The sequence below is a fragment of the Pongo pygmaeus genome, chromosome 6, assembly GCF_028885625.2.
Source record: "Pongo pygmaeus isolate AG05252 chromosome 6, NHGRI_mPonPyg2-v2.0_pri, whole genome shotgun sequence".
NCBI lineage: Eukaryota > Metazoa > Chordata > Mammalia > Primates > Hominidae > Pongo > Pongo pygmaeus.
This window is the reverse complement of record NC_072379.2, coordinates 51,433,097-52,009,812: the sequence shown is the minus strand read 5'-3', so window position 1 is coordinate 52,009,812 and position 576,716 is coordinate 51,433,097. Positions and strand designations below refer to the sequence as shown.

At 38.8% G+C, this 576,716-nt stretch overlaps 3 protein-coding genes and 1 pseudogene across 8 annotated transcripts; 2 read left to right on the top strand and 2 right to left on the bottom strand.

Annotated features, from left to right (window-relative positions):
• Positions 1-188,779: 188,779 nt before the first annotated feature.
• On the top strand, positions 188,780-422,342 carry NPSR1 (neuropeptide S receptor 1). Of its 5 annotated transcripts, none has more exons than XM_054496684.1 (9): positions 188,780-189,121; positions 218,124-218,256; positions 321,925-321,995; positions 354,767-354,860; positions 371,328-371,529; positions 378,462-378,538; positions 389,002-389,088; positions 392,598-392,778; positions 422,086-422,342. In XM_054496684.1, the coding sequence occupies exons 1-9, from the start codon at positions 188,975-188,977 to the stop codon at positions 422,192-422,194; spliced, it is 1,101 nt and encodes a 366-aa protein (XP_054352659.1). In that variant the 5' UTR covers positions 188,780-188,974; the 3' UTR covers positions 422,195-422,342. The 5 variants fall into 5 exon arrangements, with proteins under 5 accessions (XP_054352659.1, XP_054352657.1, XP_054352658.1 ...); XM_054496682.1 differs by having other exon boundaries at positions 321,892-321,995; XM_054496683.1 differs by lacking the exon at positions 422,086-422,342 and adding an exon at positions 393,680-394,094 and having other exon boundaries at positions 321,892-321,995.
• Positions 293,991-313,208, bottom strand: LOC134739905 (condensin complex subunit 1-like; annotated as a pseudogene).
• Positions 422,343-465,322: 42,980 nt separating the features above from the next.
• Positions 465,323-576,505, bottom strand: DPY19L1 (dpy-19 like C-mannosyltransferase 1). Of its 2 annotated transcripts, XM_054496679.2 has the most exons (22): positions 576,011-576,505; positions 555,331-555,355; positions 554,639-554,726; positions 550,515-550,652; positions 548,278-548,398; positions 547,416-547,509; positions 526,869-526,926; positions 510,416-510,507; positions 506,330-506,429; positions 503,839-503,916; positions 494,516-494,602; positions 491,841-491,900; positions 491,231-491,311; positions 486,319-486,420; positions 484,144-484,215; positions 482,175-482,224; positions 479,010-479,034; positions 478,160-478,279; positions 476,586-476,760; positions 475,715-475,814; positions 474,438-474,563; positions 465,323-468,154 (listed from the first exon to the last, which is right to left on the bottom strand). In XM_054496679.2, the coding sequence occupies exons 1-22, from the start codon at positions 576,306-576,308 to the stop codon at positions 467,998-468,000; spliced, it is 2,247 nt and encodes a 748-aa protein (XP_054352654.1). In that variant the 5' UTR covers positions 576,309-576,505; the 3' UTR covers positions 465,323-467,997. The 2 variants fall into 2 exon arrangements, with proteins under 2 accessions (XP_054352654.1, XP_054352655.1); XM_054496680.2 differs by lacking the exon at positions 494,516-494,602 and having other exon boundaries at positions 576,011-576,504.
• Positions 560,555-569,515, top strand: LOC134739845 (zinc finger protein 737-like). The gene has a single exon (XM_063667395.1). The coding sequence runs from the start codon at positions 563,690-563,692 to the stop codon at positions 564,458-564,460; it is 771 nt and encodes a 256-aa protein (XP_063523465.1). The 5' UTR covers positions 560,555-563,689; the 3' UTR covers positions 564,461-569,515.
• Positions 576,506-576,716: the final 211 nt, after the last annotated feature.

Sequence of the window (576,716 nt, the reverse complement as noted above, 5' to 3'; positions counted from 1 at the left end):
TTGATTCAAGGTGCATGCAGTAGTGTGGTCTCTACATAATTTCTTTGGCTGTAAACATCATCGTTGGTATCTGTGATTTCCTCAATGGCTCGCTCAGTGTGTGGTTGTTAATGAAGGCTTTAGTGAAGTTTTGCTAGGGATGAGAATGCCAGGTAGGCCAGTTCTCAGGTCCCAGTGGTGGCAGTGGGCAGGCCTAGAGTGTTTGTCCTTGGGCCCCAGGGTGGCATATGCCAGCACTGATGTTTGTGGGTCCAGGTAGGCTGATTCCTGGGCCTCTAGGCTGCTTGCTCAGTTGTTGGCCATGGTAGTAGTGGGCCAGGTGGGTGGAAAGGCCCTCAGGCCCCTGGGCAACAGGTATGGTGTGGGCAATGACAGCAGTAGTAGTAGGACAACCCTCTACCCACCAAGTGGTCCACACTGGTGTTGGTGGTGGCTGCATCAGGCTGGATATGCCAGTCCCCAGGCCCACAGGCGGCACATGCAGGTGGGTGCCAGCTATGGTGGTAGTAGTGGATTAAGTAGATCTGTCCTCAGGCCCCTGGGAGCAGTGCTCAGGTGCCATCAGTGATTGGATGGGCAGGGAAGTCTCAAGGCTCCTGGACAATGTGCACAGGCACTGAGGGAGGAAAACCTGGCCTGGAAGGCCTATCCTCAGGTCCACCAGTGGTGCATGTGGATGCTACCTGTGGTAGGCAGGGTCATTACCAGGCCTCTGGTGGATGGCTTGGGTGGAACAGCAGTGGCAGCATTGTAGCCCTGCTGCTAGAGAGGGCAAGTTTGATTTGAGTGGCAGCAGTCATACACAGGCAGCTGGGGAACATGTGCTTCTACTCCAACTGGTGGCTACAGGCAGGAAAACCCGTCCTCATGGCAAGTCCAAATGTGTGGTGGCCTCTCTGCTGGGGGGTTGGGGTCACTGCCATTGGGGCTGTCTTTGATACTCAGTGGCAACAATGTGCAGTAGTGTCAGATTCAGGCATGGGAGCTTGTTCTCAAGAAGTGTGAAAATGTGTGGCAGACCCACTGCCGAGGGTGGCAGGGTTGCTGCCAATGGCTCATGCTTTAGTCCTGGCAGCAGCAGCCAGCAGTGGCAGTGGCTGCAGGCAGAGGATGTCAATGGGGGCACCAGGGATATGGGGGTGTGGGGGCTCTTGGGCCCCAGGGCAGGATGCAGTCTGGTGGGGTCTGGGCTTTTAAAATGGCACCATGCTATAGCTGCTTAGGATTCAAAGGGTTTGGGGGATCCAGGTTCTTCACAGAACCCCCTCTCTGAAGCAGTGCTGTTGTATGGTCTCCAGGCAATTTCCTGTGTTAGTCTCAGGGTCTGCAAGAGTTGAGGGGCTCTTTCTTGGCTAGGATGGCAGGAGTCCATGATTTGAATGTGACGTATGTGACATTCTGGGGGTCTCTCACTCATTCCCCACATAGGGAAGACTCTCCAGGCTTTTAGATAATCCTGGCTGACAGGCTCTTTCATTTCCCTCTTCTTCCTTGCTTTAGGTGTTACTTGTTGCTGCTCTGTTGAATTCCAGTGTTCTCTCTTAGATGATCTGGCCAAAGTGTGGTTATCTACTGCTATTTTTGTTCTTTGTGAAGGAGGTGAGTACCAGATGCTTCTACTCAGCCATTTTGGAGCCATCAACATTATCTTATTTATTTTTAATTTCTGAATACTCTTCCATTGTATGGATGTACTACAGTTTGTTTACACATTCACCTACTAAAGGACATCTTGGTTTCCTCCAGTGTTTCATAATTATGAATAAAGCTGCTATATGCAGTTATGTGCAGGTTTTTGTATGGACATAATGTTTTCAAATCCGTTGGGTAAATACTTAGAGTGCAATGGCTGGATTGCATGTTAAGACTATGTTTAACTTTGTAAGAAACTGCCAAACTGTCTTCCACAGTAGCTATACCATTTTGCTTTTCTGCCAGCCATGAATGAGTGTTCCTTTTGCTCAGAATTTTTATCGATTTTGGTATTATCAGGGCTTTTTTCTCCTTTTGCATTTTAACTATTCTGATATGTGTGTAGTGATATCTTAGTGTTGTTTCCTTATATTTAAAGATGTGTTTGAGATGTTTATTTTTTCACAATTTAATTTTTTTCTATATGTATGGAATTCAGAACTTTTCTTTTTAATACCTAGATTCTTAGTTATACTTTCAACAAGTCAAGTGTTATTTAGTTACGTATTAGTGTTTTTGCTTCTATTCCAACTGTTATGATTTATTTCTCAAAGAATTCATAATTCTGAAATTGTATTTTTATTCATTATCCTCCTATTACTATCATCTTTAACTTCCCTCCAATTTTTTGTTATTTTCCCCTGCATCATAAGGCAGCTTCTCAAATTTGACCTTTATATCCCTGATTCAAGATTCTGAATTTCAAATTCTGTCTTCTAATTGAGGTTTTTAAATTCAGGTGCTGGATTTTCTTGTCTAGTTTCCTTATAGCATTCATCTCCCTCAACATTTCTGTTTTTCTTTAATCCCTTCTCTTGTAATGGCTTCATGTTCTCATTTTTTTAAAGCTTGGTTTATTTGTAAAATCATTACTTTTTTTGTGGTATGATTCTCTCCAAGTCTTTAAAAGGAGATGGATTTAGTGTTTGACGGCAGTCAGGTTTTGTAGCGTGGCTTTCCCTTTACCTAATTAGTGATATACTTAAAAATACTTTTACTTCTTCTTTTTTTGGAAAACATAAACCATTGGTAGAATATACAAAAATATTTGATGTAGGATGCTTTGTGGCATTTCCCTCCTCAAAACAATACACAAAGCATCAAAGCATCACAAAGCATCACAAGTTTCACTTGCTTTGTCTAACTCATTGTTTTCTGAGGGTTGCAATCTCTGAAGCTACTTGACTAAGAGAAATTTTGGAGTGGGTAAGGTGCAGTGTCTCACTACTTCAAAATAATAAGTTATTGTAGTAGAGAAATGGTTTTCCCATTTGAGGCCGAAAAGGCTTGAGTTTCTGATTCACAGGCAAAGATGTTATGCGAGAAATTTTATATTCTTTATTCTTCAGGAAAGAATATTTACTTTACCTCAGGTGAAAACCATATGCCAATCTCTCTCTCACATTCTAATTCTCATTTATGTTTCATACAATTTTAATTAGTGAAAATGCTCCCTATGGTCTGGCAATATGTTGACTGTCAGACCTAGTTTAAGATGTAGTTACAAATTATCATCATTTTCTGAATTCCCATAGGTATTCCATTGGGAATTGGGAAAAATTAAACATAAAATGGCTGTCTTAATGCTATAATGGCCAAAAAATTGCATTTCAACACAAATTTAAGATGTCTTCTTACAAGTATATCTTATGAGGCAAAGAATGCTTGAAAAATACAGAAGAAAAAGTATAAGAAATCACAGTAGATCATAAAGAGATTATGTCATCAATAATTGTCTTTAATAAGTTAAATTTATAATATATATTATAAATATGTAATATAAATAAATCTGGATCTCAGATTTTAATTTTATTTATATAGCTCTATACAAGCATTTTTATGGTTTTCCCAGAGACTGAAACAGATTTTGAGATACATAAGGAGAAAACAGAAACAACTGCATGAGTAGTAATGAATAGCAATTTAGAAATCATAAAGTAAGACTTTAAAATAAAAAAATTAGAGGCCTCTAGACACCACAGTTCACTTACAGAAATTATTAGGAAATAAGATAAAGCTCTTTAATCCATTTTTTAAAGCTTATAGAGATAATAGAGATATAATTTTCATATAATAAAAACCTGCCCATTTTAAATTTGTAGTTTGAAGACTTGGTAAATGCATATAGTCATGCAACTACCATGATTATCAAGTTTAATCACATTTCTGTCACCCAGAAAAATTCCCTGATACCGCTTGATAATCAATACAGGCCACCAGCATTCAACTTGGAACCACTGGTCCGCTTCGAGCTATTAGTTTTACCTCTTCTAGAACATCATATAAATGGAATCATAGAGCATGTAGGCTTTTGTACCTGGCTTATTTCACCTAGCATGATGTTTCTTAGTTTTCTCTGTATTATTAGTGTTTCAATAGCTTGTTCTTTCTTTACTGCTGAGCAGCAGTTCAATGTATAGATAACTTACATTTTGTTTATCCATTCAGCAATTCATGGACCTGTGTTCTTTTCAGTTTGGGGTTATTATGAATAATGCTATGATAAACATCTGCATACATTTGATTAGTGGATACAGGTTTTTATATCTCTTGGGTAATAGAATCATTGGGTCATATGGTAAGTTTATTTTTGACTTTTTGAGAAACTGCCAACATAATTTTCAAAGTGGCTGCATTGTTTTAAATTCCCACTAACAGCATATGAGGGTTTCAGTTGCTCCACAATTTTCCAACACTTGACATTGTAAGTCTTTTTAGTTTTAGCTATCCTAAATGTGAAGAATACATTCAAAGGCTAACAGCATGTTTGTATGGCTCTTCAAGCTTGCTAGGTTCCCTGGAGTCTCACTTAGATGTGTGCTGTTTATCAGTCAGACAGGCATACATGAAGCACTTCTTATCTGTACTTCTATAAATCTCTTAGCTCTCATTTCCAAAATCTTCCTGTTAAACTTTTCACTGCTCTGAAACCAACTCCAAACTGACCCTACTCTCTGTGCTTACTAAAGCTGTGGATTTTAGTTGTCTGTTTGTGGAAGGTATAGAAATGACCACAGTGTAAGACCACAAATCATTCTTAACCAATGAAGTATCCGTGATTCCTGACTAAACAATTTCAAGTTGTTGCCTACCTTTAGTCTATTACCTGTGCCCTTAAATTTTATTTAAATTTTTTTCCAGCTTATACTCATTGTCTTGAGAAGAGAATCATCCCACACCACACTACCACTACCAGAAGTAGCATCATTTGTTCATTTTTGTGAAGCAGGAAAGAGTTGTGTATATACACATACACATGTATACATGTACACACATAATAGAATGATGCTAAGTGCCAGATTGTATCTGCCTTAGCCTTGTCAAAGAGCATGGCTGTGGCTAGAGAAGTATTGGAACTGGGAGCTTTCAGTGCATAACCACAGGTTTTATATACACCTGGTAAGGGGAAAGAGTAGACAAGGGTAAGTCACATTAAGGGTGAGTTTCATCCTGCACTTGAGAAAAGAGTAAAGGAGGATATGAAGAATAAAAATGATTAATAATTTAGTTATCAGAGGATGTATTACATGTTATTTTAAAGATAATGATAGTCCATTACTGTCTTCAGTTATGATTTTAACATAAAAGAAATGATCAAAAGTAAAATTAACAATGAAGAGAAAGTTTCTTTGTCAGATATTTGAAGAGGCCAGAGGAAGAAGTTTATAAAACTCTCTTTTCTGTCAGTGTAATATAAGTAGACAAAATAACATCGTGGCTTGGAGGATTGAAATCAAATTAAGATGAACGTGCCAAATGCTTGATACTATTTCCAGGTGTAAAGGTGCCAAATGCTTGATACTATTTCCAGGTGTAAAGGACAATAATTAGGCTATAAATTATGATAAGATTTTGGAGAGGTGTACATCAATAATCACTTAGAATTACTTCTAATATACAAGGTGCGACCATGATGGTGATTATAATTCTTTCTTACCTTCTCTCAGCAAATTTTGTTTATATTAATCAATTGATGAACATAAAAAGCACATTCTGTATTAGAATGTTTTTTAGCTACTTAAGATCACTAGAGTGTATTTTATAGCCATAATATGGGCTTTATGATGAAAAAAATTGTATAGACAAAACCTTATTATATCACTACTTATATTATCTACTGAGGACCACATGTTAGCCTAGCTATTATATTCCGTGCCTTTCATAAAAGCAACTCTATTTCTGAGTTAAATGAGTCTTCATGCATAGCCTAAAAATGAACAAATCACTATGCACCCTGAATACTCTTGGAAGGATAAATGTTGCATGTAGCGCAAACAAAACAGGAAAAATCGTATGTACAGCAAAAAATTGTCCATAAGGATAGATGTAAGCAAATCTAAAGGAAGCCATTCAAAATGGGCAGAATGATGACTCTCCCACTCATATTTTCAGAGTTCTTTTGTTGTTTAAAGCTGGAGTTCTATTTTCTCATGTATATTTACAGATTTTTCATTTAGTTATATTAACAATACACCTAATTCCAAGTGCTTTATACGTTTTGAAACATTTTCACTTAATTTGTTTGATCACAACAGTTCTGCTATTCTCCTCATTATACAGATGGCTTTCAGAGGAGTTAAATAAGATAATTAGCGTGTGGCTACATTAGTCATGATTCTATTTGGTAGCAAATAGAATTTGCACCCAGGGATTTTTTTAAGCCAAGTCAAATGTCCTTTCCATCTTCTATGCTGAGGATATCTCTGAAGAAGATACAATTTCTTTGACAGTCAGAAAAACAGAGATGTTCAGAAACATCAACATGAGGTATCTCTTTTCTTAATTGCTTTGTTAGATCCAGACACCCTAGCAAGAAATTAGCCATCCAAGTAGTAAGTTCTGAATAAACATCCACAGCGAGGGGAGGTCATTTAGAAGATTCACACTTTTGTTTCTTCAGTAGTCATATGCCACATAATGATGTTTTGATCAACGATAAACCACAAACATGACGGTGGTTTCATAAGATTATAATACCATATAACTTTTCTATGTTTAGCTCTGTTTAGATACATATATACTTATTATTGTGTTACAGTTGCCTACAGTATTCAGTACAATAACATGCTATACAGGTTTGTAGCCCGGGATCTCTAGGCCGTACCACATAGCCCAGGCGTGTAGTAGGCTCTACCATCTATGTTTGTGTAAGTGCACTCTGTGTTGTTCCCACAAAGACAAAATCACCAAAAGATGCATTTCACAGAATGTATCACCATCGTTAAGCAACACAGGACTGTACTTTATGTGTCCCAATTTAACACCCTTTCCACTGTCTAATTTCTGTTATTGTTTTTCCATCATGTATGTTTTATTTTCCCTCCTACTGAACTATAAACTTACTGGAGGCAGGATTTATATCAATTTTGTCATGAATCTCATGTAGCACTTACCAAAATATGTCACACGCTGTAGTTCGTGATAAATGTTTGTTAAATGAATTAATTATACAATCCTATTCTTGTTGTTTGTGTATTATAATTATATTTCTTTGGTCTATTGACAAGAACTATCGGCTGGATGTAAAGTATGAAAGTGGAGCTTTGACATCCATTAATGAATAAAGGCGTATGGTTAAGCTAAGAAGGTGCCATACGATATGGTGAGGGCCAATAATGAACTAATGCGAATGGTATATGGAAAAAACATTAGCTATGTCAGGGGAAAAAAAGTAAAGAAAGTGAGGGAGAACTAGGGATTAGCAAGAGGAAGAATGAAGTCAATTTAGAAAAAGCTAGAAAAGACACTAGTTAGACTTACCATTGGCTAAATGTCCAAGGGAACTCAGGAGGATGGGGCACCCACGTAAGTTATCCTGGGAGAGCATTTTTTTGTCTGAACCTAAAGGGAAAATATTATTTTTTCTTTTTTAGAGACAGAGTCTCTCTCTCTCTCTGTCGCTCAGGTTAGAGTGCAGTGGCAATATTATAGTTCACTGCAGCCTCGAACGCCTGGGCTCAGCCTCGAACGCCTGCCCCAGCTTCCTAAATAACTAGAAACACAAGTGTGCACCACTACACGTGGCTAATTTCTTGTAGAGACAGGGTCTCGTTATGTTTCCCAGCCTGGTCTCGAACTCCTGGCCTTAAGTAAAGAGGCTGGCCCCTCAATGTGCTCACCAACCCAGGTAAGTACAAGGTGTGTGTGTGTGTGTGTGAATGCTAACATAAGCAGATTGCATTAAGGATGGAAATACATGGGAATACAAGGGGATAAAACTTCCTAATAATAACAATAATGGACCAGTCATCATGTTAAGCCCCGTGAAAATAGGTCACTGAATATGTTATCTGTTTATGATTTACATAAAACCCTTTATTGTAAGATCTTGAATGTATAAATTCACAGAAGCATTTCTTTACTCCCACCTCAGCCTCCTAAAATGCTGAGATTACAGTCATGAGCCACCATAACCAGCCCAAAAGGAAATTCAGAAAGAGTAAAACTTCTTCACTGGCCAGAGCATGCAAGGTATCATTCAGCTACGCTCCACGTAGAAGCAGAATGGAATGAAGACAAGAATTATCTCTCCTTTATTGAAACAGATGAAGATCAACTCAGTAGCTGTGATTTCAGCCATATGGAACAAATATTAAAACAGATTGCAAGAAATAAAGAAGAAAATTCTAGCTGAAAACAACAACTGCAAATAGAATAGGAAACCTTTTCCAAGTGCTTAAAGAGAAAAAGATGGTTTCCTTAAGAGCCAATCATACAATTCCTCTCTGGAAGAACTTGGTGTCTGTGACAGGAACACCAGCACTAGGTCATAAAGATGAGGCTGCGGGGATAATGCTCATGGGTAATAAAAATGCTTTGCCCAAGACATTTACCAGGATGTTGAAGGTGAGTGAGCTACACAAAGGGGGATGAAGATTCAGAGAGAGAACAGCCCTGGATATTGGTGGGAGATTAACACTGGTGACAAGAATGAGTCAAGCTCTTTTAAGCCCAGGGATGTCTAATATACAATTTTAAGTAATTTGCTGTACAATTATAATGAACCTTTAGCAAAATGTGTTAAACATAAGTTTGAGTCTAAGATACTTTGAGGAGCTAAATAATTGGGGGCTATTCATTTTGAGTGGTGATGGATTATACAAAAATGTAGGAATAGAATAGATTTGTCTTTCTTTTATATAGGAAAAGAAAGACAAATCAGAAACATTTTAACAGAAGCTAGAAATTGGAGTCAGGGGAAACCGGAGAAAATACTATATACTGCTTTGTTTCCCACTATATCGTTACGGCAATTGGAGACAATTTTATTGAAATCTTCATGGGCAATGCGACCCAAAGAAGTGAAGAACTAGTGAGGTACACAAGAAACTCAGAAAAAGATGGACTCATTCGTTTACTACCTACTTGCTTACTGCATGAAGTACAGTTTAGTCATGGGGGATGGGACTTATACTGAACTAACCATGCTAATAAGAAAATTGTGAAAGAAACTAAGGAACACCTGGTTTATAAAGAGAGTGTCTGGAAACCTAATTTTCCTGTGTATATCACTGCCTGAAGGAAAGCCTAGCTTAAGAATCAATGGAATAATAATAAATCGATGGAATAAATAATAAGTTTCTTCCAAAGAGGTCAGAAATAGACTGAAGTTATGGGACCACATTTAGATCAGGTGGGTCTTCACCTCTCCAAAACTATTCATCTTTCTGTCAGATATTAATAGATAAAGAAAATAAGGAATAAACAGGAAAGTATGGGTGAGTTTCCTGGACTTTTTAAAAGACATTTTGATGTATACAGAGGCAATAATTGAGCCACTCCAAATTAAAACACATCTTGCTAACCTCCAGTTATCTAAGCCCAGACAGACTGGCCCCCCAATGTGCTCACCAACCCAGGTAAGCACAAGGTGTGTGTGTGTGTGAATGCTAACATGAGCAGATTGCATTAAGGATGGAAATACATGGGAATACAAGGGGATAAAACTTCCTAATAATAACAATAATGGACCAGTCATCATGTTAAGCCCCGTGAAAATAGGTCACTGAATATGTTATCTGTTTATGATTTACATAAAGCCCTTTATTGTAAGATCTTGAATGTATAAATTCACAGGAGCATTTCTTTATTTTTATTTTGTCTTTTAGACAGAATCTCTTTGTGTCACCCAGGTTGGAGGGCAGTGGCGTGATCTTGGCTCACTGCAACTTCTGCCTCCCAGGTTCACACGATTCTTCTGCTTCAGCCTCCCAAGCAGCTGGGATTGCAGGTGTGCACCACCATGCCCATACTAAGTTTTTGTATTTTTAGTAGAGATGGGGTTTTGCCATGTTGGTCAGGCTGGTCTCAAACTCCTGGCCTCAAGTGATCTGCCCACCTCAGCCTCCCTAAGTGCTGGGATTACAGACGTGAGCCACCAAGCCTGGCCGGGCCTACAGGAGTGCTTTATTTATTTATTTATTTATTTATTTATTTATTTATTTATTTATTTTTTAACATTACAATGTGCCTGCGATTTTCCTTTCAGATCACAGTGTCTATCTTTGGCTTTTTAATACTGAACGGTAATAATAGCTATTATTTATTAGGTGCATACTAATTGCCAGGTGCCTGTGCCCACTGAAACTTATTTAATCCTCACCAATAACTCTATGAGGTCACTACTATGATCCTGTTTTTTATAAATGAGGAAACTGCAGCTTGGAGAGTTTATTTCTTAAGATGAAGTGTTAGCAAGTGGCATACTACCAATGGAAGCCATAAAGACTTGACACAACCCTTCATAACAAGAAAAAAATAAGGGAAAAAGTGGTACTAGTGAAAGATACCTGGAAAAGGCCAAAGTGGTACTGGCAAAGCTGCTACTGAAAGAAAGTCCTTATTGTCTCTTGGGTGTCAAGAGGACACTGGGTAATGTTAGTTCACTTTTCCACAGTGCCCTATCACAGCACAAACTTGGAGTCATCAGTGTCAAAACCAAGATTTCCTTGAAGATGATGAAGGCACCTAGCATCTGAAGCAGTACTTGTATTTATTTTCTAAGCCCATTTGTCTTTCCCAAAGGTTATATTCATTGCAAAGAATCACAGGCAGCAAGCTGCACACTGCACTAAACACCAAGCCTCAGGTCCTGAGCACAGAAGCTTGGGGCATAAGTAAACTGTAGCTCGATTAGCCCTTACAAGTAACCTAATCAGTTAGAGTTTTTGTTTTAAAATATTTTCACACAGCAAAATACTCTGGGATAGCACTATGTTTTTCGTTCTAAATAAACTCACTAGTTCAGTAATTCTCCAATCAGTTATCTCAAATTGGCCCAATATTTATTGACTGCTCCCCTTTGTCCAACAGATGAAGCCGGCTGCACAAAAAGGCCACTTATCCAAGCCATCTCTAAAGACATGGCTTGCCTAGAAAATTAGCACCAGGCCTGGCCTGGTACAGGTAATTAGGTGAGGTGATTGCTGAGATTTTAGTTCCACATATTCAAAGTAAGTCTCATCTAACTGAAAGTGGTTTCCATAGAGGATATTTTTAGACTCCATTCAGGTCAAGTTTGACAGCAAATAGTATTTAATCAAAGGAACTGTTGGGTCAAGGAAAAAGTCAACACAGAATTTGAAGTCTCTCACTTCACAGATATTTTTATTCCCTTGGGATAAACACATTAGCAGTCTTTTCTGATTTCTTATCAGAAGAGACTGAGCACTGAGCATGAAGGGCTTCTCAGAATTCAGATACTTATTTCTGTGACAGTACTTGAAGTTCAGATGATGGAATAGTAGATAGCGGCCCCCGGCCAGAAAAGCCTGCTTCTGGGAAGAAAAAAGAGGGTACTGTGTCTCAAAGCATTGTGAGCTTCAAGTTCAACTTCAGAGTTTCAACCCTTCTCTTTGCACAGGAAAATAATTCAAAAATAGAGAACTAATAAAAACAAAAGGGAATCTGAAATTTTAACTAACTGTTTTATAATCTGGCCTTCCAAGGCCTGGTGTACATCAAATCTCTGGATTCATTTATGCCCAGGATGTGCCTGTGAATTTACATCAAAACCAAGGCCGTTTGACAAACGTTCATTGAGAGCCTATTCCATGCCAGGCCCTTGGGGAAATGAAAGGGCACAGGGCAGATAAAACAGCAGCTGGCTTTTGAATAAGAACAGGTGGATTGTAGTGCTAACGTTGTTTCATTACTGTCCAAATGTCGTGCATGCTAAAACTGCTCTTTTTTGTTGCTGCATTCATTTTCCTATCTCTTTTTGCCATATCCTTTTGTAACAGAGTGTCTCCTTTCCTCTGATCAACCTCTTCCTCACCTCCTCATTGTACAATATTTTCCTGGACAGGTCCACAGAAAAGATGCGTGAATCACCACATGCCCATCAGAGCTCTTCCCTGGAAGTTTCTAATTAGAGGTGAGGGTACAGCAGCCTATCACATCTAGAGTCTATCTGCAAAAAAATGTTCTTAGAGGGACAGGCAGGGGCGAATGAGGAACCGAGGGAAGGAGCTATCATCCCCTAGTAGCATGGAGAGTCCTTAGGTTCTGTCCCTGAGTCTCTTGATCCCTGCAGCATTTCTTTGAGAATGTCTCTATAGGATATAGAGGGACTAAAAGAGAGACTTCAAATTCTGTGTTGACTTTTTTCCTGGCCCAGGAGTTCCTTTGGCTATCTCTACAGGATCTTCCCCAGGTTGATGAGCCAATTCCACTCTGGCTCCTAAGTCCCTCTTTTCCTAAGCAAGGATTGATTTCATATCTCTAGACACTGAAAGAATCTTAACTAGTATTATGACCTCAGGACAATTATTTAAGCTATTATTGCTTCATTTTCATTTTCTATGGGGTTAAAAGACATACCTAATGGTGCTATTGAGTATTAAACTAGATTATACATAGGAAACACTCCACATACAGTAAATGCTCAATAAGTAAGAGCTATTTGCATTATTGTTACTACTAATGCTGACAAGAGGAGGCTCTGGAAAAGAAACACCAAAGGTTCCTATGATGATATAGTAAATTGACATAATCCAATTTACTCTTTGGTTTCATGGGTATCTGGTCAAAATAAATCTATCACAGGAAGTGATCATCTCTGGAAGAGCTAATATGTATCTGGTCTGAGGATAAAATATAAAAACCAAATCCTAGATTTGGGGACTCAACTGACATGCTGCCCATAGGTGAGGAACAGTTGGAGATCCCATAAGCAAACCTCAACCAGGTGTCATGGAAAATTATGTTGGAAAGATAGGATAGGCCAGGCTTGATTTTTGAGTAAAGGGAATTTGGTCTGCTTTTTTTTTTTTTTTAACCAGGCACATGCTGTAACTCAGTGGGATTAATTTAGTTTAATGAAGAAGCAAAAGTGGCCTGACACATGATCCAATAAAATGTTGGTGATAAATCTTTGTTCCGTTCCCTCTAAGAACCTGGAGGCCAACAGTGACATAATTAAATGTGCAAACACTGATCTGTCATATTTTGATAAATCCTTGATGTTCCATCTCTGAAGACCCTGCAAAGGTTAAGTCCCATGAGTTCTCAAGCCAGTTTCAGTGTTTGAAGAAGCTGCCTTGTCTTGAGAAGCAAGTCTCACAAACACTATGGCATGTTGTCATGTATTCTCTTCAGTGTTTGAAGAAGCTGCCTTGTCTTGAGAAGCAAGTCTCACAAACACTATGGCATGTTGTCATGTATTCACTTATTTAAGTCTCAAAATTCTATGATGTAGTTATTTATATATCTTTCCCATTTTATAGATATGGAAACAGAGACACTGAAAAGGTAAGTGACTTTTGCAAATTCATATGGCTAATAAGACAAAGACTCAAACACAGACAATCTGGTCTAGTTCATGTTATTAGCTCCTATACAAACCCACTCAACTACCACTGCAGCTAGTACTACCGCAGGGAAGTGAATGAACTCTGGAGAGATTGAAGTGGATATAAGTGATTGGCTAAGATTTGGAAGCAACCAAAGTGTCCATTGACAGATGACTGAATTTAAAAACATGTGGTGTGTATACACAATGGAGTACTATTCAGCCATAAAAAAGAATGAGATCCAGTCATTTGCAGCAACATGGATGGAACTGGAGACCATTATGTTAAAAGAAATCAGCCAGGCACTGAAAGACAAACATCATGTGTTCTCACTTATTTTTGGGATCTTAAAATCAAATCAATTTTACTCATGGACACAGTAGAAGGATAGTTACCAGAGGCTGGGAAGAGTAGTGAGGGGTTGTGGGAGAGGTGGGGATGGTTAATGGGTACAAAAAAAAAAAAGAAAAAATGAATAAGACCTACTAGTTGATAGCACAACAGGATGACTATAGTCAATAATAACTTAATGGTATAATTTAAAATAACTTAAAGAATGTAACTGGATTATTTGTAACTCAAAAGATAAATGCTGGAAGGGATGGATACCGTATTCTCTCTCATTTGCTTATTTCACTTTGCATGCCTGTATCAAAACAGGTCATGTATTTCATAAATATATACACCTACTATGTACTCACAAAAATTTTAAAAAATTAAAAATAAATACAAAATTAAATTAAAAATAAATGATTGGGGATAAGAAGTTGTCAAAAAATGACTTTCAGTTTTGCAGTTTGTGCAAGTTGTTGGAGAAAGGCATCACCCACTGAGATGAAGAATATTCTTTCTCCCTGCTAATACTCTCATTGCTCAGCCTGAGGCTTAGGCTCCTGTGAGTGTCGGGGTGTGAGTGGAGTTGTGGAGGGTAAGCCAGATGCACTGGGCGAACACTCTGGACTTGAGATATTTGTCCACCCAAGTCTATTGAGCTAAATTAGATCAGCTTTGTATCCCACTTCCATTTTGAAAGCAGGAACCATGTGGTCAAAATATCTTCTAGGTTTTGCAAGGCATGCTGGGCTGAGAACTTTCTGCTGGTGACTCCAGAGCCTGGATATTGAATGAGGTCTACTTCCAGAAACATATACTTCAAAATGCACATTGGCACTTAACATTTTTCCATCTCTCCCCTCGTATATTCAGACCATCATCTATCTGTTGTAACATTTGCCATGTCCTGGCTACCACTTTTGGCCTTTGGTGGTCTATGTGACAGTTGCCATAGTCTGAGAATCCAAGAATAATGGGTCTTCTTTTTCTGAAATTATTTTTGTACCTTTTACATATGCTGCAAAAGTTTCATTTTAAGAACTTGAGGTTTAAATTCAGCTTAATTTTTCCATCTGGTTTATCTCCATGTGTTTAGAAAATGTTTTTATGTTTTAGAAATCCAGGTTATAAGAAGAAATGACTAGTTAGTTCAAGAGATTTCCCTCATTCTCTAAAAAAGGCTAGTTATTAACACAAACATGATCTTATTAGGGGAATTCAGGTCTTTTATGATTTAACCTTAGGGTACAGATGGCAAACTTAAGTGCAATAAATACCAGAACCATGCAGAATTCTTAGTTCAGGTTCTTGGAATTCATCCACAATTTATTTCGTCAACATTCGTCCTATTCTATACTTGGCATCAAGCTGAGGGAGTTGTGTCCCCAGATGTCAAGAAGGAACATGCAATCTCATGAGAGTGAGAGGATAAAATGCTTAAGACCCTCCAGTGTATCTCAGTCATAACCTAAAGGGAAATGAGCTCTTGTTTGGGGACCAGAGGAGAGAATCAGACAAAGAGGCTTCTAGATTGCTCTGCTGGAGTTGTTGACTTAAGGTCCTTTCTCAAAATTCTGAATCAGAGTCCCAAACAGAATAAAATTTGGCTGGGTTCAGGTTCAGTTTTAAAGATATTTTGAATTCTGGTTCAATAGCTCTAAAAATATATTTCTTCTGGCTCAAACTGGTTTATTACTTTTGTTGAAAAATGTCCAAGTCATTGAGGGGAAGAACTGAACACTTGGGTTTGTTACGAGGCTTCTAAACAGACAGGGAGTGCGACTGCCTTTGTGTTTACAGGACAGGTTGCATCAAGCCCCTGGTGGGAATGCAGGCATCTAGAAAAGGGAGAACGCTAATCGGAGCGAGCCCATTGGAGCCCATTGTTGCTGAGTTTGGCGTACTCCCAGTGGGCGTGAAAAAGACGGGGGGAAAGGCAGCCAAATGAGCTGGCATAGAACATCAAAACTGGCTGAGGAATTTTAAAAGGCATAAAGGGTTTTTAATCAGGAGGCAGTACCCTGAGGGAGATCAAAAGCTTGTTAGATACAACTGTTAAGATGGAATTTAGTGGTAAAAGGGCCATTTGGATAATTAAAGCCTCATATGTGATTTTTATTGCCTCTATCCTTAGAAGCCTCTGAAGAGAACAAAAGATCCTGCTTATATTGATGGAGACCTGTCACCCTGCAGACACCAGCACAGAGCAACGTGGTTTGCAGAGGAGATGTTGGCTGCCAGCTGTAGCCCAGAGGTAACAGCCTGGCAGCCCACAGGCCCTGTTCAACCTATAGAGAGGTGTTTTCTGCCCACACAATAGTTAAGATTTAGACAATTTTGTGGGGGAAAAAAATACAGTTCTGTGACTTCCCTTGGGAAACCTGAAGACCTGAAAACTCCTTAATTCCCACTTGGCAACTTTTGGCTGAATCTGAGTAGCATCTGTTCCCTTTAAACTAGACGTGGAGTCTCCAGTTTATCCCACACCTAGTGTTTGTATTATTGCTTATTTTATCAACAATAGTCTCTATATCCTTATTTGCATAAAAAAATGGGAAACGAAACAATGGAAAAACTAAACAAATTGCTGTGTTGAGCTAACCAGGCCAGATACTAATCAACAGTGAAATCACACCCAACTCCCTTGGCTCACCAATGCTCCTCCTAATGATCAGGTAGCTTTCCTTCAGAGTTGTCTTCAGGGAGGGAATGTGCTGGTCAGGCTGGTCAGGCTGACATGAATATCTATTTTGTTTGACAGCTATTCCTTACTGGAAATGAATAAATTGTGATTCTGACTTACTCATTAGTCTTCAGTACTTTATTTTTTTTTTTAGCCTAAATCAGCATTTCTAAATCCAATTAACTGTGATACATGCACAAGGGTGTTTTTATGAGCCTACGTGGCAGGGGGCCAGGCCCTCAACATCAGTTAATGTAGGAAGGTGATTTCACTCTGAAAGGGTCTTTCTGTGTGGCCAGCCAACTTTCCATGGCCTAAGTCCCAGGTTCATGCTGTGCCACCTTTTCTCCATCTGAACCTCAAGCCCTTTCTGAAGCTTAGAACGGGGTTTTACATGTTGCAAAGTGATAATGTAACATAGTAAATGCAATGCAACAGAGTAAAACAGTAAATGCAGAATGAGTGTTAGCAAGTATGATGATCATGACTATGATTACTGACATTGCTGTCACCTCACCCTTGTATCTTAATTAGGCCTCACTCCTTTTTATTAAAGTTCCTGGTATTAAAAGATTATAATTCATTTGATATGGGTTGCTGAAGTACAGTGAATTCAATAGACTGTCTCCAATTTTTAACTAATTTAAAGCTGCCCTGAAATAGCTCCTTTTCCCATAGGTGTCAAAATGTGCTTTTCTACTTACAATCATTACCTTAAGAGGAGAAGGAAAGAAGATCTTAAATGTATTGAGCACTTACTCTCTTTCAACATCGTTAGATAGAAAATAAGTCTGCGATAGTGTCTCCAACTTCAATTCAACACAGGATACTCTCTCTGACCTAGACCTCTACCTCTTCAGAGATTTAAAGGCTGTGGGAGGGCAAAGAAACAAGTTTCTGCATCTTCAGGTTTACCTCCAGCCTATTTTTTTTTTCCAGGGCCTTGTCCTAGTTTGGACTGTGAATCAGGGCAAGTTCAGAGGCATTGAGATGGATGCATTGAAGCCAAAAGCAGAGAAGAAACAATATCAGGTCATATCCCAGGGAGAATCTAGGAAGTAAGACAAATTATACCTCTGGAGGAAAAAGACGGGTCAGGGCCTAATGCTAGCAACACAGCAGGCAAAGAGGAATTTAAATGAGACTAAGAACAGAAAGCATAGCAGATGGCAGCTTGCCATTAGCAAATCTGAGATATAAAGCAGTGGGGTTATCACTGTCAAAATTTGCTAGTCTTACGAGCAGCTAGTTGAGTATCTTAGAGCAGATTTGGATGCCTGGACTTAGGAGACTTCAGTGATTCTTCCTAAAGAAATGTCAGTGGCAGGGGTCCTGGGAGAGCTAATGCAATGCTTTAAGAATAAATGGAGGTCCAATATGAGGAGAGCAGGCAGTGGAAACAATCCAAAGGAACCAAAAAAGAGGTCTGGGAGGTTCATAGACCCAGGGACAGGGATTGGGAGGGCAGGCATAGATGGAAGTAAAAGTGGTAGGAAGCCAAGGAGTGAAGAGCAGATAGAGAAAGGAAGGGAGGAGGATGGGCTGGCATTTAGAGTGGTTGATTCAAAGGCTGACTGGTGTGCGTGACTTACTTTAGAGATCTGCAAACAGGACAGACTTACAATGCCATGAGAAGAGGGAAAGGCACCAAGGTAAGCATGGAGGACCCAGGCGAATACATAATGATCCTTTTCCAATCCTTCATGAAGCTGAGCACAGGATGGACAGATGAAATGATGGCGAGATGACAGGATAGATGGATGGAAAGCCTACACAACCTGTCCTGACTATTTAGTGCATCTCAGACTCTGTTGTTGCAAGGCATTTCCTGCGGGGACTTCTCTGAGCCTCACTTCCTTCTTCTGCACTGTGACTGGGACATAAGTCTCAATTATTTTGTGTTTATTAAACCAGCGTTAGGGCACATCTGAGAAAAACACGAGCCACAGACACATCTGTGGGGGCTCTACAGAAGAGATTTTTGGAGGTTTAGTATTATATACATTACCTTAAAGCAAGGGGGTGGGTATATGGGGTGGTAAGTAGGAAGACGGATAGGTAGACAGTAAGGTGCATAGTTACATCTCTGTGAGACTTTAGTGTCCAGTAAATCTACATTTTTCATAAGATGACCATCTGAAGGGAAAAAAAAATGAGTAAAGAAGAGTCAATATGTAGCTGCCTCTGGGTAGGTGAGAATGTTTGGTCTCATCATGTCTTTGTTCTGCACCTGAGAGGCTAAGCTTGTAATGGGCATTACCAGTGTGGAGTTTTAGAAGCTAGACTTAGATTGTAGATCTAAAGTTGCTATTGACATGTCCTTGTCTAGGGGAGGCCAGCAAAGAATTTACTTATGAATAATCTGTGGGGGCAGCCTGAGGGCTTTTATCTTTCCATGGGCTCTGGCTGATGTTAGTAAGAGCTATTCATTTGGAAGAGGGTGTTGCAGTGAATCAGCCTCCTGGCCTTTTGCCTAAGAATCTGGGGGGTCCTGATATTTTTATTTTCCTTTGCACATCTAACAAGATGGCTACCACATCTTAGGTGTTCAAGAAGTGACATTCACTTCCAGATATTCTTGGTGCTCCTTGGTGGAGACAAACCTGTGTAAACTGTAAGGCTCTGTTTTGGGGACACACTGGGTTCTGCCAGTGCTCTGAATGCAAAGGCACAGGTTTAAAACCCTTGACCACTTCCAGTGGCTACAGAATAAAACTGAAACTCCTTATACATATTGGCCCTCTCTGCTAATCCAGTCTCCCACTCTTTCCTTACAAGCTGAAGGCACCAATATCCTTGTCTCACCATTTCCCAAACACAGCCCTTCTTTCCTGCCTCTATACTTCTGATCACACTTGTCCCATTTGGAAAGATTCTCCAATCTTGTCTTCCTCCACCTGCCCAAGGCCTACCCACTGAAGTCAAAGCTGCTTTTCCTCACTATTCACCCTCCACTCTTCTCTCTGCTTCCATTACACTCTGATTTCACCTTTCCCATATCCCGTTTCCAGGATGCTTGTTAAAACACATTGCTAGTCCCACCTCCAGGTTTCTGATTCCATAGGTGTGGAAATGTGCATTTCTAGTGAGTTCCCAGGGGATTTTCATGCTGCTCTTCTCAGGACCACACTAGGAGAACCACTGCAGAAGATGCACAATAATAAAATAGAAACAGCCTGGGTTTGGACTCAGAGCTTTCATCCTGGTTGTGCCACTTGCTACTGGTGTAACTTTGCACATTCTAGGCCTCGGTTTCTTGTTCTGTAAATGGAACCAACACACGATTGTTTTGAAGCCTAAATTAAATAACATGAAAATGCCTAGCGCAGAGTCCTCTGCACAGAGTAGAAACTCGGTTATTGTTAGCTCCATAAAGCAAATGCAGTTTGTGCTACTCATAAAGACAATTTTCTGCTTTCTTTCTTTCTTTCTTTTTTTTTTTTTTTTTGTGGCTATGGCAAATGTGTCCTTGATGGAATCAGTTGATGAATTATCTCTTATGTAACCAAAAGACTGAGAGGCAATGTGGTCAGCCTGCTCCGAAGGCCGGCACCTGATGCTTCATCAGCTTGTAGTCTGGTCAATATAACTTTGTTTCCACAAAAGGTCTTATAACTGCTCCTCTTGGTTCATCTTTCCCTGGTCCTCAATAATAATAATAGTTATAATGATAATAATAGTGATTGTTCCAATTTGAGTAGAAAGATACAATCCACAGGATACTTTGCATATGCTACAGTATTTAAATCTAACAATGAGCCTGAAGGAAAGATTATCTCTCACTTCCTAGAGGAGAAAATTGAGGTACAGAGAGGTTAAGTGTTTCAAGTTCCCAAAGCTACTATCAAACAACTGTCATATTACCCTTTGGGTCCAAATTTGAGTCATTCTGGGCAAAACCTACAATGACAGCAGTTATATTCCGTAACCTCATGTAACACACAACCCCTTTCCTTTTTCCACTGTCAAAAGTAGATGAAATTAAAATTAGAAGTCATAATAAAAATTAAATGAAATGGCCCGGCACGGTGGCTAACACCTGTAATCTTAGCACTTTGGGAGGCCGAGGTGGGTGGATCACCTGAGGTCAGGAGCTCGAGACCAGCTTGGCCAACATGGTGAAACCCTGTTTCTACTAAAAATACAAAAATTAGCTGGGCATAGTGGTACACGTCTGTAATCCTAGCTACCTGGGAGGCTGAATCTCTTGAACCCAGGAGGCGGAGGTTGTAGCCAGCTGAGCTTACACCACTGCACTCCAGCCTGGGCAACAGAGTGAGACTTAGTCTCTAAAAAAATAAATAAATAAATAAAAATGAAATGGTTTAAGACAATGCTATATCATTCTCTGCACAGAAACAAGACACTTTGTTGCCAAAACTGGATGGTATCTGAATCACAGGTGAGGGAAATTCCCTACACAAGCTCAATCAGGCCTTATTGTCTGGGCCTCTGTCTTTTTAGCACTTCATCAAAATACTCTTGTTCATCCCCTTTGTTTGTTTGGGAAACCTCTTCACAGTCTTGAAGAACCCAAGTCAATCACTACCTCTTCTATCAAGCCTTTCTCAGCGCCCCTAGATAGGGGTAGAATTCCCTTCTGTGTGATGCCATGGTCTATGTTACCCTTGGAAGATGGGGTAGAGATTTATTTATTACTTTTTCCTGTGCCTCATAATGGTGTAGGGTCCATGTACTCGATGTTTAATGGAGTTGCCTTTAGGAAACTGCCTTTTCCCCAAGGTCAGCCATATGGTCTGATTAAAACTTAACCACTCTCAGTTCCAGGGATAACAAGTTGTCTTTAAAAAAAAAAAAATCAATGCATTCCATATCCAGCCACCCTGTTGGATTCTGGAAGGGCAGATAGTTCAATTCAGGTCAACAAGACAGGGGAAGACATTTGCTTCTAGAAGGCTCCAGAAGTGATTGAAATTTGTTAGCTCTTCTGGGAAAGCCAATGGAAAAATGGGCTCTCTTCCTCTAGAATCCCAACCCTCTTAGGTAACCACCTGGAACTCTTCCAGGCACCTCAAACTCAACACCTACCAAGCAGAAGTCACTACTTTCTACTTTGCTTCTCCCCCATCTTTCCTGGATTCGTGGATAGCACTCAGACCACTCGTGCACCTGGAACCCTCTGGTTACCACAGGCTTCTCTCTTTCTGACCCCTTAACTATTCAGACAATAACTTGCCATTTGTTATTCCTAAACATTACTATAATTTCTCACCTTATTTTTTTAAATCTACACTTTATTTTTCCTCTTTTGGGCCCCTTCAGGTCTTGCCAAAACTATTTTAGAGCTTCCTGTCTGATTCCTTTTCTTTCAGCCTAACTCCATTCAATCAGACCTCAACATTGCATCTAGATTCAAGTCTGACTATAATCCACTGCAGCTCAGAATGGTTCTGTGGGTCCCCATTAGATACAGGATAAATCTCAGCTCTCTGAAAATGATATGCAATTCTCTCCATGATCTGGCCTCTCCTTACCCCTTCCCAACTCTACTCCCTAATAATCTACACTAAGCAATACTGAATATATACCATATTCTTTCTTGTCCCAATGTCTCCCCATGCTGAGTCTTCCCCTTAGTGCCTTTCCTCTCCTTGTCTATATGACTGACACTTTGTCTTTCTCCCCATATCAAGTCAAGTACAATATTAGCTTCTCTATGAATCCTTTCTTGATGTGGCAGGCAAATGTAGGATCTCCTCCTGCCTATGTGTCCAGTGATTCCAACCTTGAGTAGCCTCAAGTTTTTCTGCCTACTAAAGTCACCTTTGGTTTATAATCAATACTGCAGCCCTCCCTCATCAAACATCCTAAAATTCCCTGCAGAATGAACTGTCATTTGTATTTCAACAATTGGGTCTATATCTGTTGTGGACAATCCTTCTACCATCTCCTCTCCTTATTGCTTTCATCAGTTGATTTTCCGGTTCTTCCCCTTCCTTTTGTAATGACATTGGCAGGTAAGGTACAGTCTTACCTTCCATCTCAACTCCTGTATTCATTTTTAGGAATTTCAGTGTCTGTGTGGATGAGCCAGTTAAGCCTTTGTGTTTTTAATTTCTTTATCTTCTTGTTTCAAATAACTTTCCATCCTTCACTTTAACCACACAATTTCAAGGTCACACTCTGGATCTAAGCCACTGCTGGAATTACAAATGCCTTACCCCACTCTCTAATCACAACCTTGCAGCCTTCTGGCTCAATTGCATAAATAACACTGTACTCAGTCTTAACCTACACCCTTTATATTGATCTCCGAAGTACATAGAGCTTAGGAACTGTAGAAGAAAATGTACTGGGCTGGGCACGGTGGCTCATGCCTGTAATCCCAGCACTTTGGGAGGCTGAGGTGGGTGGATCACCTGAGGTCAGGAGTTTGAGACCAGCCTGGCCAACATGGTGAAACCCTGTCTCTACTAAAAATACGAAAACTAGCCAGGCATGGTGGTGGGCACCCATAATCCCAGATACTCAAGAGGCTGAGGCAGGAGAATCACTTGAACCCGGAAGCCAGAGGTTGCAGTGAGCCAAGATTGTGCCACTGTACTCCAGCCTGGGCAACAGAGTGGGACTCTGTCTCAGAAAAAAAAAGAAGAATGCCCAAAATGTTTTAACTTAGAGAAAAAATACCTGTTTACAAAGTATGAAGGCAATTTCTCTTATTCATTCCTGAAACCATTGTCTTCTAACATAAAGTCTATTCTCTCTTCATTTTCTTCTATATCCAATTTGGGTAACACTACTCTGAGCTCCGTATCCATTCTCCCCCCTCATATGTGCTTTTACAAATCCAGAAATCTGGATGAATTTAAAAACTGCCACCATTTGGTCTGCACTCACAGGCCAGTATTACTGGAAAAAAATTACCTGGGCAGGCTGAAGTCTCTCCACACTAACCATCACCAGCTCCAAATGGGCTTTCTACCATACCATATGTTCTATTCAGTTCTAAGTGATCTGCCTCATTCACCAGCAACTATTTCACCTCTCTTCCTCTTCAAACCCCCAACCCTCCTCTTGCTACTGTATTTTGAGCTTGCAACATGTACTTCTTCTTTCTACTGAAAAAACCTGAAATCTTTAAAAGAGCTCTTCTTCATGGTAACAGGACCAATTCTGAAGATCTGTCAACATCTTCTGGCAGTTTTTCTTTTCTCCACAGTTTCTACAGATAAACAGTTCTTCCTTTCTCGAAGGCTGGCATGCCCCACTTGAGATCTAGACCCCTGCCCTGTCACCTGAACAAGTCCTTCTCTCTTTTAATTCCTCCTTCTTTTTCCTTATACCTCCCCACTGCATCTTTATGATTTCCCTACTGGATCATGCTCTGCAGTACTGAGATAGCCTTTAATATTTCCCATCTTAGAAACAAAGAAGAAAGAAAGAAAGAAAGAAAGAAAGAAAGAAAGAAAGAAAGAAAGAAAGAAAGAAAGAAAGAAAGAAAGAAAGAAAGAAAGAAAGAAAAGAAAAGAAATATCTGTGGCTCAACAGTAAGCTTCACCTATTGCCGCATTTCTCTCATCCCTTTTGTTGACAAAGGTCTTGAAACCTTGTCTTGATACCTCCTTCCATTCAGTTGTGAAACAGCCCTTTTCTGAATTTTGCTCCTGACCACACTGATACTGTATATGAAAGATCAGTGGGACTCTCCAAATTAAATGCATGTTTCTCAGTTTCCATCCTCCTTCACCTCCGAGCAGGATTGCACACCAGGGACAACTGTCTAGGGCTTCAACACATTCTCTCTTGGTTTACGGGGCATATTCCCAATTTTTCTCAGATCTCTATGGCCTGATTTTTCTTTTTTTCTGAGTCTTCTAATTGTTTCTATCCCTTGAATGTTGCAGAAACTAAAATCCCCTTGGATCACAGGTATAGTTTGCACGTTCTCATATTTTTCACTCTGTCTCTCTCCCCATTCTCTAGGAGATTGCATTTGTTCCCCCTTGACTTCCCCCACCATATCTATATTCTTGACTTTCACATTTATGCCCCTCTTAGAATATTATTATTAGATAATCCTATTGATTTAACTTCTAGAATAAGACTAGAATCTATTCTCATTTAGAATAAATTACCATCACCTTTTACCTGATCACTGACATCATATTGCATTGTTTCCTCTGCTTCTTCTTTTGCCCAATTTTCACCCAATCTATTCTTCAAATGGCAGTGAGAGTGATCTTTGAAAAGCATAAATTGGTTTAGAGTCATTTAGCTCCTCATTTATTTTATTTCAGATAAAATTTGTATTTCCTACCTTGCCCTGTAAGGCCTCTTACATGTTCTGGCCCCCGTCCACCTTTCTAATCATAGTTTGTGTCATCCTTGGGCACAAGCTACAGCCACACTGATCTTCAAACACACCAAGCCTGGTCTGACCCAATGACTGTACACTGTTATACTCTTGGTCTAAAATGCTCTTCCCAACCCCTGCAGCATGGCACCTCCCACTCAGTTTTCAGGTTCCGGAGTAAATATAACCTCTTTGGGCCATGACAACTCCTTTCTCTTTAAATCAGCATCACACCCACCTCATTATTCACCACTCTGATTCCCTGTTTGTTTCATTCTTAGCTTTTTCCTCCTTGCAATCACGTGCCTGTTCATTGCTTACTGTAGGTCTCCCACACTGGTACACATCCCTGCACAGTACACTCAGCTCTGAGCACAGTGGCAGTATGTAGGGTCTAACAATTTACAGTCAAATCTTAGCTTTAGCATTTACTCTCTGTAGAAATTGAGTAAGGTTTTTATCATCTCAATGTCATAGTTTCCACATCTGTAAAATGAGAATGATCAAATGTAACCTTATTGGGGTAGTATGAAGACTAAGTAAAAGAAATATGTTTACAGCATTTAGAACAAGGGTTGGCACAGAGTAAATACTACTGTTACTACTATCTACTGCTATCACTTCTGCTAATGATGATATTATTGGTAGTATTCAATAAAATTGGTAAACTAGTGAATAAAGGTTTAGATTTATATTATTATTCAACCATGATGTGCCAGGGAACATGGTATTTGCTATCACATATGCTCTATTTTTAAAATTATGTTCTGACAACAGCTTAATGAAATAGATAGCATTGTACCAATGAAAAGTTATTCAGACAATTTCAATATATCAAGAATTAATGTATTAATTATATTGTTATATTAAGAATATAATTTTCCTCAAAACACATAGCACCAAAGTGATGGAACCAAAATTTGAAACCCATTTACCTCCAAGTCTGGTGCTATTTCCAATAATCTTCTGTTTATAAGCAGAGCCAATCTGTCTATAAGAACTACCTAGAATCTTTTAAAATAGAGATTCCTGGTGTCATACCTGGAAACTGAGATTCTTTACTTCTAATGTGGAATCCTGAACTCTGTGGCACTTTCAGAAGCACTTTGGTGCCTCTGAAGTGAAGTTAAAATGGAAATCACTGCCTCTGTCTGTGGTTCTATGGCTTTGCTCCTTGGCTCCACAGTGATGGTACAAGCCCATTCAGTGAGTCACAGAAGAAGCTAAAGAGGTCCTCTTGGAAGGCCTTTCACTTTCATAGTCACAACCTGAACTGCCACACATCCTGGCCTGAATGTGGCTGAGGATGAGCTTGTGGCTGCTTCACCAAAACCCAACACGAGGGGCTGGAAAATACTACAGTATCCCCATAGTGGTTTGTTTGTTATTATTATTATTTTTTCTAATTGTACTTTAAGTTCAAGGATACATGTGCAGAATGTGTAGGTTTGTTACATAGGTATACATGTGCCATGGTGATTTGCTGCACCTATCAACCTGCCATTTAGGTTTTAAGCCCTGCATGCATTAGGTATTTGTCCTAATGCTCTCCCTCCCCTCACTCCCACCTCCCAACAGGACCTGGTGTGTGATGTGCCCCTCCCTGTGTCCATGTGTTCATTGTTCAACTCCCACTTATGAGTGAGAACATGTGGTGGTTTGTATTTTTATCTTAAATCTGAAGGTAAATCTAAAAGCAACTTCCAGAAAGACTTGGAAGAAATGGCTTTCTTTAAATTGCATAGGAAAACAGTGATAGAAAGATCAATTTCCAATTGGTTCATTATGTTAATTTGTTAGACACCCCAGGAATATAGTTTGTTGGGGAAAGGTTTAGAAAACATGATCCAGAAGAGGCAGACAACCAAAACCATAGGGAAGTGTTTACAGAAAGCTCCATGTTCAACTAAATAGAGGACCAGATGTTACCACAAACTGCTCCATGTTTGAAAACTTCTTCCAAGGGCTCTGGCCAAGAAAAATAATTGACATCTTCTTGCAAACATGGGTAGTTCATAGTGTTGGCAATTAGGTACCCGATTTTTTTTCCTTTATCATGCAGAGTTATCACTTCTCTCAAGCCAAGTAGTAACAGATTTGGCCACATTTCAATACAAATTTGGAAATGTATAAAGAACATTGGGATTATAATCCCCAATGATCCTCTCAGCTTCTGCTCTTGCTTCTATGACCTAAATTATGAGCAGAAAAGAAAAAATAAACTTTTTATCCTTAACCGTATGTAAATCCAGAGACAATCCAGGGTGGGCTAGTGAAAACTTGTTCTGGAAACATAAGGTTTCCATGCAATTAGTTATTAAATCCTTTGGGAAAGAGTCAGACTAGACATGAGGGGAGGAAGAGCTCTCAGGCAAAGATTCAGGATCAGTGTCTGAGAGGAAAAAGGGAAACAGTGTTTGATGTTCAGACTTCTGTGCCCAGCAGGGTACACAACCCATTGAAATGGCCTAGGGCTGCAGTGGGTAACATTTTCAGATTCTATTTGTCTAAACAGTCTAGTCTGTGCTTCTGTAACAAACAACCCCCAAAACTCAATGGCCTAAAATAAAAGTAGAAAATAAAGTTCTAGTTTTTCTTCATATTAGTTGGCCAAAGCAGGTTGACAGTGATGCTCAGCTCAGGAACTCCAACTGATACAGCCTCCGTATTAAAATATATTTCCCTGATCAACTCAGTAGAGGACAATAACATGATGTGCCTTGTACCAGCTCATAAATTATTCTACCCAGAAGTGATGCATGTTATTTCCAACCACATTTAGTTCAAAGACCTTGTTACAGGGCCACCCCTATGTTCAAGCATGCAGGAATCCTCCATGTACCTGAAGGTGAAGGAGAACTGGATATTAGCAAAAATTAGTAATGGATACCATATAGATCAAAAAGATTAGTGTCTGGAAAGAAAATCCTGCTGGCATTCAAGGGAAAGTAAATGAATAGGTTGGCCATTTGGAGGAGGAGGGATTGCCTGGCCTTTGTCCATAGCGCAGAGCAGAAGCTGTTTGCGTTAAATAAAATGGTGAAGGCACAGATACTTCAGCAGCAAGAGGCTCTTCTTCCAACCAATACAGAGTCTGTGACTGTGCACAAATCCCTGTTGACGTGGAAGAGGCAGGAATGTGAAGGCCATGGCCTGAACATGGGCAGTCAGGTGCAAGTTCTCTAAGGGGTGCCTTGAAGGGATTGAGTAGGGAGGCAGGAGTTCTAAAAATTACTGCAAAAATGAAGTTCTGGTGCTCTCATAATACTAAAGGCTGACATTGATTGATAAGTCAATGTCTATGTGGCTGCACCTTGTGGCCAAGGAATTCAATGGCACAAACAGAGACTGGAAAAGCAGACAAGGACCAGAACATGTAGAGGTCTTGCAGGCAAAGGTAGAAAAGACAAATTTTATTTGAAATGCAATGAGGAGCTGAATGACTCTTAACAAATTTATGCTTTTAAAAGATCACTCTCACTGTTGTTTGAAGATGAATTGGGTGAAAATGAAGCAAAAGAAGAGGTAGAAAAAGAATTACGATATTATGATAATGGTCGGGTGAAAGGTGATGTCAACTTATTCTAAGTGAAAGAGTTCTTGCACAAATTTGGAAATTAAATCAATAGGATTTGCTCATACAGTGGGTAAAGGAGGGGAGGGGAATGAAAGATGACTTCCAGGTTTCTGACTTGAGTAACCAGAGAGGTAACGGTGTTGTTTCTTTGCAATGGGGAAAGATCAGTAGAAGCCTAGAGATTAGAAAACATCAGAAGTATAATTCTGAACATTAAACATGTAATGGTTATGATAAATTTAAGTAGGAATATTAAGTAAACAAGTGAATATCTAAGAATAATGCTCCAATTAGTGCATAACGGAGGAAGCCAAGAACACTGAGACAGTATTGTCCTAAACATTTTAATTTATGTATTCAATATGTATTTACTGAGTGACAGAAATGTGCTGAATACTGGAAATAAAGAGGTAATAAACAACAGGTTCTGGCTTTATGAACTTCACGTTCTAATGCATACCCTTTAACCATCGGAAGCATCCCCATGAGGATGGTGGTATTAACATTCCCAGTTTATCAATAGGGAAACCAAGGCATGAGGAGGTATGACACAGCTAATGAGAAGTGGGAACTGGGATTTGAAGGTCCTCAGCATGACTCTAGAGCACAGGCTTTCAAACCCTGAGCTATGCTGCCGCCGCTGATGCCTGAGAAGGACAGTTATTCTTTTCTGTTCTCAACATATGCGATAACAGCACTTTGGAAAAGGAGGGTAAAAAATATAGGTTGAGTATTACTGTTAAGTCAGATGGGAAACACACGTAATCTCAGTGCCAAATGTCCAAGTGAAATAACCCGAGGAGCCTCAAGGCTTCAAAATTTCTCCTACCTCTGTCTGTTCCTTGCAGAGATAGCTATCCTCCTTCCTCAGATTGCGAAGTGCAAGAGTCTGCTCATCCCAGGAAGATACAAATTGGGAGAACCTGGCTTCAGCCTCCAAGCTCATGTTAAGGCAGTGCAGGGAGCTAGCACCCAACGGCAAATATTTGAATCCCACTCCAAGTATTAGTGCCCAGCATGCTGGGCAAGTCACACAGCCATTTTGAAACGTAGGTTTCTCATCTGTAAAATAAGCACAAAAAATCATATTTTCCACACAGGTTTATGGAAGTTTAAAAGTGATAATGGCTGTAAGTAGAGTCCTGCAACACAGCATGCCCCCAATAAATTATTATCCATAGTGTCAAATGGGCCTAATACTCCTATTTACATAGGAATTAATGGGGCGTTAGTAGGCACCAGTTTAAGGAATCCACAAGAGAAAGGATTATCTGTGGAATGGGCAGGTGATTACAGGATTACACAGACTGCCCTGCCCCTTCTCTTTTGGCCAAGTAGAAAGTACTTATCCCGCTTTTCTCTCTAAAGTTTGCTTTGTCAGGCTTCTAGCATTTACTTTTGTTCTAATCACATTTTGTCTAATTAACATCAAATTCCAATTTATAATTAGTACAGAGAAAAACATCCACCAGACAAAACTTCTCCTAATCCCCAGTGGTGTGTGATTGAGGCGGGTATTTGCTGAGCCTGGGACATGTCCTGCCAGCCCAAGTTTTAATCAAGGAATGTGGAATCTCATATATATGCAACCAAGTTACCATGATTAAGAGAATTTTCCTTCAAAGGCTATTGGTCCCCTGAAGGAAACATACCAAGCGCTACCATAGAGGGAATTCAGGACAATTTGCTCTCAGAGGGCTCAATTATTTCTAAATATATTTTCAAATAAATGAGACTTACTTAAACCATTTGTCACCATAGCAACGAAGCTGGCAGGATTGGTAGGAGTTTTTGCTTCCACCAACTGTGAAACATGCTTGTTTCTGGCAAGTCTGTAGAAAAAAAAGTCCTAGATTGAATAAGAAAGCCAATAAATTAATGAAGGCTAGCAGGAAATTAACAAATAGAAGAATGACAAGAGTATTTGCGAAGACATACAACCTTACTCTGAGAGTTAAATAAATAATAATAACAATAGAAGTCCATCACAGAGCAACTCATTATGCTCTCAATTTGGTTAGCTTTTAAGTAAAATAACTTTCTTAAAATACAAATGCTTTTCTCTAATAATAGGTCCTAGCCTATGTGGTGCCTGAAAAGCTGTAAGGCCTGAAGATCAAAGGACATGAATTTTTTTTCTTGGTTCTGATGCCAATTAGCACTGTGGATTGGGCAAGATATTGAGCTGTTTCCTTTTCTAATCAAGGAAAAGATATTTGGTCCTATTACTCACTTTAAAAAAATGAAGTAAACACTAACTTTTTAAACTTCTATATGGCCTTTAAAAATGCCTTTCCCTGCTCTCATAGTTGCAATTTACCTATGTACTTTTTAAAGTTCTAGGAAATACATCAGGTGTTCAGAATCATGGGCTACACACACGGGTAAGGCTCTCACTTCACACTTGTCCTTATGGAGGTTCAAGCATACTAAAGAGGAGGGAAGATTGACCATGGTAAGGCATTTATGAAGAAGGCTAGAGGATGGATATTTACATTTATTGAGAAACTTTGTATTTATCGGCACTTGCATACATTGTCTCCTTTAATCCTTCCATTCTCATAGGGATTATAGAGATGAAGACAGAGAAAGTTTCATCTATTTGCTCAATGTGCCACCACTAGCAAGTGGTGGAACTGGAGCTTTAATTCATGTCTTCTTCACTCCAGAGTCTAGACCCACCAGGCTGACCATTTTTTGAAACCATCTGGTTCAAAGCCATAAGGTAGTGGGAAAAGGCACTCTCAGGAAGTCAAGATCTGAGCTTTTAATTCTACCAATATCATCTACTAGCTGTCTGACCTCAAACAAGTCCATCCTGCCCTTGGGCTTTAACATCTTTATCTACAAGAGACTGGTTCAAATGCAGTGACCATTTCTCAAAAGAGTGGGCAATGTCAGATGAAAGAGAATGAGAAAAGTGTTCCAAGCTAGAGGCAGAGGGTTAGAGTTTCAGACCCATTGTGGCCATGGGGAGTTACTGCAGGGAGGCAGGGTGGGGACCATCTGTGGAAGAGCAGGTTCAGCCTTTTGAAAGCATGAGTTGGGTAGCACAGGTTTTGAAAAGGTTCTTTCAGCGTTCATAACTGGAAGTCAGATACTGACATAAAATAAGCTAGAAAAGAGCTTTCTGGCAACCAAATCAAGGATTAGCTTGAAAGCAGCAGGCTGCATTCAGCTGTCTCTGTATGTCTCTGCAGGTGAGTGACTTTCAACCAGACCTAGTGTCCAGACTTGAGAAAAGCAGAATCTACTGTAGAGGAGACCTTGCTTAAAGATTTCAATATTATCTTTTATGAGGCTTCCTTTTCAAATCACCTCCTACTGTATTTATAGGGAAATTACATTTTCATTGGAATCACATCACTATCTTTTCTATCCACCCCAAAGGAATAGTCAGCTTCAGTGAAGGGAAGAAAACATACCCAGCCTTCATCTCACTTCTGGCAGGTTTTTCATTTAGGTTTAGTAACTTTATCAAACACAAACCCAGCCCTGGCTCCCTAATTTGTGAATTGGAAGATAAGTCTTAGATATATTTTTTGGATATCATCTGTGTTAGTCTGTTTTTGCATTGCTATAAATAACTACTTGAGGCTAGGTAATTTATAAAGAAAATGCATCTATAAGTTGGCTCACAGTTCTGCAGGCCTATCCAGGAAGCATGGTGCCAGCATTTGCTTGGCTTCTGGCGAGGCTTCAGGAAGCTTACCATTATGGTGGAGGGCAAAGGGAGAGCTGTTGTATCAGATGGCCAGAGTTGGAGCAAGAGAGAGAGGGAAAGTGCTACAATCTTTTCAACAACCAAGTCTAGCATGACCTCATTTTCACTCATTATTGCAGGGAGGGCACCAAGCCATTCAAGAAGAATCATCCTCCGTGACCCAAAATGTCCCACTAGGCCATACCTCCAACATTGGGGGTCACATCTCAACACAAGATTTGGAAGGGACACACATCCAAACCATATCATTATCCCTCTGAGTACAAGTAGAAGAGGGAATTTCTGCTTTAAGAAAAATAACATAGTAGCAAGGTCACAGATCTGGAGTCAGCTAGGGCTGGGTCCAATCCTGACTGCCTCACTTACTAGTTGCATGACCTTAATAAATTATTTAATCACTCTAAACTTCATTCTTCTCCTCTGAATGAAGTTAGGGAAATTAAACTAACAGTTGTTCAGTTTCCAAGGAGTTAGCATGGAGATTGTATTAGTCTGTTCTTGCATTGCCATAAAGAAATATCTGAGACTGAGTCATTTATAAAGAAAAGAGGTTTAATTGGCTCGTGGTTCTGCAGGCTGCATGGGATGCATGATGCTGTCATCTGCTTAGCTTCTGGGGATCCCTCAGGTAACTTACAATCATGGCAGAAGGTGAAGGAGAAGCATGCACGTCACATGGCTGGAGCAGGAGCAAGAGGAGGGAGGTGCTACACACCTTTAAACAGCCAGATCTCACAAGAACTCTCACTATCAAACCAACAGCACCATAACGATGGTGCTAAACCATTCATGAGAAATCCACTCCCATGATTCAATCACGTTCTGCCAGGACCCACCTCCAACACTGGGGATTACATTTTGCTACGAGATCTGGGTGGGGACATAGACCCAAATCACATTAGAAATAAAAGGAAAAGACAAAGCAAAGGATCAAAAATGAGAAACTTAGTAAGAACCTGTGGAATAAGACTCAAGGCACCATGGTATTTCAGGGCCGGAACACTAATGGTATTAGGAGCCTGGATATCAAGAACTGTTCACTGTTATAGATAGATCGGCAGGAACTGAGAGCCCAATCTCTAGCCAGCTGCAGAAGTTTTGGCAAGCTGGTGCAGTGACTCTTCACATTGTAACCAAATCACCAAGACAAAGGGGGAGAAGAAGTCAATTCTCAGACTCTGAGAAGTAACAGCATCTAAAACAATTGCCTCAAATTCCATGATAATAAAAAGAGGACTATATGAAGGAGTTCAGGTGCATGGTGCTTTCTTTGTAACACTATTTCAAGGTGCATTCCAAGGGCTACAAAGGTGGGGAAGCTACACAAAGCCCTCCAATCCTTCTGCGTGTTCTTCCTTTTGCTTTCATTCCAAGCATTCTGGCAATGACACTCTCACTGCTCTGACCATGGCATTCATGCAAGCACCCTTTCACCTGAACCCACGAAGGAAGAAGGAAGGCATTGTGAGTGATGCCTTTCTGAAAGTAGCAGAATTGAAATGAGCAGAAATGAGCAAGAGTAATTCTTCCCTCCATGGGAGGTGGCACTGTCATGCACTCCTGCTTCCTGTGTTTGTGCTGGGCTAAGACACCACCAGTCTCCCTCCATGTCTATGGCACATTGTCCTCAGCACCTGTACTCTGTGCCTGGGTGGCAGAGGCATAGATGTCCAGTGTCCTTCACATAAACCCAACCAGTAGTAAACCAGATGTATAACTGAGAAAGGAACTTGGAACCGTATCTGTGAATAGCCAGGGATTATTCTCTTCCATATGGCTGTGCCTTATACTTGCATAGTTAATAACCATACATCTAGGCTATTTCCAAATGGTTTCTTTAAAAAAAAGAGGTATTACTTTGTATTTTTTAACTTTTGTTGCTAAAATAATTCAAAATCTACAGAAAAGTTATAAAATTCCATGCCTGTATCAAAACCTCTCACGTACCCCATAAATATATACATCTACTATGTGCCCACAAAAATAAAAATAATAAAATGACTTAGAAAATAATATAATATACTCACATGCTCACTTCACCCAGACTTAGTTGCAAGAAGCAAGAATATGTAAAGAACTCCTACACGCCTTTCACTCTGGTTCACCACCTGTTAACATTTTGCCACACTTGCTACATAACTCACTGTCTCATATGAAATCTCCTTCTATATATGTATATATGTGATATATACATATATGATTTATCCCTAAACCATTTGAGAGTAAGCAGCAGGCATCATGCCTTTTTACTTGTAACCTTTACTGTGTGTATTTCCTAATAACAAAATATTCTCTTACATAATTACAGTATGGTACGATATCAAGAAAGTTAATATTGACACAAAGTTATTGTCTAATCCACAGTCCATATTCAAATTTGGCCTGTTAGCCTAATGATGTCCTTTATAACATTTTTTTCTTGGTTAGTTTTCATATGCTGCCTTTATTTGCCATATCTTTTTAGCCACCTTTAATCTGGAATTGCTCATTCATCTTTCTTTGTCTTTCATAAATGACATTGGCGTTTTCAGAAGTTACAGTACATAGTACATTTCTGAAAATGTTTCTCAGTTTCAGTTTTCCTGCTAACGGCAATGCCCTTGTGGGCAGGATGATCACAGAAATGATATTGCGTACTTTTCCGAGCATCACAGTGGGAAGCACAGGATATTAGTTTGCCTCACGATTGAGGTGTTAACTTTGTTTACTACATGATTTCTCCTGCTCCTCACAATACCGTGTGAGCGTATGGATCCGTGGCATTCAATCCTTTTTGCACATTAGAATCATCTTGGAATTATACGACAGTAATGACCATAATCTTGAATGTCCAGCCTTCACCCTAGATTGGTGATCTCCAAACTTGGCTGTACATTGCAATCAGATAGGAGGATTTTTTAAGTGCCGATGTCTTGTTCTCACATTCAGAGATTCTGACATATTTCATTTGGGTGTGGCCTAGGCATTAGAATTTTTTTTTTTTGAGACAGAGTCTCGCTCTGTCGCCCAGGCTGGAGTGCAGGGGCGCGATCTCGGCTCACTGCAAGCTCCGCCTCCCAGGTTCACGCCATTCTCCTGCCTCAGCTTCCCGAGTAGCTGGGACTACAGGTGCCCACCACCACGCCTGGCTAATTTTTATTATTACTATTTTATTTTCTATTTTTTATAGAGACAGGCTTTCACTGTGTTAGCCAGGATGGTCTCAATCTCCTGACCTTGTGATCCGCCCGCCTCGGCCTCCCAAAGTGCTGGGATTACAGGTGTGAGCCACCATGCCCGGCCGCATTAGAATTTTGTAAAAGCCCTCCATGTGACTGAAGCCAAGGAGGAGAATCACTGTGTTAGATTGATGATGTCATGTTTTCTGAGGGTGGGCACTGGAATGTTTTCAAGTCTCTCCAGGGAAGCGTGTTGTGCAGCCACGGGTGAGAACCACAGGTGTACACCTGGAAGATTAGTACCTACATGTCACCAGAGGAAGCCTGGGGCTACACTGGCTTTCTCAAGGTCCCACAGCTGACTCGTGGTGGGGCCAACACAGGCTTTCTTTCCTGCTGACAGTAATTCTTCTCTGAATGAGGCAGAACCCAATTAGTTAATAACTATTTCACCTGGAAGGGAACCAGAAGAGGTATTTTTCCCTTCTCAACCCAGGGAATCTCAGAGAAAAGTGAGTAGTTACATTTAGGCTATTCTGTTACTGAATATATCCTTTCTACTCAAAGTATGATCCATGGTGCAGTTACATGGATCTGAATCTCAGGCCCCACCTCAAATCTCCTAAACCAAAATCTGAATGGCAATAAGGTCTCCAGGTGTTTTAAATGCAAATTAAAATCTGAGAAGCACTGGGCCATACTACCTGCCGTAATACAGAGACTGACAAACTTTTAGGCTTTATGGGTCACGCTGTCTCTGTCACAACTACTCATTCTACCTTTATAGCACAAAAGCAGTCATTGACAATATGTAAATGGGTGGGTTTAGATGTGTTTACAATAATAAGTAGCAGGCTGTATTCAGCCCATGTGCCGTAATTTGCTGACCTCAGCACCAATGTGGTGAAGCAGGATTGAGAGAAATGATACGGGCTCATAAAATTGGGAAATTCAGACCCTGGATCTGACACTTACTAGGTTTGTGACCTTTGACAAATTACTTAACCCCTCTGGGCCTCATCTGCAAAATTGTGTAAAGAAAATCCTATTGCATTGGATTGAAAATGATCAAGTAAGAGGGCATGTTAAATGTCTGGCTAGTAGAAGACACTCAGTGAATGCCAGTGTCCTTCTTTCCTTACAATTCTCTTTGTATATAAATTCAGTAAGTCTGGCAGTGTTTTCAACAGGACACCACAGCACAAATAAACCAAACGTACTTCTGTCCAAAACAGCATTTTAATTTGGCTTCGAAGGTTCTCTTATTTGTATTTGATTGTGAGAAAGTCTGACCATCTAAAAACTTCCAAAATGTCTAATTAAATGATGATACCACACTACAGAAGTCGAGCCTTGAAACACTAGAAACCCATCACCTTTATCCTTCTCCCTTCCCACATTGTCCCTCCCCTTTCCCCTTCTGTACAGTTCATTCTCTCTAGAAGATGAAAGGCCCCAGCCTCAGCCAACCTCTTTCTCTAAGTTCAGGTCTGTCTGACTCATAACTTCCCTGAGGGAGAGAAGAAAAGAGAAGAAAATAGAAAGTGAAATGATTTTGCTTAAAAGACCTTGCTGAGTTAGAGTTGGGGAAGGTGGTAGTTCTGGTTTAAGGATGAGATTTCCAAATACTTTTAACAGGATGATTCAACAGCAGAGAAAATTGTCAAATACGACTTATGCCATGCTGAAGATGGTCTATCAGGCAATGATGATAGCAATTAAGGAGGAGGTAGTCAGTGAGTAGTGACATCTATGATGTGCATAACCCTAAACTAATTATAAAACAAGGGTCTAGGCAGGAGACTGGCGTCTTTTCTAAGCAGCTTGGAAATCAGCAAGAAAATATAGTTCTCATTTTAGTTGTCAACAAATTGGTAGCTAGAAGCTGATGGACAAATACATATGGAGGACCAAAAAAAAAAATAAAACTTGGAAGATGCAAGGAGAGTGATAAAATGAAATAGAGTCATATCATCTTAGAGACTTATAGTACAGATAACCTCCACATAGAATCCCAGAAATGTGGCCCATGCAGGATAGTGTTTGATTAGCAAGAGTTTATAATTTTGTGACATATCTAATTTGTTATCAGAGTGACTCTAGTACAAGAAGCCCTGGGGATTTCATTTGGAATGATAATTTGATCACCCTTATAGTTCTTTTCTCTCTGACTCATCCATTGAAGCAATCAAGAAGATGTAATAAAGATCTGTGGATCCCCAAAAGAGAGCTATTCAGACTCTCAGAAGACTGGAGAGTAGGCAATTGGGATAAGAAAATGGCAAGCCCTTACATCTTATCATACACAAAGAGAAAATGCACCTGAGAAATAACTGGATGTAAATCCCTACCAGAGGTCTACCTTAAAAAGGTGTGGACTGGATGAAAGAGTGGCTGTAAGAGTGAAAAACATTGACCTTGATTCAGAAGTGTACCAGAGTGAAGGCTGTGGATCTCACTCCATATTTATACTTGGCCTGTATGCTTTCCTGTCATAGTGGACAGGAGGTGTGGGTGAGGAGGTCTGCATCAATGACCTCTAAATTGCACATAAATGAAGAAGGTTCTTTGGCATGGCTGCAATATTTCATTGACCCTCTTGTATGTATGAATAAACAAAACCCAGCAGGTAAAAAGATTCAGCATTTCAATAGAAAAGGAATAAAATTAAGAAATTACAATAAATGTCAATTTTTGTAGTTAATGTTTTCAGTTAGATTCCAGATGACTGACTGTAGGTAGAAAACGTTAGAAAATAAATATTCAATGTTCATAAAAATTGTTTCAGACAATACACTTCATCGATAACTTTAAGAAAATACTATGCAAGTAATGACTAGTAAGTTGAATAATGAAAGAAACTCAAAAAATGGCAAAAATTGTACTCAAAACATTGTCTCAGAACTAAGAGGAAAAAGATAAAGATAACAATATAATGATAAGCAAAATGACAAGAGACTAGGAAAAATGATCTAGGACATCCAGCATACATGATATAGGTAGTGCAGGAGGATAACATTGAGCGCAAAGAGAAGCAAAATAAAATAAATAATTGAGTAGAAGTTATCCAAGATGAAAAAAAAATTGAATCTTACCAGGAAAAGGACATCAACTATCAGATGATAATAATAATAAAATCACCTATAGAGAAAAAAAATCAAGATAGAACCAAAACTTTGTTCTTTACCACACTGAATACTAAATACAAATGAAATTTTTCTATGAGATTTTTAAGGCAAGTCTTGCATACATACCTTTTAAGGGGAAAAAAAATCTATACTCAGCCAATCTATAATTGATTTATGAGATCATTAAGATATTCTGAGATATGCAAGAACTTTATAAAATGTTCTCCAGTGAGACAGGTAATTGAGCCAGCTGAAATAAATAAATAGATAAAATAACTAACTCAGGAAAAGTGAAGATGTGCTATAAACATATAGATATAAAATAATGAAACTGCTTAAACCTATATTTAATGTCTGTCTTAGTCTGTTTTCTGCTGCTACAAAAGAACACTAGACACTTGGTAATTAATTAAAAACCAGAAGTTTATTTGGCTCATGGTTCTGGAGAATGGGGAGTTCAAGAACATGGTGCCAGCATCTGGTGAGGTTATTCCATGGCAGAAAGGTGGATTGTGGAAGCAAGCACATGAGACAGAGAGAAAAAGGTGGCTGAACTCCCATGATAACTAACCTATTCCTATAATAACAATGTTAATCCATTTATAAAGGCAGAACCCTTATTACCTGATCACCTCTGAAAGATCCTACCTCTTAATAACGTTAGGATGATACTTAAATTTCAACATGAGTTTTGGAGGGGACATTCTAACCATAGCAATGTGCAATAATTGTTATTAATATGTTTTCCTCCATAAGAAGCATGGCTTAGTTGGCTTCTTTAAAACTAAGATGTTAAAAAAAATTAAAAATAGTATATTATTTTAAAGCAAGCAAACAGACTAACAAAACAAAATACTTTAGTGTGCATTCTCTGTTTCTACCACCACAATCCAGACTAAGTAGCCATGTTCTCTTTTTAACAGCTTTAATACAGCATAAAGGCTGGCAAAATGTCAAAAAATTTTTGAAAACTAATACATGTAATTATTGCCATTATTAATAAGGGCATCTGGATCTAAAATCCTCATTTATCCCAATTGTGATAACTAGGAGAAGGACGTAAAAAATAAAATGTAGACACATCTTACAATTTGCAGCTTGCATAGTGAACGTTAATAGACATTATTACCAATCACAATATGGAAAAAGGGCTAAGAGAACTTGATTTCCTATTGAAACAGAAACATCAAAATGCTAATTACATAATTGCTAGTAAATAGATATTTAAAAGATGCCAGAAAAATCATCAAGGCAATATGACAAAAGCTATAAATTGGGAAAATGTCTTGATATCAATTTGTATACTTTTAAACATCCCTTAATTACAGTAGTTCAAGAATTTTGCTATTTTCCATTTGAATACTCCGTATCAAGTAAGCTACACATAACAAGATGTGCCCCTCTTGGTTGACAGGTATGTCTTTCAGGCCTACATTAAAAACTCTATTTTCATTTATTATAGTCATGCAACCAACAAGCTTTCCTGTCTGATTTCTCAAGCAGCAGCAATTTAGGAATGACACAGCTAGAAGCAACAAGAAATAAACATCAACAGCCTTAAAGGGAGAGAAGTATGCTAAGCAGTAAAAGCAGAATGAAAAATGAATAGGAGGCATAGATGCTCTCATAGCAGAGCAACCTCGGGGCATTTAGTGTGAGGCAAATGCTCAGTCCCTCACTTACAGGTGGAATAAAGCGTGTCATCATTTTGTGGTAAGTTGAAGAATGGTCCCCAAAAGATGTCCACGTCTAAATTTCCAGAATTTCTGAATATGTTACCTTACATGGAAAAAAGACTTTGAAGATGTGATTAAATTAAAGATTTTGAGATGAGGATAATATTTTGGATTAGTTTGGTGGGCCCAAAGAAATCACAGGGGTCTTCACCAAGAGGGAGGCAGAAGAGTTAGAGAAGGAGAAGTGAGGATGGAAAAGAGAGATTTGAAGATGCTACACTGCTGGCTTTGAGTATTAAGGAAGAAGCCACAAGCCAAGGAACGCAGGTGGCCTGTAGAAGCTGGAAAAAGGCATGGAAATGGCTTCTCCCCTACAGCCTTCAGAAAGATTGCAGCCCGACCAACACCTTGATTTCAGGACTCTGAACTTCAAAACCGTGAACAAATTAATTGGTGTTATTTTAAGCCACTACATGTATATTGATTTGTTACAACAGCAAGAGGAAACTAATACAATACAACATTATATTTAAGTGGCCCATCTTGATTCACCAATTTATAATGAAAAATTCACATTTCAAGTTCATATTATAATAATTCCAGGTCCCTGTCTTGCTGATTATGAAAATCTATTTTTCTCTTTCAATCTCCTTTTCCCACATCAGGGCAAAGAATCCCAGGGGTGATTACTTAGTCTAAAAGCATCAGATCTTGTCACTAACACTCCTGTCGAAGACACTAGAATGTCTGGTCAGTCTGCCCAAAGGGAACATTATCCACAGCTGCTGCTACTGTTACAGCCACACATTCATGCAGCAACAATAGGAAGTCCAGAGGCTCAAATCCAGATCCAGTCAACTGCTGAAACACAGAGGGTCATGGCCACCATCCAAAGTAACAGTGTTTCCTCAGGATACAGGAGAAAATGTCTGTCTCCTCAGCATCACTCTCAGATACGGGTGCTTCATGCCAGCGTAAACCTGGGTTCCCAGTGCTCCAGTTCTGCAGTGATGCAGCTCTTTCAGCCTGTGGACATGTGGGTATTCTTCCAGGCAAATCCACAGCATCCAGGCAGCTAGATTCAGAAGGGACATGACCTGAGCCAAAGGCAGGCCCCAGACCAGCTCTTCCTACAATAGATTTGATCTTGGTGTAGAGCCTGGAGCCCCGAATCAAGATGTCCCCCACTTAATGGTCTATTTCCTTTTGGAGACCCCAGTGCCTTCTTCCGGGTGGCCTCAGTCAGGATCACTCAGTCCAATGGATGTGTTTAACTAACTTAGAGCTTGAAAATAAAGATCTTTAGCCCTCCCTTCTTTGAAGAGACTCCTCCCTCATATCCATTAGTAAAACACAGTGGTCTTCTGCCCCAGCTACCCAAGAGTGAGAGCCCTGGGCCTGCCTCAGGGTCATGCTAGAGACTTATTCTAAATATAGGATTTACTATTAAATGTTCTTTCTCTTTGAGAAAAGTTATAAATTTCTGTCTCATTTAGCTTCTCACTTCACATATTTGACTTAATAATGATGACCTTGAATCACTAAAATAAAGTTAGTTATGGTCTGACTTACTGAGGGTCTAACCAGTCAGTAAACCAACCAGTGAGTTCTGTCTTTGATAACCATGGTTTGGAATAAAGCCAAACTTTTTGATGTCCCAGCATCAAACTTTCTCAAGGAGCCTGTATTAATCAGTTCTCATGCTGCTAATAAAGACATACTCGAAACTGGGTAATTCATAAAGAAAAAAGGGATTTAATGGATTCACAATTCCACATAGCTGAGAGGTTTCACAATTATGGCAGAAGACAAAGGAGAAAGTCACATCTTACATGGTGGCAGGCAAGAGAGCTTGTGCAGGGGAACTCCCATTTATAAAACCATCAGATCTTGTGAGACTTATTCACTATCACAAGAACAGCACGGGAAAGACCTTCCCTCATGGTTCAATTACCTCCCACTGGGTCCCTCCCACAACACATGGGAATTATGAGAGCTACAATTCAAGATGAGATTTGGGTGGGGACACAGCCAGATTATATCAGAGCCCATACAAAAAATTGTTGGGAACTATTCTGGACCTGTCAGATTTTATCAAAATTCCCATGTCCCCTTTGACTCTACTGATTTGGATCTGAGAATGAACTATATACAGTTTTTTTCATACCTGAGGGCTCTTGGCATTGAGAAGATGAAAACTCTTGGCCATGAACTGTTAGCCATTGAGACTATTTTGTGGGTTAAAAGCCTCATGTTACATTCCTGTTACATACATTTAAAAAGTTGTTCCTGCTCCCCTTGGGTGGCTGATAAATATGTAAAGAGGCTGGGACAGGATTTTCTATTCTAGGGTGCTCTTGCCTCATGCCCCTTCCATCCAGGCAAGTCTGTCTGTGGATTTATCAAGAGCCTGGGACAGGGATGGCTACATAATTTTTAGGATTTAGGGCAAAATGAAATTGTAAGGCATTCTGTTCAAATATAAGGGTGAGTAAAGTGTCATTAAAGGTATAAATGAAGCATTTTTCTTTCTTCTGCAGCCCATCATGGTGTTTCTATATGCTATTTAAAGTCATTTAAGCAAAAGACAGTCAGAACTTTTAATTATTAACATGAATTTAAGTATACATCTTTATATTGTATGATGTCCATTTTAAATGCAAATATTTACACATTAACTCATAAGTGGAACTATAAAAATAATCCCAAATAATACTATCATCCTGGCTCGTCACTGGAAGATGCTTTAAACTGGCCAGAAAAGACAAACACAGGCCAGGCTTAAGGAGGTTGGAAATAGGAAGAAAGTGTCTCCTAGGTATGGAGGCTGTTAAGGGGGTGCCACTGAGCACAAGGTTTCTCCCAGGGTGTATATAGTCCCTCCCAGTTGCCTGTGAGCCCCACCACATGATGTGGGACACCTGTGCCCTCACTCAGGTCTGATGGCTCCTAGATTCCCCCTCTTGCCTACAGCTGGACCAGTGTGTCATGCCTTGGCCTATGGTGGGGTCTAGGGATGTACATCCAGGTCTCTCACCTTCCCACAACATGCCACACCAATCTATAGAAGATTGGCAAAACCCAAAGATCTCCATGCTAGGATGTGCTTGGTGCTTGGATTAAGGATAGGTGAGAGGGGACTTTAGCCAAGACATGACCTCTGGCTGGCCACACACACCACGGGGCAAGTGGGAGCAGGGACAGCACCTCCATGCCCACACTGAGATGCCATGGGGCGCACACAGCTGACCCCAGTCATTTTTATACAAGTGCCCAGAGCCCAAGAGGGGAAGGAGGGTGGCGGCAGTCAGGGCAAGGAGGAGAAAGACAGGTATAATTAGGGTGCCAAGGTTTGGAGGGATGGGAGTCTGAGAATCAATATGGGGGAAGTGGGAGGTGGGGAAGAGGAGAGTGGAGAGGTGGCAAGAATCCACACTGCACACAAGTCTAAACTTGAACACCTTGGTGTATGCCCCATGGTCCCATTTGCCTTCACTTACAAACCACAAATTATTAAAAAAATAAAATTATTAAGAATCTCAAAGTGGCGGCCACACACTAAGTGTGGGAATCTTCTGAGTGGGACCCTGAACAACCGCACTGGTGGCATGCTGACATGATTTTGGTCTGTGTCCCCACCCAAAACTCATGTGGAATTGTCATCTCCATTGTTGGAGGTGGGGCCTAGTGGGAGGTGATTAAATCATGGGGATAGATTTCCCCCTCAGTGCTGGTCTCCTGATAGTGAGTGAGTGCCTGCGAGATCTGGTTGTTTCAAAGTCTGTGGCACCTCCCACCACCCCTTCCTGTTCCAGGCCATGTGAAGATGCCTGCTCCAGCTTTGCCTTCTGCCTTGAGTAAAAGTTCCCTGAGGCTTCCCTAGCCATGATTCCTGTACAGCCTGCAGAACCAGGAGCCAATTAAACCTCTTTTCTTTATAAATTACCCCACTCGCACATTTCTTGATAGCAGTGTGAGAATGAATATACATGTCCATGAAGCCAGCCCTGTCTGGGAGATCTGGTGCCTTTGCTCCTCCTATGCTCCTGAGCTGTCATCTGTCATCCTTACTGTTGATACTGTGTCTTGTGAGTGATGTGAAATTACTGTGCCCTTGCACAGCAGGATCTGTCTTTACTTTTCCTGGTTCCTAACTATGGATAGCTATCACACTCTTTCTCAGTATTATCACCACCACTGCCATGACTTAGCCCTTGTTTTGGCTTCCTACTCTAGTAGGAAAATTTAGATATTACTGAAGAAAAGCAGTTAAGTTTAGAAAAATTTATATTTTTCTAAAAAGAACTATTTGTATTTCCTTTTCCTTTTCTATACATCCTCAATTCATATTCTTTGCTAATTTTCTATGATTGTTAGTCTTTCATTATGGATTTTTAGAAACTATTTTGTCAACTATGCTTTTGTTTCTGATTTAATTCATAAAATATTTCTTTACAGCTTCTTGTTTACTTTTGACTTTACTTATGCTGGTTTTTATAATAAGGAATATTTTTAAAATTGTATAGAATCAAATTTATTAATCATTTTTATATTCTGATTTTATTATACTCAAATATTGTTTAAAATTTTCTAATATTTTTTCACATAGACCAATGGAGCAGAATAGAGAACTCAGAAATAAGACCACATATTGGGCGGGGTGCGGTGGCTCACGCCTGTAATCCCAGCACTTTGGGAGGCCGAGGAGGGCGGATCACGAGGTCAGGAGATTGAGACCATCCTGGCTAACACGGTGAAACCCTGTCTCTACTAAAAATAAAAAAAATTAGCCAGGCGTGGTGGCGGGTGCCTGTAGTCCCAGCTACTCAGGAGGCTGAGGTAGGAGAATGGCGTGAACCCAGGAGGCGGAGCTTGCAGTGAGCCGAGACGGCACCACTGCACTCCAGCCTGGGTGACGTCTCGCTGGAGAGACGGTGCTGGAGAGGATGTGGAGAAATAGGAACACTTTTACACTGTTGGTGGGACTGTAAACTAGTTCAACCATTGTGGAAGTCAGTGTGGTGATTCCTCAGGGATCTAGAACTAGAAATTCCATTTGACCCAGCCATTCCATTACTGGGTATATACCCAAAGGACTATAAATCATGCTGCTATAAAGACACATGCACACGTATGTTTATTGCGGCATTATTCACAATAGCAAAGACTTGGAACCAAGCCAAATGTCCCACAATGATAGACTGGATTAAGAAAATGTGGCACATATACACCATGGAATACTATGCAGCCATAAAAAATGATGAGTTCATGTCCTTTGTAGGGACATGGATGAAATTGGAAATCATCATTCTCAGTAAACTATCGCAAGAACAAAAAACCAAACACCGCATATTCTCACTCATAGGTGGGAATTGAACAATGAGAACACATGGACACAGGAAGGGGACATCACACTTCGGGGACTGTTGTAGAGTGGGGGGAGGGGGGAGGGATAGCATTGGGAGACATACCTAATGCTAGATGACGAGTTAGTGGGTGCAGTGCACCAGCATGGCACATGTATACATATGTAACTAACCTGCACATTGCACACATGTACCATAAAACCTAAAGTATAATAATAAAAAAAATAAAAAAAAAGACCACACATCTACAACCACCTAATCTTCAACAACCTGACAAAAACAAGCAATTTTTATTCTTAGTGTTAATCTGTGTCCAATTTATAAATTATAATTTATCATAGTTATGTATGAATAGGGAAAAATAGTGTATATGGGGTTGACACTATTCACAGTTTCAGGCATCCACTGGGGGTCTTGGAAAGTGTGTCCCACAGATGAGAGGGGACTATTGTAAATGTAATGTGGTGTCATGAGTAGAATTTTGGAACAGAAAAAGGATGTTAGGTAGAAACTAAGGGAATCTGAATAACGTGAACATATAAACTTTAGTTGACACAATGTATCAATATCAGTTTATTAATTGTGACAAGTGTGTCATGCTAGTATAAGATGTTAATAATAAGAGTAACTGGGCTAAAAAATACAAAGAAAATCCAATCCAATTAAAAAATTGGAGGAAAAAACATGAAGAAACACTTCACCAAAAAAGACACACAGATAAAAAATAAACACATATTCAACACCCTTGCCAATTAGGGAAATGCAAATTAAAAATGACAATGAGATATCATACACATGTGTCAGAACCACTAAAATAAAAAGTAGCTACAACAACAAATGCTGGGAAACATGCAGAAAAACTGAATCACTCATACATTGCTTGCAGAATGTAAGATGGTACAGCCCACTGAAAACAATTTTCTAAAATAAACATGCAACTGCAGATGACTCAGCAATTGCATTCCTTCGCATTTATACCAGAAAAATAAAAATCACATCTACACTAAAACCTGTGCATGAATGTTTGTAGCAGCATTGTTTGTAACAGCCCCCAATGAGAAACAATCCAGTTATCCTTTAATGCATAAATCTTAAATGTGGAGTTAAGTAGTACTCCACTCATACCACGGAGTACTACTGAGCAATACAAAGAAACAAATGATTAACACATACAAACACCTGAATGAATCTCTAGAGAATTGTGCCGAGAAAAAAAAGTCGACCACAAAAGGTTACATGTTGCATGATTCCATTAATATACCATTCTTGAATTGTCAAGATTGTAGAAACGGATGAGTGGCTGCCAGGCATTAAGGAGGGGATTGGGATGGGAAGGAAGTGGATGTGGTTATGAAAGTATAGTATTAGAGATACTGGAGTGTTGGAAAGTGCCATGTATCCTGACTGCATCTATATGGATACTCTGGTTGTAATAGTGTACTATAGCTTTGTAAGATATTACAATTGGAAACAAAGTAAAGAACATATGGGATCTCTGTATTATTTCTTAAAAAAGCATGTGAATCTATAATATTTCAAAATAAAATGTTTAATTTAAAAATATGTGATGACAGTGCATTGGTAAGGGTATTTTTGTATATTTTTTTCCAAGTTTTATTTAATTTTTAATTTTTAACTTTGTGAGTATATCATAGATGTATATGTTTATGGGGTCCAAGAGATGTTGTCGATCACACATACAATGTGTCATAATCACATGAGGGTAAATGAGGAATCTATTACCTCAAGCATTTAACCTTTCTTTGTGTTCCAGATAATCCACCTATACTTTTATTTTAAAATGTAAAATAATTGTTGTCTGCAGTCACCCTGTTGTGCTATCAAATACTAGATATTACTCATTCTATCTAACTATATTTTTATATCCGTTACCCATACCTGTAGCATCCTCCCCACTGCCCTTCCCAGCCTCTGGTAAACATCCTTCTACTCTCTATGTTCATTAGTTCAACGGTTTTAATTTTTAGCTCCCACAAGTAAGTAAGAATATGCAATGTTTGTCTTCCTGTACCTGGCTTATTTCACTTAACATAATGATCCCCGGCTTCATCTGTGTTGTTGCAAATGACAGAAGTTTATTCTTTTTTATGGCTGAGTAATAATCCATTGTATATATGTATCACATTTTCTTTATCCATCCTTCTGTTGATGGACACTTAGGTTGCTTCCAAATCTTGGCTATTGTGAATAGTAAAGCAATAAACATGGGAGTGGAGATATCTCTTCGACATGCCGATTTCCTTTCTTTTGGGTACATACCCAGCAGCGGGATTGCTGGATCATATGGTAACTCTATTTTTAGTTTTTTTGAAGAACCTCCAAACTGATCTCCGTAGTGGTTGTACTAATTTACATTCCCATCCATAGCATATGAGGATTCCCTTTTCTCCACATCCTCGCTAGCATTTGTTATCACTTGTCTTTTGTATAAAAGCCATTTTAACTGGGGTGAGATGATATCTCATTGCAGTTTTGATTTGCATTTCTGTAGTGATCAGTGATGTTGGGCACCTTTTTATATGCTGGTTTGCTATTTTTATGTCTTCTTTTGAGAAATGTCTATTCAGATCTTTGGCCCATTTTAAAAATTAGATTATTAGATTTTTTCCCAAAGAGTTGTGTGAGCTCTTTGTATATACTTGTTATTAATCCCTTGTCAGATGGGTAGTTTGCAAGTATTTTCTCCCATTCCATGGGCTGTCTCTTCACTTAGTTGATTGTTACCTTTGTTGTGCAAAAGCTTTTTTAACTTGTGATCCTATTTTTCTGTTTTTGCTTTGGTTGCCCATACCTGTGGGGTATTACTCAAGAAATCTTTGCCCACTCTTGGCTTTGAGAGTTTCCTGAACGCTTTCTTTTAATTTCATTTCATTTTTATCTATTTCTTCTCTGGCCTTTATTATTTCTTTTATTCTACTAATTTTGGGGTTCATTTGTTCTTGCGGTTTTAGTTCTTTAAGATGCATCACTAGGCAGTTTATTTCAAGTTTTTCTTCTTTTCTGATGTAGGCACTTAGAGCTATACACTTAGAGCTACACACTTTTCTCTTAGTACTGCTTTCACTATATCCCATCTGTTTTCATGTGTCGTGTTATCATTTGTTGCAAGAATTTTTTTTTTTTTAGATGAAGTCTTGCTCTGCCACCCAAGCTGGAGTGCAATGGTGTGATCTTGACTCACTGCAACTGCTGCCTCCTGGGTTCAAGTGATTCTCCTGCCTCCTCCCAAGTGGCTGGGACTACAGGCGTGTGCCACCACACCTGGCTAATTTTTGTATTTTTAAGAGAGATAAAGTTTCATCATGTTGGCCAAGTTCAAGTTCTGTTCCTGAACTCCTGATCTGTGATCCTCCCACCTCAGCCTCCCAAAGTGTTGGGATTACGGGCATGAGCCACCACACCCTGCCTTGTTGCAAGAAATTTTTTAATTTATTTCTTAATTTCTTCATAGATCCACTGGTCACTTAAGAGCACATTGTTTAATTTCCATGTGTTTGTATAGTTTTCAAAGTTCCTGTTATTGATTTCTAGTTTTACTTCAGAAAATTATGGTCAAAAAATATACTTGATACAATTTCAATTTTTTGGAATGTTTTAAGATTTGTTTTGTAGCCTAGCACATGGTCTAGCCCTAAGAGTAGTCCATGTGCTGAGGAGAAGAATGTGTATTCTGCAGCCATTTCATGAAATGTTCTGTAAGTATCCATTAGGTCCATTTGGTCTCAAGTGCATATTAAGTCCAATGTTTCTTTGTTGATTTTCTCTCTGGATGATCTGCCCAGTGCTGAAAGTGTGGTGTTGAAGTCTCCAGCTATTACTACTGTATTGGAGTCTATCTCATTCTATAGCTCTAATAATATTTGTGTTATGTATCTGGGTGCTTCAATGTTGGGTGCATATATATTTACAGTTGTTATATCCTCTTGCTTCATTCACCCTATCATTATATAATGATCTTCTATGTGTCTTTTTATAGTTTTGTCTTAAAATCTATTTTATTTGGTATTTGTATAGCTATTTCTGCTCTTTTTTGGTTTCCATTGGCATGGAATATCTTTTTCCATCCCTTTATTTTCAGTCTATGTGTGTATTTATGGGTGAAGAGTGTTCTTATAGGCAACAGATCATTGGGTCTTTTTTTTTCCCATCCATTCAGCTACTCCGTGTCTTTTAATTGGAGAGTTTAGTCTATTTAAATTCAATATTATTATTGATAAGTAAGGACTTACTCCTGCCATTTCATTGCTTGTTTTCTGGTTGTTTAGTGGTCCTCTTTCCCTCTTTCCTTCCTTCCCATCTTCCTTTTAGTGAAGGTGATTTTCTCTATCAGTATGCTTTCATTTCTTGCTTTTTATTTTTTATGTATATGTTGTACAGTTTTTAGTTAGAGGTTACCTCGATGCATGCAAATAATATCTTATAATCCATTATTTTAAACTACTGACAATTAAACATTGGTTACATAAACTAAAATAAGTAAAGAGAAAACTAATAAAAACTCTACCCTTAAAGTTTGTCCCCATGCTTTTTAGCATTTTGTTGTTTTCATTTATATCTTATTGCACATTCTATTTTTGAAACATTACTGTAGTTATTGTTTTTTATTGTTTTTTTCGTCTTTTTACTCAAAATATGAGTAGTTTATAAATGACAATTACGTTGTTATATTATTCTGTGTTTTTCTGTGTGCTTACTATTACCAGTGAGTATTACCCATTCAGATGATTTCTTATTGCTCATTAACACCCTTGTCTTTCAGATTGAAGAACTTCTTTTAGCATTCTTGTAGGAAATGTTCGGTGTTCATGAAATCCTTCAGCTTTTTTTTGTCTGGGAAAATCTGTATTTCTCCTTCATGTTTGAAGGGCATTTTCACTAGGTATACTATTTAAGGATTTTTTTTTCTTCATAACTTTAAATATGTCATGCTGCCACTCTCTCCTAGCCTGTAAGGTTTCCACTGAAAAGTCTGCTTCCAGATCAATTTTTATTTTACATTCAGTGAACATGTGTGCAGGTTTCTTACAAAGGTATATTGCATAATGCTGAGATTTGAGGTACAATTCAAGCTGTCACTCAGGTAGCGAGCACAGTACCCAATAAGTAGTTTCTCAAGCCTTGTCCCCTCTCTCCTGACCCCCTCTTATAATCCCCAGTGTCTATTGTTTCCATGTTTATGCCCATGTGTACCCATTGTTTATTAATATATTCTACTCATAAGTAAGAATATGCAGTATTTGGTTTACATTTTCTACTTTAGTTCACTTAGAATAATGGCCTCCAGCCTTATCCATGTTGCTCAAAAGGACATGACTCTCTTTTTTATGGCTGTATAGTATTCTATGTATATACTACCACATTTCCTTTATGCAAACCAGTGTCAATGGGCACCTAGATTGATGCCATATCTTTGCTGTTGTGAATAGTGCTGCAGTGACCATATGGGTGCATGTGTCCTTTTGGTAGAACAATTTATTTACCTTTGGGTGTATATACCTAGTAATGGGATTGCTGGGTCAAATGGTAATTGTTTTAGTTCTTTGATAAACCTCCAAACTGCTTTCCAAACTGGCTCAACTAATATATATTCCCACCAACAGTGTATAAGCATTCCCTTTTCTCTGTAGCCCCACCAACATCTGTTGTTTTTGGACTTTTTAGTAATAGACATTCTGGCTGATTTTAAATGATATCTCATTTTGGTTTTGATTTGCATTTCTCTGATTAGTGATGTTGCACATGTTTTCATATGTTTGCTGGCCACTTACATGTCTTCTTTTGAGAAGTGTCTGTTCATGTCCTTTGTCCACTTTTTAATGGGTTATTTTTTTTTTTGCTTGTTAATATAAATTTCTTATAGACCCTGGATATTAGATCTTTGTCAGATGTATAATTTGTGAATATTTTCTCCCATTCTATAGGTTGTCTGTTTCCACTACTGATAGTTTCTTTTGCTGTGCAGAAGCTCTTTGATTTAATTAGGTCCCACTTACCAATTTTTGTTCTTATTGCAATTGCTTTTGAGGACTTAGCCATAAATTCTTTGCCAAAGCTGATGTTTAAAGGATATATTCTATGTTTTCTATAGTTGGAGATCTTACATTTTGAGTCTTTAATCCATCTTGAGTTAATTTTTGTGTATGGTAATAGGTAGTTTCATTATTCTGCATTTAGATAGCCAGTTTTTCCAGCACCATTTATTCAATAGATACATCTTTCCTCATTGCTTATTTTTGCCAACTTTGTTGAAGATCAGGTGGTTGTTAAGTCTGTGACTTTATTTCTGGGTTCTGTATTCTGTTCTATCAACCTATGTGTCTGTTTTTTTTATCAACACCATGCTGTTTTAGTTACCATACCCTTTTAGAGTAGTTTGAAGTGGGGTAATGTGATACCTGCAGCTTTGTTCTTTTTGCTTAGGATTGATTTGGCTATTCAGGCTCTTTTGAAGTTCTATATGAATTTTAGAATAGCTTTTTCTTATTCTGTGAAAAATAACATTGGTAGTTCGATGAGAATAGCATTGACTGTGTAGGAAAAGAAGAAGTAAAACTATCTTTCTTCACTGATGATACGAATCTATACCTAGAAAACCCTAATGACTCTGCCAAAAGGATCCTAGATCTGACAAATGACTGCAGTAAAATTTCAGGATACAAAATAAATGTACAACATCAGTAGCATTTCTACGCACTAATAATGTTCAAGCTGAGAGCCAAATCAAGAATATAATTCCAGCTGGATGCAGTGACTCACACCTGAAATCCCAGCACTTTGGGAGGCCGAGGCAGATCAATCACCTGAGGTCAGGAGCTCGAGACCAGCCTGGCTGACATGGTGAAAACTGTCTCTACTAAAAAATACAAAAATTAGCTGGATGCGGTGGTGTGTGCCTGTAGTCCCAGCTACTCAGGAGGCTGAGGCAGGAGAATCGCTTGAACCCGGGAGGCAGAGGTTGCAGTGAGCCAAGATCATGCCACTGCACTCCAGTGTGGGTAACAGACAGAGACTCCATCTCAAAAACAAAACAAAACAACACCTAGGCATTCATCTAACTAAGGAGCTAAAAGATCTCTACTAGGAGAACTACAAAATACTGCTGAAAGAAATAACAGATGACACAAACAAATGGAAAAATATTCCATGCTCATGGATTGGAAGGATTAATGTCATCAGTAAGGTTGAATGGAAAGAGACACTCTCATATGATGTTATTGGGAGTGTAAATTGGTACAATTTCTATGGAGAAAATTTTGGCAGTACCCACCAAAATTTTTTATATATATATAACCCTTTGGCCTACCAATTACACTTTAAGGATGTTAGTCTATAGATCTACATGATCTACATATTTGTATCGCGTGTGAAATGATTGAAAGACAGATTATGCAGTGTGCCAATGTTTGTTTGTTTGTAATAAAAATGGAAACAACTTGAATGTCTGTACCTACAATATTAAATAAATTATTAAATTGATAAATTTAATAAATTATTAAATTGATAAAATGAAACAGTAGTAGAAGATACAAAATATAATCAGTAGAGTCAGTAAGTTCTATTTTACTGCTATGAAATAATCCTTAAGATATATTGTAAAGGGGAAGGTAGAAGGAAAACTGAGAGACAGTGTTGAGAGGAAGACTTCCACCTGGGGATTTTGGATGAGTTTATATTATTCAGCTTAGGCTAGGCTATGATGCAGTAACAAGTTGAGAAGTCTGATGCAGGTGTAAGACCCTGCAGAGTAGCTCTCCTCTATGCAATGACTCAGCAGACAGGCTCTTCAGCCATTTCCACATTTGGCTTCCAGGTTTCTGCAAAAGAGAGAGTATATGAAGAACTCCCATCCACTCTTCCCTTTCTTGGATTGGAAGTGTCATCTTACTTTGATTCATAGCCAATGGAATAGTATTAGTCATGCGTCCTTAATTTAGCTGCCAGTGAACCTGGGAAATATAGAGATGTACAAGTAATATTTGGTGAGCAATGCTGTATCTGCAGCAGTGTTGCTGTTCTGCCTTTTCAAATACATAAATCACACTGATCTTTTTAAAATAAAAGGATTTAAAATGATATTGAGGTTTTTTCCTTTAAATGTAAAAAAAGGTTAGTGTTTCCTGAAGGGTTGAATATGGATGTGAGTATTCTCTATCTTTTTATCAACAAAAGACAAAACTCTGCTGCATCATTTGGTCAGGAAGAGCTTGGAAGCCAGAAGCCAAGTTTATGAATTGCCCAGTTCCAAAGGAAGACATCTAGAGACAGTCACAAGGATAAGGCAAGAGAAGAATTGTTGGTCTTAGCAACAAATTAAATAACATACAGGATAAAAATTGTGTAATGTAAGTTGATCCACTTTCCTTATTTTTTTACAGTTTTGCAATTTCTGGAAATTGCTTTTGTAATTTTATTTTTGATACACAGCTGTCCTAACATCTACTCTTAGGAAAGGTTCAGATGTAGTCATGTGTATGTCAGTGTGGACCCAGAGCATCACCTCTGCCACAGACTGCACTGTAATTCTCATTAATTATTTCAAAATGGAAGCTCCTGTAACTCCTTAGAAAAATTTCAAGCACCAGCAAGTGAGTATAGAAAGTATTTTGAAGAGCAGGAGGTATTTCCTGAATTGAAAACATGTCCATGTGAAAACCTGCACATGAATGTTTATAGCAGCTTTATTCATAATTGCCAAGACTTGGAAGCAACCAAGGTGTCCTTCAGTAGGTGAATGGTCAAGTAAACTGTGGTACATCCAGGCAATGGGACATTATTCAGCACTAAACAGAAATCAGCTATCAAGCCATGAAAATACAAGAAGGAATCTCAAATGCATATTATTAAGTGAAAGAATCCATTCTGAAGGGGTTACACACCGTATGATTCCAATTATACAACATTCTGGAAGAGACAAAATGAAGACAGTAAAAAAATCAGTGGTTGCTGGAGGTGAGGGGGTATGGAGGGGTGAATAGGTGGAGCAGAGAAGAGTTTTACAGTACGCAACTATTTTGTATGATACTGTAGTGGTAAATACATGTCAGTATACATTTGTCAAAACCCACAGAGTGTCCAACACCAAAAGTAAACCTGAATGTAAACTATATACTTTGGGTAAAAATGATATGTCAATGTAAGTTTATCAATTGTCATAAATGTACCACTCTGGTTTGGGATATTCATAGGGCTCTGTGTGTATGGTGGAAAGGGTTATGTGGAAACTTTCTGTTATCAATTGTTTGGTGTCTCCTTCAAATTCAAATATTGAAATCCCAGTCTTCAATATGGTGACATTAGGAGGTGTGGTCTTTGGAAGGTAATTAGGTCATGAGGGTAGAGCCCACATAAATGGGATTAGTGCTCTTATAAAAGAGACCCCAGAGAGCTCTCTCACTCTCTTCCTGCCATGTGGGGTATGAGAAGACAGAAGCATACAAACCAAAAGTACTCTCACCAGAGACTGAATCTGCCAGCACCTTGATCTTGGACTTCTCTGTCTCCAAAACAATGAGAAATATGTTTGTTTAAGCAATCCAGTCTATGGTGATTTGTTATAGCATCCTATACCAAGATGCGCTTTATACTTTCTGCTCAATATATAAGTAGGAAAAGTATTTTGAAGAGCAAGAGATATATCCAAAGGCCCCTATCTTTATATCACTGGCAGCTACTTTGCTAAGGTCTTCCAACTCAGAGCCCAGGCACTTTGGCTGTGGGGTTATCACCGATTATTTTGCTTTATCTACTTATTAATGTCAGCTATGTCACCTGGAGCACATCATTTAACCAGTTTCATGTCTCCTTCATGGGATTGTTGTGATGACAAAAGAGCGCATATTCTGATAGAAGAGCTTACTAAATTGTAGCTATTGTGATTTTTTTTTCATTATTTAATATAACCCAGAGGAATTTCATGGGGAGTAGAGAAATTTGAAAACAAAAAAGAGAACAGCCAATGTTTTCCTATACCTGCCACACACACATATATACATACAAATTTTCCTGTCTGGTAGCTGGCTTATTTAAAATCCAGTGCATTTATGGAAAAGCCTTCCCACAGAAAAACATTACCACATGTCAGATCTGATGGAATAGTTACGAGTTCAGAACCATAGCACCTTAGCCCTGTTTTCCAGAGATGTTAATCTGATCATCAATTTTTATAAAGAAGCCAAAGAGAAAAAATAACAAAGGAAACAGAAAAAAAAAGTAAGTGGGGAAGGAAAACATGGTGTGGATTTTTGTGCATAAATAATAAAAGGATGGTCTTCATGAACAAAGAGAAATGATGTGCATACAAATAACATTTGCTACCTACCAACAATGTTGGTTTTTTTCCTCATTAAACCTTTTGTTGCTCACTGAAACATTTTTAAGTGTTAAAGTTTTGGATATAAACTTATTTTTAATGCTTACTGGTTATACTCCTTCAGATTTGCATTTATTTTAAATATGTTTACTATACTCGATTTTAAATACTGTGATTTTGAAATCAGGACTGTTGTTTGACAATTGCGTTATTCATGTTTATCCATTACTTGCCCCAACAAAGCCTCATCTTGTGCATAGGCAGCCACTTTCTGAAGAGGTCCTAAACTTGCCTCAACCCAGCCCATAGACTGAAAGACCCCATCCTCTGTCCCTGACAGATGCAGGATGCCACTGCTCTGGCTTCAGGCAGCAAAAGAAATGATGCTACTTACATTGAGCTTTCACTCTAATTGGAGGAGAAAGACAATAACAAATAATTGGGAAATTTTAGATAAAGTTCTATGAAGAATGTAATAGAATACAAAGGGGGACTTTGGCAGGAGAAGGAAGCTTCTTGAGAGAGTAGTTAGAAAAAAATTATGAAAAACGACATTTGAGTAGAAACTTGAATGACAAAAATACTTCAGGGAAAAGTCTTTCAATAAGAAAAGTTGAATTGAAAAGTCACCAGCATGGCACATGTATACATATGTAACTTACCTGCACATTGCGCACATGTACCATAAAACCTAAAGTATAATAATAATAATAATAATAATAATAATAAAAGAAAAAAAAAGAAAAAAATATGACTTGCTGAAGGCTCAGATGATCATCAACATTTTTAAGCAATAAAATATTTTCAAATTAAAAAAAATAAAATAAAATTAATTCCAAAAAAAAAAAAAAAAAAAAGAAAAGTCTTAAAGCAGAAATGAGCCTGAGCAGTTCCAGGATGAGAAAGGCAATCATGGTGGCTGGGAGCACAGGGAGTTATGTGGAAGTGGTGTAACATAAGGTCATTTAGGGTTCACAGACCATGTTAAGAGCATGAATCCTGTGCTAAGTATAAACGAAAGCCATTAAAGAATTTTAAACTGAGGAGTAAGATATATTATAAGGGATCCCAGGGTCAAGAAATATTCAAAAGACCAGGAAAGAGATTATAGCAATAGACCAAGAAACTGAAGATGGAGAGGTGAACTGTTAGCACTGGAAACGGTGAAAATGGTTACTCAAGGAATATGTTTCAGAATGGGATGGTAGAGGCACCAGGCAGAGGGACAAATGGATAATTTATAGTGGTAATATTATTCAAGAAAAGATGTTGAATTTTATCAAGTGCATTTTCAGAACTTATGAGGATAATATTTTGACCATTTTTCCCTTTAGATTATCAATAGGTATTTTAATATTGATCAATTATTTTATTTCTAGAATTGTGTCCACTTGTTCTTGCTGTATGAATTTCTTTAAAGTACTACTACATTTCTTTGCTATTAATTTGCTTATTAACTTTTTACATCGATACTGTGATTCACTTATTTTTTAATCTTTGTAGGATTTTTGAAACAATATTTACACATGCTGAAAAATTTATAAATTTTTATTTTTTTAATTAGGATATTTCCAACTTATTCCTTTTATTTTAGGAATGGAAGTAAAAGCACATGTATACTAATTCTGTCATTGCTTATTTAGAAGAGAATGAGTAAATGCTATCTATGTCAATAGAAATAGAATATTCTAGATTAGAATATTTTACATGGCTTTAAATCATCTGTTCCTTCATGTTTTGGCAGTATTTCCTTATGAAACTATTTAAACCTGGTGTTTTTTGTTTAGATGTAGTTCCATTGTGACTTTTGAAATTTCTTCTGTAGCAATTAGTCTGTTCAGGACAATTTCTATTTTAAAATTATTTAAAATTTATATTTTGCTAGAAATGTATCTCTTTTATGTAGATTCTCAAATTTATTGCATAAATTAAGTTTCTTATTATTTTAATTTTTTCCATATTTTAAAATATTTTTCTATTGTCTTATTTTATATTTTTTAATTTTTGCACTTTAAATTTCTTATATTTTGTATTTTATGTTTCTTATATTTTACACGTTTATATTTTATTTATATATCATTTGTTTTTTTTTCACAACTAGCTCTAGGATTTATGTGTTCTGCCCTCTATGTTTTCTAATGTATTATTTATTTTTATATTTAATTAAATTCAGTATTTAAGCTTTCCATATATTTTAATATTTTCTTTGTCTTCTTATTTCTGGCTAAATTCACATATTTTCATTCTTTCTTACTTATTGATATAAGTATTTAGTACCATACATTTTTTTCTCTGACAATAGTTTTAACTGTATCCATAATTTTTAAGCTGGTTGTTTAATTAACATTTTTAAAATGTTCTGAGTTTTTAATTGAGTTTATTTTAACACAAAGTCCTTTAAGAGAAATTTTAAAATTCCAGGTGTTAGAGATTCTTGTTTTTACTTTTTCTATTTTTGTACTTAATTTCTAGTTTTATTAAACTGTAATTAGATAGTATCTGTACATTTCTAGTTAGGGATGAAATTGATGTTTTATCTGTGGTCTAATGTATGGTCAACTTTTGCGACTGTTTCATGGACTCTGCTTTCTAGCTCAGGATTCAACATTAAATAGAAATATTTATTAAATTTACAATATGAGATAGAAGTAATTTATTACTTAACTAATATAGGCTTGTTTATCTTTATATAGTTTTAACCCACTTGAACTATTGTGGACTGAGAGCGGTTAATTGAAATTTCTATCTAATGATGTGTTTCTGCCCATTGTTCCGTGTATTTCTTATATGTTTTGCTTTATGATGGTTGATGAATTCTTCTTTGGTATATGGATATTTGTAAATGATAGATTTTACTACTGATTATAACTTTTACCATTATAAAGTTCCTTTCTTTTCCTCATTTAATTATTCTGGTTTGAATTCAGGCCTATGATATGTTAAGACCTGAAATTCTTTTTCCTCTGCATTTGTCCCTGATGTCTTTGCCTATTCATTCACTTTTTTCCCTTTCATAGTCATTTCATTAGGTGTTTCTCTTATTTCCGGCACAACTTCAGGTGTTGCTGTGTGATTCAGTCTGAGCATCTTATTTTCATACATTCCTTACTTCATTTTTTTTTTTTTTGCTTTTACTATGTATCTCATTGTTTTATCTTTCAATAAGTGGTCTTCTTTGTCGTATGTGTGTTTCTTTCTGATTATTTGGGACGTTTGTGTTTTTCTAGAAGCTGTATTTATAATTTTATATCATTACTTAATTTTCTATTGACATAGATAGCATTTACTCATTCTCTTCTAAATAAGCAATGACAGAATTAGTATACATTTGCTTTTACTTCCATTCCTAAAATAAAAGGAATGAGTTGGAAATATCCTAATTAAAAATTTTTGAGGGGAAAATTTAAGATCTGTTTTTCAGTCAAATAAATCGAAAGTTCAATGTTTTCAAAGGAAAGTACAAGTACAAGGCTTAAAATGAACAGGGTGGGGTCTTTTCTCAGCATATGGCTTTGAGAACATGTAGGCTAGTTGGGATCTTCAAGTCCAGATTTTCCATCTTGTGTTTCAGTTACATCAATATTCCTGGGCGGGAAAATTTAATTCAGCTTGATCCTTTCTTGATCATAAGATGGCTTATAATGGGTTTCGAATTAATGGCTTTCTACAATTGGCAAGGATGAGAAGACCTTGTGACAGAAGAATGTTAACAAATAAAGACTAAAATGAAATGGAAGATTTCCACTGGCATCTTTCTTTCCCCATTTCTCCAGCGAACTTGTGGTAACCTCTAAGAAGTTTATTTGGATATTGTTGAGTGAAAAAAGGAATTATAAAACAGAATATGTAAATAAATCTACACATATAATAACATGTGTAATATTGAATGTACCATAATAACCAACAGTTATTGATCACTTTCCATGTATTGTCTTTATTAATCTGCCAAACAACATTATTAGCAAGGTCCCATCAACATTATTACAGATGAGAGAAATTAAGCTTAGAGGACTTGATTAGCTTTCCCAACATCATTCATCCGTTAAATAGGGAAACAAAAATTTATATTGAGGTCGCCTAACAACAAAGGGAAATTAAAAGAAAAATAGAAAGGATGGTATGTATATAAATGCAGAGTTTTCTAAACTTTCCATTTTATAATTCTCTATTTGATTTCTTACAATGTGTAACATTATAATTATAAAATGAGACAAAAGTAGTAATTTGAGACATTTGCAGAAGCACTGATTATCTTACCAGTCAAATGTATATTTACTTAATAATTATTTTTATTTTTGCTCTCTGCCCAAAACTTCACCCCTCACTTAATAAAATAAATGTCAGGCACACACTCGTAGTGTTTTTGTTCGAGAGCTCAGCTTTCCAGGTAGAACTGTCCATTGTTTCAGGTCTGACTGTTTTTCTCTTTGACAGAGATTTGAATAAAACATTGGGAATTCTCCCAGAATGGCTTTTAGTGGTGAACACATGCCAGCTGTGCTTTCAGTCACAAAGTTGCCTTTGGGATGCTTGCATTCCCAGCTGAGCAGAAGTCCCTCTGCCTGCTCCCTAAGCTCACAATGATGGTATTTTACAGGAAGCAGGCTAAATATAACATTTCTCCAAAATATTTCTATTAAGGTTTATTTCTAGCTCCGAATACACATTTTATGACTATTTCTTTGACTGTCATGAGTAGTATGGTTTAAAAGAAGATATTTCCTTTTTATGTGTGAGTCTGCCTTTTCATTACTTCCTTTATGGAAGATTTGTAGACACTGTGTCCTTAAAAGTATGTCTCCGAATTCTCCTAGCTGCCCTTCTGGGTATATTTCCCCTGTCTAAAGAAGTGAGCCTGAGGTAAGGATAGAGTTGTTAGGCCTCCAAGTTTATCAATTTGATTGTTCCATAGAAAAGAGCACAGGGCACATAGAGGATGTGTTTGCCTAGGTCTAAAGGGATGCATGTCAAGTTCAGCACTTGATGAACACATGACAAGTGATTGTCCTGCCATTATGATTAAACACTGATAACACAGTCAGCCACAGATATAGATGAGGATGTGTGCTTCTCCTGGGTTAGGAGGGAAATGATTTTGACACCACAGTGGGAACACTAATTTGCACACTACTGGTGAGTGACACCCTTCCATTGTCCACATTTACCCTAAATCTTTGAGAAAATGGTTAAAAATCTCCAAATATAATTGTATGTTAGTCTCGTTCTCCTTTAGTTATATATTAGGTATCATGAAGCTATGTAATTAGGTACACAAACATTCATAGCTTTTATTTCTTCTTGAATGATGAACTTTTTAATCATTATGAAATTCCCTCTTTATCTCAAGAAACACACTTCTTGAAGTACATCTTTATAATATTAACATAATATCTCCAATTTAGCTTTTAGGGTTTGCATGACTTATTAGCATTTTATTTAATTCTTTTAGTTTTAACCTATCACTCTTTTGTATTCAATATGGAACTCTTTGCCCTTTAATTAATTATTTACTCTACATGTTATCCAATTTTTTTATAAGATTGGGTTTAAGTCTATCATTGTACTACTTGTTTTTTATTTAAATCCTATTTTTATTTTTTTCGATTATTTTATATTCTCTGCTGTTAAACAATTAACTGAATATTTCTTATATTGCATTTTTTCTCCTCCATGGCTTTTTGGCTATTCATTTTTAGTTTATGTTTTGTTTTTTAGTGGTTGTTCTAGAAGTTACAATAAGCATCTTCAACCTTTTGACAATACTACTTCACGTATAATTTAGGAAATTGGACAACATTATATTTTCATTTACTTCCTTTCTTCCTTTGGTTTATAGTTGTCATACATCTTATGCCTATGTATACAATAAACCTCCAACAGCATTGCTATAAATTTTGCTTTAAATAAACAATTGTCTTTTAGAAAATATTTTAAGAAGAAAAGAGCCAAATCTCTCTACTTATTTTTCATTTCCAATGCTTTTGATTTTTTTTTTTTTTTTTCCGTATTTTCTTTTTTTTTTTTTTCTTTTATTATTATTATTATTATTATTATTATACTTTAGGTTTTATGGTACATGTGCGCAATGTGCAGGTAAGTTACATATGTATACATGTGCCATGCTGGTGCGCTGCACCCACCAACTCGTTGATTTTTTTTTTTAAAGGTAGATCTCAGTTTTCATGTCATGGCATTTCCTTTCAGCCTCAGAATTTCCTTTAGAATTTATTTTAGCACAGGTCTAATAGTGATGAATGATTTTAGGTTTTGTTTATCTAAAATGTATTTATTTCTCCTCTACTTTTTGAAAGATATTTTTCTGGATACAGAAGTCTACGTAGAAAATTTTTTTTCTTCTCTTTCAGTACTTTGAAAATGTCATTCCATTATTTACTGGCTTATATTGTTTCTATTAAAAAGTCAGTAGTAATTCTTAGCATTGTGCCCCTGTATGTAGCATATTTTTTCCTCTACTTATTTTTAAGATATTATTTTCTCTTTATTTTACGAATCTGTTATTTATCTTTTATTTTAAACAAGTTGACTATCATGTGACTAGGTGGGGAGTGAGAGAAAGAAAAAGACAAACAGAGAGATAAATAACTGTTTGTGATTGTGTGTGTGTATCCTATTTGACATATATTGGAATATTGGGCATATAGGATGACATTTGCCATCAAATTTTGAAAAATTGAATCCCTTATCTCTCCAAATATTTTTCTGCCTCTTTCTCTTTCTCCTTTTCTTCAGAAAATCCCATTTCACATATGTTAGACCACTTGATGCTTTCCTCCAATAATTTAGGCTCTGTTTTTAAGTTTTAGTTTTTATTTTCTTATGGCTTTTTTTCCTGTACTTTGATTTGGATGATGAGGCTTTTCTTTTTCTTTTTTTCTGGTAAATACCACTTTTTCTTTTTTTACTTTAAGTTCTGGGATACACGTGCAGAATGTGCAGGGTTGTTACAAGGGTATACATGGTTTCCTGCACCTATCAACCCGTCACCTAGGTTTTAAGCCCCATAGTCATTAGCTATTTGTCCTGATGCTCTCCCTTCCCTCCACCTACCCTGCCCTCCAATAGGCCCTGGTATGTGTTGTTCCCCTCCCTGTGTCCATGTATTCCCACGTGTTCAAACCTCACTTATGACTGAGAACATGCTGTGTTTGGTTTTCTGTTCCTGTATTAGTTTGCTGAGAATGATGGCTTCCAGCTTCATTCATGTTCCTGCAAGGGACATGGTCTCATTCCTTTTTGTGGCTGGATAGTATTCCATGGTGTATATGTACCACATTTTCTTTATCCAGTCTATCATTGATGGACATTTTGATTGGTCCCATGTCTTTGCTACTGTGAATAGTACTGCAATAAACATACGTGTACATGTATCTTTATAACAGAATGATTTATATTCCTTTGGGCATACACCCAGTAATGGGATTGCTGAGTCAAATGTTATTTCTGGTTCTAGATCTTTGAGGAATCACCACACTGTCTTCCACAATGGTTTAAAGAATTTACATTACCCCCAAAAAAGTATTGTTATTTCTTCAGAGCCTCGCCAGCATCTGTTGTTTCTTGACTTTTTAATAATCGCTATTCTGACTGGCATGAAGTGGTATCTCATTAAGGTTTTGATTTGCATTTCTCTAATGATCAGTGATGTTGAGCTTTTTTCATATGTTTGTTGGCTGGAAAAATGTCTTCTTTTGAGAAGTGTCTGTTCATATCCTTCACCCATTTTTTGATGTGGTTGTTTGTTTTTTCCTTGTAAAGTCAAGTTCCTTGTAAATTCTGGATATTAGACCATTGTCAACTGGGTAGGTGGCAGAATTTTTCTACCATTGTATAGGTTGCCTGCTCTCTCTGATGATAGTTTCTTTTGCTGTGCAGAAGCCCTTTAGTTTGATTAGATCCACTTTGTCAATTTTAGCTTTTGTTGCAATTGCTTTTGGCAATTTTATCATAAAATCTTTGTCCATGCCTGTGTCCTGAATGGTATTGCCAAGGTTATCTTCTAGGGTTTTTATGGCTTAGGGTTTACATTTAAGTCTTTAATCCATCTTGAGCTAATTTTTGTATAAGGTATAAGAAAGGGGTCCAGTTTCAATTTTCTGCATATGCCTAGCCAGTTTTCCTAGCACCATTTATTAAATAGGGAATTCTTTCCCTATTGCTTGTTTTTCAAAGATTGGTCAAAGATCAGATGATTGTAGGTGTGTGGTCTCTATTCTGTTCCATTGGTCTATATGGACCAATATATAGACCTATTTCTGAGGTCTCTCTTCTGTTCCATTGGTCTATACGTCTGTACCAGCACCACCCTGTTTTGGTTACTGTAAACTTGTAGTATAGTTTGAAGTCAGGAAGCATGTTGCCTCTAGCATTGTTCTTTATGCTTAGGATTGTCTTGGCTATGTGGGCTCTTTTTTTGTTCCATATGAATTTTAAAGTTTTTTTTTTCTAATTCTGTGTAGAATGTAATGGTAGTTAGATGGGAATAGCATTGAATCTATAAATTACTTTGGGCATTATGGCCATTTTCACAATATTTAGTCTTCCTATCCATGAGGATAGAATGTTTTTACATTTGTTTGTTGTCCTCTATTATTTCCTTGAGCAGTGGTTTGCAGTTCTCCTTGAGGTCCTTCACGTCCCTTGTTAGCTGTATTCCTATGTATTTTATTCTCTTTGTAGCAATTGTGAATGGGAGTTCATTCATGATTTGGCTCTGTGCTTGTCTATTATTGGTGTATAGGAATGATTATGACTTTTGCACATTGATTTTGTATCCTGAGACTTCGTTGAACTTGTTTATCAGCTTAAGGAGTTTTTGGGCTGAGATGATGGGGTTTACTAAATATAGGATCAGGTCATCTGCAAATAGATACAATTTGACTTCCTCTCTTCCTATTTGAATACGCTTTATTTCTTTCTCTTGCCTGATTGCTCTGACGAGAACTTCCAATAATATGTTAGATAGGAGTGATGAGAGAGGGCACCCTTGTCTTGTGCAGATTTTCAAAGGGAATGTTTCCAGCTTTTGCCAATTCAGTATGATATTGGTTGTGGGTTTGTAATAAATAACTATTATTATTTTGAAATATGTTGCATCAATACCTAATTTATTGAGAGTTTTTAACATGAAGAGATGTTGAATGCTATTGCAGGCCTTTTCCATATCTATTGAGATAAACATGTGGCTTTTGTCATTGGTTCTGTTTATGTGATGGATTACATTTATTGATTTGCTTATGTTGAACCAACCTTGCATCTCAGGGATGAAGCTGACTTGATTGTAGTGGATAAGCTTTTTGATGTGCTGCTGGATTCAGTTTGCCAGTATTTTAGTGAGGATTTTCACATCGATGTTCATCAGGCATATTGGCCTAAAGTTTTCTTTTTTTTGTTGTGTCTCTGCCAGGTTTTGGTATCAGCGTGATGCTGGCCTCATAAAATGAGTTAGGGAAGAGTCCCTCTTTTTTTGTGATGAGAACATTTAAAATCTAGTCTCTTAGCAATTTCTAAGTATACAGTCTATTCTTATTAACTATAGTCACTATGCTGTACAACAGATCTCCAGAACTTATTTCTCCTGTGTAACTGAAACTGTACCCTTAAATAACATCTCTTTATTCCCCTAACCACCTCCCTTTTTGAAGCCCCTATTAACTATCATTCTGCCCTCTACTTCTATTAATTCAATTGTTTTATTTTAAGATTCTACAGATAAGTGAGATCAAGAAGTATTTGTTTTTCGTATCTGGCTTATTTCATTAAGCAAAATGCCCACCATTTTCATCTGTTTTGTCTCAGATAACAGTATTTCTCTCTTTTCTGACTACTATTTCATTGTGTAGTGTGGCTACTGTTTCATTGTGTATACGCTACATTTTTTAAAATTTGTTTATCTGGTGATGGACACCCAGGTTGATTCCATATCTTGGCCATTGTAAATAATGCTGCAATAAACATGAGAGTGTAGATATTTATTCAACATACTACTTTCATATCCTTTGGCTATATACCCAGAAGTGGGATTGCTAGATCACATGATAGTTCTATTTTTAACTTTTTTAGAAAACCCATACTGTTTTCCCTAATGAATGTACAAATTTACATTTTCACCAACAGTGTACAAGGGTTCCCTTTTCACCAAATTCTTGACAATGCTTGTTGCTTTTTTGTCTTTCTTAATAAAAGTCATTCTCACAGGTGTGAGGTGATAATCTCATTGAGATTTTAACTTACATTTCTCTGATTATTAGGATGTTGAACACCTTTTCATATACACTGGATATTGTGAAATTGGATTACAAGAGTGAAATAAGGTGAAATAGGGGTCCAATTTCATTGCTCTGCATGTGAATATTTACTTTTCACAACACCATTTATTAAAATGATTGCTCTTTCTTCATTGTGTGATCTTAACAACTTGCTGAAGATCAACTGACTGTAAATGTGTAGACTTATTTCTGGGCCCTCTATTCAGTTCCATTGGTCTATATGTCTGTATTTAGGCCAGCACCACACTCTTTTGATTTCTGTAGCTTTGTAGTAGACTTTGAAACCAGGCAATGTGTTGCCTTTAGCTTTGTTCCTTTTGCTCAAGATTGCTTTGGCTATTTGGAATCTTTTCCAGTTTCCTAGAAATTTTAGGATTGCTTTTTATTTCTTTGAAAAATTTTGGAATTTTGAGAGGGATTGCATTGAATTCGTGGATCAATTTGGATATTATGGACATTTTTACAATGCTAATTCTTCCAAGTCATGAACATAAAATAACTTTCCATTTATTTGTGTTACCTCAATTTCTTTCATTAATGTTTTATAGTTTGCAGTGTACAGAGAGATCTGTCATCTCCTAGGTTAAATTTATTTTTTTATTTTGATACTATTGTAAATGAGATTGTGTTCTTGATTTCCATTTTGGATAGTTTGTTGTTAGTGTATAGAAATGTCACTAATTTTTGTATGTTGATTTTGTGTCTTGCAACTTTATTAAATCCACTTACTTGTTCTAAAAGTTTTCGGGGAGTCTTCAGGGTTTTTAATATATAAAATTATGTTATCTAAAAATGGAGGCAATTTAATTTCTTCCTTTCCAATTTGGATGCCTTCTCTTCTACTTATTTCTCTCCCCTAATTTTTCTGGCTAGGACTTCCAGTAATATATTGAAGAGAAGTGGTGATAGTAGCCATTCTCTCTTGTTCCTAATCTTAGAGGAAAAGCTTTCAACTTTTCACCACTGAGTATGATATTAGTTTTGGGTTTGTCATATATGGCCTTTATTGTGTTGAGAAATATTTCTTCTAAAGTAAATTTGTTGAGAGTTTGTATAATGAAGTGGTGTTGAATTTTGTCAAATGCTATTTTTGTATTTATTGAAATAATCATATGGTTCTTGTCCATTCTGTAATATGGTGTAGCACCTTGATAAATTTTTGTATATTAAAGCATTTCGAATCTTAGAATAAATCCCACTTGGTAATAGTGTATTATCCTTTCAATACACTGTTGAATTCACTTTCCTAATATTTTGTAGATAATTTTTATATCTATGTTAATTAGGAATTTTGCCCAATAATTTTCTGTTCTTATAGCTTCATTTTCTGTTTTTAGTACTGATATGGGAGTGCTGGGAAGGCAAGAGCATGGCCCCTTTAAATGATATGGAAAGAGGGAAGAGAAGTGCTGAGTAGAGGGAGGGTGTGTGGTCCCTGGCTAGGGCTCCACCCCCATGGACCTAGGTGAGGACAGGCACTCCTGCCTTCTTGCCCAAATGTTGCAGTTTCCAAGACCTCCCTGGCCCACCATTCCCCCAACCTGTGCCTGTAAACCCCCGGAGACCATAGCAGGCAGATACACAAGTGGCTAGACGTCATGAAGAAGAAGATACAAGTGGCTGGTCATTGAGAGCAGGCCAGAAGAAGAGCATACCAATGGGCACTGGCAGGCTGGCAGGCCATCAACTGGTGGAATGACGTGGAGTTTGGCTGGAGTCGTCGAGGAAGAGTCAGGCCTGCTGCCAAACTCCAAGGGAAAAACATCTCCCTTCTGGTTCTCCCATCTGCTGAGAGCTACTTCCACTCAATAAAACCTTGCACTCATTCTCCAAGCCCACCTGTGATCTGATTCTTCCAGTACACCAAGGCAAGAAACCCCGGGATACAGAAAGCCCTCTGTCCCTGCAAGAAGGTAGGAAGTCTAATTGAGCTGACTAACACAAGCCACCTATAGATGGCAAACTAAAAGAGTATCCTGTAATACACACCCACTGGGGCTTCAGGAGCTATAACATTCACCCCTGGACACTGCCGTGGGGTTGGAGCCCCACAGCCTGCCCATCTGTGTGTACTCCTAGGTGTTTGAGCAGTGGGGCACTGAAGAAACGAGCCACACCCCCATCTCACACCCTCCGAGGGGGTTAGGGGGAAATTTTCTTGTTTCAGTATCAGGGTAATGCTTGTCTCCTAAGATGAGTTTGGAAGTGTTCCTTCCTCTTCAGTTTTTTGGGAGAGTTTGAAAAGTATTGGCATTAATTATTCTTTAAACATTTGGTAGGCCAGGCACTGTGTCTCATGACTATAATCTCAGCACTTTGGGACGCTGAGACAAGAGGATCACTTGAGGCCAAGAGTTTGAGAGTAGCCTGGGCAACATAGTGAGATCCCATCTCAAAAAATAGTAATAATAACCAGGTCTGGTGCTGTGCACCTGTAGTTCCAGCTTCTTGGTAGACTGAGGCAGGGGAATCACTTGAGCCTGGGAGGCAGAGGTTGCAGTAAGCTGAAATCATGCCACAGCACTTTAGCCTGGGCAACAGAGCAAGACCTCATGTGAAAAAAAAGAAAAGAAAAAGAATAAAAATTGATAGAATTAGTGAAACTATCAGTTCCTGGGCTTTTCTTTGATGAATGACTTTTTATTACTCATTAAATCTTTTTACTTATTATTAGCCAGTTCAGATTATATTTCATCATGATTCAGTAATGGTAGATTGTATATTTCTATAGATTTATCCATTTCTTCTAGGTTATCCAATTTTGTGGGGTGTAATTTTTCATAGTAGTTTCTTATGCTTCTTTGCATTTCTGTGGTGTATCAGTTGTAATGTCTCCTTTTTCATTTCTTAGTCTAGCTAAATATTTGTCCATTTTATCTTTTCAAAAAGCCAACTCTTAACTTTTGATTGTTTTTCTCATCTCTATTTTATGTATTTCTGCTCTGATCTTCATGATTTCCTTCCTTCTACTATTTTGGGGCTTAGTTTCTTTTTTGCTAATTTCTCTAGGTGTAATATTAGGTTGTTTATTTGAGATCTTTCTTCTTTATTGAGGTAGGCATTTATTACCATCAACTTCCCTTTTAGAACTGTTTTTGCCCCATTCCATAAGTTTTGGTCTATTGTGTTTCCATTTTCATTTGTCTCAAGATATTTTTAAATTTCTCTTTTTATTATTTGGCCCATTGGTTGTCTAATTTTTATTTGTAACTTTTCTGAATTCCTTCCTGTTACTGATTTCTAGTTTTATACCATTGTGGTCAAAAACTCTACTTGATATGATTTCAATGGTCTTAACTTGGTTAGGACTTCTTTTGTGGCCCAACATAATCTATCCTAGAGAATGTTGATGTGCGCTTGAGAAGAATATGTATTCTGCTGTTATTGGGTGGAATAACTTTTACATGTACGAGATCCATTTGGTCTTAAGTATAGTTCAAATCCACTGTTTCAATGTCTGGATGATCTGTTTATTGTTGAAAGTGCATTTGGGTCAGTCTTTAGGCCACTGTTTTTTTTTCTGTAGTGGCCATTATGTTGATGCAACATCTATGTCAGCTTTCTTCTTTTTCTATTAACATTTTTCTTCTGGTTATGGGATGCCTGTTCCTGTCTCTTCATAGGTCTAATATATTATTTAGCTTAATTCTAAACTTTGCTGATACAACATTGTTAAAAGTCTGGATTTTGTGGTCTTTCGTCTTATCAAGAATTATTTTGGGACTGCATTATGCTGTGTCTAGAATAGATTTTACGATAGGGCTTAATTAGCATTACTCCTAGGAGTAATATTTTTGTTTCTCAACTTAATGCCCAGGTGTTCAGTGCAATGTCACTACTTTGACTGGTCAAAACTCCAATATTTTCCACCATTATGTGGACTTCGGAATATCTATGCATCTCACAGCCCTTGAATATCATCATTCTGTCATGTCTTGGAGAGTCTCTTATTGCACACAGCTAAGCATTTGACCAAAGACTCAAAAGGATCACTATGTAGTTTTCTGGAGGTCCTCTCTTGGTCACCTCCTCCTCAGTATACTCCCCTGCAAACATCGGTCAATGCAGTAGTCCTTGGCTCCAATATTTGTTTCCTCTGTCCAACCAACTTGCTGCAATCTGAGCGCCTCTTTCCACTGTGAGGAAACACTTTCATATATTGTTGGTAAAAGTGTTAATTGCTAAAAATCTCCATGGAGAACAATTTTACTAGTCATTAAATTTTAAATTGTAAATATCCTTTGGTCTCCAAATTCCACCGGTGGGAGTGAAACTCAGACACTCAAAATTATTGATATGTATACGTGTAAGATTACATTTTGCAGCATTGTTTGAAATAACAAATGAATGGAAACAATCCAGATGTTTCTATACTGGGCACTACTCTTAAAATTATTATATCATCATGCATCACCACACTATTCAGCTTTGTAAAAGAAAGACGGCATTCTCTATGTACTAATACGGAAAATGTTTCCAGATTCATTTCATGAAGAAAGCCAGGTGGAATACAATGCATGGAATATGTGTATAAAAAGGAAGGAAAGAATAAGAATCTCTATTGGTAGTAATTTGCATGTACATAATAAAACTCTAAAATAAAAATTATAGCCATTGGGAGTACATGTTAAAATAGGGCAAAATGTGCAGATAAACACTTTTCCATTATTCACTGTTATATGAACTTTAACAATTTAAATGATGTGAAAATTGCCCCTATTCAAAAAAATTAATAAATGCATTAAAAGAAGTATCATAAACAACTAATTAAATCCACAAAGGATACATCTAAGGATTCCCTGGGATCCAAGATCCCCAATTTGAGAAACTCCTATTGTACAGGTTTATTTATAGAAATACTTATACATTGGAAATATTCACACTATACAAAACTGAAAGTTAACTTTTTTAATTTTATTATACTTTAAGTTCTAGGGTACATGTGCACAACGTGCACGTTTGTCACTTGGGTATAAATGTGCCATGTTGGTGTGCTGCACCCATCAACTCATCATTTACATTAGGTATTTCTCCTAAGGCTGTCCCTTCCCCTGCCCCCCACCCCATGACAGGCCCCGGTGTGTGATGTTCCCCACCCTGTGTCCATGTGTTCTCATTGTTCAACTCCCACCTATGAGTGAGAACATGCGATGTTTGGTTTTCTGTCCTCGTGATAGTTTGCTTAGAATGATGGTTTCCAACTTCATCCATGTCCCTGCAAAGGACATGAACTCATCCTTTTTTATGGCTGCATAGTATTCCATGGTGTATATGTGCCACATTTTCTTAATCCAGTCTAGCATTGATGGACATTTGGAGTCGTTCCAAGTCTTTGCTATTGTGAATAGTGTCACAATAAACATATGTGTGCATGTGTCTTTATAGTAGCATGATTTATAATCCTTTGGGTATATACCCAGTAATGGGATTGCTGGGTCAAATGGTATTTCTGGTTCTAGATCCGTGAGGAATTGCCACACTATCTTCCACAATGGTTGAATTAATTTACACTTCCACCAACAGTGTAAAAGCTTTCCTATTTCTCCACATCCTTTCCAGCATCTGTTGTTTCCTGACTTTTTAATTATCGCCATTCCAACTGGTGTAAGATGGTATCTCATTGTGGTTTTGATTTGCATTTCTCTGATGATGAGTGATGATGAACATTTTTTCATATGTCTGTTGGCTGCATAAATGTCATCTTTTGAGTAGTGTCTGTTCATACCCTTTGCCCACTTTTTGATGGGGTTGTTTTTTTCTTGTAAATTTGTTTAAATTCTTTGTAGATTCTGGATATTAGCCCTTTGTCAGATGGGTAGATTGCAAAAATTTTCTCCCATTCTGTAAGTTGCCAGTTCACTCTGATGATATTTTCTTTTTCTGTGCAGAAGCTCTTTAGTTTAATTAGATCCCATTTGTCTATTTTGGCTTTTGTTGCTGTTGCTTTTGGTGTTTTAGTCATAAATTCTTTGGCCATGCCTATGTCCTGAAGGGTATTGCCTAGGTTTTTTTCTAGGGCAAAACTAACTTAAAGTTAACTTTCCATCATACTACCAGAGTTATCTCCATGGATAATTGCCAGCTTTGTGTATGAGTGGCATGTGTATGTGCTCCTATACATTGTGTATATCTACAAAGTTTTATGGGTGCTTAACAATATTTGAAATTCCCCTCATAATTTTTATTCTCCTCTGGATTTATACTTCTAAAATAAATTTTAGTAATTTGTATTTTCAAAAAATATTAATACTTTAATTTAGATTTTCAAATTTTCTATAGGGATTTATTTGTAATAGCCTCCTATCAACTTTTAAAACGCTGTGCTTGATGATGTATTTATTTCTTTTTAAAATCCCCAAGATGGTCTATTACTGTTTTATCTTCTCTTAGCTTAACCATCACTGAGATTTCTAAGTATTTTTGTTGCACAATTTTCCATAATAAACTGCTATATGCATTTATTATATCCACTCTTAGTTTTTGTTTTTAATTTATTAATATTCTTTATACTATTATTTTCTTTCTCTTTTCTTAAATTTAATTGGTAATTAGTTTTAAGTTTCTTGAGTTAAAAAAGTTCATTTATTTTTGTATCTAATTCAAATTTTATTATCATTAAAAGGTATTAAATATTTTTATGACTTTTTTATATTGTATCATCATTCATTAAGAAGAGCATCTTTAAATTCTCTGGATGATTAAAATACTGGTTTAATTGCATTGTGTCAGATGAAATTTGTATACTTTTCCACTTTGAAAAAATTATTAAAGGTTTTTTTGTGACCCATGGCAAGATTAATATAATTCATTTTCTACTTATAAAATAAGATATTTGATATAAATACACTAAATAAAGCCTTACAATTTATAATACTCATGCTTAGTATTTCCTATTTGACCTTCCATACCCTGGAAAATGACTTTTAAATTTTTCCATTCTAATTGCTATTTTATCAATTTAATTTTTGAAGGCAATTGAAGATTCCTTGCTATGTAAATTATTAGATTAAGTACCTGCTTCCTTAGGAAATTAATCTCAGTGAGAATAAGCAGTACTTTACCATGAAAGTAAATTGTCAGATGCCTCAAATATTGAGAACACTGCTTTCATGATAATTATATTCTATCCTATGTATTCCACATTTTGACCATATTTTGTTACAATCTGACTATACATTTACATAAAAATATTACTATATCCTAACATATTATTAATTTATTTCAAGTAAACACTAAAAATCCCAACATAAGGAAAATCTTAAAAATGATGGTCCTGAGAATTTACACATTTGCATAAATGATCAATTTTTCTTAACAGAGATTTTAAGAAGATGACAGAACTACAAATGGAAATATACTGCAGTTTCAAAGCAAACAAAACAATTTTTTGTATGGATGACAGAGAAAGGACAGATGGTTCATGTCATTCATTCCAGCCACACTACCATTCACAGGGCATTTTCTTCAAAAATGACAGCCATTAATACAATCACTTCTACCTTTGTTCATTATGTGAATTTTCTTTGTCAAAAAACTAAACATTAGTTGAAGCAACAGAAAAAGCCAATTCTAGATTCTTTTAAAAATAATTGGGAGGCCGAGGAGGGTGGATCACGAGGTCAGGAGATCAAGACCATCCTGGCTAACACAGTGAAACCCCCTGTCTCTACTAAAAATACAAAAAAATTAGCCGGGCGTGGTGGCAGGTGCCTGTAGTCCCAGCTACTCAGGAGGCTGAGGCAGGAGAACAGCGTGAACCTGGGAGGCGGAGCTTGCAGTGAGCCAAGATGGCACCACTGCACTCCAGCCTGGGAGACACAGCGAGACTCTGTCTCAAAAAAAAAAAAATCATCATCATCATCAAGTGAATGGTGAAAATGGATGGCTATTGATGTACTTACAAGATGTGTAGGCACTGGCTAACAAAAATGTGTTCTATATGTCTTGCCAGGATTATTGAAACTTTTCAACACTGGTTTCTGCATTGATTAAAAAAAATAAAGCCTGGTAAAAGGCTCCTTCATAGAATTATACAATATTAAATGTAGGAATACTAGAGGTGATCTGAAATGTATCAGTTAGGTTCATTACAGGAAACAGATGGCATATCTAAAATAGGATACTTCCAGGAGAGTTTTTAAAAGGCACTAATTGCAAAGAGATGGGAAGCATATAGGGAAATGATGAGGGATAAATGCAGTACCCCAGAGTTAGTAATAGTGAGAGGCAGTCACCACCCTTAAGCCTGAAGGTGTAAGGAGAGGATGTGGTTACCTGCCTGGAAAGAGAGAGTCATATAAAGAGTACCAACTGGAGAGGAGTTGTTAACTCAATTGAGGGACATGGCCAGCTCGACAGTAACCCAGAGAAAGAGCTGAGGAAATAGATATTCAACGTCAATCTCCTCCTTTTCTCCAATCTACTGCCATGGCTGCCCATAGGCCAAACTCAGTTGGAAATCAGAAAGTCAAGGGACCTCTGGATGCTATTTTTACAGTTCAACCTCCCAGATAGAGCTAGATACAGAAGGGTGAAGGTGTACGTATAAAAGGCAATGAAAATACACAACACATGACCCAGTTGTCTAAATTTTTAGATGAAAACATTGAGTCCCAAGGATGAACTGACTTGCTCAAGTTCAACTGCAAACTAGAATCAGAATTAAAACCAGATAAATATTCTCAATATGTTCCCCATTTCATGGAAATCTGCTGCCTTCCCACTTCTAAAATATCTTGCTTAGAGGAACAGTCATGATTGGAAGGAATCTATGAGACTCCTGGGTCAAAATAGCAAAGTGAACACCTATAGTCTTTTCTCCTTTTGTTCTACTGATTAATTGCTACATTATAAACCACTTCAAAAATGATGGCATTGAGGGATTCCTGCTATGATGGCTGACTGGATGCAACCAGGAGGAACATCTCCTACTGAGGAACTGGGACATCAAGAAGACTGGCACACTCTTAGCAGAACTTCAGAGGGAAGGTATTGAAAGTAGTTGTAGGGAAGACACAGATGCTGGGCTGAAGAGTGAGGAAGCTTGGAACCCTGCATGGGACTACCATGCACCAGGACTCCTTCTTGACCCCCAATGACTCCTGCGGATGGCATGAGTTGAACAGGCAAGGAATAACGTGCCTTCACTGTAGGACTCTGGAATTCTGGCAAGAGGAGACTCTGTGACCACTATGGACACTTGAGTTGGCAGGGAAAGCTGCTTAGGGAAGCAGTAGGGACAGAACTGCAACCAGGGTAGAGCCCAGAGGATTTGGAGACAAAGCATCTGTAGTGGAGCATGATCAGGCATGCCCATCCCCCTAGGCTCGACTTGCTCCCATAAGAGACTTTGGACTTAGGGGAACTGTCAGACCTGAATTCTGCAAGGCAAGGCAGTCTTGCCCATGAGACAGGGCCTGTAAGGCCTGAGCACCTCTGAGTCTGCTGGCCTCTCCCAGTAACCAAGTCTGGCTACACCTACTTGCAGTGCAGCCCCAGGTTACCTCCTGGGGGCTGCATCATAGCTCCTGCACTGGCAGACTGTGCCTGACTGGCAGAGTGCTCCAGCAGAGAGGTTCCAGCAGAGCACCGTCCCCGTGCTCATGGACACGTACCAGCCTGCCTGTGCCCTCCCCATAGTGCAGCCTCCACAATGCTGCCTTGCCGGCAGGTACTCATCCACAGCCAACCCACATCGCTTTGCCATCATGTGTGTGTACAGACAGGCCAAGCCTTCCCTTCCCCTCTAGAATGTATGTGTGTGTGCACCCTGCCATGCCACTACTGCTGATGTGAGTACATCATGGCTCCTCCCTCCCCCTGCTGCATCACCACTGTCATGAAAGCACTGGCAGGCACAGAGCTTACCAGCCCCATCCCTCTGGCATCTCACCCCTGCACCAGGGTCACCAGCATGAAACTAGGCATGGAAAATAGCAGACCCACCCCCAGCCCTGAGCAGCCACTGCCACCAACATGAACATAAACAGAGGGTGCACACAGTCCTGCACTCACCAGCGCACTGCCCCCATGCTAACACCACCACCAATGAGAATGTTCACACAGTCTCTGGTGGGGACCCTCAACCCTCGATCCATACTGCCACCACTGCTGCTGTGAAAGCCCACAAGGAGACTGGCACCCCAGCACCTGTAGCACCCTGCTGCAGCTGACCAGTTTGTACACTGTGCACTGCTGCTGCTCCTCCTGCTGCTGGCACATGGAAACCAGGATAGGACACATTACCACCACCCTATGAAGCATTTTGGCTGGCACCACCCATTGGAGTGTTGTGACCAGTGGTCTGGGAGCACCTTGGCCCCTCCAGCACTACAGGTTCCTAAACTTGAGGAGCCAGAGATGAAAGCCAGGCCAGATACCAGTCCCTGAGAGTTAGAGCACACAGTCCCGGAGTCCTGAGCTGAGCTTTGGCCCCCTAAAATCTAGTAATGAAGCCAGTTGACTGAACCTACCTTATACCACAATCAAATCCCTAGGGTCATCAAATAGAATAAAAAAAATCCAAAGGGTAGAAACTTGAAGCACTGAAGAAACATCAGGCCACAAAGATGAGAAAGAACCAGTGCAAGAACTCTGACAACTCAAAAAACCAGTCTTTTATCCAAATGACCATGCTACTTCTCCAGTAAGGGAAACTAGTTCTTAACTAGACTGATATGGCTGAAATAACAGAAATAGAATTAAGAATATGGATTGGAATAAAGATCATCAAGATTCAGGAGAATGTAGTCAGTATAGAAAATAATTTAACTGACCTGATAGGGCTGAAAAACACTATAAGAATTTCATAATGCAACCATAAGTATTAACAGAAGTAGATACCAAGCTGAAGAAAGAATCTTGGAGCTTGAAGACTGGCTTTCTGAAATAAGACAGTCAGACAAAAATAAAGAAGAAAGAATGAAAAGGAATCAACAAAACCTCTGAGAAATATGGGATTATATATAGAGACTGAATCTATGACTCAATGATATCCCTCAAAGAGATGAGGAGAATGAAAACAACTTGGAAAACATATTTCAGAACATCATTCATGAGAACTTCCTAGTTCTCTAGAACAAACTAGCTAGAGAGGCCAATATTCAAATTCAGAAAATGCATAGAACCACTGCAGAATATTTCATGAGAACATCATCTCCAATACATATAATCATAAGATTCTCCAAGGCTGAAATGAAAGAAAAAATGTTAAAGGCAGATAGAAAGAAAGGAAAGGTCACCTAAAAAGGGAAGCCCATCAGACTAACAGTAGACCTCTCAGAAGAACCCCATAAGCCAGAAGAGATTGGACGCCTATATTTAACATTCTTAAATAAAAGAAATTCCAACCCAGAATTTCATATTCAGTCAAACTAAGCTTCATAAGTGAAAGAGAAATAAGATCCTTTACAGACAAGCAAAGACTGAGGAAATTCACTATCACCTCACCTACTTTGCAAGAGCTCCTGAAAGATGCAGTAAATATGAAAAGGAAAGACCATTACCCACCACTACAAAAACACACTTAAGTACACACACCAGTAACACTATAAAGCAACCACATAAACAAGTTGTCATAATAAACAGCTAACAACCTGATGGGAGAATTAAATTGACACATATCAATACTAACCTTGAATGTAAACATGCTGAATGCTCCAATTAAAAGGCACAGAGTGGCAAAGTAGATAAGGAAGCACGACCCAATTGTATGCTGTCTTCAAGAGACCTATCTTGCCTGTAATGACACTCCTAGGCTCAGAATACAGGGATGGAGAAAAATCTACCAGCCAAATGGAAAACAGAAAAAAAGTAGGAATTATAATCCTAATTTCAAATAAAACATACTTTATCAAAGATCAAAAAAGACAAAGAAGGGCATTAAATAATGGTAAAAGGTTCAATTCAACACTAAGATGTAAGTGCCCCAAATATGTATGCATCCAACACAGGAGCACCCAAATTTATGAAGCGAATTCTTAGAGACCTACAAACTAACTTAGACTCCAACACAATAATAGTAAGAGACTTCAACACCACACTAATAGTATAAGACAGATAATTGAGACAGAACATGAGCAAAGATATTCAAGACCTAACTCAACACTGAATCAAATAGATCTGATAGCCATCTACAGATCTCTCCACCCCAAAACAACAGAATATACATTCTTCTCAACTGCACATGGCACATACTATAAAATTAACCATACACTCAGACATAAAATAATCCTCAGCAAATTTTTAAAAACTGAAATTATACCATCCAGACTCTCAGACCACAGTGCAATAAAATAGAATTCAAAATGAAGAAAATCACTCACACATAAATTTGCATGGAGATTAAACAACATGCTGCTGAATTACTTTTGGGTAAATAATGAAATTAAGGTGTAAATCAAGAAGTTCCTTGAAACTAATAAGATCAAATATAAAACATAGCAGAATCTCTGGGACACAGCTATGGCTGTACTGTTAGGGACATTTTTAGAACTAAATGCCCACATAAAAAAGTTAGAAAGATCTCACATAACAACTAGAAGAACTAAAGAAGCAAAAGCAAACCAACCCCAAAGTGAGTAGAAGACAATGAATAATCAAAATCAGAGTTGAACTAAAGGAGATTGAGACATGGAAAACCATTCCAAAAATCAACAAATCCAGGAGCTGGTTTTTAAAAAAACATTTGAAAGATAGATAGACCACTAACTAGACTAGTAAAGAAGAAAAGAGAGAAGATCCAAATATGCATAATTAGGAATGACAAAGGAGTTGTTACCACTGACCCTACAGAAATACAAATAACTACCAGATTATTATAAACACCTCTATGCACACCAACTAGAAAATCTAGAACAAATGGATAACTTCCTAGACACATACACCCTCCCAAGACTGAACCAGGAACAAATTGAATTTCTGAACAGACCAATCATGAGCTCTGAAATTGAATTAGTAATAAATAGCCTACCAACAAAAAAAGCTCAGGACCAGATGGATTCATAGCTGAATTCCATCAGACGTACAAAGAAGAGATGGCATCATTCCTACTAAAATGATTCAAAAAAATTGAGTAGGAGGGACTCCTACCCAACTCATTCGATGAGCACAGCATCATACTGTGAACAAAACCTGGCACAGACACAACAAAAAAAGAAAACTTCAGGCCAATATCCTTGATGAACATTGATGCAAAAATCTTCAACAAAAACTAACAAACAAAATCCAGAAACATATCAAAAACCTAATCCACTACGATCAAGTAGGCTTTACCCCTGGGATGCAAGATTCATTCAACATATGCAAATTGCAAATAAATAAATGTGTTTCATCATATAAACAGAACTAAAGGCAAAAACTGCATGATCATCTCAATAGATGCAGAAAAGGCTTTCAACACAATTCAACATCCCCTAATGTTAAGTGTCTCTACAAACTAGGTATTAAAAGAGCATACCTCAAAATAATGAGAGCCATTTGTGACAAACCCACAGTCAACATCATATTGGATGGACAAAAGCTGGAAGCATTCCCCTTGAAAACCGGCACAAGAAAAGGATGCTCTCTCTCACCAGTCCTATTGAACACAGTACTGGAAATCCTGGCCAGAGCAATCAGGAAAAAGAAAGAAAGAAAGGGGAACCAAATAAGAAGAAAAGAAGTCAAAATATTCTTGTTTGCAGATGACATGATTCTATATCTAGAAAACCCCATAGTCTTGGACCAAAAAATCCTTAAGCTGAAAAGAACTTCAGCAAAGTTTTGTGATACAAAATAAATGTACAAATATCACTAGCATTCCTATACATTAACAATAGCCAAGCCAAGAGCAAATCAGGAACTCAATTCCATCCACAATTGCCACAAAAATAATAAAATGCTTAGGAATAAAGCTAATCAGGAGGTGAAAGATCTCTGCAATCAAAATAACAGACGCTGATCAAAGAACTCAGAGATTACACAACCAAGTGGAAAGGCATCCCATGCTCATGGATAGGAAGAATCAATATCATTAAAATGTTCATACTGCCCAAAGCAATTTACAGATTCAGTGCTATTCTTATCAAACTACCAATGACACCCTTCACAGAACTAGAAAAACCTATTTTAAGATTCATAGGAAACCAAAAAAGAGCCTGAATACCCAAGGTAATTCTAAGCAAAAAGAACAAAGGAAGAGTCATCCCGCTACCCAACTTCAAACTATATTACAAGGCTACAGTAATCAAAACAGAATGGCAGTGGTACAACAACAAACACATAGACCAACAGAACAGAGTAGAGAGCTCAGAAATAAGGCTGTACATATACAACCATCTGATCTTCGACAAGCTGACAAAAACAAGCAATGGGGAAAGGACTCCCTAGTCAATAAATCGGGTTAGGATAACTGGCTAGCCATATGCAGAAAATTAAAACTGAACCCCTTCCTTACACCATATATAAAAATCAACTAAAGAGAATTTAAATGAAAAACCAAAAGCAATAAAAACCCTAGAAGACAGCCTATGCAATACCATTATGGACATAGGAACTGGCAAAGCTTTCATGACAAAGATTCCAAGCAATCACACAAAAGCAAAAATTGACAAACAGGACCTAATTAAACTGAAGAGCTTCTGAACAGCAAAAGAATCTATCAACAAAGAGACAATATACAGAATGGGAGAAAATATTTGCAAACTATGCATCTGACAAAGGTCTAATATCCAACATCTGTAAGGGGCTTAAACAAATTTATAAGATAAAAACAACCTCGTTAAAAAGTGGGCAAAGGACAGAAACAGACACTTTTCAAAAGAAGACATACATGCAACTAATGAGCATATGAATGAAAGCTCGACATCACTGATCATTAGAGAAATGCAATTCAAAACTACAGTGAGCTATCATCTCACACTAATCAGAATGGCTATTATTAACAAGTCAAAAAATAACAGATGCTGGTGAGGTTTCAGAGAAAAGGGAATGCTTATACACCTTTAGTGGGGGACTGTAAATTAGTTCAAGCATTGTGGAAATCAGTGTAGCAATTCCTCAAAGAGCTAAAAATAGAACCACCATTTGATTCAGCAATTCCATTACTGGGTATATACTTAAAGGAATGTAAGTCATTCTGTCATAAAGACACATCTACGTGTATACTCACAGCAGCACTATTCACAATAGCAAAGACATGGAATCAACCTAATTGCCCATCAGTGGAAGACTGGATAAAGAAAATGTGGTAAATATACAGCATGGGATGCCATGCAGCCATAAAAAAAATAATGAGATCATATTTTTTGCAGAAACCTGGATGGAACTGGAGGCCATTATCCTTAGCAAACTAATGCAGGAACAGAAAAACAAATACCACATGCTCTCACTCATAAGTAGGAGCTAAATTATGAGAACACACGGACACAAAAAGGGAAACAACAGACACTGGGGCCTATCAGAAGGTGGAGGTTGGGAAGAGGGAGAGGAGCAGAAAAAGTAACTATTGGCTACTAGGCTTACTATCTGGTTGAGGAAATAATCTGTACATCAAACCCCCATGACATGGTTTTACCTGTATAACAAACCTGCACATGTAACTTCTGAACCTAAAATAAAAGTTTAAAAATAAACAAAATATAGAGGCTGCTATGACAAAAAAAAAGATGACATTTAACAATTACACTTTTATTGAAGTATATTCTGGATTCTATGAGTCAGAAATTTAGACAGGAGCAGCAAGGGGTAATTTTTTTTCTGATCCACAATATATTTGGAGCTAGCAGTGAAGAATTGCTGTTAAATAGTAAAATGGCTGGAGGTTGTAATTATTGGAGGACTTCCTCCTTAATGTGTCTACTACAAGACTGAGGCTGAGGTAACTTGAAGACTAGGCTGAGTGGGCATCTCCATACGGCCTGTCTATGCAGCTTCTCACTGCATGGTGAATAGATTCTGAGAGAGACAATCCTGAGAGGGGACATTCAGAGAGTGGGCAATCCAAGAAATCAAAGCAAAAGTGGCATTACTTCTTCTGAACTAGACTTGAAGATTTCACCGTTTCTCCCCTGCCAAATTCTTTTGGTTACAAGTAAATCACTAAATCCAGTCTACCTCTTGAGATAATTGCAAGCCCTAGATGCCAGCTCTTAATGGGAGAATGACAAATTAACACTGTAGAAGAGCATGCAGTCTAGGAGATATTGTTTTGATCCTCCTGAAAAATGCAATTTGCCAACTCCTTCGAAGACCACATTTAAATAAAAGCAAAGAAATTTAAAATTATGAATTGATATTGAATAAAGGCATGGAATTTGAGAGTCATCATCTGAGGAAAGAAATACTAACAAATTTTGGGAAGAAAGAAACTGAATACAGGAGGGGTAGCAGATGATGTAAAGTAGATAAAGCTACATCTAGCACAGTTGATCCTTGTATAACACTGGTTTGAACCATGCAGGACCACCTATATATGGATGTTTTATTCAATAAACATATTTGAGGTTCATAACAATTTGAAAAACTGTGACAAACTATGAAGCCTAGAAACATCTAAAAAATTAAGAAAAAGTTAGGTATGTCATGAATGCATAAAATATATGTAGATGCTACTGTATTTTATCATTTACTACCATAAAGTACATGCAAATCTATTATAAAATTTAAAATTTATCAAAACATGCACATAAACACCATACATGTAATGTTTTTTAACGGGCAAAATATTTAAACAGACAGTTCACAAATGAAGATGTATGTAAACTCATAGAATGATGCTCAAAATTTTTATCACCATGGAAATGCAAATTAAAACTGTAATGGATAGGACTATATACCTACTACAATGACTACAGTTAAAACACCAACAATCCTATGTTGGCAAAGATAAGGATGGAGGTACTAGAAATCTCACATATTGCTGGTGGGAATGTAAAATTACAAAATTATTTGGAAATTTCTAATAAAGTTAACCCTATACCTACCTTATGACAGCAATTTCATTCCTAGGTATTTACTTCAAAGAATTAAAAACATTTGTGCAAGTCTTTTACAAGAATGATCATAGCAGTTTTAATTCACAATACTCCAGAACTGGCAACAATCCAAATATCTGTCAATAGATATTTAGCAAACAACTTGTTGTATGGTCATACAATGAAATATTACTCAGCAACAAACTGGAATGTGCTTCTAAAATATGCAACACATGAATGAATCTCAAATTTATGCTGAGCAAAAGAAGCTAGGCAGAAGAGCACATACAGGACAATTCCACTTATATGAGGTACTAGAACAGGCAAAATTCATCTATGGTGTTAGAAATCAGAAAAGTGGCTACAGCTAGTCAGAGTGGGGCAGGAGTTGACTCTAGGAATTTGGAGACTGATGGACATACATATTCTGTATCTTGTTTTGGGTAGTATTGCATTGGTATACTCAATTGTTAAAACTCACCAAACTATAAAACTCTGAATGTTTCACCACGTATGAATTAAACGTCAATTGAAATAAATGAAGAAAAACCACCTAATTTCCAAATAATAATAATACAAAAAAATTTCTCAAAAAGAAATGCCTTTAGATAGTGCCTTTATGTGAAAAAGTCCACTGAGAACCTAGAACAATAGGTTCTAACCTCAGCCAAACTATCTTTTAAATAAATAAAGGCTCTTTTATATATGAAATGATTCCGAAATGTTTCTTTCCTATATTCATGGTCAGGAGTTAATTGAAAATATGCTCTACCAATTAAAAATCATTAAGAAAGAGAAAGACTTAGTATCTAAAAAATACAAATCCAAAATGGGAAAGTAATAAAAGCAAATTTCCAAAGTAATAGTTTTACGGAAGCATATATAGCAGTACAGACTGGAGGATAATGAGAATCCCAAGCAGTGAGTGTCTGGAAAAAGGGTATATTCTTTAGACATGTGATTTAGAACAACCTAAGAAGATGACAAATATTAATTGTGTATGAAAAAATTAAGGCAATTAATCTTATAAGACTTTAAGGAATACAGCCCCTATATGCCCAAATAAAGAAATCCAGAATGAAGTTGTTGGGGTAAAAAGGACTGCTGGGCATTATAGATTCTTTTAAAATATAGACTGAACGGTAAGTAATCTTAAATGTCATTTTAAATACATTTTTCTCTTGATTTTGGATCATCTGGAATCTCATATTTCTATCGTTAAAAAAAGCCCTGAAATTCAGCAAATACTTGTTTCAAATCCATTTCATTTCCCTCTGTTTAATCCATGAAAAGACAAATTTCATACCTTCTTATCAAAAATATAATTTTATGTAAAGTACGATCTATTGTTATGAAGATGACTTCTCAGCCTATTTACCTAATAATGCACCCTTCCTTATATATATATATACCTAGAGAGACCTTATGTATATATACCTTCCTTATGTATATATATTAAGGAAGGTATATCTCTATGTGGTACTAGAGAATTGCCTAAAATCATGCTTATCTAATGTCCATTATATTTCTCAGTGATGGGGTTTGGGTGAATTTTTAAAAAATTCTCATCTTCATACTTTTTTTAATGCTTGGATTTTTACAATGAGAATATATCATTTCTATAAAGACAATAAAGAAAGCTCTAATAAAGGAATATTCACCAAAGCTGGAGAAATGTATAAGAGCTTAAGGCTACCTTGGGTACTGTTATTTAAGCAGGGAAAATTCAGAAGCCAATTAGAAGCATGAAGCTGGCTGCTTACCACGTTCACTGCTATACCTCACAGGCTTGGCATTTGCCTTTGAGGCCATGACCCCCTCTCCCTCTGATTCCTAATGCCCATCCTTGGAGAGAACTGTTGTGACGACAAAACACTACAGCCAACATACTTGGTGCAACAGAAATACCTGCTTAGTTGTTTCAATCTCAATTACAATAGAAAAGAGATACAACCGTAAACTATTTAGCCCTCATGCACAAGCATGAGGGCTTCCATCAGGTATCATCCTAACAATGATTAGATGAAGATAGGAATAAGGTTTTAGACAGTCACTTGGAAAAGCCAAGTCCAGGAAAAGATGAAAGAAGTGCAAACAGGGAAGGGAAATGATGTCACAAACATTATGTGCTCATTCACTCATTACCTTAAGTCCATTACTTTTTGGCTGTCATTTTTTGAGAAACTGATACTGTGCCTGGTGTTAGATGTGCCCGGTAAACAGGGTAAACTCGTTCCTTGTCCACTTGGCACTTCAAATTATTGGGCATGGGAGAGACTGATCATCTAAATAATTGAAAAATTGGAGTCAGTGCTTTAAAGAAAACAAACTGCTTATGATTAAAAACAATAATAATAACAGTGTGGTCAGGGAAGTTCTGTCTGGGAAGAGGTAATCATTAGAGATGAGAACTCCAGGGTGAGAAGTGAGCTGTGCAAAAAGCGTGCTGTTCAGGGATTTCCTTGAGGAAAGTGCAAAGACTTCAAAGTGGGAAGGGATTTGGTGAATTCAGGGACCTGAGAGAGGGCCAGTGTGGCTAAACAGCTGTGAGGAAGGGGGCAAGTGACCCTTGAATCAATGACAGAAGACAACTCAGACCAGCAATAGTACTCGGAGTCAACTTCTGAGTTGCACCATTCGAGAAACAGAGCTCAGGTTTCATTTTAGATGTTATCATAGAGGGCATTTTCTCACAGCCTGCTGTGGTGAATGGTAGTTCTCCAAAAGACACGTCCTCTGCAACCTGTGAATGTAGCCTGATTTGGAAAAAGGGTCTTTGCAGGCGTAATTAAGTTAAGGATCACAAGATGAGATAATCTTAAGTTATAGCAAGCCCCAAATGCTATGTCAAGTATCCTTAAAAGGGAAGAAAACATACGGAGAAGGTCATGCAAAGATGAAAACAGGTATGAGAATGATGCTGCTACAAGCCAAGGAATGTCTGGAGCCCCCACAAGCTGAAAGAGGAAAGGAATGCTTCTCCCCTAGAGCCTTCAGAGGCCGTGTCATCCTGCTGACACTTTGATTTTGGACTTCTGGTATCCAAAACTGGGAAAGAATAAATGTATACTGTTTTAAGCCACCCAGTTTGTGGTAATTTGTTATGGGAACCCTAGAAAATTTAGACAGTTGCCAATGTTTCCATCTGTTTTTCTTTCTCAAATTCTTTCTCTCTCAGAACGACTTGGAAGCACAGACGATAAGATGGAAAGAAAGGGATGACAGGTCTCCCTAGAAATAAGAGGTCAGGCTGAACCCACGTACTCATCGTGGTTGCTCTAGAATTGTCCAACGGGCACAACCCAAGGCCACCTAGCCCTGGTTATAAATCCTTCTTCCTCTGTGTGTTTCAAAGAGATATGGCAGTCTTTGCCTCCTGCAGATGCTTGGCCTTCTAATGATACTTTCTTTTTAATGTTCTGTGATCCTGGTATTCTCTTTCAGTTATTATTTAAACAATTTCCATTAAATCTCTCAGGAAAATGGTTTTTGCTTTTTTATTTGTTCTGTTTCATAAACCTTCCCATCTTTGACTTTGGACTTTCAGATTTACCCCAGGAAGAAGTATTTCAGCTTCAGGATCTTAGAGCAGAGTTTTCAACCCCACTTCATCTGGAGTGGCACCTACCTCCCCAAAGGAACAGAAATCACTTTTAATGCAGCCATGGACCATTCTCTTTGAAATTTTCTCATTCCTGCTCACTGGCTTGCAAGTACTCTGTGCTCCTCAGGGAGCCCATTAAAGAATACTTCTCTCTGCAGAGACACGAAAGGATCTTCAAGGCACATCTTCTTAGCTTCCCGTGAAAGCCACAAGTTACCCAGGACAGAACTGCCTTTGCAGAATTACAGGGAAGGGCTGGGTGGGCAGAAAGCCCCCTCCTCTGGTAGTGATGACAGTGGGTTTTATCTGCACAGGAGACTGTGTCTGCCTGCCTGGAAGAAGGAGTCTCACCCAGAACGGGGCTGCACACAGTCAAGGGCAGAGTGAGCAAAGGACAATGATGAGCCAGGGAAAGATGGGGAGGAACATCAGAAGTTGTGGCCTGGGGTATGAAGCCAGGACTCCAAGACGGAGAGAATGAGAACAAGAAAAATGAGACACATGCAGCAGAAAAGTTGCCACAGACAGAACACAGAAGAAGGTTGCCGCCTACAGCTTGAGTCTTCGGTGGCAACCCCTGTGTCATGGCGGTGAGCCAGCTAGACTCCAGGCATCAGAGCAGAAGCCAAAAGAAGTCGAAAGTCCACATGTCCTTTTCACCAAGGCTATTGGCATGCATGTCAAATGACAGTGGCTTGCCCATCTGCCTTCTCTGCGTGACAAACCTGCACCAGAAGAAATGTCAGTGCCTTAAATGGAATGGAAGCTTTAAGACAATGTAATAAAATGTAAACTCACCTAATTGTCCTCAGACATTGTTGGACCAGTCTGTAGTTGGAAACACAGAATGCCGTCAATCCAAACCTCATCACAGACAATATTCTCAAATTGTTTATTTTGATTTTACTACTTAAGTTCCTAAACTTTGCTGCCCATCAAAATTAGCTGGGAGAACTTACATCACAGATATTTAAGCCTCAGCCTTATCTGAATTCTTGGGAGTAGGGCCTAGAAATATACATGTTAACAAATATTCCTCAGGTATTCTGGTGCTGTATGTCCAGTGGGGACTGGGTTTTGGGACCCTCTTCCCCTACTGGCATAGCTTTGGGAGTGAGACTATTTCACACCCATCCCCTGGCCTCATACGTGGAACATGGGAGACACAACAAATTCTTTTGGGCCTGAACTGAACTAGTAAATGCATATCAGAAGTTTGGTAGGATGCTAGGTGGGGGGACACTTGCAGAAATAAATCACACAACCTAAGGCATAGTTAAGCTGAGCATTGAAAAATACATAGGAGGTTGAGAGGCACACGCAAAGTAGAAGATAAAGAACTTTCCAAACAAGAAGCCTTTACAAAGGGCTGTGGAAAAAGGTGGATGACAGGCAGCTGAGGGTGGGCTAGTGGGGAGATCCTGTTCTGTTCTTTCTCTCTAGGCACTAACATGCTTTCTGTCTTAGCCAGAAAGAGTTTCTGGCTGATTGTAGGAAGTAAGCAATCTATGACACTGTCTTACTGCAGAATCTACTTTTTAAAATTATTTACCTTTTGCTTTCAGCCCCATTCCTCTCCCTATTGTCCTCCTTTGCACTGGCCTCTGACTTTTCAGAGTCAGTTTCCTCTCTCTAAATCTCAATGGTCCTCTCCCGCAGACTCCAGCTCTACCATTAAGGGATGGGAGGAGAGGGGAAGTGAGAGCGAAAAGGGGAGGAAGGGAAGAAAGAAAGGAGAGAGTAAGGAAAAAAGAAAAGGAATGAAGGAAAGAAATTAACCTTTACTGGGGCATCTCTTTTGTGCAAGGTGCTTTCCTAGAGGATATCTTGGTTAATCCTCATGACAAGCTTGTGAGGTAGCAATTATTAGCACCAATTTATATATATACACACTGAGGTTGAGTAATGTCTTACTTCATTAGTGTTGCTATAAAGGAATACCTAAGGCTGGGTAATTTATTTTAAAAATAAGTTTATTTGGAGGATGGTTACGCAGGCTGCACAAGAAGCATGGCACCAGCACCTGCATCTGGTGAAAATCTTGGCTGCTTCTAATCCTGACGGAAGGTGAAGGGGAGCCAGCATTTACAGAGATCACATGGCACGGGGGGGGGAAGTGAGAGGGGTGGAGAGGCTCCAGGCTCCTTTTAACAACCACTTCTTGCAAGAACCAACAGAGCAAGAACTCATTCATTACCTCAAGGATGGCACCAACCCATTCATGAGGCCCCTCCTCCAACACTGGGGATCAAATGTCAGCGTGAGATCTGGAGGGTCAAATATTCAAACTATAGCAAGTAACTTGCCCAACATCACACAAGCCTTTTGCATCTCCCGTGTAGGTGCCTGCTCAAATGGTTTTCCAAGGTAGGCATAATTTTAGTGATTAACTCTGATTTTGTGGTAAGAAGTGAATTTGCATTTTCAGGTTACCAGTGGTAATTATTAAATACTAATGTTCCATTGTCTCAGAATGCAAGATTATGGGATAAACATTTTTAGGGGGAGTTCCCTGTTGATAAATATATCCAAGGAAAATTTTGAAGGCTTATCTCTATTCAGAAGCAATTGTTGTGAAGGAGAGAAAATTCCCAGTAGAGGTTAGACTTATTTCACGGTTTGAGAGCTTCACGCTGGCTGGAGTCAGAGTTCCAGTGAAATTCCTCAGAGAGCAGAGTATACAAGGTTCCTACAATCTCAATCGACAATACTGAATGAGCTCTGTTTAGAGAATGACATGTTTCTCTTTAAGAAAAAGTTTCAGTCTTCCAATTACCAAATATAAAATGGGAGCAGCAGGATCAGCCAAAATATTGTTTGATGTTGAGTGCAGAATGACAAAGTAAACTACATAGCCTCGCCCCTGAGAGTGAAAGTGATCAAACATAAGCTCACGCATCTTGCCGCTTGCTATCACTGCATGCATTATGCCCTCACTGTATTTCCACAGCATTCTGCCCAGACCTCCAAAAGAGTAAGAATCATGCCCACCCTGATCACTGCTTATCTACCTGTCACACATATCGAGCTCTCGGCAATTATTTTTAACTTATTTCTTTTTTATTAACAATGATACAATGAATAAATGATCATGTGCTAATTGTGTCTTCACTTCTAAAGATGACACTACCAAGTTCAGCAGAGAAGGATTGCTCTGGAAGGATTTCCCTTTGTTAGTGCAGGGTTATCCATGGGAAGTGGCTTCCCACCCAGGAGTGACATTTTCCAACCCCGTTCCATCTAGAGATGATCACAATCATGTGAATAGTTATGTGAAGAGTAGGAAGTGGAATTCATGGGTGCCTCCCCCAGGCTCCCTTAAACTTTCTGTCAGTTGGATATCAAAAATGATGAGGCCCTTGGCGGGGGCTTGCAGAATCCCAAATAAAGGAGATCTTCCTGTCAAAAAGTAATACCCACCTCAGGTCATTAGGTACAGAAGAAATAAATGTCTTTTGCATTTGGGATTGATTTGTTAAAGAAGCCCAGCCTCCTAAAATTCATAACAATAGGAACATGCATTACAGGTTCAATCCATAAAAAGCACCAATAAGGACTCCTCTCCACAGGACCCTGCCACCCTGCTGGAATTTTAGTTCAAAACTCTGTATATCAACATTAATTTGTCCTAGCTCAAAAGTTTTAACACTGGAAAGTAGTTTGAATTTCACCCACGTGCACAAGAAAGCCTTTAAAGGGTTTTAAGGAGGAAAGTGGCATGATTAGGTTTGCATTTCAGAATGACCACTAGGGCAAGACCAAAAGCAAAGACTAGGTTGAATGCTGTCACTGGAATGTAGGGTCCTAGTGATATAAACAGAAAGTGGGGGTGTATACAAAATAAGTCCAGAGAAAGAAAAGGAGAAAAGGCACTGAAGAAAGAGGGTGTGTAAACATTTGAGAGACAAAAGAGCCTGCTAAGGAGACTAGAAAATGTGTCTAAAGAAGCATGAGGAAACCACAAGGATGCTTTGCACAAGGAAGGGAGCCAAGGAAAGTGTCTTTCCAAGAGTGAGTTGAAAATAGAGTCAGTGTAAAGGCCAAATGAGCCATGTACAAAAAGGCACCTGTGGGATTCAACAAATGAGAGCCATGTCCTTGGGGTGGCCAGAGAGGGGAAGCAGGGACTAACCCGCATTGCCATAGGTTCAGGAGTGGATGTTGCATGAGGATATGGAGACAATATTCCCAAACTTTTTCAGGGGGTTGGTTGTGAAAGGAGGAGAAGTAGAACAGGCAGAGGAAACATAGGTAGAAGGAGTTATTGTGCTTATTTGTTTGTTGTTGTTTTTGCTTTTGATTTGAGTATGAGAGGATTGTTTCCATGCCATTGAAGGAACATGCAGGGAGGAGAGAGAGTAAGCAATGGGAAGGCTATGGACAGAGGAGGGAAATAGTGGTTGGCAGGCTCAGGAACTTCTTTTATGATAAAGATGAGAAGTGAAAAAGAGGAAGTGAAAATGGAAGTAATTTATGTTGGGCAGATTAAATGTAAATGGATAATGAGAGCCAGGAATGTATGCTGTCTGCAGAAGAGAAAAGAAAAAACATCTATTAAGCCTATTAGAATTTCTATCAGTTGAATGGAAAACAAAATGTCCCTACCTGAGGGTGACTCAGAGGAGGTATATACATGAAAATGATCTACGTAGATTCAGAGTAAAATTCCAAGAAATTGCTTGACCCTCTAATCTAGTGGTTCAAAACATGGCCTTCAGAATCAGAGAAACAAAGTTTTGCATTCCAGTTTCATTTAGTAATAACTGCAGAATCTTGTACAATTTGCATGCCCATTCTAAAACACCAATTCCTAATGCATGCTATGGGATAATACACACAAAACAATGACTATTTGGGGTAGCACATTACTAGTTCAAAGTACTTTCAACATAATCATCAGTATCTGTCTAAAGAGCTCATGAAGCTATGACCTTTATGTAACAAGCACAGAAAAGCAGGGATTACAGGTAGTGATGGAGAGACAAATGGGGTAGTGTCCGACAGTATTCAGGAAATGAACAGAGATTTAAGCAATAAGGAAGTTGATGCCTAGGGAGGACAGATATGAGTAACTCTGTTTATCAGTTTTCACACAGTATGCCCACATATTTATAAACCACCCACCTTTGCTATACAGAGCCAGACTTTTTTCTATATCTGCCTCATTGAAGCTGGTTGCAGTCAGCTCAAGGCCATGTCACATAAAGTATTGCTCGTGTATTTTTCAATTTGTAGGGTTAGGGTTTTATCTATAACAATATTTTATTACAGAATTGGCTTCCTGATACATTTCAACCACCATTTGTAACTTACATGGACCCCAAAATAAATAAATAAATATATAAATAAATAAAAATGGAGAAATTGGCAAACACCAATATTACCACTATTGTCAAAATCCCTATTACTTCAGGAAATTTAAAAAATATTAATGCACAATGATAGCAATTATAATTATCTACAGTATATAATTATCAATACTCATTGATATTAACAGATGAAAGCTGGAACTTTCTTTTTCATTAATAGAAGCACAGTAGTTTTTACATTAATATTAAAGATAAAATGTATGTGTGTTTTGCCTCCAAGCTAAAGCTTCGGAGCCCATTACACTTGTATGGCTGGGGCAAATTGTATCAGAATGCTCAGCTGACCTGGAGACATGGGTGTGTAATTGAAATGGCTTCCTACAGTGCAGATAAAATCAGTGACAAGAGGTTCATGCTAGAATTTATCCCGGCAATTTTCCTAATTACGTAGATAAAGGAAAATCCTCAAGTGTTGATGTTTGAGGGGATGATAATGAATCAAACCTCTTCTCCACTCCCATCTCTAGGTTAAGAAATCAGACAGCATAGACAAATGAATTCAAGGGCCCGATTACTGACAAAGCTGATAGGAGAATGCAGCTCAGAGCTAGTGCCAAAGGAGCATCCTGATCCATCTACTCCGTTCAATGCTCCACTGGAAACAGAAATTAAAATTGCCAACCTGGTCACTAACATAGCAGGATGACCTCATAGTTTCCAAGCTAAGGCAGAAGCCTTACACATGGCAGAGGATGAGAGATGGAATGTTCTAGGTGGAAGAGTGTCACACCTGGGATGCCTCAGTGCTCCTACACATGACTTTTCTTTCAAGCAGAGTAGCCCGGCCTTCCTACTTGACAGCTCAGAGGAGGAAGCAGGCATTGCCAGTCCTGCTAAAGGATAGCAGCAAAATCAGCACAACATCACTTCTGTTACCAGAAAGGGGTCCCAATCCAGACCCCAAGAAAGGGTTCTTAGATTCTCACCCAAGAAATAATTCAGGGCAAGTCCACAGATAAAAGTGAAAGCAAGTTTATTAAAAAAGTAAAGGAACAAAAGAATGGCTACTCCATAAGCAGAGCAGCCCCAAGGGATGCTGGCAAGCCACTTTTATGATTATTTTTTGATCATATGCTAAATAAGGGGTGGATTATTCATGAGATTTCCAGGAAAGGAGGGAAGAATTTGCAGAACTGAGGGTTCCTCCCCTTTTTATAGTATAAAGGGTAACTTCTGGATGTTACCATGGCAGTTGTAAACTGTCATGGCCCTGGTGGGAGTGTGTTTTAGCATAATAATGCATCACAATTAGCGTGTAATGAGCAGCTAAGAAGACCAGAAGTCACTTTTGTGGTCATCTTGGTTTTGGTGGGTTTTGGCCAGCTTCTTTACTACATCCTATTTTACCAGCAGGGTCTTTATAATCTGTATCTTGTGATACCAGTCTTACTGACCTCCTATCTAATCTTGTGAGTAAGAATGCTTAACCTCTTGGTAATGCAACCCAGTGGGTCTCGGCCTCATTTTAATCAGTTCCTATTCAAGATGGAGTCGATCTGGTTCAAACACCTCTAACACTTCTATTGTATTCTACTGGCCCAAGCAATCATGCCAGCCCAGATCCAAGCTGGTGGAAGAATAGACTCCTTGGCTCAACCAAGGACTGGCATGTGGGTACAGAGAGGGAAGGAACTGATGGTAGGTAAACCGTCACACACTCCATGGGATATAAAGGTTCCTCACGGTTGCCTCTGCTTACCAATTTCGTGTTTACCTAATGTTGGATGTGTTTCCATTAATTAATATTGCTCTAGGCTCTGAGTGTGAAAAGAAAGAGAGCACTGGCATGCACAGCTTTAGCAAAATTCTCCCCTGCTATGGATTCTTACTGCTCTTCACTTAGATAATGATATATGAAGCTTGTTATGCTCTGGCTATTCAATGAAAAATGAGTCCCATGAAAGGTGAATCAGTAGATCCTGAAGATTTATTTGTAAAAAGAGCCTCATATTCTTAATGCTTAAAATAACCTCTGGAGTTTGAAAAGCTGTAAAAAAAAATTAACTTAGTGTGCTATAATAACATATTATGTAATAATTTCTACATTTCTACATTTGTAAAAGAGTGTTTTCTCATTTATAATTTCATTTGACTCATGACAGTCCTATGAGAAGCATAGATACAAATGCTGTTGGGCCTGAAATAAAAACTTAGGCCTTCTCCCTTTAAAATGAAATATTTTGTTTGATGGTAAAAATAATAAGTGTTTTTGTAGAAAATCAAGACAAACAAAAAGCTTTAGAATTAAAAAGAAAAAAAATCCCCCTAAAAGTACATCTTAGAGACAAGCATTATTACCTTTGTGATTTAACTTCCAACACACTTTTATCTGTTTCCCCTCAGTTACCAGCAATAAAAAGATCGTAAAACCTTCCAACATAACATATACGGCTTTCAATTGTAATCATACCAAAGAACAACAACCATGTATAACTTGGTTTTCCCCATCAATAAACTCTGTTCAAAACACAATTACTAAATAATATTTTAAATCTGACTATATAAATAAACACATTATAGAATATTTAGAAGGTACAGAGAAGTAATATGAAGTTTATTTTAAAATTATCTGTATGGTCATTACCCGTAGCCAACAATTGCTATCTTTTTGTTGTGTTTCCTTCCAAAAATATTGTATCTAATATAAGTAAGGGTATTGAAAGTGGCATGTACAAACCTATCCATCTACATGTCTCTCTCTCTGTCTATTTAATGAGTGTCTACATACACACATTCACTATACATATATATAAACACTCAGTGTATATGTATATATATATATAGTGTATATGTATATATATATATAAACACTCAGTGTATAAGTGTATATATATATATATACACACACATTTTATATATACAACATTGTGATCATAGTGTGTACTGTTTTGTAACTTTCATTCACTTTTATTGATCAACATATGTTAAATATTTTCCCATGCATGCCTTTTATAACACCATCTCACTCAACATGTTATTATGAAAATTTTCAAACATTTAGAAAAGTGTCAGGAATTTTACATTGTACACCTGCCACCTAGATTCTTCAATTATTGATACCAATTCGCATTACTCTTTTGCTGAAAACCATTCCTAGGACTCTATCTGGCACTTCCAACTTGCTGTGCAATCGGGGTAGGTGAGCTGCAGTACACACTCCTGCAGACAGAAAATATCCTCTGGCAGTACAGAGCTCATGTAGACAAGGGGATATGGGTGGGGAATTGACAGGGTGGGCTGCAGAAAGAGATTATCTCTAGTAAATGGCTCAAGGTCAATGCTCTATTAATTTACCTTTCATCAGGTTTCTTTGAAGCCTTTCTCTATAGTGTGTGTAGTCTCTGACTTTCTTAAGGCAGTTGCAAGGGAAGGGTTTACTGATTCTAATACCAGTTAGTGTGAACCCCCTAATCTGCCAAAATTCATTGTACTACAAAGAAATTGTTTTTGTTCTTAAGAATGATTTGTATTGAATTTTTAGCCTTTATGCACCTAAACTTTCAAGTACCTTCCTATTTGAGAATGCAATGAGCCACTAGAACAGTAGAGATATACATACTAATAAACATTGGCCATGAAAAATTCAGCACTCAAGTTCTTTCTTTTTCTTTATACGTATTATACTTTAAGTTCTAGGGTACATGTGCACAATGAGCAGGTTTGTTACATATGTATACATGTGCCATGTTGGTGTGCCGCACCCATTAACTCGTCATTTACATTAGGTATATCTCCTAATGCTATCCCTCCCCCCTCCCCCCACCCCACAACAGGCCCCGGTGTGTGATGTTCCCCTTCCTGTGTCCAAGTGTTCTCATTGTTCAATTCCCACCTATGAGTCGGAACATGCGGTGTTTGGTTTTTTGTCCTTGCAGTGTTTGGTTTTTTGTCCTTGTGATAGTTTGCTGAGAATGATGGTTTCCAGCTTCATCCACGTCCCTACAAAGGACATGAACTCATCATTTTTTATGGCTGCATAGTATTCCATGGTGCATATGTGCCACATTTTCTTAATCCAGTCTATCATTGTTGGACATTTGGGTTGGTTCCAAGTCTTTGCTATTGTCAGCACTCAAATTCTATGAATGTCTCAGTGCCTGTGGTCTAAGTGGGTACCCAAGCATCTGCAAAGAGATAGAAACAGAATGCTGAGCTGGCTTTCCTGGGGTTTAACTCTTACCAAGTGAAACTGAGGAACTCCAGAAAAGAGCTCAGCTTTTCACCAGGCAGTGAGATTCCATGCACTCTCACTGAGCAATAAAATGTTCTTAACCCTAACACCCTCATATGAACTCCTCTTTCTCTTGGGTGGGGAAAAGGGGAGAAGAGCTTCAAACTTTTCCTTAAGAAAAACAAGTTATAATTGTGAATGTTAAAAAATCATCTTAAACACTGCTGTTCCTGACTTTATTTCATTTGAGTCTCAACATAACTTTGTGAGGTAATGGAAAATATCACCCATTCCCCCTGTTTGAGAGTAGGATTTGGAGGTTGAGATAGTATTCAAGCCTAGGTCTTCTGACCCCTCACTCCCTCTTCCTTCCACTCCTCTACTCTTATCTCTTCTTAGAAGCAAAGAGAAATTTGGTCAAGAGAAAAGACTAAACAAAATAACAGGCAAAGCAACTTTATTAAGAAACCCCTCATTTGACAACTTTCTTTATTCCACAATATGAGGTCTATAAAATGTGTGTTGCCTTCAAAAAATTTAAGAAGTTCAATCTTCCTCCTTTTCTTTATGCAACTCCCTGCAAATTGAAAGCTATTCTGACGAAATGATTGAAGGGAGCAGTGCACTTGCATCAAGGTCTCTTAACTCTCATTCTGCTAAAATGAAATTACGATGTAACTGCCCACCTGAGAAACTTTACACAAAGTAATGAGGCAGGACTCATTAATCAGCAGGGCATTGTTTACCCCAGGCTGCTCTTGGCTCTCTGAGGACCACCTCCTCAGCCTTTGGGCCACGGGGGAACTTCAATAATTTTCAGTCATAAAAATGAAAAATCACTGCATGGAAGTGAGATCAATGAGATCTATGCAACTAATATGAAGCAATTTTTTCCCCTCCCAAAAGCACTCAGATGAAAAGAAAGGACTAAATCACAGAGTTTCCAAAGAGCTGTCTCTTCTTTTACACAAGACAGTCTGAGTTCTTGATTTGCACTCAGAGGAGCCTGTCATTTGGCCAGTGTCTACCCTTCATGTAGCGTTCCATAGAGATCTATGAAAATGTTGGTCTGGAAGAACAAGGGATGTTGACATATTTGGGTCAGATAAATTTCGACTCATTCTCCTTTATATTTTATTTTATTTTATTTATTTACTTATTTTTTGAGATGGAGTCTCACTCTGTCACCCAGTCTGGAGGGCAGTGGCATGATCTCAGCTCACTGCAACCTCTGCTTCCCGGGTTCAAGCAATTCTCCTGCCTTAGCCTCCCAAGTAGCTGGGACTACAGGTGTGGACCACCACACCTGGGGGACTAATTTTTGTATGTTTAGTAGAGATGAGATTTTGCTATGTTGGCTAGGCTGGTCTCAAACTTCTGACCTCAAGTGAATTGCCCAGCTTGGCCTCCCAAAGTGCTAGGATTACAGGTGTGAGCCACTGCACCCTGCCTCATTCTCCTTTAATTAATAATGTATATATTACCTTTATGGTGGCTGGCCTTCTTAATGTGGGTATTTAATTGGCTTTTGAAAGACTAAAAGTTCACACCTGTACATCTGGCACTCTGCAGTTCTTCTTTCCAGCAAGTAAAAAAGCATAGAGGCAGATAGAAAGGTAGAAATTCTCAAAAAGTAGGCTTTCCCCCCAATATGAAGCAAATATGGAAACTCAGGTTTCACTATGTTTTCTAAAATTCTACCCTAATATACTTAGATTTTACTGTTTATTTCTCCTGATCTTAATGAAGAAAGCTCTTGAGATTCTCAGACCTGTCTATTCATCCAAGGACAAAATTCCAGGAATTCTTCAGGTTTGCCCACAGGAAATTATGCAGCAAATCAAGGAGAGCAATTGTCGTGATTTCACTCGGAGATCAAAGGAGCACCTACCAAATTTTCTACCTTATTGTGTTCTAGGATTCTTTCTAAATCTACAGCATCAAGCCTTTCCTCTGTTTGAATTCCTAGTCAACATGGAAAATTTAGACAAAGTCTAATAATATTTCAGGGGGTGATTTTGCCACCCTGGTCACATGGTTGTGTTTTCTCACCTGTAAAATGAGCCAACTGTGTTAATGTATTGTGCTTCCTTCCTGACATCTGCTACCACTGACATTCCCTTCTCATGTTGCTGTCTACATCTTTATTTTAATTACAGCTTGTGCTGCTGACATTAAGTGATTTTCAATTAGCCTTGGTGAATCACACAAAGTTATAGCAAGAGAAAAAATTTGAAGATTACCTAGTCAAACCTCTTTCTTTTTGTAAATCAAGAAATCAAGACTCAGAAAATTAAGTAATTTTCCTAAGGAGACATTGCCTGTTTTTGACAGAAACTCTATGCTGATCTCTGACTCAACACTGCAGTCTTCACTCACATATTACTGGTTCAAAGTATTTTTAGCCATTGGGCTCTTCCTGCTAATTATATATTACGAGGAAGGCAATATATAAAGAGGATAAATTCAAAGCAGATGTGGGGCCCAGAGACTCACCTGTTGGTTGCCATACAAACGGCCAATAAGTGTATGAAAAGATGCTTAACATCAATAATCTTTAGGGAAATGCAAATCAAAACTACAATGAGATAGTACCTCACAACCATTAGGATGGCTACTGTTGAAAAAAACAGAGAATGACAATTGTTGGCAAGAATCTGGAGAAATTTGGGGGATGGAGCCAAGACGGCCCAAGGAATGACTCCAGTCTACAGCTCCCAGTGTGAGCGACGCAGAAGACAGGTGATTTCTGCATTTCCAGCTGAGGTACTAGGTTCATCTCACTGGGGAGTGTCGGAAAGTGGGTGCAGGACAGTGGGTGTAGTGCCCCAAGCGTGAGCCAAAGCAGGGCAAGGCATTGCCTCACCCGGGAAGTGCAAGGGGTCAGGGAATTCCCTTTCCTAGTCAAAGAAAGGGGTGACAGATGGCACCTGGAAAATCGGGTCACTCCCACCCTAATACTGCGCTTTTCCAACAGTCTTAGCAAACGGCACACCAGAGATTATATCCCACACCTGGCTTGAAGGGTCCTATGCCCACGGAGCCTCGCTCATTGCTAGCACAGCAGTCTGAGATCAAACTGCAAGGTGGCAGTGAGGCTGGGAGTGGGGCGCCTGCCATTGCCGAGGCTTGAGTAGGTAAACAAAGTGGCCAGGAAGCTTGAACTGGGTGGAGCCCACCGCAGCTCAAGGAGGCCTGCCTGCCTCTGTAGACTCCATCTCTGGGGGCAGGGCATTGCCAAACAAAAGGCAGCAGAATCCTCTGCAGACTTAAATGTCCCTGTCTGACAGCTTTGAAGAGAGTAGTGGTTCTCCCAGCATGCAGCTGGAGATCTGAGAACGGACAGACTGCCTCCTCAAGTGCATCCCTGAACCCCAAGTAGCCTAACTGGGAGGCACCCCCCAGTAAGAGCAGACTGACACCTCACATGGCCAGGTACTCCTCTGAGACAAAACTTCCAGAGGAATGATCAGGCAGCAACATTTGCTGTTCACCAATATCTGCTGTTCTGCAGCCTCCGCTGCTGATACCCAGGCAAACAGGGTCTGGAGTGGACCTCCAGCAAACTCCAACAGATCTGCAGCTGAGGATCCTGACTGTTAGAAGGAAAACTAACAAACAGAAAGGACATCCACACCAAAACCCCATCTGTATGTCACCCTCACCAAGACCAAAGGTAGATAAAACCACAAAGATGGGGAAAAACTGAGCAGAAAAACTGGAAACTCTAAAAATTAGAGTGCCTCTCCTCCTCCAAAGTAACGCAGCTCCTCACCAGCAATGGAACAAAGCTGGACGGAGAATGACTTTGATGAGTTGAGAGAAGGCTTCATACAATCAAACTACTCCAAGCTGAAGGAGGAAGTTTGAACCCATGGCAAAGAAGTTAAAAACATTGAAACAAAATTAGATGAATGGCTAACTAGAATAACCAATGAAGAGAAGTCCTTAAAGGACCTCATGGAGCTGAAAACCAAAGCACCAGAACTACGTGACGAATGCACAAGCTTCAGTAGCCGATTTGATCAACTGGAAGAAAGGGTATCAGTGATGGAAGATCAAATGAATGAAACGAAGTGAGAAGAGAAGTTTAGAGAAAAAAGAATAAAAAGATATGAACAAAGCTTCCAAGAAATATGGGACTATGTGAAAAGACCAAATCTACATCTGATTGGTGTGCCTGAAAATGACGGGAAGAATGGAACCAAGTTGGAAAACACTCTGCAGGATATTATCCAGCAGAACTTCCCCCATCTTGCAGAGCAGGCCAACATTCAAATTCAGGAAATACAGAGAATGCCACAAAGATACTCCTCGAGAAGAGCAACTCCAAGACATATAATTGTCAGATTCACCAAAGTTGAAATGAAGGAAAAAATGTTAAGGGCAGCCAGAGAGAAAGGTCGGGTTACCCACAAAGGGAAGCCCATCAGACTAACAGCTGATCTCTCAGCAGAAACTCTACAAGCCAGAAGAGAGTGGGGGCCAATATTCAACATTCTTAAAGAAAAGAATTTTCAACCCAGAATTTCATATCCAGTCAAACTAAGCTTCATAAGTGAAGGAGAAATAAACTACTTTACAGACAAGCAAATGCTGAGAGATTTTTGTCACCACCAGGCCTGCCCTAAAAGAGTTCCTGAAGGAAGCACTAAACATGGAAAGGAACAACCAGTACCAGCCACTGCAAAAACATGCCAAATTGTAAAGACCATCAAGGCTAGGAAAAAACTGCATCAACTAACGAGCAAAATAACCAGCTAACATCATAATGACAGGATCAAATTCACACATAACAATATTAACCTTAAATGTAAATGGGCTAAATGCTCCAATTAAAAGACACAGACTGGCAAATTGGATAAAGAGTCAAGACTCATCAGTGTGTTGTATTCAGGAAACCCATCTTACATGCAGAGACACACATAGGCTCAAAATAAAGGGGTGGAGGAAGATCTACCAAGAAAATGGAAAACAAAAAAAGGCAGGGGTTGCAATCCTAGTCTCTGATAAAACACACTTTAAACCAACAAAGATCAAAAGAGACAAAGAAGGCCATTACATAATGGTTAAGGGATCAATTCAACAAGAAGAGCTAACTATCCTAAATATATATGCACCCAAAACAGGAGCACCCAGATTCATAAAGCAAGTACTTAGAGACCTAGAAAGAGACTTAGACTCCCACACAATAATAATGGGAGACTTTAACACCCCACTGTCAATATTAGACAGATCAACGAGACAGAAAGTTAACAAGGATATCCAGGAATTGAACTCACCTCTGCACCAAGTGGACCTAATAGACATCTACAGAACCCACCACTCCAAATCAACAGAATATACATTCTTTTCAGCACCACACCACACCTATTCCAAAATTGACCACATACTTGGAAGTAAAGCACTCCTCAATAAATGTAAAAGAACAGAAATTACAACAAACTGTCTCTCAGACCACAGTGCAATCAAACTAGAACTCAGTATTAAGAAACTCACTCAAAACTGCTCAACTACATGGAAACTGAACAAACTGCTCCTGAATGACTACCGGGTACATAACGAAATGAAGGCAGAAATAAAGATGTTCTTTGAAACAAATGAGAACAAAGACACAACATACCAGAATCTCTGGGACACACTCAAAGCAGTGTGTAGAGGGAAATTTGTAGCACTAAATGGCCACAAGAGAAAGCAGAAAAGATCTAAAATTGACACCCTAACATGACAATTAAAAGAACTAGAGAAGCAAGAGCAAACACATTCAAAAGCTAGCGGAAGGCAGGAAATAACTAAGATCAGAGCAGGTCTGAAGGAAATAGAGACACAAAAAACCCTTCAAAAAAATCAATGAATCCAGGAGCTGGTTTTTTGAAAAGATCAACAAAATTGATAGACTGCTAGCAAGACTAATAAAGAAGAAAAGAGAGAAGAATCAAATAGACACAATAAAAAATGATAAAGGGGATATCACCACGGATCCCACAGAAACACAAACTACCATCAGAGAATACTACAAACACCTCTACACAAATAAACTAGAAAATCTAGAAGAAATGGATAAATTCCTCTAGAGATACACCCTCCCAAGACTAAACCAGGAAGAAGGTGAATCTCTGAATAGACCAATAACAGGCTCTGAAATTGAGGCAATAATTAATAGCTTACCAACCAAAAGAAGTCCAGGACCAGATGGATTCACAGCCAAATTCTACCAGAGGTACAAGGAGGAGCTGGTACCATTCCTTCTGAAACTATTCCAATCAATAGAAAAAGAGGGAATCCTCCCTAACTCGTTTTATGAGGCCAGCATCATCCTTATATCAAAGCCTGGCAGAGACACAACAGAAAAAGAGAATTTTAGGGCAATATCCCTGATGAACATCGATGCAAAAATCCTCAATAAAATACTGGCAAACTGAATCCAGCAGCACATCAAAAAGCTTATCCACCATGATCAAGTAGGCTTCATCCCTGGGATGCAAGGCTGGTTCAACATACACAAATCAATAAATGTAATCCATCACATAAACAGAACCAATGACAAAAACCATATGATTATCTCAATAGATGCAGAAAAGGCCTTTGACAAAATTCAACAACCTTCATGCTAAAATCTCTCAATAAATTAAGTATTGATGAGACATATCTCAAAATAATAAGAACTATCTATGACAAACCCACAACCAATATCATACCAAATGGGCAAAAACTGGAAGCATTCCCCTTGAAAACTGGCATGAGACAGGGATGCCCTCTCTCACCACTCCTATTCAACATAGTGTTGGAAGTTCTGGCCAGGGCAATCAGGCAGGAAAAGGAAATAAAGGGTATTCAATTAGGAAAAGAGGAAGTCAAATTGTTCCTGTTTGCAGATGACATGATTATATATCTAAAAAACCCATCATCTCAGCCCAAAATCTCCTTAAGCTGATAGGCAACTTCAGCAAAGTCTCAGGATACAAAATCAATGTGCAAAAATCACAACCATTCCTATACACCAATAACAGACAAACAGAGAACCAAATCATGAGTGAACTCCCATTCACAATTGCTTCAAAGTTAATAAAATACCTAGGAATCCAACTTACAAGGGATGTGACGGACCTCTTCGAGGAGAACTACAAACCACTGCTCAATGAAATAAAAGAGGATACAAACAAATGGAAGAACATTCCATGCTCATGGCTAGGAAGAATCAATATAGTGAAAATGGCCATACTGCCCAAGGTAGTTTATAGATTCAATGCCATCCCCATCAAGCTACCAATGACTTTCTTCACAGAATTCTAAAAAACTACCTTAAAGTTCATATCGAACCAAAAAAGAGTCTGCATTGCCAAGTCAATCCTAAGCCAAAGGAACAAAGCTGGAGGCATCATGCTACCTGACTTCAAACTATACTACAAGGCTACAGTAACCAAAACAGCATGGTACTGGTACCAAAACAGATATAGACCAATGGAACAGAACAGAGCCCTCAGACATAACACCACAGTTCTACAACCATCTGATCTTTGACAAACCTGACAAAAACAAGAAATGGGGAGAGGATTCCCTATTTAATAAATGGTGCTGGGAAAACTGGCTAGCCATATGGAGAAAGCTGAAACTGGATCCCTTCCTTATACCTTATACAAAAATTAATTCAAGATGGATTAAAGACTTAAATGTTAGACCTAAAACCATAAAAACCTTAGAAGAAAACCTAGGCAATACGATTCAGGACACAGGCATGGGCAAGGACTTCATGTCTAAAACACCAAAATGGCACCAAAAGCCAAAATTGACAAATGGGATCTAATTAAACTAAAGAACTTCTGCACAGCAAAAGAAACTACCATCAGAGTGAATAGGCAACTTACAGAATGGGAGAAAATTTTTGCAATCTACTCATCTGACAAAGGGCTAATATCCAGAATCTACAATGAACTCCAACAAACAAGAAAAAAACAAACAACCCCATCAAAAAGTGGGCAAAGGATATGAACAGACACTTCTCAAAAGAAGACATTTATGCAGCCAAAAGACACAGGAAAAAATGCTCATCATCACTGGTCATCAGAGAAATGCAAATCAAAACCACAATGAGGTACCATCTCACACCAGTTAGAATGGCAATCATCAAAAAAGTCAGGAAACAACAGGTGCTGGAGAGGATGTGGAGAAATAGGAACACTTTTACACTGTTGGTGGGACTGTAAACTAGTTCAACCATTGTGGAAGTCAGTATGGCGATTCCTCAGGGATCTAGAACTAGAAATACCATTTGATCCAGCAATCCCATTACTGGGTATATACCCAAAGGATTATAAATCAAGCTGCTATAAAGACACATGCACACGTATGTTTATTGCGGCACTATTCACAATCGCAAAGACTTGGAACCAACCCAGATGTCCAGCAATGATAGACTGGATTAAGAAAATGTGCACATATACACCATGGAATACTATGCAGCCATAAAAAATGATGAGTTCATGCCCTTTGTAGGGACATGGATGAAGCTGGAAACCATAACTCTCAGCAAACTATCACAAGGACAGAAAACCAAACACCACATGTTCTCACTCATAGTTGGGAACTGAACAATGAGAACGCATGGACACAGGAAGGGGAACAGCACACACCAGGGCCTGTTGTGGGGTGGGGGTGGGATAGCATTTGGAGATATACCTAATGTTAAATGACAAGTTACTGGGTGCAGCACACCAACGTGGCTCATGCATACATAAGTAACTAACCTGCACATTGTGCACATGTACCCTAAAACTTAAAGTATAAAAAAAAAAAAGAAAAAAAGAAACCAACCTTACAAACACCTTAATTTAGGATCTCTAGTTTCCAGGATTGTGAAACAATAAGTTTCTTTTGTTGAAGTCACTCTGTTCGCGGTATTTGTTATTGCCACCCTAGCAAACTAATACAGCCTGTTATGCCAAAAAGTGATAATGAGATCTTTATGTTATAGCCCTTCAGATTATTATTACTTCTCTTCTGGATTATTTAAATTATTCTTCAGTTCATCTGTATGCTGTTGTAATCATATTTCAGAAATACAGATCTGATCTTGTCAAAAAAAATAAAAAATAAAAAATAAAATCTCTCTCTGCCAATTCTAAAAGAAAAAAAATGTGGAGAAATTCAAACATTTGTGCACTGTTTGTGGGAATGTAAAAAGGTACAGCTACTGTGGAAAACAGTAGGGTGGTTTATCAAAAAAATAAAAATATAATTACCATATGATCCAGCAATTTCACTTGTGGATATATACCCCCAAAATTGAAAGAAGGGTCTCGAAGAGATATTTGTACAACCATGTTCATAACAGCATTATTCACAATAGCTAAAACATGTACCAACCCAAGGGTCCGTCAGTGGATGAATGGATAAACAAAATGGGGTGAATACATAAAATGGGATATTATTCAGCCTTAAAAAGAAAGGAAATTCTGACACATGCTACAACATGGATGAAGCATAGGGACATCATGCTAATTGAGATAAGCCAGGCACAAAAACACAAATACTGTATGACTCCACTTATATGAGATACTTAGAGTAGTCAAAATTTTAGAAACAGAAAATAGAATGGTGGTTGCCAGGGCTGGGGAAGGGAGGAATGGGTAGTTGGTGTTTAATGACTATAGAGTTTTAATCTTACAAGATGTAAAAAGTTACAGAGATGGGTGGTAGTGATGGTTGCACAACTTTATGAATGTATTTAGTGCCACTGATTTGTATACTTAAAATACTTAAGAGAGTAACGTATATGTTATGTGTATTTTATCACAATAAAAATTCTGGAAAAATTAAAAGAGATGCATTAGTCACAACTGTAGGCCCATGTTAATGCATACTGACTGGTCCCAGCGCTACCTTGAGAGATCTACTCCACATAGTTTGTAAACCAGCACACTTTACCATGTTAGCAAGGCTAAAGATGGGAGAAAGTTAGTCATCCAGCATTTCATCCAGAAGTCCTAGAAATTGGAATATACAACATTGCTTGATGGAGGACTCATGTGTAGTCACTGATTAATTGCAGTATCAATTTCCATGGAAAGAAACTACATAAAAACACAGCTTAAGTTAATGCCTTCAGCTAAGCAGAATAAACTTTAGCTAAGCAGAGTAAACTCCATGTGGTAAATAAAAACTTTTCCACAATTTTATACAGTGGAAAGCAGAAAGTGCTAGTAATCCATGGAAAATGGCATTTGAAAAAAATTGAAGTTTGACGTGTGTGTGTGTGTGTGTGTGTAAGTGGAGGTGGTTCTGAAAAGCAATGAAACCCCAAGACACATCACTTAGCAGATGGAAAGAATGAAGAAGCTGAATCATTGTTATTTTCACTCACATCAAAACTGTACTTTCTTTTAGTAGAGAAGGTAAATATAGGAAGGAAATGGTCAGAACATCTGGAAAATCACAAGTAAATAGATTTGAAGTTTAATGTTTTCTACTTGTGCATATTCTGATTTCTGCCCTGGATGTTCACCCCTTTTCCTCTGTACCCTAAAGACAATATCAATGGGCATATCTAACATTTCTCTTTGCTATGGTTTGCATGTATGTGTACCTCCAACATTCATATGTTGGACCCTAATGCCCAATACTATGGTATTCAGAGGCAAGGCCTTTCAGGCAGTGATTAAGTCATAAGCACTCCACCCTCATGAATAGGATTAGTGGTCTTATAAAAAGAGGCTGAAGGAAGAATCTTAGTCCCTTTTCCCCTCCTGCCCTTTATCTCTGCAATGAAACGGCATTCACCCCTTCCACTATGTGAGGACACAACAACAAGGTGCCACCCTGGAAGCAAAGATTGAGTCTCAGACACTGAATCTGCCAGTGCTTTGACCTTGGACTTCCCAGTCCCCGGAACTGTGAAAAACAAGTTTCTGTTGTTTACAAAATTACCCAGTCTAAGATATTTGGTTATAGCAGCAAGGACAGACTAAGATACTCTTCAAGCTCAGTTTATGATGCACAGTACAAATCATGACACCATAGTTAGAACATCAGCGATACAGACCTGGTTGGATCATGTTACTCTCCTGGCTCTAGAAAATCATTAATCCTTAGAAGTCTTAGTTTCTCATCTTTTAAATGTCATGAAGATTTGAAACTGCCTTTCAAAATTATGACTGAGACAGTGAAAGAGATCTAACTTAACCAACTCTATCTTGCTTCTAACATCCGAGCTGTCTTTGTTCATTCCTGGGCATAGGCTGAACTAACTTTGGGAGAAACTTAGTTTATAGTTTAAAAAAAGATGGCAACAGCCCTTTCCCGAAGCAGACCTCCTTCTTGCCTGGGGTCTAGATTGTCTTTGTAGGACTAACATTAGCCACAAGATTAGAAACTATGCTTTAAGAGTCATACAGCTGGAGGCTACAAGATTCTGACCCTCCCCGAAACTGCTCCTAAGATCAGTGCTTGAGATATTTTGCACATTCTGCACTTGATGGATCAGCTGGCACCACCCAGATCAATAAACTAGCTCATCTGATCTTGTGCCCCCTCCCCGCCCCAGCCAGGAACTGACTCAGCGCAAGAAGACAACTTCGACTCCCTATGATTTCATCTCTGACCCATCAGCACTCCTGGCTCACTGGCTTCCCCCCAGCCACCAAGTTATCCTTAAAAACTCTGCTACCTGAATGCTTGGGGAGACTGATTTGAGTAATGATAAAACTTTGATCTCCCTCACAGCCGGCTTTGTGTGAAATATTCTTTACTGCAATTCCCCTGTCTTGATGAATCGGCTCTGTCTAGGCAGCAGGCAAGGTGAACCCCTTGGGCAGTGACAGATTTTTTTTTTTTTTTTTACTCACTTTGTTGCTAAATGCAGTAGCTAGGAATTTTAAGTTTACTGTTATTATTAGTATTTCTGAGAGACGCAAAGATGACTGGAGGTGGTATGTGGCCCCAAAGACTACCTTATTTTTCTAGAGCTTACACAAGTTCAGAGAGGAAGCCTTATAATGAGACTCAAGGAGCAGTTTTCCAATCTTCTCCAGAATTGAGTAGCTTACTGGGAGCTATCAAATCATGTCATAGGGTGACATCATATGTTTATGCATCTAGGTACAAAACCACACAGCCAAGAGAGAATCAAATATTCTTTATCTCCAGATCATTTGTTTCCTTCCTCTCATTGCTTCTTGTGAGCATAAAAAAATTCTCAGGGACATAAAATAGATTCCACATCAAACTGACTTGTATTATTTTTTAAAAATATATTTTATTTAACCAACACCTATACAGCCTTCACTATGTGGGGACTATTCTTAAAAGCTCTGTGACTGTTAACTTATTTGATGTTCAACCATATGAGATAAAATATTCTCTTTAACAGATGAGAAAACTAAGACACATCAAGGTTAAGTATGTTACTCAAGGTCACATGGTTAATAACCAATAGGGTAAAAAATTCAAATCCAGACATCTCACTCCAAAATTCCTGCTCTTACCTATTATATTATGCTGCATCATTAAAAGTAAAATATGACTTTTTAAAAGTTCTTTGACATTGCATTAACTGGAAACTAAAATCACCAGCCACCAACAATGTACTGTGGGTACTTTGAAGCCGACAAGCAAAAGGTAGAACAATTTTTCTAATCTCCTTTTGACGGCTGGAATTGTATAAGTATTTCATCCTCTTCATGTTGAGTATTAATCGTTAGCAAGTGGATGCCTCCTGAAAATTGCATGGGATAAACTATAGTGGGTTTTACAGACAAAAGCTCTATTTTAACTGCACTCTCTGGATTAGCAGAATGGTGAATGAGTAGGTCTGGGGCTACAGTAGAATCTCTTATAAGGAGGCTTCCTTCTAATAGGTTTCTCCAGCTTTTCAGAGACTGAGCAGAAGCTGCACTCAGTGCTATGAACATAGAGCTGCAATGGCTATTATTTAGAGGTGGTCCCTTTCATATGGCTAAGAGGGGACTTGTTTTAAGCAGCTGAATCCGTCCTCTGAAACCTGCAATGCCTGCTTGTTTTCTTTGCTAATATTAAAGAGAACTGCCCCTTCCCACCATGCTGGTGTGGGAGCCCCAAATCGTACGAATAAAACACAATAAGATATCACGACAACCATGCCTGAATTGAAGCGCATACAGGACATTTCTGATGAAGGGAGTGCTATTTCTGATGGCTCCATTAACATGGGCCTTTGTGACAGGGATGGGTTCTTGCACCTTCAGCCGAAGACCAAAGTAAAGTCAATGTCATTGTGAATAGGTGAATTTTAGTTCCTCAAATGAGCCAGCTGTAGTTACTCTTTGGAAGAATATACATAATCCTGGTAGTTGTATTTTCCTTCAGGCTATTCAGGAGAAAACAAGCTATAGTCTCATTGTTGGAGAGAGCAGATATGCAGTTTAAGCCAGCTACTCCCTCCCATATCCTCCAACAAGCAAGATATCCCTTTCCTCTTCAGAACCAAGGAAAGCCCAGATAGAGAAAAGCTTCATTCACATAGAGCTAAATAAAGACTGGGGGTCAGCATTTGTTAGACATGTGGAGGGAGCAGGGGAGAGTTGATGGGGCAACTGTTATCATATAGAAAGAAGTAGCATGTCCTGTGAAAGGAGGTGAGAATGAAGAGGTGAAGAAGTACAGAGGACTGTAGAGAGGGAGAGAGCTGGTTGAAAGAGGGAAGGTCCCACATGGGACCCCTTCCAAAGACCTAATGAGCAGGTCTTGTCTCTGAGTTCCCTCTCAGTCTCTCACTCTCCTTCCAAATTCAAAGGTATGGATAGCTAAATAAAGTCACAACTCCCAGTCATCAAATTCAGTACTGGTTTATGATACTTACTTAAACCCTGTAATAAGAAAAGTGCTGTGGAGTCATTAGCGATGGAGAAAGTGGGGTGCTGGAAAGACTGACCTTTACATAAAGACTTCATTTGTTGTATTTGCCAATTTTCTTAGTGTAAATGTCCTAATCATTGTTGTTTTCAAGCTACCAAGGTGTTGTCACTAAGTGCAGGGTTTGTAAGAGGTGTCTACAGCCATTCTCTCCTGAGCCAGTACAACCTGGCCACAGCATACCACACCATGGGGTTGGTCCACGTTCCCTTCAGATCAACAGCTTACTTCTACTTAATTGAAAAGCTAATAGATCATCAGATGATGAAACACACTTGAGAGACTACAGACTACTTTCCTTGACATTTTTCTTCATCCACAGGTTACGAAAGGATGAATATAACTCAGGTAATGACCATGAAAATGCATGGTGGTTGAAAGTCTTTGTTCAGTGTAGTAGTACCATGATTCCCTGTGTTCACACAGGCAAAGTGCTGAACACTGCACTTGGCCTCTACAATACCCATGTACTTATATTCACTCAAGTGAAAAATAAGTCAAGGAATAAACAAAATACTCCCTTATTCCTGGAAATGGCTACTAGAGGCAAGGTTGGAGAAGAGCACTTATATCTGTGGTCAAGTTGGCTTTTAAACAGGAAACTCCTTGGTAGGAAAGGGTCTGAGGGGAGTAGCCACTTCCAAAATGGAAAGCATGGAGGAAAGTAAGAGTCCCTGCTGTCTGCCGGAAGAATGGGTCCCAAGGGAGCTTAGAGCAAGGAAATGATAGAAGAAAGTGACTCAAACTAAGTAGATATCTATCTTAGTACAAGCTGGATCAGAGCAGAGCTCCTGAAGCTTCCTGTAGATTCTTGATCCTGCTAAGAAGTGAGAATTACAATGTGGGAGAGCAGAGGGAAGTGTTGCTCCGAAGGGCAGCTTCACCCAAGAGGGAAGGGAGAGAGAGACTGGGTGTGTTTCCTCTATATAACTCACCAATCAAATCAGTTACTCTGGGAAGCAGGCTTGTAATGCTTATGGATGTCCTTCCATATGAAGGGAGAGAACAGTACCAGCCCCCTACCCTTCCACTGCCTAGCTCATTTTTATCTTAGTCTATTGAGCTTGACCATTAAGCTTTTGGTCATCGATGAATATGGCTGCTCCCTCATGGGAAAAGAGTGGCCCAGGTCTACAGGACAGACCTGCTTCACCTTCACTAAGCCCATCTCCAGCACTGACCTCTGCGTCTCTGTGTATCCTCGTGAGGGTGCTGATGGCCAATTGTAATTTGCCTCCACCACATTCAGAAACTGGTCAGAACAGCTAATTAATTAGGACAACCTCAGGGTCATTTGGTTCCCAAGGCTGAAAATTTGTCCTCTATTTTATTTCTCATGCCAAATTACATCCAGAGAGCATATCAGAGGTTTTGAATAAAAATGAATGAATAAAATGCCAAATAGATAGATATCTTGAATTTGATTACTAAAACTGCTCCCTTAATCAAATTTCAGAGGGAAATTAAAGTCCAAAGATTAACACTTTTGTTTGTTAAAGTCCAATATTTATGCCTTCTAATTTCATATTCTGCTCATCTCAGGTAAAGGGCTTATCATAGAGCCCTTAACTTCACCTGTAATGGCTTCCTGAAGAACACTCTGGATCAAGTAGTGGGAAAAACCACTCATACAGCTGACTTACCTCCCTCCAGCTTCACAGACCCCATGCAGAAGTGCTACACCCAGAGTTCCTTGACTTGGCTCGTTGCTACAACACGTCCACATGCTTTTTGACTTTCTGTGTCTCTCGTGCCCCTTGCCAACTCCCAGTTTTCTCCTTCTTTATTACCACCCCTTCAAAATTAATAGAATTAGGATGGAGTTGAAATGTACAGATGTGCAGTTGCCTCATCTTCAGTTTCTAGGTAGTCACAGACTTCAGTAGATATTCCCAGTTGTTCAGAAAGAACTTGCAAACTGGACTTTTGGTATACTGCTGTATCTGTTGTTAAGAAAGAGTACAACCCCAAAGTTTCTTCTTCTTTGCTTTTGGAAAAGTACCACACTCTGCGGTTCATCCGCCTGACAGGATGAGCTGATGTCTCCCAATTGGAATCTACTCCTCTTGCCTTCTAGCTATTTCTGAGCATTAAATATGTTAGAACCAAAAACAGAAACAGTTGCACCACGCTTCATTAGAGAACCTTGATAACATTGTCCTAAGGGACCACACCACATAATGAGACCCATTTGGTTTTAAAACATTACTTTATGAACAAGGAAAGTAGTTTTACTCACCTGAAACTATGATATCAATTTTTTTATTTCTGTAATCATTAAATGCAACTTTGATGAATAATTTCTAACATTTAAAATGTGGCTCCTGAATCTCTCTTCCCATTAAAAAGGAAAAAAACTAGTTTTGAAAATAACCATCCCTCCCGGCTCTATTAGTATATGGTTCAGTTTTTAAATAAATGCTTTCACTTAAAAGTAAAGTGTGCATATTAAAGAAAATTTGGATACCCAGAAAAGTGGACAGAGGAAAAAAGTACACGTAGTCCCATTATCCAAGAAAAATCATCATTAACATTTTAATGTTTTCACTTATGATTTCTTCTTAGTTTTTATGCTTATAAAATATTTCCTCAGATTGAAAGTAGGTAGATTGAAAGTAGGTCAATTACCCATAAATTAAGCTATTAATTTAATGTAACGCTAAATTGCAATTCCCTATTAGAATGCAATTCGAACATAAATCCCCATGGGTTTCTTTTAGAACTTGATTAGTTCACTATAAATTCAACCTAATTAATAAATTAATAAGACTATGTAAGAAAAAATTTTGAAACAGCTAATAAAGAAGTTGCCTGGCAAAATGTATGAAAATTTAAAATGCATGTATTTTTTTATCTAACAACCCAATTTGGTGAAGCTTTCCTTAACATGTACCAGGCTAGTCTGCAAAGATATATGTCAAAGGGTGTTCTGGGGTGGTTTTGTTTGTTTTGTTTTGGAACTGCAAAACAAAGAGTTGAAGTTATCACACTACTCCACTCATGAAACGTTAACTGCCATCATCCACACATGGAAGGACCATGTCTTGTTTATTTTACACGGGACTGATTCTTGTTCCATGTTTCTTTCCTTAAAATCCCCAATCTTCATTCCCTTTTTCCTCCTTCCCAAGTAATCATATATCACATTATGATTATACATTATTTAGGATTTTTTTATCACAAGGAATAAGGCAATGAACATCATACCCCATGAGCTTTCCATTATGGACCTCTGAAAACTTTAACTGGGACACAGGATAGTATATAAGAATATATATTCTTGTCTTCCCAAAGTACTTTTGAATTGCTTTCCACGTTGTCTGTACCATTTTTCGCTGTCATCTACTTGTCCATGTGGTTAATTTCCTTTCATTCTTTCCAATACTTGTCATTAACTTTTGTTAATGTAATGAGTATAATGTAGTGGTTCACCACCGTCATAATTCACATCTTATTAATAGTAAGTTTGACTATCACTTCATATACTTAATAGCCATTTAATTTTTCACTTCTGAGATTTGAGTATACACATTCTTTGTCTACTTTTCCTTTTGGTGTTTTGATTTTTCCTGAATGATTTGGAAGAAATCTCAAATATTCTAGATTCTAATCTCTTGTCAGTCTTAGTTTTGACAGGTATCTTCCTCCAATCCATTGTCTGTCTATTAATTTTGTCTATGGTGTTTTCATTTGATAGAAATCTCCATTTTTGATGCAATAAAATCTTAATTTTTCACATTGTGAGTTATATTTCTAAGGTCCTTTTTAAGAATATCTGTCTGACCTGAAGTCAGAAAGATAACCTCCTCTACTTTTTTCCTGTTATCTTTATTTTGACCTTTAATATTTATAATTTACCAGAATTAATTCTTGTATTTTGAATGATATATAGCTCTTTACACATGAGCTTCTATTAATAGTATATCTTCTCCCTCATTGACATGGTACCATCTTACATTAAGTTCCCCCAAATACATGGCTCAGTTTCTGACTGTCCATGGAATTATATTTACCTGCTTGTACCTGAACCAGTAGCCCACCTATTTTTTTTCCTTTATGACAATATCCTGGTATTAGGGCATATTCTCTGGTAGATTTAATCCTCACTACTTACTTTCTAAAAATGATTTGGGGATTTTTAAATATGAAAAACAATATAAGAAGCAAATAGAATTAAAAAATAAGAAATGAGTAAGAATATACAAGATCAGAGAGACAAATTTTTAAAAATTGACCTAACTGGCATGTATAGAACATTGCATCTAACAGTGGCAGAACAGCATGGGGGAAACCACCCCCATGATCCAATCACCTCCCACCAGGTCTCTCCCCAGACATGTGGGGATTATATGATCGAATTACAAGTTGAGATGAGATTTGGGTGGGGACACAAATCCAAACCATATGAAAATCAACGTAATTCTATACATTAACAGAAAAAAAATAAATAATTATTTCAATAAATGCAAAAAAATTAATGAGGCTAAAACCAAATTATGATAAAATCTCTTAGCAGATAGGGATATAAGAGAACTTAATTTGACAAAGAATATCTATCTCCCAAAAAAACAAAAAAATTAATGGGACTAGGGTTGTCCTCCTACTGGAAATCAGTAGGTGACTGTGCCTTCCATGATGTGGTTTCTGTCAACCACCTCTACTCTTTTTCCAAGTTTTATACCCTTTGAGAGGTTCACAGCGAGGAGTATTGACATTGTCAGAAAATGATGATTTAGAAAAGCGGCAGGATTCCATGACCTGGAACGTTTAGTGCATAGAGTAACTAGCTTCAACCTCTCTGAAACCACTTGACCAAGAGGCAACCCTTGGGCATTCTCTTTCCTGGGAAAGGTCTAGAGAACAATAAAGGTCTAGAGAACAATAAAGGGATATTTCCAGCATTCTCTGCAGTGGGAGATAGAGAAGGTGCTATGGTTTGAACATTTGTCCCCTCCTAAACTCATATTGAAATTTAATTGCCATTGTAACCATATTGTGAGGCGACACCTTTAAGAGGCATTTAGTCATGAGGATCTACCCCTCAACTCCTCTGGCCAGCCCATCCTTGCACATCACGTATTGCCTTAGCTGCAGGCCTTTGCACATGCCAGTCCTACGCCCAGAATGGTCCCCTGCCTCCCTGGAGGCTCCTTTACCTGCCAGCCTTCTTTTCTTGACCTAAATTTCCCTTTCTCTGGGAGAGCCTCCTACCCTCTCCTCTAGGCCATTCACTTCTTCCACATGCCCCATGGTGCCCACTCTTTCAGCTGGGGCAATGCTCATCACACTGCATAGTAATTGCTCAGTTAAAAATTGCTCAGTTGAAACCTCTTTCCTTTATAAATTACCCAGTCTCAGGTAGTATCTTTTTAGCAGTGTGAGAATGGACTAATACATAGAGTGAGTTCACTTCCTCTTGCTCTCTGTCTTTCTTGCCCTCTCTCTGCCGTTTCACCATGGAATGATACAGCAATGAAACCCTCACAAGATGCTGATACCTTGATAGTGGACTTCCAAACCTGCAGAACTGTGAGCCAATAAATTTATCTTCATTATAAATTATCCCAACTATGGTATTCTGTTACAGCAGCACAAAACGGGATAAGACAGAAGGGAAAAAAGTTCCTTCAGTAGAGAAGTTCTCCCCTAGAGAATAAGACTTGAGAATACTCAAGAAGCCCTGGGCATGGATAGGACTTATCCAACATGAAAAACCAAGCAGGGGAACAGGAGTAATTGAACTGGTAAGCATCCTTCATGTTTTCTTATATTTATCCTTCATATCTCAAATTAGGGTTATGGTTATATAATGAGGCTCTGATGTACTTGAGAAAGCTATGCCGTATGGTTCTTATTGAATTGCCATAATTTCCTATGAAATGGTTCTTGAAAAGGCTAAGATCTCCCTGGGTTTAGAAATGTACAGCAGACTACATTGTTCTCTTTACTGTGGGTACTTGAATAGTCTAGGAAGTCAGCTCTTCATCCACAATGGAAAAATAAATATTTCAGTACCCAAGTTTTTATGGAAAATTTTAGTTTGATAAAATTATTCTATTCACATACCTCATCATGAAAGGAAATGAACAGACTTTTGATGAAACTTTAAAAAATCATTCTCTAACCTTATTAAGAAACAAAATGCAAAAGTGTATTAGGAATTTATGCTCCCTCTTTATGTGAAAGGTTACTGTAGACAATACCATAATAAGAAAAGTCCAAATGAAAGAGAGCTGGAAATTATTCTAATAAATATTCAGTTAGCCAAATATCACAATTGCCGGATACATATTTCCTTTATTTTTTTGGTAATAAAAACTGAAATAGTAGCTCAATGAAAGTGTAAATCAAAATGAATGGTTTTGAAAGATTGCCCAGACACTTTCTATCATAGAGGTCACAATTCATAAAAAGAACATGATGAAAACACGTTTTCTGTACTCAGCATGACAATTTGTCTTAATCCCTTATCTTTGAGAACAGAATTTTAAAGAAAATAACATTTTTGATGGTTGGCTCAGTCTTCATTTTTGTTCTGGGCAATATTTTATTAATGACTGAAATGTGGACAGCAATGTTATGGTGACTTAAGAACCCTCGCTTGAGTGTTTAGAGAGAATTAGTCTGGCTTCCCCAATCCATGAAGTAGAAATTAGTGTATCAGACAGTAGAACCAGGGTCTAACATGGACCACCATATTGAATGAGAGCCATTCCCTATCAGCCAGCCACGTGCTTATTTGGTTACAGATTCAGTGGAAATTAACAATGGTGCATGACGTCTAATACAGTTAGTATAAGTCTTAGGTTAATACAGTATCAGGGAAAAGTAAGGCCATATTTCCAAGGTGTGCTGAGCCCATCATAGAGTTTAGCTGCATTACAGGGTTCCATTCTGGATCCAACTAAGAACTGAGAGATCCAGAAAAACTGGAACAAGTTCAGTGATGGATACCCGAAATGGTAAAAGTATCAAAGTATTGTCACATGGGGAGCTGTTTAAGAAATAAAGGGAAGATAAGATCTATGAAAGACATGATGTGTGTCCTCATATACTTGAAGGACTGTCATGCAGTGAAAGAACAAGATTGATTGCCATTGCAGAGGGAGGCTAGCTGCAAATCTGTGTAGAGAAGAGCTATGAAGGAATAGTCTGCCTAAATTGGAAGTGAGTGCCCCATGATTGAGAAGTTCAAACAGACAAGCATCTCTCATGGATGTTTGGGGATGGCTGGGTTAGAAATAGTGGGCCTGAGAGTGTGCAAGGATTGGATAAAGATGACTTAAAGTGTAAAGGAGGATATGCATAGGTTATATGAAAATACAACAGCATTTTATATAAAGGACTTAAGCATCTGAGAATTTTGGTATCCACAGGGGGCCTAGAACTAATTGCCTGTGGATACCAAGGGGTAATTGTAATGATGGCAAAGTGTGTGGACTCTGAAGTCAAACTGCTGAGTTCAAATCGTGGCCTTAGTTCTTTATGCGAAATTGAGTAGGTTACTTGTCTTTCTATGCCTGTTTTCACATTTGTAAAATGGAGATGACAATATTACCTAATTCACAGTGTTGCTCTGAAAAATAGATACAATCACAAAATGTTTATAATCCAGCTTACATAAATATTGCATGTTAGTTGTTACTATCCAGTGGAGGAGAGAATCATTCCAGTCCAAACTTCCCCACGTGTATAAGAGATCAGCACACATCTTTTCCACTCAGACTGACTTACAGTTGGATTAAAAACTAAAGAGGGTGGCTTCCTTGGGCTGACTCTAGGTCGCTGTTTGGGCCCCTCCTGCCAAGGGGCATCTTAGTGGGCTCTCCCACTTGCAATGGCAACCCATTCCAAGCCCCAATAACTGTGAACTTCTCACCACTTCTTAAATAACTCTGGCCAATTGTGGACGATCTGTGCTTGTGGGACCCTACCCATAGGGCTTCTTCTATGAGGCAGGCTTTGCCTTGCCTCCTCTTCTTATTCACGTGCAAATGCTTACCCAAGTCTATGACTCCTGTGAAAGGAAAATACATCCTGGGGCCCCAAAATCACTAAGCTAAAGAGAAAAGTCAAACTGGGAACTGCTCAGAGGAAACCTGCCTCCCATTCTATTCAAAGTTACCCCTCTGCTCACTGAGGTAAATGCATATCTGATTGCCTCCTTTGGAGAGGCTACTCAGAAACTCAAAAGAATGCAACCATTTGTCTGTTATCTACCTATGACCTGGAAGCCCCCTCTGCGGCTTCAAGTTGTCCCACCTTTCCAGAGGAAATGTTCATCTTGCATATGTTGATTGATGTCTCATGTCTTCCTAAAATGTATAAAACCAAACTGTGCTCTGACCAGCCTAGGCACGTGCTGTCAGGACCTCCTGAGGCTGTGTCACAGGTGCGTGTCCTCAACTTTGGCAAAATAAACTTTCTAAATTAACTGAAACCTATCACAGATATTTGGGGTTCACACTCCTCATGTCCCCCAGGCATTTCCTTGTCTGGGCTGCATGGCTCTTGTTCATAACTATTACAGGATTTATCTTGTGGTATTTTGACTGTCATTCATAGTCTTTTCAGCTAAACCAGGGATCCCCAACCCTAAGCCATGGACCAGTACTATCTGTGGCCTATTAGGAACTGGGCCACACAGCGGGAGGTGAGTGGCAGTGAGCGAGCTAAGCTTCACCTGTATTTATAGCTAGTCCCCATCAGTTGCATCACCACCTGACCTCTGCCTCCCTCCTGTCAGATGAGTTGCAGCATTAGATTTTCACAGGAGTGCAAATCCTATTGTAAACTGCACATGCAAGGAATCTAGGCTGCATGCTCCTTGTGAGAATCTAATGCCTGATGATCTGTCACTGCCTCCTATCATCCCCAGATGGGATCATCTAGTTGCAAGAAAACAAGCTCAGGGCTCCCACTGATTCTACATTATGGTGAGCTGTATGTTTTTTCGTTATATATTATAATGTAATAATAATATAAATAATATGCACAATAAATGTAATAATGCACTTTAATCATCCCCAGATCATCCCCTGCCTGTCCGTGGAAAAACTGTCTTTCACCAAACGCGTCCCTGGTGCCAAAAAGGTTGGGGAACACTGAGCTAGACTGTGAGCTCCTTGAGGGCAGTGACGGTTCCATTCATCTCTTTTTCCCCAAGATTGGCACAAAGTATGCGTTCAATAAACCTATTAACCTAAAGAAAGTAAATCTGTTCAAATTTTCAGTATATCATATTTTCAACTTATTTCGACCTATCCCCATTAGCCTAAATAATTCTTCAGAGCAAGAATAATGTTTTTTAAATATCTATAGCCCCAGGATTGCCAAGAACATGGTAGGTGTTTAATCATTTGCAGAATAAATTAAAGGATGAATTTATTTGGAATATAAGCTTCTTATTAGCATCTAGAGTAAATCGGTATTTCTTGTTCAGATTAATAGTATAACAATCACAATTATGTAGCATCTTATAAGTAGAATGTTTAGTTGATGCTGTAAATCAGCAGTCATCTAGAGATCCTAACTCTTGCTCCTCAGGCAAATTGTGACTGGGGAGCAAGAATTAGGCAAATTATTCACTGAGCTTTTAAAATTCTTAGGTTCCACCTCAATCTAATGAATCAGTCTTTAAAAAATAAGTTTAGACAGATACTTTGTTTTGTTTTTCCAAATATCTCCAAGATTAATATGAAATAGGGGTTGAGAACCATCCTGACCCTGTAACTGGCAAGCCCTGTGATCTTCAGCAAATTTTTAATTTCTTTAAGCCCCAATGTCCTCATCTGTAAAAGGAAGATAATTATTATGCCTACCTCCTAAGGTTGCATAATAATTAAATGATTTAATCTCATAAGAACTGTTGAACATGGTACCCAAAATACTGAAAGCATTGTTATTATTGTTTCATTGGTAACATCATTTCTATTGAAGTATAGGCCACGCCACCACCACCTGTGAGCCATTACTGCCATATCTTGGCCAAATATCATAACTGCAGGTTCCTGCCTTTTGTATTTCTATACAACAATGCCTAGCTTAACAATGGGGACACATTCAGACAAATTCATCATTGTGCGAACATCATAGAATGTACTTACACAAACCTAGATGGTAGAGCTGATTACACACTGAGGTTATATGCTATAGCCTGTCGCTCCAAGGTTACAAACCTGCATAGCATGTTACTGTACTGAATACTGTAGGCAAATGTGACACAATGGTAAGGATTTGTGTATTTTCTCTGTTTCGACATTGTGAACATGTCTAAACAGAGAAAAGGTACAGTAAAACTGTGGTCATATAATCTTATGAGACTAACATGGTAATATGTTAACTAACATTGTAATATGTAGTACATTGTTAACCAAATGCCATTACGTGGTGCAAGACTGTACTTGAAACTAGACCAAACTGCCACCCCAAATTAAACCTATCAAGAGAAAGGAAATTTATAAAATTCCAATCACCTTTCCCTCTATCAATCAATCTCTGCTATCAAAAGCTAAAATTTCCCCAGCTATTTCTAAGCATAAAATTATTTGAGCCTCATTTAGGCTTGAGTTTACTGCTTCCCAGAGAAGAAGAAAAGGAAACAGAGAAAATACTGTACAATAAAACTTCCCAAGTGTTTCTTATCCTAAGGGGGAAAAGATGGCTTGAGAAAACTTACTTTGTAAGAAATTGTTTTGAAAGGTGATTTGAATATGTTCATTAATATCCTTCATATTATCCTTCTAAATGTCCTCGTAAGTCTTATAACTCTAAATGTCTTTATAACTTCTAAATGATCTCTGCAGTGTCCATTTCCAGGGAATAGAAAAGAGCCAAATGAACACATTCTGTGCAGATCATAGCTCACACAAACTCTTTAAGTTTAAAACCCAATTTATATACTAATATGAGGGAAAACAGACAAATATTTGTAAGGCAAATAAAAGCTTAAGGTAGGAAAAATTAGCATTCTTGAAGAAAAAAGCCCAGGAATTCCTGTATTTTCCTAAGAGAGTATAGGTGGGAAGAAAGCAATGTTCCAGCATTGAGAAAACATCAACAGAATGTCTTTGAGACAATGGCAATACAATGCCTACTGCATAGCTCATCTTCACATATATTATCACAGATAATCTTCCCAATGACACTGGGGGTGAGGGGGAATAGTTTTATCCCAGTATTACAGATGAGGAGATGGTGATGCATGAAGGTGAGACTTTACAAATCCACACAACTGTTGGGAGGCAGAGCCGCGTGAGACTCAACGCATGGGATGCTTCATTTCATGGTTCAGCTCCTTCTGTTAAACTATTCTGTGTAGCACAGAGAAGAAGCCCACGACTATCGAAACCATTGCTAATTGAAACAGAATATTATAATTCATGTGTAAGAAAAGCTTCAGAAATGAGTGCAAGGCTCTGATGGAAGTTTGCTGTGTGGGATGCTACCCTGGGCTGCCTGTGGAGATGAATAGCTGCGCCAGAACAGATTTTTATTCATTTGGAGGTCGTGAATAAAACAGTTTTAGATTTTGGAGCAGAAAGAAATTGGTTAGGGGGTAGGGGGTGATTTTTTCCCTTAGGTCTTCGTATTTTAATAAGTGGGAGGCTTTTTTTGTATTTTGTTTTTTGGGGTTTTTTTTTTCTTATTCTATAAAAAAAGGGGGTCCCTAGGACTGCACTGTGACATTTCTTCTATTTTGTCAGATAAGGGGAACTCAACAGCTTTTTCACTCTCCCTTTGTGTCACAAAAAAACAAAGCATTTCAACCAAAATATTTGATGTTTTTCTACCAATTTCCTCAGAATGTTATTATGTGTGGATAGGAAACATCTCCCCTGAAAGCTCAACGCTTCCCCTTCTCTACATAAGCCCAGGTGGGTAGGAGGTTTGGGATGATGCTAGGGCTGTGAGCAATTAATCACAGATTTACTGCAAAGTCCTCTGAGTTCGCTCTGTGATTTGGCTTCTTAAAACTTACATCTCACAGAGTTCTTACGGGAAAAACTGGGGGAAAGGACACAATGAACCCCTCTGTGAAATTTTACTAGTTTTAAGTAAAGATTTTGTGCCAGGCACTAAGTTCAGATCTTCACATGTGTTGTCTCATTTAATCCTTAAGACAATGGTTATTATCCCCTTTTAATCGAAAAGAACATTGAGCCCTAGATAAGTCAGTTAGCTTGCCCAAGGCCACGCAAATCCTGAGAAGTGGAACCCAGTGTCCCTGATCCCTGACCTCCGTACTTATGCAATGTAAGGACTTAGAGCCAAAATGCTTGGCTTCAAATTCTGGTTTCATAGCTGTGTGAATTTGGGCAAGTTTTAAAATTTCTCTGTGCCTCAGTGTCATCTCCAAAATGGAGAATAGGGATAGGAACAGTACATAAATCACAGGGCTACTGTGAGGGTAAAAAGAGTTAATATAATTTAGGTGCTTAGATCTGAGATTCCCATCCCATGTACTAATATGTTCTAGGGCACTGCAGTCAACTTGCAAAGGGTTGTTGGAACATTTAACATTTTCAAGGGAAATGTGGGGATAACTGACATCTGTCAGTCATTGAGTGAACTACTAGCTTGAGGTAGTTCAGTATCAACATTAGATCACACCGCATTCCTTTCGATGGCAGTATATCTTCACAACACTGGGTTTTCAGCTATTGCTGTGATGAAAAGCAAATACCATCCCAAAATCAATGTGGAGCCGGAAATGAGGGTGGAGGTGTCAGATCTTGACTCCAAGGTTCCAGACATTGTACAGCCCCCAACAGGTACAGACATGCCAATTAGTAACTCTTGTGTTACTTAAGAATGTAATAAAAGTATTATCTTTTCTTTCAATTTATGCATATTATTTTTTCAAATTTCTACCAAGTTGTCAGGACATAAATATGTATTAAGTGGTTGAGACATAATTACTTAATAAATGGATATGATGGGTATTTCTTTTGGCCTAGATGTGCTATGAAGAAATTACTATTACTACGGATGCCATGAAATGAGAACGTTCAGAACTTCTGGCTTGGAACAATTCCTGGTTGCATAGTCACTCTGCAGATGGCAGCTGTTATCAGCCCTCATGCTGTACTGAGTCTTATATAAAGCTTTGCCAGTTCCATATGATGAATATAGCTAATGTTTGTGTTTGCAAACTGCCTAAACAGGTTGGGAGAAGAGAGAGGCCAATTTTTACAGAAAAGGATAGGGGTTTAAGGCAGACATGTGACTTGTCCTAGATCACTAGGCTCACCTTATGGTGCAATGGTGCACCCAAACTTCTAGAGACAGGGTACTTGTTTCTCTGAACCAGGCTGGTTCCTCAGAAAAAAGAAATGACACAAAACAAGAAAACATTTTCACAACAGTCATAATTCTTTTTTTTCTTCCCCCTGCCCCACTAAGAGAGTCCAGTCTCTTCCTTTCTTCCATCATCAATTTATTTGAAAAGATTTTATTTAATGATCTTAATGAGAGGATCACTCTGCTGATTGGGAAGATAGCCAGAATTAATTTTCTTCTCTAACTGCAAAGCCTTAAAATAAGATCTTAGCATGTCATTCTAGGATTCACATTTCCATCTGTTACTTTTACCTAGGTGAGATTCGTGCCATGGAGACAGGAGCCTTCTGCTACCTCTCAGGAGCCGTGGTAGGCTCTTGTGAGACCTGACCTGGGGCAATGACCAGGACATCTTAGTGGACCTAGTTCTCTTATTACAAAAAAGCAACAGGAAATAGCATGCAGAAAAGATTCTTTCTGATGTAGATTAAGTGTACTATTGGAGGCAGAGCCTTTTCACAGACTGTTTCAGGAAGCTGCTTTCAGGGATTTGTGTTTTGTTGTTTATATTTTAATTTTTTCGCTTTAAACATTTAGAGTGCTGGTTTATCTTTAATATTTTTATAGCACCCCCTAGGATCATCCCCGGGGAATGCTTTATAATAGCTGCAAGTAATTCAGCTCTTTTGGCTAGTTAAGGGATTCCACAAAAAGTGTTCTGAGAAGATGAGGTTCTCGGTGCCCTTCCAGTGTCCAGCATTAAGCCTTTAAGCCTCTATCTGTATTCATTGACCCCTGCCACTCACTAGGCACCTTGTAAAGGGTAGGCTCTAACAATTTATGTTCACAGACTCAGTGCTGAACTGCCTTAATCTACTCCTCAAACCCTCCTTTCTTGCCCTCAACTTACCTCCTCTTGAGCTCATTCTTTCCCAGTACCCTGAGTCTGATTCTGCTGCACTGTCTGTGGCTGTTTCCTTCCTAGCTATGAATGTGTTTTCTATCATAAGCTAAATAAAGTGCTGACTTTTCACCCCAGCAACACTCTGAAACCACTTAGAATAAACGACTCTCAGGATTTGAGCCAACCCCCATAAGCTTTCCTTCCATGGTACCCACTGTATTATCTATTATCAGTATGATTATTAACATAGACTTTTTTTTGATTTGTCCCCCCATTGGAGCCTTACGTTCTAGTGGGTCATAAAAGGATAAGTATATCAAATTTCTAGAATTCTTGCAAGAATTAAATGGTATGCTGAATGTAAAGCATGTAGCCCAACTTAGCAAGCTCACAACAAGTGTAGCCTTTTTTGTTACGAGAAGGAACCTCACCTCTTCACTCAGTGAGAACAAAGGGAAACATAGAGACTGTGGAAGTCAGAAAGGCCCCCAAAAGTGTCCATGCTCTTGTCTCTGAATCCTGTGAATATGCTACAGTACACAGCAAAAGTAAATTTACATGTGTGATGAAAGTTATGAACCTTAAAATAGGAAGGTGAGCCTAGATTATCAGGTAGGCCTAACACAATCAAATATATCCTTGAAAGCAGAGAGCAGGCTGGCCATAGTGGCTCATGCCTGTAATCCCAGCACATTGGGGGGCCAAGGCGGGAGGATTGCCTGAGTTCAGGAGTTTGAGACCAGCCTGGGAACATGGCTAAACTCCATCTCTAATAAAAATACAGAAATTATCTGGGTGTGGTGGTATGCACCTGTAGTCCAGCTACTCCAGAGGTTGAGGTGGGAGAATTTCTTGAGCCCAGGAGGCAGAGGTTGCATATTCATCCCCAGAGCCTTCAGATAGTCCTTTCAGTACCCTGATTTTAGCCTTGTGAGACTCAAGGCAAAAGACTCAGCTAGGCCATGTGCTCTAACTATTTACCTACACAACTATGAGCTCACACGTTTGTGTTGTTTTAAGTGCTGAACACTTGTGGTAATCTGTTACTGCAACAATAAAAATCTAATACAGAGCCTGTATCCTGGATTAGGTCTGAGTAGGAGAATGACTTCCAAAGAAATGCAGAATCATGTCACTATTGAGGATTGCTCCTCAGAGGCTGTGGTAGGTGACGGCAGCACAGCAATAGCAGCAGCCATAGGAAGCCATCAGTCACAACAATACTAGACTTAAGGGCTGAGGGACTCAGACAATGACTCTACAGGGGGACTGCAAAAAGTTTGTGGAAAAATGGAATTGATAAAAATAAAAAATATATATTTTCCTTCTTAAGATAAACTACATCAAGTTCAAGACTCAATATATTGTAAGTGATCATACCAGCCATGTAGTCCATCCCTAAAGAACAGAGGACCCTGGGATTTAACCATGTTAGTGCAACCTTTTTTACTTTATTAACAGAAGAAAACTGGGTGGCTTTTTCAGATCTTTCTTCAGATAAGGAAATAAAAAGTCAGAAGGAGCCAAATCAAGACTGTTGCACGGATGCCTAATGATTTCCCATAGAAACTCTCACATGATTGCCCTTGTTTGATGAGATGAATGAGTAGGAGTATTGTGGTAGTGAAAAGGAATTCTCTGGTGAAGATTTCTGGGCATTTTTCTGCTAAAGCTTTGGCCTTTCTCAAAATATAATAAGCAGATGCTATTCTTTGATCCTTCAGAAAGTCAACAAGAAAAAATGCCATGCAAATCTCAAAAAACTATTGCCATGACCACTGTGATAGTTTTTGCTCTTGACCAGCAGAAGCTTTTGCTTTGACTGGACCTCTTCCACCTCTTGGTATCCATTGCTTTGATTGTGTTTTGTCTTCAGGATAATACTGGTAATGTCATGGTTCCTCATTTCTTACCATTCTTTAAAGAGATGCTTCAGGATCTGGAATTTCCTTTTTAAAAATTTCCACTGAAAGCTCTGCTCTTATCTGCAGCTGATTTCTTAGTAAGAATTGTGTAAGCTGGACCAACTGAGATGCCTATAGTGTTAGCTATTGTTTCTGCTGTTCATGGTCAGTCCTGTTCAATTAGGGCACAGACAAGGTTAATTTTTTTCTCACAAATTGATGTGGATAATTTGCCACTGTAGGCTTTATCTTCAACATTGACTTCTTCCTTCTTAAAAAAAGTTATCCATCTGTAAACTGCTGATTTCTTTGGGAAATTGTCCTCATAAATTCTTCATAAAGCATCGATGATTTCACCATTCTTTCTCTCAAGTTTCACTATAAATTTGATGTTTGTTCTTGCTTCAATTTTAGCAGAATTCATTTTGCTCTGACAGAGGCTCTTTTCAAACTGATGTTTTATCTTTCTTAGTGCATCAAACTAGATTCTGTTCATACATGTTATAAAAAGTTAGTACCAGTTTATTTTGGTGCAAAATATTTTTGAAATTCATGCATAATTTTTCCATGATATGCATTTTTCATGAACTTTTTGAAGACCCCACATAATTTGAATCATGCTGCTGGCTACAGCCAGGAGAACTGTAAGACCTCTCGCACTAGGGATGAAGCATAAAGAAATGGAGAGGCAGCATGCCAGCTATTGGGACCCAGCCAAAGGTCAGTATTTTGTGCGGTAGCAGCCAGGAATGCATGTGTTGCTGCTAAAAATACTAAGATTAATTTAGCACGGGTTGATATGATGTGTCCATAGTGTTACTAACAAACAGATAATGTTGGTTTTTCTGCATTTTTTTGCTTCTGCACAGATTTGGTGAGCACCACAGTTAGAATTTATAAATGACTGACCCTCCAGTCCTTGATACTAGGTTGGGTCAAAAGTAATTGTGGTTCTTGCCCTTGAAAGTAATGTCAAAAACCATATTTACTTTTGCAGCAACCTAATACTTATTTAAAGGGATTAAACACAAGTGTTCCTAAGCTCAGAGAAGTTAACCTCAGGGAGAGCTGGAGACTTCAAATACAGTCAGATCTGGTTTCCATGTCTGAGCACAGATGCCTCCCACAAAGTGTACTTCTTACCCTCACCCTAAAATATAATTCACAGCACAACAATCTCTTGCCTTTTATGTAACTACCTCTTTCCCCCAGCCTATGGTCCAAGAACATCACAAACATAGTATTCTTATTTTCTTTTATAAGGAACAATATCAATATCTGCTGGAAAAATAAAGATATCCACAATCTGACCCCTGCCAATCATGATTCTGCAGTGGAAGGTAGGGATGGGGAGTTGAGTCATGGCTCCATCTTTCCTATATATTGTTTTCTGTCTGAAATGTAATTATTTCTTCCTCATGTAACTAACTCTGAATCATCCTTCAGAATTTAACTCAAAGACTTGCCTCTTGACAACCTTCCCTCACTATACCACCATTAATTTATTCCACAGATATTGTGATCCTTACTCAAAATTCTGCAAGTGTCAGAGAGATAGAAGTGAACAAAAATGAAGTAATCTCTACCTTCATGGAGTTTACAGTCTAGTGGTTGAGTCAAACATTCAACAAAGAATTCATATATAATAACAGATTGTGATAAGGCTACTATGCCAGAATAATGATGTAGCAATAATTTAATAAATAAATTACCCTGTGCCTTTCTTTTTCTGTAGCTGACTTATTAGGAAAAAAGTATAAAGGTAGTTTTTCTCTCTCTCCCTTCAAAACACATTCAGGCTTTGTGTAAGGTAGGTTAGGGCTCCCAGGCCCTGGAAGTGGAGCAACTAAATGGGGATAGGGTCCTGGCCTCTGTTCTGGAAGATCTAGAAAAACATCATACAATAGAACTGTTATATCAGTTACATATGTAGTTTTACATTTTCTAATAGTCACATTAAAACAAAAAAATTAGCGCAATTTATTTTGATAATAAATTTTATCCAATCTCAATATTGCAAATAGTATTTCAACATGTAATTAGTATAAAACCATTAATGAGATATTTTACATTCTTTTTTCACATCAATTTTTCAGTATCCAGTGTTAAAATCACAACACATCTCTATTTGGACTAGCTACGTCTTTCTTTAAAGTTATTTTCCTGTGGTAGGAAGACCTTTATTTGAACTGGTTTGTGGTAATTCTGAGACATAAATACTAACTGCAAAAACTTGGTATCCTAGCAAAGACCCTGGTGATCAAATCTTTCAGTGATAGAGAGGCATATCTGTATTCCATTTCTGGATCAGTAGTTGATGAAAGGTAACCCTCAAATCCAGCATCATTTAGCAGAAGCAGCCAAATTAACAATACAGATCAAGGGAATAGAGCCCTTCTCTCATTTTCCAGGCTAAATAAATTCTCATTCTTGGTAAATGGAAACTTTGAACTGTAGTATATGCTTTAGAATATAATACAGATGTGACATTTCTTACACTCTGAGTGTGATAGAGAAATTCATCCCTGTTAGACATAGAGGAAAAGTCCATTCTGTTTTGAGAAAGTATAGAAGAATGCAGATCAAGCGTTGGCAAAGATCTCCTTGAGGAAGTGACATGAACCTGTGGAGAAGGCAGCTGTGTGTAGAGATGGGGGATGAAATGTGCTCCAGACAGAGAGAGCAGCACGTATAAGTGCCTGGAGGTAGAAAAGAGGTAGAAAAGAAAAAAAGTGCCTGACTTTGCATGCTTTAGAAGCTGCAAGAAACCCAGTGGAGGTAATTAAGAGGAAGAGTAGAAGGCCGGGCCCAGTGGCTTATGCCTGTAATCCCAGCACTTTGGGAGGCCGAGCAGGAAGATCACTTGAGGTCTGGAGTTCAAGACCACCCTGGCCAATATGGTGAAACCCTGTCTCTACTAAAAATACAAAAATTAGCTCGGCGTGGTGGCTCATGCCTGTAGTCCCAGCTACTTGGGAGGCTGAGGCAGGAGAATTGCTTGAATCTGGGAGGCGGAGGTTGCAGTGAGCCCGAGATCATGTCACTGCACTCCAGCCTGGGTGACAGAGCTAGACTCCATCTCAAAAAAATATACAAATATAAATGTAAATAAATAAAAGGGGAAGCGTTGCTCAACTTGAACTGGAAGGTGTGAGAGGAACCAGATTATATGTACTTATGGGATAAGTTAAAGGTCTTGAACTTTATTCATACTGCAGTGGGAAGATGTAAGCATTTAGAGGATCAGAAAGGTGATCAGATTTATGTAGATATTCACTCTAGCTGTCGTGAATGGGTCGGGGGGTGGAAAGAGTAGAAGAAAGGAGACTAATAGTCTAGGCATGATTAGAACAAGGACAATGGGAAAGAAAGATTTTGAGATCAGTATTACAGTTGAAATCAACAGGACTTGGTGATGCATTGGATGTGGAGGTTGGGACTAAGGAGGTGCCAAGGATGATGCCCAGATTTGTGGCTTAAACCACTTCATAAAAAATGAAGAATCTGAGATGTGTAGTAGGTATAGAGCAGACTCATAGTTCAGTGTCTTGTTTTTGTGCTTCTATGGTGCCCTGTGCATATACAATTAAATGGTTTATTTGTCTCAAAATGCACCCATGGGCTTCCTGACTTCGTATCTTTATATCTTGACTTTTTATCTTCAGCAACTACTTACCATGCCATCTTGCACAAATCTGATATAGATTCATTTAAACATTAATTATATCCCATTTTCTTCTTGCTTTGTGATATCAAAATCCAAATCCATATATTGGCATACAACATCTTTCATTAACTACCCTCCAGCTACCTGTGCAGCCTCATGTCTTACCATGCTTCTTCACACACACCTGGTGTGTCAGCCTCACAACCTCTCCCACCCTTCAATGCCCCAGTCTCTATCACAATGTCCTGACTTATAAATCTTGTTCATCTATTTGCCATTCCTCACTTCCCATATGAACCATGCTAAAGATTACTCCTCTTCAAAGACTTCCAAAACAACCTCAGGCTGGATCCCCCACAGAATCCCTCAATACCTTGTTTATTCTCTAATCAGTGCAGCAGTCCTTATGATTCAGGATCAGTTTGCAGGTGATTATCTCCTTAAGACTGTGGGCTCCTTGAAAGCAGGAGCTGTGTCTTGTTTATCTCTCAAATATTGATACTTTGCATTAGACTCAACAGAAGTCTATTGAAGTAAGAATAAAGAATATAACTAGAAGGAAGAATTATCCCTGGTGAATAATAAAAAAAAAGTCAGAGAGTCAGGATAAAAACACAGAAACATCAGTATCCTGATACTTAAATGAGGAGTGCGAGGAAGTAAATGTTGCCCGCAGAAGAAAATCTGGAAATATTTAACGAACTTACATATGACTTTTGACTCAGAAATCTCACTTCTAGGAATTTACCCTGAAAATAAACCTCCAAAAATATGAAAAAGTATATGTGTGTGGTTATGAATTATGGCATTATTTGAGCAACAAAAATCCTTCAATAAAGGATTATAGTATCCCCACACAGTGGGCTATGATGCATCTATTAAAGAGGAATGTGGTCGCTGCAAACTCATAGCATGGTTCCTAGGGCAAACTTTTAAGTGAAAAAAATATATATATAGGACAATGTTTGTTGCATCCTACTTTTTGGGTAAGAAGAAAGGAAAACAAAGATATTAATTGTTTTTAGTAAATAAGAATTAAGTATATATGTGTATATGTTTATATTTGCCAAAGGAAACATAGAAACAATGACCAGAAACTTATGAAAATGGTTACTTCTGTAAGTAATCTGATAGTAGCTTTTCTTTTATTTGTGACCTTTAGGTTATATTAATGTTTTACATGTATTCAAAAATCAAATTAAATCAAAAAGAAAGAAGTACATTTTAAAACTGAATACAAGCAGAAACAAATGAATTTAAATATGTATATATATACATGCATGTGTATGTGTGTGTGTATACATATATGTGTGTGTATATATAATTAATAACAAAATTGCCCATAAAAATGTACTTCAAGTAACTCTTGGATCAGAACTCTGACTATACAGCTTTAGTATAATACATAGTACTCTAAGAACAAAATTAACTGCCAAGAGAGCTTACATTTCACTCGGGCTCAATTTTTACTCAGGTAATTAAACTAAATTTAGGTTTACTGCTATTAAATGAAATGGTATTATAAATTTGAAACTATTATATGTATATGGCAAGTTAAAGCAAATAAGCAAATATATTAATGTTATTAGGAAACAGGATTTTAATAAAGAAGAAATACATGTACAAAAAGATAAGATAAAACTTTGTAATAGAAGTATCAGTTGGCATTTATAATTCTTATTTCCTACTTCTGACGTCTACAGGATCTAGAAGCAATGACATCCAGGTAGCCATGAACATAGCCAGTGCCTGGATTTTACCATTCCCCCTAATATGAGCTAAACTTTTTGGAGAATGACTGAGTCAAGACCTGGGACAGAGAATGTACAGGTGAGTCTGAGACATCCTTTGTAGTGGAAACCAAGAAAGCATTCAAAAACTAATGGGAACATGTTCAAAGGACCCAGGAGTCAGATTAAAAAGAGTTGCAAGGATAAATTCAGGAAAATATGAGCATCAAAAAAGATGGACTGTTGTGGTTTGTAATATATTGAATAAATAAAAATCCTGAGTCCCTACTGATACCATCTCTCCACCTCCAAATAAAAAATAATACAGATAAAAAGGGAAAACACGAAGGTTCTTCTATACAGAATACTATGAGATAACAAGTGGAGAAGAAATGGTAGAATTATAAAATCACTATGTTTCAACCCTCAATGTAGTAATTGATTTAGGCAGGCTTTATCAATGGATGCTAAAACCAGTAGAAGTGGGAGAGATTCTTCCATGCCAAAGTATCATGTGACTGCTTTCTTACTAACTGCAAATGGTGAAATTTATCATTACAATGGAGAGATCTTGTGGCCACCATCTTAATCAAATGATGAAAGTTAGCATAATGAATAGTGCAACAACCTGAGGTGATGGAGCTCCTGATGTAACTCACTATACATACGTAACATCAGCATGAGGAATTCTTACCCACAATGTTTAACCAAACCTAATCAAGCTTCTAGACATAATTTCTAATTTACCAGAAATATATACAAGAACAAATAACACCACAAGAAAACAACGAGACAAATCTAGAAGTTGGAACATTTTACAAAATAACTGGCCTAGGCTCATCAGAAAATGAAAACGTCATGAGAAAAAAGGTATGGAGACTTAGATATAAAGAAAGAGAGTTGACTACATGCCAGCTACTATGTCAAACTCTTCATTCATTTTATAGAATCTTCACTACAACCAGGATGCCAAGGCAAGGAGAGTTTAAACAACTTGCCTAAAGTCACATAGCTGTTAAGTAGTAGAGGTGCTCAATCTGCTGAGTCTGTCACTCTGACCAAACTGCCTATCCATAGTTTGGTGACGGCATTTATTTAACTGATTATATGCAATACCTAGGAGTAACCACAATAGGCAGATAAATGTTTAGGTAATGTTCTCTGATAACAACAAAAAGTCAATGAAGTTTTCTACTTATTGTATCTGCTGAAAGGTTAGCATTGAGTATCAGGGTATACTGACCAAAGATGTCAGTGAGCAAGTAGTAGGAAAACATCAGCAGTTGAGTAAAGCAACAAGTGAAAATGGTCAAATTGGTAAAAGTGGTTCATTTCAGATGTGTTATGTTAGAAAGTCAAAAGTGCCAAAATGTCCCTAATGGACTCCACCAATTTGAAAGATGTTTTAGTAACATCTGCAGATCACTATTTATTTCAAGTTTTATTTCTTTTCAAGTAGTTCATTCTACAGCAATCAAAATACCCTTATTAATTCCAGGTTAGTTTACCACTCATTGGCATTATTTTTCTTTGTACTATTTAATATTTCCTAATTTAAAATACTAACAGACAGTTTTTAGGTAACTTTTCATATTTAGTCCATTGTATCATTTAATATGGTACTATAGTTTCAGCTAGATCCTCCTCTATGTCTACCAGATAAAACAAACAAATAAAATCAACAGAAGAAAAAAAGAAAAAGGAAAATGAGACTTTATATCCAAGTAAAATATATCAACTTTGATTAGACCCTGATTAAAAACACAATAACAAATGACATTCTTGGATAACTGAATGAATTGTTAGATAGTCACACACCACATAATGACATTTCAGTCAACAATGGACTGCTCATATGATGGTGGTCCTGTAAGATTACATTACCATATTTTTACTGTACCTTTTCTATGTTTAGATACACAAATGCTTACCATTATGTAACAATTGCCTACAGTATTCAGTATGATAAGATCTGTACAGGTTTGTAGCCTAGAAGCAATAGGCTATACTGTATACCCTAGACGTGTAGTGGGCTATACCATCTAGGTTTCTGTAAGAATACTCTATAATGTTTACACAGTAATGTAACCCCTTAGTGACATATTTCTCAGAACATATCCTCGTCATTGAACAGTGCATGACAGTATACTGAATATTACATAATATTGGAGAACTATTAGTTTTCTTAAATGTGATAATACAGCTAAGTGGGCGAATGCCCTACTTTGGGGGAGTTGCATGAAGGAGTATCTAGGAATGAGATATTTTAATGTCTGTAACTTACTTTCAAATAGTTCAGCAAAAGTGATCACAACAATAACAGACACACAGGGTGGGTAGAAAGCAAATGATCAAAAAGAAACAAGTTTTGAATCTGGTTGTAGGGCATTGTACTATTCTTTCAAATTTTCTCTATGGTTGGATATTTACAATTACAATACATGAAGAAAAATCAAAGAAGTTAGGATTACTCTGTGGCATTAAGTTTATATAAAGGTCAAGGTAAGTAAGATCCAAGAAAATCTTTACCAAAAAGGTGGTGGTGTTGGCACCTGGAGACAATTGAAAATATGCCAACACTTACATGGTGAGGGTAGAAGTCAGAGCAGAAGAAACTGGAAAAGGACAAGGCAGCCTGGGAAGCTCACTCGCTCCAGAGAACAGGCAGTAGAAAGAAAAAAATGGGTTGAGTAGCTAGATCAAGTACTAGGTAACTGATTTTTAGTAGAAAAGACAGCATCACAGTAATATTAAAGGACTTTTGAAAGAGATGATAATAAATCATTCATTATTCCACCACTCTCCCTTGTATTAACTGTATATGTCACATTCTACATTCAAATTTTACTAATATTGTCATCATGCTATTTTATAATCTACTTGAACTATACATTATGTCAAGTAGTTTCCATATTTTTTTAAAAAGTCTCCAAAAATGCTTCATATTTCATTATGCTTTTATACTATGATTTATTAAGCCATTACTGTATACTGGGGATACAATGTATATAATAATGTACATCTTCCCTCTAATAGATTACATCTTTGATATTCACAAGAATGAAATAATTTGTGCGGAGTGTGTGAGTAGTTTTGTCTTTGGCCCTTTGGGTTTTGAGAATCTAATCTTACTGCTTGAATGTAGAGCCATAATGACAGAAGGGGCCATTAATTCTTCATCCAATAGAGGAAGGACACCAGAACAAGGCCTGATCCAGGCAGAGCTCATGATCTTGGATGGGGATCTGGGAAGAGGCTGGGTGTAAAAGCTGAAAAAGCAGAGCTCTAAGCACCTAAGGTGAGGCCTGCTTAGTTGAACTTGGCATTTGGGAAGTGTGGGAGTCCTCTCTTCATTCAGGCATCTGGACTAGAGAGCATATCACCGTGTAGGATTTCCAATCCTACTTGCAATTTTAAATATGCATCACTTAGCAGTGAAAAGTAGAAGTGGACTTTTGTCCTGGGTGTGAAGACCAAAGTGATTTCTTATAGATCTCAAGTCATCTGGGAGTTCTGACACAGTATGAAGAAAACTCTGAAAAAGAGAGATCCAATGTTGTGCTATAGGTGGTGGAGGCTTGAAAAATTAATTGGAAATAGATGTGAACCCATTTGCATGGACTACTATAATGAAAATCACGAGCATCAGATGGTAGCTTCTGCCTGATGCTTCATAGACTCTGTACAAGCAGCGTAATGGGAGATAAAGGTGAAGTTGTCCAGGGAGTAAATATTAGGGTAGAATCAAAATTGTGAGTTATCTCAGGAAGCGAGCATTCTCAGCATGTGAAATAGTAGGCCTGGCACTTACTACAGAGTGCTCCCACTACCACTTAAAGAAGGTGAAGACAGCTCCAGACAACTTTTGTCTGTACCCACATGCATGGGAAAGAAGCCAAGGAATGTGCTTTGTAGCCTGCAAATGCATTCCACTGAAATGCCTTCCTACACTTTACAGCCAACCAACCTTTTCCTCACAGAATAAAACAGACCCAGCATGAAGATTGCCGTTCCCTTTCGTCTAGGACAGCATATTTGAACAACTACCCATCCCCACCCAAGGCCCCATGACAGGCAGCTGTGCATATTTCTGGAGCAGCATGTATACAACTTGCAGGAACCAAAGTGGAAAATAGGGACCAAATCCTCCAAACACCTAAAATCTGTATTTGGATTGCTAATTGCTGCTTCTGACCACAGAGGTACAGACAAAGATATGAGTGGCCATTTCCCCATTGTTGCAAACCCCTCTTTCTCTAGCTAGAGTGACTTTCACAGGATTTAAAAGACCAGTACCCTCTCATCCCTTTCTTTATTTTTCTTTTTCCAACTTTTGGAGTCAGACATGAAACACTAAGATACTGAAAAACAACTACACATACAGGGAAAATTGGAAAGGGATCATGCATGTTTAGAGAAAACTGCAAACTCAGAAAGGCCTGAAAATACTTTAAGTTTACACCTCAAGGTAATCATTGGCACAAATACAGTCAATGACAACCCACAAAGCAAAACAATAAAAAACTTTTTAAAAAGCAAACCCTGAGGAAGAGGGAGAATCTGATTTGCTATTAGATAACTTATGAGGTTACAATAATTAGATAAATTATTAGATTCAAATACCCACTTTTCAACAACAAATTACATGGCATACAAAGAAACAGGAAATATGGCACATGCAAAAGAAGCAGAAACTGTCCCTAAAAATGACATGATGACAAATCTACCAGACAAAGGCTTTAACAAAAATGTCTTAAAGATTCTCAAATAACTGAAGGAAGATGTGGGGAAAGTCAAGAAAACAAGGTATGAATAAGTTCAAATATTAATAAAGACAAAACTTAAAAAGAAAACAAAGAGAAATTCTGAAGCTTAAAGGTATAAAAACTAAAATAACTAGAGAGACTCAAATGCAGATTTCAGCAGGTAGAAGAAAGAATCAGAGGACTTGAAGATAGGACAATAAAAATTATTGAGTATCAGAAACAAAAGGATTAAAGAAAAATGAACAGAGCCTAGGGTCCTCTGGGATATCATCAAGTGGAACAATATATGCATTGTAGGGGTCCCATAAGAACAAGAAAGGAACAGAGAGAATATTTGCAAAAATAATGACTGAAAACTTCCCCAAAGTGAATAAAGACATAAATAAAAACATTCAAGAAGCTCAACAAACTACAAGTAAGATGAACTAAAAAAATATTCACACTGAGACACATTGTAATCAAACTTTCAAAATACAAAGACAAAGAAAGAATCCTGAAAGCAGCAAGGGAGAAGTAGCTGGTTACATATAAAGGATCCTCAATAATATTATCAGCATATTTGTCATCAGAAACTTTGGTAAAAAGAAGACAGTCGGTCAATACATTCAAACTACTAAAAAACAAACAAACAAACAAAAAAAGCTGTCAACCACGAATCCTATATCTGGCAAAACTGTCCTTCAAAAGTGAAGGAGAAATTAAGGCATTCCCAGAAAAGCAAAAACTGAGGGAGTTTGTTACCAGTAGAACTGTTCTGCAAGTAGTGCTTAAGGGAGTCCTGCAAGGTGAAATAAAATGACGTTAGACAAAATTGAAAGCTAGATGAAGAAGTAAAGATAGTAATAAAGGTAAATGCATAGGCAATTATAATAGCTAGTATTTTTGTTTATTTTGATTAAGACATTTATGTCAAGGGATAAGTGTGCAATAATGCAGATATGGTTCATTTTTCTAAACAGAAAGGTAGAACATGTTATACAAATATCACATAGTTTTACTGGAGAACTTTCAAGGTCGTTAAAGGTTTTGAGAGTTATGGCAGATACATAGCAAATAATAGTAAAGAGCAAAGAGTATGAGAAAAGCAGCAGTCAGCAACATGTTAGCAGTCAGTCATTGATGCTTATACAGGCCCATAGAGTCCAAACAAAGAATCTGGATTTCTGAACATTATACCTTTATGTCTTCTCAAGAGAAACCACAAGTCATCTTTTTAAAATTCTTCATATATGTGCAATATTTCATAGCATTGGAACACAAAAGTCAAGCATCCAAAACCTTTAAGCAGCATAAAAAATAGCAAAATGACAGAAATAAGTCCCTCCTTATTAGTAATTACTTTAAATGTAAATGGATTAAGCTTTCCATATAAAAAACAGAGATTGACAGAATGGATTATTTTTAAAGAAACACATGATCTAACTATATGCTGTCTACAAGAGATACTTTACATCCAAAGACACAAATAAGTTGAAAGTGAAAGATCAAATATTGTATTTCATGCAAATAGTAACCAAAAGAGAGAAGAGGTGGTTATACTAATATCAGATAAAATAGACTTTAAATTTAAAAACCTTATGAGAGACAAAGAAGGACATTATAAAAGACTCAATATGGCAATATAGCAAGAATATATAATAATTATAAACCTATACACACCTAATGACAGACTGTAGCATAGAAATATATAAAGCAAAAACTGACAGAATTGAAGGGAAAAGTAGACAGTTCTACCACAATAGTTGCAGATTTCACTACTGTACTCTCAAAAACTGATAGAACAATCAGATGAAAGATAAGTAAGAAAACAGAGGACGTAAACAACACAATAAACCAATTAGTTTTAACAGACAAATACAGAACACTACCCAACAAAAAAAAATACACATTCTTCTCAAGTGCATATAGGACATTTATATGTTAGGTCACAGATAAAATCACAGTAGATTTGAAAAAGACAGACATGATACTAAGTATCTTCTCTGATGACAATGGGATGAAGTCAGAAATTATTAATATAATTAAAACTGGAAAATACACAAATTTGTGGAAATTAAACAGCACACTCTTAATCAACCATGAATCAAAGCATCAATTACAAAGGAAATTAGAAGATATTTAGAGGCAAATGAAAATGAAAACATAACATGCCAAAAATGCATGGAACATAGTGAAAACCATGCTAAGGGCAATATTTAAAGTTATACATGCCCACACTAAAAAATAAGAATGATCTCAAATCACCAACCAAACTTTATGACTTAAAAAATGGAAAAAGGAGAACAAGTTACACAAAAGCTAGTAGAAGGAAAGACAAAATAAATATTAGAACAGAGATAAATGAAATATAGAAAAGGAAAACAACAGGGTAAATCAATTAAACCAAAAGTTGGTTATTCAAAAAGATCAACAAAATTAAAAAATCATTAGCTGAATGGACTAAGAAGAGAAAAGACTCAAATTTCTAAAATGAGAAATAGAAATGGGACATTACTATTGATTTTACAGAAATAAAAAGGATTGTATTGTAGTACTATGAAAAATTATACACCAACAAATTGTATAACCAAAAGAAATGGACAAATTCCTAGAAACATAAACCATACCAAGATAAATCATGAAGAAATGGAAAATCTAAATAGACTTATAACTAGTAAGAAGATTTGGTGAATGTGACCAAACATTTAAGGAAGAACTAATACCATCCTTCTTAAACTTTTCTGAAAAGTAAGGAGAGAACACTTCCTAAATTATTCTGTGAGATTAGCATTACCCCGATGCTATAGCCAAAGACACTACTAGACAGAAAAGAAAACTACATTCAATATCTGCTCCGGATGTTGTTGCAAAAACCCTCATTGAAATACTAGCAGCCAATACTAGGCAAAGTGACCTAGAGATTCAATGCAATCCCTGTTAAAATCTCAATGACATTTTTCACAGCATTACAAAACTCCATCCTAAAACTTATCAGACATCTCAAGTAATCTCAAATAACCAAAACAATCTTGAAAAAAAAAAAACAGCTGATTTCAAAACTTACTACAAATCTACAATAATTAAAACAGTATGGTACTGGCAAACAAACAGACATATATATAGACCAATGGAATAGAAGATAGAGCCCAGAAATAAATATATGATTCACTCATATATGGTCAATTTTTGAGAAAGGTACCAAGACCATTTAATGGGGAAAAGACAAATCTTTTCAACACATGCTGCTTGGAACAGTGTATATCCACTTGCAAAAAAAATGAAAGTGGACCGTTACAACATATACAAAAATTGATTCAACATAGATCAAAAACCCAAATGTAAGACTTAAAACAATACAATTTTTAGAAAAACATATGGCAAAATTTTCATGACATTGGCTTAGACAACGATTTCTCGGATATGACACCGAAGGCATAGGCAACAAAAGAAAACATAGACAAACTGGACTTCATAAAAATTTAAAAATTTTTGTGCATCAGAGGACAGTATCAGGCCAAGCGTCGTGGCTCACGCCTGTAATCCCAGCACTTTGGGAAGCCGAGGCGGGTGGATCACCCAAGATCAGAAGTTTGAGACCAGCCTGCCAACATGGCAAAACCCCATCTCTACTAAAAATACAAAAATTAGCCAGGCATGGTGGCGGGCACCTCTAATCCCAGCTACTTGGGAGGCTGAGGCAAAAGAATCCCTTGAGCCAGAGAGGTGGAGGTTGCAGCAAGCCAAGATTGTGCCACTGCACTTTAGCCTAGACAAGAGTGAGACTCTGTATCCAAAAAAAAAAAAAAGGCAATCCACAGAAAGGAAGAAAATATTCACAAATTATATATCTGATAAGGAATTTATATCCAGGAATTAAGGATATATAAAAACTCTTAAAACACAAAAACAAAGAAACAAAAAATCGGATTAAAAATGGGCAAATAGCTCAAATAGGCATTGCTTCAAAAAAGATATACAAATGACCAATAAGCATATGAAAAGATGTTCAATATAACTAATCATTAGAAAATGTAAATCAAAACTACAATGAGATACTAATTCATACCAATTAGGATGGCTACTATAAAAAAAATAGAAAATAGCAAAATAGGAAAGAATCTGGAGAAATTGGACCCTTGAGCACTGTTGATAAGAATGTAAAATGGTACAGCTGCTGTAGAAAATAATATGGCCATTCCTCAATTAACCATATAATTATCATATGATACAGCAATTTATCTCCTAGGTATAAATCCAAAAGAATTAAAGGAAAGGTCTCTAAGAGATATGTGTACACCCTTATTTATAACAGGATTGTTATAGCCAAAACATCGAAGCAACTCAAGCAAGTTGCTGTTTATATTTATATATTACCAACGTATGGTAATATATAAAATATAATATTATTCAGCCTGAAATAGAAAGGAAATTCTGACAAATACTATAACATGGATGAAGCTTGAAGGCATTACACTAAGTAAAATAAGCCAGTCACAAAAAGATAAATACTGTATGATTCCACTTATATGAGGTACTTAAAGTAGTTAAAATAATAGATACAGAAAGTAGAATGGTAGTTGCTGGGGGTTGGAGAAAAGGAGGAAATGAGTTTTTTTTTTTAATGGTAATAACTTTTCTGTTTTACATGATGAAAAGTTTATGTAAACGGATGGCGGTTATGGTTGCAGAACATTATGAATGTATTTAGTACCACTGAACTGTACATCTAAAACTGTTTAAATGGTAAATTTTATGTTATATATATTTTAACACATTTGAAAAATTGGGGAAAAAAGAACACTGATAAAAGGGTCAGGAGATCTCATTCACCTGTAATAGTAATTGGAGAAGCAACATATAAAAAAGAAAGTAATAAAGCAACAGTCAAAAAAATAGTAGAAGAAAATGTCCTAAGATGTAGTTTCCATCTTTAGATAAAAGCTCTCTGAAGCTTCCATCTTTAGATTAAAAAGACACTGAGAACTTGGCAAAATGATGAGAAATGCACTTGCCAAACTTAATCAAAAACCTGTTTGTGAGGGAGCCTAAGAAATGTAGTTTGCAAGGTTGCCTCCACAGATAACCAGTAGATTAGAGAAAGAGTACGAAATGGATCTCAGAACAAATGGGAAAACAGGCACAATGATTATGTAAGATTCACTTCATAAGTAAAAGTATAATTCAGTATTTAAAGATTGGTTACTTTAATTCATCATAAAACTGAATCAAAGAATAAAAACTGTAAAAAAGATACTAAAACGATGCTTGGAAAGTAGCAATAAAAGGATAAAACAACTATATTTAAATTAAATACTAGAGACTCTTCTACTATAGATAAAATATAGGTCTTTATGATTGACTTATTCAATAATGCTTTGAATATTTTGGCCAATGCAATAAGATCTTTGCTCCTACCAAAAAGCAAAACAAGAAAGCAAATAAAAAAATTAAGAGGTATAAATATTATAAAAGAGGAGGCAAGGTTACTATTATTTTCATATGCTGTCATTTTACACCATAAAACATACAAATAACCAACTAAATAACCATTAGTGTGGATAAATGAATTCAGTAAGTTGTTTAATTAAAAAGCAGTATACAACAATATATTAGCAATAACTAAGCAAAATTCAATCGATCACCCTTAAATATATTCTATATTAGTGAATTTATTTATAAGAAACATAATGCAAAAAATACCAGAAGATCTTCCTGAAATACCCAACAAGAAAACATGAATAACATTGGAGAAACAAGATACATTGGATTGAAAGTCTCTATGTGTTATGGCCTGAATGTTTGTATCCTCCCAAAATTCCTACGTAGCAAGCTCTAACCCCCAATATGGCTCTATTTGGGGGATAATAGAGCCATATTGGTGGTTAGAGCTTTCAAAATTATCCTGGGTGGGAGTAATTAAGGTTAAATGAAGTTCCAATAGAATTAGTGTCCTCATAAAACGAGACACCAGAGAGCTCACTTACTCTTTTCCATGTACACACAAGGAAGAATGGCCATGTGAGAACACGGTGAGAAAGTGGCCAACTACAAGCCAATAACACAGCCCTCGCCACAAACTGAATTTGCTGGCAAAAACTGAATTGTAGCTGTACCTTATCATGGATTTCCAGCTCCAAAACTGTGAGAAAATAAATGTCTGTTGTTTAAGCCACCTAGTAGTCTGTGATACATCGTTATAGTAGCCCAACCTGACTAAAACACCATCATAAAGATTTTGGTTGTTCTCCAATTAGCCTATAAATTAAAATCATTTCAATTAAAATGTCAATGAATTCTGTTTTCATTTAAGTGTCTCCTACAAACCCCATTCACAATTAATTAGAGAAAATATTTTTTCTTATATAAATCTGGACCAAGAAAACATGCTATCCTAACATGAACTAACACATGTTGATCACATAGTTACATTAGAAGAAAGGCTGGCACATAGTAAGGACTTGTAAAATGTTAGTTAGTATCATTTTATCATTGTCATCTTCCTCATTATTATTTCTCACTTTTGGTAAGTATTTAAAATATTAAGCTATACTGAGATAAAGTGGGAAAACTTTGACTTAAAAAAAGTCAAAGTTGTGCCCTGTGACAGAGCAATTTCATCTTTAGGAAACTATCAATAACATGCAATTAGACTAATGGACAAAGACTGTAGCTTTGTTTATAATGGCATGACATGGAAACATTCCAAATACTGAATAAGGAAGCAATTTTGAATACATTAGGGCATATCCATAAAATGGAAACCATTTCAGCAGCAGGGTCATTGTCAGTCACAGTCCTGTCAGGGAATTGGTTATGCAAGTGACAGAAGAACCAAGAAGCCAAACAGGGGATGAGGAGACAATGCACAGATTAGAACAGTGGGAAGCTGCCAATACCCCTGAGCTGGGACTGATGACAGGAAGGAGTAGTGTTACTGAACCTAGAAGTTCAGGCCCTTCTGTGGGAGCTGGGGTCCCATTAGGCACCTAAGTAAGGTCTCACTGGAACCTGGGGCCAAAGAGAAAAGAGGTGTCCTTCTCTCTGGAGTCAACTAAGAGGCTCAGTTGTTGTCAAAAGTAACACTCAAAGCAAAGAGGAAGGCGAGGAAATATGCTGCCTTATCCTTTCCAATCTTCCACCAGCTTATCCCATTGGTGAAGCTGCCTGGAAATTAGAGGCAAGGGAGTCTGGAAAACATAGTTCCCTGTGATTCAGAACAGGGCAGGAAAGTGTGGGGGATGAACCTGAGAGAAAACAAGAACTAAGTTGGCAGAGCTAGTGGGTGATACTTACAGATGAGGTGAACATATTCATGATATACTTGCAGGAAAGAAACAGGCTATACCCATTTATATTACCTAAATAGGCATATACATAAATATATAAGCACATAAAAATGTCTAGAGAATATAAACCAAGATATTAATGTTAATATTATCTGGATGGTAGTATTTTTGACTTATCTGAATCTCCTGATTATTCTAAAATAAATATATATCAGTAGTGACTTAAAGTAATAAAAAAAATTCTGTTTCTGTGTTTAAGGAAAGAGCAATTTGATTGCCGGCTCCTTGAATACTGGATATGAAAATGAGCTATCTTTATCATTTTTAGAGCCTCTATTTTAGAGGAGAAAGCTTAAACGTGTCTACCAACATGAAATACACAACTGAATCTATTGATGGTGCCCATCAGACAAAATGTTCAATATAATTTGACTTCTGCTTACCCTTTTCTACTCTCATGTACAATGGAAATAGAAGGCATATTACATCTGAATCCTTTTTATCTCTTTAAATAATTCATTTTGAATCATCTCCTTTAAGAATTCCCTTCACATTTGCTTATTTTAAAATAATGTTAACTTCTATAATTCAGACAGTTCTATTTTATGGTTTTCATTGTCCAATATCATTTGTTTTATAACAGGCATTCTATATCCATTTATTTTTAATTTTGTCTCTTTCCCTCTCGACACACTATCCATGGTATTTGAGTCGTATCAGAGGGTGGACCTCGTTTGAAAGGAAGATTCTGATGCCAACTTGAAATGATAACAAAAGAAACACTTACTTCTCTATCAGTCAGCCAGTTCTTTTCTCGGCTGGCCTTGGTCAGTATCCAGTCAGGAGACAGTGACCACACCAGTTATTTTTACAGAGAGAATTTAATTTGAAGAATAGTTAATCAGGTATTGGAGAACTGAAAGTGCAAACATGAGACACTGAGGTAGTATAGAGGTTGTAACTGCAGGAAGATGTAACTACCCCCTTGAGTTGGAAGGGCAAAGAGAAGGGACTGCAATTATTAAAACTGAGATGCTTAGAGAAGGGGTCCCAAGGAATTGGGATGGAGACCTCCTGGAAGGCATTCGCTGCCTGATTGGTGCTGGGGTGATTCTTCAGGGGCCTGTAGGAGACTTTTGTGGAGCTGGCCCTCAGACCTCTGAGCAGCAGCCCCCTGCAGCCTCATGCCAGAGCTACCATCCCTGAGAGGATACCATGAGGCAAGCTCTCAAGGCAAAATGGAGAACCACTGCTCCTAGAATTTACTGCCACTGCCAGGGTGAACAACTACTGCTGTGGTGTTGCTAAGGTGACCAGGAAAAGACACGAAGCAGCAAGTCCTCTCTCTCTCTCTCACGCATCCTCCCTCTGGAATTCCCTAATGGCAGAGCCTAACGAGGAGCCCTCTCACAAAGCTGGAATGGGGTTCACAGAATGCTTAGCCCTGGCTACAAATGTTGGGTACATAAGGGTGGTCTGAAGCTGAGAAATGTTAGCAAAAATCCGACACACAGCTCCTGTCAAGAGTGTCTGGAAATAATAGAACTCGGTGACTATTTCCAAGACTAAGAGGAAAATGGGAGACCCAATAAGGGTAGAATAGGCTTGGAATAAAAACCGTGGGAGTTGTTTACTGTAATTAGTAATATAGTAACGCAGGTCACTGTGCCCCAATTCAGCCAGTGCTCAAGGGAAATAAGCTTTGTGCATTCTGATGCTGAAAAATTCTCGAACCTTATTTATTCAGCTCTCTGACTATCCAGCTGACCATGCAGCTTAGGTAGTTTTTTTCCCTCATTTTCTATCATTAGTTCCCATCGAACCAGATAACAAGTTTGGATTCTTGAATTTTGACCCTGAAAGCTCTTGCTCAGGTACAAAGTATGTATATTCACCCTCTGGCCTTTTAAATTATATACCTCTCTAACAATAAAGTGGCCCATAGTATTCTATCTTTGTATCACGTTTTCCCACAAGACTGGTGCTGGTCTTAGAGAGGCCTATCCATCCATCTATTTACCCATTCATCAACTCATTCAACATGTGGTTATTTATAACCCTCTGTGTTTGGCATTGTTCTAGACACTGGTGACACAGCAGACAGCAAAACCAGTCTCTGCTGTGATGGAGCCCACATTCTAGTGGGAGGAGAAGGGGAGAGGCAGGAGAGAGGCAGACAATACACGAATAAATACATCATAGGAGGTCATGGAATAAAGGGCCCTATCAAGAATAACACAGCATATGAGAAGGCAGAGAGTGACAGAGATGGAGGAGTACAGAGTGATCAGGAAAGACTGAAAAAATGACAGCTGAGCAGAGATCACAATAAGAATCTTAGGAACATCTATGAAAACAGCAATTGCAGGTCAAGGGAAGAGCAAGTGCAAAGGGGTGAAGCAAAACCTGTGTGGCATGTTGAGGAGAAAAGCAAAGGGCCAGTGACACTGGCAGGACATTGGCCTGGGGTCAGAAGGGGGCTGAGATCAGACAGGGAGAAGGTCACATGGGGCCATCTGAGTCATGTGAAAAACTTTGCAATGCCTCTAAGTGAAATGAGAAGCTACCCGGAAGGGATGAATAGGATACAGAACACAGTCGATTTAAACTTAAAAAAGAATTATCCTGGCTACTGTGTGGGTAAGTCATAGACTCTACAAATCAGTCAATCAGAAGAGATACAGTTGTTGTTTGTACCACTAAGAAATTGAAAAACACTGCTAATTAAATCACTCATAAAGTTTCCTTATGACTCAGGAAATTTCTACACCCATTTAAAGAATTGTTTCTAAATTTATTTAGACTTAGATTTTTAATCATGTATCACTTTTGTGCATATGTAGAAGGAAAATATACATGAAACTAATTGGTTAAAGAATTCTTAAGTCTTTTCATATTCAGAGTCCAGCCCTTCTGAAACACTCTTTCAATTCAAAGTCATCAAGGAAACCAAGATATTCATTCATCGTTTCATGCATTCATTCATTCAACAAATACAATCAAGGGCCTACTTTGCAGCAAGCACTGTTCTCAGTGCTGAGATGCAGTTGAAAATATGACAGATGCAATCACCAACCTCACCAAGCTTACAGGCCAATAGACAAAATGCAAGAAAAGAGAAGGGCAATAATCACAAGGAAGAAGGCAACATCTCTGCAAATTCTCCATCCTCCTAGAGCACTGTTCATAACAGGATCCTTAATGTCAGACAATTGGGTTTGAATCCTGACTCTCCATTTACTATTTATGTGTCCTTGAACAAATTATTTAATCTCCCTGGTCATCAATTTTTTTCTAATATCTACCTCATAGCATTGGTATTAGGATAAAATAAAATAATATATGTAAAACCCTTAATAGAGTTTTGGCTCTCATATGGAATTCACGGTTGCTACATGAGCATATTTTTTTGCATTTAAATATGCTTTATATCGTTCCTAAATTAATTCCTATGCTCATGATACCTTAGATTCTCTGAGCACAACCATAGTGCCTTATTCCTTCCTTCTGTAACCCTTGAGGGATCTTCTAAATGTGTTACACATACGCAAAGTTGTAATAATATGACTACTTTGTTTTCTCACAATTATTCATTGAGTTGACATCTTGTTTTCCTTCCCGTAATTCATAAGATCTCAGAAAAAAAGCATATCTTTCTAACAACTGTGTAAAAGAATTGTTCTTATTTGCCATTCTTTCTCTTTGTCAGAGATAAAAATTGAAGAACTGGAAGGAGATTGAAATACAGGCTCAAAGACACTGAAGGGCATTACTGCAAGCATCTAATAAATTATTGCAAACATGTAAGGAATAATTGCAAAAATCTAAGCTGATTAGGCGGGGCACTGTGGCTCATGCCTGTAATCCCAGCACTTTGGGAGGCCGAGGTGGGTGGATCACGAGGTCAGGAGATCGAGACCATCCTGGCTAACACAGTGAAACCCCAGCTCTACTAAAAAAAAAAAAAAAAATACAAAAAATTAGCCAGGTGTGGTGGCAGGTGCCTGTAGTGCCAGCTACTCGGGAGGCAGAGGCAGGAGAATGGCGTGAACCCAAGAGGCGGAGCTTGCAGTGAGCTGAGATCGCGCCACTGCACTCCAACTTGATTGGATTGAAGGATGCAAAGCATTGTTCCTGGGTGTGTCTGTGAGGGTGTTGCCAAAGGAGGTTAACATCTGAGTCAGTGGAGTGGGAAAGGCAAACCTACCCTCAATCTGGGTGGGCACAGTCTAATCAGCTGCCAGCAAGCCAGAATAAAAGCAGGCAGAAGAACATGAAAAGATGAGACTGGTTTAGTCTTCTTGCCTACATCATTCTCCCGTGCTGGATGCTTTCTGCCCTCAAACATCGGACTCCAAGTTCTTCGGCTTTGGTACTCGGACTGGCTTCCTTGCGCCTCAGCTTGCAGACAGCCTATTGTGGGACTATATGATCGTGTGAGTCAATACTCCTTAATAAAATCACTTTATATATACATCTATCCTATTAGTTCTGTCCCTCTACAGAACCATAACTAAAACAAGCCCACATCGTTTATTTGGTTGTCCCGTGAGTCATTATAATGAATGGTTCTTGATCAGTCTGAGGCATTCCATGTCAAGGGCCCCTTAGCCCTGAAGCCAGAGAGGCTGGTGATCCTATTATTGCAATCTTTGTACTAACAGAATTTAAAGTATCTGTGGACTGGTCATCTTTCTGGTAGTATATTTAAAGGTTTGATTAAGCACTTTTTCTATTTCGAAAAGCCTAACAGAGATGAAGAAAATAGAACTATAATTGTTCCTATTTTTTAAATCATGAATGATGTAAATTGTTTCTTTGTTGATGTTTTCTTGGCCATAAGCTTCTTCAAAGAAAGGTGGATAATCTGTCTCCAAAATGTCATCCCATTCTCTTTCTCTTGTAAATTCTACACCTGACTGAAGACCTCATTTGCCATCTGGCTCATTTGTGAGATTCCAAAAAAAAAACCTGGAGCTACAAACTGGAAAAAATACATCTTTTTATATGTATCCTCTACTAATATGTCAGCATAGTGAATGTATGACCAGCAATATGTCCATGTATGTAAAGGGGCCATTCTGCTACCTACCAACCCTCTGTGTTCCAGAGTCTGTAGATTGCTAGAGATCAGAGCACACAACTCCAACATAAACAGTACTCTATGGTTTCAATATGTTATAAGAGCTTAAGGTGTCTTTGAACTCTGAAATATTTTTAAATAGATGCTAAATATATATGTACTATTTGACTTATTCTCTTCTAAAAGATATTAAAATTATAATGAGAAACTTGAGGTGATATGAATCTAGAAAATGATCATAAATTGTTAATGATTAAAGTTCCATTACAAGCAAATCACTGAAAAACAATGAAGAGATTAATACATTCTTATCCAGGCAACATATGGTCTTTAAAATGAATATATAAAAATGTTTTGTGTTTATACATTTCTAATTTTTCAAAATATTCCAAGCAGCTCAAATTAATTCTTGGCATGTGTTGCCTCTTAAGACATATTCCATCTTTTGAGTCACAAAATAAAATTAATTTTTTTCACTTGAGGTTTTAATTTATGTGGATAATCAGGTGTCAACTGTTTAGAGAAAACCCATTTCATCCAAATTATGGGTAAATGGTATTCTAAGATAACGTTGTATGTTTCTTTCAAAAGTCCTGCCTGTCCTACTTTCCACCCAATTCCTTTCATGTCCTGATCTATGCTATACATTGATTCTTCCATTTTTAACTTTCCAAGGAATACTGTGAAGCCAAGGCTAGAAATGCCTGGTACAAGTTCACACAAGGTTCCCAATTTTCTCTGAAATTTTCCAATCTACTACATATATTTATTGACAATGACAAAGATAATATCTTTTATTTACTTAAATGTCATTCAATTGTCTTGCACTATCGTGCTTTCACAGTACTTTCACACTGATTACCTTATTTAATTTTCACATCAACTCTGGAACAGGCAGGGCAATAATACTATATTCATTTTTATAAATTACATAGTTGTTAAGGATTGCTACTCAAAATACAACCCAGACCTGCTAACCCACAGCACACAATGTTTTCCGTGATGTCGTAGGTGGAAATAATTTGAGTTTTCATATTGCATGTACCTCAGTTGGAATTCTATTTCCACTCTTTACTAGCTAGGTGAATGTGACTTTAAGTAAACTTCTTAATACCCTTTTTGTGCCTCAGTTTCCTCATCAGCAAGGTAGAAATAATAAATACATGTATAAAATACCTGGCACAGTTCTCCACGTACCATAAGTTTTTAACAAATAGTTATTGTGAGAATACTACTGAGTACATAGACAATACTCCATAAATTCAAGTTTCTTCTTCTCCAGGTAGATGACATCATGGGTCATTGAAAATGAGACTGTCACTAAATGAAACATTTTGGGAGTAAAAAATATTTACAAATTGAGCTGAACAATTACCAATAATAAGTTAACATTTATTGGGCACCTATTATCTGCCACACTCTGTCAATTCTGAAGGGCTTTATCTGTAAAGCTGGGTGCTATTCTTATCTCCAGTTTTTACAGTAAGAAAACGAGGCACAAATAGTTAAGTAACAACCTAAAATCACACAACAAAGAGTAACAGAACTAAGATCATAATCAGTAAATCTGTTTCCAGAGTCCTCCAACTATAGGTCAATTTCAATATCAAATGCTTTGTCCAAATGATTATAGCAAATAAATAAAGCCAACTCTTTATAGAATGAAGCCCTGTTTCATCATGTACATTTGTAATAATTAGTTTCTGTCTGTGTGTCATTTCACTGTCTAAACTTTGTAAACCAACATTATCAATACCTTGACCAAAGGTAAAACATTACTCTGGAGAACAAGTAGGTCAACATCTATTTTTTTAACCATAGACCTTTTTTCTAGCAATTTTTAAACTATCGACTAAAATTCTGTCTTTAAATATTATGACAAAGGAAAGAAAAGTTTCTCTCAAGTCAGTTGAGAGGGTATCACACCAATTTCTTGCTCAAAAATCTTCAATGCCTTTATTTTTCCTACAGAATTAAGTTCAGATTCCTTAGCCTGTCACTCAGAACCCTTTACAGTCAACTACTTAGTTTTTAAGTTTTATCTCCCTCTACTAACAGTCTGAAATCTACACTCTTCTACTTTTACTTTCAAATTGTTGTCTCTTCCATGTTTCTGTAGTTATTCTTATATCCAGAATGCCATCTTGACTTTCTCTATTGACCTTACCCATTCTCCAAAGCGTATACAAAATGAACAACCCTTCTGTGAGTTTTGCCTTTTTCCACCATCTTTGAGGGGTCTTTGCCTCTGAATTCTGGGAGCACACCAACCACTCCCATCATTTGATGTGTATCCTCACATTGATTGATCACCTACAATGTTCCAGCTGCTCTAAATGCATGTTAGTATTCAGTCTTCACTAAGATTTATTTTATTTAGGAAGGAATCAAAGTTGAGAGACCTAATTTTCCAAAGATATTTAGTTATTAAAAAGTAGATTGGAGCTCTCTAGACTCCTCCTCTCTGGGCAGGATGTCTCTGAAAGAAAAGCGGCAGCCCCAGTAAGGGGCTTATAGATAAAACTCCCATCTCCCTGGGACAGAGCACCTGGGCGAAGGGGCAGTTGTGGGCACAGCTTCAGCAGACTTAAACTTTCCTGCCTGGTGACTCTGAAGAGAGCAGCAGATCTCCCAGCACAGTGCTTGAGCTCTGTCTGCTAAGGGACAGAATGCCTCCTCAAGTAGGTCCCTGACACCCGTGCCTCCTGACTGGGAGAAACCTTCCAGCAGGGGTCGACAGACACCTCATACAGGAGAGCTCTGGCTGGCATCTGGCAGGTGCCCCTTTGGGAAGAAGCTACCAGAAGAAGGAACAGGTAGCAATCTTTGCTGTTCTGCAGCTTCTGCTAGGGATACCCAGGCAAACAGGGTCGGGAGTGGACCTCCAGCAAACTCCAGCAGACCTGCAGCAGAGGGGCCTGTTAGAAGGAAAACTAACAAACAGAAAGGAATAGTGTCAACATTAACAAAAAGGACGTCCACTCAGAAACCCCATCCGAAGGTCACCAACATCAAAGACCAAAGGTAGATAAATACAGGAAGATGAGGAAAATCCAGCACAAAAAGGCCGAAAATTCCAAAAACCAGAACACCTCTTCTCCTCCAAAGGATCACAACTCCTTGCCAGCAAAGGAACATAACTGGACAGAAAATGAGTTTAATGAATTGACAGAAGAAGACTTCAGAAGGTGGGTAATAACAAACTCCTCCAAGCTAAAGGAGCATGTTCTAACCCAATGCAAGGAAGCTAAGAACCTTGAAAAGAAGGTTAGAGGAATTGCTAACTAGAATACCCAGTTTAGGGGAGAATATAAATGACCTGATGGAACTGAAAAACATAGCACGAAAACTTCCTGAAGCATACACATGTATCAATAGCTGAATTGATCAAGTGGAAGAAAGGATACCAGAGACTGAAGATTAACTTAATGAAATAAAGCGTGAAGACAAGATTAGAGAAAAATGTATGAAAGGGAACAAACATTCTCTTTTTTTGTTGTGTCTCTGCCAGGCTTTGGTATCAGGATGATGCTGGCCTCAAAATGAGTTAGGGAGGATTCCCTCTTTTTCTGTTGATTGGAATAATTTCAGAAGGAATGGTACCAGCTCCTCCTTGTACCTCTGGTAGAATTCGGCTGTGAATCCATCTGGTCCTGGACTTTTTTTGGTTGGTGAGCTATTAATTATTGCCTCAATTTCAGAGCCTGTTATTAATCTATTCAGAGATTCAACTTCTTCCTGGTTTAGTCTTGGGAGGGTGTATGTGTCGAGGAATTTATCCATTTCTTCTAGATTTTCTAGTTTATTTGCATGGAGGTGTTTATAATATTCTCTGATGGTAGTTTGTATTTCTGTGGGATCGGCGGTGATATCCCCTTTATCATTTATTATTGCATCTATTTGATTCTTCCCTCTTTTCTTCTTTATTAGTCTTGCTAGTGGCCTATCAATTTTGTTGATCTTTTCAAAAAACCAGCTCCTGTATTCACTGATTTTTTGAAGGGTTTTTTGTGTCCCTATTTCCTTCAGTTCTGCTCTGATCTTAGTTATTTCTTGCTTTCTGTTAGCTTTTGAATGTGTTTGCCCTTGCTTCTCTAGTTCTTTTAATTGTGATGTTAGGGTGTCAATTTTAGACCTTTCCTGCTTTCTCCTGTGGGCATTTAGTGCTATAAATTTCCCTCTACACACTGCTTTGAATGTGTCTCAGAGATTCTGGTATGTAGTGTCTTTGTTCTCGTTGGTTTCAAAGAACATCTTTATTTCTGCCTTCATTTCATTATGTACCCAGTAGTCATTCAGGAGCAGTTTGTTCAGTTTCCATGTAGTTGAGCGGTTTTGAGTGAGTTTCTTAATCCTGAGATCTAGGATTGATTGCACTGTGGGCTGAGAGACAGTTTGTTATAATTTCTGTTCTTTTACATTTGCTGAGGAGTGTTTTACTTCCAACTATGTGGTCAATTTTGGAATAAGTGTGGTGTGGTGCTGAGAAGAATGTATATTCTGTTTATTTGGGGTGGAGAGTTCTGTAGATGTCTATTAGGTCCGCTTGGTGCAGAGGTGAGTTCAATTCCTGGATATCCTTGTTAACTTTCTGTCTCATTGATCCATCTAATGTTGACAGTGGGGTGTTAAAGTCTCCCTTTATTATTGTGTGGGAGTCTAAGTCTCTTTCTAGGTCTCTAAGAACTTGCTTTATGAATCTGGGTGCTCCTGTATTGGGTGTATATATATTTAGGATAGTTAGCTCTTCTTGTTGAATTGATCCCTTTACCATTATGTAATGGCCTTCTTTGTCTCTATTGATCTTTGTTGGTTTAAAGTCTGTTTTATCAGAGACTAGGACTGCAACCCCTGCCTTTTTTTGTTTTCCATTTCCTTGGTAGATCTTCCTCCATCCCTTTATTTTGAGTCTATGTGTGTCTCTGCACTTGAGATGGGTTTCCTGAATACAGCACACTGGTGGATATTGAGTCTTTATCCAGTTTGCCAGTCTGTGTCTTTTAATTGGAGCATTTAGCCCATTTACATTTCACGTTAATATTGTTATGTGTGAATTTGATCCTGTCATTATGATGTTAGCTGGTTATTTTGCTCGTTAGTTGATGCAGTTTCTTCCTAGCCTCAATGGTCTTTACAATTTGGCATGTTTTTGCAGTGGCTGGTACCGGTTTTCCTTTCCATGTTTAGTGCTTCCCTCAGGAGCTCTTTTAGGGCAGGCCTGGTGGTGACAAAATCTCTCAGCATCTGCTTGTCTGTCAAGTATTTTATTTCTCCTTCACTTATGAAGCTTAGTTTGGCTGGACATAAAATTCTGGGTTGAAAATTCTTTTCTTTAGGAATGTTGAATATTGGCGCCCACTCTCTTCTGGCTTGTAGAGTTTCTGCCAAGAGATCAGCTGTTAGTCTGATGGGCTTCCCTTTGTGGGTAACCCGACCTTTCTCTCTGGCTGCCCTTAACATTTTTTCCTTCATTTCAACTTTGGTGAATCTGACAATTATGTGTCTTGGAGTTGCTCTTCTCAAAGAGTATCTTTGTGGCATTCTCCGTATTTCCTGAATTTGAGTGTTGGCCTGCCTTGCTAGATTGGGGAAGTTCTCCTGGATAATATCCTGCAGAGTGTTTTCCAACTAGTTTCCATTCTCCCCGTCACTTTCAGCTACGTCAATCAGACGTAGATTTGGTCTTTTCACATAGTCCCATATTTCTTGGAGGCTTTGTTCATTTCTTTTTATTCTTTTTTCTCTAAACTTCTATTCTCACTTCATTTCATTCATTTGATCTTCCATCACTATCCCTGATGAACATCAATGCAAAAATCCTCAATAAAATACTGGCAAACCGAATCCAGCAGCACATCAAAAAGCTTATCCACCATGATCAAGTGGGCTTCATCCCTGGGATGCAAGGCTGGTTCAACATACGCAAATCAATAAACATAATCCAGCATATAAACAGAACCAACAATAAAAACCACATGATTATCTCAATAGATGCAGAAAAGGCCTTTGACAAAATTCAACAACACTTCATGCTAAAAACTCTCAATAAAGTAGGTATTGATGGGATGTATCTCAAAATAATAAGAGCTATCTATGACAAACTCACAGCCAATATCATACTGAATGGGCAAAAACTGGAAGCATTCCTTTTGAAAACTGGCACAAGACAGGGATGCCCTTTCTCACCACTCCTATTCAACATAGTGTTGGAAGTTCTGGCCAGGGCAATCAGGCAGGAGAAAGAAATAAAGGGTATTCAATTAGGAAAAGAGGAAGTCAAATTGTCCCTGTTAGCAGATGACATGATTGTATATTTAGAAAACCCCATTATCTCAGCCCAAAATCTCCTTTAGCTGATAGGCAACTTCAGCAAAGTCTTAGGAAACAAAATCAATGTGCAAAAATCACAAGCATTCTTATACACCAATAGCAGACAAACAGAGAGCCAAATCATGAGTGAACTCCTATTCACAATTGCTTCAAAGAGAATAAAATACCTAGGAATCCAACTTACAAGGGATGTGAAGGACCTCTTCAAGGATAACTACAAACCACTGCTCAATGAAATAAAAGAGGATACAAACAAATGGAAGAACATTCCATGCTCATGGATAGGAAGAATCAATATCATGAAAATGGCCATACTGCCCAAGGTAATTTATAGATTCAATGCCATCCCCATCAAGCTACCAATGACTTTCTTCACAGAATTGGAAAAAACTACTTTAAAGTTCATATGGAACAAAAAAAGAGCCCACATTGCCAAGTCAATCCTAAGCCAAAAGAACAAAGCTGGAGGCATCACGTTACCTGACTTCAAACTATACTACAAGGCTACAGTAACCAAAACAGCATGGTACTGGTACCAAAACAGAGATATAGACCAATGGAACAGAACAGAGCCCTCAGAAATAATGCTGCATATCTAAAACCATCTGATCTTTGACAAACCTGAGAAAAACAAGAAATGGGGAAAGGATTCCCTATTTAATAAATGGTGCTGGGAAAACTGGCTAGCCATATGTAGAAAGCTGAAACTGGATCCCTTCCTTACACCTTATACAAAAATTAATTCAAGATGGATTAAAGACTTAAACGTTAGACCTAAAACCATAAAAACCCTAGAAGAAAACCTAGGCAATACCATTCAGGACACAGGCATGGGCAAGGACTTCATGTCTAAAACACCAAAAGCAATGGCAACAAAAGCCAAAATTGACAAATGGGATCTAATTAAACTCAGGAGCTTCTGCACAGCAAAAGAAACTACCATCAGAGTCAACAGGCAACCTACAAAATGGGAGAAAATTTTTGCAATCTACTCATCTGACAAAGGGCTAATATCCAGAATCTACAATGAAGTCAAACAAATTTACAAGAAAAAAAAACCAACCCCATCAAAAAGTGGGCGAAGGATATGAACAGACACTTCTCAAAAGAAGACATTTATGCAGCCAAAAGACACAGGAAAAAATGCTCATCATCACTGGTCATCAGAGAAATGCAAATCAAAACCACAATGAGATACCATCTCACACCAGTTAGAATGGTGATCATTAAAAAGTCAGGAAACAACAGGAGCTGGAGAGGATGTGGAGAAATAGGAACACTTTTACACTGTTGGTGGGACTGTAAACTAGTTCAACCATTGTGGAAGTCAGTGTGGCGATTCCTCAGGGATCTAGAACTAGAAATACCATTTGACCCAGCCATCCCATTACTGGGTATATACCCAAAAGATTATAAATCATGCTGCCAGAAAGACACATGCACATGTATGTTTATTGTGGCACTATTCACAATAGCAAAGACTTGGAACCAACCGAAATCTCCAACAATGATAGACTGGATTAAGAAAATGTGGCACATATACACCACAGAATACTATGCAGCCATAAAAAATGATGAGTTCATGTCCTTTGTAGGGACATGGATGAAGCTGGAAACCATAACTCTCAGCAAACTGTCACAAGGACAAAAAACCAATCACCACATGTTCTCAATCATAGGTGGCAATTGAACAATGAGAACACATGGACACAGGAATGGGAACATCACACACCGGGGCCTGTTGTGGGGTATTGTGGGGGGAGGGATAGCATTTGGAGATTTACCTAATGTTAAATGACGAGTTACTGGGTGCAGCACACCAACATCGCACATGTATACATATGTAACTAACCTGCACATTGTGCACATGTACCCTAAAACTTAAAGCATAATAAATAACAAAAAAAAAGAGAAAAATAAAAGGAACGAACAAATCCTCTGAGAAATATAGAACTATGTGAAAAGACCAAATCTACGTTTGATGGGTGTACCTGAAAGTGATGGGGAGAATGGAACCAAGTTGGAAAACATTCTTCAGGATATGATCCAGGAGAACTTCCCCAGCCTACTAAGACAGGCCAACATTCAAATTCAGGAAGTACAGAGAACACCACAAAGACACTCCTCGAGAAGAGCAACCCCAAAACACATAATCATCAGATTCACCAAGGTTGAAATGAAGGAAAAAATATTAAGGGGAGCTAGAGAGAAAAGTCGGGTTACCCACAAAGGGGAGACCATCAGACTAACAGTGGATCTCTCTGCAGAAACTCTACATGCCAGAAGAGAGTAGGGGCCAATATTCAACATTCTTAAAGAAAAGAATTTTCAATCCAGAATTTCATATCCAGCCAAACTAAGCTTCATAAGCAAAGGAGAAATAAAATCCTTTACAGACAAGCAAATGCTGAGAGACCAGGCCTGCCTTAAAAGAGCTCCTGAAGGAAGCATTAATATGGAAAGGAAAAACCCATACTAGCCACTGCAAAAACATACCAAATTGTAAAGACTATCAACACTATGAAGAAACTGCATCAACTAATGAGCAAAATAACCAGCTAGCATCATAATGACAGGATCAAATTCACACTAACAATATTAACCTCAAATGTCAACAAGCTAAATGCCCCAATTAAAAGACACAGACTGGCAAATTGGATAAGCAGTCAAGAACCATTGGTGTGCTGTATTCAGGAGACCCATCTCACAGACAAAGACATACATCGGCTCAAAATGAAGGGATGGAGGAGAATTTACCAAGTAAATGGAAAGAAAAAAAAGCAGGGGTTGTAATTCTAGTCTCTGATAAAACAGACTTTAAACCAATAAAGATCAAAAAAGACAAAGGAAGGGCATTATGTAATGGTAAAGGGATCAATGCAACAAGAAGGGCTAACTATCCTAAATATATATGCACCCAATACAGGAGCACCCAGATTCATAAAGCAAGTTCTTAGAGAACTTCAAAGAGACTTAGAATCTCACACAATAAGAGTGGGAGACTTTAACACCCCACTGTCAATATTAGACAGATCAACAAGACAGAAAATTAACAAGGATATTCAGGACTTGAACTCAGCTCTGGATTGAGCAGACCTAATAGACATCTCCACCCCAAATCAACAGAATATACCTTCTTCTCAGCACCTCATGGCACTTATTCTAAAATTGACCACATAATTGGAAGTGAAACACTCCTCAGCAAATGCAAAAGAACGGAAATCATAACAGTCTCTCAGACCACAGTGCAATCAAATTAGAACCCAGGATTAAGAAACTCATTCAAAATTGCACAACCACAAGGAAACTGAACAACCTGCCCCTGAGTGACTACTGGGTACATAACGAAATGAAGGCAGAAATAAATAAGTTCTTTGAAACCGATGAGAACAAAGACACAGTGTACCAGAATCTCTGGGACACAGCTAAAGCAGTGTTTAGAGGGAAATTTATAGCACTAAATGCCCACAGGAGAAAGTAGAAAAGATCTAAAATCAACACCCTAACATCAGAATTAAAAGAACTAGAGAAGCAAGGGCAAACAAATTCAAAAGCTAGCAGAAGGCAACAAATAACTAAGATCAGAGCAGACCTGAAGGAGATAAGAGACATGAAAAACCCTTAAAAATATCAACGAATCCAGGAGCTGGTTTTTTGAAAAGATTAACAAAATATATACACAGCTAGCCAGACAAATAAAGAAGAAAATAGAGAAAAATCAAATAGACACAATAAAAATTGATAAAGGGATATCATCACTGATCCCACAGAAAGACAAACCACCATCAGAGAATACTATAAACATCTCTATGCAAATAAACTAGAAAATCTAGAAGAAATGGATAAATTCCTGGACACATACATGCTCCCAAGACTAAACCAGGAAGAAGTTGATCCCTGAATAGACCAGTAACAAGTTCTGAAATTGAGGCAGTAATTAATAGCCTACCAACCAAAAAAACCACAGGACCAGATAGATTCACTGCCGAATTCTACCAGAGGTACAAACAGGAGCTGGTACCATTCCTTCTGAAATCATTCCAAATAATAAAAAAAGAGGGACTCCTCCCTAACTCATTTTAAGAGACCAGCATCATCCTGATACTAAAACCTGGCAGAGACACAACAAAAAAAGAAAATTTCAGGCCAATATCACTGATGAACATCAATGCAAAAATCCTCAATAAAATACTGGCAAACCGAATCCAGCAGCACATCAAATAGCTTATCCACCATGATCAAGTCGGCTTCATACCTGGGCTGCAAGACTAGTTTAACTTATGCAAATCAATAAACGTAATCCATCACATAAACAGAACCAATGACAAAAACCACATGATTATCTCAATAGATGCAGAAAAGGCCTTTGTTAAATTCGACGCCGCTTCATGCTAAAAACTCTCAATAAACCAGGTATTGATGGAATATATCTCAAAATAATAAGAGCTATTTATGACAAACCCACAGCCAGTATCACACTGAAAGGGCAAAAACTGGAAGCATTCCCTTTGAAAACCAGCACAAGACAAGGATGCCCTCTCTCTCCATTCCTGTTCAACACAGAATTGGAAGTTCTGGCCAGGGCAATCAGGCAAGAGAAAGAAATACAGTGTATTCAAAAAGAAAGACAGGAAGTCCAATTGTCTCTGTTTGCAGATGACATGACTGTATATCTAGAAAACCCCACTGTCTCAGCCCAAAATCTCCTTCAGCTGATAAGCAACTTCAGCCAAGTCTCAGGATACAAAATCAATGTGTAAAAATCAGAAGCATTCCTATACACCAATCATACACAAACAGAGAGCCAGATTACGAGTGAACTCCCATTCACAATGGCTACAAAGAGAATAAAATACCTAGGAATCCAACTTACTTACAAGGGATGTGAAGGACCTCTTCAAGAACTACAAACCACTGCTCAAGGAAATAAAAGAGGACACAAACACATGGAAAAACATTCTATGCTCATGGATCGGAAGAATCAATATCGTGAAAATGGCCATACTGCCCAAAGTAATTTAGAGATTCAATGCTATCCCCATCAAGCTACCATTAACTTTCTTCACAGAATTAGAAAAAACTACTTTAAATTTGATACGGAACCAAAAATTAGGCTGTATAGCCAAGAAAATCCTAAGCAAAAAGAACAAAGCTGTAGGCATCACACTACCTGACTTCAAACTATACTACAAACAGCATGGTACTGGTACCAAGACAGATATATAGAGCAATGGAACAGAACAGAGGCCTCAGAAATAATGACACATATCTACAATCATCTGATCTTTGACAAACCCGACAAAACAAGCAATGAGGAAAGGATTCCCTATTTAATAAATGGTGCTGGGAAAACTGGCTAGTCATATGCAAAAAACACAGAAACTGGACCCCTTCCTTACACCTTATACAAAAATTAAGCCAAGATAAATTAAAGACTTAAGTGTAAGACCTAAAGCCATAAAAACCCTAGAAGAAAACCTGGGCAATACCATTCAGGACATAGGCATGGGCAAAGACTTCATGACTAAAACACCAAAAGCAATCTCAACAAAAGCCAAAATTGACAAATGGGATCTAATTAAACTAAAGAGCTTCTGCACAGCAAAAGAAACTATCATCAGAGTAAACAGGCAACCTACAGAATGGCAGAAAATTTTTGCAACCTATTCATCTGAAAAAGGGCTAATATCCAGAATCTACAAAGAACTTAAAGAAATTTACAAGAAAACAAAATCCCATCAAAAAGTGGGTGAAGGATATGAACAGACACTTCTCAAAAGAAGATATTTATGCGGCCAAAAAACATATGAAAAAAAGCTCATCATCACTGGTCATTAGGGAAATGCAGATCAAAACTGCAATGAGATACCATCTCATGCCAGTTAGAATGGCGATCATTAAAAAGTCAGGAAACAACAGATGCTGGAGAGGATGTGGAGAAATAGGAAAGCTTTTACACTGTTGGTGGGAGTGTGAATTAGTTCAACCATTGTGGAAGACAGTGTGGCGATTCCTCAAGGATCTAGAACCAGAAATACCATTTGACCCAGCCATCCCATTACTGGGTATATACCCAAAGGATTATAAATCATTCTACTATAAAGATGCATGCATACATATGTTTATTGCAGCACTATTCACAATAGCAAACACTTGGAACCAACCCAAATGCCCATCAATAATAGACTGGATAAAGCAAATGTGGCACATATACACCATGGGATACTATGCAACTATAAAAAAGGATGGGTTCATGTCCTTTGCAGGGACATGAATGAAGCTGGAAACCATCGTTCTCAGCAAACTAACACAGGAACAGAAAACCAAACACCGCATGTTCTCACTCATAAGTGGGAGGTGAACAATGAGAACACATGGACACAGGGAGGACATCACACACCATGGCCCGCCAGGGGGTTAGAGGCTAGGGGAGAGATAGCATTCAAGAAATACCTAATGTAGATGACAGGTTGATGGGTGCAGCAAACCAACATGGCATGTGTATGCCTATGTAACAAACCTGCATGTTCTTCACATGTATCCCAGAACTTAAAGTATAATTTTAAAAAAGTAGGTTGGAGATTCATATTTAAAGTGAAACTAAGCCAAAATTTGTATTATTTTTCATAATAATTTCTAAAATGGAATCTAGGTTTCACCTTTTAAGCCAATCTGATCAACTTCTCATGGCACTACCTTGAGAAAAACTCTAAGGTATACTAAGACACAGTGGGTCTCAGTGCCATAATCCATCAGTGAATGTGGGGACAGGCAGCAGGCACAGAGAGTGAGGAGTGTGCCCAGCTCTGACATAAAGAACAACAATATGTTGATGCAATATCAAGAAGTTGCTTCTCTCCTGGGCTTCCCTGTAGCCATTATCAGCTATTACCCAACTCAGATACTCTACAGTCATTTTCAACATTTTTCTTCCTTTCTGTGTCCCATTGCCAAGTCTTTAAAAGCCAGGCACTCATTTTTCAAGCCCCCTTTCATAAGGCCAGGGGTTGCTGTATAACGTAGTTCTTACCAATAAGATGTAAAGAGATAATTGCCATCATCTTCATGAGCATCATGAAAATATTTTCCTCTCTGAACAGAGAAACAGATGAAGAAGAATGTCTTCCTCTACCACCAGCATCCTCCCCCACCCTCCGCCCTGTTTTTTTGTTGTTGATTTTTGTTTTTTGAGACGGAGTCTCGCTCTGTCGCCCAGGCTGGAGTGCCAGTGGCGCAATCTTGGCTCACTGCAACCTCTGCCTCCCAGGTTCAAGCGATTCTCCTGCTTCAGCCTCCCGAGTAGCTGGGATTACAGGCACCCTGCCCCCACTCCCGGCTAATTTTTGTATTTTTAGTAGAGACGAGGTTTCACCATGTTGGCCAGGCTGGTCTCCTAACCTCAAGTGATCCTCCTAACCTCAAGTGATCCGCCCGTCTTGGCCTCCCAAAGTGCTGGGATTATATGCATGAGCCACCACACCCAGCCTCCTCCCCGCCTTTTTTAAAACCCATTACCATCCTTGCTTTCTGATTTGGACTGGCATTGAAGATATGATTATTAGGAATCTGACAGCCGTCTTGTGATCATGAAGGAAGATATTAGCAACGTGATAAAAATAGCGTAGAGGAGGATGAAAGGAGTCTGGATGTCCTGGGGACTTGTTGAGCTACTAAACCCACCCTGATATTGCCCAGCTTCCGTTCTTCGTGGTATAAACAATGCATGGCTTTGTGGTTTCATCTACTGTGAGTTAAGTCTTCTGCTCCTTGCTATCAAGTGTATGCTAAAACCAATACACCAGCAAATGAGATGCAGGAATAACTGCCTGTATGCTCTGCCATTTTTGCGACGTAGACACCACCTAGAACAAGAAAATTATTGCATCTCTGAATGACATTTTTGTAAAGCTATAGAAGCAAAAACACAAGTTTAAAAGACCTAGATTTTAATTGTTAGAGTCAGATTCTTGAGAAAATTTCTGATGGCCTTGAAGCCAACAGTTTATACAGTGAAGCAGGACAAGGAGAAATCTATTTGAGTGTTGTTTCCTCCCTGCACACAGAGAAAATCAGAACATTTTCTAGAGAGGATTGGGAATGGAGAAGAAGACAGCAGATGCTAATGTTGGGCTCTGCTTCCTGGCTTTCCCTTCCTACAGGGTTGACCCACTGATGGGGTGGATAAAATAGGCTTGGGGATCTGAATGTACAAAGGACTTGCCCCACACTTCCTGCCTAGAACTCAGAGATGAGACGGCCTTCAAGAATGCCTTGCAGCAACGTGGGTAGACAGCATTGGGTTCAGAATAGGGGCACAGCATAGCCATAGCAAAACCAACTCATCTCAGGTCTTGGAAGAGACTTTAAAAAGCTCCCAAGCTTCCCCCAAAAAGGAGCTCAAAGGACAGCAGAGAATTAAGAGCTGGAATGCAGCAGGAATTCACATCCCCATATCAGAGACTCAGAAAGTGATTATGTCAGATAAATGGAAGAAAAATAAGTAGAAAGAGAATCATTCAGGCAGACTGAATTTAAAAATAAATTACCCTGAAATGAGAAGTTTAGAGTTTTTTCGTTCTTGTCCTATATAGAACAAAAGATCTATGTTAATTTATCTTGTAAAGAAAGTTTTGTTTCGTGCATCCGAGTTGATAATGTAAAATTTAAAGTTGCTTCAGACAATGTGACAACCCTGGAGTATAATACATTAGGACTCATCTCTCTGAATGAACAGCAACTTTGCAAAAGAGGAAACAGGGCTGCCTGTTCTATTACTGTCACGTCTGATTTTTATTTGTATATGACTTGACCAGCCTTTATAGCTCTCACCACACAGCATTTCCGTGCTCAATAATGGACCTGTTCAAAGGAAGCCACATCACTCCACTTGATTTGCTTCTGATACCAGTTCCAGGGGTATCAATCTGTCTTGAGTAATGTCTTATTGTTGACAGAGAGGCTTCTTGACTCACTGTAGGTGACTTTTTATGCCCTTTAAAGTTCTGAAAAGCCCATAAAGAGAATGTTTAAATTACAACTTATACACAACAGAAGAGAGTCTGGAGCAGCCACACAGGCAACTGCATAATATTAGAAGGACTGTGGACATGGAATCAGACTACACAGTTCTCATAGCCGACTGGGTGTATTACTCTTTCCTCAATTTCCTCATATGTGAAACAGTAAGGCTGATATCTACCTAGCATAGTTTTCTGAAGATTTTATAAGAGATAAAGCACTTAACCTTGCTAACCCATAGAAGAAATGTAATAAATATCAGAAAAAGAAGAGATTTTTTTCTCCCTTCTTTTGTTATTTCATGCTATAAATTTTACCATTTTCTGGGTTTAAGTACAATGTGTTTATGCTAAGGTTAAACACAGTGTCTTCATCTTTTAGTCATTCTAATTAATTTCAGCATTGACTACACCCAGTGGCCCCTGTAGATAATAACAGGACCAACCACTAAACATTAAACTCTCAAGCACCCACCTGTAATCACTTAAACAGCTAGAGGTGGCTCCACTGATCGTCATTAAACAGATGTTCATTCTGTATCAAAAGTGTACCAATATCATCCTGAAGCCCAGAAAATAGAAAAGAAGATAGGACAGCCTCTGTTACCCAGTGGCAAAAATATGACGGGCCTATATGAGGCTAAGATAAAGGATATAAAACTCAAAACCAAGAGTGATGAGCAAGGAGACTGTGTTAGACTGTTTCAATAATTAAGGTGAGAAATGATGGTGGCCTGAAGTGTGATTTTCATGGTGGAGATGGGGAGAAATAGATAGTTTAAAAACTGTTAAAAAGGAGCATTGGCAGAACTAATTAATTGAACAGATGCAGATAGCAGGTAGGCTGGGTGGGGGGAGGGAGGTGTTACATATGACAACATGACATATTTTATTAATACTAATTGAAGGCCTCTATCGCGGAATCACTTACTGAGGTGACTTGGGAGATACAGAGAGGTAAAGTCACATTCCTGGCTCCCAAGAAATGTATAGTACATTTAAAGGGATAAGACATAACAACATCTTCTTAGTATCTGCTCTAGTTTATTATTTTATTTTTTAGGGCCCTATTCTGTTCTCAAAAAAATTTAAAAAGTAGTAAGGATGAAAAGGGGTAGGGCATCTGGGAAAAACTTTGGAGAAGCCTCAGGAACATCCCGCTTGAAACCTCCAGCCAATTATTTTAGTCTTATAGAGAGAGTGGATTAAATGAATAGGTTGTGTCCCTATTTTTGAGAAGCCTGGGTGCTTCGTCTAAGAGCTATTTTCATTTCCATAAAAAGGAAGAGAAATTGCAGTATCTAAAAGTAGTGTTTGAAAGTCACTCCTTAAGAATTATATCGAGTCAAAACAGTTTCATTTAAAGCCCTTAATATTTGAACATTGTTATTTATTTTTGCTGTTTGGATTTTTATGTGCATGTTTGTGTATCTATGAAAAACTGTTCCATTCATGTCTCAAATGAAATAAAAGAAGATGGCTGTGATGTATTAGTATGGGTTCTCAATTTCTGTCCTAGGTAAGATGAAAAGCATGAAGATGCCTCCTTCAATCCCAGTCATGGCCACAGTCTCCTTGTCATACTCATATAGGCTCTACCTCAAGTTGTGGGCAAACTTCTGTACCCGCCTGTCATGAAACTCTGCTTTTTCTATGCTATCTCTAGGGCCCGAAGACTGTATGGACAGCTGCAGACCACCGCATTCTGGAAGAGGGGCCAGATCCATTGTGGAGTATATTTGGCATTGAGTTGATAGAGAATAAAGGAGAAAAACTTCCTGAGTAGCTCCAGTCTTACCAACCCAGCTTCTGTTTCAAAGTGAATTCATGATCAACCGTGGTCTCACCTGGAGTCATTAGTCCAGAGAACATCCCAACAAAGAAGGTGTAGGAAGTTTTCCTAAACCTAATTTATAGATCAAAAAACAAGACAGAGAGAGAACAAAGTTAGGAAATAAATGGGAATTTGGAGGAGCCCGGGTCAAGCAGAAGTAAGCCCAAGAATGCAAGGGAAAGGTCTGAGGTATAATAGTACAGGTCTGAGACAGGAAGAGCTACTGAATAAGCAGAGCAAGAAAGTGCAGAGGGCAGTAAGGAATCTTTTCAGACGCTTTTCTTCTACTCCAACCCCAATTAGATACACATGGGCATTGGTAATTTTGCCTTCTGAATCTCTGGGATAATACTTCAACCACATCATTTGCCCTGGGGAGAGGGTCTTTGAAATTAGCATAATAGCTCTGATTTCCTGCCAAATGGTTAATCAGAAGGCGACCTAATACATAAAGAGCAGGAATCTATTGTTCTCATAGACGCCTTATGCCTTGGATAAGACATAATTCTAACTTGCTATTACCCCCTTCTCTGATTTTACACTAACTAGGGATATAACAGCCACCTCAAACGTCCTCAGATAGTCCACATCCCAGCAATAGCCGACTTTGCCAAATTGGGGCAGAAATTTCACCTTTATCTCACAGAGTTCAATGAATGTGTTGCCAAGGGACATTTTGAGTGCCAGTTCACTAATTTTACAGAAACTCTGTAATTGGTTGGAATTGCTAAGGTCAGGGATTGTACATTTCTTGTCACCTTCCTTCAGAGTGCTAATTTCTGTTTTCTCTCTCGGATGCATTCTATAGATCAAACGGCAGATGCATTCTCTTGCAGTGGTGAATAAAGGCCATTCTTGGACAGGCCCAGTTGCTCTACTAAGTTAGAAGGAATCTCCTTTTTGGCTGACATATAATCAATCAGCATGCATTCAGTTTAGAGCAATGACTCTTCTGTAAGTGACAAGAGACTGGATTTGTTAATTTTGCTTTTGGCAAATGTACCTTAATATGGATATTTCTAAGATTCTTGGCAGCAATATAATTTAAAACATAGTTTAGTGTGACAATACAAGAGCATGATGTTCTGATTCTGATAAAATTTTGTCACATATGAGAGAAGGAAGAAGAAAAAAAGGTTAGTAGTTCAGATAAGAGAAAATAATTGGCTGAAAAGCTTTTATATTTGAGAATGATATAAAAGTGGAAATTGAAATCATTGACATGAACTGAGAACTTTGAAAGACCTTTCCTCTGGAACTGCAATTGCCCAGCTGTGCCTGACATGATCCCATCTGAAGTCAGGGGTCATGATATAAACCTCTCATCTCTGATTTTCCGCTAACCAGGGCTCCAATGGACATCTCAGACTTCCTCAGAACCCCTACGCTCTCCAACAGCTGACTTTGATACTTTGCTTGTTATGAATCAGGGCAGCAATTTGATCACCTTCTCATATAGTCCAATAAATATGTTGTCAAGTAAAGTAAAAAGATAGCTCAAGAAATTTTTACTAGATATAATTGCATTTGGATCACATCCAACTATGCATGAAAACAGCACAGATATCACCTAAGACTCTTACTAATGAAAGTTCCCCAGAAAATATCTTAGTGCAGTGATTCTCAAAGTTGTGGTATATATCGGAATCACCTGGGGAACTTGTTAAAATGCAGAAGCCCAGGCTTTTGTCTACTTGATGAACCTGAGCCTCTATTCTTTATTAACTCCCCCAGGTAATTCTAAAACACCTCCAAGTTTGAGAACCACTGACGTAGTGTTATAGAAAGTAAGTAGAGAAAAGGATGAGCTGTAGATAAGAGGGCAATACTTTCTGCCCCTTTTCCCACTGCATGTAGGAAATGTTTGAGGAGTGGTTTAGCTGGATGGGAAAGCAAGTGTCTTTTTTCATCACTTTTCACTGAGCAGGCAGTTTCTTAATTACAGTGCCTTCTCCCTCTGACTCCATGCCCATACACACATTATGAATCCGAGGGCCCGTGGCCATGCAGTCATACAATAGAGACAAGGACCAATTTACTTGCCAACTAAACATGTAGGGACATGCTGTCTATCCTCAACACAGATAAAACCTGCAGGTGCTCTTCCTTTGTTGAGCCCAGTGCTTCTCAACCTTGGCTGCACATTACAATTGAAGAATGTTTCAAACTCCCTATTGCCCAAGCTGTAACGCAGTCTAGTTACAGCTAAATTGGGAGGCAAGCACAGGTTTTGGTGGTTTATAAGGCTTCCCAGGTGATTCAACATCTAGCCAAAGTTGAAAACGACTGTCTCTAATTCAGATTCTCACGAATGAGGCAGATTCATCCTGCATTTAAGAGAGCAATCTGTAACTCTAAGGTTACTTCTTCTATTGTATAGTCTCATGATTTGGTATCAGATTAAGTAGTTTAAAATATGAGAAAATGTACACAAAGAAATGTCCCAGAGATCTGATTGCCCATTCCTTCTCCTTTCCTACAGTCTTCAGTCTAGGTGACAATGCAAATATAAACCTGCTCTTTTCAGGAAGAAAATACCCACCACACCAACATATGGAAATAGAAAGGCTGTATAAACCTGATTCTCTTATAAGATGTGTAAAGAGAGAAATGAGAACAGCACATTTGAAATTCAGATTTAATCAAGAAGTCTTAAACTCAATAAAAAGACAACTCAATTTTTCAATGGAAAGATTTTAGTAGATATTTTTATCAAAGAAGATTTTAGTAGATATTTTTATCAAAGAAGATATACAAATAACTAATAAGCACCTGAAAAAATGCTCAACGTTATTGGCTATTAGGAAATGCAATTCAAAACCACATGAAATAACACTTACTCATCACTGAAATGGCTATAATCAAAAAAAACAGACAATAAAAGTGATGTCAATGATGTGGAAAAACTGAAACCCTCATTATACATTGCTGGTGGGAATGTAAAATGGTGTGGCCACTTTGGAAAGCAGTATGGCAATTTCTTAAAAATTAAACACAAAGTTACCATGCAAATCAGCAATTCTACTCCTAGTAATCTCTCCAAGAGAGATGAAAATGAAAGATGGCCAAAGACTTGTATGTGAATGTTTATTATTGATAATACCCCCAAAGTGGAAACAACTCAAATGTCTTTCAACTGGTAAATAGATAAACAAAATGTGATATAGCCACAAAATGGAATAAGTTACAACAATAAAAAGTAATACAGTACTGATATAGGTCACACTATGCATGAACTTCAGAAAATTATGTGCACAAAAGAAATCCAAAACAAAGTCCACATATTTTATGATTTAATTTCTACAAAATGTCTAGAAAAGATAAATCTACAGAGATGAAAAGCTGATTAGTGGTTGCCTGGGACTGGAGTGGATATAAGGAATTACTACAAATGGGCCTGAGAGATAATATTTGTGTGAGAGAAATGTTCTAAAATTGGATTGTGGCGATGGTTGCACAACTCTGTAAATTTACTAGAAGTTAAGTTGTGTACCTAAAATGGGTGAATTTTATGATATATACGTATCATAATAAAACTAGAAAAACATGTAGAATTGACTACAATTCTGCAAAAATAATGTAAAAATTTAAGTAGATATAACATGCAAAAATAAAGCTTATTACTTTGGAAAAAATTACTTCAAAAATATGAAAATAGTGGAAGCTGCAGGAATTTTTTTTAAAAAACAAACTCTAAAATAATAATATTGAGCATTGACTATATTCCAGGCATTATTCTAAGTGCTTTATATCATTTTGTCCTATAAATGAGCCTCTAAGTTTGATGTTATGTTCCATTGTACTAGTACTGAAACTGAGGTCTAACTAGAGATAAAAGACTGATACTAGAATAAGAAGACAGATTAAAAGGAAGATGGTAGTACTAAAGAAATCATTTGAGTAATTTATAGTGCTGTTGCATAATTGTAACTGATATTAAAAAGAATGAAGAAGAGAATAGAGACCCAAATCTAGTGTTGATCAGACGAAGATGAAAGACATTACAGACAATGCAGAGAAAAAGGAGAAAGAGATTAAGGTGATCAGAGAATAGATGATAGATAGACACAGATGACATAAAATGAGGAACAGAGTAGGGATAATTAGTGTTCTTGGGGTGCAGAGGAGAATCAACATAAAAATATTAAAGATATTATTTTAAATGTCTTTTTAGCTGAAGAGAATTCTAAACATAAATAATACTATCGTTAGCAAGAATAAATATCAGGCAATGATGTACCACAACTGCACTGAGCACACATCAGCTCCTTGAACCATCAAACAACCCTAGGAAGCATGCACTATAATTTCCATTTTACAAAGGATCCCTGGAGCTAAGATGACTAGATATCTCATTTGCTTAGGACAATTCTGGTTTACTGCATGTAAACTACCTAAAATTCCATTTTATTCTCAAATTTATAAGTTTGGACAATAAATGACATGATCACCCTATTTTGAGTCTAAGAACTACAAGTGGTAAATTGCAGAACCAAAACTTATTAGAGAAGTCTCCAAAGCCTTTATTCTTAACCATTTTATTATACTAAATCTGCAGAGCTAAAGTGTTAATCACAAAGCGACAAAACTTGTAAAAAATAAGCCATTATACCAAGAAATTCTGCATTTCAAAGATAAATAAACAACTCTATATGCATTCAGTAGAAGTAAGTCATTTAAAAAGGAAAAAGATATTAATTAATTTTATAAGTAAATGAAAAATAGTACTCTGGATTTCTTCTTTACAACATTAAATGCCAGAAAACAATGTCTACAAAGTCAAGTTAGAATTAATGGAAGCTCTCAAATATACAAGTAGTTAAGAATCAAGAAGTCAAACAACTACTTAAAGACATTGTCCAGCTAATTTAGGTAGAAATCAAAATTTAGACCTCACAAACACATAAGTAAGATACAGAAGTACTCATAGTGGGCAATGAATCCACTTTAATATCAAATTATGTAACAGTTGATCTGGTAAATATCATGTCTAGACAAAGTATACATGTGATGTTTCTTGGAAGACAATATGCACCATATCTAACTTCCATCCTGCATCAAAAATTCCACTGGTTTGAGGAGAGGCCAGGGGAGCAGAATGGGAAGAAATGCACATGAGCTGCTTTTCCCATTTTCACAAGGGGAATCCAATAAATAATGTCTTATTCCTGTTGTTGATAAACTAGCAGTCTGAAATTTAGTCAAAATTTTTAAGTTGTAAAAATATACATTAGTAGAGCAAAAAAAATGTATTATCTTTCATGTTGCAGAAGAAAATAGAATTAAAGAAAACCTTAGAAAGATAACATAAAGAAAAAATGCAAAGGTAACACTAAAACTAAAGAAAATATTTTAAATAGCAGTAAAAGACAGAAAACAAAGGTAAGAATCAGGAAGTATATAGAGAGACCAAACACAGGATGTTTAATACTAAATACAAATGGTTAAATCACTTTCTTATTAAAAGATAGCCTCATATTAAACAAAACAATAAGTAAAATTTATTTACAAGAGACACCAAACGCCAATAATTACAGAATATAGAGAATAAAAGAATCAAGAAAGATATGCAAAAGAAACTAAAATATAATACAAATTTAAAAATACAGTATAACAGCTATTTACCTAGCATTTACATTGTATTTAATTAATCTAGAGATGATTTTAAGTATATGTAAGGATATGCATAGGTTATATGCAAATACTACACCATTTTATATAAGCAACTTGAGCATCTTGGATTTGGCATCCACAGGAGTCTTAGAACAAATCCTCCATGCATACCAAGCAATTTGTCTGCTTATCTGACTTACTTAAAGAATCCTGATTTTATAGAGCATGGCCATATTCTCAGCCTCCCTTGCAAACAGGAGAAGCTATGTGACTAAGTTCTGACCAATGAAATATAAGTGGAAGTTACTGGGAGGGCTTCCAGGAAAGTTCCTTTAAAAAGAGCTGAACTCCCTTTTGTCTTTCCCCTTTCCTTCTTCTACTGGCTGGAATGCAAACACAATGAAGCTGAAATGTATGTCTTACAACCATATGGTGACCTTAAAGATGGAAGCACTTCATCAAGGAAAACAGAGCAAGAAGATACGATGAGCCTGGGTCACTGATGATATCCTGGAACCACTTCACCACCCCTTGACTCATGTTACCACTAATTCCCCATTGCTTTCCTACATTAATTCAAGCTTGACTTTGTAAAAATTATTTTCTGGCATATAATGTTGTAAAGAAAACATTCAGGATACTGTTTTTTTTATTTACTTACTAAATTAATATAGTATTTCTTTATTAGTGACTCGCTTTTACTGAATGCATGTAAAACTTGTTTATCCTTGAAATGCAGGATTTCTTGGTACAACCACTTTTTTTAAAACTAATTTGTTTCTTTATGATGCACACTATAATAGCTCTGCAGATTTAGTATAATAAAAGGGTTAAGAACAATAGCTTTGGAGACTTCTATGACTGAAAGTTTTGGTTCTGCAACTTACCAACTCTAGTTCTTAGGCCCAAAGTAAGGTGATCATGTTATTTACCTTGTGTCTTCACCACAATATCTTGACTCCATCTTACTTGAGGGAAAGACAAACAAGCATTCTGTTTTGTTTAAATTCCTCTTTTTTTAGGGTCTCTGTACTTGGACTAAAAAGCAATTATTAACTGATATCAGCTCATAATATTAGTTTATAACAAATCAAAATCCAAGGTGAAAAAATTATATGTGAGAGAGTATTTTTACTTGATGGTTGACATAATTCCACATAATCATGTGTGTCATGAATCTTTTTATGACAACAATACAGCATCAAAATGTACAGTGTAGACCTAGAGGAAACACAAAGAGAAATACAGGGCCCCAATAACAATGGAAAACATAAACAAACTTTTCTGTGCCTTTGACAAATTAGGTAGACAAAAGCTAAAAGGTAAAGAAATGAGATTCTAGAGACTTCAGTAGAACTAAGAGTACCTAATAAAATGCTTCTAAAAATATGTGTGTGTGTGCACGCACACATGTGCGCACACATGCGCATTTGTGAAATTATCTTATAAATAGAATTCCAGGTATTTTTTCAAAAACTGAACATATATATATGTTTTAAAATATTTCAAAAGATACAGCTTGCCTTCAAAATATAATTCAAGAAATAAACAAAACTTGAAATTAAACTGAACAAAAATATAAACATTTGGAAGTCACTTCCAAGTAATTCTTAGGTCTAAGAAGAAATCAGACACACATTGTATTTATTGTAGGAAATAATGAAAATGAGAATAACAAATATCAGACTCTCCAGGTCACAGCTAAAAGCAGATTCAGAGGAAAATTCATTGCCTTAAATGCTTCAATTATAAATACGAATAAGTGAAAATAAATGTTAAGTATTCAATCCAAGGGTTCGGATTTTTTAAAGACAGCAAAATTAAGAAAGAAAAAGAAGGAATTGATGAAGATGTAGTAATAGCAATTGTACTTCAATAAAATATTTTGAGGAAATAATCAGACAAGAGCTCAAGAATGTTCAGTGCTGTTTCTGAAAACTCAGAAAAAACTTTAATCTTTATTATAGGGATGATTGAATAAATCATAACACATTTCATGTTAGCAGAACAAAGAGACACTAAAATATATACCTTAATACAAAAATCTACAACAAGTGGAATTAAAAAGCAGAATGCAGAGCTGAATATAAGTATCACAACTGGGCACTGAGGAATACATTAGCAGTTAATATAAGTTGTGTCTTTACATCTTCAGGTATTTAAAGGAACCACAGTTTGGTGTTATAATTAGAAAAATACAACCCTAAAAGTATGGACTGAGAAATCATTTTTATTCTAGTGTCCTCCTTTAAGTAGAACATTGCATTCCATTTCTTTAGGGACTATATTTCTTAATCATTGTAACAGGTATAACCTCTTGTACCCACTGCAGCAAGCAATTACTAAATATAATATACCACATTTGTCTTTTCTGCAGGATCCCAAGAATTTCTCTGCCCTCAAAGCAATTTTCTGTTTAATGCTATGCTGAGGATACTGTTATTTCATACTAATGATTTAGAACCCTCACCACCATATCAGAATTCCAAGCCAAAACTAAGGTACTGTGAAAAGTTAACTGGTGTGGAAAGTCAATGGTCATTTCTTATCTTATTTCTCTACTTGAAGAGTTATTCCTTACCAAGAGCTCTCCGCACCTTCACTATGAGGAAATATGCACCCACTTTAAAGAAATATTATGGGAATTAAATGTTGTGACATCTTTCAGGCACCCAGCACAGTGGTGAGATGGAGTTCCCCCTTTACCTTCTCCCATATTCTTTCTTCATCCTATCTGAGTAATTACAACTCCTCCAACCAATCCACTTTTACACAGTTTTTTATAGAATAAACATCCAAATGCAGCATCTGTGATATATCTGAATTAAATAGTGGGTGCAACAACATGGCTATTTCAAGCTTAAATGTCAGCTCATTTTTTTTGAAAGCAAAGTCATGGGAGTGAGTGTCTGTTTACACCTAATGCTGAGAAATTTAATCTCTGCAGGCTGTGACACATTCTGATATCAGAGGATCAAAATCCCACTGGTGGAAGTTAATTTCCTTTGCTCTACAATCCACACTTACCATTCTGCACTCAGGTGGGAAAATAAAAGTTGTGTTCTTCATCCAAAGTTACTAAAAACACCCAAGCCCAAATTTAAACCTCAAAACTATGAGCTCTGCTTCCTCAGAACTCAAAAGAATAGTTCTCTTTGCTACTCAGAGATTAATCACGCTGCCTTTATCACCTACTATGCTTGTGTTATTTTACTCTTCTTTTGTTATTTAACCGAGAGCATTTGTGTCTATTTTACCCAACGAAACCATGAATTTGCATGTGTCAGGGAAGCTCTGGCAACATCTGATACAACTTATTCCTCGTATATTAATTGCTTAATACAGTTTTTGTGATTGAATTTTGAGCTAATAACATGTTTTAATTCAATACAGCGTGCATTTTTAAACACTCTGAGAATGTCCGAAAACAATTTGGCACTTAGGTATGAAGAGACTTTATTCAGGCTGGGCGTGGTGGCTCACGCCTGTAATCCCAGCACTTCGGGAGGCTGAGGTGGGCTGATCACAAGGTCAAGAAATCGAGACCATCCTGGCCAAAACAGTGAAACCTAGTCTCTACTAAAAATACAAAAATTAGCTGGGCGTGGTGGCGTGGGCCAGTAGTCCCAGCTACTGGGGAGGCTGAGACAGGAGAATTCCTTGAACCTGGGAGGCGGAGGTTGCAATAAGCCGAGATCACGCCAGTGCACTCCAGCCTGGCAACAGAGCGAGACTCCGTCTTAAAATAAAATAAAATTAAATAAAGAGACTTTATTCAAAAGGATTAGTGCAAGAGGGAGACTGGACCATTACAGTAAGGAGAAAGGGGCTGTTGTAGTTTGGAGAACATTCTTATCATGAGATCTGCAAGTATCTCAAGGGTTAGGAAAAAAGAGATTCTCTTTCATAGGAAAGAATAGACAAGGCTAGAAAGAACCAGGTGTGGAGAAGTACCATGACAGGAGTGACACGATCTGTCAGTAGATGAGGGAATATTTTACCCTGAACTCTGCAGCGTACTCCAGGGAGAGGCTGTGAAGGAGGAGCTGTGTGCTGGCTGAGGCTGAGGGCGGGACAAAGTTCAGCCTAGGAGAAGCAAAGAATCTTAACCAAAGTTGGTTTAGCCTGCATTTTTTTCTGATTGATCAGTGGAGACAAAACAGCTTAGCTAATATCATTTATGAGACAAACAAAAGGAATTTAGAGGGTCTGCGTCTGGCCTTGTTATAAGTGTTGATGGCTATTTACTCTGTGTTGCTACAAAAATATATGTGAAATTGGGTAATTTAAAAAGAACAGAGGTTCATTTGGTTCACAGTTCTGCAGGCTGTACAAGAAGTATAGTGCCAGCATTTGCTTCTGGTGAGGGCCTCGGGAAGCTTACAATCATGGCAGAAGGCAAAGTGGGAACAGGAACACCACATGGCAAGAGAGGGAGCAAGAGAGAGGAGGAGGTGCCAGGCTCTTTGAACAACCAGATCTCACGAGAACTCAAATCAAGAACTCACTCATTACTGCAAGAACAGCACGAAGCCATTCATGAGGGATCCACCCCCATGACCAAAACACTTCCCACCAGGCCCTACCTCCAACATTAGAGGTCACATTTCAACATGAGATTTGAAGGGGACAAAACATTTGAGCTATATCAATGCCCACAAGGCAGCATTGGTGAGTCTAATTTAAGTCACATGGGGAATAATGGTTAGCTGCACGAAGCCCTTTCTGGAACACAAAGCAGTGGGGGCATTTATTAACCTTTTCTGTTTTCCAGGATCACAGGGTTCTGGTAAAGTTCAAACTTGTCAGAGGATACAAGGAGAAAAGGTGCAGTGTCTCCATTCAGGAATTTGGAGACTAAAGAAAGAGTCAAGGAAAAATTGTTCACATTTTTAAAAATAGTAATGATTAAGCAGAAGACAAGAAGGAAGACAATTAGATCTCATTTGATTTCCAACACCTTCATGATGCAGGCACCACAGTCTCTCAGTTAACAGATGAGAAGAAAGAGGCTCAGAACTGTTAAGTAAATAATCCAGAGACTCACAGACAGGACGTAGCAGAGCCAAATTTGAATCCAGATCATTTTGACAGCCCAGGGCACAGTTCATATATGAAAAGGCCAACTAACCAAATGTCAGCTAACAAATGCATCACTGTGGACAGTCAGGAAATACCTGCAAACTCCAGAAGTTTCTCATTTACATAGCACTAAGGGAAACTTTTGGACTTTCCCTGCAATGAGGCAGAGTGTCAATCCCTACTGAGATGGACCCCAATAACCATTAAAAATACATATATAAAAAACAAGTTTAAATATTTTGCCTATAACTTTTATTCCAAAGCTTATGAACTCTCCTCTTTTAGCATTACAGGAAAATGATGTATTTGTTCAAGGATATAAAAATTGTGGCCAGGGCTCCCATAGTGGATGTATGAAGCAGGAAGCTGGGGGGATCCATGGAACCTTGAGCATTCTCTTCCAGAACTCTCCATCCCTGCTAAAGCTAAAATGCCTGTCTCATGGGCAAAGCTTTTCACACTAGAAAGGTCAAAACTTAAAAATGTTCTTACCAAGTATCTCCCAGTAGTACGTGGCTGATATGAGACTGAGGCAAAGGTTCTCCTAGCAGAAAAGAAGGGACTCAGTAACCTGGGAAAGGTGACCTTCATCTAGAAAAGGAAGAGACTGGATATTCAGTTTTTACAACACAATTTGTTTAAAAAAAAAAGAAAAGAAAACAAGAAAAATAAAGGCACAGCAGGGGGAGAGGCTGAGAGATGAAGGTGAAGAATACAAATAGGTTTCAAAACAAAACCAACAAAATCTCTTCCTATACAATGATCAAAATATGTCAAGATAATATTTCACATAAAAATTTGTATATACTTTCCCTCAGGGTTTAGAAAATCCTATTACTTGTAGCTCACGTTCTCCCTTTGTCAAGCCCAAAGAGGTGAATCTTTAGTGGGGGTAGGCTTTGGAGGAAGATGGTCACTGTAGGGTGTGTCATTTGTGAGCCAATGGCAGAGGCCTTGTGAAAGCCAAGTCAGCTCCCAGCTGTCCTTTTATTGGCATCTGTCCCTGGCCCACAGTGAACAATGGCCAACACATCCTCACCAATTGTCCATTCCATGTAATTATCTATGCCCTTGGATTTTGGGAAACTCCTTACATTCAATTCATGTGATCCCTGACATTGGACACTGGTCTTACTGAACGTTTGTTTCAGCTAAGACTTTCAGATCTCCATTCTACTTATAGGGAGGACATTGTGCATGTCTCAATAGCTACTAGAGATTGGAGAGTGACCAAAATGATGTTGGAGGAGTTGTTTCACTGACTACCACTGGGCAATGTGCGATGCCTTCTTCCAAACTAAATGCTGGACTTAATACAACAGGAAGAGGTAGAGAGTCTGAGTAGAGGAGAACTAGACAGGTACCAAAGATAAAGGAAGATTTTTTTACAGGTGAAACTCACCAGATGCCACCTCTTTTCCAAAGCCCCATAGCCTGAATGTGCCCCAGCAGCATAAACAGTAAACTACACCTGGTAAAGCAATTTCATAGCAGTTTGTGCAAATTTCTCTTTTGATATCTCCAAGCTTTGGTTCAGTCTTATTATGATGCCCCAGTCTTAGAACCATTGCATTCTCAGGTACAAGAATTAAACTGAGAGGACCATGTTTCTGAGGTCAGAAAGGTAGAATGAATTACTGAGCCAACCCAAGGGCAGAGAAAATCTAAGAGATGTATTTGGAGTTTTGTAATCTACACACCCTTCTTGTCCCAGACATTCTGCTTTCAGGCTCATGTTGGACATTTTTAAGTAAGGCTATATTTAATTTTTGAAATGTGATCCAAATGTGGTGTTTGACAGTCTCCAGAAAGGATATTGACTATGACTTCCTGTTGCCAAGAAAAAGAGATGGCCCAAAGATAAAGAAGTTGGAAAGTTCCCTCCTTTTCTCTGCTCCCCTGAGACTATGGGTGCCCCATGGCTTAAACTGGGTCTTGAAAAAGTGAAACACACAAAGAATGTTCGGCTTCCTGTGCATCCCATGAGTGCCAGAAGCATCCCTCAGGGCTGAAGGCCAGGCAGGACCAGATAATTAGGAAAGTAGCCTCAGAATGAAAACTGCTGGGCAGGCAGCAAACATACAAACCAGAACCAGGAACCTAGAACTGCTCTCCTCCTAGGGTATGGATTTATTTCCCTGGATGTGTTGTAGAACCAACAGGCTCCTATGCCTGCTGTGCAGTAACAAATCAATTACATAAACAACAATGTTTGCAGCAGAGAAAGTTTAATGACAGCAAGGCACCGAACAAGGAGATAGGAGGAGCAAGGAGATCCACCTCCACAAAGACTTCTGGGCTGGTGATTTTTTTTTTTTTTTTTTTTGAGACGGAGGCTTGCTCTTGTTGCCCAGGCTGGTGTGCAATGGCACGATCTTGGCTCACTACAATCTACACCTCCCAGGTTCAAGTGATTCTCCTGCCTCAGCCTCCCGAGTAGCTGGGATTACAGGTGAGTGCCACCATGCCTGGCTAATTTTGTATTTTTAATAGAGACAGTTTTCACCATGTTGGCCAGGCTGGTTTCGAACTCCTGACCTCAGGTGATACACCTGCCTCAGCCTCCCAAAGTCATGGAAACTGCCTTCTTTGGTGAGTCAGCTTCTCATGGGGTTCTTCAGACCAGTTGGTATCACTGGGGTCCTTTAGATCAGCTGACATCAATAGTTTCATTGGTATGCAGGACCTGAAAGAATTTCTCAAAGAGAAAACAACATTTTATAATGTTCAAGGTGTTATCTACAGAATGATTATGGTGAACTATAATATTGTAACAGGGTTTACTTGATTCTAGGACAATAAGCACCAACCAACTGTAAGGAAGCAGGTAAGAGAGCAAGTTGACCTCATGATTAATGCTGAATGTGCTGCAGGCTTGGTTTCTTTTCATTTCTTCCACTCCTTTCTTCCCTGATTAATTTTATACAGTTTATAGGGACAGTTTCAGATGCACGTTAGAACTACCTGGGGTGCATTTCAAAATCCCAATGCCCAGGTTGCACCCTGGAACAATCTCTTCAGAACCTTCCAGGGTGGCATGCAAGCACCCCAGGTTATTCCAATGTGCAGGGAGGATTGTAAAACACCCCAGATTATTTCAATGTGCATGGAGGATTGAGAACCCCTATCCCGGCAAGCAGTAAACATGTAAAATACTGGGCTTTGAGAGGGTTCCCAGTCTCCACAGGTAACACAAGGTGTGATGCACAATTTATTGCAATCTCTTAGTAAACTATTCACTTGTGTCAAGGGGTGGCAAGGAGGGGGATGCTGGGCTGCCTTTTGTAATAGAGGTAGCAGAGACCAGAGCTCTCAAACCAGAGTAGAATCACGGTGAGGGAAGCTGTCAGCCTCGCCATGGCCAGTACCCCCAGTACCACTGGCTATTCAGGGCAAAGATTCTTAACTGTACCATCACAACATGCTAGGGTTTGTAGTTGCTCTTATCAGTTAATATCTAATTAATAAAGTTAAAGTCCTGTTTTTGTTAAATTAGAAAAGTTTCAAGGTTATCCTATAACAACACGATACTCATGAGCTTGCACTCTGAGTCATTCATTCAACAAATATCTATTTGATGCCAAGCACTGAGCTTGATACACAAAGGTACAGTGGTCAGTACAACAGCAGTGGTCCCTGCCCTTACAGAGATCATTGTCTATCAGAGAACAGAAATATTTAGACAAAGTATTAAATAGGGATGAGCAATATGATGTATGAGGAAAAGGTTACCAAGGGGATACAAACAAAAGGACTCTTAGCAGAGGTAGAAAAGCCCTTTCTTGCCAGGAGACCTGTGTGATAAGTAGGTATTGAGTGAAAGAGTAAAGTATGATGTTACAACTAATGATGAGCAATTGGCCAGGATTAGGAGTCTACCTCCAAAGCTGTAAAGAACCACCATCCTTGAATGAAATTAATAGTCGCTACAATAATTAGCTATCATAATATTGTAGTATAGCTTACTTCCCTACACATTATAGAGAATTCATCAAATCTCAGTGATACATGGGAGAAAATTTTCTAGGCATATGTATCATATTAGAGGAAATGTCAGGAACCATAGAACTGCTTTTAGAAATATGTCAAAAGGTAGTAATCACATTTATCTTATACCTAAAAGCCAGTGGATTGAGGCATTTCAATCCCTCCCTGCCCCAGTCAGGTGACTCCACCCCATGTCACCCAGTTCATCCTTCTGATGACTCCATCAACTTCAACATGCTTTTCTGGGATCATGCTTCTCAAACTTAGCAGAATTTGGAATCATCTGGAGGGTTCGTTAAAACACAGATTCCTGGGCCCCACCCCCAGAGATTCTAAAGTAGTAGGTCTGGGGTGGGGCCCCAGAATTTTCATTTCTAGCAAGTTCCCAGGTAATGATGCAGATGCTGCCAGTCCTTGGGCCACACCTTGAGGACTACTGCTCTATAGCACTGATCCTTGAGAGTAAATTTCAACAAATTTGCAGCCAGCTGAGGTTCTGCTCCATTTATCTCCTCTGACTGCAATATCCAGAGAAGCTTCTGAAGCAGCATGCAAACTTGGAATCTGCTACCCCCATATTTTTGTATTGTAACCCTTAGAACAGAACTCCCAGGAGCAGGGTCTCAAGGTATTGGCTATTGAAATTTGTGAATAACCAGCGATCTCATCATTTTCTTATTAAAGAGACTTAACCTATATAAAAATGATGAGTTAGTTTTTTTTTTTTAATGTAACAAAGTTAAATATAACTTGCTGTGTAGACTACTGGTCAATAGATTTCTCAAATCATACCAAAATTTGTATTTCTTTAAAAAATCTTTTGATATTTGTGTCAAGGTCATCTGACATCCTCCATCCACCCCCCCACCCCAAAAGAAATGGTTCATTTTGGAGCCAGGAATGTGAAAAAAACATTTTATATTCACACATGAACCTTTCTGGATATAAGATTTTAGGTTTGAAGATATTTTTTTAAATCTCCAAGTCATTATTCAATGGTCTTCTTGCATCCAGTATTGTTATTAAGAACTCAGATACCCATATGATGCCTATTTCTTTGTAAAGGTTCTGTTTTTTCTCTTTGAAAATGTTTAGAATTTTTCCCTTGTCCTTGATATCCTTACATTGTACTGTTACTTGTCTAGGTTTTCCTTTTCTTCTCTTGTTTCACACCTGCTATATCCTTTCAATTTAAAGTCTTACCACTTCCTTTAATTCTGACAAATTTTCAATAATTATTCCTTCAAATAATTTTCCTTAAATTTTAAAAAATATTTTATTATGAAAATTTCCAATCATATAGAAAAGAATTATACAATGAAAACTCATATAAACACCACTTAGATTCTATCAATTTTTTTTTGCATTGTCATGGACCTATCACTCTATTCAACTTTCTATCCAACAATTATTTTAGGAAATGTTTAATGCATTTCCAAGTAAGTCAACAACATCAGTAAGGTCCCTTCAAATGCTTCAGCATGAATATCAAGTAAATGCATACTACTATTTGTTTATATATTTTTTATTTTGTCTCCTTAAGTAAAAATTAGGTACAATAAAATACACAAATCTTAATTATGCCATTCAATGCATTTTGACGGATGCATACACCTGTGTATCCTAGGCCCCTATCAAGATACATAACATTACCACCACCTCTGAAAATTCTCCGTGCCTCTTCCCACCCTCCAAATCCAGCCCCATAGCCATACCCACAGATGCAATTACCATGCTTAAATTTTCTACCATAAATTAGTTTTGCTTATTCCAGGGCTTAAGATAAACACAATTATATAATACACATTTTTAAGGATTTTTCTTTCAGCCTAATGACTTTGAAATTAACTCATGTTGTGGCATGTATTATTGCTTTGCTCCTTTTTATTGCTGAGAAGGATTCCATCGTATGGGTATATCCTGGTTTATTTACCCATTCTCCCACTGATGAACACCTGGAATCTTTCCAGTTTTTCATGAACAAACATAAACCACAATAGTGGTACCATTTTTTCCTTCCACTAGCATTGTGTGAGAATTTCAAATGCTGCATGTCTTTACCAACTTTTGGTGTTGTCAGTCTCTTGAACTTTAGTCATTCTTGTGAATGTGTAGTAGCATCTCATTGTGCATTTCCCAGACCATTGTTCTTGAGCACTTGTACAAATACTTGTGGCGAATTCTCATATTGTCCTTTGTGAGGTGTCTATATTAATTTTCCATTTTAATTTTTTTGTCTCCTTATTGTTATTGATATATCTTTGATATCAGTTCTTTGTCAGATGTGTATTTTATAAATGTTTTCTCCCAATATTTTCTGTACATTTTGACATCTTTTCTTTTTTTTAAAAAAAAATACACTTTCAAAACATCTTTTGATTATCATAATATTTTAATTTTAATGAAGTCTAGTTTTTCAAGTTTTGTTGTGATTATTGCTTCTGCATCCTATCTAAGAAATATTTGCCTAACCCCAAGTTGTAAAAATATTCTCCTCTGCTTTTTTATAAAGGCTTATAGTTTTGAGTCTGTGATCCACTTCAAATTAATTTTGGCCATGATGAGAATCATAAGCTGATGATCATTTCCTTTTTCATGTGAATATCCAGTTGCTTGGTGCCATTTGTTGAAAAGACTTTCTATTCACCACTGGTTAGTTTCGGTACCTCTGTCAAGAATCAGATACCTATATAAGCAGAGATCAATTTTTACATACAAAATGTATTGTTCCATTGTTCATCAGTCTCCACTGTCTAGAATTCTGTAGCTTTATATAAAATCTTGAAGTCAGGTAGTTTAAGTTCTTCAATGATATTCTTCATATTTTTAAGTGCTTTGGATAATCTAGATTTGTTGCCTTTCCACATGAATTTTGATATCAGCTTGTTAATTTCTACTAAAAATCTTGGATTGATTATTAGTGGAATTTTACTGAATCTATAGATCAATTTGGGAAGAAGTGACATTTCTAGCAATCCCGAGTCCTCCAGTCCCTGAACTGGCATTCCTCTCAATTTCCTCATGTCTTTATTCATTTCTTTCTGCTATGTTTTATAGAGATATTTTATGTCTTTTGTAAATGTATTCTTAAGAATTTTACATATCAAAATTTCGAGAATTTTTATGGATTGTAAATAAAATTGTTTCATAAATTTTGTTTTCCAATCTCTTCCATTAATTTTTAACTCTCCCACAGGGACTCAGGATACAAATGTTCAGACATCTACCTTTATTGCACATATTCCTTAACTGTTTGTCCCATTTTTTCATAATATCACTTTTAATGTCTTCTGAGAGTTTTTCACATGTCTTTTATCTCATTCATTCTCTTCTCCAGCCATTCAAAACATCTATTTAGTAGTTTTTTCAGCTGTTTATTTTTATACTCAGTATTTCCTGTTGGTATGCCTAAAATACTTAGCTCCACTCTTCCCTGTTTTCTTTTTTTTTTTTTTTTTCTTTTTGAGACAGGGTCTCAGGTCACTCTGGATGGAGTACAGTGGTGCCGTCACAACTCACTGCAGCCTCGACCTCTTGGACTCAAATGATCCTCCCACGTCAGTCTCCTGAGTAGCTGGGATCACAGGCACACACCACCGTATCCAGCTAATTGTTTTTATTTTTTGCAGAAATGGGGTCTATGTTGCTTAGGCTGGTCTTGAACTCCTTGGGCTCAAGTGACCCCAAAACTTGGCCTCCCAAAGTGCTGTGATTATGATTGTGAGCTGCCATGCTTGGGCTTCCTGGGTCTTTTTCGCGAGCTGCCTCTTCATTTGTAAACATCTAGCCCATGAAGTGGTGTGGAGGATAGACTTTAAGGTGACCCCCATGATATCTGAGACCTGGTTTTCACACTTTTCTATAATCCCTTTCTCTTGAGTGTAAGTAGACTATGTGACTTGCTTTCAGCCAATGGAAACAGGACATATACAATGACATGTGGAAACAGGACATATACAATGACATGTGTGTGATTACATAAGAGTATTGTACTCATCTTGTTAGAATCTCTTTCCCCTTTGCTGGCTTTGAAGAAAGAAGCTGCCATGAGTTCTATGGCCATAGGAAAGGAATTCTGCCAACAGCATGGGAGGACCTAGAGGTGGATCCTTCCCCAGTTGACACTGTGATGAGTTCCCAATTGCAGCCAACACCTTGATTTCAACTTAATATAGATGGACAAGAAGAAACACTCAGTGCCAGCTGCCCATCCACACATGTTTCGATCTGCTCCCCTGCTTCCGTGCCCCACTGACCCAGCTCTAGGCCAGGCTCCAGAGTTTCTGCTGTGTGGTAACCACAGGCCAAGGAATGAGCCACCTGGACAGTGTGTGCAGAAAAAGACACAACTAAAAAGAGTTCTATCTCAGCCTATCTCCTGTTCATAGCACCTGGCCTTTGCCTGCTCTAAGTTGCCATTTCCCCATCCAAGCTCCCATCTTTATCAAACTGTGACTCAGTCAGCTTCTAATCTAACTCCAGGATTTTCTCACAGCTTTTTTTAAATAAGCTTATATAACACACATACAGAAGCATGCAGAAATTATAAGTGTATATAGCTCAATGCATTTCCACAAGTGGAACACCTACAGGTTACTATCAGTCCAGTCAATGAACAGAATATTACCAGCATCCAGCATCATTCATTTGCATTAGTGTATGTTTTCCACTGTGTAGATATACCACAATTTATTTTTCCATTTTATATATCAATTTATTTTTCCATTTTACTATTGAATGGCACTTATGTAGCTTCTAGTTGGAGGCTATTACAAACAGATCTGCCATATTGACTGTAACTTTTTTTGTTAACATGTGTGCTCATTTGTGTCGGGTATTTTCTTAGCAGTGAAACTGCTAGGTCATAGAGCATGCATACATGTTCGGCAGTAGATGATACTACTGAGCAGTTTTCCAAAGGGGTTTTTACCAATTTGCATCACTACAGTAGGGTATGCTAGTTTTTCCTCCACATCCTCATCAACATGTAGTATTTTCCATCTTTATCATTTAAGCCGTTCTAGCAAATGTCTTCTGGTTTTCCTTTAAGTCCTGCATTTCATCAATGACTCTCTCATTTTTATGGAATTTCTACAAATGAGTTCAGGTGAGAATGTGTATTAGAGTTCTCCAGAGAAACAGAAACAGAACTAGTAGGAGGGGTGTGTGTGTGTTTGTGTGTGTGTGTGTGTGTGTGTGTGTGTGTGTGTGTGTGTGTAGGGAGAAGGGAGAGAGAGAAACAGAGAGAGAAATTTATTATAAGGAATACAATATGAAATAATCACTCACACAATTAATAGAGACCAAGAAGTCCCAAGATCTGCAAGCAGCAAGCTGGAGACCCAGGAGAGCTGATGTGTAGTTCCAGTCTGAGTATGAAGGCCTGAGAACCACGAGAGCCAGTGGTGTAGTTCCAGTCTGAAAGGTGGCAGGCTTGAGACCCAGGAAGAAGTGATGTTTCAGTTCAAGCCCAAAAGCCAGAAAAAAAACAATGTCCCAGCTTAAAGAAGTCAGGCAGGAGGAGATCCCCCCTTTTCACAGAAGAATTAGCCTATTTATTCTATTCAGGCCTTTAATTTGAATGGACGAGAGCCATTCACATTAGGGAGGGAAATCTGCTTTACTCAGTCTGCCAATTCAAATGCTAATCTCATCCAGAGCCACCTCACAGACACACCCAGAATAATGTTTAACTATCTGGGCACTTCATGGCCCAGTCAAGCTGACACATACAGTTAATCATTATACCATGTTAGTTTGTCTTCTTGTCCGCTCAACTTTCTTTTAACTACTGTATAGTATTCCATTGTGTTATATACATGCATAGTTATACTTCATAAAAATGAAAGGGCCGGGCACAGTGGCTCACACCTGTAATCCCAGCATTTTGGGAGGCCAAGGCAGGTGGATCACAAAGTCAGGAGATCAAGACCATCCTGGCTAACATGGTGAAACCCTGTCTCTACTAAAAATACAAAAAATTAGCCGGCGTGGTGGCAGGCGCCTGTAGTCCCAGCTACTTGGGAGGTTGAGGCAGGAGAATGGCGTGAACCCAGGAGGCAGAGCTTGCAGTGAGCCAAGATCGTGCCACTGCACTCCAGCCTGGGCAACAGACCAAGACTCCATCTCAAAAAAAAAAAAAAAAGAAAACAACTGTATGTATTATTTTGCTTAATATTATGTTTGTAAGTTCCATTTATGTTATTTTTGGCTGCAGATCATTTTCTTATTGCTATATAGTATTTCATTGTGTGACTACATGAAAATTTATTCATCCAGTTGATGGATGTTTGGGTGGTTTCCAGTTTGGGATGATTCATTGATTTTGACATCATGAATATTTAGGTTGCTTCTGATATGTTTCTTTAATACGTTGCAAAGGCATCATTTTGCATGACTGCTTGTACACATACATAAATGTTTCTCTTAGGTGGCCACAGGTTAAACAATGGTCTATCTGGATCATGAATGGAGAGAAAAGGAAACAACCAGAAAGCTCTCTCTCCCCACCTATTCTCTGTCCATGGCATCTGCCACTTTCTCTCACTTTGCCCCTACCACACTGTGACCTAACCAGCTTCTACCTTCTCCCAGGAGTTCATCACAGATTTCGTCTTATAAACATTTTCTTGAAGTAAAACATACCTACAGAAAAGTGCATATGTTTTAAGTATGTAGTGCAAAGAATTTACGTGAATTGAGCACATGTAAGCAACCCAGATAGAGATGAAAAATTATTAGCATCTAGAAATGGAACAATGTATTAGAGGATATGTAACTCCAGCTTTACTAAATACTGCTGAATTGCTCTTCAAAAATTACCACATCAACTAACTCTCACCAGAAGTAAAGATGTACACCCGTTTCCCTTCAATCTTGTCAGCACTTGGGGATAGCCATACGCTAGCTTTCACTATGCTAATAGGTAAACATTCTTACTGTTTTGAGTTATTTTCCTTAATTTTTAATATGGTTGAGCCTATCTTCATGCCTATTTGTTAGTTGGAATATGCTGCACTTGTTTTGCTATTGAGTTGTTGTCCTGTTTTGAACCTTTCCTTAAGAGCCCACAGCTTATCCAGTTTTCTACACAACTCACTTCTGTTTGCTGCCCTTCATTATAGACTTAATGCCTTCTCATTGCTAGAGCACTGTGCTCTCCTTGGGGCTCGATGGTTTATAATAAAGCTTTCCCAGGAGATCTTATGGGGGCCAGGTTCTTCAGTGGTGGCCACTAAAGCTACTACCTCTTATTCCAGGTGTCATAAACCAGTGGCTGGACCTGGTTGGTTCACAGAGTGTTCTCAATGTGAGGAATCAGGTATTATGCTTGGTTGTCACATGAGCAGCTTAGTTCCTATTGTTTTATACCTGGCCTGCTACCCTCATTCATGTTACCTTCATGCCCCATAGACATTTGAGATTTGATGCAAACCAGTCTGTTACAGTAAAAGCACCACTGTCTAGGAAGTTCTGGAGATGGGTTGTCAGCTCATTTACATCAGCAGCTGCGGGATCTTGGGCAAGTCATTTCACCTATTGGAGCCACTCTCTGCTAGAATAAAGGAGAACATAAAGATAACTTCCTTGCCTATCTCACAAGGTTGTTTGGGAAACTGAATGAAAGAACGTGTAAATGTGCTTTGCAGGTTTTTTGTGAAACAGGAGCAGCTCTTAGTATTCTCGCCTAGCCCTGTCTGTGATGCCCAGGATGCTGCATTACCTCCTTTCCACCCTTGCCCTGAGTATTGGTCCTAGGTAGAAACTGAGGTGAATATACTGAAGGCAGTAAGAATCTTCACCAGGCCCCTCCCAGTCATATCACAAAGTGTTGTGGCTTATTGACAAACACAGACCTCATGTTTCTCTGAGAACCGCCCTGTGAACACCTAGATAGAACTAAGGGTGTGAAATACAAATGTACTATTTGCCTACACTTACGGAAATAAGAGCACACGACACAGTAGATGGCAAGGTGAGGCTTTAAGTCAGAAAGCAACCTCAGCTGAAACAAATGCATAATTATAATTTGATTTCAGAAGTGGAAACATGACCCGAATTCATGCACCTACTGATTAGTCCAAATTCCTGTATTGTTGAAGATGGAGCAGAAGTGGGGGTCCACTGTGGAAGTAAGGAAAAGCATAACAGAACAGGGGTCCCATCCAGGAAGCCATGTCGATGGCTATGGGGAGTTCCACCTTGCTCTTGGGGTGGGACCCTGGCCCTGGGTGGGAATGTGGGGTGATGAGGGTTGTGCTGCACTGGCTATCTGGTGGTAATTGCCAAGGAGAGAGCAGCACGTATATCCTCCCTGTCATCAGGCAGAGCTCTTCAGTGAGGTGGGCTCAGGGAGGGCTCTGTGCTTCTGTTCAGCAGAGCTGCAGCTGCTGCCCAGCTCTCAGGAGGCAAGCTGGACTCCCTCACTCAGCTGCAGGAGCAGGGACAGTGAGGCTCAACCCCGCCTGAGCCATGCCAGCCAACTTCACAGAGGGCAGCTTCGATTCCAGTGGGACCGGGCAGACACTGGATTCTTCCCCAGTGGCTTGCACTGAAACAGTGACTTTTACTGAAGTGGTGGAAGGAAAGGAATGGGGCTCCTTCTACTACTCCTTTAAGGTAAGTTTCTTGCCTGCGATTCTGAACACTGACTTATAACAATGAGACTGCTGGAACTTAAGAGTGTCAATTGAAGTATCATAGCCAGTATTGTGAATGAGTGTTGTTTATTTTCTTTACTAAAAAGGATTTTTAAAAGTCTGAAGTGCTAAAGCAACAAGCTTTAGTGTGCAGAGACCTAGATTGTAGTTTCTTAGGAATACGGGTGGCGTTTTTCTTTCTGATGCTGCTGGTAATGTGTGAATAATGAGTAACATTTATGAGTGAATGATTTTTACTTTCCCCCTTTCCTTAGGTGAAAGCACTTTTAATTAATCCTATAGCAGTACTTGAAATGTCTGTTTCTAGTAGGGGTTAGAGCTATGAGTTTTTTCCTAGGAACACCAGAGATGCGGAAAGCTCACAATCCCCAGGACAGTGACTGATATGATGAGAAACAACATTGAATAAGGCAAGAAGGACGACACTTTCTTTGATGATCCTTTTCATTAAACATCAGTGAGAAATATATTTATTTGAGGGTAGTTGATGATGCCACCATTTGCAACAAATTACCTCCTAGAACAAATGAAAGACAGAGAGTTTGGTGAGTTTCACCTTCAAAGTATCTAAGGGCCACGCTGAGGAAGGATCTTCATTAAGCTAATACTGTATTGTTTCTTATTCTGCAACAAGATCTTGTGGACAGAAATGAACCACGCATTTGGGAAAACAATAGTTTCCTGCTTCTTGCCTCAGAATGCTGGGTAGTCAGGTTATTTCACACCCTGTCTAACGATATGTTTAGTCATTGCAATAATTCACAGGTCTCAAACTGGTCCTTTCCACTGAAGAAAAAAATACTTCAAAAAGATTCTAGTTGTTACTTTGTTGGGTTTTGTTGTTGTTGTTGTTGTTGTTAATCCTCTGTATGTTCTTGAAATGATTTGGTTTTTACACAATGAGGTAGCATTACTGTAACGTCCACCTCCCTACTGGAAGTTCACTTCTTTTGCAAATATTCAGAATAAAACTTTCAGCAGGGTGCTGTCCCAGGAGTCAGACTTAAACTTCCAGGGTCCTAATGATCCTGCAGCAAAGCAGAACCTGAGCAAACCACTCCTCCACTGGCTTCAGTGAAACCCTGTTCCTCGGAATCACCTCCTAATGCATGTGCACATACACAGCCCAGCTGCACAGCTCCATGATGTAGCTTAGAAAGTAAAATTAGAGTTTGTTACCACTTAATGTTGACTGAATAATCCCCTTCATGAAATCAGCCTGCAGACCCAGAAAGTCTGTCTTGGCAGGCTTTGTGCACCCAGGAAGCACAGGACTCCACTCAGTATTGCTGTCTGTGTAGCCTCTTTGATATTCTTAGAACATGACAGCAAGCAGAATGAAGAGAGGCCCTCCATTGCAAAGGGGATAAAATCAGCAATAAGGTGGTTATTCTGAGACTCCGGCAAGAATCAATCTCAGCTGAAATCTCATTTGCCATTTTTTGAATACAGCACCTACAGGGATATTTGGAATATGTGAAGAAACAAATCCCACCTTGCTCTCTATGAGTGTTTGTCCTCTCTAGACTAGCGACATCATCGCCAGACACTAAAGAGAATCACAGCATCTCTAGCTGATTCCTGTTGATATATTTGCAGCAAAACGGCTGGACCACTGCACAAGGAGAAAAGCAGAAAGACAGGAATTGTGTCTGGTCAGGAGCTTAGAATGCTCAGATTCATTATTTGAGAGATACATGTATTGACTAAAACCCTGTGATTTTTAGTTACACAGTGATTAGTGGTGGTATTTGTGAGAACTTAGCTTACATTTCTCAGTGTAACTTTTTTTTCTATGATCCCCTTTGAGCACAAGCAATTTTAATGCATTGTTGATACAGAAATAGTTCTGATGCAAGCCCTTGTTCACTGCAATTCATTTTATCTGACATACTTCTAGAGAAGAAGTTTGAAACCATGCCCCCTTTACTGTCTCCCAGATGTATCCCTTTAATCCCCATTGCCTTCATCAAAAGCAGTAAAAAAAATAGCATGAAAATAAAAATAGCAACAGCAGTAAAAGTCACAGAAATAACAGCAACAACCATACATCTCATTGACTTTGGGCATTCTTGGTGCCAAGAGTCATAGCAAGACTCACTTAGCAAGTGACTTCTGTGAAGTATCTCATTTAATTCTCACAATCCATGGTATATCTTTCCATCCACACCTGCCTTCCATCTTCAACTGTTTATCTCAATTTTACCCAGTCTATAAAGCTCAGCTTGGGTTGCTTCCTCCATGAAGCCCTCCTTGACTCATCCCTCCCTGAGCTTCATTAGTATCACGGACTGTACCTCTCTTCTTGCCACTTAATGCAGCTCTGTCTTAAACTGCTATTTCCATATGCGTTGGCTGAATGTGTTACAGTCCTCAAGCTCCTTGAGTAAAATGAATGCCTTACATTTGTTTCATATTTTCTCTCAGGACCTACCACTATGTTAGTCATACTCAATAAACACTGACTGCATAAACAAATTGTGATGTGGTTTTTCTTCCAATTACCAACATTTTGTCAAATAAGCAACAGAAAGCGTGTATTCCCTGTGACAGAGGTGGGTGGGGGCTCTCATTAACCAAGTTTCCACCCATCAGCCCCTACCCTGTCTGGTCTCTATACTCACCCAGGTCCCTTTCTGCAAGCATGTTCAGCTTGTCCTTAATCCATTTCTAAGCCAGTGAGAACAAAGTCGGGTCTAGATTCCAGTGGGTGGGGTATGGAATTAGCTGAGGCACCATGAGCTGGTACCAACTACCTGGTCCAGCCCTGGGGAATCCGTCTCTATTGCATGGCAGTCTTACCTAGTCTCAGCTGTCTTGCTCAGTCCACTTACCTAGGCTCCTGACTTCGTTTCCCATCTCACATTCTAGTTCTTATCCTCTGAACCCCAAAGCTCTTTCGGGAGGAGACAAAGCACCCCGTCTAGATCTTACTGGCACTTCCTTCACCGGCTTAGAGTCTGTTCCTTCCTCCCACCTCCACCCTTGAATTCTGGCTTCTGCTCTCACCACTCTAACCTACTCTACCTTCCTAAGCATGTGAGGCTCTTGGAAATGAGCAGGGAGGTCTGGGGTGGGTTCACCCATCCCATCTTCTACCATGGGCCTTGTGTAACTAACCCTACATGGTCTTGGGTTCAAGATTCTCAGCTCAGACCCTGGCTCCCTTCACAGTTTCCAGTTTTGTGTACTTTTAAGATCACATCCAGCTCACCTCTTCAAGACCTAGGTCTTGGCATTAAGGAATTATATGCGTTTCAAGAATCTACCAGAGGTTTTCAAGGGGAAATGGGAACAGCTCATCAGAAAATAAATGAGGTATCTGAATATAAGGCTGTCCAAATGCAAAACAAATACAAAACTCTTCACACAGAAAGCCCTTAATTTTGCTGGTGAATTCACCAGCAATGTTTCCTGAATCTCTGATACTTAATGAGAAACCTAATTAGAAGTAACTGGGAGGCAGACCTGTCTTGATTAGTGAATTACCTAAATTATAAAATAATATAAATGAAACTTAGTTTTATTACTCATAGGTGAGCGCAGAAACAAGAACTAAGACTGCTAAATATCACCTAACAACAATCTTTTATTGCACCTCCTTCGGTGGATAGTTACAAGTGATACACAATTAGTCTAACTATTGTTTATATGTAAATGGCTACTTCTAAGTGCTTGAGGGTGATTTGACACAGTTTGTTCCCTTTGTTTGTACACCCTCCCTGCCACACTGCCTTACTGTTAATTTTCTTAACACACTCTTCCTCCATTAATATAACAAGAGCAAATTTCAACTCAACGCATGTCCCAATTATCTCACACTATGCTTTTGCAAGGGAGCTCAAATTAAGAAGCTTAAGTAGACCATGCTTGTTGTCACTACATTTCAGTTGACAACTCATTTCTAAGACCTTCTTCTACCTATCAAGTACTGGCATTTTCACCTGTGACTGTCATCTCAACGGCTCACACCTTTCCAGGGCTTGCTGTTCTCCCTTCCTGCCCTGGCCCCAGGACAGTGTCAGTGATGTCCTTCCTGGAATCCAGAATCCCTCATGTTCCATCCCCCAAATGTATCTCCTGCAATTTGTAACAAGCGGTCTTGCATTTACATCATGCATTTTTTATTCTTTTCTAATTAGTCTCGCTCAATATGTCTCGCTCAGTATGTTCAATTTGAGTTTCTACAGTTGAGTACTGTGGCTGCTCCTAAGGGAATTACTACTAGTTTTGCTTGGTTAAATCATTATTAAATATATTATTCCTTCCTGCCAGTTCTGCTACCCAGACCTAGTGCTCTGCTTTCCAATCCCTGACCCTGGGTAAACTCTACCGTGCAGTGTGTCCAATTTCACTTCACGTAAATGAGAAAGGCTGAGGATGGCACGCAATTTCCAAACTATAGACGCTAGTATTTGAAAAGGAAATCTTCCTCAGCTAAATTTCTCTTTGCATTACTAATACATCTGATGGCAGGAAGCATAATCTTAGCTAATTCAGAATAAACCTAGTCATTGCAGAGCTTTTCAGCCCAAGAAGACTTTTCACATTTTCTGGCTTCGGGAAGCCATCTAACTCCAGGGGCAGTGCTTCTGTAGTGCATTTCTCTCTCTGTGTGTGTGTGTGTGTGTGTGTGTCGGTAGTGCATTTCTCTCTCTCTCTGTGTGTTTGTGTGTGTGTGTGTGTGTATGTGTGTGTGTCGGGGGGGGCAGTGGGGGTAGGGAATGGAAGGTGAAGACAGTCTGATCTAGGGAGGGATCTGAGCAAGTTGGCATCAGCTGAAACAAGACCTGTCTGTCCCTCAGATGTGGTCATCCTCGTTCTGGACTTTCACCTGGGTTCCCATCCGACCTGTGTCAGGCCCACACTGCTTTCTGGGGTAATGTCCCTTGGCCACATTCTCTCCTGGTACAGGGTGCTTGAATCCCTGTCTCTCAATCCCAGCTATAATTTCTGCCTCCTTCCTAGGAATAGAAAGTTTGACTGCTACCAACTTTGGGCTGCAGAAAACAAAATGGAGCATCTCTGGCCCTCTCTCATCCCACATAGCCACCTACACTATACAACTTCCACCTCATGATAGATGGGAAAATCTGGGAGATTGTCCTTCCCTGGTCCCTAAACTGTAAGTGGACCTCAGCGACCTTCCAATCCTGTGCTCCCCAAATGTAGCAAATGTTCTCTCTTCCTCCCCTTTTTCCTGCTAACCCTTGGAGGGGGGCAATCCAATACCTTCTTGTCATTGTCTCAGTTGCCTCACATCTCCCTGGCATCTGACACCACTGCTGTGCCATCAAACCCTTCCATCGCCCTCAGCGACCCCCCTGTCATGGGGAAATTGATGACACAGTGTTCCTCCGAATTTATTATTCCAGGCTCTGTGTTCTGAATGCTCAAAAGTCACACCCTCTTGCAACAGAAAAACCCATTTCTCTTCCAGCTGTTTAAGATATCCTCAAGGAGGTATTTTGAAAGCCCAGTGCTGACTTGTTTCTCTCTGTCTGCATTGATAGAGTAAAGAGTGCACTCTGAGGACAGTGGGGCTGCCTGGGCTGGTGGACAGTGCATCAAAGAAGTGGAAAGAAGTGCATCCATTCATGCTTCACAATGTCGTTCTGCCATCCTTGAAATAATTTCCTGTTGATGAAGTAAGAATGTTTCAAGCCATGCACTCAGGTAGATAAGAAATCTAACCCTATTTTTCTTAAGTAAACTGAGCTTCTCTCTGGACCTCTCAGTCCCCCAAGTAAACTCAGGCTTTTGAGCTTTCTCCATCATTTCAATGAGTCAGTGTGGCTCAGAGAGCAGGCTTTACAGCCAGACTTCTGGGGTCAAATCCCAGTGCCACACCATCTAGCAGAGCGACTTTGGGCACTTCCACCGGTGTCTGAGTTTCCTCATCCAACAAACAAAGCTAATAATTGCATGTCCTGTAGAGAGTTGTTGTGAATAGTTAAGTGAGAGAATGCTTGTATAGCCTTAAAGAACAGCGAGCGGCCCCCAATAGTGTTCATTATTCATAATTAGAGTCCCAGGAATTCGTCATTCCACTCTTTTCTCAAGACAACTACTGAGAGGTGAGGAGGCAGCATTAGCTGTAAGGAAGAAGTTTCGGAAGATGCTGAGAGAGACCACTGCAGGTGGAAGCACTTCAGGACAGCTTTGAAATGCAGGTGGTCCTCAAGCAATGGTTGTGAATTAAGCTGTTTCTTTTCTTTTAAAAAAAAATGAGACCATGAAAATGTAGAGTAAGATATAGATATAGAGGGAAAATTTCCATTTCTTACTTTGTCATTCTGATATTATGTCTAGCTATTATCTAAGCAAACTTAATGGCCCACTACATGAAAGGCTATTTGCAGAAAGAGCAAATTATGCCCTATCTGGAGAAAGAAAGAAATGGCTTCTTCTCTGATACAAAGATTTTCCAGGCCACAGATGGCAAAATCACCCAAGGTCATGAGGAAGTTGTAAGGAATAATCAAGGTTCTTGTTTTCCCACTTAGGCAATATTGATGGCTGCCTAAAAATGATAGATCTATTACTCTTGTCAGCACTTTACAGTTTGCAATATGATTTCACAATATCACCTTTGAACCTCCCATCAGCTCTAGGGGGATTTAAAATAGCACTCTTTTTCTTTGAGCAGATATGAAACTAAAGTCTGAGAGAAGTTAAAGGTGTAAACTTCCTAAAAGTTAAGATAAGGTAAAAATAAAATAAGAAAGAAAAGAAAGAGAATTCTGAGCTGATTTTGGTCTGGATAGGTTAAGCTCTCCAACAGTAAAAAACAAACCCTAAATCTCCGTGGTTTAACACACCAGAGGTTTATTGTTCCCTCATATCACAGTAGCAAACAGTTCAACTTTTAGCTATACCTTCTAGAACAAGTGGCTTCCAGGGGAGATGGTAAACTTTCTCTGGTTGGCTTTGGCCTGAAATGACACATGACTTTGACTGAGTTCCTTTGGCAAGAATTAGTTACCTCGATGGGCAAGAGAAACGCCCCCAGGGTCGAGGGTATAGTGCATGGCTTTAAAGATTTGATCCTTACCTTCTGGCAGATAAAACCCAAATCCTTGGGCCTGGCCTACTGGCCTTTCACATTCTGACCCAATCACCTTCTCTACTCCTCTCTTCACATCCTGGACCACGTTGTATTGACTGTCTTACCATAGTCTGAGGATACAGGGTCCTGTTTACCTTTTCTGGAAATGCCTTTCTCACACCTTTTTCTTCTGATACCATGCTAACCTTAATTGCCTTCTCTTCTGGGAAGGCTTCAGAATAATTCAGTAGTCCAGCATCATCACATCACTACCCTTCTGCTCCTAAAGCACTTAGAATCTCTGTGCAACATGGTTCTCCTCTTGACATGCATGTTGACCTACATATACACACACACATGCATACACACAAGCCATGAGCACATACACATGGACACATACAAATACACAGTGACAGACACACATGCCCACACACACACAGACTAGATGTCAGTTATTTAGGGACACCTTTAGATCCTACTATTCCTAGTACAGTGACTGACACATAGCAGATAAAAGGTCAATAAATATTTTGTTGAATGAAAGAGTATATCAAGAAATAATCTGTAAAACAAGTTTACTGCTAATATCTCAATAAGTTCATGTGAATGAATTTGGGTAGATAAAGTCTTAATCCTTATTCACCAACCATTTGGCTTGAATTTATAGGTGTCATAATTTGGGATTCGTGACATCACAGTAAGCCATGTTCTATATTATTTAGTACTGATGAGGAATAATGATGATGCTATCGGATTTTGGGAAAAATCAGTAGGATTGGTGAGTAGAGGCACTACAAGAGCCTGGAAAAGGGAAAGGGAAAGAGAACAGGTTTCTGTAACCCAGGATACCATCTGGTTGAAACAATACTTAGTTTCAACCTCCTTCTCACTTTCCCAGCTAAGTACTCACTCTCCTAGTCTCCCTTACAGTTAAAGGTAGCACAGTTTGGGAAGCTTAATTGGAAGTCTCTGAGATTTCTAATAAAGGTTTTTCCTTTTCTGATAAAAGTGGAAAGATATTACTGGCATTCTGATGTCCCCCCGACTCGAATTCAGACACAACGCATGGAGCTGCAGCAGTCATTTTGTGACCACAGGAAAAAAAAGCCAAGGGAATCTTAGCAAATTGAGTTCAGCAGCAACATATCTTCAGATTTCTTATTATACGAAAAAAAAAGTTAAATCTTTGTTTAAGCCACTGCTAAGCTGAATACTTTCCTAATTGATATAAATACTAAGTGTAATATGACATTGACAGTATTGAAGCCAAGATCTTAAAATGTGGCCCCCAGAGAGTCAAGCAGACATTGCATTATTACACATTTGGAGGGTACAGAGGCTGACTCTGCCCATGGTTTTTGTCCGGTTATTATCTACATTACAAAGAGATTGAATAGATTCTTATAAAGACTGATTCGGACTAGACTGTATGGTTTTGAGTAACCAAGAAAGTAAAAGTTTCTCCCCCGCTCAAAGAAAAGGGCCTTACATTTTTCAAATGATTCTCTACATTCCAGATAATAACAATGCCATTCACTTATGTAATTTTATGAAAAAATACTAAAACCATTCTGAAAACATCAGCTCAAAAAACTACCCAAAACATTTGCTCATTTTTTCATGATGGCTCAATAAGAAGATTTTTTTATTCTCCTCCAAAAAGCATAAGGAATCACATCCTTTCCCGACAGCTTAAAACATCCAAGCAAAATGTGAGCTGGAGCCATGGGCTCTGGATCTGGCAGCCAGTTTTATGCTGTGGGACCCTCAGCACACCACAGGGCTGCTCTAGCCCCAGGCATTTCTGCCCTGGGTGCAGAACAATAGCCACCATTCCTGCCTGGATGGTGAAGTAGGAATGGAGCCAGTTCTCATGTGGGAGGAAGAGTTTTGAGAGACAGGAGAAAGCGGGGTAGTCATGGAGGAGTTCTGCTTACTAATCTGTGACAATCCTCTCCAAGCCCAGAGAAGGTGGGAGGTAGGGGAGGACTGATGCTCTTCCCCATCAAAGGCCAGTCTCCCAGACTCTCCATTCATCCAGCTTCTTCACCCTCCTGGCCATTTACACTTTCCCCGCCTGTCCATTTACTCAGATTCTCCACCTTTCCAGACACTCCATCCTCAAAGACTCTCCACCCACCCAGGCTAGTCATGCACTGCTAAAGATAAATAAAAAAGAAACTTCCTGGGACTCTTTCCTCCTTCTAAAGACAGGAGTAGGTGGTTGGAAAGGAATAAGATGCAATCATAACTTTGACAAGACTCACAAGAACCCTCATGAAGATTCGTTGCCCTCTCACAAGCCTCTCTTTTCCCAGCCTTATCTGCTTGCCCTCATCCTTACCAGGGCATTCAGCTTGGACTTTGCATGCTCAGTTTTAAAAAAACATTTCTTTCTCCCCCTTTCTCACCAACCCTCTTTTATCTCATCAGAACTTCTTTCTTCAATAAACTGATTCCAAGTATTAGCAAAAAAACCATTCCGAGTAAAAGAGTTCTGAGTTCCATTCCTCAAGTGTCTCTTCTTATAACCCCCCTAACGCATGTTAGGGGGGTTAATGTTAATGTAAAATAAACTCCTACTCCTCATGCCCTCTGGACAGAGTCTAAAGGATTCTTGGAGTTCCTTAAAGAAGCCAAAACACTTTTGCTGGGCTACAGCCACGATTCGCCAAGACCTCTGAATTAGACCCAAGATATCCCCACAGCACTCAGAATTCCATTCACATACAGATATTGAACGAAGGTATTCACACAAGGAGCATTATTCACAAGTCATAATTTAATAAAAAATGAAAGGGAATATTGTGAGTGCTCAAATGCAGGTTTCTAATCTTTCACCTATTATTGTAGACTCTAACCCTTGGCAACACAGAACAACCCATGCAGATAGAAGATATTCTTTTGGCTAAGAATACATTTATTCCCTTTCCAATGTATTTAATCCCTTTTCAGGACTTTTGGTCTAGGTTAAGATTAAAATGCAAAGGGTATTCAAGAACACAGAAACTATCAGCCTAAAATAAAACTTAGAATAATGTAATGAATGCAATTCTATCAAGCCACTCAGTCTTTTCTATTGATTATTTCATTCATTAATCAGGTTAAGCTAGCTTATGCTGAGGAAACAAATAACTGGATATTCTCAGTGGGTTAAAATCATAATATTTTAATGTTTGTTTCCTACTCATGTCCCATGTCCATCACAGGTGGGGACTCCGTGTATTGTAATCTCTCAGGGAACCAGCTGATGGAAGCCCCATGTCAACACAGGCTTCCATAATACTGAAGTCAGAAGAGCAAGAGCTAGACAGATACAAAGTAACGAACTTTGCCCTGGCTCTCATAAGCTTCTGCCCAGAAATAAAACACATGACTTCCACTCACTATTCATTGGCCAAAGTAAGTTCATGGTCACGTCTGATGTCAGTGGAGCAGAGAAATGTAATCCTCCTGCTGGGAAAGGCAGGGAATCTTGGTGCTCAGTAATGTCTAATGCAACTACTAAAGCTCTGAGACAGGCATTATCCTCTTTGATTTAGAGAAAAGAAAAGTGAGGCTCTGAGAAGATAAGTTCACATAATAGTTAATAATCCAAAATTTTAACCCAGATATGGGTTAAAATTATAACCCAGATAACGTGCATGCTCTTTCCACCATATCAGAACTTCCCAAAGGTTGTTCCACAGAACTCTAATTATGAGAGTTCTTAAGCAGTTGTCAGGGGGATGTGGAATAAAGATCTTGGGAAGCACCACATATTATACATCATTATATACTTAGAGGATGCATTCACCTATTTAACTCTCTGAGAAGTCTTATGGTAAATAAACTTGTTTATGGTGGCTCACGCCTGTAATCCCAGCACTTTGGGAGATCAAGGCGGGTGGATCATTTGAGGTCAGGAGTTTGAGACCAGCCTGGCCAACATGATAAAACCCCATCTCTACTAAAAATACAAAAATTAGCCGGGCGTGGTGGCAGGTGCCTGTAGTCCCAGCTACTCAGGAGGCTGAGGCAGGAGAATTGCTTGAACCAGGGAGGCAGAGGTTGCAGTGAGCCAAGAACGCACCACTGCACTCCAGCCTGGGCGACAGAGCGAGACTCTGTTTCAAAAAAATAATAATAAAAAGAAAAAGAAAGAAAGAAAAGAAACTTGTTTAATTCTTTAACATGCATTTTCCAAATCTATTTGACCACAGAGCATTACAATATTACCTCTAATAATGATCACTGGCACACACTTCAGAAAACACTCTGCTACATTATGTGCTTTCCCGAAAGAACCTATCAGATAACCTAACAGAACTAGCTCTTTGAGCAGATGAGGCCCAGAGAGGTAAAGTGACCTTCTCAAGGTTACATAGCTGGTAGATGGTAGAACAAGAACAAGAACTGCAGTCTCTAAATATCCAAGTTGGAACTTCTGCTCAGCTGTTGAGAGGATCGTGAAAAAATGAGAGTGTTTTATAAACTGGAAAGCGCTATTCGAATTTAAGATAGCATTAATTCTCTAGGCGAAGCATTACTGAAATACATAGAACACGTGGAAGGACATGCAGTGCTTCAAGATAGGAAGATTAAATTTAGTGAAGATGTCAATTCTTCCCAAATTAGCATATAATGTTTGAAACAATTTTAATCAAAACTTCAATGTGATTGTTTTAAATTGATTAAATAATTTGAAATTTTCATTTTAAAAATAGGTGAGAAAAGCTCAGAAATTTGAACACAAACAACTATGGGGAAGAAAGATGTTTCCCTATTAGTTATTAATAAATGTATATCCACAGTAAGCAAAACATTACAGAACTAGCAAAATGATTGACAGATGGATCAATAATAACAAATAGTTTGCCCTGAAAATAAAGTCCTGGCACATATATGAACTTAATGTTACAAAGAAACTACCATAATTAGTAAAAAAGGAACTAATATTTTTGCAACAAAAGTCGTGGGTGAGTAATAGTTCTTATATAAAGTTGTAAGGTAAATCTCAGCTAGATTGCGGAACTAAATTTTCACAAAATAGCCAGAAAAATTATATAATGATGACACTAATTTTAGGATTAGCAAGCATTACTCAAGCCTAAAAACAAAAATTTAAAGGGAAACAACAAACTCAGAAAATTATTTGCAATAAAAATAAATATATAATATTATAGCTAATAGTATATACATTAATTATATAAAAATATAACATGGTTAAAGTCCTTAATACATAAAGAGCCCTTGAGGGAAAATAAATAATATTTCTAATAGAAAAATGGGCATGGGAAATAAAAACAATTTTAGATTAAATACAAAGTTAAAAGAATGTGTGAAAAAATATTGTTTATTAGTGGTCTGAACAATACAAACTCAATAATTCATCATAATATGAGATATATCAAATAAAGATGAAAGGAAAATAATATATAAAGCACAGAACAGTTCTGTAAAACTTTGTGGGAGAGTAAATCAGAACAACTTAACCCAATTTTTCTGGAGAACAATTTGGTAATATACAGCAAACTTAAATGATGTATTCAGACATTGCTTAGTAATTCTACTTGTAGGATTATACCATAAGTATACTAAAGAAACATTCAAAGACAGAAACAAAGACTGCATTAAGTTGTTTTATTAAAAAGTAAGTTTCTAACAATGGAATAACAAAATTGTGATATAACCATAGAATCGAATATTAAGGAATATTATGCAACTATAATAACCATTTCTCTTTGTGCAATGTTAAAGGTTTTTAAAAGCACAATAAATATAATATATTTCAAGTTTTATATATACTCATAAAATATAGAAGAAACAAATACCAAGATGGAAAAGTAAGAAATTCCCTCTGAAAGTTACTTTGCAGATGATTTTTATTTTATCTTTGTGTAAAACCTTACTATATCTTCTAGAGTGAGCACGTATTACATTTATTATTCTAAACAACAAAATAACCATGTAAGATACACCATGCCACCTCTCAAATAAATTGTGTGCATTGTATTTCCATGAGAGTAAATAGGAAGAATCTATTTACTCTGCAGAAGCCCAGAAATGAACCCAAGCAAGCAAGGCTTGCATGACCCAGAGAGCACATTAAGGGATCCAGAAATGCAGGCAAGGGAACAAGACAGCTAATGAAAACCAAGGCAGATGACTGGCTGTATGAATTGACTGCACACCAACTCATTAGCCTTTTACATTTTGCTACCCAACCACCCAACTTAGCTGCACAGAAAACAAAGCTTGCAAGAGTAGCAATTCCAGACTCTGTAGCAGGAATCCTTCTGCTGAGCCTCTCTCATGCCCCCTCCCCTACTGTTCTCATCTCCCAGGATGTTCAACTCTATTCCCTGGTCCTTACATCTGCTTCTGCTCATCCATGTGTTCGCTCCTCCTGGTTTCTTTTGGCTACTTGATTTTGAGCCTCCCGCATGGATTTTTAAATATCAGGTCCAAGCCAAAGTGGGCCCCCAGGGGAAAGTTTCTCAGACACTTTCCCTTTTTATTAGTACCTCCTTCCTGAAGGTTTATTATTTTAATTATGTGGATCATCAGGAATAATACATTCTGGGTATTTTTATTATATAGTAATTACTTTGGTTCCTACGACATTGTAGAGATTTGGACTTAATTTGCTCAAATGTTAGTTTTCCATATTTCAAGAGTCTAGAGCTTAAATAGCAATTTAAATGTTAATCTCGTTCTTGTTATATAGCTGACATTTCATTCGTTTATTCAGCAAATATTAATTACTACATAGACTTGAAGCCCAGTGGGTTTCCAAATGATTTCTAACATCTGTGGTTTGCTATATTATGGGAATTCAGATGGAATCCCAGAATTTAATTGTTTCAAAGCTTTCAATACATGCTATTAGTGGTTAATTTGGAAGTCCTCTTGTGATCCAAGAACAAATTGCAAGAAGAGATTCACATTAAAATGATTGCAGAACATTGGCATTTCTGTTTCTGGTGAAATTCAAGGATTCACCAGTAACCAGAAAACTGAATTCGAAAGTAATGCAAATGCAGTCCCACATGCCAAGCCCTGATCGAAATGAGAACGTTTAGGATGTGGGAGATTAACATTGTTAATAAAGCATGATCTACGGCCCATGGTACCCATGATAAAAACTCTAAACCAATGACTATGTCTTTCCGGTCAGAGTAGAAATGACTAATGCAGTTATTCAACATATCCTGGAGACTAAACTGAGAAATCAATGTCAGGCAGTAATCCAGAGTCTACTGAATCGCTTTCCTGTACAGTCCCAATCTAAAAGTGCTAGTATTACATTCCGTCACTTGTAATGATGGTGTTGAGAGGTAAGGCAAAGGCAATTCAGGTGAAGACAACTGAGGAAGATAGCAGATGGACAAGAATTTCTCCTCTTGACAGCACATTCTTCTAACTCAGGACAACGACACAGGCCCTGGACCCTGTCCCATTATTGAAATAATTGGCTTCCAAACCGAGCTCCAGCTTCTCATTGTAAACTTTTCTCTGCTGTTACTACCCCAAAAGTGCCTGAATGGCCACTATCTGTCCTCACTAACCTGCGGTTCTCACTCTCTGCCTTCACTTACGCTGTTGCCAGGCACCCTACTTCTCAGCTTGGCTACTTCTACTCATTGTTTCAGACTCAGCTCGCATAACAGTCTCTCTAGGCTATACCTGTTGACCAACAATGACCAGTCCCTCCCCAGGTTCTCTTACATGTTCCTTATTTGGGTTTCTACAACATCTTTATCATAGAAGTTCACAGAAGAAATGGATAAATTCCTTGACACATACACTCTCCCAAGACTAAACCAGGAAGAAGTTGAATCTATGAATAGACCAATAACAGGATCTGAAATTGTGGCAATAATCAATAGCTTACCAACCAAAAAAAGTCCAGGACCAGATGGATTCACAGCCGAATTCTACCAGAGTTACAAGGAGGAACTGGTACCATTCCTTCTGAAACTATTCCAATCAACAGAAAAAGAGGGAATCCTCTCTAACTCATTTGATGAGGCCAGCATCATCCTGATACCAAAGCCTGGCAGAGACACAACAAAAAAAAAGAATTTTAGACCAATCTCCTTGATGAACATTGATGCAAAAATCCTCAATAAAATACTGGCAAACCGAATCCAGCAGCACATCAAAAAGCTTATCCACCATGATCAAGTGGGCTTCATCCCTGGGATGTAAGGCTGGTTCAATATACACATCAATAAATGTAATCTAGCATATAAACAGAACCAAAGACAAAAACCACATGATTATCTCAATAGATGCAGAAAAGGCCTTTGACAAAATTCAACAATGCTTCATGCAAAAACTCTCAATAAATTAGGTATTGATGGGACGTATCTCAAAATAATAAGAGCTATCTATGACAAACCCACAGCCAATATCATAATGAATGGGCAAAAACTGGAAGCATTCCCTTTGAAAACTGGTGCAAGACAGGGATGCCCTCTCTCACCACTCCTATTCAACATGGTGTTGGAAGTTCTGGCCAGGGCACTTAGGCAGGAGAAGGAAATAAAGGGTATTCAATTAGGAAACGAGGAAGTCAAACTGTCCCTGTTTGCAGACGACATGATTGTATATTTAGAAAACCCCATTGTCTCAGCCCAAAATCTCCTTAAGCTGATAAGCAACTTCAGCAAAGTCTCAGGATACAAAATCAATGTACAAAAATCACAAGCATTCTTATACACTAATAACAGACAGAGAGCCAAATCATCCCATTCACAATTGCTTCAAAGAGAATAAAATACTTAGGAATCCAACTTACAAGGGACGTGAAGGACCTCTTCAAGGAGAACTACAAACCACTGCTCAATGAAATAAAAGAGGATACAAACAAATGGAAGAACATTCCATGCTCATGGGTAGGAAGAATCAATATCATGAAAATGGCCATACTGCCCAAGGTAATTTACAGATTCAATGCCATCCCCATCAAGCTACCAATGACTTTCTTCACAGAATTGGAAAAAACTACTTTAAAGTTCATATGGAACAAAAAAAGAGCCCGCATCACCAAGTCATTCCTAAGCCAAAAGAACAAAGCTGGAGGCATCACGCTACCTGACTTCAAACTATACTACAAGGCTGCAGTAACCAAAACAGCATGGTACTGGTACCAAAACAGAGATATAGATCAATGGAACAGAACAGAGCCCTCAGAAATAACGCAGCATATCTACAACTATCTGATCTTTGACAAAACTGAGAAAAACAAGAAATGGGGAAAGATTCCCTATTTAATAAATGGTGCTGGGAAAACTGGCTAGCCATATGGAGAAAGCTGAAACTGGATCCCTTCCTTACACCTTATACAAAAATTAATTCAAGATGGATTAAAGACTTAAACGTTAGACTTAAAACCATAAAAACCCTAGAAGAAAACCTAGGCATTACCATTCAGGACATAGGCATGGGCAAGGACTTCATGTCTAAAACACCAAAAGCAATGGCAACAAAAGCCAAAATTGACAAATGGGATCTAATTAAACTAAAGAGCTTCTGCACAGCAAAAGAAACTACCATCAGAGTGAACAGGCAACCTACAAAATGGGAGAAAATTTTCGCAACCTACTCATCTGACAAAGGGCTAATATCCAGAATCTACAATGAACTCAAACAAATTTACAAGAAAAAAACAAACAACCCTATCAAAAAGTGGGAAAAGGATATGAACAGACACTTCTCAAAAGAAGACATTTATGCAGCCAAAAGACACATGAAAAAATGCTCATCATCACTGGCCATAAGAGAAATGCAATCGAAACCACAATGAGATACCATCTCACACCAGTTAGAATGGCAATCATGAAAAAGTCAGGAAACAACAGGTGCTGGAGAAGATGTGGAGAAATAGGAACACTTTTACACTGTTGGTGGGACTGTAAACTAGTTCAATCATTGTGGAAGTCAGTATGGTGATTCCTCAGGGATCTAGAACTAGAAATACCATTTGACCCAGCCATTCCATTACTGGGTATATACCCAAAGGACTATAAATCATGCTGCTATAAAGACACATGCACACGTATGCTTATTGCAGCACTATTCACAATAGCAAAGACTTGGAACCAACCCAAATGTCCAACAATGATAGACTGGATTAAGAAAATGTGGCACATATACACCATGGAATACTATGCAGCCATAAAAAATGATGAGTTCATGTCTTTGTAGGGACATGGATGAAATTGGAAATCATCATTCTCAGTAAACTATCGCAAGGACAAAAAACCAAACACCGCATGTTATCACTCATAGATGGGAATTGAACAATGAGAACACACGGACACAGGAAGGGGAACATCACACTCTGGGGACTGTTGTGGGGTGGGGGGACGGGGGAGGGATAGCATTAGGAGATATACCTAATGCTAAATGACAAGTTAATAGGTGCAGCACACCAGCATGGCACATGTATACATATGTAACTAACCTGCACATTGTGCACATGTACCCTAAAACTTAAAGTATAATAATAATAATAAATATTTAAAAAAATTTTTAAAAAGAACATAAAAAAAAGAAGTTCACATTGAAAATTCTGGTTGACATACCTGCCTCCACCATCAGACTAGAAGCTCCTTGTCTTAGCCTCCCTTATATCCCCAAAGTATGTTGAACTTTGATACTAGATTCTCAGAAATGTTTATGGGATCTGATTGTACAGATTACAAACCAGTATAATCATGTCTCCAGCTCCATGATTTTCAGGAGAGTTTCCCACTTCTGGCCTGAGTGTCATTTCTACACCAACATGTAAGCCAAGGCTCTCTCCTCAGGGTAAATGCCTTTCCCTCTGCTATACTACATGGGAGTTCACAGATTGACTCTCAGTTCACAACTACTTGGAACAATCGTGGTCCACAGCCCCACTCTCCAATTCAACAAGCCTAGGCTTCAACTGCACCTCCCATCCCATCCATGTTCTCTATTCTTCATGAAAGACAGCCTCTATCAGCTTTTCTTGCCAGTCTCCAGACAGGTCTAGAGGCATTGCAGAGGATGCAATCTCTCTCCATTCCTGTTCTAGACCCTTGTTAAAGTGATATGAAAAGACTTACAAAGGTAGTAAAACTTGAGCTAGCAACCAAATTTATATGTAGCTTTATACAGGTTTCTTTTTTGTGAATATTTTAAAAATCTTGTCATACATATTTTCATAATTGAGTGTTATAGCTGATGACAATCCTGGGTAATCCGGGATAGAATCCCCATAGTTCATGGTAAAACAGTTAGAAAATGTAAATGCCAACAGGAGGTCGTGATGACAATAATTCAACTGTATTTGCAAGCAAGCCTCCCAGTTGGGTTACTCAGGGGTTGATGGCAGGGGAGTGGAGGAGAGATAGATTTTAAAAAGGGGCATCATCAGAAGGAGATGGTTGTTGGGGAGAAAAATGGCAGGCCCTCCTGAACTAGCCCAGTCCTACCTTCAGGCCTCCTTGTTGACCTTGACTGGTTATTTGACCACCTGGCATTGCTTCTGTAGCAGCAGGTAGGGTGAGATGTGGGAAGAAGTTGGGGTGACCTCCTGAATGACAGATTACCAACTGTGCAGCTACTGCCCAGGGGTCACCAAATCCTCACATCATGTCTCATTCTCCAAGTCTAATTAAGCAGCTTCAGGAACACAGAACTTTGCTATCTGCTCCTACCTGTTTCACTTAAAATCAGGTGCCCATGTATGCCTCTGTGTTACACTGTGACTGATCCCTAATAAAATAGAGATTTTCAATCTTTGCATGTGATACTGCCAACTCACCTAAGCAAATTAATGAGGTTTTGAGTAGGCCTCAGAGCCTGGTGCTGTGAATGATGGAAGCCACACAAGTCTCAGTGACAGGGCAGTTGAATTTCATTGTCTTCTCACTGAGAAGTGACACCAAATCATTGAAACCTTTTTTCTTATACTTTATTTCCTATCTTGGAAAATAGCAGATATTTGCTCCTTCCTGTGTTGGATATATTCATCTTCAACATCACATACATAACAACCTTCCTAAAACAAACCCTGAAAACATGAGGGGCACAGAAAGCTTTGTGACTCCCAGGACAGCTGATGTAGCTGCATCTGGTGTGACATTTATCACTACTGTTGTGTGGAGGCCACATGTTGCCATAGAGTCCCTTCATTTCTCCAATGCATGGACCTTATGCTCAGTCCTGGGGGAGACAGTCATGAATCCAACCCAGCCCCGGAAACCCAGCTTCAGGCAAGTTTTGGCTCAGAAAGAAAATGAAGATTTGTCTCTCCCTTGAACATTGAAAGTAAATGAGGCAACTTCACTATCTTCAAGCCAAAATTGGGGCAGAAAACTACTAGAGTAAGCAGGGCATGGTCTTTCCAGTTAAGCAAAGCTACATTCAAATCCCAGCTCCATCACCTAATGAGCCAGTAACCCAGGTAAATAACTTCTCTGAGCTTCATTTCCTTACCTATAAGATTGAGGACAGTGATAACTCATTGGTCAGGTTGTGATGGTTAAGTGAGCAATATGTAAGCCTTCTTAAATGATGCTTGGCACATGGCAATCAATCAAAAATATTTATTGTGCACCTACTACATACATTACAAACTCAGTAAGCCATGTACTGGATTAATGTGATTCCCTCAAATTATTTCATTCCCTTTCACCCTATAATTGTTAAAGATACTTAGGCTTTTTTTCTTCCAGTTTTCAGCACCTAACTGAAAAAGGAGATCATTATTCCTTGGATCTGGATAAATCCAGACTAGCCTGACAGATCCAGAATCAACTAGAGTAACTAATGTCTTGTATTTCCTGAGATAATTCCCATTTCAAATAACCTTTTCTGTGATTCTTGTAAGTAGCCTTGCACTTGTCATCAACCATGTTTCCATCTGACAGAGATTTATTAAGCACCTTCTATGGGCCAGACAGTTGCCAGGGGTGGAGTTGTGACCCAGGCTTAGTGCCTGCCAGCATGGGCATCCTTTTGGCTCTGGAAGCATGGCTTATGGAGTCACATCCCAGCTATCAGCCCTGTGGCAGCATCACCATCATCAAAGGAACCCTGCAATTCATCTTTCTAAATCCCAATTTGCAATTCTCCAAGTCTGCAGAAAACTGATGTCACTGTGTAGCCTGACTAACTTGAGGTTAAAAGCCAATCAGTCATGTGCCAGCAACCACGTAATTGAGCTGAGAACAGGCCAATCTTTAGTTATTGGAACATTTTAAATACATTTCTTTTTTCCACTCAGTATTGGACCATCTGGCTGGAATTTTGCCTCACATCACCACTAGGGGGCATTTTATGCCCAACTATATTCTGCAATAGTTTGGGGATGGTGTTGGGATACCATCAGCACAGTGTGGTGGGGGGTGGGTAGGGAGAATGCTTCTTAGGCTTAGTGAAATTCCGATAGACTGGTACCGAAAATAGGGTGAACAGGGTGAATTCAAGCATCACTCTGAAAAGGTAGTGAGTTAGTTATCACCCCTCAAATGTACATATGTAGTCCACAAACCTAAGGGAGGAGATAAACCAATTTTTATTGCATATCTACTATGTAACAGGCACTGAGCTAAAAATCTCCATCTTCATCATCTTATCTACCCATCACAACTATCCTGAGATAGGTTTTGTCTTCATCTTCATTTTACAAATAAGAGGTCAGAGAGGTTATCACTTACAACCTATCACACATCCAACAAGTAGCAAAAACTGAGTCCAGGTCAGGTTGCTTTCAAAGCCTATCAATTTTTCTTCCATGAGGCTCACCTGGTTGTGATATTCTCACTCCTCTGAAATTGTTTCCTCAATCCCCATTACCATGACTCTCCAGATTATCCTGGGATTTGTGTGTGTCTCTGTGTGCCTGTGGGTGGGGAGGGGGACATGCACGCGTAATAAGGCTGTGAATAAAGGAGCAAGCAGCTGACTGTTTTCATACTTAATGACCCTTGTACTACTCAGTGAAACAGGATTTAAACTTGACTGAGTATAACTTATACACTCAACCTGTTTTATTCTCTTGTAGCATCAACACCTTACACTGTGTCTGGCACAGAGTAAGCAATTAACAGATATTAGATGAATTCATAAACAGATATATCAACATGGCTCTTAGGAAGACCCCAAAAGCATTTGCCCGAGGAGGCTTCCTACATCTGGAAGCATTCTGAAGCCCATGGAGTAAGGTGAAATTATCTTCCAACAGAAAACTCCAAAAGATGTGGAGGTGGGGAGGGTTTGATTTATAGGATTTGCTCAGCCTGCCCTAGAGACATCAGTCAGTCGAAGGAAAATAGGCCCCAACCTGTTTACAGAGCTCCTTGGACTTACCATCCCAAAGCATAGTCCAAGAACAAAAGCCCAGTCCAAGCGATCACTAACTCACCAGCCCCGGGGAATGATTTCCAATTCACTGATACATCAAACCAGGGTGATTTGATATGCAGTGCTTGTCACTCTGAACTTCCAACAATGCAGATCTGAGCCCCGGGACTACTTTGAAAAGACTGGATCCCTTGGCTCGGATTGTACTCTACAAACATGAAGAAAGCAGCCATTTTCTGCCCACTGGGGACCGGAAGGCTCTTCCATTAGACAGAAACTTTATTTCTGGAAATGTGAACTTTGCTGCCAGAGTCATAAATGCCGACTCTCTATGTGAAAAGCAGACCATTTACTCACTTCAGCATTGATTTTCTGGAAACATGGCCTGCCTGTACTTACATGAGGAAAGGAGAACATGAAAGAGAGATATAGTCTGAAAATGTAACATTGACTTCCAATGCAAAACTACCCTGAGTTCACTTATTTTATTGTCTTCCTCTTTCCAGTTCTCATCCAAAAGGCTATCAGAATGTAATTTCAGTTGAAAACGCTTCCATATCAGAAGTAGAAAATAGGGAAGGTCGATAACTTTCCTATTCCCTTCCACCTGCTGGAAAACTGGAGGAATGTCCATGAGGTGTAGAGTAGGTAAGACATTCTAAGGGAGGGGCTGACAGATTCCTCTGTTCTCTGACAGGAAGTAAAGGCCTTCCTGGGGAGGTCAGTAGAGAAGAGACCAGCCCCAGGGGATTCCACTACTCAGAGTCCATCCACTGAGACTGGGGCTATCTCCAGTGAGCAAATTTCTGTGGGAGGTTCACTGAATGCTGCAGACCTCACAGAAGAGGATTGTGGCCAGTGCCTTCTCCCAGCTAAAGGAGTGTGGACAGCTGGCTAAGTAAAACTTGGGCGAGGCCATGGATGGTGCCAGTGAAGACAGAGCCTCAGTAAGGAAAACAGTCCTGTATCTACTATCTTCCTCACATTCCACCCTTGCCTCTTTCTTTGGCTGCTCCCAGACATTGTTCTCACCTCTCCCACCATGGAGACCTGGATTTCTGATCTGGCAAAGAAACATCACAAGTGCTTTAACTTTTCTCTTCCTTCTTCATCCAAGAATGAAAGTTCAACAGAGACTGATACAGTTCTGGACAAATGCAGAAATAAACCATCCCCCAGCACCATCCAGGCTCAGAAAAAATGCTGGATATGATACAAGGCTTTGCAATTCTTTTTTTTTTTTTTTTTTTTTTTTTTTTTTTTTTTTTTTTGACAGAGTCTCACTCTGTCTTCAGACTGGAGTGCAGTGGCGCCATCTCAGCTCACTGCAACCTCCGCCTCCCAGGTTCAAGCGATTCTCCTGGCTCAGCCTCCCGAGTAGCTGGGACTACAGGCACGCACCACCACGACCAGCTAATTGCAATTTTTAAAGAAGAAATTGCTTTAAGGCATCAACATGCATCTCTTTATGAAACAGATTCCCTAAAAGAAACAGGAGTAAATCTTGGAAAATCTCTTATTTGTATTCTCAGCAGAGCTTGAAAGGACATTGCATTAAGAAAAGGGACATAGTGGCCAGGCGTGGTGGCTCACGCCTGTAATCTCAGCACTTTGGGAGGCCGAGGCGGGCGGATCATGAGGTCAGGAGATCGAGACCATCTTGGCTAACACAGTGAAACCCCGTCCCTACTAAAAATACAAAAAATTAGCTGGGCGTGATGGTGGGTGCCTGTAGTCCCAGCTACTCGGGAGGCTGAGGCAGGAGAATGGCGTGAACCCGGGAGGCGGAGCTTGCAGTGAGCCAAGATCGCGCCACTGCACTCCAGCCTGGGTGACAGAGCAAGACTCTGTCTCAAAAAAAAAAAAAGAAAGAAAAAAGAAAAAGAAAAAGAAATTCTTACAAACCTCACTGTAAACAATGGAAAGCAGAATATGATCTCCTAAAAAGAAAAGTATGTTATACTAGAATATGCTAATAATCTAAATTTTAAAATCACACATTATTTTAACAGAACCTGGGGTTGGGGAAATAAAATAGTTTTAAAGCCTTTTAATTAATTTTATTTCTCAGTGTGAAGTCAAATTTGAATGATTTTTAATGGTTACTTAAAAATTAAGCATTCAATGTCTTAAATTTTTTAAAAGTTAACATGCAATAAAAGCCAATAACTGTTTCAAATTACTAGTGAACAAATTAAAATAAAAACACGAATGACAAAGAAAATATTTTTAAAATACAAAAACAAACTTTAAAAATCTTGTAAGATCTTACATATCAGTTACACAATAAATTACAATGAATCAGTGTCATTATTAAAAATAGACTCTCAGTTTAAGTCAAAAACAAAAATTATATTCTACTTACAGGAGAAATACTTGGTAGCAAATGAAACAACATAGTTAGAAATATATAGATAAACAAAGATATACCATTAAAATAGAAATATGATTCAATCAAGTATGGCAAAATTAATATTAGGAAATAGTTCAAGGCAAAAAGAGTTATGTAGGAAAAGAACAGTAAGCCCTCACTTATCATCTGAGTATTTTGGTAAGTTCTTGGAAACTGTGACTTTAAGCGAAACTACATATAATAAAACCAGTGATTTTTCTTTTTCTTATCAATGGCATAATGTTGAAGGAAATGATGTTATTCAGGGCCTGCTAGTTCGTTTCACTTAAAGTTACAGTTTCCAAGAGCCTATTGATGATGATAAGTGAGGACTTACTGTAAGTTATGTAATTGAAGATGAAATAGACATAAAATCACAAGCCAAATAAAAATATTTCATTAAAATGTGTAAACAAAAATTATTAGGAATAAAAGGTAAACTTTAAAATTAGTATAGAAATCATTTAAATAATAATATTCAAAAGTTTTATTTATAAGTATAAACTGAAATGACGCTATTACTAGTCAGAAATAAACTAATCCTAATACTAAATACAAAATGTTAAAATTGATCACAAATGAGACAAAAAAATCAAAAATTGATCTTATGTAGATAATTCATCATTATAAAAGTAATTGCAGAAATGTTATGTAAAGAATTGCATAGCAAATATTTACGAAGCTCACATGATATGACCATAATAAATAAACCATCAGAGAAAACCTTATTGATTTTACACATAACGAGAATGCCTGCTATCATATTATAATCTGATCTTTGTTCTGAAACTTCTAACCAATGCAATAAAATGGGAAATATAAATAATCTTTGAGAGTTGGAAAGAAAATTATCATTTGCCATTGATATGATAGTCTCCACTAAAAATACAAAAAACTTAATGAAATGACAATTAAGGTTAGTGAAACAATTTATATCTTGGCTGGCTTCAAAGTAAATATATGAAAGTAAGTTATTTTTATATAAACCAACATTACCCAGTTACAGAAATACAATGGTGTAAATGAAATATGTCATTTAAAATAGAAATTTTAAAATATAAAATACCTAGGAATAAAAAATGTGAAGAAAACTGTAAAGCTACCCAGAACCACTAAAGAGAGCATCATGGCATAACCTAGTCAAGTTTAAGATTTGTTTCTCCCATGTCCCAGCATTTCCATACCTAGAATATGTACTAGGGAAAAAAAGTACGGTACCCTATAGCATTGTTTCTGATAGCTTCAAACTGGAAACCACCCAATTGTCTATCAAATACATGGGATCAATAAATCGCAGCATAGTCACACCATGGAGTACCATATAGGAATAAAAATGAAAAACCTGCAGCTCTTTGCAATCACAAGAACGAATCTTGCAATCATAAACCAAAGAGTCAAGACAAAAGAAACACATGGCATAAAACTACTCTATAAAGCTGGAAAACAGGCAGCACTCTTTATGGATGCATATGTAAGTGGTAACAGCAAATATTAAATAAATAGAAATCAGGTTAGAGGTAATTTCTAGAAGAGACAGAATAGAGTTTTACATGGGGCACATGAAGGGCTTTCTGGTGTTGATAAAGGTTTTTTTTTTTTAATGATGTTGGTAATAATTACATGGGCTTTTACTCTATGATTACTAAGTAATGTGTATGTATACATATTGTGCACTTTTTATGTTGTATATTTTGTGTCAGGCAGATCATCTGCATAGTCCTAAACTCCTGATTTCTTCCACTTCTTGACACAATCCTTTGGGACCCTTTCAGCTCTTCATTTTTTAGGCTCAAGTTCTGCCCTGCCTCCATCCCCAGACCAAGTCCCAACCTGAGGAAGAGTTGGGTCTCAATCTTCCCTTTACTAGGATGGGAAATGCCAACATTCTTTTTGGTTACCCATTCCTGGAGGATGGTTCCAGCTGGCAGGGGCCATAGAAGATTGAAGCACAGCTGTATTTTCCTGTCATTTGGGGAACAGGGGTGAGGAGGGAACTTTGCCCCTTTGACAGTTTTAGCTCCAGTCAACTGCTGTTAACTTTGACCTCAGGACACCCTTCACCCCACATCCATGAACACGTTGCAACATCAAGCAACTACAAGGTAAGAAGAGGTATGCAGGGCCTTGTGGATTCAGTTTCTTCTCCCACGTGGATGAACAGCAGCAGCGGAAGAGATAGCACCTCTTTTCCAGCCGGACAGTGTGCTGAAACACTTCCTCGGCCTCCTAGCAGTGCCAAAGACATGTAGGGTGGCCTTAGCCAGAAAGGTGAGGCCATCCCAGCCTCCAGCATGGGGTTGTGGAAGTAGATATAGGTGACCCACTAGAGCTATGAACTCCTTCAACTCTAGCGTTGAAGTACCATATTCAATGAGCACAGTTCTGGAAAGGTCTCCAGGGACCCCACATCACATCATGAACTAACCCAAACCTCTAAATCCCCTAAATATTTCAAAGCTGAGAGAGAGAGAGTAATTCATCTTTAGGGATTGATACAGACTGGGCTATGATATTTGGAGCCCACTCATTGGGAACCATGGATAGGGTGATTATATAATTGACTATCCAACCGAAGACAGTTTTTGAGAGAGAAAGGGCAATTTAAATAATTATCTTGGGACAGCAGTTGACAACTAGGACTGTCCTAGGCAAACCACGTTACATAATTATCCTAGCCACGGACCATACTTTGAGAAGCACTTTCCAAAGGCCTCTACCATGTGCAGCTGCTCATAGCCAAGCTCATGCTACACAGATGGAAAAGCTTCTGGAAAATTGGGGTGCTTCCCTAGAAGACTCAGAATGTTAACAAGGAATAGGGAAGAAGGAGAACTACTGAAGAGCTTGGCACAGGAGGGCTGGCCCAAAAACTGTGTCACAGCACTGCCCTGGGCCATTCACACCAAAGCTCATTCCAGAGACCAAAAGTATTTGATGGCCTTCTGTCATACCTTACCTGCCAGGCCACCTGCTTGATGGGCTCTTTCCTGAACCTAGACACCCCCAGGGCACCATCATCCTGCCTGATAGAATATTATATTAGAACAATTTGAGGAACATAGACACATTATCCCCAACCCTGTCCCTCAACTGTTTCATCTGTCAGCACCATGGTGTCAGTGAGACCTTCTGATGGAGACTTCCAAGCCACCTGGCTGCTTAGGTTAGTCTGCAAGTTGTTCCAGTGCTTTTTAAAAGAGAGGTCCTCCAAATTAAAATCACTTGTTTATGTCCCACTGCTGGCACACCACCTGAATGGGAAGTGTCAGTCTACGACATCAAAGGCCTCTCCTGCTGTATCTGCTACTGACAGCACTATTGTCCATCTATCTCAAAGGAGAAAATTCTCTTACAAAAATTCACTCCCTCCACTCAGTACAGACCTTTGAATAACAATTAGTTTTTATTCTTGATGCTTTATCACCCATTTCAAGACTGCTAGAGAAATGAGTTATGCAGGATATGACCCCTCTAGTCATCAAAGAACCAGAGAGAAAGTGTGTGACTTGAAGCTGAGCAAAGATGCTGCCCTCCAAGTGGGAGTGACATATGTATGCTGGACACGATATATCTGCAGAGCTCTCCAACCCTGTTATCCTCCCACTGTAGTTGTGCAGCCCTCATCCTCCCCCAACATCACCACAATGCCTATCCTCATTTCCACAGTTCTGCAGTTCCAAGGCCCTGACCTCCACCTAGGATCTCAGAAACCAATCTGTAAATCCAGGATGGAGAGCCTAAATATCAGATTGATAAAGTGTAGGACTCATGAAGATGCTCATAAAAAATTTCTTAGAAGGCCAGGTGCGGTGGCTCACAACTATAATCCCAGCACTTTGGGAGGCTGAGGCGGGTGGATCACTAGGTCAGGAGATCGAGACCATCCTGGCTAACACAGTGAAACCCCGTCTCTACTAAAAAATACAAAAAAAATTAGCCAGGTGTGGTGGCGGGTGCCTGTAGTCCCAGCTACTTGGGAGGCTGAGGCAGGAGAATGGCATGAACCTGGGAGGCAGAGCTTGCAGTGAGCTGAGATCATGCCACTGCACTCCAGCCTGGGTGACAGAGCGAGACTCTGCCTCAAAAAAAAAAAAAAAAAATTTTCTTAGAAGGACTGTTAGATTAATAGCATTCCTGCTTTTTTTCTTTTTTACTAATTAATCATTTAACTTAATCTGTTTCATGCTGCTATGACAGAATACCAAAGACTGAGTAATTTATAAAGAAAAGTAATTTATTTCTACAGTGCCAGGGTCTGGGAAGGTGCTGGTATCTGGTGAGGGCTTTCTTGCTGCATCATCCCATGGCAGAAAGTGAGAGGGTGAGAGAGGGACAAGGGAAGGGAACTGAACTCATTCCTTTATCAGTAACCCACTCCTGCAATAACTAACCCACTCCCACAATAACAACATTAATCCATTCATGAGGGCAGAGCCTTCATGACCTAGTCACTTCTTAAAGGTTCTACCTTAACTCCATTGCTCTGGGGATTAAATTTCAACATATAAACCTTGGAGGACACATTCAAACCACAGAAACATTCTTCAGTAGAACTTTAATATTACTGTCTTATAAAATTCTGTCAAATGAACAAAAGATAACCCATAATTACACTACCCTAATATGACTGCTTTTAACATTTTACTGTATTTCAGCGTTTTTGCTATGTATATAATTTTACCAAGTTGTAATCATACCCAGTATATGATTTTATCATGTTTCCCCACTTACCATTATATTATAGGTATTTTTAATATTGCTACATAGTCTTCATGGTTGTCATTGTTAACAGCTACGCTGTAATAGTTCACTAAATTGAAGTGCTTTATTTACTTAGCTACCCTATTATCTTTAAACAATTTCTAATTTTTTTTATAATAAATATGGACATCTTTGTGACAGGGGTGTTCTTTTTCACATCTTGACCTACTTTTCACATAGTGTTACAATTACTTGACCAAAGAATACAAACTTTTTGTCTCTTGATGTATATTTCCAAAAGATTTTTAAAAGGTGCATTAATTTACTCTGCAGCTGGCGTAAATGAAGACCATTTTGTCATTGTTTTCTTGAGAGTAGAGCTTCCAAAGTAGGGATATGGGGCTAGGAGGAAGAAATCCAGCCTGGGGCATGCATTCTGTAAAGAACCCCGGTTCTCACTGGTACACTGGTTTTATTTTTCTCTGTTTCTTGCAGACTGAGCAATTGATAACTCTGTGGGTCCTCTTTGTTTTTACCATTGTTGGAAACTCTGTTGTGCTTTTTTCCACATGGAGGAGAAAGAAGAAGTCAAGAATGACCTTCTTCGTGACTCAGCTGGCCATCACAGGTAAGTAACTATGCAAGTGAGAGGAGGAAGCTGTATGTGAAGTCCCTATGGCTTCCTGCTTTTAATGAATTTTATAAAAAAAAAAAAATGTAACTCATTGGTCAATTTGGGAATAATTTCTGAAAGAATATAAAACCCATGTTTGAATATTTCCTCTGGCATACTTAACACATATGAATGCCTCTAAGATTTCATTATAAAAGTAACTCACTACACTAATGGAAATATCATTATCAGTACCACCAAATGGTGCTATAGGGTTTCCCTGTTTTTATACACAGTAGCCTCCATAGTTCACTAAGGTGATATTACCATATCATCCTGCATTATAAGCTTAAGGAATACATCCCAGAAAATGTACCAGCACTATCTCTATTCAATTATTAATGTTAAGTCTTGAGTACTTTGCAGATTAAAGCCTGTGGACATTGCTTTTGAAATGCAAATGATGTGTAACACCACTACTAGGGGTAGTATAATGAAGTCATATAATCTCAAGGATCGGGATGCTTAAGTGTAGACTTTGGAAATGATGATTCAGTAGAAGAGTGAGCACAGCACACCTAGTAGAGGAATGGTGAAATACTCTCAAAGAAGAAAATGATCTGTGAAAGTAAGAGCCTCATAGACATGAGTAGAGCTCATGTTCAAAAGGAAAAGAAAAACACAACCAGGGAAAGAGTCCTGTTCTACAGGTCAGAAAGAAAGTGAGAAAATGAGATTCACAGAAGGTCCAGCATAAGCCACGCTTGGAGTCCTAAGCTCTGGGAGCAAGATGGCTGTTATATTAGCTTAATTTGGATCAGACTGTAGAAAAAAAGTGCAAAAAGAAAAATTTAAATATTAAATGCTTATAAGGAGTGATGGTAAATGACTTTCAGAAAGGGCTGTTTGGTACATTTCAACCTGTACTGTTATCTCAGCTGTAGTAATGGTAGTGGAGCTCTTTGGAATTTAGTCTTGAGCCATAATATTTCAAAAATATATGACACTGTAACTTACAAGAGAACCTTAGCCATACATTGTTGGTAACCTGAAATTCCCCTTTTTCTTTCTAACAAAGTATAACAAGCCCACCTGCTTGAGCTGGGCTGCAGTGGCCAGGGTAAACATCCAAGGCACCAGTGAAAAATACAGAGAAGGTAAAAGGAGCAAGAGTTCTGAAGATGGAACCTGGGATGGGGGAAAGTTTCTTCAATCTTTCCTACTAACAGGAACTCCAATTTTTCACCCCTATAATTTTAGAAGTAGAGGTAATTAGGATCATCCAGCAAATGCTTAGAGGCAAATATCCCTGGATGAGGATGCCACAACTTATTTTCATTATATTTATTTGATTACAGTGTGGTAATGCATGTTGTATGTAACTATGTATTCTTTCAGAATGAAACGATTTAGAGGTGGCAAGAATATCAGCTTGAAATTTAAAGTTTTTTCATAAACAATAAACAAATGATAATTGAAAATTCACTACGTATTATCAAAGAGAAAAGTTGTATGTTCTATTCTAATTCATCGTCGTTGTATTAATCTGGGCTTAATTTCATATACATCTCCTAGACAGTGTTTTTATTTGTTAATTATTTCCAGAAAAACTCTAGGGGTCAGGTCAGAAGCATTTTAAATGAAGAATTCCTGAAGTGAAAAACATTGCTAAAGGTCTAAGATTGAAGCTCAATGGTCTGAGATTGAATTTATATGTTATTGAAATTTCCTTCATACACATTTCACCATGATCACAGATCCTTTGGTAAAGGAGGTGAGAATACATACCTGAGTCTTGAGTATGCATATAAAAGTTACCCAGGCATCAACTGAGGAGCCCTGTGCTTTGAGACATATATAAAAATCTGGTTTGAGTCCCCCATCATATGTCAATGTCCTCCTTAATATTTCTTCAAATTCTGTGGAATTTATATTTTTACTTCTCTTTTGCTTCTTGCTTCCTCCTTCCACTAAATTCTTGCTCTCTCTCACCAGTATCTCATCTTTCTGAGCTCCTCTTTTTTTGTGGTTGTTTCATGCTGTCCCTAACAAGGCACTCAAGGCACCCTCCTTTCCTTTATTTTCTTTAAAATCATCCACAAAAGTATGACTTTCTATGTTTAAAGGACTTTTCTGAATATTTCAGGTAATATAATGATATTGTATCATAGAAAAGTAAATATCTTAAGAGCAAATATTTCATTTTCTCAGAACATTCAGCTGCCATCAGAAATGTTTCATTTTGATCATGCCACTGCACTCCAGCCTGGGCGACAGAGTGAGACTCCAACTCAAAAAAAAAAAAAAAAGAAATGTCTCAGTTTTACCTTGCTTCAGCCTCACTATTCTGCTCTCTCTTCTAAATGTCTAGTATCTTGTGCCAAAAAACCTTAATACTTTCCTCTGTTTTTGTTTTGCTTTGTTCTTACCACTACCAAACCATGATCTCAGAGACCCCACAACTTCCAAAAAACAAGTATCAGGCTTTTTTTTTTTTTAACAAAGGAAGTTACTCCCTAAAAAAGAACCCTGGAACTAGTTACAATGATAAACAGACAAAGAAAAATACATATTCATATTTATAGTTACATATGTCATGGCTAAAAATAAATTATTCTAAATTGTATAAAACTATAAGATATACAGTGATAACTCAACAGTATGTTGTATTAGTCTGTTCTCACACTGCTATGAAGAAATTCCCGAGACTGGGTAATTTATAAATGAAAGAGGTTTAGTTGACTCAGAGTTCTGCATTGCTAGGGAGACCTGACGAAACTTATTAATACAATCATGGCAGAAGGCAAAGGAGAAGCAGGTACCTTCTTCACAAGCAAGCAAGGTGGAGTAAGCGCAAGCAGGGGGAATGCCAGATGCTTATAAAACCATCAGATCTTGTGAGACTCACTCATTATCACAACAACAGCATAGGGAAACCACCCTCAAGGTCCAATTACTTCCACCTGGTCCTGCGCTTGACACATGGGTGTTATTACAATTCAAGGTGAGTTTTGGGTGGGGACACAGAGTCAAACCATATCATATATTACGTACTGTGCTTGCAAAAATTTCAAACTGGTTTTAGGCCAATACTCCTACCTACAATAATTAGAAAAGCTAGACAAAATTTAAACATTTGTTAGAAGGTATCACATAGCTGCCAAAGACAACTAAGACTCGAGGGGCCAAGATTTCATAGAGCAGAAAATTGTATGAGATAAATACATTATTTGACACCACTATCCCCTTAAAGTATTAGCTGATTTAAAAGCAGAAACTGGAAGGCTGAAAACCTGAGTAGAGCTTTGGGAAGTTTCATTGGACTGATGGGGCAAAAATTAATCTGCCAAAGCATAGTGGCTTTGATAAATATTCCAGGGTTTCTATTGGTACTGCTGAAAAGATACAACCTACAAGTAAGAGTGAACTAAAAATGGATCAGCCCTCATCAAAAAATGAAATACAACCCCAAACCTGAATGAAATCAGATGATCTACCTCTGCATGCATACAAACCATCTGCCAGTGCAAAAATAAATCTTCTTTAGAGGAAAAAGGCATTATCCCATCATCAAATTAACTACAATTTTCCATGCACAATGTTCAGCACTTGATTAAAAAATAACCAGGAATGCAAAAATACAAGAATTGATGAAAAACAAGGAGAAAAATAGATAACGAAGAGTTGCACAAGAGATCCATCTATTGGCATTATCAAGATACAGAATTTACAACTGTTGCTCATCTGTTTAGAAACTACAAAATAAGATTAAATGTTGAATGTCCTATCTCCAGGCTTTTGATGCACCTGCCCCCTTAACATTGGAGCTTGAGCACAAAAAGAACTCCCTTTCCACACAAAGAACTTGGTGTAGTGGCAGTTCCTCCACTCCACGCCTGGATGTAATTCCAGCCATTCAACACACCTGCCCCAATGGACTAGGAGTTTGAGCCACCTCTTCCTCCCATGCAAAGACCTTCTTGTGGCTGCAGTTTCTCTGCTCTTTCCCCAGACATATCACCCAACTCGAGGTGCACCTGCTCCTCCAGATCAGGAGCTTGAGCTACTCCTACATTCCCCAGGAAAACTTTGTGGCAGCAGTGGTTTCTCTCCACCTTGCTGGGGCATATTTCCAGGCATTTGGCACACTTGATTGTCTACATTAGAAGCATGACCTGCCTGCCCCTCCCTGCAGAGATCTTGGTAGAGCAAAGCTCTCTTCACTCGATGCCCAGACGTATTTCCAGGCATTTGAAGCACCAACTTTTCTAGATTAGGAATTTAAGCTTCCCCCACTTCCTGTGCAGAGAACTTGGGACAGTGGAGGTTTCCAGACTCTATGCCTAGGCACATCTCCAGGCACTTGGCAGCTACCCACCAGACCCAGCCTCAGAGCTAATGCTTCTGCCTGCCATTGGGAGAACTGCAGGAGAGCTTGCTTAGTCTATCCCACCCATCTTGGCCCCCACTCCAGAACTAAGCAGGGAGCTCAGACCACTGTGCATTCCACAGATCAGCCCATTGCCCAAGTCAACAGAACTTCTCCCAGTAAACAAGAATCAAGTATATATCCATTTGAGTCAGCTGCAGCTGAACTTTATCCATAAGCATCACCTACTGGCCTGGAGGTTGAACTGCACAATACAATAAGAAATCTGGGGCCAGGCATGGTAGCTCACGCCTGTAATCCCAGCACTTTGGGAGGCCAAGGCAGGCAGATCACGAGGTCAGGAGATCAAGAGCATCCTGGCTAATACGGTGAAACCCCGTTTCTACTAAAAATACAAAAAATTAGATGGGCGTGGTGGCGGACGCCTGTAGTCCCAGCTACTCGGGAGGCTAAGGCAGGAGAATGGCATGACCCTAGGAGGCAGAGCTTGCAGTGAGCCAAGATTGTGCCACTGCACTCCAGCCTGGGTGACAGAGCCAGACTCTGTCTCAAAAAAAAAAGAAAGAAAGAAATCTGGGCAGGGCATGGTGGTTTATGCCTGTAGTCTCAGCACTTTGGGAGGCTAAGGCCGGCAGATCACTTGAGCTTAGGAATTCGTAACCAACCTGGGCAACATAGTGAGACCCTCATCTCTGCAAAAAATTTTTAAAATTAGCCAGGCATGGTGGCGCACACCTGTAGTCCCAGTTGCCAGGGAGGCTGAGGTGGGAGAATTATTGATGCCCAGAAGGTCAAGGCAGCAGTGAGCCAAGATCATGCCACTGCACTCCCGTCTGGGTAAGAAAGTGGGACCCTGTCTCAAAAAAAAATAAAATAAAATAAATGGAAAAGAAATCTGATGACATAAGTACACAGCACTGGAAAATGTAATAAGCCTCCCAAGACCTCTGCCACCCCAGCCTTATAGGAGGCAGTGAGCCTGCTCACATACTCAGTACACAGCTACTACAACCAGCATTTGGGAAAGCCACCATACAAAGACTACCCACTACCAAGAAATGCTTATACAGACTCGTTGCCACTGAAAGCACCTAGAACCAAATCCAAAGGACCTTACGTAACATAAACTATAGACATCTCCTCAGAAGAGGAAAAAAGTCACATCCAAATAAAAGCAAATTAAAAAAAAAATAAGGAGAGATAGCTTATCTGGATGAGAAGGAACCAGAGAAATAACTCTGAAAGTATGAATAAAATAGAGGGCTACAACACCCCCAAAGGAGGATCACACTAACTTTCCAGTAATGGATTCTCACCAAGATGAAATATTTGAAATATCAGGTAAAGAGCTCAAAATATTGATTTTTAAAAAGCTCAATGAGATCCAAGAGAAAATTGAAAACAAACACAAAGAAAACAATTCAGGACATGCAAGAAGAGATAGATACCACTAAAATAAAAGAACTGGAGATTTAAAAATTATTGAAGGAATAACAAAATAAAAGTGAAAGCTTCAACAATAGGCTAGACCAAGTGGAAGAAAGACTTTCAGAACTAGAAGACATCTTTTGAATTAAACCAGTAAGAAAAAAATACAGAAAAATGAATTTTAAGAAATGCCCAGTGCCTTTGAGAAATATGGGATTATGTAAAGCATCCAAACCTACAATTTATAGGTATTTCAAAGGGTGAAGAAGAAAAAGTATGGAAAACCTATTTGAGGAAATAATTCTGAAAAGCTTCTTTGGTCTTGGAGAGATTTAGAAACCCAGATACAAGAAACTCAAAGAACTCCTAGAAGACATATCGTGAGAAGAACATCACCAAGACGTATAGTCATCAGACTATCCAAAGTCAACATGAAGGAAAAAATCCTAAGAGTGCCCAGAGAGAAGTGTCTAATCACCTATAAAGGAAATTTCATAAGACTAATAGTGGACTTCTAAGCAGAAACTCTACATGCCAGAAGAGATTGGGGCCTATTTTTAGCCTCCTTAAAGAAAAAATGTGCCAGCCAAGATTTTCACATCCTGCCATGCTAAACTTTATAAATGAAGAAGAAATCAAGTCTTAACCAGACAAATAAATGCTAAGGGAATTTGTCAAGACTAGACCAGACTTACAAGATATGCTCAAAGGAGTTCTAAACATGGAAACAAAAGAACAATACTCATCATCATAAAAGGACACACAAATACAAAGCTCACAGATCCTGTAAACCAACAACACAACTGAAACTCCAAGACAAGTAACAACACTGTGACAGGAACACAACCTCACCTATTAATATTAATCTTGAATGTAAATGGCCTAAATATTCCACTTAAAATACAGAGTGGAAAATTGGATTAAAAAGAGACTCATCCATCTGCTACCTACAAGATACCCACTTACTGACTTAAAGACAGCTATAGACTCAAAGTAAAGGGGTGGGAAAATATATATCATGCAAATGGGAAAAAAAGCAAGCAGGAGTAGCCATTCTTATATTAGAAAAAACAGACATCAAACCACCAACAATAAAAAAACAAGACAAAGAATGGCATCATATAATGATAAAAGGTTCAATATGACAAGAAGATTGAACTATTGTAAAGTATACACGACCAACACTGGAGAGCCCAGATTTGTAAAAATTACGGCTACATATAAGAACAAAGATTAATAGAAAAAAAATAGTGGTCTTCAATACTCCACTGACATCAGTAGACAGATCATCAAGGCAGGAAATCAACAAAAAATCTCTGGACTTAGTCTGGGTACAGTAACTGACTCTTGTAATCCCAGCACTTTGAGGGGCTGAGGTGGTACGATTGTTTGAGGCCAATAGTTCAAGACCAGCTTGGGCAATATACTGAGACCCAATTCCACAAAATAAATAAATGAATAAATAAGTAAAAGTTAATTAAGCATACTAGTACATGCCTGTAGTCTAAGCAACTTGCAAGGCTGAGCTAGAAGGACTGTGTGAGTGCAGGAGTTTGAGGTTACAGTAAGCACCATTGCAATCCAGCCTGGGCAAAAGAGTGAGACCCTGTCTCCTAAAAACAAAACAAAATGAAACAAAACAAAAAGAAAGAAAGAAACTCAGGACTTAAACTATATATAGACCAAATGGACCTGATAGACATTTACAGAACATTTCATTTAATAACTGTAAAATACACATTCTTCTCATCTGTGCATGGAACATTCTCCCAAATTGACTTTATTCTTAGCCATAAAGCAATTCTCAATAAATTCAAAAAAATTGAAATCATACCAAGTGTTTTCTTAAACCACAGTGGAATAAAATTATAAATCAAACCAACAGGCACCTTCAAAAATACACAAGAACATGAAAACTAAGCAATTTGCTCCTGAATGACCTTTTGGTAAACAATAAAATTAAGACAAAAATAAAAAAAATTTCAAAATGAATGAAAGTAGAGATACAACATATGAAAACCTCTGGGATACAGTGAAAGTAGTTCTAAGAGAAAAGTTTATAGAATTCAATGCTTACACTAAAAGATAGAAAGATCTCAAATTAACAACCTAACATTACACCTCTAAGGAACAAGGAAAGCAAGAACAAGCCAAATCCAAAGTTAGCAGAAAAAAAAGAAATATAACAACAAAAATCAGAGCACAATGACATGAGATTGAGATTTTTAAAAAGATACAAAAAGTCAACAAAACAAAATGTTGGATCTTTGAAAAGATAAATGAAATTGGCAGCCTTCTAGCCAGATGAAACAAGAAACAGGAAAGATGATTCAATTAAGTACAATCAAAAACGATAAAGGTGATTGATATAGTTTGGATGTGTGTCCCAGACCAAATCTCATGTTGAAATACAATCCCCAGTGTTGGAGGTAGGGCCTGGTGGAAGGTGATTATATCATGGAGGCAGATTTCTCATTAATGGTTTAGGACCATCCCCCTTGGGCACCAGCCTACTGCCCTCATGATAGTGAATGAGTTTTTGTGAGATCTGGTGTCACTCTCTCTCTGTTGATTCTTCTATGGCCATGTGGTGTGCCTGCTCCCTCTTTGCTTTGCCTTCCATTATGATTGTAAGCTTCCTGAGGCCTTCCAAGAAGCCAAGCAGATGCCAGCATCATACTTCCTGTACAGCCTGCAGAACTATGAGCCAATTAAACCTCTTTATAAATTACCCAGTCTCAGTTATTTCTTTATAGCATTGTGAGAATGGACTAATGCAGTGAAATTACAATTGATACTATAGAAATAAAAAAAATCATCAGAGATGACTATGAACACCTCTGTGCACACAAACTAGAAAACCTGGAAGAAATAGGTAAATCCCAGAAACATACAACCCCCCAAGACTGAACCAGGAAGAAGTAGAAATCCTGAATAGACCAATAGCAAGTAATGAAATCACATCAGTAATAAAAAATCTTCCAACAAAAAAAACTCAAGACCAGACAGATTCACAGCTGAATTTTATCAGATGTACAAAGAAGAGCTGGTACCAATCTTACTGAATCTATTCCAAAACATGAATTGAAGCAATTCTTAACTGTTTCTATAAAACCAGTATCACCCTGATACCAAAATCATACAAGGACACAACAACAACAACAACACAAAAAAAACACTGCAGGCCAATAACCCTGATGGACATAGTTGCAAAATTCCTCATCAAGATACCAGCAAATCAAATCCAACAGCACATTAAAAAGATAATACATCACAATCAAGTGAGTTTTATTCCAGGGATGCAAGGATGATTCAACATATGCAAATCAATAAAATCAATAGACATGATTCACCACATTAACAGAACTAAAAACAATAACCATATGATCATCTCAATACAATAAGGCTTCAATAAAATCCATCATCTTTTGATAATAAAAACCCTCAACAAATTAGGCATCTAAGGAACATACTTCAAAATAAGAGCCATCTATTACAAACCTACAGCCAACATTATACTGAATGAGGAAAAACTGAAAGCATTATCCCTAAAAACTGGAACACAATGAGGATGTCCACATTCACCACTCCTATTCAACATAGCACTGAAAGTCCTAGCCAGAGCAATCAGGCAAGAAAAAGAAATGAAAAGAATCCATACTGGAAAAAAAAGTCAAATTACCAAATTATCTCTGTTCAGTAATGACACGATTGTATACCTAGAAAACACTCTACAGACTCCAAAAGACTCCTAGACTTAACAAACAACTTCAATAAATTTTCAGGATACAAAATCAACATATAAAAATCAGTAGCATGTCTATACACCAATAGTCTCCAGGCTGAGAACCAAATCAAGAACTTGATCTTCTTAACAATAGCCACAAAAAATAAAATAAAATAAAATAATAAAACACCTAGGAATACTTTTAACCAAGGAGATGAAATATCTCTACAAGGACGACTACAAAAAGTGATGAAAGAAATTGCAGATAACACACATGACTGGAAGGGAAACATCCCATGCTCATGGATTGGAAAATTTAATATCATTAAAATGACCCTACTTCCCAAAGCAATCTACAGATTCAACACAATCCCTATCATATTACAAATGTCATTTTTCAGAGAATTAGAAAAACAAGATTAAAGTTTATATAGAATTTTAAAAGACCCTGAATAGCCAAAGCAATTCTTTTCTTTTTTTGAAATGGAGTCTCACTGTGTCACCAGGCTGGAGTGCATTGGCACGATCTTGGCTCACTGCAACCTACACCTCCTGGGTTCAAGAGATCCTCCTGCCTCAGCCTCTTGAGTACCTGGGACTACAGGTGCCCATCACCATGCCCAGCTAATTTTTGCATTTTTAGTAGACACGGGGTTTCACCATGTTGGCCAGGATGGTCTCGATCTCTTGACCTTGTGATCTGCCAGCCTCGGCCTCCCAAAGTGGTGGGATTACAGGTGTGAACCACTGTGCCTAGCATAGCCAAAGTAATTCTAAGCAAAAGAAAAAATCCAGAGGCATCACATTGCCTGACTTTATACAACAAGGCTATAGTAACTAAAACAGCATGGTACTGGTACAAAAATAGACACATAGATCAATGAAACAGAATAGAGAAAGCAGTTTAAATGCCACATACTTGCAACTAACTTATCTTTAACAAAGCTGACAAAAATATACAATATGGAAAGGACACCTTATTCAATAAATGGTGCTGGGAAAATTGGCTAGCCATATGCAGAAGAATGAAACCTTACCTATGACAATATACAAACATTAACTAAAGATAGATCAAAGACTTAAATGTAAGATCTGAAACTAAAAATCTTAGGGAAAAAACCTGGGAAAAACTCTACTGGACATTAGTCTAGGCAAAGAATTTATGACAAAGACCCCCAAAACAAATGGAACAGAAACAAAAATAGGCAAGTGGAACTTATTTACATTAAAAAGCTTCTGTACAACAAAAGAAATAATCAACAAATAGACAGCCTATTTGGAGAGGAAGTATTTGCAGATTATTTCTCCAACAAATGACTAATATCCAAAATATACAAGGAACTAAGACAAATCAACAAGAAAGAACAAACAACCCCATTAAAAACTGGGCAAAAGACATGAACAGACATTTCTCAAAATTAGAAATACTAGCAGCCAACAAACACATGAAAAAATGCTCAATATCACTAATCACCAGAGAAATTAAAAGCAATACCACAATGAGATATCATCTTACACTAGTCAGAATGGCTATTATTAAAAAATCAAAAAACAATAGATGCTGGCAAGGCTGTGAAGAAAAGCGTAGACTTACACACTTTTGTGGGAATGTAAATTAGTTCAACCACTATAGAAAACAGTATAGAGATTTCTCAAAAGACTTAAAACAGACCTTCCATTTCACCAAGCAATCTCACTACTGAATATCTACCCAAAGGAAATGAAATCACTATATAAAAAAGACATTTGTGCTCATATGTTCATTGCAGCACTATTCACACTAGCAAAGTCAGGCAATCAAGCTCAGTCTCCAGCAATGGTTGATTGGATAAAAAAAAACTGCGGTATATATACACCATACAATACTATGCAGCTATAAAAAAGAATGAAATCATGTCCTTTACAGAAACATAAATAAAGCTAGAAGCCATTATACTAAGTAAAATAACTCAGAAACAAATAAAATATGTTCTCCTTTATAAGGGGGAGCTAAATAATGGGTACACATAGATAAAAAGATGGAAATCGTAGACACTAGGAACTCCAAAAGAGAGAAGGGTGGGAGGTGAATAAGGGTTGAAAAGTTACCTATTGGTTACAGTGTTCACTATTTAGGTAATGGGTACACTGGAATCACAATCTCCACTAGTTACAATATGTTACAAGACACCTGTGTCCTACAATATGCCTGTGTAAAAAACTGCACACATATGCCTAGAATCTAAAATTTAAAAATAATGAAGATTGAATGTACTAGAAAGGAATAAAACAAAACATTTAGGAACTGACAGTTACAACTGAAGCCTACAATACAATAGTTAAACTTAGCAGCAAATTAAATGTAGCTAAAGAAGAAATCATTGAACTGGAATATAGGTCCGAAGAAAATAATTAGATTGAAGCATGAAAAAAGAAAGGATGAAAAATACAAAAAGAAAATGAAAAGCACATGGAAGTAGTGAAAAGGACTCCCAGAAAGAGATAAAGCCCAGACTGGATAGAAACAACACTTAAAGATATAATGGCCAATAATTTTCCCAAACTCTTTAAAGACATCAAAGCACAAATACATAAAGCACCATAAAGGACAACAGCAAGCAAACAAACAAATATAAAGAGAATTAAAACACATGAAATGATAAAACTAAGTAAAAGCCCCATAATCTTGAAGTTGAAATGAAAGTATTTATGCTAGCTCATGATATATTTTATGCTTAACAGGAGTTTTTAAGGATACATACCAAAATGTTTACAGGTAAACTGATAACATGTCTGGGATTTACTTCAAAATAATTTGAGGGTGGGGGTGGGTTGAGATGTATAGATGTGACAAAACTGATATTGATAACTATTGGAGGTTGGTGGTGAGTACATTGGATTCTTTATATTTTTTATACTATTCTCTCTACTTTTATGTAAGTTTGAGATTTTTTTCCTAATAAAATTCAAAACAAAAATATACATGATTATAATGAAACAAAATAAAGAGATTTGGGTAGTTAAAGATGTTAAAGTCCTTGGATTGCCTGGATGTAGTAAAAGTACTAATTTCTATTAGATTTTAATGTCAAGGAGTTGTGTTAAAATCTCTAAAGTAATCCTCCCAAATTATGAAAACTAACATTACTAGCAAGCTAAAGAAGGTATAAAATACAGTATTTGAATATGCAAATATATGTTTATATATAGAGTTATTCCCCAGTATCCATGGAGGATTAGTTCCAGAATCCCCTGCCAATACAAAAATTCGAGGATGCTTAAGTCCCTTACATAAAATAGATAGTATTTGCATATAACCTACATACTTTAAATCATCTCTAAATTACTTATAATTTCTAATGCAATGTAAATTCTATATAAAAATTGTTATACTGTTCTTAAAATTTGTATTATTTTATTATTGTATTGTTATTTTATACTTACTTAATATTTTTAATCTGCAGTTGATAGAATCCATGGATGTGGAACCCACAGATACAAAGGGCCAATTATAATACATACATATTATATAAAATCAATCTAAGGAAAGTTAAGACAGGAGAGAAAAAATATTAGAATTATTAGAACAAGTAAGACAAATAGGCCAGTACACTTAACCTCAAATATATCAGTAACTGCATTAATTGTAAATGGACTAAATATTCCCATTAAAATAACAAGATTGTCAGAGTAGATTTTTAAATTACCTATTTTAATTTGTTTATAAAAGGTGTACACCATAAATAAAATGATGCAGGTTAAAATTAAAAGGAAAAGGATAGTAAAGTAAAATGGTAAAAAATAATGAAACAAAACAAAACACAAAGTAAAAGTAAGCCAATGCAGCTACATATGTGTATCAAAAGTTTATATATTTGCTGTGATTGTTGGAATCACTTGTAGCTTTATCTGTGTCTTAGAATTTGCTTTGAAAGGAATACAAAGACAGGAGGGCTTCTAAAGCTAGTAATGTTCTATTTCTTGATCTTGCTTGTAGTTACGTGGGTGTGTTCCCCTTGTAATAATTCACCAAATTATATACTTATGATTTTGTGTACTTTTCTTTATATATTTTATTTCAATACAAAGTTTATTTACAAAATATATCACATTAATCCAGGGCAGGGGTTGCAATCTCAAATGGCTTTAGGAATCAAGCAGGTAATGTAAACATGTAAAAGAGCCAAGAGGAAGAGACAAAATGAAAACAGAGATAAAAACCAGAGAATGAATGCCCTGCCTAAAGACATTAAAATCAATTTTTGTCAAACACTGTGCTGATCAAACAAATCACACATGCAGGCCAGATTTGACCTAAGGGTGACTTTCTTACAACAACTGATATACAAAATTTAAACATCAGAATTTGAAAAGTGTGCCACTATAAAATTCTAGCCCACCTCTGAAATATGAACCCACCTTCAATTTGTGAGGTAGAATATTAATCTTTACTGGTGGATTGTGAGAAGTGAGGCCAAAAAGTTGGGGAGGTTAACATTTACAATGGTTTAGACAAATCATATGTTTGACAAGGTTTAAAATCCCTTCTGTTCAAAGAATATCTTATATTAGGATTTTCTTCTCCTAATGTGTTTATTATTGTTTTTATTAGTATAATTTTTAAAGAAATCTGAACTATTACATGCCTCAGAGACCATAACAGTGAGAACAAAAATACAACGGAAAATTTTCAAATGATGGAAAGTGCAACCCATATAACCTGAAATCTTCGTGATTTTCAGATGACCATCTGATTAAGGAGAAAAGTCAAGATAAGCACATATTCATATCTGCTTATTTCTAGAATTGTTCTATCAGAAGACCATGAATTGGTCATATGAGGGGAAGAAACACTGACATGATACTGGCTCTATTAGGATGATATTAAAAGAGGCTGCTGGCTCAAGCTTAGCATGGATGAGTTGTTCTCACATAAAGACACTGTTATTGACCAGGTATGGTGGCTCACGCCTATACTCCCAGCACTTTGGGAGGCTTCGGTGAGTAGATCCCTTGTGTCCAGGAGTTCAAGACCAGCCTGAGCAACATAGTGAGACTCTGTCTCTACTAAAAATTTTTTAAATTAAAAGTTAAAAAATTAAATGATGTTGCTATTATTAGTGCATTCCTGCAATGCTAACATGCTTTCATAAATACAGTTATGATTTATGTTATAGGTGTTTTATAGGTGTTTTATAGGTGTTTTCCTATTTTATAGGTGTTTTCCTCTTAGCCTCAAGAAGGGAGATGTTTTAGTCTAAGGACTGTCATAACAAAATAATATAAACTGTGTGGCTCAAGCAATAGAAATTTATTTCTTCGCAGTCCTGTAGGCTGAAAGTTTAACATTAGGGTGCCAGCATGGTGTGGCTCTCTTCCTGGGTTGCAGATGTCACCATCTCGCTGCATCCTCACATGGCCTTTCTGCAATGCCTCTGCACAAAGAGAGAGAAACAGCAAGTTATGTGGTGTCTCTTCTTGTAAGCTCACTAATCCTATGGAATCAGGGCCCCACCCTTGTTACCCTTAATTATTTCCACAGAGGTCATACGTTCAAACACAGTCACATTGGGAGTTAGGGATTCAACATACAAATTTTAGGGTAATACAAACCTTCAGTCTGTAACAGGGAACAGAGGCGCTAAAAGAAATGTAGTAGTAGCAAAAGGTGGGGGTGGGGAGATAATTAGGAGCTTCATATGTCTTGCTAAGAAGTTCAGGCTTTGCTTTTAGCACAGTCCCTCTTCTGCTAGCTTTGTTCAGGCCACCATCACCTTTGATGCAGATTACTACAAAAGCCACCCAAGGTGTATAAAATGAGAAAACACATACTTAAATTAACCCATGGCCAGGTTTTGCTGGTAACTTGGGAACACAGTAAGGGAAGGAAAATAACTTTGTTGTGGAGAGGGCAAACCAAGGAAGTTCAGAAAGACATAGAGACAGTGGAAGCTCAAGAAACCGGAGGTCGTCCCAAAGTCATAAGGTGGATGTAATGAGAGCACCCGAACAACAGAGCTGGAAGGAAGGAAGGAAGGATATGTTTAGGAAGCAAGATATTCCCAGATGAATATTGCAGAGGTAGTATAACTCAGTGCAACGATTGCACTGAGTAGCCAAGGTAGGGTGGCAGGGAAAGTCACTAGCAAACGTGGCCACAATAATGGAAACTAAACTTTGTGTTTACCATGCACCAGGCTCTGTGCTACATGCTTTCTGTAGATTATCTCATTTAATCCTCACACAGGGATTTAAGCCTCAAATTTTTTTCAGAGAAGACATACAAATCCCAAGTAAGAGCATGAAAAGATGTTCATTAGCATTAGTCATTAGAGGAAATGCAAATCCAAAGATCAGGGAGATACCACTTCACACCCACAAGAATGGCTATTTCCCTATAAAATAATATACTAAATCACTCTTTAAAACATAACATTTTCCACAAACTCACCTCTTTGAATCCACATTTTGCTTTGCCAGTGTTTTATGTTATTCAGACATGAGTTTGAATCTCAGCATTTCTACTTCTGAGCCCTATGACCTAGGAAAAGTGACAATTTCTCTGAATGTCAATTTCCCAATCCAAAAAATGGGAATACCTCTTGGAGTTGTGGTGAGGATTAAATAAGATAATGAATATAAAGTGCCTAGTACAGTAAGAGGCATGTTATTGTTCAATAAATGCTAGCTGTGAATGCTACTGCTATAGTTATTTCATTCACTGTAAAAATGATTAATTTAAACTCTTTCAAGTAACTTACTAAAGAGTGAAAGTTCTCCAAAAGGCTTGAATTTCATTGCAAACCTATTTCCTTGTTTTGCTCTTTTATTCAGGACAATAAACTTTGCTCAGGTGTGTCTTTGACTCTCAAGCATTGCTTTAAAGAATGACCAGACTTTGTCATATAACATTCTTAAAGGAGTTCAGGACATGCCACTCCAAAATATGCTGCTTTCATATATTGATTATTTTGAGCTGATGGCACTTCAACAGCAAATGCAAGAGAGGCTTTCTCTGAACTCAGCTGCCTAAAAACAGATCCTCCAAAAGAAATTCAACTGCCATATATCCTCTCCCTGGGAGTTTTATTAATCAGGAAAGATACACTTTTATCACAAAACAGGAAACTGGAAGTCAACACCACCTACAGAAAAACTTTTTCATAAACTGTTATATCTCCCATTGATTCTTCTAAAAACCCATTCATCTTTCCCCAAAATCATTTACTCCACCCTAAGTGGCTTACATCACCCCTCCCCACCCCCTGTTAACACAGTATGTAAGCTCTCAAATCTTATCTCTTTTAGGAGTATTCATTTTTTTCCTGTGGCACCCCATGAACATAATATTAAAATGAATATGCCTTCTCTCTTATTAATCTGCCTGTTGTCAGTTTATTTCATAGACACAGCTATCAAACCTGGGAGAGTACAGGGAAATTCTTTCCTCCCCTATATCCTTAAATCATAAGATTCAACTGACATCATCGGTGAAACAAACATTCGGAAAACTAAATTCAGAGACATTATATCTGGCTTTTCTGTGGGAGAATAATAAGAACTAACAGGCACTGTCGGGTAGGGCAATACAGATGTTTTTCATTAAATGATGCTTTTCACCATGACCCACATCTTGAAAACAGCTTCCTAATTAAAGACCAGTAGTCTTGAGTGATTCTTTGAAGAACACGTTTACTTCCATTTGGTCTTTTCTTATCTGCTGGAATTAGATTCAGCACACATAACATAAAATCCAAATAATGCTGGCTTAAGTTTACAAGGATTTATTTTTATCTTATTTAAAGAAGTCCAGAGGTAGGTAATCCAGGGCTCGTGCTGCATTTTCTTATCATTGGGAACCCAGGCTCCTCTGTATTTCTACTGTATTAAAGGACTGTCACCCTCAAGTTCAGCTCATGGTACAGATGGCTGTTGGTTCAAGATGGCTGCTAGAACATCTGTCATCACGCCCAAATTCTAGCCAGCAGGAAGTAAGAAGGGAGGAAGGACAGAGGGGCCCGTATCAGCTCTTTGTCCTCCTCTTAATTGGCATTGCTAGAATTCCCACCCATTAGTTTTTTCTTGCATCTCAATGGTAACGTCTAAGTGAAAAAAAAGCCTGGGAAATACTTTCATTTATTATTATTTTTTTAACCCAGGCCCATTGGCCAGAATAAAACCAGCTTCCTTTTCCTAAGGAAGAAGAAGAAAATAGAATTAAGGAGCAGTCTCTGGCATAGCTTGTTCTCCATACTTTTACTTCCAACCAGAACTGAGAAGTTTAGACAACAAATCTCTTTTTGTCTACCCATTCCCTGCTTTGAGAATGCTTCCTCCAGAGTGCTATGCTCTCTTCTAATGACCTATTATCTTGGCAGGCTGCACTTTTCACACCCTCCATAGGCTGCAGTGATCCATTGGATGATTGTCCCATTATGTAGATAAGTTCCTACTGGCTGTTTATGCTTTTCTCCCATTTTTAGGCTATTAGCAATCCTGCAATAAACATTCTTATAATTAAATTTGTATGAGAATTTTGTATTATTTATTTAGAAAAAGTTTATAGAAGTGGACTTACTGCATCAAAGAACGGCATTTTTGTGGCTTTTGAATTGTCTAATGTCTTTTTTGGTTACCCAAGTTAAAAGATGATGGAAAATGTCAGGGTACAAATGCTCTAGAATCCGCTAGCATAGACCTACACTAAGTCTCGTTCAAAAAGGTCCCTGTAAACAAAACCCTAGTTGACTTGCAGTAGCTACAGAATCATAACTGGTTTTTTGAGAGCAGAGATTCTCTGTTCCTCCCTTAGTGATACTTAGCCAGCTACTGGTAATTTGCTTATTATCAAAAGGAGCGGCCAGGCACAGTGGCTCACGCCTGTAATCCCAGCACTTTGGGAAGCCAAGGCGGGCGGATCACGAGGTCAGGAGATCGAGACCATCCTGGCTAACACGTGAAACCCCGTCTCTACTAAAAATACAAAAAATCAGCCAGGCGTGGTGGCGGGCGCCTGTAGCCCCAGCTACTCCGGAGGCTGAGCCGGGAGAATGGCGTGAACCTGGGACGCGGAGCTTGCAGTGAGCCGAGATTGCACCACTGCACTCCAGCCTGGGCGACAGAGCGAGACTCCGTCTCAAAATAAATAAATAAATGAAGCATTTTTTTCTTTCACTTTAGCCAGGGCATCAGAGAAGAATCCACATCTGATTGTCTTATTTTCCCCCCTACAATGCCCAGAGCAGTATTCACACATTCATGAAAAGAAAACACATCACTTAGAACATTCAAATGGAGGACGTGTTTTTATTTTGCTCTTCTGTGTTTTACCTCCACTTCTCCACAATTTTGATCCCTTTAAAAAATATCTTAACTAATTATTCTCTATACATTCTATTAGGAATCTTGGCTGTAGACTTAATCTTGAGGTTAGAAAGAAAATAGATCTTGAAGCCACTATTTTGGCACATTCTGTAATTCTTACAATTTCCATTCTAACAATTTTCTGGATGAATTTAATAACCGTTTATATTTTATGAGCTAAAGTGCCAATTAAAATTTATTATTCATTTATCATCTTTAAGACTTACTTGTCTGTTTTATTCAAATGCAATAAAAAAGGGGAACTAATGAGAGTAACTCCCGATGAGTGTTCAACAAAGAAAAGAAAGAAAACATATTTTTTGGCACACGTTCATATCATTTCTTTTTTCTGGTAGGGCCAAATCTTCTCATATTGGGAAAGGAAATTAGCTTTGCTTCAAAGCACTTTCTGAAGAGCAATTTACTAATGAACTTAGGAATTCTCTGCCCTCATAACCCCCCTATACATTACCTGAATGCAGAGAAACTTGAGACGTTCAGCAAGGGAGGTGAGGCCAGGAGTGTTGAGGGGTCCAGGTCCATCTGTGGAGTTCACTGCCACTTTCCTGTGTGGATTTCAGTCCTTGTTTTCCTGGATTTTGAGTTGCATTCTCAATACAATATTTTTATTTTTATTCATAGTGAAAATATTGAAGACTGAATTTTTTCTGAATTCATACAATTTATACGACATGTTATTTTTTATTTTCTAAATATTTTACTGTTGAAGTAGTTACTCTTTCACATAAAAAACTAATAGTTTTTGCTGTCTTTTTTTAATTTCTAGGTGACCTTTTCTTTAATATTTTGTAATTCACATGTAATTTTATTGCCTTGTAGTCAAGGAATATTTCTGAAAGGACTTCTGCTCTTTGGAACTTATTAAGAGTGTTTTTGAGGTTTAATATGTAATTATTATCTTAAAAATATTTAATGTATACTAAAATGTAAGACATAATTTATGCTGTGGAATTAAACAAAGACCATCCAAATGAGAACAAGCAATGGCTATTTACTCAGAGTCTGTGTTGTCAGAGACTCAAAAGGCTGAGTGGAAAAGCTTCACAAGGCGGAAAAAAAGGCAGGGCCTCAGCTGTGCTCTGATTGGAGGCTGTTGGCCTGGGGAAGTTGACCTGAAGCACAGCGTCTTATCTGATTGCTTAAGGGTGCATATTTACCTTTCTCCTATTGGTCCTAATTTAGAAGGGAAACAATTAAAGGAGCTATCAGTTATGAATCAAGTTCTGGGTTTGTTGGGCTAATTGCTATGGTGGTATTGTTTAGCTTCCTGAGCTGGTTGCTGCAGGTTGTGGATAAGAGTTCTATTTTATGTATATGGTCTGGCCATTGTCTATATGTTCAGTCTCTCAATGCATTATTTGTGCTTATTCTTTTGAATTTGCCTTTACTAATTATGGTCTCTATGTTGTCTCTTTATATATATAGATACATATTTTTTGCCTGTTTAACATATGATAGATGGCTAAAAGTACTATTAAAAACTTTCACACTTTTGGTTGGATGTGGTGGCTCATGCTTGTAATCCCAGCACTTTGGGAGGCCAAGGCGGGCAGATCACTGGAGGTCAGGAGTTCAAGATCAGCCTGGTCAATATGGTGAAACCCCATCTCTATTAAAAATATAAAAATCAGCTGGGCATGATAGTGCACGCCTGTAATACCAGCTACTCAGGAGGCTGAGATGGGAGGATGGCTTGAATCCAGGAGGTGGAGGTTGCAGTGAGCAGGGATCACGCCACTGCACTCCTGCACTCTAGCCTGGGCAGCAGAATGAGACTCTGTATCAAAAAAAAAAAAAAAAAAAGAAAAGAAAAGAAAAGAAAAAAAAAAGCCTTTCACACTTTCTCTAGTCTTTTAGTATTTTTTATCAATGTTTGTTTTACACATTTCAATGGTTTATTATTTGGTTCCTAAAGGCTCCTGATTAGCATATCTTTAATGTATGTTTGTGTATGTATGTTGATATATCTCTCTCTCATACACACACATAAGTCTTTTCATTTATTAGCTTTGCTTTAAATTTTGCTAATGTGATATTAATATTATGTTTATCTTCTTTTTATTGCACTTGTTTGCCAAGCACCGAACTAAGCATTTTAAATAGTATCTCATTTTTGTAACTGTTTTGACATTTATCTTCTTCATTGTGACTTTACTTGAAATAATTATCAATGTGTATTTCTATATTTGAGTGTTTCAATACTTATCAAGAGTTTTCTTCCCCATTCTTGGTTCCTGTGTTTTGACACAGCTCTCAATTTTCTGTAGTACTTTGGGTAGTATTTTTTTTTTTTCAAGAAGTCACTGGATAAGATTCTAAACACCTGGCATTTCTGTAAGAGCCTTTTTCTTCACTCCACAACAATAATGATTTAGATGGGTATAGAAATCTTGAATTCATAACTCAAATCTCCATAGATTTTGCTCCATTTAATTCTGGTATTTTATGTTACCAAAAAAAAAATCTAAAGTCAGCCCAAGATTTCTTTCTTGATAGGTTATCCGATTTTGTCTTTTGTTTCTGATTTTTTTTTTTTTTAGATTTCATGCTTTCACCAGGTTATGTCTATTTATTGGTTGTCTGTTATATCAGTTCTCTGAGCTGCCATATGCTCTTTTGATCTGCTGATTAGTGTGAATTTGTAGATTATTTTCTTTATGTCTTTGAATACAGATTACTCACCATTTATTTTAATCTTATCTTCAGGAACTCTGTCTATATGTTAGTAATTTTGGCCTTTCTGTCATCATTTAAATATCTTGGTCCTATTCTTCTACATGGGAAGAATAATTTATACTTTATTAATCAATAATTTGATTTTGATTCAATGATTAGCAGTGCTAATTCTACTTTTTATTGTTTCTAAAGTATCTTAAAGGTTGCTTTGTCTATGAAAAGTTTTAAAACATTCTTCCTTTGTATTATCTGGTGCCTTTTTATTTCTGTCAGCTTCTTGGTGTTTTCCTTCTCACAACCTATCTAATGTCTTATTATCTCGTCTTTCACCTTTAATTCCATACTGTCAAAGTGTCCCCAAAATGTAAAAAGAATGCAAAATATGCACTAAAATTTCAGTGTTTCTTGAGCTAAAGTTTTTTTGAATATATATTCTTTTTCTGATACTTTTGTGCTCTTTTTAACTCAATGCTAGGAAATCTTTCCCTGTCTCATATGTTTCACCCATCTACTGAAAGTTTTTTAATTGGCTAACATCTGAATAAATGCACATATCTTTTATTTGGATTATTCCTACACTAGCTGCACAATGCCATCATTGTTTCCTCTGCCAAGAAGAGCTGGGTGGGTCATGTTCATTGAGAAAATCAGTTTCTCTCAATCAGGAGAAAAACGGCATTGTCCTATCACTATGTGAATAATTCAACTAAAAAGAATAACTGTTCTCCCAGTAAAGCTTTTTCTTTCTTAGAAAAATTGGGTTTCTTTATATTCCATGCCTTTGCTTCAGAGCACAATATGTGACCTGGGAAAGGCATTTACCCTTGTTAAACCTTCGTTTTCTCATTTCTAAAATGATAAGGGATATCTCCATGATCTTTAGGAAGCCAGAACCGATCTGGTTCTAATGGTCCTTTGATTCTAATTAGAAATTTCCAACTGCAAAAGTTGAGGGGAATTCTTACATCTTCAGAAGCCAACTAATTAAACAACTTTTGCTGTAATGAGTGTCAGTCACCTTTATGAATCAGCTTGTCACTTAGAAATAGCTGGCTTCTGGCCCATGCAGAAGGAATGTAGACAATAAACTATAGTAACAAGCTGACTCCCATTCTCCTGTTGTTTCCCTGCCTCACTCAGTTTCCACAGTCAACTTAGGACAATTCTATACTGTGATTATTTACTCCTTCTTTGCTTTCGTTAATTCAACAAACAGTATTAACCACTTACTATGGTGAGGCATGGTTCCAGGTGCTAAGTACCCACAGTGTATTTGATTACAAATTACAGCTAAAATAATAAAGCAATAAAAAGGATAATTTTGCTTTCATCATGAAAAGCTCAGTGATAGAGTAAGCCTTAGACTTGATTTGCCTCAGCAATGCAGCAGTGGTAGAGGGCAGAGGAGAAGTCTCATCCTAAGCCTTGCTCCCAAGGCTGGTTATAGGATGCTGTATTAGTTTGCTGGGACTGCGGGTAACAAATACCAAAGACTGGGCAGCTTAAACAACAGAAATTTACTTTCTCACAGTTCTAGAAGCTAGAAGTCCTCTATCAAGGTGTTGCTTAATTTTATTTTGAGGCCTTTCTCATTGGATTGTAGATGGCTGTCTTCTCCGTTTTTTTCACATGGCTTTTTTTCTGTCCATGTGTGTATCCTAATCTTCTCTTCTTATGAGGACACCACCAGTTATACTGGATTAGGGCCCACCCAGAATTATCTTTTTTTCTTCATTATCATCTTTTTTTCTTCATTATCTCTTTAAAGTCCCTATCTCTAAGCATGTCACATTCTGAAGGACTGGAGGTTAGGACTTTAACATATGAATTTAGGGAAGATGCAATTCAGCCCATAACAAATGCCTGCTAGTAACTCATGGGAACTCTCTTCCACATGCAAAGAGATAGAATGTGATTTTTACAAGTTTTATTAGAAATATAGGAAAGAACCCTTCCCAGCAGGGCTTGACAAGCCTGTGCATGTGCCTCACTGACATAACTAAGTTATAGGGTCATATTTGAACTAATCCATGGAACAAGACATGCAATTACACTGATGAGCTTAGGCTGAAGTCAAATGTCTCACTCCTGAAAATTCAGACTTCCCCAAAACACATGGGCTGAGCAGGTAAGATGGATACTTCAACTGAAAGCCAGGGTGCTTAACAAAAGCAGGAGAAATAGATGTTGGGGAGGTAATCCCAACGTCCAATGCAAATGCTATGAGGGAAAACGACAGAGTCCCAAACATGCTGGAGCTTATAGTTAGAGGAAGGAAAAATTAGATTTTTCTCACGGCTTTGGGATTGGGGCACCTGGCAGTCAGCGCCTAGATTCCAAAGCAGGTCAGAAGATGCCTCTGCCCAAGTATTGGAAACCTTTTGAATATCTTTGAGTATTAAAAACATTTTAACACTGCCTGAGAAAAGTAGTATTTATGAAGTTATACATTTAGCCTATCCCGTTCAACTCAGGGGGATGTACACAGATCAAATAAACTGCAATTCTGTTTCCCTCACTGATATTCACATAGGAAGGTGAGTGGTGAGCACTAACCTTCAGGACCTTTAAAGGTATCATTACTTTCACCCTTGCACCAGCTTTTTGAGGTAAATATTCCCATTTTCTAGGAGAGGATAATGAGGCTCAGAGAGGGTAAGTGGCCTCCCCAGGGTCTTCTAGCTGAATTGTAACCAGCTTGATCTTGATCTTCCTTTTGAATTCCACCATCTTGCCTGTGATGGAAAAAGGAATAAGGAGCCAGGAGTTGCAGGGTCATTCTTCCCCTCAAGAGGTTTGAGAGTAACTAAATATCTGTTCAAAACACTTTTGAGAATTTGACTGCCTCATTACCTTCTCAGGAGTCCCTGGGGGAAGTTACACTTTTAGGATTCCCAGGAATAGAGTGACAAAATATAGCTACCACAACTTGGTCCTGTGCAACTGTGCCCTTGCTCAGCAATTACTGATTCCATTCTGACTGAACTCTGCCAAAAACTCTTAACATTAATAACTATTACCTGTTTCCAATTTTAATAATTAAGAGTTTTACAACTTCCGGTGACTCTTAATTCAGGTTTCTTTGGCTTACTGTTCTTGGACAATAACAGTATGGTCACTGTTACACAGACAGAAGCTAGACATAGTCTGTATGGCTAACTCCCTCATGTCCTTCAAATCTTTCTTCAAATGTCAGTTTCTTTTGGGGCTTTCTGTGACCAACCTGATGAATAGAGCCCACCAGCCCCAGACCACAGCGTTCCTGACTTCCTTTACTCTGCTTCACTTTTCCCTTTTTCACAGCAATTGTCACATTCTATTCTACTATAACTGACTTATTTATTGAATTTACCATTGATTGTTTGCGTAACCTCACTATAATATAAGACAGGGATCTTTGTTTTATTCTCCAAGAACTTAGAATAGTAGTTATTCAATTAATATTTGTTGAAGCAATGAATGAACCAAATGAATGAATGAAAGATGAATATAAAAATATTTATATGTCCTAACACTCTACTAAGCATTATGAGAGAATATCCACCAAATAAAAGATGAGAAAGAGAAACCATTATTCTCCTGTAGCAGGGCTAACAGAACATGAGCAGATGGCAAACATGAGATTATCAGCACCTTCTGGGCTAGTTCCTGGAAATCAGCTGATTTCCTGCTGCTTCCAAAAATTCTTAAAGCTTTCAGACTCCTGAGCAAGCTCCTGCAAAACACCTATTTTGGTGCTGCAAGCACCTGCAGTAGCTCTCTAGTCATTCAGGTACTTGTTGACCTTAGGAACTGAAGCCATAGCTTCCATGATTTTCACTCCCTGATCCCTCCTCAGTCTCAAATTGCTGTATCCAAAACCCTTCCTACTTGCAATATCTTAGAAAGGCCACCTTCTGACCAAATCTGAGAAGTTGGGTAGGTTTGTAGAGGATGAGTTTTTGGATTATTCCCAATTCTTTTGATCCTCACCCCAACCTCCTAAGACTAAAGCTACAGTGGCCTCCCTTTAGGGAAGAAAGCAGAGGAAAGGAGCAGAGGAATTATTTTCTGTGAATTACCTGTTTCTAGATTCTAATATTAGTGACTAAACTGCCATTTGCACTTCCTATATTCCTGTTTTAGCAAGAGCTAAAAGAGTTTCAAAGAAGGTAAATTGTATTCTAAGAAGAGAATTCAGAAAGTCCTTTCCAGAATAGATGAATCTTAAATGGTGGCCAGGTTTCCCAAAGAGATAGGTGGGGAAGCCATTCTAACCTAGAAAACAGGATGCCTAGAAGTATGCGGTGTTTTCAGAAAATGGTAGACACAGGCTTCCTTGGCTAGAGAACAAAGACTTCATACAGGACTAGGTTCATAAATACAAGCACAAGAGCCCTTTATAGCATCAGGGTCTAGTGATTCTCAATTATTCTGCCTATAAGCATCAACTGCAAGAATAGTTAAAATTCTATTGAAGAGAAGAAACAAGTTTCCTGCTGTGCCAGAAACCCTTAAGAAAAAGCAAAGGAATTTCACAGAGCTGAAGATCAAGCACCTGAGAAACAAGTTTGCCTCAAGAGATACTTCCAAAGGCAAGTTGGAAGCTTATTGATGAAAAAGCGAAACACTATCACAAGGAGTACAGGCAGATGGGACAGAACTGAAATTCAAATGGCTAGGATGGCAAGAAAAGCTGACCACTTCTATGTACCTGCAGAATGCAAATTGGCATTTGTCATCAGGATCAGAGATATCAATGATGTGAGCCCAAAGGTCCAAAAGATGTTGTAGCTTCTTCGCCTTTGTCAGATCTTCAGTGGAAGCTTTGTTAAGCTCAACAAGCTTAGCATGCTGAGGATTGTAGAACCATATATTGCACGAGGGTACCCAAACCTGAAGTCATTAAATGAACTAATCTACAAGCATTGTTATGGCAAGATCAATAAGAAGAGAACTGCCCTGATAGATACCAATTTGATTGTTTGATCTGGCTTCATCTGCGTGGAGGATCTGATTCGTGAAATTTGTACTGCTGGAAAACACTTCAAAGAAGCAAATAACTTCCTGTACCCCTTCAAATTATCCTCTCTATGAGATGGAATGAAGAGAAAAACCACTCATTTTATAGAGGTGGAGATGTTGGCAACAGGGAAGACCAGATTAATGGGCTCATTAGAAGGATAAAATAAGGTGTCTGCCAAGATTATTTTAGTAATCTTGTCAGTTAATAAACAGTGACTACTTTCAATTTGAAAAAAAAATACATAGTTAAAATACACCTACACACTCACACCAAAGATTCTGATTTAATTGGTATGAAGCCAAACCAATACATTAGTACTTTTCCAGAGCTTCCCAGGTGATTTTAATTTGCAGCCAGTGCTGAGAAACACTGAGATGATGCACATAAAATGCCTAGCCCAGAGCCTGCTCAAGAAATGTTAGCTGTTGCTCTCTACTGTCATTGTTTGGATGGTTGAGACTTGGGCCCAGGCTTCCTAGGGGAGTGTTCCTCCCGTTGCCCCACAGTTCCCTGTAAGTGGTGGAAAAGGAGACCCTATAGCAGCACTTCTCAGCACCAGCTACACATTTGAATCAATAGAGGAGCTTTGCAAAGTTTGCAAGAGATGGCTGGGTCTGTCTCTAACCAATTAGAATTTCTGGAAGTGGGACCGAGGTATCCCCATTACTTACTTTCCCCATTAACTATTCCACAAATATCCTCATATGATCTGATCTCTATTTACCCATAATGATTGACTGGTATTTCTCTTTGCCATTTCAGTATTCACAATCTGCTTTGTATTAAAGCTGCTTGTTTACGTTATCTCTCCCACTGTGAACCACTGCAGATCAAGGACTGGATTTGTTTTGTTTTGTTATAGTTTTTATACAATTGCTTTCCCCTTGCACTCAGCATACAGCAAAGCTCTAACACATGATATATACTTACATAATATTAATTTAATTAATCGTCAGAGACCATAGATAATCAACTATAAGACTTTCCTGCCTTCTCCACTCTACTTTTCCATTTTTCATGTTTTCTTTGTTGTTGTGCTTTTTTATGCCTTCTTCACACTGTAGCCAAAGTTATTTTATTCAAAATTCAAATTAATTTAATTATGGAAGCTGGGTAATGAGCCTAATAATATAGACACAGTGGTGCAGTGAGCATGCAGTTTGTTACAATGTTCCATCTATTTTTCTGTTGTGTGAAGGCATCCACAATTTATAAAGTACCTGGTGATTCAAAAATTAAGAACCACTGTTCTAGGAGTAGGTTGAGGCCAGACTATGGAATCTTCCAACATCCAGGAGCAGGAGTTGGAATGGAATAAATTAGAGCACTGGGTCATCCCTGAAATCCTTGAGCAGAGGAACAACCTAAACAGAAATGTATTTAAGCTTATAAGTCTAAATAAAAGTTGGGGATTTAAAAAGGCTACTTAATTACTTCTGAGAAAAAATCTTTTATTCATTTCTCATTGGGCTTCCATAATCACCTCAGCTCTGTCTGCAGTTTCCTTTCTTCCATAATTATTTTTCTCTCTATTTTCTTGATCTGATAGCCACGTGCTCATTTGGGTAACCGTCAAAAGACTACATTTCAGTATATTAATTCTCTCACTGAATGGTACAGCTTGAATTTCCTGCTGCTAGTTTTATTAAAATCTAAATGGGGGGAAAAGTCCTCTACATTATCTAGGAGATCCATGTGAGCTGCCCAGCTCCATTAGCTGTCGTCTGTTAGAGGTGGATTACAAGCAGGTGTAATCTTAAGGACACCGCCCTTCTGTGATTGTTAAGAAGGAACACAGACTGGGCAGAGCGGCTACTGTTCTGATCAGGAGCCACCACCACTGGTTCCTACAGCAAACAGAATTTCAATTGTCAGATCTGTCCTGGAGGAACAATAGAATACAACTGTGAATTAAATAATTTAGAAACCAAGGACATAATCTCACTTTTCTAAATGAGTTTGCCTCTTTTAGGAGTCAGCATATTCGTAGTTTTGCTAGCACAGTCCTGTGATGTAGGGGGAAAATGCCCAAAAATATTCTAGAAAAAACATCGACAATTCAAGTTAAAATGTCAGATGGAGCAGCCTCTAGAATTCCTCCTTTGTAGGCCATCAGTAACCTCACTGAAAATTAGAAATTTATTATTTATAAATAATAATATAATATTATGCATATTTTAAATATTAATGATTTAGGTCAAAGGCAGAAGGTGAAATTTCTAGGTGTCAGAAATGAAGGCCAAATCTTTAGTGGGAAGGCTGTGGGAGTTGAAGCTCTGCAGAGCACAGTAGGGATCCAGATGCAATATTTAGAGGCTGGTGTTTTCACTCTCCTGTGCAGAAGTCAAGGCTCCAACTCTAGAGCATGGAACTAGGCTTCCCTAATAAGCCTATTGCTGGCAAAGCTCTGCATAGTCCATGACTGGCAGATGGGAAATCTGGAAAACTAACCATCTGACCTAGGCCCATCCCAGGCTGGTCCCGGGTCCCTCCAGAAATCTCAAGAAATAGGATCTCAAACCCACAGGGCACTATGTGCGAGACGCCACGTCCACTGGACACATTCAGGGAACATCATTCACATGAACATGTGTCCCTGTTCTGGTCATTGATTGCTGTGTAACAAATCATCCCAAATATTAGTGGCTTAAAACATCAGTTTATTGCCTTTCATATTTCTGAGGATCAAGAATTCAAGTGGAATACAGTGAGGTGGCTCATCTTTTCTCCATGCTGTCTGAGACTCAGCCAGAAATGGCTTGACTGGCACTGTTGGCACTGGTGCCAGCTGTCTGCTGGAAGTCTGGCAAAGATCGCCAGGCAAGTTCCTCAGTTCCTACTCACTTGGGCCTCTCCAGAACTCCCTTGCTGGTGCTACCTGGGTTCCAAGAGGACCAGGTGAAAGCTGCAAGGATTCCTATGACCCAGGTTCTGAAATTATGAAATGTCCATTCTGCCACATTCCATTGGTTGAGCATGAGTCCCAGCTCCAGCCAGGGTTCAAGGAGAGGGGACCACACAAGGGTGTGAATAATATGAAACATGGCTCATTGGGGGCCATCTTTGGAGACTAGTGACCACACGTCTGGAATTGTGCAATGGGCCAGTACTTGGCTGTGGTTGTAGAAATCCCAGTGTAAAGCCTAAATAGAAACATGAGTTAAGAATAAGTCAATCCAATGGTGTACTTCAGAAGTGACCATAAAACTTTCCTGTAGAAGGACTTTCACATATTAGAGCATCTACAAAACTCCCTCAGTTTCCAAAGATGATAGATCTCCTGGAAGATGAACTTGAGGAGAGGGTAGGTGTCCACTATCAGAGCTGGGCTCTGAGCTCCAAGCTGGGCTCACTTACCTAGTGGGGGTCTATAGGTTACTCATCCTAGACCCAGTCAATTGCCCCTGACCTGCCTCAGGAGTGAAGCAAAGCCAGGGTCAGGGCTAGGTGGGTAGGTGGGCTGCCCCGGACTTAAGCTGTGCATTGAGAAGTGCCATAGATACCAGGAACCAAATGAATGGAGATTTGCTATTATTTGGAAGGATGTAAGACCATAAGCATATCTATAAGAAATTGTACCAGGATCACAAATCTCCCATCTCAGCCCAGCAGCAGTGATCTCTGGAAAGAAACACCACCCCACATCCCAGGCTGGTATACTTCACAGTAATGATGTGTGCCCAGATTAACACAAATGACAAGTTCCATCATACTCCCTCTATCTGAAGGAGGATTAACTGAGCACACCTGATGTGAGAAAGAGCATGAGAGGAGCCTGGCTGTCAGAGCAGGATTTCTGCACTGTGGCAGGTTCTGCTCTGCCTGGCTGATGCTTCTGAATACAGCAGAGATATGATGGCCTCATAATTTAGGTTGCTTGAAAGGCGGAGAAAGAAAAGTTACCCAGTTTAGTAAAATCAGGAAACTCAAATATGGAAAGGCTATGCTATCCCAAGCCAGCATTGCTCTGGAACTAAGCAGATGAGAATGTGAGTCCAGAAAGTTTTTCTCCCAAAGAAATTCTCTTTTTGACAGCCAATCAGGCCCAAATGGTTTATAAGGTAGCCCAAGCAGCAAAACATTTGAGTCAGAAAACCCTCACATGCTTGGCACCTCTACCAAGGAATTGTCAGTCAGCCCTACAGAACCTTCTGTCTGGCCTTATCTTAAACTTGTGGCAGAAGTAATGCCACATGTTCACAATATCCCATGGATGGGGTCATGTGATGTGTTCAGGTCAATGAAATGTGAGTTGAAGGGACTATGTCACTCCCAGACTGAGACTGTGAAAAGCCCCTATTAGATGGTTGTCTCTCTGCTTTGAGCTGTGAGTATGGAGGCCACGTGTTGAGATGGTAGAGTCCTCAGATCAAAGCAGCCCTAAATACAAAATAGCTGCATTTGGAGCTTGTGTGCTACTGCAGATACCATAAGCCTCGCCTATTCTGTTACTCCAAAGATGTGCTGGGTTCATCTTTGTAGCTAGCCCAGGGGCACCATGATGCTCAGGCTACCATATGGGAGGGCAATCCATGAGGAGCAGCACCTGGGTGGTGAATACCACCTGGGAAGCTGAACCTCTGTGTTCAGCTTGGAGGTAGTTAGCAGATGGAGTTCTAGGATGTACTACCATGAGAAGAAAGTCAAGGGAAGACAAAAGTCAGAATGAGGGAGATGGTATTCGTTAAACTCAAAGAAGGAAGGATAAAAATCTTGGGGAAAGAGTGGAAAGAGGGTGGCCTCCAGAGCTGAGACCACCAGGATGTACAACAAATTATGCTTGGGATGAGCTGTCCAGGACTCAGTATGCAAATGGGTGATCTATGCCTTAGTGCCCACTTATTGGAAAACACACCTGAGATGAAAATCATGCTCTAAACTCTGTCACTGGAGAGTCTTGCCGCTTGGACCATGAGATAACTATAACAAAAGCACTGCCATTCATCTTCCAAAAGAGGAAATGGACAGACATATAATTACTAGCCCATAAAATGATGGCAAATAACACAGCCCTCCAGACACTATACTTGGTGCCATGGAAAAATTTGAGCATTACTGGGAAATCACTGCCTTCCGACTTCAACTTTGACTTAAGAAGAGCAGAAGTGTGTACATATTGGGAGCAGGATCAAGACACAGAGTTTCTGGTTCAAATCCTCGCTCTCATGCTTTCTATTGGGAGATCTTGCAAGTTAATTGCTTGACTTCTTTCTGCTTCAATTATTTCATCTGTCAAATAGAGATAAAAGCAATTCCTTTTTCATGAGGTTAGTATGAAAATTACAGTGGATCATGAAGAAAAGTTCTTAGGGCCGTGTCTGATACATGAGTCCTCAATGAATGATGCATTCATTGAATATTATGATTTTACCACGATTTTTTAAACCTCTGGCCAGGTATCCCCTCACAATCCTTTATCTCTCCTCCTCCCTAAACATCCAACACAGGCCACTTCTCCCCTTTCTACACCTGCTGTGCAATTCCTGCCACTTTGGAATGGAAGCATCACAGCTTAAGGGTCCTAGTTCTTTTCTCAGCCTTGGGTATCCCAAGTCTCTAACTTGCCACTGCCATTATCTGCTTTACACTAAGACTAGAGTGTCAGGGGCAGATTACATGGAGTCCTACAGTCCTGCTCTGCTAATGAGTGCTTCCCTTAGAGGTGAAGAAATGAGGCAGTCCCTTCCTTAGAATGCTTTAATAAACACCAGAAATTCCTCACTGCCAAGGACATTTTACTCACTTACTTTCTAATGTCTAAAATTCTAGAAGATAGGACACATTCATTTGCTAAAATACAAAATTTCCAGGGAGAGGATGTATAACCAGTCTTTTTTGTTTGATTGTTTTTTGAGACAGAGTTTCGCTGTTGTTGCCCAGGCTGGAGTGTAATGGCGTGAACTCAGCTCACGCAACCTCCGCCTCCCAGGTTCAAGCGATCCTCCTGCCTCAGCCTCCCAAGTAGCTTGGATTACAGGCATGTGCCACCACACCCGACTAGTTTTGTATTTTTAATAGAGACAGGGTTTCTCCATGTTGGTCATGCTGGTCTCAAACTCCTGACCTCAGGTGATCCGTCAGCCTCAGCCTCCCAAAGTCCTGGTATTACAGGCATGAGCCACTGCGCCTGGCCATATAACAAGTCTTATCAGTCAGTATACCTCAGTATAAATTAATTTATCAGGCTCCTTTTCTAAAGGGTTAGATGAGGGGGAAATGTACGATGGTGGAAGACTCAGGCATTTGAGAAGCAATTGAGAGGGAAAATGATCCAAATGAGAACCCTGGGACCCCCGGAGACAGTCACTAAGGAGTTACCAGTTGGCACAGAACTTCTACTTCTGCTCCCAACTGGCCATGCTCAAAATGAAGCCCAGTAGGGTCTTCAGGGACTCAACTTGGAAGAGGACAGCTTCCAAGCCTAGGATTGCAGAATGCATAATGGTCAGTTGAGTGCTGCTCATCAGTGAACAATAGCTAATCAGTGTGCAAATTCAGCAGGCCTGAGCTCCATCACCAAAGGCATTTTCATGAGGACACATCCTGCTTGGAGAATTTTGAGTGCCATCAGACAAGTCAAATGGCTGCCCTCCTCTTTACTCAAAGGATCTGGAATCCCCTGAACCAGTAAAAATGCCATTGTGACCCTTCTGGGTGCATAAGCACAGGAATAAACACAATAGATGGGCAAATCCAACTGTACCTTATCCTGATGACATATTTTAGGGCAGCAGTTTTTAACTTTCTAGTTTACACTCTTAAAAATAATATTGAGAACCCCAAAGAATTTTTGAGGATGCAGATTAAGTTATCTCTACAGATATTTATCATTTTAAAAGTGGAAAATTATTTAAAAATATTATTTATAAATTCATTGTAAATAACAATAATAAAATGTTAACATAAATGTAATACGCTAGGCTAAATAACTCATATTTTCCAAAATGACAAAAATGCAGCTTGCATTGTTCACATTTTTGCAAATCTCTTCGATGCTTATTTCCATTCAGCTGTGATATCATTCATGATGCTGCCTCTAGAAAACTCCACTCTACACACAAGAGAGAATGAGAGTGAAAACGACAAAGGACAGCTCAGGATTGTTGTAAAAATAGTTTTGACTTTGCAGACCCCCTGAAAGGGTCCCAGAGACCCACAGGAGGCCCTGACCCTACTCAAAGACCTCTTTTTTTAGAGGATTGTTTTAGGTGATTGGGCTGTTCTGATATGATCCATTCCTAGGCTTCTAAACACCTCAGGCAAGTCTCCAGGGCCCAATAGGAAGGTCAATACAGCCTCTTCCTGGTTAAGGGTAGACCTACCTACATTGAAGATCAAGGACTCTTTGTGTTTGTAGAATAATTATGGACTAGCAAAGGATAAAGCAGTTGCAGGTTTCTTTGCTGAGCCTCTGTGTTTGTGAGTCTGGAACCCAAAGGGGCAGAAGCTGAGGGGCAGGGACTGAGAAGTAGCAGGATCTGTCTCTTAATAGCTGCACCAAAAGGGAAAGTCATGACATTTTTCTGAGACTTCCTTTGTAAAATGGAAATAAAGTCCAAGCACTTCATGGAGAGTACCTTATTTAATTCAAACACATAACATAGAAAGACTGGGAGATAATCATCTTTCTCTGTTTTACAGATGAGAAACCACATACTCAGCAAAGTGCCCAGTACACAGGAAGTGACAGAGTCCTAATTTGAAGCTGTGTTTGTTTGATCTTAAAGCCCAGGCTTTTCTCCGTCCTGCTGGCTTGGTGAGAAGGTGTCCAAGGTTGGCAGGCAGCTGAGAGAAGTGGGGGATGGACTTTTTTCTGGAAGTTTATCTGGAGCTAATGGCATGTGGTGACTATGCCAGGGGTGTGTGAGCACTCAACACCTAATAACTGCCTGTAGGAGGATTAATAGAAAGTGGAAAAACAGAACAGCAACCTGGCCAGTTATCAAAGCAACCCAAGGGACTGTAAATACCCTCACAGTATATGCTGTGCATGAATATATGGGCCCTGCACTTCTCAACAAAGGGAAGGAGGGAGGCTTTTTCCTTTTCTCATTTAGACACACAGACGCCTGGCATAATTTGCTGCAAAGCATTTTTCTCTCTCAGGACTTAGGAAAATGGAGCCACAGGTTAGAAAGCTAGATTGGTCAGAGCTTTAGTGAAGCAGCAGGTGACCTAGAAAAGATCTTCCCTAGGAAAAATGCAATAACACACTGTCCCTAGATAATGATGACATGCTGTCTCTATGCACTGCTAAGACATTTCAGAAACATTATGGGAAATAAGAAATGGATTTTTCATACAGCTGGCACCTTACTAAATAAATATGTATTTCATACCTGTTTTGTTAATGAGGATTGAAACTGTATTCCCATATTGCTGCCAGAGTATGTCCCTAAATGACAGAAAGATTGTTTCCATTCTTTTATGCAAAACATCTAGATGGACTTCCAGTTCGAGACTGTGTCTGGCTAACAGCCCTCAGTGCAACCTGTCTCATTTTCTCACTTTTAAAAGATGGGAAAAAATGAAAACTCATTATTATGGAAAACCACCAGTGACAGACAGTCTAATGTCAGAATCAGAGAGGAACTGACACTAACTGTAAGGCAGATGGAGCTGCATTAGGAAACATCAAGCCCTCCACGCCCATGCCACACTTAGTTTCAAAAAAAAAAAAGGAGCCAAGGCTGGACGTGGTGGCGCACGCCTGTAATCCCAGCACTTTGGGAGGCCGAGGCGGGTGGATCACGAGGTCAGGAGTTTGAGACCAGCCTGACCAACATGGTGCAGCCCTATCTCTATTAAAAATACAAAAATTAGCCAGGTGTAGTGGTGGGTGCCTGTAGTCCCAGCTACTCAAGAGGCTGAGGGAGGAGAATCGCTTGAACCCGGGAGGTGGATGTTGCAGTGAGCCAAGATTGCACAACTGCACTCCCGCCCTGGGCAACAGAGCAAGATTCCGAGAAAAAAAAAAAAAGGGGAGCCAGACAAAGGCAAGGCAGAAGCATGGAGCCCTATGTGTCAGGATCTGGCCCACCAGACCAGGGGGTGCTGAGCTGTAGCTGCTACTAGGCTGTGAGGCAAGCAGAATGTGGACTCTATACCAGTCTCCACTTTCTGGAAGGGAAAACAAGTCCCATGGGGAAATATGGGCAGGATGTAGGGGCAGACATAAGATAAGATGCAATGTGTAGTTCCCCAAATAAAGCCCTGAATATGTGAGTTGGGAGAAGTTCTCTGAGTAACAGTGCCATGTTGAGAGTTGTGTGTGATGTGTGGGGTTTGGTGTGTGTGATGGGGGATGGGGAGTGAGTGTGCATGTACTTAACTGCAGTATATAAGAGTCCTGAAGAGTCAGGCAATTGAAGGAGAAGAAGCCTTCCGTTGGCTAGAGACCCCATCAGAACCTTGGAGTTGGCCTGGAGCTTTGACCTGCCTCCAGATGCATGTCAGGAAAAAGTCTTATTTGTTCACTGTACAATGAACAGAAAGCAGGGGCAAGAGTAATTTATTCACATATCTGCTTCTAAACATCAAGTCTGAAAAGAAATCTGGATACTATTTTTGAGAAAAAAATAGACAATCCATAAATAATTTTGGAACTGTATAAGTACACTTTATATATAAGTACACTTTATACCAAGAAAAAGGAACAACATCTGGAAGGCTCAAAAGAAAAGGATATCTCTGAAAAAAAAAAATATATATATATATAAATGCCTCAGTGACTAGAAAAATATATCTCAAGGAAATGTTTTATTGTCATGCAAAGTTGTAGGAAGACATAAATAGGAACAGTGTCATAAGCAAAAAGGCAGGGAGGGTAAAGGAATAGGATAGTAAGAAAGAACAAGAATGATCAAGGAGCAATGCTTGAGGCAATAACGATCAAAACAGATGTAATTCATGATGCATAACATCCAATCCATTCCTGGAAAGAGAATTTGAGATGCATTTCCAGAACGTCAAAGGAAAGGATAAGGAAATGAAAACAACGAAATAGGAATGGAAGACAGCAACGAGTGTTCCTGGAAGAGAAACAGGAATAAATGGAAGAGAAGCAGAATCAAACCTACAATAGAAGAAACCCTTCCTGAGCTTAATAAAAGACGGAGGAGGAGTCTTGTGTGAGCAAATTCCCAGGGCTCACCATTTTCCAGGACAGTAATTAGAACGAGACCCCACCTCCCACCTTCAGCATCACATCTTGCCAAAGCATTCTTATTCATTCTCTCAACTAATACTTATTTCATTCCAACTGCATGCCAGGCCCTGCAATTATAAAGGTTAAAGAAAAAGGCCCCAAAGTTTCAGGTAGCACAAAATTATGTATTTATAATATGCACAGTGACTTTAGATTTCTTTGTAAAAACAAATATATCAAAACATTGTGGAAAAACATCTATAGTTTTAAGAGAATAGTTTGTGGCTCAGGAATTTCATATGCCACCAAATTTTTGTATGAAAGCAACAGTTTTTAAAAAGATGACATTAATATTAAATGCTTAAAAATAGTTAAAGGTGTTCCAGAACCAATGGAGAGTTGGAACAGAATTAAAGTCCTAGGACTAAAGAAATAATGGTATAGAAATTCTGAAATTATTAAAATATAGATAAGCATAATTGGTACAATGTAGCTATAAACTGAAATGATATTGCAAACATTATACCAGGAAAAGAATATAAATGTATACATCCTTAACTCAACCATTCCTTTTATTTTAGTTTAGTTCAGTTTAGTTTAGTTTAGTTTAGTTTATAGAGAAGAGGAGGGGGAAGAGGAGGGTAAACAATTCCCAATGAATTGTTTAAGGATGGGTATAATAGTTTCTAAATGAGGGTGTAATTTGCAATATTTGTTACAAAGTGAAAAATGTTAAAGAATTTAAGAATAAAACAATGATGGAGTTGCTTATATGGACAAAACATATCTATAATGAAATACAATAGAATAATGTGGATAAAATCCATCCATAAGGTAATAAACTGTAATATGTGGTATATGTAAAAAAAAAACCAAGTTATAATCCAATACTATAGTACAATTCTACTTTGGAAAAATATGTCTGTATGTGTATAAATAGAAAATAAGGTCTAGAAATCTCTGCAGCTAAATGTTAACAGTTGTTATATCTGGAGGAAAAGATTTTGCATGCTTATTACGTTCTGTTTATATTAATTTGTTTGGGGCTCATCTGGACCTTTTAGTTGTTCTGGAAGTTACATGTGTAGGATTTCAACAAGGCTATGGTATATTTAGATTTGTAAGGGTAGAGGCAGAATTGCAGGGGCCACTATGAGAGAGAAGGTAATTGAAGCAAACCAAGTGAGAGGTGACGGTAGTCTAAATCCAGACAATGGCAATAAGATGGACAAAAGTGGGCAGACTTGAGCTATTCTAAGATGAGGAACTGATGGTGTTGGAGATCCATTAGATATGGGAGTGTGGCTGCAGATAATGACAGTTTCGTATGTTGGCGTCAACATGGATGGAAGTGTCTTGAGTCACTAGAAGATCAGTCTGGGAGGAGTTGGCAAGGCCTCTTAGAAGAAATCATGCCTCCTTTGAGCTTTAAAGGATAATGAAGAGTCAGCCAGCTGGAAAGGTGAGGAAGGCCATTTTAGCCTTAAGTGAGTGCCCCATTATTTGATCTATGTCACAGTGGCCTTTCCCAGCCAAATTGCAAACAGTCACCAAATTCGAATAAACATTTTTAAAGGGAGAGGAAAGCACTGCTCCCTCTCGAACCTGTGAACAAATTAAGCCAGAGCAAATCCATCCATCCTGGCTGCAGCAATCCCCAGATAATGCTGCTCAGTGCTAGGCTGCTTGACAGAAAGGGGTTATTCTCTGTTATGTGCCTCATTTACTCACGAATGGAGAACTTCTGGGAATCCAGGATCAGCCAAGCACAGCACAGTTACTATTTCTAGGAAGATTTCATTTGACCCCAATTACTTACAATAGCAGAGCGATGTCCCATTATCCAATAATAATCACCATGACCTTCACTGGGTCTAGGTGTCCTTTCCCCAAAGACCTGCTTCAAAATATCATCTAACAGATTGGAGCTCCTGTCAAAACAAGAAGACTCATCACACTGACAGGATCTCCCTGAGGACACCAAGTGCCTAAGAATTTGAACAAAGCATCCATTCTGTGCAGAAGGAAGGGGGCACAAGATTTCTAAATAGCAAAAATAAATAAATAAATAAATAAAGATGAATTGTAATGATCTATGTTTAGCAGACATTTGAAGTAGAAATAGGTCACTGGGATTTCCATTTCAAATCCTCATTGAAATTCTTTACCAAAAAATTCTTTTGCACTTGATCTATTCAGGCTTTTTTTGAGAGGGGGATCTCACTATGTTTCCAAGGCTAGACTTGAACTCCTGTGCTCAAGCAATCCCTCCATCTCAGCCTCCGGAGCACCGGGGGCTATGGGTGTGCACCCCCACTGCACCCCGCTCAGCACTTTTTATCAACTATAATTTATAACAATAATAGTGATAATAATTATAATAAAATAATATGAATGTTTGTTACCATTTGTCAGGCTCTGTTATGAATATATCACTATCTTTATAACAATCACATGAAGAAGCTAACTCAATTTCTACAGATGTCAGAGAGAAAAATTATCCATTTGGTTGAACTGAAACCCATCTACCTTCCACACTGAGTTAGTCTTTTATTTTAAATAAATATGTTGTTATCAAGAAAGGATATCATCCATTATACTTTCACTTTCACCTTTGCTTTCAAAATCACCCAAACTTGAATTACTAGCTCATTTCTCCAAAAGCATAATTAATATTGACTTTCTTTTTATTATCTCCTATAACTAGATATTGAAAACAGCTAGCATAAAGGAAAACTTCTGAACAGTGTAGCCAGTTATTCAGAAAAATAAACCTGAGAACTCTAGAGAAAGAATGCATGTTACATAAGTTTCTCCCTAGAGTTTGGCAGCCTTTGTTCATAGTTGGATGTAAAGTTATTCATTTCTACCGGTAAGCCCACATAGCTTTACTTCCTGACATCTGTTCTCTCCTCCCAGGATCAGGAAGGTTTCTTCCTTCTGATAAACTGTGAAACATTTGTGGGGAAAAGCTAGGTTCAGAGAGGGAGAGAAAGATGACAGCCTGATTTCTAGATCTGAGGTGGGACCCAGGAAGATGGATTTGTTTTAACTCCCTCTTCACGCCTCATGTGCTTTTGGGACAATGCTTTGAGAATCTCTGGAGTGGAGTATCTGGTGGTCTGTGCATTGTGGTGAAGAGGGTGGAGTCACAGAGTTTGGGGTCAAATCTCAGCTCTACGTCTAATCAGCTGGGTGAAATTGGCAGGTCAATTCACTGGCTAAGCCTCACCTTACCTGTTTTTAAAATGGAGAGTGGTGATATAAGAAAGTGCTTAGCATAGTATCTAGGTTACAGTAGGTGACCAATAAATGGGAGTGGTAACTATCATCATTACATTACATGAAAAGTACAAAACAACTATTATCATAGTATGTAGCAAAGTCCTCATTTTGTTGGAAAAAAGTAATTAAATAAAACCCCAAATGTCTGTAGCCTGTGGGGTGGGATGAGGGAAATGTTCAATGGTAATAGACAGCAAAGTGTTACCAAGCTACCCAAATGGATGACCCATTTAAATTTCTACATGGAAAAGGAGCAACAAAGGAAAGGGACCTCTGCAACCCTTCTAAGTACCCACACACACACAGACACACACACACTCACACACACACAGACACACCCACACTCACACAGACACACACACACACTCACACACACATAGAGCTCTCAGAACACTGCTGCCAGAGGGTGAATGCAGATACAACTTTCATAACCACTGCTGAAATCACATATATTCCAAAAGGGGAAAATACTTGTAAAACTAAAACTTATTAATTAAGATACTATAGCCAAAATGGATGTCACAAGGCATGTTTGAATATCCATAATAACATTTATGTAAAATTTACTATGTCCCATCAACCACCCCAAATCTTCTACCAGAATAAGATCACGCTATCTTGACAACCACTCTAGTAGGTGAGTGTTGGTTTTAAGACATCTGCAGTTGAGGATACTGAAGGACAGAGATACTAGGTAATCTACCCAGGCTGCACACCTCACTGACAGTGGAACCAAGACTCATACATAAGTTCACACATCCCAGCGCCTGTGCTCCCAAACACAACCCTCACACAGAACTGCTCCTGTAGTTAAGAACATAGTGAGGTCCCCAGAATGTGGGAAAAATATAGAGAGACTGTTTTCCGCCCCATACCAGCTGTTATCACCAGATTGCTAGTAAAAAGGAAATGGATCAAGAGAATGAGAAGACAAGCCACAGGCTGGGAGAAAATATTGGCAAAAGACAGACATCTGATAAAGGACTATTGATATGGTTTGGCTGTGTCCCCACGAAAATCTCACCTTGAATTGTAATAATCCCCATGTGTCAAGGGTGATACCAGGTGGAGATAATTAAATCATGGGGGCAGTTTCCCCCATACAGTTTTTGTGGTAGTGAATAAGTCTCAGGAGATCTGATGGTTTTATAAATGGGAGTTCCCCTGCACAAGCTCTCTTGCCTGCCACCATGTAAGATATGACTTTGCTCCTCCTTCACCTTTCACTATGATTGAGAGGCCTCTAAATCATATGTGGAACTGTGAGTCAATTAAACCTCTTTCCTTTATAAATTACCCAGTCTCAGGTATGTCTTTATTAGCAGCATGAAAACAGACTAATATAACTATGGTAAAAAATACACACAGAATTCCTAAGACTCAACAATAAGATAACAAATAGCCCAATTAAAAATGGGTAAAAGACCTGAACAGACACCTCACCCATAAAGATACACAGATGGCAAATGAATATATGAAAAGATGCTCCACATCATATGTCATCAGGGAATGCAAATTAAAGCAACAATGACATAGCACTACACATCTTTTAGAATGGCCACCATCCAGAACAATGACAACACCAAATGCTGGTGGGGCTGTGGAATAACAGGATTCCTCATTCACTGCTGGTAGGAATGTGAAATAGGACTGTCACTTTGGAAGAAAGTTTGGCAGTTTCTCACAAAACTAAACATACTCTTACCATATAATTCAGCAATCACACTTCTTGGTATTTATCCAAATGAATTGGCAACTCATGCCCACACAAGAACCTGCACATGAATGTTTATAGTAGTTTTATTCATAACAGCCAAAACTTGGAAGCAACCAAAATGTCCTCAGTAGATGAATGGAAAAACAAACTATAGCACATCCAGACAATGGAATATTATTCAGCACTAAAAAGAAATGAGCTATCAAACCATGAAGATATGAAAGAAAATTACATGCATATTACTGATTGAAAGAAGTCAATCTGCAAAGACTACATACTATGATTCCCAAGTATATGACATTCTGGAAAAAACAAAACTATAAAGACCGTAAAAAAAAACTGGCACCTTTCAGGGATTAGGGAGGGGGAGGGATTAATCGGCAGAGCATGGAGGATTTTTAGGGCAGTGAAACTATTTCATATGTTATTATAAGGGTGTATATGTGTCATTGTACATTTGTCTAAACCCATAGGATGTACAACACCAACAGTGAACCCTAATGTAGACAATGGACTTTGGGTGATGATGATGTGTCAATATAGGTTCATCAATAGTAAGAAATGTACCATTCTGGTAGGGGATATTGAGAGCGGGGAGTGGGGGTTGTGCATGTGTGGGAGCAGAGAGTATATAGAAACTCTGCACTTACTCAATTTTGCTGTGAACCTAAAACTGCTCTGAAAAATATGGTTTATTTTTTTAATGATGCATATTTACCAATTATATTTTAATAAAGCTGGGAGATCAAAAGGAGTGGAGGCTATCTTCAAATACATGTGAAGACTTTTACAATTCATTTATAAACAGGATCTCCAGGAGGGTGATCATGTTTATCTTGTTCACTTTTTAAAAAGTCACTTTGAAAAAGCCATAAATTCAAAGGAAATTACAAAAATAAAGAGGTCTGGTGTATTACTGACCAAGTTTCCCTCAATGGTTTTTGCATCACATTTAGCATAACTCTAGTTTGATATCAAAATCAGGACATTGATGTATGTACAATGTGTGTATAGCTGGACACCACTTTGCTACCTGGATAAGTTCATGTAGCAACCACCACAATATCTTGTTCACTTTTGTCATCCGGTGCCGATCATGATTCTCAACAATACGCTTAAGTGACTCAGTCAACAAACAAATAAGCAAGTGAATGAACAGATGACTGAATCCATGACATCAATAAAGAGCATGGAGTTCTTCTGATTTGCATATGCACTCAGTCAATCTCACAGATCATTTTTATTTGTATAAAGTCTTGAGCTGAGAGCAGTCTATTAAATACAAGGATTGGGAGCACCTCACCACACTATTAAAGTGCCCTTTCTTCCACTTCAACTTGATTAATTGAGCCTATGTAAGTTTAACTGCCATCCCCCCAAAGATCTTTATTGAAGTAATATAACATAAAAATGGAGGAAATGATTTTTTAAAAATCCCTGATGATAGGAAAGAGTGCTATCCATATGGTTAAAAAAAAACCTGAGGCTTTCAAGCCAGATTCAGAACAGGTGAGATGGAAAGCCACCATCTGGGAAGAAAAACAAAAAACTGCCTTTAGAGATGGGAAGAGATACCCATCAAAACTTCATTCTCAATCCCCAAACCAAGAGCTGGAAATAAAAGGTGTACAAGGTGCCAGTTACAAAGGAAATGCACAAGACCCTGTCGCTGGAACAGGGTATCAGAGCATCCTCCCAATCTATCCTGGGCCAAGGAGGCATGCTGGAGGCGGGCTGGGCTAAGCTGGGTACATGATGTGGGGTGCATGCTGGTAGAGCCAGTTCCCACCTGAGCCAGTGATGCTAACTAGAGAGGCGTGCAGTGCTTCAGCCCCCGACAAAGCTCAGAAGCTCCAGGTGGAGAAAACGCTCTTGCCTTGGTCTTTAAAAATAACTGGACTTTGATCTGGCCAAATGGAAATGGAGAAAATTCTCCCCCTCCTCTTGTCTGTTCACCTGAGGTTTTTCAGGAACCATCCAAGCAATTAAACAGGAGTGACATTATCTCTGAAGAAAATAATTTCAGTTACCAGTTTGGTATTATGAAAGACCCTTGGGAATAATCCCTCTGCTGGGCTTCAGACCCGTGATAGTTATACGTACTGGTTTTCTTCTCACAAGAAACTGATGGGCATGAAGACTGCAGTGACTGACCTGTCTCTCTGCGTTTCTTCTCACATAAGCTGCAAATAGGAACAAAGAGAGAAGATTAAATGTCTGTAAATTTTCATTGCAGCCCCTTTTTGTTTAGAAAGCATTTCTGCTTACCTTTTATATTTCTATTAAATAATAGAGAGAAATTTACTCCTCCAGCTCCCAAGAGAAGAATGAAAATTAGATTAGAATTTATAGCGGACCCACAATTTCTGACCTAAGAACATTAATACAGGAATCCAAACCCATCCCAGCTCTTCTTTGCTATAGTCATCACTCACCCAGAAGTTCAGCTCTGAGCAAACCCCTTCTGAGCCTCTCCCAGGAAGCCTTATCAACCCACAGTCCAGAACCACCTTGACCATTTGAGAACCTCACGAAGGGTACTTGCAGTGCTAGTGATGCCTGCAGACTGCTTGGCCTTGTACTTGAGATGGAGTGAAGACAAGGGAAACCCCTTGATTGTTCTTGGTTTTCCCCTTTGTGCCTTGAAATTTCCATCTCATTGTGAATAAAAAAGTCAAAGCATATTCAATCCCAGAGAGGGTTTGAATCCCTGAATTTCACAAGATTGAAAGATCATGAAAAAATTGACCACCCTCTGGAAAGATGAGAAAAATCAAAAAGATCAATGAACACATACAAAGAGTCTGTATCTATGATTCTTATTGACAGTGACTAAAGAATTTATCTGAGTAATTTATCTAATTCAACTCAATAAGGAAACAACATAATAAAATATATAACTGAAAAAATGAAATTATCAATTTGGAAATGATATGATTAAGAATAAAAAACAAGATTGTTTTTGAAAAATCATTGGGCCTAATAAGACATGTAATTAAAGAAGATGATTATAAAACCAACAAATATAAAAAGCAACTAGCTTTTCTGTACCCTATCAATAACCAATTAGAAAATACAATTTTAAAAAACAAAAGATTAAATATTCAAGAACAATCAAAATACAAAATGCATATGAATAAATTTTGCATTTTGCATACAAAATGCAAAATACAAAATGCATATGAATAAACTTTTTTGTTTGTTTTGGGGACAGAGTCTTGCTCTGTCACCCAGGCTGGATTGCAATGGCACGATCTCGACTCACTGCAACCTCCGCCTCCCCAGTTCAAGTGATTCTTCTGCCTCAGACTCCCAAGTAACTGGGACTACAGGTGCCCACCCACCACGCCTGGCTAAATGTTTATTTTTTAGTAGCAATGGGGTTTCACCACGTTGGCCAGGCTAGTCTGGAACTCTTGACCTCAGGTGATCTGAGTGCCATGGCCTCCCAAAGTGCTGGGATTACAGACACGGTGAGCCACCGTGCCTGGTCATGAATAAACTTTAAAATAATTGTGATGATTTACATGACGAAAATTGCACAAGTTTACTGAGTGACATTTTAAAAGTTTAATAATTGAAAATCCATTCAATTTTCCTGGTAAGGGAACAGAATTAATGGTCAGAAACAAATCAAATATACATAAGAACCTAGGATTTTTTAAAGTGCATTTGAAGTGAATAGAGGAAAAAGGGATCATGTCTCCAGCACACTGATGTTCCTGCTTTTCTGAACACACTTAACTCTGTGTTGCCTGAAGACCTCTGTACTTGCTGTTCCCTCTGGCCTGAATAGTCTTCCCTCAAAGCCTGTTTCTGATCTCTGCTCAATGTTCTTTTAAAGGATAGCAGTGTCTTGGGGTCTTTATAACTTTGGGGCTTATCTATGGCTAGCAAATGTAGGACATAGGTGTGCAGAGTATGCAAAGCAGGAAGGCTCTCAATGGTTAAAAATCTGTTTATCTGGTTATGTTTAAAACAATTGGATATGTAAAAATTTGAGCGTGGTGCTAGTGGGCATTTAAGCTAACAGATCTCAGCCTACTGTGAAGAAGTCATAAACCCAGGAGTAATATACAGAAGCCATTCTGGCTCATTTGCATGACACACCCCACCTGATTCTCAAGCTCCTCCTCCTTCATTTTTTATTATAGCAACTATCACTCTGTGACATTATAATCTATATCTATTTGGTTTTGTGTCTGTTATCTGTTTTTCTCATTAGAATGTTAACTCCATGGAGGCAGGACCCATGTCATCCTTGTTGACTGCATTTTCAGTACCAAAAAAAAGTGAGTGCCTGAACAGAATGGAAACCTAATAAACATTCACCAAAGGAAGTAGGAGAGGAGAGGGGCAGGGAGAGAACATACTAAAATAGGTTAAAGTTTCCAATATAGCCATGAAATTATTTTTAGGAAAAGAATTTCAATAACTTGCATAGAAAAAGATTTTTTAAGCATGATACCAAGGCAGAAATCCTTACAAAAGACTAACATATTTTACTGCAAAATAAAAATTTACAAAATTTAAATTGTAAAGTTAAGATTTTTTAATACAAATAAAATTATAAACAGATTTAAATGCTTAGAATATAAATAGTATTTACATAACTGATCAAGAGTTAATATACTCACTACAAAAGGACTTTCTACAACTCAATAAGTAGAAGATAAATACTTAATACAAGAATAAATACAAATATAGGAACAAGTAAGACACACAAAAAATGCAATTCACCAGTAAACCTATTTTAAATGTTTAATTTTGCCAAAAACTAAATAAATGAAAATAAAAATAACAATGAGTTGCCAAATTTTCCAATAAGAAAGTAGGTTTTAAGAATTGGTAGTGCATTAGGCCATTTTTATTAAATAAACCTAAAATGGTATCAACAAAATATTTAAAAGTATCCCTGGGTTATATTTTGCTTTTTGGTACTTTCTAATTATTTCACCAATATGTACTACTTATATAATTCAAAGAAGTGATTTTACATGAAAAAATAAATAGTATGGTAAATCGCTGGCTCCTAGAGAGTGGGCCAATCTTGGAAAACAATGCCCCAGTGCTGAGAACTGTGTAGGTAAGTTGCATCTTTCAGTAGCACAAAGGAGAGACTGGTTTTTCACTACTTTAGATGAGGGCCAGGAGCTGAGGGGTTAATAGTGCACAGATAAATCTTGAAGGACAAATGAAGTTTTCCACATGGCCAAAGGAAGGAGAAATTATAGGCAGATGAATAGAACATGTGAAAAGGGAGGAACACAAGACAGCATGGGCCAATGTAGCATCATAATAAAAATAAGCAACACGAGGCCAGGCACAGTGGCTCATGCCTGTAATCCCAGCACCTTGGGAGGCCAAGGTGGGCAGATCACCTGGGGTCAGGAGTTCAAGATCAGCCTGGCCAATATGGCAAAACTCCATCTCTACCAAAAAAAATTAGCCGGGCTCCACGGCATTCCAGCCTGGGTGACAGAGTGAGACTTCAACTCAAAAAAAAATAAAAATAAAAATAAAAAAGCAACACTTGGAATTCTCAGTTTGTAGAATTCACAACTGATACTAAAAGTCTATCATGTACCAGGGCTCAGGTTGAAATTCACCTCACTAGTTATGAGTTAAAGACAGGGTTTTTGATGAGACTTGCACAGAAAATGTCAGCAAGGAAAGAAAGGACACATTTCTCTGATCTCGCACTCTGGGGAATTCTGGAACAGGTCATGAGTGTACCTTCTGCGAGAGGGGCCCAGCTCCCTTTTTCACTCATCAAGAAGTTGTTCAACTTTCTAATATATCAATAGATAGAGCAAGTTTACCAGTGAGGGGAAGCTAGTGGTGGGGGCAGGAAATGGACCACTTGGGCACCAGAGGGTATGATTTTGATGTCATTTATTTAGCTGCTTAGGAAAGCCAACCACTGCCAGCTTAAGATTCAGGGAAAGTTGAGATCAGGTGCAACCCCACCTCCTGACATGGGGAAAACTCATTGTCTTCACTCATTCATCATGCAGGCAACCTGGGGAGAATTTCCAGGGTTGCTTTTGTACTGCCATATTTGTGACACCAGAGCTCTATGACATTTCATTAATTCTAATTTTACCGAGGCTGGATTTGACTCACCCATGCTTGAAAGGTAGGGTGTATAACACATCACTAAACAAGCAAATGAGTCTGTGGACCACCAGCAGTCACATCTCAACTAGACTTCTCTTAAGGTATTTATCAGCACATATGCATGCTGACTCACAAAATGAGTAGCCACAAAGGGGTGCTAATTCCTAATGATGGTAGTGGCCATTAAGAGTGAAATTGGTAGTTCTTGGACAGAAAAGAGAGTTCTGGATAAATGACAAAGAAGAAAAATATTAACACATCTAAAAGCTTGAATGTGAATAAGTACAGCATTTGGAAAAAGTAAAGGTGATTTGTGAAGCTGTTTTAATAATTTCTTGAACCAATTCAACAATTGCTCATCAACTTAAAAATTAGACAAATGAATGATGAAACGGTGGTTAACAGAGTGTTAACAGGTCACTGACTCATTTAAGAATCCATGCAGGCCGGGTGCAGTGGCTCATGCCTGTAATTTCAGCACTTTGGGAAGCCGCAGTGGGTGGATCACGAGGTCAGGAGTTCAAGACCAGCCTGGCCAACATGGTGAAACCCCATCTCTACTAAAAATACAAAATTTAGCCGGGCATAATGGCGGTTTCCTGTAATCCCAGCTACTGGGAGGCTGAGGCAGGAGAATTTCTTGAACCCGGGAGGTGGAGGTTGTAGTGAGCCACGATCATGCCACTGCACTCCACCCTGGGTAACAGAGCAAGACTTTGTCTAAAAAAAAGAAAAAACGAATCCTTGCAGAGCAAAAGTACTATCAAGGCTTTGGAATAGCATATCCTGCAAAATAAAAGTTAGTTCAAATTTCTAAGAAATATTTTTCTTTGCAGAATTTCGATTCTCTTTGTGAAGAGACAGCTTTTCATAATCACACCTGTATATAAATGTGGACTCAATAGGAATAATTAACATCATTCATCACTCTTGGTCAGTTTTACTATAGAGATGTAACGCAATATTTTTGTGGAGATTCTTTTCATAACAAAGTACACTCTTATTGCTATTTAAATTACATTATTTTTGCATTTATAGAATCTGTGTGGAAGTCACAGTTTTTCCATTATAAGTTATGGCCTTCTATGGGATAAAATTACATGACTTTCCAGAAAATGGAGTCTCACAACTGTCTTGAGATATTTCTCTTATGAATGCCGAGGACTACTTTGGTACCACTATAGAAAACTGGGAGGGGGAAGGGACAGAGATGATATTCAGGAGATGGACAATGAGGTTGTCTTTAAAGCCATGCAGAGGTTAGGGTCACAGAGGAGTCATAGTCATGGGAGTGACAGAATCAGATTGGTGTTTTACAAATATTCCCCTGGAAATGAATGGAGGACAAATGGAAAAGAAACCAGATTGGAGGAGGCAGGTTGACAACTTACGAAACTAATTTAATAGCCCTGAAAAGATGATGAAGATCTAAAGTCAGCTTCAAATCCAGTGGTCCTCAACTTTAGCTAGATATTAGAGATGGCTGAAGAGCTTTTGAAACAACAGATGTTGAGTATCATTCCAGATAAATTGTATCTGAGAGTGACATCTGGGTATCAATTTTTTAAAGGTCCCCAAATAATTGTGATGCAAGGTGAGAATTGAGAATGCTACTCTAAACCAAACAAGGCAATAAATGTGGATACATTCAAAAAGCATTTAGGAAACAGATGATGACTGATGGATGGGAATGGAGAAACAGGCAGGGCTCAACTTCCAGATATGGGTCTTGAACAGCATGGATGATAGGGTCAAAAATATTAACACATTTCAAGCTTTGAAAAAAAACACTAAGGTATAAGTTCTTCAAAATCTAACCTCCCCTCTCCAAGCCCACAGACTGGGAGTGGCAATCAGCAAGGAAAACCTCTATTACTCAAAAAATAATCTTTTCTATGGTTGGGAAAAGCAAGTCTTCTCAAAAGTCACAAGAGAAAAAGCACTTGACTAAGGGTGCTTGTTCTGAAGAGAGATCTGGATGTTGAAATAGCAGCATCCCATTATGTGATATTAGATTGATGATTTCTTCAATACTGAGATGGAGCGAGTGTCCTCAGAGGACAGTGTTTCTCAAGAAGGCGGTCCAAATGACCACAAAGTTTGATAATAATTAACAGATTTCAGTCTCCATGAAAACCCATGTTACCTGCAAGTGTGTTCTCTGTCACCTCCTGCTGTCCTTATATTTTTCTCTCTTAGCTTGCCCTCTTGGCTGTACTTTTTTCTGAGATGGTGTTATGCAATCTCCCCACAAAGGACCTCAGTAGCACTAGGCTTACACCACCCTTAGAGTGAGTAACCAGTCACTATGGCCATGGATGGACTACTCTGGCCAGCCCTAGGTCATAAGATAACCCTGGTTGAGGAGAAAGAGAGTCACCACCACCTAAATCATGTGGATGAAGACCTGGTTGGGGGAAAGATAATTGAGATAGTGTTATTAGAAGAAGAAATATTTTTAGGGTAGGCAAAAACAACAGATGATGTCTAAAACCTCAAGAGAGTCTCTCCACTCCCTTGGCCCTCATCAGGGTCATGCACCCAAGGAATGATTCATGGGTGACTGTATCCCCTCCCTGGTCTCCATTCATAGCCATGTGTGGAGGTAGAGATGACCATGCTGGAGAAGAGACCACCCCAGAAGACACAGCTAAAATAAAGGCAAATTTGTTGTGCCATTCTTGGCAGGGCCGTCTCTCTTGTTTATTATCCTGGAGCCCTCTTCCCCTCCTCTGTTTTGCTGACCTTAATAAATGAACACATCAATTTATGTTTGGAAATACATCTGTTTCTACATACCTTATGCCTTCCCTCCAAAGAATAAATTAAGTGATTAGTAGAATATAAGAGCTGAAAATGTGAGAGCTACCTGCTCAGAATCCAGAGAAAACAGAATGGGGCTTATGAAAAGTAGTGCTTAATTAGTTAGTTTCAAAAATCCTAAAACAGTGTTTTCAAATGTTCATTTCTTTGAAACAGTAGTTAAGGTTTTGATACTCTCCCCTGGGAAGTCATCTAAAACTGCTGATAAAGCTTTTGGCAAAGAGCTTTTCATTACAGGGCTATTTATAACAACAGAAAACCGTAAACAACTTAAATATCCAGCATTGAAAGAACAGTTAAATAACAGATGGTAAATCTACACAAATAATATTATGTTCCATTAAAAACTATTGACAATAAAATTTTAATAATATAAAAAAGTCTCAAAATGAATAAAAAGCAGAATAGAAAATTATATATGCACCATAAACTCCAGCTATATAAAAAAGTGAAGCCTCACATTAAAGACAGGGATAAGAAGGATCACTTAATAATGTAAATAAGAGTTGTTTTGATGGTGATAAAACATATATGATTGTCATCTCCCAACTTTCTGCTTTCCTCTAGTTTTTATATTTTGGGTAAGAATAATTTACCCAAATAACTTACCCATGTTTAGTTCTCAGTCTTCATCTTGGTTAAGCTGTCAGCAGAATTTGACACATCTGATCACTCCCTCCTCCCTGAAACACCCTCTCTGTCCTCCCTGTCTCCTCTAGTCTTTATATAATACAATATAATAAAGGTGTCTATTTATGTGTTTGTCTGACACACAATACTATGAATTCCTTTACAGCAGGTACTATGCTATACTCATCTTCATCTGTTTTTTTCTCTCCTTACCCAGATTTTAGTCTCTATTGCACATCCTCAACTTCCTTCACCCTGCCTCTTTTCATGATATTACTGGCAAAACTACAACCCTGGTAAAATCCCTCTTTTTCTCTCTTTGTATCCACACCAGCGAACAAAGCTGGAAACAAACACACACATGCACACAGCCACCCTACCTACTCTCCTTGCTTACTTACTTACTTAATTTATTTATCTATCTATTTATTTTAGAGACAGCATCTCACTCTGTTGCCCAGGCTGGAATGCAGTGGTGCAATCACAGCTCACTGCAACCTGGAACTTCTAGGCTCTAGTGATCCTCCCGCCTCAGCCTCCCAAGCAGCTAGGACTACGGTCATGCAGTACCACACTCAGCTCATTTTTGTATTTTTTATTTTTGTAGACATAAGGTCTCGCTCTCCTTACTTTAATAACCTAGAACTCAAATAAGTCACAGATTCTATCCAGCAACCATATGCTTATTTCCTTATGGTTCATTGAATTCTCCAAAAATTATCTTTAGAATTTTTTAAATATTCTCAATTTTCATAGGATAAGAAAGCAGTATTTCATCCTACATCTCGCACTGCCCTAAACTCTTTCTTACCTTCTCTCTCTTCTAACTTTCAGCACCTCCTCTTTCGTCCTCTCCTCCACCAGATGACTTTGTTTCTACTCCACTGAGAAAGCTGAAGCAACAGAAGGGAATGTCCTCACTCCCTGGCCTCTCTATACCTTTGCTGCCAACATCAGCATTCATATCCCCTGCCTCTCACCTGAAAAGTATGAGTAAATTCTCCATGTGACAAGGTTAAACCATCTTCTCATGTTTTAGACACCACCACCTCTTACCTACTTCAGATCTTCGCTCCAAAAATCTCCCCCCAACCCCGATTAAGTTTTCTCTTTCTGCTGATTATTAACATCAACATTTAGCATGCTGTTCTTTCTCAAACACTGAAAACACAAACGAAAAAGAAGATTATTCATCCCACTTTTCCCTCCATCTTGCACTGCATTTCTTTACCACCCATTAGAGGAAAACTTCTTGCAGTAATTGTCCATACTCACTATAGTCAATTCCTCTTCTCCCATTCCCACTCAAATTGTCTAGCCAGGCTTTTGCCAGTAAAGTGGCTCTGGTTTAAGTACCCTTCAGTAACTTTCATATTCTAAACCGAGGGTCAATTATTTGAACGGACAGTAGTATTCAACACAACTGGCCACTCCCTCTTCTTGAAAATACTTTTTTACTTGGTGTCTAGCCACCAAACTCTCCTGGTCTACTTCAATCCTATGAACTGCTTCTTCTCAGTCTTTTTTATTGGTTCCTTCTCTTATTTCTGACTTTATTAATATTTCTTATATAAATAGAGTCCCTACCCCTCAGATCAATGCTTGGCTCTCCTTCTGCACTTAGGGACATCATCACGTCTTGGGGCTTTTAAAGTGTCTCTACACGGATGACCCCTGAAGTGATATCTCCTTCCAGTAGTTCTCCTTTGAACTCAAGTTTCCTTAGTCCAACATAGACTATGTTTACTGCCTACATCCCACCACTGGAATGGAAACTCTGTCCAAGGAAGATTTTTATCTGTTTTATTCACCACACCTAGAGAGGTGCCTGGCACATTATGGACATTTAACAAGTGTTTTTGAATGAAAGGATAAATAAATATAAATAAATGGGAAATTGGAGCATTATGGTTGAAGGCTAGGAGGGAGCATTTTTGGAGGCATAAAGAGCCAAAATCAAACCAAAGCATCTTGAACAAGAAATTATAAAATCTTGCCTTTTGTGTACTATACTATCGTCATAGAATCAATTAGGCAATACCTTCTTTCACTATTCTCTAGAAGATTTTGTAAAAGACCAAAATGAGATGTTTCTTGAATGCGTGGTGGAATTCACAGGTAAAACAATCTGAGCCTGATGCTTTCTTTCTGGGAATATTTTACACTAACAGATTCCACTTCTTTAGGGTTACAAAGACAATTTGGTTTTCTATTTCTTCTCAAATTATTTTTGGCAAGTTATTTTTTAGGAATGTGTGCATTTTATTAAAGCATTCAATTTACTGACATAAATGTGTCAATAGAGTTATTTTTTTTTCTATCTCTACTGTACCTATAGTTGAATGTCTGATGTTTACATCAAATAGTTTGTTTTTGGCTTCTTTTTTTTTCTTGTAATTTATATCACAAATACTTTTTCAGCTGGCTTGATTGATCCTTTCTATTACATTTGAGGTTTTTATTTGTTCCCTGCTTTTGTCTTCTTCATCTCCTTTCCTCTGATTTAAATTGATTTATATACCATTATTCTTTTTCTAACATCTTTTTATTTTAATTGAGGTAAAATTTATGTAACATATCATTCATCAAATTAACCAAGTGTACAATTAAGCGGCATTTAGTACATTCAAAACGTGGTCAACTATAAAATCTATCTAGTTCCAAAACCCAAAAGGAAACTTAATAGGAAACCTCATAACTATTGAACAGTCACTTCCCCACGCCCCCCATCCAGCCCTAGCAACCATGAATCTGTCTATGAATTTGCCTATTATGAATATCTCATATAAATGGAATCATAGAATATGTGGCTTTTTGTTTCTGGCTTCTTTCACTTTGCATAAGATGTTTAAAGTTCATCCATATTGTAGCATGTATCAATACTTCATTTTTTTATGGCTGAAAAATAATACTCCATTATTACATATTATGTTTTATTTATCAGCTCATCCACTGATGGACATTTGGGTTGTTTCCAGCTTTTGGCTATTGGGAATGATGCTGCTATTAACAATCAGACATAAATATTTGTTTGAAACCTGGTTTCTATTCTTTTAACTATATACCTAGGAGTAAAATTGCTGGGATATATGATAATTCTATGTTTAACTTTTTAAGTAAATACAAAATTGTTTTCTACAATGACTGCATCTTTTTATATTCTCACCAGCAATGTACAAGAGTTCTAACATCTCTACATCCTTGTCAACACTTGTTATTTTCCTTTTTTAAATTATAATTATCCTAGTGGCTGTGAAATGGTATCTCTGTGGTTTTGGTTTGCATTTTCCTAATAACTAATGATGGTGAGCATCTTTTCATTTGCTTGTTAGCCATTTGTATATCATCTTCAGAGAAATGTCACTTAAGTTCTTTGTTCCATTTTTTAGTTGCATTGTTTGTCTTTGTGTTGAGTATTAAGAGTTCTTTATTATTCTGGATAGTATATTCTAATCATATTTACAATTTGAAAATATTTTCTCTTGCTCCACAGTCTATCTTTAATTATAGTGTCCTTTGCTACACACAGTTTTTAGTTTCAATAAAGTCCAGTTTACCAATTTTTGTCCTTTGTTGGTTACCCTTTGAATTATATATGTTTCCTCCTAGCCTTCAACCGTAATGGTCCAGTTTCCCATTTATTTATTTTTATGCTTTGGTATTATATTTAAGAATCTCTTGCCAAATCCAAGATTATGAAGATTTACTATGTCTTCTAAGAGTTTTAGAGTTTTAGCTCTTATATTTAAATGCTTGATATATTTCTAGTAAATTTTTGCCTATGGTATGAGCTGGAAGTTTAACTCCATTCTTTTGCATATAGATATCCAGTTGTTTTGGCACTATTCATTGAAGAGCAAATTTTTTGCTTATTGAATGATCTTGGCATTTTTTTCAAATGAGCTATAGATGTTTAGGTTTATTTTAGGACCCTCAATTCTATTTCGTTGCTCCACGTGTCTATTCTCATGCCAGTAGCACGCTATTTTGATTATTGTAGCTTTATAATAAGTTTTGAAATCAGGAAGTATGAGTCTTTCAACTTTGTTTTTCTCTTTCAAGATTATTTTGGCATTTGGAGTCCCTTGTACTTTTACATAAATTTTAGAATTAACTTTTTTGTTTCTGCAAAAAAAAAAAGCGATTGGAATTTTTGGCAAGTTTGGCATTTAATCTGTAAATCACTTTAGAGAGTATCGTCTGTGTATTAGTCTGTTCTCACACTGCTATTAAAAAATAACTCAGAGTGGGTAATTTATAAAGAAAAGAAGTCTAATTGGATCATGGTTCCACAGGCTGTACAGAAAGCATCATGGCCTCTAGAAAGGCTTCAGGAAACTTTCAATCATGGCAGAAGGTGAAGGGGAAGCAGGCATATCTTACATGACCAGAGCAGGAGGAAGAGAGAAAGAGATGTGGGAGGCACCACACATTTTAAACATCCAGATCTCATGAGAACTCTATCAGGAGAACAGCATCAAATGGGGAAATCCATCTCCATGGTTCAATCACCTCCCACCAGGCCCCATCTCCAACACCGGGGATTATAATTTGACATGAGATTTGGGTGGGAATACAAATACAAACCAGATCAATCTGCTTAATACTATTAAACTATTAAAGACATTAACACAGAATGTCTTTCACTTTTATAGGTCATTATTAATTTTACTTAGCAATATGTATTGGTCAGGGTTCTCCAGAGGGACAGAATTAATAGGATATATGTATATACGAAAGGGAGATTATTAAGGAGAATTGACTCACACAATCACAAGGTGAAGTCTCACAATAGGCTGTCTGCAAGCTCAGGCTCAAGGAAGGCAGTAATGGCTCAGTCCTAGTCCCAAAGCCTCAAAAGTAGGGAAGCCAACAGTACTGCCTTCAGTCTGTGGTCAAAGGCCCAAGAGCCCCTGGCAAACCACTGGTGTAAGTCCAAGAGCCCAAAGGCCAAAAAATCTGGAGTCTGATTTTCAAAGGAAGGACACATCCAGCACGGGAGAAAGATAAAAGCCAGAAGACTCAGCAAGCCAGCTTATCCAACTTTCTTCCACCGGCTTTGTTCTAGCCACACTGGCAACTGATTGGATGGGGCCCATCCACATTGAGGATGGGTCTTCCTCTCCCATTCTACTGACTTGTGTTAATCTCCTCTGGCAACACCCTCACAGACACACCCAGAAACAGTACTTTATGAGCTATCTAGGCATCCTTCAATCCAATCAAGTTGACACATAATATTAACCATCACACAATGTTTTACAGTTTTCAGTGTATAAGTCTTACACCTCTGTGGTTACATTTATCTAATTATTTAATTTTTTCATGCTATTGTAAGTAGAGTTATTTTCTTAATTTCGTATTTGGACTGTTAATTGCTAGTATATAGAAATACATCTGGTTTTTATGTGTTGATATTGCATCCTGCAACTTTGTTAAACTTGCTTCTTAGCTTTGACTGACTTTTGTGAATTCTTTAAGATTTTCTACATATAAATATTATCTGTGGATAGATAATTTGCCTCCTTCTTTCCAATCTACGTGCCTTTTATTTATTTTTCTTGCTTAATTGTTTTGATTAGAGCTTCCAGTAAAATGCTAAATAGAAGTGCTGAAAACGGGCATCCTTATCTTTTTCCCGATATCAAGAGAAAGTTTTCAGCCTTTCATCATTAAATGTACATTAGCTGTGGATTTTTTCATAAATGTTCCTTTTTATATTAAGGAAGTTTCCTTCTATTCTTAGCTTGTCGAGCAATTCTTACCATGAGAAGGTATTAGATTTTTGCCAAATACTTTTCTGCATCACTTGAGATAATCATGTTGAGTATTTTCCCCTTCATTCCATTCATGTGGTGTATTATATTAATTGATTTCCATATATTGAACCAACCAACCTTACATTCCTGGGATTAATCCCATTGGTGATAGTATGTAATCCCTTAAATACGCTGCTATGTTTGATTTACTAGGGTTTTTTTTTTTTCAAAAGATTTTTGCATCTATATTGTAAGGGATATTGGTCTATATTGTCTTTTCTTCAAGAAACTTTGTCTGGCTTTGGTATCCAGGTAACGCTGGCATCATAGAATGAGTTAGGAAGTGTTCACTTCTCTTCGATTTTTTGGAAGATTTTGAAAAACTTTGGTGTTAGTTCTTTAAATGCTTGGTAATGTTCACCAGTGAAGTTCTCTGTCTTAGGCTTTTTCTTGTTTGGTGGTGTGATTACCGATTCAATCTCTTCACTTTTACAGATCTGGCCAGATTTTCTATTTGTTCTTGAGTTCATTTTGGCAGTTTGTGTGTTTCTATGAATTTATCCATTTTATGTAAGTAATCTAACTTGTTGATGTACAATTCTTTATAGTTTCCCTTTATAACCTTTTTTATTTCTGTAAGGTCCATAGTGATGTCTTTACTTTCATTTCTGATTTCAGTAACCTGAGTTTATTTATTTATTTATTTTTGCTTGGTCAGTCTAGCTAAATATTTGTTAATTTTGTTGAGTTTTTTCAAAGAACCAACTTGTGTTTTGTTGATTCTATTAGTTTTTTATTCCCTATTTATCTTTGCTCTAATTTTTATTACTTTCTTCTTTCTGCTAGCTTTGGGTTTAGGTTGCTCTTTTTTAGTTAATTAAGGTATAAATTTATTCTATTGTTCAAGGATTTCTCTCCTTTTTAATGTTGGCATTTACAGCTATAAATCTTTCTCCACATATCATCTTCACTGTAACACATTTTTAAATGTGCCTTGGGGTTGTGTTGTTGTTTTTACTCTTCTTCAGGTATTTTAAAACTTACCTGTGATTTCTTATTTAATACACTGATTGCTTAAGAATGTATTGATTTCCACATATTTGTGAAGTTTCCTGTTTATCTTCTGTCTTTAACTTCTAGCTTCATTCCATTATGATTGGAGAAGACACTACGTACAACTTTTAAGTATTTAAATTTATTGAAACTTGTTTTATGACCTAACATATGGTCTATTCTAAATAATGTTTCATGTATACTTGATGAAAATGTGTATTCTGTTATTGAGTAGACTGCTATACAGATGTCTGTTAGTCTAGTTGGTCTATACTGTTGCTCAAGTCTCCCATTTCCTTATTGATCTTTTGTATGGGTTTTACATCCATTTTTGAAAGTAGATATTGAAGTCTCCAACTATCATTGTAGAAGTGTCTATTTATCTCTTCAAGTCTGTCAATCTGCTTCATATGTTTGGGGCTTTTGTTGGTGCATATGTGTATATAATTGTTATATCTTCTTAATGAATTTGCCTTTTTATTATTTCATAATATCCTACCTAGTGTCTTATAATAATATTTGTGTTAAAGTCTATTTTATCTGATATTAGTACCAGCTCTTTTTTGGTTACTGTTCTCATAGGATTTTTTTCTTGTTTTTTTTTTTCTTTTTTTGAGATGGAGTCTTGCTTTTGTCACCCAGGCTGGAGTGCAGTGGCCTGATCTTAGCTCACTGCAACCTCACCTACTAGGTTCAAGCGATTCTCCTGCCTCAGCCACCCAAGTAGCTGGGATTACAGATGCCCACCACCAGCTAATTTTTGTATTCATAGGACTTTTTTCATCCTCTTAGTTTTATCCTATTTATGCTCTTGAATATAAAATGAGTCTCTTTTAAGCACCATATAGTTAGATGATAATTTTTATGTATTCTGCCAATCTTTGCCTTTTAACTTAGGAATTTAATCCATTTACATTTAAAGTAATTGCTGGTAAAGAAAGACTTATTTCTGCCACTTTGTTATTTGTTTTCTATCTGTTTATAATTTTTTGTTTCTCAATTCTTCTATTACTGTCTCCTTTTGTAAATGATTTTTTTTGACTGGCATGGTGGCTCACACCTGTAATCCCAGCACTTTTGGAAGCCAAGGTGGGTGGATCACCTGAGCTCAGGAGTTCAAGACCAGGCTGGCCAACATGGTGAAACCCTGTGTCTACTAAAAATACAAAAATTAGCCAGGTTTAGTGGCGGGCACCTGTAATCCTAGCTACCCTAGAGGCTGAGGCAGGAGAATCACTTGAACCTGAGAGGCGGAGGTTGCAGTGAGCCAAGATTGCATCATTGCACTCCAGCCTGGGCAACAAGAGCAAAACTTCATCTCAAAAAAAAAAAATAATAATAATAATAATAATAATAATTTTGTCTAGTGTACAGTTTTGATTCCTTTATTTCTTTTTCTGCATGTTTCGTAGGTTTTATTTTTCCTTAATAGTTACCCTGTGGGTTATAATTAACATCTTGATATTATAACAATCAAATTTAAATTAATATCAACTTAGTTTTGATAGTTTAAAAAACTCTGCTTCTTTATAGCTCTGTCTCCTTTTATATTATTGTCACAAATTACATCTGTATATATTGTATGCCCATTAACATATGTTTTATAAATGTGTTTTTTAACTAATACAGGGGAAAATAGAGGCATTACAAACCCAAAATAAAATAACACTGGCTTTTATATTTACCTGTGAAGCTAACTTTCCTGTGTTCTTTATTTCTTCTTATAACTTTGAGTTACTGTCTAGTGATCTTTCATTCCAGGCTGAGTACTCTCTGTAGCATTTCTTTTAGGGCATATCTACTAGTGAGGCATTCCTTCAGTTTTCCTTCCTAAGAATATCTTTATTAAATTCTTTCATTTTCAAAAGACAATATTACTGGATGTAGAATTCATTCTTTTAATTTGTTATTTCCATAGGTTATTGGGGAATAGTTGGTGTTTGGTTACATGAGTAAGTTCTTCAGTGGTGATTTGTGAGATTTTGGTACACCCATCACCCAAGCAGTATACACTGCACCCTGTTTGTACAGCTTTATCCCTCAGTGCCTTCCCACCCTTTCCCCCTGAGTCCTCAAAGTTCATTGTGTCATTCTTATGCCTTTGCATCCTCATAGCTTAGCTCCAACTTATGAGTAAGGACATACAATGTTTGGTTTTCCATTCCTGAGTCTTAGAATAACAGTCTCCAATCTTATCCAGGTTGCTGCAAATGCCATTAATTCATTCATTTTTATGGCTAAGTAGTATTCCATTGTATATGTATGTATATATGTGTGTGTATATGTATATACATATACATACATATATATATATATATCCCTCTCTCAAAAACAGTTTCTTTATCCACTTGGTGATTGATGGGCATTTAGATTGTTTCCATATTTTTGGAATTGTGAATTTTGCTGCTATAAACATGCGTGTGCAAGTATGTTTTCCATTTAATGACTTCTTTTACTCTGGATAGATACACAGTGTGGGATTGCTAGGTCAAATGGTAGTTCTACTTTTAGTTCTTTAAGGAATCTCACACTGTTTTCCATAGTGGTTGTACTAGTTTACAATCCCATCAGCAGTGTAGAAGTGTTCCCTGTTCACTGTATCCATGCTAACCCTTTTTTTTTTTTAATTTTTTTATTATGGCCATTCTTGCAGGAGTAAAGTGGTATTGCATTGTGGTTTTGATTTGCATTTCCCTGATCATTAGTGATGTTGAGCATTTTTTCATATTTTTGCTGGCCTTTTGTATATCTTCTTTTGAGAATTGTCTATTCATGACCTCAGCCCACTTTTTGATGAGATTTTTTTTATTGCTAATTTGTTTGAGTTCTGGATATTAGTCTTTTGTCAGATATATGGGTTGTGAAGATTTTCTCCACTCTGTGGGTTGTCTGTTTACTCTGTTGACTGCTCCTTTTGCCATGCAAAAGCTTTTTAGTATAATTAAGTCCTAACTATTTATCTTTGTTTTTATTGCATTTGCTTTTGGGTTATTGGTCATAAAATCCTTGCCTAAGCCAATGTCTAGATCCAATGTTATCTTCTAGAATTTTTATAGTTTCAGGTCTTAGATTTAAGCCCTTGACCCATCTTGGGTTAATTTTTGTATAAGGTGGGAGATGAACCAGTTTTATTCTCCTACATGTGGCTTCCTAGTTAATCCAGCACCATTTGTTGAAAAGTTTCCCCATTTTATGTTTTTGTTTGCTTTGTTGAAGATCAGTTAGCTGTAAGTATTTGGGTTTATTTCTGAGCTCTCTATTCTGTTCCATTGGTCTATGTGCCTATTTTTATACCAGTACCATGCTGTTTTGGTGACTATGGCTTTATCATATAGTTTGAAATCAGGTAATGTTATGCCTCCAGCTTTGCTCTTTTTGCTTATTCTTGCTTTGACTATGTGGGCTCTTTTTTGGATCCATATGAATTTTATCATTGTTTTTTCTAGTTCTGTGAAGAATTATGGTGGTATTTTGATGAGAATTGCATTGAATTTGTAGATTTCTTTTGGCAGTATGGTCATTTTCACAATATTGATTCTACCCATCCATGAGCATAGGATGTGTTTCTATTTGTTTGTGTCATCTATAATTTCTTTCAGCAGTGTTTTGTAGTTTTCCTCATAGAGGTCTTTCACCTCCTTGGTTAGGTATATTCCTGAGTATTTTATTTTTTTGCAGCTATTATAAAAGGGGTTGAGTTCTTGATCTGATTCTCAACTTGGTCACTGTTGGTGTATAGAAGAGTTTCTGATTTGTGTACAATAATTTCATATCTGGAAACTGCTGAATTATTTTATCAGTTTTAGGAGCTTTTTGGAGGAGTTTTAGGGTTTTCTAGGTAAACAATTGTATCATCAGCAAACAGCAACAGTTTGACCTCTTTAACAATTTGGATGCCCTTTATTTCTTTCTCTTCTCTGATTGCTCTGGCTAGGACTTCAAGTACTATGTTGAAGAGAAGTGGTGAGAATGGGCATCTTTGTGTTGTTCCAGTTCTCAGAGTGGATGCTTTCAACTTTTCTCCATTCAATATTATTTTGGCTGTATGTTTGTCAAAGATGGCTTTTATTACATTGAGGTAAGTCCCTTATATGCTGATTTTGCTAAGTGTTTTAATCATAAAGGGATGCTGGATTTTGTTGAATGTTTTTTCTGAATCTATTGAGATGATCATATGATTTTTGTTTTAAATTCTATTTACATGGTGTATGACATTTATTGACTTGCATATGTTAAACCATCCCTGGTATGAAACCCACAAGATCATGGTAGACTATCTTTTTGATATATTGCTGGATTCAGTTAGCTAGTATTTTGTTAAGGATTTTATCATCTATGTTCATCAAGGATATCGGTCTGTAGTTTTCCTCTTTGGTTATGTCCTTTCCTGGTTTTGGTATTAGGGTGATGCTGGCCTCATAGAATGAATTAGGGAGGGAGTCTTCTTTCTCTGTCTTGTGGAGTAGTGTCAAAAGGGTTGGTACCAATTCTTCTTTGAATGTCTGTTAGAATTCTGCTGTGAATCCGTCTTGTCCTGGACTTTTTCTTTCTTGATAATTTTTAAATTATAATTTCAGTCATGCTGCTTGTTATTGGTCTATTCAGGGTATCTAATTCTTCCTTATTTAGGCTATGAGGGTTGTATTTTTCCAGGAATTTATCCATCTCTTCTGGTTTTCTAGTTTATATGTGTAAAGGTGTTTATAGTAGCCTGGAATGATCTTTTGTATTTCAGTGGTGTCAGTTGTAATATCTCCCGTTTCATTTCTTAGTGAGGTTATTTGGATTTTCTCTCTTCTTTTCTTGGTTAACCTTGCTAATGATCTATCAATTTTATTTACCTTTTCAAAGAACCAGCATTTTGTTTCATTTATCTTTTGTATTTATTTTTTGGCTCAATTTCACTTAGTTCTGCTCTGATCTTGGTTATTTCCTTTCTGAGTTTCATTTGTTCTTGTTTCTCTAGTTCCTTGAGGTGTGACCTTAGATTGACTGTTTGTTTACTTTCACACTTTTTGATGTAGGCATTTATGGCTATGAACTTTCCTTGTACTATCCCAGAGGTTTTGATAGGTTGTGTCATTATTATCATTCAGTTTGAAGAATATTTTAATTTCCATCTTGATTTCACTTTTGACCCAATGCTCATTCAGGAACAGGTTATTTAATTTCCATGTATTTGCGTGGTTTTGAAGGTTCCTTTTGAAATTGATTTCCAGTTTTATTCCACTGTGATCTAAGAGAGTGCTTGATATAATTTCAATTTTCTTAAATTTATTGAGGCTTATTGTGTGGCCTATCATATATCTTGGAGAAAGTTCCACAAGCTGATGAATAGAATGTCTATTCTGCAGTTGTTAGGTAGAATGTTTTGTAAATATCTGTTGAGTCCATTTGTTCCAGGGTATAGTTTAAATCCATTCTTTCTTTGTTGATTTTCTGTCTTGATGACCTGTCTAGTGCTGTCAGTGGAATACTGAAGTCCTCTACTACTATTGTGTTGCTGTTTATCTCATTTCTTAGGTCTAGTAGTAATTGTTTTATATATTTGGGAGCTCCAGTGTTATGTGCATATATATTTAGGATTGTGATATTTTCCTGTTGGACAAGATCTTTTATCATTATATAATGTCCCTCTTTGTCTGTTTGAACTGCTGTTGCTTTAAAGTTTGTTTTGCCTGGTATAAGAATAGCTAATCCTGCTCATTTTTGGTGTCCATTTGCACGGAATGTCTTTTTCCATCCATTTATCTTAAGTTTATGTGAGTCCTTATGTGTTAAGTGAGTCTCTTGAAGACAGAGCAGATGGTTGGTGAATTCTTATCCATTCTGCAATTCTGTATCTTTTAAGTGGAGCATTTAGGCCATTTATATTCAATGTTAGTACTGAGATGTGAGGTACCATTCCATTCATTGTGCTATTTGCTGCCTGTACACCTTGGTTTTATGTTTCTTTATTAATTTTATTTTTGTTTTATAGGTCCTATGAAATTTATGCTTTAAAGAGGTTCTGTTTTGATGTGTTTCCAGGATTTGTTTCAAGATTTAGAGCTCTTGTTAGCAGTTCATATAGTGCTGGCTTGGTAGTGGCGAATTCTCAGCATTTGTTTGCCTGAGAAGACTGTATCTTTCCTTCATTTATGAAGCTTAGTTTTGCTGGAGACAAAATTCTTGGCTGATAATTGTTTTATTTAAGGAGGCTGAAGATAGGGCCCCAATCCCTTCTAGCTTGTAGGGTTTCTGTGGAGAAATCTGCTGAGTTTAATATAATAGGTTTTCCTTTATAGGTTACCTGGTGCTTTTGCCTCATAGCTCTTAAGATTCTTTTCTTCATCTCAACTTTAGATAACCTGATGACAATGTTCCTAGGCAATGATATTTCTCAATGAATTTCCCAGGTGTTCTTTGAGCTTCTTGTATTTGGATGTCTAGGTCTCTTGCAAGGCCGGGGAAGTTTTCCTTAATTATTCCCCCAAATATGTTTTCCAAACTTTTAGATTTGTCTTCTTCCTCAGGAAAGCCAATTATTCTTAGGTTTGGTCATTTAACATAATCCCAGATTTCTTTGAGGCTTTGTTCATATTTTCTTATTCCTTTTTTATTTGTCTTTGTTGGATTGGGTTAATTTGAAAACCATGTCTTTGAGTTCTGAAGTTCTTTCTTCTGCTTGTTCAACTCTATTGTTGAGACTTTCCAGAGCATTTTGCATTTCTATAAGTGCATCCATTGTTTCCGGAAGTTTTGATTTTTTTTTTTTATTTCCTTAAATTGGGCTTCACCTTTCTCTGGTGCCTCCTTGATTAGCTTAATAACTGACTTTCTGAAGTCTTTTTCAGGTAAATCAGGGATTTCTTCTTGGTTTGGGTCCATTGCTGGTGAGCTAGCGTGATTTTTTGGGATGGTGTTAAAGAACCTCGTTTTGTCATAGTACCAGAGTTGGTTTTCTGGTTCCTTCTTATTTGGGTAGGCTCTGTCAGAGGGAAGGTCCCTAGGCCCTAGCTCAAAGCTGTTGTTGAGATTCTTTTGTCCCACAGGGTATTCCCTTGATGTAGTACTCTCCCTGCTTTTTCTAGGGATGTGGCTTCCTGAGAGCTGAGCTCTAGTGATTGTTATCTCTCTTTTGGATCTAGCCACTCAGCAGGTCTACCAGGCTCCAGGCTAGTACTGCCAGAGTCTGCCCAGAGTCCTGTGATGTGAACCATCTGTGGGTCTCTCAGCCATGGATACTAGCACCTGCTTTGGTGCAGGTGGCAGGGGGGTGAAATGGACTCTGTGAAGTTCCTTATTTTTGGTTGTTTAATGCATTATTTTTGTGCTTGTTGACCTCTGCCAGGAGGTGGTGCTTTTAAGAGAGCATCAGCTGTGGTAGTATGGGGAGGATCAGGTGGTGGGCAGGGCCCTAGAACTCCCAAGAGTATATGCCGTTTGTCTTCAGCTACCAGGGTGGGTAGGAAAGAACCATTAGTTGGGGACAGGGCTAAGTGTGTCTGAGCTCAGACTCTCCTTGGGAGGTCTTACTGCAGCTGCTGTGGGTAATTATGGTGTGGTTCCCAGGTCAATGGAGTTATGTTCCTGGGAGGATTATGGCTGCCTCTGCTGTGTCATGCATGTTGTCAGGGAAGTTGGGGAAAGCTGGCAGTCACAGGCCTCACCCAGCTCCCAAGCAACCCAAAAGGCCGGTCTCACTCCCACCATGCCCCGGAAACAGCACCGAGTTTGTTTCCAGGCAGTGGGTGAGCAGGGCTGAGAACCTGTCCCAGGCTACCTGCCTCCCAGCTGTGAAAGCAAGTATGGCTTTAGTACTTCCCCACCTGTGGAGTCTACATACCAGATACACAGCCTCCCCCAAGTTCTGTCCAGGAGACTTCTAGTTTGGTAGCAATTGTTACAAAGTTCAGATGGAGGTTTCCTTCTCCTTGTAGCCTTTTCCCAGTGCTTCTGGCAGCATTCCCCGAGAACCCCTGTGAGGCAAGGCAGAAATGGCTTGTTAGGGGACCCACAGAGCCCACAGGGGTTTCCTGCTGCTTCCTCTACCCCTGTATTTCACTTGGCTCTCTAAATTGACTTAGCTCCAGGTATGGTCAGAATATTCTCCTGTCATCTAGACCTTTAGGTTACCTAGTGATGGTGTGTATTTGGGGGTGGACAATCTCCCTTTCCCACTTTCACAGTTTGGGCACTCACAGGATTTGGGGTGTCTCCTAGGTCTTGCAGGAACAATCTGCTTCCTGCAGAGGGTCTGTGGGTTCTCTCGGCTTTCCTGATTTATTCCTGCAGTCATTCTGGAGCAAGAGTTCATGAAGCAAGACTCCACATACTGCTCTGTCCATCTAAGAGACAGCTGCAATCTAGTCCTGCCTCCTGTCCACCGTGATCCTCTGTAAATCCTGGATATGGAATTCTTGATTGACAGGATTATTTTTCTTTCAGCACCTTAAATATGTTATCCCATTGCCTTATGGCCTCCATAATTCCTGAAGAGAAACCTACTGTCAATCTTATGGAGGTGCTCTTGTACATGACAAGTCATTGCTTTTTTGTTACTTTTAAGATTGTCTCTTAGTCTTTCGTCTTTCAGAAATTTAGTAATATGGTGTCTTGGTATGGATATCTGTAAGTTTCTCCTTCTTGGAGTTCATCAGGCTTTTTGCATGTGTAGATTTGTGTCATTTGGGAAAGTTTTGGCCATTATTTCTTTAAATATTCTTTCTGTGCCTTTCTCTCTCTGCCTTCCTCTGAGATACCCAGAGGTGAAAGCTCAGGGTCTTCTCATGTCTTTTTCAAGAGTTTATTCAGTCCTGAGTATGCAATTTGATCTCTTTGATTTACTTGTACATATTGGTGCCTTTGAAAATTGTTATTTCCCCATACATCTTCTTTCCTAACCTCATTCTTCCTAGGATTCTTGATCTATTGTTTGTCCTGACTGTTATCACTTGCTCCAAGCTGCTGTGGACAATTCCTTTGGCTTTAAATATTTTTAGCAAATGTGGTTCAGAAAGCTCTATGACCCTGGGAATATTCCAAGCTAGGTAAAACAAAGGCACACTTTGAACTGATCCTTCAGGGAGCTGCCAGACAGGTCAAAACACACAACCAAAACTCTTCAAGAGTAAAGTCTATACTGTCCCCTGTGACATTAGCAAACTAGAACAGTATCTTCATGGCCACCATTACTCTGGGGAGGAGGGGTGGCAAGCAGGCAATTTTAAATTCTCTAACACCCTCTTACCACAATGCAGCAGCTTCTTTCTTCATTAAGCTTCCCCTGGTTGTTGTTAGTTTTTCACTGTGTTTCCTAGTTCTGTGAAAGTTGATTCTACCAGTTTTTGCCAGCATTTGTTGCTGGATGTATGGAACCTTAGAGTTCCCTACTCTGCCATTTTTGGCAAAATCAATTGCACCTTTTTTTAACTTGTCAAATTAGTTGCTTAGATAGTTTATTTTCACTTTCTTCTTCTCTAATATAAGCAGTTAGGAACCATAAGTTTTTCTCAAGGATTTTTTAGTTTCATTGTCTCACAAATTATAATGTGTTATTCTCTCAATCTCTCTCCTTTTTTTTCTTTTAGGTTTGGGGGTGCACATGAATGTTTGTTCCATAGGTAAACTCATGTCACAAGGGTTTGTTGTACAGATTATTTCATCACCTAGATATTAAGCCCAGTAACCAACAGTTATCTTTTCTGCTCCTCTCCCTCCTCCCACCCCCCACTTTCAAGTAGATCACAGTGTCTGTTGTTTCCTTCTTTGTGTTCATAAGTTCTCATCATTTAGCTCACACTTGTAAGTGGGAACATGTGGTATTTGGTTTTCTGTTCCTGCATTAGTTTGCTAAGCATAATATCCTCCAGCTTCATCCATGTTCCCAAAAAAGACATGATCTCATTCTTTTTATGATTACATAGAATCCCATGATGTATATGTACTAGATTTCCTTTATCCAATCTGTCATTGATGGGCATTTAGGTTGATTCTATGTCTTTGCTATTGTGAATAGTACTGCAATGAACATTTGTATGCATGTGTCTTTATGGTAGAATGATTTATATTTCTCTGGGTATATATCCAGTAATGGAAATGCTGGGTCAAATGGTAGCCCTGCTTTCATCTCTTTGAATGGCCATACTGCATTCCACAATGGTTTACACTCCCACCAAGAGTGTATAATTCTTCCCTTTTCTCTGCAACCTCACCAGCATCTGTTATTTTTTGACTTTTTAGTAATAGCCATTCTGATGGATGTGAGATGGTATTTCACTGTGATTTTGATTTGTATTTCTCTAATAATCAGTGATATTGAGCTTTATTTCATGTGCTTGTTGACTGCATGTGTCTTCTTTTGAAAAGTGTCTGTTCATGTCTTTTGCCCACTTTTTAATGGGGTTGTTTTTCTCTTGTAAATTTGTTTAAGTTTCTTATAAGTGCTAGATATTAAAACTTTGTCAAATGAGAGTTTGAAATATTTTCTCCTATTCTGCAGGGTGTCTTTTTACTCTGTTGATAGTTTCTTTTGCTGTGCAGAAACTGTTAAGTTTAACTAGATCCCACTTGTCAATTGTTGATTTTGTTGTGATTCCTTTTGGTGTCTTTGTCGTGAAATCTTTGCCCCTTCCTGTATCCAGGATGGTATTACTTATGTTATCTTCCAGGGTTTTTACAGTTTTGGGTTTTACATTTAAATCTTTAATCCATCTTGAGTTTATTTTTGTATTTGGTGTAAGGAAGGGGTCCAGCTTCAATCTTCTGCCTATGGCTTGCCAGTTATCTCAGCACTATTTATTGAATCAGGAGTCTTTTCCCCATAACTTGTTTTCTTTCTCTCTCTGTTTTTTTTTTTTTTTTTTTTTTTTTTTTGGTAGATGGAGTCTCACTCTGTCACCCAGGCTGGACTGCAGTGGCATGATCTCGGCTCACTGCAAACTCCACCTCCTGGGTTCAAGCAATTCTCTGTCTCAGTCTCCTGAGTAGCTGGGATTACAGGCACCCACCGCCATGCCTGGCTAATTTTTGTATTTTTAGTACAGACAGGTTTTAACCATCTTGGCCAGGCTGGTCTTGAACTCCTAACCTCATATCAGCTTTGTTGAAGATTAGATTATGTGTTATTTTCATTACTATCTCATTATGATCAACAAATCTATAATTTTTATTATGATTTCTTTTTGGGCAACTTTTAGTTAGAAGTGTGCTTTTTAATTTTCAAAAGTACCAGGCTTGTCTAGTTATATTTTTGTTATCATTTTCTAGCTTACTTTCCTGTATGTTTTAGTTTTTTTGAATAAGATGAAATGACATATGGTCTAATACATAATAATCTGATACTCTTCTATGTACCCTTGAATACATGTGTTCAGCTGATTTGAGAAGTATTAGTTTATATGTTTACATTAGGTCAAGTTTGTTTGCTGTGTAGTTAAAATCTGCTCTATCCTTGCTGATTATTATGATGTATTCCATCTTTAAATAAATAAGAGAACTTGCTAAAATCTGAAGTTCTGGCGGTGGATTTATCTTTTTCTCCCATAGTTCTATTATTTTCTTACTTTATTTATTCTAATGGGCTTAGAATTGCTACATCTTCCTGGTGAATTTAACTAGTAATCAATATACAGTAGCTCTATCTCTAGTAATGCTTTTAGCATTAAAAAGATTTTTGTCTCATATTGATATCACTACAGAATTTTTCTTAATTAATATTTGTCTGGTATACCATTTTATTGTTGTTTTAAAATTTTATGTTTTTATGTTTTAGGTGCTTCCTTTTTCTTCTTTTTTGAGAGCAAGTCTACATGTGCCTAACCTTGTATCTGGTAGCAGTGGGCCTCAGGATAAACCGGGCAGGAAGAGCAGAGGAAATGGGAAGGACCCCAATTTTGCTGGGTGACTTTCTGGCACGTAGCAGGGATTCAATAGATGTCCATTGAACTGTCAAAATGAATGCAGATGGCTGGACTTCCTTCTAGTGTTACCCTTGGACCCAGATGAAGTCTCCCCATTCCTTCTTCCTGTTTGAAACACTAGTTGTCCCATTGGGAATCCCTCATCCCCAAGGCCTTCTGCTTATGATGAATAATCAATCAGATTTGTGATTCAAAACAACATCCGTCATCTCTGTAAAACCAGTTCCCCATTCTAAAGCTGTGACATTGTTTGACAAGGGTATGTATTATTTAAAACCAGGACTTTGTCATGTTTTCAGTATCTGAGTACAGTTGGCCCTTTGTATCCATGGGTTCTGCATTTATGAATTCAACCAATTGTGAATTGAAAATATTCAGAAAAAAATGCATCTATACTGAACATGTTCAGACGTTCTCCTTGTCATAATTTTCTAAACAATATAGTATAACAACAACTTACATAGCACTTACATTGTATTAGGAATTAAAAGTAATCTAAAGATAATTTAAGTTAGGTTAATATATGCAAATACAGCATCATTTTATTTCAGGGATTTTTGTATCCTTGGAAGGATATCCATGGAAACCAATAACCCCATATATACAAAGGGACAACTATATTGGCATCCTTTACTGATTATAGAAAATTCCTAGTCACTACGATAGTGCCTCTTTCACATTCTCTTTATTGTCTTCTTCTGGAACTCCAGTGGGATTTTTGTTGTACTTTCTCATCCTATTCATTATGCCTCTTCACTTCTCCTTGATCTATCTCTTTGTCTCTTTCTATTGCTTTTTGAGTAATTTATTTGGTCCAATCCTCAAGTTTACTATTTCTCTTTTTATTGGTTCCAACCTTCTAATCAACATATTCATTGAGATTCTAACTTTATTACAATTATTTTTTCATTTCTAAAAGTTCTATTTTGTTCTTATTTAAATTTATCTAGTCAATTAGAGAATTCCTCTTTCATCAAACTTGCAATTTTCTGCCTAATTTCTTTTAATATATTATCTATCAATTTATTTATTTAGAGATAGGGTTTTGCTCTGTCACCGGGGCTGAAGTGCAGTGGCATGATCATAGCTCACTGCAGACTTGAACCCCTAGGCTCAAGCCATCCTCCCATCTCAGCCTCCCAAGTAGCTGGAACTATAGGTGTGCACCACCAAGCCCAGCTAATTTTTTTTTTTTCTGGAGATAGGGTCTCACTGTGTTGCCCAGGCTGGTCTTAAACTCCTGGTCACAAACAGTCCTCCTGCCTTGGTCTCCCAAATTGCTGGGATTACAGGTGTGAGCCACCATCTCCGGCCTATTTTTAAATATTATATAATACTGTTTATCTGATATTCCCAATATATGCAATCTTTGCACATCTGATTTCTATGTGTACACAGGTGTTCGTGTTTATACAGTTGAGTTTTCCAAAAGCCATAGTACACTCATCAGAAAACGAAAGTGAAAAGACAAATACAATCTCAGTATTATTATAAAAATAGTTTTTGCCTAATGGATTCAGAGTCTTAGTGACCCTCAGAGGTCCTCAGACTACACACTCAGAACCACTTCACTAAAGCATCCATCGATATAATCAGTTATTTCTTTCCTATGCCTCCAAAATGTTTCTACCTCGATACCAACCTTGGAAAAATTGAGAAAATGAAAGCTCAAATTGTTTTCCATGGAGCTTAATTTTCTCTGGAATTCTGATCAAAAAAGATTGCAAGCAATAAAAGAATCAAATGTAGCTGTATTCAGTAGTCCTCCCTTATCCACAGTTTCACTTTCCATGGTTTCAGTTAATAGTGTAGTAGAGTAAGATATTTTGAGAGAGAATGACCCCATATTCACATAACTTTTATTACAACATATATTTATCATTATCATATGGTATCAGTATATTATTGTTGTTCATTTTTTATGTGCCTGATTTATAAATTAAATTTTATCATAGTTATGTATGTATGTATAAGAGAAAACATGGTATATACAGAGTTCAGTACTATCTGCAGTTGGGACTCTTCCAACATATCCCTCACAGATAAGGGGGGACCTGCTGTAATATTTTTGCTTCTTAACCAAGTGTTCTCCCTCCACCCATCCCTGTCTTAGCATTTCTATCATTACATAATTCTCTATTTGGAAAACTGTATCATGAGGTTTTCACTGCCACAATGCAGGTTAATTAGGAAATGAGAAAAACAAAGTAGCCTATTTCTTGGTCTTGAGTTTCAAGTGATTTAGAAGGAAAAATGAAAACCAGGCTACCTGGATCCAAGAATGGGAAAGAGTGAGGAGTATGCAGGGAGGAGGAGACAAGAGCTTAAACATGGCCGGGCATTTCTGGCCGGGTGCGGTGACTCTTGCCTGTAATCCCAGCACTTTGGGAGGCCGAGGCAGGTGGATCACGAGGTCAAGAGATCGAGATCATTCTGGCCAACATGGTGAAACCCTGTGTCTATTAAAAATACAAAAATTAGCTGGGCATGGTGGCACGCACCTGTAGTCCTAGCTACTCAGGAGGCTGAGGCAGGGGAGTCACTTGAACCTGGGAGGTGGAGGTTGCAGTGAGCCAAGACTGCACCACTGCACTCCAGCCTGGCGACAGAGCAAGACTCCACCAAAAAAAAAAAAAAAAAAGAGGCATTTCTAAGAGAGAGACCTTAACCCTAGGGCAGACACTGAAGAGGATTTGGGGCATGAAATAGGAGCTACAGGTTGGAGAACATCACGAGCAAGGGCATCTGTAACCCACCCTACCCGCTTTCTCAAGAGACAGTCCAGAGAGCGAGTAAGGCACAGGGGCCCTCTTCTGCATATTGAAAGTGAGAAGAAATGCCTAGGTGAGTGTCTAGGCAGAGAGCTTGAAACAGCCACTTGTGGGTCTCTGCACCTGCAGCCTGGTGCAGGGATCAGAAGAATGTACTTATTCTGTGCAACAAGAGCCATGCCTTTGTGACAAAGCCTGTGGCCCAAGGAAGCCCTGCATTTGGAACAAGGAGTACCACTTTGATCTGCTGACAGCTAAGTGCAAGGTGGAATCAGAGATATCTTAATAGATGCCAATGATAAGAGATGACACCAAGAACCAGGCATCTTAGACACACACACATACACACAAACACACGTGCGCGAGCGCCCGCGCACGCGTGTGACTGGATACTGCATGAGTTTTCTAAAGCTTAAGGATGACTACAAGGACAAAGAGTAAACACTTAATTGACTGCAATTAAGTTCTGATATCCAGCAGAGTAGGAGTTTTTACTAGCAATTAACTTCAGTTCTAGAACATGACAAATCTTATTTTTATTATACAACTACAAACAAACATGTAATGAATGCTCAGATTCCAGGACCCTATACCTGGGGTGATGGGTGGGACGAGTTAAAGATGGGATCTGGACACTGCTGTCTCTCTACCTTCTTTATATGGGACCATATCACAAATGAGGCTCACTGTGGCTCCAGTCATGTTTACTGTGCAGCAAGGCTTTTGGCCAGAGAACGCAATTGACATGCATAGAGCTGGAGCTCTTGCCAGCTCACAGCAAAAGGGCCTCTAATTCAGAGAAAAAGGAGTTGGACCTCTGCCAGTCATGTACCTGTTATGCTTTCATATAGGCATCAGTTAGACCCCGATCTCAGTCTGACAAACCAGAAAATATAAAACCATCAGGATCAAGGCACACTTTTTACTGGGACTGTTAGCCTGGTAATGGAGAGGAATGTTATTGCTCTAAGCATTCGCATAATATCTATTGATCAAACCTCCGTGAAGCTGCTATTCTTCATGCCAGCGTCTGGCGGCAAGGGAGGACTATTTCAGGTCTCACCATCACAGCCACTTCACACTCAGGCCATGCCACAGTCACCAGCACAGCTTGAGATTGGGGCAGGAAGTCCCCAGGGTGACCAGACAGAAAGCAGCCTCAGGAGGGGGCCAGAGCATGAGACTAGGGGTGGTGGCAGCTGGGTTTTATTTACTCTAGGCTGTGTGACCTTGGGCAAGCTGCCAGCCCATTCTGTTCCTCTCTGCATGCCATACCACCTGGAATTCCTACATTACTAAGTCACTCCTGGGCCAAGGTTTGATGTCCTTATTAAAATGCTGTTGAGAGAGTAAGTGGCTTCGGTCACTAGCCCTGGAGAACGAATTCACCAGTTTGATTTGTTTACAACTGAGAACTCCTTCAGTTTGTGTGGGTGAGGTGCTGGGGGAGCAGGTGGAAGAGGCTTTGCTGGAGTGGGGGAAATATCCTGCCTGGGAGTGGGATCAGGGGAAGGGGGCGTATTTGTCAATCACAATAGAATCCTAGACACGTATGTCTGGGAGGCATAGCATAGGCCATTGCATTCATCTTCCCCCAGTACCTGAATCTCTGACCAATGGAACTGAGGATCTTAACAACTTCTAGTGATGGGATAATCACCTCCTTCTAAGGCAAGCTACTTGGAAACTCTAAGATATTACTGAGAAAAGACCCTGAGCCCAGCCTTGAATTAGTCCAAAGTCTAATGCTTCTCCCAGGTGACAGCCCTTGAAAGAGTGTGTGATGGGCACCATGCCCCCCTGAATGGTCTCTTCTCCCAAATAAATAATACCTGGTTCTCCCTCTGCAATGTTCATGCCCAAACAAAGCTGAGCCTCTGTGTGGCCACTCTCAGTTTGATGTTGTACCCCAAACCTTCAACCTCAGTCTTAATGTCTGGGAATGGGGGAATGTGTGGAAAATGGCATGAAGCAGAGTACATAGCAAAATGTCTTAACATTTCTCTTGATTCTCTAGCTCCTTATCTCTTTTCTTAAAAATCTCTTTCTAAATCTTTCAAGGAAAAAGGGAAGGGGGTAGGAAGGGGAAGTGAGGAGAAGTAAAGGAAGATGTTCATTATTGGGAGCCTATAATGTTCCAAACACTTGGGACATTTAATCTTCACAAAGTATACCCATCCTAATTTTATAAGGTTGAAACTAAGACCCAAGATATCTAAGTAAGTTGCCCAAAGTCACAAAGCAATTACTTGGCAAACAATGGATTCAGATAATGACTATATCATAGGCCAGGCCCAATTACACTCAAAATAATTCACATCTTCCTGAGAGGCAAGCCCTGGGGGCCGAAGAGGGGGTTGTTGAATAAGGGCAGAAAGTGCAAGGGAGACAAGTTGCCAATCACAGCTTGGCCCTGATTATAATAACTGATACAATTAAAGTTCAATTTCATATCCTTAGAAGGTTTCCTTCATATTCCAAGGCTGATGAGAAATTCCCATTCTAAGAATGGGGATCTGTTGAATGTTTTAAATTCAGGCCCTTAATTAAATCTTTTTAGATGACGCTTTCTGTGTTTTGCCGTTAGTCTTTCATTTCTATCCAATATTGTTCCCGGACCAAACAGGGTCGGGCTGCTGTTTCTTGTAGCCCAATAACGAGATGGAGATAAACTGGGGAGGAAGAGAGGTTTTTCTTTTTAAGTATATAAAAACATTTATTCATTACAAAACAAGGAGACTGGCAAACATATATTCCAAAGTGAAAGCAGCTCAACGCAGTTCAGTTAGGCTAATTTAAGAGAAAGGCCTTGCATTTTAAAGATCGTGTATGTATTTTTGTTTTTCAAAAAAGGAGACAGGCAAATATTTTACAAGAGGAACAGAATTAGAATTCTAGGTCACGCTACAAGATACCCTGCACAGGGAGGACAGGAACAGGCAAGATGACTTCTTAGGATCTGCGCCTATGAACTGATGCTCTGAGAATGGGGGTTATTTTCTTGGGTGTCCCGTCTTCTGTCATCTAGGCTAAAAGATCTTCCTCACTTGACTCATCACTTGAGAAGATAACTTTGGGTTTCTTTTTGGAAGCTCGCTGCTGGGTGTTTGGATGCCGATGGGTAGTACGGAGAGGCTCTGGTGTGACAAAGTCATTGTCTGAGGCTGCAGAAGCCAGAGGCTGGTGCCTACAAACAGTGGATGGTTTCTTGGCTGATGGGCCTCTCTGGCTATCTGTTTGGTTAATCTCAAGCTCCTCAATCCCATCCAAATCTCTGGTATGACAGGCCTGAAGCTTTTGCTCAAATTCATGTATTTATAGCCTTGCCCTCAGGCTTGGCCCCATGTTGCAGCTTGCCTACAACTGACAAAAAGGCACTGAAGATGGACTCATCTGACAGTTTATCTCCAAAACAGTCAAAATTGCCAAGCATCTTGCGAAGGCCTTGCTCTATGAGGGGCAGCTGTGACACACAGTAGGCCAGGTCCTGCTGCACCTGCTCAGTTCAGGCTATGTGGAACTGCTGACACAGCTTTTCCACCAGGCTTTGTCTGCTTGTCTTTGGTGATGATGTAGGAGAAGAACTGCTTCATAATGGTGTGAAAAGGCACTTCCTCCACCCCCAGCTCAGGGTCTGACAGGTGGCTGACGATATCTGGAAGGAGATTATAGATTGCATTGCCCTTGTGGGAGAGCTCGTTGAAGAACTTCTTGGCCAGGGCAGCAATCTGAGGCTCAGGGTCGATAAGCAGCACAGCCATCTCACTCACCTGCCCCTTTACCTTCACCATGTCCTTGAGGATCAGGTGAGTCATCACCAGCCCCACTGTTTTCCACACTGGCTGAGCAGGGTCCCGAAAGTGAGCATATAGATGAGGAGTCCAGGGGTCCACCAGACTGGGAAAGCGGACGGCCAGATCCCCAGTGGCAACCATGAGATTAGACTGGACAATGGGAAGTGGAGACTTTTCTAGCATGGTGAACAGAAGATGAGGCTGGGAGTCATAGAAAGTGGCACTGATCATGCAGAACTTGCCAAGGGCAGGTGAAGCAGCTGCAGAGAGGTCTGGGTTGCTATAGAGGCCTGAGTTGTTGCAGACTTTAAGCAAGAGTGGAACAAAGGCAGCCAGCGTCTGTTTGCCATCCAACAGTTCCATCTTGCAGAAGCCACGGATTAGTTCTGCCTCCATGTCATCTGCTGCCCCAACCAGCCCCAGCTCCTCCTCTATGGTGGTCTCAAAACTTGTATTCTTCTCCTTGGGATCTTTGGTCTTATGCTCCTGTTCTTCCCGGAGAACTCAGCGCTGACAGAGCTCTCCACTCACTGCCTGCTCCAAGTGGACCAGCTGCTGCAGAGCCACATCCCCGGCCAGGGACAGCAGGTTCATCAACAGGAAAGTGGGGAGCATTGTGGGAGACTCCTTCGGGTCCTCCTGACTGGTTCTCTTCTCTTCTAGCTTCTCCAGGGCCTGTTTTGCACAGCCCTGCCATATCTGGGCACAGATCACTTTGGGACTCTCTGCCAGTTGGTAAATGAGGGTCACTGCCACCTCTTTGAATGGGATCCAGAGTGGGTCTGGTGGACAAAGCCTTTTGGGACTGTCTCCCGCAGTCACTCAAACAACCTGTGTTCTTGAGGCAACCGGAAGTGGGGGTGACGTTTGCCCAGAGAAGTCTTTCTACTGTCAGAGATGTTGGCAATGGCATGGCACACCTGCTGGGCCAGCCGGGTAATCCTGTGGAAACTTCAGAAGAGAGTTTTATTTTCTGCAACCAGTGACGGGGAGGCCTGGAAATTATTGCCAGACCAACTTAAAATTACAAAGTTTTCCGGAGCTTATATACCTTCCAAACCATATGTCTACGTGTAAGGTGTGCATTCATCTAAAGATACAAATGGTTAACTTCTTTTAATCTATAACCAAGGTGTGAGTCCTGAAGACCTTCCCCTGGAGCCTCAGTAAATTTACTTAATCTAAATGGGTCCAGGTGCTGGGGAGATTACCCTTATCTTGTCTCCTGCTAAATTACAGAGGTTTGGGGAGTTCTTCAGACCTCCAATAAACTTGTTTGTGGAGGCCTAGGGAGTTTCTTCAGACCCCCAGTGAAACTTGTTTAATCCTAAATGGGTCCTGTTAAGAATTCCTTTGTTATTTTGTCATGCTTTGAGTCCCAGGAAAGGCCTAGGTAAAACTCTTGATGGGCTTTTTTTACACTCCAGCCTTCGTATAAGGGCACTGGCTTTTAATATTTAACTTAACCATTCAGTCAGTACTGAAAGAGTTGTTAGTGACACCTGGCCTGCCACAATTATGAGTGTCCAGAATTTTACTAGACATTTGGGGGAAGGGGAATGAGAAGCCTGAGTTAGGAATCTTCTCCATGAGTCTCTCACAATCTAGTTGGAAAAACTAGTAAATTCAATGACATATCAAATGATAAGTAAATGACAACCTGTGGTCCTTACTTCATGCCTTTGCATACACTGCTCTCACTACCTGGATGCCCTTTTCTCACCTGGTCTTTCTAGCAAAGCACTACTCATACCTCAAGACACAAAGCTGAACAGGCACTCTGTGAAGCCTGCCTAGTCCACTTGGTTCCTTCCCAGAAGATCTTGCCAATCATCCCTCTTTTGGACAGATATCGTGCAACACTGTATTTTACTTATTTCACATCTCCCTGAAACACTAGAATGTGAGCGATTTGAAGATAGGAATGGAGTTTCTTTCCTTGCATTCTCAGCACATGGCATTGTGTCTGAAAACAAATAGTCAGCAACCAATAGTAATTGATGAGTGTTTAAAGAAGCACTACATGGAGTGGCACAAATCAGGGTCCTCCAGGGCAACACGATGGGGACTTCACAGAGTGGGTGGAGCTTGTATTGGGCCTTAGAGGATGACTAACATTTGGAGATGCTGATGCTGCCAAAAGTAGAAAGATCAGAAGGAATAAAAGGCCAGAAATATGAGAATGTCTTCCCCAGTGTTTCATGGTGGTCCTAGATTCAAATATCCCACCATGTCACAACTTTGAGAGGAGGAAAATACTTTCACCAGGAAGATAAATGCTGTTCTGAATTACAAACCCAGGTGAGTGCTCATCAAGAACAGAAGACCAGCCAGGTGTGGTGGTGCATGCCTGTAGTCCCAGCTACTCAGGAGGCTGAGGTGGGAGGATCACTAGAGCCCAGGAGCTCTGGGCTGTAGTGCGCTATGTGGATCGGATGTTTGTACTAAGTTTGGCATCAGTATGGTTACCCCTATCCCAGGATCAGGTGACCACTAGATTGCCTAAGGAAGGATGAACCAGCCCAAGTTGGAAACAGAGCAGGTCAAAATTCCCATGCTGATCAGTAGTGGGATTATGCCAATGAACAGCCACTGCACTACAATGTGAGCAACATAGAGAGACCCTCCCTCCGTCCAAAAAAACAAAGAAGGAAACCTGCAATCTGAGCATTTTGGGAGGCTGGGGAAGGAGGATTGCTTGAAGCCAGGAGTCCAAGACCAGCCAGGGCAACATGGCGAGACCCTGTCTCTACAAAAATAAAAATAAATTAAACATAAATAAAAAATTATAAATGAATTTTAAAAAGAAAGAAAAAATAATAGAAGGCTTTGGGGATCAGGGCAGCCCAAAGGGATTCCTGTTGTTTCAAACACAAAATAGGCATGAGAGACTTAATCTGGATCTCAGACCAACACTAGAAGAAAACTTGGACATTCTGAAGCCTTTAAATTCATAAAACTTTGACAGTTTTATGAACATTTGTTGAAACCTTGCCATGTCCAAGAAGGTCACCCAGGATCAGAACTTCCACCCATCTCCTCTTCTCCCCCTATCCTTTTCTGAGGTCTACACCCTCTTTGTAGTAGGTGGTCAACTGGACGTAGGACTAGGTTTATCAAAACTTGCTCTCGGGAAATAAAAACAAGACAAGAAATACAATATACACAAGAATGCATGTTCTTGTACCTCAGTAGCTATCTCTGAATAGCCTGTCTCTAGATTCTGTTTGATGTAAGAGTGGTTGCTTCTAGGAAAAGAACTGAGTGACTAACAATTGTTGGAGAAGGGTGCCTTTCTTAATTTTAGTTTTTATTATTTTTATTGAAGTATGAAGTTCAATCCAGTGCACACAAGTATCAGCTGACGAATTTTCACAAACAGAAGATACCAGTGTAACTAGCACCCAAATCAAGAAATGTTACCATCTGCCTCTATGCCCCCTCCTGCCAATTCCCAGTACCACCTCTTCCCCTGACCAAGAGTAAGCCCTGAGGCCCAGACAGGCTTTACCTAATTTTATACTTTATTTTTTCTTTTTATGAACAGCTTTATTAAAATATTCACATAACAATACAGTTCACCCATTAAAAGTATAAAACTGAGTGGCTTTTAATATATTCACAGATATGTATAACCATCACCAAAGTCAATTTTAAAATATTTTCATCACCTCAAAAAGAAAGCGAATACCTTTTAGGTATAACTCCCACCCCACATCCTCCGTAACCCTAGCCAACTGCCAATCTACTTCCTATGTCTATGAAATTGCCATTTCTCTACATTTCATATAAATGGAATCATGTAATATATTATCTTTTGTGATTGATTTATTTCACTTAACACTTTCAAGGTCCATTTTTGTTGTAGCATGTATCCATATTTCATTTTTTATGGCTAAATAATATTCTATCATATGGATATAGCACATTTTGTTTATCCGTTCATCAGTTGATGATTATTTCAGTGGTTTTTACCTTTTGGCTCTTAGGAATAAAATGCTGCTACAAACATTCATGTACAACTTTTTGTGTGGACAGTTTTGTCTCTTGGGTATGTAACTAGGAGCAGAATTGCTGGGTCATATGGTAACACTGTGGTTAGCATTTTAAGCAACTGCAGTTTTATATTCCCACCAGCAGTGTACAAAGGTTTCAGTTCCTCCTCATCCTCACCAACATTTGTTATTTGGGGATCGTTCATTACAAATACATAAAACAGTGGTTACCAGAGTCAGTCAGGGTGGGAGGGAGGAATGCAGAGATTTAGGACAAGGATATAAAGTAGCAAATATGTAGAATGATTTAATTCTTTACATAAATAGAACCTTACAGTATGTATTCTTTTGTTTCTGACTTCTTTTGCTCAGCATTAGATTCAGGAGATTCATCAACATTGCTGCGTACAGTTGCAGACAGCTTACTATCCTTATTGAATGGTGTTCTACTGTGTGAACATACTACAGTTGATTTTTTCATTCCACTAGTGGTGGGCATTTGGGTCATTTCCAGTTTAGGGCTACTATGAATACTGCTGCCTTGAACAGTCCAGGATACATCATTTTGTGAGCTGCTTATTTTTATTATTTGTGCTACCTGAATTTTGTATTACGTGCATGTATTACTTTTTTTAAATGTCCTAAAAACACCTTTAAGGGCTTTTAAACTAGGATCAGAAATTTAGCTCCGTCCCTACTGACAACTAGGCAGAAAAAAAAAAAATAATAGTAATAGCTAGTATTTACTGAATGCTCACTGAGCCACCTCTTTGGGGAAAAAATCTTTTCATATATGTTTGCATTTAATCCTCCAAATTACTCAAAGCCATAGGTATTCTCATTATGCCCATGTTAGACCTGCAGAAACTGAGACTGAAGGAGGTTAAATAACTTGTGCAAAACCATACAACTATCAAGCAGGGAATCACAGTACAAATACAGGTCTCTGACTATAAAGCCTGTGCATTCACCCTCCAATTACACAGCCTCTGATTACACTCAGCTGGGAGTTCAGGGAGCCTGCTAGACATGGGGAGGAGAAGCTGAAATGAGAGCACCTGAAACTGCCAGCTCAGTCCAGCTCAACAGCTCGGATTGTTCTCCCCACCGCCCCCCTACTTCATGTCCTAATTAATCAAATGCTCTTGAACATGAAAGAGAGTGAGATTGGATTTTTGTTAAGGTGAAAGAAAGGAATCTGTTCCCATCTGGCACCTTCAAAACTCTCCTATTCAAGCCAGCAGGGAGCATTTAGTGCAACCTACATGGCAGTTTAATAATTCCCCAAGAATGCCGGAAGATTAAGCAATGTCACAACCGATCTGGATCCACCAGCACTTGAGAATAATGGAAAGAGCAGGGGTCTAAGGTCTAGGGCAGTGGTCAACAAACTTTCTCTGTAAAGGCCCAGATATTAAATATTTTAGGCTTTGCAGGTCCTATGACCTCTGTGCCAACTACCAACTCTGGCATTGGAACATGAAAGCAGCCATGAGCAAACAGGCATGGCTGTGTAACTAAAACTTCATTTATGGCACAGATATTTGAATTTCATATAATTTTCATGTGCCCAGGCATATATTTCTCTTCTAAAAAAATATTTTTTAACCAGTAAAATATGTAAAAGTTATTCTTAGTTTGAAAGCTGCACAAAAATAGAGGACAAAGTCTAGAGACCTGAATTCAAATCCTCTCTCTACCATTTGTTATTTCTGTGGCTTTCGACATATTACTTACATTCACCAAGCTTCGTTTCTCTCTTGAGAAAATGCGCAGAGCAGGTGCCACGCATTCAGGGCCTCCCTTGTGGCTGGCACTGAGCCACATGCTTTATATGCTTTACCGAATTAAATCCTACAATAACCACAAAAGGCTGAAATTATATGATTGCCTTCTTCAGATAGTTACGATGATTAAGAAGTTATGTCTATAATTGTGCCTGAGCTGGCCTCGATAGTTCATTGAGTTTGATGCTTCCTGTTGTATGCAAAAATTGCCATGTTGGTTCAGTGAGAGCATGCCTGCTTTTTCTAATACCTGTGATGTTTTGAGTACCTATATTTGTATTGCACTTAGAGTGAATAATTATCTAATTATATTATTCTATTTAATTACAATTGCATCAAGCTCCAATATACAATCCAAATTTCACTGAACTGAAAGTTGAGTGCACACTTCAAATAGTCACTCCTTCTATTAGGTTGGTGCAAAAGTAATTGCCATTACTTTCAGTAGCAAAAACAGCAATTACTTTCGCACTAACCTAATATATATGTGCACGGTAGGCAGTTTGGCTCAGGTACACTTATTCAAAACATTGCATTAAGTCAGATAATACATGTTAAATACCTAGCACACAGCCTGGGATGCAGGTGTCGGCCAGTGTTTGTTCCCCACTTCCTTAGTGACAAAGATTAGGCTTAGCTACTTTTTGGGAAAGGTGAGTGCCACCAGAAAGATGAGGCCAAGGCCTTATCAGACACACTGGAACACAGCCTTCCCAAGGAATAAATCCAAAATATTTTGTGTGTGAGTTCTGGCTCTGAAGCCCAGCCTGTTCTTACACTGACCCCCCAGTTTCTGCCTTGATCAGCCACCCACTAGGCTGGGCATTGCTTCCTCTCACTCTGCTATCTAGTGACCCAACCTCGGCCCAACCCTCCAGCTTTCTTCTGGCCATGCGACTGTTCTGCTAGTCTGCTCCGCATATCTGCTCCTACCTTCTGATGCCTCCTCTGAGCTTTGGCTCCATTCCCCACTCAGCACAAACAACTCACTTTGCCCCAGTATGGGGTACAACAGCTCAGACTCTTCTAGAGGTCTAATCCTGGACACCTCGTTTGCTTTATAAGCACAATCTGGAAAGAAGAGTTTCATTGCTCTGAGCCCCTCAGGAAGCAGAAGAGTAGAGTGGTGAAGAGAGAATTCATCCTCTGGAATGACCCTAACTGGTGTTTCAATCCCAGCTCCCCTCCATACTAACACTTGGGTGAGTTACTCACCAGGTCTATGCTTCAGTTTCTTCATCTGTAAAATGGAGGTTGTAAAAATATCATCTACCCCATAGGGTTATGGTGATGATTAAATTAGTTCTTCTATAGAAAGTGCCTGCAGCAGTGGTTAGCATGTGGTAGGCACTTTGTATGTGTTATCTGTTATGTCTGTTTGCTCTTACTAACATCTATATTTCTGAGTCCTAGACCTCCCCAGAGAGTGTGAAGTTCATGGTGTTTCATGGGAACAGATGTAAGCCCACGTGCTGAATCTCTCTCTGAGCTAATAATTAACAAATACATTACACAGTAGCTTACCAGGAAAGCCTATACTGGTCTGAACAAGAAGAAACTTGCTGAACAATTCTAAAGCTCACTTTTCAATATAACAGCAGCCCTTGCTCAACATGTTGCCCATATCTTCAGTATTGTGCAGAGGTCACAGCCATCATATTCTGCCAGCTCTTCCCCTATGGGTTGAGCAACCATATCATGTGTCTTCCCAACCAGGACATTTTTCATTTTTAGCTTCTTGTTTTGACATAATTTCAGGTTTACAGAAAATCTTCAAGAGTAGTACAAATACCCCCATGTACCCTGTAAACATATTCATGAAATGTTAATATTTTCCATATTTGCTTTATCATTTCCTCTATCAGTCTATCTATAATACCTACCTATCTACCTATCCATCCATCTAAAAATGTCCCACGTAATCAGCTAATCTGCTTTAAATGTCACCAATTATCCCAAGAACATCCTTTTTAGCACAAGAAAACCCTGAATCATGTATTGTATTCAGTTACCATGTACGTTTAGTGTTCTTTAACTTAGAACAGTTCCTTGGTCTTTCTTTGTATCTTATGACATCAACATTTTTAAATAGCATAGGTTAGATAATTTGTGGATTTTCTCTCACTTTGGGTTTGTGTGATGTTTCCTTCTGAATAGATTAAGGTTATGTGCTTTTGAGAGTTATACACCAGGAATGATGCTTTGTTCCTCTTAGTATATAATCAGCAGACACAGTATATCAATTTGCCCCATTACTAGTGATGTTATTGTCAGATTTCTCCACTGTAAAGATACTATTTTTCCTTTTGCAACTGACAAGTATTTTAAGAGTACATAACCATCCTGATACTCCTTAAACTTTCACTCACAGCACTTAGCATACAGTGTAGATTCCTGTCTGAATCAATGCTATAAAGGTTTCCAAATGATGATTTTCTAATTTCATTATTTCTTCTATACTTATTAGTAGTCTCTCTACTTTAAGGAATAAATTTCCCTTCCCTCCCATTTTTAAATTTATATCATAGGTTCTTCTTTTATTCTATGGGTTATAATTTGTTGCCATAGTTATTTCTTTTTATGCCTAGATTGCTGACTGGGGTCAGGAAGAGCCCTACAATTTGGTGCGTGTTTCTGTTGACGTGTTTCTCAGCATTTTTTGGCATGTCCTCACTTGCCAGCACAACATGATGTTTCAGGCTTATCTTGTTCTTTTCCCATCCCCAGGCCGGGAATCAGCCATCTCCAATGAGCCAAGTAAACCTGGGCATATTTAAGAGAAAGGGCCACAGGCATAATCATGGCGGTTATAAACTGGAACTGATCTAGAAATGCTGGGTCATATTCCCAATCTACCACTAGATGTCCTTCCACACCTCAATAGTTCTTCACAGGAAGCAGTCCTGGGGCATTTGGAAATGGTGGGATATTTGGAGTTATCACAAAGACTGGGTCAGCAGGGGTTACTTCTGGCATTTAGTAAGCACAGTCCAGGCATGCCAAATTTCCTGCACAGGATCATCTATCCTAAGACAGAATTGCCCCATAAGTAGCAATCCTGTTAATAAATAGTGGCCCGATCCCTGAACTAATCTATCTTGTGTTCTAGTCTCTCAAGGATTGGCTTAGTTCTTTTCACCTTATCCGCCATCAGTTAATTTAATCACCACTGTTTCCATAGTGAGAATCTAATATATTAGATTGATCAAGTGTGTTAATCAAATATATTGGATTAGCTGGCATGCGTTATAGCAAATAAAATAGCCAGTCTTCATTTTAGATCTAGTTTAAACAAAGCCTCTACTTCTTATGTGTCAATTTTTGCAGAAAACATTATTCTAGCAAGTTGGCGAGGAGCCTAGGACTTATGTTAAGACACACCATCTCATCCCCAGCTCTTGCAGTTCTCTGTCTAGTTATTGGCCCTATTCATTGCATCAGCACCAACAACAGGTACCCAGATTTTATAGGGCAAGCATTTTACTAAGCATTTTACACAAACTATCTCATTTAACCTTCACAGTAGCCCTATAAATCAGGCATTCTTATTACAATTTTACAAAGAACCTGGGATTCCGTGTGGTCAGTAGCAAGCCCAAGATAGCACAGCTCTCATGTAGCAGAGCCAACATTCAAAATCCCACAGTCGGGCTCCAGTAGCCATGCTGTGTACTGCCCATGCATGTAAGAACATACCCAACACAATGAAAAATAAGAAATGAAATAGAAAGGGCATGGAAAATATTAAATCATAACTGCAGAGGAAAAAAATCAAATTTAGGCTTTGAGTTACTGCAAAGTTACTGCAACCCATCATATTTTATTTTGTGCTTCCTAGTTAGTGGCTAAAACTAAGGGCAAAACTGACTAAATATAATTTGTTGTAATCTTGAGGGAAATGCACAGCAAGATGTTTCTTGATCAAGAAAACTGATACTATGGAGCTTTATATTCAGTACTTTGATGAAACACCACTAAAATGTCCTCAATAACATCTCTACAAAGAATCAGTGATTCTTACAGACCTCTAAGAGGAGCCAATGTGATGCCTAAGCATAGGCATGTAGGCTACTTGGCAGACAGACTCAGCATAGCAGTCATCATCACATAGTAATTTCCAGCATCCTAGTAGCTTTCTCACTGGCTTTAGTTTTTAATAAATGGGATTTTTGCTAAGATCTTACATTATGCAACAGAGGCAACCACAAAGACCATCCCTAGAAAATGAAATGATCTTGGGCCCCTTCCTCCCTTACCTCCTGCTTCACACTGTATTCTTTGAGAAGCAGATGCTGAAACAGAATCAGGTATACAAAAATCTGGGGAGAAGTCACACCTGTGAAAGCAAAGGGAAGAAGTAAGATTGGGCTGGAGGACCCATCAGAGCCTGACATTAACCTGACAGTCTCTGACAGCTCAGGAATCCTTTAGGATTTCCATGTTGGGTATAAATGACTAGACCCTTCTACTAGAACTTAGTCATTGGTAGAGGTTGTACCAAGAATAGCATGATCCCAGCTAAAAAGCTGAGGCAAACCCTGAGGAATCTAACAGCTGGAGGATGTCAGCAAACCATATGCCTCACAGCTGGACAGCAAGGTCTTTCTTGAAGGGGGATCTGAGCAGCATATCTCTATGCCTGCCTCACTTCCCTATGTACAAGCCTGTACCTGATTGCAGCAGAATGAGATGAGAAACAAATATTTTTTTGTTACAATTTGCCACTTCCATCTCAGCCTGCTACCCCTTAGCTCTCCTCGGGCAAAGGGAAAAAGACATTTGAAGAGCCTGCCTCTTGGATAAGTGAAAATGGAACTCTCCTCTCCTTCCCTTGGATTTCAAAACATCCCAGATCATTTCTGTGAATTCTTTTTATTAGGAAAATAGCATCCTTTAAAAGAGAAGACAAGTTGTCTATGTCTTATATTTAGAGTCAGTTTGAGCCCCATGTTGTGCAATGATGCACATCTTGTGCAATGATAATTACATGCTACCATGCCTCAAGAAATTTCCCCTTAAGTGGAGTGAGGAGGAGAAATAGTGGAGGCTCAATGCCTTGCTTTAAGAAAACATTTGTTTTTGCTGAACCTGATGCTTGTGCTTATGAGCACAGGAGTTTTTCCTGGCCCAGCAATAACCAACAACTCAGGTAGGCCACTTGCCTCATTCAATGAGCTTCTTGGTTTCTGAATACAACAGAGGCAAAAAGAGTAAGTTTTACGAGGACTTGGGTTTCCTTAATTAGACAACAAGCTTTTTATTTGGTTGGGGGGACTAATAGAGAAAGGGCGACACTAGTGGCATTTGTAACTTGTTAAGACTAATTGAAAATCTCAGGACCAAAGCTTTCTGTGAAGAGAGTGCTCTAATGAGAATAAATGTGATGATTATTTACCTAATTGAGCAGTAATGACTGAGGTGCGAGCCACTTCCCCAGAATTAATAAAGAGCCAGGGAGTTGACAGTTTAGACCATTAGGCTCAGCTGGTACTTCATCTTGGTGAAGGGCACAGTGCCAGAATCATATTAATACTGTAAAATGAGCCCAAAATATAGACATATACTTTTGGAGAAATAATTTTAATTGGCTAAGTACCTGACATCAGGTTGGGCCACTCAGTTCTATCATTAAACAAAGTTTCACACAAGTTCTTCAAGACTTGTGCCATTTACAGTGTTCTCAGCATTCAGTGATTAAAAAAGAAAAGTGGAAGAGGGACCCTTATCAATTTCAAAAATAGTTTTTTGTGCAACCAAAAGCAAGCAAGCTATTATTACATACACACACTCGCTTTAAAAACAACACTAAAGACGTTGAGTTGAGCTGGAAGCATTGCATACTCTGAGATACACGGTTGATATTGTTACCCACAGTGTCCCTTCAGGAAAGCCAGAGGTCATCTGTAACACCACAATTAAGGATAAAAGGATCTTATATTATCACAAATTACAATGTCTTCATAAAAATTGTGTTTATATTCAATATCTCCCTTATTCAGTGTGACAAATGTTCATGTATGAGTCATCTCAAGAAAAAGAGTTACTCAGCTTGCTACGTATTCATTATTCCATGGCTCTGCTATGCAGGGGAAAGTGCAAACAGCAACTGAGAGCAAGCAGGAATCTAAGACATGGGACTCAACTTGCCCTTTACACAGGGTGAATCCTACACTAGTGACCTTTGTGTTTTAAGGAAGTTTGCAAATATGTTAATTGGACAACATTTCTTCCTTTATCTAGCAAGCACTGAGTATCTTGCCAGGCACTATGAATAAAAGGTAAAACTATAAACATGAGCAAGGCACAGCCACTGCCAATCAGAAGCTTACATTCTAGCAGAGATCTTAAAATGCAGGGAGCTCTTTTAGAAATCAGATTAGGGATCAAAATTTCCAATCACACTCTTCCTTCCAGCATCTTGATTCTGTAATCATTATTTTAATCTTCATTGAACGAGATGATTAATGTGGTTCCATCTGCTGTATGAAATCACCCATGCTACCGTCAGCCAATCAAGCAACAGCAGTAATAATGTACTACTTCATTTAATGGAAATTTACCAAGCTGTTACTATGTAATATCACAGTTTTAGGGCCTGGAGAGGTAGAGCTGAACTAAAAATAATAATCTCTGTTATCCCATAGTATAGTGGAATAGGAAAGAAATACAAAAAGATAATAATGTGTTCATGTATTATACATACTATAATAGTAGAGTAGGAAGATACACAGAACTGGGAATAACCAAGCCAATCTCAGTACTCAGAAAAGGTGTTATAAAGGAGGTAACCTTGAATTAAACCTTGAGGAAATGGATATTCTTCAGGTAGAGGTGTATAAAGAGCTTCCCACACCAATGGAGCAGCATAAAGAAATGGCATGGCAGAGTGAACAGTTGGGTATTGTCAAGGAAACTCTCTCAACTGCATCTTCTTCACTGCCTCAACTGATTACTCAACGCTCTCCATTCTCTCAGCAAACACCCTAACTAAATTCCCATGACTAGCACGATATTATTAGACTTAACAAACCTGTCAATTTATGCTTTCCCTTTAGAAAGACTTGACTTTTGTTTTAGTGAACTGCAATAGAACGAAGCTCAGGAGATGCAACTATGAAAGATGAAGGAACATTATAAAAATCTCTGCAATGAGATTCTGCCTTAGATTGCTTTGCTGGTATGTCAACTGATTACTCCAATTTAAAGAAACCCAAACTGGAAATTATAAAAGATAAATTAGGGGTGCATTTTATGCAAAAAAGAATAAAATCAAATCAAAGTCTTGGCTCTACATTAAAGAAATGATAAATGCACGTTGGTTTTTATCAAAATGTTTTAGGGTAGATTTGTATGTATGCTTTATTTCTTTAACCAATGTTTTAATCAGTTAAACAGCTGCTATTATTAATGTGCTGGTTGAAAGTGTTTTTCTTAAAGTACGAATTTAAAATAGAATGAGAAAAGATCAGACTCGAGAAGAAGGAAAGTCACAGTAGGACATTTGGAATTTATTCTCTAGACTAGAGGTCTGCAAACTCCAGCCTACAAGCCAAATCCATCCTGCAGCTTATTTTTATAAATAAAGTTTTATTGGAATACAGCCAGGCCCATCCAGTTACAGAATTGTCTATGGTTGCTTCCACTCTACAATGGCAGATTTGAGCGGTTGTTACAGAGACTATATGCAAGTGTGCAGGAGAGTTTAGACCATGCCTACAGGAAAGGTATGAAATACTACCCTCCTTCCTAGACACTTCCCCAAACAAAAACCTTAAGCCAGTGTGGGACCAAACACTGTTGCCCCACAGAGCACTAATAAAGGCAGATAAATGACTGAGAAAACCCTATCCCTTGGGGACAGAGGCCAGAAATGGCAACACCAATACATTGGAAGTCTCCTACTTCTAGGGAAGGGCATGAAACTCTCTCATATGCAACACCCACCACAGATACAAGGCAGGAGTTTGATTTTCATGGGGAGAAGGAATTGGAACACTGAGAATGCCCAACATCTAAGGCCCAGGCATACTGGCCTATGTGGGTCTGTGGCTGAACTGGGACAAAAGAGAAGCCCTAAAACCACCAGTAGCAAGCACTGAGTAACAAGCAGCAGCAGTATTACAGCAAAACAGGTGCAGCTGAAAGCAGAGAGTGGGGCATTAAAACCCTTCAGCACCTCAGCTACTATGCTAATAGAAAATCCAAAGAAAAATTTGAAGCCCATAGGAGGCTGAGGATGACCCTACTATCAACAAAACTCAAGTCTAGCTAGACTCCTAAGTAGATTGATTTAAAGCCCCACTCTAACAACCTTAAAGAAGTGTGCCCATTTCCATGCATAAATACTATGTATCTCAATATTTGATGATACTCTACACAAAATGTTTGCCATTTAATCAAAATGTATGAGACTCAAAAAGAAAATGCAACCCACTGTTAACAGCCAAAGCAATCAACAGAACCAAACAGAGACATGACTCCAATGTTGGAGCTATTAGACAAGGACTTTAAATAAAATAATTACAATGAATAGGAAAAATACATTAAAAATACTTCATGAAAGAGGATATATGGATGGCAAAGAAGCACTTTTAAAAATGTTCAACAGTTTATACACTATTGATGGAAATGTAAATTAGTTGTTCCACTGTTGGAAGCAGTTTGGAGAGTTCTCAAAAAATTTAACTACCATTTGAACTAGCAATCCCATTACTGGGCATATACCCAAACAAAAGCAAACTGTTCTCCCAAAAGGACACATGCACTCATATATTCATCATAGCACTATGTATATTCACAATACCAAAGACATGGAATCAACCTAAATGCCAATCAATGGATTGGCTAAAAAAATGGAATACTATGCAGTCATAGAAAAGAATGAAATCATGTCTTTACAGCAACATAGATGCATCTGGAGGCCATTATCCTAAGTGAATTAATGCAGAAACAGAAAACCAAATGCCACATGTTCTCATTTATAAGTGGGAGTTAAACCTTGGATACACATGGACATAAAGATGGCAACAATAGAGGGGAAAAGGAAGAACTAAAGCAAGGGATGAAAATCTAGCTATTGGGCACTACGCTCAGTACCTGTGTAATGGGATCAATCATACCCCAAATCTCAGCACCACACAATACACCCATGTAATAAGCCTGCACATGTACCCCCTGAATCTAAATTAAAGTTGAAATCATTTCTAAAAAAAGAAAAGAAAAATGAACAAACTGAAAATAAAAAGATGTTCAACATGATTAGTCATTAGAGAAATGCAAAATAAAGCCATGATGAAATATCACTACATATCTAGTAGAACAACTAAAAGAAAACACACTGACAGTCCTGAGTGCTAGCAAGTATGTGGAACCACAGTCTGTCTCATACATTGTTGGTGGGAGTACACAGCGGTGCAGCAACATTGGAAAACTGCTGGGCAGTTTTTTATGAAGCTAAACATATATTTACTTACTCTGTGGCCCAACAATTCCACTTCTGAGTATTTGTCCAAGAGAAATGAAAATTTATATTCACACAAAAACCTGTACATGAATGTTTATATCAGCCTTCTTTGAAATAACTAAAAACTGAAAATAACCCTAATATATTTCAGTGAGTGAATAAACATATTGTGATACATTTATACAATTTAAAACTATTCGGCAATAAGAACGAACAAATGATACACACACCTTAGAAGAATTTCAAAGGCATTATGATGAATTTTTTAAAGATAATTTTTAAAGGTTGCATATTTTGTAATTCCATTTATATAAGATTCTTAAAATCACAAATCTATAATGATAAAGAACACATTAGTGTTTGCTAGGAAATGGGTGGGTAGGGAGTGTGGCTATAAAGGGATAGCACAAGGGAATTTCTCGACAGTTGTAGAACTGTTCTCTATCCCGACTGTGGTGTTAGTGACATGACCTTATATGTATGTGAGATTAAATTTCATTGATATATGAAATGCTTGTAAAAATTGGTGATGTCCAAATAATTCTATAGTTTAGTTAACAGTATTATACCAATGTCAATTTCCTGGTTTTCATCATTATACTGATATTGACCAGGTAGAGTGTACATGGGAAACTTCCGTCTTATTTTTGCAACTTTAATATGGGTCTTAAATGATTTCAAAATAAACACTTTTAAAAATTCTCCCTACTAAATAACCATAATTAATAGGTTAAAGTTTCCAGGGGAAAAAACTGGACAACATAGATGAACAGTTGAGTGATTTCACAGAAAGATAAAAACTATAAGCAAGATTCAAGTAGAAATGTGTGGGGGAAATAAATCACAATAGTAATTCACAGATTTAATTCTAGGAATCGTAGACTTTACACAGCCAGAGGAAGAATTAGGTAATTTGAAGATAGATCAATAAAAATTGCCCAAAGTGAAAATCAATAAGAAAAGGACAAAGAAAGTGGATGAGGAGAACAAAGCATTTAAAAATGATGGGAAAATATCAAATGGTCTAAAATATATGTCATTGAAGTTACCGAAGGAGAAGAGAGAATTGGCAAAAGAAATCTCTGAATGATAGCTAGAATTCTCCAAAAATAATGAAAGCATCAAATCATAGATCCAAAATTCTTAAATAACCTGAAGCAGAATAAATTTTAAAAAGCTAGCTGTAACTTATCCAAAGTACCAAATAAAGGTAAAGAGGAAATTGAAGGAAGCCAGTGGAAAATATATGAACATATTAAATCAGCGAAATTCTTGAATACAAAATTACAGCTAGATAGAACTAGAATAAGTTCTAGTGTTCCATATCACTGTAGGATTACTGTAGTTAACAATAATATATGGTTTCAAATAACTAAAATAACACTGAATGATCCTCACAAAAAAATGATAAATGCTAGAGATGACAGATATGCCCGTTACTCTGATCTGATAACTATATGTACTGAGACATCACAATGTAGCCCCATGAATATGTACACTTATTTTGTCATTTTAAAAATTAGATTAATATAAAGAGGTAAAGACAAGAATTATAGCTGACTTCTTGTCTGAAGCAATTAAAGCCAGAAGATAAAACACATCTTCAAAGCCAGCTGGGGGGACAACTATCACCCAGAATTCTACATCTAGCAAAAATACCTGTTTAAAATGAAGATACAATAAAGACTATTCAAAATTTTTGTAATGGGAGAATTCCTTACCAGCAGACCTGTACTTTAAGAAACATTAAAGAAAGTTCTTCTGACAGAAGGAATGTGAAACCAGACCAGAAATTTTATCTACACAGAGATGTGAAGAACTCTGAAAATAGTAAAAGTAAAGATTAATATTAAAAACCACACTTTTCTTAACTTTAAATGACTCTAAAATGTAATTGACTACTTGAAGAAAAATTGTGGCAGTGAGATTTATAATCCATGTAAAATTTAAATGTCTGATAACAATAGCACAAAGTTTATGAGGAATTTGAATGTCTAAGTCTTCACAATACGTAAGAATTTGTATAATATTATATAAAACATCTAATACTCAGTCTTTACTTACTGCAGGGAAGATCAATTTGGCAGGTCCAGCACTGGAATTACCATTTAGATTAGTTAGGAAACTGCGGAAGTTCAAGAAAGAAATCATCAGTACCTAGAGTATGCCAAGTAATAGTAAGAATACAGAGAGGATTCAAATTTGAGATCTACTTAATAAGGTAAAATAAGGAGGATTTGGTGACTGAGTATTGAGATGTTCTGAATGTGAGGTAGAGGGAAGAGTCTACTATGTATTATGGGTTCCTGGCTTGGGTGTCCCTAGCAGATAGTGGTGCCATCAAGTGAGTCTGAGGAGAGAGGAGGACAGGATCATTAATATGAAAAGTTAATGAGTTTGGATTTTAACTGGGGTTTCAGGCAATGTACATGTAATGTTATTATTGATGTGTTTGGATTGAAATCTACCACTGGTTTCTTGCTTTTATTTGTTCCATCTATATTTGTCTTCCTTTTTTCCTTCTATTTCAGCCTGGATTAATTGAGCTTTTTATGATTTCATTTTGTCTCCACTATTGGCTTATTAATTATCCCTCTTTTTCTATTTCTTTTAATGTTGTCCTAGGCTTTACAATGTACATCCTCTCTACATTCCTACAGTTATTTAACATACATTTCTTCCTTGAACTTCGGCATAGTTTCCTAATTAAATGGTAATTCCAGTATTGGACCTAACAAATTGATCCTCCCTGCAGCAACTAAAGAAATCTATTTATAATACATGTTTGGAGACATAAACATTCAACAACTCTCACAGTATAAAAAAACACAATCTCTTTTAATTGGCATGTGAGACCCAGAAGTCTGGATTCTTCTTGTTTCTGCAGACCCATTTTTGCCACTTCCTAGCTCCTATTTAGGCTTCAGCAACAACAAACAGATGTTTAATATACACAAGCCAAGTAGTTTCTCATCTCCATAACTTTGTTCATGCTGTTATATGTGCCTAGAATCAATATTCTGCATTCCTTTCTCACCTGACCAATCCTCACTGAAAAGCTCAGCTATTGCCTCATTCTTGACTTCTTCCCTGTCCACCTGCTTTTGTGCTCCAACTGGAACCCCATTCATGTTTACAAGAAACCCTCAAAGGACAATAAAGCCTGTTGTGACTCTACTTCAGCTTTTCTGAGTATTAAAATTTCCTAAGATCTTTCACAGGACAAATTTTTAAAAGCAAGAGTAATACATGGAGGTGATTAAACCTTTAAAGTGTACCCTTTGTTTCCAAGGTCTTGTTAATTATCATTTAGGAGCAGTTTATTTGCAATGTGCTCAATTACTTTGGTAACTAAATAGCTTTTTACTGATCAGCATTGAACATCATTTGCTTAATAGCAACTAACAAATGCAGTGGCAGAGTTCCACCGATAGTCTGCTTTCAGAAATAGGCTTATTTAAGATTGAGCTCCAGAGGAAAAATAGATTCTAACAGAATAGATTATTGTTATTTACATAACCACTTAGGTCTACAGAAACAAAATGATCTTTCCGTTTTTTAAAATTAAGGAATCCGTAAGCCAAAAGAGAATATCTAAGTAACTCCCAAGTCCATTCCGTTCATTCATCCAGTCCATTTGTGCCATGAAAATCTTCATGACATTCCTATTTGATCAATCACAACCCACAGCTCTCAATGACTGCTCACGTCTGACCTTCTCAGTAAAGACTTCTCTTATAGCCTAGAACAGTCATAGGATTTTTCCTCTCCAAGCTTTTGACACTTTGGATTATAGATCCCATGTGCTTGCCAATGCTTTTTTTGTTAACTATAGAAAAATAAAAAGCAAATACAGACAGGCAAAAGACTCAGAGGGTCACATAACCTTGTATGGTGAACTATACCATGTGAATGGTCAAGGAAAGTTTCTGGAGCATGGGACATATTAGCTAGGTGTTGAAAGAAAAATAGGAATTCAATAGGCTGGAAAATGGAAGGAGGGTATTCCAAGCAGAGGGTATGCCTATCTAGATGCACAAATGTATGGTCAATATGGTGTTCAACACTGAAATGCTACATGGGGACCTGACAAGGGGTAATTGTGTTTGTTTTGTGCTGCTGTGATGGAATGCCACAGACTGTATAATTTATAAACAGAAATTTATTAGGACACAGTTCTGGAGGCTGGGAAGTCTAAGGTCCAGGTGCCAGAAAGTTCAGTGTCTGGTTAGGTCATTCTCTTCCAAGATGGTGCCTTGCATGCTGCCTAGATCCTCACGTGGCAGAAGGCCAAAGGGAGAAAGAGGATGAGCCCATTCACTTTTTATAATGGCATTAATCTATTCATGAGGGCTCAACCTAAATGCTTCCCATTAGGCCCCACTGTCACATTGGGAATTAAGTTTCCAACACGCCGATTATTGGGCACACATTCAAACTGTAGCAGTAGGCAAAGCCAAATCGTGGAAGCCTTTTATTCTAAGCTGTGGGACTCAGCTTTATTCTGTTAACAGTGAAGATGCAGAAAGGGCGAGATGCAGTGGCTCATACCTGTAATCCTAGCACTTTGAGAGGTTGAAGTGAGTGGATCACTTGAGCCCGGGAGTTCAAGACCAGCCTGGGCAACACAGTGAGATCCCGTCTCTATGAAAATTTTTAAAAAGTAAAAGTTAGCTAGGTGTGGTGTCATGTACTGTTCCCAACTACTCAGGAGGCTGAGGCAAGAGGATCACTTGATCCTGGGAAGTTGAGGCTGCAGTAAGCCATGATCACACCACTGCACTCCAGCCTGAGTGACAGCAATACCCTGTACCACTTCCCCACCAAAAAAGATGCACAAAGGGGAGATTTATCTCCCTAGTTTTCTAAAGGAGTAAAAGCAACTTCTGTGGGTGGAATAGCCCTATAAGTAGAAGGGGCCAAAAGATAAAAAGGGCAACCAAAGAAGGGAATGAGGGGATGAGAAGAAGACAGGGACTCATGTCTGCACATTACAGAATAAAGAAGAAAAGACACAACATCAATCTAAAAAGAAATAAATGAAAACAGTAAAAGGCAGTGTTGAAGGCAGTCAAACACTGACTTCTATAGTATGGGTTAAAGCCTAGCTTCACCTCTAACTTTCTCTGAAATCTTAAAATGTTCTAACCTTTCTTATTTTGTTCATCTATAAAATGGAGATTTTATCTTAGTTTGTTGTGAGATTAAATAAGTTAATGATTCTAACTCTTTAGAACCTTGCCAAGGATATAATAACTGCTTAATAACCCCTCACGATCATGTTCTGTGTTCTAGGGAAGTCAGGTTAAGGATAGTAATTCTCTTTTAAATCATGAAGTCTACCTAGAGTTATGTAAGATGTCACCATTGGGGGATGCTGTGTGGTAGGCACATAAAACCTTTCTGTACCGTTTATTGTAACTTCTTGTGAGTCTCTAATTATTTCAAAATAAAAAGTTTTATTTTGTTTTGTTTTTCTTAAAGCCTTTTCAAACCACAATGGCAATTCATTCAATCATGTGCTCAGCACTTGATGCATGCCATACCCTGAGCTCCTTCTGTTCTAACATTAATAAACCTCATCTTCCAATATTCAGAAAGCAATTAACCAAATGACAGTGTGACTTTCCATTTTTACTATTGCTCTTTGGCAGAAACATAGCAATAAAAATAAACTATTGGAAATGAAATTATGAGTATCCTAGATTAATCCCCAAAGTTGCAGTTTCTTTTGTTGTTCAGCTGTTTGATTTTCTAAGAGCCTGAACCCAGCCAAGTGCATACGCTATTTCTGAGTAGAGTTCTGCCCAGTTCTCTGTCTGACTAGAATGGCACAGAAACAACAAATCTCTCATAAAGCCTAATGGTGCTTCTCAACAGAGGCATGCTTCGAATTCTGAGCTGAATAATTTAATACTAGGGTACAGCCCATGGGTAGTACAGAAAAGAGTCAATACTTGCCTTGTCTTTGTACAACCAGGATGTATGTCTGCATGACAATAATAAAGACTCAATTTCAGCCCCCATTCACCCTTCCACAACAGCAGGGGCAGGGCACCCTAGAGCATAAATAATCTGAACAACCCTGTGTTGAGGGCCTGCTGAAGATGCTTAACATCCCTGGCACCATCCACTAATTGTCTCCATCAATCACAACTTGACAGTTACAAGTAAATTGCCTGTGTTCTCCCCATATTCCTGCCTATCTCATTGTGTAAAAACAGCTCTACCTCCATCTGCTAGTCACTACCAATCACTCTTGCCAAGATGGTGACTCCTCTTCTTGCCTGCTAGTCCCTAGACACAAAGAGTCCAAAGTGCCTTGGTGGCAGCCATAGCTTTTAGTTCAATGGTACCTTTGCTATGTTACCTGGCAGAAGTACACTTCCTTTGGTTACCAGGACCTCCAACTTGAAGAGCACAGAGGTGCAGATGAAGAAGCACAAAGCCCTTCAGTGGGTCAATGGGAGTGATGTTAACTGAGGCCATTTCTTCCTCTACCCCTTGATTCTAAGACCTATATATACTTCCTGTTAGGGACCCAACACCATGAAGTGGGCTCTGATTTAACACATATGCTGCACTTTAAAGGATGGGACCCTAACCTTTCAGAGCATTACCTTTAAGTGACACTTCATATGTTCCTTCAGCAGTTCATTCTAGGGCTCTAAAAGTACAGCTACTTCTGTCTGGTGTAGTACATAATACAAACAGTAGGTTCTAGGATCATGAGCTATCCTACACCCCCTTCACAATTAAGTGGGTCCCCTGATCACATACTATGTTGTATGGATTTCCATCCTTGTTTGGTAATCTAAAAGCCCCCAGATAATAGTTAGTTGTGTTGACTATGACACAGAGATCAGGAAAGGAAAGCTTATACCCAGAATAAGTGCATCATTGGAAGGATGGACAGCTGGCTGATGCAGGACAGAGGGGACCCAATGTAGTCAACTTGCCACAAATCAACCAGTCGAATCTCCTGAAGACCTAGTAACCTATTGAGGGCTCCTTGTTGGTCTCTCTTGTTAGCAAGTTGGACATTCAAAATCAGCAGTAGCTAGATTTGCCAGGATAATTGGTAGTCCATTGTATTGGCTAATGAGTAGTCTTGCTCTCTGCCACTGTGGCCACTCTATTCATGTGCCCATCATGCCAGTACTTAATCCAATGACAAAGCCTGGATAATGTCAACTGGACAAGTTATCTTGTCTATTTGTTTTTTCAGTGCTTCTTGTGTACTTGGTGCTTTCCGATTAGTGTTAAATGCATGACACAAAAATCTTCACACTTTGTGCCCACTCCCATAGTCCCAACCACATGTCTCTGTCTCAGACTCTTGTTTCTAATCTCCAAGTCCCTTTCATTCAGGTCCCTGTCCACACAGCTAGACTATTGGCTACTGTGCAGAAACCTATACATATATTCACACCTTAGGCCAATTTTTCTTCCACACAAATAGATAACCATATTCATTGCTTGCAGCTTCATTCATTGGGAAGACATTCCTTCTCCACTGTCTTCCAAGTCTACCCCATAATTCAGCTGTACTTCAGTGACCATCTATTTTTGCTTTACAGCTACTTAAGGAACTAACCCATTGTCAGCCAGGATTGGCCTTTTACTTCCCTTTCAGCTAGTCATAGAGAACCCCCATATAGCCATAAGTGTGAGCTATGCAAGGGCACTGGTACAACCCTGGTGGGTGACATGGAAGCATCTGTGCTACTTGCTCATGCAGCCTCCTCATGCCAATCTAATCCCATATGGGTTTGATCCCAGATGTGCCATTTTCATCTTCCAATAGAAGGCTGTGGGATACGTCTGAGTGTATGACTTAGTGCACTGGCAATAATCTAGCTCATAATGGTCAGTTCCAAATACATTTGGTGCCCCATTATCAGCCGTTCCATCTTGACCAAGGCTCAGCAACATTCTAGGAAGGGTTTCTCAAAAGGTGTATAACTTTATACTGAAAATGGATAGCATTGCTTCAGAGCCCTAGGGGCCTGCATTCTGATTCTTTCGCTTGGGCATCCATGAACTCCAAACTATCTTTCCCCACTAACACATTCAGCACCATAGGGTCAGCCAGATCATATGCCCCAAGTAGTAGGGTTGCTTATACTGCAGCCCATACATGCTGCAGAGCCCTTTCTTGCTCCAGGCCCACTCAAAGCTGTGAGACTTCTATGTAGTTCAGTATATGGGACCAAAAATATGCCTAGATGTGGAATGTGTTGCCTCCAAAACACAAAGAGGCCTACCAGGTATCTTGCTCTATTTATTGAGATTGAGAATGTAAGATACAGCAATTTAACTTTTACTTGAAAATGCAGTGGTGGGAGTGGTATTCTATCAGACTTTCACTACTGAACCACTAAAAACTTTACCCATGTGGCATGTTCCTGAATTTTCACAGGGTTTATCTCTCACCCTCCAGAGCATATGTGTCCTACCAAGGCCTCTAATGTATTAGACACTTCTTGTTGACTCTTAATGACATCTTTGATGTAAATGGATCAATGTGATATTCTACAGAATTTCAGATGGTCCATGTCTCTTCAGACCTTATTATGACAGATGTTTGAAGAGGTAACATAGCCATGGGCAAAGCAGAAAATGAATATTATTGTCTGTTTCATGTGAATATAGACTCTGATTTTTTTGGATGTGTCTTTGTCTGGTTTTGCTATCAGGATGATATTGGCCTCGTAGAATGAGTTTGGAAGTATTCCCTCCTCCTCTATTTTTCAGAATAGTTTGAGTAAGATTGATATTAGTTCTTCATTAAATGTTTGGTATAATTCAGCAGAGGAGCCATCAGTTCCTGAACTTTTCTTTATTGGAAGACATTTTATTATAAGATCTTGTTATTTGTTATTGGTCATAGTTCAATCTTGGTACATTGTATGCATCTAGGAATTTGTTCCTTTCTTCTGTAATTTCCAATTTATTTACAATTTATTTGACTCTTCTCTCTTCTTTATTAGTCTGGCTAAAGGTTTGTCAATTTTGCATGACATTTCAAAAATCCAACTTTTTGTTTCATTGATATTTTGTATTGTTTTCTTCATTTCAATTTCATTTATTTCTGCTCTGATATTTATTATTTATTTTCTGCTACTAATTTTGAGTTTGTTATGCTCTTCCTTTTCTAGTTCTTTAAGATGTATTATTAGGTTGTTTATTTAAAGTTTATCTTCTTTTTCAATGTAGGTACTAATAGCTATAAACTTCCCTCTTAGTGCTTTTGCTGTATCCCATAGATTTTGGTATGTTGTGTTTCTATTATCATTTGTTTCAAGAAATTTTTAAATTTTCTTCTTAATTTCTTCATTGACCCACTAGTCATTCAGGAGCATATGGTTTGATTTCCATCTATTTGTATAGTTTCCAAAGTTCCTCTTGTTATTGATTTCTAGTTTTATTCCATTATGGTCAGAGATGATGCTTCATATTATATTATTTTATTTTGTTTTAATGTTTTCAGGCTTTTAGTGATTTAACATATAGTCTACTCTTGAGAATGACCCATGTGCTGTGGAAAATAATGTGTATTCTACAACTGTTGTTTGGTCTATAGTGCAGATTAACTCTCGTGTTTCTTTACTAATTTTCTGTCTGGAAGATCTGTCCAATGGTGAAATTGTGGTGTTGAAGTCTCCAGCTATTATTGTATGGGGTCTATATCTCTCTTTAGCTCTAACAATATTTAATTTATATGTCTGGGTGCTCCAGTGTTGGGGGCATATATATTTACAATTGTTATATTCTCTTGCTGAATTGACCCGTTTTTCACTATATAGTAACCTTCTTTATCTCTTTCTATAGTTTTTGTCTTGAAATCTATTTTGCCTGATATAAGCATAACTAGCCCTGCTCTTTTGTGGTTTCCATTGACATGGAATATCTTTTCCCATCCCTTTATTTTCCGCCTATGTGTGCCTTGTGTCTTTATTGGTGAAGTGTGTTTCTTGTAAGCAACAGATCATTGAATCCTTTTTTTTTTTTCAATCCATTCAGCCACTTGATGACTTTTGATCGGCAAGTCTCAGAGTCTCATCCAGTCTTCAATGTACCTGGGTATTGCTGCCGGTTATTCTGAGCCCAAGGACTCTTTAGTTAGCAGGTGATGAATGCTGCCAGGACTATGTCCTTCCCTTCAAGGCAGTAGTTTCTCTTCTGGCCTAGGGCATGTCTAGAAATGCCATCCAGGAGCTAGGGCTTGGAAAGGGGGCCTCTCAGAGCTGACCAGTGCCCTCTCCTGTTGTGACTGTGCTGGTATCCAAGATGTAAGACAAAATCTTTCCTACTCCTTCCTTCTCCTTCTTCTCCTCTCCTTAAGTGGAAGAAAGGGATCTCTTTTGGAGCTGTGAGAATTGCAGCCTGGGGTTAGGGGAGGGGTAGTGCCAGAACTCCCTCAGCCACCCAAGCTGGTATCTCACTAGGCCATGTGCCTCCCCAGTGTACTGGCTCTGGGCCCAGTTCATAACTAGAACTTGCTTGAAAGTTGCACTCCTTGTGGCCTAGACTGACTTTCAAGTGTATTTAGAGCCCTAGAGCACTTTAGCTTGCAGCGGTAAGGCTTGTGGGAATTCAAGTTCTGACCACCAGGATTGGTGATTTCCTTTTGGCTAGAGGTAATATAAATGCTGTCTCCATGGGGTGGGGCATCAGCTGAGTTTGGCCCAGTTTTCTTTTATGCTATAATAGGACAGAACTAAGTTCAATGCCTCACAATTGCTGTGCTTTTCTCCCCTGGCACCTAGGAATGCTCTCCATACCCTGCTGCCATTGCTGGGGGATGGGAGAGGGGTGGCGTTAGATATTTAAAACTGTTTTTTTTTTCTACTTCTTCAGTGCCTCTTTCAGCAATGTGAAGTTAAAACCAAGCACTATGAGAGCTCACCTGATTTTTGGTGCTTACAAAGCTACTTTTTTTGTGTGTAGATAGTTGCTAAATTAGTGTCCTTGCTGAGGGAGGAAGAGGGAATGATAAGTGGAGCCTTCTATTCTGCAACCTTGCCTGCAGCACTCTTTTGAGAAAGATTCTGGATTACGTGATAAATTAGTGATGTCTGTCATGGAGGGGTGAGGGGCAGTTTTTAGACATATAGCCTATTTTGCCATTTCTGCTATAAACATCTGCACAGCTTGTACAATCTGTAACTATAGAATTGAGTACAGATGACCTGCCCACAAGAGGACAAATGTCCTGACCTTGGCCTTAGTGCCTCTGTAATTCAACCAAGTACATTAATTAAATGGATAGATCATATACTTGCTGTTTTCCAAGGGTAGAAGTTGAAAGTGGAAAGGAGAAGAAAGCGAAGAAACCTGGGAGGAGGGGGACTAAGACTGGGCATAAGGAAAAATAAGAGGTCCAATTTGCAAAATAATGGGTGTAGTAAGGGGAATTTTGAAGTATTCTCCAAAGATAATGATTTTGCTTTTCTCAATTTTGTCCTCTTGATTCTCACACAGTACTTTCTTTAGTACAGACCTACACACCCCGAAAACTTCTGTTCTGGGACTTAAAAAGTCAACTCTATGATTAGCATGATTCCTCTTCAGTCATTACTGAAATTCTTCCTAGGTGGCTACATTTAAGTGGTAAGAAGCTGCAATAATATAAGTCAAAGAACTCCTACCTTGCTTTGCATTTCCTCAGTGGCCATCTGATAAAGCAGGAAGGAAAAAAATAAAAAATGAACCTCCCCAGGATTTCATTTCTATTGTGGCTTAGCTGCAAATTTGAAAAATAAAAATAAAAATAAACCCTGAATGTAAGCACTTGTATGTTTTTGTTAGATTCTTTCACAGGACTGGTCAACATCTTGACAGATATTATTTGGCGATTCACTGGAGACTTCATGGCACCTGATCTGGTTTGCCGAGTGGTCCGCTATTTGCAGGTATGTCACACCTTCCAAATGTGATGAGACAAACTGATACCAGAGTTAGCTTTTAGATTTATCATAAGGAAAATAATATAAAACCTTGCATTCCTATGCATCAAACTGCCCGCTTTCTCCTAGGTAGAAGGGCAATGAAAATTTGATTTTTAATGTATTTCCTTTGCTAAAAATAGTATCTATATAAAGAAAACACAAACGAGCAATGCTAAGGATGTAAAGCATTCGTATTTCAAATGTTAAATAAAATGTCTGGGTCAATATTAAGGATTTTGGCATATTGTGGATAATCTCCAAAAAGTTTGTTAATTATATTTACCTTTCACTTCTCAAATGAACTCAACACTGCCTACTGTTCTTTTTTGTAAACCAAGGGGAATTTGTTAGAACATAACTATTACCTATTGAATTATTGCCTAAATTATACTTTTTAAAGTATCTATTGGTATTTGAATTTCTTCCTCTCAAATTTCCTATTTTCCTTTTTGAATGATTTTATAACTGAGAGACTTTTTTTTAGTTTTTCTAAGATCTATTTTTAGATTAAAGATATTGATGCTTCAAATGTCAATCTGCTTCATTATAAGCCATATTTATGTATCATATGTATATTTGATTTAAAATATTACATATATACATATTTACATATATACATACTTGTTAATATGCATTAGATGTTTATAATATAGATTTAGACACTTCAACTAAGTCTGGAAGGAATGGATTATTTCATAACTGGTATTAGGTTTGATGTGCTGTTTCTGAGTTCTTAAAATTAATTTTTATTAATATATTTTTATTCTGATGCTAGTACTTCAGGTCTAAATTATTATAGCTTTATGTATATACAATGCATTTCTAGAAAGCTTTATCCTGCTAGATTCCATTTGTTAGTAGAACCTTTTAGGATCTTTGTATATATATTCATAAGTAAAATTATAATTTTTTTCATTGGTTTTATTATTTTCAGGTCATGATAATGAAGTTATTCCATATTCAGAAAATGAATATGGAATAGTTACAGTTACAATCTTCTTTTGTGCTCTGAATATAACCTTGAAAGTTTGGTATGTCTGAAAGAGCCTTTACCATTATGTACGGCTAGTATTTTCTCAGGGGAAATTTTTAAAAATATATTTCAATTTCTTTCTGAGGATATTTGCTTCCTTGTAAATAAATGCTTTCAATTGCTTATTATATTAGTAATCAATTGCTGAGACACAAATTATGACAAAACTTGGTGGCTTAAAACAGTAAACATTTATTATCTCACAGTTTCTATTAGTCAAGAATTCAGGAACAGCTTGGCTAGGCAGATCTGGATAAAGGCTTATCAAAAGGTTCAGTCAGATGCTTTGTGGTACTGTAGTCATCAGAATGCTTGGCTGGGACTGGACAAGATGGATCACTCACATAGGTGGTAAATTAGTACTGGCTTTAGTGGAATACTCAGTTCTCCACATGGGCCTCTCTATAGGTACATTTTAGTGTCCTCACAACATAGTATCTGGCTTTTCCAAGAATAACCTATTCAAGTGACCAAGGTGGAAGTGGCAATGTATTTTATGAACTAGTCTCAAAGGTCAAACACTATCACTTTCATATGATTATTTTGGTTGTACAAATCAACTCGGATTCAGTACGGGAAAAGAAGAACCACAAAACTAGGAAGTAAGGATTATTTGTGACATGTTGGAGGTTGGCAACCACACTATCTTCATATTTTTCCAAAGCATTTGATAACCTATGGTTTCTCCTAATCATTAACTTTAAAATGTCTTCTTGATTTAGAAATATTCATGTCAGTAAAATTTTTTCTAACTGTATGTACAATAAATGTTAAGATAATACTATATATAAAATATGTCTTTTTACATAGGGAAAACAATAGAGAAAGAAATTCTGATAATTCTCTCTTCTATAAAGAAAGCAAGAAAATTGGCAAAAAATATCAGAATCAAATTTGTAAGACTCTGAAAATTAACCAAACACTTGCAATTACCCAGGGAGCATTTATTCAGGAAAATGGCTGAATCTCAGTGAGAAAAATGAGCTTTGCGGTGCTTTGGCTTACATTATTCTCATCCCCCAGTATCCAACTCTGTAATAGCCTTAAAAAGTAATAGCTCTCATTCATAGTGAAAACAAATTGTCTGGCAGCCGCTGTAGAAAGCAAAACAGGGATAGAGCCCTTTCAAATTCCCAAGAAATTGCCATTATTTGACATGTCTGGCAGTTCTCTGGAAGACTCCACTTGCAAGGCTGTCTTTATTTTACTTAAATCAGAACTCACCCACTGTGAAAAACCTTTCTCCTCTGGGCATTCATCAAAACAGTTACAGGCAATTGATTAACTTTGCTTATGACTAAGGTATTGGATAATAGTCAGGGAAAACAATAGACTAACCGAAGCTTAAAAACATAAGCTGAGTAATGAGATATCCATAGGGGATTTGAAAATCTCTGACATACTCCCAAAAATCTAGAAGACCAGTTATATGCCCAGGACTACGCTCATTCTAAGGAAGAAATAGAGAAGGCACTGAGCTGTCACCTGTGAATGACCTTGAGGCTTTGTGCAAGCAGGAAGTGAGGGCAAAGACAGAATTGTAAGTTGCCTGGCTAAATGTCAAAATCATGCTCCAACATTCACACAGACTTCCTCTGCAATGAATGGGGGAATTAATAGTTTCTAGAATTTAAGAAAATCTCTGTTTAGGACCTATCACCAAGATCATGGAGTAAGAGATATTCATCCCTCCAAAGCATTCAAGTATAGACAGCTATTCACAAACTAAAATAGCCCCGAGAGGACTCAAGGGCCCATTAAAGAATTTGCAGCAATATCGTGAAGGAAAAAATGGAGAATAACCACGCAGAAAGAATTGCTGGTGTGATTGGCACACCTAAGAGGCCATGATTTGGCTACGAACAAAGAAGAAAGGTAGAAGCTATCAGTATTAGACACAGAAAGGACCAACATTGTCTCTAGTGGCCTGCTTCACAGGAGACACTAGCATCTTTTCCCACTGAGTTACCAACGGTTATTCCTGCAAGAGAACCCCAGAGGGGGAGATGTGGCTATACCTTCCTCCTATCCCCCAAGAAGCAGTTGCTGTTGAGCTGCTTTGGGAATGGGGTCACCACCTCTCCCAACCATGTGTAAGCTCCAGCCCTGGAGCCATGGCCACCCTGGGAATGCCCACACTCCAGACTGATAGTCTGACTACACTGGGCTCACCCATGTTTTTAACACCACAGCCAGCACCATAGTAAGCTAGTTAACACTCCAAGCCCCAATGTTAAACTCTGCCTGCATGTGTCCATACTCCAGACACTGACTTAACCACCATAGAGAGCTAGCCCCACCCAGGCCTCAGAGCCATTATAATTCTGTGCATACTTGTGCTCTCATTCTTGTCTCCTTGACTAATTCATATGTATACTATTACCAACATTACAGCAGGGGCACCTGTGCCCTGGGCAACAGCTCAGCCATAGAGAGCTATGCCTTGCCCCAACCCTGAAGCCACTGAAAGACTGTGTTCTCAGCTCCCACACTACTTTACATGTGCACTCATGCCTCACATACTATACCATGCAGCAGAAGGGGCATCTGCACCTTGAGCACCAACATCATTACCACTCTAATCCCAGAGCCATAATCTCTCCATGTGAGCCCATGCATCAAACCTCAGTTTCGTGGCTACTCCATGAGTGTCGCCCATCAGACACTGGTGATACTGCCACTATGAGAGGCCCTACAAGCCAGATCTAGTACCAAGAGAAATATTCTCAGCTGCAGCTTCCCTGGTGGGGGAAAGATCAGAAGAACCTTAGCAGCCATCACCACTGAAGACCCTATCAATTCTTGCTGCTACTGCCAATATCCACTGCTTTGGCCACTGAGGATCCTTATGATCTTGTCAACTCTGACCTGAGCTGAAAAAGCTACGCAGAGACTACAAATCTGCACCATCACTGATGCTACCCCACCCAACAAACCCTCCCTCATAGGGTATGGTCTTTCCATAGTGAACTAGTTCATAAAATCTGGAAGGTGATTCTTTTTGGTTTTGTTAATGTTTATTTTTCCCTTATATTGATGTGTGTGCATTTGACTGCTTTACCAAATGCACACACATCAACATAAGGCAAAAATAAACATAAAAAACAGACATAACATCATCAAAAGAACACAGTAATTTTACAGTAACTGGCCCCAATGAAATAGAGATATATGCAAGGCCTGACCAAAAAAATCAAAATAATTGTTTTAGGAAAGCTAAGTGAACTTAAAGTACAGAGAAGCAATTCAATGAAATCAGTAAAACAGTACAACCAAAACAAAGAATTAAAGAGAGAGATTGAAATTATTTTTAATCAAATAGAAATTCTGGAGCTAAAAAACATAATAAATGAAATAATAAATGCACTAGACAGCATCAACAGCAGAAATTATCAAGTATACAAAGAATCTGTGAACTGAAAAACAGGTTATTTGAAAATATACAACTAAAGAAGAAGAAAGAAAAAAGAATGAGAAAAGATGAAGAAAACTTAAGAGATTTATGAGGCAGCATCAAAAGAGAAAATGTGCAATGCATTAGTCCATTCTCATGCTGCTTTAAGAATGTATTCAAGACTGGGTAATTTATAAAGGAAAGAGCTTTAGTTGACTCACAGTTCTACAGGGTTGGGGAGGCCTCAGGAAACTTATAATCATGGTGGAAGGGAAAGCAAACATGTCCTTCTTCACAAGGTGGCAGGAGAGAGAAAAATGAGAACTGAGCAAAGGGGGAAGCCCCTTATAAAACCATCAGATCTCATGAGAACTTACTATCATGAGAATACCATGGGGAAAACCACCTCCATGATTTAATTACCTCCCACTGAATCCCTCCCACGACATGTAGGGATTATGGGAACTAAAATTCAAGATGAGATTTGTGTAGGAACGCAGCCAAACTATATCATACGAGTTATAGAAGGAGATGAGAGAGACAAAAAAATAGAGATTATATAAAGAAATAATAGCAGAACAGTTTGCCAATTTGGGGAAAGATATAAACATACAGATGTACAAGAAGGTCAGAAGTTTCTAATCAGATTCAATGAAAATAAGACTACTCCAAGCCATATTATAATCAAACTGTCAAAAATCAAAAACATAGAGAAAATCCTGATAACAGCAAGAGAGAAGAGGCAAATCACATATAAGAGAGTTATAACAAGGCTAGCAGAAAATTTCTCAGCAGAAACCTTGCAGAACAGGAGAGAATAGAAGAACATACATAAGGAAGGAAAAACAAACTGCCAATCAAAAATATTTACCCAACAAAGTTGTCCTTTAGGAATCAAGTAGAGAGAAAGATTTCCCCAGACAAACAAAAGCTGAAAGAGTTCATCACCACCAAACCTATTTTCCAAAAATTCTACACAGAATTCTTCAAGCTAAAGGAAAAAAAAAAGAGCAAGCTAATTAGTGACATGAAAATATATAAAAGTATATCACTCACTGTTAAAAGTAAGTACATTTACAATACTCTAATACCATAATGGTGGTGTGTAAATCACTGATATCATTAGGATAAAGGCTAAAAGACAAAACTATTAAAAATAATAATAGCTACAATATAGGTATACCTCAGAGATATTGTGGGTTCAATTCCAGAATGCCTAAATAAAGCAAATAGCACAATAAAGCTAATCACAATATTTTTGTTTCCCAGTACATATAAAAGTTATGTTTACATTTTACTGTAGCCTTTTAAATGTGTGATAATATGTCTAAAAAGTATACATGTTAATTTAAAAATACTTAATGGCTAAAATAAAAAGATTAACACTCATCTGAGCCTTCACCAAATATTGGCCTTTTTACTGCTGGAAGGTCTTGCTTTGATGTTGATGACTGCTGACTTATCAGGGTGGTGGTTGCCAAAGGTTGTGGTGGCTGTGGCAATTTCTTAAAATCAGACAACAATAAAGTTTGTTGCATCAATTGACTTTTCCTTACATACAAAAAATTATCTGTAATATGCAATACTGTTTGATAGCATTTTACCCAGAGTAGAACTTCTTTCAAAATTGGAGTCAATTCTCTCAAATCTTGCCACTGTTTCATCAAATATGTTTATGTACTAGTTTATTTGTTATCATTTCAGCAATGTTCACAGCATTATCACCAAGAGAAGATTCCATTTCAAGAAATCACTTTCTTTGCTCATCCATAATAAGCAACTCCTCATCCATTCAAGTTTTATTAAGAAAGTGAAGTAATTCAGTCACATCTACACACTCCACTTCTAATTCTATTTCTCTTGCTATTTCCACCACATTTGCAGTACCTTTCTCCAGTGAAATCTTGAACCCATCAAAGTCATTCATAAGAGTTGGAATCAACCTTCTAAACTCCTGTAAATGTTGATACATTCACCTTCTCCCATAAATCATGAATGTTCTTAATGACATCTAAGTAGTGAGTCCTACTGGAAGGTTTTCAATTTCCCTTGTCCTGATCCAGCAGAGGAATTACTATCTATGGCAGCTATGGCCTTACAAAATGTATTTCTTAAATAATAACACTGGAAAGTCAAAATTACTCCTTGATCTATGGGATGCAAAATGGATGTTGTGTTAGCAGAAATGAAGACAAGTTTAATCTTTTTGTTCATCTTCATCAAAGCTCTTGGGTAACAATGTGCATTGTCAATGAGCAGTGATATTTGGAAAGGAATCTTTTTTTCTGAGCAGTAGATATCAACAGGGAGCTTAAAATATTCAGTACACCATGCTGTGAACAGATGTGCTGCCCTTTAGGCTTTGCTGTTTTATTTACAGAGCACAGGCACAGTAGATTAGTCTAATTGTTAAGGGCCCTAGGATCTTTAGAATGATCAATGAGCATTGGCTTCAACTCAAAGTCACCACCTGCATTAGCTGCTAAAAAGAATATCACCATGTCCTTTGAAGCTTTGAAGCCAGGCATTGACTTCTCCTCTCTAGCTATAGAAGCACTAGATGGCATCTTCTTCTAGTATTTGACTGTTTGTTTCCACTGAAAAACTATTGTTTACTGTAGCCACCTTCATCAGTTATCTAACCTCAATATTCTGGATAACTTAATGCAACTTCTACATTATCACTTTGTGCTTAACTTGCACGTTTATGTTATAGAGACAACTTCTATCCTTAAACCTCATGAAACAAACTATGCTAGCTTCAAACTTTTCTGCTGCAGCTTTCACATCTATCTCAGCCTTCATAGAGGTGAAGAGAGTTTAACAACTTGCTCTGGATTAGGCTTTGGCTTAATGTTGCAACTAGTTTGATCACATATCCAGACCACTAAAACTTTCTCCATATCAGCAGTAAGTTTTTTTCATTTTCTTATAATTTGTGTGTTCACTGAAGTAGTCATTTTACTTTTCTTCAAGAAAGTTTCCCTTACTTTCACAACTTGGCTAACTGGCCCAAAACTAAGCTGTTGGCCTATCTTGGTTTCTGACATGCTTTTTCTCCCTAAGCTAAGTCATTTCTAGATTTTGATTTAAAGTGAGAGATGTGTGACTCTTCCTGTCACTTGAACACCTAAAGACAATTTCAGGGCTATTTATTGGCTTAATTTCAATATTACTGTGTCTCAGAGAATAGGAACGTCTCAGGAGAGGGAGACAGATGGAGGAACAACCAGTTGGTGGAGCTGTCCGTATGCACGCAACATTTATCAGTTAAGTTTGTCACCTTATATGGATGCAGTTTACAGCACCACAAAAGAATTACAATAGTATCATCAAACATCACTTGATCACAGAGAGCCTTAATGGACGTAATAATAATAATAATGAAAAAGTTTGAAATAACCAAAATATGACACAGAAATGAAGTAAACACATACTGCTGGAAAAATGACAGTTAGACTTGCTCAACACAGCGTTGCCACAAACCTTCAATTTGTAAAAAAATGCACTATCTCTGAAGAACAATAAAGTAAATCAAGACAAAATGAGGCATATTTGTAGTGTATTAAGGGATATACTATATAAAAAATTTAAATTGTGACATCAAAAACTAAAATGGGGGTGGTAGAGTAAAAGTGTAGAGTTTTTGTATGTAATCAGAGTTAAGTCATTATCATTTTAAAATCGCTGGTTATAAGTACAAGACATTCCTTTGTAAGTCTCAAGGTAACCACAAAGCAAAACCTGTAGTAGATACATGAAAGATAAAAAGTAAGGAATCAAAGCATACCACTAGAGAAAAGCATCAATCACAGAAGACAGGAAAAATAGAAGAAAGGGAAAAAAATACACAAAGCAGAAAGAGTGCAAGACAGAAAAAAAAATACATGATAGCCAGAATACAATTATTAAAATGGCAATTTAGGGCACATATAACTGAAAGTAAATAGATGGAAAAAAGATATTCCATGTAAGTGGAAACCAAAATAGATGAGGGGTTGCTACACTTACATCACATAGAATAGACTTTAAGTCAAAAACAGTAACATGGGGCAAATAAGGTTCATTGTATAATAATAAAGGGATTATTTCACCAGGAAGAAATAACAATTGTAAATATATATGGACCCTACACTGGATCACCTAAATATATAAAGCAACTATTAATAGACCTGAAGAGAGAAATAGACTGCAATAAAATCATAGGTCTTCAAAATCCCACTTTTAATAGACAGATTATCTAGACAGATAATCAGTAAAGAACCACTGGACTTAAACTACACTTTAGACCAAATGGACCTAATAGACACATATAGAACATTTCACCTAGTGGCAGCAGAATATATAATCTTTTGAAGCACCCAAAGAACATTCTCCAGGATAATCATAGAGTAAGCCACAAAACAAGTCACAACAAAATTAAGACTGAAATATATGAATTATTTTTTCAGAAACAATGATATGAAACTAGTAATCAATAATAGAAGGAATTTCAAAAATGTTACAAACATGTGAAAATTAAACAACATACTCCTCAACAATCAATAGGTCAAAGAAGAAATTAAAAGCAAAATTTTAAAATATCTTAAATGAAAATCAAAACACATCATAACGAAGCTTATGGGATGCAACAAAAGCAAGTCTAAGAGGGGAGTTTGTACGAATAAATAACTACATCAAACAAAAGATTTAAAATAAATAACCTAATATTACAACTGAAATAACTAGAAGAAGAAGAAGAGTCGGGGTTTCCCTTTAGTAAAAAGGCAGAAATAATAACAATTAGAGAAGAAAGAAAACAAATGGAGACTAGAAAAACAATAGAAAAGATCAGTGAAGAGTTAGTTTTTTGAAAAGATAAAATTGACAAACCTTTAGCTAGAATAACTAGGAAAAAGAAGAAAACTCAAATAAAATTAGAAATGAAAGCAGAGACATTACAACCGATACCACAGAAACAAAATGCATCATAAGAGGCGACTATGAAAAACTAAATGTCAGCCAGGCGTAGTGGCTCATGCCTGTAATCCCAGCACTTCGGGAGGCTGAGGCAGGCAGATCACCTGAGGTCAGGAGTTTGACACCAGCCTGACCAACATGGAGAAACCCCGTCTCTACTAAAGATACAAAAATTAGCCAGGCATGGTGGCGGGCACCTGTAATCCCAACTACTCAGGAGGCTGAGGCATGAGAATCGCTTGAACTCAGAAGGTGGAAGTTGCAGTGAGCAAAAAAAAAAAAAAAAAAAAAAGTAGATAACCTAGAGGAAATGGATAAGTTCCTAGACACACAAAAACTACCAAGACTTTGAGTATTGAAGGAATGGAAAATCTGAACACACCAATACTAAGGAGATTTAATCAGTAATAAAATGTTTCCATTCCAAGAAAAGACCAGGATCAGATGGCTTCACTGCAAAATTCTACCAAACACTTAGAGAAGAACTAATAGCAATATTTCTCAAAGTCTTCCCCCAAAAAAGTGAAAAAAGTGTTTACTTCCAAACTCATGTTACAAAGTCAGCATTACTCTGATAACAAAGTCAGACAAGATACTATGAGAAAATTACAGGGCAATAACCCTGATGAACATAAGTTTAAAAATCCTCAACAAAATACTAGCAAACATATTTCAATAGCATATTTGAAGTATTATTCACCATGATTAAGTGTAATTTATTCCTGGAGTGCAACTATAGTTTAACATACACAAATTAATAAATGTGACATGCCACATTAACAAAATGAAAGATAAAAGGCATATGATCATCTTAATAGATGCAGAAAAAGATCATGACAAAATTCAATATCTTTTTTGCAGTAAAAATGCTCAACAAATTAGGTACAGAAGAGAAGTACTTCAACAAATAAAGACCACATATAACAAGTCCACTGCTAACATCACAGTCAACAGTGATAAACTAAAAGCTTTTCTTCTAAGATCAGGAACAAGATAAGAATGCTCACTATTGCAACTTCTATTCAACATAGTACTGGAAGTTCTAGCCACAGAAGTAAGGCAAGAAAAAAAAGAAAAGAAAAGAGAAAGGCTTTCACATCAGAAAGGACAAACTTAAATTTTCTGTTTGAAGATGACCTGATCCTACATATATATATTATATATAATTTATATATAATATATAATATGTTATACATTATATTATATATAATATATAATATGTTATACATTATATTATATATAATATATAAAATATATATTATGTAAAATATATATATAATATATACATACAAAACACTAAACACCACCAAAAAACTGTTAAAACTAACAAATGAATTTACTGTAGTTGCAGGATACAAAATCAACATGCAAAGTCAGTAATGTTTCTATACACTAACAATGAACTATCCAAAAAAAATAAAATATATTTACAATAACTCCAAAAAGAATAAAATACGTAGAAATGAAGTTAACCAAGGAGGAGATAGACTTATACAAAAAAAACTAAAATATATTGATGAAAGAAATTAAACAAGACAAAAATTGGAAAGGCAACCTGTTTTCATAAATATACAGACTTAATACTTTTAAAGTGTCTATAAATCAAAGCTATCTACAGATCCAATGCATTCCCTATCAAAATCCCAACAGCGTGTTTTACAGAAATTGAAAAAAATTCAAAAATTCAAATTAAATCACAAAAGTCCCAGAATTGCCAATGTTAACTTGAGAAAGAACAAAGCTCAAGGCATCACACTTCCTGCTTACAAAAATATATTATGAAGCTACAGTAATTGAAACAGTGTTGTACTGGCATGAAGACAGACATATAGACAGATGAAACAGAATAAAGAAGCCAGAAATAAATCCATGTATGTATGGTCCACTGATTTTCAACAGTGGTGCCAAAAATAAACAGTGTGCCAAAAATAAACAATGGGGAAAGGATAGTCTCCTCAACAAGGTGTTGGAAAACTGGACATCTACATGAGAAGAGTGAAATTTAACCCTTAACTTATACAATACAGAAAAAAATCAACTCAAAACAGATTAAAGACTTAAATGTAAGACCTTAAACTATAAAATTCCTAGATAAAAACAGGGGAAATGTTCCTTGACACTTCTCTTGGCAGTGATTTTTTTGCATGAGACACCAAAAACTCAAGACACAAAACCACAAATAGACAAGTGGGACAACATTAAACTAAATAACTCTGGTGCAATAAAGAAAACAATGTATCAAATGAAAAGGGGACCTATGGAATGGGAGTAAATATTTACAAGCCATACATATGATAAAGGGTTAATATCCAAAATATATTAGAAACATCTACAACTCAATTTAAAAAATAGTACCAGGCATGGTGGCTCATGCATGTAGTCCTAGTACTTTGGGAGGTTGAGGCTGGTGAATGGCTTGAGCCCAGGTGTTCAAGACCAGCCAGGGAAACATGGCAAAACCCTATCTCTACAAAAACACACACACACACATATATATGTACATATATACACACATATATGTACATATACACACACATATATGTACATATACACACATATATGTACATATACACACACATATATGTACATATATACACATATATGTACATATATACACATATATGTACATATATACACATATATACGTACATATATACACATATATACGTACATATATACACATATATACGTACATATATACACATATATACGTACATATATACACATATATACGCACATATATATGTACATATATGCGCACATATATATGTACATATATACACATATATATGTACATATATACACATATATGTACATATATACACATATATGTACATAAATATATGTGTGTGTGTATATATGTATGTGTGTGTATATATGTGTGTGTGTATATATGTATGTGTGTGTATATATGTGTGTGTGTGTGTGTGTGTATATATACACACACATATTAGCTAGGCATGGTGGGTGTGTGTCTGTAGTCCCAGCTACTCAGGAGGCTGAGGTGATAGGATTGCTTGAACCCGGGGCATCAAGGCTGCAGTGAGCCATGACAGCACCACTGCATTTCAGCCTGGGCAACAGAAAGAGACCCTGTCTCAAAACAAACAAAAAAGAAAACATAGGCTGTGTGCAGTGGCTCATGCTTATAATACCAGCACCTTGGGAAGCCAAAGCAGGAGGATTTGAGACCAGGAGTTTGAGACCAGCTTGGGAAACATAGCAAGACCCTGTCTCTACAAAAAGTAAAAATAAAAATAAATAACCAGGCATATTGGCATGGGTTAGTAGTCCTAGCTACATGGGAGGCTGAAGTGAGAGGATTGCTTGAGCTGAGGAGTTCAAGACCAGCCTGGGCAACATAGTGAGACCCCACCTAGGAAAACAAAAAGCACATGCAACAAAAGCAAAAATACACAAATGGGATTGCAGGAAACTAAAAAGCTTCTGCACAGCAAAAGAACTATCAACAGAGTAAAGATACAGTTTACAGAATGGGAGACTATATTGGCAAACTATGCATCCGATGAGGAGTTAATATCCAGAATATACAAGAAACTCACACAACTCAATAGCAAAAAACAAAAAATAAACCCAATCCAAAAAAATGGGCAAATGACCTGAATAGACATTTCTCAAAATATATATATACAAAAGAGGACATACAAATGGGCAACATGTATACAAAAATACGCTTAACATCCCTAGTCATCAGGGATATGATCATCCTCAGTCTAGTTAGAATGGCTCAGTCTAGTTACCACCTCAGTCTAGTTAGAATGGCTACTACAGAAAGACAAATGATAACAAGTGTTGGCAAGGATGTGGAGAAAGGAAACTCTTACATATTGTTGGTGGGAATGTAAATTAGAACAGTCACTATAAAAACAGTATGGAAGTTCCTTGAAAAATTAAAAATTGAACTGCCATATGATCCAGCAATCCCACTAATGGGTATAAACCCAAAAGTAATGAAATCAATATGTCAAAGAGACATCTGCTGTCCTGTGTTTATTGCAGCACTATTCATAATAGCGAAGATATGGCAACAATCCATGTCCGTTAATGGATGAATGAATTTAAAAATCGTGGTATATACATAATATGCAATACTATTCATTCATAAAAAAGAAATTGTTTCATCTGTGACAACATAGATGAACCTGGAGAACATTGTGTTAAGTGAAATAAGCTAAGCACAGAAAGAAAACTACTGCATGATTTCACTTATATGTGGAATCTTAAAAAGTTGATCTCATAGAAGCTGAGAGTAGAATGGTGGTTACCAGAAGCTGGTGAGGGTACGTGAAAGAGGGTGTGGGAGAACACTGGTCAATGAGTACAATGTTAAAGTTAAATAGAGGAATAGGTTCTAGTGTTCTATTGCACATCGGGGTGAATATAAAAAACAATAGTGTATTATATATTTCAAAATAACTAGAAGAAAGGATTTTAAATGTTCTCACCACAAAGAAATGATAAATGTTTAAGATGATGGATATTCTAATTACCCTGATTTGAGCATTACGCAATATAAGCATATATCAAAACATCATATTGTACCACATAAATATGTACAATTATTATGGCTCAATTAAAAATAAAATAAAATTTTAGAAAGGTTAAGAAAGGAATATTATGAACAATCTTATGTCACAGGTTTTATAACCTAGTTAAGATGGACCAATTCCTTGAAAGACACAGTCTATTATAACTCATACAGGGAGAAATAGGCAATCTAAATACTGTTAATTGTATTAAAGGAATTAATTATTGAATAAACTTCCAAAACAGAAAGCATCAAGCCCAGATGGGTTCACTGGAGTATTCTACCAAACATTCAGGAAAGAAAACTACACCAAGTCTCTACAGTTGCATTGAAAATATAGAAGCAGAGGCAATATTTTCTAACTCATTGTATAAGGTCAGCATTACACTAATACCAAAAGCAGACAAAAATATTGCAAGAAAAAAAACACATCAATGTATCTGATGAATATAGACGCAAAATTTCTCAACAAATATTAGCAAGTCAATCCAACAATTTATAAAAATAATTATACACTTGAGATAAGCCTAGGCAACACAGCAAGACCCTGTACCTACAATAAATACAAAAATTAGCCAAGCATAGTGGTGCATACCTGTACTCCTAGCTACTTGGGAGGTTGAGGCAGGAGGATTATTTGAGCCCAGGGGTTAGAGGCTACAGTGAGCTATGATCGTGCCACTGCACTCCAGCCTGGGTGACAGAGTGAGACCCTATCTCTTAAAAAAAGAAAAAAGAAGTATACACCACAAACAAGTAAGGCTTATCCCAAAAAAGTAAGACTGGCTCAACATTGGATATCAGTTAATGTAACCCAATATATCAATAGGCTAAAGAAGAAAAGTCACAAGATTGTAACAACAGATTTTTAAAAAGTGTTTAACAAATTACAACACCTATTCATGATTTCAAAAAAAATTCAGTAAACTAGGAATAGAAAGTAATCTTCCTCAACTTGAAAAATAACATCTACAAAACAGCCTTCATCTGACATCATATTTAATAGTGAGAAACTATGAGCTTTCTTGCTAAGATCAGGAACAAAACAAGGATTTCCCTCTCACATTCCTTTTCATCATTGTACAGTAAGTCCTAGCTAGTGCAATGAGACAAAAAAGGAAATAAAAGATATACTAATTAGAGGAGAGAAATAAAATGTTGCAGGTGACATTACTGTCTATGCAGAAAATCCAAAATAATTAACCAAAAAAACTCTCCCAGAACTAATAGGCAATTAAAGCAAGATTACAGAATATGTTAATATACAAAAGTTCATTGCTTTCCTATATAACAGCAATAAACAAGTATAATTTGATACTAAAAAACAGTATTATCTGCATTAGCACCCCCCAAAATGAAATAATTAGGTATAAATTTAATAAAATATGTACAAGATCTATACAAGGAAAACTACAAAACTTGAATGAAAGTAATCGAAGAAAAACTAAATAAACAAAGAGTTATTCCATGTATACATAGGAAGATTCAATACTGTCAAGGTGTCAGATCTTCTCAACTTACTTTATGTAGATTCAACACAGTTCCAGTCAGTAACCCAGCAAGTTATTTTGTGGATGTCAACAAACTGATTCTAAATTTTATATGAAAGACAAAAGATGCAGAATGGTCAGCATAATATTGAAGGTGAAGAACAAATTTGAAGGACTGATACTTCCCAAAGTCAATATTTACTACAAAGCTATAGTAGTTAAGACAGTGTGCTATTAGTGAAAGAACAAACAGGTCAATGGAACAGAATAGCAATCACAGAAATAGTCTGGTATAAATATAGTCAACTGATATTTACATAAAAGCAAAATACAATGGAGAAAATGTCATAATTTTAACAAATGGTGCTGAAACAAGAAGACATCCACACGCCTAATAATAAATCTAAACACAGATCTTATATCCACAACAAAAACGAACATAAAAGAAAACCTAGATGACCTTGAGTATGGTGATGACTTTTTAGATACAACACCAAAGGCATGATCCATGAAAAAAAAAAGAACTGATAAGCTGGAATTTATTAAAATTAAAATTAAAATTTCTGCTCTGCAAAAGGCAAATGAGAAGCAAACCACAGACTAAAGAGAACGTATTTGCAAAAGGCATATCTGATAAAAGATTGTTATTCAAAATATACAGAAGAGCTCTTAAAGCACAACAATAGGTAAATGAACAATCTGATTTTAAAATGGTCAAAAGAACAAACACCTCAGGGGGAGGAGCCAAGATGGCCAAATAGGAACAGCTCTGGTTTACAGCTCCCAGTGTGAGCGATGCAGAAGATGGGTGATTTCTGCATTTCCATCTGAGGTACCGGGTTCATCTCACTAGGGAGTGCCAGACAATGGGCGCAGGTCAGTGGGTGCGCACACCATGCACAAGCCGAAGAAGGGCGAGGCATTGCCTCACTCGGGAACCGCAAGGGGTCAGGGAGTTCCCTTTCCTAGTCAAAGAAAGGGGTGACAGACGCACCTGGAAAATCGGGTCACTCCCACCCGAATACCACGCTTTTCCGGTGGGCTTAAAAAACGGCGCACAAGGAGATTATATCCCGCACCTGGCTCAGAGGGTCCTATGCCCACAGAGTCTCGCTGATTGCTAGCACAGCAGTCTGAGATCAAACTGCAAGGTGGCAGCGAGGCTGGGGGAGGGGCACCCGCCATTGCCCAGGCTTGCTTAGGTAAACAAAGCAGCTGGGAAGCTCGAACTGGGTGGAGCCCACCACAGCTCAAGGAGGCCTGCCTGCCTCTGTAGGCTCCACCTCTGGGGGCAGGGCACAGACAAACAAAAAGACAGCAGTAACCTCTGCAGACTTAAATGTCCCTGTCTGACAGCTTTGAAGAGAGCAGTGGTTCTCCCAGCACGCAGCTGGAGATCTGAGAACGGGCAGACTGCCTCCTCAAGTGGGTCCCTGACCCCTGACCCCCGAGCAGCCTAACTGGGAGGCACCCCCCAGCAGGGGCAGACTGACACCTCACAGGGCTGGGTACTCCAACAGACCTGCAGCTGAGGGTCCTGTCTCTTAGAAGGAAAACTAACAAACAGAAAGGACATCCACACCAAAAACCCATCTGTACATCACCATCATCAAAGACCAAAAGTAGATAAAACCACAAAGATGGGGAAAAAACAGAGCAGAAAAACTGGAAACTCTAAAAAAGCAGAGTTCCTCTCCTCCTCCAAAGGAATGCAGTTCCTCACCAGCAATGGAACAAAGCTGGATGGAGAATGACTTTGACGAGCTGAAAGAAGAAGGCTTCAGACGATCAAATTACTCCGAGCTACAGGAGGATATTCAACCCAAAGCCAAAGAAGTTGAAAACTTTGAAAAAAATTTAGAAGAATGTATAACTAGAATAACCAGTACAGAGAAGTGCTTAAAGGAGCTGATGGAGCTGAAAACCAAGGCTTGAGAACTATGTGAAGAATGTAGAAGCCTCAGGAGCCAATGCGATCAAACAGAAGAAAGGGTATCAGCGATGGAAGATGAAATGAATGAAATGAAGTGAGAAGAGAAGTTTAGAGAAAAAAGAATAAAAAGAAACGAGCAAAGCCTCCAAGAAATATGGGACTATGTGAAAAGACCAAATCTACGTCTGATTGGTGTACCTGAAAGTGACGGGGAGAATGGAACCAAGTTGGAAAACACTCTGCAGGATATTATCCAGGAGAACTTCCCCAATCTAACAAGGCAGGCCAACATGCAGATTCAGGAAATACAGAGAACGCCACAAAGATACTCCTCGAGAAGAGCAACTCCAAGACACATAATTGTCAGATTCACCAAAGTTGAAATGAAGGAAAAAATGTTAAGGGCAGCCAGAGAGAAAGGTCGGGTTACCCTCAAAGGGAGGCCCATCAGACTAACAGCGGATCTCTCGGCAGAAACTCTACAAGCCAGAAGAGAGTGAGGGCCGATATTCAACATCCTTAAAGAAAAGAATTTTCAACCCAGAATTTCATATCCAGCCAAACTAAGCTTCATAAGTGAAGGAGAAATAAAATACTTGACAGACAAGCAAATGCTGAGAGATTTTGTCACCACCAGGCCTGCCCTAAAAGAGCTCCTGAAGGAAGCGCTAAACATGGAAAGGCACAACCAGTACCAGCCACTGCAAAATCACGCCAAAATGTAAAGAGCATCGAGACTAGGAAGAGACTGCATCAACTAACGAGCAAAATAACCAGCTAACATCATAATGACAGGATCAAATTCACACATAACAATATTAACTTTAAATGTAACTGGACTAAATGTTCCAATTAAAAGACACAGATTGGCAAATTGGATAAAGAGTCAAGACCCATCAGTGTGCTGTATTCAGGAAACCCATCTCATGTGCAGAGACACACATAGGCTCAAAATAAAAGGGTGGAGGAAGATCTACCAAGCAAATGGAAAACAAAAAAAGGCAGGGGTTGCAATCCTAGTCTCTGATAAAACAGACTTTAAACCAACAAAGATCAAAAGAGACAAAGAAGGCCATTACATAATGGTAAAGGGATCAATTCAACAAGAAGAGCTAACTATCCTAAATATATATGCACCCAATACAGGAGCACCCAGATTCATAAAGCAAGTCCTGAGTGACTTATAAAGAGACTTAGACTCCCACACATTAATAATGGGAGACCTTAACACCCCACTGTCAACATTAGACAGATCAACGAGACAGAAAGTCAACAAGGATACCCAGGAATTGAACTCAGCTCTGCACCAAGCGGACCTAATAGACATCTACAGAACTCTCCACCCCAAATCAACAGAATATACATTTTTTTCAGCACCACACCACACCTATTCCAAAATTGACCACATACTTGGAAGTAAAGCATTCCTCAGTAAATGTAAAAGAACAGAAATTATAACAAACTATCTCTCAGATCACAGTGCAATCAAGCTAGAACTCAGGATTAAGAATCTCACTCAAAACCGCTCAACTACACGGAAACTGAACAACCTGCTCCTGAATGACTACTGGGTACACAACAAAATGAAGGCAGAAATAAAGATGTTCTTGGAAACAAACGAGAACAAAGACACAACATACCAGAATCTCTGGGATGCATTCAAAGCAGTGTGTAGAGGGAAATTTATAGCACTAAATGCCCACAAGAGAAAGCAGGAAAGATCCAAAATTGACACCCTAACATCACAATTAGAAGAACTAGAAAGGCAAGAGCAAACACATTCAAAAGCTAGCAGAAGGCAAGAAATAACTAAAATCAGAGCAGAACTGAAGGAAATAGAGACACAAAAAACCCTTCAAAAAATTAATGAATCCAGGAGCTGGTTTTTTGAAAGGATCAACAAAATTGATAGACTGCTAGCAAGATTAATAAAGAAAAAAAGAGAGAAGAATCAAATAGATGCAATAAAAAATGATAAAGGGGATATCACCACCGATCCCATAGAAATACAAACTACCATCAGAGAATACTACAAACACCTCTACGCAAATAAACTAGAAAATCTAGAAGAAATGGATAAATTCCTCGACACATACACTCTCCCAAGACTAAACCAGGAAGAAGTTGAATCTATGAATAGACCAATAACAGGAGCTGAAATTGTGGCAATAATCAATAGCTTACCAACCAAAAAGAGTCCAGGACCAGATGGATTCACAGCCAAATTCTACCAGAGGTACAAGGAGGAACTGGTACCATTCCTTCTGAAACTATTCCAATCAATAGAAAAAGAGGGAATCCTCCCTAACTCATTTTATGAGGTCAGCATCATCCTGATACCAAAGCCAGGCAGAGACACAACCAAAAAAGAGAATTTTAGACCAATCTCCTTGATGAACATTGAGGTAAAAATCCTCAATAAAATACTGGCAGACCGAATCCAGCAGCACATCAAAAAGCTTATCCATCATGATCAAGTGGGCTTCATCCCTGGGATGCAAGGCTGGTTCAATATACGCAAGTCAATAAATGTAATCCAGCATATAAACAGAACCAAAGACAAAAACCACATGATTATCTCAATAGATGCAGAAAAGGCCTTTGACAAAATTCAACAACCTTCATGCTAAAAACTCTCAATAAATTAGGTATTGATGGGATGTATCTCAAAATAATAAGAGCTATCTATGACAAACCCACAGCCAATATCATACTGAATGGGCAAAAACTGGAAGCATTCCCTTTGAAAACTGGCACAAGACAAGGATGCCCTCTCTCACCACTCCTATTCAACATAGTGTTGGAAGTTTTGGCCAGGGCAATTAGGCAGGAGAATGAAATAAAGGGTATTCAATTAGGAAAAGAGGAAGTCAAATTGTCCCTGTTTGCAGATGACATGATTGTTTATCTAGAAAACCCCATTGTCTCACCCCAAAATCTCCTTAAGCTGATAGGCAACTTCAGCAAAGTCTCAGGATACAAAATCAATGCGCAAAAATTACAAGCATTCTTATACACCAACAACAGACAAACAGAGAGCCAAATCATGAGTGAATTCCCATTCACAATTGCTACAAAGAGAATAAAATACCTAGGAATCCAACTTACAAGGGATGTGAAGGACCTCTTCAAGGAGAACTACAAACCACTGCTCAAGGAAATAAAAGAGGATACAAACAAATGGAAGAGAGTTCCATGCTCATGGGTAGGAAGAATCAATATCGTGAAAATGGCCATACTGCCCAAGGTAATTTACAGATTCAATGCCATCCCCATCAAGCTACCAATGACTTTCTTCACAGAATTGGAAAAAACTACTTTAAAGTTCATATGGAACCAAAAAAGAGCCCACATCGCCAAGTCAATCCTAAGCCAAAAGAACAAAGCTGGAGGCATCACACTACCTGACTTCAAACTATACTACAAGGCTACAGTAACCAAAACAGCATGGTACTGGTACCAAAACAGAGATATAGATCAATGGAACACAACAGAGCCCTCAGAAATAACGCCGCATATCTACAACTATCTGATCTTTGACAAACCTGAGAAAAACAAGCAATGGGAAAAGGATTCCCTATTTAATAAATGGTGCTGGGAAAACTGGCTAGCCATATGGAGAAAGCTGAAACTGGATCCCTTCCTTACACCTTATACAAAAATCAATTCAAGGTGGATTAAAGACTTAAACGTTAGACCTAAAACCATAAAAACCCTAGAAGAAAACCTAGGCAATACCATTCAGGACATAGGCATGGGCAAGGACTTCATGTCTAAAACACCAAAAGCAATGGCAACAAAAGCCAAAATTGACAAATGGGATCTAATTAAACTAAAGAGCTTCTGCACAGCAAAAGAAACTACCATCAGAGTGAACAGGCAACCTACAAAATGGGAGAAAATTTTCGCAACCTACTCATCTGACAAAGGGCTAATATCCAGAATCTACAATGAACTCAAACAAATTTACAAGAAAAAAACAAACAACCCCATCAAAAAGTGGGCAAAGGACATGGACAGACACTTCTCAAAATAAGACATTTATGCAGCCAAAAAACACATGAAAAAATGCTCACCATCACTGGCCATCAGAGAAATGCAAATCAAAACCACAATGAGATACCATCTCACACCAGTTAGAATGGCAATCATTAAAAAGTCAGGAAACAACAGGTGCTGGAGAGGATGTGGAGAAATAGGAACACTTTTACACTGTTGGTGGGACTGTAAACTAGTTCAACCCTTGTGGAAGTCAGTGTGGTGATTCCTCAGAGATCTAGAACTAGAAATTTCATTTGACCCAGCCATCCCATTACTGGGTATATACCCAAAGGACTATAAATCATGCTGCTATAAAGACACATGCACACGTATGTTTATTGCGGCATTATTCACAATAGCAAAGACTTGGAACCAACCCAAATGTCCAACAATGATAGACTGGATTAAGAAAATGTGGCACATATACACCATGGAATACTATGCAGCCATAAAAAATGATGAGTTCATGTCCTTTGTAGGGACATGGATGAAATTGGAAATCATCATTCTCAGTAAACTATCGCAAGAACAAAAAACCAAACACCAAATATTCTCACTCATAGGTGAGAATCGAACAATGAGAACACATGGACACAGGAAGGGGAACATCACACTCTGGGGACTGTTGTGGGGTGGGGGGAGGGGGGAGGGATAGCAATGGGAGATATAACTAATGCTAGATGACGAGTGAGTGGGTGCAGCGCACCAGCATGGCACATGTATACATATGTAACTAACCTGCACATTGCGCACATGTACCCTAAAACCTAAAGTATAATAATAAATTAATTAATTAATTAATTTAAAAAAAAAGAACAGATACCTCACCAAAAAATTATATAGAAGGCAAATAAGTAAATGAAAAGATGCTTATATACTTATGAACATCTTTGTTGTTAGGGAATTGCAAATTAAAACAACAATGATATAGCAATGCATATTTATTAGAATAATCAAAATCTAAAACATTAACAACACAAAATGCTATTGAGAATGTGAAGTAACAGGAACTTTCACTCATTGCTAGTGGGAATACAAAATAGCACAGCCACTTCAGCAACAGTTTAGTGGTTTATTCCAAAATTATATTCTTACCATGCATTCCAGCAATTGTGCTCCTGGGTATTTACCCAAATAAGTTGAAGACATATATTCCCACAAAAACCTGCATACAAATGTTTATATCATGTTTATTCCTATTTTCCAAACTTGGAAGCAACCAAGATGTCCTTTGGTAGGTAAATGGAGAAATAAGCTGTGGTACATCCATACAATGAAATATTATTCAGTGCTAAAAAGAAATGAGTTGTCAAGCTTATTTAAAGGTTACGTGTCTCATGCAAAGACATGGAAGAACCTTATGCATATTAGTAAGCAAAAGTGACAGTCTGAGAAGCTACATACTGTAGATTCCAACTGTATGACATTCTGGAAAAGGCAAAACTCTGGAGAAAGTGAAAACATTAGTGGTTGCCAGGGATTGGGGAGAGGGAGGCAGAGCACAGAGGGGGAACAAGGGGCAGTAGAACTACTCTGTACTATACTATAACAGTGGACACATGTCTATACTTTTGTCAAAATACGATGTATAACACCAAGAGTGAATCCTAATGTAAACTATGAACTTTGGGTGATAATGATGTGTCAATGTAGGTTCATCCACTGTAACAAATATACCACTCTTGCGTGGAAGCATGATGGTGAGTGAGGCTCTGTGTATGGGGGAAAGGGGGTTTATGGGAAATCTGTACCTTCTGCTCAATTATTAATCTAAAACTGCTCTAATAATAAAATCTACTTTTAAAAATGTAATAGAATTCCCAAGAACTGTGGGACAATTACACAAAGTGTAGCACACACACATAACAGAAATACCAAAAAAAGAAAAGAGCAGAAGAAGTATTTGAAGCAATAAAAGATGAAAAATTTTCTAAATTAATGGCAAACAGCAATCCACAGATCCAGGAAGCTCAGAGAACACCAAAGCAAAATAAATGTTAGAAAAAATGTACCTCTAGGCATATCATATTCAAACTGCAGAAAACCAAAGACAAAGATAAAATCCTGATAGAAGTTGAGGGAGAAGCTTACTGATAAATAAACAATAATAAGAATTTCCTCTGACTTATCAGAAATCAGCCAAGTAAGAAGATAGTATAATAAAATATTTAAAGTGGGAAAAGAATAAAAATCCCCTCAACCTAAAATTCTCTATCAAGTGAAATTATTCTTCAAAAGTGAAGAAGAATAAAGACTTTCTCAGACATACAAAAACAGGAAATTTCTCAAAATTAAACTTTTCTTACAAAAATGCTAAAAGAAATTCTTCAGATAAAGGGGAAAATGATAAAATAATAAGCACAAATCAATATAAAGAAAGGAAGAGCAATTGAGAAGGAATAAATGAAGGCAAAATGAAAGCTACTTTTCTTACTCTTAATTGACCTACAGATAGCTGCTTGACACAAAAATAGCAATAATGCATTGGTAATCATACTTAGGATAAGTGAACTTAATGACAATATTGAAAGAGATGCAGCCCAGGCACAGTGGCCCATGCCTGTAATCCCAGAATTTTGGGAGGCCGAGGCAGGTGGATCACTTGAGGTCAGGAGTTCGTGGCCAGCCTGACCAACATGGTGAAACCCTGTGTCTACTAAAAATACAAAAATAGACCAGATGTGGTGTCATGCACCTGTAATCCCAACTACTTGGGAGGCTGAGGCAGGAGAATCGCTTGAACCCGGAAGGTGAAGTTTGCAGTGATCCAAGGTCGTACCACTACACTCCAGCCTGGGTGACAGAGTGAGACTCTGTCTAAAAAAAAGGGGCGGGGGGTTGAATGCAAAGAGAAATACAGTTTAACTAAACAGCTATCAGTTAAAGTGAACTGAACTGTTAATTAAATGGATCTAATTGGCATTTATAGAATACTTCATCCAGTAATAGCAGAATATATCTTCTTATCAAACTTATATGGGATTTTCATCAAGAGAAACTGCATATGGACCATAAAACACATTTTAACAATGTAAAAAAATAGAAATTACACAAAGTATGCTCTCAGAACACACAGAATAGAACTAAAAATCAGTAACAGAAGGATAGCTGAAAATTTTCAAACTGGAGATTGAACAACACACTTCTAAGTAGTATATGAATTGAAGAAGATATCTCAAGAAATATTTTGAAATAAATGAAAATATAACATCATAGTTTGTAGGATGCAGTAAAAGCAGTTCTTTGAGGGAAATTTATAACACTGAATGGATATATTAGAAAAGAAAAAATATGTGATATTAATAATCTAATCTTAGGAAACTAGAGAAAGAAAAGAAATGTAAGCCTAAAGAAAGCAGAATAAAAGAAATGATAAAAATTGGAGCATAAATTATTAAATTGAAGTAGATTTTAAATTTTCTCTGCAGAATAAGTATGTGAGGTAATGAATACGTTAATTAGCTTAACTTAGCCATTCCACATGTATACATAAACACATCATGTTATACAGCATAAACGTATACTATTTTGTTTTTCAATTAAAAATTTAATTAAAATCAGAAAAAATTAATAATTAAATTTAAAACAGGAATTCAGTACTGAAAATCAATGAAACCAAAAGCTGTTTCTTGAAAAAGATAATAAAATTGATAAATTTCTAGCCAGGCTAATCAAGAAAAGAAGAGGGAAGCCGCAAGTTACTAATATCAGAAATGAAAGAGGGGTCATCACTACTGATTCTGTGGACATTAAAAGAATGATAAATAAATACTATAAACAACTCTATGCCCACAAGTTTGATAGCTTAGATGAAATGAACCTATTCCTTGAAAAGCTCAATCTGCCAAAACTCACATAAAGTGAAATAGATAATTCGAATAGGCCTATACCTCCTAAAGGAACTGAATTAATAATTAATAATCTTCCACAAAAGAAAACACCAGGCCCAGATGGGTTCATTAGTGAATTCTGTCAATCATTTAAGAAAAAAATGATAACAATTATCTGCAGTCTTCTCTAGAAAACAGACAAAAAGGGAACCATTGTTCCATGAGGCCAGAATTGCCCTAATTCTAAAACCAATGACATTAAAAGAAAGGAAAACTACAGAACAATATCCCTTATGAACATAAATGCAAAAATTCTCAATAAATATTAGCAACTTAAATTTTCATTTAAAGGTATAATCATGTATAGAAAGAATTATAGTCCGTGGCCAAGTGAGATATATTCCAGGCATGAAAATCTGGTTAAATATTTAAAAATCAATTAATATAATCTATCACACAAAAAAGATAAAGAAGGAAAATTATGTGATTTTTCCACCAATGGACACAGGAAAAGCATTTAACAAAATTCAACATCCATTTATAATAAAAACTCAGCAAACTGGAAATAGAGAGAAACTGCCTCAACTTGATTAACAGCATCTAAAAAAACCATACAGTTAACCTCATATTTAATGGCAAGAAATTAGGTGCTTTTGTCCTAAGACTGGGAACGAGGTAAAGATGTCCTCTCTCACCACTCCCATTCAACACTGAAGTAGATGTCTTAGATAATTTAACAGGACAAGAAAAGTAAATAAAAAGTTTATGCATTGGAAAAGATGAAATAAAAATGTCTTTGTTAATAAATTTGTAATTGTCTATGTCAAAATCTGAAAGAATAGACAAGAAAAATAAAAACAAACAAAAAAGAAACTTCCAGACCTAGTAGGCAAAAATGGCAACATTGCAGAATAGAAGGTTAACATACAAAAGTCAGTTGTTTTTTCCAGCAATTACCAAGTTCAGATTGAAATTAAAAACACAATACCATTTATATGAACACCAAAAAACGAAACTTAGGTGTAAATCTAACAAAATATATACAAGATCTATTGAAGAAGACTATAAAACTGATGGAAAAAAGCCAATATCTAAATAAATGAAGAGATGTTCCATGTTCATGAATAGGAAGACTTAATATCATTAAGATGTCTATTCTGCCCAACGTGATCTATAAATTCAATACAATTCCAATCAAAATCCCAACAAGATATTTTATCAATATAGACAAACTCTAAAATCATATGGAAAGGCAAAAGACACAGAATAACCAATGTAATATTAAAGAAAAAGAGCAAGTTTGAACAACCAACACTACCTGATTTTAAGACTTACTATAAAGCTTCATAATCAAGACAGCATGGTGTTGGTAAAAGAATCAACAAGTAGATCAATGAAACAGAACAGAGAACCCAGAAACAGACATACAAAAAGATAGTCAACTAGTCTTTGACAAAGGAGCAAAGGCATTGAGAGATAGCCTTTTCAAGAATGGCTGTCTTAGTTGAAAGAGTGGTTGAACATCCACATGCAAAAAAAAAAAAAAAAAACTTAATGTAGACCTTATGCCTCTCACAAAAACCAACTCAGTTTAGATCATAGATATAATGCTCAATACTATTATATAAAACGACTAGAAGATAACATAGGAGAAGATTTAAGGGACCTAGGGTTTGTCTATGAGTTTTTAGATACAACACCAGGAGCATAATCCATGAAAAATGATTGAAATGTTGGACATTATGAAAATTTAAAACTTCACAAAGGGCACTGTTTAAGATAATGAAAAGACAGCCCTCAGAAAGGGAGAAAATATCTGCAGAATATATATTTCATAAAGGATTTGTATCCAAATGTGTACAAAGGACTCTTAAAACTCAACAATAAGAAAACAAACAACTGATTTCAAAAATGGGCAAAAGATCTGAATAAACACTTCACCAAGAAGATGGCAAGTAAACAGATAGAAAGAAGCTCAAAATCATATGCCATTAGGGAATTGCAAATTAAAACAACAATGAGACAACACTACACATCTATTAGATAATCACTAAAATTCAAAAAAACTGAAAATACCAATGGCTGATGAGGATGAATATTAACAGGAACTTTCATTCATTGCTGCCAGGAATTCAAAATGGTACAGTCACTTTGGAAGATAATTTAGCAGTTTCTTACAAAACTAAGCATGGTCTTACCATACAGCCCAGCAATTGTAAGGCTATGTATTTACTCAGTTGAGTTGACAACTTATATCCACAGAAGAATGTTTATAGTAGCTTTATTCATAATCACCAAAAACTGGAATTAAGATGTTCCTCAAAAGCTGAATGGATAAGCTGTGGTACATCCATTAAATGGGATATTATACAGTGATATAACAAAATGTGCTATCCAGCCATGAAAAGACATGGAGGAATCTTAAATGCCCATTGCTAAGTGAAAGAAGCCAGTCTGAAAAAGCTACATACTAAATGATTCAACTATATTACATTCTCAAAAAGGCAAAACTGTAGAAGAGCAAGAAACCAGTGTTGCCAGAGATTTGGAGGAGGAAAGAGATGAATAGATAAAAGCAGTGGATTTTTAGGACAGTGAAACTCTTCTGATATTATAATGGTGGATACATAACATTATGCAATTGTCAAAACCCATAGAACTGTCCAACACAGAGTGAACCTTAATATAAACAATGGACTTCAGTTAATGATAATATATCCATATTGGTTCATCAATTTTAACAAATGAACTACAAGCTGTTAATGACAAGGAAAAGTATATAGATGGGAGGGAGTCATAGGGAACCCCTCTGTGTTGTTTGCAATTTTTTGTAAATATAAAATTGTTCTGAAAAATAAAGTCTATTTTCTTAAAGTCAGTCCAGGGATCCTCCTTTATATGAATACAATCTGGCATTTTGCTAAGTAAAATTTCTCTGTTTCCAGCATTTAAGTCTCACTTCTCTGTGCAAGATTTTCTTTAGTTTTATATTTCCTAGGTCATTTCTGTCAGAATTAAGGGGTGGGGTAGTGAGAATTCAGACATATGTCCTCGAGCTGCCATCTGTTCTCCGAATGGTATCCCATATGTTGTTGATGTGTAGAGTTTTCATTGTTGACATTTATGAATTGACTATAATTGTACTTTGATTTCCTTCTTGACTCGAGTTAATTATGAGGGTGTTTAAATTTCCAAGTGGTATTTTTTTAAAAAACATGTTACTAATTTCTGCTTCATTGCTCATTGTTTTAAATATGTGATTTGCGTAAGTCCTACTTTTTAGAGCTATTGAGAGGGTTTTTTTTCTTGGTAGTTTAGTATATCGCCAATTTTTGAAATGTCTAGATATTTTATAGCAATGTGTATTATTCTTATGTTATGAAGTCTATTTTTTTCTATCTGTATATTTTTGTTTATTCTTCTGTAAAACTTTGAACGGTTTCATTATATATTTCGTGTTATGTTACTTGTTACATAGAACTTTGTGAATATTCTATTGCCATCATGCGTTGTATCTTTTATCAATATAAATAATCCTTTATCACATGAAATGCTGTTTGCTTTGAATTTAATTTGTCTAATAGCAGTGTTGTAATGAATGCCTTCTTTAATTTTTACTTGCTTGATATACCTTTGGCCATCCCTCTATTTCCACACTTAGATATCTAAGTGATGTGGTTTAAAATTTTTCTCTTTTAAACAGCATAGAATTAGATTTTAGGGAAGTTTTAAAATAAGTTATTTTCTTAATGAAAGACCGTAAGTCATTCACATGTATTGTGACAAATAGTGTTTTGGTTTGGTGTAATTTCAGTTACCTCATTTTAGTCTTTCTATATTAAGGGTTTTTTGTTTGTTTTTTGCTATTTACTTGTTTTTTCTTTTTATTTGATTATCAATTGTGGTAGGCTTGAAAAAAGCCCCCCGGCACCACCACCACAAAATCCATATCTTAATCCCTGGAACCTGTGATGTTACCTTATACAAGAAAAGGGAACTTCACAAATGTAATCAAATTAAAGATCTTAAAACTGGGAGATTATTCTGGTTTATTCCAGTGATTCCCACATGTAATCATAAGAGGGTGGTAGAAGGGAGTGTGACACACAGAAGAGGAAAAGGCAGAGCTTGGGCCGATATGGTCACACGCCAAGGACTGCTGGCAGTCACCCGAAGCCGGAAGAGGCAAGGGGCGGATTGTCCCCTAGAGTCTCTGGAGGAATCATGGGCTTGCCAAACTTTTATTTTTGCCCAGTAGAACTGATTTTGGACTTCTGGTCTCCAGAGCTGTGCGAGGATAAATTTATGTTTTTTCAAGCCATCGAGTTTGTAGTAATTTGTTCCCGCCACCATAGGAAACTAATTAAAATTTCTCCATTTTTATTTTACTCTATCATAGCTTATCTTTAACTTTTAGCTTTAATATATCTCTATCAAGGTTAAAAAACAAAAGAGATACCCAAAATACATAACAAAATTGAACATGATGTCTTTCTTTGTACTCTGTCCCTTCACTCAACTCCCTTAAGTTTTTCCTGAAATGTTCCATAGTCATATTTATAATTATTTTGTAAGCATTTCATGTGTTTCTAACTTCATTGCTTACCATAGTTGTTATTATTCTATGCTCTTCCCTCTTCTTGAATTCTTAATTTTAATTCAATTCTCAATTAGCTGAAGTATGCCAGGAAGAATATAAAATGTTATATTTTCTTCCTTCTTATATATCTGAGAAAATTGTTCTGTGCCTTGGCACAGAAATCATATTTACAAAGTTCTTGGATCATAATTTTTTTTCAAAACTCTGAACATGTTGTTATACTGTTTTCTGGCATTACTTTTTGTGGGAAAGATGTATGATAATTTAAGATGCATTTCTTTTAGGTAACCTTTAATTTTTTTTTACCCTGCCTTAAATGCCTGAAGATGGTTAATCTCTGAAATTAAATACTCTTTTGATTGTATCTCAAAGTCAGCATCCTTTTATCAACATTGACTGCTCTTCTGGACACTCTTGTTTGTGGCTCTTCCTCCTGCTCCAGATTCTGAACTGTGCTTGTCACCTCCCTCAAGAGAGCCACAGAGCCCCAAGATCCTTATAACCTCACCATGATGTTCCACCCCACAGGGTTCTGCCATTGTGTGCTTTCTTTTTCATCCTTCTCTGATGCCACCTCCTCCTCTGTTTGTTGCCAGTCTTAATAATTCTAAATTCATGGATCACAGGTAGAAACCCCAGTTTTGTCCAAGTAGATGATCGATTTTTTTTTTTTTCTTAAACATAGTCTTCCATTTTTCTCTTTCTCTATTTATCACCTTTTCCCAAGAGATAATTTTTTCTTATAGTTTTCAGGGGAGCCTTCAATTTCTTTTTTTAACCTTTTTTCTAACTTTTATTTTAAGTTGAGGGGTACATGTGCAGGTTTGTTATACAGGTAAACTTGTGTCATGGGGCTTTGTTGTACAGATTATTTCATCACCCAAGTATTAAGCTTCATATTCATTAGTTATTTTTCCTGATCCTCTCCCTCCTCCCACCCTACACCCTCCTATAGGCCCCAGTGTGTTTTGTTCCCCTCTGTGTATCTGTGTGTTCTCATCAGTTAGCTTCCACTTATAAGTGAGAATATACAGTATTTTGTTTTCCGTTCCTGCATTAGTTTGCTGAAGATAACGCCCTCCATCCATGTCCATCCACGTCCCTGCAAAGCACATTATCTCATTCTTTCTTATGAGCCTTCGATTTCTAATCATTCCTCAGAACCTCCTCCCTATGGTGGCTTTCACAACATTAGTGCTGAGATGCATTTGTGGAAATAACAAATAATAAAGAACCACAATGTGCTTGACTGTTATTTGTCTGAGCCAGAGAAAGAACAAAAAGGCACGAATCCAGAACAAAGGTAACTGCCAAGAAGAAAGTGAAGTAAATGCTCTCCATTAGACTTCAATCTACAAGTTACTCTTCTACTCCCTCTGGATTTGATCCTAATGTTACAAAGTGGAGATACAGCCAAGCCAGACTCTTGGTAGAAATGAGGCTCCAAGTTACCTGAAAAATGTCCACCTTGATCATCCTTTCAAATATGTTTCATTTAATCACATTCTAAATATGCTCTTCACATAAGAGAAATTAACTTCTTAAATCCCAATTTCCTTTTCTGCTAATTATGCAAAAAAAGATTGTACACAGATAATTAAAAGGTGTGGGTAAAGTTAATAAAAGAGACAGTGGGAAGGGGAGAGGAGACCCAGATCCTGAGCCTAATGAAGTGGATGAAAAAGGGGAGCTCTCTGATGGTGTCAGAGCTGATGATGATAAATGATCCTAAAACCGGAACCCTTCTATCATCTCTTGACTCCCACTGATAAAAAGCAAATGAACTTTTGTTTCTAATTATTCTGGAATGTCAACTGTGGCAGAGAAAATTAGTTTAGCTTTAAAAGTCAATTACAAACAAATGTACCATGCAAATGTCAAGGACTGATCCTGAAATATGGAGTTTCCAAGAGGCCAAGGGAATAAGTGAGCAAGAACTGGAAGCATTCTCACTCATCATGGCCAGCAGTATAAATTCTAGCACCAGGAACCAAACTCTGCTTCCTGGTGTGGAGATGAAAAGGGAGAGTTCCCTGGTCCATCCATCACAGGATATGGGACAGGGGTATGGCTCTCTGTTCAGCTGCATCAAGCTCAAACTCCTTATAGGAGGGGGGAGCATGCAGAAGGGTAGGTGCAGGAGCCAGGGCAAGCGCATTGAACTCTGGCCCCACAGTAGTGTCTGGGGTGAGTGCCTGTGGCTTTTGAAGTCCCAGTGTTATAGTGCTATTTTAACTCTGCCATCTGCAGATGGCTTAAGTGGTAACCAGCTCAGTACCCTCTTGGTACCCACATCCTTGTCCATAGTCCAGGAAGAGTCAGGTCACACACAGACTTGAAGGATGAATGCAGGGGTTTTATTGAGTGGTGGAGGTGTTTCTCAGCGGGATGGATGGGGAACTGGAAGGGGGATGGAATGGGAAGATGATCTTCCCCTGGAGTTTGGCTGTCCAGGGCCATTCTCCTCTCTGATTGTCCCCAGCTGAACTCCTCTTGGTGTTCAGACCCTCCTTCTCTTCTCTCCTTCTCTGCCATGCTGTTCTGCCATTCGTCTGCTCATCTCCTCCTGGAGCCTGGGATTTGGGGTTTATATGGGTACAGGATAGGGGCATGTGGCTGGCCAAAAGGCAACTTTTTGGGCACGAAAACAGGAATACCTGTTCTCATTTAGGACCACTGGTTTCCAGGCTTGAGGGTGGGGTCTTTGCTGGGAAACTGCCCTCTTCCACCCAGTATTTCCCTTTCTCTTGTCCATGTAAGAGAGTTATTTCCCTTCCTAACCCAACACTCACCCCTTCTTTGGTTCACCTCTCAGATTTCTAAATAACACAAGGTGCTATTCTTTCCATTATGTGCATTCCCTCACCTCTCTGAAGTCATAAGCTTCCTCTCATTTCTGTCTTTAGGTTGTGCTGCTCTATGCCTCTACCTACGTCCTGGTGTCCCTCAGCATAGACAGATACCATGCCATCGTCTATCCCATGAAGTTCCTTCAAGGAGGTGAGCTGGCTTTACCAGGTGCTCTTTCATAAAGAACTGTCCTTGAGTGAGGGTAGGATCATTTTCACTAATATTTTACTCTTAATAATAGTGATCTTCCTCCTCTTTCCTTCTCTTTCTTCTCCTCTCTTCATTCTCCTCTTCCACCTCTTTCCTCATTTCATGGGTCTGATTGTCTAAAAAGATGTGCAAAAGAAAACTTAGATGCCTGGAAAAATGCTGATGGTTCCCATGGACAGCCCAGAGCCACTAAGGAAGGTGGGTGGCTGACCCACTTTGTGACCATTCACCTTGATGATGATGCTTCCATCTTTTTCCTCTAGAGCAGTGTTGACATGCATACCTGTCCAAAGATATGAACTCTCCCACACTAACTTCTCATTTTCCAGAAACAAACACCTTATCCTCCTTATCCAAAACCATAGAAATAATTGGAAAGATGTTTTTAATTGATCATTGTATTGGGGAAAAAAAAAAAGGGAAACTCTCCTTGATCCAGAAATGGTTAGGGATCCCTAAGAAAAGGAAGCAGATGGGTCAGAGGGAAGGCTGAGACCACACAGCCCACAAAACCCCTAGGAGATGCTGAAGTGGGATGGGAGACCTTAAGAGCACTTCCTGAACAGGCTGCATAAACGTGGAGTGCAGGAGAGGACCCGAGGCAACTGACAAGGTGATTTCTGAAGTACAACACAGAGGATTAATCACGGCAAGTTTCCCTGGATTTGAAGAGACAGAGGGGGCCCTGGGGAGCAGTAATGCCCTAGAGGAAGGGTGAGTACATATTCACAAGACTAGGTGCCTACTGCTCCGCCCACAATCAGAGACCACTCTCCTCCGTACACCCTGAAAGCAAATACAAAGCCAGTGTTTAGCAACCTGTTCTCCCTTCCTCCAGATAACTTCAAAAACTGATAAAGAACCTAACAAAAAATCTTGACCACAAAAATGAGTGCAATCAAATGTTATTTAAAAAGTGACAAAATCCAAACTGTAGAAAACAGATAATACCTTTAAAATCTCGTTCCACACAATTTGGATCTAGGGAAGCAAATTTAATAGAAGTAGCAGAATTTTAGGATAAATATAATTAACATCATCAAGGATCTACAAGAAGTGGAGTGAAATAGGGTAATTTCATTTACTATTGACAGCGGTATAAGTAAACACATCTTATTGAAATATAAAATGTGCAGCCTTTTGATATGACTTCTTGGTATCTGCTCTGGAGAAACACCCACATGTGTGCATGTATACATACATGATGTATATTGTGGCATTGCCTACAATAGCAGGAATTCATTGCTAACCTTGGTGTGTCACAGTGGAGGAATGGTTAACTAGTCTATGGAAGAAGTTTCAGTACCTTATGTTTATTGATTGCATACTAGGTGTCATTCATGATTCTAACTGATTTATACATATTAAATATTTTAATATTCATAATATCTCTGTGAGGTGGACTCTATTATTATCTGCATTTTACAGGTAAGGCAACTGTTGTTCCAAGAGTGAAAGTAATTTGCCCAAGGTCACAGCTAGTAAGTGCAGGAACAGGATTTGAAGCCATACAGTCTGGGTCTAGCTCCAGCGCCCTCAAATGCCATATAGCCTGCCTCTCCATGTGGAAGTGGTAGAGCCATGGGCAGTAATACGCATCAACATGAACATATCCATATTGTATGCTGAGTGACAAAAACAATATGCACAAAAATCCAAGCGAATGATAACATTAAGGTCAAAAACTCAAAACAATGCTAGATACTGTGTACAGAAAGATAGAGAGGAGCAGAAAGAGAAAACACACAAAAGAAAACTCTAGGAAAAATAAAAAATTATTTGCAAAAACACACAGAACTTGACATTTGACCTCACTTCTAGTTATGGGATTAGACCAGTGGTGTGACCACCACAGGAACTTATATGCAAGGCAGTAATTTTTACATGAAGAACATATCAATGTGTTGCGTGCAATTAAAATTAATTTATTTTGATCATGCTTGTTATGCCTACTGTACAGCATAAGACATATGAGTAACAATACTAAATTGTATACTTAAGAATTTGCTAGGGATCTGTTCCAAGATGGCCAAATAGGAACAGCTCCGGTCTGCAGCTCCCAGCATGATCGATGCAGAAGACGGGTGATTTCTGCATTTCCAACTGAGGTGCCTGGTTCATCTCATTGGGACTGGTTGGACAGTGGGTGCAGCCCACGGAGGGTGAGCCGAAGCAGGGCAGGGCATCGCCTCACCTGGGAAGCACAAGGGGTTGGGGGATGTCCCTTTCCTAGCCAAGGGAAGCTGGGACAGACTGTACCTGGGACACACCCGCCAAATACTATGCTTTTCCCAAGGATTTAGCAACCAGAAGACAAGGAGATTCTCTCCCATGCCTGGCTCAGCAGGTCTGGAGCCTTGCTCACTGCTAGTACAGCAGTCTGAAATTGAACTGCGAGGCAGCAGCCTGGCTAGGGGAGGGGTGTCCACCATTGCTGAGGCATGAGTAGGTAAACAAAGTGGCCCAGAACCTCAAACTGGGTGGAGCCCACTGCAGCTCAGCAAGGCCTACTGCCTCTATAGGCTCCACCTCTGTGGGCAGGACATAGCTGAACAAAAGGCAGCAGACAGCTTCTGCAAACTTAAACGTCCCTGTTTGACAGCTCTGAAGAGCACAGTGGTTCTTCCAGCATGGCGTTTGAGCTCCGAGAATGGACAGACTGCCTCCTCAAGTGGGTCCCTGACACCTGTGTACACTAACTGGGAGACATCTCCCAGTAGGGGCCAACAGACACCTCATATAGGTGGGTGCCCCTCTGGGACAAAGCTTCCAGAGGAAGGATCAGGCAGCAATGTTTGCTGTTCTGCAATATTTGCTGTTCACAGCCTCTGCTAGTGATACCCAGGCAAACAGGGTCTGGAGTGGATCTCCAGCAAACTCCAACAGACGCGTAGCTGAGGGACCTGACTGTTACAAGGGAAACCAACAAACAGAAAGGAATAGCACCAACATCAACAAAAAGGACATCTACACCAAAACTCCATCTGTAGGTCACCAATATCAAAGACCAAAGGTAGATAAAACCACAAAGATGGGGAGAAACCAGATCAGAAAAGCTGAAAATTCTAAAAATCAGAGCGCCTCTTCTCCTCCAAAGGATTGCAACTCCCCGCCAGCAATGGAACAAAGCTGGACAGAGAATGACTTTGACGAGTTGACAGAAGTAGGCTTCAGAAGGTCGGTAATAACAAACTACTCCGAGCTAAAGGAGCATGTTCAAACCCATTGCAAGAAAGCTAAAAACCTTGAAAAAAGGTTAGACAAATGGCTAACTAGAATAAACAGTGTAGAGAAGACCTTAAATGACCTGAAGGAGCTGAAAACCATGGCACGAGAACTTCGTGAGGCATGCACAAGCTTCAATAGCCGATTCAATCAAGTGGAAGAAAGGATGTCAGTGATCGAAGATCAAATTAATGAAATAAAGCAAGAAGACATGGTTAGAGAAAAAAGAGTAAAAAGAAACAAACAAAGCCTCCAAGAAATATGGTACTATGTGAAAAGACCAAATCTACATTTGATTGGTGTACCTGAAAGTGATCGGGTGAACAGAACCACGTTGGAAAACACTCTTCATGATATTATCCGGAACTTCCCCAACATAGCAAGGCAGGCCAACATTCAAATTCAGGAAATACAGAGAAAACCACAAAGATACTCCTCGAGAATAGCAACCCCAAGACATGTAATTGTCAAATTCACCAAGGTTAAAATGAAGGAAAAAATATTAAGGGCAGCCAGAGAGAAAGGTCAGGTTACCCATAAACGGAAGCCCATCAGACTAACAGCAGATCTCTTGGCAGAAACCCTACAAGCCAGAAGAGAGTGGGGGCCAATATTCAACATTCTTAAATAGAAGAATTTTTGGTGTTTTAGACATGAAGTCCTTGCCCATGCCTATGTCCTGAATGGTAATGCCTAGGTTTTCTTCTAGGGTTTTTATGGTTTTAGGTCTAACGTTTAAGTCTTTAATCCATCTTGAATTAATTTTTGTATAAGGTGTAAGGAAGGGATCCAGTTTCAGCTTTCTACATATGGCTAGCCAGTTTTCCCAGCACCATTTATTAAATAGGGAATCCTTTCCCCATTGCCTGTTTTTCTCAGGTTTGTCAAAGATCAGATAGTTGTAGATATGCGGCATTATTTCTGAGGGCTCTGTTGTGTTCCATTGATCTATATCTGTTTTGGTACAAGTACCATGCTGTTTTGGTTACTGTAGCCTTGTAGTATAGTTTGAAGTCAGGTAGCGTGATGCCTCCAGCTTTGTTCTTTTGGCTTAGTATTGACTTAGCAATGTGGGCTCTTTTTTGGTTCCATATGAACTTTAAAGTAGTTTTTTCCAATTCTGTGAAGAAAGTCATTGGTAGCTTGATGGGGATGGCATTGAATCTATAAATTACCTTGGGCAGTATAGCCATTTTCATGATATTGATTCTTCCTACCCATGAGCATGGAATGTTCTTCCTTTTGTTTGTATCCTCTTTTATTAAATTGAGCAGTGGTTTGTAGTTCTCCTTGAAGAGGTCCTTCACATCCCTTGTAAGTTGGATTCCTAGGTATTTTATTCTCTTTGAAGCAATTGTGAATGGGAGTTCACTCATGATTTGGCTCTCTATTTGTCTGTTATTGGTGTATAAGAATGCTTGTGATTTTTGTATATTGCTTTTGTATCCTGACACTTTGCTGAAGTTGCTTATCAGCTTAAGGAGATTTTGGCCTGAGACAATGGGGTTTTCTAGATAACTTAAAGTATAATAATAATAAAATAAAAATAAAAAAAAAGAGAAGAGTTTTCAATCCAGAATTCCATATCCAGCCAAACTAAGTTTCACAAGTGAAGGAGAAATAAAATTCTTTATAGAAAAACAAATGCTGAGAGATTTTGTCACCACCAGGCCTGCCTTACAAGAGCTCCTGAAGGCAGCACTAAATATGGAAAGGAACAACCAGTACCAGCCACTGCAAAAACATGCCAAATTGTAAAGACCATCAATGCTAGGAAGAAACTGCATCAACTAACGAGCAAAATAACCAGCTAACATCATAATGATAGGATCAAATTCACATATAACAATATTAACCTTAAATGTAAATGGGCTAAATGCTCCAATTAAAAGACACAGACTGGCAAATTGGATAAAGAGTCAAGACCCGTCAGTGTGCTATATTCAGGAGACTCATCTCATGTGCAGAGATACACATAGGCTCAAAATAAAGGGATGGAGGAGGATCTACCAAGAAAATGGAAAGCAAAAAAAAGCAAGGGTTGCAATCCTAGTCTCTGATAAAACAGACTTTAAACCAACAAAGATCAAAAGAGTCAAAGAAGGCCATTACATAATGGTAAAGGGATCAATTCAACAAGAAGAGCTAACTATCCTAAATATATATGCACCCAATACAGGAGCACCCAGATTCATAAAGCAAGTCCTTAGAGACCTACAGAGAGACTGAGACTCCAACACAATAATAAAAGGAGACTTTAACACCCCACTGTCAATATTAGACCGATCAATGATACAGAAGGTTAACAAGGATATTCAGGACTTGAACTCAGCTCAGCACCAAGCAGACTTAATAGACATCTACAGAACTCTCCACCCCAAATCAACAGAATATACATTCTTTTCAGCACCACACCACACCTATTCCAAAATTGGCTACATAATTGGAAGTAAAGCACTCCTCAGCAAGTGTAAAAGAACAGCAATCACAACAAACTGTCTCTCAGACCACAGTGCTATCAAATTAGACCTCAGGATTAAGAAACTCACTCAAAACCGCTCAACTACATGGAAATTGAACAACCTGCTCCTGAATGACTACTGGGTACACAGTGAAATGAAGGCAGAAATAAAGATGTTCTTTGAAACCAATAAGAACAAAGACTCAATGTACCAGAATCTCTGGGACACATTTAAAGTAGTGTGTAGAGGGAAATTTATAGCACTAAATGCCCACAAGAGAAAGCAAGAGAGATCTAAAATTGACACCCTAATATCACAATTAAAAGAACTAGAGAAGCAAGAGCAAACAAATTCAAAAGCTAGCAGAAGGCAAGAAATAACTAAGATCAGAGCAGAACTGAAGGAGATAGAGACACAAAAACCCTTCAAAAAATCAATGAATCCAGGAGCTGGTTTTTTGAAAAGGTCAACAAAACTGATAGACTGCTAGCAAGACTAATAAAGAAGAAAAGAGAGAAGAATCAAATAGATGCAATAAAAAATAATAACGTGGATATCACTACCAATCCCGCAGAAATACAAACTACCATCAGAGAATACTATAAACACCTCTATGCCAATAAACTAGAAAATCTAGAAGAAATGAATAAATTCCTGGACACATACACCCTCCCAAGACTAAACCAGGAAGAAGTTGAATCTCTGAATAGATCATTAACAGGCTCTGAAATTGAGGCAATAATTAATAGCCTACCAACCAAAAAAAGTCCAGGACCAGACCAATTCACAACTGAATTCCACCAAAGGTACAAAGAGGAGTTGGTATCATTCCTTCTGAAACTATTCCAATCAATAGAAAAAGAGGGAATCCTCCCTAACTCATTTTATAAGGCCAGCATCATCCTGATACCAAAGCCTGGCAGAGACACAACAAAGAAAGAGAATTTTAGACCAATATCCTTGATGAACATCAATGCGAAAATCCTCAATAAAGTACTGGCAAACTGAATCCAGCAGCACATCAAAAAGCTTATCCACCATGATCAAGTCAGCTTCATCCCCAGGATGGAAGGCTGGTTCAACATATGCAAATCGATAAATGTAATCCATCACATAAACAGAACCAATGACAAAAATCACATGATTATCTCAATAGATACAGAAAAGGTCTTTGACAAAATCCAACAGCCCTTCATGCTAAAAACTATCAATAAACTAGGTATTGATGGAACATATCTCAAAATAGTAAGAGCTATTTATGACAAACTCACAGCCAATATCATACTGAATGGGCAAAAACTGCAAGCATTCCCTTTGAAAACCGGCACATGACAAGGACGCCCTCTCTCACCACTCCTATTCAACATAGTGTTGGAAGTTCTGGCCAGGGCAATCAGGCAAGAGAAAGCAATAAAGGGTATTCAATTAGGAAAAGAAGAAGTCAAATTGTCCCTATTTGTAGATGACATGATTGTATATTTAGAAAACCCCATTGTCTCAGCCCAAAATCTCCTTAAGCTGATAAGCAACTTTCGGCAAAGTCTCAGGATACAAAATCAATGCGCAAAAATCACAAGCATTCCTATACACGAATAAAAGACAAACAGAGAGCCAAATCATGAGTGAATTCCCATTCACAATTGCTACAAAGAGAATAAAATACCTAGGAATCCAACTTACAAGGGATGTGAAGGACCTCTTCAAGGAGAACTACAAACCACTGCTCAAGGAAATAAAAGAGGACACAGACAAATGGAAGAACATTCCATGCTCATGGATAGGAAGAATCCATATAGTGAAAATGGCCATACTTCCCAAGGTATTTTATATATTCAGTGCCACCCCCATCAAGCTACCAGTGACTTTCTTCACAGAATTGGAAAAAACTACATTAAAGTTCATATGGAGCCACAAAGGAGCCTGCATTGCCAAGACAATCCTAAGCAAACAGAACAAAGCTGGAGACATCAAGCTACCTGACTTCAAACTATACTACAAGGCCACAGTAACCAAAACAGCAAGGTACTTGCACCAAAACAGAGATATAGACCAATGGAACAGAACAGAGCCCTCAGACATAACACCACAGTTCTACAGTCATCTGATCTTTGACAAACCTGACAAAAACAAGAAATGGGGAGAAGATTCCCTATTTAATAAATGGTGCTGGGAAAACTGGCTAGCCATATGGAGAAAGCTGAAACTGGATCCCTTCCTTACACCTTATACCAAATTAACTCAAGATGGATTAAAGACTTAAATGTTAGACCTAAAACCATAAAAACCCTAGAAGAAAACCTAGGCAATACCATTCAGGACATAGGCATGGGCAAGGACTTCATGACTAAAACACCAAAAGCAATGGCAACAAAAGCCAAAATTGACAAATGGGATCTAATTAAACTAAAGAGCTTCTGCACAGCAAAAGAAACTACCATCAGAGTGAACAGGCAGCCTACAGAATGAGAGAAAATTTTTGCAATCTACCCATCTGAAAAGGGCTAATATTCAGAATCTACAAAGAACTCAAAACAAATTTACAAGAAAAAAAAAAACCCCATCAAAAAGTGGGCAAAGGATATGAACAGACACTTCTCAAAAGAAGACATTTACAGCCAGCAGACACATGAAAAAATGCTCATCATCACTGACCATCAGAGAAAGGCAAATCAAAACCACAATGAGATACCATCTCATGCCAATTAGAATGGTGATCATTAAAAAGTCAGGAAACAACAGGTGCTGGAGAGGATGTGGAGAAATAGGAACACTTTTACACTGTTGGTGGGGCTGTAAATTACTTCAACCATTGTGGAAGACAGTGTGGCGATTCCTCAAGGATCTAGAACTAGAAATACTATTTGACCCAGCAATCTTATTACTGGTATATACCCAAAGGATTATAAATCATGCTACTATAAAGACACATGCACACGTATGTTTATTGCGGCACCATTCACAATAGCAAAGACTTGGAACCAACCCAAATGTCCATCAATGATAGACTGGATTAAGAAAATGTGGCACATATACACCGTGGAATACTATGCAGCCATAAAAAAGGATGAGTTCGTGTCCTTTGCAGGGACATGGATGAAGCTGGAAACCATCATTCTCAGCAAACTATCACAAAGACAGAAAACCAAACACCGCATGTTCTCACTCATAGGTGGGAACTGAACAACAAAAACACTTGGACACAGGGTGGGGAACATCAGACACCAGGGCCTGTTGGGGAGTGAGGGGCTGGGGGAGGGGTAGCATTAGCAGAAATACCAAATGTAAATGACAAGTTGATGGGCGCAGCAAACCAACATGGCACATGTATACCTATGTATCCAACCTGCACGTTGTGCACATGTACCCTAGAACTTAATGTATAATAATAATTTTAAAAAAGGAATTTGCTAACTAGGTAAACCTTATGTTTAGTGCTCTTAACACAAAAGGAAAAAACTAAACAAAACAATACTAAAGGAGGACAGGAAGAAGCCTTTGGAGGTGATGGATACATTCATGGCATTGCTTGTAATGATGGTTACAGGAATGTATACATATCTCCAGACACATTAAGTGGTATGCATTGAATATGTATAGCTTTTTATATGCCAATTATACATCAATAAAGTGGTTTAGAAGTTAATTTTAAAAATAGAAAGTATACTTGTTTCCTGGGTTTCTTCTCGGTCATTTGGTGTGTCTGTTTTGTGAAAGGTTGAGACCTGTACCAAGTCTTCTGGGCACTGTGCAGCCCTAGTTATTATGATAGGGGAAGCAGGAAATTGATGAGGCAGGGGAGATAGGAGAGACATTTCATGACATAGGTATGCAAAAATGTGTCAATGAAGCATCAAATTCTGTAAAATATTTGTAGAGATTTATTCTGAGTGAAATATCAGTGACAATGGACAAAGCCCTCAGGAGGTCATGAGAATATGTGCCCAAGGTGGTCAGGGTGCAGCTTGGTTTTATACATTTTAGGGTGACATGAGCCTTCAATCAAACACATTTAAGAAATACATAGGGTTGGTCCGAAATGGCAGGGTTGGGTAGGGTGGGGTGGGGTGGGCGAAGCTTCCAGATTATAGTTAGATTTAAATTTTTTCTGGTTGACAATTGGTTGAGTTTATCTAAAGACCTGGGATCAACAGAAAGGAATGTCTGAGGTAAGATAGAGAATTGTGGAGACCAAACTTCTTATTTGCAGAGGAAACTTTTAGGTTTCCTCTTCAGGGAGACTATGTTGTAAAATGTTTCTCATCAAACTTAAAGTCTGTGTTGATGTTAACGCTGGAGAGGTATAATGAGACACATCTGAACCCACACTTCCCATCATGGCTTGGAACAGCCTCCCAGGTTAAATCTTAAAAGAGCCTTGGCTGAGGAGGAAATCCATTCAGATGGTTGGGGGGCCTTATAACTTTTATTTTTGGTTTACATTCATGGATTTGTGATACATTTTTCTTTTTTTCAGACAGAGTCTCGCTCTGTCGCCCGGGCTGGACTACAGTGGCGCGATCTCAGCTCACTGCAACTTCTGCCTCCCAGGTTCAAGTGATTCTTGTGCCTTAGCCTCCCGAGTAGCTGGGATTACAGGTGTGCATCACCACGCCTGCCTAATTTTTGTATTTTAGTAGAGATGGGGTTTCACCGTGTTGGCCAGGCTGGTCTCGAACTCCTAGGCTCAAGCAATCCACCTTGGCCTTCCAAAGTGCTGGGATTATAGGTATGAGACACTGCGCCTGGCCCGTGATACACTTATTTATCCACCTATTTGTTTATGCCTAGCCAACTTTAGAAAGGATTGAATGTGGTGGACAAAAGGACAGCGACGCCAAAGTATTTTAAGGTGAAGAAATACAAGTGAAGGAAAAATAAGTATAGGAAATTGCAGGAGGGAAGTCCCAGGAAACTTGTTAGAGGTACAGACTTGAGACCCATAGCCAGAAGGTGACATGATGAATTACATGTTTCACCATATTCACTAGGTTAAAAAATTAGCTGTTTGCTCGTGGAAAATATGTCTAGTTCTGGGAGACACTGTGTAATATCATGAATAGTGTCCTAAATTATCAGAAAGCCAGCAATTAATATTACAGTGCTTTTCTAAAGATGTAAAACAACTTATTCCCTCACTACAAAATTAAGAGAGGCTCAACATAAGGTGCTTGAAAAATCCTCATCATCAATAGCTTCTGGGAAAGATGAAAGCTTAGAAACACATTAGCCAGCTCCCTTCCTCTGCCCAGTCCCAACGAAAGTCACTGAAGAAATGTAAAAACAGAGGGAGACCTGCATCTGGAATGAGAGCCAAGGAAAGAAGCCATCCAAATACCAGAAACTTCTAAGAATTCCCAGCATACGAGGGAGCAGATGAAACACGGAAGCCAAGTGTATAACGTATAATTCAGCCCCCGGGAGAACTCCCTGGCCTTGTAGAGGATGAACTGATACTCACAAGTTTATAGGGTGAGGGCAGCCGGTGAGAACGGGACACGAGAGGTTCCAGGAAACCCAACGCGGGAGTCATTTTAGTGCCGCAGCTTGTCAGAATTTAAAGGCAGCTGAGAGGCAGGGTTCGGAGTTTATGCGGCTCAGCTGAGAGAAAGCCGTAGAAAGAAGAGATTTCCCCGAGAGTGGCAGGGCTCTCTGGGAGAGTCATGGAGCAGGGAGAAACCAGGAGGGAGTCAAATGTAGCTGTGCAGGCACAAGGCAATGGCCGCTTAACTGAGGGGAGGCCATATTTTATTTATTTTTTACTGCTATTTACTGAAGCAGTATTTTTCTTAGCCAGCAACTCCAGAAAAGTTGACAATTTTAAAGCTCTTCACCAAAAATGAATATGAGAATAATTAGAAAAATATCAAAATAATAAAGAGAAATATGCAGTGTTATATTAAAATGTAATATAAAACTTTGATAATTAAAACAATACTGGAACCAGAATAACACATATAAATCATACAAAATTTCAAATCAGTTGGCAAAAAATGAATTAGTATACGATGTTGAAATAGCTGTCTGGCCTTTTTTCAGAATATTAGATCACCATCCACCATAGCTAATAACAAAGTAAATTTTATTTGGATTGAAAAAATTAACACTTCAAACATAAAAGGAGTAAAAGAATATTTGGGTAACACCTTCATAATTTCAGTGAGGGAAAGGCCTTTCCAGGAACCATATCAAAAGCAGAAGCAACAAGGAAAATATAGTTTTTTACTACATAAAAATTTAAATTATTTATGTAAATAATAAATATCCATAAACAAACTTAAAAAGCAAAATTATAAATGGAAAATATTTTTATATAACAGGCAAAGAAAAATATCCTTTTTATAAAGAAGTCTGGCAAAGAAATAAAAACATTCTAATTGAGTAAATGGGCAAAGGGCATAAACAGACTAACAAGAAACAAAGAAACATAAATGAGACCAGTTGCTGTGGCCCACGCCGGTAATCCCAGCACTTCGGGAGGCTGAGGTGGGTGGATGACTTGAGGTCACAAGTTTGAGACCAGCCTGGCCAACATAGTGAAACCCTGTCTCTACTAAAAAAATACAAAAATTAGCTGGGCGTGGTGGCACGCACCTGTAATCCCAGCTACTCAAGAGGCTGAGGCACAAGAATCGCTTGAACCTGGGAGGCGGAGGTTGCAGTGAGTGGAGATGGCACCACTGCACTCTAGCCCTCTAGCGCTGGCAACAGAGCAAGACTTCGCCAAAAAAAAAAAAAAAAAAACACTCCATAAATGAATAGAAAATGTATAGAAATGTTCATTTTGACTACTAATTAAAGAATTGCAAAATTGAACATTTGGATACAAAATTTTACCAACCACATAACAAGATTAAAAGGAAGAATTATCCAGCTGTTAGGAGAGTATAAGGAAATCGGTACTTTTGTTGTTATAGTGACAGCCATAAATACTAGGCACTTTTGAGGGAAATGTAACAATATTTGTCAAAAGTTTATAAATCTTCTGTTTCTAAGAGTTTATCCTAAGGAATAACTAGAACTGAGAAAAATAGATGAATATAAATTATTTATAATAAAAAATGGAAAACAACTTAGATAATAATGGGCTATTGATAAAATTGGAGTACGGTATAACCATCGGAAAAAATATTATTTATCAGTGCTTTTCCAATTGCACTTCCCACACTGACCCCCAGAGGGCTCATTTTGCTGGCCTGCTCCAGGGCAGATCTGGGAGCTGCTGGCTGTCTCAGTTTCAACCAAAGATACCTGAGCTTTCAACACTTTCCTATGCTGGGTTCGAGATAAAATTATATTTGAAGAAAGGATCTTACTACCTGAAAAAAAATGCCACTTGTACAAGTTCATATTTCTTAACAGGAAAAGATGGTCATAACAGGCTTTTCAGAGGAAAAAAATTAGGTTACAAGGTAGCATCTGTATCATGATCTCATTTCTAAATGTGTAATCTATGTATTATATATGCATGCATTATCAAAATTTAAGCTTGACGTTTCTGGTTGGTGCCACTATGGATTTTTTTAGTTTTTGCTTATTTTTATTTGCTAGTGTTTCTATAATCAATGTGTGTAACATACGATTTTATAAAAAGGTAAATGAGTTAGGTGGAAAAGAGGAAGGCTAAGCGACAGAGAAGTGCAGAAATGGACAAGAGCACATGGAAAATGGAGTCTGACTTTCCAGGGGTAAGAAACATGAGACAATCTACCTTATATGCAAAGCTGAATTTCATCTGTTCGATCCTGGATCCTTCAGCCTTGAGAAGTCACTCTTCATGGCAAATGGGCTCAGCTGCCTGGAAGGCCATCAGTCTCCCTGCTATGGCAGCTGCGTCACAGCCTAAGAGAGTGGGGCTTTCCCAGTGTAGCCCCAGCACCAGTATGAGAAAAACAGCTCCAAGCCTATACCCTGCTGGGCCTTTGGGGAAACATCTTCGGAGACCTTGGTAGAATTGATTCTAAAGTATGATTCTATACTCTCTTCCCTGTTTATCCCTCTCAAAAGTGAATGCACTGTTCATCCATCAAGTGGAAACTCTGTGGGGCCCAGGAGTCACATGCTGCCCTTAAAAGTGCCCTGGGACCTACAGAAGGAGATGACATTAGAATTCTAACCATTGAAAGAACAAGAGCACAGGGGGCAGCTACTAATGTCACTCAGGACCATAGAAACCCATCAGGCTTCACACCCCCACCGTCAAGAATAACCCCCTCCAGTCCTATCACCTGCCCTCTTCATCCCACCCTGCTTCTTTCCTAATCTGAACTCCCACTGCTTCTCTCCATGCCTGGTTTTTCTCTATTCCTTTAGGGACCAGCTCCCCTATGCCATCAACCTCCTAATGGGAAGCTCCCTCCACCTCCTGACTCCTGAGGTGGCTGATTCCCTTAAGACATCTCAAGAGGATGCTCCTCAACCTTCCTTTTTAGGTACCTCATGGCCTGGTGGTGGGGAAGACAGTTTCCTACCTTTCTGGACCACCTCCAGGCCATTTCTCCTTCAGTATTGCATACGCATGCCCGCTCTGTTTCTCTGATGCTCATGCTATCGGTCTAGACTACCTTCTACATCCCCTCCCCCGTGTCTGTGCCCATATGGCCATGGCCCTCATCCAGTGAAGATGTTGACACTATTCTCGTCTCTCTTTCACCTTTCTTACTGTCCTAATCACAGGTGACTGGATGTCTACATAAACTAAGTCTAGTGAGAGGGCTTCACATGATGACTCACAGAGCTTGACATGTTCCCTGCATTTGAGAGCACTGTGGACCAATGACTACATCACACCTGAGAATGTTGAAGAGAAGCCGGTTGGCGCTGTGGTCCTAGCCCAGGGGGCTGATGTAGAACTGCATCACGAAATTTGCCTGAGGCTGTGTTAAAAAAGATCCTGCCCCGGACATTTCTGCCAGAGAAAGAGGCCTCCCTGGAGGTCACCAGGAAGGGTGGAAGGTCACTGCCCAAGTCAAGGAAGTGGCCACCAGCAAGACTCCACAGGAGAATTTCCAAAGGACCCAGAAAAGTTCCTCAGGGGACCAAGAATCAGCTTTGGATGCAGCCAGGCACAGAGAGCACAAAGCCCTCTGATGACAGCAGCTGTCAAGCAAGAACTCTGTCTTCTTCCTCCTCCTGGTTCCCTGTACCCCAGCTCCAGAGAGACCCCAATGTGGATAGCAACCTGGGGGAGGAGGAGGAATAGCAGACAAGGATAGAAAGTGGAAGGGCTGGTACCTCTGCTGGACTTCCAACTTGAAGCAAGCCCACCTAGGGAGAAAAGACTTAACTTGAAATCTTCTTGGGAATTTGGGTTTTTTATTGTTATCTAGGATTTTAATTACTAATTTTCATGTAATTATTAAATTAACTAATGTTTACCACTTAATGTGTCAGTCACCTAAAAGTCATCACTAACATCAAGGGACTCAAGTTTCCAAATGCAGGCAGGAAAACTTCTCCCCCTGTCCCCAGTGGATTACCAGTTGCACGTAAGGAACAGGAAAGACCTTAATCAGATTGCTATTATAGTTCTACACCAAGACTCCTGCTTGCTCAGTGGGCCAATAACAACTCTTTTCTACATGAATCTAATATCTCTTTTCAGTGCGTACAATTCAGGAAGAACAGAACCCTAGATATTATTCTCCTAAATATTTTGGGTTTGGATTTTAATAGAGTCCCTAGTTTCCTCTAGATTTTTCTCACTTCTTGTAGCTCAACCACAGTCAACACACTGTCGAACAACACCACCTGACTCTACATTCCAACCTCACCCAAAGACACACAACTGCTTTCCAAGTTGAAAGTAGGGGAGCAAGGTGGCCTCTTATTTCTGGAAGAAGGTCCCAGAGCCACTGAGCACAGAAAGCCCAGCTAGGTGAGGGATTAAGACGAGAGCTTCAACAACAGCTTGACAGAAAGCATCACATCATAACAATGGGTGTATTTTAAAGGTACTTGCTTATGTATTAATTGTCTCTCTCCAGCCCCATCATAACCTGCTGAGGTGGCAAGAGCAGGTATTTTTTATACCAATTTAAAGAAAAGATGAGGCTGAGACTGCATGGTTTAGCCAAAGTCAGAATATTGCAACTAAAATCCAGTGTGCAGACATAGCTACCAGGTTTCTGGGCTGGTTTTGAATGCACCCTACTCTCCAGAACAAAGTTCAGTGTTCTTTCTCTGCCTTGTAAGTCCACCCATGTTCCTACCAAAAAAAAAAAAAGAAAGAAGTTTCCTTCCCATTTGGCAAATAACTCTCAAAAACTGTCCCAGTGCTTTGCAGTGCTGGATACAGTGAAAAGATGCCACGTGGACCAAAGGCTGTAGCCCTGCCTGGTAACAAGAGACTGCATATGGGTAGACACAACTCAGCATTTGCACCGCAACTTACCAAATGTACATGGTACAAACTGAGCTCCCTAGTACTGCAGGAATGGATGCGTCAGCATCTCAAGTCAGATGGGTAAATCAGGAAAGAAAAAGCACCAACCTTAGGCCAGGCAAAGTGCTGGCTTCTGTTCAAGCTTCCCTTTGTAATCTTCACATTGACTCTGTATGGAGATACTGTCTCCCTGTTTACAGGGAAGGAAACTGAGGCTCTGGGAGGTTCTGTGAGGTCCAGGGTGGCTGCCCCACAGTGATCCTTTTCTATAGCAGACTCCATTGTGCTCCCAAAAATGCTTGCCACATACCCAGACATTCCTCTCTTTTCTTTGGGCAGAAAAGCAAGCCAGGGTCCTCATTGTGATTGCCTGGACCCTGTCTTTCCTGTTCTCCGTTCCCACCCTGATCATATTTGGGAAGAGGACGCTGTCCAACGGTGAAGTGCAGTGCTGGGCCCTGTGGCCTGACGACTCCTACTGGACCCCATACATGACCATCGTGGCCTTCCTGGTGTACTTCATCCCTCTGACAATCATCAGGTAAGAAGCTGTCAGGACAGGACCACACGGCGAGGTGGGGCGGGGGGACTTTCCTGTTTCTCCAGCTGCTGCTCTCCTCCCCTACAGACCATTTTTCCTAGTGCCCTTGGGGGAACTGACCAGACCACAAGATTTTGTGTGTAGCTACCATAGGCTAAGCCCAATTTCTTCAAAGTAGAGTAAGGAGAAGGGAATTAACAATTACTGGGTATATAGGGCAGGCATTGTGCTAAATAGCTAACAATTATCACATTAGCCACAGTATAACCCTGTGAAATAATTTCCATTGTCCCAATTTAATGAATAATGAAACTCAAGCTCAGAGTGGTTAAGTAACTTTCTCAACATCAAACAGGATTGATATCCAGGTTTTTCTGATTTCATACCATATTATTTCTTTTATATCTCACAGCCTTCCAAATATAAGGCAAATTACCAGTTTCAGGGATTTTGTAAATGAAAAGATAGACATACATGAAACAAACTGAACACAAAACTCAGTATGCACTAATATGCTAAACTGTCTATGCAGTGGAGTCAGATAATGGATTCAGGTAGGATAAGGGAGAAGTGGGGAGGAAGCAGAGTCTGTGATGACCAGAAATCGGAGTGAGTGTAGAGGCAGAGTGGACAGGTACACAGTGCCAATGGGACAGAAGTTGGCAGTGAGCTCCTCTCAGTGACTGGGGGAGGCTCAGTTGTGAATGACCTTGGCAAAAAAGTCATAGGATGTCCTTTGTCCTGCAGCCAATGGTGAGCTATAGAGGGTCTTTCAACAGAGATAAGCACAACAACCTGGTCAAGGTAGGGTCTCACTTGGCCATGCCATGTGGCAGGATCACCCTCTGAAATGGGCTCTGCATGTGTAGATGGGGTGGGAGACTACAGGAAGAGACCTGGTACATTGTGTGTATCCTTGAGCCATGATGATGCTGCACCTTTTGGGTATGTCTAAGCCTGCCACAGTATGTCATATAACATATTGTAAGCAAAGGAAGATCATCAGCCTTTGTTTTTGATAGTGTAAAGAGAGCTGTGATAAAAATCCTTGTACTTAAAACTGTACATGAGTCTCTGGTTATTTCCTCATAACTCATTCTTGTGGAATTACTAGATCAAAGGTATAGATCAAAGATGATGCACATTTTAAAACTTTTGATGCATAGTCACAAGCTGCCCTTGAGAAAAGCTGTATTGCTTCTTGGCGTGTTAGCTAAGATCACTTGTAGAAAAGGTATATTCTGGGCAACACCATACAAGGGCTCTTGATTTCTGCTCCCCTGATCCAACAGAAGGTAGCACTATTACCTTACTAAATCCTTGCCAACCTAAGAGTTTAAAAAGTATTTCATTGTTTTAATATGCATTTCTTTAATTACTAAGCTGGTTGCATGCTTTTCAAGTGTTTTCTGATACCGTGGGAGTCACCTTTTCTTGCTCATTATTCATCTTTAGTCTAATAAAATACTATAGCTGGGAGAAACGTTATCCATCATATGGTCAAACCCCTGAATTTTTCATAACAGTTGAATTAAGGCTAAAAGAAGCTAACTGCCTTGCCCCCGCCCCCTCATCAGAGATTGAGATGGGCAAGCACAGAGTGGCCTTTCCAAGATGGGGTGTTGTCCAGTCATCTCTGCTGAGTGGACAACTTAACACCAACACTTTATTTTGACTTATTGCCCTCCACTCCATCAAGCTGAGCTTGAGAGAAAGTTTGAAGGAGAAAAAGTTATTTAGACAACCAGCCAAGGTAAGTCACAGCACGTGGGAAGGGGCCTATGGCAGAGGAGACAGGCAAGTGAGCCACAGCAGTCAGAGAGCATTTGGAAGAAAGCGGCTTGTGTCATCCTGAGCAACTGAGGCATCGATTTCAGTGGCAGTGCATGTCCTGGCTTCACTGCTGATTGATTTCCCATCAGCTCAAGAAATGAGCTCCAGCCAAAGTCCCTGCTCAGCAGAGTGGATGCTGCAGCACGTGGACCATGCAGCTCAGGTTATCCTGTATCTATGATTTCCCCATTAATTTGGGCTGCTTTTTCCACCAGGACTTCTCCTCAAACTTGCCTATGGGCTAGCTAGTGTGTTTTTTTCGTGTCCTTGAAAGGGCAAAATACAATGTGTTTGCTGATTGAGGGAAATGATTTCAAAAACTGGTTTCCCTCAGCTCTCACCAAGCTAAAGCCTCTGTAAGGCCTGATCCTAGCTCCTTGCTTCCAGCCGTGACAGTCATGAAAACTCAGCCATGACCTCCAGCCATCCTTGAGCTTCTCTGAAGCATTTCCTACCTGACAAGAGGCTCCTCTTCCATCACCTTCCCTCTTTCGTGGCTCCCTGCTGCTGAAGAAAGAACTTCTGTCTTGGGGACTAACATCCTCCACCTCCTTCAGCAACAACTATCTTCTCAAACAAGACCAGGCCCTGGGGGGGAGTTTTGTGAGGAACTTGTTTCCAACTAGTACCTGGCATAGGTGCTACAATTTCATCTCAGAGATAAGGTTCAACTCTTATTCTTTCTTTATTACCTATATTCTGGCCCCCTGGGCTGAATTCTCTGAGTAAGGTTAAATTCCTCATTTCAAGCTTAAATAGACAAAGAAAACAGCTCAAGGAAAGTGTTCACTCGTGTTCACCATGCCTCATTGTCCTTCATGCATGCTACATATGCTACATTTACCAAATTGACAGAAAAAAAAAAGCATATCTTAGTTGTATTATTTTGCATTTCTTTCATTACAAATGAGATTAAATATATTTTATATGCTTATTGTCATTTTTGTTTTTTTTAAAGTACTTATTAGGTTGGTGTAAAAGTAATTGTGGATTTTGCCATTGAAAGTAATGCTACTTTTCTTGTTTAAATGTTTTTATTTTCTCTATTCTCTATCTTTAGAAATTATTCATACAATAACCTTTTTCTTTCTGCATATGTTGCAAATATTTCTCCTAATTTGTCATTTGCCTCAATATTGAGTATGGCTTTATTTTGTTTTTGATTATTAAAAGTAGTGATTGACATAATTAAAAAAAAAAAGAAAAAGCACAAATAACTAACTCAGCGGCTTTTCTGCCACAAATACCTCATTGTTTTACTTATTGCCCAGCTTCGTATGCATTTAAGTATCTGCTAGGACAAGATCTACTTGTTTTTTTCAAAGATTCCCTGGCTGCTTCATGGTGAGCTGCTGATGCCTCACCTGCACTCCCAGCTCCAGCCATGGAACAAACACCCCTCTGGCCCATGTGCATCACTCCCATGCCTGAACACTCTGCCAAACTCACCTTGCCTTGTTTCAGCCAACTAGTTCACATCCCTCGTGTCTCATTTCCAATACCAACTCCACAGTAGAGCTTCTCTTGCCAACCCTGGACCAAGAGGCACCTCAGGTCCTCACTCCCTAACCTCAAACCTCACTTTGTCTATGTCGTCGTCTAGACTTCATGGCAATGTGACTGTATCTCATGAGTGCAGGGACTGTGGCCTCTTCATTTCTGGATTTCACATCCAGCACATACTAAACAGTTGGTGAATATTAGATTGAATGAATAACGCAATAAATTGCACCGAACAACATATGTGTCATGTCACTCTCTCTACTCTTTCTCTCCCTCTCTCATTCTCTCTCTCTCTCTCTGTCTCTCACACACATCACACACACACAAACACAAACACACGTGTACACATACTGCTAATATAGAAATTTCTGGCTATCTAATGCCTAGATCAGTTTTTGGCATATGATAGCTCCTCCATAAATATATGTGAGAGGAAAGAAGAAAGGGAGAAAAGAAAGAGAGGGGGGAAGAAAGACAGGGAGGGAGGGAAAGAGAGAGAGAGAGAGAGAGGCAGTTGTATTGTTGGTGGCAAACTGTCATGAGAGCTGTGTATGAATAAAGATGTAGCTGTTCCATCATCCACTAAATCAGGCTCCCAGGAGTTGACACCATAGTGACTGACAGCAAAGGCAATACATTGTTTTTCTGGGTCAAAACAACAGGAGTTGTTTTGAAATTCACTTGACATAACTGTCTAATTGTTGCTGGGGAGGTTATTAGCCCTGGTGTAATTGCTTTACTTTAGCTGTGCTTATTTTCTTGCTACCTAATTGATTTTTCATTCTCTTATCATTTTCATCTCTGTAAGATAAAGGTAGAAGCAGAAGAGATTCACAACCGACAATTGCAAAAAAAAAAAAAAAAGTGGAAAAAGCACATTAGTCATGGATCATTGATTTGTCATATGTGAGAAAAATTCATTTATTTTGCTTAGGAAATGGGATCACATTGTGGGAAAGCCCCATGCCAGGTTGGTGCAGCCCTGTGGATAGAATACATGGCCATGGTGGGTAAAAGTGCCCCAGGGACCTGGCCAGCACTGTCCATGGGCATAAGTTCCAAAGTCAAAGAGGATCACAGGGCCCACAATAAAAGTAGTCATCAAAATGAATAAAGAGAGATTGTAAGGGTCTCCACTAATGCTGAAAACCTGGATGGAGAGGAAGGTACAGATTACGGAGTAATTTTGCAGGGACAATCCACAAAACTTATCTGCAATCTGATTGATCAGATAAAGGAAAAAGGAAAAGAGACAAAGCCAAGTGTGGTGACTCACACCTGTAATCTCAGCACTCTGGGAGGCCTAGGCAGGTGGATCTCTTGGGCCCAGGAGTTCAAGACCAGCCTGGCAACATGGTGAAATCCTGTCTCTATAAAATATACAAAAATTAGCTGGGCATGGTGGCGCACACTGGTAGTTCCAGCTATTCAGGTGGCTGAGGTGGGAGGTCAAGGCTGCAGTGAGCTACGATCCTGACACTGTACTCCAGCCTGGGTGACAGAGCAAAACCCTGTGTCCAAAAACAAAAATGGTGACAAACAGCAACGCAGATGTCTCTTTGATGCTTGATTGCTATGCTCCAAGAAGTAGCCTGATTTGGCAATAATACCCTAGTTATTAGGTGTTCGCCATGCTAACAGAAAACTCATACTGGTTCTCACTCATCTGATTGGCCCTAAGTAAAAAGAGGGGTGACTTAGGCCCAAATCTCTAAAGCATAAGACATTTCTTAACTTTTCCCCTGTGTTCATGGTTGATAACCATAAATATTTGAATTATTGGTCAATTAAATACTGGGGTTGCAATTGACATAACCATTAACTTTCCGTGGTGGGTGTAACCATACCTTGCACAGTATTTCACTTTCTGGGGAAGAAGTTTCACTGTTCTAGCAAATATTCAACTTAGGGTTGAACTCACTAATAACATTTTTCTCATTTTTTCTTTACTGCAGGCATACAAATTGCAAAAATAGTCCCTGGGCAATTATATAAGAAAGAATGGAGATGCTCCAAAAAAGTCCCTGAGCTTTCCTGGAGCACTCGGAGGGGTTCACTCAGCAAGAATGGGAAAAGGCAATAAGAAGCAGAGATTTTAACATTACCATTAATTAAGTTATATTCTAAAGATCATTAAAAGCAATTAGTGCTTTGTCGGCTACTGCAAACTGAAGCTCTGATTTTTTTTAATAATTCTCAAGAGGGAAGATACGCAGTTTTAAAATAAAGCATTGCTTTGTCCCAAAGTTTTTAGTCAAGGTGCTTAATGTCAAAATATCAAGTAATATTAAAGAAGAGTAGTTTTTATATTTATCAAAGAGTACCTAGGATATAAAACTTGCTGACACTTTTGAATCATTAACACTTTGTTTTCCTGTTAGGCACAGATTAAATCACGTAAGAATTGGTGTGATATAGTGTAAAAAATAGGCAAAAAGGAGGAGAAAGGAAATTAGTCTCTACTAATTTTCCAACACTGTACTTGACACTTTAAATATTGTCACATCTGATACTCAAAAAGTTTGAGAGGTCTGTATTGCTAACACCATTTTGTAGAACCTCAACTGAGGCTCAGTGTAGTAGTTATCTATTACTGCATTACAAATCACCACAAACCTAGTGACTTAAATCAAGATACATTTGTTATCTCACAGTTTCTGTGGGTCAAGAATCTGGCCATGGCTTAACTGGGTCCTCTGCTCAGGCAAGGCAGCCATCAAGTTGTTGATCCAGGGTAGGGGTCATCAGAGGCTGGACTGGGAAAGGCTCTTTTCCAGGCTCCCTCAGGTCCTTAGCAGAATTCATTTTCTTGCAGCTGCGGGATTCATGGCACCTTGCTTCTTCAAAGCCAGCAATGGGTAGAGACACCAACAAGACAGGTGCTACATTCTATGTAATCAGTCCCATCCCCTTTGCCACATTGCATTGATTAGAGGCAAGTCACCTGCTCTTCCCACACTAAAGGGGTGAGGAGCAACAAAGCCATGAATGCTAGAATCAGGGATCATAGATGTCATTTAAAAGACTGTCTACCAGCTCCTCCTTGTACCTCTGGTAGAATTCGGCTGTGAACCCATCTGGTCCTGGACTTTTTTTGGTTGGTAAGCTATTGATTATTGCCACAATTTCAGCTCCTGTTATTGGTCTATTCAGAGATTCAACTTCTTCCTGGTTTAGTCTGACCGTAGAGCCTAAAGTATAATAATAATAATAATAATAAAGAAAAAAAAAGACTGTCTAAAGTCAGGACTGTACAACAGGCAAGTAGTATAGGAGACCCAAGTTTTTCTGACTCTAAGGCCTGTTTTTGGATTCTAATCACAGCTCTTCCTCAAACCATTTGGGCTACCTTGAGGAAACTGCATAACTTTACCAGGTCTTAGCCTCTTCCCTTAAGAAAGAAGTAACTCCATCCAATGGATCCTCATGGTCACTTTCAGTTGTGATTCTATAAACAGCAAGTATAGGGGGGCAGGCATGGTTAAAAGATCTGTCCCTTCACACCTTGCACTCGGGGAGGTGGGAGGGGTCTTCTCTGTGTCCTCACAGTAGGGATCCACCAGCCACTTTAATACTACCTTTGGTTCTTTCTGCAGCATCATGTATGGCATTGTGATCCGAACTATTTGGATTAAAAGCAAAACCTACGAAACAGTGATTTCCAATTGCTCAGGTAAGTCTCTACTCTGCATGGCCCAATTCTTGGCTAATTTGCTTCTCCAGAGGTTTTCTTCTAGCAAATGTGAGCTAGGGACTCCTTGATACACAATCATACAGGATCATATCAGGACTCAGCCGGCAGACCAGATCCACCAAAGGCTGTCACCGGCAGGCTCTGTCTTCCCCCATGTGACCTCCCTGAAATCTAGGATAAGGAAGGGGGCACTTTGGACCTGGCCAAGCTATGCCAGAAGAGAGTTAGCCTTTGACCTAGGATCCAAGGGTTACCCCCAGCCTCAGGTCTGGCAAAGAAGCACCTTGGAGGACACAGATATGAAAAGAGAGACTATCCAAGGAGGACATCACACCTTCAGCAAAGATGAGGATAGGCTTTTCTGATTGGCTTGAATTTTCAGATACATAAAGCTGCCATCTGTCCATAGAACAATCTTGGACCCTAAGCCAGTAAAGGCACGGTGGTCCATGCTTTCCCAGCTGACACACCAATTCGAACCAGATGAAGCCTAAGACCACCTACTACAACTCTTCCCCAAATTCCTTCTCAGTAAACCTGAATGCAGAGCCCCTTGTACGCAATAGACTCTGAGCCCTGGAAGCCTACCCTGCTTCCCAGGAAAACATTACTGGACCTGAGCAAGGTCAACCTGGAGAAAACACAGCAAACCAAAGGACCAAAAGAAGAAAAGGCTTCTATGTTCTGTTGTTATAATGTGATAGCTCTGCAGAAGAAGACTGACTCCGCTCAGCTTCTACACCCCTCCAATTCCTTGTGCACAGACATACACACAACGTAGGCCCATATACACAAATACACACACCTTCACACACTCAGTCTCACACACACTAACAATGCATACTCACACCTATATGCACTCACACAAGTACAACAAGCTATACCACAAATATCTGGAATAAGAAGAGCTACTTTCTGTTCCAGATGTGCCACTAAGAGCTATGCCACCTGGCAAAGTTATGTAATCCCTGGGCTCCAAGAGGTTAAAATAAGGGGACAGACTGGATTCTCCCTAAGCACTCCTCTTTTCGGACTGTGAGCTAAACTTTTGTTGGACCAAGACAGAGCTTGTTTTCTCCCTCTTAAAGCTACTTTTTCCAGTAAGACTGTGAGGCCACCAAGAGGATGCACAAGTATTATCGGGAACTGATAACCTGTGTCTCTTTCCCTAGAAGTATGAGTGGAGATATATAAGTCTGGGTTCTTCACCTGAATTCAGTTCAATTCTTCTGTGCTCTTCTGCATGTCAGGAGTGGTACAAGGGACTGGAAATGACAAACGAATGAATAGCGTGGTTCCTGACTATAGGCAGCTTACAGTCTAGGGCCTTGGGTCTTGGCCCTGGCTACACAGTAGAATTGCCTGGGGAGCTTTTAAAATGCACCAAAACCCAGACACCATTCCCTGAGAGATTCTAATTCACTCCATCTGGAGTGGGGCATGGACATTATTATTTTGGAGAAGCTCTTTAGGCATTTTTAATGTTCAACCAGGTTTGACAATCTGGTCCAGTGAGACACAGAGTCATAGGTGGCTGACCTTCACACTGACTGACCAGTGTAACCAAGAGATGTGCTTAGGCTGCTTGGAAATTTTCAACCCACGAAGACCCAGTCATTCAGCTTGGGGCTAATTCCGGCCCCCATGCAGATCCTAGTGCTTCCCTTCCACTGGTGCAGTCTCCACACCCTGGTTTTTCTGGAAGAGCAAAAGCAATCAGAGAGAATAAACACAAGTGAATTCATTCTATTCAGTGCAATTGGCTTTGGTTAAAAGTTAGAATATTTGTCTGAAAAAAAATTGGATGAAGGCATCCTTCCTCTATCAGATATCAAATAAATGCAGTAAGTACTATAACTATAATACTAAAATCATTGAAAGAGAACTATATGGACAGGGAAATCCAACAGAACAGAAATGCTAAAGGAAACCTCAGGAATTTAGAATGTGATGAAGTGTTTTAAACTGATACAGAAATAGAAACTGTTTAATTACTAATGTTGAGACAACTGCTCATATGGAAACAATCATATATTAGATTGTTGTATCGTATGCTACAAGGAAATACACTCCTTATGAAAGGAAGAACAAAAGATAGAATGAGGGAGAAAGAAAGAGTGAGAGAGAAAGAGTGAGGAAAGAAAAGAAGAAAAAGAAAGAAAGACATAAAGAAAGAAAGAAAAAAGACAGAGAAAGAAAGAAAAAAAGAAAGAGAGAGAGAGGGAGGAAGGGAGGGAGGAAGGAAGGAAGGAAAAGAAAGAAAGGAAAAGAAAGATGGGGAGAGGAAGAGAGGCGAGGGGGGAAAGAGAAAGAAAAAAATATAAGAAATATTGTTTATAATCATGAAAAATTGAAAAGATCTGAATATCCTACAATGAGGGAACTGAGTATAATAATTATATAGCCATACAATTAAATACTATAGCTCTAAAAATTATTATATAGAGTGTACTTATTGCCATAGAAATATTTCTCCAATATATTACATTAAGAAAAAGAAAGCAGTATGGTATCCCTTTTATAGATATGTGCACATATTTTTACTTAGCAGAATATATATATGCCTGTATAGATAGATGATAGCTAGAGAGAGAGGGAGATGGAAAATATCAAGAAGCTAAATGTTATCAATGTTATTGCAGTTATCTCTGAGTGGTCGAATTTTAGTTGATTTTTATTTTCTTCTATTTTCCACTTAGCCATGTGTTAAAATTTTCTAAATTACCTAAATCATACAATTGAAACAATAGCCCTGTGGTAAACAGCCTGAGTAAACAGCCAATATTATCCTAGATGTATATATGTATATTCATTTTTTAAAACCATCAAGTCAGGCCCCACAAAACATATATTTGCCATGCACTTATCTGTATAAGTGTCATGCTTAGATCCTCTAAGGCCCACTCAAAGCCATGGTTCACTCATCTCTCAACACATACAGACGAGTCAGAGGGACAGACGGAGAAGCTCCTGTCTGCCATTGCTAGGTCCTTTCCTTGTGTTCTTCCCTTTAACTCATTTCCTGTTTGCCCCATTTCACCCATGGCCCATTGCCCATTTCCCATTTAACCCATTTCCAGTTTGAGAATACTGCACAGGCAGTGAGTTGCACTTTTTTTTCTAAACAGTAAATGGTTAATCCACAACTCTTCAAGGTGGTGTTATTAACCGTCTCTCACAGACAGAAGACAGACTCAAAGGTTAAGCAGTTTGCTTGTTTTCACGGGTAGCATGTGACACAACTGGTATCCAAATGCACACATATCGAATGCACACATAAAGACGAGACTTAAAAAATTAAAAACACAAACTCAGGGTCTTGGGTGTGGCTTCCTTTCCTGGACACTCCCTCCAGAGCTCTGCCTTCAGAGAGCTATTCCTACCTCATCTCCTGAAGGTTTTGTTTTGATATATTTAAAATCTAAAGGCTGAGTCATGACTGGCAGTGTGGAGACCAATTTTGTGGAGGTAGCCAAGGTCTTCCTGCACTTTCAGACGAATCAGATTGGTGTAAACCCCTGTCTTGTGATTTCTGCCAATTCCGTGGGTCTGACATGCTCCTCCCTGCTTGTCCCTCTGAGCACTCACTCTCACTGTCTCACCTCCTACAACTCTCCTGTTCCCTCCACAGCAGCACCGCCCTTGCTCACCACCTTCCTCAGCACGCCTCCCCCCAGGGAGGCTGAGTTCCTGGCTCTCTCCAAAGTTCCCATGTCTCCTGCTACTACATATGCCAGTCCTTGCACTCTTGGGCTCCCCTGACTTCCAGTCCTTGAAACTGTACAAAGCCACTTAGAGCTGTGTTTCCCACTGATATAGAGTATGCCATCACTCCCTCCCAAAGGTAGAAATGGCTACCGCCACTTTTTATTCTTCAATATAGTTTTATATCTCCATCATATCTATTTTTTAGTTACCGTTAGTGACCTCATCCTGAAATGAGGGCAGCTGGTATTCTCAAAAGCTTATATGTTCTCTATATCTTATTCGTAAATGGAATGCAGTTGATTTCCCATCTGTCATTACAGCCAAGCAGCTCTGGAGTTGGCAGGTAAATGGGATCTCCAGCTGGGTCCGCATGCCAGGATTATTGCTCATCAACAAGGGGACATTAGCCATGATTAGTGTGAACAGAAGCTCACTTTGTAAACACTGGCTGAAAAACTCAAGCCATCCTTAGTGCGAGAACCACTCTTCTTGCTGACAAATATGTCTATTTTCTCCCAGTCAAAGGCTGACAGAAAGGCAAAGAAAAAGAACTGTATCATAAATTATCTAAATATTTTCCCATAAACAAGCAAGGAGGGCAAGACGTGGAGGAGATGGGGTTTCCAATCCTGTATGTTATCTTTCATAAATGAGCATACTATTGATGTCCAGGAGGATTTACTTGTACAAACTAGAACATGTACTGCATGGGAGCAGGAGATTGGGCAAGTGTACCCACGGAACAGACAAATTTCTTGTTATAACTACGTCTAGCTATTGTGGCTTGGCGGATATGATCCATGCTATATCCAAATTCCATATTTTTAATTAAATGAGGCATACTAGAGTAAAGAAAAAAAGCTATGGATTAGGAATTGGGTTAGAGCCCTATTCACTTTCTAGCTTAAAAAATTTAAGAGAAGCCCATTAACTGCTGTCCATATCAGCTTCTTCATCAGTAACTGTGAATAAAATGGCTTCTCTACAATTGACTACATTTAATAAAAGATGTGCCAGAAAAACACAAAGATACAAATAAATGAAGATTATGACATGTTCGTGGATAGTAAGGTTCAATATCATAAAGACGTTGAATCTCCCCAGCTGATCTACAAGTTAATAAAGTTCCAATCAAAATTGAATTGAAACATTTTATTGAGCTTCACAAGCCTATTTTAAAATAGACAAGGAAAATTCAAGAGCCATGAGTAGCCTAGACATTCCTAGAGATGCAGAACAAGGTAGAGAAAGTTTGGTTTACCAAATATTGAAATGCATTGTAAAGTCAGAGTGCGGTATTGGCACAATAGACAAATGGAAACCTCAGTTTCCTTGCCACCTGCTGCCTGCCCACAAATCCAATGCTACATGTTTCAGGTTTTCATTAAGACAGCACTGCATATGAGGTACCAATCTCTACTTTAGAAGGGAAACACTAGCAGCTGTGTAAACCCAAAATATCAGTAGCCTTAACCACATAGAAGTTTGTGTCTTAATTAAAATCCAGTTGGCAATAAAGACCAGAGGGAAAGGCATTGTTCCACACAGTCATTCAGAAATTCAAGCAGGTGGAGATTCTGCCACGCTTAACAGAGGGCTGCTAAGGTACTCCTCAGCACGTCCCTCCAGCAGGCAGGGGCGGGGGAAGAGAGAGAGTGGAGGACTGCTCAGGAGAGGTATCTGAGCCAGGTTTGGGGTGGTAGGTATTGACTCTTCCCAGCGTCCCTTAGGCAGATCTTAGTCACATGACTACACACTGCTGGAAGGCAGGCTGGGAATTGTAGTCTAGTTGTGTGCCCTGGGGAAACAGGAATGGGTTTGGTGAACAGCTCATCTGTCTTTGCGTAATTATTTTATGCTGTCAGGGCTCCTGCTTCTGCCTGAGCTGAGGTGCTGAGGTACGGAAAGGGCTATCTGGTGGGTTAGGTGAAATCTTCTCATATCTAGCTACAATTTGTGGTTGGCTCTGGGCTAAAAACCTCCTGAAAAGGAATGCAAAATACTTTCCTACTTGAAGGTTCAGAGATATGCAGGCTTGTCCAGCTAATGGGGAGAGAGGGAGCACCTCAGATGACAAGAAAGGGACAATAAGATCCCTGAATGTGAAAACATTCTGGAGAATACGGAGTCAGGCACAATGAGTGTCTTAAGGTCAAAGGGACATGTAAGTTCTGGGTCACAGAAGAACATTCCCACCTAACCACTCTAGCCACTTGTCGGCATCTAGATAGGAAAACGCTATGTGGGGGGCTAAAGAAGCTGAAACTTTGGGAGTTCAAGAGAGTCTGCTGCAAGCTCCTGGAATAGCACAGCACAGAGGAGAGAGGCCATTCCCTTGCTTCCTGGCAGAAGAACTTGGAGAGCAGGTATTCCCAGGAAGAGCAGCAGTGCTGAATAACCCGCAGCCCAGGGACAGAACTGAGGCCCTGAGAGGTGGAGCAGAAGAGCAAAGCAACTGCCCAGGATCAAGAGCAATAATGAAGAGGACTCACAATGTGGCTTTGAAGTGACTGTGGCTGTGGAGCATCTGGTGCCCAGCCGGAGCCCCTCAAGAGGCAGTCATTGGCAAAGAGGAGGTCTTGGTGAAGTGACCTGGGGCAGCCCAGGGCAGCTGCAGCGAGCCTAGAAAGCAGGATCCAGACAACGTCACCATAGAAGCACAGGCAGTGGCCTGGGTGGATCCTGGAACACTGAGACACCTCCTTGGGTCTCTCAGAAAAACTAGAGGAACAAAGACACCCTGGGAAGAAACTGACTACAGTCCTGCAGCTAAACAGATGAGACCTAATGCACTTAAAATACTGAACTGATGAGTTCAGGAGGTATTCAAGCTATATTAGTAAAGAGAATGTTACTGTTCAAAATGAATTTCAAGTTTCAAAAATTTTAGAAATCAGGAAAAACTACTAAAAATAATGTTGAAATTTTTAAAAATCAACCTAACACACAAAGTTTCTAATATAGGAAGCATATTTATTTTAAAATATTGCCAGTTAGACTTCCTTGTTTCTAAACAAATCACCTGCACTCATTATAGGTCCACAGATGAATTCCCCCCACTACCTCCCAGGAAACAATTCTGCTTCCATTTGAAATCCCAAGGTACCAATTGCTCCCACTTCAGGTGCACAGCCTACATGAAGAATGGGTTTCCAGTGGCTCTGTAAGAGGCCTGTGGTCTTGGGAAGATGAGGAGCCAGAAATGGCCATTTGGAGACTAAATTTTCAGCATGTGTCCCCATTAGGGATATACTGTGGAACTAAAACAGTCCACATCAGTGTGCTTCTCCTAGTCCCAAATCGAATGGACGTGCCACTTTCAGGCTACCCAAGTTATTAATGCACAGTGACAGCTGAATTTAACTGCTTTTCACTGCAGCTCAGCGCCAAGGCCTGAGTAGAAATAATCCTTTTATCTCCCAATAAAGGAGAATTACCGGCATTTTGTAGCTCAGCTCTCTCTGAAGGGCCATCTTTAGAAGCTAGAGGCTTTGCATTTCCTGGAATGGTCAGATTAAAGATGCTTTTCACTGATCTCTGGGCAGGTAGATGATTATATTGTCACCCAGTTGCCCTGTGGGAAGCACTGCGGGTTTCCATTTTAAAGGGATTTCAGAGCGCAAATGTCATTCTCGAAAACTTTTCTGAAAGACCAACTTAGTCTTCAGAGCCATACTGTTTAGGGGCCAGCTGTTGCCTAGGAACAGCCAGTGGGGACGCTTTGAAAGAATATAATTTGGTCTGCTGTCTTCTTTACTTGCCCCCCATGGGTATAATCTCACCCAGATCATTTTCTGCTGTACATAATTCTTACACAGATAACAACCTTGTATAATAGACAATCAAATGTAATAATACCTTCTGTTCACTTCCATAAAGATGGCTCACCTTCCACCTGAAATACTGTTAAAACTGCATTCATCTCAACTGATAAGACATCCAACATCCCAGCATGGGGCTTGGTTCCTTGAATATATTATTTTATGTTAATCTTCAAAGTAACTGTGAGTTAGGTATTCTACATCTCAGTTTTTAAATGGGGTAACTGAAGCCGGGAACTTTAGACAATTTGCCTAAGGTTACAAAGTTTTAGTAATTGGTAGAGACAGAGGATGCATTCCAGTCTGATCTTAAAGCCTGTGTCCTTCCCAAGATCCCATCCTAGAAATCAAGGTTTCTCAACTTTGACACCTTTGGCATTTTGGACTGGATAATTCTTTGTTGTGGAGGCTGCCCTGTGCATTGAAGGATGTTTAGCAACATTCCTGGTTTCTGCCCACTAGACGCCAGTAGCACACATGCACACACAATTGTGACAATTAAAAATGTGTCCAGACTTTGCCAAAAGTTCCCTGTAAAGCAAGATCACCCCCAATGGAGAATCACTGCTCTAAATGTTCTGAAGCATTTGCTTTCTTACAAGGCTGAGGTTTCGTGGTCCCATGAAATGCACAGAATAATTTGAAGACCCTAATAGTATTTAGGAGTGGCCTTACAGGGTATGTTTTAAGAAATATGAATTAATTATAATTAGCATTTTTTCTTCGTACCTAAAGAGCCCCTATTCCTGTTACTCTTGAAAATCATTTGTCCTCTGCAATGAGTAAATGTTCACACTGCAAAAGCACTCAGAAACTTCAATGGCCTGTGGCCACCTCAGGAGTTCAGCTCAAGCTCCTCAGAAAGACATTCAAGTCCTCCCCAGTTTGCCTTCAGTTCTCTTCTCCACTCTCAAACCCCACGCATTTGTAGGCTACAGCCAAGCAATATGACTCACTGTGGTTAAAACGCATCCTACATTTTCTTGTTCCATGTCTTGGCTGAGGATGTTCACTCTCTGCCTCCCACCTCTCCTAATCCCACGCTGCACCCCGCCTTTGTCTTGGAATCCTTCTTATGTCATTTGGGTTCACTTGATGCTCTCTGCATCTCCCACACAGCCTCCCCAGCACAGTGGTGGAAGGATGGGTCTCTCCTCTGTCCACAGTTGGTTTCTATCTGTCTTAGTCCATTTTCTGCTGCTATAACAGAATACCACAGACTGGGAAATTTATTTTTTTTAAAAAGAGATTTATTTGGCTTATGGTTCTAGAGGCTGGGAAATCCAAGAGCAGGGCACTTGCAACTGGCAAAGGTCATCCCATGGCAGAAAAAAGAGGCCGAAAGCGAGCACACAAGACAAAGAGAAAGTCAAGCCAAACTCGTCCATTCCATCAGAAGCCCACTTCCACAATAACACAATAATAGCAATAATCCATTCATAAGGGCCAAGCCCTGGTGGCCTAATCACCTCTCAAAGGCTCCACCTCCCAATACTGTTATGACAATTAAATTTACACATGAGTTTTCACAGGGACATTCAAACCATAGCAGTATCTCGCTCATCTCAACCAGTTTTATGGAGAGTGTGTGATCTTTCATCCTGGATTGAAAATTCTTAGAGAACAAGTACTATATTTCAGCCCTTCTAGTCAGCCCTTATCTCTTAGCCGATGTGCTATACTTGTGGGGTTGGGCTAGATCAGATTGGAGGTGGGATTGAATGAATATTGCAAAGGTAAACATCTGACTGGTTTCCATGGGCATTAAAATAAATTTCAAATGTGAGAGCTGGGCAGTGCAGTGAAGACAATGGAGCACAGCAGTTTGCCTTTCTAGTGCACAACTGCCCTACTCCATGTGACTTTGACGCACTAAGTGGGCCTCTGACCAGGGCCACCACTAGGGTTGTGCCCATTGAGCCCCACTGGGTGGCTCCTGGCTGAGAGGTGTGTGGGGCTGGCATTCTCTTCATATTTCCCTCACTGAGTGTGTGCTCTACGCAGGCCTGTGCTTATCAGAGCAAGGGCCCTTTTTCCGAAACTTCACAAAGGTGGCATATGGGCTGGTGGAAGCCCTGACAGTAAAAACTCTTCCATGAGGAAAGGGACACCACAGCTGACATTTTTATCCCCAAATTTACAGGTAATCACTACTTTAACTAAGGCCTATTGCACTTGATCCTGCTTAGCCTAATCCCATCTCTTTGTTTTACCACTGCTTGACTAATGAGAGGTGGTTATTGATTCATTCAACATATTTGTGTTAGTCATTGAATATGTGTACAGGCTACAGGAGTGCAAAAAACAAAACCCCTGTCCTCATCAAGCTTGTATTCTAGTAGATTCTTATATTCACCCCTCAGTGTTCACCATCAGACAACAGCCCACATATGAAAAAAATGTATATCCAAGCTCCTATTTTGGAGAGTTCTGATACCCCTGGCTTGAGGTTTTCTTGAGAGTGTTTTGTTTTGTTTTGTTTTTTTGACTAATGTATTTGTCTGGGGCAACCATTTTAGAAAGCAACTTTGCCTAGGTTGCTAAAGTCGCCGCATGAGTGTCTTAGCATAGCCAGGGCTCAGAGAGTAGCGCTCCTCAGGGAAGGCCTCAGCTCCTGCATGGTCACATGGTCTAATTTCAGCTACAGCTGTTCAGGCCATCTGACCAAGTCTCTTGAGAGGGTCTGAGCATTCCATACCATTTGCATATAATATTAAGGTGTAAACTGAGCATTCTCCAGAAACCAGCCAAGAACCATCTTTAATCTAAAAATTTCCAAGGAAGGACATCTGGGCATGAATGCACAGGATATAAGTGAAAACTGGAGTCTAACCTTTAATGTTCTTATTGGCAGAAACAGAAACTGTCACATCTTGAACACTTCATCTTATTATTCCCCTCTTGTATCTACAGATGGGAAACTGTGCAGCAGCTATAACCGAGGGCTCATCTCAAAGGCAAAAATCAAGGCTATCAAGTATAGCATCATCATCATTCTTGGTAAGCAATGTCCCTCCTTGAGCTGTAAAGTGGTATGAACATCCCAAAAGCAAGTTTGCTCCTGGGACCTGGTGGCAGAAAGGAATTTGCCAACAGGAACTTCTACATCGGTCTGCTTGGAAAGGAATGTGTGAAACTCTTCAGCCCATTCATGTTTCCTTCAAGGGCTGACATTTGGTTCCTAATTCCTCTCCTTATGAATACAGCTGCCTGTCAAGGCTATGGGTTGAATAATTTGGAGAAAATCTGATTAGGATCTAACTAGCTGAAGTGGATGCTCACATCACCAGCTAACTCTGTCACTTCCTTTAAGATACACTCTTCCCCAGGGCTGGGGTTCACAAGGAAAAAGAAGATAGAAGTGGCTTTCCACCTTATCTGAATATTTAATGTTAGGTCCACTACAAATTTCTCCCTTATGGCACCTTACCTGCCCTTCCATCCTCCTGTCTTCTGCCCTTTCCTTTTCCTTTGTCTCTACTCTTAAGACTTATAAAGTTACCTTGTACTATTTCCTGTCTGAAATACTCTGCTCTCCGGTGGTGCCCTGGCTTACTTCCTAACCTCATTTGTTCCCCAACAATGCCACCTCCCTGAGGGCTCCTTGATAAGTCTTTTTAAATATCCTTTTTCTAGTCTACTCTGCCTTATTTTTCTTCTTGGTTCCACCTCACACTATAGGATATAGATTGATTTTCTTATAGTCTGTCTCCCCTGTTAGAGTAATAAAGCTATGAGGGCAATGACTTTGGCTTTTGTGTTACTTATATTATCACCAAGACCTAAAATAGGGTCTCCTACACACTGCTCAATTAATATTTGTCGAATGAATGAATGAATGAATGAATGAATGAACGAAACTATGCAAGAAGGAAAGGGATTTGTGTATATTCTTTTTTATTTAGCTTAAATACCCCCTCCTTGCCTCTCTGGCAGCTCTTGAAGCTCCGAGGAAGCATAGATCTCCCATTAGCTGCATGTCAAAGCACCAGAACAGTCTTCTCACCTTTCTGAAACACAACTGCAAAATGCCAAACAGACCACACGCAGCATGACTCAGCCAGCAGGACGTAGGCACAAAACAACACTGCAGGCGGAACTGGGATAAAACATATACAACCCACCAGGGCTCAAAAACTTTCTCAGAGGCTTCTGAAGTAGATCAAAGACTCCTCTGTCTTCTCAGATAGTCAGAACCACAGATGCACGTTCCCTGGATGTGGAGTTGGAAAATGTATGTTTACAAGTGTGTCCCAGAGCCAGCATAGCCCTTTGTCATCAGCAACCATACTCCAAGGCCCTGTGGGATCCCTTCAGTCAGCAAGCAGGGACACCCTCTAGAGGGTCAGCAAATATTGACAGCCTTATCAGACCAAAAGGGCCCTTTCTATAGCAAACACTTTGTAATGTCCCTTTCCCACTTTGAAATAAAATGCCTACTTATACTACCTACCATGATAATTAAAACATTAATATATTGCCCAAAAAATAATATAAAAGAGGAATAAGAAAATAATCTAAAATAAAACAATACTATTTTTATTAATTAAAATTTGTACCAATTTTAATGTGTAAAAACATAAGCACAGCTACACTAGAAGAATCATGAAGCAGTCACACCTACACCTTGACATAATTGAAAACCAATACAAGTGTATTTTCATGGAGACATAAAAAAATGTAAGCGGTATTACTGTCAGTGACTTGATTTTCTGAGCCGGCAAAAAGAAAAAATCCTTGTAAAATTTTGAATTAAACAAAGTAATCTTTCCTCCATTTACAACAGAATTGCATTTCTACAAATTTCAATATTTATTTAAAATATCTGTGTTTATGTGTAAAACAAAGTCAGGTTTCTAGACTGGGATAACTATACAGAGGGTTCTCCTCTACATGAATGGGCATTCAAAGTAGATACAAACCTTTGCTGGCTGGGCTGCGTGTACCACGCCAGAGGACTGGTATCCCTGTGAAAACCAGAATCCTCCAACCCGACTTACACACACATGCAAACACCCAAGCACACAAGACCATTTGTCCTCTTAGTGCCCCAAATACTGTTCAGGGCCAGTGTTTGGGTTAATTAACCAGGATCCAGAACACTTAGTGGGTTTTGTGTTTGAATTGCTCCTCTTTAATACATTGCCAAGGTCTAGGGTCGAGAGCGGAACCATGAGTCAGTTTATCATTCCAAAATTCCCCACAAGTTACAGAATCTGCATTACAGAGTTATGGCGGAAAGCTTGTCCCTGCATGCAGACAGCCGAGGAAGCCAAACTTCTACTCTGAGAAAAAATTATGTGGATGAGAAAGTGGGAGAAGGAGAGTGGAGAATTTATGGTGAGAAAATGAGAGATGCATGTGTTTCAAGTCAACTTATGAGTGTTTAGCTCTGTGTCATAGTCTGTGCTCTCCAGAGGAAAATTAGAGAGAGACAGAGAGAGATTTATTAGAAGGAATTGGCTCAAGTGATTACCGAGGCTGAGAATTCCCAAGCTGTGCAGTTGGAAGCTGGAGACCCAGGAAAGCCAATGGTGTAGATTCTAGTCCAAGTCTGAGTCCAAAGGCCTGAAAACCGGGAGAGTGGATGGTGTACATTTCAGTTTGATTCCAAGTGTGAAGGCAGGAGAAGACCAATGTCCTAGCTCGAAGACAGGCAAGCAGAGTGAATCTTCTTTTACTTAACCTTTTTCTATGACTCAGGCCTTCAGCAGATTGGATGCGGCCCACAAACAGGGGAGGGCAATCTGCTTTTCTTACTCTACTAGATCAAATGTTACTCTCCTCCAGAAACGTCTTCATATGCAGCCGGAATAGTGTTTAACGGAATATCTGAGCACTCCGCAGCCCAGTCAAGTAGTCTCAAAATTAACCGTCACACCTGAATCCCCACCTTTCATCCATTTCTTTTGAGAATTTGGAGCCAAATAAACTGGTGTCTCACACATAACTATGGATTTAGAGAAGGGTATAGTGTGGGTGTTTTCTGGAGAGGCCAGCTTAGGGATGAAAGAGAACACTGTCATTAAACTGGGGTGTGCTTAGAAAATATTGTGATCACCTCTTCTCCCTGACATAACCTAAAACCAGTAGTCACTATGTGGTCAAAATGCTTCCTGTTCTTCTGTCTTTTCCTAGAGAGTCTTCAAAGTATTTTGCTGTTTTTTTCCTGATCCCTGTGTTTGATGAGAGGCTATGGCCATAATCACTTGTTCCTGGGGTTTCTATAAAGAATCCACAGCAGTAGAAATTTGACCCTTCGTTATGGATAGAGAAGCTCTATGACCTTTGCTCACTTTTAGGAACATGTCTGTAAGATGTGTCCATATGTATATGTGCATGTGTTTAAATGAATATGACATCAATGCTCCAAACAGCATCAAACTCCAATATTTCTAAGAAATTCCAGGTCCCAAAGAACCTCACAGGTAAAAGTCCAGTTAGGACCAACCAAAAGAGACCCCTCAACTGCTACCTGCTGTGATGCTAATGGCTCTCTTCTCCCCCAGCCTTCATCTGCTGTTGGAGTCCATACTTCCTCTTTGACATTTTGGACAATTTCAACCTCCTTCCAGATACCCAGGAGCGTTTCCATGCCTCTGTGATCATTCAGAATCTGCCAGCATTGAATAGTGCCATCAACCCCCTCATCTACTGTGTCTTCAGCAGCTCCATCTCTTTCCCCTGCAGGTAAGGGGAGCTCTTACATGGGTCAGACACACTGATGGCCATTGCACTGGGATTCCGCCAACATGTGGGTTTCTCATGTCCAAACTCTCCAGCAGGTTACAGAATCCCCCTTTTATAGATGAGAGGCTTGAGAGTCAGAAATATTCCACTAACATGGCTGATTCAAACCCTGGCCCAGGCCACAGCTGATGTGCTTTTTCCTATACCACAACATCTCCTATAGAAACCGCCTTAATCATGACACATCTAGAAGACCTTGCTTTTGTTCAAAGCATCTTCACATGAATTGCCTCAATACAATTCTATGACAATAATAGGACATGGAGCCTTATTACCATTTTACAGATAAACAAAGTAAGTCTCACATGGTTAATGACATCATTGAGGTTGTATGAATAATTAGCAGAGCTGAAATTAAATCCCTCACACAGTTATTGTCATTCTTCTGTTTTTCTGCTGTTTTTCAGCTGTTTTCCTGCATAAGCCACAGAGGGTAGGTGGAGAATTCCATAGGAGATATAAGAGGAGAACGATTTAAGTCTTAGGCTTAATGCCAGTGGTTGAAGTTTATATCTTGCCATTGCTTATTTGTAGCGATATGTGACCTTGGGCAAGTTATTTAACATCTATAAACCTCAACTTCTTCATCTGTAAAACGGGGCTAATAGCAGTGTCTACCTGTTGGCCTGTGATGTCTCTGTCCTCTGGGCTCTGGTGCTGACCAGTGAGAAGGAGAGCTGTGAGTCATGGAGAATGAAGGTCAGGGTATTACATGTAAAGTGCCTGGCACAGTTGTCTGATCTTTAATACATTTTTCATAATTATTGTCTCTTCACATGTCTACTTGCCTTTTCATTAGGCCAAATTATTTCCCTCCCTGCTTTATTTTGACTTTCTCCAGGGAGCGAAGATCACAGGATTCCAGAATGACGTTCCGGGAGAGAACCGAGAGGCATGAGATGCAGATTCTGTCCAAGCCAGAATTCATCTAGACCCTAGGGCACTGCCAGTGCTAGGCTGAGCACCATCAGCTCTCCCAGGTCCTTGTCACCTGCTTGGGCATGTGCATGGAACCCGAGCCAACTTCACCCCACCCTCGTCATTACTTGGGAGATGCACAAGACAAATGTTCTAATGAGTGCATGCACTGCATTAAGTATTGGCCGACACAAACTCCCCAGTTATTCATGCCAGCCAGGAAGGAAACACCTTCCCTCCCCACCATTCCCAGCCCTCCTTCCCACTGGCCAGCACCTGAACCCAGTGAACACAGGCATCAGTGGTCCAGGGTCCTGGCCTAGAGCCAGTGAGTAGACAGGCAAGCAGAGGGGACAAAGGTAGCTGGGTTATATATGAATATTCTCATTACAATAGAAGAAAATAAAAGACTTAATTAAGCCTATACTTTTCCCCCAGTTTTGGATTGGAGGTTCAGTGCTTGTAGCCAAGAAAGTGTTTGTCCTTGAAATGCCAACAAATTCATTTCCAGGCATTGGCACTTTGCACCTCTTCTGCAGATAGCCTTGGTTTTCAGATGGGTGTGCTGGCAGCAGCCAAGTGCATCTCCTATTCCATCAACAAATGATTTGTGGAAAGAGCATGCTGTTGGCCCTCCAGAACAAGGTGAAATGAAGGGATACTGGTTCTTATAGAAAACAAGTTGTGTTAAAAAAGTCATGGGCCCCTGACTTCCAGCCTCTGAGAGCTGGTCCCTAGAACACACATGTCCTTGAGGCCTTTTTTTTTTTTTTTGACAGAGTCTCGCTCTGTCGCCCAGGCTGGAGTGCAGTGGCACGATCTTGGCTCACTGCGAGCTCCACCTCCCAAGTTCATGCTATTCTCCTGCCTCAGCCTCCCGAGTAGCTGCGACCGCAGGTGCCCACCACTACGCCCAGCTAATTTTTTGTATTTTTAGTAGAGACGGAGTTTCACCATGTTAGCCAGGATGGTCTCGATCTCCTGACCTCGTGATCTGACCGCCTTGGCCTCCCAAAGTGCTGGGATTAGAGGCATGAGCCACCGTGCCTGGCCTGTCCTTGAGGCTTTCTAAGACCTCTCACTCTGTATTTAACACTTGGGCCACTCTGGGCTCCATTCCTCACACCTCAAAGACAAGTCTTCCCATTTTTAAATCCCTGAATCCTCTCTTTAGTTAAGAGCTAGGTTCCTGCAGCTTTTCCAGGCTTAATGTTTCTCTAAGCTCTTTATCGTTTTTGCCTGTCGCAGCCTTTGTCTAGCACCTCGGCCGGGAAGTGCTGGTGGGGCTTATTTTGACAGATCTGGAGTTTGGTACTTATGAGCATAATCCAAGTGAAATATGACTAAATGTTTTCTAGTCAATTTCTCCCCCATCAGATTTTTCCACAAGTGGAAGTGAAATAATTTCATTTGGTCATATATACATCCCACCCCCGGCTCCGGGATGCACGTGAGCACCTTATTTTAGCTTCACGTATATTCTTGACATTAAAATCTCCTTGGCAAAATCCTCCTTCCCAGAATTATTCAGAGCTTAAATCTTTTTTTGTTTTTTGTTTTTTTGTTTTGGCAACTGCTAGTGGAGTCATTAAATTGTTCAGTATATTTTAATAGCACTCCATTCCTCATTACGGTGTCAACTCAAAGTCTGCGTGTTTAAGGTCATATGGGCTTTTTTTTTTTTTCATAAACTCTTTTCAATTTGGTCTGACCTTAGGGAAAGTATCTCTTTAGGAGGAAATCAGACTCCTCACTCACCATCTCTCAGAGAATTAGTCTCTGAATTTGAGGAGCCTGAATAATCTAGTTTTATCTCTGCACAACAGTTTTGAAGGCTGCCTCTCTCTCTGTCCAATCAGCTAAACTTGAGCAACCCTGGAAGCTTTGAGCATTTGAGAAATGCTTTTCAACATTTCACTTTAAATCAAGACGTGCCACAGAAGACCCACGGAACTGTTGCTAAAATAGCTGCCTGCACAGGAGCCAATTAACAGAGCAAAATCTGGCAGATGTCCTACATGGCAAAACAGGAGGACCAGGTTCTTTTGACAGATGCTTTCAATCTTTGTCAAGTCTGGTCTGCAAAATACATTACATGCCTACCTCATCCATCAGTAGAGTCTCCAAGTGAAGGAGAGAGTGGAGTGAGGAGCGTTGTGATCTGTAGAAACTGTGAACATGATTTTTTAGTTGTTGTGATGCTGTCTCTCTCATTTCCCGAGAAGAATGGAGATCAATAAGATAACGGTACAGTTTGCTGCAGGATAATCTACCATTTAAATGAAACTTGCTTTATATTGGTATGGATTCTGGAATTGTCATTTCCATGTATTTGCTGAGCTTGGGGAAACATGATTTAAGCATTATGAAAATAGTGGTAATTGGCCGGGCACAGTGGCTCACGCCTGTAATCCCAGCACTTTGGGAGGCTGAGGTGGGCAGATCATGAGGCCAGGAGATTGAGACCATCCTGGCTAACACACGGTGAAATCCCGTCTCTACTAAAAATACAAAAAGATTAGCCGGGCGTGGTGGCTGGCGCCTGTAGTCCCAGCTACTCAGGAGGCTGAGGCAAGAGAATGGCATGAACCCGGGAGGCAGAGCTTACAGTGAGCTGAGATCACGCCACTGCACTCTAGCCTGGGTGAGAGAGCAAGAATCCGTCTCAAAAAAAAAAAAAAGAAAGAAAGAAAGAAAGAAAATACTGGTAATTAATAGTCTTGTGAGCTTGAACAAATCATTTCACAACTCTGGGCATCGATACTCTCATCTGCAAGATGGGGACAAAATCAGGCTGGAGCAGAGGATCTTGGTGGTTCCTCCCAGACACAGGGAGGAGTCTCTGAGATTGTGTCCAGAGACTGACAGCTTCTGGAATTCTTTCCCCAGGGGACCAATGACTCAGTGACTTAATGCTGAGTCATTTGCCCTTTAGAGGTGTGACTTCCCTGTCTATCACTATGAATGCAGAGAAATATCATTTCCCAACTGAGAAATGCAGTTTGAGCTCTTGGAGAAAATTAGAAGCTTAGTGCTGTGACGTTACTCTTTGTAGCCTTTGATGCCCATGTGGAATCAGAGAAGCCAGCAGGATGATACCTAAAATAAAGGTGCTTACTTCCTGCACCAAGATGTCAAAAAGTCTATGGTTATATTACTGCATGGCAACAGGGACAGGAGAAAATTTAGGAGAGCCAGAGTAGGTGTGCTTACTATATTCAGCCATACTATAGAAAATAAGTGTCTCTACTTTACTGAACTAAATTAAATATGAATGGTAAAAACTTCTCTACTTGCGGGGTACATGTGGAATATAATTTAGTTGAAGTTTACTTTCACTAAGCAACATCTGCCACCTTTTCCCCCAGAAAATGATAACACCTTTTTAATGACTTTCATTTGCGGATAATCATGAGAAAAAAGTGGCCCTTTTAAATCAGCCCAACACGCAGCTTAAACTTCCTAGCTTCATTTGGAAAATTCTGTATACTCATATACAGAAATGACCTTGCCTCTTCCAACTGCATTCACAGTGTCCATCAGAAAAGGCCGCAAGCCTGAGTCTGAGAGAAAAAAGGAAAAAAAATATCTTTAGCAGGAAATAAAGTGATTCTGCTCTTCTAGAATTATCTTAGGTGAGCTACAGACCTGCTGGCAACTCCAATGTTTTCATCATCATTTGAATATACCTCATCTTATGTGCAGATCGACTAGTGTTCCCTGAAGCTTTCCAATTGCATTTAATTGAAGGGAGAGGGCCGTAACTGTTTAGGTGCCAATCTCTGTGTTTTTGGAAACATGAAAAACCCATGCCTCATTTCTCTGCAATTGCATTTTAAGAATACATTACCCACAACAGGCTGGTCCAGTTAACATTTTAAAAGTGCAATTCCAGGCTTACAGAATGTTAAAGTGGATGGAGTCTTATATCATCTGGTCTCATGGTTTTCAGATTGCTCGAAGACTCCAAAGCTGTTCCAAGGAGGTGACTCAATATTTTTACACGGCCGGGCATGGTGGCTCACGCCTGTAATCCCAGCACTTTGGGAGGCCAAGGAGGGTGGATCACCTGAGGTCAGGAGTTCAAGACCAGCCCAGTCAACATGTTAAAACCCCGTCTGTACTAAAAATACTAAAATTAGCCAGGTATGGTGGTGGGCCACCTGTAATCTCAGCTGCTTGGGAGGCTGAGGCAGGATAATCGCTTAAACCCGGGAGGAGTAGGTTGTAGTGAGCCAAGATCACACCATTGCACTCTGGCCTGGGCAACAAGAAGGAAACTCCGCCTAAAAAAAAAAAAAAAAAAATTCTTACACACAACAATAGCATAGAAATCGAAACGCGACTAAATGTAGTTAAATAGTTTCAAGTTCCTTGAATTATCTTGCATGCAAAATGTGGATTAAGATTAGTCATTGATACACCAAGAATGAATGTTACAATTTCAGGGTCATCACTAAAATAATAGAAATGCAAAAACGTATATCTTTCAGACTAAAAGAGAAGGAAAGCTAAGTGACAAGTCACTCAATTTGAAAGAAAGCAAGAAAAGAGAGAAACAGGAACATAAAACAGCTGGGATAAACAGAAAACACATAGGAAGATGGTGGATTTTTTTATCCAAACTTATTAGTAATTGTAAGTGCAAAGAGATTAAATGCCCCAGTTAATAATCAAAGACTATCAGACTGATTTTTTAAAAAATAAATAACTGTCTGCTGTTTACAAAAGACATGCCTAAAACACAAGGATACAGAAAGTTTGAAAATCAAAGAATGGATCAATGTAGTCCATGGAAATTGTAGCTAAAAGAAAGCTGGTAAGGCTATATGAATAAAGACAAAATACACTTTAAGGCAAAAAGTATTAGTAGAGTTAAACAGGGACACTTTGTAATGATAAACATTTTAGTTTAATAAGATGAAGTAATAATTCTGAATTTCCATGCATTTAAAAACTTGGCCTCAAATATATACTTTTAAAAGTTGTCAGAACTGTGAAACAAATAAAAAAATTCACAACCATAATGGGGAATTTTATCACACTTAATGCCAGTAATTAAAGCAGACAAAAATCAGGAACAATCTGGATAATTTGAACAACATGAGTAACACAGAAAGAGCACTTTACCTGACCACCCCCGAACAGACATTTTTTTCAAGCACACATGAAGCAGTTACCAAAGCTGACCACATGCCAGGCCATAAAACAAGCTTCAACACTTCCACAAGATTGAATTCATATAGTCTAGTTTTTCTGATCACGCTGTAATTATGCAGGAACTCAAGAGTAAGAGGATAACTAGAAACTTCTGATAGGTTTGGAAATTAGGAAATACACTTCCGAATAACTTATTGCCAAAAAAGAAAGCATATGAAAATTAGAAAACAATTGTACTGAATGCTAATGAAAATATTATGTATTAAATATATGGGATACAAATAAAACAATACTTAAAGAAAAAAGAGAAGGATTAAAAATCAATAAACAAATTATCTATCTTATGAAGTTAGAAAAATTTACCAAATTAAACTCAAGGGAAGTAGAAAGAATAAAATAATAAGAATAGGAGTAAAATTAATGAAATAAGAAACAAACATAATAAAAAGCCTCAACAAAGATCAAATTCTGTTCTTGAAAAAAATTAAATTAATAAACCTCTGGTGAGACTGATCAAAGGAAGAAAAAGAGAGAAGGCACGAATAAACAGTATTTTTTAAATAATATCACTATAGATCCTAGAGTCAATCAAAAGATAATAAAAGGATATTATGATCAAGCTTATGTCAAAACAAATTGAAAATATAGATAAATGGGAAAACATATAATTGACCCAAGAAGAAACAAAATCAGAATAGTAGCATAACTGCTAAAGAAAGAGAATGTCTTCATTGGTGAGCTCTGCTAAAATTTAAGGACAAAGCAACACTAATTTTATAGTCTTCAGTAAAATAGAAAAAGTGTGACTTTTCAGATTATTTATGAGGCTAAAGAAACCTCAATATCAAATGCTACAAAGGTATTACAAGAAAAAAATTGCAAGTCAATTTTGCCACAAAAATACGTGCAAAAATTCCAAAAAAAAATTACCAATCAAGTTCAGCAAAACATAACAAGGCTAACATATGTGACAAAACTGGTTTCATTCCAGGAATGCAATGTTGGCTTACTATTAGAAAATCACTCAACTCATTACATTAATAGATTACAGGACAAAATAATATATTAACTCAACAGATGCAGAAAAAAAAGTTTGATAAAAATTTTTGACCTCCAATTATGGTAAAAGATATTCACAAACTTGGGATAGAAGACAATTTCTTAAACCTTAAAGTTTACCTGCAAGAAAGCCACAGGAAACCTATACTTAATGGTGAAGCTTTGAAGATGTTCCTTTTGAAATAAAGAATAAGTGAAGAATGCCAGCATCATCACTTCTATTCAACAGTGAAAGAGATCCTAGCCAATGCAGTAAAACAAGAAAAAAAAATAAGATAAAAGGTATATGGATTCATAATAAATAATAAAAACTGACAATATAGATATAAATATATAGCTGAATATCCAAAATAATATACAGATAAGTTATTAGAATTAATCAAGAAGTTTAATAAGGTTGCAGAATACAAAAATCAATATTATTTCCACATAGCAGCAATAAATAAAAATTTTAATTTTTAAAGTTTTGTAGAAATGAAGGGAAAGCTTCCTTTTTGCCCTTGGAGGCTTCACTGAAAAATCAAGTCATAAAAAGGCAGAAAAATAAGAGAAAAACATACAAATTTATTACTCCTATGCACACAGGGAAAATCGGAGAGATTGGCCAATACTTCATTGGGTACAGATGCTTGTAGAGCCTTCTTCTTAGGGGAAAGAGAGATGGGGAAGTGTGGATGATTTTAGGGGAATAATAAATGATTTTTAGGAATTTGGTGGGCTTGAAGAAAACGATGGTCCAGGACAGAGTCTGTTGGGCTCACAGAGCAGACTTTTGTTTGTCCAGGTTTGTTGATAGACTTTCATCTTCCTTTTTGTGATACGGGTTCAGTTAATGAAAACTCAGGGAAGGGACCGGAAGTCATTGTTTTCTTCTTTGGTAAGTCTAGAATTAGGCAGATAAGGAAACTTCATGATTGAGAGGCAGGAGGAGGGAGAGGAGAAACAATTGTTCTCCCTGGTAAGAGAACTGAAAACGGGTCCAGTCTTTATGTAGATAGGGGAGAAAATCTCTTCTAGCATCTGTTGATCTCTAAAGGCCTTTAATTCAAAATATATTATAATACCATGAAGCCATATTTTAGGGTAAAGTTCCATGAGCTCCTGCATTTGTTATTTACAATAGCCTTAAAAAATGAAATTCGTAGGAGTAAATTTATAAAAGGTATGTAAATCTCTATGGAGAAATTATAATACTATTGAGATATATTCTAAAAACTAATGAAATGCAGAAATATATCATGACTATTGTTCGGAAACTGAATATCCTAAGATAATCAATTTTCAAATTGATCTCTGAAGATTCAGTAGAATGCCAAGAGGAATTTGGTAGAACTTGGTAAGATGTCTCTAAAATTTATACAGAGATGCAAAGGGCCAAAAATAGCCACAACACTGTTCACTAAAAAGGAAAAAAATGGGAGACCTTAACTAACCACATATCAAACTTATCATGAAAGAATAATAATGAAAGCTGTGGTATGGGCACTAAAGTAGACAACTTAGCAAATGGAATAGAAAAGGAGTCCAGGGAAACATGCCCACATATAGGTAAACGATTTGTTTCAGTGGTAACATTGCAAAGCAGTAAGGAAAGGGTGTTGTTTTCAATTATATAAAAAACTGGACATTTATGTGGGAGAAAGTTTAAATGAAAATCTCCTGGATTATATGTCAAATTGGTTCCAGGTGGATTATAGACCTAAATTCACAAGACAATACGACGTTGAAAAAATAATGTGACAAAACACAAAACACTGTACTCATGAAGGAAAATATTGATACATTTAATTACTTAAAACTAGAAATTTCTGTTCATCAAAGTATAGTAAAAATGTGAAAAGACAAGCTACAGAATGGAAAATGACATTTGCAAAATATATAATTGACCAAGATCTAGTATTTGTAATATATAAAAACTACTGCAAATCAGTAAGAAAAAGATTTTAAAAGACAATAGAAGACATAGAAAAATGAGCAAGAATTAACTTCAGAAAAGAGGTTATCCAAATGGACAAAAAACATATGAAAAGGTGTTTAATCTCATTAAAAAGCAAGGAAAAGTAAATTAAATCACAATGATATATGAGTATGCATATTGGCATAACTTAAAACCTTTGACAATATCAAATGTTGGTGAGGATGTAGAGCATCAGAAATGCTTATCTTGTGTGAACTGGAGAATAATTAGTACAACTATTCTGGAAAATTACGTGCCTTAAACTAGTAAAACTAAGGATTTGTGTTTCCTGTGACCTTGAAATTCCACACTGAGTACACACCCTACAGAAGTGTAAATTATGTGCACCATAATAGATATGAAAAATATTTGTAATAGCACTAATTATAAGAGCCTCAAATTGGAGGCAAAACAAATGCCTATTAGCAGTAGAACAGATAAATAAATTCTGGTGTATTCATACAATGGAATACTTTACAGCAACAAAAAAATGAAGAAACTGCATATGCTTGCAGCAACATAAAAAAACTTTAAAAATATAATATAAAGGTCAAAGACAGAGACATTAAAGATACCATATGATCTCATTTATTTGAAATTCAAAACTAACCAAAATTAAATTATCATATTTAGCAATGCACACATAGGTAATTGTATTAGTCCATTTTTCACACTGCTGATAAAGACATACCTAAGACTGGGCAATTTACAAAAGAAAGAGGTTTATTGGACTTACAGTTCCACATGGCTGGGGAGGCTTCACAATCATGGCAGAAGGCAAGGAGGAGCAAGTCACATCTTACATGGATGGCAGCAGTCAAAGAGCAAGCTTATGCAAAGAAACTCCCGTTTTTAAAACCATCAGATCTTGTAAGACCCATTCACTATCACAAGAACAGCATAGGAAAGACCCATCCCCATGATTCAGTCGTCTCCCACTGGGTCCCTTCCACAACATGTGGGAATTATGGGAGCTACAGGATGAGATTTGGGTGGGGACACAGATCCAAACCATATCAGTAATAAAACTGTAAAGCAAAGCAGGAAATCACTTTTTATAAGAGTCCAGATTGAAATATCTTTGTGGGGAGAGGGAGGAGATGTACAGAGAGGGGCTGGCAGAGTCTCTTTTTTGCTCTAGGTGGCAGGTTCAGAGTGTTCACTTTATTTTGGAAGCAGTGCAGAGAAGGGAGCCAGACTAGAAACAGGGAGGTGATCAACTGGGTCTTTGTTACATACAGAAAACAGCAGAGACAGCTGAAAGATCCTTCTCTGTGTTCAGAGCCATCATCTATCATTAGCATCCAGTGATAGCAGGAACATTGATGCCAACATTTTTCAAAGTCTGCAGAAACGACTTAGCTCCTCCACAGAGCCTTGTGAGTCAGTTCAGAAGAAATCAATATCCATCTTCTGTTCTCTTCTTGCCTGCCGAGGGGACCTGGAATCCTTAAGCTTTTGCTCCTGGTTTCCCACTTCAATATTCATCCAAAGAGTCTCCTCCTGCTTGTTTTCATTCTTTCTGCCCTTCCTTGTCCCCCAGGGTGGAGATCTCAAGTGTATAATACCCCACTATGTGGTGATGTTAGCCCCAGAGCACAGCTGAACACAGCGTTCCTCAGGAGAGGATTCATCCTCTACATAGGGAACACTGGAGATATTGCTGCCCTAACTCCAAAGAACTAATCACCAAAGCTTGGGACTTTGGGCCCATGGTAGGCAACTGGAAGAGTTATCTGGGGCAAATGGTGTAACTCAAACATCATCATAACTATCTGACAGACTTTAAGTAGGCCAATTCAATGTTCTCAAACCTGGCTGCATCATGAATCACTCAAGGAATTTATTTTTTATCCAGATTTCTGAACCCCTAACCCCAGAGATTCTGACTTACTAGGTTCTGGGTAGAACATGGAAATCTGTATTTATAGCAACTCACCCAGGCGATTCATCCAGGTGGCTCTGGTGCAACTCTTCAGTGGGCTGATACTTAGGAGCATCCCAGGGGGTCAGAGCTCAAGTACCTTATGGCCAGGAACTGTGTAGACCTCCTTTGCTTACATCGAAGTGGTTTCCCCTGGTCCAACCGGAACACGAATGTTCTCCTGAGTCCAACTTTATCACTTCTTCTAACCGTCTAGATATCTGCTAGTAAAACTCAAGACATCTCTAATTCTTCCTCTTTCCACTAGAGATTAAATGCATTTTTTTCACATAAAGATGGACTTTAATCTCATGTAGTTATGCATGCATATAAATGCCCAAACAAGAGCCAAGTTGGGAAATATGGCCATGTGTTGATGTGATGTCTTGGAACAAGGAAGGACACCTCTGCAGAGGTGTTTTGAGGGCTATAGCAACATGCTGATGTGATACCTTATCAAAGCACTCTAGAGCAGCCATTCTTAAATATTTTGGCCTCAAAAAGACCGAACAAGTCCTTTCTGATTTCTTACGTGTATTGTACACATTGATATTTACATGGATATTTATAATCCATTTGTGTTAAAAATTAAAACTGAAAAAATATTTGTTTATAAGTCATTTACAAATAACAATAATAAACTCACTATATTAACATAAATATCTTTTATATGAAAATAACTATTTTCAACAAAATTTACTAAGAAAAGTGACATTGTTTTAACTTTATGCAAATCTTTTTAAGTTTGACTTAATAGAAGACAGATTTTCATATCTTCTATATTCAATCTGTTGCAATATGCTGTTTTGATGGAAGTATATAAGGAAAATCAGTCTTCACAAATATGTAGTTAGAAAAAAAAATATTTTAATCTGCCTCTGCACTTAATCTGTTGCATTATAACATGCCATGTAACCTCTGGAAAATTCCACTGTACACATGACAGAACAAAAATGAAAAAGGCAAGTAACATTTTGGTACTGTTATAAAAAGAGTTTTGACCTCACAGACCCCCAAGATTCTCAGACTTGGCCCCTCCTTCCCCACTCTCCCCACCCCCATCCTAGTTCTGGACCATGCTTTGGAGACTGAAGACTGCTTCTTCAAAGAAAAGCAGTATGCTCCTTCTTTGCCAATGGAGAGCCATTGCTGTAACACTGTTCTCTTGGACACAAAGCTGAGCCAGATGAGGCAGGCAAGCTAAGGGACTGTTTGTATCCATTTGCAGAGCTAGTGAAAGCGCTAACTTATAGCCAATGCTGACTGGGGCTTCGTTCCAGGCAATAAACACCTCAACAGGTTCACTTGGTGATTAAACCCGCCTCTGCTGGAGGCAAGAGCCCAATGCCCTACTCACACTGGGGACAGGTGATTGCTTGAATTGAGGAAGAGAATACACAAGATTCACCTCAAAGTTGATGGCATTTGCCAGGGTTCTGAGTCTGAGCAACAAACAGCACTCACGTTTGTCAGAATGAGCCTCTGAGCCACCTCCCCATGAACTTGAGCAGTTCCCCTTCTGAGAATATGTTTCCCTCAGATATCTGCTTGTCCAACATCCTTGCTTTCCTCAGATCTTTGCACACATGGTGCTTTCTAAGAGAGGCCCACCCAGACTACATTGTTTAATACTGCAGCTGCCAGCCCAGCAATCTGGATGCCCGACCATCCGGCATTTTTCTTTTGCAGTAGTATGTGTTGCTTTCTAACATACTGTACAATGTGCTTATTGGCTATTTTTATTGTTGATATCTCCCATGAGACAAAGATCTTTGTTTTATTCAATGTTGTATTCCCAAGGACAGAACCACACCCAAAATAGAGTGGATACCAATAAATATTAGCTTAATTAACACACAGGTAATATTTACACATGGAGGGGCAGAGGAGAACATCAGCTTCCTGTAAGCAGCCTAATCCCAAGAGAAGGGGAAGGCAGAGCTGAGCATGCTTGGTTTATTCTCTGCAAATTCATGATGCATGGTTCAGCCGTTCCTTTTCATCAGAGTGACTGAAGGGCAAATAGGAATTGGGAATGTGATATCTCCACAGTGAAAGAAGACATCAGGAATGGAAAAGAATAACCCACCCCTGATATCCCTAACAGTTTGTTCTTAACTCATTTGCATTCAACTCCTAAGCCCATGCTCAGTTTAAGCCTGTGGTGATCCTCAGAGATCAGAAATTCCAGCAAGAGCATTCTGCTCCCTCTTCAACAGGCACTCCCCCAGTGCCAACCATTGCACCTGCGCCCTTTGTTTCCTTATTGTTTCTCAGCTCCAAAGCCACCCTTCTATTCACTTCTCTTGATGGTGGGGCGAGTACTTTGCAAACCAAATTTCTCAGACTACCTCAATCATTGACTTCCTGTCTGCCAAAAGGAGATAGGCAGGAGACTGGAAACAAGCAAAAGCATAATTGCGGGAGTGGGAGTCGGGGGGTGGCAGTGGGCAGTTCTTCCTCCAAGCCCTAGCCTTGCCATCTCCTCAGTTACTAGCAGCTTCCAGGCACTATTTGTCCTCCGTTGCATGGAGCTCACCCCCAGAATCCCAGCATCAGCCCTGGGGCCTCCTCTGAACTCTTAGGATAACTCTACCCTTTATTTTTTGTTCCTCCAGTCTTAGGAATATTAGCAGCTTTCTGCAGTTAGACTCTCTATGTTACGCCTCCTTCCTGCTCTTTCATTCCTCCAATAGCCATGGGATCAATTCCCTGCATTGAGTCTCTCTATCTAAAATACCTAATGTGGTTTCTCTTTCCTTGCCTGGATGGACCCTAACTCATACAGCTTCTCTGTAGATACTTTTGGGAACATCAGTGGACAAGTTAGAATTCATCCCCAGGGAGCTCTGATGTGGGTCAGAAAGTTTACTAGTTAAATTTCTGCAAGACTGCAAATACATTCCTTATTCCATTTCTCTTTCCTAAGTATGCCCTTCTGCATTGTCCAATATAACTGGGGTGACCATACACACCAATGCATCCAAGACAGTCCAGGGTTTTGCCTGTTATCCCAGCAAAATTATTAATATAGCCTCCTTTCTCTCTCAAAACTATCTAGTTTGGGTGATAAATTATATGGTCACTGTAAATATAGACCATCATATGTTCTACAGTGAAATTCAATGATGACATTAAGATACTACAGCAAGGAGGCATCAAGCTACCTGACTGCAAACTATACTACAAGGCTACAGTAACCAAAACAGCATGGTACTGGTACCAAAACAGATATGTAGACCTATGGAACAGAACAGAGGCCTCAGAAATAATGCCACACATCTACAACCATCTGATCTTTGACAAACCTGACAGAAAAAAGCAATGCGAAAAGATTCCCTATTTAATAAATTGTGTTGGGGAAACAGGCTAGCCATATGCAGAAAACTGAAAGTGGAGCCATTCCTTACGCCTTATACAAAAATTCACTCAAGATGGATTAAAGACTTAAATGTAAGACCTAAAACCATAAAAACCCAGGCAATACCATTAGGACATAGGTATGGGCAAAGACTTTATGACTAAAACACCAAAAGCAAAGGCAACAAAAGCCAAAATTGATAAATGGGATCTAATTAAACTAAAGAGCTTCTGCACAGCAAAAGAAACTAACATCAGAGTGAACAGGCAACCTACAGAATGGGACAAAATTTTTGCAATCTATCCATCTGACAAAGGGCTAATATCCAGACTCTACAAAGAACTTACACAAACTTACAAGGAAAAACAACCCCATCAAAAAGTGGGTGAAGGATATGAACAGACACTTCTCAAAATAAGACATTTATGCAGCTAACAAATGTATGAAAAAAGTTCATCATCATTTGGTCATTAGAGAAATGCAAATCAAAACCACAATGAGATACCATCTCACGCCAGTTAGAATGGCAGTCCTTAAAAAGCCAGGAAACAACAGATGCTGGAGAGGATGTAGAGAAATAGGAATGCTTTTACACTTTGGTGGGAGTGTAAATTAGTTCAACCATTGTGGAAGACAGTGTGGTGATTCCTCAAGGATCTAGAACTGGTAATACCATTTGACCCAGCAATCCCATTACTGGGTATATACCCAAAGGATTATAAATCATTCTACTATAAAAACACATGCACACATTTGTTTATTGCAGCACTGTTCACAATAGCAAAGACTTGGAACCAACCCAAATGCCCATCAATAGACTGGATAAAGAAAATGTGGCACATATACACCATAGAATACTATGCAGCCATAAAAAAAGGATGAGTTAATGTCCTTTGCAGGGACATAGATGAAGCTGGAAACCATCATTCTCAGCAAACTAACACAGGAATAGAAAACCAAACACCGCATGTCCTCACTCCTAAATGTCAGTTGAACACTGAGAACACATGGACACAAGGAGGGGAACATCATACACTGGAGCCTGTTGTGGGGTGGAGGGCTAGGAGAGGGATAGCATTAGGAGAAATACCTAATGCAGACGACTGGTTGATGGGTGCAGCAAACCAGCATGGCACGTGTATACCTGTGTAACAAACCTGCATATTCTGCACATGTATCCCGGAACTTAAAGTATAATAATAAAAAAAAAGAAAAAAAAAGATACTCCAGCAATAAAATACCAATTACAAGATGTTCCAAACTTGAATATAAACTCCTTCTTATCATGAATTTTCTGAAATTAAAATTAAATGATTAAGTTCAATGATTAATGTACAAAGATATTAAACCCCAAAGGAGTTGAAGTCCAAAATCATATTCTCTTCACCTTGTAATTAAAAGTTCAAAGAAAATTAATGTCCAAAATATATCCCAATTTCTTATCCAACTGCTTTGTTATATTTCTCAATGTTCCTAGGCCATGCAGAAAATGTTGGAGTTGAGATGTCCAAATATAAATTCTTTTTTCCTCATGAGCATCTTGAACAGATTATAAAATACAACAAAGAGAACAGAGAAGAGACTAAACAACACCCTTATTACTAACAAATGTGGCTTGTGCCTACAGGCAAGAAAGCCTGCTAACAATGAACTCTAGAACTGGTCTTCCCCACTGTGGCATAAACAGCTACTGTTCACCCATGCCTGTGTTTGTCCCCTCTTCCGGGCACAACTACACTACATCTTTCTCAGCCTCCCTTATGGTTAACTCTGTTCATGTCATTGAATTTTGGCCAATGGAACGTGGAAAAAAATTCTGCACAGCCTCCTAACATGGTCCATAAAAATTTCCCAAGTGTGTTTCATCCTTTCACACCCTCCCCTCATTTGCAAGCTGAATGAAGAGGACTCTCAGGGCTTAGAAGAGGGCAAAGCCACCAGATGAAAGAACACTAGGTCTCAGCATTACTGCATGGAATAGAGCCTGTTTCTTTACCACCAATCCTCATTGAACGGTGACATAAGTGAGAAACAAACATTTATTTTTGTTCAGCTATGGAATGTTTGGAAGTTGTCTGTTTCACTGGTTAGCCTATCCTGCCTGATACACCCACAAAATCCCTGGAAGCCCTGATGCAGGACAGGTTTTCCTGTGGCAGGAAGTGAACTGCTCAGGTGAGACAGAGACGCGGAAGAAACTTCTGACCCTATGGACAGCTCCCCCCATGAAAAAGAGGGCGAGGCTGAGCTGAGCATGCTCAGTAGAATCTTTCCACATTCAATCCAAGCAGCTTAAGCCCCTCTTTCTTCCCTGGTAGGAGTGAGGGAGCTTCTTTCCAGAGGCTAAAATAATCACACTGCCACATGGAAGGAAGCAGCTCCCCACTGAAAATGTGTTTTCTTTTTGTGCAGCTCTTTTCTTGATCTCTAGAAATCTTTCCCTTTGTTCCCCATCAGATTCTATATACTGTTTCTGAAGACACATCCCCTCTTAGCATCCTTAGCAGGTATAAGACAGAGGGGCACTACATTTCTGTCTTCTGACTAGCCCATGAATGCCAGTCATACGGTCCCCTTTGGGCAAGCTTGGGTGAGAGTTAAAGGAGAAACGGCCCTTCTTGACCTCTCTCCCCACCTGCTCCAGATTCCAGAGTCCATGAAGGGTCATTCTCAGCGGACATAATAAGGATCCTGGATGCATTCTTCTTTTTAACAATGATGTCATTTCCTCACAAATCACCAGGCTCTTCCTAAGGAAAGTTTGCACCCACAGCAATGCCCAGAGTCCACCTGCTTTACAGAACCACCTTCCTTCCCTGCCTTTATTTGAAAAGGAGAGAGAAAAGCTCCAATCTTCATCATAACAAAACTAATGCTGGGATGAATCCAGTTCAATGTGCTTGCCATGCTTGTAGTCCCTACTGAGGGACAATACCCTGCATAGTCCTGGATACTTGGACCAATGTTTTGTCCCATACGGCCTCTACCTCCCAACCAAAAGAGATGAGGCAGAGGTGGACGCCCATGGATTGGTCAGCACACTATGGCTGAGAGATAAGCCAGTTAACGGGAATTGAAACCCAAAGTTCATGATGTAGAATTCAAATGAGATAAGTCACAATGAACCATCTCAAAACCATGAGACAGCAGGACCCGTGAGTAAACGGAGGAAGTCAGCTCATGGAGAAAGGACAACAGCACAGTTGTAGACAGACATGCAAATGATGAGAGGATAGCAGAGGGACAGGAGGCAGAGCGCACAGCCTGGAGGAAACTATTCACAGAGATATCTTGGAACCTGTCTGTTGTTCAGTGCTTTCTTTCCATGTCTATGTTTATAATAAGCCCCTTTTTCCTTGACCTGACTTGGGTGGTCAAGGTCACTGTGCCTTGCCTGATTGAGACAACTCATTTCCACAATTGCATTAGATTGTGATAAGTGATCCAGAAAACCATGATCATATGGGCTTCTCCTCTTCCTACCTAAAATAGCAGATGCCTTGAGCTACAAAATTGGGAAAAGGTATGAATAAGCACTGATAGTTTTGCAAGATTTGCACTCTAGGGAGAAAGGAGAGTAAGCTAGGTGAATTATTGGGATATTCTTTAGGTTACTATGAGGTTTGGAGGTTACAGTTAGGAAAAAAAAGTTTCCTGCAGAAAAACCCATGCCAAATCGAAAAATTCTTTAGACTACATGGGAGGTCTTCAAGGAAATCATGTTTCTGGTTAAAAAAAAAAAAAAAGATTTTGACTTCTCTTCTTCTGGGGATGGGAGAACTAAAGCCAGGCCTCAGTGTCATCTTTCCACCCAGGAGCAAGACTGAGCCCTTCCACTGTGGGATGTTGAGGCCTGAATAAGACCCTTCCAAGCAAAGGTGAAAGAGGCTTTCAGCACAAGTACCCATAAACATGGGCTGCGGTAACATAGGAACCCAGAACCCTAATCATCAAAGCCAATGAATGTCTCTAAGAAAGGGAGTGATTGTCCTGACAGAGTTTTAAGAGCCAAAAGGCTTTGTGGACTCAACCTCCAAAACAGAGCAGATGGGAGGAGGGATGGTGAGAAGGCTTATTCCCAAGCCAAGCCCTGGAGAGGATGGCAAAGTGGCAGGTGGAAAGCGTGGTAGATGTGGAGTCCTATGTGAGATAGGATATCCCAGCTGATGCCTCACAAATCCTCGCACTTGCTGCCTCTCATTGCGCCTCCTGTTTCTATCTTCAGTAAAGGCTTGAGACTATTTGAAGCCCAGAAGCCAGCAGCTGAAGGGAACAGGCAATCGGCCAGGCCAGCTCCTCAGCCCAAGGAAGGCAGACCTGGGGCAATGCCCACTGGCCAGTAACATCAGAGGGCCCATTGGAAACACATCCAAGTCCCCGTGACTCACAACTGTCATAGCTGTGAAGTAGTGTCATCTTTCTTCCTGAAGATTTCCCATATCACCCCAGGAGCAACAGAGATGATTGATTTTTGCTCTGGAAATAAGTAATGGGTCACTGGGGACATGAATAGAACTATAGCTTTCTTAAGAAGCAATCTCTCTTAAGAAATTATAAAGCAAGTGGCTCCCCTGCTCAGTGGTGTCTGTGGCATTGTACTCCCAGCCTTTCAGGATAAGTCTAAAATAGTTTGGCACTCAGTTCCAAGCTCACCTATGGAAAAGGATGAACTCCAAAATCTGTAGAATAAATAAAGTAATAAGGTATGCCTGCCCTAAATGGAGAAAGTCCAGCCAGTATTACTAAAAACTTTCAGTCTTTAAAATTTATAACATGGAAAGCTATACTATATTGAAGTATCTGAGTCTCCCCAAAAGCAATGACGTTAGGGAGGAAATCAAATGAGAAGAATCTAAGATTGACAGTTCAACTAGCCAAATCGCCAAATAATCTGCAGGCACAGTGGGAGAGTGGACTGTTACTAAATAAACCCCTGGTGAATTTTCTTTATTAAAGAGCAAGAAGTCAGCCGGTTTCAAAGCCCCGGGAATGTGGGGATGTAGACCCTTTCAGCGATAGCCAAAAGTGAGAGTCAGGAAGGGTCTAAAACCTCTGCTCCCCCTTCACTAGAAAGCCAGCCCTGGGGAGGGAGGGACCAGGCAGCAGCCCCACTCTGCAACACACAGCCCTCTGTTAGTCCCGCCTGGCCTATTAGTCTCTCCCTTAGCCTGACCTAAGTAACTCTAACCCAAACAAGGAGAAAATCAAAGTTGGGAATTACAGCATTCCTGACCAAGAAAGATTGAGGGTCAACCTGCAAAAAGTAAGCCCCAAAGTCAAGGAAAGGGAATGAGATCTGGACACAGAGCTGCACTCAACATCTAGCATGACCCTCAGCAGGATGTACCACTGGGCACAGCAGTGTCTACACTTGTCCAGCAGACATGGCAGGGTGAGCTTCCTCTTGGCAGAAGAGAGAAACCTCCCACTAAGGGAAGAAGGAGCTGGGTGCATGAGATTGGCCCAGTAAGACAAACCTTCTCCTCAAAATAAGAGGGGCAGCTCTCACAGTATTGTGGTCTTGGTCACTTCTGTTTGCCCCCTGAGTCAGTTTCCACGGACTCCCATTTAAACCCTGGGGGCAGGCAGGCAGGGTCACTAGAAGTCTTTGAGGCATTAGGACTACTCTGTCCCCCTCTGACAAAATATAACACAGATGGAGGAAGAGGTGCTGTTGACCCTCAAATCTCCAAAGGCCTGAATGGGGGTGTCCCAGAGCAACAAACTGCCTACTTGCAACAAGCCCACTTGCAGAAGACAGGACTTTACTTGCAACAAGCCCACTTGCAGAAGACAGGACTTCGGCGGGAGAGGGGACCAACCACTCCTGAGGACCTGCCCTTTGCTGCCTCTCATTACACGTACTGTTTCTATCATTGATAAAGGAAAGATGTTGCATGCACCACTCTATTTAGCATTTAAGGTCAAGGTTCTGGGGAAATGAGTCCCACAACACTGGCAGGAAGAACGTCTACTCCATGACAGGGCTGCCACAGTATGGTAGCAGACAGGACTTTTCATCAATGACAGCCTCTGGAAACCATGAGGAGAAAGTGTCCTGCATAACCAAGCAGAGGCAAAAACCAGGGAAGCATGGATTAGACAATGAAACGATTCAAGTGAAAGAACAAAACAATTCAAGGGGGGGAAATAAAGGCCCAGTCATTCACAGTACTGCAAAGTGATTAATCTAAAATGCAAATTTGATGACATCAGATCCTATTTAAAATATCTGCCTTTTCTCCATTCCCACACACCCTCTCTTATCAGACATAATGAACTACTGCTAGGATTATTGCAGTAGTCTTCTGACTGTCAACAGTCTCACCTCACTGCACTCCCCCACTTCCCCACTGCTTTCACAACAATCCGTGTAAATCTCCAAACTCATCAGGGCCCTCCTTACCTCTAGCAATGTTCCCCAACTTCCTATACCCTTGGGGCAAAAGTCTACACACATTATAGGCCTTATAACAGCCTCCATCCATTCATTCATTCATTTAACAAATATTTATCAAGTGCCAACTCCATCCCAGACTACTGTTAAGAGTGGTAGGGAACAGTAAACCAAAGACCAAAATTCCCTGACTTTAGAAAGTTACATTCTGGGGGCAAAATTTAGCACCCTTCTGTGTTCAGCTCTTCTTCATTCGGTGGTGTGGGCACAGGTTTTTACCAGCTCATGGAGACCAAGGGTGCACATCTCTTCCCGACTCTGCATTCAGTGATATTGCTTTGGTAGCTTGAAATCAACCTGGGTGGGAATATTTACACCGTGGAAATCAGAAGTCCCTACAAATAAGCAGACACTAGGCTTTTTCTTTTTCAAGAACAGGTACGTGAACATTTAGCAGCATACTTTTGTACCTTAGTCCAGGCTGCTCTCTGTGCCTAGAAATCTCTTCTTCTTGTCATCTGCCTGATGAATACCTACCCTCAATACTTACTTCAAATATCAAAGCAGTTTTGGACCCAAGAGGGAGAGCAGACTCCTCCTCCCTCTGAGCTGCCTCTGTACCATGCGCACACTCGGAACACCTTCAGCACTTACCTAGTCATGTGACTGTCACCCCACTGTACTGTAAATTTCTTGAAGCCAGGGATGAGTCAGACATGACTCATCAATATCCTCAGCCCCTGGTATAGTGCCTGGCCCAGTTCCTGGACCACTCTAAAATAAATTCCTGTTGAATAAATTTGGAGCCAGGAAAAAATATGTATCTTATTTTAACAGCTGTCATCAGACTTCATTTTAGGAAAGGAATCAAGTATGAGGTGAAATGAGCCCAAATTGTGGAAATGACCATAGGAGATTTAGGTATAGTAATATGTAACACTGAGATCTCCTTTTCTGATCTAAAATTATTCCATACCTACAAGATATTCACAATGTGAATGCCTTATGTAAATGGTTGGACTGGTGAATGTTAAGAAAAATGGCTGAGTTCTATAACTGAGTTAATGGGGTGCAGAATAGGGAAGACATGAGCAACAAGCACGGGGATCCCTAGACTGAATTTGCTCAGAATAAGGGGGCTGGAGCCAGAAGTGACCACAATTAATAAGCCCCCTGGGAATTTATGAAAATCTTGTGAGGCTCTAGATACTTCAGAATCCTTGGACTAGGGCTTTAAATTCATCTCATCTAGACATGAAAAAACAGGGTGGCCTAATTTGACAGCTTAATCAGGAAGAAGTGGGTAACATGGATGGATGGATGGATGGATGGATGGGTGGATGGATGGAAGGAAGGGTAGATGAACGGATAGATGGATATCTGAAAGCACAGGTTGTGAATGGCTTAGTAGTGGAGGTGGCAAATGAGATTATATTAGGCCATTCTTGCATTGATATAAAGAACTATCTGGGTCTGGGTAACTTACAGATAAAACAGATTTAATTGGTTCATGGTTCTGCAGGCTTTACAGGAAGCATGATGCTGTCCTCTGCTTCTGCTGAGGGCCTCACTAATCTTACAATAATGGCAGAAGGTGACAGGGAGCCAGTATGTCACATGGCAAGAGAGAGAGGGAGAAGGCACCACACTCTCTTAAACAACCAGATGTCATGTGAACTACCAGAGCAAGAACTCACTCATCATTACGGGATGGGGCTAAGACAGTCAGGAGGGATCCACCCCCATGACAAAAACATCTCCCACTAGGCCCCATCTCCAACGCTGGGGATTACATTTCAACATGAGATTTGGAGAGGACAGACATATAAGCCATATCATTTCATCTCTGGCCCCCAAATATCATGTCCTTCTCACATTACAAAATACAATCATACCTTTCCAGTAGTTCCCCAAAGTCTTAAGTCTTTCCAGCATCAAGTCCAAAGTCCTAAGTCTCATCAGAGACTCATTCTCCTTCCACCATCAGCCTGTAAATTCAAAGACAAGTTATTTGCTTCCAAGATACAATGGTGGCACAAGCATTGGGTAAACATTCCCATTCCAAAAGAAAGAAATTCACCAAAAGAAAGGGGCAATAGGCACCACGCAAGTCTAAAACCAAGAAAGACAGTCATCGCATTTTAAAGCTCCAAAATAATCCCCTTTGACTTCATGTCCTACACCCTGGTATGACGAGTGGGCTCCCGAGGCCTTGGGCAGACCCACCCCTGTGGCTTTGCAGGGTGCAGCACACATGGCTGTTCTCAAGGGTTGGAGTGGAGTGCTTGTGGCTTTTCTAGGCAGAGTTTGCAAGCTGCCAATCTACCATGTTGGTCTGGAAGGCAGTGGCTCCCTTCCCATAGCTCCACTAGGCAGTGTCCCAGTGGGGACTCTGTGTAGAGGCTCCAATCCCACATTTCCCCCTGCCATTGCCCTAGTAGAGTTTCTCTGTTGGGGCTCCACCCTGCAACAGCCTTCTGCCTAGGCACCAAGCTCTTCCATAATCCTCTGAAATCTAGGTGGAAGCCTCATTCATGCTTACATTCTGAGCATCTGAAGACTTAACATCACGTGACAACTGCCAAGGCATGGCTTGCACCCTCTAGAGCTGCAGCCCAAGCTGTACCTTGGCCCCTTTGAGTCATGCCTGAAGCCAGAGTGGCCAGGATGCAGGGAGCAGTGTGGCAGCACAGGGAAGCAAGGCCCTAGGCCTGGCCCCCTAAGCCACTTTTCTCCTAGGCCTCTGGGCATATGATGGAAGGGACTGCCCCAAGACTTCTAAAGTGCCTTCAAGGTCTTTTTCCCATTGTCTCAGATATTAACAATTGGCTCCCTTTAGATCAGGCTAATCTCCCTAGCAAGTGGTTGCTCCACAGTGTACTTGAACTTCTCTCCTGAAAATGATTTTCTTTCCCACTACATGGCCTATTTATTAGTCCATTTTCATGCTGCTGATAGAGACATACCCAAGACTGGGTGACCTATTCAGGAAAAAGGGTTTAATGGACTTACAGTTCCACCTGGCTGGGGAGGCCTCACAATCATGATGGAAGGCAAAGAGGAGCAAATTATGTCTTACATGGATGGTAGCAGGCAAAGGGAGAGAGAACTCCTCTTTATAAAACGATCAGGTCTCATGAGACTTATTCACTATCACAAGAACAGCACAGGAAATACTCCCCCCATGATTCAATGATCTCACACTAGGTCTCTCCCACAACACATGGGAATTCAAGATGAGATTTGGGTGAGGACACAGCCTAACCATATCAGCCAGCGTGAAAATTTTCCAAATTTTTATGCTGTGCTTCCCTTTTAAATATAAGTTCCAGTTTCAGGTCATTTCTTTGCTTGCACATATAAACATTGGCTGCTTGAAGCAACTAGGCCACTTCTTGAACACTTTGCTGCTTAGAAATTTCTACTGCCGGATACCCTAGGTCATCACTCTTAAGTTCAAACTTCCATAGAGCCTTAGGGCCTGGATAAAATGCAACCAAGCTCTTTACTAAAGCATAACATGGGTGACTTTACTCCAGTTCCTAATAACTTCATTTCCATCTGAGACCTCATCAGCCTGGACTTCAATATCTCTATCAGCATTTTGGTCACAACCATTTAGCTAGTCTACAAGTTGCAAACTTTCCTTCATCTTCCTGTCTTCTTCTGAAACTTCGAAATTCTTCCAATCTCTGCCCATTACCCAGTTCCAATGCTAGATCCACATTTTTAGGTACCTTTACAGCAATGCCCAACTCCTCAGTACTAATTTTGTGTTATGCCATTCTTACATTGCTATAAAAAAAGTACCTGAGGCTGGCTAATTTATAGAGAAAAAAAGGTTTAATTGGCTCATGATTCTGCAGGCTTTACATGAAGCATGGTGCTGGCACCCACTTCTGGGGAGGCCTCAGGGAGCTTACGCCATGGTGAAAGGTGAAGGGGAAGCCAATGTGTCACATGGTCAGAGCAGGAGCAAGAGAGAGGTGGAGGTATCACACTCTTTTAAACAACTGGATCTCACATGAACTACCAGAGCAAGAACTCACTCTTCACCAAGCAGATAGGGCTAAGCCATTCATGAGGGAGCCATCTCCTACCAGGCCACCACGTCCAACATTGGGGGTTACATTTCAACATGAGATTTGGAAGGGACAAACATCCAAACCATAACAGAGATGAAAGCCAAGACAGCTGGACTAGGTGGGGCAAGCCAGGAACAGGCTTCAGAAACAGCCTAGGCAGGAGGCAGGAAGACAAGGCGGCAGGAAGCAGTGGAGAACAAAGCAGGCTCCTCATCATTCAACTTCCCCTGAGTGCAGCAAAGGGGCCTTATTGTCAGCCCCTAACTGATCATTGATAACTGAGGTTATAACAACTGATACCTGTAAGCGCTATGGTGAGTTAGAGCTGGCAAGAGCTGTAATGATACACAGTCTTCTCTTGAAAGAGGAGAAGACTGAGGCCCAGAGAAGTGAGTAAATTTCCCAACAAGCAGAGAGTTGAGACTGGAATCTGGCTTCCCACCACAGCCCAGTGCTCTTGGAACTAGAGGACGGTCCTCACCCAGTCAGCTAAGGGGAGCCTTGGCATGCTGGCCACCACCAGCCCAGTGATGCTAGGAAAGTTGCAGTGCTTATCTATCTGTGTGCGTCTCCCTTTGCTCAAATGTAATGTAGAAACAATAATACTGCCTGTCAGGATCTTCTTGTAAGAACTAAATTACTTAATATTTTAAAACATAGTGGTGTCATATTTGAGCTCACATTACCCTGAGATTCACCCTACCATCAGGCTGCTACAAGGAATTCAAAGATTCCTGGGTAGAGACCTGATGAAAATGGGCACTGGTTAAAAAAAAAAGGAGGGATAATTTGGGGGTGGGGGTGTCATTTATGTTGTCCCCATGTCCTACCCCTGGAATTGTGCAAGGGCCACAATAGTCAGAAATGGATTGTTTCATGGGATGTTCAATGAAACCTCAGTTAAACTGTGAGACCATCTTGTCTTATTGCTTAAAACCACTGAAAGCTGAAAGGGTTGGATCTTTGGAGCTTCTGGGTAACATCCTCTGAGGACCCTAGGAATGGTGAATGAGGGAGGAAGGGAGTAGGGAGAGAAGAATTTAAAGTGAGCAGAGCCAGGCAAACTCTCCCTGCATGAGCAACTAACAGGAAAACGCAGGTCCCATGTGAAGTGCCAAGTTATAGGACCCCAGCAGGCCATGTTGGTTCCCTTTCCCCTTTCTGAACTTACTGCTCCATCAAGGCTAAGCAGACCATTGGCTCTCCCTTTTCCTCTGTTCTCCTGGCTCCCACTACCTCTGCTTTTTTCAGCAACAGATGTATTTTTCAAGGATCCTGCTCCTGGGAAGTACTTCCTCTATCACTTCACTTATCTCACCTGATGCACTATACCTAATTATCAGATTAATTGCCTGCTTCCACCACTGACCAGTTACGATCAGGTATATTCTATTTTCGTCCCTGTGGCATTATCACTCCAAAACAATAGTAGACACTCTTTGCATATTTATTGGATGAATGAATTAATGAATGAATGCATGGAACTCTTCATGACAATGAAATTCAGGCCCTAGTCCCACACATAAGTAATTAAAAGTCAAAGTGACCATACTGAGCAAGTTCCTGAGCCCTTGCTAGTAAAAACAGGGTCCCGGAGCAACATTGGTCTTTCTTGGAAGCTTATTAAAAATAGACTCTCAGGCTGAATCCAAACTTGCATTTTAAAAAGATCCCCAGATGATTCCCATACATTGAAGATTGAGAAGCCCTATTCTAAGGGGTAACGTCTTCCAGAGAGCTTAGCTGCTTCCAGCACCGTACCTCAAGGGTCTGATTCAAGGAATGAGATGGAAGGCTGCAAATGCAGGCAGATCACTAAGGTCTCTGGCCCTGGGGCTCCATCATCAGTCTACCCTCCACCCCAGATTGGCCTAGAGATCCCCAAGTGTGAGGCAAGGAATCAAGCGCTCCCTGAGAGGGTGTCAAGCCCCAGCGCCTCCTGGAGGCCTCCAGCTGTGCAGAGTCATGCTCTTGGCAGCACCTGGCTGCTATTGTTAGGAGAGAATGAGGAGCTGCGGGGACAGTGGCACTGTACATGCTGACTAAAAGGCAGGGCTCCTATCTTCATTTGGAATGACAGACCCAATTCTATTTGGGAAAGAAGCACAATGGCCCTTTATTACAGGATTTCAATGGCAGGAACCAGCCAAAAGGACCAGGAAATGCTTAAGAGACAAAAGTCAAGTCATTGTGTGTGCACCATGCTTAGCCCAGCCCTGAAAGCCCTATTATAATGGCCACTGTTCCTGTAGCCCTTCCTGAGCCCCACCACCCTCCTCAGAAACACTGTGGCTCCTTGGACACACTGCAAGGCCTGTTTGTCTCTCCTCAAGGAAAAGGGTGTAAAGCTACAGCAAACTTTGCCAGGGACTGGGAGGGATGGTGGGGCAGGGAGAGATGAAGGGGCAAAAGACAGGTGGGACAGGAGGTGACAGCCATAAACCACAAGCGGATCAGGGAAGGATGCAGACAGCAGAATTTGAAAATGTGGTACTGCAGCTTGGAGGAGAAGAGAGAAAGAAGGGGGCAGGGAAATATCACTGCTGTCCCACATCATGGGGCAGGATGTCAGGAAGTCCAAGTTCAAAACCCTTACCCCACGTACTGGCTATATGACTTAGGCATTTTGCTTATGGTTTTTGGATCTCATTTTCCTGGTCTGCAATATGCAGTTGCTGATATTAGCTGTATATAATGAAATTAACTGAAATGAAGCATGGGAAGGTGCTTAGCACAGTTCTTGACACACAAACTGTGAATTCTAGTTCAGAAAGAACTAGAAATTGCTTCCTTTTGCCTGTCAACTAGTACATACAGCACCACCCCAGTCCTGCCCATGTCACCCCCTGAGAAAGGCTTAAGGCATGATTCATCTCAAGATATCAGAGGTTGGTGCAAAAGCTATTGCGGTTTTTGCCGTTACTTTTAATACAACCTAATATTTGTATTTAAGTGGGGACTTCAAAAGAGTCAATGGCTTCTGTTTCAAAAGAAAGACTCTCTAATCATGGAAATGGTATCAGGAGGTCCAAGAAGGACCTAGGCTGATATCTCTCAAGTCACGACCGCTATGGGACCACTTTCCTACTCAGCCTCTGTCTGAGACCATTGAATATTATCTGAATCCAGCATTCATTGAGCAAGGTTAGAGAGAAATGCTCTGACAGCAGAAAAAGACTTGGAATGCCAGGAGCTCTGCTGCAGGACTCCAGCAGTGAGGGCCAGTGTGTGGCAGGAGTCACTGGGGAATCAGGCCTGGGAGCGTCAGGGCTGCAGGTCACATGGCAGAGCCTGAGTCCCCCATACAGACACACAGCTTGGGCCTGCCCCCCACTCCTGGACAGTAGACACCCATACCCACTGCTCCAAAGGAGTTGGGAAGTTAGAAGGTCTATGTTTGGTTCATGAACCACAAGATGGGGCCACCAAGATGACAATCATTCTGATAGCCAAAAGGATCTGGATCTCAGCATGGACCGTGGAGCCACTGAGCACTGATGAGCCACAATTCTCATGGGGTGGGGCCAGGAAGGTAATGTTCTGACAGGTGGTGGGACTCGGATGCATGGGGGTGTGGGGGTGGCAAGAGCACAGAGCCAAACTGAGATCAGAACAGTAGCCCTTAGGGCCCCTTATCCAAAACCTGACACAAAGAGGGTGGCCCACCCCTGCCTCCTTGCAGACAGTCTTGAGGAGAGGGCAGTGGAAGACAAGACAAGGGCTTCTAGAGAGAGTGTGGCAGCCAGGCCCCGGGTGTTGGGACAAGTGTCACTGCACTATTTGGGGGTCTGGGAAGGGGATGGAGGTCAGGGTCAGAGGCACAGCCTCAGAAAAGCTGGACGGAGCAATAGTGAGTGCCCAGGTAGCAGACTGCACACGCCTGATGAGGACTGGTCCACCCACTCCAGGAGTCCCAGGAGACCAGAGGCAGAACGGTCAGGTGGCTGAGAGGCGGCTGTCAGGGTAGGATTGGTGACAGATGTGGGAGAACATGTTGGTGCCCATTAGAATCATAAAACTGAAATGGCTGCAGAGTCACTAGAGTAATCCTAAAGCCTCCAGGGAGGCTCTGAGTCAGGTGCTCAAAGATGGGGTCCACATTCAGCTGGAGTGGCCACAATACCAGTTGTCACTTCAAAACAGACACCCAGAAGAGGCAGCAGGGCCCAGCCCTTAGGAAAGAGTTGGAGAAGATGAATGAAGCAGAGCTGTCACCTAAAATAAAAGGCCATTTGTGGTGGTGTTAAGTACAAAGTGAAGACCTGAGGTGGGAGGTAGACTATATCTTATGAGAATGACTACAGTGAGGTCACACATTCCTTCCTTTTATGCAAATAGGAAGACCCAGGTCCCTATACATTTCAATAAGCCTTTCTTCTTTCCCAGGGTCATCTGTCTCCGTCAGCTCCAGGAGGCTGCCCTAACGCTCTGCCCTCAAAGAGAGAACTGGAAGGGTACTTGGCCAGGTGTACCTTCCTGGGCTCTTCCAAGGTGACAGCTCTCACCCTGTGCTGCAGGTGGCCCTGTGCCTGGTGCCACTTCTCACTGCTTACCAGGGCACATGGACGCCGGTGGTTCCCAAAATGGGTCACAGCAGGATGGCCTGCATCAGAATCACCAGGGAGGGCTATAAGAAGGCAGACTTCTTTTTCTTTTTCTTTGTATTTCTTTTCTTTTCTTTTCTTTTTTTTTTTTTTTTTGAGACAGAATTTCACTCTTGTTGCCCAGGTTGGAGTGCAATGTGCGACCTTGGCTCACTGCAACCTCCACCTCCCGGGTTCAAGCAATTCTTCTGCCTCAGTCTCTCCAGTAGCTGGGATTACAGGCTCCTGCCACCACGCCAGGCTGATTTTTCGTACTTTTAGTAGAGATGGGGTTTCACCATGTTGGCCAGGCTGGTCCCGAACTCCTGTCCTCAAGTGATCCACCCGCCTCAGCCTCCCAAAATGCTGGGATTACAGGTGTGAGCCACCGTGCCCGGCAAAGAAGGCAGACTTCTAAATCTAGAAATTCTGATGCAATAACATGTAGGAAAGAGTCCAGGAATTTGCAAAAATGTTTCAACTCCGCAGGCAATTGTGAAGCACAGCCAAATTTGGAAAATATTGATCTACACAAAACAATACAACTATCTAAATATTAAAAATGACTTCACAAAAGGTAGCTAAGAGTGTGTGTCCAATTTTGTAAATATATATGCAATATACTTTTTAGTATTTAATAAATGTATAACTCCGATTCTGTAAACACACACACTCATGCATGCGCATATATCTGAGTTGTAGGATGATAGAGGTTTTTCTTCTTTATTCCTTTCTCGATTGACTTTCTATAATAAGCACGTATTCTGTTCGTAATGAAAATATGATTTTGTGAGTGCTGGGGAGCAGATTATGACATATTTGGACTCCCAGAGTGACTTAGCTCAGACTCCGTGTGTGGGTTTCCTAGAAAAGCAATGCCTCCCAGAGAGGCGTGCTGTCCCCTTCCTTTCTTCTGGCGAGTGTTCGTATGTGTTTGTTTCAATACACTCTTCATCTGACTAGCAGACTGAATGGCTGGCTTTTGTAAATGAACACTCATTTCACTCGACTATATTAATATATTGACTTTTTTTTTTCCACAAGAGTTAAGGAAGAGATCAGGGCTGGGGGGCTGGGCATGCATTCAGGATAGGGCTCTAGTCAGCAGGAAATGAAAGAGCTGAGCAAGGAAACTGAGGTTGATATCAACATGGTGGGGAGGACAGGCTGCTGTGCGGACGCTCCCCTGTGCCGCAGGTGGCCCTGTGCCTAGTGCCAGGGCTCTCACTGGGGACCCCAGACCCCTGTCAAGCCATAGCAGCGTCATGCCAGGGCTGAGTCTGCTGTTGCTCTCCCTGGGGCAGGAGGGGAGAAGATCTGGTGTGAGTCCAGCGTAAGTGCTTTCACACTGGTGAAGAACAGGTTTCTGAAGTCAGAAAGAACTGGATTCAAAATCTGAGTCTGGCACTGAATACTTAGGCATGTTACTGCCCTTCACTAAGCCCAGTTTCCTCTCATCTAGTAGGGATGATAACAGTATCTATTCAATGGATTTCTTGATCATGACCATTGTCCAGCTCCCAAGACCCCATCGCCACTCACCCTCCTCAGGATGCAGTGACAGTGTGGGCCTGCTCTGAAGACTCAGGGTTGGGGCCAGATGGTTAGAGGAGTTGTTTGCTTTTTTCTCCCCTTCAGCCATTGAGACAATATTTGTTACCAATACTGAGATTCTTCATTCTCTGCTTCACTTCTGACTGGAGGCAGCCTGAGGGGAAAACTTTTCTGAGAGGGAGAAAACTGCTGGGAAGGTCCCTGGCTCTTGAGGGAGACTCACAGGAAGCGACACTGAGTATTAAGGGTCTGGATGTGATGTTTGGAACGGCTGCGGCCATCACATTCCAGCCTGAGGACACAGCCAGTGCTGAGAGAGTAAGACCCGGGTCTTTGCTGCCATCACCAAGCCAACAAATCAGCTGCCACTGAGGTGTGCCTATCTCACAAGTTCCTGGTACCTGAGATAATAAAGTCCTTTTTTAAACCAGCTTGAGTTGAGATTGCTCTGTCTTGAAGACAAATGTAACTGACACAGAAGTTACATTTTACTTTTAGAATCACAATTGATCTACAACCTCTTCGAAGTGTGAAAGGAAAATAAATCTTGGAACCCCAAACCCACTAAGTCAAAGGGAAAAGTCAAGCTGGGAACTGGGTCACACAAAACTGCCTCCCATTTTGGTTCTTAAATGACTACGAAAATGAAAAACTACATACCTCCCTCAAATTTTGCGCAAAAGGAAATTCCTTTGCCATGTAAGTTGAATGCTTACCTTCACAGGTGTGGGGGACAAAGAACTCTAAGTCATCCCTCTGCCCACCTGAGACAAATGCATATCTGATTGTTTCCTCTGCCCTATTGTTTATGTTATCTTATATAAAAATGCAGATTCACTGAGCCAGACAAAAGCATGAATGACTCTTTTCCCCCTACATCCTTCCCACATGAAAATTGTGTATTTTTCAATATCCCACCTTTTCCCTTTTAAATTTGAAACCCTCAAAATTATCTTGGGAGAAAGGCGTAGACCTGTCTCCTGAGTGCGCGTCCTTAACTTTGGCAAATAAACCTCCTAAAATGATCAAGACTTGCGTTAGTCATTTTCCTTGATTGGCAGAAACAAAGTTGCCAATGTCTTCTACCTAGACCAACAATATATTTTGAAGTAAACTTTTATTGAACTATAGAGCACATACGAAACTGGGCACAAATCCTAAGTATACAGTTGGATGAATTATGACAAAGAGGGCACAACCTTGTAACCACCATCTAGATAACCCTACCTTCATCCCTGCTTGTGCCCTTCTCAGTTGCTACCCCTCCCACATCTTTAAAGGAAAACACAGTCAAGGTCAGCAAAAAGAAGGAAGGCCTAAGAAACTGCCCCATCCAAGAGCAGCCTCAGGAAACAGGGTGGCTGTATTCATTTCATCGGGCTGCCATAACAAATTGCCACAAACTGGGTAGTTTAAAACAACAGAAATTTATTACCTCGCAGTTCTGAAGGCTAGAAGTCTGAAACCAAGGTGTTGGCAGGGCCAAGTCCCCTCTGAAGTCTCTAAGGGAGGATCCTCCCTTGCCTCCCCGACCCCTGATAACCCCAGGTGTTCCTTGGCTCACACAGCATCACTCTAATCTCTGCTTCCATCTCTGTCTTCCATCTCTGTCTGTGTCCAAATTTCCCTCTTCCTGTAAGGAAACCAGTCATTGGATTAAGAACCCATCCTACCCCAGTATGACCTCATATTAACTAATTACATCCACATTATTTCCATTTCCAAATCAGGTCACATTCTGAGGTACTGGAGTTAGGGTTTCAACATATCTTTTTTGCAGATACAATTCAAACTATAACAACAACTTATATCACCTTAAGTTTATAAGGTGATATCCTGACGGGATCCTGGAACAGAAAAAGGACATTAGGAAAAAACTAAGTAAATCTTTTAAAGACTACGAACTTTAGTCAATAATAGTGAATCAAAAATTGGTTCATTAATTGTGACAAATATACCACAAGATGTTGGTAACAGGGGGAACCAGGTGTGGGACATGTGGGAAAGCTGTGTGCTAGCTTCACAATTTTTTCATAAATCTAGAACTTCTCTAAAATAAAAAGTTTTTTTAAGCACTCCAGGGTGAGAGTTCTAGGAGGTAGCAAAGTTTCTTGTACTGATCTCTGTCATGTTCTCAGCAGCTCATCAGTGTCTGAAGCAAGGTATGGATTTGAGCTACCAATAGATGGATGGATGGATGAATGAATGGATGGATGGATGGATGGATGGATGGATGGATGGATGGATGGATGCATGCAAGGATGAATGGATGGATGAATGGATGAATGGATGGATGTATGGATGGATGGATGATGGATAGATGGATGGATGGATAGATGGTGTATTGGTGTGTTTTCATGCTATTGATAAACACATACATGAGACTGGGAGGAAAATGAGGTTTAATTGGACTTACAGTTTCACATAGCTAGGGAGGCCTCAGAATCATGGTGAGGGGCAAAAGACACTTATTACATGGTGGTGGCAAGAGAAAATGAGGAAGAAGCAAAAGTGAAAACCCCTGATAAACCCGTCATATCTTGTGAGACTCGTTCACTATCACGAGAATAGCACGGGGAAGACTGGCCCCCATGATTCAATTACCTCCCGCTAGGTCCCTCCCACAACATGTGGGAATTCTGGCAGATACAATGCAAGTTGAGATTTGGGTGGAGACACAGCCAAACCATATAATTATGCCCCTGGCCCCTCCAAATCTCATGTCCTCACATTTCAAAACCAACTGTGCCTTCCCAACAGTCCCCCAAAGTCTTATTTCAGCATTAACCCAAAAGTCCACAGTCCAAAGTCTCATGTGAGACAAGGCAAGTCCCTTCTGCCTATGAGCCTGTAAAATCAAAAGCAAGCTAGTTACTTCCTAGATACAATGGGGGTACAGGTATTGGGTAAATACAGCTGTTCCAGTGGGAGAAAATGAACAAAACAAAGGGATTACAGGGCCCATGCAAGTCTGAAATCCATCAGGGAAGTCAAACTTTAAAGCTCCAAAGTGATCCCTTGACTCCAGGTATCACATCCAGGTCACAATGATGCAAGAGGTGAGTTCCCCCTGGTCTTGGGCAGCTCAATCCCTGTGGCTTTTCAGGGTACAGCCCCCCTCCCACTGCTTTGATAGGCTGGCATTGAGTGTCTGTGGCTTTTCCAGGCACACAGTGCAAGCTGTCAGTGGATCTACAATTTTGGAGTCTGGAGGATGGTGGCCCTCTTCTCACAGCTCAACTAGGCTGTGTCTCAGTAGGTACTCTGTGTAGGGGCTCTGACCCCACATTTCCCTTCCACACTGCCCTAGCAGAGTTCTCCATGGGGGCCCCACCTCTGCAGCAAACCTTTGCCTGGACATCCAGGTGTTTCCATACATCTTCTGAAATCCAGGCAGAGGTTCCCAAACCTCAATTCTTGACTTCTGTGCACCTGCAGGCTCAAAACCACATGGAAGCTGCCAAGCCTTGGGACTTCCACCCTCTGAAACCATGGCCTGAGCTATACATTGGCCCCTTTCAGCCACATCTGGAGCAGCTGGGACACAGGGTACCAAGTCCATAAGCTACACAAAGCACGGGGACCTTGGGTCTGGCCCACAAAACCACTTTTTCCTAATATGCCTCCAGTCCTGTGTTAGGAGGGGCTGCTGTGAAGCTCTCTGTCATGGCCTGGAGACATTTTCCCTGTGTTCTTGGGATTAACACTAGGCTCCTTGCTACTTATGCAAATTTCAGCAGCTGGCTTGAATTTGTCCCCAGAAAATGAGTTTTTATTTTCTATCACATAGTCAGGCTGCAAATTTTCCAAACTTTTATGCTCTGCTTCCCTTATAAAATAGAGTGTTTTTAACAACACCCAAGTCACCTCTTGAATGCTTTGCTGCTTAGAAATTTCTTCTGCCAGATACCATAAATCATCTTTCTCAAGTTCAAAGTTCCACAAATCTCTATGGCAGGGGCAAAATGCCATCAGTCTCTTTGCTAAAACATAACAAGAGTCACCTTTACTCCAGTTCCTAACAGGTTTCTCATCTCCATCTGAGACTACCTTAGCCTGGACCTTATTGTCCATATCGCTATCAGTATTTTGGACAAAGCCATTCAATAAGTCTCTAGGAAGTTCCAAACTTTCCTACATTTTCCTGTCTTCTTCTGAGCCCTCCAAACTGTTCCAACCTCTGCCTGTTACCTGGTTCCAAAGTGGCTTCCACATTTTCAGGTATCTTTTCAGCAACGCCCCACTCCTGGTACCAATTTACTGTGTTAGTCCATTTTCTCATGGATAAAGACATACTCAGGACTGGAAGAAAAAGAGATTTAATTGGACTTACAGTTCCACATGGTTGTGGAGGCCTTAGAATCATGGCAGGAGGTGAAGGCACTTCTTACATGGTAGCGGCAAGAGAAAACGAGGAAGAAGCAAAAGCAGAAACCCCGGAGAAACCTATCAGAGCTCATGAAATTTATTCACTATCACAAGAATAGCATGGGAAAGATTGTCTCCCATGATTCAGTGACCTCCCCCTAGGTCCCTCCCACAACATGTGGGAATTCTGGGAGATACAATTCAAGTTGAGATTTGGTTGGGGACACAGCCAAGCCATATCAGATGGATGGATAGATAGATAGAGAGAGAGAGAGAGAGAGAGAGAGATGATAGATAGATAGATAGATAGATAGATATTACCTATGGACATCCTTTTTTTAATACATATATATACTTATATACAATTTTCCTGTAGCTATCTATCTATATCCTTGATAGTTCTAGATTTAGATATAGATAACAGAGAATGCCTATGTGTAGGCTCTATACAAGACATTTTACCTCCATGAATTCTCATACCAATTGGTATCCCCATTTTACAGATGAGGAGCCTGTGACTCAGAGAGAAAAGCAACTTGCTCAGAGCTCCCTACTAGCAGAGTGTCAGAGCTAAGTTTCTAATTCTAGTCTGCCTGGCTCTGATGCATGGGCTGTTCCACTACATCATGCAGTCTTCATAATGCTGCACAACCCTTCCTGCCTGTGCCCTCACTGCTCATCCCCTTCAAGTTACAAATGAGCAAACTGAGGTCCAGAAAGGTGTAGTGACTTGCCAATGTCATACAGGGAAACACCGGGTAACGAGTTTTGAGACTGGGACTTTGAATTAATGTATTTAAATCAAAAAATGTTTATTAACAATCTTACCTATCAGCCATGTGTGCACGGAAAAAGGAAGAGATAGAGAGAGAGACAGCAGAAAGCCAAAAGCCAAAAGTCTTGGGAGCTGGTAGATCGTGGATCTGAGAACTTTATATTTCCAGTAAAACATTGCCTATGGAAGGTTTTCAGTTGCTTCTGCAGTTTTTCCCTCCCACACCACCCTCACTCAGAATAGTGACCTAGAAGAGAAAAGAACAAAAGATCTTTGAACAGGTCATCTGCTTCCTGTCTCTAGCAGGGTGCTGGGGCATTGAGGGTTTCACTGTGTACTTAACAGGAAGCCTAGACCCTAGATCCATAGACTTGCTCTCTATCTTCTTTGCCTGAAAAAGTTCAATGCATTTAAGAATGTTGGAGCCATCCCCATTGACACCATCTCTATGATTGATTTTACAAAGGTCACAGCTATGATTCGGAGGCTGAAATGCCACTGCAACCATTTATCTCCTGTTCTTGCTCATGGCATTGACAAGGCTGGTATAAAATGGTGAAGTTAGCTCAAAAATATGAGGTTCTAGCCACTAGAACTTGTAAATGTTGTAAGGACAAAGAGTCTTTGTAGATGTGACTATGTTAAGGATCTTAACATGAGATTATCCTAGATTATCAAGGTGGGTCATAAATGCAATCACAAGTGTCCTTATAAGAGAACAGATGAAGAAGAGGAGAAGGCAATGTGACCACAGAGATTGGAGTGAAGTAGTCATAAATGAAGGAATACTGGCTGCCACTATAAGCTGGAAGGGGCAAGGGACAGATTCTCCCCAAAGCCTGCAGAGGGATCTCAGTCTTATTGGCACCTTGATTTCAGTCTTGTTATACTGATTTCAGACTTCTGACCTCCAGATTGAGAGAATAAATTTTTGTTGGCTAAGCCAATTAGTTTGTGAAAATTTGTTACAGAAGCCTGAGAAGACTAATGCAGATGGTAAGAGATGCATTCCATTAAAAACTGAGCAAAACTCTAAAGCAAATGTGAGTCTCCTGGCTGACAGCTACATCACTGCAGGAATGAGAAACAGTCTGGTGATGCCCATGTGTACATCTATGAAGAAAATGAAATCCATCAATGCTCTGGGTCTCTATCCAATTAAGGAGGAAGTTAGGGCTGAAAGAACCCAATGACCTCATTTTTCAGGTGAGGAAAATGAGATCTCGGGAGATCATTTAATTCATCCAAGAGCTATTATCTAGTTCCTCATGATTAACGCTGTGTTAGGACTCTGGACCCAGCTGAAAGGGCTTTGTTATAAACACATGCACAAAATTAGGTCATAATGACAAGAACATACTCAATGAAATTATGATTTAAAAAAGAAAAAATAAAGACAGGAATTGGAGAAAATACTATTAAAATTAGGAGATTAGAATCAAAGCAAAAAGCTAATGAAATGTACAGACACCCTCCTCAGAGTCAAGAGAATGTCTATAGTTAAGCTTCAACAAACAAACAAAAAAAGAAGACTGACCTTGAGCTTCCCAGGAGTCAATGTGAAAGGCAAGCAGAATCAGTTACTTTATTCTTAATATCACAAGGAGAAAGCACGCCATTTCCTCAGGAGCATCCAAGTGTTTTCTTGTATTAATTTTAAATGTCATTTCTCCTGTGACAGTTTACTTAGTTAACACCAGGAAATGTCATAGATGGTGAGTGCAATAATATTTTTACTGTGTCTTGCAGAGATAATGCAATAATGACTATACCTTGCAATGATCTTTGTTTGATGAAAGCCTCAGGCAAATAATTAAGACAATTCCAAAACGATGCTTCTGTAAATGAATGGGATGACGGTGTGCATGGAGAAATGGATGAACTACTTATCCATTCAAGGACCTCCCATTGACATTTCCCTCCATTGGGCATTTTCTAAGACCTGCATAGAAGTCAGTTTGAATTTGTTCTCTCTCTCGACAAAGGTCCGGCATACTGATACTCTTCCTCTGTTGAAAGTAGAACCTGTCTTGTAGGTGATGTCATTGACATTCTTTCATAGAAATAGTCACCTAAGCAATAAGGAAAAACCATCTAGCCTCCACAATGTGCACCTGGATGTAAAGGAGAAGTTTGTTTGTTTATTTTTTCCAGGAAACAAGGTACCTCTGTAGAATAAGCTCAATAGGCACCAACATTGTGATATGCTGGCCAATAGAAAAACATCATCTCAGGCTGTGATCACAGAAGTGTGAAGTCTACAAAACAGAGGAGATAAAGGCCTGTTGTTCTGCCCTGTGTTGTCACATTTGGATGTACCTGGAATATCATAGTCAAACCCACAAGCCATACTTTAGGAAGGTGTCTGTATTAATTACAACTCCTTCTGCTTCAAGTGACTTAAATTCACTTAGGCAACAGCTGTGCGTGGTGGCTCACACTTGTAATCCCAGAACTTTGGGGAGCTGAGGCAGGCAGATTACCTGAGGCCAGGAGTTCAAGACCAGCCTGATCAACATGGCAAAACCCCATCTCTCCTAAAAATATAAAATTTAGCCGGGCATGATGGTGTGCACCTGTAAACCCAGCTACTCAGGAGGCTGAGGCATGAGAATCGCCTGAGATTGCAGTGAGCTGAGATGTTGCCACTGCATGCCAGCCTGAGTGACAAAGTGAGACTCTGTTAAAAAAAATTCACTTAGGAAATAAAATAGCATTTATTGATTCAAATAATTGGACAGTCTGTAGTAGAACTGCCTTAGGCCCAGCTAAATCCAGGGGCTCAAGTGATGTTATCAGGGCTGTCTTGTGCCCTCCTTCCACCTCGTTCCCTCAGAATGTTGGCTTCACTCTCAGCAGCAGTCTCCCCACCCCACCCCCAGTAGACAAGAAGGCCACTGGCAGTCTCAAATTTAGACCCTTGAATTGTAATTGACAAACGAAGAGGAGTTTTCTGTTCCCAGTGCCCCTGGAGGGTATCTCATGGAAGGATTCTTATTGGCCTAGTTTAGTCCATGTGTCCACCTTCAGATTTATTTATTAATTCATTTATTCAATAAACCTTAATTTAATTTGTGTGGCATATACTGCTCTAGTGCTGAAGGTACAGCAGTGACAACAATCACTCTTCTGCCTCTTGAAGCTTAAGATTTTGAAATGTAACATTTCATGTGATGACATATGTGATAAAGAAGAAAAAAGTATGGTAAGGTGATAAGGTGTCATTGTGAGGGGTTCTTTCCAGATAGGATGGCAGGGACAGCCTCTCTGATGATGTAATATTGATATTTAAGCAAAAACCTGAAGGAAGTGAGAAAGTAAGCTCCATGAATATCCACATCTGGAGAAAGAGTAATCCCGATTTAGGAAACAGCAAATATGGAGGCCCTGAGATTGGAAGCTGTTCATCATACTTAGGAAACTGCAAGAAAACCCTTGCCTCTAGAGAGTCAAGGACAAAGAAGGGAGTAGCACAAGATGAGGTTTGGGGTTTGGGGTTGGCTGTCATATAGAGCCTTATAGACTATAATAAGGACTTTGTACTTTGCCCTGAGTAAGACAGGATGCTATGGAAGGGTGTTCAGCAGAACAGTGATGTGTTCTGATGCTTTAGAAGGTTCTACATGATGTTGTGCAGAGATTAGATTGTAGGGGTATGAGTGTCCTCCAGCCAAAGACCACCAGTCTGTAGTTTGGTTTTATTGATTTGTTGCAATAAGGAGAAGTGTGGAATGTCTTGGTTTAAAAAAATGGGTGTAACTTACTGCAGGGTTTAGGGTCCTGTCAGGTGATTTGAGAGTGGGGATGAAGGAAGTGGGGCTTTGGGTGCCATCAGGCTAATCCATAGCTGTGTATCTTAATCATTCTTATCTTGAAGGTGGGAAGAACAGAGTGAGGCTGAAAATTTGATTGGTAAAGAAGCAGCAATCACTCATATTAACCAAGCTAGGAAGATGTTTGGTCACTTTTGCATTTGGACAATGTTTTTGTTTTTGTCTTAATCCATCATAGTCACAGAGTGGCTTTGTCCGATGTGGGTGTTCTGTGTTTGAGTGCCAGGCAGATCCCAGTTATCAGGGGCTGCTTTTCTCTTCCTCAGAGAACAAGGGAGGGTCAGGGAATCAGATTCCTATCTGATGCTATGGATGCAATTGTCATCATGGTTTCCAGCAAAATCACAAGATTTCAAGAGATTTAAAGAGGTATGATTTGGAGCATATTTTGAAGCTAGAGGTGGAATTTGCTCATAGATTGTGTGTAGAAGGCAAAGAGTTCAAGGTGACTTCTGAGAGTTTTTCTAAGTGATGAAATGGAGTTGCTGCTTATCAAAATGTGGTAAATTATGAGAGGCATACATTGAGTGAGGTGGATCTAGAGCACTCAGTTTTATTTATTTACCTATTTTTTTGAGACAGAGTCTCACTCTGTCACGCAGGCTGGAGTGCAGTGGCACCGTCACAGCTCACTGCAGCCTAGACCTCCAGGGCTCAAGCAATTCTCCCACCTCAGCCTCCCAAACAGCTGGGACTACAGGTGCGCACCACCATGCCCAGTGGTGTATGTTTTGTAGAGACAGGACTTCACCATGTTGCTCAGGCTGGTCTTGAACTCCTGATCTCAAGTGATCCTCCCACCTCAGCCTCCCAAAGTTCTGGGATTACAGGTGTGAGCCAACACACCGGGCCAGAGAGCTAAGTTTCAAACATGGTAAATGTAAGATGCCAGTTAGACAGCCATGGAGAAATACTGAACAGAGAGTTTTATATATATATATATATATATATATATATATATATATATATATATATATATAAAACATATGCAAGTTTCTGATATTTAGATAATATTTAGAGCCATGGGACTGGACATCACCTAAGGATTGAGAGTAGATAGAAAAAGAAAATGAGACTGGCCTGAGCCATGAGATACCCCAGATTTTAGCACCCAGCCCAGTGCCTGAGAAGGGACTATCTGAGTGGTCATCCTGAGTTGAGTGGTATCCCGTATCTGCCAAGAGGATGAGGCAATATGATTGACAGATCCCTCAAACCCACATAGAAAGAGGTGATTTCCTAAAGCAGAGAATGTTGAGTCAAACAAATACCACTTGTCTACTTTGACATATAATGAAGAACTCCCATCTTTTGGTTATCATTGAATTATTTGATTGATCAGCAATCCTTATCTGCTCATAAGTGGTATGCTTATATAAGTTTCAGGAGTGTTAGTAGGATTGGAATACTTGTCATCTTGGTCTTGAGAACACAAGACTCTTCTCACATATTAAAAAGTAATCTTATTTATGTAATTATTTATTCATTTTTTTTTATTTTTATTTTTGAGACGGAATCTTGCTCTGTTGCCAGGCTGGAGTGCAGTGGCACAATCTCGGCTCGCTGCAACCTCCACCTCCTGGGTTCAAGCAATTCTCCTGCCTCAGACTCCTAAATGGCTGGGACTACAGGCGTTTGCCACCACACCCAGCTAATTTTTGTATTTTTAGTAGAGACGGGGTTTCACCATGTTGGCCAGGATGGTCTCTATCTCTTGACCTCATGATCTGCCCACCTCGGCCTCCCAAAGTGCTGGGATTACAGGCATAAGCAACCATGCCCTGTGTGATCTTATTTTTTGTGTGTTATTTTTTGAGAAGGAGTAGGTATCAAGTGATTAGTGTTTCAAAGACTTATAACTCAGCTCAATATAAATCAGATGTTTTTAGCTACAGATCTTTTCGCAAGTGAAATGGGGCATCTCAAATAGGTGAGCCCTCTACCCTCATAGACAAAGAAGCCAAGACTGGACACCCACTCAGAGGGGATGTTGTGGAAGCATTCCAAGCAACCTGAGCTGGACAAAGTTACCCACAGTGATACAACTACTGTGTAAGACTGTGAGAACAGAGATCTGAGCACTTGTCCTCAGTTACTAACTGGATGACCTCGAGCAAATCACTTCATCCCTCTAAGCATCAGTTTCCTTTTATTTATTTATTTTGAGATGGTCGTGCTCTGCCTCCCAGGCTGGAGTGCAATGGCAGAATCTCAGCTCACTGCAACCTCCCCCACCTGGGCTCAAGTGATTCTCATGCCTCAGCCTCCTGAGTAGCTGGAATTACAGGCGTGCGCCACCACATCTTGCTAATTGTTTGTATTTTTAGTAGAGATGGGATTTCACCATGTTGTCCAGGCTGGTCTCGAACTCTGACCTCAAGTGATCTGCCCCCAGCCTCGGCCTCCCAACGTGCTGGGATTACAGGCATGAGCCACTGCACCTGGCCAGTTTCCTTATCTTTCCAACTAGGGATAATAGTGCCTTTTTCACAAGGCTGTTGCGAAAATTAAGTAAGATATTATTTGTGACAGACTGTAGCATCATGATTGGCATATAACAGCACCCAGCAAATGTTAGTTTCTTTCCTCTTTTAATAGCCAACCTGCAGGGAGAGTTTAATTCTGGAAATATTTATGGACCGCTTATTATGACTTCTGTAATATTTGAACATGAATCATTGACAAGTCAGTCTGAAAACTGGCTGAGAGTCTGCGGGCAGGGGATTTGGAAAGGAAGGCAGTGGGATGACTCACCCTGCGGAAGAGAGGAATGTGTTTGCTCCTGAGGGAATAAGCCCCTAGGTTCTCTCTGGTAGGGGAAGAAGGCTGGAGCTGGAGGAGGCTGTCTGGGAGGTAGTGTGGCCTCTGACTTGCACTCTCAGCCTTAAGCCAATGGCTCACACAATGCTAGTGTGACTGCATTTTCTGCGAAAATCTGGCAGAACTGAGTTCCACAGGCTGACATGACTGGAACAAGAGGCTCCATTCATGGACTTAGAATAGAACCAACATTAGGGCAAGGGTGCTGGAAGCTTCCGGGGGCAGGGTGCTGGAGCGTTTGAGTCAAGGGCACTTATGTCTCTGACAAGTGAAGGACTTCAGCAGATCTTTGCTTTACCCATACGTTTTACAAGATGCCCTGAGTGCAGCTGTAGAGGGATTTCTCCAGTCAAGGATCCTTGACATGAATGCTCAAAAGATACATTCTTCCTCTACAGTGCAGTCATCAAGGACAGCAGGACAAGCAGATTTATCCTCACCCGAAGTCATAACCAGGATCAGTTTCCCCCCATTCCAGCTCTTCCAATTCCCCAAAGAGGACTTTCTGTAAGTACCTTAGGAGGAACACACTACAGAATAAACATCAGCAACCAACACAGGTGTGAGTGGAGACATTTGATCCCCAGCCCTGTCATTGTTGAATCTGGTGTGTCTAAAACCTCACGAAGGGGCAGAGGAGAACATGGCACAGTAAACAACCTGCCCCATGCCCCAACTTACACTGCTGGCAGTAAACGACCCTCACAACTATCTCCTCCACTCATTCCCAGAGATAGTGATATGTTGGTATTAACAACACATCTCTTTAAAAATTCAATTATATTTGCATCTATTTGACAGACTAGAATAATTACTATCTGCTGCTAAGGTTTCTCCTGCAGATGCAAGAAAAAAGTGACCTTACATTTTCTGTATGTCTGATTGTGGCAGCCAAGATTGAATAGGGAAATACAGAGGGTAGAAATCTAATTATATAACAGTATTGTGGTCATTTCTTTAAAGTTCTTATCTTTTGGAGACACATATTGAAATATTTATAAATACAATCATATGATTGTGGGATTAGCTTCAAATAATACAGGATGAGTATGATTTCATTTGCATGAAGTACAAAAGCAAAAAGAAAATCACAAACCCATCCTGTTGAGGTGAGGATAGTGGGGTGGAGGGTGGAGATAGTGACCAGTAGACAGGATGAGGTGGGTATCTGGGATTTGCATTTACACAAATGGTTTTGGGTTATGAAAATTCACTGTGCTTTAATTTTATAGCATATGCTTTTCTGTGCCTGTGTATATGTATACATGTGTATGTACATCATACTTCAACAAACCTTTTGGAAAATCATAATGTGGGAGGAGGGGTAACTGACACAGGGGTGGGAATGGGGAGTGACCAAAACAGGATTGTCTGGGTGTTCATTGCTGAAGCTGGGTGGTGGGCACGCAGGGGGTTATTTTACTAATCTCCTATTTGTGTCAATGTTTGACATTTTCCACAAGAAAAATTTTATGAAAGTATTCCTGAAGGTATTAAGTCTCATGTATTCTTAAATATTATTAGTTTTTTGAGCCAAGGTCTCTCTCTATAGCCCAGGCTGGAGTGGAAAATGTTAATTTTTTAAAACCAAAGGCTCAGTACAACAGGAGTTGAAGCTCTGATGGATCAGAGAAGAGGATGGGTCATTTGAATATGAGCCAGAGGGCTGAGTGTTTTTGCAAATGTGATTTTTTTTGCCTACCCTGGTGAAGCTACTTTAAATTAGTAATTGTTATCATTTAAAAGGGAAACAGAGATATATGTTAGTATGTGCCAATATTTGTATTTATTTACTAATGTTATTGATTACTTATTAATATTTCTAGATTTTATATCTGTACTATGTACAAAATATAATATAAACATAATAATACACATTTGACAAAAAGCTTTTAAAGGAAGAGACAAAATATGTAAATAGATATTCTAACGTATTATTTCTACATGCCAATGGATCTTTTTTGGGTGCCTTCAGGGTATATGATTTGGAAAACATAATTTTTCTTTTCACAATAAGAACTTGCAACAAAGAAAAAATAGATTTAAACTACACACACACAAAATCTAAATTCCACTTTGAATATCATCTATTAGACACCAGGCTTTGCCCTAGGCATATATGAATATCCTTGGCCTTGAGGGGCTAGTAGTCCAATAGGGGAGAAGGCATATAAAAATAGAACTTCAATGTGATATGGTGGTGCCACCAAGATGGAAATGGGTGCAAGACATCTTGAGAATTCTTCCTGCAGGAAAGAAAACCTGAGAGGAGATTTGAATCTTAACAAAGAACCTGGCATGCAAATAAATGTAAGAAAGATATTTCCAACCATTATGGGTTGAATTGCATCTCCAAAAAGATATGCCGAACTCCTAACCCCGGTACCTGAGAATGTGACCTTATTTGGAAATAGGGTCTTTGCAGATGTAATCAAGTTACGATAAAGTCATTAGGGTGCATCTTAATCCAATATGACTGGTGTCCCTATAAGACAGGAAGAGTCACAGAGACTCACACAGAGAGGAGAATGCCATGTGAAGACACAGAAATACAGGGAGAATGCTATGTGATGACAGAGGCAGAAATTAGAGTTATGTAACTGCACACCAGGGAACACCAAGAATTGCCTGCAACCACAGAAACTGGAGCATAAGCATGGCCATTGATATGGTTTGGCTCTGTGTCCCCACCCAAAATCATGTCCAATTGTAATTCCCAGTGTTGGAGGTAGGGCCTGGTGGGAGGTGATTGGATCATGGGGGCAGAGTTCTCATGAGTGGTTTAGCACCATCCCTCATTAGTACTGGTTTTATAGTAGGAGAGTGCTCATGATCTGCTTTTTTAAAAGTGTGTGGCACCTCCCAACTCTCTCTCTTGCTCCTGCTCTGGCCATGTAAGACATGCCTGCTTTTCCTTTGCCTTCTGCCATGATTATAGGTTTCCTGAGGCCTCCCCAGAAGTAGAAGCCACTATGATTCCTGTACAGCCTGCAAAACTGTGAGCCATTAAACCTCTTTTCTTTATAAATTACCCAGTCTTGGGTATTTCTTTATAGCAATGCAAGAACAAACTAATACAGAAAATTGGTACTTGGAGTGGTGCATTGCTATAAAGATACCTAAAAATGTGGAATCAACCTTGGAATCAGGTAATGAGCAGAGGTTGGAAGAGTACAGAGGGCTCAGAAGAGGACAGAAAGATGAGGGAAAGTTTAAACTTCCTAGAGACTTACTGAATGGTTGTGACCAAAATACTCATAGTGATATGGACAATGAGGCCCAGGACTCAGAAATGAGGAATATATTGGCAACTGGAGAAAATGTCACTTTTGTTGTGTGTTAGCAAAGAGCTAAGGATCTGTGGGACCTTGAACTTGAGAGTGATGATTTAGGGTATCTGGCAGAAAAAATTTCTAACCAACAAAGTATTCAAGATACGACCTAACTGCTTCAAACAGCCTATGCTCACATGCATGAGCAAAGAAATGACCTGAAACTGGAACTTATATTTAAAAGAGAAGCAGAGTGTAAAAGTGGAAAATTTTCAGCCTGGCCATGTGGTAGAAAAGAAGAACCTCTTTTCTGGGAATGAATTTAAGCTGGATGCAGAAATTTGCATAAGAGGAACCAAGTGCTGATAGCCAGGACAATGGGGAGAAGGCTTTGAAGGCACTTCAGAGAACATTGTGGCAGCCCCTCCCATCACAGGCCCAGAGGCCTAGGAGGACTGAATGGTGTTTTGGTCCAGGCCCAGGGCCTCACTGCCCAACACAGCCTCCAGACACTGCTCCCTGCATCCCAGCCAGTCCAGCTCCAGCTGTAGCTCAAAGGGACCCATTTATAGCTTAGGTGGCTGCTCCAGAGGGTGCAAACCATAAGCCTTAGAAGCTTTCACATAGTGTTAAGCCTGCAGGTGCACACAGTGCAAGAATTGAGGTGTGGGAACCTCTGCCTGGATTTCAGAGGATGTATGGAAAAGCCTTGATGTCCAGGCAGAAGCCTGCTCCAGGGGCAGAGCCTCATGGAGAACCTCTACTAGGGTAGTGCAGAGAGGAAATGTGGGGTTGGGTAGTGGGGCACTACCTAGTGGAGCTGTGAGCAGAGGGTCACCATCCTCCAGACCCCAGAATGATAGATTCACCAGCAGATTGCACCCTCTACCTGGAAAAGCTGCAGGCACTCAACATCAGCTCTTGAGAGCAGCCGCAGAGGCTGAACCCTGCAATGCCACAGGGTCGGAGCTGCCCAAGGCCTTGGGAGGGAGCCCATCCCTTGCACTAGTGTGCCCTGGATGTGAGACGTGGGGTCAAAGGAGATTATTTTGGAGCTTTGAGGTTTAATTACTGACCTCCTGGGTTTTGGACTTGCATGGGGTCTGTAGCCTTTTTATTTTGACCACATTCTCCCTTTTGGGAGTATTTACCCAATGCCTGTACCCCCATTGTATCTTGGGAGTAACTAATTTGTTTTCTATTTTACAGGATCATAGATGGAAACGACTAGCCTTGTCTCAGACGACACTTCGAACTTTGGACTTTTGAGTTAATGTTGCAATAAGTTAAGACTTTAGGGGACTGTTGGGAAGGCATGATTGTATTTTGAAATTTGAGAAGGACATAAAATTTGGGAGGGGGCGGGGTGGAATCATATGGTCTAGATATGTGACTCTGCCCAAATCTCAAGTCTAATTGTAATTCCCAGTGTTGGAAGTGGGGTCTGGTGGGAGGTGATTGGATCATGGAGGTGGAGTTCTCATTAATGATTTAGAGCCATCCCCTTTGTTATGGTATAGTGAGTGAGTTATCACGAGATCTCATTGTTTAAAAGTCTGTGGTACCTCCCACTTCTCTCTCTTCCTCCTGCTCTGGCCATGTGAGACGTGCCTGCTTCCCCTTCACCTTCTTGCATGATTGTAAGTTTCCTGAGGCCTCCCCAAAAGCAGAAGCCACTATGCTTCCTGAACAGCCAATGGAACCATGAGCCAATTAAACTTCTTCTTTATAAATTACCCAGTTTAAGGTATTTCTTTATAGCAGTGCAAGAATGGACTCATACAGCTCTGCTGACACCTTGATTTCAGAATCCTACTCTCCAGAACTGTTTGGGAATACACATCTATTGTTTTAAGCCAGTCAGTTTGTGGTATTTTGTTAGAGCAGCATTAGCAAACTAATGCGTCAACATAAGGAACACAGTTAGCAAATGAATAGGCACTGAAACAAGGTGTGTGGTGGGAATTGCCAGCCTTAAAAGTGGGAACAGTAAAGACAGCCCCCTTAAAGCCACTGGGGCACAGAAGGCAAGATCTGCTCTATAGACTTGCAGTTTGGAGAAGCCTGCAGGAGCCAGCCACACAGGACCCTAAGTGAGAGGCCACTGTCATGGCCCCAGTGAGAGGCCATGGATCCTGAGCCTAACCAGGACCGCAGAAATAGGGTGCAAGAGAGGTTGACAGCTGCCAGAAATATACAAGAGACAAAAGTGGCAAGATCTGGTGACTGGTTGGATGTTGGGGGGGACAACATAGTGGGAGAAACTTAGGTGGATGGTGATTTTGCAGCAAAAATGAGTAATAAAAGCCAGTTTGGGGAATAAAGGGAGTTTATGAATTCAGTTTTTGACATGCTGATTTGGGGAAGCTTACAGAATATACAAATGTGTTCAGCAGACAGTTGAGTGTATAAATCTAAAGCTCAGGGAGATGCAATACACAAAGATAAATGTTTGGGAGTCAACAGCATGGAGGCCATTAAGATCACAGAGAGTAGGCAAAGACTAGAAAAAGCAAGTCTCAAGGGGAGAACCCTGAGCAACATCATCATGAATGTAGTGGGCAGAGGAGCCCAGGCAAGAGACAGGAAAGTGACGGGCAAAGCTGAAAGGGCAGCACTAGGAGTGCAGGGTGTCTTGGAAGCTGTAGCATAGCATCAAGAAGATGAGCGTGGTCAATGTTGTAAAAAGGGCAGAAACCTGGGAAGATACAGCATAAAAAGTCAACAGATTAAAGACGGTAGATGTGATCGGTGGTGGTGTTAGCAGTCGAGGGAGCAGAAGGCAAGTGGCCCTGGTTCGGGTTGAGTGGTAGATGAGAAAGTAAACAACTTCTAAAAGATGCGTGGCAGAGAATGAAGGAGAAAGGGGATGTCACCAGAGAGAGATGGACCACAGTCAAGGGCAGAGGAGACTTCAGCAGCCTACAACTTAACGGAGACTCCTGGGAGACTTTGATGACATATGAGTGTCAGGATAAAGTGTTGAGGCAAGGGAGGAAGAAGAGCGGATAAAGCCTCTTGGGGAGCACAGATCTTAAACTGGGATGTATTTTAGTTTCTGCACCAAAAGGAAGGGTTAGGGTGATTTCGAGGCAGACTAATTCATAAAGAAAGCTGAGGGAGATCATTTCTCAAGGGATTTTTTGTATTGGGATTTTATTTTTTGAGACAGGGTCTCACTCTATTGCCCGGGCTGGAGTGCAGTGGTGCAATCACAGTTCACAGAAGCCTCAACCTCCCAGGCTCAGGTGATCTTCCCACCTCATCCTCCCAAGTAGCTGGGACTATAGGTGTGAACCACCATGCCCAGCTAATTTTTTCTATGTTTTGTAGAGACCGGGTTTCATCCTATTACCCAGGCTGGTCTCAAACTCCTAGGCTCAAAGCTAGCTTTCCAAGGTGCTGGGATTACAGGCAACAGCCACCACATCCAGACAGGATTTTTGGATTTTTTTTTAAGTACAGTCTGTGTTGAGAAAGGGACAGAGTGGGGTGGAGGTGGGGAGGGGGTAAAGATTTGGAACTGATCCAGAGGAGAACAAGAAAGCAAATGGAAGAATTTGCCCTGGGGCCCCTGTGAAGGCTGCAGCCAATGCACCTCTGGGGGTGCTGTCTGAGGGGCTGAGTGATTTAGGGCCTTACTTCATCAAGGTGGGAGGAACTGGCTCCTCTCTGCTCCGCTCTCAGGCCAGTTGTGACTTCCCTGTTCCTCATGCCTATTCACAGCTTCTGTCCCCTGCACCCCCGCCAGCTTGACCCATAACCCATACTCCCTGAGCCCCCAAAACTACTTTCTCCCCACCCATTTTTTCATTGCCTATTGTTTCACCTCCCATCCCTGACTCAACTCAACCCTGCCCTCATGCTTCCCTTCCCTGACACTTCTCTCCACCTCCTTGGCCACCCACCCAGGCATCTGTGCCTAACAGTGGGTCAGACCCTCTGGTATGAAAGTGTTTAGAACAGAAATGGGGAAGCAGAAAATGAACAAAAGGATGGAGACAGTGATTGGAATCAAGCGAATCCTTGGAGGGTAGGAGTCAGGAATCTTTGGCTTCTGCTAAAGGAAACAGCCGGTGCTAGAGCAAAGGCTAGGTCCAGGCCATCTCCTCTCCCTGGCTTTGTCATCACCTGCCTGTGCTGGGTCATTTCCAACAGCACTCAAGCAGCCTCCAAACAAAACAGACACCATTTTTGCCCCATGTGCTCCTTCAGCCATAGCCCTATTGCTCCCTTTTCCAGAAGGCCCCTGGAGTGATCATTACACACACAGGGACCCCATCCCTTACCCCTCAGTCACTCCCCAAACCCCGGCCATCTGGCATTCACCCTGCCATGCTTCAGAATCTATTCTTTCCTTTTTCCCAGGAAATTAATTCTTTTTCAGCCAGCTCTAGCTAAAGCATTTTTATGTCATTTGAGAAAAGGACTGACTGTTGAAGTAGGCAATTTCCAATTACACAGCTTGTTCATGACAGCCTGGTGTCTCACACAGCAGCCAGATGTTTGTGTTTGCTTCCTTTCTTTGGTCTATACCTGCTGCTACCACCTTTGGTTCCAATCCAAGCTTGCCCTCCCAGTCTCCTGGTCTTTATTTTCTGGTTGGTCCTCTTGTCTTGGATTCATAACCTGCTTCCTGGGGGTGTCCCCTGATGTCTTAAACAATTATTGTCTGTGTCAAAGAGACAAGACCTCTGAGCAGAGTCACTCATCAGCATCTTCTCCCCATTCCCACTGAATGTTCCTCTTTTATTTTCAAGTCTTTCCTAAGCAGATTTCCCTTTGGGGCACACTAGCCTATGGCAAAGCTCTCTGCTTTCTGTCCCCACGTCATTCAAGGTGCTCCATTGCTTCTCTGCCCCTGCTCATCCTGCATGATGCTCTGCTTAAAAGACAGAAGGAAGAATTGTGACCTCATCCCCATTCACACTTGCTGTCCTCAAGTTTTGTCCTTGGCTTCCAGAGATCACATACTTGTGACTTTCCATGTGAGCATTGACATGATCACACTTTACAAAATTTGTAGGACCATGGAGAGCTTTCTGGGGAAATGTTCAATTGTGGTGGGGCCACAGGGAGGAGGGGCAGAGCATGGATAAGAGAATCCAAGATTAAACAGAATCAGGGAAATGGCATAACGCAACCATTCTGGGCATTAAGAAAAACGTAAGAAGGAGAAAAAGAGCAGCAAGGTCACTTGGCCAGGATGGTGAAGATGAGCAGATTCAAGCGCAAGGGAGAACTTAGAGAGCTGCTAATGTGGGCCTAGACTAGCAAGAAAGAGCGTGCTGGTGCTGGCATTTGATTTGGTTTCCAGTGTGGGTCAGATGAGATGGCATTGCAAGGCCGAATTGTGCAGGTGTGCTGTGGTCTTCCATCACACACCACCAGCTGTGGTCCCCTGTTGCAGGGTAAGAGCCCCCCAAAAGAAGTCCATGCACTAATCTAGGAACCTGTTATCTTACATGATAAAAGGGACTTTGCTGATATGATTAAAGTACGGACCACGGACTGGGAAGAGTACGCTTCATTATCCAGGTGGGCCCAAGGTCACCACAAGGGGGGCCCAAGGTCACCACAAGGGTCCTCATAAGAGGGAAGCAAGAAGATCAGAATAAGTAGGAGATATGACAACAGAAGCAGGAGGTCGGAGTGAGGTGGGGAGGGGACCCTGAGCCAAGGAATCAGGTGCTTCTAGAATTTGAAAAAGATGAAGAAATAGATTCTCCCTGAAGCATCTAGAAGGAACACAGCCCCACTGACACCTTGCTTTCTTCTGACTTCCAGAATTGTAAAAGAATAGAGTTGTGTTGCTTGAAGTCGCTAAGTTTGTAATAGTTTCTTTACAGCAGTAATAGGAAACTAATACACTCCCATACAGTGAAGGGGGGTTGATGGGTGCACATGGGAGACTTTGGGCCTTTGCCAAAACTTCAGGGGGCAAGATATGCTGCTGGGCAGATGTGTATATGGCAATGTCATCCCCTCCTGAGGCCTCACCCCTTCTCTCCAGGCCAGACCTCTCTGAAATCCTCCTCCAGGTTGGCAGTAATGCACTTATTAGTGCCAGTGAGGCACAACTACTCAACCAATCACCACACCTCTTAATTTAACCATGACCTGCCTCACTTTGCACTGTAGGGGACACTAGGGAGTCTGCTCTTCTTTCCTGACTGACACCTAGATAGAGCAGAGAGAGCCAGGGAAAGCGAATTCAGGCCAACAGCAAATGAAAGGAAGGCAACTCTCCAGGCCCAGACAGCCTGTAAGGTCAGCATCCAGCAACAATGTTCACTAACGACAGCCCTGCCAACTGTATCTGGCATCCTAGGCACATGCACATTGAAGGTGAAGAGACAGGGGACCTCTGGCTGCCAGCAGGCACTCTTTCTTTACTCTGTGCGGCCCATTCTCATGCTAAAAGCAATTTCCAAGCTACCTCCCTGCAGAGCATTAGCCTAAGAGGCTGAGCCCTGACAGTATCATCCTGATTCTTTCATTTGAAGCACATGTTCATTATACACTTTCAAATAAATCATATTGCCATTTCTAAAGGAGAATATTTATCTGGGCTCACGTGACACCCCAAGGTCAAGGACAACAGCACCACAGTCTCCATTCCATGCCAAGGCAGCACTAGAGTCTTCCTGTCAAGAGTTGGAGCATGCCTGCAATTGTATTAGGTTGGTGCAAAAGTAATTGTGGTTTTTGCCATGAAAAGTAAGGGCAAAGACCTCAATTACTTTTGCACCAACCTAATAGCTGTGTTCCTACCGTGCTCCTAAAATAAGGTCCATTGTATGTTCCAGGGAATATTAGTTTGTAGGCACCTACCCTGCTTGAAGTGGGCTGGAACACCAGGCTTTAGGATGGCAGTGGGGAGCCCCAGTCCAGGCCCCAGCAGGCTGTAGAAGGCAGTTGTCTGAGGCAGAGGTTATCTGGATGAACCTTTTGCCCAAGGTCCCCAAATTACTGCATGCCTCCTAACAGTGTAACCTGGGGCTACCTAAATCCATGTCAGCCAGTCTTTTTTTCACCTAACTGTCTAAGGTGGGTTAAGGGAGCACTGTCTAGTGATCATTGATTGGTCAGAGCCCAGGGCATCCACCTGGCCATATTTTATTAGTGGGCCGGGTTACTGGGCCTTAAAGGTCCATGTTCTTGTGCACTCACTCATGCATGCCCCTGCTCCCTGTGGTAAGCACACCTGGTTGAGCCTCCTTCTAAGGGGAGACTAGTCAGGGCTCTTTCTCTCCACCTCCACTCTGCCTGTAACTGAGGGGAAGATTTAGGCTGGTGTCTTAAAATTTCAGAGAAGGAGAGCGAAGTCTCTCTGGGCTCTCCTATCTCTGCGTTGGAAGTCGTTGCATCTGGCACTTAATGAATAGGTATATTGATTTCCATTTGGCTATTAATCCTTGTGTATAAGCCTCTCACTTGGTAATCACAGTGAGAGGCAGGCATGGCTGAGCCCAGAGCTGTTAACAGCTTCTACAGCTCAGAAAACAATGCCATCGGAGGTCATGTGGCAGGCCTTGGTCAGTGAGTAACTCTAATTGAAAGGAAATGAAATCAATTACATAGTTTGAGCGGTCCACACTTAATTCTGGTGAAATCACATTATAGTAATTGGGCATTATTGAAATGACTTGAACATTGGTCAAGTAAAGTATTGGCCACAACTCAATCGTAAATCAAATCTATTTACCGGCTTGATAAATTTATTTACTGGCTTGATAAAGCCAGTAAATACATTTGATTTAGGACTGAGTTGTGGCCAATACTTGCCTAACCAGGGCAGATCCTCTGCGGTAGGCAAAGTAGTGGCCCCCCAAAATGTTCACATCCTTATCCTCAGACACTGTGAACATGCTGGTTACACAGCAAAAGGAAATTATGGATGCAAATAGGATGAAGACAGCTAATCCGGTGACTCAAAAACAAAGAAATCATCCTGGCTTACCTGGGTAGATCCAATGTAATCCCAAGGGTCCTAGTAAGTGGAAGAAGGAGGTAGATAAGGGAGAACCAGAAAGACACCAGCCTAAGATGGACTTGGCAAACGTTGCTGGCTTTGAAGATGGAGGACTGGAGCCACAAGCCAAGGAATATGGTGGCCTCTGGAAGCAAAGAAAGGCAGGGAATATCTCCTCAGAACCTCCAGAAGGAATGCAGCCTACTGATATTCTGATTTTAGCCCAGAGAGACCCATTTCAGACTCTGCTCTCCAGAACTGTAAGATGATACATTTGTATTGTTTTAAGCCACTGTGTTTGTGGAACACTGTGACAGCAGCATTGGAAGCAGTACACAGGAAACCGATATACTCTCTTAACCTGGGTTTCTTGGCTTCAGCAATATTTCCATTTTGTCTGGGAAATATTTTGTTGTGGGGCTATCCTGTGAATTGTAGGATATGCAGTAGGATCCGTCACCGCTACCCACTAAATGCCAGTAGATCTTCCCCTTCCCAAGTTGTAACAACCAAAAATGTCTCCAGACATTGCCCAGGATGGGGGAGTGGGAGAGGAGGGATGGGGAAAAAATCACCCCTGGCTCAGAACCGCTGCTCTAAACTAAGCATGGTTATGCATTTACTACACACTTTCCCTCACCCACTTGGGATTCCGGTCACTGCCCTTTTATATATGGGTGCTTCTGGTGGAGGCCTTTGATGCTGGTTGAAAATTAAGTGCCTAGGGAGGTAACACACAAAGCTGTAATCAGCCTCAAAGTGAGTTTCCATCATTTCAACCAAGCTGGTTTGAAGGGAGAGAGAAAAAGGAAACCAAATGAGCTATTAAGTAAAGAAAAGGACATAGAACTGAGATCTAGAAAGGTACAAGATTTTCTCCTTTTTTTTTTTTTTTTTTTTTTTTGCCCACTTCATGCAATATTCTTCGTATCATTTGTCTTATGTGTAAGTCCCAAGCTGGGCTCCATGCTGCAGTGTGCAATGAGAAAAACATGATTTCTACTCTGAAAGACGTCATTGTCTCACAGGGAAGACTTGTACATAATTTTGTAAAACCTCAATACAGATAGAAAGGGCTATAAACATTTCATAGTCACATATTCTGAATCAAGGATCCACAATCTGGCTCCAAGGTATGAGAAAGTATAACAATGGGGCCAAATATTTAAAATCAAGACTGTCTCAGAAAACGTGGCCATGCCACCTGTAAAAGGCATATGCAAATTGCTACCAGAAGCTGCCCAGAACAGAGAACATGTGACTCAGGACTTGCATGGGAGGAGGAGGAGGAGGGAACCACAATTCTTGTGAGAGAAACGTGTGCACAAAGACACAGGACAGGAAAGCTCCATATGGCACACCATTTAGAATTAATCAGTGATTTCAGATTGATGTGACCATTGGAAGACTTCAAGTATGCATCACTAAACTTGAGAAATAAGTAAAACAAAACAGGAAAAATTTTTATTTAAAAATAACAATATTGTATTTTAAAACAATAGTACAGGTCAAGAGGTTCTTCAAGACCAGTACCGCCACGGGTTTAATCTAGCATCCTCTTTCTTGCTAATCACACACCATGTAACCTCGCATAAGGTACTTCTCTGTGTGTTTCCACATCTATAAAATGGGAATAATTGTGTCTACCCCAGGTTCATTGAAGGAGTCCTGTATACATGCAAAGCCCTTGGAAGAGTGCCTAGAATATAATAAGTGGTTTATAGCTGTTACTGTTAATATTATTGAAAATATTATTGTTAACAGTGCTTAAATAGTTGATAGGCTGCAGTTAACCTGCAGGACTCCTTGGTACAGGGTGGGGTGTTGGGTTCAATCCAAACAAGACACCAGCACACACTGGGTGGGGAAAGCAACTATGGCCTGGGAGCACTACCAGGGGAAAGGCAGCTGGTGGAGCACCTTGGAGGAAATTCAAGCCTCCTTGGCAATTAGGGAAGATTGATTGTGTGTTTACAGCCATGATCACCCATGTGCTCTGTGGTCTCAGACTTCCATGTCCCTGCACTTATCACACAGGGGCCCTGCAACATGGCAGTCACTGAGGACTCAGTCTGCAGTCGAGATAGACATTAGGGAGTGGTGAGGTTTGTGGTGAACCAAAGGTGCAGATGCCTTCGGAAGAAGGTCACCCCTCAATTTCAGCCAACTGTTGCATGTCAGAATACTAGCAAATCATCTTGTTTTTTCAAATATGAAAAGTAGGAATTCTGTGGAGAACTTCCTAGTTTAAAAATGCAAGAAAAATTAGCTCTTTGTCTACAAGCAAGTTGCAGCCTGCAGATCGCAGTTGTGAACCGCCAGATGAGAGGCTCATAATATAATCCTCTTGCCATGCCCTTTGATGTGCAAGCACCACTGGCAAGAAGTCTGGATACTTTTCTCGTAAGATTCTAACCAGTCCCAGAGGAAAAAAACTATTTCTTACTTTTCTCTGGAAGAATTTATACACTTATTAAAGGGTATTACTACCTTAAGACCACTTTTCTGCCACTTTTACTGCCTCAGTCTGCAGCTCAACAACCTGTTCAAGGGTAGGAGTTGGAAGTCATTTGCTATCCCCTTCTCCTTGCTCTCACAGCCAATCCATGACTAAGTATTAAGAATGGATCACTTTGGTATCTCATAGATCTATCCTTCCCACTCACATTTCAGGCCATGCCATCCTCTTGCTGAAGCCCTAACTGATGCTTCCTAACAGGTTCTCGTGTCTCTCCCTGACCAGGCCCTCTTACACACTCTGCAGAATTACCATCCACAGTGTACACTGGATGAGATTTTGTCACCACCATGCTTAGAACCACTCCTATCACTGACAGGTCAATATCTGAGCTCTTGGCTCAATACACGTGTCCAGGGAGTGGCCAGTAATTAGTTGTGCCTGGAGTATTGAGAGCATCAGTGGCCGGGAACATCAGGCAAGATGTGATGTTTTAAAGAGCCTTGAATGCCATGCTAAGGACTTGGAACTGCATTGCATAGCCAGTGGGGAGCTATGGAAGGTTTAAAGCAGAGAAGAACCTTGCCTTGTCTAAATTCTGTAAGTCTCAGCACTCTGCTTCCTTCATAGCACTTATGGAAGTTTGTAATTATTTTGTTGACTTGTTTATTTTTTTCCATAACTTCCGCTAAATGTCAAGCTACAAGCAGAAATAAATTATGTCTGTTTGTCTGTTTTGTTCACATTTACTTCTCAAGTACCCTGTAACTCCCTGGAACATAGTATAAATTCCATAAAAAGTAATTGAATACATGAGTAAATGAAGGATGCATGCAGGAATAGATGAGTAGAGTCAACACAAAATTAACCATGGGTTTCATTCAACACATACCTCACTACTCCTGCCTATATATAAGATTCTTCTGAAATATATCAAGATAAAATGCAAATTATAGTGAAGCTTGGACGCAATAGAATACAGCAACAATGACTGGATCTGAATGATGTGCATCTTATTGAGCAGTGCACAGGGCAGAGCAGACACTAGCAAGTAATTAGAGGCATAAGACCTTCACAAGCACACATATGCCAGAATTAATGGAAAAATCTGCTCATTTTTACTGGGGGCATAAATGCCAGGATTTGTTGTTCAACTCCACCTATAAGCATGTAAAATAGAGCTCACAGCCTTTATTAAGGTCTTCTTTCTTTTAATTCAAATAAATCAAGTTATTTATTAATTCAGACATACACTGAAATGTTATTGGGGTCTTCTGTGAGTAATGAGATTTTCTCAATTGTCCAAAATTTTAATAACAAGCATGTATTACTTTAAAAATTAGAAAAACAATAAAGATTTAAGAAATGATTCTTGAGAATCAATTTATAATGCATTGTTTGAAGCCCTATAGTTGACATTTTTCAAATCCTTTCAGTAACATTTTGATCCTTAGAACTATAAATTTTTAGAGTAGGTGGAAATCTTGCCAGATCATCTGATACAGCTCCCTGTTGTTGCACTGGTAAATTTTTGACTAGCCAGGGTCCCTCCCCCAGTGCATGAGATTCTAAAGAGACTGTCAATCATGGAGATAGGTGGGGAGTCAGGGAATTCAGAGAGGCTAGAGAACAAATTCCAAATTAAACTAAACTCACAGAGTAACTGAAATATTTATTTCTCTGGAAACTAATTAATCCAGAAGTGTTCACATTACTCAAACAGGGATAATCAGACTATTTCTGTTGAGAAGAGGATTGTTCTCTTTATCTTGGCTCACAAGTCAACAGAACATGTGTGTTTGGAACTGTCATTCAAACTTTGAGTGATAGATCTGCTTGGCCCAACTCCTTGGACTTCCCAGAAGCTGTATTAAGCCAAAAAGTTGTGTGTGTGTGTGTGTGTGTGTTTGCTGAAGGTTTGGATTCATTTTCTGTCACATACATCAGAAGGAATTCTTAATAAATAATCACCCATAACTAATGCCATCTGTCCCCTTTGTTAAGATCTCCAAACATGAGGACCCTACAATATTCATGGGTCTCTCAATTCAATGATTTTTGTTTTTATAATAAGCGGTAGCAAAAACAAAATTACATTTAACTTAAACTTTCTGCTAAAATATAAAGTTAAGAACTTCTGTTTCCACCAGATATAGAGTAACAGGAACTGTATATATGTTCTTACGGAAATAACCAAGAAAAACAGACAAAAATATATGAAACAAACATTTTCAAGTTACTAGATATTAGGCAACAAATAGAGTGATTCCTGAGATGACTAGCTAATGAGGTGAGCCCTGTCATTGTCCCATAATACATTTTTCAGAGAGTTCACAGGCTACAGCATCAGGAGGAAAAGCCTGGATAGAACTTGACAGATTCCTTGAAGTCAGGAAACATAGCTGAGAGTCTAGAAAGATGAAGAGAGGTAGAGTTTGCAAGACAGAGTACCAAAAAGGCGAGAACTGCACAGAGAGTGATCTGTGGAGGTTCCTTTTCAAGTATTCAACAAAGCACTGATTAGCATATATTTTTAAGGAAATGACCTGAGGCTGAGGGAAAACCACCTGGAAGGATCAGAGAACAGTGTCCAGGGCACACACAGGATAGTGAATAGTGCCTGTTCTAACCAGCCAGACTGGAAAAAAACATAATTTGTGGTAGATTGGTGGAGTACTCAGGAAAGTCAGGCCTCAGTGGTAGGGAATACATAGCCCTAGACTGAGCACTGCTCTGGACCCACATAAACAATGACAAAATCAAGACCCGAAAGGATCAAACTGTTTCAGAGCAACTTGACTGCATCCCAGAATAAAATTCAAAGATATTTATAGAGATATAAAAATAATCAGCACCAAGTAGGGTACAATTCACAATGTCTGACATTTAATCAGAGGTTATCAAATGTGCAATGCAAAGAAGCTAAAAAATATGACCCAGAATGAGAATAGTCAATCAATAGAAACTGACACTGATGATGGAGCAGGCAGAAAAGGACATTAACGCATTTGTTGTAACTGTACTACAGTATGTTCACAAAATTGAGTAGAGACATAGAAGCCATTTTTAAAAGATCCAAATGAAATTTGAGGAAATGAAAACGATCATGTCTTAGATAAAAAATACTCTGGATGGCATCCACAGCAGATTAGAAATTTCTAAAGTAAAGATTACTAAACTGAAAGGCATAGCAATAGAAACTATTCAAAGTGAAACAATGAAAGTAAAAAGAATCCCTCCTCTTGTTCCCCCCAAAATGAAAGAAGCATCAGTGAGCTGCAGGGCAATTATAAGAGCAAAATACCTATGCAGTTGGAGCCTCCAAGAGACAATGGAGAGAGAGGTGTGGAAAGAAAACATATTTTAAGAAATAGTAACTGAAAATTTCCCAAATTTGATGAAAAGTGTATATCTATGGATCAAAGAAGCTCAGTGAAACATAAAGAAAACTACACCAAGACACATACGATCCGATTGTTTAAAACCAGTGAAAAGGGGCAAATCCTGAAAGCATCCAGAGAATAACAATGTATTACACACAGAGAAACAAAGACGAGAATTACAGCAGATTTCTCCTTGAAAACAGTGAAAGTAGAAGGACAGTGGAGAAACATCTTTAAAGCACTGAGAAAAAACTGTAAACCTAGAGTTTATGCCCAGTAAAAATATATCCCAAAGCAAGGGCAAAATAAAGACATTTTCAGTCATACGATAGCTGAAAGACTTCATCACCACTAGACACGCACTCTAAGAAATGTTCAAGGAAGTCCTTCAGGCAGAATGAAAATGATACCAAATGGAAATCTGTATTTACACACAGGAATGAAGAGCACTGGGAATGGTAATAACGTGAACAAATATGGACTTTTTTTTCTTACTATTAAATATTTAAATTTTAAGTCCCTCTTTCTCACCTGGTCCTCCATGATCTCCAATTCTTCATTAAAGTCCTTTATATAAATGGAGATCAATCCAACACCTTTTACTCATCTTTCCTTTCAATTTAACATCTTTTTACTATTGATTTTTCTCTTCTCACGGGACTCACTTTCTGCATCTTCAAGACTTGTGCTGTTCCTCTTTCCATCTCCTTTAGCTTCTCCCCACCTTCCTGAACTGTGTAGCCAGATGTCCAAAACAAGCATCATTTGTGTCAGTAAGGACACAGTGGCTTGGATACCATCTTTTCCGTTAGAATCTTTTTAGTTGCTTATGAAAACTTGCACGTTAACTTTGTTCTGGAAAGTCAGGGTGCATATTAGCACATTAAAGTTTCTGAGAAAGTCATTACCAAACTATTCTATGTTATAGATCCCAGAATTTTCCCAACATATTGTCTACAAGATCCTTGGAACACAATTTGAAAATTATTAATCTCATCCTATGTCCTTACTTTATAAGAGAGAAAACTTAAGCCCAGAGAAGTAAGAAACTTGTCCAAGATCACACAGAATGTTAATGTCAGAGCAGCAGCTAATACTGAAGTCTCTAGAATAAGACTACTCTTCTTTCCTCAGTATTCACCCAGAAATCTTGGTATTCTTGAAATTTTCCTTAGGAATTTTCTATCTCTCCAAATCAAGCTCACGGCCTACAACTTTGCTTTTCACTATCAAGTATGATTGTTTCTTCCTAGCGTAAAACTCTCCAACTCTGTGAATTAGTGGATGCCTGGGCATTTGGACAGGAATCCAGTCGGGTCCTCAGGCTCTGCAGCTAGCTCATTGTGAAAATGCCATCTGAAAAGACAATGCTGTGCCTCCTCAGAGGTGGCAGTTCTACTTGGAATTGGCAGCTATTTCTCTGTCATCACTTAGTCACTTCTCTGCCTCAGCTCTGAAGACAGCCCTGGCTCTGCTGGGAGTGACAGACGCTGCGCTGAGCAGAACCCCCAGCTACCCCACCCAGCCAGGCCCACTTTAAGCAAAGGCTGAGTGAAAGGGGCAGATGTGGGGCCCAGACTATTTTGACAGAAGATTCACTTTCTCCCCTCCAAAAGACTATTTCATCTCCATATGTGTGGGTGAATTATTTCTATTCTCAATGAAAAGCAAAGAGGAACAGTAAGAAATGATTCCGGATAGCACCTGGGAGGAAATGCACAAAAAGAAAACCTCAGGGGTTTGCGATATTAAAAATGGTTAGTAATCAGACCCACCCAGCCCACAGATTTGCTCATTTGTGCCTGGCTTTGGGAATAAGGAAAGGGAAGGGGGTGAGGAAATGTTATTTTCTGAAGCTGCCTGTTATTTAAGCTAGATGGTCAGTGAATCAATCTTTAAAAAGAGTTCTGATTTTCTGGGTGGGAAAAACAACTGAATTAACATATTTGATTATGAACATGAAGTCTCCTAGGAACAGATAACCTAGATAAGAAAGTAAGACAAAAAGGAAATAAATTGTCCTGCATAATGAAGAGGAATCTAGGATTTGGCCAGAAGTGGCTTCCAAGTGACTGGAAGTGGGGGTGGGGTCTCTTGAGCAGTGGAGGAATGAAAGCGAGGGGGAGCAAGAGACAGTGCCCCACAGAAGGGCAGTGGGCAGGGGCCGGGGAAGAAGCATAGTCAGCAAGAAATTCCTTGTGGCAGAAATGATAATATGACGGCAGTAACTGTGACCCAGTGCTTCCAGTTGTTCCAAACCTCAGTGCAAGTCTGTGACATGCTGCGTCTTGAGTTGGCAGTGTTTGGAGGGCCTAAAGGAAAACAGGCTGCCTGCAGTGCAGGATGAGGAGGAAAGAACAGCCATAGGAAAGGTGCTGCTGCTGTGATCAAAGGCCAGCAAGAGCGAGCCATGCACCTGTGTCAGGATCCCCAGCTGTTTTTATTGTTATATTAAATGGAGGATTAAGCACTGAGAGCTGGCAGTAACTTGGTAAGAAAAATAAGCTCTCATTTAAACCTCACACCTGGGTGGGACAGAATCATGATGCCATTTTACAGACACAGAAACACAACTTGAGAAAGTGAATTCATCACCTAAGATTGCTTGGCCTTTGCCTCTAGAGCATGGCAAAGCCAGGCTGCCTACCCTGCCCCAACCCACTCCAAGACACGTGCTCTTAACCAGTCTGCTTTTGATAAAACTTGTATGTCCTTGAACTTAACTGTGGATCTCCTTGATGGTAGGGAGTGTGACTTACTCATTCTATAATGCCTGGTGCGTGAGATGCAGCAGGTGCTCAATCTGAGTATGTTAAATTGGAACACAGATGTGAAATGAAGTCCTACTAGTTCTGTCATGAAGAATATTCCCCAGCTAGCTCAAAAGTTATTAATTTGCCTGAGGTCATATAGCAAGAATGTGATGCTCTATCATGTGACCCCTATCAGCCCTAAGTAAACTCTCACTGAGGACCTACTATGTGCAGCGTAGAGCTAGTCAAGCAAATAAAGAGCAGACTAGAAGTGAGGCATTGCAGGCACTATGGGAGCACGGAGGAGGATTCCCAAATGAGTGGAAGGAAGAGTGGGTAAGGACTAGTTACTGGGCAGGTAACACCTGTCACCTGACCAATGAGTGAGAGATGCCAAGTGCCAAGTCTTCAGTGAAGGCAAAGGCTGAAGCAGGGAGGCATGGGAGGGAACAATGGCTTCTTTCTCCAGCTAAGGTGGGTCAGTTCTTAGAATTTCCAGCACAGACGTCCATCTCAATTGGTCCCAGACCTCCCTGCCTGAACTTGAGTCTCAGGAGGTGTCCACCCTTACTCTATCAAATATAATCAATTCAAGGGTCCTCAGCTCTTGCAAAATTTAAACAGCCTGACTCTTTAGGGCTGTACTGTCCCATATGGTAGCTACTAGCCACATGTGGCTATTTAAACTTAAATTTAAATTAATTGAATTTAAATAAAATTAAAAGTATTTCTCGATCACACTAGCCACATTTCAAGTGTTTGATAAGCACTTGTGGCTTGTGCCCACCTTACTGACAGCACAGTTGTAGAATGCTGCCATTGTTGCAGAAAGGTCTATTGGACTCCACTGCCCTAGGGCTTCTTTGCCTTCCCAGGCCTGGAACTCTGGCGTGGAAGTAAACAGCATTTCCTCTCTGGCCAGTTTCCCATTCTTCCCTGATTTTTAGTCTCCCCTGGTTCCCAGTCTGAGGAGTTTGAGTCTGGGCTGCTCTCTTCCGAGTGTTTCAGCCCCCTGCCCTGCTCACCTCTTGACCCTCATGGGTGACGTCAGGCTGCCACGCATTTTTCCAAGCTCTTCTCCCAGCCCATATTCCTCAGCAAGCTGTTTAGCTGAGTACTGTCTTGTTCTTTCCCAGCCAAGGAGTCTAAATGGCAGTTCTTTAAATGAAACCTAGATTTTCTCTCTCCAAGAGATGAAAGCTCCACCACAGGGTTTGAGACATGCTTCTGCCCCTTATGGGGTGATTCAAATAACTTTGGGCAAATCACTGAACCCTTCAGCAAAGCACAGAAATACATCAGAAGGACATGATGAAGTTTCCATAATCCTACAAAGTTCCCTTCATGGTCCTTGGTCTACATTCTCTTCTTGTGAGATGGTAGTCAGAAATCCTCCTGGCTTCTCCAGTGAAGGCATGCCACATTTTATCAAAGGCTCTACCTGTCAACTGTTTCCTTTCACATCACTCCTCTTCCCTGCCTTAACATGCCCTCTGGTCTGACTCAAGTCTCACATATGCCACTTGTTCCTCTGGGGACCCGTGGAGGCCTTGCCTTGCCCAGAAGTCATCCCAGGTGAGATGGTGCTCCTGACTTGTGGAGAGCTGAGTGACAGTTCTTGGCCAGGACAGAGGCTGCTCCTGTCCCATTGGCTCAGCTATCTTTTTGCTGCCTGTTTGCTGCTTCAGAACACAGTGTCCAGAGTCCTGACATCACTCCCTAACATTAGACCCACATCAAAGTGGATGTCTATTAAGAACGTTCTGCCTTCTCCAACCAGCCTCCTTAAGAAGGGAGACTTTCCACAAAGATGTTGAAAATCACAATGTCTATGTATAGGATCCCTTTGATGTTGAGTGCTGGGCATTGCATTGGGTTTCTTGTCCCTGCCTCTCACAACAACCATGAAAGCTCAGTAGTATTGATTCCATACTTTCCGATGAGGAAACAGCCTCGCAGAAGTTCAGGATTTCAGATAGTAAATGGCCAAGCTAGAATTAGAAGCCAGGTGCACCTGGCTCATGGCTTTGACCTTTCCACTGGCCCAGCCTCTCTCTACTGCTGATTGAGAGGGGCTTACTATGTTATGCCTTCAGGGGAATTTGCTTTCTTTTTCAGAAAGTACTGGAAATGAGTCTTAAAGACTGTGTTTCTAATGATAGGTTTATAGACACCTGGATAGGCAAGGAAGTCATATTTTGGGGCAGCAATCTGCTTGGTATCCTTCGGCCAACCTCCCAATGACCCTGTGTGGGCATCAGAGAGCCCCAGCCTCCCACACCTCTGCTTAGGGCCAAGCAAAAGGTCCTGAGTCAGAGCTAAGAGATGGAGTCACATAGTGCCCCCTACAGTAGGAATGCCCTCCAATTCTTTTCCACGCAGGGTGAGATCCCAAAGTCAGGGCAAAATAAGGGGCAAGGAGAGGCGGGGTAAAGGGAGAAATCAATAAAGGAGTCTGTTTTTCTTTAAAAAAAAAATCCTTTGCACAGACTGTGAATGATAAAGCCTTCTGGCTTGAGGAAATTGATTCTGGCAGAAATCTTGGTTCAGCTTGATTCTCTTGGTTCCCATAGGCATCTCTGGGTGACAATAAAAGCTCTGTGTCTGGAGCAAACATAGAGTCACAACAATTATTTGCAAAGTGAATGTCTAGTCATCTGGAAACAGAAATAAATAGAAATAAATTCAGCATGAGTATCAAAAGCAAAAGTCAAGGGGCATAAACACACTTAATTAGAAACACCTATATGCCCTCCTGTGTGTAAGCATACCCAGAGAGGTCCTGGGCTCTTTATCTGTCATTGGAGTATGGTGCTTTCCTGCCTGGGTGTGTGTTCGGCTGATGACACCATACCATTTCAGCCCCCTCCCCGTCTGCTGCTATCATGAGTAGGATGTCATTACATTTGGACTATAAACTTTTGCATACAGTACTTCAATGCAAATGTCCTAACAGCCATATGAGATTCTCATTATTTCTTGTACACATTTCACTCAGGAGGCAATGTGATTTCAAGAACATAATTGACTTGTGCTGGTTCACACAGCTAAGTGTCAGAGCAGATTCAGTATATCCCCAAGCCCACAATGAATGGGGTGTCTTGGTTAGGACCCAGGGACCAATTTTTTAATTTCAGCTGTACTACTAAATATTAGTGTGAGCTTGGAAAAATCTCTTTCCCTCCCAGAGCCTCAGTTTCTTCATTTGTAAAAAAGAAGATATTGGCTTCAATTTTGTCGGCAAACACTTTCTTCTAATACTCTGTGGTTTTATTATCCTACGTAGCCACTGCTGGCCTCATAAAAAAACTCACATCACATAAACAAACAAACACTATAAACAAACTCACATCACATGTATTATTCTGCAAATTATATACACATATTTTTGCTTAACAACATCTTCCTGAGTCATCCATGTTGTTGCCTATCGCTATTTTACCATTTTACATATTCGATAGGATCATACTGGATGATCATACTCAATGTCTTTATCCTCTCTACTATTTACTCCAGACACACATTCAAGTGATTTCTGGGTTTTCTGCTTTTTTGAACAATGCAGCTGTGAACATGTTAAACATGTCTCCTGGTGCATACATGTAGGAATTTTTCTGGGGTATGTATCTAAGGAGTGGAGATGCTGGGTTGTATTTATTAGGTAATGCCATGTATTTCCAAAGTAGTTACCCTCCACTGGGAGTAAAGGAGAGTTCATGATGTTCCACATTTCTCAATACTTAAAAATTTTGCCAATGTTAGGAGTTATATAAATACTGTTTCATTTTGCATTTCCCTAATTATGAATAGGTTGGGTTTTTTTTAATGTTTATGAGCTGTTTATATTTCTTTTTTGGTGAAATGTTCATGTCTTTGGAGTTTTTCTAAAGGGTTCTTTGCATTTTCTTACTGTTTGCAGTTCTCTATTCTCTAATCTTTGTCAGGTACTCAAGTTGCAAATATCTTGAACACATCATGGCTTACCTCACTCTCTTTTTGATATCTTGTTGTGAACAGAAGTTATTAACCATAACAGTGAATTTATTGATCTTTTGCAGGTAGTGTTTTTTGGATCTCAGGAAGTCCTTTAAGGAAACCTCCTTGAGAAGGTAAAGATATTATCCTATATTGTCTTCTAAGTGTTACAATATTGCTTTTCATGTTTAGATATTTGATTCATCTGGGGACTTTTGTGTATAATGTGAAGTAGGGACTCAATACCATTGTTTTTGATATGGATAATCAATTATTACAGCCTCATTTATTAAATGTATGTACACTTGCTCTCAAGCCATCTATTCTGCTCTATTAGTCAATTTTTAAAACATTCCTGTGCCAATACTTCTACAGGTCTTGTAATAAATCTTGACATCTTATAGGAAAAATGCCCATATCTCATGTTCTTCTTTTTGTAAAAATTTTACATTGTCAAGCTCCATAAAAAGTCTTACTGAAATTTTGATTAAAACTTTAGATAAATTTGAGAAACGATAATTTTATATCTTGTTAAATTTATTACTAGGTTCTTGTTTACATTTTTATTAATGATTGCAATAGACATGCAATTTTCCTTTATTGCATTGACCCTACTGTGCTGTTGGTATTAATGTTGCAGTCACCTAAATAAAGAAATGAGTTTGCTATTCTTTTGATGTTTGTGTAAGACTGGAATAATCAGTATCTTGAATGTTCAGTAGGAAAAGCTTATAAAACTGGATATGTTGTTTTCTTCAAGGGAAGATTTTAAAAAGTTGTTAATCCAACTTCTTTCCGGGGGATGACTGTTACTTCTATTTCTTCTTGGATCAGTTCTGTTTTTTCTAGGAATGTAGACATTTTATCAAAGTGTCCAAATTTATTTTGTTTATAATATCCCCATTACCTGTTTACTCTCTGCAGCTTCTGTCATTTGCCATTCCTTATCTTTTATACCTTCTCTTATCTCCTGATTAAGGTTTCAAATAACCAACTGATATGGTTTGGCTGTGTCCCCACCCAAATCTCATCTTGAATTCCCACGTGTTGTGAGAGGGACCCTGAAGGGTGGTAATTGAATCATGGAGGCAGGTCTTTCCCATGCTGTTCTTGTGATAGTGAATAAGTCTCATGAGATCTGATGGTTTTATAAGGGGGAGTTTCCCTGCACAAGCTGTCTGCTGACATCCACGTAAGATGTGACTTCCTCCTCCTTGCCTTCGGCCATGATTGTGAGGCCTCCCCAGCCATATGGAACTTAAGTCCATTAAACCTCTTTTGTAAATTGTGCAGTCTCAAGTATGTCTTTATCAGCAGTATGAAAAAGGACTAATACACCAACTTTGACTTTGTTGATCTATTTGTTTTCTGTTTCATCAATTTCTGCTCATTATTCCCTTCAAATTGGGGTGGGGGAACTATTCTGTTACTTATATTCCTGATATGGATATTTATTGATTTTTGGCTTAATGAATACATTTTAGACTAAAGGCCAAAAAAAAGTATTTCTAGAACTGCTTTAGTCATATTCCACATGCAATTTGTAGCATATAATTGTTCTATTTTTTCTCAAATTTTCATCATAAATTATGCATTAATATTTAAAACTGTTTCATTTGTGATTTCCAACTAAAGGATTTTCAATCTTTAAGGTTGTTTTTTCCCTCCCCAAGAATTGCCATTTGGCTCCAGGTATGATCAATTATTTCCCTTAACAAATACTGGGCACCCACATGTGCCAGGTACTGTTCTAGATGCTTAGGTTACATGTGTAAACGAAATAGGCCAAAAAGTCATGCTTTCTTGGAGCTCATGTTCAAGTTTTTTTGTTTTGGAGGCAGGGGTCTCACTTTGTTGCCCAGGCCAGAGTGCAGTGGTACAATCACAGCTCATTGCAGCCTCAACCTCCTGGGCTCAAGTGATCCTCTCACCTCAACTTCCCAAGTAGCTGGGAATACAGGCACATACCACTCTGGCTAATTTTTTTGTAGACACAGGGTTTTGCCATGTTGCCCAGATTGGTCTCAAACTCCTGGGCTCAAGAGATCTGCCTGCCTCTGCCTCCCAAAGTGCTAGGATTACAGGCATGAGCCACTGTGCCTGGCCAGGAGCTCATGTTCTACTGTCAATTCTTGGAAATGTCTCATATACCTGAATAGAATGTATACTCTTCACTTGTTGGGTACAGTTCTACATATGACTGTTGAGTCAAATTGCTTTTATTAGTCAAATCATGCATTTCCTTACTGATCTTTTTGCTTATTATCTCAATTTCTAAGGAGAGGTATATTAAAATTTCCTGGTGTGATTGTTCATTTGTCTATTTCTCATTTCTAATTACTATCCTAAAAGCCATATTCTTTTAAAAGAAACTGATGTTCAAGAAACATGCCCTATTTTACTAAGTTTGTAAAGGATGGATTATGGATTCCAGCGTAGTTGTCTCTATTATGACAATATTAATTGTGCAACTGTTGTCATCTGTTTTCCCTAATATCTACACCCAATAATAACACACCAGTCCCTTCCCATCCTTTGGGAAATCCCTCTTCCCAGAATTTTAATCAAATTACCAGAGTTCCTTGCTCCCTGTTCAGCAGCAAATGTGTCTATGGCTGGTCACCATAGTATCCTGAGCCACACACTGAAATCAGGTCAACGAGTCCCGCCCCAGGATGGATGTACCTGTCTTTATCATATTGCCTTCCAATAAATTCATACGGTCACTAGCCATGTCTGAAAGTACTTACCAAGGATATGCTATGAGGTTAATTATTGTTTAGCTGTTGACAAGGATATTTTCCTCTACGATATTTATCTCATCTGATGATGTCCTGAATTTCCTTGTTGTTTCTTCTCCATGGCTGGAAAACATAAACTGTCTTTTAGTCCTAAAAATAACTTTTATTGCCATCTGGAATTTACTGCATTGTTGAATAAAGTATGGTCTATTTCAAAAAATCATTAAGCAGTACTACTTTCCAGGAACTGTGCTAGGAGGCACTGTGGATTCAGAATGGAGTAAGACATGTTCTTTTTATGAAGAACACAATAGAGTGGGGGAAAAGTCATGTTGATAAATGTGTGCATGGGGGTTATGGGCACGTGGGCAGTGGGAGGCAAAGCACTCAACCAAATGGCAGGCAGGCAGGAAAGGCCTCACAGAGGAGGTGACATTTGAGTTGCATCTGAAATACATACTAAGAAAAGCAAATTCCAGGAGGGGCAAAAAGCATCTGCAGAGAAGACACATGATTCCTCACACATTAAATTTTCAAAGTGATTTTTATTCTTTTTCTTTTCGCTGCTATATTCCCATTTCTTCTTCATACTCTAATAAGGGTTTACAAATACATGGCACCTGCACTGCCACTCTCCCCCTTTGCCCTGCCATTGGCAGCATCCATAACTGAAGACAGAATTCTTTCCCAAAGAGTCTACTCAACACTAGGTGCCATGATTAGAAATAATGTAGAAATTAATAATCACGATTAATAAAGTATACTTGATAGACACTTGCTTACCATTCCTACTTTGACTGGATGGAGACGTGGAAACCTTGTTATTCAGAGGTGAAGTAGGGAGGGCAAGTTCTAAAATTGTTAGCCCTAGGGCACTAGAATCACTGGGGGTTAAAAAAAAAATTCCAAATCTCAGGCCACACATCTCTAAGGGTGGGAAAAAGGCTTCAGGATTTTTTGAAGCTCTCCAAGTAATTCCAATGTGCAGAGAAGTTTGAGAATTACAGCCACAGAAGTCTTTGTTCAAAAAAGTCAAATTCATTACCCATGTAAAGGGCTCGAGGGATTACCAAATTGTACTCTTCTGGGAAGAGAATTTTCCAGAGCAAGAGGGAGGCCTCTGAATCTGAAGTCTGGTCACTAAGCGGATACCAGAGTGAAGACCTGAGGAGTCTGGCAAAGAGCAGGATATCAGCAGCAGGGGGCAGAGCCAGAGGTGGCCTGCAGGCATCTTTCTTTCCCAGTTTTCATGACATGATGCCAAATCTACTTAGCAATGGCCATTTCTTATTTTCATATCTATTTTTTCAGAAATGTGTAAGGACTAAGGGTGTCAGAGTAATCAGCATAACAACCAAACGAGCTGAAGTCTGCAAAATTCAACTCCCCCTGCCTAGATATTAAATTTGCCTACAGGAAAAAAGCCCACCAGGTACTTAAAAAAATCAATGAAATGATATTATGCTGCATTAAAAAGAACATGCCTATGAAACAGAATACCATGTAGTGCTACCATTTATTTGAAAGTCATTTTGACGACACTGTGCATACTTAGAGTTTTGGGTTAAAGATAATTGAGTATAGAAAACTACAGAAAACATTGCTTTGAAAGTAGATCCAGTATCAATGTTACCCTAATCTCTTCGCAAAAAAAGAAAACTATCTCTTAATTACACTACAATCAAATCGAGTCTTCAACTCTTACATATTCATTCAGAATTTTAAAATCTCTCTCACGGGAGGAAATGTAAAAGGAAAGTTTTCAAGACCTTTTTGTACCTTAAGATCCTTTTCAACTTCTAATGTAAAATGTATTCGTCCTGATACAATGCTGTGAAATAAAGACCAATTCAGGAATGTAATGAAGTTTAAAAGTAGCTCCTCTTTTTCTGCATTGAGAACAACTTTATTGATTCAAATTAGAAACTTCTAGTTGGGGGCAGGAGAAAAAGGAGGAAGAGAGAAGCAAGCAATCTGTGACCTAGCGCTGATTATTGGCTGACCTCTAATAAAGGAAGAAGATTTGGATTTCTGGTGCCAAAACAAAAGTAATAAAGTGGAAAATGAATTTTTGCAATCCCCACACATCATTGAATTTATCTATTGTCTTCTAGACAAAGTAATCCTACAAAAGGAAGTTCTATTTCAAGGATTTTCACTCCTTTTCCATCTCTGAACTGAAAAGAAACAAGGGGCAGTTTGCAGCTTCAAAATATTTAAATAACCTATAACTCATATCAGTGTTCCAATTAAAAATTACCTAATCTGTTCTTTGCTCCTTCCAAGTTTCATTGAAGCAGTGCCCTTTAACAGGCAAAGAAGGTACGTGGTAAAATTCAGCTCCTGGTAGAGTGTCCATCAACCAGCTCTGGCGGGATGTGCTGTCAGGAATGCAGCGCCCCCTGGAGGCCAGACATCCAGCCAGTCTGTTCCCATCGATTAGAGCAGAGACTCTCAAGTATGGTCCCTGGACGAACAGCATCAACACCACCTGAGAACTGTTAAGAAATCCAAGTTCTGGGTCCCCACCATAGGCCAACTGAGACAGAAACCTCTGTGGTGGGGCCCAGCAAACTACAGGCCTTCCAGGTGATGCTGATGCCTGCTAATTTTGAGAACCACTGTATTAGAACACCTCACTCCCCTCAAAGATGTCAGAATCAAGGTGTCATTGTGTTAAGAAATTAATTATACAGGAATGAACAGAGCTGAAATGTCTTTCCTACATAGAGAAAGAACCAAGAGTTGATGTTTGTATCAAGTAAACACACTGAGTTACAATTTAGAAAATGTTGATACCAATGTATTTTTTAAATACATTAAAACAGCTTTTAGCAACTCTTTAATTATTCCCAATATATAGTTTGAATGAATTATTGTGTCCCTTGATGAAAAGGATAAAGGAATGTAAGTGACTCTACCATAAATACAGGAAAAGTTTGGATAATCTCAGTACCTACCACTACCAACAAGAAGACCAAAGAGTCTACCCCCACTGTTTATGATCCCTCCCTCTCTTCTCAGGACTGCCATCTGACTCAAACCAGTTCATGGCTATCTGACTACAAAATGAGGCCGAACTTGATCACAATCAAGGTGGAAATGAAAATAACAATCAAGAAAAACACTTCCCTCATTTCTCATGATTTTTTATTTAACATATATAGTATATGTAAACAACTGGCATAAAATTCATAAAAATACAATACTCCTATGCAATATCACTTTACTCCTGATACATACTTTCATTTTCTCGTTAATATCACTGGCCTATTTTAACACTATATTTTTTTTGCCAAGCATTTTTAGAGGCTTATCTTTTTAAAGAAATACAGCCCCAACTTTGTTTTCGAAAATGTCATAGCAATAGCTATTTTGATCGCCTCTTTGCCCATCCTTACTTTCCTCACACTAAAGCAAAAATATTTTTAAATGCTAAAAATATGCAAAACACTGAGCTTTAATACTGTTTTGTCACGCCTATGGAAACTGCTATCACTCTGCATTGCCATCAAAGGTGCGGATGCTCCACAGCGCTGGGGCTGCAAGCTGTGGCCACGGCTGCATAGCAGGGACCTTCAGGCCTCTGCTCCAAACTGGCTCCCCTAATATATAGCCATATTTTGCTTGGGGTTACATTCATAAACACTGCTACAAAAGGATCCTTCTGGAAAAAGCTAATTTATACTACTTTTAATGGTTCCCAGCAAATGAAGCAGTTATAATAGTATTTTTAATGCTTTTTTCCTATACAGAATTTCTACTTATTACATGTGAACTTATTTGGAAGGAAATTGCTGGGGGTGAGAAAAATATAAAATAAATGTAAAAGAATAATTTTTAAAAATTGTAACTGCTGGAGGTACACAATCAGCCACACTCAGGTGAGCAACAATCACAGATAAGCAGAGCGCACCACCCTCTCCCTGCCCGTGTCAACTCCCATCCTCAGCCTCAAGTGTGCGCTGCCCATTTTCCTGGACTGTTGTGCATCATCGCTCAAATGTTGCTTTTAATCCACAAACCACGGGCTGCTTCCCTATTTTCTAAAACTAGCAAAAGCCTAAGAAATAAAAACAGTTAACCAGCAAATGAGAAACAGTGGCCACAAATCTGAAGAACGCTGCCAGAGTCCCTCTCCTGGGCCGCCTCCAGGGAAGGAGCATCCCTGGGAGCTGCGGCTCTGGGCGCTGGGGCAGGGCTGGGGCGCAGTGCTTCTCTGAGGGCACACTCCTCAGCCTTTGCAGCTGACTCACGTCAGCAAGCTGCTGCTTCCCCGGGACCAGGCCTGCCCTTGCGCTCTGGTAAGAAGGTAGAAAGGGAACAGCGGCTTCCAGGAGTGGGCACCAGAAACCATGCCTGAGAACTAAGGTCTCAAGGACAATCCACAATGAGGTTAATCTGCCTGTGGTTAAGAAAGAGAAGCTGTGTAATTAAATGTGTAGTCAGTCAGCCATAGTCACGGTTTGCTTAGAATTTAAAACCCTAAAACCTTTTCTCAGAGCTATGAGGTTTCATCGTTTTGAAGAATCTCATTTCACACAAATTAACTTCTAAGAAACAAAAATTCAAACAAGGAATTCAAAGAAGGTGTAGAAATTTTTCAAAATAAAAATAAATAGAAAAAAACTAAAGAGGAGGACGAAATATACTTATTCCTTATACTGAAATGATGGTTTTTAGAACCAAAATTATAAGGCTTAAGGCTTTGTCTTATTAAAGACAGGCAATCTTAAAAGTAAAATATAAAAACTCCATTTATCATTATTCTTTACATTTTTGACAGCAAAATTAGTCATGTTTTATTGTATCTTAATAGTAAAAGAAAAATTACCATGTACTACAGTCTACTGTTCCACTATAAATGATGTCTACTCAAATATACATTAGTTTCTAGATGTACTATATTTGGGGTTGTTCAAAATAGTTTTTCTTAAAACTATAATTAAACATGAAAAAATTTTAAAGTGGTTTAAAGGTATTAAAATATAAACATTTGAATAATGCTAAAAATGAGAAAAATACAGTTACCATTAATTTTTTTAAAACCAAGAATAAGTACTTGATAAGCAACTAAATGAGTAAACAGTATTTATTTGACAGAAAATGTGGGGAGGAGGAGAAGAGAGCGAGAGAGAGAAAGAGACATGATAATGTCACATGGCTGGAAGTTAAGGGAATTTCCTAACCACAAGGTCCAAGAGTTTGGATTAATAATGGGCAGGAAAAGCTTCATTAACAAGAGAACAGAGAACAAAAAGAGCACAAGAAAGTAAAACAAACAGATAGTTCTACATAGCAAACACTCCACGTCTGCCCCATCTACTGTAACTCAAGTTGATGACAGGGGCTGACAGGACCGAAGAACTTACAATCATCACTGAAATGTCCAAAAGACAAGAGCAAGAGGCAGAAAAATGAAGCAAGGGGCATTAATAATTCTTACACTATAAAATCAGCCCCTACATTGTCAGAATTGTCCTGTATTTTCATATCATCCTTGTCACAACCCACTATGTTTTCTTTATACAGGTAGCTTTGCTCACTTTAGCACAAATATTAAAGTCAAGTACAAGCATATACTCATTTGCATAGCAAATTTTAAAGGGTGCACTGAAATAGTAACCAATTGATAAAGGTGTAAGTCATTTTTATAATTAGAATGACATTCAAATTGACCAAATAAAACGTTTTCTATTTGAAAACAGTTACCTATAAAAGTTTTTGGGATATGAACAACACATGACTTAGCAAAACATTAAAACCATTACTGATGTAGTTCTCCGTAGGCAGCAGTTCATGTAGCAGTCATTCTTTTACAACTTCTAGGACTTTGTAAACACTGTTCTGGAATACAGTGGTGAAGTGAGGTTTGGAATCCTTCACCAAGAGGTTACATAAGGGAGTTTTCCCAGCATTGGCAGGATCTTCTACATCCCAAATTTCAGGCATACTGCAACCAGGCCTAGAAAAATGAATGTACACGTTAAAAATCAATATGCATTATATAACTGCAGAGAAAGCAGAGCACTTACATTCCTGACCTCATTTCCTTTTTTCCCCTTAAATTACTTTAGTTTTTAAACCATCCTGTTATATAGCTATTTATGTTTTTATAAGCTGCCATGACTCACCTTAGGACAAGGTCAATGCAGCAAAGGTGACTATAAGGAAAGCAATAGACCTGTAGATACATATATCCAGGTGTTGCGGAAAGAGACACCTCAGTTAAACTCTGCCTCAGCTACTTATCAAGAATGTGGTTCTGGGCAGGTAGCTTCCCTTGGTCTTAGTTTTCACATTGTAAAATGGGGAAATAAACACCCATGACATAGGTTTGTTGTGAGGATTATGAGAGATCAGGTATCTAGCACCATTCACACAGAAAAACGTATGACATTGATTTAAAAAATTATAATGAACAAATATGCTTAGTTCACAGGGAAGCTGCATTAATTGTATAGATGCTCCTCAACTTCCAATAAACCCATCATAAGTTAAAAATGCATTTAATACACCTAATCTACCCAACATCACGGCTTAGCCTAGCCTACCTTAAACATGCTAGGAACACTTATATTAGCTTACAGTTGGACAAAATCATCTAATGCAAGTGCTATTTTACAACAAAACATTGAATATCTCACGTAATTTATTTAATGCTGTACTGACACTGAAAAACAGAATGGTTGTATGGGTATCTGAAGTATACTTTCTACTGAATGCATATGGCTTTAACACTGTCATAAAGTCAAAAAATCAGTAGGTCAAAATATCTTAAATTGGACAGTCGATATTCCAGAATGAATCAATTTAAAGAAATTCTGGTAGTATTGAGCATACATCTTAAACACATAATTAAATCTCAAAAGCAATATATCTTTATAAAGAATAGAATAAGTAAAATTAGCATCATATAACATTTGCCTAAATAAGTCCTTCAAAATAACAGTACCATTTATTTTAAATCAAGAACAGTTTTATAGATATAACTGTTGGATGCTGCTATCTACCTTTTGAGGAATTTTAAAAAACAGAAAAACACATGGGAAAATTATAGAGAATTGACAACTGCTCATGTTTTGTCATAACTGCTTCCCTTTTTATTTTTAAATAAGAGAAAAAAATTCCCAAGTCCCTCTTATGTTTAGTAGCAGTCCCTCCCTCACTCTCCACCATGAGGCAAACACCGTAGCAGGTATGTACATCATTTTCCCTTTTTAAATAACATCTTTAATTTATAATAATCAGTCATTATGAAAGTATCAAAATATTGACCTACATACATTTTAAGAAATGAAAGTCACCATCATCTCCAATAGCACTTCTCAGAGGTGACTTCTATAAACAATCCAGCATATATCCTGCTGGACCTTTTTAAAAAAAAAAAAAATTTCAATAGCTTTTGGGAAACAGGTGGTTTTTGGTTACATGGATAAGTTATTCAGTGGCAGTTACTGAGATTTTGGTGCACCCATCACCAGAGCAGTGTAAAGTGTACCCAATGTGTAGTCTTTTATCCTTCACCCCATTCCTCGCTTCCCCCAAGTCCCCACAATCCGTACCATTCTTATGCTTCGCATCCTGGTAGCTTAGTTCCCACTTGTAAGTATGAATATACTTATAAGAACATACAATGTTTGGTATCTGCTGTATCTTTCTCCAATGTCAGACACACATACAGACACAGATATCATTATATACATAGATGCTGTGATAGTCAGTATTGAGTGTCAACTTGATTGGATTGAAGGATCAAAGTGTTGTTTCTGGGTGTGTCTGTGAGGGTGTTGCCAAGGGAGATTAATGTTTGAGTCAGTGGACTGGGAGAGGTCGACCCACTCTCAATCTGTGTGGGTACCGTCTAATCAGCTGCCAGCATGGCTAGAATAAAAGCAGGCAAAAGAACTGTGGAAGGACTAGACTGGCTGAGTCTTCCGGCCTCCATCTTTCTCCTGTGCTGGATGTTTCCTGCCCTTGAACATCAGACTCCAAGTTCTTCAGTTTTTGGACTCTTGGGTCTACACCAGTGGTTTGCCAGGGGACCTTGGGCCTTCAGCCACAGATTGAAGGCTCCACTGTCAGCTTCCCCACTTTTGAGGTTTTGGGACTCGGACTGGCTTCTTTGTTCCTCACCTTGCTGATGGCCTATTGTGGGGCCTCACCTTGTGATCGTGTGAGTCAGTACTCCTTTATAAACTCCCTTTCATATATACATCTATCCTTTTTTTTTTTTTTTTTTGAGATGGCGTTTCCCTCTGTAGCCCAGGCTGGAGTGCAGTGGTGTGATCTTGGCTCACTGCAAGCTCCACCTCCTAGGTTCACGCCATTCTCCTGCCTCTGCCTCCTGAGTAGCTGGGATTACAGGTGCCCACCACCATGCCCAGCTAATTTTTTGTATTTTTAGTAGACATAAGGTTTCACCGTGTTAGCCAAGATGGTCTCGATCTCCTGACCTCATGATCTGCCCATCTCCGCCTCCCAAAGTGCTGGGATTACAGGCGTGACCCACTGCGCCTGGCCACATCTATCCTATTAGTTCTGTCCCTCTGGAAAACCCTGACAGATGCTCTTGAGTTGTTTTTACAAAAATGGAATTATTCTGGAATTATTATTTTACTGAACAATAAAATGTGGCACCATTTTTCCATCTCAGCGCATAAAGATCTACCCTACTGTTTTTAAAAGCTGCTAGTTCTCATATGTATTATTTAACCAATTCTTTACAGACAGATACTTTAATTGTTTCCCATTTTGCCATTATAAAGCAATGCAGCTACAAGCAGTCTTGTGCGGCGCTCCCTTCTGCAAACTAAACCTCTAGAGCAGCGGTCCCCAATCTTTTTGGCACCAGGGACTGGTTTCCTGCAAGACAATTTTTCCATGGGCTGCAGGGTGGGGGCAATGGTTTTGGGATGAAACTGTTTCACCTCAGATCATCAGGCATTAGATTCTCATAAGGAGCATGTACCCTAGATCCCTCGCATGTGCAGTTCACAATAGGGTTCATACTCCTATGAGAATCTAATGCTGCCACTCATCTGACAGGAGCCAGAGCTCAGGCTGTAATGCTTGCTCACCCTCTGCTCACCTCCTGCTGTGAGGCTGGGTTCCTAACAGGCCACAGACCAGTATTGGTCCATGGCCAGGGGCTTGGAGACCCCTGCTCTAGAGGCAACATTATCACTCTGCCAAAGGACTGCACAATTTTTTTCTTACCTTCCCTTCATCAAACTATCCCCTAGAAATGTTTTGCCAATGAGTGTTCCCATGAAGAGGGTTCAAGTGCACACTTTTTGCATACCCTTGCTGACACCGGTTTCTACTGACATGGAACACCTATGATCATATGGCTGGGCATGGGTTTTCTACCTTTTAATTTTCTCATACACGTCAAGGCTGAACTGTTACAACACTGAGGGCCCATGGTGGCAGAGAGTGAGACACACAGAAAGTAGAGGACGACCCACAGTTTTCCTGAGTTCAACAGCTTTTAGGAAAAAGACAGGGCAAACAGCTGTCTTGGGGAGCTCTGTTTGCCTTGTGCAACACTATTTAGTCCTCATCTGAGTTTCCCAAGGTTTCCCCAGGCCAGCCATCTGCAAATAGCATTAGTGAAAATCTGAATAATTTCCTTCTAAATACATGTATTCTATGTCAACTCTATTATTGGAGTAAAAGAAAGCAGAGAACTGTAGTTAATTAAAAACTAATCTACAACTTGCATGCAAATATATTTGAGTGTTTATATTTAAACACAGTGTCAAATATTTAAGGAATAATCAAGCCATACAATTAAGCCACTTGTAAATGAGATCATTTAAACATAGTGCTCACCAATTGCCAGGCACAGATTAAGCACTAGATAAATATTGGTCGCTCTTCCCCTTCCTCTCCTAACTGAGTTCCCCATCTGCTTCCCCCATTCCGACATACTTTCACGTCCCAGCAATCTACAGGGGTTTCAGGCTGATCATAACTGAAATGGAGTGTGAAGGCCAAGGAAATAAGGAAGGTCCCAAACCTGGCAGAAAGCTTTGTCAAGAAACTACCTAAACACTAGATAAATATTAGTCATTCTTCACTTTCCTCTCCTATCTGAACTCCCCATTTGCTTCCCTGTCAGGACAGAAAGCATAGCTTTTGTTTTGTGTCAAGGTTGAAGCAGAGTGGACCTGTCCAAGGTTTCCTGACAGTGTGTCATCAGCCTGGCTTAGATCTTGTACTAGATGGAGTGTTGTTTTAATGAGTGGGGAAAACAGATAAGAGAGTCACTTTCGTAGCTTCCTCCCACTCAACTCCTGCTGTGAAAGACACAATAAATGGCAAGTCAAGGTCCAGATGGGGAAATCCAGCACACCCTCTTCTGCACCCCAACTCTCAGTCTGAGTGCTCGTAAGTGACCTTAAGTCAGTTCAATGTCTGCTGATTTTGTTTAGTGTGCAAAGTTTATTGCCATACTTCCTGAATTTGCCTTCATATCCCTTCTTGTGTGGGTAAAACAGTGCTCTGCCTACCCAAACATGAGACTGTTAGAGCTATGCAAATCCAGGGAGCTCTCCCAACACTCTACAGCACAAAGCCTCTGCAACTTTCACATATTCAAACTCTATGCAGGGGTCTAGGCGAAAAATGAACTCTCAAAGACTCACTGTTAGCTTGGAGAAAAAAGGTTACAAAAATAATTTTTATGTTCCAGTAACTTATAGTTGTTTCAAGACAGTGAAGCCCACAGAAATAAAGAAGATCCCAATTCTGGTAGAAAGCTATGCTAGGAACTGAGTTCTTCCTATTGCAAATGTCAGCCTACCATTCATTTCATATAATTTCCTGATAAGATCATCATGAGATGCTTAGAACTTTTCTGTCCTAAATTTATATAACAATGTTAAAAGTGAGTATGTGAATTTCATATATATATTCACAAACGCTTAAAACATTTTCTGAATTATTACAAAATAACATTTTCTATAAACCCTGACTGAATTCAAACCACGTAGCACACGTTCATAGGAAAATCATTCTATAATCAACAATTATTTTAGTTTCCTTGTGAGCAAAGCTGTAGATACTATGTCACAGAACTATTTTTCACTCACCACTCAATATTTAACAATGCTGTCTTAATACCATATGTGTCACTGAAATATATGGTGGGCAAGTATGATCAAGCCACAAATACAGCAATCTCTTGAACACTTGTGTTTAGTTACAGAGTAGTAAGAATTTTAAAAATATTATTATTCCATAAAATAGTTTTTATTTCTGATAAAATTGTTCCTGTACTGTGCTTTTCATGAAGTGAATGTTTTGGTACTTTTAAAGCAGGCTACTGTCACCTGGTGTCCAGTCACTTATGTGCCACATTTCTAGATAGCTTTAGATTCACATCTGCTTTGAAGATCTTACTGTCATTCAGAGCTATACTCAGCTTAGTAAACATCTCTGTGGAAACAGAAACTTAAAAACTATAAACCCAAGAGAATGTGGGTCACAGTAGAGTTATTTTCCCATTCAAATAAAATGTAAAACACTAGGAAAGAAAAGCTTCATTCTGAGTTGATGCCGACAGGGTATCCCATCCATCGACAGGACATGGTGTAGCACAGAGACCCAGTAAGGATAATGCGGCCCCTGGTGCTCAGCTGCCTGACTTCACCAAAAGAGACTCCCCATTACTTGGTTTCAGATCCTGGAAGTCTTTTGAAAGAAAATACATCCAACTTTAAATAAAAGTTTCTTTTAAAACATCAAAAGCAAATATGAACAAGTTGAGAGATTATCAACTAGTGCCAATAAAATCTCTTTAAGGTAGTATACACATACAAATCATTATTTAAAAAAAAGGTATTTATAAAGACTAGAAAAGAAAGTCTCCAAATCATTATCTAAAAAGTTTTTTTAGGCCAGGCATGGTGACTCACGCCTGCAGTCCCAGCACTTTGGGAGGCCAAGGCAGGAGTAGCACTTGAGGCCAGGAGTTTGAGACCAGCCTGGTCAACACAGAAAACCCCATCTCCACTAAAAATACGAAAATTAAGCGGAGGCTGCAGTGAGCCCAGATCATGACAGTGCACTCCAGCCTGGGCGACAGAGTGAGAGCCTGTTTAAAAAAAAAAAAAAAGGAAGTTTTTCCATGCATACTTTATGTTATATACACACCCCCGCCCCCAGCAAAGCATGTGCCATGTGCTTGAATTAACCTTCGTGTCTTATGATTATAAAATGTTAACTGTGTTGATACTCACTTGGATCTTCTTACACACCATGACTCTTCTAGAATGTAATAGTTCACTTTTAACTTTATCAGTTCTCGCTTCACTTCTTCGGCTGCTTTCCGACTATACATTGAGTATACTATTTTCGTTCTGGCTCTTTAAAGAAAAATAATTGGGCATAAAATTTTCAAGACTAAAACGATACAATAACACATTTGGAAGAAAGCACTGAATTAGACTAGAAGACGATGAAGAAGAATCCAGTCAGGAGGAAATTCCCCATGAAGTTCCCGCTAAGGGGTATCAGTGAGGTCAAAAGCAGAAGGCAGGAGGAGGACAAGTCGTGGGAGAAGAGGGTGACCTTTAACACACCCCTACATTTCCAAACTTGGTCTCTTTGTGTTTGTTCACTTATTTATTTGTCTTAAATTCTTCACTACTCTATCACATATAAAAGTAAGGTATCTTGTGTGGGAACAGGGATGAACTATAACAAACACAACTATAGGACTACTGTGAAGCTGCAACAGTTCCAGCTTTGACATCAACAATAATTCACATTAAATGGGTCTTCGTTTTATTTCTAGATTTAAGAAAAACTAAACTTATTTAACAAAATTGGTCTGGAAATTAGCTTGATGAGATTGATTTTCTAATGAAAAAGCTTATTTGTGAATGTACATGCCATTGTTATGCAAAAGAAGATGCTAATAAGATTCACGTAATCACTTAGAAAATGAATAGCTTCACCTGCCTTAGAAACTGCATGAAAAATTAAATTAAAAAAAAAAATTTGGACAACACATCTCTAAATTATTTTTTAAAGTCTCAAAAAAATCTAAAAAAACATAAAACACCCAAGATCATTCTAGCAGGCTATACTGGTGAAAACCAGAATAAACTCCTCTTTGAATGGGATTCTATTTCAAATGACTTCTCCAAACTCAAGAAAAATCACCTATGAGAAAACCTTAATAAACACTCTAAGCTAAACTCTCCAGGGAGTTACAGGATGAAAAGGACTTGGACATTTTAGAGCCCTGTTAACCTGTGGGAAAGTGCTATAGTATGACTTCGTTTTTCTGCCTGGTAGAGAAGATAGCCCCCAAAGTTGTCGCTTTCCTGCCCTGTGAAGCTTTAACGGATTTGTTTAGAGCTTAGCAATCTTATCTCAGCTTTCTGCTCCCTGACTCAATAAGCCTCAGTTCATCATATCCTTTTGGAACATTCCTTATTACTTTGCTGGTGTCTTCCACTCACTGTTTGCATGGAAGGTTTGTTTTGATGATGTGAGACTGTGCACTGACCTCAAGCCTGCGTCTTCATAATGTGGATGATTCACAATGGGCCGAAGCGCAGAGAGCTTAACACTTGCCATCGTGGGCATGGCACCCGCAAACACTGCATCTGGAAGGCAAGAGGAAGGTCTCAGGAAGACACTCAGTGAGGGTGAGAAGGGGTCTCCTTCAAGTGTAAATCAATGATTTCACAGGTAACAGAGCGGAGGCCCAGCAGGTTCATGACTTCAAGATTCAATGGCAGAACTAGAATGAAGTCAGATGGCTGATAAAGTAGCAGTTGGCAGCCAGGCCTGGGTAAACTATTTTCCTTGGAAAACAGAGCTTCATCATCTCATCATTAAAGATTTCTTTCTTTCTTTAAAGAAAAAATCTTAGAAATCTTTCCTGAATCTAAAAAAGAAGTATCAAATGGACTAGGAAAGCTTTACAGTAACAAGGAGTTCTGGAAGATGATTTAGTATTCAATCATTTGATACTCAGATGACAACAAAGTCCCCCTTTCCACACATGAATAAAATGTCACATTCCATGAGTTTATTTCAAGAAGGAATGTGAAGGACTAATATTAAAAATTCATTAAGAAAATAAGCACAGTAAAAATTATTTTAAATGTGGCATTTATGACTGTGAATAAATTTTGAAAAAATTAAAATCTATAAAAAATGGCAGAATAAATTACTAAGAACATATGTATAACATTTCCCCTGCAAACCACTTAAACAGGATTGATATCTCCTTTGTTTTAGATATTCTAAAAGCAACATTGCTTAGAAAGAGTGAGATCACTGGAAGTAACTAGGGTTTAAGAGTTTGCAGTGGTATATACAATTGTGGGAAAAACAGCTAAATAATATGACGGTTTTTTTCTCTTTTTTACCTGGTTTAGTACTATATTTGATCCATTCTATAAGTTCTTCTTGAGGCAAATTGCTGAACTCCCCTACAATATTCCACTGGGTTTGCAGATTTGCTGAACCTTGTATTGACATTGCTGCTAATATAGCAAAAACAACAGCACCAGGATGTACTTTGCAAAAGAGCCATCCAAATAGCTGAAACCAAATTAAGAATACATTGGTAATTGTTAGTATAAGTAGTATGCATCTGTTATGCAAAACTTCTTCCCAGAGAAGAATATGGCCTCTGCTACAGTCCCAAATAAAGGATTAAATATCCTAAAGAAAAAGCCCCAAAATAATAATCTTTGGGATCAAAAGCATTCTACCATCAGCCTCATTTAAGTGGAACACAATGTAGGAAGCTCTTTTCTCAACCTGCTTTCTCTACTCCCAGATTCAAGTAAAGCAAAATGTGGGGCCTCTTGTTAAAAAATTAAGACGTTCAAAACAGCAGCAGCAAACATTCAATCAAGTTCAGGGTCCTTCTGAATGTGAGGTCCTGTGTGACCAGCAGGAATCCCACACTGCCCTGGGTGACACTTTCTATTAGGTTGGTGCAAAAGTAATTGCGGGTTTTGCTATTTTAATGACAAAATCCACAATTACTTTTGCACCAACCTATATCATCAATCATGCTGTGGGATAAGACTCAAGATTAAAGGCTTCCAACCAGCCTCCTTTCCTGTGCCAGCCTGAAGGGGTCAGAAAGATGGAAAGTAGTGCCTTTCTAACATAATACAACATTCTGATTGGGAACCTCAAGGCTGGCTAATTTTTTCCACATCCAAATAGTCCACACTCCATAACAACACTTTGTTCTCTTGATCTTTCTCCACATGTCTACAGAGCTAGATTTCAAGTTTCTTGAGGGCTTATAAACACTGGCTTTTGACTTTTCTGTCCACTACTCTCTCCTCCATCCCTAGAGTGCACAGTGTAGGTGCTTAGTGACTATCTGCTATGTCTAAGGGAGATGCTGCTGTTGTACCTAGGCTGGTTGACTGATGGAAAGGTGACACTATGGAGAAGCATAAATCTGTGAATACAGAACAAGGAGGCAGTTATCCAGGAAAAATAAACAGCAAACCACCAAGGAAGGCTTAAACTAAATTTTAAAAAGCACAAGTCAAGAATGTGCACACAAATGTGCACCAAATGAAAAAAAAAAAAGTAAGTTTGATACTAAAAAAATAACATATAATTTTTAAGCACTTATAACTTGAAATTGTTAGAATTCTTTGTGATATGAATGTCAAAACAAAAAAAGTTATTATTTGTACAATTAAGCTCTGCTTTCTATCAGCACCTGCAGTAATCACTCATGAACTCAGTCTGTACTAAATCGGTATTTGTTGTACACCAACTATTTTAAATCTTTAGAAAGATAGAAAATGATCAGCTTTGGCCCTTACCCTTTAAGAAAGATAAGTACAAAACCATGAAGAGCTTTAACTATAATCACTTAAAAGACTTTGTAATTCATTATTTTAGGGCCACTCAATAATAAAGGCTAAAATTATCATAGTAGCTATACTCCAACATAACATATTACCTGTCTTGAGCAGATCAGTGATGCCATAACACACATGTGTGGTGTCAAGAAGAGTTTTAGTCTCATAATTAAAATACCAAGGGCTGTATACGCTAACAATTGCAAGGCATGGTAAACCAGCTGAAAGAAAGAAGAAAATGTTTTTTACTCCTACTGTTTGTGAAGTTTAAGAATACTAAGCTGGCAATATGCACAAAGGGGTATGTTCTCCTTCGTAACAAAAAATACTACTAAGGTTTCTGAAATTTTGAAAACAATTCTTAAAATTCACTTTCAAACTGTTCCATTTTAGTGGAAGGCTAAAATTATAAAGTCATTGAGGCAAGTGTTTCCGTGATTCTCAGAGTCAAACCTGTGGTTAATAAAGCCCACATTTTTGAATCTACCTTGATGCTACCATCAGACCAAGAAAAGACAGTGGTAAAAGAAATGAATGCTGCCTCAAGATCTGAGGGCTCCACCTTGGAACTGCCCTCAAAACCAGACTGGACCACTAGGAGATGGGAGCGGTAACCAATCACATCTCTGAGGCCTCAAGCAAGGTGAGCAGAGAGGAAAGTGATTTCTAATCATGCAATAGACACCTCACACGTATGTCTAAATGGGCTCCAGAAATCAGCTGCCATTAGTGTAAAGATGATCAGAGCAGAACAAATGAGTTTCCTAGATAATTTTAACAAATGAATGGTCAGTGAATCTGCATGTAGCATTCTCATAAAAACACATAACAGGCTATTTTCAAGATGATTGCTGACAATTGCCAACAAAGTTAGAAACTGGAACTAGAAAGGAAAGTCCAAATGCATGCAACTTTAAGATAAGTAAAATTATAGTGATATTAAGTCTTTACCTCTCCATGATCAAACTGGTGTTTTCTGGAACGGAAAAAAAATATATTGCTATCAATTCATTATTGAAGCACTTACTTCATATATTTGCATTTTCATCTTGCAAATAGGAGTTTTACAACTTCTATAACATTCTCTCAGGACACACACAGGTAAATCAAAATAACCAAAAGTCACATGCCAAAACCGGTGCTATACTATTTTAAGAAAATTTATGAAGAATGTACCTAATGCTAAATGGCGAGTTAATGGGTGCAGCACACCAGCATGGCACATGTATACATATGTAACTAACCTGCACATTGTGCACAGGTACCCTAAAACTTAAAGTATAGTAATAAAAAAAATTAAAAAAAAACACACACACACACACAAAAAGTTTATGAAGAATGACAATGTTGTATTATATCCTATTTGACTACGTGGGTATTTATTAGGACAACAAAGGCACACTGTGGTGTCCCAGCTCCCTCACTGGTGATACCCCAGCAAAGCATGGAATGAAAAAAACCTTTGAGATTTTCACTAGGCAACCAAGTAGAGATGACAAATAGGTGGTTATATGTGTAAATCTGAGTTCAAGGGAGAAGTCTGGGTCAGAGACAGAAATGTGTGAGTTGACAACACACACCTTCTCTTTCTTAAGCACTGATATGTTCTGAAGACCTAGAGTAATACCTAGCACTTAGAGCTCAACATTTTTAATGAATGAACAAGTGTATCAATAAACTGTTAATCCAGGTAGCATATAATCTGAGAATCTAGCCTCAAAAAGACTGATGTATTAGCAAACTCAGGACACATAAGGGGCTAGTGAAGGAGATGAAACAGTTCTTTCTTTATTCTTCTTTCACACCAAGTAAAAACTATCAGTTACCATTTGTTGAGTACTTACAATGTTAATATGCTTAGTACATTCCATTAACTCTAATCCTGGCAGCCAGGACTATATTCTGACTGACTTCAGAGCCAATATACTTTTTACTACATCATGCTGCCTCTATCCCACTGGGTCCTTGAGTAAAGAGAATATTGGCATTCATGTCTTTGATAGTTAAAATTTATGTCCTACTCTTCTCCTTTTTACACTGGCTTTGGTAGTTATGCAAAATAAAATGTCAACATGCTACTCCTCTTCCAAAAAAGAGCTCTGATCCTATTTGAACTGAAAACCCTATGAAGCTCAGTGGTTTCCTATAATTACTTTAATAGGTGAGTTATTACTCTTGAAGGGACAGTTTTGTTTCTGTGAAAAGTTCCACCTTCCTCTTCCAGAGTTGCATACTATAGCTGAAACTTTGTGGCTTCTTCCTGAGCTCTTCAAAAATAATTTCACCTCAAATGAAGAAAAATTTTGGCATTGTAAACCAGAATGTTTTTCTTTCCCCCTTAGCCCTCAACTCAAATGTTACAGGTATAAACATATACCTGTATATGTTACAGTAAATTGTTTCTAAATGAGAACAAGGATTCTATCAGGAGTATGTGCAATAATTTACCATTATGTTGGCAGAGACTTGGAGGTGAGGGAATAATACAAGGGTGTGTATATTCAAATTATAAAAGAAAATATAGGGCCAGGCGCGATGGCTCATGCCTATAATCCCAGCACTTTGGGAGGCTAAGGCAGGCAGATCACGAGGTCATGAGTTCAAGACCAGCCTGGCCAACATGGTGAAACCCCGTCTCTACTAAAAATACAAAAATTAGCTGGGCATGGTGGTGGTCGCCTGTAGTCTTAGCTATTCAGGAGGCTGACGCAGACAAATCGCCTGAATCCGGGAGGCGGAGGTTGCAGTGAGCCGAGATTGTGCCACTGTACTCCTCCTGCCTGGGTGACAGAGCAAGGCTCTGTCTCAAAAAAAAAAAAAAAAAAAGAAAAACTAAAAAAAAGAAAATATAGATACAAACACATTCGACAATCCTTCTCCCCCTAAAATCCCACAAAAGAATAAAAGTAGAGTTAAAACTACCCTCACTCCATCCTCTAATCCCACACTCTTAATAATTACAGGATTTATCTTTCCAGATCACTTCTATGCACAAACACATAAAAATCTCTAAATTTTAAACAGAAGTATAATTATCCTATACACACACACACTGGCAATTTTTAAAATTCAATAATGTATACTGGACCTATTTCCATAAAGATGGCCTAACAATCCACTCTATGATTGTATCATAGTAGATATTTTGGATGTTTCCATTTCTCACATAACACACAATACTACAAAAGGCATTTCTCCCCATCATCTCTGTATTTCTGTGAGCATCTCTAGAGGGTACACTTGCACTGGTGGAATCTGCAGGGCTAAAGGACAGGCCCACTATATGTTTTACTGTGTATTGCCAAACTTCCCTCCCATCTACTACCTCCCGCTCTTGCAAGCATTGGATATACTATTAATTTTTAGAAATATGAGAAGTGAAAAGGTCTTCACTTCAACCTGAATGTCTTTACCATAGGATCAAGACTACCTTTTCATGTTCATTAGTCACATGTAAATACTCATTCAACTACTATTCTTTACTATCTTGTGGGCACTGTATATAAACTGTTGAACAAAAATGATCGCTCCCTTCAGGAGATACAGGTCACACATCAACATTTAAGTACAAAGGGTGACAAACGGTAAGAGAGTAAGATAAAGAGTGTGATGGTGGAAAATATCAAGCATGCTATAGGCCTCCCTAACTCTCAGGTTATAAACAAACCCTCTTGGTTAATTTTGGGGTTTTATTTTTTTTCTATACATAATTCTCTGGTTCATCTGAAATTTATTTTCTGTAAAAAGTGAGGTATGAATCCAGTTTTATATTTCCCTGCTCATTTCCCAAAAGGCAGTCCACTGGTCCTAAAACCACTCACGTAATAATTTACTTTCCCTGCTGAACTGAAGTACAAAACTGTGTCCTTCGAGTGTAGATTATGTGCAGGGCTACTGTCAGACTGTACTGGACAACATCTGAAGGATGAATAAGTGATGTGCCGTGTTCTGCACAGACAGGAAATAAGAAGAAATGCCAGGAAGGGCAATGACCACAATAAAAACATCAATTATCAAATATTAGGTACACACATGTGAGTATACAATTAATACACTGTAAATATCTATTTAATAAATGAACAGAGGAGGTAATAAAATTCTTAATAGCATATTTACCTTACATGTGTCTGTTGTTTAGCTAAGACAGCCCACATATCACTAATAATCTGTAAACAGATTTTGAAACACTTTAGAAAAGCTATGTTGGGAAAAATGATATTTTAAATAAAGTATCTTCTAAACTGTAAAACTTTTAATGAAAACATAAGTATAGAGATAAGACATAACTCAGAAAATAATAATCACAACAACATAATCTTATATTTGTGAAGTATCTGATCAAAGCTAATATTCAACAACCCTGTTGGGTAGATCATATCATCCTCATTTTGTAAATGAGCAACAGGCTCATATGGATTAAATGATCGCCCTGTAAGTAGACAACTACTAAGAAGCACTGCAGTCTTGAAACCAGATCTTCTGGCTTCAAATTCACATTCAGTGCTGCTTCCACCATGCCAACGTTGTTGGCAACACCTCTTCTTAACAGTGCACACAGAAAACTGGAGAGCTGGCTCAGAGGCTGATAATCACAGCTGGAAGCATTCAAAACACAGTCACTGTGCTTTCATATTTAGCAATAACGAGGAGGTCATCTAATCTAAAATCCTATCTCCAGTACACATATTCTCTACAACACTGATGACAGGCTGTAATCCAGCCCTTAGAATCCACCAGCTGCTGCTTGAATCTATAACACTCTCCTTATCAGTCGAGATCAGTTCTGGTCAAAAGTCCTAACGCCTGGAATTGGTCATGATTCTAAGGAGCCAGATTATGTGTAACCTTATTTTCAAGGCGCAGGCTTTTACCATATTTCAAAGTAATTATCCGCTTTCCATCTGAATCTTTTCTTCTTTAAACGAAACAGCCTAGCTAATAGTTTTCATCATCTCTCACCACTCAGGTTGCTGTCTTTTGCATATGTTCTGGATGGCCAATGCTTAGTATTTTTTGAGTACCCACTAGGTGCAAATCCACATAAACTATATAAAAGTGCAAAGCACACACAAAGCCTAGCACACAGCAGGAACCGACTATTAACTGATTAGAGATTAAAAGTGCTGTCGGAGTACACAGCTCAATACCAGACATAGCCCAACGACAGGGGAAGGTGCAGAGCCCGAGTCTCACTCTTCTCTTGCTTTTAAGTGGACATGATGTGAGGCTCCTAACAACATCTTTGATCTTTCAGTTCTGTATGTTAAAATGGAGATAACATTTGTCTACCCCATAGGGCTGTCGAATAACCAATTTAAATACTCATGTGAAAATGTTCTATACAAAGCAGAGTACAAATATATAATATGAACAATTGTTATAATACAGAATATTCTACAAATAAATGACATTGTGTTAACACAGAAATCACTGGCTACAGATCAGGAAACTTTTAAGGTCTGTCATCTCTTTTTCCATCACAGATTAACTTCTGTTCATTCTCTTAAGACACATTTGGTTCCAGAGTGCACAATTCTTAAAGAAAAAAAGAGAGGGAATATCACACTTGCTTTGACCTTATTTATATCTGGGCTTTGAATTTTATTATCAAAGCCAACTTGGGGACCTAAACATTTTATCTAGTTCATCAACACATTGCAAATACTCTGTTTTTTCTTTCTGATTAATAATAAACACAATCCAGGAGTTATTGCACACTGCACAAATCACTTAGAAAGGTATATTTTAAATATTTTAGGGAAATATTACATTAAAGGTAAAAGCCAGTAATAATTTACACAGGCAAGTTGTATCTGGGTCAATATGGTCTCTGATCATGCCTTCCAAAATACATGACTATCAGAACCTGAGCCATCCTTTTCCGATGTCTGTTTTATGCTAGCAGATAGAATATTTTGAAGCTATATAAATGTCTATCAAAAACTATCATTAAGAAAACAGAATATGTTACAGTAAGCCCATACAAAACGTTGTATCAGATTAATGTGGCCAAGTATATGCAACTACTATGTAAAAACAAGAAAATATTCTATCATAAGAAAGAGCTCTTAAGTGATAGACATACCTTTCTAACAATAGCAATAAACACTACAAGAACAACTGGAAGCAATAATGTCTTTGTGTATCTCAGTGGAGTCTGAAATTCAAAGAGATGTTTTGTTAGAAGGAAATATTTTAACCAAACAAAATTTCATTTCAAATAATGAAAAAGGTAAATTTATGAAAGTAGAGAAATATGAACATTCACCAATCTACTCACTGACTGCCATCATAAAAAGGAAGGTGCATTTCCATAGAAATGAACTTCCCCAAAATGCTGAGTTGAAACACTAAAAATACAGTACCCAAACACCTGTAAGTGTGAAATGTCACTGAAGAGATTACTGTTCACTTTTTGCATGCTACTTATCTAACTAGAGAGACCAACTTAATATTCATCTAAGGTATGTAAAGCTCCTTAAATGGAATAAGCTTTTCCTGTATATTTTGTGGGGGATAAAAATATTATCCTTGAAACACACACACACACAAACACACACACACTTTCTCAAGCATAAACAAAATAATGATCTATGTTTAAGAAACAAAAGACTATTACATTTTCTTTAGTAGCAGAAAAAAAATAGAAATAAGTTTAATAACAAAGCCCTACACATTGTGAGCCTGTGCACCTCTCAATTATCTCTCCACCCAAGAAACCACTGTTAAAATTTTGCTCTTTTATACTTTTTTTACTTTTATGTGTGTTAACTATGGGTTAATAAGACTATATCATTTTGTTTACTCTGTTATATATCTTAAGCATCTTTCCATGTCAGTATGATATCATATTAGGAAATAACATGTTAAATTTTCCCCTCTTCTCCACTGTATGGGTGTACCATAATTGGAACATATGTTCCCTGAACTGACACTACTCTGTCTCTACAGCACAGTCCCTGTGAATTCAGATACTTACAGTGATGAGGAATGGTATGCTGGAAACAGCTTTGCTATTTTCTTCAAATTAGCTTAAGTCATGCTATGCCTCAATAAATTATTTCTTTCATCACACAGCTTATGTTTAATACTCTCAGGTTGTAGCAGTATGTATGATGTTCTCAATAACGTTAAAGAACTTCTACCACATCCTAATTCTCTAATATTTGAAGGAGTCTTGAACCCCTATGAACATGCATTTCAATGTCTTGCAAGATATGCTTTCTTCATTTGTTTCAGCAGGTTTAACACTAAAACTCATATACCTTTGTCAGCCATTGTGTGTCAAAACCATTTGCTGGAACACAATAAATGAAGACTGACAGGCCACTGGAGTAAACAGTACCTCTGCAGAACACACTCAACTCCAAATGGCTGGTAGATAAAAGTTTCCTGTGTGGTGCCCTGTCATCCACTGGTCTGGAACTCTGGACACTGGGCTAACACAGTGGGATCATGAGGGAAACTAACATGTCAATAGAGTATTGTTGGCCAGTTTCATATACATACACATACCACTCTGAAGGAGGGTCACAGATAATATAATTAATCAGTACCACATGGATGGTGTTAAAAATGCACATATATACATGCTTGTTGAACTAAACCAGCTCATAAAGTATTGCAAATTAATATTTTATTTATTTAAATATTTACTTATTTAAAATATCAAAGTACTTTCCTTTGTATTATCTCATTTTGTCTTCACAATATCTGTTTATGGCATGCTACTAGAAACTAGTAAACTATAACACGAGGAATGAGAGTTGCTTGTTCAAGAACATCAAGCAAAATTACAGGCTTCTGTCTCACAATCCACTAAACTACTCTCTGCTTTCCTTCTAAATCTCTGAATACAGTTTTAGAAAGAAAAATGCTGTTGGAATGAAAAGCTTGGACTTGATGTTTCAAAGCAAATATCTATTTAAATAACCACAAAATGAGTGGAAATGTAAGAGTTTGAGAGCTTGACTAAATTAATGCTATCACTGAAAAATGGCAACTTGAAATGCGTCTGTGTTTACTCACCTAGAAAACCACTGCTAGTCTGAATGCATATTTCTAAATTATCAGAATGAGTAAAGGCCATATATTTCAGGAAGCTGCACCAAAGTAAATAGAAAAATCTTCCTCTAAGCTGCCAGATTTTCCTTTTCCTTCAAACTGAGATAACAGCACATAAAGAGTCTAAGAGGAGCACCCTTTATGAAAAATGTATGGGCCAAAACCTTAGGAAACAGAACTAGAAATCACATCTTACCTCTTTTTCCATAAAGTCAAACTCTGCTGCACAGGTATACAATAAAGTATCAAAATCCTTATAACTAAAGAATTTTGATGTTAATAAGTTGCCAATATGAGCCTGGTAAGAAATAAAGTTACCATTACATTAAGCCATACACTGCAATAATATATTTTAATTTCAATAGTATCTGAAAATAGTTTTTATTACATTATGGAGCCCACTGTTCCCACACCAAGCCTGCTTTTGTTAAAGAAGGAAATGCTATATCCTTCACCTTCACAGTTCCCTTCTCTTGCTGAATAGTGATAGCTCCAATGACACCCTACCTTCCACACTCATCGACATCCCAAAGGCTTTTTCCCTTGGGTTTTCCCAGCTTACTACGCTAAACCTGGTGAAACAGGCTGCACAGCATCTCCTTTGCTGGAACCTACCAGCAGCTCTGGGCTTGGGAACACATACAGACTTCTTTTAATCATAAAAGCACAAAGGACTACGGGGTAAAGAAAAGGAAATACGAATTCTGAAAAGGAGATTGAAAAGAGTACTTGAGTGAAGTAGAAATGGGCAGGCACTGGAATACAAGGTACTTTTTGACTGATAATCACCTCTCACATAATTATTCACATGTTATCAAGGATTCTCACTCACACTGCCACATTTACCTCCCACAAAAAGCCATGTGAGGAAGGTGGAATTATTTTCACTTTATAAATAAGAAAACTAGGGCACAAAGACATAAAACATTTGCCAAATGTTCAAGTTCATTATAGTCTAAAAAAGCAACAACCAAAGAAAAGAGGAGAAATTATATCTAGGACAAACCATGACTAAAATTCTATATGATATCTACATGAAGCAGAAGGAACAGGGTAAGAGTAGGAACTAGATGGTGGCAGGTATGTGATGAAGCGTTTCAAAATACTATGTCTTGTTGGGAGAAGAAATGTATGCTGACAAGCGTAAGAAATCAATAGGACGAATATACAGCACCTAAAATAGCATAAGAAAACAAATCCCAAACAAAATGAAAGAAATAAGTCCTAGTATTATGACAATTAGCATATATGTAAAGAGCATAAATTCACTAATTAAAGGACAGATGCTCAAATTGGACTTAAGGGAAAAAAATCTAATATTATATTGTCACCAAAAGAAATACTTAAAAGTATGTTAAAAGGTTGAAAATAGAAGAATGGAAGAAGATACACCAGGTAAGTTTAAAACAAAGAAATCTGTTAGCAATTACAATGTCTCACAAAACTGAATTTAAGCAAAAAATATATGAAAAGAGACAATAAATATTATATGCTAGTAAAATTAACAAAAAAGCAAGATTATACAATATTGCCAACATATCTGCAGTTAAAAATATAGATTCAAAGTACACAGAATAAGAACTGACAAAAACTAAAGGAAGAAATAGAAAAGTTGACAGTGTTCATTGAAAATGTTAAACACTGCCTCCTTGAATAAAAAAGCCGACAAAAGTTAACATAAAAGGTAAATATAATCAATTAGCTCACAAACAGAAAATATAGACTTCACAAAGAGAATACACATTATCCTTGAACACAAGTGAAATATTTTTGAATATTCACATACCATGTAACAATAAATTCCAAAAATATGTATATATTTGATTATAAATCCAATAAAACTAGAAACTACCTAGAAATTGCTTTAAAAATTCTTGATTAGAAGTTAAATATCATAAAACTTAACCTTTAAAAAAATCACAAATAGACAATCTGTAAGATACATAAAAAAGTACTACATACTTATAAAGAAAATTTTAGCTTTAAAAGCATTGATCAGAAAATAAGAGGGGTAAAAACAACAGAGCTAAGTATTTCCCTCGGGCATCAGAAGACAGGAAACAAAAAGAAGTAAGAATAAGAGTAAGGACAGGAATTGGTGACAAAGAGAAACACAATAAAACCAAAGAGGACTAAAAAAAGGTATAACTTTAAAAATATTAAAACAATAGACCTCTAGAGCAAGTCTAATGAAGGAAATAAATGATGCAAACAAAAAGCAAAATGAAAAAGGGAGAAATAACTATGGACTCAACATAGTAAGAAGAATAGGCTACACAATTTGCTAATAAATTGTAAAACCTAGGTAAAATGGATACATTTCTGGAAAATCATAAAACACCAACACTGGCACAAAAAGAAATAGAAAACTTGAATAGAACAAAAAGCATTCAAATATCTGAAATAGAAATCAAGTATTTTCCATCCCAAAAAGCCCTAGACTGAGATGGTTAACATTGATGAATTATTAAACTTTCAAAAAAAAAACTTTCCTAAGTTGCCAGAGAGTAGGAAAAATTAAAAAAAAGACCACCAAAAAAAAAAAAACCCCACAACAGCTCTTAATAGGAGACCAATATTAATTCCAAATCCAAATAAGGAGAAGTCAACCAAAGAACAAAAAGATCACTTCCCAAATATGCATATACACAAAAATTCCAATAAGAATTTTAACTGACTAAATTTAAAAAGCATTATCCATTTGATGACATATATAAAATGGGCAACATTCCTCTAAGGACATAAACTACCAAAGTTCACTCCAGATGAACTGGAGAGCTTCCTAATGAAATTGAATTTGTAGTAAAAAACCTACCCATAAAGAAAGCTCCAGGCTGTGAGGGCTTCACTGTCAAATTCTACCAAACATTTAAGGAAGAGATAATACCAATTCTACATAAAAATCTTCCTGAAAACAGGAGACAGAACACTTGCAAATAATTTTAGGAGATGACATTACCCTGAAACCAAAACCAGACAAAATCATTACAAGAAAACTACAACAAATATTCCTCATGAATAATAGATGAAAAACCTTAAAAATATTAGCCAACCAAATCCAACAATATAGAAAAGAAATACTACATTTGAGCAGGTGAAGTTTATCCCAGGATACAAACTAGATCAACACTCATATATCAAAAAAATGTGTCAAGTTCCAAATACAGCAGAGTGAAGAAATTGGTAACTCCCATTCTCCAAAACCACTTTAAAATTGGACAAAATTATAAAAAAAAAACACTCATATCCGGTTCTAGAGATTAACCAAAAGGAAGCAACAATGTGGGAAGCATTCATTCATAAAAAACTGAGAAACTCTGGGTAAAAACAGTGGGAGTCTGTGGCATTTTTACCTAGGTTGCTCCCATCCACCTCAGCACCACCCCCATCTCCCCCATACTGTTAGTCCAACAGTTCTTTTGAAGGGGGCGGGACAGAGTGTGGCTACTCATAAAAAGAACCTGTACTACTGGAACAGGCTGATCTGATTTGGGGCAGACAGCTAAAAACCTATGCTCAGAGGCACTATCAGTAAAAGTAGAGAACTCAGTAGGAAATAAAAGGCTGGGTAGCCTTGCCACTATCTTTCTTTAACCAATGTCAAAATTAAGAATTTATGAGCCAATGCCCTTGATCAACATTACGTATTTCTAAAAATACTAAAGTTACAACTAAGTTATTTCTAATTTGCAAATAACATAGTTTATAGCATCATTTTGGCCCTGCATAATTTTAGGCTATGACAGAAAATGACAATAATCGCTTTAACCTGAATTAATACCTTAACTGGTTCATGTTCCCCCAGTGAGGAAAACAGATTCCATAAATGCAGGACTAGGTTATTTCACTTGTCTTCCTGCTCACACTCTGCATACTAGCTGACTCATCCACCTTTCAGCTCTCATCTTCAGAGCTGACTTCCAGGATCCTTCCCTGATGCTCCTCCTGTGCATTCCTGCAGCACTCTGTACTTCATTTTTTATCATAGCCTTTATTACACTGTATTATAACTGCTAGGAATTGTTCCTATTTTCCAAATTTTCCACTAGACCATACCTTACTCAGTTTTGTATCTCTAGTATACTTTCCACTGTCAGGCACACAGGAGGTACTGAATGAATGAATGAATGAATGAATACATTTTCAACTATAGTTTTATAGTTTTAAAAATCTTTCCACAGATTGTAGACCACCCATTTAATGGTCCATGTGTTTTCAATCTTTTAAGCAAAAATAACCCTTGTTCTTATGAAAACCTATATGAAAGAGATTAAGGTTAAACTGTCCTAGGTAAAAGAGAGGCTAGGAGATGGGGGAGTAGACAGCCCTCAGGGAAGATTCCTGGGAAGTCCTAGGACTTCACATAACCCAGTTTCAAAACCATAGCATTAATCTAGTACAGAAAGAAGAAAATCACCAATAAAAATACACTATAGGAAAAAAATAGTTTATTTTTTCCACATTGGTTCTTGTGCTGCTTTTTTAAATTAAATCTTTGATAGCCTCCTGACTTAGGGTGTGCTGATTAAAACACCAAAATAAAATAGGCAAAGCAATTATGGACAGAGAGAATCTTTAAAATTATAAGACAGACTTCTCCATTTTATCTTCCCTTCTACCCTAATACCAAAAACAAACAAAAATCTTCTCTAAATAAGACTAACTTGGATTACATTATCTATAAAGGCTTATAAAAGCCTTTTACAAGTAATGACTTGAAAACTGGGGAGAAAAAAGAATGAGACTATAATACGATCTCCAGTTAAGGCTCTGAAGATGGTGTCCTTACCAGTTACAAAGAAGCTAGAGAAAAATGACTGTATAGGGCTTAAAATTCGATCTTTCCTCTATTATCTACAGTTTTCCTGCTTTAAAATTTTAGTGACATAGAAGGACCAATAAAAAAAGAGATTGTTTTAAGAAACTAATTTTGGAGAAGGAAAATCTATATACAATTACATTTACTTTCTATTATATTAAATAAAATAACAGGTAAACAGACTTCATCCTAGAATTTCATTTAATAGTGATACTTGAATAACTCAATTTATTCTTAGCCTATTTGATTCTTTTCAAGTCTTTCAAATTTAAGCAAAAAATGCACTTACGTCATCTGCAATACCAAAAATTTTAGATGTCAAGTATTTAAGTATGACAGTTCCAAATAACCAAAAACATCCTTGAATAACCTAAAAAAAAGAAAACAAAAATAACTTTGATGCTTCATATTCCATAGACATAGGCTAGGAAGAAAAAAATAAATGCTTTAATCATACATGAAATACATATTGCTGTGTACAAGAGAAAATGCTAAAAAATGCATCTAAATTTAAAATCAAGCATGCCGCTCAAAAGCAAGGGGCAATAACTAAAAATAAAAATATAATCATATGATCTTATCAAAATTAATATATTTTATAGAAGATTTACACAACCACTGCAGTTAAATTCCCTTTAACAGTTTCTTATACATGCACTGTTTCTTAGACGAAACATGAGTAATAAATAAAACTGGAAATTTTTAACTGCATACCCAGGATTAACTTTAACTTGTTTCATAAAAAGGGCAATTTGGTACATTAAAATTGAGCCCTAAAATACTATAAAACTGTTGGATCCCCTGAGTTACATAGATCATTTTCTTAAAAGTAAAACATAAAACCAATGATATATTTTAGAGAAGAAAAAACATAAGCATTAAAATAGATTGATTCTCACCCATAAACTAAGTTCAGATACATTTATTTTCAGGAAATGTGGTTTCATTGCCAGAATACCCTGAGTAGAGAAAAATAACATAGTATACACAGTTAATACTTATAGACATAAATTCAAGTACCAAAAAATTCTTCTAAATAATAAGATTCTCAAGTATCTAAAATTTAGCACATGGTTGACTTTCCACATACCAACCACATGCTCATTTCTAGAGTCAGTGACTTCAAGGTATAGCCCTATTATCCTAAGTCAATTAGGTGAATGTGTGACTTTTTAAAGTTGAAAAAGGAATCACCATATGTAAATGTCTATGACTGATTTGACATATCTATCTCTGAGCCATGAAGTATATAACATTTTCAGAATTTTGGACAGTAGTCATACAGGCATAAGATTTTCCTTTAGCTAAAAATTACTGACTCTTAGGGTAAACAGCAAATGAAATGTTAATGGATCAACTAAATACTTCTCTGAAGTATTTTCAGGTGGTAATGCTTCCAAACTGTATTACCCTTGGGGAGCTAAAACTACTTCAAACATGGCAAAAATATGATTAGAGATCAAAACATAAATACTTGAAACCAAATTAAATCTTTTTGGAAGTTTCTAAATACCTGAGAATACAAAATGTGATACAATTCAGGTTTCAAAGTGATTAATTATAAATATATGCAAATGTGTGTTTATAGTTAAATATGCACAAACATGCTGTATTCCCTGTTATCATTTATTTTTATACACCAAAATATATGGGATATACATAAATATGCTTAATTCGTACCTAAGGCGCACCTCAGTGTGAAGCATCTAGCAGCATACCTGACATATAGAACTGAAGAGAAATTTCCTACAAAATGTACTTAAATTAGATTTTATTTATATGTAATATTTGATTCAATGGTTTCCCTGTCCATAGTACCAAGATTCATATACTTTATCCTGGGTGATAGCAGTACATGACAAAATACATATGTAAAATATACAACTGAGTACTTTGTCACCTTTCCTAATAATAAACAGAGAACACAGAACTGAAGAACTATACTTATTAATCCCAAAGTTATGATTTTTGTTGTTGTTGTTGTTGTTGAAAATATAGCATCATGCTAATTGCTAATTTCTGTAGCTAAGTATACTCAAGGCACAACCTGAAATGGGTGGCGGCCCATACTGGGAAGAGGCATATTTTTGAGAAATGGGTATTTTTTTTTTTTTTTTGAAATGGAGTCTTGCTCTGTCGCCCATGCTGGAGTGTAGTGGCGCGATCTCGGCTCACTGCAAGCTCCGCCTCCTGGGTTCACGCCATTCTGCCTCAGCCTCCTGAGTAGCTGGGACTACAGGCGCCCGCCACCACGCCTGGGTAATTTTTTGTATTTTCAGTAGAGACGGGATTTCACCTTGTTAGCCAGGATGGTCTCGATCTCCTGACCTCGTGATCTACCTGCCTCAGCCTCCCAAAGTGCTGGGATTAGAGGCGTGAGCCACTGCGCCCGACCGAGAAATGGGTTTTTAAATAAATATCATTTGTAAAATAAATGAAAATGGAGGTTTCAAATGTAATGGGTTCTAGAAATTAAGAAACCCCAAATGATCTGAGTAACTTAATTACTGAAGAAGTCAAATATATTCCAATTACGACAGTGCAATACGCTTTTAAAGTCATAGGGAAACTAAACCACATGTACCTTAAACATAAGGAGTAACAATTTTGCAAAACATTTTAATGGAAATCCACCAAAAATAAGGCAGTCTTTAAATTTCAGAAAACTTTTAGACTTACAAAGTCATCCTGCCAGCCGGGTGTGGTGGCTCACGCCTGTAATCCCAGCACTTTGGGAGGCCAAGGTGGGCAGATCACCTGAGGTCAGGAGTTAAGAGACCAGCCAGACCAACATGGAGAAACCCCGTCTCTACTAAAAATACAAAACTAGCCGGGCATGGTGGCATATGCCTGTAATCCCAGCTACTTGGAAGGCTGAGGCAGGAGAAATGCTTGAACCTGGGAGGCGGAGTGAGCCAAGATTGTGTGCCATTGCACTCCAGCGTAGGCAACAAGAGCGAAACTCCGTCTTAAAAAAACAAAACAAAACAAACAAACAAACAAAAAAAGTCATCCTGCCATATGTAGCAGAAAGAATTAGATGATCTTCCATCAATTTGTTCTAATTCTGTAAAAGAATCTCTCCATAATCTAAAGTTGTTCTTGGTAGTGATTTAGCAAAATAAAACTGAATCATCACCTTACTTAAACCATCTGAATAGTCCATAAAAGTAGACAAGGGGCAAAAAACAAAACAAACCAAAAAAAAAAAAAAAAGAAAAACAAAGTAACCAAGGCCTTGATCTTGAGCACAGTGGAATGAAGAGGGGTGGCTGTTATAAGACTGCAATGAGAGGAAAGCGGTTCAAAAAGTGGAGCAGGAGTAGGACTTAAAAATGGAAAGGAGGAAGGGAGAAGAAAGCATAGAAACCTTTCCGAAATGATACTAATTTTTCCTTGTTTTTTTTTTCCCTGTTTTAGAATTGAGTACTTGAACATCATCACATCTAGAATATTCAGTAAGACACTTAAGATGGTTCCTACAGAAAACCCTGATGAATCCTAAGCCAGTGAAGAAAAATGTGTTAAACTATTAGTTTCAAAAACAGCCATATAAGTGTTAAGGAATACTTACCCAAATAATTACCAAAGAAGAAGCATAATAAGAAGTTAATAACATTGAGTTCCCAAACATCAAAACAAAACAAAGTGCAAGAGAAATCTGGAAAAATCCAAGAAAAAAATATAAGTAATGCACATAAAACAAAAAACCTTTGTTTTTTATTGTGAAAATTGCACATGCCCATAATAAACAAAATTCAAACTGTTCAAAAGGGACTATAAGATTAAAACAGCCCATTCTCCATCCCACACTTCAAGCTCCCAGAGATAACCATCATCAACAGTCTCCTGTGCATCCTTCCAGACAACATGTATAAATTCTAGTTTATATATTTTGTAAAACCACAAATGGACACTTACCCCACAAGCTATACTATTTCTTGCTTTTATTCGTAATATGTTTCAGAGAGCTTTCCATACACATGCAAGCCAATCCAATACATTCTGCTTAAGAACTGGAAAAAGTATTCTATTCCATAGATGTACCCTAATTTATTTAACTAGTCCTCCGAATACTGCGAAACACTTAAGTGCCTTCCACTTCTATTTTGTTTTGTTTGGATCTTCCCAATACAAACACTGCTAAGATAGACATCCTTATGTGTGTACCTTATGTGCATGTCAGTACATTTATGAATAAATTACTAGAAGTGAAATTGATGGATCAAGGATATACACATTTTTAAATTCAATACAAATATTGACAAATTGGCCTACAAAAAGATTGTGGCAATTCACTTTCCCACCAACTGAGCAGGAGAGTTCCTATGGATATATGTTCTGGCAACACTGTATTATTCTTTTAAATATTTGCCAATCCAGTAGGGAAAAAATGTTACCTCATTGTTTCACTTTTCCATTCTTTTAACAGTAGATGAGACACAGCACCTTTTATTCTATTTGCTGGTTATGTTGTCTTGTGTGTATGTGTGAACTGCTTATTCCCACTGCTCATCTGTCTATTGGGCTTTCATTATTTTCCTTAACAGCTCTCTTCATATATTACAGAACATAGCCCCAATATCCAGAATCTACGAAGAACTTGAACAAATTTACAAGAAAAAACAAACAACCCCGTCAAAAAGTGGGTGAAGGATATGAACAGACACTTCTCAAAAGAAGACATTTATGCAGCCAACAAACATGAAAAAAAAGCTCATCATAATTGGTCATTAGAGAAATGCAAATCAAAACCACAATGAGATACCATCTCGGGCCAGTTAGAATGGTGATCATTAAAAAGTCAGGAGACAACAGATGCTGGAGATGATGTGGAGAAATAGGAACACTTTTACACTGCTGGTGGGAGTGTAAATTAGTTCAACTATTGTGGAAGATAGTGTGACAATTCCTCAAGGATCTAGAACTAGAAATACCATTTGACCCAGCAATCCCATTGCTGGGTATATACTCGAAGGATTATAAATCATTCTACTATAAAGACACATGCACACATATGTTTATTGCAGCACTGTTCACAATAGCAAAGACTTGGAACAAACCCAAATGCCCATCAATGATAGACTGGATAAAGAAAATGTGGCACATATACACCATGGAATACTATGCAGCTATAAAAAAGGATGAGTTCATGTCCTTTGCAGGGACATAGATGAAGCTGGAAACCATAACTGTCAGCAAACTAACACAGGAACAGAAAACCAAACACTGCATGTCCTCACTCATAACTGTCAGTTGAACAATGAGAACACATGGAAACAGGGAGGGGAACATCACACACCGGGGACTGTCAGGGGCTGGGGGGCTAGGGGAGGGATAGCATTAGGAGAAATACCTAATGTAGATGACCAGTTGATGGGTGCAGCAAACCACCATGACACGTGTATACCTATGTAACAAAACTCCACTTGCTGCACATATACTCCAGAACTTAAAGTGTATATATATATATAAAAAAAACATATATATGTATATATATGTATATGTATGTGTATATATATGTAAAATACATATATGTGTATATATGTAAAATACATATATGTGTGTGTGTATATATATATATATATATATGTAAAAGAACCTAGCCCCTTATCAAGTAAACATATTGTAAATATTTTTCTCAGTTCATTTTTGACCTTTGTAGTATTTTTTGTATTATGGTTATTTTCTAAATCTTGATGTTAGCAAATTTATCTTTCATTTCCTTTAGGTCTTTGGATTTATCTGTCATTTAAAAAGGGACTAAAAATAAAATAATCCATATTTTCTTCTAGAAGTTTTATTTTTGATCCATATATATCAATTTCCATGTGAATTTCAGAATCAGCTTATTAAGCTTCAAAAACTAAAATTTTAATTAAAATTACTTTATTCAATAACGTGTTATCTGTAGTTAAATCTGTTCAACATCAAATATTCAGATCCCAAAGCAATACATGTTTCTTCCATTTCTTTAAATTTTCTTTTACATGCATTAGCAAGTATAGTTTTCTTTATATAGATTCTGCATATTTTCTTGAGTTCATTCTGAAGCATATTATTTTTGCTGCTGTTGTATCAAGAATCTTCATATTTTGATTGTTTGTATACAGAAAAATTATATTGAATATGCATCAATGAATATGATTTCATTGTTTCCAGTAGTAGTTTATTTGGATTTCTCAAGTATTCAAAATGATATCAACTACAAACAATGATATTTTTACATTTTCCTTTGAATTATTTTTTAGTCAATTGTATTAGCTGACATTTCTGCAATAATGTTAAGTAATGAGAGAGGCAGTAGGCACATTTATCATGCTTCTGGCATTAATGGAAATAGGACATTTTTCTATTGCTTCATCATTTTATGTGATACTAGTTTTTGTTTTGAGGTGTGGGTATCTTAAATTTCAATGAAATATCCGTCTATTTTTACTTGATTATGGTCTTAAACACCAAAAATAGATGTTGACTTTTATCATATACCATTATAATATCAAAGGCAATTATTATGGATTTTTTAAACTTCTTAATGTGATAAATCATATTAATAGAATTTCTATTATCAACACATTCCTGCATTCCTGAAATGAGGCGCTTAGATACAAATTTAACTACGTAAAAAATCTATCTAAGCAAAACTACAAAACTTCAATGAAACTAATCAAAGAACTTTATAAATACATGAAGCGTTATTCCATGTACAGGAAGATTCCATATTGAAGGGATGTCAGTTCTTCCCAACTTGATTCAGCACAATCCCAATAACGAGCCTAGCAAGTTACCAATAAAGTGATTCTGAAGTTTATATGGAGATATAAACAACCCAGTATAGAGCCAACTCAATACCAAAGAAGAGCAAAGTCAGAGGACTGACACTACCCCACTTCAAGACTTACTATAAAGTTACTGTAATCAAGATGGTGTGATATTGGTGAAAGAAGACACGAACAGATCAAGGGAACAAAATATAGAGCCCAGAAATAGACTCACATATATAGTCAACTGATATTTGACCAAGGAGTAAAGGCAATACAGTGGAGCAAAAATAGTCCTTTCAACAAACGGTGCTGGAACAACTAGAGATCCACATACAAAAAAATAAATCTAGACATAGACTTTACACCCTTCACGAAAATTAACTCAAAACAGACAACAGATCTAAATGCACAATGCAAAACTATAAAGCTCCTAGAAGATAACATTGGAGGAAACCTAGATGACCTTAGGTATGGTGATGACTTCTTAGATAAAAGAACAAAGGTACAATTTATGAAAGAAACAATTGATAAGCTGAACTTCATTAAAATTAAAAACTTCTGCTCTGTGAAAGACAGGACAATGATTGAGAGAAGATATCTGCAAAAGACACATCTGATAAGAGACTGTTATCAAAAATATACAAAGAATTCTTAAAACTCAACAATAAGGAAATGAACAACCCAAGGAAAAATAAGCAAAAGATCTTAATAGACACTTCACCAAAAAAGATACACAGATGGCAAAAAAAAAGCATATTAAAAGATGTTCCACCAAATTAAAACAATGAGATACCATTACACATCTATTGGATGCCCAAAATCCACAGTGACACCACCAAATGCTGACAAGGATGTGGAGCAGCAGGAACTCTCATTTATTGCTGGTGGTAATGCAAACTGGAATGGCCACTTTGGAAGACAGTTTGGCAATTTCCTAAAAACTAAGCATACTCTCACCATACCATCCAAATATCACTTTCCTTGGTATTTACTCAAATGAACTGAAACATCCATGTAAAAACCTGCATACAGATGTTTATGGCAGCTTTATTCATAATTGCCCAAACTTGGAGTTAACCAACAAGTTCTTCAATAAGTGAATAAATAGACAGTGGTACATCCATATAATGTTAATAAAATGTTAGTAATAATAAAGATCGAAATGAGCTATCAAGCCATGAAAAGACTTGGAGGAAACTTATTTGCTTTTTACTAAGTGAAAGAAGCCAATATGAAAAGGCTACATACTGTATGGTTCCAAACACATGACACTATACAAAAGGCAAAACTACGGAAACAGTAAAAAGATCAGCGGCTGCCATGGGTTAGGGGGAAGGAGGGATGAATAGGTGGAGCACAGAGGAGCTTTATGGCTGTGAAACTGTTCTACAAGATACTACATGGTTGACACATGTCATTATACATTTGTCAAAATCCAGGCCGACTGTGGTGGCTCACATCTGCAATCCTAGCACTTTGGAAGGCCAAGGCAGAAGGATCCCTTGAGCCCAGGAGGTCGAGGCTGTGGTGAGCCATGTTTGCACCACTACTCCAGCCTGGGCAACAGAGCAAGACCCTGTCTCAAAAAAAACAAAACAAAACCACCACCCATAGAAAAGTGAGGCCTAACGTAAACTACGGACTTTGGGTGATTCTGATGTGTGATGTAGGTTTATCAATTGTAACAAATGTACCACTCTGGTGCGGGATGTCAATAGAGGGGTAGGTTGTGCATGGTTGGGGGCAGGGGGTATATGGGAACTCTGTATTTTCTGCTTAATTTTGCTATAAACCTGGCTGGGTGCAGTGGCTCATGCCTGTAATCCCAGCACTTTGGGAGGCTGAGGTGGGCAGATCACAGGAGGTCAGGAGTTCGAGACCAGACTGGCCAACATACTGAAACCTCATCTCTATTAAAAATACAAAAATTAGCTGAGTGTGGTGGCACATGCCTCTAATCCCAGCTACTTGGAAGGCTGAGGCAGGAGAATCGCTTGAACCCGGGAGGCGGAGGTTGCAATGAGCCGAGATCGTGCCACTGCACTCCAGCCTGGGCGACAGAGAGAGAGCTGTCTCAAAAAAAAAAAAAAAAAAAAATTTGCTATAAAACTAAAATTTCTCTGAAAAATAAAGATTTTTATTTAAGAAACAAAAACCACAGTGAGATATCACCTTATACCTATTAGGATGGCTACCATCACAAGAGCAGAAAATAAATGCTGGTGATTACATGGAGAACACAGAACCTCATGCACTGTTTACAGGAATGTAAAATGTACAGCTACTATGGAAAAGTTTGGCAGTTCCTTAAAAAATAGATTTACCATATGATCAACCCAGCAATTCCACTTCCGGGTACATACTGAAAATAATTGAAAACAAGATCTCAAAAAATATTTGTTTACCCATGTTCACAGCAGCATTATTTCCTATAGCTGAAACACATAAGTATCCCAAGTATCCATGAATGGACTGGATAAGCAAAATCGTGTGTGTGTGTGCGCGCGCGCGCGTGTGTGTGTGTGTGTGTGTGTGTGTGTGTGTGTGTGTGTGTGTGTGTGTGTGTGTGTGTGTGTGTGTGTGTGTGTGTGTGTGCGCGCACGCACGCGCGTGTGTGTGTACACACAATGGAATCCAAGCATGGACAGATTGAATGGATAAGCAGAATCGTGTGTGTGTCTGTGTGTGTGTGTGTGTGTGTGTGTGTACACACAATGGACTATTATTTAGCTTTAAAAAGGAAGGAAATTCTGACATGCTTCAACATAGAAGAAACTTGGAGACAGTAGGCTAATTGAAATAGGCCAGTCACAAAAAGACAAATACTGTATGATTTCACTTATAGAAAATATATAAAGTAGTCAAAATCACAAAGACAGAAAGTAGAATGGTGGTTTCCAGGGACTGGGAAGATGGAAGAATAAGGACTTTAACGGGTATACAGTTTCAGTTTTGCAAGATGAAAAATGTTCTGGAAATAGATGGTGGTGATGGTTGTAAAACAATGTGAATGTACTTAATATCACTGAACTGTATAATTAAAAATGCTTAAGGTGGTAAATTTTAAGTTACATGTATTTTACTACAATAAAAAATGGAAAAATAATTTTTGGAAATCTATATATTTTTTTCTTTTTATAACTATAAGAATTTAGGAATTTATAAAACGATAACGGAAGATGATAGAAAATAGTAAGTCATATAATAAACTATGTATCATTTATCCAAGGTAGGTTTTACTGCAAACTACATTGTGTAATTTTATAATTTTATAACTATAACTTTGAGTCAAGGCCCTCAGCCATAGTTGCCTATGTGACAAGCCAATTCTGAAGGCTTAACATTTAATCTGATTTATACTACAAAATAAAAACTATTTTAAATAGTTTGGGGAAAAAATAAGCCAAGTCTAAAAAATATATAATTACTGTCTAACTCATTCATGAACAAGGATGTAAAAATCCTATCAAAATGACAGCAAACTGAATCCAGCGACATGCAAAAATTGTGTTTAGCCCAGAAAAGCAAGTTTATTTAATGCTAGAAAATTAATTAATGTTAATTCATTATGGTAACAGATTGAAGAGGGGGAAATACACCGATTCATCTAAACAGATGTAGTAAAGCATTTCATGAAACTTAACATTTATTAATTTCTTTTTAAAAGTGCTCAAAGCATGATGAGGACATGTTAAAAGGAAAGAGAAGTCAGCTTGAATAGTTGGACAAGTGTGGAACAATTTGAGCATCAACATAAATAAAAATAATGGATTACGCTGCATTGACTAAAATAGATGTCATTTTCTTTTGGACACAAGACAAACTGGTAAAAGATCTGAATAGGAATTTACAACAATGGAAACATGAAGGGCGTATAAACAAACCAAAAGATGCTCAGCTTCATTATGAATCAGAGAAAATGCAAATTAAGGTTACAAGATACCATTTTACACAAACCAGATTGATAAAATAAAAAAGGATGTAGAATAACATAAGCTGCTATATATTGCTGCTGGAAGTAGTCCAATCATTTTAGAAAAACAATTCGGTATTTATAAAGTTGAACATGTACATAATTTACCACCCAACAAATTTACTACTAGGTAAAGACCCTAGAGAAACTCTCAACATATGTGCCCTAGGAGATATGTGAAGAATGTACAGTATTATTTATAACTAAAATAAGAAGCTGGGGGGAGAGGAGAGAACCTAAATGTCCTTCAACAAGAAAATGAATAAATGAATTATGCTTTATTTATATGATGGAAAATATAAAGCAGTGAAAATATCTGAATTCTAGTTACATATAAGTAGCAGAAATCGGAGGGAAAAAATGGTATTTATAAAATAATGCCATTTGTATAAACCTTACAAAGAATGTGAACATTTAATAATAAAAATATGTACTATTTAGTAATCCACATATTGTAAAGTTATAAAGAAAAGCAAATTGATTACAATTCAAAAAGTCAGAATAGTGGTTACCTCTAGGAGCAGTGAGGGGATGAGCTCAGGGCATATAGGACTTAAAAGTAACGATAAGGTTCTATTATTCATTTGGAGAGTAGGCTCCTGGTTGTTTATTTTATGACTGTGTTTATAACTTCCTTACACATTATAAATGTTATTTTATATGTATAAATTATTAAGAAAATGAAAATAATGGGATATTATGAAAACTGTAAAATTATCAGGAAAAGAAAACATCAAAATTATAAAAACTAATGAGAGAAGACAAATGTTTGTTTTTAAAGGATAACCATTCAAGAACATCAACCAACCAGCTTTAGGGTCTTTGTTCTAGCTGTTCCACCAACCTAGAGATCAGTTTCTTTGATATCTACTTGGCTAACTCCTTCTCCTTCTTCCAATCTTTGTTCGACTCCCCCTTCTCAAGAAGACCTGCCCTGACCACCTCATTTGATTTTTCCATTCTCCTACCCCCGATCTTGGTGCTCCTGATCTGCCTTACCCTGACCTTTTCTTTCTTCTAAAATCTTTTTTTGTATTTTTTTTTTATAGAGATGGGGTCTCACCCAGGCTGGTCTTAAACTCCTGGGCTCAAATGTCCTCTTGCCTCAGCCTCCCCAGGCCACCATACCTGGCCTAAAATCCTTATCACCTTCTAACATCCTACATAATTTACCCATTTACTATGTTTATTATTTATCTTCTGTCTTCCCTCTTTCCCCCACTCTGTTAGAATGTAGTAATATGAATGCTGGTGTATTCCACATGCCTCGATAGTTGATGCTCAGTTAATGAACTTTTTTTCTTTTTTGTAGAGACATGGTCTTGCTATGTTGCCCAGGCTGGAGTGCAGTGGTGTGATCATAGCTCACTGCAGTCTCAACCTCCTGGGCTAATACAATCCTCCCACATCAGCTTCCTAAGTAGCTAGTACTACAGGCATGCGTCACCATGCTAAAATTTTTTATTTTGTAGAGATGAGGTCTGGCTCTATTGCCCAGGCTGGTTTCAAACTCCCGGCCTCAAGTGAACCCCACCTTGGCCTCTCAAAAGTGTTGGGATTACAGGCATGAGCCACCATGTCGGGCCCTTCTACTTCATTTTAACAGATAGCTCCTGGAAAATATATCAGCCCCATGTTTCCGTTTCATAAATTATTTCTTTTACTGATAATGCATAAGTTGGGCTCCTAAGTAGCTAGTACTACAGGCATGCGTCACCATGTTAAAATTTTTTATTTTTGTAGAGATGAGGTCTGGCTCTGTTGCCCAGGCTGGTTTCAAACTCCTGGCCTCAAGTGAATCCCACCTTGGCCTCTCAAAAGTGTTGGGATTATAGGCATGAGCCACCATGTCGGGCCCTTCTACTTCATTTTAACAGATAGCTCCTGGATAATATATCAGCCCCATGTTTCTGTTTCATAAATTATTTATTTTACTGATAATGCATAAGTTGGGCACAACTTCAATCAGATAATATGACCCAAATTAAATTTTTGTGAGTGGTCTATCAAAAAGAGGTCTCTTGATTATATCACAATGTTTGAACAACATTTGTTTTAGTTATGAAATTGTTACAACTAGTTTCAACCATGAACAAATCAAATATTAATCAGGAGTTTTAAGGGCAAACTAAATGGAAAAGAACAATAAAAAATTATTACCATGTGTATATAAATGATCTTCCGTAATTTACATATATCAATGTACCCGACAACATATACTGCAAATAATGATGCAATCTGAAATTTAAAAAGAAATTAAAAGTAAAAAAGATAAAATGAATAGCTACAAGAATGAAGAATATATTTACTGTTGTTTCAACTGATTTATATCTACACACAGAGTGAGTTCTTCTGTTTTCCTTTTATCTGCCAATTTATTATTAAATATAGTCAATATATTAGTATAGAAAATATTGGTTTATTTTTCTGATACACAGCTTTCTCAATCATGTGAATTGTCTACTTTGTCAACTGTCCAAAACAATACTCATTTTAACTTCAGGTCAACTCTACTGTCAACACGTACAATTAAAAAGTGCCTTGTCCAATCAAAAAAGATGAAAATGTAATTATGACAACTAATACATAATTGGGGAAGGTACATTAAACTGAAAAATAATTATGCAATGCATGTGTGCATAAAAATACCTTAATTTCTGCTTGCTAGTCACTCTTTACAAGTATCTCCATTAGTATTCTTTCATTAATACAAATATTCAAGAGTTAGTTATAATCAAATTTATCAATTTCAAATTAAGAGTACTTTCGATGCAAAGGTATTTTTAACTTTCTTTTCCATTTGGAAGAAAATTGTATGTTATATATCAATAATTCTAAGAGTACTGGAATTATTTAGATGAATTAATTGATTAAATGATGGTATAGCATCTATTATATAGAGGTAATATAGCAGACAATGCCTCTATGCCCTTCCTCATAGAGAAAGCAATTCAAATTAAATTCTTCCTGTCCTACTACAAAAGCATAGCATAAACAGATTGCAAAATAGCTGAATACTTAAACATATAACTTAAGTTTCATTCATCAAGTTTTTTATCTCTAAATCGATCTACAACAAATTTTTCCATTAGTGAGAAAAACAACAAAGTTTCCCTTTATTCAGAGTTACCCATGGAGAACACTGCATTTCTTAGGGTGCCTGATATGACATAACAACTGTGGGGAAGTGTGTGTTATTATTCAACATAAGCCCCACAGGGAGGCAAAATACCTCCCCTGACTCTCACCTCCACAAAGAAGCAGGCAGTCTCCACTATCAGGAAGCAATGAGAATGCTCCCTTTTCACCCCAAGGGCTAAGCAACACACAGTACATTTACAGGGTAGAATTTTAAAGAGAGAAACTCAGAGACAATTTTAAACCACAAACTGATTGAAAATGTCATCAAACTAAGTTAGACAAAGGAGTCTACAAGACAAGATCAAAGTAAAAAGTAAGTACAAATAGTCTATTTTAAAAAATAATGATAAAACCAACTAACCTTACTGACACCTACTAAGTACCAGGTACTGTGTTAAGAATCATACACATTACTTCATCTGGTCCTATCCGCAACCCAATAAAGTAGGTTCTTTTATTATCTCTATTTCAGAAATGAGAAAACCTAAACTAAGAAAAGTTAACTATTTTATCCAAGTTAAGAGGCTAGTGAATAGAACTAGGAGTCAAATCCAAGTCTAACTTCATTTCCCAAGCAAGATGTTCTAAAAAATATTAAAAAGCAGCCAGGCGCAGTGGCTCACGCCTGTAATCCCAGCACTTTGGGAAGCCAAAGCGGGCGGATCACGAAGTCAGGAGATTGAGATCATCCTAGCTAACACGGTGAAACCCCGTCTCTACTAAAAATATAAATAATTAGCTGGGCGTGGTGGCACGCGTCTGTAGTTCCAGCTACTTGGGAAGCTGAGGCAGGAGAATCGCTTGAACCCAGGAGGTGGGGTTGCAGTGAGCCGAGATTGTGCCACTGCATTCCAGCCTGGGCGACAGAGCAAGACTCCATCTCAAAAAAAAAAAAAAAAAAAAAAAAGTAACTCTTCAACTGCTTTATACAAATATACCAGTACAATAAAAAAAAATTGTACGCAGGGAGAAAAATGAATATGTAATTTACTCCCTCTCTCAACAAGCTACCTCCATTTATAGTGGGCAACAGTACATGGAAAGACAATAGATAAATTTCCAGACTGGTAGAGAGAATTTTGTAAGAGATGAACTGGTTAGCTATTGATCCTGTAATCCTATGTGTCTTTATTCTACGTGCAAGAATGTACACAACTATTCATAAAAGAAACACTTTAGGTAACAGAAATACTATAGTTAAGAGAAATACTTGAAGTTATAGCACTAGTCCTCTTTCAAGCACTTAACAATACTGAATAACAAAGATAAGCATTCTTACAAATTTGAGTTCAATAAATGCATTATGTTAGGAAGTAAATAATTAACAATCATTAATAAATAATCCTACATATTTCTCTACCCTGAACTTTCTTTTGTTCAACATTTCTAAAAAATGTTTTAGTGTTTTAGGACTTAGAACCACAGAATATCTCAGTTGTAATTTTATGCAAATGAGCTCACATAGTCAAACATGCTAAGCTTAAAACAGCTTAAAATATAATCACCTCACCTGAGTAAGAAGTACAAACTGAGCAAACTGCCAAGGAAGCATGAAAAATACATTGGAAATGCAGAGTGCAATCAAACTTCCTCTATAAAGTTTTGTAGCCCTTGAAAAGATAAAATAAGTGTTAGTAAGTTTAAACACGAAATAGTCTAGCATGGCTCCAAACTGCTGCAAATTAAAATCTCGAAATATATATGATCTGGTTATAACACAACCTAAACACAAAATGAACCAATGGGTTAGAAATTATACCTCCTGATACTCAATTACAACAATTTTCTTTGAAAGGTAAATACCCATTATTGCTAACAATAACACAGAGAGAAGGAGGGTGGCTGGGTCAGTATATCCATGAACATTTTTTTCAAATTATATTTTGGTGAATCCATGACTGAATATTTAAAAATACTGATTCAACAGATTCACTAGTTAGGAAGGCAGAAGATGCCTATGAAAAGATGATAGCAGCATATTCTAAGTGCTAAGTATTATGCAGACAACTACTGCAAGAATGCAGAATAAGAGGTAAGCGGCTGAGAGAGATTTTGTAAGCATGTGAGATAAAAAGTTGGGTCTGGCACAGGTAGGAGAACACAGAAAAGTTAAGTGGAGGAAAAGATATGGGGGCCATTCTGAAGCAATCTTTAGAGATCTCATTTTGGTACTGACTTGTAATTTAGGAGATTTTTAGGAGGGTAAGATGATTTTATCCTCTAAATCTGCGAGCCAACACAAAGCCCCCAAACATGTCCATTTTCACAGAAGTGGAGTGTGCATGTTGATATACTGAGGTGATGAGGTGTATGCAGCTCAGATACAGTAAAGACATTCTGGCCAGATAAACCTACCTGGAGCATAGAGCACCATTATGAAATGCCTTTCTTCACTTCCCCAAGTATCCCTTCTCCAAAGGACATCCCTCTCTGCTATTTTAATCCAACAAAAGTACTTTTAAACTCCAGATAACCTTTTAATGAGTTATGAAATCAACTTATGGAATAAAATTCAGCATTTAAAAATGGAGATCAGCAGAGTGAAACAGAATATATATGACTATATCCTACTTACGAGGGGTTCTATTCTGTGAAACTTTTGTTTCAGTTGTATGCATACATGTATGTGTATACTAAGCCACAGTGTAAAACATATTTCTTATTTCTTATAGATCATAATCCAAAAGTTTGAAAGCCGCTGTCTAAAATAAAGCATTTCTCTACTGCCTTTGAATACTAAATATGATTTTCATTTTACGGGTAACAAGAGACATTAAGATTTCCGAGCAGAATTTAATACCAATCTGGCAGTTGGATAAAGAATGTACTATGGGGAGATAGGAGTGAATAGAAAACAAAGAAAATCCAACTGGTGATCAAAATAGCTCTGACCCAAGACAACAGAAATGGAAACATAAATATTGCCAAGAATAAAAAAAAAAAAAAGCTAAGAACAACCAAGAAAAAGCTAAGCTGTGCTAGTATTCGGTGGGTATATAAACTGAATTTCTAAAAATGCTTAAAATTCAAAACTGGACAAAACCATTTTGTTAAAACATACCACTAACCTTATTTATAAATGATTCTTAGCATTAAGGAATAGTCTCTTTTCTGGTTTTATACCAGTATCCTCAGCACTGCAGCCTGCATCAACACTGCTCAGCTTCTTCTTGGCTCCACCAAGCCATCACCACCCACCACCTCCCTCTAATGTCACAATATGTCAACTATAGGTAGAAACCAAGAACTAAAGGAAATGGCTGCTCTTCCTAAGGAGACAATGTCAGTAATGAGGATGAAATATCAGAAGATGAAGATGGCCAATAGGGAGAAGGTTACTATCCTTCATTAAAAAAGACAAGACATCTGCCAAAATTTCAAGAAAGGAGGTTTAGCAGGTTTTCCCTCCTAAAAAGACTGCAGTGTCCAAGAAAGCAAAATGAAAGCCCACACTTCCAAGCAACCAGTCATAGTCGCAGCAGGCAAGCAGGGAGCCATGACAACTAAGGGGCATAACCAGGAAAGCCGTTGCAATCAGAAGTGATAAGCTGCCGATGAAGATGGCGAGGAAGATCAAGACGGGATGGATCTGAACCAGGAGTGGTGAAAGCAGCAGCTGATTCAGCTTCAGATGGCCAGGAATACGAGAAAGGAAATGTCAACTAGAATATAAACAGAGACAATGAAGAAGGCTCTAAAGAGAGGAAAGTTCTCTCAAACTTTTCAGCAAAAAGTAAAGACAGGTATTAAGATGTGGGTAAGGCTGAAAAAGACAATGATAAGAGACTAAAGAAAACATAAAAAGCTTGTCACAGAAGCACCTGGAGCCAAAAACAGAGAAGAACCCAACAGAAGGCAGCTCTTGAACGCAGGAAACAGCAACTGGAGAGGCCCCATCCTGGTAGGCAGAACAATGGCCTCCAAAAATATCTGTGTCCTAATCCCTGGAACCTGTGAACATGTGATGTTGCACGGCAAAGGGGAACTAGGGCTGCAGATGGAATGAAGATGACTAATCACCTGGCCTCACAGTAGGGAATGTATCCCGGATTATCCAGGTGGACCCAATGTAACCACAGGGTACTTAAAAACAGAAGAGAGGCTGAAGAGAAGGTTGGAGTGAACTGACAAAGAAGGGCTTAATCTAACATTGCTGGTTTTGAAGATGAAGGAGCCACAAGCCAAGAAACGCAGGCAGTCTCCCAAGAAATGTAGGCAACCTCCCAAGAAATGCAGACGGCCTCTAGAAGCTAGAAAAGGCAAGAAAATTGATTCTCTCCCCTCCCACTCTGCGCCTTCAGGAAGAGGGTAGCACCTCCAATACCCTGATTTTAAAACTTCGGAGCTAGAAAACTCCAAGATAGTAGGTCCCAGTTTGTGGTGACTGGCTACACAGCAACAGGAAACTAACACTACCTTCTATGGTACAGATGGACTAAAGGAAGCAGCGCTCAGTACCCGGAGCAGCATCCACACAGCTACTCAGGGACAGATCAGATCAGTGAGTGAAAAAAGAATCAAAGGTTTGCCTTTGCTGGATTTAAGACAGGAGCAGAGGTAGAAAAGCAGGAAGGAACTAGAGACTGATGGGCAGTCTGCTGTCTGCACTATACTGGAGAAAAAAGCCATGGTCAAGAATGTGAATGTGGAAAAACAGCATCTGTAGTGGTGAATCAAAGACTCTTATAGCACAACACTTCTTACAGAGATGTTTGAGAAGGGACCATTGCTCAAGGTGCCTCAGAACCAACAGGGCACAGTTAAAGGTTATGAATTCATAGAGGTTCACCTTATTTGAAGGTGCTAAAGAAGCTTTAAACTCTATAAAAGAGGAGTTTAGGGGACAGCAATACAGCTGGAGCTACACAGACTTTAAAAAGCTAATGCAAAAACATCACCCATCTCATGTTCTATGAAAGGTCTGTCTAAAGACACTACTACATAGGAGACTAAAAGCCACGTGATGGTTCTATACTTGCTGTAACAATCAGAGGGAAATAGATTGCCCAAAGGGTTTGGCATAACAGACTTCAACAAAGTTCTTCTGAATTCGGAGGATCACTGAAGGGAGTTATCAGTCTGAGTCATCTTCAGATTTTTATCATGCTTTGTTCCATTTTTCCATAGCCCCCATTTGGCTTCCTTTTTACCCTCTGGAGCAAGGCAGCTATATTCAATATTTGTCAGCAGAAAGGGAGAGAAGTGTGAATTCTGTGAATTATCCTTTGTCCCAAAGGATTCTATCTTACAGGATACACTATAGCATGACCAGCCTTTATCTTCTTTCTGCTCATTTTCAGGAGGTTATAGTGGTAACAGAAGAAGACTTGAGAAAGTGGAAATGACAGGAGAAGTGAAAGCAATTTGTTCCTTCTCAAGCAGTCACTGTGGACCACCAAGAAAAAGAAGGAGGAACAGAAGGCTGATAGAAGAAATGTTTTTGGTACTATTTTTAAGTTACACTCTTACAATATTGTTACTAATAACAGCATCATATTGGTTAATTATTTTATTATGTTCACTTTATTATGGAAGCTTAAGAAATTTTAGTTTAAATTATTTAATACAAAAAGAAATAAGGTTAAGTCAAAGTTACCTGAGAATATGAGTCACAAGCAACATCTGAAGAACAAGAAATGGATATGAGAAGCTTTCACGGAGAGGTGGTGTCCACATTACACGGGTACACTGAAAAAAAAAATTTGTAGTATAGTATACTTGCTAAATTTACTAAGACATTCCAAGTAAAAATTGCTATTTATAAATAAAATTATTTTTAACAAATAATTTAAACAGTGTGTTGTAAAACAAACTACTGGACTTTATTCCATAAACAGCAAAACCAGCATGTAAGAAATATTACTGACAGAGACACATGTGGCTTAAGATCATGTAAAGCATTAATATCATGAATTGTCAAGAAGAAAATACCAAAAAAGATGCAACTACATCTTAAAAGGAAAGGGAGGAAAGTACCAGCAAGAAAATGTTCTGCCAAATTTTAGAATATTTTGAGTTGATTATTTATCTATTGTTTGTCTTCTTTCCCAAGAATTTCAGCAAAACTATCCATAACCAGTACTTGAGAACTCTTTCTAGTCATCAATTTTAGTATTTTCATTCACAGTGCTGCTACAAAGGAATATTCCATTTTTGGTTTTACTTCTTTGCCTAAGCTACCCTGGGTTGCAAAATATTTAAAAGTAAGTGGTGGAATCAAATTAAGTAACAAAAGTCCTAAAATTGTTAAGTATAAACCTTTCTGAAAAGCTCACTTTGGACATAATTAAGCAATGTACTATCACAGTTGTAATAATGTCATTTTACTGTATATAGACTAAACATATTAGTAAGTTCATCCTTCCATCGACAGAAAACCACATAGAATTAAATGCAAGCAATCTGATATTATTAAGTCACACTAAAATAATGATGTCTTTCAATGCAAGCAGGGGTACCTAAAAACAGAATGACAAAGACCATGTCAAAAATAAGTGTTTCCTATATTTTCGCTGTACCTCAGACTACTGAATATTTCTAATGCTACTATAGAAAGACTGAGCCAATTTACTGCTCTTTTCAAACAAGCTCACCATCCTTTATGAAACTGACATACATATCTATTTATGAATGAACTACTCACACAAGAGAATGCTGAAAAGATTGAAAAGGTCCACTGATAATGTATACTGTTGTTACTAGAATGCAATTTTTAAAAGCTGTTAGTTTATTAGATTAACTGGAGAGTTCAGTATGATTGACAGTAAGATACATGGGCAAACTACATTTCATTGCCCTTTACCATGCTTTGCAGATAACGTCTGTCACAAATTGAAGGTTTGTGGCAACACTGCATCAAGCAAGTCTATCAGTGCCATTTTTCCAATAGCATGTGGTCACTTCATGTCTCTGTGTCACATTTTGGTAATTTTCATAATTTCAACCTTTTTCATTATTACTATATCTGCTGTGGTGATCGGTGATCAGTAATCTCTGATATTACTATTCTAATTGCTTTAGGTGCCTTGAACCATGCCCAATAAGATGGCAAATTTAATGGATAAATGTGTGTGGTCTAACTGCTCCACCAATCAGCCACTCTCCCATCTGTCTCCCTCCCATCAGGCCTCCAAATCCCCTGAGACACAACAATATTAAAATTAGGAAAATTAATAAGCCTATAAGGGCCTCTAAGTGTTCAATTAATAGAGTTGTTCATCTCTTACTTTAAGTCAAAGGCTAGAAATGATTAAACTTAGTGAAGAAGGCATGTCAAAAGCCGAGAGAGGCCAAAAGCTAGGCCTCTTAGACCTAACAGTCAGAAATGCAAAAGAAAAATTATTGAAGGAAATTAAAAGTGAAACAACCTTATTGCTGATATGCAGACAGTTTTAATGTTCTGGATGGAAGATCAAACCAGCCACATTTCCTTAAGTCAAAGCCTAATCCAGAACAAGATCCTAACTCTCTTCAATTCTGTGAAGGCTGAAAGAGGTGAAGAAGCTGCAGAAGAAAATTTGAACTAGCAAAGGTTGGTTCATGAGGTTTAAGGAAAGAAGCCATATCCGTAAGATAAAAGTACAAGGTAAAACAGCAATGCTGATGTAGAAGCTGCAAGTTATCCAGAAGATCTAGCTAACATAATTGAGGTAGGTGGCTGCACTAAACAACAGACTTTCAGTGCAGATGAAAAAGCCTTCTACTGGAAAAAGATGCCATCTAGGACTTTCCTAGTCAGAGAGAAGTCAGTGGCTGGCTTCAAAACATCAAAGGACAGGCTGACTCTCTTGTTAGACCTAATGCAACCAGCGACTAACTTGAAGCCAATATTCATTGACCATTCTAAAAATCCTAGGACCCTTAAGAATTACACTAAATCTACTCTGCACGTGATCTACAAATGGAGCAACAAGCCTAGATGACAGCACATCTGTTTTAGCATGATTGACCAGATATTTCAAGCCCATTCTTGAGACCTACTGCTCAGAAAAAAAGATTCATTTCAAAATATTATTGCTCATTGACAGTGCACTTGGTTACACAAGTGCTCGGGTGGAGGCGGATGAGGTGATTAATGTTGCCTTCATGCCTGCTAACACAGCATCTATTCTGCAGCCCATGAAGCAAGGAGTCATTTCAACTTTCAGGTCTTATTACTTAAGAGATATGTTTCATAAGGCTCTAGCTGCTATAGTGATTCCTCTGATGAGTCTGGGCAACTGAAATTTAAATCTTCTGGAATGGATTAACTATTTCAGATACCATTAAAATCATTCTGATTCATGGGAGGAGGCAAAAATATCATCATTAATAGGACTTTGGAAGTTTATTTCAACCCTCATGGGCGACTTAGATGGGCTCAAGACTTCAGTGGAGGAAGTAACTGCAGATGTGATGGAAATGGCAAGATAACTAGAAATAGAGAGTGAAGATGTGACTGAACTGCTGTAATCTCATGAAAAAATTTAAAGGATAAGGAGTTGCTTCTTAAATGAGCAAAGGGAGTGGTTTCTTGAAATGGGATCTACTACTGGTTGAAGATACTGTAAACATTGTTGAAATGACAACAAAGGATTTAGAATATGACATAAACTTAGTTGCTAAAGCAGTGGCAGGGTTTGAAAGGACTGACTCCAATTTTGAAAGTTCTACTGTGGGTAAAATGCTATCAAACAGCATCACTTGCTACAGAGGGATCTTTTGTGAAAGAAAGAATCAATCAATACAGCAAATTTCATTGTTATCTTATTTTGAGAAATTGCCACAGCTATCCCAATCTTCAGCAACCCCTCTGTCAGCAGTTATCAACATCAAAATAAGACCCTCCATCTCAACAACTTGCTGAAGGTTCAGGTGATCACTGGCAGTTTGTTTATTTTGAGATGGAGTTCATTCTGCCGCCCAGGCTGGAGTGCAGCTGCGCAATTTCGGCTCACTGCAGCATCCACCTCCTGGGTTCAAGCGATTCTCCTGCCTCAGCCTCCCGAGTAGCTGGGACTACAGGCACCCACTACCACACCCGGCTACATTTTTTTTGTATTTTTAATAGAGAAACGGTTTCACCATGTTGACTAGGCTGGTCTTGAACTCCTGACCTCAGCCTGCCTCAGCCTCCCAAAGTGCTGGGATTAGCCACTTATTTTTAAATTAACGTATGTACATTGTTTTTTAGACATAATGCTATTTCACACTTAACAGACTATAGTACAGTGTAAACATAACTTTTATATGCACTGGAAAACCAAGAAATTTGTATGACTTGATTTATTACGATATTCATTTTACAGTATCTCTGAAGTATGCCTGTATAATCAAAATTTGTAAAGTCATCAGTCTCTGTACAAAAACACGTATTCAAACAAGCAAGTATTCCAATTATGCAATGTACAATTTGAGAATTTTCTTCATGCAGACGGTTCCCCCACATTTGTTACCCACATTCAATGACATTATCATTTCTCCAAAATTTGTTGCATTTAATAGCTATAGTCACTCAGTTCACCAAAACTGAATTACATCCTCTGAAAGTAGGGACAAGAAAACCCAATTACAGGACTGTAATGAAGGGCAAGGTCTTCTCCCTCCAAAATTCTGAGTACATGAATTCAAATGTCCATGAAAGTGCTTTCTATTGTTTCTCCAATAACACAATGTGTTTTACTAGGTCTGGTACAAACATAATTGCCATTCCAGATGATGCCACATAATTTGAAAATAGTGAAGAGATTTGGTTTAGTCATGCTTTACGTTTCAACAAATAAATATTTCTTTATCTCTAATTTTAAATGTAAAATAAAAAGTGTGACAGTTTAAAATGCCAAGGCATTATTTTGAAATTTGAGAGTTAAAGGAAATATATAAGTGAACTGCTTTAAGAAAGGGTTATACAAAGGTATGTTGTTTCTAAGTACAAGAAATACATTTATTGTGAAAATAAATTCAATAAAAATCTTATGATGCACAAACTTCTATCTAGTATATAATTTTTAGCACACATTTCATAACACTGATTATACTGCAACATAATACTGTGTAGATATTAATAGGCTTTTATTTTCTGCTTAATAATTTTTAAGCATTCACTGAAGAATCAATAACTAAGGAATCTCAAAAATAGCTTAATTTTCCAATCTCTATTTTCAAACTATTAACTTATAATATTGGGAATACAGTATGATCTAATTGATTTATCTTCGTAACTTCAAAATAAATAGAAGAACAACTGACTAGTGAGTTATAAATTGTGGTTATTATTAGTATCAAACAGACCATGTTTAAGATTTATGCCAAGAGTTTTTACTGGAGTTGCCATTTGCTGGATCAATTCTAACTTGTTACTATAATGTTTAGGTTTAAAACAAATTACCCACCTCTGCCTGCTGCTTTTCTATATTGATTATACTATTGCTTTATATTGCTTAATATTAACTATAATAATGCTTTAAACACTATATTTATGAGTGCTTCCTTAAAAGACTGCTGGCACCATGAAGGTTATGCTACCTCTCTTCAGAGAATGTTATAGGTGTTAAGAATCCTGCTGTCCACATAGTAACCACAAACATGCTAGGTTTAAGAGACATGGCTTGAATATCTCTTGTTTGATGCTACTTAGGGCAGTACCATTATTTAGGAAGACCCAACCTTAGTTTGGAGTAAGCTTTGTGCATCTCAGGGCACTGTATCTTGATAATAAGTAAGCCTGGTGGCTTTCTTGGAGTTTTGGTCTATTTTTGTACCATACACAGGTTGAGCATTTCTTATCCAAAATGCTGGGACCAGAAGTGTTTTGGATGTCAGATTTTTTCAAATTTTGGAATATTTGCATTTTAATTACTGATTGAGCATCGCTAATCCAAAAAACCAAAATCTGAAATGCTCCAATGAGAATTTCCTTTGAGAGTCATGTTGGCACTCAAAAAGTTTTGGACTTTCCGAGTATTTCAGACTTCAGATTTTCAGATTACAGATGCACAGCCTGTACTGATAAGCTGCTCAATTAACCAGTTACATATTTCAATCTGAACTTATAATACAATTTTAGCTCACACAGGATTTAATGTGTCAGTGATATGTAAATGCTATTTTAAACTGTACTATCTTTATAAAGAATTTCAGCTGGTTGTATGACAGAAAACATTGATCTTTTTGTCTCTGAAAATCTAAGATATCAGTATATCCTATCCAAATTTACAAAAAACCTTTGAGAAACTTTGTTGAAAAAGCGGTGAGTACACCTCCATGTTTCCATCCATTGTTGCAATGACTCGAACTTGACCATTGCTTATTCATCTAAAACAGAAAATATATCTGGCAAGATGTTATCAGTATCAACTCTACCACCTTCATCATGTGGTTATAAACTACATTGCTCAAGGTTATCAACATAACCAAAATTCTGACTACAAAATGAAAGCATTAACCAAGATATATAGGCAATATAAATAGAAACAGAAACAAATGATTCAAATTGCACTGTCAAAATGATAATATAATGTGGAGAAATAAAAACAATTCAGGTTACTTCTAAATTGTTTAACTTTTATAGTCTGAATATACCTCCTTAGTAGAATACACTCTTAGGAGAAAAATAACTGGAGAAATACTGAACCATACTTGGTAGGATTGTTATTGGTAATGACATTAGTGTAGTAACTCTGAAACTATTTTGTGTGTATTACAGAATAATTTGTTTCTGGAACCTTTTTGTGTTTGAAAGGAAGTGTTCAGACACCAATGAGATATATCAAAAGGGCAGAAAATAGTGCCAAAATCATAAAGTATCTAGAGATTAATAAAATATGTGAAAAACATAAAACATTCCTGAGAGAAATTAAAGGAGACGAATATAAATCTATGTTTATGGATTGGAAGATTTAGTATATTCAGGAATGTCCATTCTAAATTAATCTAGAGATCCAAAACACAGCAAGTTGTGTATGTGTTGAAAGAGAGGGAAGTAGTGACAAACTGATTCTAAAATTTATATGGAAACACAAAGGACCTGGAGTAGCTATGGCAATACTGACGAAGAACAAGGTTGGAGATCTTCACTATCAGATATTGAACTTATAAAGCTACAATATTTAAGGCAGTGTGATACTGGCTTGAAGATAAACAGACTAATAGAACATAATTGAGAATGTAAAAATAAATCCAAAACTATATAGTCACTTTATTTATGATACAAGGCCCACTACAATTCAGCAGGGAAAAATCTTCTTTTTAACAAATGGTACTAGGTTAACTGGACATCCTATTTGGGGTGGGATAGGGGAGAAAGGAATCTGGAACCTATTTCATACTGTATACAAGATTCTAGACAGATTACAAACCAAAATGTGAAAGCTACACCAAGGTTTTCCTTTATATTTTCTTCAAGCTTCTAAAAGAAAATACGAGAAAATCTTTATGACCTACATAGTAGGCTAGGCAAAGATTTTTTTAATCAGACACAAAAAGGACTAAACATAAGAGACTGATAAATGGAACTTCATGAAAATTAAGAACTTCATCAAAAAACCCCAAAAAGATCTGTGTACACAAAGATAAAAATCAAAAAACCAAAAAAGATGAAAAGACAGGTTGTAAGTGGTGAGAAGGTACTTGCAGAACATATATTCTATAAAGAACTCCACAGAATTGACAAAGAGTTCCCATATATGAATAAAATAACCCAAGTATTTTTTAATGGGTAAAGACTTAGGTATTAAACAAAAGAGAATCTCTAAATCTGATAAGCCATATTAAAAGGTGCTCAATATCATTAATTATCAGGAAAATGCAAACTAAACCCATAATAAGGTACCATTTCACTCATCAGAATGACTGTAATTAAGAGGACTGCCAATGCCAAGCACTGACAAGGATGTATTGATAGAAGAAACTGGAATTATCGTACATTGCCAATGGTAGTGAAAACTGGTACAAGCACTTTGGAAAACAATGTGGATACATATCACAGACATATGTTGAGAGAAAGACATCAGGCATAAGAAAGTATGATTCCACTCAATGATGCCCCCAAATAGGCAAAACTAATCAATAGTGATAGAGATAGAAGAGTTTTGAAGGATGGGGAGGGATACAGATTGGACAGGAACAGAGGTGAGCCTGCTTGGGGGTTGGAAATAGTCTATGCACTGATCTAGTTCCTGGATACAAGATTGTATACATATGTAAAGATCCACTGAACCGTTAAAATATGCAAATCTTAATGTGTGAAAATTATATATCATTAAAATGTGGGGAGACTACTACCAGCCAAATTTGTGACAATGGGAGCATCAAAAAGAAATGCAATGGATTATAAAACATTGAATTAAAAAAACCCTATGCATATATAATGAAAATGGCAGGAGAAGGGATTTATCTTTATAGAACACCAGTAAATGTAGATGAAATGGCAGAATTAGAAAATTACCATTTGCAATGGCTAATGTAATAACTAATTCAGGCAAGGATCACCAGTGGATGTATAATCAGTTGATAAATGTTATGGGGGAAGAGGATATTCAGGTGTCTCAAAGTATCATCCCTCATTTCACCTATTAATTAAAAGAAAAAAAGGGCATTTTTATAATAGAGACATGACAGACACCACCTTAACCATGTGATTTAACTTAGTAAATTCAATAACAGGACAAATTGGTTTTGCATGCCTCCAGAGGTAATGCAAAGCAAAGGACACAACATCATATGTGCCACATTCTTCATTAAAATGTCTAATCTGGCTGGGCGTGGTGGCTCACGCCTGTAATCCAAACACTTTGGGAGGCCGAGGCAGGCAGATCACATGAGGCCAGGAGTTCAAGACCAGCCTGGCCAACATGGCGAAACCCTGTCTCTAATAAAAGTATAAAAATTAGCCAGGCGTGGTGGCACACACGTGTAATCCCAGCTACTCGGGAGGCTGAGGCATAAGAATCCTTGAACCCAGGAGGCAGAGGCTACAGTGAGCCAAAATTGTGCCACTGCACTGCCAGCCTGGGCAACAGAGTGAGAACCTGTCTCAAAATAAAATAAAATAAAATAAAATAAAATAAAATAATAAAATAAAATAAAATAAATTAAATTAAAATAAAATAAAAAAATAAAATAAAATAAAAAATAAAATAAAATAAATAAAATAAAATAAAATAAATAAAATAAAATAAAATAAGTCTTCTAATCTGAATCTATTAACAAGGAAACAATCAGACAAATCCAAATTGTGAGACCTCTACAAAATAATTAGACTCCGCAAAAATGTTAATGCCATGAAAAAACAAAGAGAAACTGTTTGAGATAAACTTTTCCAAATAAAATGACAACTAAATGCAAGGTACAATCCTTAATCAGATTCTGGATCCAACATAAAAGCATCAAAGAATTTATGGGAATAAACTATGAAAATGAGAATATGGGCTGTATTAAGGTATTACTGTGTAATTATTAGTGTTAAATTTCTCAAGTATGATAACAGTATTGTGATTATGTAGAATGTCTTGCTTTTAGGCAATATATACTGAAGTATTTAGGGGTGAGATATAATCATATCTGCAGCTAATTTTCAAATGGATTAGAAAAATGTCTGTGTCAGTGTTTGTATAAGAAAGACAGCAAATGTGTCAAAATATTGAAACTGGCAAATGAAAGTGAATCTAGAGCATTTCTCTAAGTTTCAATTTGTTCAAAATAAAAAGCTGGAGAAAAAACAGTAGAGAAAAATGCACTTTTGTTGTACTGCCTTTTTAGTACAAGATTTACAGTGAAACTAGATATAGCCCAAGTGAAGATACAGAACAGCTGTTGGCTCTACCATCACACCTGGGAACAATTGCATAATTTAGGTAAGGATCTGCCATAGGCAGAGAGTCTTTGCTGGAACCAAACAACTTCTAACCATATAAATAAGAATCTGAAAAAGGTTTAAACACAAAAATGAGTATTTGTTGTGACAGCCACCCCTCCCCCAATCTGGGACACACATAGACATACACACACATGAATCTGGCAGATAAAGAGGAGTGGGGGAGAGTCAGAACTCTGTGAGATCACAATCTCACACAGCGTTTGGTTTCGAGGCCTTGGCACAGCTGAATCTGGAGATGGATTAAAATTAACTAAAAAGCTGAAAACTAACCCCTTCCCAGTTTAAAGAGTGGTAAGACCAAAGGAATCATCCCCTGAGTTAAGCACTTGGAAAGTTGGAGACTGAGACAAAGAAAAAAGAGATCACTGTAATTCATTTGAAACTGGAAGTAAACTAAAACAAATTAAAACTATACTACTGCCCTGCTTGGCAGGGCTTCATGTGGGATCCAAATTCTCAGTCTCTCTTCCTAGGTGCTTGACATAAAAGAAGATGTTCCCTTTTTAGGGAAATTGAAGCAAAAATGATTATCTAGTTCAACCTTTATCATTCTTTTACAGAAATTGTCTTCATAAAATAAAAAGCTATGAGACATGCAAAGTAGCAGGAAAATATGACCCATTATCAAGAGAAAAAAACAGTCAATGGAGTTAAATTCCCAGTAATGTAGGTGTTGGCATTAGAAGACAGACTTTAAAATAACTACAATAATTAGATTTTCAAATGTATAGAAAACTATTAGTGAGATGAAGAGGTAGGAAATTTCAACAGAAAAATGGAGGCGCTAGGGAATAAATGGAAATTCTAAGAAGGAACGAAGGAAGAAAGGGAAAGAGAGGGAGGGAGGGAAGGAAGGAAGAAAGGAAGGCAAGAAGGGAAGAAGAGAGGGAGGGAGGGAGGGATGGAAATTTATCAGATAGTGATAATAGCAGACTGCATTCATCAGAATAAAGCACTGCCAACTCCTAGACATGGCAACAGAAAATACCCAAAGGGAGGAATAGAGAGGAAAAAAATGGGAAAAAAAGGAACAGTGTCAAAAATCTGTGAGATAGTATTTTTTAAAAGTTGAACATACATGTAATTAGAATCCCCAAAGGAGAAGAGAGGAAGAATGGGGAAAATAAAGTATTTAAAAAGAAGATCTTGACTAGAAACTTTCCAAAACTGATTAAAAATAAAAACCAACCCAGAAAACAAAAGTGTTCAATGAACAAAGCACGTCTAGGTTTACCACCATCAAACCAATAAAAACCAAATATATAATGAAAATCCTTGAACAACAGAGGAAAGACACATTACATTCAGAGGAACAATAATAAGAATTATAGCTGACTTCTTATAAACTGGTGGAAGCCAGAAGATAATGGAATAGCATCTTTGCTGAAAGGGAAAGCTATCAACCTATAATTCTTATTAAGCAAATATATACTTCAAAAAATGAAGGCAAGATAACATTTTTAGACAGACAAAAACTATTATTGGCAGATCTTTATCACAATGCTAAATAAAATTCTTAAAACTAAAGAGAAATTATGTCAGATGGAAATCCAGATCTGCAGGAAGAAATTAAGAACACCACTGAGATGCAAACTGAAATGCCCAGTTGTGAAGGATGACTAGGAGTTAATTAGGCACAGGTCAAGATGAGGGGCGCAGAGGCGTATACAAAGCATAGGAAACAGCATGTGCAAAGGCCCTGAGGAAGGAAAAGGAATAGTCCTTTCTGGAAACAAAAGAAAGAAGGGCCAATAGGGCTGAAGCAAAGCAATCAAAAATAGCCTGAAGAGTGATGTGAGACAAAATCAGAAATCCAGCTGGGCAAGGTCATAAAAGATGTTGTAGGCTACTTTTCCATTGTAGACTGCTTTTCAAATTTACATCAGCAGATATGCTGCTAAGATTAACACACTCTGTTTTTATTGAACTTTTGAAGTTACTGTAAGTTTAATAAGTTCATAAATCCATAGACACACCAGTGAATAGCCTTCATAAAATTATACATCTTGTACTTACACTGTTTCCCAAATTCATGTAAAACATAATTTAAATCATGTCACTCTACTAGTCATCATCCTCTAGTGGCATTCCATCCACTCCAAATAGACCCTATAATGACCTACAGAAATCTGCTCCCACTCCTACCTCCAATTATTAACTCTCTGACCTTATCCGCTATCACTCTCTGCTCCTCCTTGCTACTGCCCAATATTCTCCTCCTTTAAGGTAGAAGATTATCCCACATCATTCACATGATTGTTCACAAGGATAGGAGTCTTTGTTTTACTTGCACATCTCAAGCATCAAAAAGTACCTGGAAAGAAGGGACTTTCTTTCTTACCAACCTTACCAAAACCTTACCAACACTGGAAAGAAGGGAAGAAAGAATGAAAGAAAAACAAAGTAAGAGGTCCACAAATTGGCAAGAAAAGGTCTCTGCACCTTTGATTTGTAAAAGATAAATTATAGTGATGTCTTCTTTGAAATGCTACTCCCCTAAGAATTTCGTGTTTGGAGAGATTAATGGGGAATCAGGAAACTTGTAATCCTCTCTCTGCAAAAAGATCCACAATATTGATCTGGGCAATGATTTCTTGGATAAGACTGCAAAAGCACAGACAAGGAAAGCAAAAATAGCCAAATAGGATTGCGTCAAACTAAAATGCTTCTGCACAACAAAGGAAATAATTAACAGAGTGTAGAGTCAACCCGAGGATTGGGAGAAAATATCTGCAAACCACACCTCTGATAAGGGGCCAATATTCAAAATATATAAGGTACTCAAATAACTCAATAGCAACAAAACAACTCAATTTTTTAAATGGGCAAAGAATCTGAAGTCATTTCTCAAAAGGAAAGATACAAATGGCCAACAGATATATGAAAAGAAAAATGCTCAGCTTCTCAAATCATAGGGGAAATTCAAATTAAAACCACAGTGAGAAACCTACACCTGTTAGAAAGGCTACTATCAAAAAAGACAAATGATAAGTGTTGGAGAGGATGTGGAGAAAAGGGAACTCTTGCACACTGTTGGTAGGAATGTAAATTTATACAGTCATTCTAGAAAACCATGTAAGTTCCCTCAAAAACACTAAAAATAGAATAGCAATCCCACTTCAGAGTATATATACAAAGGAACTGAAATCAGTACATCAGAGATATCTGCACTCCCATGTTCATTTCAGCATTATTCACAATAGCCAAGATACGGAAGCAACCCTAAGTGTCCATAAAGAGATTAATAAGGAAAATGTGCTATACATACACAACGGAATATGACACAGCCTTAAAAAAAGAAGGAAATTATGTCATTTGAGACATTATGAACGGAACTGAAAGAGATACTATGCTAAGTGAAATAAACCAAGCACAGGAAGGCAAATACTGTATGATCTCACTTACATGTGGAATCTAAGAGTCAATCTCACAGAAACAGAGAACAGAAAGGCAGTTACCAGAGGCTCAGGGGAGACATGGGTAACGGGGAGATGTTGATCCACGGATATAAAGTTTCAGTTGGGCAGGAGAAATAAGTTTTAATGATCTATTGTTCCACTTGGTGACTACAGTTAATGTATTGCATATTTCAAAATTGCCAAGAGATTTTTAGCATTCTCACCACAAAAAATGCTAAGTTGGTGAGGGAATAGATACGTTAACTTGCTTGACTGACTCTTTCTACAATGTATACATAAATCAAAACATCACACTGTACCCCATTGATATCTACAATTATTATTTGTAAGTTAAAACAAATATTTTTTTAAAAATACAAATAAATAAAATCATCTCCCTGCTGGGTAACCTTTAGCCAATCACTTAATGTTTAAGTGCTTCCATTTTTATGATATTGGGATGTTCACTACATACCTACCATATAAGAATAAGGATTAATGAGATTGTTTTCAAAGTGCTCTAAAAATTATTTTCCAAATCTTATATAAATGGCATAACTATTTCAATAATTAGGAACATGTATGCTTATAGTTTAGTCTCAGTTCAGTGGAAAAATATTTAAGAAATATGGGTCAGAAATATGTTGTGGATCATAAAAATGGTTTAATTAGATATGAACCTCAAGGCAATGCTTTCATTCACTTTGAATTACTTTTGGAGGCAATCCGTTAATTTACTTTGAAGTACTTTCAGAGGCAATCCTTTCATTTACTTTGAATTACTTTTTTAAAAAGTATTTATTTTTAAAAAACACAAAGTAAGGAATTTCCTCTTCATACGTGTGCACATCCTTATATATGTGAACATCTTTTACATAAAACAGCATCAATCATGCTTCATAATAATTTTTTTAATCTTATCATGAAAAAGCTAAACAATCCTATTTCACAAAAAAAGAATTTCTAACAATCAAAAAGTTGGAGAAAAATACTGTATTCAGGTTTTTCTTAATATACATTCATATGCTTTTCTATCAGCATGCCAAAACCCTGCACCATCAACACATGTTGTGTGCATCTTGTAAAAGAAAACATTTTAAAGGCAAAACAAAATTGCTAGCTTTCATCTTTGCAAAAATTCTCAGTTGTGACCGAATGAAACTTACTAAAGAAGCTTGATCAATGAAAACATCTGCATAGTTTTTATTATAGAATGTATAACCTCAACATTACTGATCATTATTATAAACCCTTTTATTGCATTTCACAAGTTTCGGATTTGAAGGTTTTAAATGTGTTTTAAATGATTTATTTAATAATCTATTAAGCTATTCATGCTACACATTTTATAACTATTTTGTTCAGGCAAAAATTTTCCCTTATAAAACCATATGAGGAAAAAGAAAATTTAAAAAAGTAAACCTATGCTATCTTCACATCTAGTGCACAGCAAACTAAATAATGGAAATAGAACTTAAAAGCAAGTAACAATTCAGAACTATTCTTTGCAACATAAACCAATCACTCATGTGATCAAAGTAACTCTCCTAAGAAAGTAAGGTACAATTAGTAACCCACTAGCATTTCCAGTGAGCAATGCTCTACAAAAGCTCACTAAATACATAAATAGGTACTACCAGAGTAAATATTTCTGCCCATAGAAAAAGTATATACTTAAAAATCAGAAAAAAATAGGGTCTGAAAATCTCATTACCTAAAATGAAAATATGTTGAGTTCTCACCAATATTTTACCCAAAACTGCAGTTTATGCTCTCAATTTTAATGCCATTACCTGTATTTTCACAAGTAATTTTACATGTAAGTAAAATTATCTACTTGACTATTTCAGTAAAACTGAAATTCTAATTCTAATGATATTCAGTTTACCTTTTCCTAAAAAAGTGATGTCTAAGCATGCTTTTCAGCTACACCAAGTAGCTGAAAAGTATCAAAAAGACAATTCATCAGCCTGAAAAGCCAGTTGAATAATCTGAATTCCATTGTTAAAATTTAAGAAAACTTTGTAAGGAATGATGGTCATGCCACATGAGTATCAAAATTATAAGAAAACGTAAGACCAAGAATTAAAAACCATAGTATACACTGAGGGTAGCAAGACAGACCTTTGCACTTTACAAACAGTGGTCTTCCTGGTGGTCTAGGTTCCAAAATTTTGAATAACCTCTTTCCCCTGACACCTTATTGTTAACACACAATGCTTCCTTCTTCCATTATTAAATGGTTATTTCCCTGTTTCTTAGGTCATTCCCACAGAATCTGTGGCTCAAAGTGCTTCATGGTCCACACTATCACAATGTGCAGGATCCACAGTCAGGAAAAGCCAAATCTTTTTTTTTTTTTTTTTTTAAACACGTACTATACCAATTAACTGATGTCATGTTGCAACCAGTTGTCAAATACTCTAGCTTTATATTTCTGTGATTCTAAATACTAAGAACATATTGGCTAAGTATCCATTAGTAACTCGCTGACTAAAAAGTCCAGCATTGACTCTGCATTATGTTTGGAGATGATTACTGTTATAGCACATGTTAAAACACGTGCATACTCAAATACAGCAGGCACTGAGTGTATAAAATGCATGGAAGGACAAAGTCACTTCACACAAAGCAAGCTGACTTTTATTCTTTTCTCCCTCATACAAAATTTATCATGAAAGAAATCTAGACAGAGATGTATTAGAAATTCATTTACAACTATGATTAATCTAGAAACGTTGACATTCTGAATTTATAGTAGAATTTAAACTAAGTTAATTAGTCAATAACAGTAATAATACAAGCCAACAATTACATAGCAGCTACCATGTGCCAAACACTGCTCTAGGCATTTACACATATGAATTCACTTAGTCTCTGCAATAATCCTATGAGGTGGGTAACATCATTATGCCCATTTACAAGGAGGAAACTAAGGCAAAGAGAGATTAAATGACTTGCTCAGGTCACAGAGCCACATAGCAGTCAGGATTTGAACCCAGGCAACCTGGATCCAGAGTCAATATTTTTTACAATACTGTTGTCTTTAGAAAGCCCTTGAACACTCAAATATTTTGCAAAAAGTACTTAAAAGAGTATCAAATGTTAATACATTAAAATAAGAATATGCTGTGTAGTTTCTGCAACAAAAAGTTATCGTTATCCCTACAAAAGAAAGTTGTATCGATTACCGCCTACTTCCATTATAACTAAATCGTTAGCTTTCACAGTTTTAAAATTATACAAACAATTGATACTTGAGGGCAGGTGTGATGGCTTACACCTGTAATCCCAATACTTTGGGAGACCAAGGCAGGAGGATTGCTTGAGGCCAGGAATTCAAGACCAGCCTGGGCAACATAGAAAGATTCCATCTCTATAAAAAATTTAAAAAACTAGCTGAGTGTGGTGATAAGCGTCTGTAGTCCCAGCTACTCTAGAAGCTGATTCTGAGGCAGGAGGATCACCTGACCCCAGGAGTTTGAGGCTGCAGTGAGCTATGATCCACCACTGCACTCCAGACTGGGCAACAAAAAAAGACACTGCCTCAAAAAAAAAAAAAAAAAACAACAGAATTGATACAGTTGATACACACCCACTATTTCATCAAATTACTAAGCCTTATATCACATAAGAAGTACAATGATCATGAAAAGTTAACTCAAACGAATGCTAGTGTTTACATTTTGAATCAAAATAATAAGATCAAACATTTAAAGAATGCCATTATAGATTAAATTTAAAGAAGAAAACTGCATTTCCAGGAGTAATTCTGAGAATAGTTTTTGATTACCTACCTCTCCATGATTGAAAAAGAAGCACAACACTGTAACCAGGCCTCCTAATCGGCTGCCACTGGAAAAGAAGACAACATAAATAACAAAAATCCAGGTCAATCCTAAGAAAAACCTTAAAATACATAATATCATAACCTCTGGTATTATACAAGATCTTATAGTCATACTAGAACTCTCCTATGCTTATTTACAAAATAGTTTATTTCCTCCAAAGGATCATTAGTCAAATTAATCTTGTCTCCTTTTTTAAAAATCATTTGCTACCTTCAAAATGTATAGACTCAGAAAAGCACGCAAACTGAAAGGGAATAGAAAATTCTTAGTAGTCATATTACTGTACATCACGCAACCTGATATTTCTTTTTATTTTCTTTAGTACCTCATATTTATTTATGTCCTTTAACATTTCTCAAACTGCTTTCCTTGGGACAGATGACATACATTAGGAAAAAGGGTGAGAGAGACGTGCAAGGAAAGGGATCCATGGTCATGAGGATGGAAAACCCCACACTGCCTACCTGCTCCTAGAAATTCACAAGGCACTTCCACACATTAAAGATTTAATTTCATATTTCCCAAATCCCATCCCCAAGCTACTTTTCTGCAGAATACACTTGAGGAATACCAGTTTATAAAGTTTTATGTTTCATTTGTTTTCAAAAACTGGAATAGAACACAAATATCAAAGTATGACAGTCTTATAACTCTAGGTAAGAAATTACAATGGTATAATCTGGTAGTTCTAACAATTAACCTTCATTTGCTCAGATAAGAGTGAAATATGTTCCCTACTGTCCCCCAAGTCTGGGTAGGGGATATAAGGCTATGTTTAGGTTTATTTCATCATGTTCTGCATCTTTACTCTTGAGGTCTTCTTACTCGTTTTAGCTCATGCTGCTTTCTCATTATTCTACCCAAATATGCTTCCTTCTTTTTCTCTAAGTATAGGTATACCACAGAGAGGTCAGAGAGGAAACAAAGAACCTGATGGTATAGGCATCAAAGGCCTTGTATTTACTCTTGTGATGTATGAATGAGGAAAAGAGGAAGAGACGCAATGGCCAGCAGGGATAATCCACGTAGGGAGTATCCAGAAGGAGACAGGTAGGGCTGGGACCCCAGCACAGGTGGCCTGTTTGCCTTGGCAAAACAGGAGGAAGACTGCATATTAGTGGTAAGTACTTTGTGGAGTTTCCATGTTCCCCACAGAGCAGAAGACACAGCCACTTGCTGCTAGAGAGAAAAGATGGCAGCATTAAACGTTTGAGGAAAGACAGAAATGTCTGAAATACCACTCACATTTCAGGAGAGCGGTAACTGGGGAAAACACAGTGCTGCTGGGATATCTTAGGGGAACAACTGAGGCTGCAGAACACAAATCTACAGGGTCAGTAATCATAAGACTGTGTGATTTTTGCTTACCGATTATCAGCCTAGACAGCACAAATGAAATATAAAGGGGCAAAGAAACTGAAGCCAGAAAGTGTCTGAAGTGATGGATCACTGAAACGAGAGCATCAGATAGAGGAGCTCAGAAAGCAGTACAGGCCAGGAAGTGGACGCCAGGGTTCTCTCCTGAAAGGTGTACCACATCTTCTTCAAAAGAGAAGCACACAGGCTAGGCCCAGGCTTCATCACAAGTGATTAGACATTAGAAAGGTTAAGACAGAGTTAATGGTTTAAAAAACAAATAAATACATTTTAGTGTTTTGAACTTATTCTAACAAGACAAAAAATATAGAAGTTTCTAGGGAAAAAAAAAGCGATTTTCTCACTACCCTCTTCCAATCCTATTCACCTAAGAACATTTTAGTATGTGTCTGTTCTTCCAAATCTCTCTAAACACACAAACATATATTTTCTATGTGATCATATTAACATCTCTCTGAAATTTGTTCCTTTTCTAATTATTCTAGCATAAAGACTATTCCTAATCAATATATGTAAAGTTAAAGGGATTCTTTTTATAGATGGCAAATACTGTATAGTACAAATATATTTATTTAGTCCATTCCATATTACTGGGCATATAAATATTTTTCAGTTTCTTGCTATAATAAAAAATGGTTAAAGTAAACATCCTCGTACATGTAAACGCTGGCGCGTTTGTTTCGGCAGGAGGGACCTAACTGTGAGACACGTGAGTCAAAGGATGTGAGCTGTGTCCGGAAGCACTGCAGCAGTCCACACCCTTGTCAGAGTATGCAGGAGGTCGTTTCTCCACCCCTCGTGCAGAACTCATGTGCTTTTCAAATTTTCTCCTTAGATAGGTGAAAACCCTTTTCTCACTACCTACTTGTATGCAGCAGCATTTTAGTGTTTTGTTTTGACAACATGCATTTTCTCTTCCATGAACTGCTTATTCATATTCTTGTCTATTTTTCTATTAGACTGTTTCCCTACTTAAAAATTAAGGTTATCAAACCTTTGACTGTCAAATGTGAAAATAACATTTAAAAGCTGTCCAAAAAAACAACCCCTTTAAGCCTTGAGAGAGATGTGACTGTGATCTGAGTCACATATGGTTACAACTTCCGTTCTCAGATTATAGATTAACTTGTTTTCATATTTTTCTTGTTCAGTATGATGACTAGAGAATTAAACAATGTCAGGCACAAAAACTTCCTGCCTTTTTTTTTTTTCCAGAGACTGGGTCTCACTCTGTCACCCAAGCTAGGGTAGAGTGGCACAATCATGGCTCACTGCAGCCTCGAACTCATGGGATCCAGCAATCCTCCTGCCTCAGCCTCCAGAGTAGCTGAAACTACAGGTGTGACCCTGCCTTCGTAGTTAATAATCCGTTAAAGATTAACTTTCCCTGTGTTGTTTTACTTTGCTTAGATCAGACTATAGAAAACCCATCATTATTATACTCTCTGTAAAAAAAAAAATGTTAAATGTACCCTTCCCCAAAAGAAATACCACCTATAACCAATCAAACTGCTGTGACTATGTGCCAACCTGTATGAATAATGTTGTATTCCTGCTAAAAATGTCTCTGCCTCTGCCTATATAAATGAAACCTAAACTTCCTTACTTCCAAAGTCTGACTTCATTCCTTTGGAGTTGGTGTTCCTGAGTGGTCTACCCTCACACTTTGTGCTTGAATAAATGCTCTTTAGATTCTGATCCTTTTGATTATTTTAAGTTAACACATATGTGTGACAAAGTATTCTGATATAATTTGCGGTGTATTCTATCAGAAAGAATTTTTAAACTTTTATGTATTTAAATATGTTGATATTTTCCTTTACTTCTTCCGCACTTCCTGTCTTGTCTCTAAAGGTCTTCCACACCTTAAAACTATAGTCTCCTAAAATTTCTTCTAATATTATAAATTGCATTTTCCACTTAGCTCTTTCTCCCTAATTTTGTTCTCTTTGAAATAGCCAATTATATTAAAATCATTTATCACGTAAACATCCCTTTTACCAGTGAAATGAAATTCAGCCTTTATCTTAATTTCTTACAATGCTAGACTCTGTTCTATTTCATTCAACTGACAATTCTGTATTTTTTTTTTGTATCACACTACTTTTATTACTGTAGCATTATGGTAATTTTAATACACGATTTTAAAAAGCTCCCCACCCCCCAACTACTCTTATTTTTAAGATTTTTTAGGTAATTCTTACCAATTTATTCTTACATATAACATCTGAACCAGTCTCCCAACCCTGTTCCCCCACCCAAGTAAAAATTGTCAGACTTCTGATCAGAATGACATTAAATTTATATATAATTTGGGTTGGGAAGGGCTGTCATTTATATGATGGCCATTCAGTTGCACAGTACATCTCTTTCCATTTACTCAATTCTAACTGTATTCCTTTAAATAAAAATGGTTGGGGTCAGGCACAGTGGCTCATGCCTGTAATCTCAGCACTTTGAGAGGCCAAGGCAAGTGGATCACTTGAGGCCAGGAGTTCAACACCAGCCTGCCCAACATGATGAAACACTATCTCTACGAAAATACAAAAAAAAAAAAAAAAAAATTAGCCATGTGGTGGTGCACGACTGTAGTCCCAGCTACTCAGGAGGCTGAGAGTCAAGAATCGTTTGAACCGGGAAGGTGGAGGCTACAATAAGCTGAGATTGCGCCATGGCACTCCAGCCTGGATGACAGAGTGAAACTGTCTCAAAAAATAAAAATTTTTTTAGACAACCAATTTAAGAGTCAAGTACTAAAAGTTAAAACTTCTAGAAATACAAAGAGAACATGATAAAATCTGATCACAGTAGAAAATTTTAATTCTTTCATAATCTAACAGGTCAAGTAAGCTAAAGGAAACATACTAGAGATTTGAAGGAGATAATGAACAAGCTCAATGTTGTGACTATACAGAGATTACACATCATTTTCTTATGTCACTGGAACATCTAGTTGCAAAGGCACCTCATTCTCTGATTAGAATCTAAAACAACCTAAAACACAAGAAAGATGAGTTTTTTAAAAAAAATGACACTTGAGGAATTTAATGTAAAATTTCCTTTTAAAAATTCCCTGGAACAACAAGGAATCAAAATGGAAATTTAATAACTTTAATTTTCTAAATGGCAGAGTAAAGGTAGAGAAAGAACAAAAGACTCACAAATCCAATTCCCTGGCCGGGCTCGGTGGCTCATGCCTGTAATCCCAGCACTTTGGGAGGCCGAGGCGAGCGGATCACAAGGTCAGGAGATGGAGCCCATCCTGGCTAACATGGTGAAACCCCGTCTCTACTAAAAATATAAAAAATTAGCCGGGTGTGGTGGTGGGCACCTGTGGTCCCAGCTACTCGGGAGACTGAGGCAGGAGAATAGCATGACCCAGGAGGTGGAGCTTGCTGTTAGCCAAGATCGCGCCACTGCACTCCAGCCTGGGTGACAGAGCAAGACTCCGTCTCAAAAAAAAAAAAAAAAAAAAATCCAATTCCCTGACCAAATCTCAGGATGAGGTTTGCCTAAGAAGTCGCATACCCTCACTCAGTTGCCATACAACCTGGGAGGCTCTGAGGTTGGACAATTTCCTGAGGGCAGAGCCACGGTGACAACATTCCTTTTTCACCAAATTACTAAAATACAGGTTATGGTCCAACATCTTCCATGAATATGGGCCCAGCTTTACTTAACTAACAAAAGAGGCCAATTTTTTTCTATACACTTTTGGGAACTGCAAAGCTAGAGGAGGATAATAGAATTTATTTATCTCCAAGGATGTTCTGAGTTAGAAACACTGTGAAATGATGTGACTTGAAACAAATCTAAAATGGTGTTCTCCATGTCCACCCTCTCATCCCAATCCATAGAGGCTACTAAGTCCTTTTATTTTGCTAAACAGAAAAGATGCAGCAATCAGAATACCTAAAATTTTTTAATTTTTTTTCCACTATAGTTGATCAGTTGATATTTTAGCATTCCCTAGTGGTTAAAAAAAAAGTCTCTTCTGCAATATGACTGTCAGAAAATATGAAAGCTCCTACTGTGCAAATTTTAAAACATTCTAAGCTTGCTAAACATTTACCACATTTACTTATACATCTCATTCACCTAAACCTTGATTTTTCTTAGATATAAAATGAAGGGATAATTAAAAAGAAAAGCTAAAAAGGACCTAAAAATACTTTCCAGTTCTAAAATTTAAGAATTCTATAACTCTCTTCTTTCCTACCTATTACAGTTGTATAGATTTAAATCAATTATCAAGTTTTGATAGGTTTCATTAATCATTGAGATTTTTATCTCTATTTACAAAAATGATGAACCATCCAAAGTTAAACTTTTGAAGACAGAAAAGCAGAGTTAATTCAAAACTATATTAAATAACCCTTACGATTAAGTTTTCTTATTGTATAAATGCTTAAGAAAGAGAAAATGGAGAAAAATTTGGAAATAACCAAATTAAGATAATTTCCAATCTTAAATTGGAGACTGAAGGCTTGGGCACCTTCCTAGCCCAATGAAGAAATGCCAAGCAGTCCTGGTGCAGAGCTGAGAACCTTCCCCTATACTCATGGTGGCGGTGGGGGGTGGGGGGGATTCACTGGTTACTAAGTAAAGAGATGGGGAAAGAAAGATGAGGAATGAGGATAAGAATCGGGAAGGGTGAGAAAAGTTCTCAGCTTGGTCCTTTCCAGTCTGTTTCAAGCAAGTGATTAACACCATTAATTTAACTCTCTATCTGCCAGTTCTAACAGAAGTTATTTACTTATTAGATTGTGAACTCCTCGATTCACCCATGGTGCCTAGCACCAAGCCTTGTCCATGAAAGAGAGTGAAAGGGTATCTGAAAACAGAACTATTCAATCAAAAGACTGCTGGCATTCCTTTTTTGAAAGCTTGCAGCCAAACACACCACACCTCATGTCATTGTTGCTCTTGGTACTGGCCCCAATACCAGGCAGGACCATGTGTTCAGGTGAGCCTCTGCTCTGACCCAACCACCACACTCCTCAACTCCTATGCAGACCTCTCCACTGTGTGCTCCAGGCCCTTCATTCCATGGTGAACAACTACCTATCCAACAACTGCAGCCTCCTCCCAGATGCTTCCTCCTTCTCCTGCCTGGAAATATCACTCTCCTCTGAACAAATGCTTCCCCTGGAGCCTCCCTCCTAGTAACCCAGAGTCTGTCCACTTCCCTCCATCCCACCACCGTCATACCAGCTCAGGCTCCCATCCTCTTCCCCTGGGCTGCTACAGCCTCCGACACCCCCCACCCAAAGCCTGCTCCCTCTACGCTGCAGAGTGTGTTGTCTTTAACAATGAATGGACCCAATCCCACTCCATCCACACAGCCCTTCAATGGCATCCCACTGCCCACAACGTCAAATCCAAACACCAAAACATATCCGAAATGCTTTGCAGGATCTGGCCCCTGCATACACCTCGGGGACTCCTTTCACTATTCTTCCTACTACCCACACTCTGTTCTCCAGCTGCACTGTCCTCGTCACAGTTCCTCAAATGATAAGACCACACTGACAACAGTGTGCAGAGCAGCCTGGAAGCAAGACTGGTGGGGAGCAGAGCCACATGAGCTGATGCAGAGTCATCCCAGGGGGATGGGCTGGCAGAGAAGTGGAAGGATGCCAGAGATACTCTGAAGCAGGACAGTAATAATAGGATTTTGTGACTCCTTGGATTACAGAGGAAAGAGGAAAGTCATGGCTATCTCTTAGAGGTCAGACTGGGCATCAGAGTAGACAGAAGTGTCATTTGCTGAGAGAGTGAAGACATAAAAAGGGGAAGGTTTTGGAGAAAAGATGCCAATATTGCCAACCAATAACTTTCATCAATTTATGCATACTAAATAAAAATACTTATCTTTTAAATATTCATACACAACTGTTAGACCAAATGGGTTTGATTAAAGATATGTTAGCAGGCCAAGTTAATATTAATTTTAAAAAAAAAAATGGCCAGGCACAGTGGCTCACGCCTGTAATCCCAGCACTTTGGGAGGCCGAGGCTGGCGGATCACGAGGTCAGGAGATCAAGATCATCCTGGCTAACACGGTGAAACCCCGTCTCTACTAAAAATACAAAAAAAAAAAAAAAAAAAAAAAAAAATTAGCTGGGCGTGGTGGCTGGCGCCTGTAGTCTCAGCTACTCGGGAGGCTGAGGCAGGAGAATGGCGTGAACCCAGGAGGCGGAGCTTGCAGTGAGCTGAGATCGCGCCACTGCACTCCAGCCTGGGCGACTGAGCGAGACTCCGTCTCAAAAAAATAAAAATAAAAAGTAGCTGGAAAACTTTGAGATGGTAGATTCACAGCCTATTTAAGATGTGTTTTTTGGCCAAAAATCCAGCATGTATAAGCAGTAAATGCTTGCTTTTTGAAAATAAAGAATAAGAAACTATCATGCAAAATAATGGAAGCAAAACTGGCATAAAATTTAAGAAATTCAACTTTTCCTTAAAACAGGTGGAGGGCAGTGGAAGAGTGGAAAATTAATACAAAACGCTATTCCATTCTGCTACAGAGCCTAAGAATACTTCATAGGCAACTTGGTTGGATCACGGGAAGAGAAGGTAGGAAGATTAACTGTGTTAATGATGACTATTCACTCCAGATGTAAAGGGGGACATCAAGCAAAATTAAAAAGGGCTTTGACATACAGACTAATCATCCAGGCCCTCAGGGCTTCTGGAACATATCTAGAAATAAAGCAGCTTAAAAAAATCTCTCAGATATCAAAGAAACCACTCTGAACCTCCAATGACCAAAGAAGACAACAGAGAACAGAAAATCGGAAGATGAAGGTATTGTCCTCTGACTAGCTCGTTCCTTATGTGGAAGAAAAGGCATTTTCTGCTGACTACTTATGTCTACAAAAGGACGTCCAGGCTTTTCTCACAAAAGCTCAGAAACAATGGAGAACTGGGTAGAGACAAGGGCAAATATTCAAAAGAGAGGGAGGAGATCAGGAACAGATCAGAGGGGCCACAGGGACTCTGGGCAGCCCCCATTAAATGTAGAGAAGTTCATGAAAAAGATCATTTAAGTTCTCTTCAAAAAGCAACCTCAACGCCAGAGAGGGGATGAAGTGAGGAAAAGGGAACACTGACCCTGCCTCAGTGAGTGTGTGCTCAGCCCTCACGCATAAGTGTCTGCATATGACGGGGGGTGAGGGGGAGGAGGAGTCACTGGCTCTGGGTGTCACTTCTGCACTGAGGTGAAGAATCAGATATGTCTCCTGGACTCTGGCCACAGGCAGAAGCAGCTGAGGCTGGTAAACTAAAAAGCAACAAGATGAAAGGAGCCTGGGTCTCCCCAAACAAAGCAGTTTACACTCTCATCATGCTGTAATAAAAGCCAGTAGTCAGTTAGGACCCATCCACTTTGCAATCTTCCAACCAGCTCCTCATTCTTAGATACAAATGTCAAGCTAGGAATCAGCAGGCTGTGGGGATGGAAGCTTCCAATGTGAAAAATAGAAACTAATACAAATTGAAGGGGGACCTAGAGGTAACAAAGATAATGCAACAGGCAGAGAAATTTTCAAACTCAAGATTCTTTAAGTTGGAAATCTAACAGAAATGACAATAAAATGTAAAAATAAAATAAGGGAGAAAAACCCTGAGAAAATTCGACTTCAAGAAGTCCAACATCCAATCACTAACTTTCAAGAGAACAGGAAAAAAGAAATGGAGAAGAGAAAGTCATTAGGGAAAAAATACTAAAAAAAGTTTTCCTCCAAAGTGAAGAAAGTAAGTGCCCAGATAGAGTTCACAAAGTATGCGATGAGAAGGATGAAATAATATCTAACACATCATGACCTTTTACAGGACTAAAGAGAGAAAGATGAACCCAAAAGCTGCCAGAGGAAAACAACTAGCCACACACAAAAGGAACTAATGGTAAAATAGCACCAGACTTTTGAAAAGCTACACTCCATCTTAGAAGACAGTCAAACAAAGCCTTTAAAAGTCTGAGGAAAAATAAAAATCAACAACCAGGTAAACCAGTAATTGAGTATAAAAATAAAAAAGGAAATGTTCAAACATGTCAGACAAATGTATTTTAAAATTATGTCTGCGACTCTCTTGGAAATTACCTGAGGATATGATCCTCAAAAGGATGAAACAGACCAGAAAGAGACCAACTTGGGGTCCAAAACACAATGAATCCAATGCAAGAGAGGAAAGGGGAATTCTCAGGATGGTGGTGAACAAAACTCCCAGGGAATCGCTATACGGAAGCCCAGGGAAGGACGGGTCTAGGATGGAACCAGAGACAGAGGCTCCAGGAGGGAGGCCCCAGGGGATAGGAGTGGGAGAATTGAAATAATGGATTTTATACATTTGACAAAGTATAAAATAAGTGTTTACAGTTCAGTTGTAGATCTGGAGAGGAATTAATCAGCATACAGAACACCAAGGAAAACAAAATATTAGCAATAATTAACCACAGGAAAAATTTTAAGTTACCAAATAAACAATTATTTATACCACTTAATTCAGTAGTAAGCAATATTTTTACAGTCATAATAATGTAACTGTGGACTATGGTTTTACGTATTAGAATTGCTGAGGTTCCAAAGATCTGAAAGTGGCTTTCCCTAAACAAACGGATACATGGGGTGGGGAAGACAGATGGGGCAAGGGACCACTGATGTACTTGATTATAAAAAGTTGAATAATGCCAAAAGATATGCATGTATATACAAAGCAGTGAAAATTCAGTTTAAAAACATACTAATAAGTAACATACCCATTGTAGAGCACATTAATAGAAAGAAAGTTGTTCAATTAACTTATCTGGAGACCTCTTGATCTTTGCCAAAAAATACTTATAAGGAACAAATCATAAAAATGTTCCAGATAACATTAAAACAGCTGTTCATATTCACCACCAAAAGAAATAATACAGTATATTTTAACCTTGGCTTGAAAACCATTAAAGAAAAACCTTCCAAAAAAAAGAGAAACTTTCCATACTGAAATTACCAACTACAAACTACCAGATCATGCGAAGGTATGGAGTTACAGTCATCTTACCTGGAGAATGAGAAGTCGGGGAAATGTGTAATCACAAAAGCAGACATTTAAGAATCCGCCCCACAACATGCAGTATGTTACCTTTCCCTCCAATGTGTCGTTAGTTCAATAAATGATTCTAAGTAAAATTAACTGAGGAAACTATTAGAATAATTATAAAATTACACATATGACAGATAAAAATGGAGCACAATAAGATCCTGAAAAATGGCAATATTAGAAAGAGTAAACTTCCACCTATCAAACCAAAACAATGCATACAGAAATATCAGCTGAAGAACAGCAAAATCCTGGGAACTCAGAATCCTTCGGAAATGAATTATTACAGAGCAGTAATGTTCTGGAACATGAGAACAGAAGAGAACAGAAAGTCTAGATCCTTCTTAGTGTCATGTATCTTTAAAACATTTTAAGTAAAACCTTTTATGAAATATAAATACCACTTACTTTGGAAATGAAATAAACACTTTTTTCATTATGCAGGATCTTTAAACAAAAATTAACTAAAGCTGTAGACAATTTAATTGCTTTGGAAAGAACACTTAAAATGTATTCTCAGACACAGTAGAGCACACGTTTTGGAGCCATTGTCGATACTCAAATCCCTACTCTGCCAGTGACTAGCTCTGTGACCTTGGAAAAGTTTTTAATATCCTTGTGTCTCAGTTTCCTCATCTATAAAGTGGTTTACTTATCTCATGGGAAAACCATATGGATTAAATGAGCTTCTGATAGTAAAGAGTTTAGACTAGAGCCTCGCACATAAGCGTTATACATGAACTGAATTTCTGCAATCAAAAACAGTCTTCAGTGAAGACTGGAATCTGCAGAGGGAAAGCTTCAGAATGAGTCCATTGGAAAAATACTTCCTAAATTGGTAAACGCTAGTAAAGCTTATGTGATAGATAATATGTTTTTATTGTGCCTTTCATATATGGCAACCATAAGCTAAGTTTTTCTTTCAATATTTTATTATTAATTAATTTATTCAATCAAAAAATATTTTGGAAGGCAAGCATTCTTCTGGGTCACTTGCAAACACTACCTTATCCCATTCTCACATAGAAGACAGAGTCTCTTAAACTCATTTAGGTGTTCTCCCCTCTACTCAATCACTTCTTTAAAAATCTTCTATAATCTTCCATTTCAGTTAACCTAATAAAACACTGCACCTCACAACCCTAAAAGACCTCTGTTACTTTATATTTTCTTTTACATCTAAAGGCAAACCAAAGAACTGGCAGTCACTCTAAGTTCTGCTCACATCATTTATTCAAACTATATAAAAACTGAACCTTAACAGATTCCACCCACAATTTAGAGCTTCTATACAGCTTTTTTTGGTCTTCTAGCCTTAATCATGACAGCCTAAGTTTGCCAGACATCTAAGGAAGGCACCTAACATGGAAGGTAGAGACCAAAAGATGTTTAAAAAAACAAGCTACGCCGGGCACGGTGGCTCATACCTATAATCCCAGCACTTTGGGAGGCTGAGGCGGGTGGATCACCAGGTCAAGAGATCATCAAGACAATCCTGGCCAACATGGTGAAAACCCCTCTCAACTAAAAAATACAAAAATTGGCTAGGCGTGGTAATGCATGCCTATAGTCCCAGCTACTTGGAAGGCTGAGGCAAGAGAAAATTGCTTGAACCCAGGAGGCAGAGGTTGCAGTGAGTCAAGATCGTGCCATTGCACCCCAGCCTGGTAACAGAGCGAGACTCCAGCTCAAAAAAAAAAAAAAAAAAACCACACACACACACACACACACACACACACACACACAAACTAGAAGATGCCTAGGTTATTCTGGGAGGGTAAAAACATCATTAATACCCTTAGAGAGAATATTTATTGAATCCATGAAACAAAAATAAAATACTATTTTTTAAAAAGGAATGTTTATAGAACAAACAAAACTTCTTGGAATTAAAGCATGATAATGAAAAATAAAAACTCAGTAGAAGGGTTGGAAAAAATAAGAGTGATAAAATGTTCTAGAATGTAGAACAAAGCCAAAGAGCTTAAAAATGGGGGGAAAAAAAGAAACTTAGACGACTGGAAACTACGAACATCCAAACAATAACAGCTCTGAATCAGAAAACAAAAGGAATAAAATAAGTAAAGAAATAATTCAAGAAAATTCTCAGAAATCAAAGGCATGATTGAAACAACCCATCAAGTGTCCAAGAGAACACATGAAAGCAGATCTACACTGAGACATATTGCTCTGAAATTTCAGAACCATAGAGACAAAGAAGATATTCTACAATCTTCCAGAGACAGGAAGGGGAAGCAAAGGTCACATACAAAGGTTTAGAAATCTGAATAAACTTAGGAACATCTGAATAGCACCGTCTGAAGCAACCAACAATGTTTTCTTTTTTTTTCCTTCTTTTGAGACGGAGTCTTGCTCTGTCGCCCAGGCTGGAGTGCAGTGGCACGATCTCGGCTCACTGCAAGCTCCGCCTCCCGGGTTCACACCATTCTCCTGCCTCAGCCTCCCGAGTAGCTGGGACTACAGGTGCCCGCCACCACGCTTGGCTAATTTTTTTGTATTTTTTAGTAGAGACGGGGTTTCACTGTGTTAGTCAAGATGGTCTCGATCTCCTGACCTCGTGATCCACCCACCTCGGCCTCCCAAAGTGCTGGGATTACAGGCGTGAGCCACTGTGCCTGGCCAGCAACCAACAATGTTTTCAAGTCTAGAGTTCAACACTCGGCCAAACAGTGAACCAAATACGAAAGCAAATAAAGACATTTTGCAAAGTTTCATAAAATGTTTACTTCCCAGCCATCTACTCTCAAGACCTACTTACTAGAAAATGAGGTCTACCAAAGAGGGAAAATAAACCAAGAAAGAGGAACAAACAGGATAAGGGCACAGGGGATCCAACAGGGGAGAGCAGTCAAGGAAATCCCAACAGGATGCCAAGAGGACTGAAGTACACAAACCATGGAAGGTGGCCAGTCCAGAACCAAGTACTGACTCATGCCCAAAATCTCCACATTTTATTTGTGTGAGCCTGGATGAGCCTGGACCAGATTCTTGTCTGTATTTTATCTTGGCTCCACATACTTTACTGCTGGCATCAGTTAAAGACACTTATGTCACTCACAGAAGTTGTTCTGCTTTGATATGCTCCAGAAAGCCAGGGTAAACAGTGGTGAATTTAGAAAGAGGGAACAGCTCTTCCCCTCATGATATTTCTGCTGGATATTCAGTACCTAGCCACTACATTTCTGCCAGATGTCCCTACCGACTGAGTCCCACATTTATCCCAGGACTGGCTCATGACGTTGCCTACTGATGTCCTGAGGAGTCAGGCTCCTGGCTGAAAACCTATATGGGATTTCTCAGGCCTGGCCATATGCAAGGCTTTGCCTGGCAGGCCTCACAGGGAAAAGAAGCCCTTCACACACCAGGCTTGGTGCAGAGCCAGTGTACTGTAGTCTCTCAGGGGAGTTGCAGTCAACGACTCAGCCACTTCTGGGTGATAAAGCTCTTCTTATATTTGCCTTCCTAGCCCAGGCACCTTTATTTCCTGGTCCTGTTCTCTGCTGTGGCCTGGCGGAGAGGGGCTCCCTGAAGAGGCTGCTCCCCACTCTTGACTCAGACTCTGCACTCTTTGGCTCCTAGCCCTTCTCCTTTGCCCCATCACCTCAAGAACCATAAACTGCAGGAGCCTTTTGTTCCCTTTTGATGGGGGTGAGACATCCTGATCCTCACATCTCACTTATACCATTACAGTAAATGATTAAAGGCTTAACTCTCACTTTTGGCTTGTCGCTTTAACCAGCCACTCCAATACCTGGCAGCTCAGCTGCCTCCTGACAGCCTCAGAAAGTTCCCTCAGGGAACCTAAAGACCATGATTCAGAAATTCTCTTCTTCTGGGAACTTTCATCTAACAATGGCATAGTGTCCTCCCCTTAAGCAGCTAGGTTTGTGCCTGATACTCAGTTTTTCAAAACTAAACACACCATATTTAAGGGTATACACATGAGTAGCACAATCATAAAGAAAAACAAGAGAGATATTGGTCCAAAGGTTAGGATGCCATTTCCTCTGAGGGTTGAGGGAAGGAAAGAGAACGCATTAAGAAGGAATTTTAAGGGTATGAAAGCTCTGACAATTTATTTTTTTTTTAATCTGTGTCATGAGTACATAAGTATTCATTTTACTAATCTTTAAAAATGTATATAAAGATTTTACACAATTCCACAGTCATAACATTTTACACATAAAAAAGTATTTTACTGGTTATTTATTTACTGGGTCATAGATAATACACTCATATGATAGCAATGCATAAAATAAAGTAAAATTTCACACAGCTGTTTCTTATAAGATCCTCAATATAAACTGAAGGGATAATTTACAAGTAAAGTTCCAGTAAAAGTATTGCATGGGATACAATAAACAAAAGTCCAAGTAGGCAGCAGTGACTGGGCAGCTGTCAGACAATAATGAGACACTCCGCACGGGCACTGTTCTGTCTGCTCCAGGATGACTCATCAGCCACACTCATTGCCCACTGTTTTCTCCAGACCTCCTCAGACGGCGCTTGATCTAGAATGGAATCAAAGGCTGAAGAGCCTAAAAATCCAGTGGGTTATTTTGGGGGCAACCTCGGATAGGATACTGAATGGGAAAGAACTCAAAGATTCTAACATAAGATCTAAAAATCAACTTAAGTACTTTTATAATTCTACCATATTTCTCTTATTTTAGGCAAAGGAATTTTTGTCTATCCTTCAGCTCCAGTTTTAAGGAGAGTAGTAGGAACTCTGAAGACAGAGGCAGCAGTAATCAGGGGAGAACGATACAAAGAAATGAAGCTCAAAAAGACAGCACCAGAGTCCTCTCTGACCAGCCACAGCCCTGGTCTGTGAAAACCCTGGGTGGTTTCAGGCATCATTTCACCATCCTAAGATTCAAAACAAATCAAGCAATCAAAGGCAGGGTTGCTAAGTAAGCAGCTGCACAAGCAGAGTAGTGGGAGAGGTGAATGGGACCAGGGCCTCGCTGCTGGAGAGAGGAGGAAGGGGTGGGAGACTAGATGGGGTAGCAAGGGGACCCAAGGGAAGTCCAATTAAAAAGTTTTGTTGGCCAGGCATGGTGGCTCACGCCTGTAATCCCAGCATTTTGGGAGGCCGGGGTGGGTGGATCACCTGAGGTCAGGAGTTTGAGACCAGCCTGACCAAAATGGTAAAACCCTGTCTCTACTAAAAAAAAATATATATATATACACAAAAATTAGCCGGGTGTGGTGGTGCGCACCTGTAATCCCAGATACCCAGGAGGCTGAGACAAGAGAATTGCTTGAACCCAGGAGGTGGAAATTGCAGTGAGCTGAGATCGCACCATTGCACTCTAGCCTGGGCAACAGAGTGAGACTTCGTCTCAAAAAAAAAAAAAGTTTTGTCTTAATTTTGTCATGTGAGAGAGAAGGTAAGGGATGAACACATTCTGAGGTGGATGGGAAGGAACCAGGAAAGCAAGCCTGAAGGACAGCGACAGGCAAAGAAGAACTGGCAGCCAGTAGGGATAAATCTAACACCTACAAAGGAATGAGCCTTAAACAAAGGCACTTTTTTCGATGATTCTCTGATTCCACCAGGCCTCTGTATCCCAGTATTGTACTCCCTCTTTTATTTCAGCTAGTCAGAGTATTTCTGGCACCCTTTTCAAAAGAGAAAGAAAAATCTCCTGCTTAGAAACCCTGTTATTGTTTGCACTCATCCTTATATAGCAGTAAAATTTATAATAAACTTTATATACATATGTATTTTTCCAGAGAGCTGTTAAACATATACATTATTTAACAGCTTAATATACTATCCAATCTATTCTTCCTCAACAATGCACCATAACCTAGCTAACCCCGAACTCCAAAATAATACTAAAATCACACTAAAGCACAAAGAATAAAAGTTTTAGTATCACCCGCTTGATATCTGCCTTAGAGTCCAACACCAAAAGTTTTTTGTATTTATCAATAAGAGAACCTTAAGCATATATGAATTTCCTCCAGAAGAAACTATGGGCAAAGTTCTAACTGCCCAACAACCAATGCTCCTTCTTACTTGCAGAACAGAGATTTCCACACACAGGGTCTTAAGAAACTGGCCTTCAGAAACTGTTAGTCTGTGGCTAAGAAATATCAGGGTATCTTATGAAATAAATAATGGTAAGTATAAATCAATACAGCTTCAAAAAATAATTAACAATGAGTATTTTAAAAAAATACTAAAATACTGAGAATTCCAGAAAAAGAATTATACCATGAGTAGGCTGTGTTTGCAAAACAGATCTCACTTCATCTCCTCAAGTTAGAGCTTGGCAGCATGGCTCCATTCACCATTTGGCTGTTTTCTATTTTCCCTTCTTCCATTTCTGGTGAAATGGACTGGCTTACCTGGCTTCTAAAAACTTATATATTATTTCAAAACAAATATACTTCTGAATTTAAAATGTTACGGTCAATCTGCCTGCAAATTTCTAACCTGCTAGACAAATCTCAACTTTTATTTCTCAGTATATAATACAATTTATTTTTTTAATCCTAAAAACAACTTTAGATATCCTCCTCTTTATTTTTAACCCATATTTTAAGAAGTCTGCAGCTTTATCCCTCTCATAAAATTACAAGGGTGACTAACCATCAAGGAAGAAAACATTAAGAACTAACTAGTAATTTGAAACCTCTAAATGTACTTCAGGTCAAAAAACATACAAAAATGCAATGAAAAACACTGATAGAAAAGAAGTGATAAAAGACTCTATTCAAAATAATATACATCAGGATCAATTTTGGAAAGAACCTTCAGTTAACGATGCCTTTGAATAGAGCTAAAGAGATGGTTCCAGGTTAAGAAAAAGCCCACAAACACAAAAGGAAAGCTGGAAAAATGAAAACATGTGCTGCTAGTGCAGACCACCATGGGGTCCAAGAGTTGGGTAACACAGAAGGGGCCAGCTAAAGCACAAAGCAGTCAAGTGGGCGGAGTGAAACAAGCTATAGCCACTGACATTGGAAGAACCAGAGACAGACATCTGGAAAGACCCAAATGCTCTAAGGTAAAAGCTGCTCCCTCATGCTACCTTAAGCAGTAGTCTACAGACTTTTTTACACCAAAACTACAGTAAGAAGACTTTACACAACTCAGCACACACATGTGTGGTGTGTGTGTGTGTGTGTGTGTGTGTGTGTATATATAGCAAATAGAAGTTTCTCTAAATAGTATCTATCCTTATTAGTGTGGTATATGATATTATTTACTTTGCAGTGTTTTTTTTTTCTTCATCTAAAATGAAATGGGCTCAACCCACTGAACCAATTTTAAAACTCTCTAATAAGTGACGCCCCGCAATTTGACAAACACTGTGCTGAAGTAGTCACTGCTTGACTTTGGGGACTGGGGAAAGTCAAGTGTTCCATGAGATCATACTTCAGCTTCAATCCTGTTCTTATACTGGTCAATTTTTGTATTTATTTTACTTGCTTTGGAATAGGTTTCAACCCAGTCAGTTACTAAGGCCTTTGACCATCCAGCACAACCACTGTTCCAATCTGAATCCCCCACAACACTCCCTGAAGAACATGCATCCCAGCAAAACTGATCTGCTTATTACCTTTCCACATACTAGATTTTGGTCTTTGCCTCTCCCTGGTATGCTTTTATCCTCATGGTTTATTTCCACCTATCCAAATACCTCTGATTCTACAAGGTCACACTAAAGTAGCCCCTCCACGCAGAACAAATTTCTACTGCCTCTGGAGTTCTAAGCACTTAATTTTTCCTTCCTATCTTCCATTCACACACACCCTGCTGCACTCCCATGCTCTCAGAGCCCAGAGTTTTAAGAAACTACTTGGTATGAATAGTGTGTGTTGATTGAACAACTGAATATGCATCTCCCATGTAGACAAAAAACTGCCTACCAGGCACCACAGGGTTAGGTCAGGTCAGGGCCAAAACCACCAAAAACCCCTCAACCAAAACCAGAAACTTTTATTCTCTTCAGTAGATGTTGTGCCTTCTGCCTTTGAAAAAACAGTTATAACAAGCATTACAAGAAAATATGAATGCTTTCTTTAACGGATGTTTACAAATTCTTCTTTCAATTAAAAAAGTAGCCAGGCATGGTGGCACACACTTGTAGTTCCAGCTACTTGGGAAGCTGAGGCAGGAGGACTGCTTGAAGCCAGTGGTTTGAGGCTATAGTGTACTGTGACCACATCTGTGAATAGTCACTGGACTCCAGCCTGGGCAACAATATAGCAAGACCCCATATTTTTTTAAAAAAAGGGTAGCATAAGTGCAGATTAGCAGCTTAGCAGTAATGCCATGTTTCATATTTTAACTTCTCTTATTTAAAATCTAATCTCCCAAATGTAATAAAGCTACCCATAGACAGATGGGCAGTACTCAGCAAAATGAACAGACACCACCAAGTTTCTCTCCCTCTGGCTCATTACAATGCAAGCACACAGGCCCACTTTCCCTCAAGTCAGCCTCCTTTTCTCATTACCATATTCTTTTGGTTTAACTTATTTCCCTGCGTCTTGTTTCAAAAACAAAATCTTTCACAATCATCTTTTAATCATGCATTTTTATTTTAGTCTCCCCAATTAAACAAAAGAATTTTCTTAGACCTAAGTCAGAAATAGTAACATCAAAGTGTCTTAAATCTATATGCAAATATATTTTACATTGATCTTCTAACAGCTTCCTCATTTGACAAATGCTTATCAAGTAACTGCTAGATACTCAAACGGTGGGCTAGAAACTCAACACATCTTTGAGATACTAAACTGAAAATGCCACACTTCCAAAGGAAAGGAGATAATGGGATAATAGCAAATTCAAACTCATTATCCCAAATTGAAAATCATATACAATTCTCATAATTCTGTACTACAAAGAATCAATAAGCAGCAAGGAAGAAAATTCTAAAGATAATCTCAAGGCAAAATACTTCAAACATATATACAGTATAATAAATTGGCAAAAAAATAAGAAGAAAAGTAAACATAAAAAGCCTTAAAAAATTAGTCTTTTAGTTTTAAGAATGCTGCTCAACTGTAAAGTAAATCAGGTCAGATATTAAATATTGTACAGAAGACAATTCTAAATATTACATAGAAGATACTTCTGTTTCAACATTATTAAAGAGCTATTAATATCATTTGATAATGAGTGGTCTTTTCCCTTATATTTTATGTAAACAATATATACTGGATGGAGCTGAAACAACCTACAGCCATTGACATTGGAAGAAGAACCAGAGACAGCCATCTGGAAAGACTCAAATGCTCTAAGGTAAAAGCTCCTCCCTCATGCTACCTGAAGCAGTAGTCTACAGACTTTTTTTACACCAAAACTACAGTAAGAAGTAAGACTTCACATATCTCAGCACACACACGTATACACGTACATACAGCAAATGGAATATACTGTTCCATAACAATATATTTGATATTCCATAGCAATATATGGAATATATATTGTTTATGCCCAAATGCCTATGAATATTTAAAATTTATGCCAGGCACTGTGGCTCATGCTTGTAATCCCAGCACTTTGGGAGGTTGAGATGGGCAGATCACTCAAGCCCAGGAAGTTGAGACTAGTCTGGGCAACATAGCAAAACCCTGTCTCTACAAAAAATACAAAAAAATTAGCTGAGTTTGGTGGCATGCACCTATAGTCCCAGCTACTCAGGAGGCTGAAGTGGGAGGATCGCTTGAACCCAGGAGGCAGAGGTTGCAGTGAGCAGAGATCACAATACTGCACTCCAGCCTGGGTGACAGAGTGAGAACCTGTCTCAAAAAAAATAGTAATTAAATTTATCAAGTATTCCCAATTCTATTTACATCTCTAAAACTATCATAAGTATGATGGGCCATGGCAGTGGTGAAATCATGGAAATAATGAATGATTTTATGATAAAAAGATATTTTAGGATATTTTCATAAAACTATAAATTAAGGATTAACTATTAACTAATCAACTATTTTACTTTAGTATATCTTATAAACACATACTAAAATATTCTTACCTTAAATATGTGCCATATATGAAGAATAATGCCATCATTAGTCCATTTAAAATAAAAATTACAGCAACATAAAAGCAAGCAGGATCTCCCAATCCTTTAAAAATAAACAAAACATATGTTCTAATCACATTAACCCAAATTACCTTATGTGTCTAGCAATTTATATTAAATTGTGTTCATTTTGAAAATGGTTGCCAGATACATTAAATAGTTGCCTTGGTTCCCACATGAAAACCCAACACTACTGCAGAACATAGATGAGATCAGGGTAATTAACAATGATGGTTTTAAAACGGGGCTGCAAATTCACGGATACACCTCCTCTGCAGGTATGGGGTCTATAGCCCCCATTTTTTAGTTTCATTGGGCTTGTGACTCTTTCAACAGAGTATGGCAGAAGCAACACTATGTGACTTCTGAGGCTAGGTCATAAGAGGTCATAAGAGGTCCAGCTTGGAGCCTTCAGCTGCCATAGGAAAAGCCTTACTACTACTCTGAGGTACTTTGCTTTCAAAAAGCCCAAGTCACCCCGAAAGGCCACATGTAGGTGTCCCAGCTGACAGTTCCAGTTGAGCTCAGCCTCACAGTCCTCCACGCCCAGGAGCCAAAATGTGAGCAATGCAGCCTCTCAGTTAATTCCAGCCTTCTCAGACATTTGAGTCTTAGTAGCAGAGGTCCCTGAAATCATGGAGATAAACCAGCCCCGCTAAAGCCTGCCCAAATTCTGGACTTGCAGAATCTATATATGCATAATAAAATGGGTGTTGTTTATACCACTAAGCTTACAGTGTAAGTTTATTATGCTGGATAAGTTTATTATGTTACAACAGATAACTGGACAATATTACAGAAAGAAACTTACCTTCACAGCTTTCAATAGGACTGAGTCCTTCTCCTCTGGTAACCGTCCAACATATCTTGGTTTGAATACCAATCAAGTCCATTATTTTGGTATAAATCCGGTACCAGCTGGCCAAAATTACCTATTTTTAAAAAAATACGGAGGCATCTTAAGAAAATATACTAAACAATTTTCATTACTAGAATACTTTTGAGATACTTTGACAATTACCATATTTTCCCTTTCCATACCATCCACTTGGCTCCCTTTAAATGTAGTAAAACGAGGCTCAGAATCTTCTAGGCAGATTCTTCACTTGTCAGTTTTCAATTGTTCATCCATGGGTAAGGACAAAATATGGGCCAAAAAAAGGTGCTAAATTTATGTTTTTCAAAAGCTCTACAACTCTACTAAGAGACACAAAAGAAGATTTGCACAAGTAAAAGATACTGGGTCTACTGGAATAGACCGATTATTTAAGATATGAATTCTCCCTCAAATTAATTCATAAACATAAAATAATTCCAGTCAAAATTCCAAGTGTCTAAAATGTATCTAGAAAACAAGAAAATTAAAGGGAATGTTTTAACAGATATTAAGTCTTACCACTTTTAATAATTAAAATAGTGTGACACTGGCACAAGAATGGCTAGACAGATCAATATAACCATGGTACAAGTGGTGGCAAGCCACCCCAGATTTCCTCTTCTGGGCTGAGGCACTCATTCCTCCAGCTGGTTAGAAGACTGGTGCCTGAAAGCTTGAAGCTGTGTCCCTCCATGGGAACTGCCCATGGCTGAAGAAAGTAAATTCACTCAAGGTGACATCCCCTACCCAAGGGCAATCTGCATCCGATGACCAACTAGTCAATAGGGAAAGATACTAGGGGCCCTTATGTCAAGGCAGGACAACTCTGCAAAGCCATCCCAGATCCAGAGCTGCCCAGGGACTGGATGAGGCCTTCACAGTGACTGCATCAAAGCTCTCCTCTTCCTCCTGCCTCATTCTGCTTCATTCATCCCCCTTCAGGTGTTGGCCCGAAGGACACTCCCTCAACTACTTCCTGCATGCAAATCTCCATCTCAAAGTCCACTTCCCATGACCTCAACCTAAGGCAATACTGAGCACAAAATCCAGAAACACATGCAAGCATGTATGTATAATAATTTTGCATATAAAGAAAAAAGCTTACTTCAAATCTGTGGAGAGAGGATGGACACCTCATCAGTGTTAGGTTACACACAATACCATTTTCAAAAAACAATTCAAGTTTAGATTCCTGCCCCACACTATGCATCAAAACCAATTCCAGAAAAATTAAAAATGTAAATTAAAAAAAATTATGATTATAAAAATGAAGTTTTTTACATGTATGTATAAAAGACAAAAAAGATTCATAGATATATTTCTGTATAGAAAAAAATACAAAGACATCATACACAAAGCTAAAGGGCAAATAACTGGGGAAAATGTTTCATTATATAGCATTATATTAATATCCAGTATATAATAAATGAACTTATAAAATTTTAATAGAAATATAGATAAAAGGCATGAATTGGCAATTATTTTTAAAAGTAAAAATGCATTATATGTATATGTATGTGTGTTATATATACATATATAGAGAACACTGATATATATATATATAAAATCAATGAATGAAATACATCACATGACCAATTTCTTTGTCTATCCAATTAACAAAGATGCAGGTAAATAAATAGTTTCAAAAACACTGCTGGTGGATAGTTCAATATCTATCTGGAAGGCCTTTTGACAAAATCATTAAAGTATATATTCTATTGAACTAGAGTTCCACATCAACAAATTTATAGTTTTGCAAGGAGGATAAAGGAGAGGCCAAATGTCATCTCCACTTGCTGGACTGGGCTCACCTTCCCTCCACTCCCACTCAAGAAAGTGCACTCAATTACATGAGGAAAGGGAAGAAAACATTTAACAAACGACATGTAAAAGTAACAGCACTCCCTTGGTATAATCCCTACAACCACACCAAATCTAGTTTTTGTATTTTCTAAACAATGCAATCAAATCAACAGTTCCCCACAGAATTAAAGCCCCCTCCTCAAAATCAGTAATGATCTTTTTTACATATTCCTCCACAAGATACATATTTTCTTTTAAAAAATTAAATACAATTTAATATATTGAATTATATCTTAGATTTAGAATCAGCATTTAATACAAAAAAGTTTTACAAAAGTGAAAAATCACAATTGGAAAAAGTACCTTACCTCAGGGTAAAGATTGAATCTTTTTAATGTATTAATGACAAGGGGGTATTCAGTCAGTTTATCATTCATAATCATCCATACTCCATTCAAAAATGAGGGTGCTTCCACAATAGTCTTGAAATAGGAATAATATAGTCCCTGAAATAAGGATATGCTCAATTAAAATAACAAAAGGTACATAATTATGATGCCACTTCTAAGTAAATACACTGTTTTTGAAAAACAAAGCAATTAAGTAATAGCTATTAATACAATGAATTTCACAGGATTCTGATCACTGATAAATCCTAAAGTTGCGAAAAAACTATGTATTTTCACATACTTATCTTAATTGAAATAACTGAAGCAAAATAGCTTCAAAAAGTTTCAGCATTTAAAAAATAATACGACTCAGCATACTTCAACCTAGAAAATCCTATTACCCATACTAATATCACTGTTAGAAAATGCTATCTTATGAATAGAGTGAGTGGTTTATTATGGAACTAAAATTTATCATGAACCAAGAAATCTCAAGCCAAAAATACTCCTCTAACTGCTTATTTTAATCCCCAAAATGACACTATCAGTCATTTTTCCTCCGGATTTACATGCAAAAATGCAAATGTGTTGAGAAGGCTACGCACTGATGTATTATTACATATGAATTTCACTCAGGTGGCACCTAATTTTACAGATTATTTTCCCTCCTATCAAGTCAGCATAAGGTAAGAACCCTGTGCGACTGGGGATAAGGGTGGGGAGTGGTCCTATTTTGAAGAAAAGAGACAGTTTTTTAGCTTGGCATACTACTTTGGAAAGATAGCAAGGGTGAAATAATATGTGAGACAAAAAAGCAAGAAAATACTAGAAGCCTAACGGGGAGTCTAAGTGGCAGTATGAGGCAAGACAGACCTACGTCTTGTATTTGCATCTTCAGTTTTCCCTGGAGCTGCCCTGGTAGCCAGTACCAGTAGCTGCCAAAGTTTAAACTGGGTTTAAGACTCAGAAATACAAAAGTGATATGCCTACCCAGAAATTTATTGAAAAAGAAAAAAATGGTCTTGATACTCTGATGTATTGGCTCTGATACCACTATTTTTAAAATTATGTTTCCTTGTGTATTGATTTGAATAGTGTCCCCTAAAATTTCATGTCCACCAGACCCTGTGGATTGATCTTATTTGGAAATAGGATTCTTGCAGACGTAATCAAGTTAAGATGAGGTCACACTGGATTAAGGTGGACTCCAAAACCAACACAACTGATGTACCTACATAAAGAGGAATACTTGGCCTCAAATCTACAGGCATACAGGGGAAAAGGCCGTGTGAAGATGGGTCAGAGACTGGGGTGAGGCATCAGCATGCCAAGGAATTCCAAGGATGGCCAGCAACCACCAGAGGCTGAGAAGAGGCAAGGAAGGACTCTCCCCTCCAGCCTTCAGAGACAAGATGCCCATCAACACCTTAACATCCCACTGCTAGTCTCTGGAACTGTGAGAGAATACATTTCTGCTGTTTTAAGCCACCTAGCCTGTTGCACTTCTTTATGACAGCCCTAGGAAACTATACCTTCCTTCTTTTGTAGGTTTGATTTTAGAAACACATGTTTAATTATAAAACAAAAATTTAAAAATCCCTAAATATCAAAATCAAAATGAAAGAAAGGAATGAACTATTTATCAACTTGGAAGAAGATTTCAACTAACATTAAGATACTGTAATTTTACGGTATATCCCTAGTGGACTATATCCTAAGGTTAAAATGGAGCCCAGGAATTCAGCAGGACTGGTTTGACAAGTTACAGGTCACAAAGACCCTGCTGATAATACAGCAATGCGGTAAAGAAGCCAGCCAAAACCTGCCAAAACCAAGATGGCAACTAAAGTGATTTCTGGTCATCCTTAGTGCTCATTATAATACATTAGCATACTAAAGGAAACAACTCCCACCAGCAGCATGACAGTTTACATATGCCATAGCAACCTCTGGAAGTTACCCTATATGGTCTGAAAGAGGGAGGAACCTTCAGTTCGAGGAATTCCCCTCCCTGTTACCAAAATACTCATGAATAATCCACCTCTTGTTTAGCGTATGATGAAGAAATAACCTTAAAAACAATCAACCAGCAGCCCTCACAGCTGCTCTGCCTGTGGAGTAGCCACCCTTTCATCCCTTTACTTTCTTAAGGTAAACTTCTTTTCACTTTACTCTGTTGGAGCATTCTTGAATTCCTTCCTGCCCAAAGCCAAGAACCCACATGGCCTCCTGGGCTGAGCCCCAATTCTGGGGGTTGCCCTGTGAAGAACCAAACTGCAAGAAAATTTTAAACTCTTTTTCAGTAATCACATTTTTAATTATACCTTTGGTACTTTTATTCCTAACAAATCAATAATTTGAAACCAAGATTCTCAAACTAAAAGATTAATATCAAATAAGTAAAAAAAAATCTAATCTTGTTTCCATTTAAAAAATTAATATAAATTCATGATTTATTTTCTCTTTAAAAAAATTTTTGTAGCCTAATTCTGTTCAGTAAAAAGGCCAAAATACAATGGCCAATCTAGTAGCAATGAACATCTGCCACTGACAGGAATGGTGGCTCATGGGAAAACTGGCTGATGCCAGGTCTGAGAAGAAAATGTCTTGTAGTACCTGAAAGTAAGGAAGCCATGGATACTAGTGAGGTCACATCAAGGGCAAACAAGGAGAGCTGCAAGGGCTTTAATAGCTAAAGACAGGAAAGTTTACAAAATATGTTAAAATCCATCATATCATAATGATACTCCAAAAGAAGGTACTCCATTGATCACTACAAGAAGATGCTAGGGAAGCTACTCATTTTTCTGAATATTGGTAAATAAAAAAGAATAAAGCATCTTTCTGTCTTTCCTCTAAGAAATACACCTCAGAGAGAAATCAAAAGGTATTGTGTGAAAGTTCTTAATAGAAGAATTATAGCTAATAAGTGCAAAGAAAAAAATGACAGACTAGGTACCACAGTTTGAGAAGGATAATGAAATAACTAACCTAGGCTGATGGCTAGGCTATAGGAGGAATCAGCATCACAATACCTAAAGCCAGTGATCAATCTTAACATCACAGAAAGTGAGACAACCAGATACGATGTGCCTCTTGGCCTGATACAATAGAAGTATACAGCACCACCCAGGAAGTATTCTTGCCAGAAAATAAGTCAAATCTTCTGATCCATAAATGTTCAGGAAACTTGGGATACAGGAACATAATTGAAGAATGCGGATTATTGTGGGTAATTCTATAGGACAAATCAGCTGGATTTCTCAACAAACAAATAGCAGGAAAACAAAACAAAAACAGGTAAAGAAATTCACATATTAAAAGACTTAAGATACACATCAACTAAATGCAATGTGTAGGCACTGTTTGGATCCTATTCAAACACATCAACTGTTGTTTTGTTTTTTTTTTTTAAAGTGCCAAACAGGGCATTTAAATACTGATTTCTATTTGATTATATTAAGGATATTGTTAAATGTTTTCCAGTATGTCTTGTGCCATGGTTTTGTGCCATAGTTAAAACAAAGTCTTATCTTTAGAGACACTTATGAAAGTGCGAAAGTATGAAATGATATAATGTCTGGGATTCCCTTTAAAAAGAGATAGTTGGCCGGGCACGGTGGCTCACGCCTGTAATCCCAACACTTTGGGAGGCCAAGGCAGGCAGATCACGAGGTCAGGAGATGGAGACCATCCTGGCTAACACGATGAAACCCCGTCTCTACTAAAAATACAAAAACAAAATTAGCCGGGCATGGTGGCAGGCACCTGTAGTCCCAGCTACTCAAGAGGCTGAGGAGGGAGAATGGCGTGAAGCTGGGAGGTGCAGCTTGCAGTGAGCCGAGATGGAGCCACTGCACTCCAGCCTGGGTGACCGAGCGAGACTCCGTCTCGAAAAAAAAATTAATAAATAAAAATAAAAAAATTAAAAGACATAGTAAGTGGGGGTGTAGATGAAGGAAAACTGACTGTGGCTGTCAGCTGTAGAAGCTGGAGCATCTACTCTTTCTACTTTGGAACATCTTGAAATTTTCCATAATAAAAAATCTTAAATGTTTTTAAATTCCTAAAGTACTATCATGAAATCCCAAACAAAAACTAACCATTTCAGTGCGAAAAGCCATCTCCCTTTCCAATGTTGAGAGGTGAGAAAAATGACGGTCATTTTCAAAGAGGTGTGTTATATGGCTCCTGGAAAAACAAAACAAAGCAACAGTGTTAAAACTTACACTGTAAGTATTATTTTTTAAAGTAAGCTAAAAGCAAAAATAAAAGTATCAGTTAACTTGCAGATAATTTTGTAATAACACTCAAATACAATAGTATCTATATTTGTTTTCCACTCAGTAGGTATTGCATTTATACTAAAATTTCCCTCTATAAAACATCAAATTAGATTTTAAAATTAAAATGAACCAGAATATTTTAACTGAAGTACAATAAAAGTATAGATTAAACTGCAAATGTCATTGGGTTACCATTTTAGAAACATCTAATGAAATTCATATTTCTATCTAGAAGATTAAATAAATTAATCTTTCTCTCACCATGAACGTATTAATGTTGAGTGGAGTCTCAAATATAGCCTCTTTAATAATGAATCTCTTTTTTATTAAACAATTATATTATTCTGACCCTGATTTATCAATTAAACTAGTTTTTCAGACTATTGTGTTACATGTAATATATATTCATACTGTTCATACTGAAATTATTCCTTTAAATGTGTGGGAAATAGCTTTAGCAAGTTATAAACGTCTGCATAAAATACCATAGGAGAAAAAAACAATCTTACCAGTGCAACACTGCTGCAAAAACAGCTGTAAGAAAAAAGAAATTTAAATTAGAATTTTAGCATAAACATGTTCACCTTACAGAAAAGCCATTTCAAAGATAAAGCATCTCAAATATTGAAATGTGTAAAAAAGAATACTGGCTCTTCAAAAAAGTCCCAGGACTATGTTTAAAATTGTGATTGACTGGCTCATAAGGGAATTAAGCATAGAGCCACCATTTTTATTCACTCACTCATTCAACAAAACATATGAGGGCCTAATATCCGCTAATAGACAGAAACCATTAGATGGAAACTATTGCTAATAGAACTGAGAGAGGAATGGAATCAACAGGTAAGGATAACTTAGAATAAAGAAATATGGTGGCTGAGGGGTACAGGATTGGGGGTGGGAGAAAAAAGGGAACTACCACTTCTGATATATTGCTGCAAGGCCTGAAATTTTATGACAAATCTTAACCCGTGTTTTTAAACAAATTTAAAATGAAACGAGTAAAGGAGAAGAAAAGTTAAAAGAGAGAAAACAAGCTAGTAATAAAATCAGTCTCATATGAGAATCAATACCTTGCTATCTGTCCAAGCAGAAAGAACATACTAAGATGAACCTGGAAAACACCATTCAATTTTCTTATCTCACAAGATACAGCTGATGGCAGGCTTCTGATTAAATACCTCTTAACTAAGGAATCAAACTATGAAAATACTCTTAGAAATGAAACCCAAGTCAGGTACAATGGCACATGCCTGTAGTATCCATTACTGGGGAAGCAGAGGCAGCATCATCTCTTGAGCCCAGGAATTCAAGGCTGCAGCAGTGTGCTATGACTGTGACTGTTAACAGCCACTGCACTCTAGCCTGGGCAACATACTGAGACTCTGTTTCTCAAAAAAAAAAGAAAGAAAGAAAGAGAAAAAGAAGAAGTAGGAGGAAGAAGAAGGAAAAAGAAAGAAGAAGGAAGAAGAGGAGGAGAAGGAAGAAGAAAGAAGGAAGAAGAGAGGAGGGGGGAAGAGAATGAAAGAAAAATGAAAACCAAATAGATCAGATCTTATTGTTTTATTCTTAAAGTCAGTTATATTTTTTCATTTAAAAATCCATTTTGCCTTGGAAATACGAATGGTTACTTCTAGATAATTGAAGTTACAAATATCTAACTTAGTTTGTCATTTGACTTTTTTTAATAAGATATATTGATCTTTTGAAATTTTAGTTTTTTTTCTTATTAACAAATCTACCATTTGCTTCCTTTTAGTTTCTGTCTTTAAAAACTTTATCTGCCAGGCTCATGACTATAATCCCAGCTACTCGGCTGGAGGAAGTAGGGGGATCAGCTGAGGACAGGAGTTTAAATCTAGGCTGGGTAACACAGCAAGATCCGGTCTTTACAAAGCACGAGCCTATTGTCCCAGCTACTCAGGAAGGCTGAGCTGGGAGGATCAATTGAGCCCAAGAGGTTGAGGTTGCAGTGAGCTATGATCACACCACCGTACTCTAGCCTGGATGACACAACAAGACCCTGTCTCTAAAGAAAAAAATAATAATAATCCTAACATAATAAAATTTGGTCTTTATTTTCACAATGATTCAACTATCATTTTCTGAATAAATTATTTTTCTCCCATTGAATGTAAATGCAACTTTTATCATACTGAAGACTTGCCATGCTTCTACTTTGGTAACCACTCTGAGGTTATAATTGGATTTTCACTTATAAAATTAATTTGGGAAGAATTTACATGTTTACAATATAGAGCCTTCATATCCATAAATGTGGTGTGGGTATATACCTATGTTGTATATATAGGTATGTGTATATATACACAACATATACCTTCAATTGTTCAAACTGTTTTTCGATAGTCCTTGAGAAAAATTCTACAGGTATTGTTAACATATGCATTTCTTATGAAGTTTCTCCTGGGAATTAAACATTTTTTTCCTGCTAATATTCATAAAATGTTTTTTATTATACGTTATTGGATATTGTTAAGGCATTTATTTTTGAAGAGTATTTATTTTGCAATGTATTTATTTTTGGTTCATTTACTAAACTGTTAATTCATATAGTTTTTTAAACTTACCTTCAATTCTCCATTTTATTGCATTTTATTTTATTTTTGAGAAGGAGTCTTGCTCTGTCACCCAGGCTGGAGTGCAGTGGCGTGATCTTGGCTCACTGCAACCTCCGCCTCCTGGTTTCAAGCGATTCTCCTGTCTCAGCCTCCCGAGTAGCTGGGATTACAGGTACATGCCACCACGCCTGGCTAATTTTTGTATTTTCAGTAGAGATAAGGTTTCGTCATGTTGGCCAGGCTTGTCTCAAACTTCTGACCTCAGGTGATCTGCCCGCCTCAGCCTCCCAAAGTGCTGGGATTACAGGCATGAGCCACCACACCCGGCCCTAATTCTTCATTTTAAACAATATTATTTACATATAATAATTTTGTTCCTGTTTTATAATTTTACTATTAGTTTCTTCTTCCTGACAAAAACAATAAACTTCTAGAATATTACTAAACAATTCTGGTAAATGGGGGCACTCTTGGCGTTGGTGGTATAGTGGTGAGCATAGCTGCCTTCCAAAGGGGGCATTCTTGACTTCTGCTGACTTTAACAGCAATGCATTTCCTATTATGCCATTAAGTTGGCCTTTGACCTTCACAATTCTGGAGTGCTAACTAGGATTTATCAGGTCATCATCCCTCTATGTCCTTAAAATACCTTGCTTTCTCAGAATAAGGACGGGAGATGCAAGAGGCCTCTGGTGCCTTTTAGACAATACACAAGGACAACACTTGGAGTTCCTGACATTCTTTCACAGTCTCCAGGGTCCATTCATCATCTGCCCAATGTTTTGAATTCCTTTTTTCATTTCAACTTAGTAACAATAATGATGAGAACAATGGAGCTAACACTTGAATGCTTATTACACACCCAACACTTTGTAAGTACTTTGCTAGTACTAGCCAGATAAATCCTCACAACTACCTTATGTCATATGTACAAATATTTCCACAGTATACAGACTAGAAGCTGAGGCACAGAGTAGCTGAGTAACTTGCGTAAGAATGCACACCAGCTAAACGCAGTAAGGGAGGCTGGACTCAGGAATTCTGCCCTGCACTGCATGGCTGTTGTAGAAAGAGGATGGAACAGATGAAACAAAAGCCTAGGCCTACTTACCCTAAAGTATTCCTACTCTCCCCTCCTTCTTACTTTTTTAATCTTAAATATAAAAGAAAAAAATGCTGCAATTCATCTGTTGATATAGGAAGTATATTTTATAGAGGCTATTAATTTTATATAAAATTTGAAGATATATTTTACTTAAAAATTGAAATACTTTACACATATGTATGTCACTTGAACATGAAAGTCCCAGTAAAGCAAATACTGAGTTGTGAGCATATAATTTAAGAATAAAAACGGAAAATGACAAAAACTTCTGAAGGCACCCCTAAAGAGCTTTTCTTGCCTTCCTGCCTACAGAAAATAATATTTTAAATGATTTTCTCTAAGTTTATTCCAGTGATTATCGACGTTTTTGAGTGTAACAAAATTGATAATCCATTTATTTCCACTTAAACACATATGCCATTTTTTTACATTCTAAGGAACCAAGATAAATATGGCATTTTAAAAAATCAGAACATAAAATATATTTTTAAAAAATCCAGACCTATTCTATAAGAAAAAGGTGTTCAAGGAAAGGTTTGCTATGTAATCTAATTCAAAAAATCACAATCCTTATGGCTGAGAATTTTGTAAGGTTCATAATTTTGCTGAAGCACAAAAATTACCTACAATCTAAAGCTAAATTAGACTCTCCAGGATGCTGCATTAACTCTTTCTGATTAAAGAAAATTTTCACCAGACTATATGACACATTGTATCAATTTTCAGTCTTACGGGATTTGAGAGGACTCTACTGAAAATTATTCCTCTCCTGTTACTAGACTCTTGTTTAAACAAAACAGATTGTAACTCCCTGAAGGTAGAAACAACGTTTACCAAACTTTACTACAGTACTTATTAGCACAAAGCTGAGCATGCTCAAGTGTTTGCTGAATTAATGCATAAAGCTTGATATAATTAAGGGGAGGAATGAAATAATCCAAAATCATGTCCTAATAACCTCAATCGAATATATTTTGATACACACACACACACACACACACACACACACACACACGTGTCATCCTTTTTCACCAATGGAGCCCCCATTTACTTTGTGCAGATTAGACACCTGGTCTACAGGCAGCCAGCTCTCTGCCCTCTCGCAGTGGGGCACGAGTCCCAGGTCCCGGTCCTGGACGCCTTGGTGCTGGGGGCAGGACGGACACTCCCCTCGGAGAGGTTTCCCTGTCCCCAGCCGGCCTGCTCCCTGTGGCCGTTTCCTTCCTGCCCCAACTCCCTGGAAGCCATCGTTCTTCCCAGCAAATCTAGTGTCCTGGGCAAGTGGGGAGGGGAGTTCTCCCACCCCAGGCCCCCATGTCTGGCCGGCAGAGAGCAGGGCAGGAGGAAAGGACGAAGACACTGAACAAACCATCCTCCAAGTCCCCAAACCTCATTCCGTCTCCCACCAGCACCCGGGCCCCCACCTGCTCTTACCCCTTCCCCTCCTGGTTACCCCAAGCCAGGGCCCTTCCTAGACGCCGTCCTGAGGGTCACTGGGAAGTACGAATGCTGGGATCTGTAATTTTAAGATTCCCCAGTTGAGTCTAAGGCAAGCTAAAGTTTGAGACTCACTGTCCTTTCTCTTTCTCCTCCCCAAGGTGCGAGGGCGCCGTGAGGCCAGGGTGGGCTTCTCCACGTGCCTCTCTGTAACCTGCAGGCTGCTCTCCCACAACTGCAGCCACCGAGGTGTGTTCCTGACCACAAATCAACGTTCCCATCCAGAAGTTAAAAGAATTACTTTTTTTTCCTCTTACACATGTACTTCATAAATAGTATTTGCCTTAAAATTCATAAAGCACCTTCACAAACTTGACTTTCACAATAACCTTGTGAGTATTTATCAGCATTTTACAAATGAAAGAGTGGGCTTCTAAGAGGCAATTCCCTCCAAGGCACATAGCTGTAAGTGGCTAGAGATGGCTGAACCCAGGTGTCCTAATTCCCAGCTTGAGCTCCTTCCACCGTGACAGAGCTGCCTCCTTCCCTATGCTGGGCATTTAATGACCTTGTCTTGTAACAATATTTATATGAAGAAATATATTCTTTTTCTTTTCTTTTCTTTTTTTTTGAGATGGAGTCTTGCTCTGTCACCCAGGCTGGAGTACAGTGGCTCGATCTCAGCTCAGTGCAAGCTCCGCCTCCCGGGTTCATGCCATTCTCCTGCCTCAGCCTCCTGAGTAGCTGGGACTGCAGGCATCTGCCACCACGCCTGGCTAATTTTTTGTATTTTTTTAGTAGAGACGGGGTTTCACCGTGCTAACCAGGATGGTATCGATCTCCTGGCCTTGTGATCCGCCTGCCTCAGCCTCCCAAAGTGCTGGGATGACAGGAGTGAGCCATCGCACCCGGCCGAAGAAATGTATTCTAAGTCCAAAATGATACGCATTATCATGTTGAGTAAGTGAAAACTTAAAAATTCAACCTACTCCTAAATTGAGGTTCATCTGTACCTAAAGCATGCTAAAGACTTGGCATTACTAACCCTCAAGTGACAAAATGACATAAAAAGAAGTTAAGGACATTCCTTAAATCTATCTGGACAAAGTTTTCAAATCAAGCTTGACAAGTTCTATTTCCAATCCCTTCCTAACATTACTAGCCATTTCTCACTGTTACAAGGGTTCGTTTTGAGTTTTAAAGTTTCTTTCTGGAAGCTGAAGTCATCATTATTGGTTTCCCTGCCCCATAAGTACAATCCATCCTAGGGGGTGAAGTCAATTTCGAAACATACACCTCTAAGCATCACATCCCCTTGCTTGAAAAGCCCCATGACTTCCCATTACACACAACATGTAGCCCACACTGGCCTATTTCCAGTCAATCTCACTACACACCCTTCATTCTAGATGCACCGGGCAACAATCCCCTAAAACCGCAAGTGCTTTAATGATTCTGTGCCTTTCTTCCTGCCTTAAAAATCTGTAATTTGTCCTTCAAAATCAAAAGAATTCAAATGTGGCATTTTGTATTGCTTGTCCAGCTATCCTAGCTATAATACTACTATTACAGCACCTAAATAGCTAGTTACACACATACCAGTTTCCTCGGCTAGAATGCAACAGCCTCAAGGCTGAGTCTGTGTGTAATTCATCTTTACACTACCTAGTATCATGCCTGGCACTTCGCTGAGTTAAACGGTTAAATTACTATTAACTACAACCATATAAGATAAATTATAGAATGCACTCAATTAAACAAAAACCTTAACACATAAAGATACTTTCTCAACAATCCAAATTATTTGAAGCATTCCCATTACATGAAGGTAAATATCTATTTTTATATATACAATACAATTAAAGTACCTGGAATCAAAGCCCAGTTTCTGTATAGTGAACAAATGAAAAGACATTCTTTAGGATCCAGCTTGAGAAAGAGAAAGCAGTCACAGATCCCACAAGCTCAGCTTCTTCCTCCTTCTAGTGCCTAGATTTTTGTGTGGATTGCTTTGTGTAGCTTCAAAGCCAACAAGTATCTAAATGCCTATTAGATGCACAACACATTTTCCTAGGAACCAAGTACATTAAAGAAACATTAGCCAACATCTTTGCCCTTAAAGATAAAATCTTTGAGAGATAAGATTTAGGTACATAAAATAATAACAGAACACATTAAGCACTCAAGCAGATGGCATAAAGTCTAAGAACTATAAGAAACCTGAGAAGGCAGATCAGTAATGACCTTAGAGCATGGTTTACTAAGATGGTTAAGAAGATGGGGGGTGGTGGTGGGAGGAGCAGCCTCAAGACATGGATATAACTTAGGTGTGGATTTATGGCAAACAGCCAGAAAAGACAAATACAATACAGCCAGATATTGGACTTGGATAAAAGAATTCCCACCACTTATACTGATGATATAGAATATGAGTAATTATGATAATAATGTCTAATATTTACTGAAGGTCCACTCATTATATACACAGTACATCAGGATTTCAGCACTCCAAGAACAGCAAGAGCCAGATTTTTCCAGCTAGTAGGCCTGGAAGTGCCAAGAATAAGAAAGCCAGAGTCCCTGGGGCCAGTAACCTCCTGGTTTTGAAGATACCATCTATTTACCCCACTGTGCCACACAAATATTACCATTTTCTTTGCATGCCATTATGTGGAAGGTTGAGAAGCACTGACCTTGGTCAACAGAGAAACCAAGCAAGTTTCAGAGACAACATCATAATGCAGCAATAGAGAGCCACAGTGGTCCAAACTCTGGTACTGCATTAGAATCATCAGTGGCACTAAAGATAAGAGGTGTCTGAGTATAAATCCAGGGCCCCTAAATCTGAACTCCAGGATTTTTTTTTATATATATTCACAAGTGCTTCTGACATACAGTCAAGGTTGATTATCATTGGTACAGAGAATGACTGGGGCACAATCTAGGTAGTTCTTCACAAAATGTAATGTGAGAATCAGCTTCTTGCTACTCCCAGTGTCCTGGAAACCAGTAGTAATTGTATCACCTGGGAGTAGCTGGAAATGCAGAGTCTCAGGTCCCATTCCAGACCTCCTGATTCCCAATCCACATTTTAACAAGATACCTGAGGTGATTCATAGACACTTTAAAGAGCAGTGTCTCAACACTGACAGCACACTGGAATCACCTGGGAGCTTTCCACATTACTATGTCTGGCATGGGGGCTGGTGATTGTGCAACCAAGGTAAGAAAACCGACCTAGGAGGAGCTTGTTAAGACTGCACTTCTGGGCCCCCACTCTCAGAGATCCTGATTCAATAGATCTCACTTGGGGCTTGGATATCTACATTTTTAACACATCCCTGGGTGACTTTATACAGTCCAAACTTTGAGAAGCAGTGTCATTATGTCAGAAGGTCCAATGAGAAGAATATAGTAACAATCCAGGAGTAAGATGACCTGGAGACTAGTGATGAAATGGGCTTTATAAGGAAAAGGGAAATATATTAGTAAATTCAAAAGATAGGCTGAGGGAGAGGTTGGCAAAATGTGATAGCTGAAAATAATGATTAAGAAAGGGAAAGAACTCAAATTCTTTTACTTCCCTGGTAAGAAAGTCATTCTTAAGAAGAACTATTCCTGGACTTCCAGATCTCGTCTCCACTGCTCTGTGTCCTCTGCTTCTAGAGGCCCAGCCTGTGTGGCCCTGTGACCTGCAGGTATTGGGAGATCCACAACTAAGATGCCGGGACCCCCTTGAAGCCAAAAATGGGGCCATTGCTATTTAGAGATGTGGCCATAGAATTCTCTCTGGAGGAGTGGCATTGCCTGGACACCGCCCAGTGGAATTTATTTAGGGATGTGATGTTAGAGAACTACAGAAACCTGGTCTTCCTTGGTATTGTTGTCTCAAAGGCAGACCTCATCACTCATCTGGAGCAAAAAAAAAGACCTTTTACTGTGAGGAGACATGAGATGGTAGCCAATCCCTCAGTTATGCGTTCTCATTTTGCCCAAGACCTTTGGCCAGAGCAGAACATAAAAGATTCTTTCCAAAAAGTGATACTGAGAAGATATGAAAAATGTGGACATGACAATTTACAGTTTAAAAAAGGCTGTGAAAGTGTGGATGAGTGTATGCTGTACAAAAGAGGTTATAATGGACTTTATCAATATTTGACAACTACTCAAAGCAAAATATTTCAATGTGATAAATATGTGAAAGTCTTTCATAAATTTTCAAATTCAAACAGACATAAGATAAGAGATACTAGAAAAAAACCTTTCAAATATATAGAACATGGCAAAGCTTTTAACCAGTCCTCAACCCTTACTACACATAAGAAAATTCATACTGGAGAGAAACCCTACAAATGTGAAGAATGTGGCAAAGCCTTTAAGTTCTGCTCTTCCCTTACTATGCATAAGGGAATTCACACTGGAGAGCAACCCTTCAAATGTGAAGAATGTGGCAAGGCCTTTAAGTGCTCCTCTATCCTTACTACACATAAGGTAATTCATACTGGAGAGAAACCCTAGAAATGTGAAGAATGTGGCAAAGTGTTTAAGCACTTCTTTCCCTTTACTAAGCATAAGATAATTCATACTGGAGAGAAACCCTAAAAATGTGAAGAATGTGGAAAGCCTTCAGTTGGTTCTCAAACCTTACTAGACATAAAATAATCCATACTGGAGAGAAACCCTACAAATATGAAGAATGTGGGAAAGGCCTTAAGTGCCTGTCTATGCTTACTACACATAAGGTAATTCATACTGGAGAGAAACCCTATAAATGTGATGAATGTGACAAAGCTTTTAACCATCCTGCAACCCCTTTTCCACATAAGAAAATTTGTATTGGAGGGAAACCATACAAGTGTGACAAATGTGGCAAAGCCTTTATTTCATCCTCAAACCTTAGTAGACATGAGATAAGTCAGGTGGGAGAGAGACCCCACAAATAAGAAAGCATGTCAAAGCCTTTACACACTCCTCTACCCTTACTAGACATAAGATAATTCATATTGGAGAGAAACATTATAAGTTTGATGAATGTGGGAAAGTTTTTAACCAGCTATCAACTTTTACTAAATGTGAGAGTTCATATGTAACATAAACCCTACAAATATAAAGAATGTGACAAAGCTTTTAGGAAGTTTTGAACCCTTCTTACACATAATTCCCACTGGACAAAAATCCTAAAAGTTTGAAGAATGTGGCAAAGCCTATAACAAGTTTTCAATTTTTTTTTCTTTCTGAGATGAAGTTCATGCTTGTCACCCAAGCTGGAGTACAATGCCATGATCTCAGCTCACTGTAACCACCACCCCCTGGGTTCAAGCCATTCTCCTGCCTCAGCTTCCTGAGTAGCTGGGATTACAGGTGTCTTCCAACATGCCCAGCTAATTTTTGTATTTTTAGTAGAGATAGAGTTTCACTTATTTTATTTTTCAGAAACTCCAGCTTAGAAAACACCAGAGAGTTTATACTAAAATATAATTTTGCAGATGCAGTAAATATAAAAAAAATTAATTCAAAATTGTTTGTGTATAAATATCAAAGATTTTACACTAGAATAACTAAGGCACTAACACTTCAGACATTACACTAAATCAGAGTGTTGAATATAAAAACTAATTAACTACTACAGTTTTCAGATAAATGATTTGTATGTAACTTTAAAAGGAGTAGATTTTTGGAAGCATTGTAATTACGTTGAAAGTACACTTGTGTTGAATTTATTAAAATAAAATGTTCTGGCTTGTGATTCAAAAAAAAAAAGAAGAACTATTCCCTAGGTTTTAGATGACTTTCAAGTTATTCAGCCTCTCAGAGTCTCATTTTCACCAAGTATAAAAGTGAAGGGTTGGCCGGGCATGGTGGCTCATGCCTGTAATCCCAGCACTTCGGGAGGCCGAGGCAGGTGGATACCTGAGGTCAGGAGTTCAAGACAGCCTGGCCAACATGATGAAACCCCATCTCTACTAAAAATACAAAAAAATTAGCTGGGCGTGGTGGCAAGCACCTGTAATCCCAGTTGCTCAATCCTCAGGAAGCTGAGGCAAAAGAATCGCTTGAATCCAGGAGGTGGAGGTTACAGTGAGCCGAGATTGCGTCATTGCACTCCAGCCTGGGCAACAAGAGCAAAACCCTGTCTCAAAAAAATAAAAAAATAAAAAATAAATAAAAGAGGGTTTTTTCTTTGGTTGTCTCCATCCCTAGCACTTAACGACCTTGAGTAGCTACCTACAGCTGTTATCACTAACACGCTGGGCTTTGTACTCTCCCAGGTGGACTGCACAGCTATTTTCTGAGAATTTTGTTTTCATTTTGATTTTCCTGCTCCCTGAAGTACAAAGCCTTGGTAGGTTTGGCAGTTTTAATTTGTTTTCTATTTTGAATAGGGAAAGAAATCTATTTTGAATTGGAAAAGAAGGAATGTACTCTATTAATAGAGATATTGAGTTTCAAAGTGAGAAGCAAGATTGCTTTTAAAATTCAGTCATGAAGGCCGGGCTCCATGGCTCGCGCCTGTAATCCCAGCACTTTGGGAGGCCGAGGCGGATCACCTGAGGTCAGGGGTTCGAAACCATCCCTGGCCAACATGGCGAAACCCCGACTCTATTAAAAAAAAAAAATACAAAATTAGTCGGGCATGGTGGCACATGTCTGTAATTCCAGCCACTTGGGAGGCTGAGGCAGGAGAATCGCTTGAACTTGGGAGGCGGAGGTTGCAGTGAGCCAAAATTGCGCCATTGCACTCCAGCCTGGGCAACAAGAGTAAAATTCCGTCTCAAAAAATAAATAAATAAAAATAAAATTCAGTCATGATTTGAAGAAACTACTGCCCCTAGTAAGATCGAGAAATCAGGGGTCTACATGATGATGGTTTTAAGGACAACTTTAGTTAATCAGATCTCCTCCATATATTTTGCATTAAGCAAAACTGTGCTTTCCAACAGTTAAGAAAAAATTAGAAAGCTTAATTAAAATGAAAATGTCTAACATCTGTTTGTCAGTTACAGTTTAGAGAGCCCTTTCACATATTAAGCAAAAATGATCCAGGGGTGCCTTTGAGGCAGATATGGGTCTTATTTTCCCATGAGGCTCAGGGGCACATGACTGGGATACAGCAAGGCCTGGAAGAGAGCTGGGTTTCTCTGACTCCAAGCTCAGGCTCAAAGATGTTAAGCACATTCAACGAAGAGGATGCACTAGCACACAGGAGGAATGCCTTAGAAATCACAAGAGCATCAAGGACAAAACGGTTTATTTTAAAGTGAATACAGTATATGAAAACAGGAGAGCATGGAAAGTGTATATCACCATCCCAAAGCGGAATATAATTAGGCTTCTAAACAGAGAAATACACTAAGTAAATGTTCACATATTTTAAATATGTATATATGTACAGATATTAAATTAGGCAATACTTAATACAACAACTACTTAACATAAGTGTTTTGAAGACAATAAATTCGAATTTCCCTTAAAAGTCTTATCCTCACATAATATGAATACAAATGTTACCAGAAAAGGGTCCTGATCCAGACTCCAAGACAGAGTTCTTAGATCTTGCGCAAGAAAGAATTCGGGGCAAGTCCAAAGCAAGTTCATTCAGTAAAGGAATTAAGAATGGCTACTCCATAGGCAAAGCAGTTTGGGCTGCTGGACTAAGGATACTTACAGTATTCTCATACTTATAGTTATTTTTTGATTATATGCTAAACAAGGGGTGGATTATTCATGAGTTTTCTGGAAAAGGGGTGGACAATTCCTGGAACTGAGGGTTCCTCCCCTTTTTAGACCATATATCCTAACTTCCTGACATTGCCATGGCATTTGTAAACTGTCATGGCACTGGTGGGAGTGTCTTTTAGCATGCTAATGTATTACAGTTAGTGTATAATGAGCAGTGAGGATGACAGAGGTCACTTTCGTCGCCATCTTGGTTTTGGTGGGTTTTGGCTGGCTTCTTTACCGCGTGCTGTTTTATCAGCAGGGTCTTTGTGACCTGTACCTTTTGCTGACCTCCCATCTTATCCTGTGACTTGGATGCCTAACCTTCTGGTAATGCAGCCTGGTAGGTCCCAGCCTTATTTTACCCAGCCTCCATTCGAAATGGAGTTGCTCTGATTCAAATGACTCTGACACAAACATTTCAAAATCAAACAGTAATCTACATTAGTAATTTTCATAAAGTAACTTTCTCCTTATTAAAAAAGTGCATTTTATTGTTTTAAGAACAAATGGCTAGATAAAATACACAACCAAGATAATATGATCTGCTTCTGAGCATGCATAGGGAAGCTGTAAAACTTTAGTAAACCTAATGGAAAAAGTGTAGAATCTGCATCTCTCCACTAGAGTAAAAAGAGAACCACACACACCTACAAAACACATCCTGGCCCACCATATTCAGCAAGAGACATAACAAGTTCATTAACTGATAACCCTTTCCAATGGTAAGATATGCATTCCCCTCAAATTGTAAGCTTCCCTTGGGTATCACAAATCTTGCTTGTCTTTTAAGTGACTAAGAAAACTGTGACAGTTTTTTACTATTTTACTGTGTTGTTATATCATTGCCAAACCAACCAACACAAAAAAATTCAGATTAAATAGTTTTCAAAAATAATCATATATAAAAAAGGCCCGGAGACTGACAGGTTGACCATAAAGATATAAAAGAGCGATTCCCCCAAATAACCAGAAGCCAGTAAAGCAGTGATCTTGCTAAAAGAGCTCTAGGGTCTTGGGACACATGAGGTCAACTTCCCACTAATGTGCCTTTGACAGATGCCTTAGACTTTAGATCTGAAACCTACAATTTTACACGGATGTAATTAACAAAGCCAAGAGACCTCAACTTCAATCCCAAACTTCACCTGCTGAACTCAATAATTACATTGGGCCATTCACCTGGCCCTACTTTAGTTTTCTCACCAAGAAAATTCTAAGAGGTAACCTTTAATTTCTACATTTTTATAACATTCCCATGGATATGAAAGATGAGAAAAGAGTGAGAAATAAGGTCTCATTTTCAAAAAACAACAACAACTTTTTAAACTTAGCGGAAAACAATTACATAAGAACTTTATGATTAATATGAAAACCCGCAGAAAAAGATTCTGCTGTTGACAACTCCAACACTGAAAAGCTATATTATAAAAAGTAGTGATTACTGTTAGGAAATAGGAAAGGTATTTGCCCTAAGGGCAGAGTAGTAGTACTTTGGGCAAATTTTAGTATTAAAAATATTAATAAAGCCTCACTCTTCTCAATTACAACAATCTCCCTAAACTAATAATTTGTCTAGGTAACAAGTTTTCAAAAGTAACTGGTCAAGTGACTTATAAACTGTGTTTACAATTAGCGCTACTGTAAACTAGTAGATAAAATCACACGTTTTCATGATCAGTACAATAAACCACACTAGAACTTCTGTAAGTGGCCTTGGTGACAGCTACGCTATTATGTTAACAATTGCTGCTTTAATAAAGTTAAAATTACAAAATGCCATCCAAACATTCTTTATGTGATAGTGATCGTGCTGAAAAACATACCTGACAATCAGCTACAAATATGGAGAAAGATGCCAGAAAAACACAAACAGCTATTAAGAGCTCTCAGGAAAAAAATAATAGTGAGAATGCAGAGAAAATAGAAAGCAGTATTAAAGCACAAAATCATGCTACAATAGTTGTAGATTTATGTATTCTGAAAATAAATTATTCCGCTTTTTAAATGTATTTATATTCAATGATTCTTGATTGAATTACGAAAGGTCCTCCATGGAGAACTGATCTTCCCTATGACATAAGACTGCCCTTTATGAGATTAAACAACATCTGGACCCAGATATAGACGTAATTTTTACTAGCTTTGATGACTAGTCACCATTATAACTAAACAGTTCTAACAGTAACTAAATAAAACTAGCAGCCTCTTCCCCTGGAAGAGTAATGTCCCAATGGTTTGGCTAAAGTACACGCTGATGGCAAAAGAACTAGCAAAACAGGAATTCAGGATTAAACATATGAATAATAAAGCCTAAAGCTACCCCATTTGGAAGTATGTACACAGGTTTACAGTCTCTATGACAATGTAGATTTAGTCAGTCCTCCATATCTGTCAATTCCACATCTGCAGATTCAACCAACCTCAGATTGAAAATAGTAGGCGGAAAAAAAATCCATCTGTACTGAACACATGCAGATATTATTCCCTAAACAATACAGTATAACAAATATATAAGTAACATTTACATTCTATTAGGTATTCTAAGTAATCTAGGCATGATTTAAAGTATCCAGGAGTATGTGTATATGTTATAGGCTAATACTATGCCATTTTATATCAGGGACTTGAGAATCTGCAGATTTTGATATCGGAGGGAGGTCCTTGAACCAATCCCTCAGGGATACTAAGGAACAACTGTGCCTCATTAGCATGAACTTTAAGAAACATTAATATACCTAACACACTCATTAAGAGAAATTAATACAGCCTAATAGGATAAGTATTTACAATGCATAACAGCCACTGTTCAAATATTAGCGACATCCAAATACCCATATGTACATAAATAAAACTGTATGTGCTTTCAGTATTGATGCCATATTATTGGCCAAAAATCAATCACAAATAGATAACATATGCTTATATTTATATAAACTAAACTCATCTAATTTGTTATTTGGATGCTAATGAGCATCACATATTCAGAAAACTTCTAACTGTATCTGTTAATAATAAAATATGTTTAGGTGATTATAAACATTCTTTAGAGTTAGCCGGAAGTCTATTTTAGAAAGAAAAAAAAATGGCTGTAAACATTAAAGAAATTCTTTAAAATCCCAAATTCCCATTGGCATAACCTCTATGAATTAATATAAACACACTCTCACAGCTGGTGCTCAATTGGGTCTATGTGTCTGTTTGAAAGCAAGCACACCAAGATGGCCTGCGTCCCTGTGCCTCATGCTTCCTTAGCTTTTCTTGGCCCTTATGCCACCCCTAATATGCTCTTTCTCCTTGTTCCTGTATCTCTAAGTATGACCCTCTTTTCCTTCTTTTTCCTGGAGAAGGAAGAAACAAGAAAACTAACATTTATTGAGCACAAAATGTTAGGGTTTCTCAGAATTGGACTCTAGGGCTTCATTTCTTTTGCTGTACTGTCCCCCTAGAGGAGATGAAATATAGCATACTAGTTAAGAGCATGAACTTAGGAAACACATTGCCTGGGTCAAATCCTGGCCCTTCTACATTCTAGGGGTGACCTTGGACAAGTTACTTAATATCTTTGTGCCTCAGATTCCCCCCACGTGGTAAAACAAGCACAGTAATCATAGTGTCATGGTGAGGACTGAGTTAACAGTTAAATTAGTTCATCTAAAGCACTCAGAATAAAGCCTGGCAAAGAGTAAGCCCCCTATCAGTATAAGATGCTATTGTTCCCATAAGTATGGAAATAGAAGTTCAATGGGAATACTAATTCAATTACCATTAATGTGAAAACCACCTATTTGCTGATGACTCCCTGTAGTATGTCTCCACTCAGACCTTTTCTCTCATATCCCACCACTGATTGGCATTTCTACTTGGACATCTCACAAATGTCCCAAAACTAACATGTCCAAGATGAAATTCTTGACCTTTTCCTTCAAACCCATTCCCTCATCCATACCCCTAGTCTTCAGTCTTCACTATCTTGGTGAACGCCAGCATTATTTACCCAATTAGAGAAGCCAAAAATGTACAAAGTATTCATAACTCTTTCCTTTCCCTCAATCCAAGCCCAATTCATAAGTCCTATCATTTTCACCTCCAAAATACAACTCAAATTGACCAATTTCTCTCCATCTCCACAGCCACTGCCTTCATCTAGGCCAGCAACCCTCTTGCCAGGTCCCTGAACAGCCTCCTCATGGGTCTCTCTGCTTTTGTCCTTGTAGTGCAACCACCCATCTTCCCAAGAGCAGATTTCTCAAAGTAAAAATTTAATCATGTCACTCTCCTCCTGTTCAGCATTCCTCAATGGCTTCCTGTTGCACTGAGAATAAAACCCAAGCTCCTTTTCAAGATCTGGCCCATGCCCATCTCACTTTGATGCACCTCCACCCTCTCTTCTTTCAACATGCTAAGCTCTGTCCTACCTTTAGCGCATGCTATTCACAATACTCTCTCTTCTTCTGTTCAGCTGACATCTTTTCTTTCTATCGGTCTCAGCTTTAAGGCTACCTCCCCAGAGACCTTTCCTGACCCTACTTAAAGTAGGTATTTCCTTTTTTTTTCTATCTCAGCTTGTTTCTTTCCTGCAGTGCACTCATTCACAATGTGCAATTATTTTCATTTATTTACCATCCCCCCTTCCAGAATGTAAGTTCCATGAAGGTAGAGGTGACAAGAGTCTCATTCTACATTTTAGCCCCACCAATTAGCATCTGGCTTAGTAGACGCTCAATGATATGGTATGACTGACTATGAATGAACTTACTGTGCTATTTTACATGTATTATCTCATTTATTCTTTACCATAATCAGACAAAGCATTTATTATCCCCATTTTAAGGGTAAGAAATATTAAAGGAGTGTAGAACAGCTTGAATGCAGAAACAGGATTCAAATGCAGGCCAGTGTTGAAATGGCTATGCTGCTTCTACCACACCACATTGCTCCCCCCATCTAGTCCCCAACAGCTAGATTCAACTCTCTGCCTCCACCCAGTTTCTGACCACTTCTGCCTCTAAGAAGTCGCAAGTGTTTCCTACCATATGGGCTTCAAGGTTCTCGTAAGCTGTAGAGAATAAAAGCTGTGGTCCCAAATGACACAATTTTGCCTCCCAGGGTACAATGGCCAAAATCTGGAGACATTTTCATTGTCACTACTGGGGAGATGCCAGTGGCATGTAGTAGGTGGAGGCCAAGGATGCTGCTAAAATCCTGCAGTGCACAGGAAAGCCCCCACAACAAAAAAATTATCCCACCCAAAATGCCACAACGCTGAAGTTGCAAAGCCTTGTCAATAAGGAACCAGGTTATAGCAGGTGTACCCTTGCCATTGACCACAGGAACCAGGTGGGTAATGGGAATGAGTCAAACAGGACTAATGCAAAGGGGGGAAAAGGTAGTTTTTATCATCCACTTTTTCCATACTCAGGTTCTTTTTTTATTGTTTTGTATATCGTATCTCATGTTAGTCTTTCACCACAGACATGCTTTGTTTGCATGTCTAATGGGTCTATCTTTTACTACTACAATTGTTTCCTGACGGAGCACTGGCATACATAAATAGATCAACAGACATATAGACTTATGCATATATGTACTGAGTTGCATTGTGGAAGTGTGAACAGGTTTAATACAAAATGTATTGTTACAATGTTGGCTGTGGTCAAAAAAGTTTGGGAAACATTGCCAAGGTTCTTCCTATGTCACAGCCGCCTCTGCATGAGGAAGCTATCAGGTTGAAACTTCTAAAAATAAACACGTCAAGAACCCCTCTTTACAAATATTACCACTAAATAAGTAGCAAATAATGCCCCAAAATAAGAAAAACATATATTTATGAAAAGAGACTTTTCAACCACGCTTAACCCTGCCCAACGGTGGAAAGACCATGTTGGAAGGCAGTGAGTTCCTCATCAGTGATTAGAACCTATGGAGGAAAGCCCCAGTCAGTTTCTAACTCTTGAAAATGTGTGTTTCTGTCACGGAGCTTCAAGTTACAAAATTACTTTCTAAATAGAAATGAATCCATTTCTGTCTAGCTTAATATTTAGTCGTTATAATTGTTCTTTTTTTCATCAGTTACAAATGAACTCTTGATGAACAAAAGAATATGCAATGCAATGTGGAAAACCAAACAGCTATTTTAAAGTCCCACACTGAAACACTGTATAATGTCAGCTCAAGTCTCATTCATTCTGGGAGGGGGGAAGAAAACAGGAAATAAGGCAGCTTTCAAAAATGTCTAAACTCTGCTCCTCTCTGAAGGATCTGAGTGGTTTTTTGACGCTGTGGCAGGGCATAATCATGGGGAAGAAATAGGTCTGACATCAGTTTATGAGGGTACAGAGCCAGAGAAAGAAGCAACCCAGGTCCAATCACTCAGCAGAATCATCTCTCAAGGTGCCCTGGGGCCTCATGCAGAGAGTTAACAAGGACAGAAAGTCTCTAGACCTGGGTCTGTTCATCCAACTTCCATACATCTGATGGCCATGGTCCAGGGTACACCCAAAAATACAATCCACCACATTCACTGTACCTCCTTTCAATGCTCAAAGGGACAAGTCAAGCAACGTGCTATACTGTTACATTAATACAAAACTGTATTTAGGTATGGGCATTACTAAATCCAAAGATAAGTCATCCAAATATAAGTCATGCATCCACCCAAAGAAAATTCAAAGGAAACGCAATCAAAAAAGAAAATATGTAGAAAATAGCAATAAATATCATTATTCTAAGATTTGTTATTGTAACATCTCTGAAGAAGCAATGCCATTCTATATTTTACTACAAAGTGGTTAATGTTTATATTAGTCATTCAATAAAAATGCAACTCCATTCTGTCATCAGATCTCAAATCATCATCACACATTTTCTTTTATTACAACTACAATGTGTCAAGTGCTCTAAACACAAAGTATCTTCCCATGTATCACTCACACCTTTTAGTTATGATCCTTAACAGATCCCTGTGGATCCCTGTGGAGTAAATTCGCCATGTGATAACCCCCACTAGCAGAGAACGAAAGACTCACAAAGGAACCTGAAACTTAAACCAAACTGAACCGCTGTGTACTAGATCTGAAGGCTCTTCCTCATCCACTGTATCGTGCTGCCTCCCCAAGGTGAGCTTTTCTAACCTGCATACTAGCCAGCTTTTCAAGCTTGCTACTGAGGAAAAAAAAAAGGGGGGGGGGGAATGTGCTGGAAACAAACAAACAAACAAAGAAAAACAAACTTGGTTTTTCTAGGCTTGAATCAGCAACGGGGGAAAAAAAAGTACCCTAAGAACAACCTTCTTGAGCCCATTAAAACATACACACAGAGATGACTGGTTTTTTATGACTGAGTGGCTTTTAGTGGTGGCTGTGATCTCAGGGGAAGCCAAGTTGCTGTGTCCTATTCCTTGACTTATACTGGACCCCAACTCCTGGCTAAGGGAACTTTGAGTCACCAAGGGAATCTGAAAATATACTAAGGGATAAATCAACAGTAATTAAATAGTTCAGTAGCCAAAAGCCCACTGAGGCATATAGAAAAAGCAATGTAACAGCATTTCACTAGTTGACTTAGAAAAATTAGGCCTGTTATCCAAACTGCTATAACTTGCCTTATCGAAATGTCAACCAGGAAACAAAGGAAACCTGAAGTCAGTCCGAAACATACGAATGCTTCAACTTCGTTTTTTTTTTTCCAGCACATCATTACACATCATCCATTTGGTGCATGGCAGAGGGAGCAGAGGAGAGCCCTCCTCACCAAAGGTTCCCAGGCCAGCAGGAAGGATTAAGGCTCGGGCGCCCCAAACACAACACAACCTAGAAAGTGACGTGTCGAGGGGAATCACAAATAAAGTGCCACCGGCGGCGTTTGCGGCCAGGAAGAAAAAAGTACGCTAAAATTTAATTATAAGTTTAAGCAACTCTCTAGGACATGGAACGTGCGTTTGCTTTGAGCTCCACGGAATCGTTTCCAAGCCAAAGCAAACCATCCTGGCGGTCAGAGGCCGAGATAACGGGAAGGCGGCCAGTCGTACCAATCAGCAGCGCCCAAGTCTCGTTAGCGCAGACCTGCCGCCCGCGGCCAGGCCGGGCAGCTGTTGATCCCCGGGCCATTCTTTTAAAGCCCAGGCAGAGCGCGGGTGGGAAGCGTGCGAGGAGAGCTGAGCTAGGAAGTTGGGGGCAGGAGAAGGTAAGAACGTCCCAGAGAAAAAGTCAGAGAGGGCTGCAAACTGGCTGGTCCGGCCGCCGGGGCTCGGCGCGGCGGAAGCGGGAGGAGAGGGGAAGGAAGGGGAGGGGAGGGGGCCCGCGCCTCAAAGTTCCGCGTCCCGGCGGCGCCCGCGTTCGGGCTGCTCACCTAACAGGAGCGTGGTCCAGGTCCGGCCGCGCCCCGCGCGCCGCAGGCCCAGCGCCCAGCGCAGCCGGGCAGCCAGGCGCCCCCCAAGGCCGCCCCCGGCGGGCGGCGCGGCGGGCTCGGCGCGGGGCCCCTTCCTGCCCGCGGCGCCCTTGCGCCCCGGGGACAGGGGCGCGCGCTCGGGCCCGGGCTCCCCGGCGCCGACGTCCGACGCCCCCCTCAGCGGCGACTGTGAGGCGCGGGGCGGCTGGGGCGGCTTGGGAGCCGCCTCCCGGTGCTTGTTCCGCGCCTGCAGGACCATCTTGGCATAGTCGCGCCCGCTCGCTGCGCGCGCCCGGACGGCGGCCGGAGAACGGCGGGCTGGCTGGGCGGCTGGGCGCAGCTCACTCCCCAGCGGGCGGGCGGGCGGAGGGCGGGCCCGTCCCTCCCCGCGGGCCGGGAGGCGGGGAGATCGCGGAGGCCGGGCGGCTGCTGCCTGCCTGGCAGTACCGCCGGGAGGCGGCGCCGGACTTGCGAGCCCGCCGCCGTTGCCGCCGCTCCGGTTGTCACGGCGACCGCGGAACGCCGGGGGGCGGGGGCGGGGACACCCTGCGAGCGGCCGCGGCCCCGCCCACGCCGCCCCTCTGCGCCGGACGCGCGCTCCAGACCGGCCAGCGCGCACGCGCGGACTTCCGGCGCAGGCGGGGCCCGACCCCTCTGGCGCCTGGCT

What these genes read in the sequence shown, in the direction of transcription:
- NPSR1 (XM_054496682.1), top strand. Translation starts at nt 188,975, where the DNA reads ATGCCAGCCAACTTCACAGAGGGCAGCTTCGATTCCAGTGGGACCGGG. An exon ending in CCTTCTACTACTCCTTTAAG is followed by an intron (nt 189,122 to 218,123) that starts GTAAGTTTCTTG and finishes TGTTTCTTGCAG; the next exon opens with ACTGAGCAATTGATAACTCT. An exon ending in GAGTGGTCCGCTATTTGCAG is followed by an intron (nt 321,996 to 354,766) that starts GTATGTCACACC and finishes TTCTGTCTTTAG; the next exon opens with GTTGTGCTGCTCTATGCCTC.
- LOC134739845 (XM_063667395.1), top strand. Translation starts at nt 563,690, where the DNA reads ATGGGGCCATTGCTATTTAGAGATGTGGCCATAGAATTCTCTCTGGAG.
- DPY19L1 (XM_054496679.2), bottom strand. Translation starts at nt 576,308, where the DNA reads ATGGTCCTGCAGGCGCGGAACAAGCACCGGGAGGCGGCTCCCAAGCCG. An exon ending in ATATATGGCACATATTTAAG is followed by an intron (nt 526,927 to 547,415) that starts GTAAGAATATTT and finishes CTTCTTTTCCAG; the next exon opens with TGGCAGCCGATTAGGAGGCC. An exon ending in TATCTGAACTTAGTTTATGG is followed by an intron (nt 491,312 to 491,840) that starts GTGAGAATCAAT and finishes TCTTTTTTTTAG; the next exon opens with GTTATTCAAGGATGTTTTTG.